General features: G+C 39.1%; 1 long non-coding RNA gene across 1 annotated transcript; it reads left to right on the top strand.

Annotated features, from left to right (window-relative positions):
• Positions 1 to 189,340: 189,340 nt before the first annotated feature.
• Positions 189,341 to 432,173, top strand: LOC123001071 (uncharacterized). The gene is made up of 3 exons (XR_006409593.3): positions 189,341 to 189,499; positions 379,134 to 379,224; positions 432,113 to 432,173. It is a non-coding gene; the product is annotated as an uncharacterized LOC123001071 (long non-coding RNA).
• Positions 432,174 to 526,388: the final 94,215 nt, after the last annotated feature.

Here is a 526,388-nt window from a genome sequence, read left to right as displayed (position 1 = left end):
TAACTGCTGTGCCACCCAGGCGCCCCCAGCCCCTGCTTTCTGTACTTTGTTTCTGTGAGATTTGCACGCGATCCTTTCACCTGTCTGCCTTTCACTTAGATGAACTTGAGTGGCTTTCTGTGCCTTGCTTCCAGAATGCCCTGTCCAGGCCCTGTCGATGCTTTTCTTTTATTAGAGCCCCGGTGCCCTTAGAGGTAGACACCTTAGTTCAGCCAGCATTTGTGGAGCACCTGTTGTATTCAAGAAAAGGCAGCCTTTATCTTCTGTTTTGACTTGATCCAGGGGTTTCTAGGAGGCCTGCACTGACGTTCTACGGACAGATGGCAACGGTGGGCACCAGTTGATGGGAAGACCAGATGCACGAACCTCCTGAGTAAATCAGACAGTGGTTGCTTATTTAAAGGATGCCGAAAAAAATCAGCCCAGGACACATAGTGGAGAGATCAACACGTATAGCTTGGTGGCCCTGAAGCCTCACCAGCAGATTGCACGGTGTGGATGATCCTGTCTGAATTAGTGAGGGGCACATCATACCTTTTGGAAGACAACCAGTTCTCTGTAGGATCAGCCTTATGTATAAAAAGGGGGAGCTGCCCCGCAGGAGACCGCCTCCTCATCCGAGCCACGTGGGAACTTCGCATAATGCTTGTACAGGATATTCAGGCAGAAACATCCTTACTTTCAGACTGTTCTGTTCATCACAGCCCAGTCCAAGGGCATTCCTTGGCTGCAGGGTAGTATTTCCCTGACGTCTGGGTGGGGCATGCTAACTAGTGTGGATTAATTCTGCAAGCCCCAGAGAACCTTCACACAAGCATTGGAGAGGTTGGCACATAGAGAAGGAATCCTAACAATGACAAGCCCAGTGTGATGGGGGCTCAGAATAGAAATTATATTAACTTGTTGCAACAATTTCTAGAAATATAAAATGCAATATTTAAAAATTTAAATGCAGTATTTCTTGCATACCTTGATGGCCAGTCAGAACCCCCTGGGTAGATTTAAAACCTGCTGATGCTTGTGTCATCAGAGATTCTAGGTCACAGCCCTGGCATCAGGAGCGTGTAACGCTCCCCGGCTGATCCAGAAGCCACGGGTGGAAATTCCTACCACCTTCAGAAATAATGTCTGCTCTTCCATAAGTGGGAACCCTTACGTAGCTAGCTAGAGGAGGGAGTTGGCAATAGGAGACCTCTCCCTTTGGGTCAATTTTGCCTCTAGGCCTTCGGAAAAATGTGATTTACTGTCCAAGAAAAAAGTGCTCCCATGTCTCTTCAATGCTAGTAGAAGAAAAGCGATCCTAAAAATACTCCATCGTGTGCAGTTGGCTTTGTTATGATCAGAAGTTTGGGTTGCATTTGTTGGAAGAGAATCCAGTGCAGAAGAAGGATGCCGTAGTAACTCAAGACCCTTGCTTGTCTCGAAGGGTTAACCTGGGAACCTGCACGGCTGGACCCTAAGACGCAGCTCTCCAAGCTGGGGCCAGGCCTGCCGTGCAGGAGGCGCCAGGCAGAAAATAGCAGCCCCCATCCTGGTAAATTAAACTCCATGGAGCTATTCGCCAGCGTGCTTAAAGAAGGTTACAGCCATTTCGTGCCTGCCATCTGTTACGCTGCTGATGGAATCATTCCTTCTTTGTGTTGGTGCCAGGCTGGACTTTTAGATCCGACGACGAAGGAGAAAATGTGAACTGTTCACTTGCATGTTTTTGTTTTCTTACTGTGAGTTTAGATGTCCCCCTAAATTCAAAAGTCCATCAATTGCACCAACTTGGAAATTACCGCATTGTCGATTTTCTTTAGAGGTTTGGGGGAAATTACTTTCTGGACTGAAGCTCCTCTGTTATTTGTGTTTAGGGATGTAGTCATTAATCTCGTCAAAACCAAAGTCATTCTTGTCACTCTGTCAAAAAAAAAAAAAAAAAAGTTGCCCTGGTCTCCAGGATAGGAAGCTTACCTAAAGCACCCAGAAGGAACTTAATGAATGCATTACCCCAGAGTCTGGTCTTTGTTGCTGCAAAGGGGCTATGGGACAAGGAGAGGGGGAGAGAGAAAGGGGAAAAAACCTATCAAGGTTGTACCTGTCACTGAGTAGGTTAGGGTGACCATGAGGAGATCTTGGTTGTCTGGTACTTTCTTGCACAAATGACATTTCAGAGAATTGGAGGACATACCATGGAGGTCTGGAGCCTCAGTTCATGTCTTCCTTTCTCCGTGCATATTCACAGACACAGAAGAAAAAAAAAGTTGAATGCAGCTTTCTCCTGGTGTCTTCATGATTGGATCTAAAGACTTTGGAAAACTTGGAGTCACGTTTGAGGAACTTCATGACTACAGTTTTTAATTACAGTTTTAAATTGGATTAAACGAAGCATCAGATTACAATTGGAACTATTCCAGTATGGAAAGTAGTCTTTTTGTATGTGCGAAGTCAGAAGCTAGCTTTATAACTTGTTTCCTTAGGTGTTAATTGTTCTGTCAAGTGCTATGAGAACTATTTCTCCTGGAAAAAATAAGTGCTAACAATGTTTTGGGGCCTTAATAAGGCAAGGATTTTGCAGAGAAGAATTGGGGAGGAGTAGAGTGTCAGCCAGGCTTTCATTTCCCCCCGTTCTGCCTTGGAAACCTCTTCCTGGGGAGTGTCACCTGTAATTTTCAAAACGGGGTTTTTGTACCCTTGGGAATATACAGTCATCTCTGTGAGGGATGTCTGAAGTCCTCTACCATGAAGGTAGATGGGCAGATGCTCTTCTTAAAGCATTCCTTTTTCTCAAAGATTAGTAGGAAACATTGTTTTTATATTAAACATCTAACTTCGTAGAATGTAAAATTGGAATGGAGCCTTAACTTAGAAAAAAAGCAGAAGCCTTAAAGTCCTTTTGCTTGGAGCACTGCTTCACGTGCTGCCTAGAACATGGCAGGTGCGCACGAGGTTCAGTCCATTGGAAATACCGAAGAGCGGTCATTACACATTCTTCGGCCTTCCGCCAGCACTTGGCAGTTAGCACATCCCAGATGCCCAGGGCTCTCTTCTGCTAGCGGGAGTCAGGTTCCTCTTTGGAAAAGTTTGGGAAGCCCCGCTGTAGGCCACCCCAGTCCCCGGAACTCCCAGACTTCCCGTGTCCCCCAGAGGCGGCCTTGCATCCCAGCAGCACGGCCCTCGCCTGCCAGTATCTTGTGACACAGAATGGGGCAAATATCCTCTAAACCCGGGCGAGCCTTGCCATCGGGGGCGTCACGGATTATTTTGAGGGCCGAGTGAACGTGCAACTCTTCGTTGTCGAGAAGGAGGTATGTAAGTACGAAGGGTATTTCTTAAATATTAAAGCTTAAGTTATTTTTCTGTCGTCTGTGGGAAGGTAGTCGTGTTTCCTCTTTTGTGAAAACACTAGTCGGGCAAATTTTATTTGTCAGTATAATGTGTTTGACATACGGTTTTGTCCCTAAATGGAGGCAGTTCAGATACACCTATGTACCGCAGCTTTTCTAAGCGCTCGGTCTACGGTGCTCGTTAAAAGCCACGGGAAGGGGTATAATTAGTCTTGATGGGGTAAAATAACAAACACAAGGAAAAAATTAATGAAGCAGTGTTTTGATTCTTGATTCTTGTAATTATAGTGGTGGGGCTGGTTCTCCTATAGCAAAGCTTTTTACCATTTCCAATAATAAACCTCTTTTCTGGTTGTATTCTCTCAGATACGTTTTAACTGTCATCTAGATGGAAATTGTACAGCAGTTCCCAGCAGGAATAACCTTTACTTTTATTTACAAAACACATATTTCTATTGAGAATGCCAACTATGGTAGTGTCCCAAGTTCTTTGTTGAAAGAACACGTCCTCGTCAGATCTGAATTTTCCTTTCCAAAAGTGAAATTTGACTATGTATTGGGTGATAGATGAAGACTAAAATACAAGAAATCTGAGCATTGATTTGTTCAAATGTATCACAGAAACCTAAGTTGGAGTTCTGGTTATGTGGTATCCTTTGTTTTGTTCATATGGGAGGGAGTAATAATAGGGCCTCTATTGTAGGGTTGTTGAAAGGATTACATGAGCTCAAGACATGTAAAAACTGATGGAACAGTGCCTAGCACATGGTAAACACTCCACAGTCTCTGGAAGAGATTGTGTTGAGTTGGTGTTCTTTAAATGTTTGGTAGAATTCTCCAGTGAAACCATTTAGAGCTTAAGATTTCTGTTCGAGGGAGATTTTTAATTACAAATGTGGTATTTCTTTTGGGTGAGTTGTGGTCATTTGTGTTTTTGAGGAATTGATCCATTTTATCTAAATTGTCCAATTTACATGTGTAGGATTGTTTATAGATTTTCATATTAACCTTTCGATGCCTTCTTGGTCTTTAATAATAGGCTCTGTTTTATTCCGGATACTAGTAATTTGTGTCTTCGCTTTTTTCTTTGTCAGTTGCTAGGTGTTTGTCAGTTTTATTGATCTTTTCAAAGAACGAGCTCTCCTTTTCATTGATTTTCTCTATTGCTTTACTGGTGTGTTTTATAGATTTCTGCTTTTTATTATTTCTGTCTTCTGCTTGATTCGGATCTATTTTTCTGTTCTTTTTCTAGGTCTTCAGGTGGGGGGTTAGATTATTGTTTTGAGACTTTTTCACTTTTCTAATGTATATATTAGTGCTATAAATTGCCCTCCTAGCACTGCTTTAACTGTGTTCCACAACATTGGATATGGTGTATTTTCATTTTTATTCCATTCAATGTGTTTTTAAAATATCCCTTGGGACTTTATCTTTTACCCCTGAATTATTTAGGCATGTGTTGTTTAGTTTCCAATTGTTTGGAGATTTTCCAGCTGTCTTTCTGCTATTCATTTCACTTTCTGCTCTTTGATTCCACTCTGGTTGGAGAACACACCTGTAAAATTTCATTTCTTTAAAAATGTGAGGCTTGTTTTCTGGCCCAAGAGGTGTATTCTACCTTGGTGTATGTTTCAAGGGTGTTTGAAAAAGAATGGATCTTCTGCTGTTGGGTGTAACATTCTACAGATGTTGATTGGATCCTGTTCATTGATGGTAGTGTCAAAATTTACATATACATATCTTCTGTCTTGTGTTATAAATTGTTAAGATGTTGAGGTCTCCATCTACAATTGTAGATTTGTCTACATCTCCTTTTATTTCTATTGAATTTTGCTTCACATGTTTTGCAGCTGTGTTCAGTACATACACATTCAGGTTTGAGATATCTTTGGCTTAACCCTTTTATCATTATGTATATAATATCATCCTCCATCCCTGCTATTTTTCACTGCCATGAAGTCTCCTTTAGCTGGAGTGCCTTTAGTAGGAATTCATATATTTCTTTTTATTAGTATTTGTAAAATATAGCTTTTCAATTATTTTTCTTTTAATTTGCCTGTATGGTTACATTTGAAGTGAGTTTCTTGCATACAGTTTGGTCATTGTTTTAAAGCACTATGCCAATCTCTTTTAATCTCTGACTTAGACCATTTACATTTAATAGTAATTATTGATATGTAAGGGCTTAAGTCTTCCATTTTATTTTTTTATCTCTGTTTGTTCTGTTTTTTTTTTTCTTCCTTTGTTCTGTTTTTTTTCCTTGTTGTCATTTCCCTCTACTGCTTTCAAGATTTTTTTTCTTTTTTGTCTTTAATTTTCTAAAGTTTGGCTGCATTGTGTTTTGATGTGGATTTCTTTGGGTTTAACCTGTTTGGTGTTTGCTCAGTTTCTTCAACCTGTTGATTTATGTCTTTTGCCAAATTTGTAAAGTTTTCAGTCATTTCTTTAAGTACTCCTTTTAGTACTTCCCAGTCTCTTTCTCCTCTCCTCTGGAACTATGATGACATGAGTGTTAGATGTTTTCTTATTGTCACATAGGTCCCTGAACCTCTGTTTATTTTTGTTCCTTCATTTTATTTTTTCTCTGTTGTTCAGATAGGGTAATTTCTATTACCGTGTCTTTCAGTTTACAAGTTCTTTTTTTTTTTTTGGTCTCCTCCATTCTCCTTTTGCCTCATCCATGGAGCTTTTTACTTTGATTATTATGTTTTATAGTTCTAACATTTCTAATTGGTTCTTTCTAGTCTTTGTTTTCATAGACTATTTGTTATTTGTGTCGTATGTGTTTGTAGCTGTTCACTGAAGCACTTTTATGATACTTGAAAATATTTGCTAGATAATTCTAATGTCTCTTTCATTTTGGTGTTGGCATCTAGTGATTATCTTTCGCTTTTGTTTGGAGAGCTTTCTGATTTGTAATTTGATGAACGATTTTTGATTGAAATCTGGGTATTTGGGGTATTATGTTAGGAGATGCTGGGTCTTGTTTAGACAGTCTGTTTTAGTTGGCTTACTGTGATACCACTCCAGCAGGGGAAAGGGTGAGTACTGCCTTATTAACTGCCACATGGGGTAAAAGTTCCCCGCCCAGTCTCCACAGACATCTGAGGTAGAGGGGAGACCTTCCCTGTTACAGTGTGGTGGGTTTGGGGATTCTGGCTCTCTACTAGTCCCCACTGATATCTTCCTGGCTAGGAGGGGTAAGAGTACTTCACTACTGCTCCCCATCTCATCTCCACTGATACTATGGAATTGATGAATACCTAACTCTCCCCTGGGTCTCCCCTGACACCCCCTCCGCAGAGAGGGGGGGAGTACCTCCTTCCTGCCAAGTAGAGGTAGAAGTTCAGGCCTCTCACATAGTCTCCACCGAGGGGATGGGAGGGTATTCATTACCACTTGGTGGGGATGAAAGTCCCAGCTCCCTATTCAGTCTTCTCTCACATCACCCTGGCAAGGGAATTGGGAACCTCTGTTAAAGTCCAGTGAGAGTGGAAGTCTGGGCTCCTCACTTGGCCTTTGCTGACGTGGGTTGGGGTAGCAGCCGTAGTATTTTTTATGGCATGGAGTACCGTGACTGTCTTCTAAATGTTTTCTGTCTTGCTGGGTGTGACCCCTTTTCTGCTACTTTGCCTGGAGAGAGCAGAGTGTTGTTGTTGCTGTTGTATTTTTCTCAAAAAAGGCATTTCTAGGTTGCTGGCTTCTCCAGCACTCAGTCTCACATACGTGAAGCAAAACAAAACCCCAGTAAACTCATTGCAGTGTTGTTCGTTGGATCTCATGTTCCCTAGATGGGCTACCTTCCTTGCTCCACTTTTCTTAGTCATCTTACGTCGTTTCAAATATAATGTCTAGGAGTTTTAGTTTTACCACCACTGACTGTTTAAAGTCCAGAGTCTTTGGGCTTCTTTCTCCACTTAAGTCCATCTTTCTTTTAAGTCTTCACCGAGGTGTCACTTACAGGAACCTCTCCTCACTCTGCACACTAGGCTGGGTGGCCCATTACGCTCCTCCACAGCTCTTTGCGTTTCTCCTTGCAATAACATTGTTCACTGTCTTGCTCCTCCGTATGACTGTAAGCTTCTCGAGGGCAGGAGTTGGTCCCACCTTGAACAAATGAGTGACATTGTCATTTGCAGAATGAGGCAGCTGGAATAGATGAGTTTAAAGACCCTCAATCTCTACCTTTTTTCCTTCTTTCTCCCTCATTCATTCTCTTTTCTCTCCACCTCCCAAATAATTTCCAAAATAGAATCATGCTGAAATTTTCTCTTTCTGTGCCCTGTCAACATCGGGTTTCATCATGAAAAGCAAAATAAATTCTGGTTATCTGTTAGATAAATAATGACAATTTAACTACAGTTTTATTTTGTACTGATTTGAATATCAGGAAAGTTCATTTATCCTGTCAGTAAATATTGAGTATCTACTATGTGCCACCCTCTGTGGGAGGCTGTAGATATAGAACAGTTCACCAAACAAAGCCCAAGTTCTCATGGAGTTTGGTGTTGAAGGTTTTTTGTTTTTTGTTTTTTTTAGAATTATTGATCATTTACATATATTTTGTGAATTGCCTCTTTGCATCAGTTGCTCGCCCCCCTGGCACCCTCTCCTTTCTAGTGCTTATTTAACAATTATTTTGCTCAGGAGTATGAGAGATAAAAAGTTAAGATAATCCTTTTCACAATTCACTTAGCATCTATTCTGACTCATCAGTTCATACATTCAAACAAAAACACTTTCCTCGAAAAAGAAATCTGAGCAGCCCAGTCATCATTATATTGTTTATACTCGAAAGAACTTGAGTAAAACCTAAAAAACAAAGGCCGAAGTGCTTGTGATTTTGGCATTTTAATTTTATAATGCATGTGTGTCCTGACTGTATAGCAACAGTAAATCCCACACATTGCAAAAGGGAATTGAACAGGTGGATTTAATGAAACCATTTTAGCAAGAACCAGTTGCAGTGTTAGGCTGTGATTTCAAAGGAACCTGTCTGGACTTTAATTTGTCATCTTGTTTTATTTTAAAATGATACTTAATTTGCATTTCCCAGACATCAGAGGCCATGATGAGAGGTCCTGGGTGACAAGCCTGTAACATCAGCAAGGTTTTAAACAAAACCCAGCATTTTTCTGATGAACTAAAATTCTGTTCACTTTAGAGGGAGCCCTTAGTAGACTGCTTTCATCTCATGACATAGTTGGTTATGCTGATCTTTGTCTCTCTTATCTGTAGGGGACCTTTTGGTTTCTTTACTAAGCACTTCCATATCCATTATCTTACTTAGTTTTTGAAGCAACCCTGTGAAGACGGTAGGAGACAATTTACAGATGAGGAACCAAAGGCTACAACTGTGGGTTAAGGGACACAGGGAGTAAGTGGCTGAACTGCAGTCCTTGTGTGGCCACATATTTATCAAACCTCAAATGAAATTTCATAGTAATGCTGTGTAATGCTAGATACATTGAAGAAAATGTCTATATAGCTCTTAGTTTATATTTCCTGATTACAAACTATATTACTTACACCATGTCAAGTTCTTGTCATGTGATCTCATTTGCACTCTTTCCTTGAGGTGGAGTAAACTCCATTTTGATTCTTTCTTCCTCCCTCCCTCCCTTCCTTTCTTGAGAGAGTTGGGGGAGGGGCCCAGGGAGAGGGAGAGGGAATCTGAGGGCAGCTGCATGCTGAGCGCATAGCCGGCCACCGGCCTTGATCCCACGACCCTGAGATCATGACCTGAACGAAAACTGAGAGTCCAGCGCTTAACTGACTAAGCCACCCAGGCACCCCTCACTTGATGTGAGTGTTTGTAAAACATGTTTTGTGAAAAGTCCTTTATACACCTCCTTTCAAATTACCGTGTTTAGTTATTCCGTTTCTTGCTGTGATCTTGACTGCTATGGTGATAGAGCTAGAAATGGTTAGACTAATTGCAATTTTTTTCATCTATAAATTGAGGTGTTGGAGTTAGCATGTGGGAATTCTAAAAACTCAGGTTTGGAAGGGGCCTTAAGAGCCTATGCTTTTGAATCAGATGGGTCACAGAGCAAGTGTTGGCTAGTAAGTCTGCCATTTTTTTTTTTTTTTAAAAGATTTTATTTATTTATTTGACAGAGATAGAGACAGCTAGTGAGAGAGGGAACACAAGCAGGGGGAGTGGGAGAGGAAGAAGCAGGCTCCCAGCGGAAGAGCCTGATGTGGGGCTCGATCCCAGAACGCCGGGATCACGCCCTGAGCCGAAGGCAGACGCTTAACGACTGAGCCACCCAGGCGCCCCAGTAAGTCTGCCATTTACTAGCTATGAGGTCTGAGGCAAGTCATTTAAAGTCTGAATTTAAGCTTCCTCATTGGTGAAAAAAAATTGAAATTAGTGTATATTTATAGAATTGTTGTAAAGTGATTAGCACAGGGCCTGACATATAATGACCACTTCAAAAAGAGCCAGTAAAATAGTCTGTCTGAGGATTAAGAGCTTGGTTGGCTGGATTGCTGAATGTTCACCATTTTCCCAAGAACGTGCTAATTGATGCCCACATGATCTTGAATAATCATTGCTGGTGTATCTCATTCATGTTTGTACACTTCTGGTCTCACTCATGGAATTACGTTTTGCAAGGGTTGTTTGCATCATAAATCAGTTTATGCTCATTTATAATCATTTAATTAACTGTTATGTAAACTGTGTATTGGTCTCCTATTGCTGCTTTAATAAATAAGGACAAACCTAGTGGCTTAAAACAATACAAATTTATTATCTTACTGGGGTTTAGTCTGAAATGGGTTTCGCTGAACTAGAGGCAAGATGCTGCGTTTCTTTTCTTTTTTTTTTTTTTTAAAGATTTTATTTATTTATTCGACAGAGATAGAGACAGCCAGCGAGAGAGGGAACACAAGCAGGGGGAGTGGGAGAGGAAGAAGCAGGCTCATAGCAGAGGAGCCTGCTGTGGGGCTCGATCCCATAACGCCAGGATCACGCCCTGAGCCGAAGGCAGACGCTTAACCGCTGTGCCACCCAGGCGCCCCAAGATGCTGCGTTTCTTCCCGAGGCTCTAGGTGGGAATCTGTTCCCTTTCTTTTCTAGCTTCTAGATGCCACCTACATTCCTTGACTTGTGGTTGGCTCCTTTCTCCATCTTCAGCCAGTAGCGAAGTATTTTCAATTTCTGTCTGGCTTTCCATCTCTCTCTTTCACAAGGACCTTTATGCTTACATTGGGCTCACCAAATAATCCAGCATGATCTCCCCATTTCAAGATTACTAATGTAATCACATTTCCAAAGTCCCTTTTGTCCTGCAAAGTAAGATGTTCATAGAGTCTGAGGATTAGAGCATGGACACCTGTGGATGGCATTTGTTTTGCCCCCCACATCTGTTGATATTTGAGAGAAGAGGGAGAGGATATTTTTATGGAATCCAGTTTCTTGCTTTGCAAAGTTACAGTGAAAATAATTGTTTTTGAATTACATGTGGGTTAGATAGCTGTAACATTTTGGCAAAATTGGGAAAGTCTATGAGGATTCCACACTTAGACTGCTTCAGAAGTGTCTTTATGGGGGCACCTGGGTGGCTCATGGGGCACCTGGGTGGTTCAGTCGTTAAGCATCTGCCTTCGGCTCAGGGCGTGATCCCAGGTTCTGGGATCGAGCCCCACATCAGGCTCCTCTGCTGGGAGCCTGCTTCTTCCTCTCCCACTCCCCCTGCTTGTGTTCCCTCTCTCACTGGCTGTCTCTCTCTCTGTCAAATAAATAAATACAATCTTTAAAAAAAAAAAAAAGAAGTGTCTTTATGTTCTTGCTCCACTTAGAGAACTCACTGGAAACCAGAAAAAGCTTTATGGTTTTGATTTATGGAAGAAATACAATGTAGAAATCTAGTCAGTGCACTCATTCACAAAGGAAAGTCCCTGGCTCCACACCAGAAGACTGGAAAAGGCAAATACATGTATTTTCATTTATTATAAATTGAAATAAAATATTGTAAATGTATGAGTACTATTTTTTTTAATGTCTTCTCACTTTTGGATAAAATTTCTCACTTTCTTGGTTAACTAGCCAACTGTCAATCCCAACTGTGTCAGATAAAAATTGTCTATTATATTATTTAACCAACCCACATTCTATTTCCATCCCTGATGTTCTGAGGTTCCTGACATTTTGGTGGGATCTTGCACCTCTTTGAGAATTTGATGAAACCTAAGTCTGAAAAATACCCATACAGACAATTTTTACTTTCTTTTTTGTATCTTGGGCACAAAGAGTTGAGTTATTATACTCTTCAGTTCTTCGTCCATTATCATTTTTAGTATGTGCAGATCCATGCTCTTATTTTTATTTTATTTATTTCATTTTATTTTATTTTCACCTTCACCTCACCTCTCATCCCCATCCCTGTAGATACCCACCCTAATTTCTTTAATACTCAATCTTGAGTAGCTATGTATTATTGGACGATAAATAGTATTGTTTTGCATTCTAGATATTTCATATACATTTTTAGGTCAATTTGTATGTCTTTTGAAGGCTATTCTTGGACACTAGGAGGTCTGTGGGTCAAGAACATTCTCTTTAGGGGTGCCTGGGTGGATCGAGCCCTGCATCAGGCTCCCTGCTCAGCAGGAAGCCTGCTTCTCCCTCTCACACCCCCCATCCCCCGCTTGTGTTCCCTCTCTCGCTGCCTCTCTGTCAAATAAATAAATAAATAAAATCTTTAAAATAAATAAATAAGATAAAAAAATTAAAAACGATTTTGAACATCAAACTTGCAGAAAAGCTGCAAAACTAATACATAAGAATCCCAATGTATTATTTATTCAGGCTCACTAATTTTAATATTTTATTCCATTTACTTACCATTCTCTCTCCCCCCCTCCACACACATACGCCCATAATTTATATTTTTTAAAGAACCATTTGCGAATAAATTGCAAACATTGTATTTCTTTGCTCCTAGTTATTTCAGTGTGCGTTTCCTAAGAACAGGAACAAGCTATAACCAGAGTATGAGCATGGATTCAGGGAATTTAACATTGATTCAGTATTATTATCTTACCCACTATGCAAATTCAAATTTTGCCAATAGTCTTGGTATTGGGTTTTATAGTTATTTTCTCCGTCCAATCCAGGATTCTACCTGTCACGTCTCTTATTTCCTTTCTTTCTTTCTGTCTCTCAGAATTCTTTATTTTTCATACCCTTACCATTTTATTCTGTACATTGTTCCAAAGTGTGTGTTTGTGTGATGTTTTTTCATGATTATGATTTTTTTTTTGCAGAAATACTTCAAAGTCTCTATTGTGTTCTCAGGGCATCATGTCAGGAGGCACATGATATCAATTTATAACATTACCGACAGTGTTAACTTCGGTCACTTAATTAAGCTGACTCTGCCAATGACCATTTTTTTCCCTTTGTAACTACTAGCTACTTTTACATCGACACTTTGTGTCTATGGGAAAATAAGGGAATATGAATATACCTGCATTTTGCATTTGTCACATCAATATGTGCTGAACTCACTTTATATTAGCTCATAGAGATCTTTTTTTATTCTTTTTTTTTTTTTTTTAAAGATTTTATTTATTTATTCGACAGAGAGAGAGACAGCCAGCGAGAGAGGGAACACAAACAGGGGGAGTGGGAGAGGAAGAAGCAGGCTCATAGAGGAAGAGCCTGACGTGGGGCTCGATCCCAGAACTCCAGGATCACGCCCTGAGCCGAAGGCAGATGCTTAACCGCTGTGCCACCCAGGCGCCCCTCTTTTTTTATTCTTTATTATAAAGCACCCCATTGTGTGTATGGATCATCATTGATTTTACCAATGCCCTATGTAGAGACATTCAGGTCATTACCAATAGTTTGCATTTACAAATAATGTTCCATTGGGGGACCTAATGCACATGCGTTTTTCTTACTGTTAGAGGTGTATCTTCAGGGCAAATTCCAAGAACTGGGATTGCTAAATGGAAAGGAAATGCATATGTAGTTTTGTTAGAGATTGCCAATTTCCCCGCGAGGGTTCTATCATCCGCCTTCCCACCAGCAATGAGAGTGCCTCACAGCCTTGCCAGCCCAATATGGTGCCAAGCTTTTGAAGTTTTTGCCAACCCGTGAGAAGAGGAATGGTCTCTCAGTGTAATTTTATTTGCTTTTCTCTTATTATGAGTAAAATCAAAATAGTTTCATGTGACTAAGGACCATTGTACATTTTTTTTTTATGACTTGTTTGTGCCTTTAATTCATCGTTCTATTGAGGTTTTGGTCATTTTCCCCCTTTATGAGTTTTCAAGTATTAAGGATAATACCTTTTTATCTGTGATCTATTGTGATGCAAATATTCTTCCCCAGCTTGTCATTTGTCATGTTACTTCGGCTGTGGGTTTTTTCCATTAAAATTTTTTTTGATTTTTATATAGTCACATTTATCTTTTAAGAAGTTTTTTCAACTGGATTTTAAGTCTTCTTTAGAAACTTTTCTTATATTCATGTTATAGATAAATTCAACCGTGTTGTCTTCTAGGACTTGTACAGTTTTATTTTTTATCTGTATATCTGCATAAATAAATTTTACATTTTGTATCTCGGGATCCTTGTGGAGTTTATTTTTACGTATGATGAAAGGAATGCATTTAATTGCATCTTTTCCAAAAGACTCCCTGGTCGCGTCAGTATCATTTTGTAAAAAAGTTCGTCTTTGCGCAGGAGTTTGAGAGCCTCCTTTATCATATGTAACATTTCCACAGGTACGTGGGTCCTTCTGTGGACATCCTGCTCTCTGCTTTTGCACCAGTCTGCCTGCTTGTTCATGTGGCGGTACTGTTACACCATTTTAATGATAGAACCTTTATAGACTTTTTAAAAAAGATTTTATTTATTTGAGAGAGAGAGAGAGAGAAAGATACTGAGAGCAAGGATGAGAGGGAGACACAGGCTCCCTGCTGAGCAAGGAGCCTGATGCGGGGCTTGATCCCAGGACTCTGGGCTCATGACCTGAGCCAAAGGCAGACACTTAACTGACTGAGCCACTTGGCACCCCTACTTCATAGACCGTTTTAGTATCTGATAGGGCTAGTCCCTTTTCATAGCTTGCAATAGCTAGCTATTCATGCCTGTTTATTTTTCCTTGTGAACTTTTGTTGCAACTTACCTAGCTTCGTAAAAAACCCGTTAGGTATTTTTATTGTTATTGCCTCAAGTTTATAAATTAGTGCAGGGAGAAGTCATTTTTTTATGATGCTGAGCTGTCCTGTCCAAGAACGAGGGCCACCTTTCCATTTGTTCACGTCTGATTTTGTGTCTTTCAGGGGTGTTTTTAAGGTTTTTGTATACAGGTTGTATTAGTTATCTCTTGCTGCGTAACGAATTATGTCTGCACTTGGCGGCTGAATGCGGTAATAAGCATTTATTAGCCCACACATTGTCTGTGGGTCAGGAATTCAGGAGTGGCCTTGCTGGGTGATTCTGGCTTTCGGGTGTCTCGTGAAGTAGTCGTCAGGATGGTGGCCGGGGCTGCGGATAGCTGAGGCTAAGCTGTTGCTTCTAAGACGCTCGCTCACGTGGCTGGCAAGTTGGTGCTGGCTGTTGGGAGGCCACAGTTTTTCACCGTGTGGTCCTCTGCATAGAGCTGCTTGAGTGTCCTCCAAACACGGCAGGGAGCTTTCACCAGACAAATGATCCAATGAAAGAACGAGGTGGAAACTACAATTGTTTTTTATAGCTGAGCCTTGGATGTCACGCAACATCGTTTCTGTGGTTTGTGTATCCGGTGCACAGACGAGCACTATTCAGTGTGGGAGAGGTCTATACAAAGAGGTGAGTTCATGGGTATGGTGATCATGAAGGCCATCTTGGAGGTACACATCTTGCACATATCTGTAGTGTTTTTACACTACATAAGGTAGAGTTTTGGAATCATGGTGTACGTGTGTTTATTAGAAATGGGTGTTGAATTTTTAAAAAGAAGTTTACATCATTTATGAAGATCATAACATGATTTTTCTCCTCAGATTTATGGTATTTTCTGCTAATACAATTCCCATATTGAGTGTACTTGGCGTGCCTACAACAAATCCTGCTTGGTTATTGCATATTATTTTCACAGTGTGGTGATTGATTCTGTTTGCTAATAAATATTGAATATTTTTGAATCAATAGTCACAAATTATAGTTGGTAATTTTTTTTAAAAAATTTGGACTATGTTGGGGCACCTGGGTGGCTCCTTCTGTTAAGCATCTGCCTTTGGCTCAGGTCATGATCTCAGGGTCCTGGGATCAAGCCCCGCATTGGGCTCCCTGCTCAGCAGGGAGTCTGCTTCTCCCTCTGCCTGTCCCTCCCCCTGCTTATGTACCCCCCCTCAAATAAACAAATCTTTAAAAAATTTGGACTATGTCATATTTGGCTATCAACATTATCTTTGTAAAATGATTTCAAAAATTGTACTTTTCTGTTCTGTGCTTAGGGACAAGTTTTGTTACATTGGGACTATCTGGTTATTGATAGTTTGGTAAAATTTCATTGTGAAACCTGTGAGCCTGGTGCTCTATAGACTTGATACATTTCTCTATTTTTTTTTCTATGAAAATTAGCCCATTTAAGCTTTCTTTCTTTCTTTCTTTTTTTTTTTAAAGATTTTTTATTTATTTATCGGACAGAGAGAGAGACAGCCAGCAGAGAGGGAACACTGGCAGGGGGAGTGGGAGAGGAGAAGCAGGCTCCCAGCAGAGGAGCCTGACACAAGGCTCGATCCCAGGACCCTGGGATCAGGCCCTGAGCTGAAGGCAGATGCTTAACGACTGTGCCACCCAGGCGCCCCCATTAAAGCTTTCTAACTATACTTAAAGAATTTAGGTAAACTGTGTTGTTGCTTTTTTTCCTATTAGCATATAATGTATTGTTTGTTTCAGGGGTAGAGGTCTGTGATTCATCAGTCTTACACAATACACAGTGCTCACCACAACACATGCCCTCCCCAATGTCTGTCACCTGGCCACCCCATCCCTCCCACCCGCCTCCACTCCAGCAACCTTCAGTTTGTTTCCTAAGAGTCTCTTATGGTTTGTCTCCCTCTCTTGTTTCTTCTTGTTTCATTTTTTCCTCTCTTCCCCTATGATCCTCTGCCTTGTTTCTCAAATTCCACATATCAGTGAGATCATAGGATAATTGTCTTTCTCTGACTTATTTCGCTTAGCATAATACCCTCTAGTTCCATCTATGTTGTTGCAAATGGTAAGATTTCATTTTTTGATGACTGCGTAATATTCCATTGTGTGTGTGTGTGTGTGTGTGTGTGTGTGTGTATCACATCTTCTTTATCCATTCATCTATCGATGGACATCTGGGCTCTTTCCATAGTTTGACTATTATGAACATTGCTGCTATAAACATCAGGGCGCAGGTGCCCCTTCATATCACTACATTTGTATCTTTGGGGTAAACACCCAGTACTGCAATTTCTGGGTCATAGGGTAGCTCTATTTTCAACTTTTTGAGGAACCTCCACACTGTTTTCCAGAGTGGCTGCACCAGCTTGCATTTCCCCCCAACTAAACTGTATGTCTTTAACAATTATTAATTTGATATGGGCTTTTAAATTTATTTACATAGAGATATGCAAAGTAATCTCATGATTTTTAAAGTTTTCTTTTATCTCAGTGGCCATTTCTTATTTATTTATATATTTGTGTTTTCTTTCCTTTTTTTCTTGGTTAGGCTAACTAGTGATATGCCCACTTCATTAATACTCTTCAAAGAACCAGGATTTTGATTTATTAATTAGATTTCATGTATTTCTCTTTTCTACTATATTAATTTTCACTTTTAACTATTATTTTGTTCTTTATGCTTTATTTTAGTGAACTTGGTCGTTCTTTTAAAAAACATTTTCTGGAAGTAACCCTAAGAGTATTATGGGCCTCCCTTGCCATGACTTGGTCCCCCTGGAGTTTAAAAAATGTACTTTTAGTTTGAAACTTAATTCATTAATTTTTATTATTTTATTTTAATTGATATAATTATATGGGTCAATAATTTTTTTCCTGATTATTGCTTGAATGTATTCCATAGATTCTGACATGCAGTATTTCCATTATCATTACATTTTAGAGAATTTGAAATTTGGGGTTGTGTTTGCTTTTTTTTTTTTTTAAGATTTTATTTATTTATTTGTCAGAGAGAGAGAGTGAGAGCACAAGTAAAAAGCAGCAGGCAGAGGGAGAAGCGGGCTCCCCGCTGAGCAGGGAGTCTGAGGTGGGGCTAGATCCCAGGACCCTGGGACCATGACCTGAGCTGAAGGCAAACGCTTAAGTGACGGAGCCACCCCGGCATCCCGTGTTTGCTTTTTCACCTAATATTTAAGAGAACATTTTTAATTCCCAGGTGAAATGTTTTCTTATTTTTAAATAGTGTTATCAATTCCTTGTTGCATTATAATTAGAGAGTGTTGTTTATACTATTTATTCTGTGTGTGACTTACTGATGCTTTCTTTGTGACCTAATAGTTGATCCATTTTGTAAATGTTCCATGTGGGTTTGAGAGGAGAATGTATTTTCTATTTGGGGGGTTTAATGTTCGATATGTTTCTGTAAGATCTTTTTTTTTTTTTTTTAAGATTTTATTTATCTATTTGAGAGAGAGAGAGCAAGCCAGAGAACACAAGTGATGGGGAGGGAGAAGCAGACATCCCCCTGAGCAGGCAGCCCGACTGGGACCTCCATCCCAGGACCCCAGGATCATGACCTGAGCTGGAGGCAGACGCTTAAGCGACTGAGCCCCCCAGGTGCTTCTGTAAGATCTGTTTTACTGAGAATGTTATTTAGGCCTTCTCTAGCCCCATTAATTTTTTGTCCCCTTGATCTATGTTACAATGAGAGTAGTTTGCTCAAGTACGTTATCAGTGTGCTTTTGTGTATTTGTATTTGCTTTTGTAGATGGTTGCTGTGTTATTTGGTTTATAGATATTTCTAAATGTTATATCTCTGTTTTGAATTGCAGCTGTTAGTATTAATAGTGGTCTTTTTGTTTCATTAATTTGTCTTTGGCTTGCATTCTACTTTGATATCAGCGTTGCAAACACTGTTTTCTTACTGGTTTCCTTTGCCTGTTGTGTCTGTATCCATCCCTTTGCCTTTAGTCTTTGCGATTCGCTGGTTTTCAGGTGTAACTCTTATATACATCATAGATTTGCTATTTCTTTGTGAGTCGTTTTGGAAATATTTTTATTTTGAAAGATGATTTAAGCCAATTCACATTTACTGAAATGCTTGTTACATTCTCTACTCTTTCATTTTATTTCAGTTGTAATTACCGTATGTGTTGTATTTTCTGTTTCTCTACTTGACACATTTGTTTTGCTTTTTAATTTTTAAATTTTCTTTGGGACTAGGATTAGGTGTTTCGGTGATAACCTTTGTATTTACACCTTTTTAAATGCCCTTCTCCACTATTTCCTTAACCTTCATTATCTGATTAGTCAGTTTCTTTTTTATTTTAAGATTTTAATATTTAAGTAACCTCTACACCCAGTGTGGGGCTTGAACTCACAACCTGGAGAACAAGAGTCACATGTTCTACCTACCGAGCCAGCCAGGTGCCCCTAATTTGTCAGTTTCTAATGTAGCCTCTGACTCTTCCCTCTTATGCGCACAATGAATGTTCTCAAACTGTTATCCCCTGAGGCCTCTGAAAGCCTTTCAGGGGGTCTGTGAGTCCAGCCATTTTCCTAATAACACCAAGACATCATTTTGCTTTCCTGCTCACATTTTCTCATGAATTCCCATGAACGCTTTCCAGAGGCTACATGATGCCTGATGATGTTATCACCCTGATGGCTAATGAAATGTGTGAAGCACTATGAAAACCCAGCTATCTTCTGTTAAGCCAGATCTTAAAGGGATTTGCAAAAAAACGTAGATGACGCCACTGTTCTCACTGTATTTGGGGGGAAAAGTATTATTTTTCATAAAAATGTTATTGATGTTACCATGTGACAGGTTTATTATTGTTATTTCTAAGTAAATAAATAACTTCGCAGGTTTAACTGCTAATATGGAAAATATTGCTACCTATAATTAATTATATTCAACTAATGAATCGTTGAACATTATATCAAAAACTAATGATGTACTATACCTTGGCTAATTGAATTTAAATTAAAAAATTTAATAAGCAAAAACCTTCTGAAGTTCTCAAAAATTTGAGAAATGTAAAGGATTTCAGATGACAAAAGTTCGAGAAGTACTAGGCAATGTCTGTGAATTCATTCTCTTTTCTACTTCTCCCTTCTCTTTCACTTTTTCTTCACCTTATATTGCCTTTGTTGGAATAGATGGCATTGTATATTATTCTACTCTTATGTCCATTTTTATTTTAGCTCTAAATCTAAAATTAGATGTATTAAATCCTTACTGTCACTCTTTTTGCCTAAACTTCCTTAGTCATAACTTGGTTGGATGAAATTCATCCCTTAGCAGATTCTTCAAGGACTCCTGAATCCAATATTCCCCAAATTCTTGGGTGTGGAAAAATGTCTTTTAAGTTACTGTGTATTTATGGCCTTGTTATTGAAGAGCAGCCTAGCTGGATAGAAGAGCCTTGTTTTGCGTTTCCCTCTTGAATTCTTGCAAATATTGCTTGCTTCCTGCCTTGGTTTGTATGTTGCTCTTGGGAAGTGTGATCCCAGGTGAATTTTCTTGCTCTTTTAAAATTTCTAGTTCTTTTTGCCTGAGTGGAGGCTTCCGGTTTTTTTCTTCATCTCTCAAGTCTAATGGTTTTGTTAGGATATTTCTGAGGGTTGATTATTCTGGGCTAATTTTCGCAGGTACCTGGTGGGCCTGTTTAGTATGTGGATTTTAGATTTTCTATTATTTCCTGAATCTTTTCATGGATTATATTTTAAAATATTAGTTCTATTGCATTGTGTTTTTAAAAATTTTTTTAAATTTATAATTGTTTTAAGAGAGAGAGAGAGCGTGTGTGTGCAAGCAGTTGGGGGGAAGGGGCAGGGGGCAGAATCTTAAGTACACTTCCTGCTGAGCGGGGAGACCAATGCCGGGCTCATCTCATAACCCTGAGATCATGACCTGAGCGGAAATCAAGAGTCAGACGCTTAACTGACTGAGCCACCCAGGCGCCCCTATTGTTGTTTTTTTAAGATTTTATTTTTAAGTAATCTTGACACCAAATGTGGGGCTCCAAATTCCAATCAAATCACAAGACTTGCTGGCTTTACCGACCAAGCTAGGCAGGTGCCCCTGCATTGTTTTGTTTTTATGTGTAATTGGTTCTCCTTTGTTCATCTTCTATTTAGACTACTTTCTTTTTGACCTTTTCTTATGTTTTTATCTTATATTTATTTCTTGTTTGGTTTTCTGTTTCCTTTCTATGTATTAAATGTTCATTCGACTCTAAACTTCGTAGGGCAAATTGCAATTTAATTTTTGGTTCCTGAGATGACTTTTTTTTCTTCCATTTCATTTCATCCACTTTTACTTTATTTCTTCCTGTTTTATGTCCATTCTGGTTCCTTAGATGTTGATAATCTGATTCAGGTGTTCTTCATAGTCCCAGGTGCTTGCTTGAAAACACCGGATCTGGAGCATTGTGCTATATAGTTTCTTCTGCTTTGCTGTGGTTTTGGGGGTGGTGTGGGAGACTTTTCACCAGTTTAAATGTTTCAATTTTAAGTTTCAGGTTTATACTTCCAAGTTCGTATAAACGTAGATCGTCGTAGAGTCTGTTTTGTGGATCAGGTTCGGGAAGACTGCAAGTGTTTATTTCAGGAACTTCCTTTTATGTCCGTGAAGTGAGATGCAATCTATCTATCTATCTATCTATCTATCTATCTATCTATCTATCTATCTATCTATCTATCTATCATAGCAGGAAAATTGCCAGGTATTCTCCAATTAATGTATTTTTGTCTCATAGGATACCGGCTTTCCTCCACATGCTTCCTCTTTTCCTTACCAACCCAGACTCTAAAGTGTTTCTTCTCCCTTCAGATGTTGTACCTTTCTGAGGCTGCCACCTTAAGTCCTGCACACCTTTAACCCTCTTTTCTGTAGTCTTTTCTTCTTATTAAGTTTTGTCACAATTAGTACGGACTTTTTCTTTCTGGAAGTGCTTTTAATTCAACCTTCGGCAACTACACCCTGCTGGAGGAGGTCATCAAGAGGTCGTGACCTTTGGTTGACCCTTGGGCTGGAACCCTGGCAGTGGGAGGTTCCGCCCTTCCTCCCAGCTTCCCCGCAGCTGAAGCTGTTTCCAAGGGCGCAGTGTTGAGCGCTCTGCGCCATTGAGGACATCTGTGTGGTGTTCGCAGCGGAACCCGCTTAGGGCCGCTTTATAAACTCTCCAGATGGGGCAGTTGGGGGTGGAGTTCTCCGTCTGGCAGCGTCTAAGAGAAGCTTCCTAGGTGAGTTCTCTCGTTTGTTAGCTCTGTCCCCCACGAGTGTGGAGGGGCTCGTGCCTGCCTCCTCCCCTCTCCGCCTGCCCTCTGTGGTTAGGGCCGGTACTCGCTTGTCTGTCCTTCCCCGGTTTTTCGGGGTTCCTGTCACTTTCCACAAAAGCTGGCTGGCGGAGCTACTGTTGTTGATCTGGTAGTAAAGCCGAAGTCTTCAGTTGTCTGTGGTTCTGTTAGTTCTTCCAGTTAATCTGTGTGCTGCAGGAAAATCGTGCAGTGATTCTGATTCAAGTGCTGTCCTTGTCCTCGCCCCCCCCCCCCTCCCGGTGGTGATGCGACCAAATCAACCTTGTTTTCCCTCTTTTCCCGACTAGTAGGTGTTTTTTTTTTTTTTTTTTTTTTTTAAACCTAAGTTTGCTTCAGTTATTTCTACTCACAGCGTGGGACTCAAACTCATGACCCCAAGATGAACAGTTACTTAGTCCACCGACTGAGCCAGCCAGGCTCCCTGTGTATGTTTTTATTTTATTGGTTTTGTTTATGAAGCTCAAGAATTTTTTTTCAGTTAACACCATAGTTCTGTTGCTTTTGTGTCTCAAGCCTATCCAGAGTCTCCCTATTTATATGGTGTTACGATGTTTTTATAGCTTTATTTTTTTTTTCCTCCATGTAGTGAACAAATTTTCTCAACACCTTCTTTTAAACAACACTTCTCTTATTTACTTGGATTTTGTCACATAAGAGGTTTTCATATACACGTAAGGGTTTCTAAGATATTTATTCTGCTCCATTGGTTTATTTTATTATTATGACTTTATAGTGTGTTTTAGCATCTGCTTGCCAGCTTTTCAACTTTCTATTTTAAAGTTGACTGAGCTATACATGGGCCTATGCGTCTTTCTTCTATGTGAATTTTAAATAAATACTATTTCTCAAACGTAGATGTTGAAATTTGGGGATTTACAGATTAGTGATGGCAAAATTTACATGTAAAAAAAAAACTGTTGAAATTTCCATATATCCTGACCATCTTTGTCCTTCATTAGATTTTAAAATTATTTTCTAGAGAGGTATTTTGTTTTATTGCTCAACTTTTTCCTAAATGTCTTCTATTTTTGTTCGTTCTCATACTATATTTTCTAACTGGTTATTACCGATGTTGAGTAATAAGATTGATCTTTGTAGGTCAGTCATGTATTAGCAGCGCTGCAGAGCTCTCTCATTTATTCTCATAGTTTGTCTCTAGATTATGTTGGTTTTTCTAAGTAGATGATCATAGGTAATTGACACAGAAAGCCTCCACTTTGTCCACTTTCTCCCTCATGGATTTTGAGCGTTTTATTTTGTGTTTTTGAGTGAGATGAAAGTAGGAAGATACACCAGTGTTAGATTTGTTCTTGGCTGTCCAGGAACTTCAATATTCCTTACCCTTCTGGTTCAGTGTGATCTATTGGACAGCTGGCAGCACCTGTGTGTGTATATTTTTAGTGTAGTATTATGTTAAAGCCGTGGAGAAAATGTAGAACTAGAGGGGAAGAAATTCTTCCTGTTATTGCTTCCAGTTCCTTCCTCTACCACGAACCATGTTCTGTGCATCCTTTTATCCCTTTTCTTGATTTTTAATTATGTATGTATTATACCACTTCTTTATTCAGTTACTTCTTAAATATGTTCTTCATTGTAATATCACTCCTATAGCAAGAAGTTCTCACCATTTTCAAGTGTACAGTTCAGTGCTTTTTTTTTTTTTTTTTAAAGATTTTATTTATTTATTTGACAGAGATAGAGACAGCCAGCGAGAGAGGGACCACAAGCAGGGGGAGTGGGAGAGGAAGAAGCAGGCTCATAGTGGAGGAGCCTGATGTGGGGCTCGATCTCGTAACGCCGGGATCACGCCCTGAGCCGAAGGCAGACGCTTAACCGCTGTGCCACCCAGGCGCCCCTCAGTGCTTTATATGGGTGTTTGCAAATTACACAATCCTTCCCAGTGTCCACTTCCAGAACATTTTTATCACTCTGAAAAGAAACCTTGTGTCTGTTAGTAGTCAGTCTTCATTTCTCCTTTTCCCCGCACCTCTGGCAACCACTCCTAAAATTTCTGCCATTGTGGTTTTGTGTGAATGGAATTAAACAATATGTGGTTTTATCTCTGCATGACTTTTTAAAATAAGTCTTAATGGGATCCTTTTTTTCTCTTCCATGTTTTTGTACATCTACATTTTTTTCTACTTGGCTTACTTTGAACCTATCTTATGTATTTCTAAGTAATTATTTTTAGAAGAGGTAGAATCCTTATAGACGAGCTGCATCATCGTTGATTGACACATGCCATTGATGGATCTAAGTCGTAGCCAGTCATTCTTAAAAAGAATGGCCTACGGAAATTGGTTGATAACTACAGTGTGCATGTGTAAGGGCCTTGTCTAGAAGGGGAATCTACAAAATGGAAGTAATACTACCCACCTTTAAGTTATTGTGCAGATAAAACAAGATAATACCAGGGCTTTGAACAATGCCTGACAAACTCTGAAATGTTAGCTATCATTAATATTATAAATATAAACAGTAGCCTAGAAAATGTTGATAAGAGTAAGTATAAAAAGCAACCCAGTAAAATAGTGTACATTCTTTGGCTGTAATTTTGTAAAAACTGTCTGCTTATGAATAAAAACTGAAAGGAAATAATATATGTGTGAACAGAAGTGCTTTGCTATGATGATGGTATTATGGGTTGCCTTTTTATGTTTTCAAAATACTTTTAATGTTACAGCAGTATTACATTAAAAAGAAATGTAGAGAGGGAGAAAGTCTTGACTTGCCCTTGAAGATGAGAAAGAGGTTCCCAAGCGCTTTGGGAGTGGGGCCTCCACCAAGTCAGTGTGGTTCCACAAGGGGCGAGTCAAGACCATCCATTCACTCAGTGCCTATTTATTGAGATCTCACTGTGTGCGAGGCAGTGTTTGACATAAACTATGGTGAACAATGGGGAAGTTCTTGGATTTTGCATTTTAACATCACTCTGAGACTTAAAGCACCAAATAAGAAAAAAAAATCAAGGACAAGAGCTATGCAGGTAATTAAAGTACAAGAATGTATGGCCGGACTTTGTGCTGGTACCTGACTCGATATCTACTGGAGATTGGTGGTCAGGACTAGCCTGGCTGGTCCGTGGGGAAGCAGCACTAACCACTCAAATTCATGGTGGGTCGGATAGGTGTGGGAAGGGCATTGGTGGGCCAAGAAAAGACACATACACACACACAAAAATGGCAACTGGAGGTCTAATATCAGACCTGTCTTACACAAGGTTTGCTCAGTATGGTCTCGGAGTCAGCTCAAGAACTGTCACCCATGTTCACTCCGTGGAATCAAGGGATGGAGCAGCCTTTCCTTTCACTTGCCCCAGCAGAACCCATGACATCTCACAACTTCTATGTGGTTTTCTGGCCGTACATGGCGACAGCTGTAGACCGTGTCCTTGATGCCAATTTGGGGAATTTTCCACAAAAGCACACAAGGATTTGTCCCACCCGACTGAGAAGGCTGTTTTTCTGGATGGATCTCTATTTATGCATGAGGAAACTTGGCACTGGCGAAGCGGTAGCTTATTTCTCTTTTTTGTTTGGTTTTATTTTGTGCTTCAGAAATAGAACAGATTAAGCATTACTTGCTTTTGAAGGCTCCAGCTCTCCCTACAGCTTGACTTTAAATTCTCTTCTCCCCAGGCGAGAACGTGGAAAACATCTCTGCTAGCTTTTGTTAAAAGCAATGCAAATTCAGGGAATACTTGGGAGGGATTTTTTTAGTTTAATTTAATTTATATGTCTTTGAAAATAAGTCTTCCTACAAAAGAATAAAGGCTTCTTGTAAAGAAAATAAAGCAAAAGAAAAGAAGAAAAATGAAATTGGATGGTGATTAACATGATGAAATAAAACTACATTAGATCTAGAAGGACCTTAAAAATAATGTAACCAGACTCCAACTATTTTATGAAGGATGAACCTGGGGCCCAGGGAAGTGAAGCCACTTGCTCAGGGTTCCACAGCTAATCGTCAGAGTTAGAATCCTTTTCTTTCTTGATTCATCTTGTTTTCTTGTACCAGGATTTCCAACATTTTAGTGACTTTATAGTGAGGAGACCCTTCAGGGTAAATCTTAATTACAAGCCAGGTACATAAAAGAGGTGACGCTGTAGTTGGATGTGGGGCCTGTTCTGTCCACCCAAGATCCCTCCGCATTCTCTAGAGACACCCCTGTGGAACCCCCTGGATTGCCTGGGGCAATGTTACATGTATTTAGTTATCATTGCCTGATACCACTTACTCATTTACTTGTCAACAGTTGACTGAATGTTTACGATGTGCCAGTCTTATTTTGAGGTGAAAGGAGTAAAACCTTGAACAGAACAAAGATGTGCAGGGTATGTGAAGTCTCTCTTCTGCTTGCCTGTGATAGCCTTTTCCACTCCTACCATTCCGTTTGCGATACCCGTTAAGATTTGAGTCAGGACAACACCCAACATAAACTGCAAGTCCTCCCCCCCCCCCCCCCGATCCCCCTGACTTGATTTGAAAATAGTTCAGTCTTTCCTTGTTTTGAAAAGATCCAACACTTCTCCGTGCTCATTCAGAGCCATTTCTCTTTAGCTGACCGAAGGTTGAATAGTTGTCCTGAGACTAATTTGTTTCCACTTTTATTACAGATGAGGAACTTGACCATACCAAAGGCTGCCATTTCAGCATCTTTTGGACAAACCTCATAAGGATGCTATACATCCTTAATTAGAAGAGGTTAAAAAAAATTTCTGATGGACAAAATTAAGTATCTGAAACCTCTTGTGCCCTAGTGTAGCCTATTAAAAATTTAAATGTATAAAATAGAAATGACTCCAGGGGTGCCTGGGTAGTGCAGTTGTTAAGCGTCTGCCTTCGGCTCAGGGCGTGATCCCGGCGTTCTGGGATCGAGCCCCACATCAGGCTCCTCTGCTATAAGCCTGCTTCTTCCTCTCCCACTCCCCCTGCTTGTGTTCCCTCTCTCGCTGGCTGTCTCTATCTCTGTCGAATAAATAAATAAAATCTTAAAAAAAAAAATGACTCCATTCCCAACATCATTTGTAAACTCAATTCCCGAAGGTCACCTGAGCCATCTTCCAAATTGGCTGTGTGGTCCTCCACCTCCCGTGGGCCCCGGACCCGAGAGCAAGAAGGGCAAATGGAGAGGTCTTGGGGTCCTTGGGGTCAAATCCTGGCCCTACTCCTCACAGGCTGTGACTGTGGACAAGTACTTCCCTGAGCCTCCAGGTCCTGACCTATATAGTAACATAATAGGTATGAAATGGGGGTTATTTTGTGATTAAAAGAAAAATCTATTCAAGTGGCACAATGCCCAGCCCACAGGCACTTAGTACAGCCTGTTTCTTTCCTCTCCTCGTAATCTGGAGAAGTTTCTTAGGACAGTGACTTTATTGGGCACATGACACCTGCACTTGGGGATTGTCAAAATGCAGATTCACAGGGCTGTGGGTGGGGCCTGAAAATATGTGTTTGTTGCAGGCCCTAGGCCATGGATGCTTAAGGTGACTTGAAGATCTCTTTGAATCCTGACTTGACCTTTTGCTGGCTGCGGTGAATCACTGCCTTTCTGAGCCTCTTTGTCCCAACTGGGGCGATTATACCTCAAAGGTCAAGTGAAGGCTTGAAACGAGACCTTGCACCATTACTGTTAGCGCGATTTTAACTTCATACTTATTAAAGTGAGCCCTAAGGAGAAGGATGTGGAGAACATGTCGTGCCGCTCTCTTGGTGGAGGGAGTGCGTCTTTTGAATAGCCCCTAGCATAGAGCCTGGCACACGGGAGGTAAGGCCCGATGCTGACTCGAGGCGTGCTCAAGTTCCTCCTGGTCCTGGCTGGGGGAGAATTGGAAAGAGCTGCTCTGTGGGTCTTGGTTAGTTAGCGTGGATGCTCCCTTGAGCGACCTTCTAAAAGGAAAAGCAACTACTCCCTCATCATGTGGCTCCACAGTTTGGAAACTGTGTGGTTCTAGGCTGTGGGTTTTTAATAGAACCTCTGGAACTGGAGGCTGGGATAGCTGAAGCTGTGCGCTGGGTAAGGTGTCTCTGTGTTCCTGTGGGAAGCTCATTTCAGACAGGATTTCCTGCATTCCCGAGGGGTGTAGTCCCGGTTTTCAGTGACACTTCAGTCTGGCCCAGCCCCCAGGAAGATGCTAGCATTCCGGGGGGTGCAGAAGGGCTTGCACATTCCATCCTTGACATTTTTCTTCCTTCTCCTTTTCTTTGAATGATATTTCATGACCCCACTTTCCTTTTTTTTTTTTTCTTAAATGTAGCTAAAACTAATTTAAGTATACATGCCTATGCTAGGAAAATAGAAAACATATGTGATCAAAAAGAAAATAAGTTTCTCTGAAACCCAGCACTTTAATGTAGACTAACATTGTGAAATGAATATTTTTATTTTTTTTAAAAGAGCAAGTGAGAGAGCGAGCATGTGCACGGGTGAGTGGGGTGGGGTGGTGGGGTGGGAGGAGGGGCAAAATGAGGGAGAGAGGAGAGAGAGGAGAGAGAATATCTCAAGCCTAGCTGAGAATATCTCACACCCAGCACAGAGCCTGCGGGGTGGGGGTGGGAAGCTTGATTTCACAACTCTGAGACCATGACCTGAGCTGAGGTCGAGTCGAGCACTTACCGACTGAGCCACCCAGGTGCCCTGGGAAGTAGTATTTTCAAAGCTGTGTGTGTTAGTATGCGTCTACAGCTCACTGCTAAGAATTTACTTTGATATCTTTTAATGGCTGAAAAAAAAATCAGAAGAATACAAGTATGTGACCTGTGAAACTTATATGAAATTCACATTTCGTTGTCCATAAATAGTATTTCTGGAATACAACCATGTCTGTCTGTTGGCATATTACCTATGGCTGCTTTCTTGATTCAGCAGGGTAGTTAGGACAGAGATCATGTGGCCCAAAAAGCCTGAAATACTCATGTGCTCTTTGGCTCTTTATAGAAAAAGTTTGACTCCTAGTACAAAATCTATTTTGGTAATCTGATGATCACCTTAATGACAAATCTTAAACATCTTTATATGTTAACAAATTCTTTTCTGCCGAATAATTTGTTTTTCATTAAACTATACATTTTTGTCCTATTTTTCAGTCATGAAATGGATCATCCTTTTTATAGTAGGTTGTATATTACAAATCATTATCTCACTTAGTTCTCAGTTGGCTAGTGAGTGAGACACGAGGAATTCTTAAAAATTCTCTGCTTGAAAGTAACAGGAACCAACTTAAATGTCTTAAACAAGAGCAGGGTATTGAGGAGGATTGATGTAAGATTAAGAGATTTGCCACGGAACACTTAGGCAGGACTGTAGCTGGGCTTCTTGCAAGGGCCTAGAAAGCAGTTGGGACTCTCTTGACTTCCTTTCAGCATTTTTGTGTGTCTTTTCAAATCTTCTTGCATAGACTGTTTTTCTCTGCTGGTTTGTACAAGTGGTGAACTCTGCCTGATGACAGCATGAGGTTCCATGTTCCTGGTCCCACCACTCTCAAGGAGCCTAATTGTTCCCTTTCAGGCCTAATTCTATATACTATGTGGGAGACAGATACAGGTGGCTCAGAATTGGCCAGATTTTACTTCTGGTCCAATCATCTGCAACAATTATGAAAACGGTTGTTGGGGCAATTATTCACAATATGGCTCCTCTATACAGGGGGGGTAGTGAAGAGGGAGTAATTGTGAATTACACAAGTGCTTCAAAAGTAACCGATTTCATTATATTGCTCCCATTTTATAGAAGAGGAAATTGACTTAGAGATACCTAATGAATTACCGAGTAGCAAAGTAATTTGTCAAAGAAGTCTTCAGACTCCAGTCCCAGGTGTGTTCAGAGTGCAACCCACTGCCGCTCATCGATTGTTGGGGACTTGAGATGGTGGAATAGGAACATCCTATTGGGGCCACAGGTCATGGTTTCCTCATTTTTCATCTCCTTGCTTGGTAGATCCTTGAGGATTCCCTCTGTATTTCTTGCTTTGTGTCTAGGCTGCAGCTGGGAGCTGGATGGATAGATGCAGGTGTTGGAATTTTCTCCTGGTTGACCACCGTGTTCAGAGTGTGACTCGTGAAAATGATCCATGTGCTAATTTGGGCTGGCATGTCATCCCTTAGCCCAATTTTTGTTTCATATCTTTGTGTGTAATGCCAGCAATGAAATTTCCAAGCTTGATTAGGGATGCTTATAGCACAGGGAGCATGAATCCAGAAACCATTTTGACATGACGTTTCATCTGTGAGAGCTGTAGCCACAAAACTTCACAAACCAACTGAGGAAGATGCCTCCGGTATGTTGAGTTTGATTCTGGGTCCTTTTTAATTACAACATGCCATGATTTTTAATAATTTTTTTTTGTCTTAAGTTGAATGAATAAAATGAGTCATGTAGTCGGTACAGTGTAGCTCTGAAATAGTCCTGGAAATTGGAGGCTTGCTGGAAAAATTCCTTTAAGGAAGTACAAACTCAGATGTGGAGGAGCATTTGTTGTTTGCCGGGCCAATAACCATGACTTTTTCCTCCCTTCCTTGGACTATATTCTGATCATACCCACTTAAGTGTGGCTGGGGGGTGGGACTGATCCCACTGACAGAGGAGAAGATACACTATGACTAACCCATGCCAACCTTCGTAGTCTTCCCCTCGGTTGCACTTACTAATTTAAGTTTAGCCAAATACGTCTGCTCTGGACAACAGAAGGTCCCAAGACCCGGCTATGTGCTATGAACTGACTCACTGTTTTCCACAGATCATTGATGATAGGATGTGGGGTCTAAATCTGAGGCAACCATTTTGTCGTTAAGAGTGAAGTTTGAGCTGTTGATTATACAGATGGCATGTCTACCATATGGAGTCTGATGATGCAGTTCTCCCCCCTGGAGGAAAAGCTAAGAGAAGATGAGATGCCAAGAGTCCATGGAGAGGATGAATCCACAGGTTTCCTTGAAAGCCTACCCCGGGTGGATTTTTGAAGTCATTTAGCCTGTGTTATAACAATTTGCATTAAAAAGACCCGCCTAATCAGATGCAAGTAGTATATGTAATTGTCTGCTCTGAATAGGTTGTTTGCTTGGTAATTTGACTTCTTCCAAAGGCTTAACCCACTTGTTACTTGATGGCCAGCAGGTACGGCGTGGAAAGTAAAGGAAGGGTGAATCTTGCCCACAGTTTGGACCCAGCTTCGCATTTGCATAGTTAGTATACATTTTTGCCAGGGTTGAAAGGTGAGTGGTTGGTTTATTTTACAGTATCTGCTGTCTTTTGACAGAAACAGAAATATATATATCAATCTATTAAATGATTTGCATTCTTAAGCTCTACCTTGACGAATTTGTGTAGTGAATGTAGAACTCAAGTCTAAGAACTATCCTTAGACTTCTGGCTGAAGTTGCCTTAGGGGTGCTCTGGATTGTAGGGAGTATCCCGAATGGCGTCATTGAGACCCTTTCTTCCCTCACGTGAGCGGTTGGCTTAGAAGGTGTGTGTAGCTCAGTTCTGGCCAACAAAACAAAACGGAAGCCTGCCGGAGGTGGGAATTACTGTGGAAAGGTTCTTAGGTCTTTCAAGAATGGGATACCTTGATGGGATTGAACTGCTTTCCCTTTTGCATTCTTACGTTGTAAGATTGATGTTACTAAATTCTGACTTTCGTACTGTGGTATGAGGCTGCTTAAAAAAAATTTTTTTTTTAATGCTGTTCAACTCAGACTGTAGGCCACAGAAAGTATCCTGATGAATTCTGGCTGGACTACATGAAGTATGGGAGAGTTGATCCCCCTAAGGAGGAATGCTGGGAGTATCCCCTCCCACACCCAAAACAACAAAAAAAGCGTCCATCTATCAGTTTCCTTGACCTTGATCGGGTAGTCCTAATGGTGCACAGCTTTGCTCTCAGCCATAGACAAGGAGTGGTCTGCGGGACTCGCAGACACGGAGGCCTGTATTGCGCAAAGTGGTGCTTGAGGAACGACTCAGATGATAATTTTGCTAGCTGACTCACTTACACACTGTTTTGGAAAGTAAATGCAGTGGTGGGATGTAAAAATACTTAAGCATTACAGTAATACAGTTAATGTATAAAGCACGGTATACATAAAAAAATTAAACGTGTTCTTTTTAAATTTCCGAAGTCAAAAAACTTACCAAGAAAGAAATTGTAACACACATAGTTCATTAAAATAACAATTCACTGATCCTGTGAGGATTTTTTAGAAAATTTTTTCAGACATTGGTGTGCTCTTCTGGTGGCATAGGCCGTCACGTCCTAAATGACACCTTGTGGTTTGACAGGGTATTACATCCAAGTCTTGTATCCACTCTTTTTTTTTTTTTTTTTTTTTTTGAGTGGATATGTTTTGTTCTACTGGTAGTCATTAGGTGAGTTGCAGTAAAGTACAGAATTTCTTTTTAAAATCAGTAATACTGTTTAAGGTCCTCTTTAAGCTTCTGCTGAACTAAGCAATTACATTAAAATTTTTTTCTAGATTTTAAAATGTTGCTTAAGATTTTTAGATGGCCAAATCTGTCATGTTAACTAAGCCAGGAAAATCGTTTACTAGAATGTCATGTTTAATTAAATTGAAAATAAACTTAAGGGCAAATTAGAGGTGGTGCAGTGTGAAGGTTAAGCTTTCACCCTCTGTCTTGAGATGACCAGGTTTATATTTGGTCTTGGCTATACTCCCCGGGCAGTGTGAGCCACCCAGTTGGAACTTCTTGCCATTGGTCCGAGCCTGCAGTGACTCTTATCTCCTGGCCTGACCATCTGCTCTACCCATCCTTTTCTGGTTTTCTCAGAACCTGGCTGACAGTGGCTGAAATACCCACAAGTGGCCACAGAGATCATTGTAGGGAATATCATCCCAAGGTGGGGAGTCAAAGCCTTCGAGGGCCAGATAGGCATGGGGGGCTTGCTCACCTGGGTTACAGTGGTTACGGCGCCTCTAAAGGCATACCTACCCACTGTGGCAGTCAGGACACATTCTGGCCTATGGGAGCATAGTGGATTGGCTGCCCTGTATGGTTGCATCATGATGGCAAGGGATCCTGAGGCCTGGAGGAATACATAGGGGAAGCATGGCTAACTCTTGGGGATCCCTGGAAGCAAGATACTTTGAGGCCACTTTGAATGTCTCAGGCATCAACGAAGCAGAAAGGATACCAGCTGTGGGGTCTTAGAGGTCCCAGATGTGTGATTTAGCCTTTTGTTGCTGGATTATGGAGAGATTGGGGGATACTGGGAGGGGTGTTCCTTGGAAAGCTCAAGGTAGTTGCTCTTGAGTAAAACTACAGATAAATCTAGTATTTTTAAAATCCCTATTGCCCTGTTTATGAAAACCGGTGGAATATCAATCTAAGGGGATACAGGAAAGTAAATATTTTTTGAGCATGTGGCATGAGTAAACTGAGGCTTAGCTTTACCACTTCGGTTTCCCAAGGTCACACAGCCAATGTGTGCAAGGTTGGGGATTTGAATCCAGTTCTGTTGCTTCCAGAATCATTTCAGATTCATGTTGAGAAGTGAGGGAAAGTTGGGGGCCCTGTTGATGGTTAGAAAAACCTCTGGCTACCATTGATGCTTAAGAAACATCCTCTAAATAACCATCAGAGTTGTGGAGGTCACATCGCTCCTCTCTAATCATTTTTTTCCTCCACTGTCAAGTGGGAATTAAATGACCACGAATAGATGTGTGGCTGTGTGTTTCCGCGTATGTGTTTGCTGTAAAGGGAAAACGGCTTTCTACTTGGGTGGTTGCGGAAGTTGCAGATCCTGCACTCCGCTTCCCGAGCTCCGTATTGCATCCCTGGCAAGGGAGAAGTAGTGTCAGGACCAGGAAAGCAGGTAAAGGGGAGATGGCATTTCATAAACACCAGTATCTGTTTTCAGAATGTCCAAGAGTCCAAAGAATTGGTGGTTAGGTTTTCTTGCCAGAAAAGGAATTCATGAAGCAGCTGTGTTAATGAGGGTGGGGTGAGTGGGCTGCCCGAGTTGTGGAGAGTATGGGGTTGAGCTTAAATGGCAGCTTTTGACATTTTCTTCTCTTTGCATTTGGAAATCTTAAAGTAAACTCCTATGGCTCTGAAATTGGTTTCTTCTTCGAGTAGTCCAGTGTCCCATGAACTGAAATGGGAGCTAGGCAGTGTTTGCAAGCCAGGCCAGCTTCCTTAGGGTCGAGCAGCTGGGAACAGGTGCACTACGGGGCAATGAAAAGCTTTGGCCATTGAGCCCAGCTGAGGCTGATCTAGGATTTGCCATTTTCTGGGCCAGTGGATGTGTTGGCTGTTTTTCCAGCTTCAGTTGAACTATTGGTAAGTTCATGTTTGAAGGAGAAGGGTAAAATTGTAATGTCCAGCTGAAGTATGTTAAATACTCTGTCCTGGTCCCAGTTTAGCCAAATCAGCATTTCAGTATGTACATGTTGGGACAAGGGACAAGGGGACTATTCCCCGTATAATTTACTTGGCTTGACCCTGCCCGTCTTGTTCCCATCACAGATGCCACCTCCTTCAAGAAGCTTTCTTAGTCTTCAAATAAGATTGAGATGTCCTCTTATTCTCTAGAACCTTCTTCACACATTCTGTACAATTTAAATGCTAGAATTATTTATATCTGTGACTTCTCTGTTACTGAGTATACTAAGAAATTCCCAGATAATAGGGACATACTTGTTTCATCTCACTTAAAAATGAAAATCTTGCGGTGCCTGACTGGCTCAGTTAGAGGAGCATGTGACTCTTGATCTTGAGGCTGTGAGTTCGAGCTCCACATTGGGTGTAGGGATGACTAAAAAATAAAAAAAAAAAAGCTTTAAAATTAAAAAAGTGAAAATAGCATTGGTGAGGGGTATGTGATACTAAACAGACTGCAGATGGCTGAAATGTAACTGATCTGAAAGCCGTGGCAATGCTGGGCACCTAGTAGGTTTTGAGTAAAAAGTTTGAAATGAGTGAATACTTGAGATTTTGTGGAATGTAATTGAAACCTAAATTTCCTTTAGATTTAAAATGGAGATTTCTGCGTTTGAGCTTGCGAAAAGGTGTGGATACTATTTTTAGTTAGTAATACCCAAAGTCCTGAAATTACAATTTTTCATTGCCTCGCAAACCACATCTTTTTTTTTTTTTTTTTTTTTTTTAAAGGATCTTTGCGTTTGAGGGTTTGAGGGGCATCGGGAGAATCACAGGTCTGCTGTGTGAACTTAGAAGTAAAGTAGGCTGCAAATTCTTAGTGATTTTTATTTTGGAGTGTCAGATAACTGGCAGCTGAAATCGAAACAGCTTCAAATGTCACAAAATGTCTTCTTGTAATTCCTCTCAAGCATTAAATGTATTAAACCTTAAAGGCACAGTCTGCATTTCCCAACTCACTGTGAATGTTCTTATTTAAATGGACTGCCATTAGGATGATTTTCCCCAAATCCTCAAATGAGTTTTTCCAATGAGATCATGGTTAAGAGCAGGGGGGTCAAGAAAATCCTCCTGTAAAGGGCCAGATTGTATTGTGACCGTTTAGACTTAGTTGGGTCGGGCAGCTCCCGCGACCGCTTGGACACGATGGATCCTTTTGCTCCCAGCCCAGGACCTGACATCGACAGAGTGCTCAGTAACTTTTGGTGGAATGATGGAATGAATATTTGTACTTGCCAGAAAAGTATTCATCCGTTCTGGCGACTTCTTGGTGAGCTTAGGGACTCTCCCCTTTTTAAAACTGTGGCTCTCTCTTTGGTTCCTTCCACTCTGCCCTAGCCTTGGAGTTCTGCTTTGTTGCTGGCAGACCCAATTATTATCTACTAATTTTCTACAAATTTTACCGATACTTTGTTTCAGTCCCCCCCCCCCCCCCCCCGCCCCAAGAGAATGTAAAATACCTGAGGGCAAGGGTTTTTGTGTATTCTATTCTCAGAGTAGATACTTAAAATAATTAAGTGAATAAATGAGTGACATTTTTGAGTGCCATGTAGGAATAATTGGTAACAGGGACTAAAACAAAAACATTAAAACCACAGTCATACCTTACTTTATACCATAGACTTCAAATTCTTGTACAATGGATTCGTGCTTAATTTCAAGTAAAATCTGCAGATCCATTACATTCTAATGTGCTAGTTTTAGAAAAATGGTGTTTTATTAATAGCAAAAGCATAGATGGAAAGGTGATTTTAATTAAAAATTACAAACATTTAAAGTAACAAAAAAGTGCTAGCTTTATTCTAGGAGAGTTAAAAAAAGAAAAAAAAAAAAAAACGCTAAAAATTGCCCTTAACACCATTGACTTATTCATTGCTAATATTTGGGGACATACTCGGTCAAGTTTTTTTCTTGTAATATTTTCATTGTATTTAAAAACAAACCTACTCTAAACGTTAAGAAGAGCCAGTGTTGATGTTGCACTTGCTATGTGAAAAGCTCTCTTCTAAGTGCCTTATTTATCCTTATTTATATGGTGCAACACTTGATGGAAGTGCTAGTATTACCTCATTTCACAGGAGGAAACTGAGGCACCAGGAAGTGAAGTAATTCTGCTGAAGCCCTCCAGCTAGTGAGTGCTAGAACTGGGTGTTGAGCCAAGGCAGTTGGGCTCCAGAATCCATGCTCTTTTTTTTTTAAGATTTTATTTATTTATTTGACAGAGAGACAGTGAGCGAGAGAGGGAACACAAGCAGGGGGAGTGGGAGAGGAAGAGGCAGACCCCCAGCGGAAGAGCCTGATGTGGGGCTCGATCCCAGAACGCCAGGATCACGCCCTGAGCCGAAGGCAGACGCTTAACCGCTGTGCCACCCAGGCACTGCAGAATCCATGCCCTTAATCACAGTTTTTGCTGCCTCCAAATATTGCTTATGACTTTTTTTTTTAATTCTCTCCTATCACTGAATCAAGAACATCTTCCCAATGATCCTGTGTTCTCTTGAAATATTACTTGTAAAGGCTAAATAGTGTTGGAGTACTTGAATACTCCAATTCTATGTAAGAAAAAATTGGTTCATTTTTTTTTTCTACTGTGAATACTTTTACAAAAAAGCAACTCGAAGGTACATGCACACCTCTATGATGGCTTGGTTAGGTATGATTTCTCAAACTGGTATGTAAAGATCAACATGAGTATATACAGTAATTTAAGGAATTTATGGGGAACGATTTTGACAAGTAGGGTTTTTTTTTTTTTTTTTAAATACATCTGGGGTGTGAGGCAGCTGCCTCATGAATGTCTTCAAGTGAGGTCCCCCTGCATTTCCTCTGACCAAATGGTTGCTTCTGAAAAAAGGGTTGGTAACCAGCCACCTACAAGTGAAAACATGCTCATTAATGGAGGCATTATGTAACTGTGGGGTAAAGCTCTGAGAGTGGAAAACTCAGAATGAAAATTGAGGTAAAGACTGAGTAGAGTAAACCATAGCTGTATACTTAACACTCCACGCAGATTAGAGTGTTATTTCAAGCCAAATGGAAGATTTTGCTTTATAAAGACACAGAGCTAATTAATCTGTGTCAAATTGTTTTTTAAATACTTGTCTTCTGGGTAATTCGAACTCACTGTTGCAGGAATTAATCTGTCTCTCCTTAGCCATTTGTAACTGTTGACCTGACACGCATTTCCTTTTTTTTTTTTTTTCTTGGTAGTATAAAGTGTTAATGGTGCAAAATTAACATAATTAGACAAAATGTCATGCTTTGGGTGAAAACACTGAACATTTTTACCTCTTGAAGCGTCAGCCCGAACTCCTGTGATTGATGCATGGTGCTATTCAGGGGTGAGTCTCCGGCTGGTCAAGTACTCCCTAGTGGTGAAACACCTAGAGCATATACCTGAGGCCTTGGGGCTTGGGCATGTATGTCTGTGTCTGTGTGCTTACAGACTTGAAGAACTGGCTGGGCCAGAGTACATAGAAACATTTTTACCCCAACAGCTAGAACTCTCAAAAACATTCAGGTGCAATCATTGTAAAATACATTTGCTAATTAAACAAGCAAGTATTGGGCATACTGTGTGTTTGTACTACAGTGAATGTTGGAATACAAGGATAAAAGACAAAGAGTTCATGGTATTCTGGAAACTTTAGCCAGGTAAAGAAGTAATTGGAGGCCATGCTATGTCATCACAAATAATAATAATAAATGCAGGGAACAGCATTTTTCCGCATCCTGGGAAGGAGAGGTTTAGAGCAAACAGCACAGAGCAGGCCTCACTGCTGCTAGGCCTTGATGAATGCATTCATCAGGTAGCCAGGGTGGGGAAGGTTATTCTAGACCGAGAGGAAAATATTGAAAGACACAGAGTTATAAAATAGCATGAAGTATGAGGAAATTTCAGTCCTTAAGAACTCCTGCAGTCCAGGGAGCCTGAGCTCCCGCAGAGCCCGTCTGTATTCTGGTTATCCTGGGGCTCCACAAAGGGAAAACTGAATACACGCAGTCATTGGTCATCGTTGTGTTAAGGTTTTAGTACCAGGAGAGAAACCCAGGAGTCTGAGGTAATTTCTGAAGCTGCTGGGAATTCTATTAGGATTGATGCATTTGGGATTTGACTTGGCTCTATTTTCGCCCTTTTTTGAGTGCAAATATTCCCAGAAAGACCTTGCACATAGTCTCCTGATCCATTCCCAACTGTGCCTGGTTCTGTGCTGGCTACCATGCAGCTTGTGCTATGTAGTAGGTACGTGCCAAGCGTTTGTTCACTGGAATGTTGGATGGTTATAAAGAGGAGAGTGAAGACTTGAAGGAACTTCGAGTCTTCTTGGAGAAAGGAGTTACAAACATGCAAAGGACTCACGACGCAGGATATGAGTAACTGTTACATGTGAAAGAGATTTAGCGAGATTAGTAGAAACTCCAGAAGGAAAGTTAACCCATGCTTCATTAGGACAGACAGAAATCCCATGCAGCATCCTTAAAACGGGCAGGAACACTGTAATCTACATGTTGAACGTGGTGTACAGTTCAAGTAATGTCTTCAGATAGGACATGAATGAACTAGAGGTCTATCAGGAGGGTCCAGCCAGATAGAGCATTGTCTCTGCAATGACTTTCTTAGGCTAAATGTATGAGCGTATGATTACTAGGTCAAAGCTTCTGAGCACTTTGAGACCATTAATACAAGTGCAATGTGCTGTCCAAATAGCTATGCCAGTTTACCCAGTCATGTGCAATCCATAAATGCACGTGTTTTATCATAACTTTGTTAGGGTTGTTATTGTCATTTTTTAAGTTTTTTTTTTTTTTAAGATTATTATTTTTTGAGAGAGAGAGAGCGAGTGAGCATGAGCACACAGGGAGACGGAGAAGCGACTCCCCACTGAGCAGGGAGCCCGACGCAGGGCCCCCATCCCAGGACCCTGACATCATGACCGGAGCCAAAGGCAGACTCTCAACTGAGCCACCCAGGTGCCTCTAAAGGTTTTTTTTGTTTTGTTTTTTGTTTTTAAGGGGCAATTTAAGAAGACCTCATCCTCCTTGTAATTTGCATTTCTTTGTTTACTAGTGAAATTAAACAAGTTTCGCTTTAATAGTGTTTTGGATTGTATGAAGACGTTTTCCTGCTGGTACTGATTCAGAAGGAGGACAGGAAAAGATTATTTGCAAATGGAGAGAAGTCGAGAGACAGATGGAAGACACTGGTGTTACGTTAGTATGTTGTATTTTATTTTATTTTTGGTAGCAAGTGAAAGGAAACCTTGCTTCAAAAGGCATAAGTAAAAAAAGGACATTTAATCGTTTACCTAGCTGAAAATTCCAGACAGCAGATTTGGCTGCAGTTGTAGCTCAAGGCTCCATTCATGTCACCAGGATCCATTTCTGGGTGCTGGGCTTTGGATTTTGATGCTGTAGTCCCATGTTCAAATAGGCTTTCCACCTGTGGTGGTTCTGTGGCTGCACCAGTTCCCGACTTCATACGGCAGAGCAGAGCCTGTTTCTCAGTCTCACGGGGCTGAACTGGACCCCGGAACCTCCTGAAGCACTCACAGTGGCCGGGAGAAGGTGCCGTTCTGACGGGCTCAGGCCTGTGGCAGGTGCTTCTCTGCTAGGCTGAGCTGGTATTTCACAGTAAGTGCAGTCAGAAGAGGTGGATTCCCGGAGGGGAACGGAAGTTCTGGATTCCACCTGTATGACAGAGCCATTGTTGGGGGAAGATGGAGTTTCAGGAGAGCATCTGGAGTGGGGGTTACAGGTGAAATTGAAGGGCCCCTAGGGTAAACTGCCTGTGGCAGTATGTGGCCTTCAGATGAGCCTCATGAAACTGAACCCTTGCGGTCCATGGAAGTAGGGCCGCCATGATTCTCCCAATGCCCAGATTCCTCCCCCGTATTTTAGCCCACCAGGATGAGTTTCATTTCCTTCTTTTGCTCCCCTTTCCTTGGAAACAGAAGCCTGAAGACCTTGGAGGTGGCGGTCCATAAGCTATTGTCCCTTAGCTCTGGGAGTGCCCATGTTGCTCAGCTTGGTGATACTGGGGCTGGGACTCTGCTGACCGCTTTTGTCACATGGTTTCTTGGGAGGCTCTACCAGTGGGGGAGGGGAGCCAAGGAGGTGTGAAGCTGGAGGAGGAAGAAGGCCCTTGCTCTCACCTTTTCATGTAACACAACAGTGTTTCCTCACCTTGCTACTGAGAGCTGGTTCCAGTCTTTCGGTCTAACACTGGCACAGCCCCTCTCATGGTGGCCTCTCGGAAACCTCTGTACCTCCCAGCCAGCTTTGCTTTGGAAATTTAAATCCCAGTCTGCTGGATCTTTGCAGCTTGCAACCGGGCAGCATCCTCTCCTCAGAGTTGGGCTGAACTCTACTGTGCCCCTCTCCTCAGCTTACATGTCTTGGTAATTCCAGCTTCTTTGCTTCTGTGGCCCTTGAAATGGCAACTGTGTCTGGCAGTTACTATGCTGATAGCTCCCTGTCTCCTTTTGGTCTTTGTTTTTCCAACATTTGACTAATAATTCTTTCCGTGAAGATAGCTTTGATAGTAGACCCCTATAGAAGCAGCCCCAGTCTACTTGCATTGTCCAGTGATCGTTCCAAGTAAGCCTGAAGAAAAACCATCCCGCTGGAGGGCTAATACTGGCTTCTCATTGCCGTCAGGATAAAGTCTAAGTGCTCGGGCCCTGCCTGCTTTTAAAGCTACATCCCTTGCTGTGCCTAGCTTGCACCTTAAGTTCTTGGCACGGGGAACTCTTTTAGGTTCTTCCGGTGTTCCCTGCTCTGTCACCTTCAGACAGTTGAATGCGCTATTCTTCCTGCTAAGGACACTGAGAACTTAGCCCTCTTTCTTCTGGGTAACTCTTCCATATCCTTCAGATGCCAGTAGAGGTGTCTTTTTCTATGGAAAGGCTTTTTATTGATTTCTTCCCCCTTCCCATGGTATCCTGTCCTTTGCTTCTGAAGGCATTCATTTAACTGTTCGATGGCCCGTTTCCCCCACTGGACTGCAAACTCCTTGTAAGCGGTACCTGGAATTTCATAGGTAACTTAATAAATACTTGACCAGGACTTCCTTAGAAAATTGCGGTGCTTGCTTTGTACTTTGCTGGAGCAAGGACAAAAACGCAGCTACCATCGCTGTTGACACAAGTCACGCCCTGTGTGATTACTGAGGGTTTCATCTCCTATCCAGAGGACAGCTAATGTTGTGAAAATTGCCAAAGTGGGACTCAAGGGCAACAAACAAGATGCCTTAAAGACCTGGGATGTCTCTGAGGCTGCCACGTGTCACTCCAGTGATGGAGGTGGACAGGGATCAGCTATTGATTCACCAGGTTAAAAGCCTTCCCATCACCCTCAGCCGCTGAAGGCGTTGTGTCAAAGATAAGCAGCAGAGGAAAATGAAGCCTTGTCAAGTCTTCACACATGCAGTTTCCGGATGCTGCTGCGAGGCGTTGGATCAGAGGGGAAGACTGAACGTGCCTGCTTTCCTGGTGGGGCTGTTCCATATGATGAAAGGACAAAGCCTGTGGAGCCAGAACTTCATTGCAATCTTGGTTTTATCAGTGGCGTTAGGGACCTGGGTGAGATGGTGTGATGATGAATCTGAAAAACGGAGCCGATAGCCCCTCTTTCGCTTGATTTATTGATTTGAAGGGAACGAAAAGAAATAACTGAGTGTAAAGTACTGCATTAAGAAGTCGTGGTAGTTTGTGGAAAATGGTGGGGTTGGCAGAGCTGATCACACTCAGACATTCATTCATCCGTTCGTAGACATCAGTGAAGGTCTCTTAAATGCTGGTGATGCATAAGCAGACACCTTTAATGTTATTCTCTTCATGGAGTTTTTCCTGGGAGGGAAAAAATGTGAAAAGGAAACAAATCAGCAGAAGAATGGCAATTTTGTCAGTTGTCTTGCCATTGTTCTTTATGGCATGTTTTTTTCTCCCCTGATCGGGGATTCTAGTCGAGGATCACACCTTGAGTTTAGTTGTCATGTCTCTTTAGTTGTCTTTTCTTTAGAATAGTTCCTTGGCCTTTCCTTGACTTGCATGACATTGACATGTTGAAGAGGCTGGGCCAATTGTTTTGTAGGAGGTCTCTCTGTTCGGGTTTCTCTGATTGTTTTCTGACAATGGGCTTTTTAGGACTATGCAGCCAGCAAATGGCGCAGCTAAGCCTGACCTCGTGTCTTTTTTTTTTTTTTTTTAATATTTATTTGAGAGAGTGAGAGAGTGAGTGAGAGAGCACAAGTGGGTGGGTGGAGGGGCAGGGGCAGAGGAAGAAGCAGACTCCCCACTGAGCAAGGAGCAGGATATGGGGCTTGATCCCAGGACCCTGGGATCATGACCTGAGCCGAAGGCAGATGCTTAACTGCCAGGTGCCCCTAACCTCATGTCTTGTACACTTTTCTTTTAAATCGGCTGGGAGGCTCAGAGGTCCGAAGACCCTGTAGCCCCAGCCCGAGAAGAGCTGTCCTGGTGACACAACCAGCTTATGAAATAACAGCAGCTCTGCAGTGGTGATAACCAGTGGGGACACCTCCTTTCCAATTAAACCTGGCTCTGTGCTTGGTTGTCATTTAATACCTCTAGGTCTGAGTGAATATTTGAAAAAAAATAGTTATTTTATTACTTCACTTTGTTTTCATCTCAAGGTGACAATTTGTCCTGCTTTAATAGAGCAGACGGGAAAAACATTAGGAAAATTAGACCAAGTGTGGTTAAAATGCCATGAGACAATTTCAGTTCTATTATGATGTGTTTTTCAAAACTGTAGGACATTGAACAAAATGCACTAAAATTTAAAAAAACTTTTTATTTGGAAATTTCTTTTTAAAAGCTGAACAATTGATGTAGCTAATCTATAATTTACCCAAATGTTGGGTACTTTATTATATTGGCATGCTAGGAGTTAGCTTACTAAATTTTCTCAAAGAAATGGGGGAGACAAAGAGGCAAGTAATTGGTGTTCTGAGCCCATGTTCTACTTCCCATTTCACGAATTGGACCTCAAGTGCGTTTAAAAATTTGTCTAGATGTTATTTAAAAAAATGTCCAAACCAGCCCTAAATGAATTCTCCATTTCACAGCTTTTTCACTTCTAGTTAAGCCTTTTTTTTTTCTTTTGTCCCTAAAGCAGTTGAGGAGGATGTCTCTAGGTGTGCCTGAGGGAAGACCCTCCCCGCATTTAGCTTTTGTTGCCAGTTTGTGGTGGGGGGGGAGCAGTGAGGGGAAAATACTTCAGGTATCGATGTCTCACTGCTGAACAGTGATGGCCATGTGTGGGCTGTTGATGGCATAAACACATATTCAAAACCACCCGTGGAACACACCATTCACGGGCGCCATGCTAGGTAGTGGATTTAACAAGTGAATAACTCCGACATGGCTCCCACTCTCCGAGAACTTAGTCCCAGGTATGTGGGGGTATTCATGAGGCAATTGTGTAGGCTAACCACAGGAGGCTAGGGGGCACTTAATCAGGCTTGGAGGGAGGTAGAGTGGGTGGGCTTAAATGTGTATTTTTCTCATTGATGGCTACTTTTACCTCATGGAAAAGAACAAAGGCAGAAATGAGTTTGGCTTGTTTAAAAAGTTAGATATCTCCATGCTGTCCGTTCGCATTGAACTTAGAAAACTAATGGCTAAGGATTTTCAAAGAATGGTTATATCAGGGACCAGTGTGACCAGAGAAATCAAGCAGCTCTTCTGGGTTCTTCCACAGAAAAGCCCAGAGGAGATTGCTCAGAATTCTGAGACAGAAGCTGGCAGGGGCAGGGGTGTGGAGGATTTTCAAGTTTTTTGATTCCTCTTCAAGGTGATCCAGTGATACTGCTCTGTGAAGAGCAGGTCTGTTTCCCTTTATGAGTTCTGTCCTTCTCCATATGCAAAACCTCTTCTCGTCTTTTCCAGTGATAATTACTTAATATTTATTATAGGTAATTGTTATCCGGTCTCTGTCTCTTTATTCTTTTGATTCATATGCATAACTTCCATCTCTACACCCGTGGTTTTTCATAACACTCATGAAATGGATGTGAGATCATACAATTATAGTTGCCTTGGTAGTAACTGTTGAGGGTAGAAAGAAATGGTGGTGGGGGAGCTTCCAATGTGACGAAGTTTGTCTTCCCAATTCTTACTGTTGTAGAGAAGGCTTCCAAGAAGTGCTGTCCAAGCTGAGACGTGAGGCATGGTGACAGGAAATGTGCTCTAGACAGTAGGCAGAACCTTGCCAAAGACCTGGAGACTAGAGAGAACATTCTGGATGACTTCAGAGATATGGAAGAGTGGAAACAGGGCACAGGTGAGAGATGGGGTTGGAAAGGGTTTAACCACAGAAAGCCTTGGAAGCGTTCCATCCAACACCTTCATCTCTTAAGGACCATGGGGAGCTACGGAAGACCTATGGGATGGAAAGTGCTAGAATCAGATTTACACGACAGAACACATGTAAAAAGGTGGCAGGAGGGTGAAAGTACTAGTGGGGCAAAACTGGGAGCAGAGAGACCAACTGAGACATCTGGATGAGGTGGGCGGTAGTTGGGATGAAGAGAGGCCAAAGAATGACAACTATGTGGGAGGTGAGACAAATATTTTGGGATGAATTGGATGTGGAGAATGAGAGGGAGGAGGAAATCAAGATGAACAGCCTAACCTTGTATCTCAGCCTTGCTCTTACACTTGGAAGCTTTCCCGCGTCCTCAGTTCTTCCTAATACCACCATTACCTCAAATCTCGGTATTGACCTCAGGCTCCATGGTCCTGTTTGTGCCCCTGTGGTGCTGACAGCCCCCATGGCTACAGTCTGTCCTCTACCTGTTGTTGCTGCTCTCTACCTGGCCCCAGGCTTGGTCCTCTGACACCTGTTCTGTCCTGGCTGTACTGTTACTGGAGATCACAGTGCTTCAGAGCACAGATTTGAAACTGTGATCTGGTCTCATGGCCTAGCTCTGTACTTACTTTGTAGTGTGACCCTTTGCAACTCACTAAATATTACTTGTAAAATAGCAGAGCTGTTGAGGGCACGGGGATGAAATGAAGGTGTAAACGAGAGATGCAATGCGGCACATGGGCAGAACAGAATAAAGGCTGACCCAGGAGAAGGAGACAAATAAGAAGATACCACAGAAGATGGTGATATGGTTTCTTCACTCTGACACCACACAGTGGGAAAACAAAAGAGGCCATTTGGGTTCAGAGGAAAAGGAAGAATCTCTTTTAGCAGGATGTGAATAAGGTGTGCGGGGAGTCCTCCTTGACCACGGGAGAGTTCTGACTTCTGAACCCTGGATGGAAACCAAAGCTGGACGTGAACCTCCTGAAGTGTCCTGCACCCGGGCTGTCTTAGCCCTTTTCATGGTGGTTTCCTTCCCTCCACTTCTTCTTAGTCTTTGTCTTCAAATACCAGTTTTCCTTAGGTCTCCTTCTCCTTTACCATGCAACTGTTGTTGCCCTGCCTCTTCTCACTAGGTAACTTAGAAAGCCTCCAGGTAATGTCCCTAATTCCAGGGGCAGGCAGGATGTAGAACTTGACATTGGCTGAGGAGTGCTTGGCTTCCAGGAATCTGGCCTCTAAGAAACATTGGATCGCTCTGCCTGAAAAGCCGGCATGTCCCTGAGTAAAGGCAGTGTTAATAAAATTCACTGAATGGTCATAATCATAACAGGAACAATAACCTGTTTGTGTCAGTTCTCTGTGCTGATTCTATACAATCAGCATTTGCTCTGACTAGATGGGGGTTAAGCGGCATCTTTTCTGGTCCATTAGCTTCCGTGGTCAACCTGTGGTTACAGGTTGAATTGTCCACCATACAAATTAGTATAGACCTAACTCCTAGTATCTCCGAAAGTGACTATTTGGAAATAGGACCTGTAGAGAGGTGATTAAGTTAAAGTGAGGCCACTAGAATGGGCTCTAACCCAATCTCACTGGTGTCCTTCTAAGAAAAGGAAGTTTGGATACGCGGACCCCAGGGATGTGTGTGTCCACAGGAGAGAGACTGCCACCTTCCCACTGTGGTCATCGGCAGGTCAAGGAGCAAAGCCCCAGGGAAAGCCAACCCTGCCAACATCTTCATCTTGGACTTACAAGCCGCAGAGCTGTGCGAAAATAAGTGTCTCTCGTTGAAGCCACCGTGTCTGTGGTATTTACGCGATAGCTTTAAGCGAACTATTACACCAGCATGATCTGCTTTAGACTCTCCTGTCTGAAAATGACAATTGTACTGAATAAGCGCTTTTAAACACCAGAGGTAAGATAGAGAACACCGTGATACCTTTAGGTATTATCTAGGTATTCTTATTCCCACCTTTGCAAATGAGGGAAGTGGAACTTGGAGAGGGAAATGACCTACCCAAAGTCAAAGTCACAGAGCTGGAAAGGGGATAGTTTTGAATTTAAGGGGAAATCTTTTGGTCACCTGTGTCCGGGTTCTTAACCAGTATACTATACTTCCAAAAAATGCTGGTCTTCTCTGCCTGTTCACCCCCCTCCCCCTTTAGTTTTCTTTGTGGCTTTGGTTGTTTTTTTTTTTTTTTTAACTCCAGAGCACTAGCTGTGGTTTGTAATTATAAATTTAATTCTCTGATCATTTTTTCAATTTCTACCTCCTCTAGTAGCCCCATAGTGTAGCTTTGTGCTTATAATCAGGGAAGATGGGGTTGATTTTGGAACGAACCTCTTGATTTCTCTGCCAGGTGAAAGACAGCCAGCTCTTTGCATATGGTGAAATGATCAACCTCTGTGGGTACTGGCAAGTAACCGGAACTACTGCTGGGCTCTTCAGTTTATACCTTAATACTGTCCACATGTGGCTTCAGGAGTGGAGTGCATCATTTAACCTTCCCACGTGGTGAACACCAGCGTCTGCACTCCTTGCTGCTCCTGTCATGAAGAGTCCTGCCTAAGCCCGTGTTCTGGGCCTTGTTTTTCCGTTTTGTAATGTACTTTAAGGCAGGAAGCTGTGAGCCACCTGATGCCACATTGGTAGCTTTGCTTTTCCTGACTCTCCACCTTTTTAACACATGCGGGTGAAGTGGTAGCTGCTTATTTTAGGAATAATGGAATCTAAAAAAATGTAGCCTAGTCTGTTACACCAGATTGTGGCTCTTCCATGAACAAGATCACAGCAGACGCTTGTTTAAGGGGTCAGACTGTGTTAATCACCTACTTCAGCCTATGTAATGTTATGATGAGAGTTGCTCTTATTTTCACAATGATATTTCCCATCAGAGGTGGCAACACGCATGTTTTCCTATAACCCAAACTGATAGAGAAATTCTGTATACTTCCCAAGGTCTGAATTTCATAATGAGATTTTTTTTTTCCTCTATGTGGCTTTTTATTTTTAGTTTCCTTTCTCCCTCTTCTGTTTTTTTTTCTCAAAAAATCATTTAATGCTTTCAAAAAGAATGAATAGTATTCTACATTTTTGTATTCTAAACACAACTCCTGCATAATTCTATTGAATTTTTTGTTGATCTTTTTTCCCCCCCAAGTTATGGTTTTAAAAATAATCTAGAACTGATTTGCCTAATGAATATGCAATTATTTCGAGAGTCTTTTGAAGTTTTTGAAAACCTTCAGTCAGCATCTTTCTGGGACACAGTGATGAATGTAGCACCAGGCACTTAGAAGCCGTTTCTAATTTGGCATAAGCAGGTATAATTTTTGCACAGTTCAAAGCTGGGCACAAGACAGTCATTGACCCTGTACTTATTACCGTGGTTATCTCGTGCTTTCTACCTAGCCTGGTTCCCCCTACTGGTAGAATGGATGAGTCATTGGTGCTGGGGCGCTTGTGGAGTTAAAATAGCAGGTAGGACAGTGATGACAATGTGCAGGAGAGAAGGGCTTGCAGTTTGGTTCAGTCACTGCTTAGGCCAGGGCTTGCTAATAATGCCTAGTACCGGTAGTGAGCTTATCCATGTAGTGTACTTGAGCTTATCCATGTAGTGTACTTGACCTACGTCTTAGTGGTCGCTTAGGCATAATCCAGGAGCGAGGGGCTATTATCTCTGTTATAAGGGTAAAGAAAATCAAGGTTGGGGAAGTTAAGAAAATTTTCCAAGATCACACAGGCAGTAAGTGGCAGAGCCTGTGTTCTTGAACATGTTTTCTGTGTGAGGCACTATGCTACGCAATTTGGAAAATTAGGAAACGAAATTGACCTGCTCAGAATGTGTAACTTCTGGGAGAAAGAGGACAAAACAGCATGGTCTGTAGCCCAGAAAATTCAGACAAGAGACAGGATAGAGGGCCGTGTCACGGAAGCAGATGCTAACGAAAGGGGGAAAGATTTTGACCCAGTAGAAATAAAATTTGTCCTCCGAGGGGGACACATAAACATAAGTTTTTGCTCACAGCTCCCTGTTTCCTGCCTACCATGCACATTGTGTTTTGGACATGGCTCCTGCATAGACTTCTCCAGTAATTGTTTTGACCTGGGAAACCAACTTCCTCCTGTGTACTCCCCCCCGCCCCCACCATGCCTCGGTGAAGAAGCCAGCTGGGCTTTCTCCAGTGCTGAAGGAGGCAAAAGCTTCCCAACCCCAACTGCGGGATTCATTAGTCTCTGCTCTCAAATTGCTGTGATCACAAGGGTGTGAAAGACACAGCGCCTTCCCAGTCCTAGCTGGGGCACAGGCAGTCCTAGCCCGCATAAAAGCTCACGGGCCCTGCTGTCAGGTACCGAAACATGCCATCAAAGGAACTCTTGCCTTCCGATGGCATTGCTTTTGTTTGCTTCACCAGATGGAACAAAGGGATTTCTCCCACGTTCAGTCTGCGTCACACATTCTTTTCTTTTGGCCCCATGTAAATATCCGTGCTCTTCCAGCTGCAGGTAGCAGAAACGGTCTAACTAGCTGAAGCAAACAAGGGACAATTTGTGATAAGAATCTAAGGGACTAGATCCAGGAGCAGAAAAATCATCAGGCGCCAAGGCAGTTACTCTCTTGGTAATTCCATCTCTTGTGGGTTACATGGATTTATGCTTTTGGTTGTTTCTTCAGATTTGTTGACTTTTTCTCTCTCCCAGCCAATTGTTTGTTTTCATATGTTCATGCCAGAATAAGGCATTTCATAATTCCCAAATGTCCATCTTCTTTGAGATTCCAAAAGAAGCTACTAGTCTGGGTCTAATCACCGGCGGTAGGGTCGCGTAATATGGACATAATTTCAGGCCTCTATCCTGTCCACAGCTCCAATGGGTGGGGTGGATTTGGCAGAAAAACAATAAGTCAAAGGACAGGCAGTCACAAGGTAATTGTGTATTCATATATAAGTAATCTTACATAATTTTATATTGGTTTGGAATCAGTATTGTCCGGAGTAGGGCAATGTCTATGGATATTGATTATTTCCTTTTTTGGGGGAAAAATAGGGTTCAGTGAGCTGTATAAAGACTAGAATTAATGAAGATATCCCTATAATTCAGGAAGAAATCCACCGCTGAGAGAGAAGGTTGGGATGTTTTGCATTAATTAGGTTAGTTTACGGTACTCAGATACACAAGATGATTGCTTAGGCATTCTCATCAAAGTGTGAGCAAGATTTGGGTGGTTCTGTCACTGGGAATCTAAAATTAATTCTTTGTCTCATGCCTCTTCTGAGAGTTCTCTTTGGTGTCCCAAAGCAAAAGTGATCTTTCCTCCCTTCCAGTTTCCCAGAGACTTTCAGTCTTTCTTGATTTCTTGTACTTGTCCGTGTGCTCTTATCTCCTGATAGACTGTTGCTTGCTCAGAACAGTATCTGTCTTATTTTATGGTTCTTAACATTATAGCATCTCCTACATAGTAGAGTCCTGAATCATACCTACTGAACACGTCAGTGGCTCATAGTAAACCGGCCAACTAATTAGTTCAGAACTTCTTGAGTCAGACATTCTTCAACTGGCCAATTAGGTAATTAATGAAATAAATGTACTAGTACCAACGATGTGCCTAGCGCTGTCCTTAGTGCTAGTACGTAAGTGGCTTTATAGTTTATTAGCTATGACCTTATCAAACGTCTTCACGTGAGTCTCAGTGGCCCCCTCTTCAAACTGGGGGTAAGGGGGGAGGAGTAAAGACCCTTGACTCATGGGATGATTGTAAAAGCTAGAAATGATACCTAGAAAGCACCAAGCACATGGTATTCTTGTTTTGTTTTGTTGTGGGTTTAATGGTAGTTCCTACTTACTGTGGTTGCTATGAATTGTCTTGCATAATTCTCAAGTGCAGGAAAAGTCACATCTCTTTATTTCTCTGATTTATACTGCCTTTTCTTTTTTTATTTAATAATTTTTTATAATAATTTTTTATCATATTATGTTAGTCACCATACAGTACATCCCTATACTGCCTTTTCTGATCTCTGTATTTTTCTAGGAGAGATACTCAATTTCGGTTATATTCTAAAGACTTCTAACCCTTCCAAGGGTGTGAAAAGTCTCTGTAGATCTTAGCAGTTCTGTGCAATTGGAGAAAGCTCTCTAAGCCTCTGCCGACTCTGCCCCACGGATGAACTTGTCCAGGCCCTTCTTGGCCCATGAAGGTAGGTGCCTGTCCATCTTTTTAGTTCAGTTTGGGTTTGAAGGTCTCTGGCCATGGTTCCCCAGACTACAACTTATGTTCTCTATTTCCCTCGGCTGAGAAGTCTTCCTGTTGTTGGTTTGACCACCCTCCCTGCCCACCCCCAAGTATAACAGCCTGAGGCAAGGCAGGAAAGTGTTTTTGAAGAATCTGGCAACTTTTATTTTAGTTTCTGAAAGACAAAAATTGTTGGTCATCCCTTAGGGCAAAAAAAAAAAAAAAATCTCAACACTTTGTTCCCTTCTTGATGTTTGTGAGAAAAAAAATGGCATTTACTCTTCACATTTTCCTACAGCAATCAATTAGAAATTAATGCCTCAAAATGTCACCCAGTTCCATGCTTCCCATGCTGAAGTCTGACCCATCATCCTTCTGTTCCTGAATACAGAACTTACTTCAGGACATTATGTTTGCCATTTCCTCTACTTGGAACTTCTCTCTACCAGTTCATAACTGAGTTGCTTCTCAATGTGTAGAGTTGCTGATGAAACGTTAATTTCTTCATAGGAATCTTTCCAGAATACCCTTTCTAAAGTAGAGATCCCTTCAAAAATCAGCCAATTACATCACTCTATCATGTTATCTTCAAAGAAGTCATCACCACTTTGACTTATCTTATTAGCTGTCTCATTTGTGCTAGGATGCAGGTTTCCCAAGGGCAAGGACTGTGTCTTACATACTGTGGTATCCTTAGCGCAATGCCTGGCATAAATTAGGTATTTAGGATGTGGTTCTTGAATGAGAGAATTAATTACGCTGCCAAATGGTGAAGCTAATGGCGATGAAGAAGCTGATGAAAGAGATACGGGATAGTACTTGTTTGAAGATGACTTAAACTATCTTGTCTTAATATTAAAGAAATAATTTGAGGATCCACTCAAGGGTTGGATGGTGAATTTTGGACATGTGATGTGGCATATGTAGACACACACACCCCTAAATAAAAGTTCTTAAGTTCTCTAAATTTTTATACTTGTATTAATAACATTAAAGGTAGATATAAGATCTTCATGGTTATCAAAAGGGGACATGGATGGTAAAAGCTTGAGCAATATTGGTTTAAATTTTAGTGCAAGAGTAAGTTCTGTGCAACTCCATGAGAATTATTGGAAACTTGTTAAAAATAGAGGTTGAAGAACACCACCCACGGAGTTTCTGATTCAGTAGAGCTGGGATGGGGCTAAAATCTATATTTTTTGGGGAAAAAAAAAAAAGACTGTTGAGGTGACTTTGCTTCATAACCAAATTTGGGAGCCAGTGGTTTATGGAAAAGTCTGTGGGCTGTAAGGCACGGTGACTTTAGAAAGGGGGATCTTTGTGGATGATGTACAACTTGAGCTCCAAGAAGAACAGAATTTTCAGAGCAATGTTCGTGCTCGGTGATTAATTGTTAATGAAACCATAGGTGGTTACCAATTTGAAAATTCACAATTCATACTTCATCCCCAGTGCCTGAGGGGAGTGGTGGTGATGCTCCAGTTTTCCTTTTTTTCTGGTTTCATTTTCGTATGAAGAATTTTGATTATAAATGGAAGTAAAATAGCAGGGTGAATGCCTATATATCCATTATCCAGACTCAACAATGATTGGTTCATGGTGATTTTATTCCTTTCTACTCTAACTTACTGCCACCCAACTTGTAGATTTTGAAAAAAAAAAAAAAAAAAAAAAGACGGGACCTCACTTCTGCCATAAATATTTCAATCTGTAAAAATGAGGACTCTTTAAAAAACATACTATCAATACCATCATCCCATCATGATGCTAACACGATTTTTTTTTGAGGGGGGCTAGAAAATATCATTTTTAATAAAAAATTAACAAAAAACATTTTAACTAAACAAAAAAAACCATTTTAAAAGTACCAAGCAGCAGCTAATAATTTTATTTAGTGATTCATCACATACAACACCCAGTGGTCATCATAACAAGTGACCTCCTTAATACCCATCACTCATCTAGCCCATCCTCCTGCCCATCTCGCTCCATCAGCCCTCAGTTCTCAATTCTTAAGAGTCTCTTCTGGTTTGCTTCCCTCTTTTTTTCCCCTTAGCTTATGTTCATCTGTTTTGTTTCTTAAATTCACATGTGAGTGAAATCATGAGGTATTTGTCTTTCTCTGATTGACTTATTTTGCTTAGTACAATATCCTCCAGCTCTAGCCACATCATTGCAAACGGCAAAATTTTGTTCTTTTTGATGGCTGAATCATACTCCATTGTGTGTGTATGACATTTTCTTTATCCATTCTTTAGTGGATGGACATTTGGGCTATTTCCATAGTGTGGTTACTGTCGATAATGCTGCTTTAAACATCAGGGTGCATGTATCCCCTTGAAATAGTACTTTTGTATCCTTTCAGTAAATACCTAGTAGTGTGATTGCCGGATTGTAGTGTAGTTATATTTTTAACTTTTTGAAAAACCCCCATACTGTTTTCCAGAGTGGCTGCACCAGCTTGCATTCCCACCAACAGTGCAAGAGGGTTCCCCTTCCCCACATCCTCACCAACACCTGTTGTTCCTGTGTTGTCAGTTTTAGCCATTCTGACAGGCGTTGATTTCATAATTTTAAACGTTACATTTCCTCAGTTGCTTCAGAAATGGTTTTCACAATTGATTTGACTTTGGATCTAGACAGGGCCCATGTCCTTTAATTGATTTATAGGTCTTTTAAATCTGTTTTGATCTCTAGGTTTTCTCTATCTTTTATTTATTTATTTATTTATTTATTTATTTATTTATTTATTTATTTAAAGATTTTAATTTATTTATTTGACAGAGATAGAGACAGCCAGTGAGAGAGGGAACACAAGCAGGGGGAGTGGGAGAGGAAGAAGCAGGCTCATAGCGGAGGAGCCTAATGTGGGGCTCGATCCCATAACGCCGGGATCACGCCCTGAGCCGAAGGCAGACGCTTAACCGCTGTGCCACCCAGGCGCTCCTTCTCTGTATCTTCTTGGCTATTCATTTTTTGAAAAATCTGGTCACTTTTTTCAGTAGAAATTCCCACAGTCTGAGTTTTACTGAGTTTATTTCTGTAGTGTGATTAAAAGCACTTTTCTGTCCCCTGTGCTTTCTACAAATTAATTACCACATTTAAAGGTTTAATCAGATTAAGGCTTTTGTGTGTGTGTGTGTGTGTATTACTTATTATTATTGTTTTTTTAAATCTGGAGGCATATGATGTCTTGTTCCTTTTTGTAATGGTAGCAGCCACTAAGGATAATGGCCTAGAGACAGCATTTTATTAGGGATGACAGAAATGGTGATACTAAATTTTATCATTTCTTCATTTATTAGCTGGGGTATTTCTATAACATTATTTGATTACTCAGGAGAACCAGGTTAAATGCTTTTTTTTTCCTTTCATTTTCCTTTTAGAAAATAAGTTGGCTCTTTGGCATCGGTATTAGCATGGGCTGCCATAGCACAACACCATAAACTGGGTGGCTTAAATAACAGGAACTGATTTTTTTTTTTTAAAGATTTTGTTTATTTATTTGACAGAGAGAGAGACAACACAAGCAGGGGGAGTGGGAGAGGGAGAAGCAGGCTTCCCGGGGAGCAGGGAGCCCGATGTAGGGCTCGATCCCAGGACCCTGGGATCATGACCTGAGCTGAAGGCAGATGCTTAAAGACTGAACCACCCAGGTGCCCCCAGAAACTGATTTTCTCACAGTTCCTGAGGTCAAGGTTAAGTCTAAGATAAAGTGCCAGCAGGGTTCAGATTTTGGTGAGACGCTCCTGTTCACCATGCAGGTGGTGCCTTTGGGCAGTGTGCTCACACAGCCTTTCCTTGATACTGGGCATGGAGGGAGAGAGCTCTCCGGTATCTCTTCTTATAAAAACATTGTTCCTATTGGAGCAGGACTTACCTTCATGACCTCACTTACCCTAATTTTTTCCTAAAGGCCCTATTGCCAAATGTAGGAACATTGGGGGTTAGGAGTTCAACATATGAATCCTGGGGGGACACAAACGTTCAGTCTGTAACCGTATCCTCACAAAGTGACCGATGCATGGTTTTCTTTTTGGTTTCTTTAATGTTATTATCAACCTATGTTTTGAGACACATTCTCTATGGTTCCATCTATTGTGGTTATTGCATTTAGTCCTCATTGTTCTTTGTTAGTGTGGAACTTCACTGCGTGGATGTACCATGATGATTCATTCACTCAGGGTTGCAGCAAACTTTTTCTGTAAGGACAAGATAGAATCTTATTTGTCCCCTCTCCCCTTCACCCCCCTCCAAACCCTTTAAAAGTATAAAACCACTCTTAACTTAAAGACTGTACAATAACAGACTCGTGGATTGGCCCGAGGGTTGTAGTTTGCTCACCCCTGAGTCCGTTACTGCTTGATAGCTATTTGGTCTGTTTGTAGACTTTTACTGAAATAAGTGACACTGCAATATAGTCGTGTACATCTTTGCTATTTTTGCCACTGGGATGAAGTTCTAGAAGTGCCTGAAGGGTAAAGGCCTATGAATTTTTCTAGATCCTGCCGATTTCTGCTCCATGGGTTCATTCTACTTTAAACCAGCAATGTATGAGAAGGCCTATTTCTTCCAATCTTGCAGGAGTAGTTTGTCGAACTTTGAGATTTTTGTCACTTTGAGTGAGTGATTAAGTATAGTCTTAATTTGCTTTACTTTTATTACGAGCAAGATGGAGCTTCTTTTCGTCCAGGGTTAAGAGCAATCTACATTACTTTGTGAACTGTCCATATCTCTTGCTCATTTTTCTGTAATTTATTGATCTATTTCTTCTTTATCTTTAAAATGTGGACCCATTATCCTGGCAGAAAGTGACAAATGGTTTTCTCCAGGTTGTCATTTTTTATTTTTAAGTATAGAGTTTGTGCCATACGGTTTTTATTTCTTAATTTTTTTCAGGTCAAATATATCAAACTTTACCATTATTACATCTAGATTTTGAGTCCTATAAAAGTGTTTTCTACTTCGAGGTTTAGAGGAATTCATCTCTATTTTCTTTTCTTGCTTACATAGTATTCTTACCTTTAAATCTCTGACCCACTGAAATTTGTATTGGCATATGGAGTAAAGAATGGATCCAATTTTACCTTTTTCCATACACTTCACAAGTTATTCCAGTAGCACTTAGCCATTTGTACTTTGCCAGTTCATTTGATATGCTGAATTTGAATTAGTGAAAAAGTTCAGTTACATAAATTAAGTTATTAAATGCTTAATTTCCATATGTGATTAGGTCTTAAATGGTGGCCTCTGAATTTATTTGTCCCATTTGTCTTTTTGTCTATTCCGGTACCAATAGAACATCTAACATTTTTTACAGGTTAAATAAATGTTGTATCAAACTCATCCCTCCATATTCGCTTATTTCTCATGTTTTTCATAGTTTTCCCAATTGAGCTTTGTAATCAACATTACCGCCAGGAAAAGAAAAACCTGATGGCATTTAATTTGAGCTCATTAAGTATAAAAATTAAATTTAGGAGGATTGACAACCTTATGATGTTGGCTCTCCCTAACCAAGAATATGGAAAGTATTTCTATTTGCTTAACTTGACTTTTGTGTCTTTCAGAAATATTTAAATTTTTCTCCTGTGGATTTTGCCGAGGTATTATTGTTACTATGGTGATGATATCATTATTGCTCTTATAAAATGAGGTTTTCCCTTCCATTGTGTCTTTCTAATAGGATTTTTGCTCATATGTCCATCATTTTACTTATAACATGTCCTAATGTGTTTCCTTTGGGTATGTCTCAGGGATGTGTTGAGTTTGCTTTGTTAGCCAATCTGAAAATACTGTGTATGTGTGTTAAGTCCATTTACATTCACTGAAGTGCTTCACCTCAGTGTGTCCCATTTTATGTGGTGTGATGTGACATAATGTGATGTGTGGGTCCGTATATAGTACTTAACAGTGGGCTTTGCTTGCTTTTTCTTATTTGCTTTTTTCCCCCCTCCTATCTTTTGGCATTTAGGAAGGTCTAGAATTTTGGTCTAGTGGCTATCCTTAGGTGAACACCTTTTTATGATACACTTACGGTCTTCCGGGGAGTGTCTAGTGCTTCCCTTTTAGGAACACTGTTGAAATTAGCTAGCAGTCTTTTCTTCCCCTTTCCACCCTTCTGCCCTAACGTCTATCGTAATTTGATGCTGAAGCGATGTCATTTTCCTTTAGTTCATACTTAGAGGGCAGTCACAGAGCTTCGTCTCCTTTATTTATGCTCTTTTCTTCTCTCTTTCCATTTTGATGGGGTTTTCCTGAAAATGCAGACAAGGAAAATGGCGCCATCTTTACTCCTACCTTATTCTACCTCTTCCTCGCGCAGAGCCTGGAGAACTAATGTGGGTTGGGGAATCAGACCACATTTTGATAGATGAAAGAGAACGACTTTGGTCTTCTGTTTCAGTAACTTCTTTACTTTTCAAGCATGGAACATTCTGAAGGCATTTTTGACACTGTAAATGTTTTATAAATGGAGAGATAATTGCCACTGTGGAGAGCAGTAGGTCACTGTCAGCTCCCTAGGGGAAAACAGAGGAGACAGTTTTTAGTTTACCCGTGAGTCTGGTCACTAGGACTCAGGGGTCCATCTCTTAGCAAACATCCTATGCTCCAGTTTCACAGCGGAGCTACAGTGCCATTTACACTCAAGAGACACTGAAAATACTTCTAATGGACTTAACATTGCAAATTAGTGGACACTTGAAGAGTCCTTCTCCAAATATTCTGAACTACCCATGTCATCGAGCATATGAGGGAGGGAAGGGACTCCATTCAGCTTTACTAAATTGAATTTCCCATTACCAACATAGCCACCTGATAAAGAGCTATAAAAAATGGACTTTGTGGAGTAAAATTTGTACCTCCTTTCATGGAGTAAACTTAAAACACATATGAGATAATGGGATAGAAACTGAAGATAACAAAACAGCAAGCTGGTTCAGGATGGAGGCTACAGGGGAGCTGAGAGCTAGCGCCTGAAATGCTGGAGTGCAGCCATTGGTCTTTTGTTGCACGCCTACAACTTTGGGTGAGGAGACCTCTATTGAGCACATTGCTGATTTGACTGTGTCTCTTGCCAAGTAGGTCTGGTGGACTTCACAATCTCTGCACATTCTTCCCAACTCTAAGGTGTCTGACCTTGTGTGAGTTTTTCTGCTGCCACATTAGGCTTTTGTCTTACTCTTCGCTCATAGCATCAGAATGTGGTGCTTTGTGCCCTGAACTAGAGAAAGAGCTATCCTGGAGGATGTGTTTTCCTGAGGTTCGAAGCTGTGTAGGGTACATATCCTAGAAAGGTTTAAGAATTAAAAAAAAAAAAAAAAAAAAAGGATGTCAGTATGGAAGTTTTTGTTTTCCAAAATTGGATGAAAAATTCTGTATATCAGTGGAAAGATCAAGATCATCTTGGGAGGATTAAAATTAGGGAAATAATGGCTGTGGTTTGTATTTTCTATCAGTCCTTTTTCTTGTTTTTATGGAATTTTTCATTACTCAGAGCCTTTCTGTTTTGAGGTGAGGTAAAAGCCAATGGAATTTTTACTTGTTCTGAATTTTTGGTGCCTTTAGTGAGTGAAATCAAGGCTGTCTCTCTGAGGTAGTCTGTCTCCTTCTCTCCCTCCACATTTTCTATTACATGAAGAAGAAATGAGAGAGAAGTAGCTATACAGGCAGAAATGAGCTCTTATCATCTGAAGTGGCTGTTCCCCCTCCCGACTCTATGGGGGGATTTTGAACATTAGCTTCAAAAAAAGCCATTCCTTATGCCAAAGTTGCTTTTAGATTTGGCTTGTTGGGACCCTTTTGCAAACTCCAGCACTGATAATGGAAAATGTTGATTCTGAAAATGGAGGAGTGGTGAAGTAATGGTCCAAAATCATATGTTAGAGCTATCAAAAAATTTATAAAGTGTGAGAATTTACATTTCTTCTCTCCTCCTGCTGTTAAAGATGATACTGTTTTTCACCCTTTTCAGTACTTCCCCTTGTAAGTCGTTCCAGACTGGCTTTCTGCATTTTGGTAATGCAAAATGGGAGGAAATTGGGAGGACAAGGTGGGTGAGAAGGGCCTGTTGCAGATCTGGGTGACAGATATTTTGAAGAGTTGAACAAATAGGCCATGGAAGAAGTTGAATACGAAGGAAGTGGAGGGAAATGAAAGTGAAAATTTAAATTATTCTTGAGTTCAGTATATACCCACTCAGGGCATTTTAGAATGCAAGTTAAGACCTTGAGTTAATTTAAAATTAATACTTCTGCTTCTGGACTGTAATTCTTTGGTTGCAATAACATTCTAAGACTAGTCATTATGGGTGGTGCCTCTTAAGGTTCACACTTGTGTTTCTAGTTATGATAATGTGCTTTCTGGTCTCTTACAGAACATTTCCTTAGGTCATATTTCACACATCTGCTGTGACCAAGGGGGTGTGATAACTTCTGGAGCTTTGTGTTGAGAAGGATTAAGAAACCCCACGTGGGTTTTAGTAGGAAAGAACACTCTGATTAGTAATGTCTGCATGAATGTGAGGTGCTGGTGAACGTTCATGGGCCACAGAGTCTTGCACAGACATTGGAAAATGGTGTTTTTGACTTGTGATATAAAGCTAATGGGAGAGCTCTGCAGAATTCTGCTATTTACATTGCTGTTTGTTGTCAAAACTAAGTGTAATATCAAGTTTAACAAAGGGAGTGAGTTACTCAATGCAACAAAGTTTCCCCCCACCTACCCCCAGTGTTACTGAGGTATGATTGACATACGACATTGCAGAGGTTAAGGCGTATAATGTGTCGATTCGATACCCATATATATTGCAAAATGATTACCCCACAGCATTAACTAACATGCGCATCAAATAACTTACTCACCATTTCTTTTGTGTAGTGAGAACATTTAAGATCCACTGTCTTAACAACTTTGAAGTATTTAAAAGGGTATTATTAACTCTTATTAACTATTATCACTATGCTGTCCATTGGATCCCCAAAACTTCCTCATCTTGTAACTGGAAGTTTGTACTCTTGGGTCCTTATCTCCACATTTCCATATCACACAGTCCCTGGCAACTACCATTCTACGCTCTGTTCCTCTGAGTTCAGCTTTTCAAGATTTCACATACAAGGGAAATCATGCAGTATTTGTCTTTATCCATCTGACTTATTGCACTAACAGAAAGATTTTAATGGAAGGAATCTAATCCATGACTGGACCCTGTGAAACAGAAGAATTGACCTCGATTTCGCTACTGTTTTGGACCTGAAAGTTCTCTTGGAAATCTGAGCACCATATAGACTGAGTTCAAAAAGTCAAGCACTTTGCCACATGAATTATTCATATTAACTACGTCCTCTGCCTGGGATCCCTATAGCAATAGGTCTTCTTTTACCTAAAGTCATACTATCATTTTATTGAAGAGTTTGGCTTATCATAAAGACAACTTTGAGAACATTTCTGTAGTTAAAGGAATTTGTCAATAGCTCCCATTTCTGGGCTAAATGTTTCGCATATATTAGCTTATTGAAAATGTACAAAAATCTTAGGAGATCAGTATCATTATCCCCATTTTGTGGTAAAACAACTGATGCTCAAGTTATGTAACCAACCCAGGTACACATTCTAATAATAGGAACATCATACTATTTGTATATTGCAGAGCTTGAGCTCTTAATCATATCCTGTGCTGCCAATTTATTTACTTGTTTGCTTATTCATTATTTACAGTACAAAATTAAGGATTTGAGAAAACTTTAGTTGTTTCCTAGATCCAGCCCAGGTGACACCATGCATGAATTACAAAGATCCTGGGGCTGAGATCAACTCCTTGGAGTTTGTGGAGCCAAAGGAGACAGAGACTGGCAATCAGGAGGAAATTGGTCAAGGTGTGAATCTGCTTAGGAGTTTCAGTAGTGTAGAGGTTAAGAGAAAGGAGAGTGGAACTCTTGGGATCTCTAATTTGTTTTTACATTTATCCATTTTTTTTTCTAAGCACCTGTCATGTGCCATAAAGTGTGCTAGACACCAGAGCTACAAATCAGCCAGCACAGTATCCCAATCTTCATGGACCTTATAGTGGCTAGAGCCTGAATGTTTATGTCCTTCCCCAAATTCATATATTTGAAATTTAATCCCCAGAGTGATCATGTTAGGAGGTGTGACCTTAGGGAGGTGAATAGGTCACGAGAGTGGTGTCCTCATGAATGTGATTAGTACCATTATAAAAGAGAGCTCTTTTGTGCCTTTGGCCATGTGAAGACACAGTGAGAAGCTGGTTGCCTGTGAAGAAGGCAGCAGGACTCACTGGACATCAACTTGCCATTGCCTTGACCTTGGATTTCTTACCCTCCAGAACTGTGAGAACTAAATGTGTAAACCATCCTCTCTTATTACAGAATCCCAAGTTGACTAGGACACAGGCTAATGAGCAAGATGCAGTTAATCACTTAACCTCTCAGATAAATGCAACATGAAATGGGTGAGTGTTCTGGAAACAAGGTACATGGTGCTATGAGAAAGTCTAAGTGAGGTTTGGCAACATAAAGAGCCAGGGAAGGCTTCTTTGAAGAAGAGACAGTTTATGTAGACAGGAAGAATGAGTAAATTTGGTTAAGAGTAGAGGAAAAAGAACTGCAAAGAGAAGAGACCAGCATGTAGAAATCCTATGGGAAGAGGATATGAGAGAAACGAGTGTGACTAGAGCAGAGAAGGAAGGGGAGCTGGCTGGAGAGGCAGGCTGGGGCGGGGGGGGGCGGGGGGCGGCAAACTATGCATGGTCTTGGGCCACATTCAGGGTTTTGGTCTTTATCCTATTAAGTATGGACAGCCACGGAAGGATTTTAACAGGGAGAGTGGCTTGACCAGGCTTAAATTTCAGTGAGATTATCTGGGCTGTCAGGAGAAACAGGCGGGACGGAAACAGGACAGGAGTGAGTAGTTCAGTTTGGGCAATTGCAGCAGGGTGTGTGTCCAAAAATGCTGTCTCCCAAGATGACTAGTCAACGGGAGTTTAGTCCTTTGTGGTCTGGTAGTATTGGGATGAAGGCATCCGAACAGCGGGCTCTAACCCTACATAAACTAGTGTGCTAGGGAAGAGCACCAGCTTTGGACAGCACTCCTGGTCGTCTTTTATTGACCTTCATCAGTTGCATTGATCCTTGCTGCTCATTTTTAGCCAACATCCAATCTGCTCTTTGTTTTCCTATCCAATGGTTCCTATCCAGTATTCACAATCCAATATTTTTCAGTGCCTTCACGTCCCCAATTAAAGGTAACGCCATTCCTTTTCCTAAGTAATTTGTTCCTGAATTGTATGTGATAAATTTCCAGCCAGTGAAAAGTATAGGGAGTCGGGGAGCATGAGGATGTACTTCTGAGGAAAATTTCTGTCTTATAAGAGAAATCTACTGGAAGTGACTCTGGATAAGACACCCAGAGCTGCTGTCGACTATGGGTGGTGGAGTTGGGAGCAATAAAGGAGGTTTAGGCTCTAATAGCTCTGTTAGGCTGTCAGCTGAATCAGTCATCCGCAGAGCTCACACTGCCTCTGACCTTCCTGTTATGTGGAATAATAAAAAATAATAAAGAAACTTATGTTTCTTCTATTTGTAGATGAAAATATCCAATTAAGCAGCTTGTGGACTTGGGAAAGCTAACTTTTGTCTTTGAGCCACATTCTTAATCTGTAATGTAGATAATAGTTACACAGGGTGCATTGAAATATGGTTGGGGAGATTTTATTATTGAGTGCACCTTATGTGCTTAGCCCAGTGCCTTGCAAGTAGTTGCTCAATAAGTTGTTGCTATGGAGATGAATATCTTTATATTTGGGTCAGCTAGGGTGAACTCTGATTACCTATGACCCCGTGTCTATAGGTCATATAGTAGCCGATTGTTTGGAAACAAAAAAGTTAAGCTTTTTTTCTGCACTGATTTACCTTGATTCTTGGAGTTTTGTAAGGACATAGAAATGAGCCCTAGATCACCTGGATAGTTTTTGTTTGTGTTGTTTTGCCACCTTGACGCTTCAGTTCAATACATTTAGGTAGATTGGTTGTGCAGGTGATTGATTTTGGTTAATAAGTTGTCAGAAAACACTAGCTGAGTGGTGACTGGAGCCAAATATTTCCTTTGGTTATGGCCTCTCTGTCTGTTGTGGAAGGTTTTCACATGTATGATTGTGGGGATCATTTTGGCAGTGCTTTTTCACTTACTATGTTGCAGGGAACACTGAATCAACTTTGATATTTCTTGAATGTGAAGATCAAGAGCCTGGTTCTTTCCCAAAATCCTAAGACTTGTGGACCACTGGCAGCTCTTTACAAGCTGGCTTGACACTCCCAAAATGGATCAGATGATTTAATGCCAAAACTTGATTTTGAGCATCAAGCCTGAAATACTGTCCCCCAACCCAACCCCTTCTGTCCTATCTGAATTCACTAGGTGATTTCTAGCCACGTACCTTCCTTTGAATATGTTCCTAAAGGCCATATGCCTGGAACGGCTATAGTTAGGCACTAAAGCCTATTTGCAATTAGCATACTTGAGACTGCAGGAAGAAGGCTAACATTTGAGCGCAAGGCATGCTGCTAAGGGATTTACATTGTGACTTTACTATCATCCTATAACAGATGAAGATCTAGGGTCAGATCATAACTTGACGCAGTCACTAACTAGTTAGTAGGTAAGAGAGATGGAATTTGACCCTAGGCTTGCCTCCCTCCAAAGCCACTTTGCTGGAGATAAAGGATACAGGATAGCGTAGTAAGAAGCAATTACTACATGGTCAAAAGCATGGACTGCTATGTCAGGTGCCCACATCCAATTGATAGACCTACCACTTTATTGACTGAAATCCTAGGCAAGCTACTTAGGTGCCTCGTGTCACTTTCCTCACCTATACAACGGGAATAATATTAGTACCTATGTCAAAGGTTTGTTGTGAGGATTAAATGAGTGAACAAGTATTTGAAGTACCTATAAAAATGCCTGGCACAAAATGAGTGCTAGACATGTTTGTAAATATAATGTGCTTCTTGCCATTAGATAAATGTGTCTGAGTTGCAGTATTGCCACTTTGGAATCAATGTCATTGTATACTTTATAATTGAGGGGGGAATACTTTTGAGCAAGTTGCTTTTTCTTGATAATAAAGCCAGTGTATGGCAGGCTGGAATTTAAATGGAGGTCTTAAAACTGGAAAGCCAATGTGTTTCCTATATCAGGCACAGAATGGGACACTTCAGGGAGTTAGGAAAAAAAAAACCCACTAAAGATAATAACTGTAAGGCTAATATTCATGCAAGCTTCTTAGACTTTGCAGGGATTACTCTTGAGTGATCAGGGATTTTCTTTGTGTAGTGAGACTTAAAAAGCAAATATAATTTCAAATAAAGGTCCAGGACAATGCATAGATATCTATATTCACTAGAGATTTCTCATTTCCTATTTTGTCTTTTGCCATTAGCAAAAGCTTCTCTTAACTCATTTTAACTCCTTTGTCTTTCGTTGGTAAAATAAGAGATTTTAAATATTTTAACTTGGTCACATATAAGCCATTTTTAATGACTGCATCATTTCTGAATCTGTGTGCTATAAATAAATACAAAAACTGGAATAAATTTCATTAGCAAGTAAACATAATACATATCACACAACACTTCACATAAACTCCCTTCTGTGCTTGTCAAGCAAGGACTCGAGAAATGCTTGTCTCTGCAAGCTGCACCAAGACTCCTAAATTGCTTCATAGAGGAAATATTCAGTAAACACAGACTGAAATGGAGCTCCCATAGAGTCCCAAAGAGTTACGGAAAAGTGCTTATCCTTATATTGTCCTTGAAGCTCTGCCACTGGGTACCATGAATGGGTGAGATAGATGCCTCTCTTTGGGGAAGAGGGACATATAAACCTAAAATTTATCACTGTGAGTGTACAGTTGTTAATTTTTTCCTAACTACCAATGATGCCTCCTTTTCCTGGAAATAACACTGCCATCTCCTTTTGATGAACCCAGTCTTTGCTGCCATCAATCTATATAGTTCAGGTCGAATTGATTTACCCCTCCTGCTTCATGGGTGGAATGTGACCCAGACTTGAAAAGTCGGCAAACTCTGTCCTTTCAACCACAAGGATTTGTCTAGGGGTAGGCATATGATCCAAGACAGGGCAATAAGACTCAATTCTGGGCCTTTTACTGGAACTTGTAGAAAGCTTGCCTTATGTAGGCTTGGAGCTGGAGCAACCCCCCACAGGAAACAAAGCACTTGGAGTTAGGTCAACGCAAAGAAGAATGCCTAGAAATGGAGGGATCAGCTGTGAAGATGAACTTGAGCACCTCAGTCCAGTCATATCTCAAGACCTTATCTTCAAATTTTCTGTTAATGTGAGGCAATAGTATAATCCTTTTCTAAAAGAATTGGTATTTTTCTTAAGTCTTACTCTCCAGTTTGGTTTCTATCACTTGGAATGAGAGTCCTCATCAGTAAGACTATGATGTAAAGAGTAAAATCATGGTTATAGGAACAGAAGTTCTTGGGGCATGTTGGATGGAAAGGAGGGACATTTGAATTGAGCTTGGAAGTATGGGTAAAAGGAGGATGACATATGAAAAGAGGAGGGACATTGCAGGGAAAGGGAGAATCTTTGGGGTAATGGGGGCACCATGTTGTGGTGAGGAAAAATGAGAGATGGGCTGGAGCCATGTTATGTAGCATTAAACAACACACTAAGGACTGTGGGAATGATGTGGTTCGACGTGGGTGGTTGATGATTGACTATGGTGGCAAAATGGAGACATGCACTGGAGTGTGGAGACCTGCAGGTAGGAAAGCTGATGTGGAGGCAGTGACAATAGCTCAGAAAAAAGATATTCACAGACTGGAGTCGGTAAACAGATGGCATAACTGCTGTCTTTTCCCAGTCCTGCATCTATAGAAGACATTGCTAATTGACCAGCCCCTTCCTAATTTTAGTCTTCTCATGGTATTGTTCCACACGGCCGTTCCTGAGGACTTGTTGACTTGCCTCTTGGGTTGACTTTGGCTTACATTTTTTAGGTTGCACTGTAGAGTGAGAACTGTAATTTTTCTGACTTGTAGAAGTAAATGGAGGAGTGCTTGCTGAGTGGGAAAAATATTAGGAGCGAAATCCCAGTTTTTAAGAAAGGCTACAACTTTTGTTCTCTGAACACAGCTGTGGCTCAGGAACCGAAACAAAGCTGATGGACTCCACGGGGACCACTGTGTAGCCCAGGCTCCTTTTAATGGATGTGAAGCACGAGCGCTTCTTTGAGGTCACAGCTTCAGATCTGACCCGTGGCCATAAGAACCACTGTCTGACAGCTCCTTGGCAGCTGCCGTGAAATGAGTTATGGGTCTCCGGACCATTCCTAGTAGCATGAGTCCACTTCAGCAAAGCCGCTCTGTAGTGACTGCTGAAGAGGGAGTGCTAAACTGAAAGGCAAAGGAATAAATGACGACAGAGCCGATCCATCTGGCCGTCCAAGAGGTTTTCCCACAGCCACCTGTGAGGCCCTTTGGGTTAAAGGCTACAGTGAGCACTTCCACTGGAGAAAGGGCACTGCCAAGCGGGGTGGGGGGGTGTGCATTCTTCTGCTGGCTCAAAGACACAGGTTTGCAAAGTAGGAACCTGAATGCCTTTGGACTTAAGAGAATTGGCCTGTCCCCTGGTTATCAGGGGAGCTTTTTCACCCAGATCCATCAGCTAAAGGATTTTAGAGTTAACCAAAATTGCATTTTAATGAAAGAAAAGAAATTCCTCATTTGGACAGAACTGAAGGCCATGTAAGAAGGATTCTGGGTCTTGGATGTGGAGGTTTGAAACTTATTGAGAGTTTCCCTCATTTTGCTGCCTTAGTAGTCTTGTTTTTGCTTGCTCATACGGGAAGGAGAAGACAATTATTTTAGAGAATCCAGCATTTTATGATAAAGAACAGCAGGTCTGAAGCAGAGGAACAATTGGGAATTTCCAAAGCCTGTCGGTACCCGTGTTTTCAGAAATTCAAAGCAAACCTACACACAACACTGTAGAGAAAAAGAATTACCATTTGTTGAGCAATGGCAGTATACCAGCATTTCTTTATATGATCTCAATTACATTCCTCAGTCATGGGAGATACATACCATTATTTCCTTAATTTTGCAAATAAAGTAATTAAGAGTTCAAAGAAGTAGCTTACCTAGGCTACCCTTGTAGAAGTGAGGAAGCCTGGATTTAATCACACACCTGAATTTGAAGCCCGTGTTGTTTTCACTGCACTGTGATACTTTATGGTATAGAAAGTGGCTTGAGCTGGAGCAGGTGTTCCCAGCCAGGACAAAATGGAATGACTGAAAGTCCGTAAAAATAATGGGTACTGAGTGCTCTGCTCAGCACATTACAGTCATTTCCTTAATTCATCCTGAGAATAACACTATGCTTGGGTTCTATCACTTACCCATTTTACAGATGAGGAAACTTAGAGATTCCATTTACTTGCCTCAGGCCTCCAGCCAATAAATGATGGAGCTGGGCTTAAGATCCATGTCTGCCAGGTGCCTGGGTGGCTCAGTTGGTTAGGCGACTGCCTTTGGCTCAGGTCACAATCCTGGAGTCCTGGGATGGAGTCCCACATCAGGTCTCCCAGGTTGGCAGGGAGTCTGCTTCTCCCTCTGACCCTCCCCCATCTCGTGCGCTCTCTCTCTCTCACTCTCTCTCTCTCTCGCAAATAAATAAAGTCTTAAAAAAAAAAAAAAAAGATCCACGTCTGCCTTGCTTCAAAGCAAATCTTCTGAAACACTAAAGCAGATGTGGCACATAAACCTATGAACAGAAATAGATGAAATTATCTTAGGGGAGGTATAAACAAATACTTTTGAATTTATTTTTTGGGGGGGCAGAGGGGCAGAGGGATGGAGAGAGACAGAATGTCAAGCAGTCTCCATGTATGGAGCCCAGCGTGGGGCTTCATCTCATGACCTTGAGATCATGACCTTAGCCGAAATCAAGAGTCGGACACTCAACTGAGCCACCCAGGCGCCCCTAGGACTTATTTTTATACTTAAAGAAAATGGGTGATGAGTTTAGGCTGAAAACCAACCTGGCTCCTAGGTTGGAGACTGCTTTTTCTAGTGGTGGTGATTATTTCCATTTTAAAATGAATTTATTTAAATGAAAAGTGAGCTGATTTAAATATTAAGTGAATAATAAAGTGACACACGGGCATGGCAAAAATGGTCAAGGTAGTTCATGAAAGACTAAAGTTTGGGGGTGGTGGTCACTGTGGTGTGCTATGCTGCTTTTAAGCAGTGACTTGGCCTCTTTAAGCTGAGAAGTGGGGAGACACAGTAAAGTACTGTGCACAGCACTGCAGGTACTATCCTGGAGAGAGGAGTGCCTTCAGGCAGACACTCATGAAGACCCCAGCTTGGGAGGCCTTGAAAGAAAATGCATATCTTATTAGCTCCTTGCATTGGTCTCTCAAAAGTTGCATCTTGTGGGCTGGTGAGCCTGTTGAGCCTGTTTGACTTTTTGCATTCTACCCAAATGTCCACAGTCCATGTATGTCCCTGTTCTTCCGTGAAGCTTCCCTCTGAATCCCTACTGCCTTACTGTCTGTACCATAAAACCTGGCTTTTCACGGTATTGTCTGGTAATGGCTTGTTGTTTCTCTGTCATTTGTGACCAGGGATGGCAAATACTTTTCAGATCATGTCCTAACTCTGAAAGATGGCTATAGGCTGTTGGAATGCTGCATTGGAGAAGATTCTGAGGCTGCATGTGAGATCAGTAGGAAAGGATGCTGTGGTCTATTAGTAATGTCTGTCATGGGGCAGGTTAGGAGAGAAGAGGCATGCATGCTACACATTGGTAGTCCCTGATTCTTGATTCTCCAACTAGAGGGTGGGTCTCTGAGGAAATGATCCATGGCTTCCACATATATTGCACTTCTCTCAACAGGTAGCATATTTACAGATTCCCTGATTCTGTCTCTTGTTTTCCCTGGAGACTGAATTTGGAATTCCAGGAGAATAGGAAATTCTTAGGTTAAATTCCATTGTAGGTTGCATATAGGTATAGAAACTGCACTTAAGGTTTGAAGACAAGGTAGCTGCTTACCAAAGAACAACTGATCTTGTTTTTTTCCCTACACTATAATCCAGCAAGTACTGAATATAGGACTTAAGGCTGGGGATAGGGGGAACCAGGAAAGGAGTGGATCAGAAAAGCAGTGCCTTATGGCCAAAATGAGCTTGCATAGAACACCTGGAGGACACTTTCCCCCCATATGTGAATCTAGTCCTAGCCAATCTTTTTTTTGCTTTGATTTGACATCTCCTTGGTTTTCTCTAGGATTCTATTACTTGTTTCCAAAGAGCAGATGGCCAGCAGGTAGGAATGATTGGTTCATTGGTTGTCTTTGCTTGAAATTTCATCAGCACCACAGTAGGGTAAAACGCAGCAGCTGCCAGGACTCAATCACAGTGGGATATTGATCTAGACAAGTGCCTGCGTTATACCCAGAGGTATCGAATCATAACTGGGGAAAAATGATCTGCAAACAGAATCCTGTATATGCATCTACTTTAGGCACTACTTGACAAAGAAGGTTCTGCTCATTCCTCCTTTGACTATGCTTTTCACTATTCTGCAATGTTTATCACCCCCAGGGCAGGGCACTCTTTCCTTGGGAAAATACAATCTGTTCCTCCAGTTCTTCCTTTTTAAACTCATCCAGCATCCTGGTCACATTCTTTCAGAGTCTTGGCTTTTAATTGTTGACTATATACCATTTAGAGTAAGTTATTCTCACATATATAGCTCATGTATTTTTTCTTCCAGAGAATACTTCCCAGTAAAATGAATGCTGTCTTTTGTTGGCTTGTTTTTTTTTTTGGGGGGGGGGTCATGGAATCTTGTCTGTGGTGTGAATTTCAGGCAATGTAACAGACCAATGGAGAAAGTACTTAAGGTTACAGGGATTTCACTGAATCATGTGAAGCCATTCATTGTTCTGTCTGATTACCTGTAGGCAGTGCCTCTCAGCCAGCAACCCTAGCATCAGTGGGTTGTCAAACGATGATTGATAATAATGCATGAGCTCATTTTCTCATAGAGTTAATATCATGTCTGTCAGAAAGTTGAGTTAACTGGGTCATGTAATGCTGCACAAAGTTGGGGATGGCTTGGTGCAGAGAAAAGACAGTATATTATGAAGCTGGTAGACTGTGTGTTGACTGAAACATGAAGAAAGACAGGTTTTGTATGCATATGTGAAAGGCAGAGTTAAGGAAGTAAATGTTTTCACTTAAACATCTGTTGAAAGTCACTGTTGGAGAGTGTTTTGTACCTCTATTTCCAGAGACTAGATTAATACCTGGCATAGGGAAGGCACTCAGGAACTGCTTTCAAATGTAAGGAATAAGATCAAGGTGAGCTCCTGATATTTGCCCACAGACGAAATATAAGGCAGTCTCAATGATAAGTGATCTTGCATTTTCTTCGAAAAGAATATAATTTATGGAAAGTTTTTTGTTTCAATTGTACATACACATTTCAAGGACTATAGATGAAATAGTTACACATCTACAAATAATATTGAAGTTTAGTTCATTATATGCACATATTTCAGGAGATAATAGATTACTTTGTAAGTATTTTTCCCCGCTTGTATATATTTTAAGACAACTTTATTCAAACTCCTGAGCTATATTTTTGATATTAGCATCTTCGACATTGTTCCCTCTTCTCCTGTCCCTTCTGATGATTCAGGTTGTTGAAAAGAAACTCAGGCTGTTGCCCAAAGGTATTTCTTAGTTCAGAGCGTAACAGTAAATTATGCAGAGCCCCATTGGCACCAGTCGCCCTGATGCTGGTTCTGGAATCTATTAATTCTTTACTTCAAGAGTCCTTTTGGTGTTTAGCAAGCACTGCTGTTAGTATAAGAGCCATCGAGTGAGTATGTTTTTTCTCACACTTCCCCCTCAGTGATGGAATGTCATAAGCTTTTGGGATTCACTCTTGGGATCTATTCATTTGAACAGGGAAGAAAGACGTGGCACGTGGTCCAGTCCTGGGCTGGATTGTGAAGTCTGGAGCATGGAGCATGTGAAGATGATAGCACTCCACACTTCATAATTAAAAAAATGAAACACACTAGTGTAGGGGAGGCTTGTGTCCCAGGACGCTTCTCTTCCTTTGACTCTAAAGCCCATGCTCTTTTTTTTTTTTTTTTTTTTTTAAGATTTTATTTATTTATGTGACAGAGAGACAGCCAGCGAGAGAGGGAGCACAAGCAGGGGGAGTGGGAGAGGAAGAAGCAGGCTCCCAGCGGAGGAGCCCGATGTGGGACTCGATCCCGGAACGCTGAGATCACGCCCTGAGCCGAAGGCAGACGCTTAACGACTGCGCTACCCAGGCGCCCCTAAAGCCCATGCTCTTAACCACTGTACCATCTGTCCTCCAGAGAAGTACATGTGATTCCTGGTGTTGCTCATTGTTAACTACGAACCCTTAGGCAAGAGTCTTAGCTTCTATAACCGGGAGCTTCATTATCTCCAAAAGAAATAATGATCCCCATGGTGATTTTGTGAGCAGAGATTGAAATAATCTGTGTAAAGCGGTCATCACTCTCTCTGACACAGTGGCTCAGTACCCAGTAGCTACTACAATTATTACGGCTAGAGTTACTGCTTCATATTTTGTAGGTGGTTTTCTAGGCATTACATGCCTTCCTGCCATGGTTCTCCAATCCCTTCCTGCCTAGACCCACTTTGATACTCAATATTTACTGAAAAATAGAAACGACTAAGAGTTCAGTTAGTGTTAAATGAAGCTGTGTGAAGTCATTCACAAGCACTCCCCTTCCTTTACCTCTGGAACTCTTACCTTTGCAACTGTGGTCAAATAACACTTGTTCCAGGAAGCTGCAGTGTCCCTGCTGGACTGAGACACTGAGGGTCTGGATGCTGGAGATACTGGGTAAAGGTGAGATGGTGTGTGTGTGTGTGTGTGTGTGTGTGTGCGCGCGCGTGTGCATAACTGTGTGTTAATTCAAACATAGAGAATAGCAGAAAGTATTATCCAAACATTGTGATTTAGTCACTTGACAGTTGGACTTGAAACAAAAGAAAATGGGGTATTTTCTTTCCTGCACTGCTAAGTCTTTTATTTATCCTCCTCATTTGAGGAAATGACCCAGCTCCTGACAGGAGCACTAAATTAGATATTGGTAAAAGCTGGTCATTAGAGTTCCAATTAACAAATGTCTCCTTGCTGCTTGCTCAGTGCTCAGTACATGTAATTGATAGAGGTGCTTGCAAAGTCCGGGAGACGTCAGCTTGGCATTCTGCAAAAATATGGCAACTATTATTTTCACTTTCTCGCTGAAAAGCATAATTTAAAAACATCTTTTTCTTTTTATTTGAATTGCTCCATCTAGAAAAATTGATAGTGCATTTACATGAGGCTGGAGACCCAGAAGTCACATTCTGAAGTCTGCGTCTCTCCACCCAAAGGTTAAGGGGAAGTGCAAGTGACTGAAAAAGCAGTTTAAAGAACGGGACAAGAAAGGCTTGCTTGTGCCTCCCCTTTGTGCCATGCCGCTTCCTCCCCCCACTCTCTGAGTGGGGACAGTCCCTCTCCTCCTTGTCTCCTGCCAACCTGCAGTTACGAATGCTCAAATTTTCTAGCAGTTAGGCCCATGCCTGCATCTGAATATCAGCTTAACTAACAATTGTTGAGCACTTACCATGGGCAAGGCACTGTGGTAGTTTCTGTGGGCCTTGCTTTAAAACAAAATTATGTTCTAGTATGGTGAGAAAAATGGACACAAAAAGTAAGAAAAGTTGAAATGAGAATGAGGAGGTTTCTTTCTTTCTTTCTTTCTTTCTTTCTTTCTTTCTTTCTTTCTTTCTTTTTGCTTATCCTATTTTTATTAGATAACTTTGACAGGTAGCATTGTATAAATTAAGGTATACATTGTAATACTTGGATACATTTATATATTGCAGTATGACCGCTATTGTAATGATGTTTATAATAATACCTACTTAGAGAGGGATGTTACTGTCTATATTCCAAAAACTGCCTGAGGTTTCTAACTATGAACTAAGGTTAAAAGAACCAGCTGCAGAGTTCTAGATAGAAATGAGGTTACTGGTGCTGACCTTAATTCTCCCTGGGCTGTTGGCGAGCGCTCCATGTGACCCAGGGAATAACATATGTTCCTGCCAGTTGGAAAGTGTGGTGTGATCTCAGTCGGTGCTGTGAGCCTTCCACTTCCTCTGTGGTGTGGTCCTTTCCCTAACTCCAGCCTATCTCCTATCTGACTCCACTTTTCTTCCTCCTCTCCAGGCACACTTCAACATGCAGAGCTCTTTCTGCCTCAGGTCCTGATGTATCTGCCTCAAACTTCCCATCTTGACAATCTCAACTTACATACCACATCTTCATGGAGGCTTTTCTGGAATACACTGTGAAAGTAACCCCTCCCAGTTACTCTTCATTCTTGTACCGGGTTTTATTTCCTCCTTCTACTTCATCAGGGGCTAGATCTGTGCAGGGACTGGGTCTTGGTGGGGGTGTGAGGCCACCTTTTGACCACATTTTCTGTCTGCCCTGGGTTTTGCTTTCACTCTCCTTTTAACATTTTTTCTAAACAGTCCTTAAAATTGTCACATCAGTATCTTACAAAAAGAGGAGTGGTATTAGAGCACGTGCTCAGGAGTGTCTGCTTTCGACGTCTTGCCTTAGCTCATGGTTTTTGCAGGGTTGTTGTCTCGTTCACTCTTGATTGTTGCCTTAGTGCCTAGCACATTGACTGGCACATAGTAGGTACTCAATAAATGTTAACTGAATTGTCAGGCGCATACTGGCTGTGTGACTTCGGCATGTTATAGGACATGTTTAAGCATCCCTTTATCAACTTGTGGCATATAGGAGGGCAAATAATGGCACACCTATTACTGGGATGTTGTGAGGAGGCTGAAAGAAAAACAATGTAGAGTACTTGAGATATTATAGATGAAAGAATGGAAATTTCATGAACAGAAAGGGACCTCTGCCTCTTTTTGGGTAAGTAACCTTCAGTGCTCCGTCTGAGAGTCAACATTCAAGGAGTCACGAGTTTGTGTTTCATGTATCTGGCAGCACTTAAGAAATCATTTTACTTTTAGCTAATGTATCTTTGATGAGGTCAGAGGGTAGAGTCGTTGAATAATTGGCAGGCCCGAGTTTATCCTTTTATTTAATTCAATTAATTAAGCAATCTCTAGACCCATTGTGATGCTCGAACTCATGGCCCCAAGATTAAGAGCTGCATGCTCTTCTGACTGAGCCAGCCAGACACCTCAGTCATCTTACTCACTTGAAAACTTTACTTTTCCACACTGATTTTTTTCTATTTTAACAAAATTGACATCGGGTTCATTTTAAGGGAAAGAATAGCATAGTTATGCACCAGGATCCCTAAGCTAACACTGAATCCTTGCACACATGCTAGGGATTCTCTTGAGTTAGCTATTACTGCTATTAGAACTCTTTACTTTGGACAGATCCAGCAGTAAACTTCTGAACAGCAAGAGAAACAATAATCTCTTATTTCTACAAACAGTGATTGAACTAGTATTTATTGAATGCTTACTATGGGCCATGCACTGAACTGGGTAGTTGTCTGTGTGTTCTAATGAATCCTCAAGCTTGAGAGGCAGTTAGAGTAGTGCTATTACCCTGTATTATACATGAGGAGAGTAAGAACAGGGAGTTCATGTTATTTTCCTGGGGTATCACAGCAAATAAGTTAAAATCAAGGCATGATAGATTTAGAGTTCTATACTTTTTCCTGTGAAGACCCTCTGTGTCAATGTAAATAAAAGCAAGTTTCTTTTTGATGGCTGAGTAATATTCCATTGTATATATGGACCACATCTTCTTAATCCAGTCATCTGTTGAAGGGCATCTCGGCTTCTTCCACGATTTAGCTATTGTGGACAATGCTGCTATGAACATTGGGGTGCATATTACTCAGCCATCAAAAAGAATGATTTCTCAACATTTGCAGCAACATGGACAGGACTGGAGGAGACAATGCTAAGCAAAATAAGTCAAGCAGCAAAAGACAATTATCATATGGTTTCACTCATTTATGGAACATAAGAAGTAGGAAGATCGGTAGGAGAAGAAAGGGAAGAAGAAGGTGGGGGGTAAACAGAAGGGGGAATGAACCATGAGAGACTATGGACTCTGGGAAACAAACTGAGGGCTTCAGAGGGGGGTGGTGGGGGAATGGGATAGGCTGGTGATGGGTATTAAGGAGGGCACATATTGCATGGTGCACTGGGTGTTATACGCAAATAATGAATCATGGAACTTTACATCAAAAACTAGGGATGTACTGTATGGTGACTAACATAATATAATAAAAAATATTTTAAAAACAAGTTTCTTTCTGTCACCTGTTGTTACATCATGTAAAATTGGCTGGATAAATTTTAAACAAATTGAGAGCATGGGTTGGGGTCAGTCATGATACATATATAGGCTTTTTACATGCTCAAAATTGACCTTGGAGGCATTCTGTTTCTGACTTTAGATTATGATATTTGTGACTAAAACTCTGGGTAAAGGCAACTAAAAGGGCTGGATAGTAAACTTAAAAATTCTAGTTGAAGGCATAAGAGAGCCACCAAGGAAGTGAAGACTTGAAGGTCAAACATCTGAGACAGGAGAGAATTTCACAGTATTCTGTGCTGCCTCTCTCCTCTGGGTGATTGTTGATTTGAAAAATAGTGGCTAAGAGCCTCAAGAACTGAAAGTAGCATTCATAATGCTAATCAGGGTAAGGGGTAAAAATTGGATTTCAGGGCTTTGAAGGAAGACAGTCCCTGGTAAAATCCTAAGGTTTTAGTAAGGATCCATTGAGTAAAAGTGGATTGGAATTAGTTTAGCTTTCACAGTAACTCATGTCCAACTTTTCAATTATTCCACTCTGTAATGGGATCAATATTACTAGGGACATTGTAGGAAAATAATATCATTCAGAGTATCAGATATTCTCTATAGTATTCATATATAGTATGTAATACTGAATAAAAATTTCAGGCTAAAAATTGCAACAGGCTAAAAATTGACCAAAACTATGATAAACAAGGGCTAAAAATAGATAATGAAAACCAATTCACAAGAGATCCAGGTCTTTTAGTTAAAAGAATTAAAATTAGTACGTTCAAGGAATTAAGAGATAACAAGGGAATTTTCACAGGAAATTGGAAACAATAAAAAAACTAATAGAATACTTGGTACAAAAAACCCAGAATAAATGAGACGGGAGAATTATGTGGACAGGTTCAATATCAGCTTAGACCACAGCTGATGGAAAGATTAGCGAACAGGAGGATAGAAGAGGGGAAATACCCACACTTAGGCATGGAGAAAGAGGAGGATGGAAAATAGAGAAGATGGTGTAGGAGACAAATAAAACACAGTGAAAGATCTGCTATATGTATCTCTAAAGATCTAATGTATGTGTTATACATATGTATGCTTGTACGTATGTACTGAGTTGTCCAGAAAAAGAGTAGAGGATTTTGCAGAAGTAGTATTAGAAGATAGAGTGATCAAGTGTTATTCTAAACTGTCAATTTACAGTCACTCAAGTAATTGATGGAAAGCCACAAACCTTGGGCAGGAAAATACAAAGAAGTTGGGAACTAGACCTGTATTAATAAAACTGAGTTAAACCAAGGCCAAGGGCAAAATATTAAAAACAGAAAAATAGTCTTCAAAGAATCAACAATAACATTAACAACTTTGTTTTTAACATAAACAATGGAAACTCAATCCTGGTCACCTTCCCTTACCAAAAATAACCATTATTTTGAAGATGAAATTTTATTATTTTCACGATTGAAAACTTTTGTCATATATGCATAAGTCTTCTAACAAAATACAGCATTGTTTGAATACTTGCAAACATTACTTAGTGTTTAATTCTATAAATAGTATTTAAGTCCACTTAAAAAAAATCTAACCTTACACTTTGGAATGCGTTCATGTTGATACGTACAGTGCTGCTTCATTTTTCCACGTCTCCTTCACACATGTGCAGGAGTTTCAGGATATACCTGTAAGTGGGCTTACTGAACTACAAGGTATTCACATATTCTTTACCACAATAGTTAAAACAACAACAACAACAAAACACGCACTTTACTAGTTACACCCGATTCCTTACCAAAATGGGTGATGAAACAATTTCTACTTTGCTCAGTAGTGTATGAATCTCCACTTTTCTACCTCATAACCAACACTTAGTATTGTTGAGTTTACATTTTTTGGTCATTAAAATATGTGAAATGGCATCTCATTATTTTAATTTACACTTCTCTTAATCCTTAATGAAATTTATATTTTAACCTATTTACAGGGGCTTTCTTGTTTGAGAAGAACCGTTACATTTTAAATAGTCAAATTTATGTCTTATGACTTGTACTTTATATACATTATTGAAGCAATTCTGTACTAACCTGTATCATAAAGGTATTATTCTATATTTCCTCACATTTTGGAATTTTGCATCTGTTACATTTAGGGCTTTAACACACCTGGAACTGGTATAAAATAGGATTATAATTTATTTTATTTTGTAATATCGATATCCATCTGTTGAACAGGCCATCATTCTTTCTTGATTAGGAATGCCATAGGTCATGTTGCCATGTATCTATTTATTTTTTCATCTCTCTGTTTCTTGAGTCCATTCTATTCTACCGATTATTTTTCAGGTGCCAGGATTTCCCTGCCTTAATTAATATAGTTACATTGTTTGGAGGGTGAACCCCTAATTTGTACTTGAAAGTTGTTTTGAGCACTCTGGCCTTATCCTTTCCAAGTGAATTTTGATTCTTTTTGAAAAATGTACCTGTCTTTATCCTGTGATTTCCAATTTTTGATAGAGACACTGATTCCAAAAAACAGTCGTGTACTAGTAAAACCAACCAACCAATCAACCAATCCAAAAACCCCAATGTGAGGCACTGATAAATGCCAACACAGACCTTGAGGTTGGGGAGGCAGTAGAGGGTGGTGGACACCATGCAAAACCATAGAACACATGCTCTGTCCAAAGGGAGCAGATTATCTTCAGCTTCGGCTGATTTTTGCCCTCTGGGAATATAGACTCTGTGCCAGAGAGAAAATGAAATTCAAGAGAATCTGGAAAGCTGATTTTGTTTTTAATATGGAATTTTTAATTTATGAATGTTGATTGCATTTTTTTTTACAAAACATCAGATGCACCGAAGAAAAGATCTCTGAGGGCCAACCTTGGTACCTTCCTGATGTCAAACTGGGATAATTTTCCATATCACATTGAGCAGGAAAAAGAATAGAAGGCTAAGATTTGAGGTGAGGAATCTTGGAGCCACAATGAGACACTGAACAGCCATGTTTATGACCTTACCAGTGGATCCAGGATATAGTTCCATGACTCCAAAGCAATTATTCCTATGCTAGATCTTTTGGCTGGGAATACCTGCTACAATTCTCAGGGAGTTTGGCATGGAACTTTCTAACAAGAGGCCTCCAATGCATTCTACCTATGCTCATACCTCTACATCCCCACCCCCATTTTGTCCTCCTTTTTCTGTTTTTCAAGCTGTGTTCTGTTGCTATAGGAATTAACTCCTTCTTATCCAACTCTCCAGCACACTGAGTCTATAATCTTTATATATATGAGCTTACATCTTAACAGTGTAACATCAACCCATGTTGTCTTCTTAGAGTTTTACGTAGGAGATAACAGTTAACTTTATCTGAAGTGCAATTTTAAAACTATGTAGGGACCTTCATAACTGGTCTTTCAAAGTCAGAGTTATGTGCTTTTGAAAAGACCAATCTGTTTCTTATGTTGATGTTTATGTGATTACAGATTGTCTTGAAGAATAGACTCAAGTCTAAAACACCACCTAATCCAGGTCGAGACCATCATCTAGCATCTCACATACTATCTTAGGCTTGAACTGGCTTCAGTGCAACCTGACATGCACTCCTGTGCCAAGAATTGCCAAGTATTGACCAATGGCTACACTATTTTCATTACAGAAAAAAACAAGGGAGTCTAATAGATTACGACTTTTCTCTGATTCCTAAGTGCTAACAAGGATGGATGCTGTTGAGAAACATACCTGGTAAAAATATGATGCTGGGGATCACATCATCAAAAGATAGAAAACTAGGGAAATGTTCTGGGTTCCCCTCATCTTTGTTGTTGTTGTTGTTCATAGAATCCATCTTGCTCCAAACAGATCTGGATAAAAGGGAACATTTACACATTACACTGACTCATGTCAATGTTATCTTCCTTAACTGGATTAATAATTTATTCATGGCTCTGGGGATATAGTGACATCCCAGAAAGATAGAATTCATGTTTTCCAGGAGCTTAAATTGCATAGCAAGAGGAAGAGACTGAGAGTAAACATCCAAATAAGATCTGTTTAGATCCTGATAAATACTTGAAGACTGGTCACTGAAAGAATGAGTTGGAGGGTGTGTGTGTGTGTGTGTGTGTGAGAGACACTCGGGCAAGGACTGTGATGTGTTAGGGTAACAGGCCTGGTTTGAATATCCCTGTAGGGTGCCCCATCATCTTGTCCATAAAGCACAAGTGCCACCGTACTTCTTGGAGCCCCTTTCGTGGGGATCAGTGTGGAGCAGGATTTCTACCACAGTAGTCGCTGTGATAATAGTGGTAATATTAACAGTCACAACAATACTAGCAGTGGTAATACTGACAATCGTGAAGTGGATTCAGAGTGCTTTCACGTTTGTGCCACTGCAGTGGCGCTGAGACTTTGAAAAGGTCACTTTTCCTTGTCTCATCTGATCAAAGAGGCAGTTGGAGCCGATGACCTCTGTAGTTCTTTCCACTCTCTTTTCAAAAGGGAAGAGTGTCAAATTCTCTAGTTTCTTAGGTTCCATCTCCTTCTTATGCTGGGTTTCTTTTCCAGTTGGTTTTTCATTATTCATTTCATCTTCATGAAGTTTTCTTCTAACGGGGAAGCGTGTGATTCAGTTCAGAAAATGGCTTTCTTTGGCAGAGAGGAGTCTGAATCCTGGGCAAGTCCTTGGGACTGTTCCAAGGGAAAAAACCCCAGAACACCCCAATATTGAAAGTACCAGACACAATGTAGGATTTTAGAGGTTAAGAGGAGGTTGTGTTCTAGAGTCTGAGAGACCTGGGTTTGAGTCCTGGTTCCACCATTTGCCAGATGTGTGGCTCTGGACAAATACCTTGATCTTTCTGAAGTTTCATTCACTTCCCTGTAAAATGGAGGCAATGGTGTATCCACCTCATTGGATTCTTATGTGTATATGAAATAATGCATGTAAAATATCTGTTGATGTGGTAACCCCTCAAAGTTAGTTGCTATGCACGTTCAGTATATCTTGAGGACTGATGATCTTTTAAAGATCAGTTTTTGATCAGAACTGTATGTGCAATAATTGTACTTGGAAGGGTCTTGCATCTGGCTTCCTGTCTGAGGCTTAGCGGCCTTGATTCACGCCCTATAAATGACGGAGGTTTATTCTCTCTTTGATTGTCTTCGTGCCTTCAGCAGTTCACTTCCTTCTCTCTTTAATGGCATAGTTTTGATGAGGAGATAGGATTTGAAAATAGTGGAACTAGCCTGGGAAGGGAAGAAGAATGATCATCTCACCTCCAAAGGAATCACTTGAATTTTAAAAAATGTACTAGTTCAGTAATACTTCTCCAAAGGTCACCGTTTGCTCACTGGCTTAATCCTTTAAGAGTATATGCCTTTAAAGCATGAAATCTTTGCCCCTAAAAGAACCCCCAGGCAATTTTGAGTTGTTTGAACTTGTGAAACTCTGGAAGAAGATTTGTATTTACTTTGGATATGTATTTCCATCTTCTGGTGTCTAGAAACAGCCGTTTCATAGGTGCCTAGCAACATTGCTCAGTGACTGAGGACGGGCAAAGCTTGGGTTTCACCCAGCGGAACACCCAAGGGCAATTAGAAAGACAATGTAATTACACAAGTTGGAAATAGGTCAGGATTTGGGACAAACACCCAGATGCTTGTGAAACCAGCTTTGGGATTTGAATGCCCCTGGAGTGAGAAGTTATTTGGGTTGGGGTGCCCAGGAGCTTTCTCTGTTTTGTTTGGATCACTTAGGCAGAAACAGAGCAACTGTGAGCATGCTTTTCAGGTGGAAGCTTGGGTGATGCACTGTGAAATGTGGACAGAGATAGATAATAGAAGCACTGTACAAAAATGGTCATGAGTGGGGCTACGGGATGAGGCAGACCTGTGTTCGATTGCTTCTCTCTGCTTTTAGCTGGGCAACCTAGGCAATATTATTTCACTATTCTGTGTCCCTTTTTTCATTTCTATATTGAGGGTAATAATAACACACCAGGTTTTATGGATTAAACAACATAATGACTAAGTGTTGAGCACTGTGCAAGCTACTTGGAAAATAACGTGAAGGATGTGATAAAATACCAAGCCCCATCCTTTGGCTGCTGTCATGTTGCCTTCTGTGGCCTTCCTTGAATTTCCCTCACAAAGGGTCAACACTCAAGGCTCTGTTGCCAGGGGTGAGGAGGCATTGATTTTATCCCAGTTATGTGGATTTGGATATACATAAGCCAGATACTGGATTCTTGACCAGGTGGAGACTAGTGTTGCCCAGTTAATGGGTGTCGCTGATGGACAGGTGCCCTGGGGGAGCACATCTCTTCCTTGCAGACCACTGATGGCCTGTGGTCTGTGAGCCACTGTAGGCATGTACCTGACTCCAGGAGAAGTTTTGTACAACGATAGGCTATAGGTTCATCTTAATTACGATGAGACTGTAGAAAAAGTAAAACCAGGCTTTATTGGGAGGCTTACACTGTTGAAACGCTGCAAACTTCGGAGTCCTATTGCATACTCAGAATGAGCAAATATGGTGTAGGCGGAAAAAAGTCAGCTGCAGGTGCCAGACAAGCCTGAGTTCAGTCTTGGATCTGCCACGTACTCACTATGTGATCTTTGTCAGCTTGCATAAATTAACTGTCTGCATGATGGGGATACTAATAACCACCATGCAATTTTAGTAGATCATAAGGAATGAATATAAAACATTCATTCAGGGGCACCTGGCTGGCTCATTCCATTAAACATCCAGCTCTTGATTTCCGCTCAGGTCATGATCTCAGGGTCGTGAGATCTAGCCTCGTGTCAGGCTCTGTGCTGGGTGTGGAGCCTGCTTGAGATTCTCTCTCTCTCTCTGTCTCCCTCAGCCCCTCCGCTGGCTTGCATGTTCTCTCTCTCTCTCTCTCTCATAAAAGTTAATTTAGAGCTGTATACAGGTTAGTATCTAGTAAGTTTATATTATTATTTAAAAATTATTACCATTCCTTTTAATCCTAAAACTGCATAAAGTGGACTAAATATTACATAACATTATAAATATTAAGGAGAATCTTAGACTCTGCGATGACTAAAACACTGTTGCTGTCCTTAAGGAATTTGTATTTCAATTCAAAAAATAGACACATAAACAAGGCAAAAACTCCAAAGTGCTCATCAGAAAGCACAAGCATCATGACATAAGGACAAGGAGGGGACAGATTAATTCTGCATCAAGGAGGGAATGACTGGTGGGATTGTGGGATTGTGGGGATGTGGTGGGATTGTGGGATTGTGGGTGTGGCATGTTTACTGAGGGGGCAATGTGAACAAAGGCTCTGAGGTAGCACTATGTGGGGTGTGGATGGGACATAATGAGTGGTTCAGTCTGACTGGATGCTCTGGGGTGTGGAGGCATGAGGTAGGAGAGGTTGAGGAACTGGGCTGAGGTTTTATCCTAGAGGGCTTCGAATATGCAAATAAAATTTGTGAAGAAGCATCTTTAAAAAAATGACTTCATTCACTTGTCCCTTCCTTCCTTCATCACCGTTTATTTGCTGCCTACTCTGCCAGGTCCTGCGATGGAGAAAACGCAGTGAAGTGGGTAAAGCCAACGAGTTTCCAGTCTAGTGTGAGAGAGCACGGTGGCGAAGCAGTTTCATTAGGGAGTGCTGAGTGGCCCATTAGCCAGGGAGGAAGGGAAACCCCTCGCAAGGTGACCTGGTCCACCACTGGGAGAAAAGAGAGGGCTTTTCAGGAGAAAGGACTCTAGGCTAATATTTGAGGGATTGAATCTGAGTTAATCAGGTGAGGGGTAAAGGAAGAATATTTGGAGTGGAAGAAACAGTAGGTTGTATAACATCGAGGTGAGGCAGATCATGGTGGGTCTTGAGAATTGCAAGTTAATTTAAAATTGGTCGAGCATTGAGTACAAGACAAGAGTTTGGAGGGATGGTGGTGGGGGCGGTGGTGTCCTAAAGAGCCTTGTACATCATTCAAGAGAATCTGTGTTTTACCTGTAAGGCCTAGAAGACTTTAAGGCGGTGTTTGCTTTGCATACGGAGGCCAGCGTATGTGACTAACCCTATTAAATTTGTATTTTAGAAAGTTAGCTCTCAGCAGATTGGAAAACAGGGATTGGAGGAAGCAAGGCCGGAGGCAAGATGCCCAGGTTGGAGGTTATTGCAGTCTTGCAGACAACTGTGTTTATCTTTCCCAAATTTTACCAGAATGTGGGAGGAAGGAAGGCAACCCATTTCCTTGGGTCTTATTCTCACCTTGATGAGCATAATGTATTTGGTTGCGTGAGGTGGGCGGTCCCGTGGTTTATATCATGCGAGGCAATATTTCCAGCAATTGATGAGAGGAAGGGAGGCGTCTCTGATCTCCCAGGGAGAGGAGGAAAGGGATCCCATCCTCTGCTATGGGATGCCAGGAAGGTGCCCTTTACATATTCTTCGGGGCAGTGTTTGCTGGATATCAGGAAGCATCTCAAAAAATAATTCTAGAAGCAGTTGCATCACTTTCCAAGAGACCCCCATCCCCCATTTGCCTGTAGAAGTGACAAGCAGGGGGAACAGTGCCCATTTACTCTAATGAGACCCAGAGCCAGCAGCATCTGCTCCAGGGAGATACAAGTAGGGTGGCTGATTTGACAGCGATTGAGTGCACTTGTGAACTTGTTCTTTGTCCCCTAGGAAATTGGAATAGCAAACAGCACAGTGTTGGAGTGTGTTGATGCAAAGCTTGCCACCTCAGAGCCTGTCTGATACCCTTGTCAAATGGAGCAGGCCTGTAGACTCATTAGAGGTGGTTGGAGCTGCTTTTTTTTTTTTTTTTTAACGATTTTATTTATTTATTCGACAGAGATAGAGACAGCCAGCGAGAGAGGGAACACAAGCAGGGGGAGTGGGAGAGGAAGAAGCAGGCTCATAGTGGAGGAGCCTGATGTGGGGCTCGATCCTGTAACGCCGAGATCACGCCCTGAGCCAAAGGCAGACGCTTAACCGCTATGCCACCCAGAAGCCCCTGGAGCTGCTTTTCTTGATCCTGTTGGCATGCAGTTTATCTTCTCTGTTGCTGGCTATTTGCTTCTGCTGTGCTTGAAGGCAGAAAGAGGGTAAAACGTGAGTCAGCATTTGCTGTTCGTGCTGACTCACTCAGATCTTAGACCTGGGAACTTGGGCATAAATCACACAGGACCTGAAAATCAGCCCCTACTCAGGGAGTGACTTCATTCTAGAACCCGTTTCAATACTGTACTGGTTTGTTATCGCTGTATAACAGTAACCACATGCTTGCTGATTTAAAACAGTCCACATTTATTACCTCAGAGTGTTTGTGGGTCAAGAGTCCAGGCATGGACTAACTGGCCGTCGGAGCAGGGTCTCCCAGGGCTGAAAATCTACGTCTTGATCAGCTGTGTCCTCACTTGGGGGATCCCCTAGAAAAAAAACCTGCTTCCAGACTACTTTAGGTGCTTGACAAAGTTTATTTTCTTGTGCTAATGGAATGAGTTTCCATCAGCTTTTTTGATGGCTGCCAAGTGGGGGCTGATCTCTGCACTGAGGGGCCACCAGTCATACCTTGCCACATGGCCCTCCTCTCATTAGTGCAGCAGTTTTCCCCTTAATTGGCAGAAGCAGAATTTCTCTCTGACTTGGAATTGCTTTATATATCTCACCTGATTAGGTCAGGCCCACCCAGAGTAACCTTTTTGATTGACTCAAAGTCAACTGATTAGGTATCTTAATTCCATCTGAAAAAAAAAAATCCCTTTTGCCACATAAGAAAGCATAATCATGCTGTGATAACCTGTCCTCTTGATGAGGTCACTCACGCTCAAGTGGAGGGGATTATACGGGATGTATACACCAGGTAGTAGGGGTTCCAGGTCGGGGCGGGGGGTGCTTCTTAGAATTTTTGCTTGCCACGACTACCTATCAACTTTTGTCCACAGGCAGACTCCTAAAATATGGAGAATATTTTCTAATTTGAAAAATAGATGTATCTTGTATAACCATTTACAAAATGGGTATATTCAGTCTTGTTTATCCCTGCTCAGACAGAGTCTCAGGGATGAGGTGTTTGTGGTTTGTGAATTATCAAGTGCTGTGCATACGTGAGAGATTGTGTCCATGGAGACCAAGTAGCTTTTTGGATGTGATTTTTTTTTTCCCTCTTAGTCACCATTTAGAAATAATTAATTATCAAAATTAACATCTTGTTAAACATTTAAATGGTTTCTATTTTTATTGTGATTAATGGGTCAGAAGGCATCAACAACTTTAAGGCTTGCTTGTTTTTGATAGTTAATACTGCATTTTGCTTTGAGAAGGATGCCAATGGTGATCATTTTAAGTGTTTACAACTGACACTGTGTAACAGAAAGGTGAGGGCTCTGAGGCCCTATATACCTGGGGGGGGAGAGAGTGCTTCCCGCAGCGGGATGAAGGAGCACTGGAATTCAGGAGCTCCCATTGCAACCGTTCTCCAAAGAACCGACCTCTCAGTTTCTGCTTAGCTAGGCCCTAGTGGCTTCTAATTTCTTTTGCCTTGGCGTTCCCCTTATTATTGGGCATGTTTGATACTAGTTTTAGATACTGCTATTAAATAGTTTTGAGAATGTCTAGATCTCAACTGTCAGGGAGGCATCTCTCTGTTTGCAGATGCCCTGTACCATAGAGCTTGGGTGGGGCATACTTTCCTATGTTCTCTTTCTTTTGTGCGTTCAAGAAGAAAATGGCGTCTGTAATATTTACATTGAAGGGTTAAGTTACACATAAATATGTACAGAAAAAGGATGCTTTGAGTTTTAGACCTGAAATTTTACATAAACACTTGAAAGAGTCATATTGGCGATGATGGAGAGTTCTTTATGTCACTCACAAATACTTACTGAATGCATGTTATGTGCCAGGCACTATTCTAGATGCTGAAGGGACGGCAGTGCATAAAGCCGCCAATATCTCTTGTCCTCCCTGTGCTTAGACTAATAGGGGGAGACAGTATGTGCTACGGCAACGACTGTGCTCTTCAGTGTTTGTGAGATATATTGACGCGCTGCTTTGTAAATCCACACCCTGCAAGCCTGTAGGATAAGGAAGGGAAAGTAGTACTAGCCAACTTCGTAAATAGGAAATTAAGGATCAGATAGTTTATAGGACTTATCCAAGGTCACATGGCTCACGGAGGGGAGAAGATGGCAAGACCAAATACATAAAACACTTGGAAGCAAAGCAGGCATGCAGCTGTGGATTGTTGAGTTACCTGTTAATGATTCAGTGATGCTGAGGCTGTGACTTACCAGCTGATGCGCTTAGGTCTTTTAAGCATTTTAGTTCCTTAGAAGAGAGTTAATTGTGTCATAATATTGTTCAGGCTGCAGGGGGCCTGCAGGGTGCTGGGAAGAGTGCTGGACTCAGAATCTTCTGGAGAAGTTCTGTCATGGGGACTGGGTGGATAATGGGAAAGGAATTGTTGTGCTATAATACTTGTGTGTGCCTGTTTGTTTACAAAATCCATATGTAGTCACTTCTTTCACTTGTCTCCATGATCCTATGAGATAAGTTATTGTTGACTTATCTTCATTTCTCATATCTGGGAAGACTAAGTCACAGAGAAGTTAAGTGACTTGGCCCAGACTACGTGGTTAATCAGGGACAGAGTATGTCCCAGTGGAGATAGGTAGTAGGAGCTATGGCACCAAAGCCATATTTTCTCTGTGCATTTTCTCTTTGAAAATTCACTGGACTTTTGACTTCTAGTGCTCATAGGAATAATGAGATAATCCGGGGCATATTACGTGTATTACATGTATGTTGGCTTAAAACAGTAAAAGTGGTCCCTTGGTTCACTGTGAGGGATACTTCCTAAATTGGTCAGGCAACTGTACATGACCCATGGCTCCCCCTGGACTCACCCTGGTTCTTTGGGAATAGAATCTCTTTTCATTCATCCAACTCTTTCAGAAGGCTTTGCGTGCTGAAAGTTATTTGGAGCCTGGCTTCTCTTACTTGAGCTAACAGACCAAAGGAAGAGCAGGTTACTAAAGAAATGGGCGGTAACTTTCACAGGCAATGGGATGTTGTTGATACAGTCTACTCAGACCCACTCAAGGCAGACTTTTGAAGTGGAGAATATTGGTCTTGTGGGTTCTTCCTTGTCCTTTCTATGTACCAACTTGAAACAGAGAAATTTTGGAATACAGTTGGCATACATGAAGGTAAAACTGTGAAAGGTACAAAACTGTAGATAGTATAATAGGAGACTTTTACTTTCTTTGAGTAGAAAATTGATTTTGGATCTTTAAAAAAAATTGCGTGAAGTTGATGCACAACGTTGTATTAGTTTTAGGCATGCATAAATCACCATAGCGATTCAACATCTCTATGCGTTATGCTGTGCTCACCGCAAGTATAGGTATAGTCTGGTGCCACTGAGCGCCATCTAAATATCATTGACTGTATTCCCTGTGCCATGCTTTTTATTCCTGTGAGTTACTCATTCTATAACTTGAAGCCTGTATCTCCCACCGCCCTTCACCTATTTTGCCCATCCCCCCAAGCCCTCCCTTCTGGCAACCATCAATTTGCTCTCTGTGATTAGAGGTCTGATTCTTCTTCTTGTTTTTTTATTCATTTGTTTTGTTTTTTAGATTTTGCATGTAAGTGAAATTGCATGGTGTTTTTCTCAGTCTGACTCACTTCACTCAGCATAATACCCCCTAGGTCCATCCATGGTGTTGCAAGCGACAGCATCTCATCCTTTGTTAAGGCTATGTGATAACTCTGTTGCATACACACACATATACGCATCCTATCTTTATTACCCATTTGTCTATTGGTCACTTGAACATTGCTTCTCTATCTTGATGATTGTAAATAATACAGCAATAAACAGAGGTGTATGTATCTTTTCAAATTAGTGTTTTCATTTTTTTTGCACAAATACCCAGTAATAGAATTCCTGGATCACAAGATATTTCTGTTTTTAATTTCTCGAGAACCCTCCATACTGTTTTCCACAGAGGCTGTACCAGTTTGCATTCTCACCAGCAGTGGAGAGTTCTTTTTTTCTTAAAATGGGAGACTTTTTCTTCTCCCCTTTCCCAGTCACCCAGTTCCCCTTGCCCTAGGCATTATGTGCTACGTCTCCCCAGTTTGGGGATACCCTTGTTGCTCCAATGCCTTCAGTTTGCTCACTGCCTGTTCATGAAACCCAGCTGTGTTCAGAGAGAGCAACTCATCCATCCGTCCTAATCAGGCAAAAACAATTGGTGTTAGCGTTTTAGTGGCTGCTGCTGTGCTATGCTCTGCAGCTAGTACCTATAATAGAGGTTTTCAATTCAAAAGGTTTTATTTAATGTCATAATTTTGAAAAGCATTATAAAAGAGCCATTTTTTAAATGGTGAAGCAAGATGACTTGAGAGCCTTCTTGAAGCAGTATAGAATTCATTAACCTCTCTGTACCTTTATTTCTTCATCTGTTAAGTGGGGATACTAATATAATACAACAGTATTTATCCCATACAATTTTTTAAGGGTCAAATTTTGATGAGAACTGTAAAGAATTGAGCAAAGCACCTGGCACATATTAAGTTCTTATAATTGTAATTATTGTAATTAATATCATCACACAGTTGGCGTCTGGATGTGCCTGTCCCAGGCTTGCCTGTCGACTGGCTCCCTCTGCCTCTGCGTTCCTAGAGGCAGGCACAGTCTTCACATCAGTGGTCAGGACCCGGCACTCCTCATTTGTCCCTAAGAAAAAAAAACCCAAGTAGTGACGAAATGTCAAGATGCTTCTTGAAAGCAAAAAGGAGTTGAATAGACTTGCTTTTGGGCTAGAAGACAAATATATATAGGCAGGCACATCAGACCACTCACATTCCTCTCCTCACAGAGTGTGACCTTTCCACTGTAGAATCCCTTCTTGATACTTGAAAGACCTCGAGCCCAACCACAGTCCTGCTCTCTCCGAGCTCCTGGGCCGAGGGAGCAGGTGTTAGAGCCGTTCCTGAGCTCCACCGTCTGCGTGAGCAGCCGCTTGGAGCCAAGGCCGTCAAGGCCCTGCTGACCTAGCGGTTCTGGTGGATTAGATTGGAGCACACGGATTTTTACTCCTCTGGGATCAGGAATAATTTCCAGCCAGTGTAGGCAAAGCCAATGTTCAAGCCGCCTTCCTTGTTCCTTTTCTGATTTTCTCTTGACTTTCCGTGTGTGCCACCAGCAGTGCTGGGCTAAAGCATCCTTTATCTTACTTTCTGGGGAGGAATTCTAATCATTCTGCAACCTTTGTACCTGTGGGCTGAGGTAGAAGATTTTACTGCTTTTTAATATCACTTTAATTGAGAAGCCAGATCATGGCTTAAATTATGGTTCTCCTGTCTTCCATTTCCATTTTCTGCCCATAAAATGCTCAGTTAATAGCCAGAGATCATAGGTCTTCCTGAAAGAACAGGAGGAGCTGGCTGTGATAAAGGGGTTATTTCTCCAAGTTGAGGTGATCATTCAAAATCCCATTAAGAATACATTTCTTGAAAATACTTCATAGTTCCTGAGGAAGAATATTTAATAAAGAAAACACACCTCTTCATGGGGGGGGGTGTAAGTAGGGGTGGGTTATAAGTGAGGCGTGAGAGGATGATACACATGTGCTTAATAAGACCTCTGCAGACTGCCCGATAACCTTATAGAGACAGTATATTTGGGGTAATTAGACACTTCTGTATAAAGTACAATGTGCAAGTGGCTTCCAAGTCATGTGTAAAATAGATCCAAAAATTTTTCAAGGGGAAAAACACCACCTTCTCCACATCAGGGCTGATAGGATGGTTTTATTACAGCACGGACTTGGATAAACCATAAACATTAGGTCAGGGCACATTTTTGTCATTTGTTCATCTAGGACCCATGCTGATTTAATTCACTATTTAAAAATAGATGCTGAGTTTCTGAGGTGGGTGCCTGCTTTGCACATCCTGGGAGTTGCAAAACGGCAAGTGTGGCTGGAAGAGTGTTAGAAGGTGAAGTTGGAGAAGTAGCCTGGGGCCACAGCTCCGCGGGACAGGGGTTTAACTCTATGTGAGATGAGAAGCCATTGGTAGAAGGAGGGAGGGGGGTGGTAAGAGAATGGATTTGGTATAAATTACGTTTTCAGATGACCACTGTCACTGTTACTTTGAGAAGAGCCTTAGAATGGGGGAGAGGTGGTCCAGGGTTGACCTAAGGAGAGCAGTTTCTGGGCTATTCCTAAGGATTCAGCTGAGAGACGGTCATGGTTTGACCTTCTAAGGCCTTTTTTGTGTTGGCAGTCATGAGTGGTGGATGGTTCTGGACACATTTTGCTTAAAGTTTCACTGAGTGGTTTGGAAGATGGGGAAGTGAAGACTTGCGTAGACCTTTGAATTGTAACCTGTATAAGGTTTTGATGGTAACTCTAGTTAAAGTATTCATTTTGAGTAACCAGAGGTTACATTTCCTGACAGTGCCAGAGACTGACAGTGTTATTCAGAATTTTTTTCCTTCAGTGCACTAATTGGCTCACTCTAAAGGTTTGCTTAACCAACCAAGAGAATTACAGTTACTTACGTTAGGTTTTCTGCACACAGTCAATTCCAGTAATTCTGATTAGAGAAACAAAAGACTTTGGGTGTGTATTGTTTTTTTTTTTTTTCTTTATGACTCTTTTTCCATCCTTGCAGAGGGCTGAGTATTATTTTTTAAAAAAAGATATCACATACTGTGTGTAATCTGTGGCTCATTTTTTAATCCATTACTTTGTTTTTAAGGGTTATCCAGGATGATGTGTCCAGCTAGAGTTCATTCATTCTTACTGCTGTATAATAACCGATTGTGTAAATATATAGTAAATAATTTATTCTTTTTCCTGGCAGTGGTCATTTGAATTGGATGCAGATTTTTGCTGTGAAAAACAGTGTGGCTATGACCATCTTTGTACCTGCCATGGGATGAATGTGGGCAAGAGTTTCTGAATGAATATGACTGGTGGTATAATTGCTAATCATAGGATATATTAGAAAGTTCATCTTTAAAAGTATTGCCAAATTATTTTTCTAAAGCAGTTGTACCATTTATACTGTTGTCAGCAGTGTTTGAGATAATTAAGCGCTTGTCAATGCTTGATTTTGTCAATATTACCAACCTTTGCTCATCTCATGGGTATAAAATGTCACATTTTTATGCATTTCTTGATTACTAATGAGGTTGATTATTGTTGTATGTTCATACGACATTTTCTTTCTTCTGTTATGGGATGCCAGTTAATAAGTTGTGCCATTTCCCCATTTTATTGTTTGTTTTTTTATCGTTGATTTTTAGAAGCTCTTTAGATATAATGACTCATGATTCTTGTTGCAAGCACCTTTTCTTGTTTGTAGTTTGATTTTTCATACTCTTTTTGGTTGTCTTTTAAAGAAGAAAATTTGTGAATTTTAATGTACCCAGGTTTATACATGTCTTATATAACTAGTGCTTTTAGGATATTGATTTTGAAGTAACTTTTCACTTTGACTTTACAGATACATTGTGTATTTTCTTTGAGAGCTTTTTAAGTTTTGCCTTTTACATCAAGACTTAAGTTGATTTTGGAATTTGTTTTTGTTTATGAAGTGTGAAAGGAATACAGTTACGTGTTTTCCCTCCCCTATGGAGAATCATTTATCCAGCACTAATAGAATTAGTCCTTCCTTTCCACAGGGATCCACAATGCCATCTCTGAAACCTATCCGGTTTCTTCGGTTGCATAGATCCATGTTTTGGCTCAGTTCAGGTAGTGATCCTAGGGTCCTAGGGATCCTAGGGAATCCTTGCTCAGCAGGGAGGCTTCCTCTCCCTCTCCCTCTGCCTGCAGCTCCCCCTGCTTGTGCTTGTGCTCTCTCTGTCAGGTAAAGAAATGAAATCTTAAAAAAAAAAAAGTTCCTTGGATGAAAATGTTGACTTTGCAAACTATTTAGAAAGCTAAATTTAAATTCAGATTCATTTTCTTCTAATTATTTAGACCTGGTCTTTGTAAGTACTTAAAAAATGTCACAGACGATATTGGGGGAGAAATGTCACAGACAACAACACGTATAGTTCTTTGTAAACCCCTAAATTTGTTCACAGTAGGGCTGCATTCCATTGGTACTCTTTTTATTTATTTAAACTTTGTAAAATTTGAGTATAGTTCATACAATGTTAAACTATTTCAGGTGTTCAACATAGTGATTCAGCATCTCCATGTGTTATGTTATGCTCACTGGAAGTGTAGCTACTGTCTGTTACCATGCAATGCATTTAGAATATGTTGACTCTATTCCCTATGCTGTACTTTTTGTTCCCATGACTTCCTCTTTTTTAAAATTGATTGCTAGATCAGTAGATTTTAAACCTACTACACAATGGAAATACTTGGAAGGACTTTTAAATTCCTTAAGCCTTTTATTAGAGATTTATTTATTTATTTTAGAGAGAGCTAGAGAGCATGTGTGAACAGGGATGGACAGAGCAGAGGGAGGGAGGGAATGTCCAGCCGACTCCTCGCTGAGCTCAGGGCCGGATGTGGGCCTGGTCTCATGACCTTCAGATCACAACCAGAACTAAAATCAGGAGTTGGATGCTTAACCAACTCAGCCCCCCAGGTGCCCAGGAATTTGCACTGGAATAAGCTAACAGGTCATTCTAATGTGCAACCAAGCTTTGGAGCCACAGATCTAGAAAAAGTCTGCTTTGCTTTTGCCAGTGAGAGATATTTTAAGGGTTCTTCTCTGAAATTCATTTATCAGCTATTCCTTTGCTCAGAAATCCACCCCCCCCCCCAATGTATTTACTGTGCACATGAAAAGTGCTACAGAGGACATAAGATAAATAGAACACATCTTCAAGGAGTTTATAGTCTATATGGTAGGATTAGGCATGCACTCATATATCTTGCATAAGGTATTTACAGTATCATAAGAAAAAGTTCAGTGCTTAAAAGGAAGTGACCGTGGGAATTCCTACAAGTAGTCATCAGGGCTATTGGCCAAGATAGGAAGTTGAGACTTGAATAGAGATTTTAAAAGCCTTAAGAGAGAAGAAACATAGAAAAACAAAGTCCTCAAAGGCCTTGGGTCTGTTAGGCAGAGATTTAGTGAACACAACAAGAGAGTTTCCTTTTTGCTTTTTTAACCAGATGTTTGAATTCCCTGGAATTGTAAGAGTATAACAGTACACTCTATCTAGCCTTTGCTAAATAGATGTGAGAAATGACTTTCAGCCTTGAATAACTGTGTGGTAATAGAACCATCAGGGACGGAAAGATGCCTTCCTGCCAATAAATATTTACTACTGAGGTTTCGATTTAGGACAACAATTACCATCTCCATGTTGATTCTTTGCTAGTAAGTTAATGATTTCCTCACCTGCACAAGGTGTCCCGTAGTTATTTTCGTTCATCATTAGTTGGAAAGAGTAATAACCTGTGGGCTGAATTAATCTTTGACATACAGTTTGAAGAGGAAAAGGACAAAGAAGGGAAAAGACGTTGCCTTTGAAATACACTGTTGCAGCATACTTGGTAGGGTAGAAGAAAGACTCTAATGATTCTTGTAGGTTTTAGTTTGACAGTGAGATTTAGCAAACTCTTTCTTAACTGTTCCATGAAGAAGTTGCCTCTGTCATTTCCTATCATTTCACCCAAGTTGTTTCCTTCCTTAACTGCAGGTTACAATTATACTTTACTTTTTCTCTTTCTGTCTCTCTCTCTCTCACTATAGTGTAGCTATCTGAGACAACAGATAGTGTCTGTTTAGTTCCATCTTTGCATCCCCATAGCCTAGAAATGTCGAATACAGTGCTTGTTAAATATTTGTTGAATAAATGAAATGCGGAAGTGCCTCAGCAGTGTGGAATGCTGAGTGTCTACTGAAGCAAATCTGGATACCTTGATACTGGATACCTTGAATGTACTCATTCTTTTATTTTACTTCATAAGTAATCTCCTTTGACATCTTTGGGGTGCCATTTGGTACTCATATTTTAGTTATGTCCTTTGTTAAGGCAAAGAAGGTATCTCTTAATTGGCTTCTGATAGTCTCTGCTTGCAACCCATCCTAAATGTGTATGCTAGACCAGGTTTTCTAGAACAGTTTTTCCTGTCATACCTCTGTTCAAAGCATTCAATAACATCTGATTATTTAGAAAATACTATAGAATATTCATTGGACTGCTTCCTCTAATTTCAGCTTTTTTTTAAATTTTATTTATTTATTTGACAGAGAGAGAGACGGCCAGCGAGAGAGGGAACACAAGCAGGGGAGTGGGAGAGGAAGAAGCAAGCTCCCAGTGGAGGAGCCCGATATGGGGCTTGATCCCAGAACTCTGGGATCATGCCCTGAGCTGAAGGCAGACGCTTAACGACTGAGCCACCCAGGAGCCCCTTAATTTCAGCTTTTTTTTTTTTTAAGATTTTATTTATTTATTCGACAGAGATAGAGACAGCCAGCGAGAGAGGGAACACAAGCAGGGGGAGTGGAAGAGGAAGAAGCAGGCTCATAGCAGAGGAGCCTGATGTGGGGCTCGATCCCATAACGCCGGGATCACACCCTGAGCCAAAGGCAGACGCTTAACCGCTGTGCCACCCAGGCGCCCCAATTTCAGCTTTCTTATCCAGTGTTACTACTCATTCTCCCTTGGTGAAATTTCTACCTTATTCACATTTACAGATCTGTCTTCTCCCACAGCCGTTTGCTTCCTTCAAATATATCACGGATGGTCTCACTCGATGGCATGGCTGATTAGTCAAGCCCGTGGGATTATTCCTTCTTCTTTATTATCCCAAAGCCCAAATGTCCCTTTATTTTCTCTGGTAATATTGTATGCTTATTTTCTGATTTTCACATACAAATTTTCTTGTGTGTGTAGTCTACATATCAAAGTATCTTATAAATACCCCTGTTTATATTGTTAGGTATTTCCCTACATCTTTACTCAGTGCCATCAATAGGGTAGACACTCAACCAACTGCTGAACAAATAATAAATAAATAAATAAATAACTCTTGGAAGAGGAATATGTTAAGAGAGGGAACTAGAGCTGGTATGTTAGATAACTTTGGTCTCCTCTTTTGATAGTGATTGGTTGATACTGGATACCTTGTGCACAGAGTTGAGCATTCTTGGCTGAGCAAGAAGAATACCATAATCACTGTATTTGCCCAGGAGAAGCAGAGCAAGTGGCATATTGTGTGCAAAAGTTCAATTGAAGTGCATAAAATTGACTTGTTTGTAGGAAGAAAATGGTGAGATATTGAAAGGTTAATATTGTTCAATCTAATTCTTCCTGATCTTAAATTTTAGATTATTTCAAACTTACTCTTTTTTACTTTGTGAAAATCTTGATACTCCTGTCAATATTTGTGCCAGTGAATTAGTTCACGTGTGAGTCTATCATCACATAGTTGGTGTATATCCAGATCATTTAGGTGGTGTAGCTATGGTTAGACATGGCTTGAAATCTATAGATGAATAAGACTGACTACTGCTTTTTGCAAGGAGAATAAATGAAAACCAATATTCTGGTACTAAGTGGTAGAGTTATCACATTCCTTGCTAATACACAGCTGATTTGTCTATTTATTTAAATGCTATGTATAGGAGCCTTGTAAACTTATGTCATGAATTTCCTTAAAACTAGGAATTTTTGATCAAAATTCAGCTCTTTAATTTTCATATCAATATTGGGTCTTGTATTAGTAATAGTTTCTAATTACATTCAGCCAAGTTAACTCTACTAATGTACTTATGTTTTCTGCTATGTAGTATTTTTTGACCATATGGAATCCTTAATTTGCATTTGGTGTTTGCTTTCCATCTTCTCAATGGACTACGGTCCATCGACAAATGACTAATCACTGAGGGAAGAAATGTTGGGGCTCAAACCAGGAGAAGCCAGTAATGAGCAGCTTGCTTGGCACAAAATATTTTACTTCTGCTTCTCAACCTATGCTTAAGATATGCAAACAAATCTATAAGTTGTTCAGCACATTATACTCTACATTTTCTTTGAATCTCCACTTTGAAAAATTAAAGTTAGGACTTCATACGATGAGCTAAGTCTGGTATTGAGATCCTGGCTGCCTAGAGGTCCTTTACTGAGAAGAAATCAGGAATGTTGTCTAAATGTTGCCCCACATTTCATGAGCCTTCTGTATAGTTGGTGACTTACTATAGGGAGTTAAGCATGATGTTAGAGTTTGAACAGAAACAAAAACAAGAACTTAGTTTTCAAATTAAAACAGTTGGGTTTCTGAGTTAGAACAAGACTCTCCCAATATTTCAGCTGATTTCTGACCTTGTGGAACCACCCCTAAACTGTGGTTCTGATGCCTTACTTTGAAAATAAATGCCAACTCTAATTAGTATGTCCTTATACTTCCTGTCTGAAAAGCAGAGATAAAACTGTATTACCTTTTTCATTGTGCGCTAATAACCTCTCTTCAGGTAAACTTAACCAAAGAGGAAAAGTCAGAGCCACCTAAATAAAATAAGTAAGTAATTTTGACAGAGGGAAGTGCATTTATAATCTTTCTTTATGTTTTAATTTGAGTTGTCTTCCTTCTTCCCTCCTTCCATTTCTTTGTTCATTCTTTTCTCTTTTTCTTTATTCTATTGTCCTCAGAGCCCAATTAGACTTTCCCACAGCAATTGAGAGAAAGAGTGTTTGGAAAGGGTAACTGTCAGTTGCATTTAGCTGAATTAATGTTTTAGGTGTATGGAAAACCAAGGGTGCAATGTTGGACATAAATTGAGAAAGTACACATGTGAGGATTAGAAAATTGGCAGGGGAACTAAAAAAACCCTAAAATATAAATTACTTTATCTTGACAGAGGAGCACAATGTTGATGATGCCAGTTTTCTAGGGAGGGAGGAAACACTAGAGGAAGGTGATTACAGTCTGCTCTAGAGGGGCTGGGAGAGTAACATGTAAAACGTTAAGATCTAAGCAGGGTTCAGTAATCTGAAGTCTTTGTTAGACTCTGAACTCATTAAGGGCCATGATGTGTCATGCATTATAATACTTGGTTCTATTCCAGAGTCTGGCACATTGAGGTGGTGAAAGTTTTTTAAATTAATGGATGGATGGATGAATTAGGCATCTGGCCAAGATGAAGCTCTGGCAGCTTCTGCAATATGATTTCTATTGTCTGCAATGATTTCCAGCTCTTGGGTTTGCTGCTTCCACCTTGCAACTCAACATTTATCCGTTCATTTTGAACACAAGGGCCTCAAAGACTGCTTTGTCTCCTGGTGTCACTGTCAATTAACCTTCATAGCAAGGCTGTCTCCAAGGCATAAATGCTGTAGGGTGACAGTGATGTGCCATTTACTGACTCTGATTTTGAATTTGGGGTGTGTGTGTGTGTGTGTGTCTATTATGACTCTTAAATTTTATTCCTTGCTAACCTAATATATGTTCATTGTGTAAAAAACAGAAAATAAGCAAAACCTCAGATTACTCATAATCGTATCATCTAGAGACAATCACTCTTAATATTTTGAGTACTAGTCTTATAGGATTTTTATTCATTTACTCCTATTCTTCCTATTCATTGAAGTGTAAGGACATATATGTCTATATTAATATATATACCCTTAAATGATTATATACATAAATTTAAATGATTATATCAGTATCAGTGAACATGTTACAGAATAATTCCTTCATAGATTTTTTGAAGTGAGCACAGTTCTTCAAAGGAAATTGGGATCAGGAGAAAAATCAAATGTAAGCCACATTTCTATAAATAGAAGAGAAATGTTAATGTTATTATTAAAACATCATGGACTAGATACTGACTCAAAATCAAGCATAGAACACTGCTTACCAATTGATACAGACACAAAAAGATAGGCTCACTGTTAGAAGGGATATGGGGAAGGAGGCATGCCCATATTCAGTTTGTGGGACTGCACACTGGTGCTGTTTTTATGGAAATTATTATTTGTATATTTAACCTCAACTATGGAAAATTTAAAACATGCACAAAGGTAGAGAAAATATCATAGTAAGCTTCTATGTGTCTCCATCATTCAGAAAAACGAAAAAGTCAAATTTTGTTTCATCTACACCCTACTCATTAGTGAACAGTCCCCGTTATTTTAAAGCAAATCTAATATGCAATTTGATTCTCTAATATTGTAGTATTATATCCAAAAGGCAAGGATTGCTTAAAAAATCGCAACACCATTATCAAATCTAAAAAATTTAACAGTAATTTCTTAATATCCTTAATGTTCAAGTTTCCCAGGTTCTCATTGTGTTTTCTAGTTTGTTTGAGTTGGGCTCCAAATAAGGTCATAGGTTGTAATTAGATGACATGTCTCAAGTCTCTTTTAATCATTGAGTTCCTTTGCCACCTCTTTTTTTCCCTTGTAGTTTCTTAATTCAGGAAATCAAATGTTTTATAAGGGATCCATTTGTGAAATCTGCTGATTTCATCCCAAGTTGTTGCTTACCTATTTGATTTCTTTGAGGTGCATGCAGTTCATATGGTAAGGGCAAAAGAGATACTTGCGCCCTACCTTTTCTCTTCGTCCTCTAATTTTTTTCTTTTTAATTAATTTTCAGTCTGACGAGTTGGATCCTTAGCATCTGAGAGTGGTCAGTTATTTTGTTTTTTTTTAGCGCCCTTATAAATTCATGGATTGAAACCGCTACGTGTTTGAACTCCATGCACTTAATGATTCTTACTGCAGTTATGATCCAAGTTGCCCCAATTTTGGCCATTGGTGTGTTTGCCAGTTGGCTCATGGGTGCTTTTGAAATGACGCTTGAAGTCCTTCATAGATTACCTGATGACAAGATATTCCAGGCTCATCTTAGAGTTTTCTGCCATAGACGTGTATTTGCCATTTCTCCAAGGAGCCTTGCTTTCCTTAAATGGGCAGTGGTGTTGAGAGGCCACAATATGGATGATAGGCTCTTTAGTGCCCAGTCCATGCTTCTTTCTTTTTAATACACAAAGCTAGGAATACTATTTTTTTTGGATGAAATATATCATGAATTACACTGATACTTCTAATCCATATTTAGGACTACAGGCTTTTTTAGGTTATTTATCAATCTTGTATCTGTTTCCTTTGTTCATTGCTCAACATCTCCGCTCTCAAGAACAGCAACATAATTACTTTCTGCTCAACCATGCATTGCATGAACCATAGTCTCAGAATAATGATACCAACAATTTCCAATAACATGATTACTAAAAATTTATTATGTTTTCAATTCTTTCTTAATGTATATCACACTTGGAAGTTACACTCAAACCCCTGATTTTCATGGGCCACTTGGAACAGTCATTTTGTCTGTTGTTAGGCCATTACTCCAAACATAGTCAGCTTAATTTGTTTCATTATGCTTTCAATGTTCACAGGTTGTATTTTTAGATTGAATTTTAGAATTATCCAAGGGCAGTTTTTTATGTCGAAGCTGCAAAATAGGTTCAGATAAGTCTAGTTTCAGTTCTTCCGTCTTACCTCTGTTTACTTTCTCTTCTTATAAGAACCATTTAAAAATTTTACGGTTTCATTATTCGGTTTTTGGAAAAGTACAGTAACTGTGTAGGTGTATTTATGCTTGCTTTTTGCACTGTGCATTTTATGTATTGTGTCAGTCATTCCGTATTAGTATATATGGATATTCCCCTTTCCTTTTACACAGCTGCGTACTCCTCCATATTGGACTTAACGAGTCCTCCTCTGACAGAGAATACGGTTTCCAGTTTTTCATTATTACAAATCACGCTGCATTTCACGTATATGAAATATGAGCCACTTTGGGGCCAGATGAAATGTCTATTTCTCCAGCTAGAATTGTTGCCTCTGGAGAAATTACCCTCCCTGAGTACATGTTGCGTGTCATGTAGAATGTAGGGTGGGGTAGAGGTAAGGGGTGGGTATCAGGCAATGAGACTAGGACAGTAGCTGCAGACTGTAGCACAGTGACACTCAAGACCAAATGGTTTTTGATGTTAAGCTGAGGAATTTTGGCTTTTATATTAGAGGCAAAGGAAACTGAAGGAAGGTTTTGAGTATGGCAGTAAAGTGCTCATGTGAGCAGTAGTAAGGTGAGTCTGGCTTTAGCCAAACGACTGGGAAGGAGCCGGTTTCCTGGATAGGTCTTTCACTTAGCAGGCTCAGTATGTTAAGCTACTCTTTCCCAGAAGCTTTGATTTAGTATGTGATATTTGTGATTTTTCCGGGGAAAAAAATTCTCAAGAGCTTTTGAGTAATCAGTGAGGCCCGAGCACTTTGTCAGCTAAAGTGCCCTGGAATCAATGCCACGGTGCTGTCGTGAACATACTAATTTCTTTCCAACATTCAAATTACATAGTTAATACTCTCCACCGTCCACTTCACCTGGAAACTGCAAATTTCCACTTCCTCCTTCCAACAATGAGATGGTCTCTTCTCCAATGTAGGAAAATAATTGAAATTTCCTTCATTATTTTCATCACTGTATTTTGATACAGATAATCATATCTAAGTTTTTTTTTTTTTTTTTTTTTTTTTTGGACAGAGCCAGTGCTAGCTGTGATGTTGTGGCCAAATCAGTGTAGGTGTCAAATTCATATTTAGAAAAGCAGCAAATTGGTCTTTTCAGATTTAGGAATCCATGTTTCTACAAGCTTGAGCACCTCTGTTTTCCTGGAGTCTCACGAGAACTGTGAACAACGAGACCCTTGAACTGAGCAGCATCAGTTCTTCCCTAATGTATTCATGGTTTAACTTAATGTCAGTGTTTTGCTCGGGATGTGGGTACTAAGTGAGGCGAAGGTGAAGCAAGGAATCAGAAAAACTCATTCTAAAGATTTTCTGGACTAATAAAGGTAATTTTGGAAAAAGGATGGAATGAAGAGAATTTGCCCCTAAAAAGTAAGATGATTTTTAGAGTTGCAGTAATCGAAGAAGTCTGATACAAGTTCAAGTGCAGACTAACCTATTGATGAAATTCTTGAAAGTCTTTAGTCTTGCAATCGATGTTTGTTGATTATCTACGATTTTCCAGGCTCTGAGAATATAGAAGTGACCAAAAAGGGCAAGGTCACAGGTTTCCTAAGGTTTCCATACAAGCAAACACATAAATAAATGAAATAAGCAAATATTATGATAAGTACTATAAAGAAAATGAAGTAGTGTGAGAGGATAGAGAATATTTGCATATCGGAGGGGTCATTTTCACTGGGTGATGAGAAAAGACCTCTTGTGAAAGTGACTTTTAGAACAGAGATGAGAATTGTAAGAATAAATACCTGATAATCTGTAGAGTTTTAGAGGTTTATTAAGTGTAATTCAAGACTCCCTCCATAAGCCTAGCACTTTGTTTACAGTACATGTAAGAATTTCAGATATATTTACGAATGCACCTCAAACAATGAGGAGCTGTTGGCCATGCAGACAGTGGTGTTAGATAAATGTTATGTTACAAGTGGATGATAAATTTTAATGTAAAAAATGAAACTATGAAATGCTAGAAGGAAACATGTTTAAATATGTATGTGATCTTGGGGTGGGAAAGAAATTCATAAAAACAGTCAAAATCACAAAGGAAAACACTAGAAAAATGTCTGCAGTAAATGTGGCAATGTACATAAAGCTCACAAAATACACCAAGGAAACCCTAACATCTCAACTAATAAGGCATCGAGTGACATGGGCAACTGACTGACATAAGAGTGCTTACAGACTCTTGAATTTACACTGCAAAAAGAGTCAGCCTTAGTAGAAATAAATTTTATAGAAAACAAGAGGAGCGATATGATTTTTGTGATGGTGGCCAAGAAAAAATGACATTCGCTGATTCTGACGGTGGGTTGGTTTTCAGATATTCCAGTACTTTTCGTGTCAGTGGGACTCTTTTAACCTTTAATCTTAACATTTTGGGAATGTGTATCAAAAAATTAAGATTAAAATTCACCCTGGACAGAGTAATTTAATCCATTACTGCCTTTTCAAAGGGAGTAATACGAGATGGAGATAAAGATATAAATGCAGTAACTTAGTTAGTTAGTTGGTTAGTAGGTTATATTAGTCACCATACAGTACATCATTAGTTTTTGATGTAATGTTCCATGATTCATTGTTTGCATATAACACCCAGTGCTCCATGCAATACATGCCCTCCTTAATACCCTTCACAGGCTAGCCCATCCCCTCACCCTCCTCCCCTCTGAAACCCTCAGTTTGTTTCCTAGCATGGTTTAAGAGAGAAGAAGAAAAGTAGCAACTTAAATGCTCAACAGTAGGGGAAAGGTACAACAGTAAGATTATGCAACCATGAAAATTGATCTTTTGCAGATTTTTAAAGGTAAGGGGAAATACTTGTGATGTAGGCATAAAAACAATTTTAAACTGTGCAGTAGGTATTTCATGCAAAAAATGTTAATTTTGTGTTTATTTTTTAATTGGGGTTTCCAAAGCTTATTTATTGTCAAATATCAAGTAGAGCCATAATTCCAATTACATATTTCTGATTCAACCATAATGTAGTATTTTCTACTCTAGACAGCCATCCACAGTTCATTGTCTTTGGCTCTCTCTTTCTCCATCTTTCTGGAAGAAAGTAAAACAAGAAGTTGACGTGGTAACAACCTGGAGCTAAGATTGCAGATGAATTTTATTTTCTGTATTTTCCACGTATTTTACAAAGTGTGTATGTTACATATTTAATCAGGAAAAAATGACTGTTATCTAAAAAATGACAGGCATCCCTTAAAGCACAGGTATGTAGACTTGAAACTGTCCGTGTGGAACATTCACAACAGGACTCTTTCCTCTCTGCACCTGGCTCCTGCGGGGGCAGCCTTATATGGAAGGAAAGGAAAGTCATTATTACTACTTATTTATTTTTTTTGCAGAATACATAAATTAATTAATTATTTAATTATTTAGAGGACCCAGGAGTTCCATATAGGGCAAAGGAGTGAAAATGAGTAAGAGAAAATACTTCAGAGGAGTATGAGGCAGGACAGGCTGCCAGGTGGTCACCTGCCAAGTCAGTTCATTTTTAAAATACATCTACCCTTACTCCCTGAATTGTTTCAATACCACCTTATCACATTGTTTAAACTCTTATCAGAGATTAACTTGGGATAATAACCTCTTATATATGAGTATAAAAATGAAACTATGTGGGTAGATTGAGGGTCTGTCAAATCCTCCATACTTCAGTATAACTTAGGACAAAGCAGTTGGATTGAAAACATTGGAGAGACGAGTTGTCCTCATGGGAAGGTAAAGCAGGGCTTTTTGGGGTACAGTGCTCTTTGTCAGGTAGGAGCCTGTTCGGAATTGAGCCATGGAGAGGGCTTTTGACCAACATGAATGCTTTGTGAACCTGGGTGGTTGAAGAGAGGGTGGTATGGGTAGCAGGATCTTGGGTTGTAGGTTCAGAAAGACCTGGGTTTAAATTCTGGATCAATGACTGAATTATTTGGATAGTTTTTTTTAATACCTCTAAGCTTCACTGTCTTTACTTCTATCCTGGGAAAAATGCCTGCTTCATACGACAAGGTAGCAGACGTACCTGCTTCATAGGTAGAGTAAGTCAGGTAATGCCTGGCCCATCGCAGCACTCAGTAAATGTTAGTGATGTTGATAATGATGTCATTAACGGGGACTGGTAGAGCCTTTCCAAAGAAAGGGAAAGGTACTAAACACCAGTGGGGCGATGGAGGGCAAACAATTTTCTTCTTTCTCTTTTGGCGGTTGGAAGCTTCTTGTACGTGAAACCCAGAAACCAGACAAGAATATTAGTATAAAGAATTTCTACCTCTCTCTAAGCTGGTGGCTGCTGGTATGGCAGAAATGAAGTTTTCCTTGTTCCTTATTTGCTATCGTACTTCAAAGTAAATGACTCCGTGGTACCCCAGTGACCTGAAAAAATTATCTTCAAAGCTTGTTTTCATCCAAGGAGAATCTGAGTCAGTTACTAGGGAACTAAGGAAATGGAAATGACATTTTACTGTTAAGTTGAACCTGAATATGGAGGACGTGCTTGGGCTGTTTGTGAAGTTTGCCCAGTGTACCTTATTATAATGTAATAGAGGCCCAACAGGAATAGCCACACAAAAAAATTGAGAATGAAATATTAGGCTTTCTCTAAGTGATACTGAAAAGCCGAATTTTTGTATTTATGCTTCTATGTAAACATCATTAAGACTAGATTCTGTATTGCCCCAAAAGGTACATTTTTGTAACTCCTGCAAAATTAGAGCTGAATTTTATGAATCTTTTCATGGGTAAATGCTCTGTTAGCAGATGTTAACTGAAGATGCATGAAGAGGAGAAAGTGAAGTCGACATTGGCCTCTCATGCTTGCTGATGGTGTAAAACTTGCCAGCCACCAGAGCCCAAAGGCTGGAGGTAAACTGCATTGCCCCAGAGAACAACATAAGTCTCTTTGTTCTCTTTGGGTAGAATGCTTTCCACAAAAACATGATGCATCAAGTAGTGAACTGTTTCGTGGGCCTTTCCCAGCTCCATGACATCAGGTCCAGGCCAAGCTGAACCTGCCGGGTGTAGCCCTCTTTGCCGGTGACAATGAAAGGTGATGTAGCTGGATCTCTACGTTTCCCAGTATTCCTGCCTCCATACTATATCTTCATTTTATTGACCACAGTTACCCAGTGGGTGGTTAATGACTCACCAGTCATTCACGGCATTGACCTGGTGCCAGGCCAGATCACACCCTAGGATTATCGGTCCTTTATAATAACGAGTGACTTTGACTGAATAGTGTGTCTATTTTATATTGAGTTCCTCCTTTCTTCTTTATCCTAGTTTGTTTCCTTGAGATGAGAGTCAGCAAGAATTATTGAGAAACACTGGATAGTGGATCAGAAGGTTATGGTTACAGCCGTGGTTCTGTAACCATCTGTGTCTTTGAACTTGAGCAAGTTATTTAAATTCTCCGGGCTGGGATTTGTCATCAGTAATGTTAGGGGATTGGATGTAATATTCTTACCTTCTCTTACTAAAATGTGGTGAGTTTGCTCTATCACACACTCAGCGATGTGCAACATTTAGGGACTTAGAAGGGATGGAAGAGAAGCGTAAGACACAGTCCCTGCCCATGAAGAGTAGATATTCTTCTTGAGGGAAGGAGGAAATAATTGAATGACACAATGAGCTGTTTTGGGATTATAATGATTGGTCAGCAGATGCGCGGTCAGTGGACATGAAACTCTGTGTTCGGCACTCATTTAAGGTCTCTTCAGACGATGATGTTAATGAATATGGAATAGACAGGGTAGGGCTGTGGTAAGCTGTATTGCTGGGAGAAGTGTGCAGAAAACAGGATTTGTACAGGTGGATATATGGAAGGTGGGCATGTAGGACGCGGTGACAAAGTCTATTCTTGGCAAAGGAATCAACAGAAGCAGAGAAGAGGACATTGGATGAACACTTTGGGTTTGGCTTCTGTCTGTTCTCTGTCCCCTGCATTTTTTCACTATGACTTTGCTTATAAGAAATCTGTTTTTGTGGGTCAAATCTCATTTCTCCCTTCTCCTACTTCACAGTTTAAAAGAAGGGTTATCAAGAGTCTGCAATGACAGACTCAGAAGCTCTGGATGAGCGTGGCATCTCTTTAGGTCCCAAGAGCACAGAAGATGTATTGTGTGATCACAGCAGTGATTCATGGATTCACAACCTTTCATTTGTGATGATACTTGGTGGGTGGGTTGGGGGGGAAGTTCACACTTGTCGTGTACTCCTCTCATGGGTCTATGCAGTCTTGGTGGTATTCCTAGCTATCCGGCTGGCATTCCCCCCACCCTTTTCCGCAGAAGAATGTATACCAGACTGCAAGCAAGCACAAGTGATAACGTGCAGGAACTACCTTAGTTCACACCATTAAAGTATTCCCTTACGAATTTGGGTAATATAACCATTTCTTAGTTAATGGCAATGATAGATGTCATTTATCATGTGTTGAGTATGTGCTAGGTATTATGCTATGCACTTGAGGAAGATTATATCATTTAAGCATTGTAATAACTTCATAGGATGGGGAGAATTATGCTCATTTTTTCCGTGTGCCTGACTTTGTATCAAGTGTTTTAAATGTATTTATTACCTTATTTAATTCTAACCACGGCTTTGTAAAATGTTTACTATTGTTATCACCATTTTATAGACAAGGAAACAGACTCTGAGAAAGAAAGGGACTTGTGCAAGCAAATGTTTTCCTGGAAGTAAGTAATAGAGTTGGGATCCAAACTAAGTTTCTATAACTCCTGAAACTATGTTCTTAAGCACAATAAGATGACTAAAGAATTATGTGGAGCACTTCTCACACCTGATAATAACCTGAAAGGATGTCTGACCCTGCAGTCCAGAAACACTGATGCGCAGGATTGCGTTCTGTGACTTTAAGTTGTGCTGAATACTGCTAATTTGAAATGAGGCACTTGGAGGAGAAAGATGATAACTGGTAATATTAGGACCCTCCAGCCTGGCTAAGCAATAGCATTTGCTGTTGGGAATAATGACTAAAATAATGATGTCTTCCCCTGACGACAATTGAGGACAATTGTCCTCAATTTATTTTGTGCAGAACACAGGTAATGCACTCAAGTTTGCTGGTGGCTCATAGGTTAATGTAAAGTCACAGGACTATCACTTTCACGTGACTTCCAGCCTCCTCCATCTGGTTAGGGATCCTGAAAAATTAATGCATCTTTCGATTAAACACTTTTATCCTAAATGTTGGGGCATTGTGTTCACATGGATACAATTAAGGTTTTCAACACCTACCAACATGTGAACTGAGGGAGGGGAAGGATATGGGATATTGCAGGCACCAAGTATCCATCATGCAATAGAGGGGTCAAAGAATGGATGTTAGGGAATTAAAAAATGTGAGAGGCTTGTCTGACTGCATTAACACAAATCTGTACCTGTGAATGGAAGTGGAATCCTTCTTCCCACCTCCCTGCCTAAAAGCAATACCAGTTTAGGACAAAACTGACCTGCACATCTATGTTAAGTATCAAATAAATAATTATGTAGCATCTATACAGTGCAAGACGTCATGCTCAGCACTAGGAAAACAGGAGAAGAAGACATAACGAGATTCCTGGTCACTTTCAGCTTAAGGTATGGCCTCGATAAATGTGTGATGACATTGTGTATTCTGGCTCCTGTGAAAGAACAGGTTAGGGTACTAGGACAGCACTTCATAGGAAGTGGAAATGAGGGTCAGGGAAGGCAGCCTCAGGAAGGGATATCTCAGTTCAGATTGAAACTTGAGTAGCAGTTGGCTAAGCAAGAGTTGGTTTGGGTAAGAGGCAGAGCAGAGAGGTGTCGTCTGGTGTTGTCTTGGTGGTGGAGGTGGTTGGTAGGAAGGTAGAGAGGGAGTAGGAGGGACAGGAAATGAAGCAGGAGAGATAGGCAGGGTCGACATTATAGAGAGCTTTGTTGTTGCAAAGAATATTGGGGTTTTGTTCTAAGGTCAATGGGGAATCATTGGAAGGTTTCAAGCAGGCATCTTGTAAAGCAAGGTTCAGCGGCTGTTAGGAGACCGTGGTAATGCTGATAGCTATCTCCAGTAATTCAAGTCCAAAATGAATTATCTTTGGATGGATTTCCTGGATTGTCTGCCTGAATTAGCTTCCTTCTTCAATTGCAGAACGCTCCATGTTTCAGATGCCACTTGGGTTCATGGGACATTTTAGAACACAGGGCCTGGCTAGTTGAGATGATGGGAACGTGACAAGAGTAAGACTGAACTCAGCAGTCTTACAAATGCATTCTGTATTCTAGACAGATAAGGGATGAGTGTGGAATGGTTCAACTGAGCACCAGGCAAAGGATCAGTGGCAGAGTACGTGGCCTGGAAAGTGTAGCTTAGGCTTCTGAGTCATTTTTTAGGGAATTGTGTATAGATATTAGCTATCCAGAATTGGGAATATGAGCCAAGCCAGTTTGACGTCTTATCTGAGTATCTTCCGTTAACCTTTTTTTTTTTTTTAAGATTTTTTTTTTTTACTTTATTTATTCATTCAACAGAGATAGAGACAGCCAGCGAGAGAGGGAACACAAGCAGGGGGAGTGGGAGAGGAAGAAGCAGGCTCATAGTGGAAGAGCCTGATGTGGGGCTCGATCCCAGAACGCCGGGATCACGCCCTGAGCCGAAGGCAGACGCTTAACAACTGCACTACCCAGGCGCCCCTCTTGCGTTAACCTTTATAGACCAGTGGGCAGTGGAGTGTGGGCTTCAGTCTGCTTTTAAATAAACCACTGTAATGCTGGCCTTAAGATCAGGGGGTTGGTTGTCCTATAACTCTTCTCCTGACAGAAGGTTTTGTAATTTGGCCTTCTTGTTCTCTGTTTGCTTCTGGTTCTCTGTGGTCTGTTGTGACTTTATGTAAAAATGTGAAGTCTTGCTACTTGCATGAGGTAAGACATCACAAGGTGCTGTGACAGATTCTCGTAGTGCTGCAATTTACCAGTGTCAAAATGACTCCGGCCTGACCACAGAATATTTTGGAATTGCCCATACATTCAGTTCTATAGAGGTTTTATAGTTCGGAGTTACTATTTGGAAAATTATTCTCTCTCAACTTAGTCAAGTATTAATGATTTAATGATTATCTATTTTATAGAGGGCTGTCTTGTAGGTGCAAGGTAGAATTAGGTATAAACCAAGTAATGCTCTGCCGTTAAACCCAGAGGAGAAAGGGGAGAGAATCAAGAGAGACAGCATGTTGGTGCAATGTGAAAGATTTTCCCTTGAGAATGGATGAGTGGTAAGTGTCATGAAACTTGGTCAGCACCCATCCTTAGACAAAGGAAAATTTGTCTCTGCTTCTTTCCTGTGTGCTTCTGTGTGAGATGTTAAGAGGTTCTTTCTTATTAATTTAGCATCAAGAGATAGGTAGGTGAGTCAGTGATTCACTGTAACCAGTGTCCATATACAGCTCTCTTGGCTTTTTCTGATATTAAATGGATGCAGGCCATATGGTTAAATTATATATTCAGTATACCCAATACTTGACTCCTCTTGTCATGGCTTGACAGTCTCCTTAAACTTCAGTGGACCAAAAAATCCAATTGCACAATTATTGCTCTGACCAAGAGCAATAAAACTGATGGCATGAAATAAGGATTAGCTAGGATGACATAACCAGGACCTCATAGCACCCATGAGTACTATCTCTTTCTTTGTAAAATTTAACGAATGTACACCCTCCCCATCCGAACTAATAATTTATATGGATCATATATTTGGATATCAATCCCCCCCAACCCCTGCCCAGGGAGCTTACAAATCATCACTTAGTGACAACTGTAGGCATGACAATAATCATGTTATATACATTTCCTTGTTGTTGTTGTTGTTGTTGTTTTTCTGGTGTTTTCAAACTTTTCCTAACACTCTGAAATGCATTTACGGCAGCTTGATCTTTCCACCGCTGTAAGACTGACTAGATATTAATTCTCCAATTTTACGAATGAGAAGGTCAGAGTAAGGAGATGAGTCACTCGTGGTCCACATAGCTGGTAAGCGTCAGTACTAGGGCTAGAAGCACATTTCTAGCATGGTGATTAAACTCATGGGACTTGTCTGGGATCAAGTCCTAGCCCTGCCAGTACCAACTACACACATGCTCAAAGTTTGTCACCCCTCGAACTTTTGGTTTTCTCAGTGAGATGATGAAGCTAATGATAAAAGCTACTTTACTTCTTGGCACGTTTGTGGGACCCAGCAAGTTGCTGGGTGTGCAGTGTTTAATGTTGTGTCCATCACATAGTAAGCACTCAAACACGGTTAGGTAACACTAGGGCTCGATCCTGGTCTGTGTTCCACACGGTTTTGTCCTATGGTCTGTACTTAAAAGTATGGCATGTTGAAACTTCATCAAATAAATAGGAAAATAAGAAGGGAAGCAGCACCGTCTTAAAACTGTGTCTGCACTGAACAGCAGGCAACTCTCATTCACCAGAGCTGTTTTCCCCAGCAGGGACTGCTGAGTCTCTTTCATTTTTTTTTTTTTCCTTTGCTGGCAAAGGTTTAGCTTTTCACACATCTTACACAGCAAGCTGTGGTGATTCTTCCAAGTTGGCCCCATTTACCTTTGACTCCGGTGGGGTGAGGGAAGCTAGACATATCTGAGCATGCTTGAAAAGCTGGCAGCCTGAGACTTGGGTTGTCCTTGCCCCCTGTTCCTACCACTTGCAGTTCCACCAAGCTGTTACTTAAAAGGGCTTGGATGTTCTCTGAGTAAAAGTTAGCAGGTAACTGTGGTCAGTATACATGGGGTAGACACTTGAATTTAGCACATGACAAGTGTGGGACATATCTTCTTTAAGATTCTGCTCTCCTTAGAGGAGACTTTTAATGGCAGCAAAATCAAACTGTCCAGATTTTGGCTAAGCTGACAGAGTGCCTGGCATGCGTTAGGTCCAAAGTTGGATTACAGAAAGTTGGGGACTTTAGTGAGAAAGATTCCTGGGCAAATGGAGAGGAGGATCCCTACATTGAGAATAAAATTTAGCCCTCTTTGGTTACTCCCATTTTTCTCTAAATTTCCTGTGGTTCATTCATGGATTTATGCATTTGTTTTTCTTAAATTCAACTAACAGTTGTCGGTGATGGAAACGCAATGGTGAGCAGAAAGCAATGACAATACTTGTCAATATTTCCCAATGTGAGAGACAGATAGTAAAGAAATAATCACATAATTATATATTTATTGTCCATTAAAAAGAATCGAAATACCTACCAACAGATGAATGCTGGTATATCCATACATGGGAATACTATTCATCAGTAAAGCGATATGGTGTACTGATACATGCTGTAATATGAATGGCCTTGAACATATGTTTTTAAGTTGAAGAAGTCAGACACAAAGATCATATATTGTATTTATTTATATGCAGTAGCCAGAATAGGCAAATTCATTAAGACGGAAGTGCATTAGAGGTTGCCTAGGTTTAGAGTGGTTGGGCGAAATGGGGACTGACTGCTTATGACTATAGCTTTTCTTTTTGAGGTGATGAAGGTGTTTTACGATTGAATGTGTTAAGATTGCAAGATCCTGTGAAAGAATTAAAAACTATTAAACTGTGCACTTTAAACAGGTGAATTGAATGGTATGCAAATTACATCCTAATAAAGCTGTTACTGGCATAATAGTTACCAGAAGACCAGTGATACTTGGTTTAGTTCTCATGCTGTACTCTCTTTGCTTCTCTCTCTTCTGTCTCCCTATTTCACTATTAAGAACCCCTGTGATTCCATTGGGCCCATTTGGATAATCCAGAACAATCTTCCATTTTAAGGTCAGCCGATTTTTAACAACCTTAATTCCATCTGCAACCTTAATTCCCTCTTCTCTGTACCACAACATATTTAAAATTTGCAGAGAGAGGACATGGACATCTTTGGGCCTTATAATTCTGCATACCTCAGAGGAAAGAAGAGTTTGTGGGATGGCCATCATGTCTACCCACTCTCCTTGGCTTGGAGGTAGGAATTTGACATGAGCCCTTATACTGCCCTTCTAAAGATGGAAGATGCCTGAAATATTCTCTTCAATTATTTGAGGCTTGGTTATTATCTTCTTTTTGAATGTTGCCAGAGGCAGCGTACTGGTGGCTGCCGGAATATGGAGAAACGGGTGGTAGAAAGACGGAGTGACAGAGGCACGTGTGTTATGGGAGAGGGAAAAGAAAGGTGGTCTCTATTTGTACTATGAGGTCTGGAAGAATGTGTGAATTTCATTTGGGAGGAGTAGAGAACTCAGAAGGTGGCCTGCTAGTTCCTGTATATGCTCTTGCCCGAGGGATGGGAATATTTTGGGCTATCTATACGTGAACAGCAAGAGGTTGTGGGTCGGGTTACCCAGGAGAGAACTGGTGATGGAGTGAAGAGGTCGAGCTGGGTTTCCTGTGCGTCAGAGGAATACTCACAAAGTATACCCCACAAGAATTTGAATCCCATCTACAGAGAGAAACCTGACTTGTAGAAAGCCTCAGAGAAGATCAATAATCAGCTTGGACTTGAGGGAACCTTACTCAGAGCAATGACATGGGGGATAAGATACACTTCCCACCCAACACCACAGGGTATAGGCCCCAGTAAGGAGGCAAGTGACGAATATAGCACACCCTTCCCCTGCAAGTTACACCAAAAGAGCCAGGAATGTTTATTCAGCCCTGGGAATCATAATAGGAAGTGGAGAAATTATTAGAAAAAAATGAGATCATTTAATGTTTGAATCGATCCAAAGTTGAAACTTATCATGGTTAAACTAATTACAGTAATGATAGCTAATACTTCAATAGCTCTCAGAAGCTATACATTTTAAGTGCTTTTTGTGTATTCAGTTAATCTTCAAAGAAATCCTATCAGGTGACTTCATTCTATCCATTTGACATTTGTGGAGTTCAAGGCACAGAGAGAATAAGTAGTGTGCCCTGCATCACACAGATCTCAGTGGTAGAACTGAGAATTGAACCCAGGAAATGAGGCTGAAATACTAACATTTTCAAAGACTTTGTTTTAAGCATTGGAGTACATTTGTGGGTAATTAGTATAAAAATGTTTTACTCAGTTACTTGAGTTCATTTTTGTCTCTTTGATTCATTTATTTAACAAATAGTTATTAAGAGCACAGCATTTTTAAGGAACAGCTGAAGCAGGATAAGCAAGGGAGAGAATTGTGGGTGATAAAGAGAGGTAATGGGCCAGACTATGTAATGTTCTGGAGCTTCTGTAAGGACTTTAGTTTTACTTAAAGTAAGATGAGGCGCCTTGGGAAGGTGTGCAGCAGAGGAGTAGTATGATTTAACTTCTGTTTCCAAAGCATTACTCTGGCCCTTGGGTTTAAAACTGACTGCCTGGGGGTGGGGAGGGTCAAGAATGCCATGCAAGTAAGCCCAGTTAGGAAGCTGTTGTAATGGTGCGTGAAAGAAATGGTAATAGTTGGACCCCTGGGTAGCAGAGGAGGGAATGAGATGTGGACCGATTCTGGATATATTTTGAAGGTAGAGCTAATATGGTTTATTGATAGGTTGATTTTGAGATCTAAGATAAAAGAATGGCGTTACTACTAATTCTTTTTTTAAGATTTATTTATTTGAGAGAGTGAGTGAGAGTGGGGAGTGGGGCAGAGGGGGAGGGAAAGAATCCCAAGCAGGCTCCCTGGTGAGTGCAGACCTGGGCATGGGGCTCAATCTCATGACTGAGATCGTAACCTGAGCCAAAATGACGCATTGGGTGCTCAACCAAATGAGCCACCCAGGGGCCCTTGGAGTTACTACTAATTCTAAGAATAACTTAAAACTTGAAGTGCATCTCATCGGCATCAGAGCCTTTAATAGTTGGGGTTGTACTCATGATAGTGCTTGTGAAGTATAGTTTTATAGTATTTGAAAAAAATGACTCCTGCAAAATTTTTCGATAAGGGAGGGGGCAAAAATTGAGCGAAAAAGGAATTAATTAAAACATACCCATAGGAGTGTGCGCCTCATGTGAATGTCATGTTCATGTGTCATCCTGGAAAAAGGATGAGAACCTCTGTTCTGTAGCGGTGTTAGGGTTGAAGTGCGTTTCCTGAAAAAACATATTTTGGAGTCTGAACTGCCGGTATCTTAGAATGTGACCTTGTTTGGAGATAGGATCTCTACAGAGGTAATCAAGTTAAAATGAGGTCATTAGGGTGGGCCCTAATTTAATATGACTGGTTTGCTTATAAAAAGGGGAAATAAGAACTGAGGGTTTCAGAGGGAAGGAGAGTGGGGGGAGGGGGTAAAAGGGTGTTGGGTATTAAGGAGGGCGCATGTGAAACTGAGGGTTTCAGAGGGAAGGAGAGTGGGGGGAGGGGGTAAAAGGGTGATGGGTATTAAGGAGGGCACACGCTGTTATACGTAACAATGAATCATTGAACGCTACATCAAAAACTAATGATACAGTGGCTAACTGAACATAATAAAAAATTTTTAAAAAAGGGGAAATATGGACACAGACAAGCACACAGGGAGAATGCCAAGTGAACATGAGGACAGAGATCTGGGTGAAAATTCTGTAGGCTAGGAAGTACCACAGATGGCTAGTCAATCACCAGAAGCCAGAAGGGAGGCATGGGTCAGATACTCAAGGCCCTCAGAGGGAATCAATCCTGCCAAAACCTTGATCTTGGACTTCTGTCCTCTGGAACTGTGAGACGATAAATTTTTGTTTAAGCCACCCAGTCTGGGGTACTTGGGTATGAAAGCCCTAGCCAATGGATACAGGGCATCTGAATGAAGATGTTCAAAAGTCACAGTTAAGCTGTGATGGAAGGCTGGAGGAAGAAGTGGGAGCTGCCGATGACCAATCAGGCTGAGATGAATACTGAGCTGCCTTCTTGCTTATGACCGAGCAGGTAACGTCACTAGATCACCTAGTGCAGTGTCAGGCAGATGGAAAACCCTCTTTAAACATCTGTTGCCTGATGAAGAGGTCCAATGTATATGAATGAACACCCAATACATTGCAGGCACTCAACAAATACCACTGTCTTTCTCCCCTGTCAACAAGCTTGGGCCCTGAAAACCATTGCAAGCTATACTGGATTTTTGAGATCTTTCAGAGCAAGCCGGAACTGGAAGCAGATGTTCCAGCGTCACCCAGGCAGATCTTGTTGCCAACAGGCCTCTGATCTTCTCTTATGCCATGTCACTATATGAAGATGCTGTAATTCAGCATGAAAGTAGTAGCTTTTAGGAAGTCTTAAAGTTAAGCCTGTGCTCTGTGGACCACGGTAATGAGAAGAATAGAGAATATAGGAATGGGAAGTAAAAACCCTAGCAACATAATTATAGTCCTTTAAAAATGATCCTCAAGGGGTGGATCTCCCTGGATATGTTCTATTAAAAAATTTAAGCTTGGAATTCCTGCCTTCATAAACTCGGGTTTTCTCATGACCTCCAGTCCATTAGTACGTTACCCCTTTGTTAACTCATCTGTAAGAATGAGGAACATTTTAGCCACCTTAATTTTCTTGGCCCTGTATGAAAGTTATTTTGAACTTAATTTTATCAAAGTAAATGTCTTAGGTACAAACTGTTCTCGACAGTTCTTCTGTCTGCACCTTTTGTCCCTCAGTGGGTCATAACTGTTGAGAATGCTGTCTGATGTTGTAGGTGATAATGTAATTGATAACCTTTGTAAAATCTTGACAGTGTTTCTTTGAAGCTTCATGAAGGAAGCAATGCAAATGGGGAAAAGTTTCAGATAGCAACAGACCAGAAGGAGCAGAGTGCCGTGTTTCTTTATGATAGCAGCTATAAAATATATGGCAATTCCAGTGGGCTGAGTAAATCTCCGCTCTGAGATGGTGGGGGGGGGGCAGGCATAGTGTGCAGCAGACTGTGCCAGGTTTCCCAGTGACCTGATGCCTCCTGTTTGAGAGTAACAGTGTGCTAACGTGCAGACAATGATAGGCTGCCCACATTGTTCATAAATAAAAGCAGCTGGCTGCAACAAAAGTCTAAGTAGCTGAAGCTTCATCATTATTTACCAGGCGCGCCTGGAAGAAGAGGAAGGCTCTAAAAGTGCAATAGCAAACACCATCTTCCCCCCAAGAGAACAGCAGATTGGAGGGACAATCCGAAAAGAGAAAAGAAGCCAGTGTCACACGCATTTTCATGTTATCCTCTTCATCTTACAGATGGTAAAATCATTATCATAGTGCAGGCATTGCACGTTCTCCCTGGAGCAAGTTTATCTGTCATGATTGCTGGTCTAATTGGTTGATTGGTTTAGAGAAAAGGCTTCTCATTATTGACTTCAGTTATTGAGGATAGACAGGAAAAACCAAATAACCTCTTTTCCCCTTAATTTCACTGATAGGGCTAATAGTTGATACATGATGACTAGCTTGCAACAGACCATCCTGTCTGCTGGGACGTGGGGGGTGAGTCTCCTGGTTTTCGGCTGTGTGTTCCATGTGGAGGAAGCTCCACTGAAGTGTAACTGGGCTCTTCCTACTCCATCGCTCACTCTTTCCCAGGGGATTTAGTAGTTTGGTTGGGGACTTTGGGAGAGGCCTCTAAGCATCGAGGCTCAACCTTTCCTTGTCTTCTTTGTCTTTGGGAAGAACTTTGCAAGCTGCAAGTAATCTTTCTGTGCTTCTCCTTTCTGCCCTAAGTATTATAGGAGCAGACCTCTGGAGGGAAGGCCCAGTGTTGTCCAGAATTACTAGAAGCTGAGTTGACAAGTCTGCCCTAAATGAGGTGCTGAAGTATCACTGAACCCAATTGTCTTTTAAACTTAGCAATTTCTCCACTATCATGTGTATTGGTCATAATGATAATATTTTAATCTTAGTTATTTTGACTCCTGTGATTATCTCCCAAATGGCTCTGAATTTTGATTAAGGAAACAGATTTATTATTATTACTATTAAAACTCTAATCTCCTATAAAAATAATGTATATGTTCTGGCCATAGAAGGAGATAACTTGAGAGAAAATCTATAATTAAGCCCACATCTGATGTAAATAATACATGTTTATGATAGAAAATTAGAAGACAAAATAAATAGAAAACTCTTATTTTAACTTTTTAAAATGCAGATGACTCTCCTTATAACTTCTTCCTCTCTTCTATACTTTTCCTACTTTGTTCTCTTTTCATTTTGTGCTGTCTTGATTGCTTACCAGAGGAGTACATGAGTGGAGTGGCAAAGGGCTGATGTTGGGGACGTTCCCCTCGTGCCTCAGTCCAAGTCCCTGATGAGCTGTTTCTTCTGATGGAGTTGGAAGAGTGGGTGTGTGGCTTGTCTGACAAGAAGGACATATGTGGAAGCATTTGTAGTGTGTAAAGCATTAAGAATATGTCACTTAAAAGGTCCTCTGTATCCCATAGTCTCTTGCCTCTTTTTTTTTTTTTGGCCCCAGATTTTTGGGGATACTGGGGTTCCTTGGCAGTAGCTGTCACCGTTGTCAGAATATTTGGAGGCCTTGGTATCTTGAGCTGTATAGCAGAAGTCTGTTGGTTTTGTTGTCCAGCTTCATTTGATCTTTCTTCTTTTAATAGTGTCCTTATTCCCCTAGAGGAATATCTGTTAACTATTCTTTGACCTAGCCTTCAAGTAGAGTTGATAACATTCTAAAGCTCCAGGGTGGCCACCTGATCATGCCTGGTCTTTAGAGCATTATCTTCCCCTAGACCCACTGATTATTTGAGAGGTGGACATGTGACCTAGTAAGAGCCAGTGAGACTTGGAGAAACTTGTGCTCAGTCTTAGACCAATTAGCATGTAGGCCCGGAATGGCTGTCAGCCATCTTGCTGCCATAAGGAGCCTGCATATGAAGCATGTGAATGCTGAGTTAGGGATGACATCATCTGAAATCCTGAGTCCAGGCATAGATATACGCCTGGATTTTTTTAGTTAAGTGACCCAGTAAATTTCTATTTCTGCTTGAACCGTTTATTTTTGTCTCTTACAACCAAAAAGGTCCTAACAAGGTCTGTGTGAGCGAAAAAATGGACATATCTGCCAGCCGACTAGAAGTGACCGAACTTCCTGGCTTATAGTTGCCTGCATTACTGATTTAGCAATTGTCTGCAATACATGAGAGGTTAAATACACCTTTTCTGAAAGCTTAGCTTTTGAGATTTACAACTGAATTGGGCTAACATATAATATTTGGCTATTCAAGCTGGCAGCAAAGACGCTCGGTTTGATGCAGCAAGCAGTGCCGGTGTCAGAATTAATATAATGATTCCATGTCAAAACAATAACAGGGCAAATCACCTGGAAGGGCAATTCAATCACTTCGGCCTTATCGCCGCTGGCAAATGATGCGCTGAGCCACCCGCCTTCCTTTGCTAGACATAGTTTTGGGTAAAGCTGAGCTGGCAACCAATTTGGGTTTAGAAAATGGCTTTCAGAAATCAGTGCTGTCTTAATGGCAGAAATGCTCTTGTAATGGTTTTCTGAAATGTAATGGAAGCACCGTGAAGCTTTTGGGTGTTAGGTATAAAAAAAAAAAGAATAAGGCCTTTGGGGAAGGAAGTGGTGAGTTCGGATTAGGTAAAGGGAGCTTCTTCTCTTTATTTCTTCTTCGATTTGAATATTGATTCAATGCATTCTAAGTGCCAGGCATTGGGTTTTTTTTTTTTTTTTTTCTTAAAGATTTTATTTTTATTTATGTGACATAGAGACAGCCAGCGAGAGAGGGAACACAGCAGACGAGTGAGAGAGGAAGAAGCAGGCTCCCAGCGGAGGAGCCCGATGTGGGACTCGATCCCAGCACGCCGGGATCACGCCCTGAGCCGAAGGCAGACGCTTTAACGACTGCGCCACCCAGGCGCCCCCAGGCATTGGGTTTTAACAGTGGTCTGTACCACGCATTTCTGCTCACATGAAATCCAGGAGGGAGCAAGACAACAAATATATAAGCAAGTGAATCAAGTAATAATAGAATGCAGCTAAAATTTAAGTAAAGAGTTCTGAGTTAAGAGTTAAAGGCAGAGGGATCTGTTTGGATGGAAAGTCTGCCTAATGGAGTGACATCAAAGCTGAGGCGAGGAGGAGACAGCTATGCCAAGAGTGCAGGACAAGCATCTTAGCAGGGGGAAAGAACACATGCAAAGGCTGTGGTCAGATAAGAGTGAGGGACGTTCTATGGCCTGAAAGAAAGCCAGGGTGGCTGTAGCATAGTGACAGGAGGGGAGAATTCTGTGACATGAGGTTGCAAGATAGTCAAGGGTGCGGTCAGGTATGTGAAGATTATAGAAAGAAGGTTGAATTTAATTCTAATAAAATGGGTAGCCATTGGAAGTTTGCCGATGATTGTTGCTTTTTGCTGCTCTGAGAGCAAACGTGTAGTTTTTGAGGTGGAAAAACCAGTGCTATTGTTGAACAGGCTTGCCTTGCAGGTGACATCTCAACTTTGGACATCTGATTGTTTCCAAACTGAATCTTCAGTGACAGCATAAGGGAAAAAGACTTTAGTCTAAGATCCGAGGTGTCTGCATTTGTGTCAAGATTCTGCTACTGATTGCTGTGCAACCTTAGCAAGTTTATATTCCTCTCTGGACCTCCGATCCTAATCTGGAAATTATAAGGCTGGAATGGATGCTGTATTCATCACTTTTGAAAGTGATAGAAACCCAGTGCAAAATGATTTAAGCAGAAAGGAATATATTTATTTATCTGAACAATCCAAGGGCAATTGCTCCAGATATGCTGGGATCCAGGAGCTTAGATGAAGTCACCAGGAACCTGATTCTCCATCTCATGTCTCCATATTGGCTTTATTCTCTACAAGGTCCTTTCTATGGATAATGCCCAGTAGCTCCAGGCTAAAGTCACTTGTAGAACTAAAAATGCTTATGCAAGAGGATATTTTTCTGCCAAACCATGTCATCAAAAGTTCCACGATGGCATCTTGACTTGGGGCATGAGCCAGTGGCTGAACTGTGGTCAAGATGTGGGAAATAAGATCTTGGTTGAAGCCTGGATCATGTGCCCACCTCTGTAGTCATTCTGAACCCCATGAACATAGAGCGAGGAGGGGTGGTTATTCACATGAAAATAGAAGAAGAGGGAATGGTTTTTGGGTAGGCAACCAAGACATGTTCATGAATGGTCTCTTTGGCTCGAACAATTACATGAATCCTACAGTGGAGAATCAGTCTTTTGCACCCTCATTCTAGTTGAAATTAGCCATTGTTTCCACAAGAAACCTCCACTTTGGCCTTAAATGCCAGGATTGCATGTTTCTATTGTATGAATTGTATAGTTACCAGTTCACTTCTTTAATATGTGCTCTTCGTCTCTAAACTCAGCATGCACCTAGACTACCTGCTACAATTCTTTTTCATGATTCATAGAACTTTCAGAAGAGTTTGCTTTGCTGTAGCCATCAACTTGCTGGCCGTGCAAATATGCAGAGACAGAATTTGCTTCCTCATTTATATTGTTCATATTGAATGGTTTGTTAAATTGCTAGAAAAATTACTGGGTTATTGTTCAGCATTATTCTGGAGTTACTTGGTTTTAACAGAACTTGGAAAATGCTTAAAAAATCACCATATACCACACTGTATTACCGTTTTCTCACAGAGAACACAAAGACAGCTCTTGAACATATCCCATCTTTCTCCTCAAAGTATCTCCATTATTCCTGCCTATATTCCTACCTTGCTTCTTGTTATTCCTACCCACTCCAATGCCCCATATTGTTCTAGATTTTTCATGAAGTGTCGACATCTTCTAGTCTGCCTTCCTGATTTCCCTTTAGTAGAAAACACCTTTTGCTATTAAATTCCAGTCCGTTATTAATTACTTTAAACGTAATGCATGATTTTTTAAAACGAGTTATAATTCCTATGCCATAACACTTGCCCTTTCAAAGTATACAATTTATCTGTTTTTAATATATTAGCAAAGTCCTACAACCATCAGCATTGTCTAATTCGAGAACAAATTCATTACTGTAAAAAGAAAACCTATATTCATTAGCAGTCACTCCTCACTCACCCCTCAGAAATGCAGGACCTCTATCTCTGGAGTTAGCTCCTTGAGGGCAATGGCAGGGACCTACCCTTTTTTTGTGTGTCTCTCACAGAAGCCCAGCCCATTTCTGGGGCCATTGGAGGCATTAGTAGAAATGTATTGAATTGATAACTCATTATGTTGATTGCTGTTTTAATTCAAGGCAAGACTAAGAGGCCATGTCCTATAGTGGAAAGAATACCGAGCAGGGAATCCATTATAGTTTTTCTTTCTGCTCTGTCACCAACTGTGCCCTTAGGTAACTCTCTCCCATTCTTCAGGCCTAATTTTGCTCCTCTGTAAATGAGGGGCATAGACTCAGTGATTTCTGTGGTGCCTTCCAGTCCAAACTGACACTAGGCAGTCCTAATTTTGAAATGAGGATTGACTTCCAGCATAAGCAATTTGTTGAATGGGAACAGCAGGATTTCTTTGCATTTTCACTGGGGTCGTAGAGAATATGTGAAACAACAGAGCTCCCTTCTGGGGACTGTGTTTGGGAACGCAGGGAGGTCTGGCTCCATCGTGTCTGCACTCAGCCGGACCCGGAAGGAATGCACCGCGAAAAGTGAACATGTGTTCTTGGTCCAGGTCTCCTCCTTAGCCTGTGCCTTTTTGTGGGTAAGGTGTACATCTCTTTGCATTCAGAGGCTTCTCTCTGGAAATGGTGAGCCAAAATACCATGTAGAAGTAAAAAAAAGACATGGAAAGACAAAAATACACAAATTGCATATTGTACTTTAGTCCTAATTTAAAGTCTGAGCATCTTTCCACTTCCACCTAGGGAACACTGGTGGCCATACACTCAGTCAGCCTTCAGCTCACCACGGGTCTAGTGTCTTCGAAAACATATTACAAAAAAAAAAAAAAGAATCAATCCTATTTTTCACGTTTCCCAAATGAATGGTTCAACGTCATGGAAATGAGATCGGAATGGTAAACAGACAGCTGTTCTGTATTTCTCCTTCCAGGGAGATGAAGGTCAAAGACACCTTCTGCGTAACAGATCCCTCCCAAACGGGTTGTAAACAAGAGTGCAGTGCAGCTCCTGCTTCACTGGGAAAGAATAAAGGCGTTTTGGAACAGCCTTTGGAGGTGTTGAACATACATATCTTTGATTCTGTTTTCTCATCTTTTTGTGGTGTCTTTCTTTCACAACATGAAGCCATTGATTGAATGAAGTTAGAATAACTTTTGACATAGCTAACCAAAATAGATAGCAAAGGGACTGGTTGCTAAGCACAGCGCTGCTGGGTTCCCTGGCTGACAGCCTGTATTAGCATGCAGGGCTTTGCAGAAGCAAATCCTTAGTTATTGGCGGCTGGTTGTTTAAAGCTGCTACTGCCTCTCAGGTAATAGTGAGTCAGAAGCACATATAATATTAAAAAGGAATGACTGAAACTACGTGCGTCCTTAACAGGGTATAAGCTACTTGAGGGTATGACTTATTCAAGCATATGTTCAACCAGCGTTATTCCGTAGGAACTGTTAGGTGTGTGGTAGATTCTGGGGATATGATAACGAAGCTGCAGTTTCTTTTTCCGGGGACTCAAACTTGAGGGGAGGGAGGAGAAGGTGAGAGAAAGAAATGAGTATAATGGGACAAGATTTATTAGCGTATTAGTGTCTTCAGCCTTTTTTCTCCTCCTGTTTGGTAAAGAGGTTTTTGACTTCATTTTACCAATGAAAAAATATTAGGTATCTTTTTTTTCCCCCCATTTTCCTCTGAGAGGTGTCTTGCATTGATGGCCTGTTTTCTTAGGGGGTTGATGATGGAGAGCTGGGAAAAAGGCAAGAAGTAGGCAAAAACAGGAGAAGGGGCGATAGGTCAGGAAAGACAAGAGGTGCTCATGCCCGGCACCTATGCTAGAGCAAAAGGAGTTTGCCTAAAAATGTGGGGGGGAAAAGGAAAAGCAGGGCAGAAGCCATGGAGTGAGCCAGGATGCCAATGGAAAGCTTTTAAAATGTATTGTCGTGGGTTTTGTTGCTTATTTATGGTTTTCAAGAAAAATAATTTTGTTAATAACGAAAGTTGTAACTGTTAAAAAATTCGGACAGTACCAAAAATGATCCAATGATAAGTAAAAGTTGCTTGTCTTGTCGCCCTACCCCATTACCTCACGTCATATGCCACTACCCTTGTTCAAGAAGTGACTGTCTTAAAATGAGTGTTTTTGCAGATCAGATGCATGTATAAATATTAATATATATGTACACATATATATGCACACATGACTTATTTTATTTTATTTATTTATTTAGTTTTAAAGATTTTATTTATTTATTCGACAGAGATAGAGACAGCCAGCGAGAGAGGGAACACAAGCAGGGGGAGTGGGAGAGGAAGAAGCAGGCTCATAGCTGAGGAGCCTGATGTGGGGCTCGATCCCATAACGTCGGGATCATGCCCTGAGCTGAAGGCAGACGCTTAACCGCTGTGCCACCCAGGCGCCCCTCACACATGACCTATTTTAGACAAAAGAGACTATAGTATGTGTTTCTGACATTCTGCAACTCTTTAAATGTACTATTATAAGCATATTTTCAGGTGTGTAGATCTATATCTTTCTCATTTTTAAAAATTAGCGTATTGCATGGAGCACTGGGTGTTCTAAGCAAACAACGAATCCTGGAACACTACATCAAAAACTAATGATGTACTGTATGGTGACTAACATAACATAATAAAAAACGTTAAAAAAATAAAAATTAGCCCTATGGTTTTTTATTTTATGGAGATACTCAAATTTCTCTAATTGCTGGATATTCATTACAGTATTACCCAGAATATCTTTTAACCTATGTCTTTCCATGTTTGTGTAAACATTTTTTGTGGAAAAGATTCTTAGAAGTTCGTTTGCTGGATCATAAAGAAAGTACATTAAGTTTCTTCATAGACTTTGCCAAATTGTAATCTAAAAATGTGTCACATTACTATATAGAGGGTTTAAAAATGCATATTTTTTACATCTTAATTAGCTCCCTCTTTTGAGGCAAGAACTTTAGTGTCATTGGTGAATATGCCTCAAAATAATAAAATTCTTTTTCTTCTATTCTTCTTTCTCTCTCTCTCTCTCTTTTTTTTTTTTTTTTTTTAAAGATGGGCGCAATAGTCTTAGAAAGCCAGCTTCTCTGCTTTGTGGAAGAGCAACCCTTAGGGGTATGCTCCAAGTCATGTCTTCAGTGTGGAAGTGTTAAAGCTTTTGACTCTTAGGAATACTTGCAAAGCCAGCTCTAAAGCTGCTGGGAGGACTCTGAGCAGCATAGAAGCTGAGTTCGCTTTAGCTGTCAGAATATCTTAGAGGAAAACATACCTACAGTTACCAATTGCATTCAACATCCTTCACTGGGGGGGATTTTCAGTCTTCCCATAGGGGATATTAAGCTAATAAGAAGGGTCTCCAAGTACATAGGTGTATCTGTCAAATTGGTGGTAATGGACCATGTCATTCCTAGGTATGATAACAAGAACAACGAAGTTCTGTATTCCCCCTTCTTCAGTATGATATATTAGCTCTGCAAAATGCCTTTTCTGATTAATTACTGAGTGCGTACCTTAGTTCTGTACTAAGGACTTTCAAATACATTACCTTTCTTAACCTTCAAATAATTATATGAGCTAAGTGTTAATATTCCCATTAAGAGCAGAAAGTAAGGGTCAGAGAGTTTACATAAGAGCCACACAGCTAGGTTGTGGCAGAGCCAGTATTTGAAACTATATTCATCTGATTGCAAATCCCATATTGTTAACCATGATGGCTTGCTGCTCTTTAAGCCATGTAACATTAAATGATGTTATCTTAAAAAATCTGTTTAGGGACATCTGATACCATTTGGTAAGATGCTTTTCCCATCTTATTTTGATCCTTGCTAATTTTATCCCTTTTATGATCTCATATTGTGGCTAAGATAAGAAGAGGCCAACTCATTATCATTTTGGTCCTCATCTCATAAAGAAATAATACACGACTGTGTTTAAAGGTATGGACTCAGTTTCTCCGGGTTCAAACCCTGGTACTGCCACTTATTGTTGACTTTGGGCAAGTTACGGAGGGTCAGGTTTCCCATTTGTAAAATTGGTACAATAAGTTTGCTTACCTCATTGGATTATTTTGAGAAATCAAATGAAGTAATGTGTCAAAGCATTTGGAAGGCTACCTGGCATATACTAAGTATAAGTTGGGAGCATTGTATGTTTATCATTACCAAGTTGACACCCATGTGGCTAGTCCTTTCTACAGTTTCTCATCTTGTTCCACCAGTACCATCTCTTCTTGGTGCTCTTTCTGGCCCTTGGACAAGCCAGTGCATCCACTTTGTGGTTACTCAATTATCTATATCCTCGTCTGGAGTGTTTCTCTCAAATGGAAATATTCCTAATTTCTGTTTTGGCCCCTGATCCATATTTCTTATTCTCCTATTTCAACTTCAGTTAACTAATGATTCTGGTCTACTATCTAACCAAGCCCCAGATAGCCAAGTGCTCTGTTGTCTGAACCTGCCTTGAATCAGTGTTTTTCACAATCATGCCTGAATACTCCAACTTCTTCTTTCCCCATCTGGTCCTCAGCTTGGGCAAATCTGTGCTTTGCCAATTAAAAATCTGATTCTCATGCACTGTGTCTGATTTATTCCTTGCTTTTTCCAGTTTTTCAACCTTTATTCAGTAAGTATTTCAGAGACCTTACTGTGTATCGGGCACAGTGTGAGGTACTGGGGATGAAGTGTGAACAACACAAACACGGAGCTTACAGTGTCACACAAATAGTCACACAAATTTAAAGTTGCAGTTGTGGTCACTGTTATAAAGGTGAGCCACACAGTGTTAGGGGACTCCATACTAGGGATATTTGACCTTGTCAGGGAGATCAGAAAAGGCTTTGTTGGGGTACTAATGCCAGAGATGAGGTCCAGAGGATGGTTGGGAATTAATTAGGCCAGTAGGGAGAATGATGTGGGCTGGGAGAAGAGCTGTGGTGAAAGGGAGCATGGTAAGTAAGTGTTTGTGACTGAAAGAAGGCCAGTGAGGCTCAAATACAGAATTCCTATTCCTTGCATAGGAATACAAAGTGCAAGATGAGATGAGGTTGGGTGAGACCACTCTGGAACTTGTAGGCTTTGCTAAGGATTCTGGTCTTGATATTAAGTGCAAATGGGAAGCCATTGGCTGGTGGTAAGCGTGGTAGTGGGGCAATAGGGACATGATCAGATTGTCATTTTGCTCAGGTCTGTCTGGAGAGGACAGAGTAGATAATGGGTAGACCAGTTAGAACGTCCCTGAGTAGGCAATGTTGGTAGCCTTGACTAGGACAGCAGTTGTAGAGGGAAAGAAAGAAATGGCATTAGAGATAGTGGAGATGAAATTAGCAATTTTGGTGAAAGAGCTATGATAGATAAAGGAAAGGGATGACCTCAAGTTTCCTAGCATGCACAGCTGCTCGGAAAGGGATTGTCTTTCCTGCAATGGAAGAAGAATGAAATTGAATCGACTGGATTTACTAAATGATGAATTATTTGCTGTAGGTAAAGCTTATAATCTCTGGGAGTATAGAAACTTATATTAGCTTGAGTAAAAGGTTTTTATGTAAAGATACAGGGAATAGCATGGAAGCTGTAGCAGCATGGCCTTAGGGAAACTGGAAGGTTTTCAGGAACTAAGATCTCTTTGGCTCTCAAGGCCCATTTATCTCTGCTTCTCTCCGAGACTCCTCCAGTCTTCTCTTTTTCTTGAATAGACACTTCTGCGGTCTCTCTTTGCATATGGCTCCAACATTGAGTCATAATCGATCATTGCCAACATTCATCTCTAACAACCTGCAGTTTCTGTAACTTACCTAAAATTATTGATAGAATGAGCGAGTCAGAGTAGACAGAGGAACTGGTGGTCAGTTGTCCAGTGTGGCATCCCCGTTCTAATCGTCAGGGCTGTGTTAGAGCTAGTGCTGCCCCAACTCTAGGAGTTGTGAACAGGGAACACAGTGGTATATAAGTCTAGCAAAACTCTTTCAGGGCAGGAGAAATGCTCTGCTCTTTGGCATTTTTCAGAGTGAGTAACAAACAAGTGGCATCTAGTAGATACTCAACAGATATTGCCCTTGTTGATTCATTGGAGATTTTTGAATATTGAATATTGAGTAGTTTTGAAATGTCAAGATGCATCAGAATCTGCTGTGGCATTTTTTAAAATTCAGAGTTCATGGTGTACTTTCACAGGAACAGATCGGTCGGTCTGAAGAGGGCCCCAGGTGGTCCACGTACCGTACTTTGTTGGACACTGTTCTCACGTGTTGGTGAATCATACCTAGAAATCGCTGTTGTGAATTCTGGACATGGAGCTTCTTTGGGATCTTGGACCTCTCTTTTTCCATGTATGTAACGGGCCAAATATTTATGTCTTTCTTATATTCAAAAGTGAATTTGAAGGCTAATAAGATGACTTTGGAAATAAGCTTTGACCTTTCTTTCCTAGTGCCATAAATATGAAAGATGGCATTAATATGTATCTGGACAGCTTCTGTATTGATTGAACATCAAATTTATCTTCGCTACTCACTATTTCCTGATGATGACCTCAAAATGAATAAGACCTTATCAGTGTTTTATTGTCAGCTTTCAGGTACTGTAAATGTAACTCTTAAATCATGGCTACTTACAGGAAATTTCTTACAGATGGAATAGAGGAAGATTCTTGGGAAGTTGAACGGAATGCTATTTGTACTTGCCTGGTTTTTCAAAAACAAGCTTTTCTGATTATTAAAGATCCATTTTGAGGATCGCCAGCTAATAAGACAGCCTCCTTATATGCACTGTTCAGTTACAACAGAGTCTGACTCTAAGTTCAGACTCTGAGAGTTGGGAAAGCCAGGGAGAGTTGCCAACCAGCTTCTTGAAAGAGCAGGCTTCAAACTGGTTCCACGTCCCTTTTCCCACGTTTCTCTTTGCCCTCAGCTATTGCTGTCTGGTTCTGCTTCTGTCACCTCTCTGACACTTCTGTTTATAGGGCTGGAAGTGATTCCTGTTTGCCAAGTGCAGTGATGTCTTTTGAATTGTTACTAAATGCTACCTCTCTGTACCGTTTGTTTCTACAGAGTGCTCCTGGAAGCTTTTTCCCCCTTGCTTTTGAGATCCCTACTCAGTTCTTCCTCAACCTCTACCACACTAGAGGTTACTGCAAAGTAACCTTGGCTGGTTCTTCCTCCTTTTTGCTTTAGTGTTTTTCACGGTCTTAGCCTTGTTGGTCAGGCCCAATCGTGTCCCTTTCTTTAGCTGGAATATATTTGTACTTGATTCTCATATATCTACCTCCTGCCTGGCATTTGAGTTCAAGAGAGGGTTCCAGTAACTTCTACGATTTTCCATTTGTGTAGCCTATAGACGGCTCACATTTAGCAGGTCCCAAACTTGAGCTTTTTCTTTGCTCCCCCAAACCTGTGATTCCTTTTAAAAACCTTCATTTTTACAGGCACCAGCGTCCGCCAGACACTTTGCAATCATCCTTGATCCATTCTGCATTTGTGTCACTTCTCCTTTATCCCTCCTGCTACTGGCCTCGTTAAGGCCTTCATGCCTTTATCATCTCTGTAAGTACTATTGTCATATCCTGGTTTCTTTGCTTTTAATCTCTTCTCATACCATTGCAAGAGTCCTACTACTCTTATAAAATACAAACTTGTTTGTGCCTACTTAAAATCTTTAACGTTGGGTGTATATTGGCTGTATTATAGAAACCCAATTATTTGTTAAGAGCTTATAAGGATTTTCACAATCTGGCACCAGTCTGCCTTTCCAGGGCATCAGTCATCTCTCTCCTAATATTTTTTTGAGTGATAGACCTTTTTTGTGTAATGCCACCTTTAATATGAACAAGGTATTATTTATTGCTCTTGTATTAGGAAAGTGGTACCAAGGGAAGTAACTTGGCCAACACTCCTTAAGTAGTGAAGGACAAAGATCCAGGTTGGAGCCAAATGTTGCACCCTATTACTCTGAAACCACACTGAACAGTTACATGTGAATGTGCCTTTCTTCCTGCTGCCTCTTCAGCCTCCACTGTCCAACTTCCTTGTTGAGATCCTCCGTGTACCGCAAGGCCCTGCTTTAGAGGCTATAAAGTTCATCAGACTTCTTGCATCATAGTAGAATTAATACCTCCTTATTTTGAGTTCTCTTGGTAGCTTGTGTGTTTTTTAATTATAATATTATGTCACTTTGTGTAAGATGAGCTTGATACGTGTCTGCTAAATTCAAGTGAACTGTGATGACACTTTGTCTCAGTCATTCTTAAGTTCCCAAAGTCTAGTACATAGTAAGTCCTCAGGAAATATCTTCAGAATGTAGAGGGAGGAGTATTTTCATAATCCGTTAAGTCATTATTGTCGAACTAAACATTTCTAATTAAAATAGGTTTGGTTGTCAGCATAGAAACATCACAGCTTCTAGTATGCTGCTCAAAGTTTATTAACAATGTGCTGTGAGCAGGCATTTTCAAGAACATTAAGTAAGACTACCTAGAAAGTTATTTCCGATTGAAGCACCCAGGAGCCTTGATAGAGTCAACTGCCTGAAACAGTCACCTGTACTGATGAGACACGTCCCTGTTATAAACAACAGAAGATCTGAGGCATTTATTGCCTTATGTTATAGAAAAGAACAGTGGCAGGATGAGGCTTGTTGCGATGAGAATAAAATGTAGGGTTTTTCTCTCTTTTTTGGTGGTGTTTCCATTTTCACCAGGCATCTCCTCTTGTGGTTCTAGGGTTTACATACCTGCTCATACATTCTAGGAGAAAGGAGTATGTTTCTTTCCCAATTAATCAACACCAGTTTCTTTGTATCAGTTTAGGTCACACCTGTCCCTGATAGTGAGCCATAGTGGAGCAGTGTGATTCCTCCACATGCATCAGATGGTCCCGTGCCACACCGGATCCTCAAGTCTGGAGTGGTACCAGCTATTTTCAAGCAAATGGACTGTAGGGGCAAAGGGTGGACACTTTAAGAAAAGCCTGAATGCTGACCCAAGTGGAGGGCAAGTGAATGCTGGACAGCCAAAACCAATGAAATGACCTGTAAATACCATTAAGATAATGAATCAAAAAGGGAAAACGTGATCTTGAGGTGATTACTATGCTTTCCACAGATGACTCACAACTCAGTCCTATTACTGTGGAGGAGTAAGACCCAGCATCTAATGGATTACTTTTCTGTATCATTCTGATATTTGAAAAGGGAGATAAACTGGATAGTCTGCTCTTTGCCATGGAAGGATGACCTTTCTGTATGGCCAGCATCAGCAAGCTATCCAGATTCAGGATTGGTTTGTCCAATGGGGAGACCAGAAGGCAGGAGGAGGGTGAGATTGGGGAATTTATTCCTTTGGCTCTCTCCCGGCTGGGCTGTGGGTTGGCTGCGTCCCTGCTTCTGTCAAGCAGGCCTCTCTACATACCTACTCTCTCCGGATTCTAAATCATTCTTTGCCTTTCTTAGTCTTCATTCTGTTGCTATTCCTGGGGCTCTGCACTGTTGATTTGTCTAAACTCTGCCTACACCTTTGTAAAGATTCTTTTTATTAAACTTGTCTCAAATTACCCAGTTGGACTATGCCATCTGTTTTCTGCCAAGACCCTTACTGATACAGTGGGTAATCATCTCTCTCCTAGCATATTTTCAATCACGGCAGTAACACTTTTCCAAAATAGAACTATCATGATATCAGCCAAAGGTAAATTTTCTTTAATTGGACAAAAACAGCTTCCCCAGTCCATTTTGATCACTTGTGATTCAGTTACCCAGTTAAGGGATTTGCAACCCAAGGACAAAAGCATAGGCCAGGAGGGACGTAGAGTTGTTACCGCCGTTGTTAAGGAGGTGCCTGCTTTCAGTCTGCATGTTCATTTGCAAATTGGACAAGATTCCTCTTGACTCATCTAGCTACAAATTATAAATAAAAATGCAAATTTTAGTTTAGTATTTTAGTGTTTTACAATGGTTTTAGCAGGAGTATTTATTCTCAGCAGTTATTAGAACAGTTTTTAAGTACTAAAGGAATATTATTAGTGTAGCTGGACAGTCATGACAGTGGTATTCACCACTCAGATTACTGATGGAAACTTTCATCTCTATACAACTTCATGTAAATGGCAACCACAAGGACAGATTACCTAAAATCACATTGACATTCTTGTAAGAATTGTAAACATTTTGCTTCTTTTATTTTAGGATTCAGGTCTTTGATAATGATTCTAGAACTGAAGACATTGAGGGTTGGTTGGGGCCATTTGATAGAGCGCTGAGTGAATTCAATTTGGTTCCTTGGTTTGCCAGTTTCTCTTTTGGATGTATTTCTCATCTCATTAAAGTTTGTAAGAGCGATTGCGTTAGTATCTTAAATTTCTTTCTTTAGTGGGGGGAGACTTGAATTTTTGAATGCTTAAAAATAATTTGTGAAATAGATTCTTGGGTCTCATTTTTTGAGATTCTCGTTTCATAGATCCTGGTAAGCCGCAGCCTTCATCTTTTTTCATTCTTCCCCCTTGCTCATTATGTTCTAGACACAAAGGCTCTCCTGTTACTCAGTCATTAAAGTTGCTCCTTTCCCAGGGTCTTACAGTGATATCAGTGTAACCTCATGTTCAATTCAAATATACACCATAGGGTTCTTGTGAATCCCTTCCTCCTTTCCATATTTGTACTCCGTTCTTCACCGGTGGGAAGTGTGGCTTCCTTTATCCTTAACACATTTACTTAGTGCTTAATCTTCCAAATCATAGGCAAACTCCTTACCTCTTTGGTGTGCTGTCCCATTTGGAATCCCTTCCTAATCCTCTTCAACCCTGTGGTGGGGCTTTTTGATTGAACTGGGAGAAAAGAAAGAAGGAAGGGAACAACCTCATCTTTTAAAATGAGGCTATAGAAATTACCTACTTTCAGGATGGGTTTTAGAATGAAGCAATGAAATGCTTTAACTGCAAAGTAATAGGCAGTGGTTATTTGTGCTCTCACATTTGATATAATATTCATTGAATGAATAAAGAGCCTGAAATGAGTAATAAAAAATCCCCCAAATTGAGTGGAGTCTGGTATCTAGTTCTCAGTATACTACTGGTTCACTAAAAGTTTGAGCAACTATTTAGTGAACTAATTATTAATTCAAAAAATAGAATTTAAACACCTTTTATGTCCTGGAAACTTCCTAAGAGTGAAAGCTGTAAGAATTAGCAAGATAGATTTGGTCCCTGCTTTCGTAACACTTGTGGTCTGGCTGAGAAGACAAACAACTAATGAGCAATAGCAATAAAGTGGGGCAAGTGCTTTGTCACAGTTGCAGAGAAAGGTTTCAGAATACACTACAGGAGTGCTGAACTGCATCTGAGAGAGTGGTCAGGACGGTTTTCTAGAGATGACAGTTGAGCTGCAACCTCGCTGTGAGTAGGAGTCAGCGCCTGAAGACAAGGGGAAGGAGTATTTTGGGCAGAAGGAGCACCATGTGGGAAGATGAGAGGGAGCACGGAATTACATGAAGTACAGTGTGACGCACGCAAAAAAAATGGGGGGCACGGAAGAGATGTAGTCGAAGAAGTCATCGGGGGTCTTGTGAGTCTGTTATGCACCATGGGCATTATTTAGAGTGTGATGAAAAATTACCGAAGAATGTTAACAGGGGAGTGAGGCACTTAGCACTTGAGAAGCATTGCTCTGGCCTCCTGACCGAGGAGGGCATACGGGTTGGGACAGGAGGGCAAGATGGAGGTGGAGCGAGACGTCGGTTACAAACACTGTCATCCAGCGGAGAGATGATGAAACCCTGGTTTGGGTAGAGATCATGGGGATAGATGGAAGTGGTTATCCACGAGAGATGTTTAGAGGTGGACCTAACAGACATGATGTTCTCCCATCTCCGGTGTTAAGAAATGCAATTCCCTGAAATAGGGAACATGGCAAGATGAGTAGGTTGAGGTTGGGAGGATGATGAAGGGGAGAAGTTTGTTCTCCCAGCTGTAAAATGAGAGGGTTCAATTCACAGCAATGCAATTGTGTGATTATCTTGTTTTGTCTTCATGTGGCCAAAGACAGAGCTATTTTAGAGCTGTAGAGAGATTCTCTATTTCCCCTTTCTTCTTGCTGTTCAGGCATCTAACCCATCTAGCCTTAGTTACCGATTAAGCACAGAAAACAGAAAATGTTTGTATTGCTTTGTATTTAAATTGAAACAAAAGAAAGGGAGTGGGGAGCTGGCATAAGCTGGTAAATATGTTAGCTTTCATGAGCATGAAATAACACAAGATTTATCATTCCAAATTTTATAACTTGGGTGATTTTAGATCTTCTGTGGCCAGGCTGACTTTATTGTCCTATAATTCTCAATTCTGTGATTTGCGTTTTCTCTTAGCTTGAGCAGCTCTCCCGATTGCTTATGACTTTACAGTTGCTACGGGGAGTCGTTATACACAGATGGCTTTTAGGAGGGGAGTCAATTTGGTAGGCATTTTCCTTGATTACGATGCCTTTTCTCTGCACTGATTGTTATAAGAGTGAAGATTCTTGCATGTCAAATGGTGAAAATGTTTCCAGGGTCTCAAAAAAGGAAGGAACATTACATTTAGCAGATGATCTCTGTATGACTGTGCTCTGATGAAAAGGCCGCCTGCTTCCTTTAATTTATTCAGATAAATTTTTATAAGCAGTGATAAAACCAAACCAACATGAGGTACCAGAGGGAAAAGACTGAGCAGAATTTGCAGTAGAGAGTAGATATTGATTTGAACATACAATTACATCCACCTTGTTATATGGTTTCGTTTTCATCTCTTGCAACCTTGCAAATAAGTACAAAAATCTTATCAGATATACCTGGTACCCATTTTTTTTTTTTTTAAGTTCATGCAACTATCCTTTCAGGAGAACACAGAGAAAGAAAGATTTTTTCTTCTTGAAGGCAATTTTATTTCTTTACTTATGTTACTTGTAAATCAACTTCCTATTGCACAGTTGACGCAAGTTTATTATACAAATATCAGAAAATAGAATCCTGTGATTTTCACCTGAATTTGTCTTAGTCTGAGGAAAGGCTTGATTTTTATGAATGACCTGTGTGAGTCCAGAGCTACAGGAGATAAAAAGGACACCATTTATTAATCTGGTTGTTTTATATTCGGATATTTGTGTGATCTATAATAGAAAAGCCATGTCACCCTCCCCAGGTATACATTTTCATGAGAATTAAGAGAACAAATTTAGGGCATCCCAGGTGGCTTCTCCAGTTTTCTTATCAGTTGTCTTAAGTAGACTTTGCTAAACAAATGTTGAGAACCCAGAGCAATTCAAAATATATTCTTAATTGGAGAAATCTTCCTGAGATCTAATAAGAACTTACCAATGATAGAGCATTTACTGTGTGTCAGACATTATGCTAAGTATTTGGCATGTATTTTATTTAATCCTTAAGGAAAGCCCATGAGGTAGGTATTACTCCTTCTTAAAAAAAAAAGGAGGGGGAGTTTAAGTACGCAGAGACGAACTTGTTCAGATCACAATGCATGTCCTCTCAACTGTGAGGCCAGATTGTTTGTCCTCTCTCCTCTCCTTGGTGTTATTCTTCTCTCCAGTATGAGCATGAGTCCATCTCCTCTAAATTAGAATAGGTGTTTCCTCAGATTTCGGTGAGAAATAGCTCAGATGAAAAGGGGTCTACTACCCAACATCTGGAAATCTCTGGAGAGATCCTGTGGTTGAGGGAATCATGGTGGCAGGGAAGGAGATGAAGTATTCTTTTTTTTTTTTGTAAAGATTTTATTTATTTATTCGACAGAGATAGAGACAGCCAGCGAGAGGGAACACAAGCAGGGGGAGTGGGAGAGGAAGAAGCAGGCTTATAGCAGAGGAGCCTGACGTGGGGCTCGATCCCATAACGCCGGGATCACGCCCTGAGCTGAAGGCAGATGCTTAACCGCTATGCCACCCAGGCGCTCCGGAGATGAAGTATTCTATCTCTGTACCTGAAGCTGAGCCAACTTCTGAGTCTAGAGGAGACCATTTTTGTCTCTCTGACCAGACTCTGTGGTCTGGCATGCTTACCAGTCCCTTCCACTTGCCTCCTCTTTCCTCTTACTCCCCAGTGCTATTCTGCTTCAGGTTCATGAATTTCGACATTGCTGTGGGGTGTTTTCCTCTTCACAAGTCTGTGTCTTGGAAGGGGACACATAAAACCTTTCATCTCCTCGTTGCTATACATACTGTCCTTCTTCCAACCTTGTTTAAATTCTAGAGATGATATTTACTCACCTGTGGTTTAATTTTGTGTCTTTTCTGATGAGTGACTTCATTTTTACATTTGTTAAAGATACTGTTGAAATGATTGTGTTAAGACTATCTGCAGTTACCTAGTTTCTTGTAGAGACCATTTTTTTTTCTTGCTCCTATGTTGCTTCCTTGATATCATGGTAATATATAACAATTGCAAAATGCCATGGAAAGTTGCTAGTATAATGGAAATAAAGTCATGTATTTACACATGCTTTAATATTTTTTTTTGTGATCTCCCCCTCCCCTTTTCTTTCAATCTGAAATAATGCTATTTTCAATTTATATATAGGGAAAAAGAGTCTGAATGAGACTGTCAGACACAGGACATTTTACCCCCCCCCCCCCGCCCCGATCTGTTTCTCACATTATCCTTATTGCGGTTACACCTGCTGTGTGTTTATATTGATGTTTTTTCTTCATTTTCACATTTAGTTTAAAACCCATTTGGTCAGCTGACCCTCATTTCCTTCTTCTGTAAGTCAAGGCAATTTCCCTTGCTCTACCTGTCATTTTTTTTTTTTTAAATCCTATGAGAGCTTGTATATGGATGTCCTTTGCCATATGAGCCATAGGAATATAAGATGTTAGTATATCTTTTTATCTCCCCTTGCCCTCTCTGGTCCTATACTATATGTAAGGTGGTATTTTTCCAATCTTAGAGCATATAAGAATCACCCAAGGAATTGGTTAAACATGCAGATTCCTGGGTTCTGTCCCCAGAGGTTCTGAATGAGTAAGTAAGGTGAGGCCCAAGAATGCGTGTATTTAACAAAACTCATAGATAATTCCGACCCGGGAGATCTCTGTGTTATATTTTGGGAAACACTGCTTTAATGGGCCTTAGTTCTGTTTCATGAATGAGCAAGTTCCGTCTGATCTAGACTCCAGATATCTTTATATACAAACCAGCTATGTTATTTGACACTTCTCCGTGCAGGAGTAATCTTGAACAATTTTAAGGAACAGGGAAACCACCAAATGTATAACATGAAAGTTACTTATCATGACAGTGAAGTTTGTTCTCCTCTTATGAAAATCTTCAGTCTGGAGAAAGGTGCTCTTTTGTGTGTGGGAAGGGAGCAAGTGTGGAGTAGCCCCTGACATTCAGAAGCATCCTGCTGGACTGTGAGAAAGCACGTTGGGCAGGTGGGGGTCTTGATTCAGCTACTAATGCTGGCTGTGTGACCGTGGCCCAGTCTCTGTATCTCCTTGAGTCTATTTTCTTAGCTGTTAAGTGATACTAGCTCAGTGTTTGTTAGATTCTCCCACCAAAATAGAGCAGAGGAATGTTTTCAGGTCCTCAAAGAATTTTGACTCTAGCTGCAAGTAGTCCGCTACTGGATAACGTCTTTAAAGCATCATGTCTGACTTTGAAAAGTAAGGGTTTTTTCCTTCTTCTTTTTTTCCTGCTTTCTTCTCCATCATATATGCAATGCTTACTTCAGTGTAAAAATAATGTTTAAAAATAAATACCATTGAGAAAACACCAAACCCCCATGGCTTCACTTCCTGCTGCCTCACATCCCAGGGGTTTCTAGGCTTGAGTTTGAGAATAAACTAGATGATGCCAAAGATGCCTTCCAGTTCTCTGAGTTCATGATCTAAGAAAACTCTTTAAGCAAATTTGCCATTTAATGCACCGACCTCAATTTCCAAATCGGATGTGCTCTGATGTCTCGGGACTAGGAGAATGTTCTGAAGGAAAAAAATACCCAAAAAATGACTGCATTTTTGATGTAAACGATCCAATGCTACATTTGTTGACCTTATTCACAAAGGATTTTTGTGATTCTCTAAACTCTCTTTGAGCTCCGTATGAATTCATTGGCCTCATATTGAACTTGTACTTGCAAATAGTTACCAGAGTGTGGGTTTGCAGAAAGAAAATCCAACTTGACATGAACACCTCTACTGGAATTTAATGCAACTAAAGTTTGTTGAGGGCACTTTTGTCACCCTCATTAAATTTATTGATTTTTCTGTGTCTCAACTCACCTCTCTGTGAACTTGTTGGTCACTAATGATCCCTCCAAATTGGACATTGCTTGACCTCCTTGCTCTTTAGAGAAGGGTGATTTGACAAAAATTCTAAGCAGTTAGAATTCTGTTATCTTCTATAATAAGACCTCACAAAGGTTCCACTGTACACCCAGTGAACTTAAAATGAACTCTCTTTAATTTTGTGGGAGCAGAAAAGGTACACATCACCACAGAGGGACATGTTTTATCTTCAAGAAGCCAGCTGGTCCATCAGACACATCCCCGGGGGTGGCAGTCCCTAGCTCTGGTCCTAAGCCAGGTCCTGGTGACACTCTCGTCTCTAGAAGGGACTCTGTTAAACTAAATTCACAAGCGACTGCTATATAAAATTACAGGATGGAATTTGTTAATTTATATTAATATAATTTAGAAGGGGTTAGGTATGTATGTCTTTTAATCAGTACATTTGTACCTCACCATACAAATGGATACATGAAACCAAATTATTATCTGCAGTCGGCCAGGTGAGCATGTGAGTGGAGTAAAAGTTCATTTGAAAGGTCATTACAGTTTACAGGAAGTTAAATTGGGACAGTGATGTTTCCATCTCTACCATATCAGATAGTGAGCTAGCTTCATGTACTTCAGTGCATCCTTATCATCGTGGTAATGGGCATGAACTTGGCATACAAGCTTCCTTGCATCAAAGTCTCACCCTACAACTTGCCAGCTGTGTGACTTCTGATATCTTTCTTACACTCTGACCCTCACCTTGCTCTTCTGTAAAATTTCATTCTACTTCATTTTACTCTTTTTGTAGTTTTTGACTTGTGGTAGAAAATCCAATCTTTCTCATTTCCTGGTTTTCGGAGTGCATCTCAGTGTCACCCCCTGTAGACACTCAAACTTCGAAGTGAAATTTTACTGCCCTGCCTATTCTCAGAAAGAAAAGTTGATGGCAAGGAAATTCTTATCTCATAAAAGAACCCAATGACCAACTTTATGAGCTGTTTGACTTCTGGAAGAAAAGTGAAGCTCGAGTGCCTCTTTTTTTTCTAGATGGCCTCCAAATGTGACAATTACTGATAGTCAAGGTTTCATATAGAAAGGTCATTTGAAGGAAAAAACCCTGCCAATTTCAACTCAGTGACTGTTGTCAAGACCTCATTAACCTCTCCATGTTTCCTGTGGATGCCACACGAAGCTGTTGGCACTCCAAATGAAAATTTTACTGGCTTCTGTTCTTTCAGAGAGAAAGAGAGGTCGAGAAGGAGATAAAAATTTCACTTGGCTCAGGTTATGTTGCAGATCTCTTAAATTTGAATAGGGCGATGAAAGTTATTGACAAACAAACTTCCTTAAACACTCAGAAATCAAAGAAACGCCTGCCTGCCATGAATAATACCAAAGCAATAAAGAGCTACAATTTAAAGTCCGTGAAAATATTAATTGATTATATTGAATATATTGTATTATAATGAATATATTAATTGATTAACTTCTCTTAGGCCCAGACAGAACAGAATAAACTTTAGAAAGAAAGAAACAGGTCATTAAAATAAATGCCTTTGTTCCCTTAATGCATTCAGTGGCTATATATCGAATAGTTATGAAGTGCTCCCACTTTGGTAGTTGCTGGCAACACAATGCGAGCAAAAATTGACTTCTCATGGAGAGTGCGGCCTCTGGGGGAGTCAGGTGGTATTCAAATGATTCCAGAAGCAACGTGAAATTTCAAATGGGATCTGTGTTATGAAGGCAGCTATGATACCGAGTGAGCATATAATAGGGATATTTGACCTAAAGAGGAAGGTCAAGGAAAACTGTCCCCAAAGAAGTGACAAATGAGTAGGGATGTGAAACATGAATAGAAAAGAAGCCCATTTGTCAAGAAGAGTGAAGTGAGTTGATGGGACTAAAATCAGGGGAGTAGCACTGGAGGTCATAGATCTTGGTACTTTATCTGATGGGATCTGCACCAGACACACACACCAAAAAGGTGCCCTAAGAAAAGTGTAACATGTGCAAAACGAGGAAAGAGAAAAAGAGAGAAGCATTTATACAGCATGAGTTCTTACTGGAAGAAAAGAAAAAAGTGGTATATAAGTAGTTGCAAGAAGCCAACGTCAGCAAAGCTAGACTGCCCAGCATACTGCCTTCTGATCAAAGGCTTACTTTGGTTCTCTATTTGATCCTTAGGCAAAACTATCAAAATCTTTGTTTATTCCTTAGTTTGCAAGGACTCGAGGATTGGGGAATTATTTCTTCTTACAAGAGTGGAATTGAGAACATCATCAAGGCAGGGGTCTCAGCAATTGCCTTCACTGCTAGAGCCTCTCTGTCTACTGAGCTGCTTACACAGAGTAGGTCATCATTAATATTTGGTAAATAAAGGATTTGAAAAACACAAACTCCATTTTCCCATTTGAAGCTCTACCACTTTGGCACTTGTAAACTGGGAATAAAACTGTGCCTGGGAGAGTCCCTTCCTTTCCAAACTGCCACTATGTAGCCCTTAGTGCCAGCCCACCATATAGCTTACATCTACTGGGAACATGTTGCAGTCTGGGTGGCCACGCTGGGGTGCTGTTTGGGAAAGAATTGGCAGGAGCAGAGAGTGGGCCCACAGACCAAAATGTGGGCTCAGCTTGTTTGGGGCAGGACTGGAGGGGATAGCTTAGGGCATCAAATAAGGACAGTTACCTTCAAGGGTAACTACCATAACCCATTTGGTGTGCATCATTCCAGACCATTTAAGATACACGTGCGTTTCACATTGGCATATTGATTTCTAAAATGCAACAAACATATATTATTTGTTTTACTTAGGATGAATTTGCTCTTACACAGAACCTTAAGATTTATCTCATTTTCCTACACTTAAATATATTAACATATAATTTTTAAATTTTATTAATTCATAACAATAAGGTTTTTAGAGGCTTTTTTTTTTTTTTTTTTTTTAGTTAGAGAATTATAAATGAGAAAACAAAACTGGTCTATTTCAAAACCCAAGTCATTCTTTTTGATGTAAAAGAGCCATTCACGCATGTGGTTGAAAAAAACAAAACAGTCGGGGCACCTGGGTGGCACAGCGGTTAAACGTCTGCCTTCGGCTCAGGGCGTGATCCCGGCGTTATGGGATCGAGCCCCACATCAGGCTCTTCAGCTAGGAGCCTGCTTCTTCCTCTCCCACTCCCCCTGCTTGTATTCCCTCTCTCACTGGCTGTCTCTCTCTCTGTCAATTAAATAAATAAAATCTTTAAAAAAAACAAAACAAAACAAAACAGTAAGAACGGTAATTCATGAAAACTAAATGTCTGCCACCCCTAAGTTCTTCTCCCAAAATGAATTACCTTTATAATTTCTTGGCATGTTTACAAAATGAAAAAAAAAAACCAACAAATTGCTCATAATGCGCATGTAATACACACGGCAAAAAGGGGAACTTAGTCTGTACAAGAGACTGTACCTTGATTATGTCTCTCTCTCTCTCTTTTTTTTTTTTTTTAGATTTTATTTATTTGGCAGAGACACAGCGAGAGGGAACACAAGCAGAGGGAGTGGGAGAGGGAGAAGCAGGCTTCCAGCTGAGCAGGGAGCCTGACACAGGGCTCGAATCCAGGACCCCGGGATCATGACCTGAGACGAAGGCAGACGCTTAATGACTGAGCCCCCCAGGCGCCCCTTGATTGTGTCTCTTAATAAAACACCTTGGAATCATTTTGTAGCCTGTCAGTAGCAATGCTAGTGCAGTGGTTCAGGGTTTTTTGTTTTTTGGGGTTTTTTTTCCCTGTAATCTGGCTTTAAATCTCAGCTCTACTTCTTACCAGCTCTGTGACCTTAGGTGATTTGTTTAGCCTATGTGTGCCTTAGTTTTCCTGTCTTTACAATGGGGTTGTAAAGGTACCCCACTTACAATGTTACTATGAAGATGAAGTGAGTTAATATACACAATGTGTTTACAACAGTACTTAACACATACTAAGTTTTATGTGCTAGCTGATGAAGTATCAACATATACTATTACATCATTCGTTATGACTTGTTATGTTTATTATTAATTTATTATCATGTAGAAATCTATATTTTGCTTAAAACCTCATTATGGAAAATTTTAAACAAATGGAGACGATTGCATGAAGAATCCTCATATGCCTATCACTCAGCTTTAGAAATGAACACTTCTGCAAACTTGTTTTATCTATCTCTTCTACTTTTTAAACAAGGTATTGTAAAGAATATCCCAAGCATTTAATTTTTACATATATTTTACAATTTAAAAACTGAGATATATTTTGAAAAGATAACCTCCATGCCATTATCAAATTTAATTCCTTAATATTTTCCCTTTTTTTTTTTTTTTTTAAAGATTTTTGAAATGTATTTGACAGAGCAGGCAAGAGCAGGGAGAGGGACAGAAGCAGAGGGAGAAGCAGGCTTCCAGCTGAACAAAGAGCCCAACATGGGGACTCGATCCCAGGACCCTGGGATCATGACCTGAGCTGAAGGCAGACCCTTAACCTACTGAGCCACCCAGGTGTCCCATAATTCCTTAATATGTTCTATAAGCTGATCCATACTTGAATTTTTCTGATTGCCTCAGAAATGTCTTTTTATGGTTGATTTGTTCAAATCAAGTTTGATATACCATTCAAACACCATTGCATCTGGTTGTTATGCCTCTTTATTCTCTTTTTGTCCCATACCAGTCTCCTCTCTCCCTTTCTTCCCTTTTATCTTTGCCATTCACTTCTTGGAGAAACAGAGTCTTACATAATGGCCCATATGTTGCCCTTGGCTGAGTGCTTCCTCGTGGTGTCATTTAACTTGTTTCTCTGTTTCTCGTATTTCCTCTAACTTGGTAGTTACATCTAAAGTCTTAGTTACTTGGGCTTCCTAGGCATCCTGTTCTGTTGTCCCATTGTATGACTCCTCTTTCTTAACCATCTGAGGATGTTCCTTTGGGTCAATGTGCCATAATTTACTTAGTAGTTCGATGGACAGTGCCACAAGGAGCGGCTGTGAGCAGATACTTCATACCCTTGTGTGTGAATGGAAGCGCAAATTCTGTTATCAAATTGTAGACCCCAGATTTTATTTGTAAGACTTAGCAATCTTCAGCCTCTTAACTTCCCCTTATTAAGTTGCTATTTTTTAAAAAAAACATTATGAATGGATGGAGGAAAATACAGGTAGAATCAGCTAAAGAGACAATGGATAGAAACCATTTTGCAGAGTATTAAAGCTAGGAGTCTAAATCCAACATTTGTGAACAGTGCATACAAGTTACATACATATAAATTAAGGCTGAGATGCAAGTCACTGTGGCCCAAATGCACAATATAGTGATAGAGAAGGCACTGTGGACTCTGAAATTGGTGTATTTTAGCTTAAGCTTACTTTTTTTTTCTAATTATAATCTTTTTTTCCCCCCAATACACTCTACTCTCAATGTGGGGCTTGAACTCACAACCCCCAGATCAAGACTTACATACTGTACTGACTGAGCCAGGCAGGTAGGTCCCCACCCCCTGCTAATTATAATCTTTTAAAAATGCTAATTGAATGGAAAGAGAGATAAGTAAAAAAAAAAAACCCAACAAATCATAATTTCATTACTTGGAGCCAACTACTTTTCTTACCATTTTGGTTTTCGTAATTTTTTTTTGATGTATTATCAACAGTTTTCATAGTTGTGAAGGTACCGGATAAATAATATTGTAAGCTGTTTTTTCACCTCACGGTGTGCTTTCTCACATTATTAAGAACCTGTGCAAACATAAAATTGAATAAATGCATAAAAACCATAGTGGGTTCATCATAATTAACCCTATTACAATTATGAGGTATTCATTATCTGCTGGAGTTCCAGTATTATAAACATTTTTGCTAATATAATTATCATTCAACAAATATTTATTAATGCTTTCGTTGTTACCATGTGAGTATTTATGACAGATGTAAAACTTTTCTCACGTATTGAAGTGTATTTTTCTTATTCCAAGAAAGACAAAGAGGAGAAAGACGTAGAGGAGGAGGAAAGGAGGGTGGGGTAGAGGAGGAAGTGGATTCGTCTCCTGGTCCAGTGATCCTCAAATTTCAGCCTGTGTAAGATTCACTTGCAGTGCTTATAAAATACTGATTCTTGGCTCCTGTCCCAGAAACTGATGTAATAGTTCTAGATGGGGTCAAGAACCTGATTTTTGTTTTTACGCAAATTCGTGGATGTTTCTGTCATGAAAGGTTTGTTGCATGTGATTTGGGAAAAATGGACACAGTTCTTCAGGTACTATTATGTTATTGATTCTTGGCTGTGCGTGCGTCCTCTAAATGAAACTGTTCAAGGACTGGTAACGGATGTTCTATGCGTAACTCACCTTGGTTCTGTTTATCTCTTCGATGTCACCCATTATAAAAACACTGCTGACTTTCTGCAAAAGGCAAGGAGCAAATCTCTGGCTAAAAACAGTTTCTCTTTTACATGGGGGAGGTGAGCAAACATCAAACGGTTTGAAGAGCCCCATTATCGCCAGGGAGCCCTGTTCCAATGGAGGGAGGACTTCAGAAAGCTCCCTCTATATTTGGAAGGGGAACTAGTTTGGCTCGGTCCTCCTTTTATTTCTGAGGGCGACTCCTGACTCTGGCTGTATCTGGTTTTCTTTTTTTTTTATTGCTTCTACACCCTCAGAAGTCCAGCATTCAGTAATTCTGATTCTTGCAGGTAAGGTTGTTCTTGGGCTCCCTGGAGGCCTTTTACATGATTGGTCAAGATAATTTGTGGCGATGCTGTCGTGTATACTGAGTTATGCAGTGAGGCTTTCTGCTGATGGAGTATGTGCTTTTGAGCAGGAAATGGCCTTTATAAATCTTTTCTTTAACAAGGGCTTCAAAAATTTGCTTCATTCATTGAAGCTCATAACTGTGTCCTCATATCAATAAACTTTGCACAGGAAAGATTGGTTGCTTAAATCGCTCCTCTGTCTTTGGGTGCCACTGAGCACAGGACCATCCATCCATCCAGGCAAGGAGGCTTTCATATTTCTTCAGGTAACTCCATGAATTATTAGCAAGGATAAATGAAAGTAGGAATAATCCAACACCAACTATTTCCAGAATTAAAAAGTCTCATGAATGATGGCATAGCGGGTAACATACACAACTATACACCCTCTTCTGGTACTACAGATATTTTAGTAGCTGCTGAGCCCTTTAAATTGGTGCTGTGTCGTAGAACCTTCTGTGATGATGAAAATGTTCTGTAATCTGCCCTGTCCAATGCTGTGACCACTTGCCACCTGTGGCTACTGAGCACTTGAAATGTGGCTGGCATGATTTAGAATGAAATTTTTAATATAATTTAATTTCAATTAATTGACATGTAAATGACTGTGTGTGGTTAATAGCTACCATATTGGGCACTGAACCTTAAACTGCTCCGTGGATGTTCTCACAGCTTTGAATTGGAAAAAGGTCCGCCAGATCGCGTTAAAATAAATGTAGTCTTACTTATTGTCAGTGTAACTCTTCTGTCCTCTCACCTCCCAAATTTGAAGACACACTCATAATTGCAGTTAGATAAGAGTTCAAAAGACGTTTTTTCTATTTAATCAAGTAATAGGATCCATACTGGCTGGTTTTCTTTCTTCCTTTCTTTTTCCCCAAGCTCCCTTCAGAAATTTCATGCCTTTTTGTTCCTCTAGGATCAAAAAAACTCAGAATGAAACATGCAGATTATGAAACGATGTGGATGGTTTCATGCAATTTGGGTAAGGAAAAACTGTGCATAAAAAATGTCCTTTCACAAATGGACCAGTAGTTACCTCCAAGAGACGGCTTTACAGTTGACTTTAATTTTCTTATTTTGACTTCATTCTTTTCTAAAATCGTTTTTCTGCAAGTATTTATGTAATATTTGTATTATTTCATTTTAAAATTTTTTAAGTAAAACTTGAAGGTTTAAAATTTTCTCCTCCAAACAAAGTTCTTATAATTTCTACTTCCTTTTTTCCCCCCCCCATTTAGGCTTCCTCTGAAAGGCCTCAAAAGTCCTTCATGGACTCATGTGCTCGTGAAACATAAACTAAAAGGAACTGGAAAAGAGATACAAGATATATTACATTTTCTTTTATTCACCTTTTGAGTCATTTTATTATTTTTTAAGCCTTGAAAAGATAGCTGTGTCCTTATTTTCATGTGGGCATGAAAGCAGATATTTCATGACAGCCTCCAAGGGGCCAGGACCAAGTTAATTGCCTTGAACTTCACAGAAGTAGCCTGTTCTCTATGGATTCCAAGAGAGAGAGGACACCATATCTTTTTTCTTTCTTTCCTGATCGTTAAAGACATAGAATACAAACCTTAACTGCCCCCCCCCATGTGAAATTAACAAAAGAGTGACTTATAGGGCATGTTAGAGTATCTTGCAAAATCATGGAGAAATAAAGACCTTTTTTTTCCCCGGTGCCAACCAACATCACCAAGGTTGAGAGTTCTTGGCAGCTGCTTTTCAAACTCATTACGTCCATAAAATGATTTACTGTCCTGTTGTATACAAATGAGCAAACTCACATACTTAATTTTAGATTCTTCGGCAGTGATATCATTTCTATTCCGGTCCCACTGCTCGTAATTTAAAATGGGGAAGGCTTATCTGCATTCATTTCTTAGATCATTGCTTTGGCACTTTCAAGATTTTATCCAAGCATGACTTTTATAACCTTGTGGAAATTGCAGTGATAAAGGATGCATCAGCAATTTTCAGACCCATTTCTTTTTGTGGAGCTGTCCCTTAGCCTCCCTTAACAGAGCAGTAGAGAGAACCACAGGTCTTTTTACTGTCTTCATTTTTAAGGAGCTTTGTTTTGGTCAATGAGACATACACTGTGGAAGCCAGGCCAACACAAACTTTGTGGTATTTTTCCACTGCACATTTAACTAACCTTGATTAGATGTGAGGCGAGGGGCTGGTCTGCCATCTTAGCCCCTAAAATTGGTTTCAGAGGAATTGGTGGTAATGGAAATGTCAAGCCCTTTAAATATCAAGCCTTTAAATACCATACAGGCATATGGATGTGCACATAACTTAGCCCATTCTTAGAGTCTACAATGTCACATGTTAGAACTAAAGGAAGAGAGCGATAAAGGGAAATAAGCTATTGTTCTGGAAGAAATGACTGAAACAATTGGATATGATGAATGACTGAGGCCATTTGCTTCATCTTAAGAGTAAGATCTTTTCCCTGAAAGAGCCAGAATGGGATCTGGAGAACACTGGCAGCTATGAAATTATGCACATACCTCATCGTTGCTTCCACTCCACTTCTTCTCATGCCCTAGAGGACTTCTTTCCTTTGAAATTAAACAATGGTGAGAATAGCTCTTGGCAAATAAGTTCAGGACATTTTGCCCTTTTAAAAATAATACAAAAATCTCCTTATGTATTGGAGAGAGCAATAAAATCTGCTATTTGCCTAATATACGAGAGTTCCTAAATATATATTTATTGAATAGAATTTGGTTCTTCTGATGACTGAGGACTATGCTATGGAATGAGTGTCCCTTGTTCTTCACGAGCTGTGTGGCCCTGGGCAAGTCACTTCAGCTCTTTGGAGTATGGGAAAATAGTAATTAAAACTGTCTACCTTTTGAGGGGGTTAAGGGACATGATCACCAAAAGGTCTTTGAAATGTAAGGTGCAAAGGAAAAAGATGAAACTGATGTGCAGAGACAGCCATTTGAATGAAGGACAAAGTTGAGATAATAACAAGTTCAAGTATGATTAAATTAATTGCATTTAAAGGAGATACGTAGTCGGAGAAGGCACGTGTATCTCTATTAGAAATAAGGCCTCTGGGAGTCCTGAAGCTATGCAGGGTCTATAATTCTGTGGAATAGCGGGGATGAACTCACTATTGCCCAGAGAAAAGGTCTCATGTCAAAGGAGTCCTGAAACTCTGTCAGACAAATATGATCTTAGAAAAATACTAAAGCTTAGTCTTAGATCATGGAAATAGCAAAACACTGATGGAATGACATTTTTAATAGGGAGAAAGTCTTTTAAAGTCACCTCACAAATGAGTTGGCTCCATTTCCTGGTTGTCAATACTGGACGACTTTTTCTATAGGTAAAAAAATAGGGCATGGGGTGTTCAACCACTTCTGTGATGCCAGTAAGATTGTTCTTCTCAACTTGGTTAGGACAAGAAAGAAACTAGCCTATATCGGGCAGCTACCCCAATGGGCCAGCTGTACTGCATTGACATCTTGCTCAGTTGAAGTACGTAAGTTGGGTTAATGAGGACTCACTGTACGTAGTTAACTGGTGGGGGGGGAGGCAGGCTCAGTCTGCTTACTCCATGGCCTGTGCATGTTCCAGAGCAACGGTGTTTTCCCAGACTGCTCTGCTGAAAGGCTTTGTGATCAAATACTTTGGGTATATGGTGCATGCTCTAGTCCCTTTTTAGATATTTGCAACACCTACTATCAGGTGAAAGGCTCAGCAAAGTCATATGGTTGAGATTCTTAAAAATACATTGACTTAAGTTTTCTTTTCATGTTTATAAAATGCTCATTTCCCGTGTTTGTCAAGAAACACATTTGAAGGAGAGATACTTACGTACCATGGAACAGAATTTGAGAAATGCTTGCCTTTTCTTTTCTTGGATGTAAGCTTGTTTAGTGTAAAACGCCTACCCTTTGGATGAATCAAAGGACCTGTATCTGGTTTGTTGTTTTCTTTCATAACAACATACCTTTGTTCATGATAATCAACTTTGCCATTTCCTTTTTCTATAGTAAATACTCCGATATATTGCAAAGCAAATAAAAAATGGGAGTCCAAATTCCTTCCCAATGTAGAATCTCCTCAGTCATGGGATTGATCAGCTGGGGCTTGAATACTTCTTTCAGTAGTAAGCTCATTAGCTGACAGCCTGTACAAGGCAGTCTGAATTGCTCTGTGTGCATCTGAGACGTGCAGATGGAAAGAGAGACATCCAGTCAGTTGCTCATGTGGATGCTTGCTTTAAGTAGCAATAGGCAGTTCAGGTATATATATAAAAGAATGTAATTTTTAAGAGGGCTTTAGATAAGTCAGTGCTGCCTCTTAAAACTGGTTACCCTTGGATATGCCACTTAATCCCTTGAAGCCTCAGTTACACTTGGGGCTAATAATTGTATGCTCTTAGGGCTGATGTTGAGAAAGAAATGAGTTAGTGCCTATAAAACACTGAACAGAGTGTGTAATACCTAGTAAAGGCTTTATTTCTAGTCTTCCTAAAGAGAGTTCTTTTACCTTACATTCCTTCATTGATTTTCAGTAGTCTTAATACTAGAGAAAACATTAACAGCAACTTTGATATTCTCTTTCAGGCCTTCCCAATTGTTACATAGTGTTCTTCATCTGTCTCCTTCTAGTGAGAACAAATGTGTAAGCAGTCCTTCCATATCCCCTTTTTTAGTGGTGGCATCCGAACTGAGAAATAAAACTCCAACTTAGGCCTAGGTTCATCCAAATTCTTAGGAATAGAGGTCCTAAGGAGTCATTCGTAGAAAGGTTAAGAGTGAGGACTTCTGTGTTGTTCCATTGACACATATGACATTATGCTATTTATCCTTGTTGTGTGTGCAATAAAATTGAGGCAGTGTTGAAAACAGTGATGATAAGGATTAGGATAATGGTAACAATGACATAAATGGAATATGTACCACGTGTCAAGACCCACCTAGTAGCCTTATATCTATTACTTAATCTTTCCCCAAATACTGTAAGTATTCTTATTGACATCCTTATCTTGTTGCTGAGAAAGAAGACTTATCACACACCTAATGAACGGTCTACATGAGATTAGAAAGCTAATCTTAACACTGAGGCTTTTAACCACTACAATAGAGGACTAAGGCAAGAAATGGAAGGATAATAGGATATTGATAATGAGGATAACAGTAAGCTACGAGCAGACATTTACTGAACACTTACTATGTGCCAGATACTGTACTAAGTGCCTTATATTTTGTTGTCTAATATTTTATAACACTTGTGTGACTGTTTCTACTGTTATCATTTTACTGAGGAACTAGCTTAGAGACACTAACTTTCTCAAAGTCATTTGGCTAGCAGGTGGTAGAGCTAGGATTTGAATCCAGGTCCTTTGTTTAGGTTATTTTTTTTTTTTAAGATTTTATTTATTTATTTGACAGAGAGAGAGAGAGACAGCCAGCGAGAGAGGGAACACAAGCAGGGGGGTGGGAGAGGAAGAAGCAGGCTCCCAGCAGAGGAGCCTGATGTGGGGCTCGATCCCATAACTCCGGGATCACGCCCTGAGCCGAAGGCAGACGCTTAACGACTGAGCCACCCAGGCGCCCCTGTTTAGGTTATTTTTGATACAAAAAATTTAGCAGTAGAACATGCAGAGTAGATGTTGGCTAGCAAGTTATGGTTGGTGTTTAGACTTACTCTGTATTGCATAACAGTTTTGGTGATCCAGGACCCATCAGTTCATTTTCTGCATCTGAGCAAGAAATTTGTATTTCCAAATGCAGCCCAGAGGCTTTGCAGAGCCTGGGGAGAGGCTTTTCTGATGCAGGGAGCAGGGAGCTACAAACCAGCATGAACAATGAGCCTTCCAGATTGCTCCAGTCCGTATTTTCCCCTGGCCTAAGCTGAGTGAGGACTGCTTTGAGATGAGTCACATTCCCAGCATAGTAGGAGACTTGCCAAACAGTTTTCTAGCCCTTTCTTCAATTATCAAGGTCAGAGTTCTCTGCCTTTACCCTTTGGGGGAAGCGCCTGATTCACATGTGACCAGCAAAACACGGCTTTTGACACTAGCCAGAAGTAAACAGTGATTACCTCACTTGTCAAAACTGTCTTTTAAGAGAGAGAAAGTAAATGAAGGAGTGGGCAATGCCTTTAAGTCTAAGACTGGAGTCAAAACAGCCCGAGACTGAAGACCTGGTATAACAACTCAAGGTGGAAACCAGGAGGTGTCTTACTCACACTTCTTCCACAGACACAAGGCTAGATGACAATGTGCATGCACTGTGGGATGACTTCTGCCTTGTATTTATTAATACTATGGAAACAGGCAACAAATGGCTGTCATCCATAGAATGAGGTAGATCAAAGAGCTCTCTCAGGGGCTGAATATATATGTATATATGGACTCTCACACAAAAGCAGAATTTAAGTTCAGGGCTCAGTACTCTTTTGGGGAGTTAATTTCCAAATAAAACAAACAAGTACATGCTTTTTAAGACTGTACCAGAACCTGGAGAGGGCTTTGATGAAGATAAGATGTCTAGATATTTGCTTTCTCCTCTTCGCATTATTTCTCCACCCACAATGGAGTGTTAGCCTCCTTAGTAATTGGCATGTCCTAGTTCCGGACGGCTGCATTTCTCCTTGGATGATTACAAGTATTACTAGTGCTCTCCTGCCACCAGCCATGCCTGGCTTCAACACGTTCTCTGTTCTACCTCCAGACGGCTTTTTGAAGTTATTGATGGTCTGTTATTACTCACAGCTCTCGATGTTCCAGTGACTTCCGTTTCAGACAGAACAAAGTACCTATTTCTTAGCTTACCATTCAGTACCATTGACAGTTCGGCTCCTGCTTACTTTCCAGGACTCATCCTCTGCCTCTCCTCACTTATTCTTGACTCTCTGCCTCAGTCACAAGAGCGATTGCTGCTTCACTAACTCATCATTGTCCTTTCTGTTTCTATTTAGTCATTTTCCTTTGGATCAACCCCCGGCTTCATTGTGTCTTTGGTAAACCTCTGTTCCTCCTTCACGGCATAGATTAAACATTGCCCTCATGAAACTCCATCCCTTACTCCCTGAGGTGTTATATTTTTCTAACAATTTGATATTTAATTATTTAAATGTTTTTCCAACTTAGATGAGGAGCTTGATAAGGTCAGATATCGTGTCTTCATCACTGAGTAATCTCCATCAGCCAGCAATGAGCAAAACCACTCTAGAGATTTAGTACATGTTGATGACATGAAGTGGTCTCTGCTAGATGTATATTTTGGAAAAGGCGTGGAACTAGAAGTCACCAGGCTTGAGACTGAGTCACCCACTTGCCATCTGATGTGAGGCAAGTATAGTTTCTTCACTTGCACCCCAGACATAACAATACCCACTTCTCAGAATCAAAGGAAAAATAGACGTGAAAATCTCTGAGAGTGTGAAGTAATATTCTAGTGTGAATTGTTGCTTTTAGTAAAGCAGATCATAATGGTTATATATAGTGCTTGCTCTGGTGAAGGTGTGAGGAAGAAGGTTGACAAAAATGGTCACCTCAGGCATTTTGATAGTTAACTGATCTAAACCATCGCCAATATTTTAATCAAGAAATGACTTTGAGAAGCACTTTGTTATACACCTGAAGCTAACATAACATTGTGTGTCAACTATTCTTCAATAACAAAAAATTTACTGGCTGTATAGGAGTGAGACAGTTCTTGGACATACAAACGTGGACTTGAGTACTTGTGTTCAAACGCTGTCTTCTCAGAGTCCTTTGTTTATCACCCAGTCTAAAATAGACACACGGTTTTTCTGTATCATATGTTATTTTGTGGTCTTTGTAGCTCCCCTATGCTTGCTGTTTTTATTTATGACAGAATGTCAGCCTCCTTAGAATGTCATTGTCGTGTTCATAGCTGCAGTCCAGTGCTTAGGACAGTATCTGAGACCTAGTGGGCATTCAATCAATGCTCGTTAGTAAATGTCCATCTTCAAGGACAAGTGACAGGATTGCTAAATTTCATACATACTCACAATTTTCAAGATAATTCAAGTGAGATAATGTACGTTGGAGCCCTTCGTAAACCATTAAATTATAAGAGCCGAGTCATAGTTGTCGTCCGTGAAAACTCCTTGTCCGACCGTTCTTGTTCCTGCTGGCTGGCTTGGTTCCTTCATTGAACCAGAGAGTTTGGTGCTTTTTCAGAGCTGTCCCTCTTTCACAGATGAAGACATGGGAACAGAAGTTCCTGGCACATAGTAGGTATTTGACAGGTGCTGGTTCTTTTCATGGCTTTTGATTTTTCAACAGTTTAAATTCATAATGAAGTTAACTACTGCGAGCCAAGCCAGGGTACACAGCAGTTGTTCCCACTGCGGACATCTGCAGATGTCTAGCTCGCTTTAGGACTCCGGTTTGGCAGATGAATCCAAAGGCTAGTTCCTTTTTCTGAGATACTTCATCCGCACATCTCTCCCTGCCAAACTCCAGGCTGCCTCAAGATGCAGCTGCTGTCCACAGAGGCTGTGGAGAGAGTTACAGAAGAACCTCATTTTAGGCATACAACTGACAAGCCTCTCCCCCTTTTCTGCCCCAACTAGTAGCCAAAGGACAGGTGATGCCAGCATTTCTAGGGGTGCTTGCAGGTATTTGTCTGTTGGACGGAAACACTTCCATCTGTCCAGGTGTCTGGTCTACCTCTGCAAAACCATACTACCATAGTAGATGGTTGTGAGGCCAGATCCCAGCTCCTTTCTTATGCTATTGTCAAAATTATTACTATTATTGTCATCATCATATACACAACAACCCTGTGAAATAGGTATTATTAATCTTACAGCTAAGAAAAGTGAGGCTCAAAGAGATGAAGTGATTTGCCCAAGGCCACAGACCTAGACACAGGATAAATCAGGCCTGTTGGGCTTAGTGTACCTGTTCTTTCCATGTTGAATTTCAGGATGATTATTTGATTAAGAAGAGTAAAGGTAAGTTTTTTTTCCCTAAATAGTTACTGTGTGTGTGTGTGTGTGTGTGCATGTGTGTGTGTTTAGTGAACACTTAAGATCTACTCTCTTTAGAAATTTCTAGTATAAAGCACCATATTATTAGCTAAAATCACCATGCTATACATCTCTAGATCTCTAAAACTTACTTATCCTTTATAACTAAAACTTTGTACCCTTTGATCAGCATTTCTCTACCTCACCCCCTCTCTGGCTCTGGTTAATCACCATTTCCTGTGCCATCCTCACCACTCAAGGAAAATAAGACTCAATGAAGTCTGTGTTGTCTTTGGTCATGTGTTCCCATTTCTTGGAATTATATAGAGACTTTATAACTAGTTTAAATGCTTTGACAAATTCAGTATGATTGCCTCTGGTTAGCACAGAGTGGTAATTAAGTCTGCAATTATATGTTCAGATTTTCATATTTTTCCTGTATGTGCATTTTGACAGTAATTGAACAAGGCAGTATTTGCAATATCCATTCTGAAACTGTTACACAATATTTCATTATATGCCAGATTAATTTGTTAAACTCACAGAGCAAATGAAAAATTCAGCGTTGATCCAATTAATCCAACTGTGGGACCTTTTTGCTAATACACCATAGCATAGAAAATCGGAGGAGATGTTGGACACAGTGTTTAGAGAGATTAAGAGTATAATTGGGGGATAGAGGAGAGCCTGATGTGAGCTTTATTTTTTTCTTTCGAAGTTCCTTCTTTTTTCCTCATTAAGTACCATTTACTTCCTTGAGAATCAGTATAGTGGGAATATGAATAAACATTTATGAGATATGCATCTGAATCTTGAAAAGATTGGGGGAAATTTAATTTTCTCTTTGGGTATCTTTGTGAATGAGACAGACTGTGTGTGTGTGTGTGTGTGTGTGTGTGTGTGTGTGGGCGCGCGCGCACGCATGCACACGCATGTAATTCAGAATGAGGGCCCAAAGCAGAATGGCATTTTGATTGTCTATGGCTCTATTATTTTCCATGTATTCTAGTGTGCCTTACAAAGAGTAAGTGAATTAAAATCCCTTTAACTATGATAAAAAATGAAAGGGAAATAGTAGATGGAATACAAGATCCCTTTGCGTGCAAGTGCTCTCTCTTATGAACTGATGATAGAGAAGAAAAACCTGTCCTCTCTTGGGTGAAGAGTCTTCTTTGTAAAGTACCGTTATGTCTGTCAGCTTCTGTCATGATATGTTTATTCATTTTTTAATTCAATCACTTAACACATAGTTACTGAGTATTGAGTCTAGCACTGGGATGAGTGCTGAGTACACTATGGAGAACAAAATCAGATCTAGTTTTTAATCTCCTGGTGTTTAAACTCTAGTGGAGAGGTATGTCGGTCAGGTAGCATTGCAGGTGTATAATGAAACATTTTTTTAAGATTTTTTAAACATTTGAGTAGAGTTGACATACAGTGTGACATAAGTTTGAACTGTACAACATAGTGATTTGACAAGTTTCTACGTTATACTGTGTTCACAAGTGTAGCTACCATCTGTCATTATATATTGCTATTAGGTACCCCCAAATATTTTCTTTACACTGTGCCTTTTTTCCCGTGACCTATTCATTCATAAATGGAAGCCCGTATCTCCCACTGCCCTTTTTTTTAAAGAACAATGTAGATTTATTTATTCTAACATGGTAAGATGACAATAAGTGAAAGGGACAACCTACAAACAGCATGTTTGATATACCATTTCTTAACCAAAAAAAATCACGTACTAAATTATTGCTCATATTTTTGTATTTTACATAAATAAGAATGCTTAAAAGTGGTAAGTTCGCTTACTGAAAACTAGAATATTCATCAAGTCATATTTTTAGCATCATTAAGTGTCTATGAAGGAAAAATATTAGAATATATGTAATGATGTTTTTTAGGGCCACCAAGAAGTACCTAACTTTGCTGTTCTCCCCTGCCCTTTACCCATTTGGCCCAACCATCTACCTCCCTCTCCTCTGGCAACCATCATTTCTCTGTACTTATAGGTCTGATTTTACTTTTTATTTGTTTATTCGTATTTTTGAAGATGTCACTTACAAGTGAAATTATATGGTATTTGTTTTTCTCACTCTAACTTATTTCACTTAGCATAGTACCCTCAAGGTCCATTTATGTTGTCACAAATGGCATGATCACATCTTTTTTTATGTTTTTGTAATATTCCATTGTGTGTATATACCACATCTTCCTTACTATTTGTTTCTTGATAGACACTCAGGCTGCTTCCATATCTCGGCTGTTGTAAATAATGCTGCAATAAACATAGGGGTGCATATATCTTTTAGAATTAGTGTTTTTGTTTTCTTGGGTAAATACCCAGTAGTGGAATTACTGGATCAATTGGTATTTCTATTTTTAATTTTTTGAGGAACCTCCATACTTATTTCCACAATAGGTACACCACTTTACATTGTCACCAACAGTGTGTCAGAGTTCTTATTCTCCACATCCCTGTCAACAATTGCTGTTTCTTGTCTTCTTGATTTTAGCCATTCTAACAAGTGTAAGGTGGTATCTCATTGCAGTTTTGATTCGCATTTTCCTGATGATTAGTAATGTTAATCATTTTTTCATATATCTGTTGGCCATCTGTATGTCTTCTTTAGAAAAATGGTCTATTCAGGTCCTCTGCCCATTTTTTAATGTTTGCTTTTTTTTATTGGTGTTGAGTTGTAGAAGTTCTTTATATAATTTGGATATTAACCCCTTAGCAGATAAATCATTTGTAAATATATTCTCCCATTCAGTAGATCGTCTTTTTGTTCTGTTGATGATTTCCTATGCTATGCAAAAACTTTTTATTTTGATGTAGTCACAATAGTTTAGTTTTGCTTTGTGTCCCTCGCTTTAGGAGATGTACCTTGAAAAATATTGCTATGTCCCATGTCAGAGAAATCACTGTCTGTGTTCTCCTCTAGTGTTTTTATGGTTTCAGGTCTCACATTTAGGTGTTTAATCTATTGTGAGTTTATTTTTGTGTATGGTGTAAGAAAGTGGTCCGGTTTGATTCTTTTGCATGTTGCTGTCCAGTTTTTCCAACACCATTTATTAAAGATACTGTCTTCCCCCCTCCTTGTATATTCTTGCCTCCCTTTTTATAGATTAACTGACCGTATTACCATATGGGTTTATTTTTGCGTTCTCGTTTCTGTTCCATTGATTTCTGTGTCTATTTTGTGCCAGTACCATACCGTTCTGATGACTGTAGCTTTGTAGTATATCTTGAGATTTGGGATTATGATACTTCTAGTACTTCTCGCTTTGTTGTTCTTTTTCAAGATTGGTTCTAGTTCTGTAAAGAATGCCGCTGGTGAAAAAAAGAAAACAGAAAAATATTGCTGGTATTTCGGTAGAGATTGCATTGAATCTGCAGACTGCTTTGGTTAGTATGGACATTTTAGCAGTATTCTTCTAAACCATGAGCATGGAATATCTTTCCATTTGCATGTGTCATCTTCAATTTCTTTCATTAGTGTTTTGTAGTTTGTGAAGTATAGGTCTTTCACCTTTTTGGTTAAGTTTATTCCTAATTTTATTCTTTTTGGCATAATTGTAAATTGCACTGTTTTTTTTTTAATTTATTTTTCTTCGATTTTGTTAGTGAATAGAAAAGCTACTAATTTCTGAGTAGTAGTTTTGTATCCTGCAGCTTTACCGAACTGGTAGTTTTTTGGTTGAGTTGTCAGGGTGTTCTCTGTATAGTATCATGCGATCTGTAGATAGTGACAGTTTAACTTCTTCTTTACCAATATGGATGCCTCTTATTTCTTTTTCTTGTTAGGTTGCCATGGCTAGCACTTCCAGTACTGTGTTGAACAACAGTGGTGAGAATGAACATCCGTGTTGTGTTCCTGACCATAGGGGAAAAGCTCTCAGTTTTTCACCATGGAGTATGGTGTTAGCTGGGTTTTTTTTTTCATAGATGGCTTTTATTAGGTTTTACTAGATTTATCGGGTTGAGGTATGTTCCCTCTAAACCTACTGTGTTGTGAATTTTTATCATGAGTGATTTTGAATTTTGTCAGGTGCTTTTTCTGCATCTTTTGAGATGCTCGTATGGTTTTTGTCCTTCATTTTGTTGATGTGGTGTGTCATGTTGATTGATTTGCAGATATTAAACCATCCTCGTATCCCCAGAATAAATCCCATTTGATTATGGTGAATGATCATTTTAATGTATTGTTGTATACAGTTAGTATTTTGTTGAGGATTTTTGCATCGATGTTCATCAGGTGTTCTTAATTTCATTTATTGTCTTCTTCAACTTCGATTTATTCTTTCTAACATTTTCTACCTCTAACATCTTTCTGCCTCATGATCTAAAGATCATGAATATCTTTACAATAATTACTTAAAATTCTTAATCAGGCATATTGCCCATCTCTATTTCACTTAGCTCTTTTTCTGAGGGTTTTTTTTTTTTTATTGTCTCTTTTGGAGCACGTTCCTCTGTTTGCCCATTTTGCTTGACTTTGTTTTTTGTTTCTGTGGATTAGGTGGAAGAGCTGCTTGTCCTAAACTTAAAGGAACGGTCTTGTGCATGCTTAGCTCCTATGTAGATTGTATGTGTTTGGTGACTTTCATGGGTTGGCTGGAGCTGTGGCTGGCATAGGCTAAGGTTCCCGGAGCCCTCCACATAGCAGACATCCTGTCATGACAGCTAAAACTGAAATACGCTGGGGTGTCTTGTGCAGTGGGTGCCTTTTCTGGGTGGCTGGAGCTGATTAGTTGTGTGGGCCAGGGGGTCCCTTAACGCTCTGCACAGAGGTTGCCCTAGCAGACGAGTTGAAACTAAAGTGGGTGCAAGCTGGGTGGACTTGGGGCTCCACACACACAGGGCACCTTGGCAGGGTCACTGAAGCAGAAGTGGATGTAAATTGGGCTGTTCCTGGACTCTGTATATGGAGGGTGTCCTGAAGGGGTGGCTGGAGTTGAGGTGTGGTACGGGCCTGGAGGTCCTGGGTAGCTCTGTGTAGAAAGCACCTTGGCAGCAGAGCTAAAGCTAAAATGGGCATAAACCAATGTGGTTCCTGGGCTCTCTGCACAAAATGTGCCCTGGTGGGAGAGCTGAAGCTGCATCAAGTGCAAGCTGGGTGTCCTGGGGTTCTTCACACTTAGAGTGACCTGGGAAGCCAACTGATTCTGAATTTAGGTGTAAGCCAGGGTCCCAAGGTGTTCAATGCAGGGGGTGCTCTGGCCTATTAGCTGGAGCCAAGGCTGGCATGGGTGGGAGTATTCCAGGGTGCTTTACACAGAGGGTGTCCTGGTCCCATATCTACTGGAGTACTCTACACTAGGGGCACCGTAGCAAGAGGTCTGAATCCAGAATGGTGTTGGCCTGGAGTGTTCTAGGGAGCTTTGTGCCTGTGTCATCTTGGCATGAAGGCTGGGGCTGTAATGAGCACCACCCAAGGGTGTTCTTGTTGGCACCACCCTGTGGCTGCCTTGGTGGGACAGTGGGGACTGGTGTGGGTTAGGGACCCAGGGCCCAGATAGCAGGCTGTTTAGGGTATCTTAACTGTCCACTGGTCTGTGCTTTCCAGGTGGAGGACGAGTGCAGACCCTGTCCATTAGTCCCTCCTACCTGGACAGCATTCCAGCAGCTCCCTCCACCATTTGGCAGAGTTCTGTGGCTGATTCTTTTATATGCTAGTTGCTCTTTTAAGCCATGGATTTTTAAAGAAAGATAATAATTATAATGATAATAAAAAAAAGAGAAAAAAGAAAAACAGGAGAAAAGAAAGAAAAAGAAAAAAGAAGAAAGAAAAAACCAAAAATACCAAAACCAAACCAAATAACACCAAAAAACCCCAAACCCAAGGCTCATTTTCTGTGTCCCAGAGCCACAGGCGCTGATATGGACTTGCAGACCCTGGGCTTGCTGAGGTCAAAAGCTCCTTCTGATTAGCATCCAGACCCTGCCCTCTGGCCTGCGGTGTTCCTACAGCCCCTCCCCCACTCAGCAGAGTCGTAGCACTGTCTCTTTTATATGCTAGTTGCTCTTTTAAACTGCACCTTTTCTTCTGTGCCCAAGGACAGAGAGATGTTTCTAGTCCCTCAGTACTGTCCCTCCCCCACTGTTCACATCCCTGGGTGTGGTGGTTCCCGTGGTTACCATGTCTCTGTGCTGTTCTCTGCTGTTTTCTCTGTCTTTGGTTGTTCAGGAGCTGTTGGATTAGTCCTCAGTTCTTCTTCAGGAGAATTGTTCTATAAATAGTTATCATTTGGAGAGTTCCATGGAGGAACTGAGTTCATGGTCTTCCTATGTCACCATCTTGGACCGGAACTCATGAAACACTTCCCGAACATCTTGACTACATAGTGTTGCGCTTCATAAGAGCTTCTAAAAGGAATAATTGACCTTGGTAGTGGGGTCAGAGAAGAACGCCTTGAGGAACTAACGCTTGCATCAAGATTGGGAGAATGACACGGAAAGATTGGCATGTTGAATGAGTGTGAGTAGGTGGTGGTTAGGGGAGAGGACAGCATACGTGAAGGCTCTGAAGTGGGAGCAGTTATGTTTAAAGCAGAGCATGGGAAAGGAACACGGGGCAAGAGGAGACTGAAAAGATGGGAAGGAACTGGTACATGGCAGCCAAGTAGATAATAGCGGTGCGATTGTTACTCTTGTAAGGGTTTTACTACATTAACTCATTTAGTCTTTGTAAAAGTATGTAAAATTATAAATTTCTTCTTACTGATCAGGAAACTGAGACACGGTTTAAAAAAAAACTGACCCAAGTTCAGTGGTCCAGTTTTGGAAATATTACAGGTGGGATTTGAATGCCATCTTGCTCTGGAGTAAAATCTCTTAACCCAGCTCTATCCTTGGAAGGGCAAAACATGCATTTTTCTGGGTGTTCTTGTCTGGATCTGTATAATGGAAAAGTACAGGGATTCAGAAGAATCTTGGGGTCTTCCTGAAGTTGATGAAATTCTATGAAAAAGTTTGCATGTGCTTTTTTGTGGAAAAGGCAATAGTTTTTACTACATTATCCCTGTAACTCAAAATAAATTGAGAACTGTTATTATTCTAGATTCTTTTCTAAAATACTATGAGATAATAGTAGATTCACATGCAGTAGCAGGAAATAATACACAGAGACCCTATGTAATCTTCACCCAGCTTCTGTCAATGGTAACACCTAGTATAACTTCAGTACACTATCACAACCAGGAAATTGATATTGATACAATGTACTAACCTTATTCAGGCTTAACTAATTTTACATGCACTCGTGTGTGTGTGTGTGTGTGTGTGTGTGTGTGAAAGTGAGAAAGAGAGAGAATTTACTTCTTGCCTTATTTAGCATATGTGGGTTTGCATAATCACCATTGCAGTCAAGGTACAGAACAATTCTATCACAAGCATTCGTTATGCTACCCTCTTAGAGCCACAGACATTTCCTTCCCCAACCAACGCCTGTCTAGATTATTTTTAATAAAAAGTGCTTATATATTACTTCATCGTTATTTATCATATGAGTCTGAGAACTTTTTTCCTTCATGTTCAGTATTAAGTGGTTTCCTTGATATTGAAGAAAGATTAATGAACAAGACATCTCAGTTGACTTTTGGTTAGCTGTTTGCATATAGCAGTACACTGCAAAAAATAATTAAAGACTTCTCCAAATTAGAAAATCTCACTTTTCAAAGACATCTTTCCTAACGCCATCATTTACTAGCTGTGAAATCCTTGTCCTCTACATGGTCTCTCTGGCTCTCAACCTTTCCTCTTGAGTCATTGCAATGTTGACTGCTAGCCACTGCTGTTAGCGTTGGTATTGTTCTTAGCCAGATAAGTCTCCCACCGTCCAGTTTTGGCACTCTCTGATACATTTTTCACAGAGCAGTCAGAGTGATCTTTATAAAAGTAAAATCCAGACATGTAATTGCCTTGCTTAAAATCATTCAGTGGCTTCCCATGACTTCCTGGACAAAGTTCCATCTTCTTAGCTTGCCACAGTGGGTTCTTCATGGCTCTGACCCCAGCTTGCTCTCCAGCCTCTTCTGGTCCAGGAAGTCATTCACCATCCCTTCCCCTTCCCCCAGCCCTTGCTTATAACTTTTCAGGTGCAAGGGGCTGCTTCCTCTGAGAAGGTTTCCCTGATTGCCCTTCACTGCAGATTTTGTGTCCCTTTATTATGCTTTCTTTATTTCTTAACAATTTTAATTCCAGTGTATTTACCCAGAGAATATGAAAGCACCAATTTGAAGGATTTATGCACTCCTGTGTTTATTGCAACATTGGTTACAATAGGCAAACTATGGAAGCAGCCCATGTGTCCATCGATAGATGAATGCATAAAGAAGTGTGTGTGTGTGTATATATATATATACACACAGATACATACACATATACACATGTGATACATATAGATATGTACATATGAGACTGAATACATATATACATATCCACATATATATAATACATATATATACATATACATAATATACGTGCATATATACATATACATATATATATATATATATATAACAGAATATTATTCAGCCATAAAAAGAGTGAAATCTTGCCTTTATTGTGCTTTCTCGAGAGCATTACAAAGTCACTGGAAGAATGACACAGAAAGATTGGCATGTTGAATGAGTGTGAGTAGGTGGTGGTTAGGGGAGAGGACAGCATACGTGAAGGCTCTGAAGTGGGAGCAGTTACGTTTAAAGCAGAACATGGGAATGGAACATGGGGCAAGAGGAGACTGAGAAGATGGGAAGGAACTGGTACATGGCAGAACAATCAGGTTCTGTGGGGCGGCTGTGTGGTGCAGTCACTTGAGTGTCCAACTCTTGGTTTCACCTCAGGTTGCGTTCTCGGGGTTGAGGGATCAAACCCAGCATCTGACTTCATGCTCAACGTGGAGTCTGCTTGGGAGTCTCTCTTCCTCTGTCCCTCCCACTTGTGTGCTCTCTCACTCTCTTTCTTTCTAAAATAAATGAATCTTAAAAAAAAAATCAGGTTCTGGAATTAGGTTGATCTAAACTTAAATTCCATCTCTGTCACTTAGTAAATGTGTGATCTTGAATGAGTCATGTCCCCCAAATCTCCATTTCCATATTTGTGACAATAAGGACCCTGCTAGATTGTAAGAGTTTAAGAAAATACCACACATGAGGCACAGGGCCTGGTATGGAGCAGAGCCCACTAACTATTTTGTCAGCCTGTGCTGCCCTCTGGCATAGCCTCAGCTGCACTGTCTGTTATGTGTTAATTTGCCGATAAGGACTGCGCTTTGATGCCCTTGATCCCCAGTACCTTCCACGGGGTGAGTGCTTAGAAGTAGATGAATGAATGGGGCATGGGTGGCTCAGTCAGTTGAGCGTCTGACTCTTCATTTCAGCTCAGGTCATGATCTCAGGGTCGTGAGATCAAGCCCCGCATTGGGCTCCATGCTCAGCAGGGAGTTTGCTTGACTTTCTCTCTCTCTGCCCTTCTCCTCATGTGCTCTCTCTCTCTCTCTCAAATAAAAAAAAAATTTTTTTTAAGAAGTAGATGAATGAAGTAAACCAAGAAGGGAAAGAAAATGGATCAGGTTTTCTGTTGTTTCAGTGTCTGTCCTTTTCAGAGAACTTAGTTGTTTGGCTTCAAGTCACTTCTTTAGTATGTTAGACATTTTCCACCTTCAAATGCAAGTCCCAAACTCATTTTTACCCCCAGCAGAAACTGTTGGTTTCTTGTAGGTGTTTTGTTTTGTTTTAAATACTCACATAGTTGTTCTTCAGTCATTAAGAGTGAACTGAATCCTATGAGTCTTTGAGTAAAACCTTGATTTTTGCCTGATGGAAGAAGCACAGGATTTGAAAGAGTTTGAGGGACTGTCTCATGTGGCAACCGTCAACCTGCTTCGAGCCTGCACTCATGCTTGAGAGCAAGAGTGTTCATGATGGGCTTTCCCTGTTGTGTTCCCAGAGTTCCCAAAGTGAAGAGGTGCGGGGAATAAATTGCCTGCAGACTTTGTGGGGGAAAACCCTAACTTGCATTACCTAGATATTTGAAAAAGCCAGCATCATTTGGGGCTTTGACTTGTGCCCCACTCTTTGGTAGTATATAAAAATTAGATCCTCCCAGAGATTTCTCTCACTCCAGTTTACCTGCAGCAGGGAAAGCCGTGCAGGGTGGTTTATGATGGTGAAGGGCTTGGGATTTGCCACAATGTGGATGCACCTAGGGAACATTATTCCAAGTGAAATAAGCCAGAGACAGAAAGAAAAACTGAATGATCTCACTTCTGTGTAGAATCTAAAAAAAAAGTTGAATCCACAGAAGCAGAGAGTAGAAAGAGTGCCTACCCGGGGCAGAGACATGGGTAAATAAGGAGCTGTTGTGAAGGGTACCAAGTTGCCGTTATGTAGAATGAATAATTCTAGAGATGTAATGCACAGCATGATGACCATAGCTAGTAATACACTATTGAATACTGGAAATTTGCTAGGAGAGCAGATTTCAGGTGTTCTCATTACAAAAAAAAAAAGTGTAACTATTGAGAGTATAAATTAATAAGCTCGGCTTTAGTGACCATTTCATTCTACATAAATCACCATGTGGTATGCTTTAAAGACCTAAAACTTTATTTTTTATCTATTTTTATTTTTTTAAATATTTTTTATTATATTATGTTAGTCACCATACAGTACATCCCTGGTTTTTGATGTAAAGTTCGATGATTCATTATTTGCGTATAACGCCCAGCGCACCATGCAATATGTGCCCTCCCTAACACCCATCACCAGCCTATCCCATTCCTCCACCCCCCTCCCCTCTGAAGCCCTCAGTTTGTTTCTCAGAGTTCATAGTCTCTCATGCTTCATTCCCCCTTCTGATTACCCCCCCTTCTTTATCCCTTTCTTCTCCTACCGATCTTCCTAGTTCTTATGTTTCTTGGATGAGAGAAACCATATGATAATTGTCTTTCTCTGCTTGACTTATTTCACTTAGCATTATCTCCTCCAGTGCTGTCCATGTTGCAGCAAATGTTGAGAAATCGTTCTTTTTGATAGCTGAGTAATATTCCATTGTATATATGGACCACAACTTCTTAATCCATTCATCTGTTGAAGGGCATCTCGGCTCCTTCCACGATTTAGCTATTGTGGACAATGCTGCTATGAACATTGGGGTGCATATGGCCCTTCTCTTCACTATGAATCTTTGGGGTAAATACCCAGTAGTGCAATGGCTGAGAATATATTTGCAAATGACACTACAGATAAAAGACTGGTATCCAAGATCTACAAAGAACTTCTCAAACTCAATACGTGAGAAACAAATAAACAAATCATAAAATGGGCAGAAGATATGAACAGACACTTTTCCAATGAAGACATACAAATGGCTAACAGACACATGAAAAAATGTTCAAAATCATTAGCCATCAGGGAAATTCAAATCAAAACCACACTAAGATACCACCTTACACCAGTACACATGCCATCATTAAGAAAGGAAAAAAAATGAGATAAATTCATACAATGGAATACAATACAGAAGTTAAAGGAATAAAGTTTCTCTCTCTCTCCTTCCCTCTATGGATCGATTTTAAGTACACAGGTGAGTGGAAAACCATAATGCAGAATGATACATACAGTATGATGACATTTGATCTAATTAAAACACCTGAAATAATATAATGTAGCTGCTATTATACATACATGTGTAAAAATATAAAAGGAATAGGATAGATACAGTTGAAAGACATGGTTTTGAGGAAAGGGGAAGATAATGTGATTGGGAATTAAGAGAGAAATTTTACTTTTATGTGTGTTATTTAAAGAAAAGACTTGAAGCAAATATGATAACATTTGAACAGTTGGTACTTCTTGGTGATGGATACGTGCCTTACTTAATTTTTTGGTTATATGTTAATGTCTCAACACATATGAATGAGTAAAAGAAATAAAAAAGAAAAGCAATGTGGTAATAATTTTCTTTGACTGGTAGAGAGAGAAGGTTGTATGGGAAAGTGAATAAGTTGAATGAGGTTAAAGTTTTCTCCAGCCAGGGACCGTTGTGTGGCCAAACACAGGCTGGAACCTGGTGCTTTTCATTGTACAGTAAATTAAGACTGTGTTTTCACCAACCTGATTTTCAGAGAGGGAGGGAAGATTGACAAGTCGTTGGCAATGGGTTTTTCTTTGAACACTGGGCCAAGGAGATGCCACCTGGCTGCGGCTGCTTGTTCTGCCCTATACGGTATCTGGGTCAGCCCCAGGTAGCGTTTCTCGCCACGGCCAGTGCCCCGGCCCATGAGCAACAAAGATAAAGATCGTGGAGCAGAATTGCCAAACTGGCGGCCCTTCGCTGTATCCATCTTGGAGATATGTTTTGTTTGGCCTACACAGTGACTTTTAAAGTGATTTTAAAAGTGTTTAAAAATAGGGAGATTTCACAACCACAACGCGCCCCCATTTTTAACAAGGCAGCTGCCAACTGCAGCTAACCCGAGCCTGCTCCTTCCTCTGAGGTGTGGGCTCTCAGTTTGCTGGGTTGTTCCATCTCCAGCTTTGCTGGCCTTAACTGGCCCCTGCAGGAGTTTGAGCATGTTGTCCCCCAGTGAAGAGGGACTGCGTGACAGGCAATAGCTAACACTTTGCAGTAGACTGTGCCAATCTTTTGCAGAAGTGCTGGCAAAGCGCTATATGGGAAAGTTCATTTTAGCTCCCCACTGTGTCTAATTATAAGTAAATGGTTGGAACATTTAAACACGCCACAAAGGAATGACTAGAATCTCAGCAGCTTGCAAGGCTTCTTTTTTGCCTAGCCTGGGATTAACTGACTTTCCTCATCTTTAATTTCTGTGATTGAAACACTGCCCTTACCTGTGAAAGCTTCAGATTTGTTAACTTGTTGTCAATTTAGGATCTCTTTGCACATTGGCTAATTATGCCCCTGGGAAATATCTGGGGTCTTCTCTTGCCTGAAGCTCCAGTGGGACCATTTTTAATGTAAATCACTCGTTGAACAAATATTGAGTACTCTGTTCCAGGCATTGTGGTGGTTTTTAGGGATAAAATGATAACATAAAGCAGACAATCCATGTCTTTTTGAGGCTTAAGTTCTAATGAGAGATAGTAAAACGTACTTATATCATTATTTAATTACAAGTGTATGATATCATGGGAAGCTCAGAATGCTAAGGAAGGTTATAACTCTGGGAACTCACGTCCTCTGAGATACTGGGCAAGAAGGGAAGGGAATGGGAGAGGGGAAGATGAAGGGAGCAAGGGGGAAGAGCATTGTGCTGATGAGAAGTACAGGTGAACAGGTGAGGGGAGGGCTGTGTGTCTGGGGAACTGAGGAGGGCTGGTCTGTCTGGAGCACAGTGTGGCGGAGCACCACAGAATGAGACTCGAGGGGTACTCCGGGGCGGACTGGCAAAGGCGAGGGTTCACGCTTGTCCTTTTACCTCTTTGTTGCAGATGATTTTATAGAAAAATGATTTCCTACTTTTCCTTGCTTTACCTATCACAGCTTAGATGACACTGGAATGCCCACTTTTGAAATCACGTTGGACACTTGGGGTAAAAGGCCTCTAAATTTTTTATCTTGAGCAGTTTATTCAGCAAGTTCCCACTTGAGTTTTCTCGGGAACAGTAAAGACGAATGCAAAATGCAAAAAAAAAAAAAAAATACCATCTCGGTTTTGGAAAAACATTTTTCCCGTTCAGATATTTCCTACCCTGTAAAGAGAAAAAGCTCTCTTACATCGTGGATTTACACAGGGTAGAAGTTCCAGGTTCTCACCAGGTGCTCAAATTAGTTGGAACCCTTGCTACTTGCTCGCTGTTGAGATCCAAGTTATTTCTAAAGGAGAATAGCTCAGTATTTAAATTACAAGGGGCATACGTGTGATTTGGAAACCTAATATATATCTTAATGAGTTTTACAATAATTTCATTTGAGAGGTTTCAATTGTAATTTTAGACTAATTCTTCAGGGCAGAGGCTAACCTAGCACCTCCCATTTTATTTAATTTTTTTTGTAATACAAAATAAATCAATCTTGAAATGGTTCAGTAGTTTCAATTAATTTTAATGGTCTGCTGCTCTCCACGTCATTGGATCAGAGCCTACGAATTCAGACATGTAGCTGAGCTTTTTAATAAGTCCTTAAGAATCATATGTAGGCTATATTAATGTCAAGTTAAAAAGAGCTCCTACTCAATCGGATTATCAGGAGAGTGTGTCTCTGAAATTAACATGGTTAATAAAGCCTCATTGGAAGCAACTAGATGGCTTTTATAGGCAAGGCAAGTTAATGTTTTTCAAGTGGTTCATCAGGGAAGTGTAAGAAGGAGTGACCACTCCAGGGAAATCACGTGGTGGTTTATAGGTACATGGCTGTTTTTACCATCAAACTCAAAAACTTAGGGATGTATTTCAATTTATGTTACTCAGTAATCTAGGTTATTTCTTAGGGTAGAATGCTCTGTCTAAAGTAGTAATTCCTTTTATATGTTCTAAAGGTTACCTTTGAGACATTCAAGGTGCCTCTTAGATTCAGTGTCTGAGCAGTAGTGATTAAATTCCCTCGTAATAACTTTTCTTATTATTTTAATATTCAGGAGATTCTTAGATTGTAAATGATAAACAAGGCCAGGCTCCTGGTTCTAGGGATGACTTGGGCCATAATTTTAGTCAAGTCCACAATAGTACTTGTCTCCATGTACTACCACCAGAATCTTTGTGTTAGGAGCTAGTTCTGGAAAGATGTCATGGTGATTTAAAGATGGCCCAGGTGTGAGGGAGTTGGGGGAAACCCAAATGCAGAACATGTGGGGACCACATGAGCCAGAGGAGTGTCAAGGTCAGAAGTGAGTTTATCATAGAGCAAAGTTTCTCAGCACAACTGACAATTTGGACTGGGTAAATCTTCATTACGGGTGGGGGTCAGGGCAGGGAAGTGTCCTGTGCATTGTAGAGCATCCCTGTCCTCCTACCCCCTAGATGCCACTCCCCCACTTCTGAGTTTTGACACTAAAAACTCTCCTGGGGTTAAAAACTGCACCTGCTGGAGAACCACTGCTATAGAGAATTCAAGAGAGCAAAGATACAGGTAAAAAAGGTGGGAAGCCCCAAGTTGATGAAAATGATTGATAACCACAAACTTCTATCTCCTATATCTCCACTAGATAACTTATCTTACTTTGGACTCTTGAATTTAACTTCTAAAATCTCTATTTAAATATTTCAAAGATACTTCAAGGTCATCCTGTTCCAAGTGCACTCATGACCTTCCATGTCCAGAATCTTTTCCTTCTTTGTGACTCCCATAGTCCGTGAACACACCACATTAGAAACCGAGGATCTATACCTGACCTCTTCTCCCTCATCTCTAGCATGCAATCAGCAAGCTCTGTCTGATTCTTACCACCAAGTATCTCTTGAGGCGTTTACTTCTCACCACCCCTGCTGCTTTGGTCGAAATCAGCATGAGCTCTCTCTTACCTCCTCCCACTGTGCAGGCTGCAAAGACTAAATACTTATTTTCCAGCTTTCCCTGCAAGTAGAGGTGACTGTGTGACTAATTTCTAACCAGTGAGACATTACTGGGGGGCGGGGGAGAGGGGGGTTTCAGAAAGTTCTGGAAAGACATTGTTTTCCTAATAGAAAACACAAAGGTTCTGGTATTATTCCTTGACACCTTTCAGCCACCTTGAATACAGGCTTCCTGTCCAGAGTTGAAGCAGTCATTCTGTGACCATGAGGTAAAGGCCACTGGAATCAACAGGGATGTGATTGTTTTTGAACCATTAAACCAGTGGGCCATAGCTGCCTGGCTCCCATTATACTGTTACATAAGAAACACAATTCCTGTCTTGGGTAAGTCACTATCTCTGAAGTTTCTATTCCTTACAGATACTTTCCTTACTAATCTACTAGCTTGGTGATTTTTGAACAAGGTGTTTAAGAGCGTTCCTTATTTCTTGATTTTCCCCTGTGAAAATGATGAGAACTTCTTAAGGACTGGGTTGATGGATAGTGTGAGGTTTAAAAGAGGTAACTTTTCCTCGGAACACATACGCTGGCAGTCATTTTAAAATTAGAACCCTAGAACTTTTGGCCTCTTTGAGTCCCAGCTAGCCCCGTGCATGTGCATTTCACGAAGATAATCACATCCTAAATAGCAGGTAAGAAGTAGTTCCTTGTGTTCCCATGAAGACAGGCACAGGGTACCTGCTTGCCATCGGGGACAGTTTCAGCTCAGCGAGGTTTCAGAAGAGCAGGTCAAAGCTGAAGCTACTATTCTTCTGAATCAAGGGGCTACATGTCTGAAATCACTTTTGACTTTCAGCATCCTGGTGGTACTGTTTGCCTGCTTCTCACACCACATACCCTAGCTAGCCTTCTTTGCCTCGCTTCCAGGCATCTATAAATCATCTGGCCTTTTGACAGATAGGCATATTTTGTGTAGAGCTGCTGAGTTCTAAAACTGGGCACCTCGAGGCTGTGCATGCAGAAACAGGTCTTCTAATCAGCCGTACTGACTTGATGGGAAGACTTCGCAAAAGGGAGACTGTGACCTCAGGCTGAAGACGAGATGGCAGGGCACCCAGAGCATTCCTAGTTTAATTTGTGAAGCTTCCCCCAGCATGTCCAGAAAAAAAAAGAGTAGGTGGGGAAGCTAAAAGATAGAAAAGAAAATGCGTGAAATTGGCTGGCGGGAGAGTGTCAGTTTGTCAGCTGTTACAGTAAGGAGATGGTCGGCATCACCTCTGCTTTGTCTGTAGCCCCCTGAAATTATTTTCAGCCGTGGGTCAGAGGGATTCTTTCTTCCTTCCTCTCACATCAAATGCTGTGCTGGAGTGCGATCAAGCCTATGGCCCCAGCTGAGAATCACATCAGCAGTGTTTCTGGATAAGACCAAGCCCTAAATGCAGCCTCCTGGGAGGGTCTTACTGCAGAGCGCTCAGTGACTTGGAGGAGGAGAAGAAAGCTGGAGCCTGTTGCAGCTCTCTGTCCTAGTAAAGGGGAAGGAAAAAAATCCCACCGAATGTTCTGTATTTTCCTAAGGAGTCTGGGGGGAGGTGGGGTGGGAGAAGGGGAGAATGTTGCTTTCATACACAACACAACAAATTCATGGCACGAGTTAGAGGCACACATGTCAACAGCTTTCTTTTTGGAGGAGCTGACTGTTCAGTTTTGAGTGTGAACCAGGCAGCTTAGGTGTAGGTAAAGTGTTTATTCTATTGAATACTCAAAACAGCCCCCTGAGCGGGGTGAGAATATTGCCATGGGGCAGATGACGTTTAGCTAAGTTAGGTCGCCTGTGCAGGGTCACGCAGGTCCTGCACGCTTCCCAAGTGTGATGTGACTACTTACCCGCGAAAGCAGATGCAGACTAATACATGGGTCCTTTGTACTCTGCATCTGAAAGACGTGATCTCAGCACCTCTAAGGGTTGGATGTTGTCATCCCCAGGGTATCAGCAAAGAAACAGATGCTGAGAGGTTAAGAAAGGAATGACGTAGCTCAGGGCAAGACGCTCGACGTGCCAGAGCCCACAGAAACGGAGACATCTCCTTTATAGTGTTACGTTGTTGCGAAGAACGGAATGAAGGGGGTAAAGAAGAAAGCAAAAGGTTGGGTTTCTATCCTTAGAGCCCAGACGAACCGGAATAGCTTGGGAAATGATCAATACCATGAGGACTGTGTGCGTCACATGGAGCGATCACTTATGCTTCCGGCAGAACTCCTTTTTCAGAGATGACCGCATGGAAAGACAGAGTGGTGGCAGTGAGCCTCGGCCCAGAAAGCCTAGATCACGGGTGTCCAGACTTGTGGAATTTCCCACCATTGTGCAGTCCTGCCTCTTTGAAAAAAGCACTTAGAAAGTCAAGGCAGAAATAACATCTTGGAGTCAAGTCATTGAGAGTGTGGGCTTGAGAAATGCGGCCTGTGTGGTTTTACTCCTGCCTCCACCACTTAGAAACTGGTGGACAAGTCTTTAATTTGTAAGATAAACACGATAAACCTGTCTTGAGTGTTCAGTAAGAAAGTATACACAGCATGCTCCACAGCGTGTCTGGCTCAGAGGACATATCAACGAACGGCCATTGCTGTTGGAGTTGCCCCCCAGTATCACAGACTCAGCCGACGTTGCTAGAACACACTCTGAGTTTTTCCAGTGCCGGATAGATGGATGGATGGATGGATGGTGCCTACTCCATCTCTTACCTCTTATATGAATTTTAGCGTTTGACCTTAAGTGAGTGACGCTCTTAGAAGCTCTTCCATAGATTACACTCATAAATTTGGACTCATTAAGGCTAGTGTTCCGACTATGCTCTAGTACCTCCAACATGGGGAGACAAATTCCCATTCCAGAAAGGACCGAGAGAACAGTGCAGATGCTCTCCCACAGGATGACATCAGATGAGCTAGTTGTAACATCATGCTGGCTGACCTTCCCAGCCCAGGAACCCCCTTGCTTTTTCTCTCCTATGACTCTCATCATTTGAGGGTGAAACCTTGAAATGCTGAAGTGATTGCTCTAATTTTAGGAAGAACATGTATCTTGTCTAACCAGGAGGCTGGTTTAATCCAGCTGTGTTCTCAAAATGGTATTTTATTGGGGTCTGATGGAAAAGTGGGACCATATAGTGAAGGATTAATTTAGAGATTGTTTCACAACCTGAAGTAATGCTTGGGGGAATAGAGCATATGAGCCAAGAACATGAACTCAAAAGAAGTTAGGTGCCTTTGCTTGCCTACCCCCACAATCCCGTAGGGACAGATGCATTTTCCTCCTCTTTATTGTATTAATTACATATATACAAAATTAAAATACTGTTTAAAAATTAAATCATCATCCCATAAGTGGAAAATACAAGTTTCTCTTTTCCACGTGATGCTTCTCCACTCACCATCCCTTTGACTTTGCCTTCACCTTTCCAAATGGTTGTTTTGTGCAGCCTTCAAAAATTTTTCTGAGCATTTATGAGCTTACACTGTTTCTTTCTAATTCAAACAATGCTGAAAGAAAGATTTTCTATATATAATGTTTATATGCTCTTTACCTTATGGGTATGTATATATATATATATATATATGATGTATATTTGAGCAAGAGTGACAGTAGCCTAAAGTCTCGAGATGGAATATGTTGGCCAAAGTGAATGTGCATTTAAAATTTGAATGAAAACGCCAGATAACTCTTGGGAAAGACTGTATATTCATGCTCTCAGTAAACAGGACTGACTGTTTTCTTATACCCTTGCCACAAAAGCATTATTACACTACGTGATTTTGGTCATCTCGACAAAAATGGGAGAATTGACTGTATAAGAGGCCAATACTAATTGAAGGTCAGTTCTGAAATAAGAGAATTAACTTCATTTTGTCTCAAGTAGGAGATCTGACTCTGGAGTGAGTTCCTGCTATTGGCCTTAATTCATTCTTTTACCACAATAGGGCTGTCAGGTTGATTTCTTACCTACTTCGTGGGAAACTTAATTTGTTAATACAGTTCTTCTAGGAGGCAGACTGTTCAGAAATGGGCCTTGAATCTTCTAAAAAACAAAGCAAAGCTTTACTCCGGCTCTGTATTCTCAAAATGGTATCTTATTAGGGTCTGATGGGAAAGTGTGGCCATATAGTGAAGGATTAATTTAGAGATTGTTTCACAACCCGAAGTAATGCTTGGGGGAATGGAAACCAGTAAAAAGGAAGGACACAAAGAGTCCCTCAGCACAGAAGTGTGAGCAGACCATCTCGGGACGTAGCCATATGCCAGCCCCAAGCAGTAGAGGCTATGTGACAACAGGGACCAGAGATCTGCTGAGCCACTTGTTTCTAGGAAAAACAGAGGGGGAGATTGAGTTGAAAAAGCTCAGAAATACATGTCCCATCTGAGTTGCCCATTAACAAGGGGTCTTGTTCTGCAAGACCTCCACCTCTGGGCTATGTCTACCTTTCCCATATTAATTCATGTCACTCTCTCATTTTTAGGTGAGTGTTGTGTATGTATCATCTCATTTAATCCTTGGAGGAAATCACACAGTTTTTATTCCCACTCCATGGATAACAACACTGAGGCTTGGGTTAAATGCTGCTGGAGGTTGACTCCAAATCCTTTGTTCTCAACTATACTACGTAATAGATGTAGTCATCCTCTCCGAGTCTCCCACCTTCACAACATTTACTCATTTATGACAATGATTAACTGAACATATGTTGAGAGACTAACATTGAACTGAGAAATAGAAAACCACGTGTTCATAACAATACAGTTTTTTTGGAATGTATTTATCTAGTCAGGATTTATTGAGCCCTTACCTGTGCCACGTGGTGCTCCAGTCGTGGTGAAAGCAGTCAGTAAGATGGGGAGAAGGCTTGCTCTCCTTCCTAGTGCAGAGAGACATGATAAAGAAGTAAGTCAATAAATAAATGAATGAATTAACTTAAACCTATATATACCATGAACAAAACAAAAATGGATGACAGATTAGAGAGTCACCTGGCGTCCGTGAGTTGGGGTCATCTATGGATATGGGATTTCATGTACTTTAGAATATAATGGCCAGTGAGGGCCTCTCTGAGAAAGTGACATTGAAACTGAAGATTAAAGGAGCTAGCCATGAGCACTCTGGTAGATTGGATGATGGGTCCTGGTGATAGGAGTATATATCCATCCCATTTGCCACATGACTTTGCAGGACCATTCCATCATGGGTGAAATGTAGTTTCCTGTCCCTCCGATGCTGGGCATGGTCCCAAGACTTACTTTGGTCAATGGAATGGTCTCCAAGACTTTAAACATGTTTGCATGGTTCAGTTTAATCTCATATATTCCTGCCATTTTTGATGAAAAGGACATGTTCTGGGTAGCACTGATTCCAGAAAGATATGATACATGTGGGGTGGGTCTGAACCCAATGCATAGCTTGAAGCAATGCTCCGCCATGGTGTAGCCTGAAGCAGAGCTGGTTCCTGCAGTGGCACAGCTGAACTGCGTATCCGTGCACACGCATCCCCCACCCCTCCCCCCCACCACACACAGAATTTATTATGGTGAGCCATGGACTGGGGAAGTGGTTTGATAAACAGTTTAGTTGACTAATAGAACAGATAAAAACCATGAAGTGGGAAGAAACTTGGACTGTTCCAGGAACAGAAAGAAGGCCATTATGGCTGGAGGAGAGTGAGCAAGTGGGCAATATTCACAGTGAGGAGGGAAGGGACGAGATCTCGTACATTCTGTGGGTCATTATCAAGCGTTTAATATTGTAGGGTGCCTGGGTGGTTCAGTCGGTTAAGCCTTTGACTCTTTTTTTTTTTTTTAAGATTTTATTTATTTATTTGACAGAGACAGCCAGCGAGAGAGGGAGCACAAGCAGGGAGAGTGGGAGAGGAAGAAGCAGGCTCCCAGCAGAAGAGCCTGATGTGAGGCTCGATCCCAGAACTCTGGGATCATGCCCTGAGCCAAAGGCATAAACTTAATGACTGAGTGACCCAGGTGCCCCTAAGCCTCTGACTCTTGATTGTGGTTCAGATCATGGTCTCAGGGTCCTGGGATCGAGTCCCATGTTGGGCTCCCCACTCAGTGGCGAGACTTCTCATCTTCCTCTCCCTCTGCCTCTCCCCCTACTCATATAACTTGCTCACTCTCTCTAGAATAAATCAATAAATCTTTGAAAATATTTAATCTCATATTCCAAGGATGAGGATTTTAAGCAGGAACGTCATATGATATGGTTTACACTTTGAAAAGATAAATCCAAGTGCCATATTGAAAATAAGACTTAGGTTGTCAAGAATGAGAAAGAATGAAGACCAGAAAAGAAGTTACTGCACTAATCTAGCAAAAGATAATCATGGCATAAACAGTTATCAGGGGTGTGCTTGCTGAGCTCATCCAGAAGGGTGGGACATTGAGAGGGGAAGTCCAACCCAGACTTGGCCTATTCTAGAGGGAGTGCCTTTGCTTATTTGCGTGAAAGCATCATTTGGTCTAGTGGTGGCTTCGGCATTGATGGTGGCTTGCACTAGGGTGGTAGTAGATCTGTGTCATTTCTTTCCCCTTTTTTGGTTACTCGATGGGTCCTACTAATCAGAAGGGAAATCTGTACCAGAAGAGGAAATGTATCAGATTAAGTATATAATATGTATAAAACTTGTATGTTTGCAAACCTATCCATTTGCCTCTATTAATGGTTGGAAACACTCCATATGTTATTGAGAGAGACCATATCAAATGAGTGGGTTTGGGAGAATATGGTGTGCTTGCTTCCATACATAAAGACAGAGGCTAGGTCTGGGCAAAGAGACTGAAGAGTTTTTACATTTCTGTATCCCAAAAGTGACTTCAACTGTTTGGGGAGGGTCTGGATGGTTCTCAGCTGCATGTACGCCACTCCTGGGAGCCCAGGTTAAAGGGACTTGGCTAGGTAATAATATGATTAGATAAGCCATATGTAAATGAGGTCAACAGTCATCACCAGGGATGTAGATATGAAGAGAGCCACTACTCTTTGAGGGAGGATCTCAGCGCAATGTAGAAACAATGATTAGTGGACAAGGAAGGAGATGATGAGGAAGGATTCAGTTACTAACTAGAAGGGACATACTGAGCCTGTGTGTTCAAGTGTGTCTCCCTTTGACAACTGTGCCAACTAGACAAATCAACCAGGTGTTTGTGATGTCCCATGGCCTCCCCTGTCCTGCCTGTTTTCATCTATGCATCGGAATAAATTTTAGGGGAGATGATAGCACCCATCTTACCTTGAAAAATAAAACTTTCATAGAAAACATGTGCTCTGCTTGGAATTAAGTGACTATATTAGTCTCTGTTTATAAAGTATCAACTGTGGGCCAATACTCTGCTGTCTTTCGTCTTCATTTCAACCTCCAGCATGTAGATTTTATCGCTTCCATTTTATAGACCAAAACATGCAGGCTTGGTGAGGTTAAGTTGACCCAGCCCAAGGTCACAGGCAGGCTTTGTCCTCTCACCTGTGTTCTTGCCACAATAACATGCTGCTGCTCCAAGATTCTGGGCTCTCACTGCTCAGTGTGGCGGTAACATTGTATTAGGTCCAATAGTTCAAAGCATTGAGGTCAGCCTCCCGGGATTTGAGTTCTGACTCCAACACTTGGGCAAATTGGGCAAGCCTCTCTAAGCCTCATTTTCTTCATTTCAGAATTGGGAATCACACCTTACTACAGAGCCTGGCCTGATGTAATGGCAGGTGATTTTTCTTTTTCTTATTTTTCATCATGTGCTTTGAGACTCTCCGTGCCTTCATTGGAAACATCAAATAGCTTTCCGGAGACTTTGAATTCAAGGCAGAGGCTAAAGCTGTGGCATGTTCCCCAAGCTAGCACCCTGGTTCCACAAGTACAAAAATGTATCACGAGCAAATGAATTTTGAAAAAAACCCTTACAGAATTGCGATGCAAATGAGCATATTAAAAACGGTGAAGTCTTGTAAAAAAAGAAGTTCTGTTTGGTTCATTGTTTCCTACATTGATACCACCTTGGAAACAGTTAATGTTGTGACTCAGTACCCAGGACTGCATAACTCCTGGGTTTGAACTCTAGCCCGTTAGGCTTTGTCATATTCGTCAAGTATCTTAACTTCTCTGTGCCTTGGTTTTCTCATCTGTAAAACAGAACAATAATAGCATTTTCTTCATAGGGTAGTGTGGGGATGAAATGCATGGCAAGTGACTGCTAATAGAATCCTAATAAATCTGAGTTCATGGTTATCACCACTATTTGCTTAAAAGTATGCACACCGATACTGTGCATATTTTAATGTAGCCCAAATATTTGTTTCTGTATTTTATTACTGTTACGGTGTGTGCCTTTTTACTATATGTGGCTTTATACTGTGAAATTAGGTGAATGGAGATAGGGATGCATTAGAACAGGAAAGGGGACCTCACCATTGCTTGAAAGAAGATTAAATGGGGTCATGGACTTGGGAAAGTAGAAAGTTCCACTCGAGTGTGAAATAGTTTTTACCCTTCTTAATGGAAATTTCGAGTACCTGGTGGTGGAGGAGTTGGGTTGTGTCTCACACCTCTGCCCAAGGGCCTGCTGTCACTACCTCCCAACTTTGAGGACCCTTCACCCTCCATCCCCTTGCGAATCCCCTCCCAGCCATTCACTGCTGCTTCGAAGAGCTACTGCCAGGGGCCAGTAAACTAAAGCTTATTTTAACAAAGTATATACTGTGTGAGTCATAACTTCCCTTCTTTCAGTGAAAGATCAAAATGGGTTTTGGGCTCCTAGTAGTGAGCCTATCCCTCAGCCCTCATTTGAAGTCTGTATTAATGGTGTCTATATAGATATGGCAGAAATAGAACTTCGGGGGATCAAGAGCTAGATAATCATTAATTTGCTTCTGTGCATCACCGATGAAGAGTACAACCATGGCTACTGGTTACCTGCTGATAATTGTTAATGAATGCATGTGGTTATCAGGCACTGTGCTAAGCTCTGGGAGAGCGAAAGAGATGAGTGAGGCACAGTCTCTGCCTTGAAAATCCCAAAATTCAGCTGGGAAGAAAATTGCATGTGAACAAATAACTTGAAATCGAGGTAATTTTCCAAATGCGTAATAGGTGGGTAAGCAGGATACAATTTGTTACCCTGGCAGCGGTTCTAATACCACTTCCCCTTTGATAGAGCTTCCTGGTATCTCTCTCTTAATTCCCTCCTTCTGTCCTCTGCAGTCTGCCTCTGCCAGACAGTTTCTCAGGGTGTATGTGAGAGAGAGGGAGGGAGTGCTGCAGAACCCAAAAATGTATGGAGAAGAACAAAAGAAAGACTTGCTGGAGAAGTTTACGTGTTACGTACCTAATAAAGATGGGAGAGAGGAAAGCAGCGAATAAAGTGCTGGGGTCCAGGAGGAGAGGCTTCATGACGAACAGGGTGTCTGGTGTTTGAGGGCTCCTTAGAATTAGGATATGAGGGATTGTGTTTAGCCTGTGAGGGTTGTGCTTGTTCAAATGCGGCATCCCTCTGAGACGGGACCATAGGGGTCACGGTCTTCAGAGGATTATGGACCTGGAGTCTCAGAGGAACTCAGGAACTGGAGAGTTGCCCTGATAGGAAGTGATGGCTTTTGAACTTGGCCCCAAAGAATGGATGATTTTCAGGACGCCTGAGTGGCTCCTTTGGTTAAGTGTCTGCCTTCTGCTCAGGTCATGATCCCAGGGTCCGAGATGAAGCCCTGAATTGGGGGCCCCTGCTCTTTGGGGAGTCGTCTTCTCCCTCTCTCTCTGCCTGCCACTCCCCCTGCTTGTGCTCTCTCCCTCTCTCTGTCAAATAAATAAAATTAAAAAAAAAGCATGAAGCACTTTCACTATATCATAATAGAGTCCGTAGAGAGACTGTCTTTTGAGCAGGGGACACTTTCTAAATAAAATTGGAGAGTGGAGCAGTGTCTTTAGGAAACTAAAGATAGCCTGACCACTGATCTTTTATTTCTCTAAAAACAAAGTATATTCTCTTTAGGGTAAAGTCAATAAGTATATTCTGTATTTTTGCTCTGTGATAAATAAAAGCTCCTCTTTAATTAAATAAGAAGTAGTGTGGGTTCTATAGGCAGTCATAAATAAGACTGGAAAAGCTGGTTGAGGTCAGAAATCAACGAACTAGCTTCTGATACAGCACTGATTTTTGTCACGATATTTCCTCCTTCAACTGAGTTGATCGTGTGGTGACCTGGATCCTTTGTTTGGCTTTTTGTGGTTGTAAGAAAGAGTTTAAGGGGCATTAGCTTTTTCCCCGTCGTGAATGGGCCTGCTGGCAGGGTTATTCCAGGAAGCCACTTTCCACTGCTGTTTTATGGAGGCCAGGTCCTCCTTCTCCTCGCCTTTGTAAAATCATCAGACAGGCATGTGATGTGCGCTCTGCCACCCGGAGTGTTGTAACTGGAGTGAGTGACCGACCCAAGGACAAGAAGGAATGCTGGAGATAACATATGGCAGGAGCAGTGGAATTAGCCTTACCTTGGCTGCTAGAGCAGCTCCAAGGCAGTTACCCTCCTTCTCAGACCTCTGCACTCAGCGTAGTCCCTGCTCTTTTTAGAGCCTAGCGCCCCAACACTCTTGCCTCTCTTTCCTACTCTGATAATTTTCCAATAAGTCCCCTTTATCTTTAATAATTCAAAATATATTTGTTACTGGGAACCAAGAACTTGACCTGACCCTGGGGCCCAAAGCTCTCCTTCATCCTGCTGTGAGCAGAGTGATATTAGCCCAAAGACATGCTCTGAGGACAGCCCTTACTTAGCTCAGGAAGTTGATAAGGTATCCAAGAGTTCTACGCTTTGCAGCTATTTTTCCACCTTGCGACGTAACCTCCCTGCAGCAAGGGCGGGATAATTATCACACTTTGCCAGAGAGCAGAATGGGAAGTCCTGGGAGGTTAAATGACAAGCCCAGGGCAGCAGAGCCAGTCAGTTCTTAATCCAAGATTAAAGTCACATGTTTGGCGTACAAGTGTGTATGTGAGCAGGAAGTTCAGCCTATGGACTTTTACACCTGAGTGTGGAATAAGAGCACAAAGCCCTTTGTTATTGTGTCTTTGAAGGAATTAACCTCCTTCATCCTGAAGGAAGTGTCAGGGGAGTGACCGGGATCCTTCTGTGATGTCCTTTTGTTGCAGGGTCGGGAGTAGACACTAGCTCGGGTTTGTTTTTCGTGTAACCCAGAGAGTGCTTGATGATTTCTTACATCTGTCACTAATTCTTCTCTTGCTGGGCAGAGTGACCACAGCTTCCCTCAGGCCCTGAAAACCGCTTAGGACACAGAAGGAAAAAAACAAACAAACCCAGTGAAGTCTTGCTTTCGGCTGATTCAGTGTCGGCCCCTGACCCCTGGTTCCACCCCTTCCCCTGCCCTCTATTGAAGTGATGTCAGTTGTCTTTGGAGCACACTTAGAATTTCCTTCTCTTTATTAACTAACACTTGTCATTTTTTCTTCCCTGATAACAAAGAAAATCATGTTTATTTTTTTTTTTACAGATTGTGAACTCCAAAAAAAACATGCAAAAGAAAATTACTGATAATGTTACCATTCAGAAATAACCATTTGTGACATCCTTCTAGTCTTTTCTTCTATGTACGGGTTTATAGATAGGCTCTATATATCACACATGCATATATATGTAATATATATACATACGTATATGATACAATTGAAAAATAATGCCTGTAGGATTCTGTTTATATTTTGTAGTTTTCTTTTATTCACTAATGTATCAAAAACATCCCTTCAAGATTTTCGATGACTGTGCAGTATTTTAATCATAGAGACACACCATCATTTATTTAACATACACGCTATTGTGAAGCATTCATGTTGCCCTTCTTGCCACAGAAATCATCTCGATCCTCCTTAATTATATATCATTTGGATAAATTTTTACAAATAGAATTGCTGGCTCCTTGAGAAGACGTTGGAGGAACAGTTTCAGCTTCCTAATATGGCTCCTTGATCTTTTCTTAAAATGGCTTTGCAGTTTGACAAGTGTCTTATTCTGTTTGGGCTGCTATCACAAGATACCACCAACCGGGTAGCTCATAAACCACAGACATTGACTTCTCACCATTCCGGAGGCTGGAAGCCTGAGATCTGTGTATCAGCGTGGCCAGGTAAAGGCCATCTTCTGGGTGCAGACTTCTTTTTGGATCTTCACACACTGGAAGGGATGAGCTGGCTCTCCAGGGCGTCCTTAGTAAGGGTATCAATCCCATTCCTGTGGGCTCTGCCCTCACGACCTCATCACCTCCCAAAGGCCCCACCCCCTAATGCTATCACCTTGGGAATTAGATTTTCAACATAGGAATGTGGGGGGTGGGGGCATAGACATTTAGACCACAGAAGTAAGTTATCCTGAGGTGGGGTTGGTGGCATGAGAAGGTTTTTAGTGATAGAGAATGCATGCTTGGATTATGAACAGTTCATTAAAACTCAGGGCCTTGGAGAGTTAGCAGTGGTGCCCATGGAGGGAGGCTTTCAGGCCCTAATTCAGCCCAACACTGGACTGGGAATGGTAGTGAAGAACTAGTATAGACAAATGGGAACACAGGGTCTCAGGCTGACCAAGGCCCACACTTAGGGAAGCAGAGGACTGCCACAGATGCCTTGTGAGAAGTTTATGGCAATTCTCAGTTCTCTGACAGCGGTAATAACCCTCCTGATCTATGCCCAGCTGCCCAAAGCATCCATCCAGATGTGTGCTCCAGCATTTGGCTCACTTGTTAAGCTTCTTCCCATTAACTGCACAATCTCTGCATATAAATAAATCCCAGAATATTTTAGCCATCTGTTGTGCTGATGGCTCTTGGGATTGGGAACATGGAAATCTGAGACACTGAGTGCGCACAAGCAGCTTTGTGACCATTTGAAAATTCCACTCACTAGTATGCAGGTATTTTTCTCTCTCTCTCTCTCTCTCAAAAAAAGAGAGGGGGAGGTGGGGGAGGGGCAGAGGGAGAGGAAGAGAGAAAATCTTAAGCAGACTCGACCCCCCAGTGCAGAGCTCGACGCGGGGCTCAGTCTCACTACCCTGACATCTTGATGTGAGCCAAATCAAGAGTTGGTTGCTTAACCAACTGAGCCACCCAGATGCCCCTAATATGCAGGTATTTCTTTCTGCCTGAATAGAAACCCCCAAATAACAAAAATAGCACCCCTACCTACTGCTGGAAAATGTTTTAAAAATTGTGATGATTCTCCTTGTAGTATCTTATACGGATTTTCTAGGAGACAAAGTTTCAAGCCCAAGTAGTTTATTGGAAGGTGCAAGAGAAATGGGTAGGTGAAGAGGAAGCGATTATGGGACGAGAAGGCAGCAATAAAGAGCTTATTAGCCCAGAGATGAAGTGGATGAGTGGAGCTTAATTCCCCTGAGAAAGTCTGAAATAACAATGCAAAATACAAACCTGAGAATTACTGTAGTTGAAAAAGCAGACACTAGGTTGGAAACAGACAAGTGGGAGATTTAGTGGGGCAAACGTCTATGAGAGGGTCAGGAGACTGTGAGCAGGAGCAGGAAGGGAGCACTCAGGCCGTGTGGTAGGGCTGATGAAGGGGGGGGGGGGGGAAGGAGGACCCAATAGGAAGAGCCTCAGACCACAACACCATTCTGAAGACATGGCATCTGGGCCAACAGAGAGTCCCCTGCAGCATTAGCCCACCGAGGCTGGAATGGCTCATGCTGGTACCTCCTCCCCCACCCCCCGTGCCCAGTCATTGCCTGGGACGGTCCAGCCCAGAGGGGTCTTCACTAGGGACTTAATTTTCCTTCTATCTCACTGGCCACTCTATCTCAGTTCCTTTTGCTGGATTATCTTTCTCGTCCAGATTTCTTAGTGTTGAGGTTCCTAGGTCATCTCTCTTTGGCTCTTTTCCTGTTTATATTCACTCCACATGTTCCCTGCTAGTGTCAGGATTTTAATTGTCATTTATATACTCAAGATGTCCACTTTGAGTTTTATATCTCTGGCCTTGACCTTGTCTCTGAGCTCTCCACCTACATATCCAACTGCCTATTTAGATGCTGATAGGCATCCCAGAGTTAATACATTTAAAATACAGCCCAACACAACTCAAACTTGTATATTGCCCTCATGTGTGCTTTTAATTCTTCCTCCTTTATCTCAACATAAGCTTCGATAAAGACAGGCGTTTTGCCTGTCTTATGTTCTATCCCCAAGAATAGCACATAATATTTTTTTTTAGACAAAACGAATAAATAATATTCCCTAGCCCTTGGGGCAGGAGACAACCCAGCATTATCTAAGGTGCACTCAGTATTTGAATACTTGACTCAGTCTCATGAGCTAAGCCGGAGGCCCCATATAATTGTTATTCAGTGAGGAAGAGTGAAGAGTTGGTACAAAACCCAGAGGCAGTAAAGAGTTTAGCACTTTAAAGAACACACACTACCTTAGAAGAGATAACAAAACCACCGTCCTAGCAGAGGATAGTCCAATGAGCACAGTTAAGCTAAGGATATTAATAGATTACACTAAGTGCTTTACATAAATCATTGGCCATAATCATCAGAACAGCCACGTAAAAGATACATACTCCATTACCTCTGGGTTGCAACTGAGGGGTCTGAGCACTTCGGAAATTTTCTGAAATAAAATGATCTGGGATACAAATCCAGGTTTATCTGATCCCAGATTCCTTTCTCTTTTTATGCTGTCCTCTGAGATAGGAGTGAAAATTCAGGGGGTTGTTCTGAAGTATCTCTAAGCTCTGGAAGGGAAGCTGGGTCTATTCATGATGGAATAGCTTCTGTGACGGGAACCCAAAGAGGTTCTGTACTTAGATTATTTAAAGCAAAACGAGAGCAAGTCAAAGATTTGGGTCTGGGAGCAATTTTGTGTCAGAATGCTTGGAGGAACCAAATGTGACATACAGTGCCCCATTTCCTGAACAGTCCCATGTAAAAACAGATCCGGTAGCCAACTCTGTGGGTGCTCCATTCACAGCCTCTTGGGTCCCTGTCCTCATGCACGATAACTTAGTGCCTGCAGGGGGGGGGGGGGGGCAGAGTGCCCGATAATGGTGGCGCCGATAGACTGCGCCCATGGCGCTGAGAGGCCAAGTTAGTCAAGGACTGAGAAATTGCCACTGGATTAGGAAACCTTGGTGACCTGGAGAAGAGCTGTTTTGGTGGAGTAGTGGAGGCAAAAAAGTTATGGGAGCAGATTAAGGACTGAATGGGAGGAAAGAAAACTGGAATAGTGAGACAAACTCTATGAATGACTTGATAGCAACCTTCCCCATAAAAAAACAAAAAACAAAAAGCAATAAATAAATAAATAAATAACCCACAGCTCAAATTCCATGCTTTTCTTTCTTTTCTCCCCCGCCCCCATGTTTTTCTAATAGTGCAGAAATACTGTCCTCAGGTATTAGACTTTGGAGGTATTGAAATATCAGAGAAGAGCAGCAGGGTGACATAGGCAGTACGAATCCTATAACCTGTGTTTCAGGCCTCGCCTAAAATCTGACTAGGTTTATGGCTTTGATTAAGTCGTTCGCCATTTTCTTAATCCCTTATCTATACAATCATGATCTTCCCGGTGATAGTTTTGATTCAATTGTTTTCTGAAGAAATTAATTTAGTTTTTTCAAATAAGATCTCATTTTCTTCTCATAATACATGCCTGTTTACTGACAGTATCTTTAGTAAGGATATTTTTAAACAATGTTCTATTCTCCCATTTTAAGTTTTTACCTGCTCACAAAATCATTTCTATAATGGCTCTAGACGACTCGATTACTCCATTACTTCCCTTTGGATATGACCTGTCAGTTATCATTAATTTGTGTGTGTGATCTTGTCAGGATGTTGTGTCTACGGGATGCATTTTTGTTTAAGCCACTATTAACTAATTAGGACATCAATGTTGACAAAGATAGTAGAATTGGCATTTATAATATCCCATATTGTTTTCAGCTAGAAGTTTGCCAATATCTGGAAAATATTCTAAGGAAGTTTTTTAAATATGGCATACTGCTTTGTGTGTATTTTCCCACTCATTTAATGTGCCAAGGTATTTGAAAATTTTGGTAGTGTTAAATTTATTTTAAAATAACTTTTTTTTTTTTTTTTTTACAAAAAGCATAAAATGGAATAAAGTTTAGTTGGGCATATTCTTTGGACCAAGATCCATCTAATTCTCTATCTTGGTTCTGCCATCAGCTATGTTAGAACCTTCTAGTCACTAGGCATCTCATCTCTAAGGCTCATTTTCCTTTTGTTTAAAATGGGAGACTGAGTCTTGTGAGGAATCAAAATATGCTTATAAAATGTTAAACACAGCATGTACAACTACGTAAATGTTTAGGAGTAAAAGAGCAGCTCACTAAGTTTTGAAGTGTTAAATGTTACAACCTGGTACCTGGCCTCAAAGAATTTATACTCCATTGAGAAGATGTTACACGGAGTACAAGGGAATTTATGGGAGCTGGTTGGACCTATGAAAGCCAAGAGCTAAGAGGATGCAAGAAGGGAGGGAATACCTCCAATGAGGGGTATTAGGGAAGACTTAATGGCAAATATGATATTCTCTTTATGTGTGTATGTATGAGAGAGTGAGCGGAGGGGGGGAGAATCTCAAGCAGTCTCCATGCTGAGCATGGAGCCTGATGCCAGGCTCAGTCTCACTATCCAGAGATCATGATCTGAGCTGAAACAAAGAGTCAGACACTTAAACTGACTGAGCCACCCAGGCACCCCTGTGAGTATGATACTCTTGAGAGACAGATGTTGTCTGGTGGGTAAGGCAGGCGAAGGGAGAAGAGGAGCGTAGGGATGAGCTAAGGGAAAGGAAGGAATGACTTTGCAGGCAGAGCAGCTGGAACGAGGAATGGTGAATAATTCCAGGTCTCTGGGGCAGAGAGTGAGCATTATGTTGAATTGTGAGGTGAGAGTGGTGGGTGCATTGAGGGTAGATGTAGGGAGATCATGGAAGATTTTAAAACCCAGGCTGTGGTGTTCATACATTTTATAAGCAACGGTGAAAACAAAGTTTAAGGCAAGAGAATCATAAAATCAGGACACTGAAGCAGTAGGTTGGAGGATGCAGGGGAACCTGGAGGTGGCATGTTTGGTTGGTGGTCTGGGGGGTAGTTCAGATGAGCCATAGTGAAAACACTTACTGGGTGGGGGCATTTGGAATTAAAGGAAAGGCAGAAATAGATCTAGCTTAGAGGTGGCCCTCCAACAACCTGGTAGCCATGTGGGCACAGGCAGTGAGGGAGGGAAAATAATAGAGCTGATCTCAAGGTTTCAAGATATGAGGATATAGAAGATTTGAGGACAGTGTTGGTAGAAGGAGGTAGACTGGGGGCTAAAACCCTCATGCCTCTAGGGACTGGGCAGGAAGGGGCACGAATGGAGTCAGTTAGATTGTAACTATGGCGGGGGGGGACTGTGGATACTGTGCTGTCTCGTACGGGCAGCAGCATCTCCTCAGCTTTGTCCAGCTTTTACCGTGGAGGAATTTCTGTCCAATATACCAGATCTTTAAATTTTGAAGAGAAACCAGAATCTCAAAAGTGAGAATAGTTTCTCCTGGTTTGTTTCTTTAAATTTGATTAGTTTTAGACACTGTGTGGATCAAAGCAAGGGGTAAGGGTTGAAAACTTATGCATTTGTAATTTTCCTGATTGCTTGATGTTCTCATCCATGTATCTGTTTAAATTACTGTTTGCATTTAGCATTCACGTGCACTTTTTCAGTTGCTTTAGGATGAATATTAGGCATGCTTACTGTTTACTGTTAGTACATATCCCAAGTAAATGGTCCATTTGTATCCCAGTGGTTTCTCCTGCAAGATATTACTTTCAAGAGATCTTAAGAAGTGATGAAAACATTGAAAATACGGACTTGGAAATAATTTTTTTTTTCAGACTGGGGTGTGTGTGTGTGTGTGTGTGTGTGTGTGTGTTTATGTAGTTTCAGGTAAAAGGCAAAGTATGGACAATTACATTTTTGAATAGGCTGAACTTCTGTGACTTGAACTGCAAGCACACAAAGAATGAAATTTAAAACATTTAGGGAAGAGCACAAAGAAAAGAACAAGATCTGGGTGAAATATTTTTTTTACTGGATATCAGCAAGCTGATTTCCCAACTTAATGATAAAAAATGACATGTATTTTATATGGGGCTATGATGATAGCTCAGTTGACTTCATTTTAACCAACACCTTTTAAGAAATACCATGAAATAAAAAGCATTGGGATAAGGCAGATTGGAGGCATCATTTACAAATATTTGAACAGATCCTTCAATACAAGCATTCACATCAGATCTGCCCGATGTTGGTCTTTACATAGCAAGTTTTGCTGTCATTGAAATAATGGAAATATTTTTTTTTGGGGGGGGGTGGAAATATAATCTGTTCCAGTATAGAAAAAATAAGACTATTGTGTTACTGAAAGAAAGCTAATGGAAGAGAGTAAGATGTGAGGCATAATTCTGAAGGTGAAATGGATCATTTGATTCTCTGCCTAATCATTTCATCTTCTCAGTGTGGTATTCATCTTGCAGCTGGTTGCCTGGTAACCTGGTGATTATTAGGGACAATCATGGTGTATCAATATTGAGGGTACAGGTGACCATGCATGTGGTCCCTGCTCTCTTTCGGGCTGAGTAGGTAGTAATAGATGGCTTTCAGGTCTAAGAGGGAGGGTTTTGTTGGGGCAGGATAGAATGCTGGGCATCACATAATCCCACCTCTACCTCATACTGCCTATGGCTCTTGGGAAAGTTATTTTACTCAGACGATCTCAGTTCCCTCATCTGTCCAACGGCAATAACCTCAGTACCTGTCTCTCAAAGTTATTCCGAATCTTACATGAGATTATATATATAAAATGTACAAATGCGGGATACAGTTATGCTCAATTTGAACAATACTACTCTCTTATTAAAAAGAACAAGGCTTGGTTTTTGGATGCTGATTGGAAAACCTGAAGTTGTTTTTTTAGAAGCTGAATTAAATAACTAATGGTGATGTTTAATAAATCAGGTGGAATTCCTGAGTTGGACTGAAAAGAAACTTATTCTGTGTAATTAAACCAAAAAGAATTTGTTGTAAGGATATCTGTGGTACACAAATTCACAGGGTGATTCAAGACCTTTATTTCCAGCTATTGTAAAATTCATGTTTTTGGTGTTTTTGTTAAAACAGACACTACTCACATCTGTCTTAAAATTGTCCTAATAGATAGAGCAACTTAGGACACCTACAAAGTGAGTAGCGCTCCTAGGATTGGGTAGTTCCTAGCCTGTATAACTTTGTGGATTCCTAGACACTTTGTGAGTCCTCTACTTACAGAGGAAGTCTTGTACTCTTAGTGGGGATTGTAGCACAAAGAAAGATGCTTGCCCCCTGAAAAGCTAGTCCTGAATACAACTTCTGGGAAATATAACTATGAATGGAGCAGTAGAAGACATAATTCTACTCATGCATATAGTTTTTTATACATACCCCTTTACAACCCATACTACCTTGCACTGTATACGTACCTGCAACAAATTTTCATCATGAGCTGTCCTAAAGGAAAATGCACCAAGGTGGAACCAATGTTCTTGCTGTAGGGTGTGGTGTGTGACATTCAGAGTTGTGATTGGTAGGAAGAATTTAAGAGCACTAGACTCATTGCTTGAATTTGTTCTGGATTGAGAAAGTGTTTCTGCGGAATTGCTTCATTTATCCATTAGTTCAACAAATTATGAATGTAAATTTTCCGGGTACTGGCTAGACACTGGGGGTAATGTGATGAGCTCTATCGGTACAATTCTTACCCTTACTGACTTAATACTCTAATGGAAAAGATAGACTTTTAAACAAACTATAACAATTAAGTGTCATAAATGCTATCATAGAAAAAGTATAGCCACTTATGGAAATGAGTAGAAAGAACACCTAATGTAAGGGTTCTGGGGGAAGTGTTACCATCTTGATTTTGATTTGACTCAGTCCCCTTTAATGAAATTATTGGCTCTTTGGCCCTGTGCTGTAACTAGGCACCTAGAGCAATTTCTAGGTGAAAACAATTAGGGACCTCACATAGGAAAATGACCACCTTTATTTCCACTAAAATTGGGATCAGTGACAAAGGAGGAGGGAGGAGAGTTGGAAATGTGTCTGACAAGTAAAACTATGTGTTGCCATGTGCTTGTTATAGGCAGAGATAGATAGATCTAGATATTTTTTCATGGATGACATAAAACTTTCAATTAAGATCTCAGTAGGCATTTAATATAAAACTCCTACATGAAATTTTTTTCATTTGTCTTGATCAACAAATTGTTTCCTGGGGTGATAACTACAAATAATCTGATGTGGCAGAAGGAAGAGCATACAGCACTTATGTTCATGGATAAAAGTGTGCTGGCTGATGGCTCTGAGGTGCCAAGGAGATTCTGGTCAGGGACAGACATGTGGTGGGTGGAAGGGGTGGGTGGATTGCAGTGGTTATGATTGCCATTTTAGCACAGCCATGTAGGGATGCCAAGAACTTGACAGCATGACACAGAGCTGGAGGGGAAGACAAGCCAATTAGGGGTGGGCTCCAATTCATGGTTGACAGCCAAGGATAATTTGTGGTTAACAGAGCAGGCAAGCTCACACTCCACACGTGCATACGCATTCTGGAAGTGTTTTAAGTGAGATTATCTCAGTGGAGTGTGTCTAGCTTTGAACTTTAGTCACTGACTGGTTAATATGCCAGTATCTCTTTGTAAGTTCTTTTTGAGTACTTACCTCAATTGAAATAGTTAAATATAGATGTGATAAATGAGTTTATTCTAGACTTAAGGCCTTTGCACTTGCCACTTGCGCTGCCTAGAACAAGCTGTCCTCAGATTGTTCTATGCAGCTTAAATATCACTTCTTCAGAGACTTTCCTAAGGTCCTGTTTAAAGAAGTTAGACTCAATTCCCGCTATATTGAATTGTGTTATCTTGTGGCATGTATTACTTAAAGGAATTGTCTAAAGATTTTTGCAATTTTATTTTTCTTTATTGTAGGTATTCCCTTTCTGGTGTGGAAGCTCTCTGAGAAGGACCTTCTCTGTCTCATTCGCTGTGGGACCCTCAGAGCCTAGAACACTCACTGGCACTTATCTCTCTATGCTTGTGGACAAGGATCCCATCTTAGACACCTTCTTCAGTCTGATGCCCAGCACAGTAAGTGGATGTAAAAGATTGCCATTAATGTATAAATTTATCTAATGACAAATAGCATTAAGTTTTATAGAGGTGACTGATACTGAACATCTTCTAGGGAAAAAAAGGGCCAGTTCACTTAATCAACTTTTAAATTAATTTAAAACCAGCTGGAATTTTTGTGTATGTGTGTGTTCAGCTTACATTTGAGCACTGTTTTGTGATAGGTGCTTTAGGAAATCAAAGAGAAGAGTTAAAGTAGCTCTTGCCTTTTAAAATCTTATACTCCGTTGTAATATAGCAGATGAAAAGCGTTCTTCCTTCTTCGGAAGTGGTACTTAGCTGTGTTCTTGGATAAATAACATTGAAAGAATGAATAAATGAGTAAAAAAACCAATGAGTGAATAAAAAAGAGATGAATTAGTGATAGGAGTTAGAACAAGATACAGCTAATTGTCAGAGTCTATTGCTAGGTGGGGGGGTTGATCCAGTGAACTTTTTGATGCATAAGGTAGTATGAATTTATTTATTTTTTTATTATGTTCAATTAGCCAACATAGAGTACATTATTAGTTTTTGCTGTAGTGTTCAACAATTCATTAGTTGCGTATAACACCCAATGCTCATCACAACACGTGTCCTCCTTAATACCCATCACCCAGTTACTCCATCTCCCCACCCCCCTCCCTTCTGTAGCCCTCAGTTTGTTTCCCAAAGTCCAGAGTCTCTCATGGTTTGTCTCCCTCTCTGATTTCTTCCCATTCAGTTTTCCCTCCCTTCCCCTATGGTCCTCTATGCTATTCCTTGTATTCCACAGATGATGTGAATTTATTTTTTAGCCAGTGGAAACCAGTGATTGTTTCCTTGTGTTCCTATCATTGTTTCTTACTCGTGTGCATTGTTTTCGACACCCCCATGCTTGGAATGCCCCATGCTTATAATCTTTGTATATACAAAATCTGTGTGCTGAAGAGAATAATCATATATCACCCTTTCTGTGTAATATTTTACTACCTCCCTTGTAGTAAGTAATTTCTCCTATTTCTGAATTTCAAGATTCTCTGCCTGTGGTATTTAACCCTTTCCATTGCTGATTTATCTGAGTAGCCAACTTTCAGTAATTCATTCAATAAATATTTACTGGAAACATATTCCATGTCAGGTAAAAGCTAGTTTTGGAGAAACAATGTGAGCAACCGACATGGACAAGGCAAATACTAGTTTGCCCTGGATTGTAGAGTTTAATAATAGAGCACAGTATTAATGGCTTTTCTCTGTTGAGCACTTTAACCAGTTTGACAAGATAATTATTTTAGCATATTGTAGCAGGTAAGGACATAAGTTTTAGGTTCCATACCTTATGTTTCCACTCCTGGCTCTATTGCTTAGTAGGTATGTGACCTTAAGCTGATAATGCAACCTCTTAAAACTTCTGCCTGAGTTATTTATTACCACAAATAATGCTGTGTAATAATCCATATGAAAGTAGATGAAAACAGATTTTATTAAGCTCACTGGGTGGTTATTCGGGTCTGGGCCAGGCTAGGCTGGTTTTATTTTGGCTAGCTGAGTTGTCTCTGATGAGCTGACAACTCAGCTGGGCAGATGGAGCAGTCTAGGATAGCCTCACGTGGGATGGCTCTTCTCTGCGTGGTCTCTCGTCCTCCACTGTGCAAGCCTGGACTTGTTCATGTGGTGGTCGTGGAGCTCTACACCAGCTGGTCATCTGGGCTCAGAACTGGCGGTGTCACGTCTGCTACGTTCTCTTGGCTAAAGCAAGTCCCAAGGCCAAACCAGATTCACCAGGTAGGGATTCCACCTTTCTATGAGAATTACCGGAAAATTACATTACATAGGATACGGATACAGGGGGCCGTGAACAATGGTTGGCTGCTTCTGTACTCCATTTAGTACAACCTCAGTCTACAAAATAGAGATGATAACAGTACCTACTTTTACAGGTGGATTGTGAAAATTATATGAAATTGTGTGCAAAGGCTGGGATGTCACCTGGCACTTCAGAAATGTTAGGAATTTGTTATTATATCATTTATCCTCACACCAACCACATAGAAATATTACCCTCATCTTACCAGAGAGTTTAAGTTCCTTGTTCCTGATCACAGAGTCCGTTGAGCCAGGATGCAAATCAAGGTTTGTTTGAAAACTTTGTAGCAGAAACTTTCTAACTGTCCCCTAGATCTGTTTGTTTCTTGGTGCGTGTGTGTGTTTCGACACATAAGCAGACTACATACCAGCCAGCCTTGCCGTAGGTGTGATTCGGTCTAGCCCACAGTGAGCAGTATGGCTCAGGAGGGAGCGAGTCCAGATCTCTGAATCTCCATTTCCATAGAGGAGAAGTGCCTGCAGATGAGAAAGTCTGGTTTTGAATTTTAGTGAGCCAGAAATAAACTTTTATTGTGAACAGCCAGTGAAGTGTTAGAGTTTGTTTAGGCAATAATGTGCTAAGTGCTACAGTTAAGTGGTAACAAACTAGCTGTAACAAAGTGACTAATACTGGCTGTAACAAACTAATAGTACCTGTACCAATGGGTGTAACAAACTTCCACTAGTGGTAACAAACTAGCCCGTTATAGCTAGTTGTTACTAGTGGTGACAAACTAAGCAATACAGAGTTTAATTTCTAAAACACTGTGCTGTACAACTCGAGAGTAAAGACTATTCTGGTGGTACTTGCACACGTCAGATACTCTGAAATTCATTGAAGAAATGAGAAGATTCTAAAACCAAACGTAAGCTGCCTGGTCCTATTTGCTCTTTGTCTTCCCTCTCGGTCTCTGATTTCTCTGCCTTACATCCATTCAGAGAACCTTGTTCCTGGTCAAACCAGACTGACTGTAGGGGTAATGTATGTCTAAGCTGGGCTGGAAGATCAAATTCTGTGGTTAGAGTATCGTTATTACCATCCATTTTAATCTACATGAACAAAAACACACAGTATTGTCGTGGAAAATGAAAAAAAAATATTGAGGTGGTTTTTTCTGTAGATGGAAAATGCCTGTTTCAGGGCCTCTATTGTTCAATTCTGAGGACATTGTCAGGAATTGAGGGGTTAGGGAAGTTCTTAGAGGATTGTGAAAGGGGCTTTTAAGCACTCTCTGTGGAAAAAGAGTTAAAAATGGAAAGGGAAGGAAATTAATAATCAAAGAGCATGAAATTTACCCTCCCATTGGCCCAGAAAGAAGAATTTGTACTAATTGGCACCATTATAGAAGCTTTAGCAAGACAATTGGGACTTTAAATTATGACAATTCTAAGAGACCTCAGCTATTGACATTACTTGAAGAATTTGCCTTTTGTCTTAGAGGTTCATAGAACCATAGAGAGGCAGACTATACAGATTTGGAGCCATGGAATAAGAAGTCTAGTTACATGTCTTAAAAAGACAAAAATATAATGAAATCTCAGTGCAATAGAATCCAACTTTTAAAAAATTGCCATTTCTGTTTAGTAACTCACTTTAAAAGAAAGAATAATAATATAGCTAACATTTAATGAGTACTTACTATTTGCCAAGCACTCTGAATTGCATGAGAAAGAGGAAAATAATAAAATTGAGATGAAATTAGAAATTTTGTGAAAGCAAATTCTTTTTACGATGTACCAGATACCAGGAACGTTTTGGGTAAAGAGAGTAAACTTCAAGTCTTGTACTGAGTTTTGGTTCTGGCACTTGGGTAAGCATGTTACGTCTCCAATCCTGGGTTAATTCATCTGTAGACTGGGAATAATGGTAACTTCCATTAGGGGTCAATAAGATAAAACTTGTGAAGGTACTTTCTAAGCTACAAAATGTAGGGCACACAATGATACATATATTAATCTCTTACAGATATACACGCATCTAATTTATTTCATTCACAGTAGGTCTGGTGTGAATAAACAGTACAACAGAGGTTTGAGAAAACTTTAAAATATTTTTGTGATGGTTCACATTTGGAAAACACCCCATATGTTGTTGATGTCCTTTATTGCCCAGTAAACAAGGGAAAATCCACAACCAAATCGACACATCACAACAAAAACACAGCTCTAACACAGAGCAAGGGACAATGTTCAGAGACATCTGCAGATGATTGTTACATGATGGAAATAGTAAATGAGCTAATTCATTAATATATTTCATTTATTCCAGTAAGTCATTAGATACTTAAGGGAAGTGGCTTGTGTCAGTTCTCTTTTCATTAAATATTCATATTTGCTAATGGAAATTGTTCTGACAAATTGGGTAAATTGAGCAACTTAGAAATTTATGCCGCAAAAAAGCGGAGTTTGGGAATTCCCAGCGGGCGAGCTAATGCTTAAATCATTAACACTCCATTGATTTTATAATTAAAAAGCTGGAAAGTAAATATAGGGTGTGTTTTAAATGTTATGATAGCTGCTTGTCTTGATGCTTACATCACAAGCCTTTTGATTGAAGTATCCATTAGCTCCGCAACCTGCCTCTGTGATTGCTTCAGAAGAGCGCCTAGATTCTCTAGCGACAAAACCCCTCTATTGTGTCACCTATAAGGAAAAAAATACAAATGAAACACTTTGGCCATTTAGGAGTGAAGAAAAAGATCATTGAGTTCTAGAGAGTTTGTATATGGGATACAGTTCTTACTCCTGGAAGGAGAAAGGGGATGAGTTTCTGGACAACTAAGAGAGAAACTTAACCTCAGGGCTTTAGTGTTAGTCCGGTAATTGCTTAGCAAATGCTTACTATGTGCCAGCCCCAGAGCTCAGGATACTGTCACGAACAAGGAAAACGTGGTGCCTGAACTCAAGGGACTTGGAAGGTAGATAGTTAAGCAGATGGTAACAATGCAGGGAGGAATGTGATGGCAAGGAGCTGTGAGAACACAAGCAAGGGGACAGAACAGCCAGGGAAAGTCTTTCTGATAGGATGCCTTATGCTAGAACCTGAGGAGGAGCAGGAAGTAGGAATGTTCCAGGCAGCCGTCACAATATGGGCAGTAACCACGAGATTAGGAGTATGGCACATTCTAGGTACTGAAAGGCAGTGTGGAGAGAGCAGTGTTGACTCCTACAACCAAATGTGAACCACAAATATGAGTCCTATAGGCAAACATGACTGTATGATTTCAAATTATCTCGTAGTCAGATGAAAAAAGTACAAAGAAATGGATGAAATTAACATATATTTTTAGCCCAGTATATCCAGATATTAGCATTTCAATGCATAATCTATAAAATACTGATGAGACAGTTTACATGATTTTTTCATGCTAAGTCTTTGAAATTCTCTATGTATTTTCTACTTACTGCGCCTCTCAATTTGAACTAGCCTCATTTCAAGTGCTTTGCAGCCACATGGCTACTGTATTGGACGATAGTGGGCTAGACAGTAAAAGAAGGGATTCAATGCTGAGAGATGGAAATGGACATGTAGAAGGGAGCCACATCCTGAAAATTTTAATTTCTTCATCTGTATCCCACTTAATGAGACTGAGTGGTCTTTCGTCTTTAAGGTCCTTCTAGCTGTAAAATTATGTCTCAATGTGGGACTGCAGAGAACTGTCCTAAACTGAATGTTCTTAACATTTCAAATGTATTCTGTTACTGTTGTCATCTTCTTTTTAAATTACATGCCTCACCCGGAATGCCATAAAGAATGCACTTACTCTCACATGAATTTTTCTTTAAAACCCATTTCTCTTGGTTCATTAGGGCTTTGGTTTGACAATATCTATAGCAGACTTCGATGTCGTGGATTTTGCCTTAATTTTGCTTTGAGACGTATCATTCTGGTGTGGCGAGCCATGTTCTGAGTCTACGGGCGGTTGTGTCTCAGGCCTAAGCCTCTGTTCTTGGACAGTGATTGATTCAGTGATGGAAGTGCCACATAAGTCATGTTAATCAGGTCCAATCAGAGCTCATTCAGAGGGAAGTTTGCTTGAGCTATTCAAATAGAAGTGGTTTGTTCTCTTTCTACTGCTGAAAGTATTAGTAGGATAGATGTAAATTTGGTGTTAATGGCAGCCTTTTTTGTCACCATGTAAAGGGAGTTTGCTTGAGAGTGGAGGAAACAAAAGCAGAGTAAAGAGATAGGAGAGCTAAAACATTGAAAAAATGAAAATAGAAACAACAACAACAAAAATCTTTTGTGCTCCTGGATCCAGCTGTACCTGATTCAAAAAAATCTCCTTTTGGACTTGCCACTTTTGTAAATGTCTGATATGTTTTATTTATTTATTTATTTATTTATTTATTTATTTATTTATTTATTTATTTATTTTTTCTGCTAATGATTCTTAATTGGGGTTTCTGCTACTTAGAATGAAAAGAGTACTGGCTAAAAACTTAAAATAGATGTATTGTCACCCTTAATACAATTTCACAGAATGAACCCCAGAATTATGTTACAAGACCACTTTGTTGAATGGAAAATTCTAATATCTGTAAAAATATATTTCTTCTCATAAGCAACTATAGTTATTCATTAAGGCATTTGTCCACTTTATTCAACAAATGTTGATGACAAATCTACTCTTTTAGGTACTGTGTTCTATTTTATATATTATACCAATATTTACTTGATGGTCTTTCCCAATGCTCTGTAGTCTTTTGGTGGGTAAAATATTCTTCCCCAACCCCAAATAAAACTAAGATTTTGGAACTAAAAATAAAAGCAAACTCTGTATGAAAAGAGTTTCATTCTTTTTTAAATTATGCAAGTCTCATGCTCTTTAAGAAGAACGATTAATTCTCCCAGACTCCTCTTTTCCTACACATCCCATATTAATTTTCTCCATAATTTTCTGACTATAATTTTAGAACACTTAAGAATTGATCATCTCCAAAAATTATGACTAGAATAAATGGACAGCAAAAAAAAAAAATAAATAAGTCTAGGACTAGACCTTAATCTAGTGAATCAGAATCTGTGGGGAGGATAATTTAAAATGAATGTTCTTGGGCTCCTTCTGCTCAGAGATACTAAATGGGAGACTTTGGGGTAGAATCCTAGAATTTGCATTTTAACCAGCCCTCTTGGAGAATCACATGGATACTAAAGTTTTGGAATTACCTGTTTGCTCAGGAAAAAAAAAAAAAATTCCGTAAGCATTCTAGGATATAGCAAAGGCACAGGTTGCCTGTGAGAACTGGATCATCAGCATTTAACTATAATTTATCTGCTTTAGTCTAATAGCAAATAATTATTTTTAATGATCATAAACATTTCACATGAAAGAAATACTTTCTAAATATTCACATATTAGTGTGTGAACAGAATATTATTTATTAATCATGGGTAAGCACTATAGATCATCACCATAATTATCAAATTTAATTATAGTGTCTGACTCTGTCTAATGAGGGATTAGCAGACTAATATTAGCTTAAACTGGAAAAGTTAGCTTTTACTACATTTTTCAAACAACAAAAGTGGCTTGTTCCTAAACTCTATTCTTAAATATTTCATTCCAGTTCTTACTTGGTTAACTTTTTTTATATCTTCACATGAGTTTGGAGTTTTCAAGTTTATTTTGAAATTTGTATTGCCTTAAAACAATTGGTACACTGGATCCTTGTAGTAAGAGTGAGTATGAGGATAAGATCTTGTAGTGTCAACAGAGCCCCCTGAAGTTGGGATTTGGATAGGAGGATGGAGAGAGAAGCTCACAGTGGATGCCAACTGGAAATCTGGCTGTGCCCACAATACTTTCTGTGCCCTGGTAAGTTTTTGCATAGTTTATACATGGAGAAAACACCAAAGCTAAATAAAGCAGGTGAGAACATATTTCTTTCTCAAGAACTGATAAATAACTCTAAATGTTAGCTTCTGTTTCTGGCTAACTAGCTTACCTTTATTGATTTCATTCATTCAGTGGTGTTGATAAGGTGACTGCAGTATGCCAGGCACTGTACTAAGCACCTGGGATGGAATATTGAACAACATGGACATAGCCCTGCTCTCCTGTGGTCTAGCATTTGGTGATGGTGCTTATCTCTCCATCTGGTCCTATGTGCAGGGGTGCAGAGCATAGTTTTTCAGAGTTTTCAGAACATGATTTAGGTCCCACAAATTAAAGATCTGTTAGTATACTAGATATTTCATCTAACATGCATGATAATACCTGGTTTTATATATTGTAGTACGGTGCCTCTTCATCCAGTGTCCCACACAAGGAATACATAGGTTACTCCGTTAATTATTACTGCCAAACTACTTTCTTGCAGAGCATCCTGTCACAAATAATACAAGATAATTGTACCCTTTACTAAGTTACAACTTCACACACTGTAGCATGCAACCCCAGTGTACTTCATTAGGAAGAAGTTTCAATATGCACATTGACCCCCAGAATAACTTGAGGATCAGGAGGGCTGTCTTGAGGGGCCAGCTGTGACGTGAACTACTTGTTAGGTTTCATCAGCTGAAGTGAGCAATTATAATCAGTGCCACTGAGGATGATAATTAGACCAGGTCAAGCCGGTGTAAGCACTTGCCCACCTCTGCAGAGTATGGCTTCTCAAGGAGGAAGTGCTCACAAGGAACAGTTGAATGAATTGGAGGGCCTGGCAAGGTCTGGCTAAGGCCTGATAAATTTCCCCTAACTTTCCAAGCTTCTTTGTGTTTTCATTGACAGGAAGATACGGTTTTGGGGTTTGGTGCCTAGGAGAGTCAAATCCATCTTTTCTAGTTTTATAAAGCAATTGACAGGAAGAAAACATTGGTGGTAATATTGAGGCCATAAAAGCATTGAGTGGAGTTGGCTTTAAGGAAATGTTTAACAAAATTGCACAGGACCAGTCGCATCTACATCCTACATTGTTAATTCTGTGTTCTCTGATCTTGGGCAGACATATTGGTTAAGCAGTTCTTTGTTATTCTTTAATATTTTCTTAAGACTTGGAATTGCATCCCGCACATGCAAGTACAAGACTTAGGATTGGCAAATTTGTCATTAATATTGGGATAAAGTTGACATTGATTTTTCCTTTAGCAGAGCCAGAAACGTTTCCCCTCACTTTCTATTACTGAGTAAGGCAGCTTCTACAGGCCTTCTTTATGACTTGGCCCCTGGTAATGGCAGTAAAACCAGTTAACATAAACATGATCATACAGTATTTTACACTATACAAAGTATTGTCATAGATGTTTTTATATTTGATTTTTAAAGCTATGCTGTAGGGCATTATAGTTAAACTCACTTTGCGGACGAGGACATTAAGGCTCAGCAGAAAAGATCTTCAAGGTCACATGCCTTGGAAGAGGCAGACCTAGCCTCTTAATGCAGTTAGCTGTTCCCTTCCCATAGTGCTGAGTGCCTCCCTCAGAGTGAGCTGCGGCATCTTGTGCTCTCCAGAGTTTTTGGATATATCCAGTAGGAAAGGTGAAGAAAATGCAAGAACGTGAGCAGTAACAGCGATAGCGTGGTTGAGTGTTGCGTGTGTGCTCTGATGGAATGTGACTCTCAAGTCTGCTATTTATTAATTGATCTGGAGCCAGAAATTTAAATCCTCTAAGACTCAGTAACCACACCTATTGAAAACAGTAGGCAGTTTTTAAAACTGTGAAGGTCAAACAGTATTTATCTACATAATAATATTAAGGTGATGGTGAAGATGACGATGACCACTGACTTGGGATACTAGGGATCTCTTAAGTATCAGATATTTTACATACGTGATCTCTAAGTCTTCTAATAATCCTGTGAAATACATATTTTAATTCCTAATTTGTATATGGGAAAATGAAAACCAAAGAACTTATGTGCGTCGCTCTAGATCAAATGGCCAGCAAGAGCCCATGTTAGAATTTGAACCCATATTGGCCTGGCTACAATACCCATGTTCTTCGCTTAAGTTGTTCTAAAGCATTCTTTGAAAGAGACGAAACCCTTCAAAGGATCCTGGCCAATGACTTCACCTGAAATCAACTATCACCTTATTCCCTCAAATCCTTGACGTCATGAGTACCAGGCCCATGTCATATTCTGGTAGGATTTACTGTATAAGGAGTATGCACAGTAAATAAAATTTGAATTTTATCGCTTAGCACAGACAGTGGGTTGCTGTAAATGAAAATGCTACTTTCTGTGCTTACGAGCTCATATGTGTTACCCTAGGTTAAAAAAAAAAAAAAAAGGAAGAGCAAATTCATAGGAAACTATGTCTTGGAAAAAAATAATTGAATGAAAACCCAAATTGTGCCCCTATATTGCGACCATGTACTTAGCAGACCAGCAGATTGTATTCAGGCTGACAACTGAAGGGCCTTTGATGCTTCTTTGAAGACCTTACACCTGTATTCTTAGATCTTTGCCTCCATAAATCTGGAGATTATCAAGAAAAGCATTCTCCACATTTCATAAGTGAGGAAGCTGAGGCCCAAAGAAATTAAATTTCCTACCGGAGATCACACAACAAGTGGAATTGGGTTCTACTTCAGTTTCTCTCCATGACCCTAGATAGCACAAGGGGTGGGGACTATTTCTTAGGCTGATTAAATTTGTGGATGAAGATAATTTCCCTCCAAGGCATTAGAAAAGATTACTATAAAAGGGATTCCCCCCCCCCCCCAGTGGTACTGGTCTTCAACTTATTGGGTATAAACTGAGTCAGAAGGCTCAGGTTCCAGTACTGCTCTGTCCCATACCAGCTGATACCCTAGGTCACTTACCCTATTTGGGCTTGCATGTCCTCTTGTGGAAAATGAGGATAATAATACTTAGCTGACTTTCTTACAGGGTTATTGAGAGCATCTAACCCGAGGCTGTAGGTCATAAGAAAATGATCTCAGTATCCAATTTGTGGCTAGACTCCAACCACCCAGCATACCCCTGTCTAAAACCCGCCTTTTCTTAATTAGACCACGAATTCCCTCTCTCCCATTATGGGCAGTCTTGGAGAAGCTGTGAATGAAGGTCTTTGAATTCCTAGGAAGGCAGTCAAAGGTGTCCTAGAGCCCCTTGTAGGTTTCTTTCTCTGGATTCTTCTTTACCCACACCAATGCAGCCATAGGGCAGGCACAGAGGAGTCCATTGTAAACATCTCTTGATTGCTCCTGTGAGAATTCCTGAATTTATTTGCTATTTGGTGTAGAAATCTATCCTTCTGGCTGCTAGCTGATTTCCAGAAGTTGAAAGCAGTTCTGGCTTATCGTGAGTGGGAGGTTTGCAGGAAAACCGTGTGCAGCAATAGGGAGAGGCTCTCTGAATTTGTTCTGAGTGTACAGCTAATGGGCACCTATCTTGGAGAGAGATTTTTATAGCTTCCTACATATACTTGGTGAAAAATTAGCCTGGATGTGAGGGGGGAGAGGCTTGTCAGTTTGGCTTCTCATCAAATTCATTTTTGTTAAGTAGCTAATTCTTAGGTGTTTTTACAGTTTATTACTAAGATATGTAAGTCTCTGTTGGCAGTCTTGGTTAATAGCTTAATAATCACTGCCCCCTGCCATGTAAATCCTCATTTTTGCCCCAGCAGAAGTAAAAATTTACCTCCAGGGTTAGAAGCAGGTGAGGGTGACAAAAAGCAGCCATGGGAGGAGTGAGGATTTGTTTGAAGACAAAGAAATGCCCTACAGAAACAATTTTCTAAGTCACTGTTTTGACTTGACAGCGGCAGTGACTTAATGGGAAGATAGTGTGATAATGAACAGTGGCTGGGATCAAGAGGCAAGGGTTTATTAGTGCACGTGTTGTGTGGATTTTTTTCAGTTCCACTTGTGTGTCCGCTGCCTTCTCTACAAAGCAAAAGCAATTATTCATAATTTGACTGCCATTTGTATCATGCTTAATGATTTAAAGCTGTATCTTCACATGGCCCAGCTTATCACAGATGGGCTGTAGATTTAATGAGGTGATGTATCCTGGTTCTGTCACTACCCAGCTCTATAAGCAAGGGCAGTGACGTAACCCTTTCAATCTCAGTTGCTCATTTGGCAAATGGGAATAATAGCAACACACACCTCATCATTTCGTTATCAAGATGACTCTACTTAGTGTCTGCAACAGGCTCAGCAGGGTACAGAGTAATTATTCATTTAATGTTAACTGCTATGATTTAGTAGAAGGGCATGAAGATATGTGTGGATGGGTGCTGTGCAGGACAGTTGCAATGTTATAGGATTCCTGTTATCAGAGGTTTGACAAACTGTGGCCCCTGAGTAAAATCTAGCCTGCTTCACATGTTTTAGAAAGTTTTATTGGACCATGGTTACGCTCCTTTGTTTGCATAAAATCTATGGCTCCTGTTGTGCTATAAAACAGAGTCAAGTAGTTATGACACAGTTCCTATGTCCTGTAAAACTAAAATATTTATTATCTGGCCCTTTATAGGAAAAATGTGCCACCCCTCGTGTTTGTGAAGAAAATAGATAAAAATCCCGATTTCACCTAATTTACATTTAATAACAGATTGGTTGCAATTTGATTTATTCTTCACCCTACTCATAATTAATAGATATTCAAAAGATTTCCACTCGTTTTTCCTTTGTAAGTGGTTCTGCTATAAATGACATTGCAGACATGAGAATCTATCCGTAGGATAGGTTCCTACACAGGAAATACTTAGAGGTAATTATTTGGGTCGCCTCAGATGATGTGCTTACAGATTTACTGATGGGACAGAGTAAATCCCACCAAAGTTGTCAGAACTGAGTACAGAATTAAGCTGTCAGTTCCAATTCCCCATAACAGAATTTATCATTAATTAGCTTCTTTGATCGAACCAGAGGTTGCAGTCCCCAAAGAAAAAAACACAACACTGAAGCTCAAGGAATTGACTACTTGTCAGATGAAGTTAGCTATCGAGGTTCCTACCCATCACAAGTAATCTCATGGCTGGTCGTTGCTTCCATCTTCCCGTTCAGCGTGGCAGCCGTCGGGCCCTCTAATAGGTTGCTCGGATAGAGTCATCAGGCTTAATGCAATTCTCCATCTGGATCATCACATCTGTTGTCCATAAAAAGGCTTATGAGCACATAACTCTGGGTAAGAGAACTGTAATTCTGTTTTTATGCAAGATGATACTTCTCAAACTCTATTCCTTCATGAAACATGCCTCAATAAGACAATCTGACTGTGAAAACACAAATTTTAGTCTTGTCAGAGGCCCTTTTATTTATTTATGTATTTATTTAGGCATATTTCAGGTGAGGGCACCTGCAAAGACAGAGCTGAGGATTCACTATTGCTGCATAAGATTATGATATATTGCTTAAGAGATGACAGAGACTCACAACTGTCTCTGGATAGTATTTAAAAACAAAACAAAACAACAACAACAGCATAAGACAAAACAACAAATGGTTATGTTAAATCCTGGGTCTAAAACTCAAAAACTGTAGGGGCCAGGCAGACAATACTAATGGTAAAGTGGAGAGTTCGTGTCCCATCTTAAGAGATCTTTCCAAAAGAAGAAGTCTCAGCCCGGTTTTAGAAGTCTACAACTACTTCAAAATACAAACAACAAAAAATATATGGCAGGGCAATTGAACTATATCTTCTGGTTTGATCCCACCTCTAAGCCACCAGCTTAGGATGTCTGCTTTAGAAATTAGTATCAGAGCTGAGAGGGTCTGGGGTGTGGCAGAAGAAGGGGCGGGCTGTCACAGGACTAGAAAGTTAACCTTCTGAAGCAAACTAGCACACCAGAGACCAAGGAAGAGCTTAAAACATGGGCATGGATAGGCCAAAGTCACAGAAGTCATAAATAGCACTGGTTGAGTGTTTTGTCTCTAGAAGAAAAAAAAAAAAGCATACAATTAGAAGCTAGAATGATTGAGAGTAGGAATGACTCAGGATGAGACATTCAAAACTAAGGCCAAAAACATCTATGAATTCTTAAGAGCAAGGTTTCTGTCATTAGACAAACCAGCAATGAGGGTGACTTCTCTAAGCCTCTCTTTCTTTCTGGAGGACTAAATGAGAAAACATATAAAGTACTTGCACAACCCCGATGCATGGCAGGTGCTACGTACATATTAGCAAAAGTAACAAAATGTAAAATAAGGCTGTAATTTGTGGAAGAAAGTTACGCAATACACTTATAATCTAGAATTTTTATTTCCTCTTCAGGATTAGCGTCTATTTAGACTTAGAATTATTTGCCATACACTTATTTCCCGGATAGTCACTATGAATTTCTGTAATGTCATTATGTTATGATGGATTTTGAGGGACCAGAAAACTGTGTGCAGCGTATCCAGAACCCAAGCCCTGGAAATTGTGTGATGCAGATGGAGTCAATGCTTGTGAACTATTGCACAGTCTGTCTCTAAGAACAAATACCTTTTGCCCTGACGTTGGTCCTCAGTGATTATTTGATCTGTGGACCAGGATGGTGGATCGAATCAGGAGAGAACTTTGAAGTATGTTTTAATGTAGAGAGGATCTTGGCGCCACAAACCTCTGTGGCCAACTATGCTGGTGGGCATCACAAGATCGTCAGAGTCGTCAAAAACCCTTCAAACTTCCTAGGGGCTCCGGAAGGTCAAGACCAATGAAAGTGTTGATCTAGCACTAGTAATATATTTCTTTAGATTTAGTACTAGGTTAATTTCTCATTTTTAAGGATGAAGGAACTTGAGGGTGGGTGGCAGGAGAGAGGTTGTAATGGTGGAGGTACACCTTCCTTGCTTGCTGTAAGTTGAGTTGTTGGGCTTGAGGACGTCTGGATGGGTGCATTTTAGAAATCTGTCCTGAAAGACTCATAAGTCTTGGGTTTGGTGATTTTCATGGCCTGCTTAAATAGAAAACTGTTATTTCCTGGGAAAAGCCTTTTATCTGTTACCAAAATGTTTCATTCAGAGTTGTCAGGTGACAATGTGGTCTTAGATTTTCTACTCAGTGGTTTAACCATCAGTCAATATTAAAATGAGATGGAAATTTTACGTTCTGGGGGATAACTATGTTTCCATTGCATTACTCATACATTATACGTAGATATACATACACGTACGTATATATACATATATGTACATGTGTATATTGTGTGTGATATTCTAATTTTACTTTACTAGTGTATGATTTAATGTCACTTTGATCACTTTTTCCACGTAGTAAACTATATGCATATCTGTTTATTTTAATTGCATCACGAAGCCACCTGTTTATTCTAATATTAATCATAATGAATATGATAACAGTGTTATCATAATTTATTTCATGACACTAGACTTGCCAAATTCGTATACTTATATTTTTATTCATACTTTATGTTCCTATAGTAAGATGAATTTCCTATTAAGGTATCTGTTTAGATGTTTCTTGTTTTTCTCATTCATTTTATTAATCATGGCCAACTGTTCACCTTCCAAGGACTTTTTTTCTCTCCAGTATCTTAAATCACTAGCTTATTTGGAACAGCAGCAGAAAGAAAAATTTCTAAGGCAAAATCTGCTCATACAGATTCTGTCAAGTCTCAGCTTAGGGCAAATTTCCAAAGGATAATTATAGATGTCGCTAAAGCTGAATTCACGATGGTCAGATTGTCAGAAATTTATTTATAAATGCTATCATAAAGCTATAGGGACCCTCCATTTCACTTTGGGGGGGGGGAAGTTTGAAACCTGCTAAGGTGCCTGAGTTTGCTTCTATCCCTGGTTTTGCATTGGGGTCACCTGTGGAGATTTGAAGACTATAAGAAAAGGTTAAATCAGTTACTGTCATAAACTTTCCTCAGCCAGGATTTGTTGTTAACTGATATCACGCTCACTCATCCCCTCACTGTTTAGCACTGCTCTATGTACTTTAGATACCTCACTAACTCCCGGAGTTCTCCCATCAAGCCTGTGAGGTAGTCACTATTAGGATGATTACTTGAGCGTTGAAGGAGCTGACTCATGGACAGGTTAAGTAGCTTGCCCAAGGTCACTTAAGTAGAACATTGTAGAGTCAGAGTTCAGACTCAGCCAGGACCACTCTTGAGCCGGTGTTTTTAGTCATCTTGTCTAGTCACTATTCACCCTCAGCATGCCTCATGACCAGAGGCACAGCTGGGTCTGAGGGGGGCAACAGCGTGCAATAGAATTCATCACCTGGTTGTCAACTTTCCTAGTTTGATTTGAATATCTTCTTTTTATCAGTATTGATTTTGAGGGGATCGGATATACAAGTTGAGTACTTGTTAATGAACAGATAAGAAATGTGTTTGCTGCCTGGACTTACCGCATCAGACTGTGTGAGGGTGGCCTGAGCATCTTTGACTTGAGATGACTTCTCTGGTGATTCTGATGCACACATTACTGGCAATGTGACAGCAGAAGGAGGTCAGGTAACTACGCTACTAGTTTTACTGTGAGGTAGCCTGAGACCAGGACTCCGGAAAACTATGAGAGATCCTGTGGAGACGCAGGTGGGAAATGTTGATTGAGACTGGGAAGTCTTCTAAAGAGATGGCATATGATACAGTCAGGGAAGGATGAATACAGTCCTAAGGACCATTTCTTGAATACTTAAGAGGGAAAGAATTTCATTTGAATTCCCTTTTATAGGATAAACCTGCAGATACTTGAAGACAGACTTCTTAAATTTTTCTAAGAAAAATATTTCACTCGCCTGGTGTTGAATATTTAAACAGTAAGCCTGCCAAGACTTGAGACTGTAGTACTAGAGGCCTCCTAATCACTAAGTTTCTCATGTTTGAACAGACTTGGCACCAGCTAAGAAAAGTGAATAGTTGTTTCCCTTCTGTTTGTTCCAACATGATCTCCTCAGTGCAAAAGAACCTTGAATGACCATGCATTAGCATAATGGCTCCTCTGTTTTTTGCTTTACTTCTATCTTTTCTCAGCTCTGTCTGAAAGCATCTTTTCTTGGGGTGATTAGAGCCCCTCAATGAATCAGCAAGTATATTAGCATATTAGTAAAGATATAGATGGTGTAGTTCTCTATCTGATCTATAAAATCTGTTGGTTTTAATATTTTCGATGTTTGACATAGGCTGTTGGGGACACTGTGGTCTCTGCCTTTGTTTCTTTGGATTACAGTCTAAAGTTAGGACCCTCAAAAATATAAAATTCTGTCTATCATCCTTTTGTGCTGTATTCTGTTGTAGTAGTCAGAGAAGTTTGGAATTGGAGGAGGTATTGTTTAGTATTGGTGCACATAAAATCTTTGTTAAATTTTCTCTGTGAATCAGGCCTGGAGGACTAAATTACTGCTGGCCTCCCATACATAGTGGATGCCATGTGGGAGAGAACACTCCCTCAAGTTCTCTTAGCTGCTCTCTGTTTTCCTTTGGCTTATCTTTGGGTCTTTGTGGGGTGTAACTGTTAAGATGTAGGGCCTTAATACTGGCAGTACCTTCAGCCACAAGGACACAGCCCTCTGTAGGCTTCTGGATTCATTCTGTATGTTTTGTCTCTCTCAAAGTTTCATGCCCAGGATGGGTTCTGGTAGACAGCGATTCTCCTTTGTCCAGGACTCATGTTACAGTCACTGCCATAATGAAGTTGCATAGGGGAGCATAATTATCATAACATGGTAATATTTCACTAATTAATGTGACCATTTGCCTAATGCAGGATGATTGCAAGATTAAATTGAAAAGTATGCAGAAAATATAGAATTCTATGAAATCAATTAATGTGAAAGTGGAGAGCTAATCCTAGCACATGGGGAAACAGTATAAAAGGAGAATTTGATGGGATTGTGTCACTTAAAATTAAAGAAGAGTAAAGCATACTGTGTGCTTCATGCAGGATGATTTGAAGAAAAATGATTAGGAGATGTCTTAATGAAAGTTGCAAAGACATCAAAACATTGTTTTGCAAAGATTTATAATTGTGAAGAAACATTAAACAAAAGTGAAGAATGTTCTATAGTAATGTCATAAAATTATACTGGTAAAACCACACCAAAAACAAACAAAAGACTTGTTTTTCTTTGTTCTAGAAAAAGGTAAAAAGTTGAAAACAACATGAATTCAGTGCACGTAAGACACCCTTGTTTTCTTCTTTGTTCATTTTCATTTTTCAGCATAAAAATCCCTAATCAAACTATCTTTTTGTTTATTCTGTATGTACTGTGAACTTTAGTTTATATCAGTCTGGGTCTTGGTTGGAAGCAGAAAGCACAGTGAAACTGGTAATTGAGTAGAATTTACTACTTATAAAGGTCTGGAGAGGTTTTAGAGAAACTACCAAGGGATCATACAGTACTTTGGGGCTAGCGATAGTGGGGAGTCAGTTGGAGAACAGTTACTTGACTAAGAGAGAGTAACTGTATGGAGAGTCACCTTTGGTAGAGGCGGGGAATACAGCCAACTCATCTTGGTACAGGGAGGAAGCCTGGGAAATACTCTGACTTCCCTCTCCTCCTACCCTTTCCTCTCCTACCAGGGCCTCCAAATGGCCTAAACTAATTGGATGCCAGAGTGCTAATAAGATCTGATTCCTTGGGCACAGAGCAGATGAAAGATGGAGAGCAGAGTTCATGAGGGCAAATCGAAAATTCCAGCATGTATTATGAAATGGATTGACTTTAAATGGACTTTTCGTAGGACTTATTATCTTCAGATAAAGAAGACAGGTTTCTGTACTTAAGGAATGTTTGGCTAGCATAAGAGAATGGGACTTTTAATGGCTTATTTAAGACCATTTTAATGTAGGTCTAAATTAACTATTAGAGTTACAATATGTACATTTACGGAATAATTACTGACATGGGAACATCCTGCAGATTCCTCACACACATCGCTGCTCCATCATATCTCTACAGTTTTGTGTTTGGGAAGTTGACGTTTTGGAGCTACGTATATAAGACTCAGTATTTATACAAGTTTAGCTTTAGAACATTTAATTTGGATCATTGTTTAAGTCTCTTGTGATCTTTCTGAAGCCTGGCATTTTATCATCTTTTTTTATCACCTGTTCCTGCCAGCTTTTTGTCTGCTTAAATATAATCAGCTTCTAATAATCATGCAATCATTGACAATAATGTTATCTTGGGCGTGCCTATGGATGGAGCCCTGAAGTGCAGTACAACAGACCGTACTCAAGGATGTACTACAGATGGACTCAAGTAATTCATAGACTAAGTTGTGCAACAGTAACAGATTAATGCCCCACATCACAGTGACTTTCCACACCAAAGTTTATTTTTCACTTAGGCTCCAAGCTTCCTCTGTGTCCTTGTGCTCAGAGTTCACTGGCTGGAATTAGTTGTATGACCCCAACCTGGCCATAAGGCAGTTAAAAATGTGGAGAATACAAGAAATTCGGGTGAGCATTAACTTCTAGATGCAGTCCTTTGACCAATTTTGAATCCGTTGCATTTTTGAATATACAATTTTGAATTCATATATATTTCTCCATTAATGACTTATTCATTACCATTTATAGAATAACAGTCATGAAACAGATACTCTATAATTTAAACTTTATGACAATCCAATTGGGTAGGTAGCTTCATTTCCCTTTTACAGATGAGAAAACTAAAGCTTAGAGGTTAAATATCTTGACCGATGTTATATAGTCAACAAGCAGTGGAGAAAAAATTTAAACCAATCGATTCCAAACACACATATTGCTTCTTACTACCTATCTATCTAATCTCTTGGCCAATAATGGAATAAAAGAAAGGATATACTTCAAGTCAGGTTGAAATAAGATGAACTGATTTTTCGTATTGTCTGGTAATTCTTTTCTTATGCTCTGACTGGTTCCACTTTCTTTTACTTATATTCATGTGCCATAAGCTCATATTCTCTATTTTTCTCCATTATCAATTTTTCTCAAGAGAAAATCCAGAAAGTCACTCACATTAAAGTAAAAATGACTGAATAACTTTTGTCTTTCATTTTTAAGAGTTATTTATTTATTAAGATCACTTTGCCACTAAGAAGAATAAATCTCTAGTTGTGGGATATAAAACCCCTTTGAAGGAACTTATTTGAAAAAGTCATCTTACTGCTATCCCTAAAATTATATGTTTGCTAGCAGTGTGATCTTAGGGGGAAATAGAGTATAATAGAAAGAATGAATTTTGGGGCGCCTGGGTAGCTCAGTTGGTTTAGCGGCTGCCTTCAGCTCAGGTTATGATCCCAGGGTCCTGGGATTGAGCCCCACATCAGGCTCCTTGCTCAACGGGGAGCCTGCTTCTCCCTCTGCCCCTCCTCCTGCTTGTGCTTGCTCTCTCCCTCTCTCTGTGTCAAATAAATAAATGAAATCTTAAAAAAAAAAAAAAGAATGAACTTTGAACTCAGCAGATGAATTAAATCCTTGTTATGCTTATGGTATCTATATCACCTTGAACAATTTATTTAAATTTCTTTGATCTTAACTTCCTGTCTGTAATATGAATTAAGTATGGCCCACCATATGTATTTTTGTGAAGATTAAAGAGGGATTGCACATAGTAAGTACTCAGAAATATTTGTTAAGTGAATGAATGAATGAATGAATGATGTCTATAATATGTCCAGCTGAGTCTCTGTTCTAAGAAAGCAGTAAACACTTGTAAAGGTGGAGCTGGGGCCAGGATAGGGTATGTTAGAGGAAGAAAAGTTGGCAAATGGAGCCAAGTATAGAAATTAAAAAGTCTGCATTTCAATCCAAATCCTTTTTTTTTTTTGTATTTTAGGTTTATGTGTTATTAAAGTATAAGATCATTTATTTTGCAATCTATCCCCCAGACATACACATACATATTGTATGTCTTGCTATTATAATAACTAAGGACAATTTACTGTGATTGGGATGGTGTTGTGGCAGCTCGCTGATCTAGGGGTATGATTCTCGCGTTGGGATGGTGTGTACAGTGGTGCAATTAGCCATGACCCTTCATTGAAATCACTGGCCCTCCCTGAAAGACCTGCCCAGGTAGCCCGGAAAATGACAGGAAATCGCAATCAGGTTGTAGTCTCACTGGTTGACAACAGGAACTGTGAGAACTCTTGGTCATTTTTCACATTGCTGCAGTAATAACTCTTTTAAAGTGTTGATTTGCAATTACACAAGGATTTTCTATAAATTTTATTTAAGAAATTACAGAGAACAGAGAAAAAGCAGGAAGATGCATCCAGGGGATGTTGCTGTTGTGAATGAGCTTTTCTCCCTTTCTTTTAATCATTGAGCATTTCAGAATAAAGCTATTTCAAACCTAGAAATATTTCTGCATATTAAGAAAGTTTTGCTACATGGTAAAAGAGTAAATATTTTAAAATATTACATTTCTTTGACTTAAATTGGTAATTAATTTTAAATTGTTTATTGGGTTCAGTAAGTTGCATCTATATTAATTGTGAATTTATATGATAGAATGGACTTAACAGGAGAAGAGGATAGGAACTTTTTTTTTCTTCTTCTCAGCCATTATATGGAAGTGTTTTCTGAATCAGCTTAAGAAAAGGCTGATGCTCAGACTTAAAGGGGCAATTGTAGTGTCTCAAGAGTTTTCCGTTGTGGTGTAGCTCTAGAGAAAAATAGATGAGGGTTGTATAAATTTGAATATTATAGATACTCCAAATTGTTGAGTCCCTAAGAGATTCCAAGATATACAGCTCCTGGGGGATGTCCAGATATTTTGGGGATATTTTAGATACTTACACAAAATAGCCTCGTAGTTCTTGTTCCTGTTCCTCTTGTGACTGCCTCTGCTTGGCTCAATCGGAATCACAGAGTAGCATGCTGCTTTTTATTCCCAACACCCCAGGTGGCTGATGGCATTTCCCTCCAAATCCCCCATGGAACTTAAGAGCAGAAATAAAATCCCATGATAATTCATATTCATGCTCTGTTGATCTTTCTCCTTTGATGCTCTGGCCAGTTTCTCAACCTGTTTCTATGCTGACCTCATTACTTACTGATTTGTTTCAAAAAGGAAAGGGCAAATTTAGGTTTTTTTCTTTAAATGTTATTTTTATCCACTTATAAAAGAATAATATGCTCGTTATAGATCATTTATAAAATACAGAAATGTTTAGAATGAACAATGAAGTCATAGACAAACTGTTGTAAGTAGAGTATATTTTCTTAAAATATTTCTCTTCCATAGTAGGATTTCTTTCTCAACCTCAGCACTGCTGATATTTTGAGCAGAGTAATTCTTTGTTGTTAAGGAATGGCCTGTAAATTCTAGAATGTTTCTAGCATCCCTGGCCTCTACTCAGCTGGGTAGAGATGCCAGCAGACTCTCCCCTCCATCCAATGTAATAATCAAAAGGGTCCCACACATTGCCCATTGTTGAGATCTACTTTTTATTATTAAAACAATTAGAATTTTACTGTACAACTTTATATTCTTCTTTTTCAGTTAACATTGCATAGTGGAAAATTTCCTGTATCATTAAAGAGCCTTGAAATGATGTTCTACTGGCTGTATTTTCTTGGATGGATGGATGAATGGATGGATGAATGGATGGGTAGTAGATAGATAGATTGATTGATTTGAAGTATAGTTGACATACAATGTTGTGTTAGTTTCATAGGTACAGCATAGTGACTCCAAAATTCTATACATTATGCAGTACTCACCACGGTTAAGTATACTTAGCATGTATCACCGCACAACATTATTACTGATTATTGACTGTCTTCCCTATGCTGTACCTTTAATCCCTCTGACTTACTTGTTTTATAACTGGAAGTTTGTACTTCTTAATCCCCTTCACCAATCTTGCCCATCCCCCTGTTCCCTTCCCCTCTGGTAACCACCAGTTTGTTCTTGATATTTATGAGTCCGTTTCTTGTTTCTTGTTTGTTTGTTAATTTGTTATGTTTTTTTAGATTCCACATATGAATAAAATCATATGGTATCCTAACCAACACTTATTTCTTGTCTTTTTGACATCAGCCATTCTGACTGGTGCAAACTAATAACTCACTGTGGTTTTGGTATGGATTTCCCTGATAATTAATTGATGTTGAACTTCTTTCCATTCATCTGTTGTTTTCTGTATGTCTTCTTTGGAAAAATGTCTATTCAGGTGCCTAATGATCTTTTAATTAGATTATTTGGGTTTTAGTATTGAGTTGTATGGGTTCTTTATATATTTTGAATATTAAACCCTTATCAGATATAGAATTAGCAAGTATCTTTTCCCATTCAGTAGGTTGCCTTTTTTGTTTTGCTGATCATTTCCTTTGTGGCACAACACTTTTTATTCTGGTGTAGTCCCAATAGTTTATTTTTGCTTTTGCTTCTCTTGCCACAGATCCATGAAAATGTTGTTATGGCTAATTCTAAGAGATTGCTGCCTATGTTACCTTTCAGGAGTTTTATGGTTTCTGATCTCTCATTTAGGTCTTCAATCCATTTTGAGTTTATTTTTGTATATGGTGTGAGAAAGTGGTCCAGCTTCATTCTTTTGTATGTAGATGTCCAGTTTTCCCAGTACCACTTATGAAAGAGACTGTTTTTTCCCCATTGTACATTCTTGCTTTGATTAATCATGTAAGTATGGGTTTGTTTCTGGGCTCTCTGTTCTGTTCTTTTGATCTATATATGTATTTTTATGCTAGTACCATAATGTTTTGATTGCTATAGCTTTGTAGTATAGTTTGACACCTGGGATTGTGATAACTTCAGGTTTGTTCTTCCTCAAGTTTTCTTTGGCTCTTCAGGTTTCTTTTTCTTTTTTTTTTTAATGGTTCTCTACAAAGTTTAGGATTATTTGTTCTCATTCTGTGAAAAACGCCATTGGTATTTTGATAGGGATTCCACTGAATCTGTAGATTGCTTTAAGTAGTATGAAATATTTTAACAATATTAATTCTTCCTACCTATGAACATGGTTTATCTTTTCATTTGTTTGTGTCATCCTCAATTTCTTTCCTTAGTGGATTAGAGTTTTTAAAGTATAGACCTTTTATCTCTTGGTTAAATTTATTCCTAGGTACTTCATTCTTTTTGATGGAAGCATAAATGAGATTGTTTTCTTAATTTCCATTGCTGCTACATCATTATTAGCATATAGAAATGTAACAGATTTCTGTGTATTAGTTTCCTTTAACTTTCGTAATTCTTTCTTTCTTTTTAGTGGAGTCTTCAGGGTTTTTTTCTGTATAGTACGTCATTTACAAATAGTGACAACATTAACTCTGCCTTACCTTTTGTTGGGTGGCTTTTTTTTTCTTTTTCTTGATTTTGTATATAATTTTGGGGGTTGTGGATCTATGAAGAATTGCCATAGACCTGAAGTTAAGGAGTCCTGCTACAAAGACACTTGGTTCCTACTGTACAAAGGGGTAGGCAAGACATATACTATAGCCTTCACAAGAGCTGAGAAAACCAAGATTGAGGGACATATCCATGACCATAGGTATGTCAGAATTAGAAGACTGTTGTCCAATGAACTTTTTATAAATGTAATGAACTACAGTAAGGATAAGCTTTAGAGGCACCAAAGTGAGACTTTTTTTTTTTTTTTTCGTTCTTTAGGTCTTGGTAGTATTAGACAAGTGAAATCTAAGTTATCTAAACTAACCTGACTCACCTGCCAAGTTCTTTTCTACTGCCACTAGTAGTATCCAGTGGAGATAAAACCAAGAATGAGGCTTCAGAGATGATTTATCTACATTTGTTATCATCTATTAGCCTCATTACAGTTTACTCTCCAATGTAGACTGAGAAACAATAATTTTTATCAGCTGTCTTCCCTGGAGTAAATTATCATACAGTGACTATGTATCTGAGTTGTATTCTTTGTGACCTATGGTTATGCCATTGCTTTTCAGGGTAGAGATGAGAAAAGAAGAAAGGGAAGATAAATAGAATTTACTGAGACTGAGTACCTACTCTTTGCCAAATCCTGCTCAAGGGACTTTGCTTTCGTATTTTGTTTAATCCTCACAATAAATTTGAGAGATAATTGACATTATTTTACCAGGTAATAATCATGTCATGTGGATAGTAACTGGCATGTGAACTTAGACAAAGTGCCTGATCTTTTTATTGCATTGTGGTACTTAAGGAAAGCTGAATTAAGACTCGCCCCCTCTTTCCTAACATCCTACTTCCCTACGTCCAATAAAGCTTTGCACTAACACTCTGTATTCCCTTAAAAACAAATATGCCACTTTTTGGAGGACTTTTTAACGCACTCTTACAAGGTCATGTTATCTACTTTAATAGACACCAGTCTTGGATTTAGAAGACATGGCTTTGTTTTCTTGCCCTTTATCCTTTAGTTTTGAATGATGATGCACTAGTCACTAGTCATTAATCACTTTGAGTGATGTTCTTCCCACCACAGATGCTGAACTACTTAATACATAATATTAAGAGCTCATTTTTAGGCGAGAATTTTTTTTAACTCTCCAGTAAAAAAAAAAAATGTAAAAGATTGCTACTTCAAGAGACATTCAAACACCCTGATGTCAATTTTTTCATCTATAAAATTGGGATTATAACTCCTACTTCATAGAGTTGTTATATTGTTCATTCAGTAAATATTTATTGTCCCTCTACTATGCACTAAGCATTTTTTGTTGATATTAAGGGAGAGGTCATACGGTAGAGATACGATAAAACAGAAAAAAGTAAATACGATCATTACCAATTGCAATAAGTAATAGGAAAAATAAGCAAGCAATGGGTTGGAGCCTGAGGGTGCTACTTTAGGTAGGACAGTCAGGAAAAGACTAGTTAAGGAGGTAATGAAGACCTAAGAGATGAGGGATAGTAGGTCACCAAAAATGGTGCTACATAAGGGCTCTAAAGTGTGAAGACTAGTGTTACTCAGAGATTGACAGACGACGAGAGGGCTATCAGCATTGCTTTTCAATATGTGGTCCATAGGCTAGTAGTCATCTTCACATTCTTTGTTTATGGTTTGCAACAAACTTAGGAGCTTGCACAGGAGTATAAATCAATACAAGGCTTCCTTTATTGGGACAGTCTTGCTAAAAAAAAAAAAAAGGTCAGCTGAGTATACCAGGATACTTCGTTATGTAGTTGGTGTACATTCTGGCACTCAATCCATCATGTCCCAGTAACCATGAACAGGTGAGCTATTTTTAGGAGCATTTATAAGATGAAGTTGGAGAAGGCAGGGGCTAGACCATGCAAGGCCTTGAGGCCGTGCTGAGGTATCTGAGTTTTATTCTAAGAGCAACAGGAAAGCACGGTGGTTCTAAGCAGAAAAGTAGAATGATCCGCCGTTGAGAGAAACAGATGCTCTTAAGCACTTGAAAACGTTTTATGAACTGTAAAGTGATGAAGACTGTGAGTTTTGACTCGATAATCTCATTTAATCAGGGTTTCTCTAGCCATTCTGCCAACAGTCTCCTCCCGGACTGATCTAAATAACATATGTCATGCATCCCTTGAGGCCATATTGTAGCATGATTTTTTTTGTGTGTGGCAAAATATTATGCAACATGATTTTGAGGTTACCCCTTTCCAATTCAAATAAAATTCTGTGTTGGGGAAGTAAATAAGTTCCATGTCACTATCACAGGGGTCTGAGCTCTCAAAATAAATCTCCTTTGGCAGCATTAGCATTTTATGTTCACAACTACAGAACTTATTACTAACATATTATCCACTTGTACATATTTTGCTGAAAAGAAGAACTGTTTAAAATCTAGAAACTTCGTTCATGGAGAGAGTTTTAGTATTTTTCACAAGAGCATCTGGTAAGTTCATTTTCTTATCACCCAGGAAATGACTTCATCTTTTGAAACAGCTCTGTCATTGATTTGTTTGCCCCGGAAATAACAATTATATTCTCTCTTCTTCCCTACATTCATTTTTTTTTTGCTTCTTTTCTGACTTGGTCCCTCCCTCCCTTTTGCTTCTTCATTTTTCCTTCCTTGCTTCCTTCCTGCCTGCCTTCCTTCTTACATTCCTTTCTCCCTTCCTCCCTTTCTCCTTCATTTTTCCTTCTTTCTTTCCCTCCTTCCTTTCCCCCTCCCTCCATTTTTCCTTCTGTAACTCCTTTCTGAACATTTATACCATGGGCTAAGGTCTATGCTAGGACCTGGAAATAGCTCAGGCAAAAAGACAAAAACCGTCTCTGTCTAAAAGGAGATTATAGTCTTGATGGGACACAGACAAGTAATCAGAAAGGTACAACCCCGTGTGATCTATGGCACAGTGGGGGGAAATATACAGTGTGTATTGGAGAACGTAAGCTGAGCATCTAACTTAGAACTGGAGTCAGGACAGCTTCTGGGGATTGAGGTCCAAAGAATAAAAAGTTACCATGTTAAAGGTTTGGAGATGGGCAGAGCATTTTCAGTAAAAATTCAGCATGTGGAAACTTAGAGTAAGATAATGTACGTGTGAGTTGCAGTAAATAAAAGAAGTTAAGTCTGACTGGAGGTTCAGTCAAAGGGGGAATTGGAAGGGGAAGAAGTAGGAGATGTAAGTAGAAGACAGGTCATGAAGGGCCTTATACATCATTCTAATAAGTGTGGACTTGATCTTTACAGTGATAGAGAGTCATTGAGGGATTTCAACAGGCGTGACAAGATCATGTCTACTTTTTAAGAAATTATATTGGGTCTCGGAAGGAGAGTGGATTAAAGCGGTGAAGCTGGAGTCAGGAGACCCCCTAGAAGGACGTATATGAGAATGGTAATGTAGAATGAACAAATTAGAATACTAAGTATCCAGATAGTGAGATATTGTATTTAATTAGATGCTCAGAAAGCTGCTGACTTATTTTCTGGAGGTCATAGGGCAATTTGTAAAAGCAGAAACAGAGGCCAGGTCTTCGAATCTGTGTGTTGCTTTTCCAGGTAGATTTGTTTTGAGACCAGTCATCACTCCTTCTTCTCCTTGCCCCAGTATCTATCTCAAATAGCTTGAGTTTTTCTTAGTCTTAAAGTGGGGAGTTTCTCTTTGATAATAATTTTACTCTTGGGAGCTGTCCAATTTTCTATCACTGCATTATAATATAAACTGATTTTAAAAAATAATGAAGGGGATATTATGCAGGCAGCTGTCAAGGGAATGACTGGAAATTAATCCTGAAATTCCGTTGTATCACACCTGCGGATTGTAATCTGTCCCCTTAAGGTTTTTCTCAGCGCACACCCGTGATAGGAAGGAGGAAGATTAACCAAGTAACAAGTGTGTTCGGCACTATTGTGAGTTCAACACAGAACGAACCACTGTGGGGGACAACAAAGAGACTCAAGACACAGTCTTGACCCTGAAGTTGTCTAGTTTGAAAGAAAAAAGCAAATGAGCATTTTGTAATGTACATAACTGTTGAATCACTATGTTGTACATATGAAACTAATATAATGTATGTGACCTATTACTTCAATAAAAGAGAATAAAAGCACTTCACCATAAGGCCCAACAAAACAAAACAAATGAATATGAGAACATCAAGCCCCTTAAAATATTACCTAGTAATATGTAACAGGTCTGATTGTCCAGAAGATGAAGAGGACCACTGGGAAAACCCTTCTGGAGGAGGTGGTATGTGAGCTAAGCTTTGGATGGGCAGAGCAGAAGGGCCCGTAGGCTGGAGGGCTGGTGTGGTGAAGGCAGGGAGGTGTAAATGACAGGATCATGTTGATAGTACTTTAGTGTGGAGCCTTTAGGAGTGAAGGCAAAGCACCAAGAAAGTGGGAAAGAAATTCATCCAGGCGTGGTGTGGGCTATAATGTATGACTTTGAAGTCAGGAGAGAAATTTTAAGAAATGGGGACCCAGTGAAATCTCTAAAGTAGAGGTGTTAAGGGAAAGAATAATGAGATAGCCATATGGGTAGAGGAGAATGGTTATTCCAAACTCCTTCTATAATTCAACTCACCTGCTTTCATTCATCTTGACAAGTCAAGTGACTCACTCCCTATCTGTGGTTCCTTCTGTCTCTGATGCATCTTGTAGGTTGAATGACCGAGATGATGTGAACATGCTTTGTGGTCCATGTGATCATTGTAGTTACTGCTGCTAATGCTGGTGCCATCTTCACATTTTCTGTGTCTTTGACCAAGTCCCTTGCCCCAAATTCAGTTCAAATAGCTGACTCATTGCATTCCCTTGTTGCTCCCTGCCAGGGATCCTCTACTTCACAACCTTGCCTGGTAGAATTCTCTGTCTAGCTGTAGTTGATCATGTCCTTTGATAAGTTTTCATCTCTAACATCTTACACACATCTGGTTTGACAGAAGACAGAATGCAGTCTGATTAAACAAACCAGCAAAACAAACTGTAAGCTCAGCTTTAAAAACTGTGGGGGTGATTTGATATAAATTAATATTTAATTTTTGATCTGAGCATGGGGATTTTGCAGTCATGCCCTGAGTGTTCTGTTCCTTGCAGAGTTCCCAACAGGACATTGCACAGCCTTGGTAACTGATGCCTTTTCTACTCAAGTTCCTGACTGACTGCCCAGGAGGTAGATTGTTGATTCTCCTTGTGCTAAGAAGTGCCAGCTTAATGGCTTTCCCATCATGGCCTTTAGCTAATATTTTTAGATGGCCAAGATGTTATAAAAATAGTATTTAGTTGGGTGACTTCAATTATTACGTCTCATTGACAACAAGACTATAACTTCTTGGGCTCAGCTGTGTCTGTTTAAATCCTTAATTTCTGTAAATTCTTTGCAAGGCACTGTTCTGTGTATTTTGCAATAAGGGGCTGTGCATTTTTCAATAGGTTCCCCATGTAATGAAGATCCACAAAGACATGACTTTTGATTGATGACTGTATTTAAGAAGCTATTTAAGGAGTATTAGTTTTCCATGTTCTTTTGCTTGGAATCAGCTTTTTAAACTGCTCTTTCTCAGCAGCTTCATTCTGACAAGGAACATTTTGTTTGCATTTCATTTTTATTTTTAGGCATTTGCAAATGAGGTACCCTGAAACAGCAATCTGCTCTATCCAGAGGGGGGCAGACCAGTGTCAAAAATTCATGTTTTCATTCCACAAATATCTTCTAGCAAATGAAGTATGCCAGGCCCTGTTCTAGGCACTAATGGTAAAAGGGGATGTCAAGACAACACCGTCCTTACCCTGAGGAAGTTTACAGGCTGTGAGAGTGTGATTACTTAATTATATGGTGATAATTGCTACCAAGGGGAAGTTCTGGGAGTTATTAGAACCTCTACTGAAAACTCACCTAGCCTGGGGGATCTAGGAAGGACTTGTTGAAGAAGTGGCAACTGAACACTTGGCTGAATGAGACAGAAGATTTGATAAAATAAAGAAAAAATGGAGAAGGTTAGGGATGGATAGAATAAACAAAATAAATGAATTTTCTGAGGTTGGATAGAACTAAAAACAAAAGTTAGAAGGGGAAGTGGGATAACACGTCTGGAACTTGGAGAATGAGGGTGAAAATACCATGGATGAAGGCTGAAGAGATAAGTGGGGGCTGCATGACATGGAGGCTTGGTAGGCTTATAGCAAGGATTATAATTTTCATCTCCAGAGTATGGAGCAAACCATCACAGAGACTCAAGCAGTGGAATAACAGTATTTGATTTGTACTTATATTTCTAAAGGATATCCCTGGCTCTAGATTTCAAAGTCAAACCTAGGCAACCTGACTCCAAGGCCCAGGCCCAGCTCTACTTCCCAAGAGTAAGAAGAGATTCCATTAGTGGTAACAAAACCAGCTTGAGAATCACTACCAGAATCTCTGTTTGTCCAGTGTTCTTTCCTGTGACGGAGAGGAAAAAGTAGCAATGGCTGCTATCACTCATATTCCTGAAATTAAGTCATGTGAAGTGTCACTACTTACGGTCCTAACATCATCAGTTTTGTCTAGTACAGGAGATTTTTCAGTCTCATCCAGCCTTGCAAACTCCGTGAAGGTAGAAATCTCACCATCTGGTTTCAGAGCTATATAACCAACTACTACTTGGATGACCCAAATTTGTTGTTTCACGGGAATCTCAAATTTTACATTCGAGAAATGGGATTCCTGATCCCTAAATGCCACCTCAACCTTTTCCTCTTGATGGCTTTCCCATTTCAATCAATGGCAGCGCCAGGTACTTGGCTTCTCAAGATGACGATATAGGACGACTCGCAGACCTCTCTTTCCTTCTTTCTCCATGTCCTATCCACCAGCAAGTTGCCAGTCGTATATACAAATTGTATCTGAGAACTATTCACCAGTCACATCAGCCTTCTCTGGGTTCTTAGAACATTCCAAACTCTTGTGTGTGCCAGGATATTGATTCTTGAGTCTTCTACTACCCCTAATGCTTTTAGGGTTAGCTCTTTCTTTCTTTCTATGGTTAGCTCTTTCTTGTATTTCAGTTATCATTTTATTTTATTTTTTTATTTTTTTTAAAACATTTTATTTATTTATTTGACAGAGATAGAGACAGCCAGCGAGAGAGGGAACACAAGCAGGAGGAGTGGGAGAGGAAGAAGCAGGCTCATAGCGGAGGAGCCTGATGTGGGGCTTGATCCCATAACGCCGGGATCACGCCCTGAGCCGAAGGCAGACTCTTAACCGCTGTGCCACCCAGGCGCCCCTCAGTTATCATTTTAAACATCACTCTTCCTGGAGCCCTTCCAGGACTACTCTATCTGAATCAGTACTTTTCCCCACCGCCAGTGAATTCCTATCACTTGTTTGCTTCTTAGCTCTTATCACAAATTCATATTTTTGTATTTTTAATTTGCTTCCTAGTTTTCTGTGTCTCCCGTTAGAATATAAGCTGCTTGAAAGCAGGTCCCTCTTTGTATTTATATACTTAATGTGATGCCTGGCACATTGTCAACCCCAAATAATTGCGTAAAATACAAGGAGAAATGAGCACGTGGTGATAGGAATGGTATAGTTACAGGATCAGATAACCTTCTCTCTTATTGTCTAGCTATATGTCATTGACTAAGACACTGAATGACTCTGGGTTTTATTCTCTTAATCTGTCAAAAAAAAAAAAAAAAGAGGGAGGGAGCTAATGGTAATCGTGTTGCCCTCCTCAACTAACAGGATCACAACGCCTTTAAGTGGAAAGTTCAGGGGCAGTACAAATATCCAGGGAAAATTGTTAATTCATGACCCATGACTCGGAAGGCAGGCAATCAGAGCTATGGAACGGTGACAAAAATGACAGTGTGGGGACCAAAAAAGAGCCCATTTGTAACATTTGCAGAGTAATTAGTGCCACACAGAGCGAAACATTATCTAAATTCGTTGCAGAAATACATTCAGCCACGGGGAATTATCTTTAAGTATTGGGAAGAATGTTCTAGAATCTAGTGCTCATGCTAATGTCTACCACTTGAGTCCAGGGTTCACTGTTCAGGGTCTTTTCACTCAGCACAACTTTGTACCGAACAAAATTAAATTCTTGGGTAGAATAATTACGTGTAAATGCTGCTCGGCTATTAGTCTCAAGGGGCCAATTTTCTAGCCATTTGTTGCCATCTGAAATGTCAAATTTATTACACAGAGGGCATGGTAATACATACAACATCCTCTCCTAAATAGTATATGAAAGGCACTAATCAGCACTGTGGCTGCAAGTGGTGAAGACAGTAAGATGTTGCTTTAGCTAATAAGATGATCTAAATTAATTACGTGAATTGGTTTAAGCAAAATAAAACATTCTTGTGATAGAAGTGCTACCTGAACACAGGTTCCTCCGTTTAAATACTGTCTACTCTTGAGAAGGCTAATTATTCCCTATCCTCTCATATTTTTGTAGATTTTTACAGGGCCTAGAAGAAAAGACACTGGGCAAAAAATAGGTTTGGCCTTAAGTCCTGGCTCTACTGTTATCTTACTATGTGACCGTGGGCAAATCACTTACCCTCTCTGATCTTCAGTTTCAGTTTCCTTACATGTAAAGCTAAAGCTTGTGTTACTCTAGTGGCCTCCTCCAGGGCTTAAATGAGGGAATCAGTAGTTAAGTACATGAAAAGCTGAAAATGTCCTAGCCGTGCAGAACTGTGCTCTACTTAGTGGGCATTTGTTGATTTTACCTGCCCAGGAGTATTTCTACTGCTTTTAATAATGATTAAAGACTCTAAAATTCATGTGGGGGAAATGCTTTTCCCTTTATTTTAGTTCACATGGTTCAGTTTGCTTTTCTCAAAAGTTCATAAATGGTTCTATGACCCAGGCTTGGCCAATTGAGCATTCTATCACCTTGGCCTTGGTGATTGGTTCACAGATGGTGTTTGACTTAGGCCAGGACAATGAGACTTGATTGTGGTGTATACAGGGGGAGGTGATGGAAAAGAGATGATTTTTGCCTTTGGGAATGTAATCTGGCAGGTATAAAACATGGTGCAGAGTGGAGAGAGAGAGAGGGTGATGATGAGTTGTAATGACATGTTTTGAGTCCTTGGATTTAACCTCCTGGCTCCAACTTGAGATTCTTCATTGAGTGCCTGGTTTGTGCCAGGCATAACTAAAGGCATTGGAGATTCATCACTGTATAAGAAAAATATGCCTTACTCTGATGGGACTCACATTTCAATTATATGAGCAATGAATTTGCTCATAATTTGCTATATTTAGGTTATATATTTGCTATAATTAGGTTAAGTTTTCATCATTTCTGTTCTTTCTTGATCCTGAAAATCTATGATTTTCTGTCTTAATTTACAAAATGGACCCCAAAATCCATTTTGCTAAGATATTGTGAGGATAATGTATATTAAGTATTTGGCATATAACAGGTGCTAAATAAATGATATTAAAGTGGACATTAGTCATCGTTTTTGGCCACCCGGCATCTAAATCCCCTTCCTTTGGTGAATCTCCCACTTGATGAGTCAGAACCCATTTTAAAGGCTGGCAATGGCAGCCCCCATGTAGTTAGTCATGGGCACCTAGCTGAGGTAACACAAATTAGATGCTGTGATACAGACTTGGAGGCTGAAACACCTTAAGCAATGGAATACTAAGCATGCTGTCTTCTTTCTGGAGAGAGTGGTGCTAGTGGTGGTGATACACGTGATGTTAAAGTCAATGGAGCCAGCAGTTCTAGCGGCACACAAAGCCCTGCCTCAGAGGTACTAAGAGTGCTAGCTGCACAATCTGTTTCGTAGTGTGGGCTGTGTGCCCTCAATAGACCATCCCTGAGAAGGGAGTGCTGGCTGTGTAATGTCAGACGTGGTTCGTTGGACTTCATAAGGAGTATGGAAACCACCCAGTAGCCATTGAGTACATCATTTTATGTTTAAATTAGCCAGTGTTCCTTTCTCCTGCTTGCAATTCAGACCTGACTGATTCTTTAGTTATGGTAATATAATTTCAATGATGATTTATGGTGATGATAAGACCCGTGTCAAACACTGTTTGCAACGTGGAGGTTAAGAGAGGGGTGAGATAGGAGGCTGAGATAAAGCTGAGGCTGATCGTACATACCAAGTGTGATATGGGATGGTAAGAGATGGTCAGGATGATACAGGCTGGTAGTAGTCTCTAGCTGTGTAGATGTGCAGAAAGGAACATATTGTAGAGAGGTACTGGACATGAGGTGACATGACAGTTCTTTCGACCATCAGACCATTCACAGTACAAAAATATTGAGAATTCTTGACCTTAGTTGCTAATGTTATTTGTCCAGCTAGAGATATTTTGATTGCAGGGAATATAGTTCAGTTGCATATTATTGAAACTGGGTCAAAGAACAACTAGGGGGGCGCCTGGGTGGCTCAGTCGCTAAGCGTCTGCCTTCGGCCCAGGGCGTGATCCCAGAGTCCTGGGATCAAGTCCCGCATCAGGCTCCTCTGCTGGGAGCCTGCTTCTTCCTCTCCCACTCCCCCTGCTTGTGTTCCCTCTCTCGCTGGCTGCCTATCTCTCTGTCAAATAAATAAATAAAATCTTAAAAAAAAAAGAACAACTAGGGATAAAATTCAAGGTTGGATTCCCTCATCTGTTGGGTGACTCAGTCTTCTCTACTTTTGTCCTTTGAAGTTGTTGAGCAGACATTTCCCCAGAAGGTCCCATATGCTGATGACATCCAAGTATTTTGCAAATGGTAAATATGAAAGAAAAGTGCTCGTGAATAAATAATGGGCGCTACTCATCACAGTTTCCTCTGGTGCTTTCTCAATGTTTCAGATGCTGTAAGCCTAGCCTGATGAGCCGCTTGTGACCATGGGGGTGGGGGGCTTAGTTCAGAGAGGGTAATCACTTTACATGGAGATGTGTAATTTTCCCCTAAATTCATTAAAAGTTTCTGAAACAAATAAATAAAACATAATTGATACAGATCCAGTATCCTTTACTTCCATATATCATTAAGAAGTTGTAATTGCTTCCCAACCCCCAGGAAGCTCTCATCTCCAAGAATAAAGTGTTAGTGTGCGATTCCCTGACAATTGTTATTATTCTGAGGAATTAATTTACTCTAATTAGTTTTAAGCCCATTAACAGAAATAGAAAGCTGAGCAAAGAAAGGGAGGTCTGAAAAAAGCATTTTCCTCAGACAGTTGTAAGAACTTTTCATGTGTGTAACAATGTGGCCACTGAAAATCAAACCTTGTTAAAAACCAAACAACATAAATCAGGATATAACTAGTATGATTCTGAAAAGGCACATTAGTTCTTATTCTGTCTTCTGAAAATAAGAAATCAACTGTACTTTTTGTTTTCCAGTGGAAGTCTCCATATTGAGCTCTAAGGGACCCCAAAGTCAGAGAAATGACTGAAATTGAGGTCCACAAAAGGCTGGTCTTAGGTAGAATTAGTACCTGCTTGGGATGACTGAAGATGCTTTGGGGGAAGTTCTGTTCTCTCTCTTTTTTTTTTTTTATAATGATTTTTTATTATGTTAGTCACCATACAGTACATCCCCGGTTTCCGATGTAAGGCTCGATGATTCATTAGTTGTGTATAACACCCAGTGCACCATGCAATACGTGCCCTCCTTACTACCCATCACCGGCCTATCCCATTCCCCCACCCCCCTCCCCTCTGAGGCCCTCAGTTTGTTTCTCATAGTCCATAGTCTCTCATGTTTCATTCCCCCTTCTGATTACCCTATGTTACTCAGGATAAGGAAGTACCTTTCTTATCCTGAGTAACATAGGCTATAATTCTACCGCGTTAAAAAACAAAGTGATGTTTTTGAGTTCCTTTCTCCTAAATGGTCCATTCACCCAGGAGGGGCAACACATCATTCTTTTTATCATCCAGGGGCTTGCCTCCCTTGGAGCTGAACCTTGAAATCTGACTAGTACAAGATGATTTTGAAGGCTGAAGGCTAGTCCCCTGGAATGGAGTTGCCTTTGGAAGACACAGAGTCCGACAGCCATTGAGGTAAACTAAGAGCAAATGGTGGAGGCCATGGTTTTGTAAGCAATGGGGGGACTCTGAGTGTTTGAAGAGAGAAGTAACAAAATCAGTGTTGTGCCATTTGGTGTAACACGAAGGATGAATTTGAAGAGAGACTGAAGGATACAGGGCAGATTAGGAGATCCAGGTAAGAAGGATAGGAGGTCAGAAAGCAGGACAACAGAAGCAGCAAGGAAGGGATGGATTTTGGAAATGGTTTTTGGGTAGAGTGGACAGGATTTAGTGAGGGATGGGGTGTAGTTTCAGAGACCCAGAGACTTTGGTCTTAGGTAACTAGTATGCTGTGGCCAGCAAGTGGGATAGGGAGGGAACAAAACCTAGCACGTTCCCGGAGTCTGAGACCATGGGTCTGGTTTTAATCAAAACAACTAATGCTGATTTTAAAAGAGGTAGACTCATTGGGAAAATAATCTGAATTTGCTCTAAAGCAGACATTGGTTAAGCTCACACACCTTTTGAACGAGGTGGAAAATACAGGAATGAAGCTGAGTGGAATTTAGAGCTATTGGGTTTGGAGAACACACTCCACATAAAGAGGCATCTACAACTCCACTCTCGTGAGCTGCTGTTGTACAAGGATAGGGCCAGGATTGCCAAATCTTACAATTTCTTAAGAGAAGCCAGAAATCAGAAATGTTTCATCAGGTCTCCTGATTCTTAAATGTTGCTAACTAATTCAATTCTTTTTCTTGAAACGCGAAGTGAGTCAACTCCAGGGAAGTCTGTAGAACAGCCCAGGGACCACGAGTTTGAGATTCAGTGAACTAACGTGAATTACTATGAAGGTAGTGCAGAAGGGAAAGAGGCAGTTAAAGGTAGATCACTGGAGTAGTGTTTTCCAAGAAGCTGTAATTTTGGTAGCGTAGTGCTGGAGACTGCGGGAGATACAGTCCATGGCCGTTGCCCTTGAGAAACTGACAACTTAGCTGGGATACCAGGCTGATGAAACAACCAAAGAAAAATGCAGGACATTGTGTGATCAAGGGCTATGGAGAATAAGATTTCAAGAAAGAGAAATCAGCATTAAACAAAGAAATTGAAGGTGATAATATGAAAGCCCTGGGCCTTAAATAGGTGAAGGAGAGCTTTCAAGAGGAAGCAAGGATGCACAAAGAGCTAGAGAATTTTCTCCATAGTCCATTTCCAAGTCAATAACTGCAATTTAACAGGTCTCGTGATTTCTCCAGGGAGGTAAGGATGGAGTTTATGAGAGCCAGTGGAAAGAGCAAATTAAAAGTAGAACCTGGTTCCACACTAATGATTACTAACAGGCCAGTTTGGGATAGTTATTTTATATTATTTTTGACAGGTTTTCCCTGTTCGAATCGCTGGGCCCTTGTCTTCCAGCATAAGAATTAAAAAATAAATAAGTAAAATCCTGACTTGATTATATTCAGAGATGACACATTTCTCTAAAATAGTGAGATAGTCTCAAGCTGGAGCACCTTATCCCATGTGGCCTTACTTTGGATAGCCCAAGGAGTGAGAAAAGAGGTTAACAGAACAGTGAGATTCTTAGGACAGGGGAGGGTGGTACGTAAGGGGAGGTTTGTCCTGTTCTTTGTAACTGGGCTTTGGGGATGCAGCAGAAGGTCAAATAGAGTTTTCCCTGATCAGACAGTCTGTATTTGCTTCTTGATTTCTTGTCTTTTTTTTTCTTTGCGTGGCTATTTTTTTTCCTCAGAATCTCTGACATTAACAATGAAGACACATTTACTTGTTGGGGGATAAAGAAAATAGTGTCTTTGTCCTGGGTTGGTATCAGTCATTTTATTTAAATGAGATTTTTACTGATAGGAGAATCAAATTTGAACCATATTTGATTACCTCAGTTCAATTACCACGGAAGCTTCTTCCAGGCTCAGGTGAAGAGAACCGAGAATATATTTTTGCATTTCCCCTTCTGCAAGGGAGGACATGAGAATATAACAACCTCACAGAAAACAGCATGACATTTGTCTGACTGTTCAGCTTTGGGGATGAATGGCTCTCAGGAAAGGAAGCATTTTCAGAACTAAGAAGCACTGTTTTCCATAAACAGGTAGAGATTTCCATCTCCTGCCTTTCCAACCTATTTCCATTATGTTTGGGTGGAAAAAATCAGAAGACATTTCTCTCAAACAGGATGGGTTCTTATACTTGATGCATTTTTGAGATTCCTGGGCTCTTATCTCTGAAAACGAAGTGAGAGGGAATGGACCAAGCAGAGGAGGGTCACAGTGCAAGACTCCAAAGGGAGCTATTCCTCCCAGATTTCTCTGGGACTGTCCATTGCATGTTGAGTCACGTAGTAGATTGAACCCATGGTTCTCATACGAGTCCTGAGAACTAAAATAATATCCCTCCCAAGGGATACTGTCTTCTCCATTATAGCGGGGATGATTTTGGTTGTACAGCCAATGGGTACTTGAGAGATGGGTATAAGTCTCATTTCAGAGAAGCTTTAATATACTGATGACATTTAGTTGCTTTCTGGTTGACTTTGAAAAGTCAGATTTTAAGCAGTCTTTGGAGATTAGGTGAATTCTTTCTCTTCAATTTCCTCTTTTAAAGAATTCTGTTTCTTTCATTGATAAGGTTACCGAGCATTTGAGCAATCATAGGATGATTCCTTTGGGTTAACACAAACATTTAAAGTCATACAATTCAGTGAATGGTGCAATTATGCGCATGTCTGGAGTTACAAACAACAGATTAAAGCCATCCCTTACCATCCTTTTTTTTTTTTTTTTTTTTAAGATTTTGTTTATTTATATGACAGACAGCCAACGAGAGAGGGAACATAGCAGGGGAGAGGGAGAGGAAGAAGCAGGCTCCCAGCCGAGGAGCCCGATGTGGGGCTCGATCCCGGAACGCCGGGATCATGTCCTGAGCCGAAGGCAGACGCTCAACGACTGCGCTACCCAGGCGCCCCTATTTATTTATTTTATTATTATTTTTTTTTCCACCACCAGCATCCCCTTTAATAAAATGTGGAAGGTTGCGTGACTGGGGGGGGGGGTGAGATATGACCATTTACAACCACAAAAAACCTCTGTACATGTCTAGCGCCTGGCAGAGGGGAGGGCAGGCAGGGCAGCGGCGGGCCGGGGCCAGCCCTATTTGTAGAGGATATCATAGTGTCCAGGCCGATAGAGGAGGTACACCTTGGGCTCGGAGCCCTCAGGGAAGATGTGCGGGTTGGTGGTGCCGCCCTCGCCGCGGTCCATGTACTCCACCTGTCTTTATTAATGCTTATTTCTCCCTCTTTTTTTTTTTTCCTTCTTTAAGGGGCTACTTCTACCTTATTTTTAAAAATCATTATGAATCAGAAGTCTTTGAACTTCACTTTTCCACTTAGTTCTAATGAAATCTCTCAAACATCAGCCAACCTGTTTACAAATCAGTTTCATACAGTATTGACCTTTACTCAATGTCTGTTCTTAATATATTAGAATACCTTATTTGTAATTATGAAAATGTTTCCTGCATAAAGATCCTGTGTACGTGATGGTATAACGTGTACGGATTAACAACACAAAATCCCTCACAGAATTCCTCCTTTCTGCTTGCATGGCAGCTGTCTTGCTCCTCAGCTGGGAGAAGGCCAGGAGCACAGTATCGCTCTGAGAGAATTAGACTGTGGCAGCCTCCGCTGTGTAATCCATTTCTCTGGTCATTACTAACAGTTTTGGAAATAAGGTTATCAACAGAAATTCAGAGTGTTTGTGCTCTGAGTACTACAGACTACTCTAGAAGTGTACGATGATTATACCCACACAGCTTTCAGTAGTATCCCTGTGGGGGATCTCCGGTCACCAGATATTCTGTCCAAGCTGGTTTGGAAGTTTCGTTTATGCATTTTGTTGTTCTTGTTGTTTTTTGTTTTGTTTTTGCTTTTTTGTTTTTTAGTAAGCTCTATACCTGACGTGGGGCTTGAACTCCTGTCCCCAAGAGAGTTGCATGTTCCACTCTTGACTGAGACAGCCAAGCGTCCCAGGAAGTTAAGTTTTTATTGTAACTTTCACACCAAAATAAAAATTTTACATTTACTTCAGATAGACTTGAAGGTGGAAAGGAGTATGTCCATCCCTCTGATTGGCTGTAAGAGTTTAAAAAAAAAAATAGAAACACCAAAAACTATTTGCATCTTGCCCTGGATTCCGAGTGTCAGGAGACAGAACAGTGCTTTTTCTTTTTCCCAAATCTGAGCATGGGCTGTTCTCTTCATTACTGATACGTCCAAATCAGCGATCGTTAGTCAGTGGCCGGTATGTGGTCAAGAACAATTCACAGTTGAATTTATCAAGCGCATTGGGCATTTATTATGTGCAAGATACTGAGCTCTGTGCTAGGGGTGCAGAGATGGATGGAGCGTCCTACTTGCCATCAAGAAACTAATAGAATAGATAGGGAAACAGAAATTCTGATAGGTGGTAAGTGATAGGCCAGAAAATAATACGAGCCCTTAACTCAGCCTGGAAGTCTGGGGATGGCAACCTTCCTCAAATGACATCTGACTTAGTCTTGAAGAAGAAATACTGCGCAAAGGACCAGCTGTAGTTGGCATTCATTGAACACTTTCCCTGTGCCAAACTCTATGTCTTAAACACATCCATTCACAGAATTCTGAAAACAATACTGTAAGATAAGTAATCTTGATTCTGCTTTATAAATGAAAAACCGAAGGCTTAGAGAAGCTGAGTAACCTGTCCAGGTTAATATTTCTACTGTCTGGGGGAGATAGGATTCAAATCTGAGACCTGATTCTAAAACTGAACTGCTTACCCATTGCAGTACACTGCCTATCTGGCTCACAAGACAAAAATTAGTATGATTATTAAAAAGAAAAAGCCAAACAGAAAATCTCCTAGAATCCATTTATAGGAAACTCATATGCACTGATTTGTCAAAGAGTGAGGAAGAACATAGAAAATTTAAGAGAATGTATTAGTAAGTCACTGACCATTGTAAATTAATAAGAAATTGTGCAGTACAAAGTTGGAAAGATAGAACTGGGTAATGAGAAGAACAGAATGATTGATTTAGTACAGTGTGTAAAGTATATCATGATAGACGATAAATTGTAAACAGTTTTATTTTTATAGGGTCAACTCTATTGCACTCTCCCTGTTATTCATTCAGGGCCAGCCATACTGACCCTCTTTTTTCTTGCTCAAAACACCATACTCGTTTGCACTTGGAGGCCCCTGCAATCACTCTTCCCTCAGTCTGGAATATTCTCCCTCTGGATCTTCTCTTCTTCATCATCTCAAGTGTCAGCATCTCAAAGAGGTCTTCCCTGACCTCCTGACCTAAAGAGCCTAATCGTTCTTTATCACATTATGCTATTTTATTTTCCCATAATATTTATTGCACTCTGAGATGTCATATTTATTTACAAGTTTATTTGTGTACTGTTTATCTCCCTGTATAAGATGTAAGTTCTCGGAGGATGGGGATTTTATTTTGCTCACTGCTGTGTTCTCAGCTCCTAAAATCATGCTTAGTCCACATATTTGTTGAACGAATGCATTTACTGTTTAAAATAACTGTGAAGTAGAAGTAGGCATTTGTTTTATAATCTTCACTTCATGGAAAATAAAATAGGGCTCTTTGTAGTAATATAGCAGGTTCAAAGTCAAATAATTAAAAGAAAGGGTAGAATCAGGAATTGAACCCAACTCCCCTTTCCTCGCTGCATGTCCCTGTCAGCTACTTCAGAAAAAGATTCCCTTGCCTTCCTTCCCTGTGCCTGTCCCATGTGGATATAGGATTCCCTTAGATTAAATCTATTTTTGTAATGACTGGGCTTGTAATTCTTCTGTGCACTATTCCATGCATCTCACTTATTTATATTCTTTTAATTCTCAGGAAGATTTCCCTGTGTCAGGTACAGGTAACAGGGTGGAAAATGGGGGGGAAGGTAGGTTGTATACCCGATATCTGGGTCATGGCTGTGACTCTTGCTGTATGCCCTTGGGTCCATCTCATCTTCTCTCTGGCCTTATGAAATGAATGTAATGAGCTCAGTGATCGATGAGTAAATGATTCCCAGATGGGTGTTTCGGTATGAGGTTGGTAATGCTGAGCCTGGGCATGGCGTGTGTATCTCTTTGTGGGTGTGTGAGGTGTTTAGGAAGATAACAGAAACTAATGATACAGTTTGCTGGTTTTTTCAAGCTTGAAGATAAAGTGCTTATTGTACCTGGAGTTGATTTTATTGGTTCCAAGTGCACTGCTCGTTAAGTCCTTATAGATTGAAAGATGGATTGAATGAAGATGTTTGCTCAAACCTTTCTGTTTAGGGTATTGCCACCATTTTATTTTCTTACTCACAAGCAACAAAAACTAATTTTAGCTAAATTAAGTGAAAGGAATTTTTCAGAAGTTTTCCAAGGGGCCTGCGGAATCCAAAAGAGGATAGAGAATCAGACCTGAGGATGAGGGGGATCAAAGAGAGTAAGGGAGAGCTTGCAAAGGGGAAGCAGGCGATAGTTCTGTCACTGGAAAAAGGGAGTCAGGACCATCCTGTGGCTGCATCCGCTTTGTAATGAAAACTTCCAACTCATCTCTCTGTTCCTCAGCAACTTACACAGGGGTCAACATCCTGGCGAGGGTGCCTGAGGCAGTCCCAGATTAGTAAGGAGAATGACTCCATGCTAGTTATTTTAATAGAGGGACTTCAGTGTAGGGAGGTTGGACGATGTGTAGTAGTGAAAATGAACCTTGAGGTAACACGGTACCTGCAGGAAGGAGCTAGTGTGCTCTGACTGGAAAATCAAAAGTTGTGTCACTGGACTAGAATCTTGGAGAAGACGCATGGCAGAGCAGAGGCCCAGACCTTTGAGGGGAGGGCCCTGGCCAGCTGCCCCTCTCTCCAGAGTTGGTAGAGGATCCTCAGAGCGCTGGGGCGCAACCTCAGAGCATCGGGCGCTGCCTGGCTGTGAAGAGGACCAACTTGCTCTTCTCCTTCTCCTGTTGTCCACTTCCACTGTTGGCAGAACCAGTCAGGAAGCCACCCCACCAGGGAAGTATGGTCTACAGAGCCCCAGTGTATCACAAAGCTGGGTAGACAAGGGAGTTTGGAGCTGAGTCAGTGACCTGAGAACCTACAGAGCCCATCACTGGCAGAACTTAGGGCAAGTACTCACCCTCTGGCTCGCTGGGGCAGGCATAGGGAGCATCGGCCTTTTTCTTTGGTCATTGAAGACGGGCTCCTGGAATTATTTTCCCAATACTACACCCTGTGGGGCAGAAGTAATTCTGCTGAGGAAGGATAGGCTGTACTGTACAGAATGAATGGATGCTGGGGAGGCGGGACACCACATATCTCCTGGTGCCCCTTAGTGAGAGAAGTCTTGGTGGAGTGCCGATGCATGTCGGCATCATTTTCCATTCTGTATAAATATATGGAACGGACCCTTCCTGTCCTTTTACAGCATTAAAGCTGGTTATTTATGTCAGGCCACAAATTGCAGATGCCCTGTTTAGATGGGGATTATAAATCCCCTACATTGAACTTTAATTGGGGCCAAATACAGAAAAAAGTTTGGGGTTGTTTTCTTCCACGGTTTGGAGATTTATATAGGGCACTTAGAACCTGTTTATCCCGGCAGACAGAGAGAGACAATGGCTTACATGGATTTTCATGCTTGTGGCTTCAAAACACAAAGCCCTGTGCAGCTTGTTGTTTGTTTTGCAAATCCTTATCACACCCAAATTATTGTTTGTGGAATGAGGGAGGAAAACAGCTTAGAGCAGTGTCCTCCATCTCCCCCCATTTCTCTATTTTATGCCTCAAGAGATACACACAAACATGAAATAGATCTGCATTTGGAGGAATTCAGTGCATGTAATTAGTGCACCGGCAGCTTTGAATTTCTTGAAATTAAGAACATTGATTCTTCGCCGAAATGGAAGTTACTTGCAGATATTTTATTCTGGTTTTTCTAAAACAACTTGAGCCTCTTTTCCAAGTCAGGTTTTTCATTTATGCTTGATGCTGCTTGACTCAGAAGACTTAGATGGGCAGTTCCTTACAATTAAAAGCTCTCACGGATTTCTTCAAGGGTGGTTACAAAGAATTATTGACTGGCCAAACTAGAGCAGCCAAAAGGAAGGTCAGTTGTCAGTCTTGCATATAAATTTGCTACTTGGAAAATGCTGGGAAAAATTAAAATTGTCGACAGTCTACTTAAAAAAAACTGATTAATTATCAATTAAATGAAATTCTTTTCTCCTCACAAACTTGTTGGTATTAAAGCATTTTTATATGCATATCAACTCATACTCACATAGATGTATATGCAAAATACAACTATGAGCTACATATTGGTCAGAAATTATTTTTTCAGATAATAGTGTATCAGAAATATTTTCCAGGTCATCACATATGGATTGTCCTTTATTTTACACAGCCTGATTTTTCATAATTTAACTCCATCCCATTGGTGGACATTAAGATGGTATTCCTCATTTTCATTACCAGAAACAATGCGCAGTGAACATCCTTGTACAGCTGCCTTGACATATTTGTGTTCTAGCTCCTGTAAGACAGATCAGGGATCACTGGCCATTTGCAGAGCGACCCAGTTCAGAATCGTCTTGCATTTACTCGTCTATTTGGTCTGCTTTCATCTGTAATAGTTCTTCAGATTGTTTTAATGGCATTGACGCTTTTGAAACTGCAAGAGTGACTTTGATTTCTTTTTGCCATATTTTTTAAAAGATTGTATTTATTTATTAGAGAGAGCAAAGCAAGAGAGAGAGAGAGCATGAGTTAGGGGGGCAGAGGGAGAGGGAGAAGCAGATTCCCTGCTGAACAGGAAGCCCGACACAGGGCTTGATCCCAGGACCCCAGGATCAGAACCTGAGCTGAACGCAGACATTTAACCGACTAAGCCCCCCAGGCGCCCCTCTTTTTGGCATATTTTTATTTCTTACTATATTTTATTCTGAGAAAGTACCAAAACAGGTTCTCTGGGCCATGACTTTAGGGAAGCGATACTCAGCCCTGGTTGCACATGAGAATCACTGGAAGGTTTAAAGAAAAAAAAATGACCTTTTCCAGGGCTCCATTCCTAGAGTCTGATGTAACTGTTCTCAGGTGGGCCTTGTGTACCTATATTTTTTTAACATTCCCTTGGTGATTCCATTGAGTACCCTGTGCTGAGAACTACTGAATTACATATGGATAAGATCAGTGGCATAATTTGTGGGACCCAGGGCAGGATGAAAATGACAGAGCCTTAGTTCAAAAATGATTAAAATTTTAAGATGACAACATCAGCTTGTTAAACCGAGGGTGGGCTTCTAAGCATGGCGCCCCACGTGACTGCCTGGTGTACATGCCCATGCAGCCAGACCACGTTGGGTATAAGGACGAAAGCCATGCAAATCAAAGGTTTGAGGAAATGATGCCATGAGAAAGGATAGCAGAGACATGAAGAAGTATCCGTGTGCTCCCTTACATCCCCAGCTCTCGGACATTTAGATGAGGCTGTATCATCAGGCCTGGACAATGGGCAATGAGTAGATAGGCTGAGGAACAAGTCTGAGTTCTCGATGCACTCTGTGAAGCCTCTGAGATGAAAATGTCACAAGATGTTGCTCCTTGCATTGGCGAGGAGCCCTGAGTGAAGGTGGGAAATAGAACTCCTTGGCAACTCCCTTCAGCTGTGTACCGTGAACAAGAAATAAATCTTGGTTACACTAAGCCACTGGAATTTGATACAGTCCATTCTATTCTGACAAGTACAGAAAGGTACGAATCAAATGCCATAGGATTTTCAGAGAAGTGAGAGGTGATTTCTGGTTGTCAACATCAGCCAGAGTTTCACGGAGGATGATACGTATGAAACGGGATGGATAGGATTTGCAAAGGTAGAGCTGGGAAGACAAAAGCTGTATTAGTTAGCTACTATTACGTGGAGAACGACCCCCAAACTTAGTGGCTGCCACCTGTCATTTCTCATAAGACAATGGGCCAGCTATGTGGTTCTACTCACCTGGGCTGGACTCGTTTAATGCGGACTGGGGTCCCTTCTGCATCAGTGAACAGCTGCTGGGATGGTTGGGGCTGGCTAGTTTAGGTTGGCCTTATTCATATGTCTGGAGGTTGGCTGGCTCTTGAGTGTTATTCTTTGGCTCTCCTTCAGCACGATCTTTCATGCTCCAGTGGGCCTGCCCAAGCTTGCACATATGGTACGTAGATGGTGGCAGGATCCCAGAAGGGAGAGTGGGAACACATAAGGCCTCTTTGGCCCTAGGCTGAAGACTGGCACAGTATCACTTGCACCCCATCCTCTTGGTCAGTGGAAGTCACAAAGTCAGCTTAGATTGCAAGCCTGGGAAAATAGTCTCCACTTTTTGATCTCTGTTTTCTGGCCTTTGGAAGGTGCTCAGTATCTGTGGAGCAAATATATAAATAGTGGACCGGATTGCCTGGGCAACAGTTCTTTGGAGCCCTTGTGCTCTGACTTTTTTATATTCTCTCTGAAGGTAATCTCATCCTATACTTCCAACCGTAAATCTCCAGCCCAGGTCTCTTCCCTGAAGCTCCTCCCATAAAACCAATGGACTCCTTGATATCTCAGTTAACTCTTCTATGGGCAGCTTATACTTAACATGTACAAAGCTGGTCTCTTTATGTTCCTTTCTTCTAGATGTTCTTGTCCCCTAGTTTTTCCCATTTCAGTCATTGGTAGCCCTGCTGTTACAGTTGCTCAGACCATAAACCTTGGAGTCATCTTGGTCTCTCTTCTTTCTCTCCTACTCCATGTTCAGTCCATCAGCACATTTCGTCCCCTCTACTTTCTGTACATGGGCAGCATACAATTACTTCTCAGCCTTTCTCCCACTGTCCCTGGGTCCATGTCATCATAATGTGTTTGCCTTGATTATTGCAACAGCCTTTCCTCTTGTGTTCTGCTTCTGCTGGGACCTCTACAGTCATTTGACACAGTTGCCAGAGTGTTCTTTAAGATTCTAAATCATTTTATGTCACTCCCCTGATTAAGACTTTGCAAGAGTTTTTCATGTCCTTGAAAGTAAAAGCCCAAGTCTTTACAAGGTTTACAAACCTCTACAGGAACTGGTCTCGTGTTAGCACTTGTCCTCACTTCCTGCTGTTCTCCTGTTTGTGTTCACTGGGCTCTAACCACACAGGCCTCCTCTGTGCTCCTAGAACACACAAACACACACCTGCCTCAAGGTCTTGAGTTTGTCCTTCCTTCTGCCAGGACTACCGTTTGTCTTGATACCAGCATGCCTCACTCTCTTATTTTCTTCAAGTGTCTACCTGGATGTCACCTTCTTCCCCATGAGAACTTTTTAGACTGTGTACTTAAGTAGCACCTTCCAGAACTCTATCTCCACCCAGTACTTTTATTTCTTCATAGTCCTTCCAAACTTTGACATGTTCTGTTAGTTGCCTATTTGTTTGGTTATCATTTGATTATGGTCACTAGGATATAAATTCTAGGCAGACTGGGACTTTTCTCTGTTACTCGCTCTATCTCCAGAAATCTTAGGCATATTTTTTATTTTTTTTAATTTTATTTATTTTATTTTATTTATTTATTTATTTTTAGACATATTTTTTAAATCATTGTATAAATAGGGTTTGAGATTCTTACAATGGGTGACAGATTGGATGAGATAATCTTTAAGGTTAGCATGACAAATAGTCTATGATGTCAATGGGAGTAGAAATTGAGCTGTTTTAGAAGTTCTTTTTGAGATCCACTGGCATCTAGCATTGCTGTTGTCCCCTCCAATCTGTTTTCTTTGCTAGTGCCTACATCTGATGATTTTCTGTCTCCTCTCTTCTCTTAATGAACACTTTCTCCTCTTTCACATCTAAACTCACTGGTCAATCACCTCCTTGAATTTTCTGCCCACATTCCCCTTACATTACCTGATAGTACTGTTCACTATTTCATTAAAGCATTGTGATAATCGTGATAATGACAAAAAAATTGTACTTTTATTGGTGTGACTGTTTTTATAGATTTTTTTCCCCCAGTTAGGCTGGAAGCTCTGTGAGCCTGGTTGGTTCTGTTCATCAATTCATCAGTGCATCCACAGAGTCTAGCATAGGGCCTGATTCACAACAGGCACTGAATGCCTTCTGGGGACTGAATATGAGATTGAATGAGTGAACCTCTCTTACCCAGATTGTACTGTTCTCTGATCAGAGATTCTGCATCTCCTACCCCCAGTTACTTCTAAGGGCGATATTTAAAAATGGATACCATCTTTGAAACCCTTTTTAGTCCTTGTTCTCAAAAATAATTTTGAGGCTGGGATAAAGGGTTGAATGGGGAGAAGAATCTTAAATGTAATAATAAAAGGACTGTGTCACACAGGGACTTTTTGATAACACATTATATTAGAGGTTTAAAACTCACAGTCAGCCATTCGGGGTACTCTTGGTGTCCATCCCTGCAGACTGTTTGTGAGGCTGTCAAAAACCAGGACTTAGGGATTTTCTTGCAAGATGGTGTTGCACAGAAGCTCTGATCTTGACAAATTCTTCCTGGGAGGCAGTGTCATCTGTTAACACCCCAGGAGCAATTAGATTTATTTAACAAAAACAGAGTGGTGTTTGTAAAGTAGCTTGCAAGAGTCCATGGGGTACACTAAAATTGATTTTAAAGTAGGTCAGAGCTGTTCTGTACCTAGCCCAATTATGATGTGTAGGCAAGTAAATTCAGTTACTGAGTGATATGGCTTAGGAAAGAAAAAAAAATCCTTAGCAATAGGTAAACTGCTTGTCTTTGGAAATCTCCAGTAGGAGATCCTACCACAGCATCTTAGAATCCTAGAACCTTAGGTGGGAAGAAAGTGCCAAATTGACCTTCTTCCCTCCCAGTCTTCTCCTGTTGCATATTCTTTCTGTCCCACCCAGTGCAGTGACATAGGATCCCAGAAGTCAACCGATCCGACTTCAGATGCTGACTTTGCCACTTCCTAGCTGTGTGACCTTGGGCAAGTGAGTTCTCCTTACGGAGCCATTGTCTCCACACCTGTAAAAGAGCAATCACAGCAAGATTGAAGGCCACGTAGAATTTGAGGAGAATTGAACAATGGATGGCGATGGCTCAGCTTGTACCTGATAGGTAGAAAATGCACCATAAATGCTGATTATTGTCCTTATTTGGAATGTTTCCTCTGTATTACAACCGAGAAAGAAATGGATAACCCTGATCCTTCCTCACAGTCAGCCCTTCCAGGGCGATTTCCCCCCGAAGTCGGATCCCGATCCCGCACCTCTTTAGGCATTCGATTTGTGTGAGAACACTTGGCGTTTAACATGCAGCTGAAAGTCGTTTTTACTCTGAGAACTCTCCCCTCCTCCCCATTCCCTGTCTTTTCCTCACCGAAATGAAAATTTAATGTCCGAAGGAAATGTCAGTTATTTCTATATTGATCTTGAGGGACAACTTATTTCTGTTTTAGAGAGCATAGATGTTTGGGCTGGACATCACTGAGAAACGTGAGGAAAGAGACGCCAGCCCTGCAGGCAAACCACAGGATGGCCTTAAAAATGGATTTTATTTCTCTCCTCTCATCTGCCAGCTCTCCTGGTTGGGGCAGAGGCCTCTTCTTTTCCCAGCGGGGTGTTGGGGGAAAACAGTCAGCACATTGAATTCAGAGAAGGAAGAAAGGAGCAGTAAGTAAGACTTGCTTTGAGCTCCAGGTGAATTAATAATGATGGTGATGAGCGAGCTTCCATGTGTTTGAGTGTTTCTGGTCTCCAAGGGAAGGCTGGGCAGAAGCTGGAAGGCAGAGTTGGTTTTGTAGACTTTTGCTGAATTATTGTTGCAAATATCTCAGGCATAATAGGGGAATCCGCCTGTGACTTGGTGTCAGAGATGGTGATTCATCATGTATTCACCCTGTCATTCATTAATTCAACAGATATGTATTGAAGACCAACTGCAAGCCCACCGCTTTCCTAGACCCTTGAAACCACCATAAATAGTAAGACAGGCAGGTTTCCTGCTTTCAGAGAGCAGGAAATAGGAGGAGGCCTGTACTGTCGATTCTCAGGTGTTCTGTTGCAGAGGCGTGCTGGCTGGTGGGATAGGTTTTCAAGAAGTGTGAAGGGCTGCTTTCAGGGTGTTGGTCATGGAAGTGTATCCCCTTTGGCTACGTTGAGAGCAGCCAACCAAATTTAAGCCAAGATTCTGTGGGAATCATGTTAGGAAACATGTTCTCATAAGTAGTTGAGTTTCATGTGGCCAGAGATTTTGAATCGTGGAAATTTCTTTCTCGTCCAGCTGGGGGAAGGGAATGTGAATGCATTGTTGAAGCATAAGCCCCGTGTTCTAAAATAAAAGGTCAGAGAGTGCAAGGACAAGTTAAAGAGGCTGAATTCTCCAGCTTAAAAACAAAGAAGTTATGTTTCCCCTTTCTTTTCTTAGAGCATTTATTTTAGAAAACTTGTAATGTTGAGAAAACTTGTAACTCGAATTCTTTCTCTGACCTTTGACAGGTAAATCTTTTAAAAAGCCTCCTGACGGTTTTACAACCCAGGATGATCTTTCTCAGGGACCTAGGAGGCACTCCTTTGAAATGTTGACATCAAGGGAGATCACATCCGTTGCCCACTTTCTGTGGGGGCCTAACTTCAGTGGGCATCCTTTCCAAAGGCAAAACTACCTCCTGTCATACAGATGTGAGTGGTGTATTTTTCCTTTGTACAAAGGCAATTAGCTAACACAGGCGGTCACCCCAATTACCAGGTGAATTTAGGATGAACCTTGTGACAAATGGTGCTGTCGAGTCCTCTCACTTGGATTTAATGGGTTTGTATCTGCTTGCCTGTATGAAAAGGTAAGGTTTCTTCCTGTTTTTAGCAATCTCTTAGTGACTTGCCTATGCTACACATCCCATTCTGGCTTAATGCTTATTCAATAATAAAACTGTTTTCTTGCTTTACCCTCTTTGTGGGGAGGTTTTTGAGTTGGGAGAATATTTTGTTTTGAATTAAACTCCCCAACAACAGCAAACATAACCCTTTTCTGGGAGTTTCTAATTGGATTGCAGTCCCATATTTTAACCAGAGAGCTTTTGTGAATTTGTGGAAGCTTGACATACTGTGGTTCATGAGCCTTCTTTTTTTTTTTTTTTTTAAGTTGTTGAACTCTTTCTTCAAATGAAACTTTATGTGGGACCCCATGTATTAACCTGAAAAGAGTTGGTGACCTGAACAGGGACTGCAGATTCTCAGCCCCGAGTCCTGCCTCCACTCTGTCCCCCTCACTCTGCTTCCCCTGGGAGCCGATGAGGGGAGACTGGAGAGGTTCTGCAGAGCATGGTGGATACATAATACCACCACCTATCCCTCCATGCCTCATGCCTTCAGCTCACCATGTTGCTCCAGTTTCATTGGGTTCCCCCCCTTAAACCGGAACACATTTGATCAAAACTACAACCTGTGCGCTCCTTGCCAGGTTTCAAATGCCTTCCATTCTGCATCAACAGTTAGACCTCACACCAACCTTGTGAAATAGATTTTCATTTTCATTCCCATTTTACAGATGAGGAAACAGAAGCTGAGAGCAGCGGAGTGATACGCAAATGATCTTGCCCACATCTTTCTTCCAGTAATCCCTACTACACTGTATCAGAATTGTATGTCCTTTTGTCCGTCCATCCTACTACATGGGGCTCCTTGAGGGCAGGGACACATTTCCCATCCAGTTTGTCTGGCACAGTGCTAGACAAGCCCTAAATATTTATAGAATGAAAAAATGGGCCTGCCCACTGTCATGCAGCAGGAGAAAAGGCAAAGCTGAGATGCATATCCCTACTTTTTGGTCCTAAAGTTTCTGTTCCTTGTTCTACCTTTTATTTTTTTTAGAGAGAGAGCAAGTGTGTGCACATGTGGTTAAGGCTAAGAGGGAGAGATGATCTTAAGCAGGCTCCACACCCAGCATGGAGCCTGATGCAGGGCTTAGTCTCACGACCCTGAGCCACAAATCAAGAATTGGATGCTTAACTGGTTGAACGACCCAGGTGCCCCTGTTCTGTCCTTTTAAGGGACACCTCTGCAGCTGGTGTCTGAGCTGATGGAGGTGCACAGGGTGTGGGAAGAGGAAAATAAGTTACCTTTCTTGTTAAGCTGAAGCTGATGTATCATGAATTTTTACTGTTCTGTGTTTACTCTATTACTCAGTGGTGGTGAAAGATGGTGCGGGGGAAGTTACATTTACTTTATCCTGCCAGCCCTCGGAAATCACAGAGGTCCTAGGTGTCATCGCTGATGTTTAATCCCCTGCAAGTCGGGGTGGCTGCCATCTGCAAACGTGACAGCTGGGACACACGTTTCTGTCGGTGTTAGTGCTGTGGCAGTTTAAAGGGCCAACTTTGTTCTGTGAAAAGGGGCCCTGTCCTCATAAAAAGGATCTGGATCCATTTGGCTTTCCTGGGAGCTACCCTTGACTGTTCCAAAGACGTAGTCTCTTCGGGAATTTCTCTTTGGGGTGAGACGGGATATTGAGTGCAGGTTTGGGGTCTGATAGGCCTGTGGTAGAATCATGGATCCCCCACTCATCATTTGAACGATGCTGGTAACATACCCAACCTTGTAGGGCTTTAGTTTTCCTTTCTGTAAAGCAGGGATGATATCACCCATATCATAGGACAGTTGAGAGAATTAAATACGAAGGGGCTTTTGAAGGGTTCAGCACAGGACTGGCACATAACAACTTTGACATGAAGCTTGTTGACTTTTGCCCACTAGTCCCAAGTGAAGATGCTCTGTGCCTGGGCAGAGGAATTGGGCGGCATTCCTGCCATGACCAAGGGCATTCCCACTACAGTTTGTTCTTCATGGGAGGAGGACCAGGCCAGTGAGGAATGGGACCCACACAGCGAGAGCCTCAGACAGGACCTCCTTCCTCACACTTGCCCCTGTGCCTGGGCAAAGGAGCCCTCCGGCATTCGCCCTTTGAAAAACCGCTGGCAAGGCTGCAGGCTTTTCTTTACAATCGCAAAGAGGACAAAAGCCATTTTGGATCCACCGTAGATGGGTTTGGTTTCTAGTGACTCCTCACAGTGTTTGGACCTTTTGGGGTTCCCTCTCCTTCGTAGCCCCTTGGGAAAGCTCTGCCTTCAGGGGAAGAGTTGTAAAGTAGAAAGAGCGTGTGTGGGCGTAGGATCCAAATCCTAGCCGTGCCTGTTATTCATGAGGTGAGCGCTGAGGAGTCTGTGTATCTCTGGGCTCCAGTTTCCCCTTCTGCACGAGGTTGATAACAGCCCTGCCTCACAGTTCATGGCATCTGCACAGCCCAGCATGGCCATTGTGAGTCTTGGCTGTTCACTCACGTGTCCTAGAAAGGACTTATCCTCACGAAGCCTGGATCAAACATCTGGTATGTACCCAAGTGGTTGTACCCACTCCTCACACACTGATCATGCCCTTGGGCATCTGACCTTCAGTATGAGCTCACTCATGCCAGACACCACACTAAGCCGTTTATATGCTTTATCTCCTATAATCCTATCACAGGCCCTATTATGATGGTAGGCATGATTATTGTTAATAATAGCAGGCACTGTTATTATGATTGTGCAAATCAGAAACTGAGGCTTGAGAGGTTAAGCCCAAGTCTCAGGGCCATTGAAGATTGGAATAGGTTCAAAACAAGGAAGTCTGCTTTGAAGCACATACTTTGCTATCCCAAACATTTTAGGTTTTTTTTTTTTTTCCATGATTTTCCTCTGTTCTTGGTCCCATTCAAATCAAATTTAAAATGTCTACTGGCATTAATTCAGTTTTTGTCATAAATCTAAGTGTATATGTTTCAGAGATAAATTGTTTCTAATATTTACAGAAGTACCTGGTTACCTTCATAGTATGAATTCTCAGTTATCTCTGCTTAGGGCAGAATGTGGCGACTTTTTATGAATGTACTCTGGAGACCAGGGAGCACACAGATTCTCTTGTCTTTTTCCCACTCAAGGGGAGTCTGGTCTTGGTAGGGGCACTTGAGAGAACTCCTGTGCATCCTCGGGAAAGCCACTTTACCTCTCTGAGATGCTCCTTGATTCTCGTTATGATGTGGTTGTCTCAGGGTCTTTCCTTCCTTCAGGAGGGAAAGACTTGGAAAGCATATCTTTTGTCTCTGTTTCATGTGGTCCAAGGAAACCAAGCCAAGCACTCTCCTCCTCACAGAGCAGGGACTAAAACCGAGCATGTATGCAAAGGAGAATGAAAAATGCCTGTTATTTTCTGCAGGCTGGAGAATGATGTATGTTCCTTGGGGTAACCTACTACCTGGGAATTAGTCATTCTACATCGTGTTCTCTCTGCTGCTTGAAGTGCCTCATTTTAAAAATGTTAAGATTTTTTTCCCTCTCACTTAACTGTAGGAACATTAAATGCACAACTTTATCAAAATGACACAAGATATATGTTTCTGCCAACAGCAACAGGAGAGGATTAACAATTCAAATGGTGACAGGGAAAAGTTCCTCTCAAAACATAGGAGGAAGGAAGTTCGATTGGGGATGCTGCTCTTTCTTCAGCCTGAAGCCTATGATTATGCATTCAGAGTCCCCTAGGTACTGGTGGAAGAGGAAGTTTTCGATTATAATGGGGAAAAGTTATATTTTATAATATTTTGTCTCCTTAATATCAGGTCTACCTCTACCCATTTGCTGACTGTACAACTATAAACACATTTCAAAAATAATCCTCCCTTATCTGAAGGCTGATGCCTGAATTTGGTCAGGACTTACACTTCTAGCTATTAGTGGACCCTAACACTCTAATCCAGTGAAAGTTTGGCAAGCCAGCATTGAAATGAAATGGGGAATGGAAGTGAGTGTAAACCTGTGGATCCCTGAGAGATGAGGGGACGAGAGAGTAAAGGGTTGTTCTGTGGGGTTAGCTGTGGCAGAAACAGGATTCCCATGCGTATAGATGACAAATGGTATCCCCTACCACTTGGCCAATGAAATGAGGTGTTCATATTAGATCCAATGAGAAATTTCTGAGAAAGAGAATTGCTAAGATTCTGGATGGAAGAACAGAATTGCCTTGGTCTTACAAGGAAGAGCGTAGCGTTTTGTAAAATGTGCTCTCATTCTAGCAGGATGAAGGAACAGATGTTCTGACTTCTCAAAGTCCTTTCTGGTTTGTGATTTATATGTCTTGGTTGACTTTCCACAACTTTCTTTTGCCTATCATCATCTTTTTTTTTTTTTTTTTTAAAGATTTTATTTATTCATTTAACAGAGAGAGACAGCCAGCGAGAGAGGGAACACAGCAGGGGGAGTGGGAGAGGAAGAAGCAGGCTCCCAGCAGAGGAACCCGATGTGGGGCTCGATCCCAGGACTCTGGGATCACGCCCTGAGCCGAAGGCAGACGCTTAATGACTGAGCCACCCAGGTGCCCCCCTTCCTATCATCTTCTTAACCAGGAGTGCCTTTGAGATGTTTTTTTGCAGCTAACCAGTCCAATTTCATTTTCCATCACCACAGAGCATGAGAAGATTTTATAGCTAAGGTGTTGACATCGAGAAAACTCACAGAACCCTCTCTACATAATGACTAAGAGGGGGAGTCCCCTTCAGGGGAAGAGGACAGGAATGGTGAACTTGATCCGGTACAAATGATTGGAGAGGAGGGGTGATTCTGGGTGCAGGGTGACGTTGATCACTTGGATGAACCCTCTAGCTCCCCAATATCTGGACAGGCCCATCTCCCACTTGCTCACTGGAATGCAGACATACCATCTTTAGATTTATTACACGTTTCCTCTCTCAAGGCCTTTGCACTCACTGCCTTTTTTTCCTGGAACGTCTTTCTGTAAGATCTTCTCCTGACTAATTCTTTGTTGAGATTCATGACTGAATTCAAATGTCACCTCCTGAGAAAGGACGTCCTTCATTATATTAAGTAAAAAGCCACACTCCCTTTACTCATGATTCGTTTCATTTGTTTTCTTAGTTTTCATCATTTTCTCAAATGACCTTGTTTATTTGTTTTTTGTTTCTCCCCACTTGAGTGCAAGTTCTATGTGAACAGGAACATTGTTCTTTGCTATCTCTCCAACACCTAGAAGAGCACCGGGTGCGTAATAGGAAAAGAGTAAGTGTATGTTGCATTAATTCACAAACCAAAAGTACCATGGAGCACAACTTAAAAATCACTGCTTTAGAGGACTGAATGGTTCCTGTCTTAGTTAATTTAGGAAATGTGATTGTAAGGAGCAGGCATGAGAGACAAGGGAATGAAAAACTGAAAAAGCAGGAAGGCCCCTAAAAGGTATGTTATTGATTTGGCCACTGCTAATCAATTGGTAATTGATTCTGAGAGTGTTTCTGTGGAGCTTGATGAAATGCATCTCAGAACTGCTTATCTAAAAGAGGAATGGGAATAATGATACATCAGCAGCAGGAGTCATTCTTGGCTCAACAGTTGTCTAATTGGGCATTAACTCTCTTGCACTCTTGGATTGCACATGAGTAAGTGATCAGTGGTTTCCTAACGAATGCCCAGGGCAGGAAGTGGGAGGTGGGAAGTACTGGCTGAGGTGAAGGACTAGCTTACACTAGTTGAAGCTGGTTGAAGCCTATCTAGGACTAGTAATTGCAGCCATGGCTGGAAAAAAATGAGGAAGGGAGGAATTATGCAATGCATAGGAAGTGCCCAAAGGTCATTTCAAACTCTAGCTCCTTTGAAAAGTAATTGGTTCATTAAATTCTTTATTTCACCAGTTATCATGCTATAGTTTCGTTCTTACCCAACCTGATAGATTAGTATGATCTGTCTTTCAGGTTCATTTCTTAATACTTGTGTTCCCTACCACAGCTCCATTTGCTGATTCTGGGCTAATCTTAGCTGTGTTGGCTCTCTCAGAACATGGAAATCCAGTTCCCTCTTCTCTGCTCATACTAGCAGTGGTGGGAATGGTTCATGACTCTGAAACCATTATTTCTGGGCATCTGTGACAGATACTGACATGCAGGCTCATGATTTCCTAAAGGTTCTTGCAAAAGTGCAGGTGAATGTTTTGTGTCCCTTTATGCTCATATTTTTCCTGGGGTCCCTTTGGAGCTTTGTGAATGGTGAGTATTGTTGCAGAAGTATTGTCAAAACAGGTGTGGGTTCTACATGGGGAGGAAAATTGCAAGGATGCAAGTTGCAATATATTTTGACACTGCAGTTTATTGAGTAGAGTCCCCCCCCCCCCTTTTTTTTCCCTTCCTACCTAGATACATGATAAATGAGATAACTTCTTCCTTCTGGTCCCAGGGTGGACAATACGATAACCATTCCTTGACAGCAAGCAACATGCTATTTCTTTCGGTGTGTGCTTTGTCAAAATGTGTTTCCCTGGGAGATTCTCCTGAGTCTCAGATTTTTATTTTCAGAGTATTTTTGTTGATATCCTTAATTCTATCTGAAATGTCTGAACTCGCCTGGGGTCCCTAGGATCATGTGAGCTGGAAAATGGTTGCTTTATGGAACTTAGAAGGCCCCAGTTGTACTTGTGGATCTGAGATCCAATAATACCCCCTGTTCTCCACTCAACAACTAGCATTACAGCCTCATATTTGGGATCGGGTCTGACTCATTCAGCTGCGCATGCCTTAGGCTTAGTGATGTTAGGGATAACAGTGGACTGTAGTTGCATTTGCTTCCCAGTGCCCTTGGGATAACGTCCAGATATTTTTCTGTGTATAAGTCTTGTCATTTCTAACCTTTATTTGTTTATGTAGCCTTACATCTAAGTAGTACCTTGCACTCTGACCTGAACTGGGCTACCTGAATTTTCTCAAACTCCCATATTCTCTTTCTTCTGAGCTTTTTCTTCTGCTTGTCTTCACTTGGAAAATTTATCCTCTTCCTCCAACCCATGTATTGATTCTCAGATCTCATCTTTTACATTATGCCTTGCTTCCATAGCTTTCATCCTCTCTGTCCCAGATAGCTTTACTTTGGGGGGGAGGGCAGTATCTTAACCATCTGCTTGAAATTATAGTCTCAGGTGAAAGAAGGCTCTAGTGTTTTATCTACTGTATAAATTTTAAGTAATGAAAGTCTCGTATTTATTCTAGTTCAAGTGTTGGCAAACTCTCGCTAGAAAGCGACAGAGAATATTTTAGGCTTTGTAGAGTCAATATTATCTCCATTATGTATATATATATATATGTGTGTGTGTCTGCACACACACGTATATACACATACATATGACATACATATGGCATACATATATTTTATATATTTATAAATATTTTTGTGTATTTATATTTGTTTATATATTTAGAGAATATATTTTATTACTATAGTAATTTTATTATTTTTATAAACATAAATTATAAATTTATGAATTTATATATTTATATATATTTGTTTCCGTATATTTTAGCATATAGACCATGGGACACATTTTATCGCTAGGCTGCATTTGTCTGACCCCTGGGACTCTGGTTACTAGTACTGTAAATAATAAAACATTAATATTTTGCCCAGGCTCCCATGAGACTGTGAAGGACACATAGCTCTGCTAAAAAATGAACTTTCGTTTTCATGATCAATTATCTGATAATGTCTCAGTAGCTTGGCTGAGGAGGTGGTTGTTTTCATGATGGTTGGAGAAGGTGAGAAGTTGGAAGAAAGTATGCTTAATCATATGTGAACCTTTGTAAAAGATTGCCGTTTGAACTAGATTTAAGAAGTCAACATGACATCCACCTAAGATGCTAATGGGCACCACCTGGTCTGTATATCTAACCAAGGTTCTCTTTTCTGGAACGGTTTCTGCCTTGCACTCAGACCTCCAAGAATCCACAGCAATTAAAGCAAATAGGCAAGGGGAAGTCATCAGCAGTACAGGAGGTGGTAAAGGCTGTTCTCACTGTCGAACCATGGCAAAGACAATGAACTAGTCACAGAACGTCAGTACTGGAATATAACTTAGCAACTCTCTGGGTGGAGAAAATGAAGCTTGAGTTTTGAGAGGAGTAGCTAGCTGAGCTGGAACTAGAGTTGAGGCTATACGATTCCCACTCTTGGGTTCTTTATACCCCCACTATGCCTTCCCTGGCCATCTGAAGTAGTTTAGACACTGTTATTCAATCTGTTGGATGTTTGATGCATGCCTACAAATGTCTTCTCTGCTTTACCTACAAATGTACTGTACAGAGTTGTGCTTTTCCCACTAAAGTCTCTCTGTGGCAGGCTTGTTCCAAAGCCAGGCTGTTCTCTTCCACCTGGAGGTGCTCCACTGACACTTGTCTTGGTAGAGTGACCCTGCCAAATTCTATGTCCCCTGAGAAGAGTGACATCTGGGCTGTGGTTCTGGAATCAGAGAATCTACAGATGGCTACTCATAGTGTTGGCCTTTTCTCCTTGATATGCCTGCTCTACCATATTGTGACTTAATTAATAATGTCACTCACCATAATGCACTCATTAAAGTGAGGCCAGCATCTGATTGTGTGATGGATTGTACCAGATTCACATAGCTCCACACATTAATCTTGCATATTGGGAATAATCAAATAACCGAAGCTGTCTTGGTGAGAAGTTTTGGTACTTCTCCAAACAAAGCAGCAAGGTACAATGGAGAGAGGAAGAGCGGTCAGGAGATTAAAGCCTTCAGCTAGGCAAATGACAGAGGCCAAGTGTCTGGAGACATAGACTATGCCACTAGACAATGGGGACCCATGTCATTAGCTACATCAGTGTGAGTGACATGGTTGACAAGATATTCTTGCCAGAGGAATATTTGAATGGTGTGCTTGGAGAACATTTGTATACTTCTCTTTCAGGAACTGTGTTATTTGGTTGGCTATAAGGCCAATGAAGGCTTTTTTTTTTTTTTTAATAATAGGATATCTATTTTTGGTATGTCCTAATAAAATTGATTTTAATTATATTATGGCTCTGTTTTCAGTGTCTTATATTCTCTAAAATCCATCTGCATTATTTATTTAAATGTACCTTTATATTCCATACTTCCTTTGCAGGTTCATTCTGTTTGGTTTGGTTTGGTTTGGTTTGGTTTGGTTGTGTGTGTGTGTGTGTGTGTGTGTGTGTGTGTAGCACTTCTCCCCACTATTAATCTGGCTAACTCCTCCTAATGCTTTATGTTCCAAGTGAGAGATCACATCCTTGAGGAGCCTTTTCTAATCTTCCAAAATAGTATTAGGTATTCTTCTTAGGTACTCTCTCTCTCTCCCCATCAGAGCTCCATTACACTGTATTGGAAATGCTTCTTTACTCACCTATCCACCTAGCCAAACTGTGGAGGCAGACACCTGTCTTGATTTTCCATGGTGATATCCTGGCATTTATGTAGTAGATACTCAATAAATATTACTTGAGTAATTACATCGTACAAGTTCTTCATACATTCAATTACTAGGATTATTTATTTGAGGCATTTTAAGGAGGTCCACTGTGCGTTTCTGGTTTCTCCATTCTATGAGTGTAGATCCCTTAGGCGGCAGTGCAGGCACTGCTCCTCTGCCACCTCAACCTCTCCCCTAGACTACTGGGAATTTAAATTTGAGACTAAGTGAACAACCAACTTTCATTCCCAGTAACTATAACCACATTTTTTCCAAGTGTGGGTACCATGCTGCCAAGAAAGATTTTAGAACAACTCCCACGAGTTTTAATTTCAATTCATTTGGACTATGTGAGATGTATACTGTATTTTATGTTAAATAGAGTTTTTACCACTTGTTTGAGTTCTTTGGAAGGAAGATGTTCCCAAAATGCAAAGCAGGCAGAAGAGCAGAATTTACATTTTAATGCATTACTTTATTCCTTTAGTAAAAACACTCTGGGGATCAGCAAACCTCAGACATTAACTGGTATTGACATTTCGGCTTTCATAAGGTACTGCAGAGCAGAGGTGTTCATTGCCTCTGTGTCAGGTGATAAGTTGTCTCATCACCGTTCTGGACATGTGGAAACAGTTAAATTACATCATCCACAAGGCCTTCTAAGATCACCTATTTGTATTTTCCTGCTATCTACCACCTTGCAGAATAGCCACAAGATCTGATCAGTTAACAGGTAGTTACAGACAGCAGACCTGCCTGGATCTTTGCTGCAAGCCACAGCGGAGACAGATGAAATATGAAGTATGATTCTTAGCCAGAGGAAAGTTAGACTTTAATTGGGGAGATAAATAATTAAATAATCAGGAAGTACTACAGGTACTGTATGGTGACTAACATAATATAATAAAAAATCATTATTAAAATAAAAAAAAAAAGGAAGTACTACAGGACAGGATATGATGTAGGATATTCCTTCAGCAAGTATTTATCAACATCTATTATCTGTCAGGCACTGTACTAGGAGCTGGAGTTACCGTGGTAAATAAGAAAGACCTCTTACCTTCATGGAGTTTATAAAATAGTGGAGAAAACCAGAAAGTAAGTACACGTAGAAATTAAAAAGATAATTTCTGATAGTTTCCAGTGCTAAGAAGAAAATAAGACAGAATGATATGATAGGTAGTAATGGGAGGTGGGTGGTGCAGGATGGAAGAAGTGTTCCTGGAGATTGGGTGGGCCAGGTAGACTTGACGAAGAAGGCTGTGAAAGAAGTGTTAAGTCACAAGAAGTAGCCCCCCAAGCAGAGATTGGAAGAACAGAGTCCAGGCAGAGGGAAGAGTAAGGGCCAATCCTTAATTCAGGAATGAGCTTGGCATGTTTGAAACACAGAAAAAAGGCCAATTGTGGCTAGGGCAGAATAAAGGAGGAGGAGCAGTATGATGGAGTGACTGAATGGAGGCTGTGGCCTGCTGTGTGTGGTACAGATGGTAGAGTCTGCCAGAATTTAAAGAAATAAGACATGATGAGAGCTGGAGCAATCATTAAAGACATTATGGAAGTGATGGAGATTACACTAGCATTTGTAAAATGAGTCCAATTAATGGGAGAGAGAGAGAGAAAGAAAAGCACTAGCGGCAAAGGAATATCATTTTCAAAGGCCTGGAGACCCGTTAGCTTTATTCTCTGTAATGTTCCATATTTTCATTTGCTACTTGCTGGACTAAGGTGCACTCCATTATTGTAGCTGTTCAGAGATGGGTTATACATTTTATTTTTAAAATACTAAAAATGCCTATAATTTCTATTTTTTTATTTTGAATAGTTAATACTAGGGCATAGAATTCAAAGTGAAAAAGAGTGAAACCTGTTCCTTTCGCCTCATGTCAAAGGCACCCAACTCCCATCCTAGGGACAATAATTAACGCTGAGTGATGCATTCTTATGTAATGTTTCTCCCACTCCGTGCTTCATTTGTTGAGCCTCCCCTTCTTTTATTAAATGTTTGGGATTTTATTTAACTGTGTTTTCATGGAAAGCCTCCCTAAATGTTTTTGTTGTTGTTGTTTTTAAAGATATTTTGTCACTCTTCAATTTTTAATATTAGATTGTGTATGGGCCACTGTCCAAATGGTTAGAAGCCACGTGTAGCAAAATAGTGCGGTCATAAGGAAACATCTTCAGTTTTCAAGTGCATAGGCATTCACTGGTTAAATGCCATTGAGTATAAATTCTTTGAAAAGAAACAATGTGAATTAGTTGCAACATCCTTGGATCGGTGTCAGGTGATAAGAATTCTAGATGTGCCTCTCTCCTTAACTATTGTCATCCCATTGTGTACATCACCCAACTTCTGGTGTCACCTTTACATGGTGAGAAGGTGGTTCTTTCCGTCTTTAATGTTGTATGACTTTAGCTGAAAACCAAAGTTTTGCTCCAAGGGTACTCTGTTTACTTTGTATGTGGAATCTAATTACCTCAAGGGAGTCCTGGAGGTACATGCCCATTTGAGAGACAAAAGGCTTAACTAGGAGTTCACATTGGAATTTAAATATCTGTCCCCCCCCCTCCCCCGCCTTGGGGTGGGGGGTGGCACGTAAAAGAGCAACATTTAAGTTATATTTTTTCAGGCTTGATGATATAACAAATTATATCATTTTGTTAGTATATTTGATAATTCACATTACCTAATTGAGTGTGATTTACAAAGTAGGTGCTAAATAAGTTAAGTATTAATTTATTGTGTATTGTTGCTAATTCACATAAAACAGTTTTGGGGAAGACAATGAATTATCAAGCTATGTCCCTGATCTATGTCTCCGGCAGGGAACTTGTCACTCAAAATGAAGTAGTTTGCTGAGTTGAGTGAGACAAACGAGGCATTCACTTTTGTTTGGGCTGCTCCCAGGAGGGATAGCATTATAAAGTAACATAGAATAAGCACTTCCCTCGAATGCATTGTTCTGCTTTCAGAGATTGAAGGTCCTTTTTAAAAATGATCATATCAAGTGCTCATGTGTTATTTCAACAAGAATTAAGAATTTACTCTGAGATATTTGTGTAGTGGAGAGACAGAGCTCCTGTATCTCTAGTGACATATGTAAACTACATATAATGCCAATAAAAGACAGAAAATAATAAGTACCAAGAAAGAGAGAGAGGTTCAGAGAAAGGAAAGATAGCTAATGTTTGCAGAGGATCTGAAAAGCCTTTATGAAGGATTCATGAAGGTGGCATTTGAGTTGGGCCCTGAAGGGTACAATATCATTTATGGTCTAAATATAAATAACTCTACTCCTAGAGAATAGTTCAATAGGATGAATTTCCATGAATGGAAATGTAAAATGCAATAGTTCTGTGGTACTATCCGTACTTATAGGCCAAGAGTTCTTGGTAAGAGGAGAAAAGTCCTACATTATTTACTACCATGTGTTACAGGGATAAAAAATGTATGAGTTGCAAAAATTTGATGGCTAAGATTTCTCATCACTAAAGTGAATTGGTTTCCAACCAGGATCCTATCAGACAGGGTGGTCACTTTGCATTTGTCCTCCCCTACAGTGTTGCCCAGGCAACTATCTCCTCTGATGGAAGATGCCATTAGAGCAACACTTCCAAAGCATCTTCTGCAAACACTAGTGCTTCAAGATACTCTTGAAGTAGAAGAAGAAAAAGAAGGAAAAAACAGGCAAATAACTCAGGGCAATAATAGGACTATATTTCTTCACAGACACTTAGAATGCATATTTGTCTTCTTAAAGGCTCCAAGAAGTCCTGCAGGAATGGGATCTGTTTAACTCTAGTAAACCTGGCATTTTCCAATCCAATTTTATTAAAAGACTTTGAAATACATTTATTGAGGTAAAGCTTACGTGCTGGGTAATACACACAACTTAAGTGTATAACTTAATATGTTTTAATAAACATACGTTTGTGTAATCACTACCCAAATCAAGATGTAGGACATTCCTATTACCACCCTAGATTCCGTCTTACCCTGTTCCAGTAAATAGCCACCCTCCATTGGAAACTCTTTTGTTTTCTGGCATCACAGATTATTCTGCCTGCTCTTACATTTTAGATAAATGGTATTAGGTAGTATGAAATGTTTGTTTCTACCTTATTTTGCTCAAACATGTTCTGAGGCTTCATCCATATTCTTGTACTTACACATCATTCATTTTAGTTGCTAGAGAAGTATTCGATTGTATGGATATACCACAAATTGGTTATTTATTTTCTTATTGATGAACATTTACATGGTCTTCAGTTTTGGATATTATGAATAAAGTAGTTAATTTTTTTTAAATTCCAGTGTAGTTAACATACACTCTTACATTAGTTTCAGGTATACAGTACAGTGATTTATCAATTCTATGTATTACTCAGTTCTCATTAGGGTAAGTGTACTCTTAATCCTTTTCACCTATTTCACCCATCTCCCTACCAACCTCTCTTCTGGTAACCATCTGTTCTCTATAGTTAATAGTCTAGCTTTTGTTTTGGTTTGGTTTGGTTTGGTTTGTCTCTTTATTCCCTTTTGTTTGTTTTATTTCTTAAATTCCACCGTATCAGTGAAATACCGTATGAGTGAAATCATTCGGTATTGGCCTTTCTCTGACTGACTGACTTTGCTTAGCCTTATACTCTCTAGATCCAGTAGTTTTAAATATTGTGGAATTCTTTTGTGTGTGTGTGTGTGTGTGTGTGTGTGTGTGTGTGAACTTAGGTTTTCACTGATCTTAGATAAATGTCTTCAAAGGAAGTTGATCAGGTACATCCAGTTTTACATTTTCTCTAACAATATTTCCAAGGTTCATTTGTTTTACATTTCACCCACCCACATTTTGTATTGTCAGTCTCTTCAAGCTTATCAATTCCACTGAGGGTAAAATGAAGCATTGTTGTGGTTTTCATTTTCATTTACTTGAAGGTTAATGATCTTGAGTATCTTCTCATTGCATACTGGCCATTTATATATTTTCTTTTATGAAGTGTGTTTTATGTTTTAAATGGGATTGCAGGGGCGCCTGGGTGGCACAGCGGTTAAGCGTCTGCCTTCGGCTCAGGGCGTGATCCTGGCGTTACGGGATCGAGCCCCACATCAGGCTCCTTCACTATGAGCCAGCTTCTTCCTCTCCCACTCCCCCTGCTTGTGTTCCCTCTCTCGCTGGCTGTCTCTATCTCTGTTGAATAAATAAATAAATAAAATCTTTAAAAAAAAAAGGGATTGTTTATCATTTAATTAATGATTTGTAGTAGTTCGGTATATATTCTGGATTCAAATATGTAAATTTTGCCAGTCTATGTCCTCTGAGAAGTTTTTAGGCTCTCTGTCAAGGAAATCACTCTAAGAAATCTTTACCTACCTTAATATTACAAAGATAAGAGTCACCATTAAGTATGATGCTTACTCTAGGCATTTTACTGATGTTCTTTTTCAGATTGAGCAGTTTTTCCTTTATTCATAGTTTTCTGAGGGTTTTTTAAAAAATCATGAATGGACATTGGATTTTGTCAGATATTTGCTTTATGTCTATTGATATAATTGTATGGTTTTTCTACTTTACACTTTTTTAAGGCAATTTACATTGATTTATTTTTCAGGTATTAAACTAATCTACATTTCTGGTTAAAACCAACTGGGATAAAGTATGTTACTATTATTTTTACCAATGCTAGATTTGATTTGCTAATATTCTCTTAAGAACTTTTGAGTCTTTGTTCATGATAGCACGGGTATATGACAGAATTTTCTTATTTCTGTGTTTTCATTTGGTGTCAGGCCTAGGGTGGCCTCATAAAATTAATTGAAAAATGATTCCTCCTCTTCTATTTTCAGAAATGTTTTGTACTTTTTGTAGGTACTAATAGTCTCTTTAATGTTAGAGTTCAACAGTGAAATCATATGGCCCTGGAATTTATTTTTGTGGGAGGATTTATTTTTGTGATAATAAATTCACTTTCTTTAATCATTGAAAGACTATTTGTATATTTTATTTCTCCTTCACTCTCATTTGTTAAGCTGTGTTTTAAAAATTTGTCCATTTCATGCGTGTCGTCACATTAATTGGCATACAATTCTAACAGTCCCATAACATCTTTAATGTCCATAGTATTGTTTTGATTTACCCCCACATACTATGTTTTCTTGCCAATTTTTTTGATTGGTCTTAATAGATTTTTAGCATTTTTTTTAGATTTTATTCATTTATTTGACAGAGAGAGAGAGAGAGAGCACAAGCAGGGGGAGTGGCAAGGAGAGGGAGAGGGAGAGGGAGAAGCAGGTTCCCCACCAAGCAGAGAGCCTGATGTGGGGCTTGATCCCAGGACCCTGAGATCATGACCTGAGCTGAAGGCAGATGCTTAACAGACTGAGCAACCCGGATGCCCTTGATTTTTAGCATTTTCTATGTTGTTTTCTATTCCATAGATTTCTCCCATTTTTATCTTCCTTCTACTTAATTGGAGTATAATTTGATTGCTAATTTAGCCTCCATCCTAATGCAAGTATTTAACAATATAAATTCATCTAAACACAGCTTCATCCCTCAGATTTTGATGTGTTTTTTCATATCATTTAGTTCAAATAATTTTTATTTTTCTTGTACTTTCTTCTTTGATCTATGTGTTATTTAGATGTGTGTTTTTTTAGTTTCCAAATAGTTGGAGAGGGTACCTATATATCTTTTGATTATTTTTAAATAAAATTTTGTTGTAATCAAGAAACAAAGTCTATAGGATTTCCTTATTTTTGAATATTTTTTAGACTTATTTTATGACCTATCTTTGTTAATTTTGTTAATTTTCTTTTTGTCATTTTTGCATAGAGTCCTCTATAATATCAAACGGATCAAGGTGGCTGTTAGTGTTGTTCAAACTTCCGTATCTTTGCTCTTTCAGCTAAATAAGGGAGATTAAAATCTCCAAATATGAGTTTGTTTATTTCTCTCTCTAGTTTTGTTGATTTTTGTGTTATGTATTTTGAAGCCCCATTCATTATTAAGTGCATGCATATTTAGAATTGTTATACCTTTGTGATGAATACCCTATTATTATTATGAAATGTTCCTCTTTATTTCTGAAAATACTTTTTCTTGAATTTTGTTTTAATGATTCCATTTCAGATTTTTTAATTAAAAAATTTAAAAAATGTGTGTTATTATATATAATCTAATACTATATTATTTATATATGTGAGCTTATTTATATAATCCAATACTACATTATTTTGTTGGTCAAATTGTTCCAGCTTTGGCCATTGGGAGTTCTTTCAGTTGATAGCAGTGGTTTCTACCAGGTATTCCTGCCTTACATCTTGGTGCGTGTTGCGGGTTCTCTGCTTTGTGTACCATAGCTGATGTTTAGGCAGGGCCTCTGGGTTGGTTCTGCTTGGAGCCAGGTGATCTCCAAACCCTAAGCCAGCACAAGTGACCTTTAATGCTACATTACTTTTTAATCATTACTATTTCAGATTTCTTTTTCTTCTTTCAAATTGAAGTATAGCTAACGTACAGTGTTATGTTAGTTTCAGGTATACGATATAATAATTCAACAATCCTATACCCTAAGTGTCCTTTTCATCAAGATAAGTGTAATACGAATTCCTGCTGGCAGTCACCAGTTTGTTCTCTGTGTTTTAGAGCCTGTTTTCTTTTCTTCTCTCTCTCTTTTGTTTTCCTTGGTTTGTTTTGCATTTCAGATTTCTTATGCTTATTTTCTCCTATCATTTTGCTTTTAACCTATTGGTATATTGATAGTTAAAGTGTGGCTCTTATAGATAACATACAGTTGTCTTACTTTTTATACAGTCTAAGTTCAGTCCATTTATATTTAAGGTAATTATTGATAGGGTGGCATAAGTCTACTATTTTGCTATTTTCTCTACATTTTATTCAATTTTCAATGTCTTTTTTGGGTTAATGGAATATTTTATTTTACTTTATTATTTCATTTTTTAAGAATGTTTATTTTAGAGAGGGAGAGAGCACAAGTGGGGCGTGGAAAGGTAGAGAGAGAGGAAGAGGCAGAGAATCTCAAGCCAACTCAACATTGAGCATGGGCCCTGTTGCTGGGCTTGATCTCACAACCCTGAGATCATGACCTGAGCTGAAACCAAGAGTTGGACACTTAACTGACTGACCCACCCAGGAACCCCTGGGTTAATGGAATATTTTAAAGTATTTCATTTTAATTCTTCCCTGGGCTTTTAGCTTTAGCCTTACCTATATGTAGTTTTTAGAACAGATTACATTCTTGCATACAGTGTATTTATAAATACATATAGTACTTCATATAAAATATAAGAACCTTGAAACAATATAATTACTTTTATTCCACTCTTTTGTATTATTGTTGCCATATATTTTACAACTGTAAGTATTTAAAAAATACTACAATATAATGTTACATTTTACTTTAAACATCAATTGTTATTTAATAAAAAAATTTGTTTTTTCTATTTACCCATGTATTTATAATTTCTGGTATTCTTCATTCTTTCTTGCAGATCTGAGTTTCTATTTGGGTTGATTTCCTTTCAAAAGGAAGAGCTTTATATGGGATTTTTTTTCTTAAAGATTTATTTATATACTTGAGACAGAGAGAGAGAGCAGGGAGAAGGGCAGAGGAAGAGAATGTCAAACAGACCCACCAATGAACATGGAGCCTGACACAGGGCTTGATCTCATAACCCTGAGTTGGATGCTTAACTGCCTGAGCCACACAGGTACCCCTATATAGCATTTTTCTTAGTACAGTTCCGCTGGTAATACATTCTCTGTTTTTATATATCTGAAAATGTCTTTGTCTTATATTTATTTTTGAAATACATTTTTCTAGAACTAGAATTCGAGGTTCATGTTTATTTAATATTCATACTTGCACTTTTAAGATGATTTCCTTGTTTTATGGTCTCCTTGTTACTGACGAAAATGAAGTGTAATGTTTATAGTTCTGTATGTATCATTATTCTCTGTATTCTCTTAAGAGTTGTTTTTTATATTTTTCAGAAATTTGTGAAGTATTTATCCTTTTCTGTGCTTTTTAGAATTTCTAAATTGATATTTTTTAACAAACTTGGGTAGTTTCTGCCATTCATTAATCTTTTCATTCCTATTTACACTTTTACCTTATTCTGAGACTTCAATTATATTTACATTGGACTGCATGACATTATTTACATAAGTTATGAGTCTATGAATTTTTTTCAGTCTTTTATTGTATTCAGCTTGGATGCTTTTTATGTATGTCTTCAAGTTAACCAATGCTTTCTTCTGTGATCTTCAATTTTTTATAATCCATCTAGTGACTCTTTGATTTCTGTTACTATATTGTTAAGTTTTAAGATTTCTATTTGGTTCTTTCTTTAAAGTTTCCAATTCTCTACTGCGATTCCCCATTATACCACCCCCTTTAAAGTTATTTAATGTAAAGTATTTTTTTTTTCCTAAATCCAATAACTGTGTCATCTCAGGGTCTATTTTTATGGACTTTTCTTTTGACTATGCATCCCAATTTCCGTTTTTCGCCATCTACTTATTTTAATGGACAGTGTGGGTGATACCATATAGAGACACTATATTCTCTTTTGGTCCTCCGCACAGTGTTGACATTTGTCCTAATAGGCTGATCATCTTGAACTTGTAGTGTCTTGATTTTACTCTTATGGGGTATCTATTTCATTCTGTAAGGAAAATCTTCGTTCTGAATCATAGTACTTACTTCTGAGGTATGGCCCTTCTGAAGTTTCAAGGGAAAGCTCTAGAATTTCAAATACCAAGTTTCTCTAATTTCCTGTGACCCTATTTTGTTTCCCCTGTAGTAGATAGCAGCTAAACTATCTCCTAAACCTTTTCAGACTTCTAACTGTTGCCTTCCACTGAGCTTATAGTATCTACCACTCAGGTATAACACAGGCATCAGCCAAAGTTGAGAGAAAAGTTTACGCATATACTTCGTGGCACTCTTTTTGTAGGATTTTCCTCATTTTTTAGCTTCTCTGACAGTCCTGAACTTTTTTCTTTAACACTTCAGTTCAGAAAGACTGCATCTTTCTGCTTAAGATTCACATGTCTTGATGGAATGTGGACTTTGTTGAATAGATGTATAATCATGGGTCTGATCCTGTTTGATTCCAGGTTTTCACAGGTCAAATCCATTTCAGTTTTGCCTGCTTTTGATAATTCTCTAGGGCCTTTAAATTATTGTTACTGTGCTTTAAAAATAATTCGTTCAGTTTGTAGTTGTTAACTGTGAAAGGGTTAGTCGTGTGCAAAATACACCACCTTTACTAGACCCAGAATTTCCCGTAGATGGTTTTAAGAAAATATGTGACAACTATTCATTCATATCCCATAGTTTTTGCTGTTTCAGGATATGTATAAAAATTCGGTGTGCCTCATAGTTATGAACTCAAAGGTAACTGGATATATTTTATTCACATAACACGTAAGCCCCTGTATTGTAGATGAGCAATGTTTTATGCATTTGTGGAGCTAAAAAAAATTGTCAGGCTCAATCACATTCATTGAACTATTAGTTTAATGCTAATTATAAGGGGGAAAACAAAATGATTTCTGTTCTAAAACCTGGATGAAATCTAAAGAACAAATAAGAAATATAAAAAAAAGAAATGTTCTGTAAAATGTAGTAAAAGGCACTGGCTTTGAGTATGTAAGATTGGAAATACTGATTTAGAATGAGAATTTCAGAAGATTTTGTTGAGAAAAGATATTTGAGTTGAGACTGTAAGTTAATTAGGCAAAGACTGTAGCAGAAAGGAGGACCTTAATGTGAGAGGGACCGGTATATGCAAAGGCCTTGAGGGACCAGGAGGTGAATGAGCTATGAGAAATATTTATGAAATAAAATACACAGTTCTTAGTAATGGATTGAATGTTAAAATTACAAAGGAGAGGAAAAACTGAAGTATGGTGTTGAGAGCTGGGAGTTTCTAAGTCATTAGTTAAGTGTTGTGTCATTTACAGTGTTAAGGAATGTGGGGGGGGGGCTGGTTAAAGGCAGTGGTTTGGTTTGACCATAATGAATTCTAAGTGCGTTGAAGACACCATTTGAAGACATTAAACTAGGAAATAGGATGTACAGTTTTACAGCTAGAAGTAGGTGCATTAGCCGTTCTTTATCCTTGTTCTTTGACCAACCAGCAAGTAGGTGGCTTTACACTTCCAAAACTTTGTTATGACACTTAATCTAACATATTTGATCAATTAATATTTATTGAGCACTGTGTATATTTTAGGTATTATACTGGTTGTTGAGGATATGGCTTTGGATAAGGAAATAGTTATTGCTCTCAAGGAATTCAGATTCCTCCAAGATGATGGAGGAGTAAGAGACCTTAGTTTCATCTGGTCTCAGGAGTTCAGCTAGCTAGCTATCAAATCATTCTGAACACGTGTGAACTCAACTGGAGATCTAAGAAAAGAATAGCTGCAACTCTACAAATAGAAAAGCGATGACTTTCTTCAAGGTAGATGGTATGGAGAAGTGAATCTGAGGTGATATATGGGAAGATAAACAGCGGGGGAAGGGAGCCTCTGTAAGCTGGCTACCGGGAAGTGATATAGCAGTGGAGTGCAAAATTGGAACTTTTAGAAGTCTGCTCTGGTGAGGGAACTCCCGGCCTGAAAGGCGCTCAGGTGGCTAAGGGGTTGGAACCCTAGATGGGACAGTGTGGTTTCAGGATCCTCAGGGTCACAGGAAGACCGGGGTGCAACGGAGTTCCCAGGCATCGGAGCGGGGAAGCCGGCTGCAATCATTGAGCCCATGAGTGGGCTCTCAGCTCAGGGTTGCCATAAACCATGAACCGTTCTCTGAGCAGGGGCCCAACAAATGGCAGAACCAGTGAGACCCCCCCCCCCACCTTGGGAGGAGAGGTGCAGGTGCAAGCTGCAGGAGTCTGCAGTGTTTGGTTGAAATGGGGTTGTGTGTCTCACATAGAAATGCTCAGTCACAAGCTGGGTGAACACAGTGTGCGGATAGAGACCAGGGAGACAGGAGTGATTGACTGCTTCTCTCTGAGAGCACACTGAGGAGTGGGGCCCTGAGCTCTTGGCCTCGGGGCCAGATATTAGGAGGCTGCCATTTTCATTCTCATCCTTTAAAGCTGCGTGGAAAGCCTTCAGGGAACAAAAGCCACATATAGCAAATTGGAGCAGATTACTTAGCCTGGCTGCCTGGCAGGGGCAGTGCAATTCTGCCTGGGGCAAATATACTCAAGAATCAAAGCAACAAGCCTCTCCCCAGAAGATCAGCAAGAACAACCATCCAAGACCAAGTTTACCTATCAATAAGAACTGCAAAACTCCAGCGCCAGGGGACTGCATCACATAGAATTCATATCTTTCCCCCCACGATTCTTTAGTCTTTCAATTTTAATTTAAAAAGAGTTTTTCTCTTTCCTTTTCCAACCAATATCTTATCTTATCAACTCTTTTTAAAAATCTTTTTTAATTTTCATTTTTACGGTTACATTCTGTCCCTTCATTGCATTTAATTTTATTTTTGTATATATATAGGTTTTTCTTTCTTTATAATTTTGGGATGCAGTTTCTTCTAACAGACCAAAATACACCCAAAATCTAATGTATGCCTCTGTTCTATTCACCTGTCTGATCGTATTGCCTTTTCTTTCTTTCTTTCCCTTTTTTTTTTTTTTGGTTTTGTTTGTTGTTTTGTTTTTGTTTTTTGTTTTGTTAAAGTACTTTTTAATTTTCCTTTTTACAGTTACATTCTATCCTAGATAGAATGAATTCTATATCCTAGATAGAAATAATATCTATCCTAGATAGAATGTAACTGTAGATAGAATGTATTAAATACATTCATTGTATTTAATTTTATTTTTGTACACATATAAGTTTTAATTTCTTTACCATTTTGGGATCTATTTTTCCAACAGACCAAAATACACATGGGATCCAGTGTATTGCTTTATTCTCTTCACCTGTCTGATTGTACTCTTTTTTTTTTTTCTCTTTTAGAAAAAGAATTTTTTTTTCAGTTTTAGGTCTTTTCTAATTTGTTTTATGTATGTTTCTGTGGGGTCTTTGTTGCCATTTTAGTATTTTGTTCTCTTATTCATCTTTTCTTCTCTGGACAGAATGACAAGATAGAAAATCTCACCTCAAAAAAGAGAACAAGAGGCACTACTAACTGCCAGGGACATAATCAGTATGGACATAAGTAAGACGTCAGAACTAGGGTTCAGAATAACAATTATAAAGATACTAGGTGGGCTTGAAAATAGCATAGAAGACACTAGAGAATCCCCTTCTGGAGAAGTAAAAGAACTAAAATATAACCAAGTTGAAATAAAAAAAAAAGGCAATTGATGAGATGCAATAAAAAATGGAGTGTCTAACTACTAGGGCAAATGAGGCAGAAAGAGAATGAGTGATATAGAAGACAAAAGGATGCAGAATGAAGAAGGTGAAAAAAAGACAAACTAATGGATCATGATGGAGAATTTGAGAGATAAGTGATAACATAAATTGAAACAATATTTGAATAATTGGAATCCTAGAAGAAGAGGGAAGAGAGAGAGGGGCAGAAGGTATATTGAAGCAAATCATGGTGGAGAATTTCCCAAATCTGGGGAAAGAAACAGGTATCCAAGTCCAAGAGGCACAGAGAGCCTCCCTCAAAATCAGTAATAACAGGTCAACACCCTGACATATAATAGTGAAACTTGCAAATCTCAGAGACAAAGGGAAAATCCTGAAAGGAGCTTGGGACCAGAGGCCCATAACCTGCAAGGGTAGAAATATTAGATTGGCAGCAGACCTATCCACAGAGACCTAGCGAGCCATAAAGGACTGGCATGATATAATCATGGTACTGAATGAGAAAAATATGCAGGCAAGAATATTTTATCCAGCTGGGATGTCATTAAAAATAGAAGGAGTGATAAAAAGCTTCTAGGACAAACAGAAACTGAAAGAATTTGTGATCCCCAAACCAGCCCTACCGGAAATATTAAAAGGGATCCTTGAAGCAAAGAGAGAGCCCAAATGTAACATAAACCAGAAAGGAACACAGATAATATACAGAAACAGTCAGTCTAAAGGTAATACAATGGCACTAAATTAATATCTTTCAATAGTTACTCTGAATGTAAATGGGCTAAATGCACCAATCAAAAGACACAGGGTATCAGATTGGATAAAAAAGCAAGACCCATCAATATGCTGCCTGCAAGAGATTCATTTTAGACCCAAAGACCCCTCCAGATTGAAAGTGAGGGAGTGGAAAACAGTTTATCATGCTAATGGACAACAAAAGAAAGCTGGGGTGGCAATCCTTATATCAAACAAATTAGATTTTAAACTAAAGACTATAATAAGAGATGAGGAAGGACACTATATCATATTTAAAGGGTCTATCCAACAAGAAGATCTAACTATTATAAATATTTATGCCCCTAACATGGGAGCAGCCAATTATATAAGCCAATTAATTACAAAATCAAAGAAACACATTGATAATAATACAATAATAGTAGGGGACTTTAACACCCCATTCACTGCAATGGACACATCATCTAAGCAGATCAACAAGGAAACGGGGCTTTGAAGGACACACTGGACCAGATGGACTTCACAGATATATTCAGAACATTCCATCCTAAAGCAGCAGAATACACATTCTTCTCTAGAGCACATGGAACAATCTCCAGAAGAGATCACATCTTGGGTCACAAATCAGGTCTCAACTGGTACCAAAAGATTGGGATCATTCCCTGCATATTTTTGGACCACAATGCATTGAAACTGGCACTCAATCTCAAGAAGAAATTTAGAAAGAACTCAAATACATATAGGCTAAAGAGCATCCTACTAAAGAATGAATGGGTCAACCAGGAAATTAAGGAAGAATGAAAAAAAATTCATGGAAACAAATGAAGATGAAAACATAAGTGTTAAAAATCTTTGGGATGCTGCAAAGGTGGTCGTTAAGAGGGAAGTATATAGCACTACAAGCCTTTTACAAGAAATAAGAAAGGTCTTAAATATACAACCTAACCTTACACCTAAAGGAGCTGGAAAAAGAACAGCAAATAAAACCTAAACCCAGCAGGAGAAGAGAAAAAATAAAGATTAGAGCAGAAATCAATGAAATAGAAACCAAAAGAACAGTAGAACAGATCAACGAAACTAGGAGCTGGTTCTTTGAAAGAATTAATAAGATTGATAAATCCTTGGCCAGCCTTAGCAAAAAGAAAAGAGAAAGGACTGAGATAAATAAAATCATGAGTGAAAAAGGAAAAAATACAAACAATTATAAGAACATATTATAAGAAACTATATGCCAGCAAATTAGGCAACCTGGAAGAGATGGATGCATTCCTAGAAATGTATAAACTTCCAAAACTGAAACAGGAAGAAATAGAAAACCTGAACAGACCCATAACCAGCAAGAAAGTTAAAGCAGTAATCAAAAATCTTCCAACAAACAAGATCTCAGGGCTGGATGTCTTTCCAGGGGAATTCTACCAAACATTTAAAGAAGAATTAATACCTATTCTTCTGAAGCTGTTTCAAAAAATAGAAATGGAAGGAAAACTTCCAAACTCTTTCTATGAGGCCAGCATTACTTTGATCCCAAAACTAGACAAAGACCCCACCAAAAAGGAGAATTACAGACCAATATCCCTGATGAACATGGATGCAAAAATTCTCACCAAAATACTAGCTAATAGGGTCCAACAGTACATTAAAAGGATTATTCACCGTGACCAGTTGGGGGTTATTCTTGGGTTGCAGGGGTGGTTCAATATCTACAAATCAATCAGCGTGATATACTACATTAATAAAATAAAGGACAAGAACCTTGTGATCCTCTCAATAGATGCAGAAAAAGCATTTGACAAAGTACAGCATACTTTCTTGACTAAAACTCTTTGCAGTATAGGGATAGAGTGAACATACTTCAATATCATAAAAGCCATATATGAAAAGCCCACAGTGAATATCATTCTTAATGATATTAAAACTGAGAGCTTTTCCCCTAAGGTTATGAACAAGGCAGGGATGTCCACTATCACCACTGCTGTTCAACATAGTACTAGAAGTCCTAGCCTCAGCAATCAGACAAAAGAAAGAAATAAAAGGCACCCAAATTGGCAAAGAAGTCCTTAAACTCTCACTCTGCAGATGACATGATACTCTATGTGGACTACCCAAAAGACTCCACCCCAAAATTGCTAGAGCTCATATAGGAATTCAGCAACATGGCAGGATATAAAAGCGATGCGCAAAAATCAATTGCATTTCTATATACTAACAATGAGAAGAAAGAGAAATTAAGGATTCGATCCCATTTACAGTTGCACCCAAAACCATAAGATACCTGGGAATAAGCCTAACCAAAGAGGCAAAGGATCGTACTGAGAACTATAGAACGCTCATGAAAGAAATTGAGGAAGACACAAAGAAATGGAAAAATATTCCATGCTCATGGATTGGAAGAACAAATATTGTTAAAATGTCTATGCTACCCAGAGCAATCTATATATTCAAAGAAATCCCTATCATAATACCATCAACTTTTTTCACAGAGGTGGAAAAAATAATCTTAAAATTTGTTTGGAACCAGAAAAGACTCCAACTAGCCAAAGAATATTGAAAAAGAAAACCAAAGCTGGTGGCATCACAATTTCAGACCTCGAGTTCTATTACAAAGTTGTAAATCATCAAGACAGCATGGTACTGGCACAGAAACAGACACATAGACCAATGGAACAGAATAGAGAACCCAAAAATGGACCCTCAACTCTATGGGCAACTAATCTTCAACAAAGCAGAAAAAAATATCCAATGGAAAAAGCCAGTCTCTTCAACAAGTGCTGTTGGGAAAATTGGACAGCCATATGCAGAAGAATGAAACTGGACCATTTCCTTACACCATACACAAAAGTAGACTCAAAATGGATGAAAGACCTAAATGTGAGACAAGAATCCATCAAAATCCTAGAGGAGAACACAGGCAGCAATCTCTATGACCTCAGCTGCAGCGACTTCTTGCTAGACACATCTCCAAAGGCAAGGGATAAAAAGGCAAAAATGAAGTATTGGGACTTCATCAAGATAAAAAGCTTTTGTTTGCACAGCAAAGGAAATAGTTGACAAAACAAAAAGACAACTGACAGAAAGGGAGAGGATATTTGCAAATGACAGATAAAGGGCTAGTATCCAAAATCTAACTTATAAAACTCAACACCCAAGGAAGAAATAATCCAACCAAAAAATGGGCAGAAGATACGAATAGACATTTCTCCAAAGAAGACACATAAATGGCCAACAGACAAATGGAAAAATGCTCCACATCACTTGGCATCAGGGAAATACAAATCAAGATCACAATGAGATACCACCTCACACCAGTCAGAATGGGTAAAATTAGCAAGTCTGGATATGATAGATGTTGGTGAGGATGCAGAGAAAGGGAAACCTTCTTACACTGTTACCGGGAATGCAAGCTGGTGCAGTCACTCTGGAAAACAGTATGGAGGTCCTCAGAAAGTTGAAAATAGAGCTACCTTATGACCCAGCAATTGCACTACTGGGTATTTACCCCAAAGATACAAATGTAGTGATCTGAATGGGCATGTGCACCCCAATGTTCATAGCAGCAGTGTCCACAATAGCCAAACTATGGAAAGAGCCCAGATGTCCATCAACAGATAGATAAAGAAAATGTGGAATATACATATAATGGAATACTAACCCATCATTAAAAACATGAAATCTTGCCATTTGCAACGATGTGGATGAAATTAAAGGGTATTATACTAAACGAAGTAAGTCGATAGGGAAAAACAATTATCACAGGATCTCACTGCTATGTTCTCACAGGAATTTAAGCAAAAAGGCAGAGGATTATAGGAGAAGAGAGGAAGAAATAAAACAAGGCAAAACCAGAGAGAGAGACAAATCATAAGAGAATCTTAATCATAGGAAATAAACTGAGGGTTGCTGGGGGGGAGGCGGGTGGGGGGATGGGATAACTGAGTGATAGACATTAAGGAGGGCACGTGATGCAATGAGCACTGGGCATTATATAAGACTGATGAATCACTGACCTCTACCTCTGAAACAGATAATATATGCTAATTAACTGAATTTAAATTAAAAAATGGAAAAAACTTTTAAAAAGGCATTTGGATTCCAGTTGGGGGAGACAAGCCAAATATGTGTAAACAAATTACTGAATAATACAATTAATGCTTTGAGGGGAGTTAAACCAGGGCAATATATATTGGTTTGGAAGGATGTACAATTTTGTATAGAGCGGTCAAGGAAAACTTTTTTGAGGAGTTGACGTTTCATCACTGACATAGATAATCTGAGAAAAGAGTCATATGAAGATTTTTGAGCAAGAAATTTCCAGATAGTGGAAACATTTGGAGAAAGATCTTGAAGTAGAAAAGCACTAATATTATCTTGTGTGGCTGGATTCGAATGGATGAGGGACCACTGATAGCTTTCTGGAAAAAAAATGTTCTAATAAGATTAGCTTGCCAGGTGACAGCTTTTGTTAGCCTTTTGATTCCTTGTGCACACTCCAGCCTGCTAAATCAAAAAGGTATTTCAGTAGAGTAAGGAACATTAAGAATGTCATTTTTCTGAGCATTTCATTGAGACTATTTAAATTCTATGAAATGAAACATCTATGGATATATCTCATTCTGAGTCATCCATGAGTCCTCATTTGTTGGAAGAAAGAGGAGACAAGATTGGTGACAAGCACGGTGTGCTGCTTTATGGGGCAGAGAGACAGGCTGTGGTTTGTGGGAATGTAGACACTTTCAACAGGAATAGTCAGGGTACGTCAGCAGCCTAAGAACTGTGTGGAACAAGATGATGAAACAAATTATAATGGATTTTTTTTTCCTGTCTTGGTATGTTACTTGACATAATTTAAAGAAGGAATCCTGTCAGGAGCTGTCAGATCCTCTCAACAATGCTTAGTGACAATTGAACTTCCCCGTTACCTTCCAAACTGTCACTTAGTTAATTTTCTTGGGGGGGGGGATTTGACAAATCATATGTTTGTCAACTAAGCAATACTCCAAATTCTTGTTATTTTTTCCCTCACTCATATTTTCCCAAGTGTCAGAATTTTCTGTGGGAAACAATTGGACCTATTCTGAAGGCATAAATGTGCACGCAAATCAGAACGGAGACACAAATATAGAGCTATTCGTGTCTTAGGGGACCTGTTCTGTTATTTATGCTCAGGTTACTCCTTGGAAACAAGAGTAAACTCAGGGAATTTGTGGAGGGAAACATCACAAAAAGCTGTTCTAATAATTGTGAAACATATGTCCTCTCACAATTTCATTAAAATCCTTTTCTCCTACTCTGTCCTCAACATATCCATGTAAGTTAATTTAGGTAAAGTCTGCACAAATAAATTGAAGTAGAGAGGGGAAGTAAATCATACACATATTTTAGAAATAGAAAAAGTACTATTTAGGGGAAATAAAACCCCATTTGGCCTGGATATACCACCTCTATTTATCAGAGAACCACTTACTTATTCTACTCTGTCAGGCTAATTTTTTTAATCTCTTAACTGTTTTTGGGATTTGGTATACCCAGTCAGATTGCCCAGGCCCAGTGGATTTTCACTGATCCCAGAAAATTCACCCTAGCAAGGTTTTGAAAGATCATCCTATCCTATAGTCTCATTTTTTTATTTCATTTTTTTTTAAGATTTTATTTATTTGACAGAAAGAGACACAGCGAGAGAGGGAACACAAGCAGGGGGAGTGAGAGAGGAGAAGCAGGCTTCCCGCTAAGCAGGGAGCCCGATGTGGGGCTCAATCCCAGGACCCCGGGATCATGACCTGAGCCAAAGGCAGACGCTTAACCAGCTGAGCCACCCAGGCGCCCCTACAGTCTTGTTTAGGTCCAAATACTGAAACCTTTGATCAAGGCCACTCCATAAAGGCATGGCAGAGAGAAGCCAGGCATTTCCAGTCCAGTGCTTTGTCCCCCATCCCAGAATAACTCCATCCAAATGTTTTTATGGTCTCATTTGGATTTGGTTATTCAGATACATTCTTGGTGCTGCACACTGAGCCTGAGTACAGCAAGCTCACAGGTTCTTAATCTCAAATTGGGTTAAAGGCCCCCTTCATGGATTTCTCTCTATATGCCCCCATGTGAATCTATGGACAGTTGGCTCTGTGTGTAAGTCACCATTATGTGTAACTGGTGCAGCTTAGTTTTCTCCAGAAAGGTAGCAAAAGTCCTTCAGTAAAAATCTTTCCAGATTATGTTGTGTAGTCCAACAATTTTATATTTCCTTCCTATATTTGTTTACCACTGACAGTTCCTAGATGAATACTTGCTTTTGGGAATTTTTAGAAATGTCTTTTTAGAGGACTTTCAGTTTGGTGGGTTGTAATCAGGTGGTTAGGGTATACAAGAATCAGAAACAGGCAGAACTTTTACCACATGGCAATTGATATCTATGAAATATAATTTGGTGACATCGAAGTGTTGTCTGTAAATGCCATAAAATTTCAGTTTTAGGCAAATACCTAAAAGGCTTAACTCTGCTCTCCAGGAACTATTCCTCTCCCCTATCTTCAGACTTTCTGGAGAAATAGACTGGTCAACTAATGTAATGCTTACTCCTTTCATTTCATTCATTCAGCATTCAGCAAATATTTATTGAGTACTGCTGAGTAGTTGAAGCTCTTGTAGAAGCCAAGGACCCAGCAGTAAATAACACAAATTCTCTGTCCTCAGGAAGCTGGCACTCTAGTCAGGGATCAAGAAAGTAAAACAAGAAAAATATGATAAAGGATTCAAAGGCAAAATAATTAGATAAATATATAACTTCTTTTAGTATAGATCTTGGCATGGATTGTTGAGCTTGGCAAATTATCCATTTGCTAGAAATTGGAATCCAATAGCTGTAACGCATCCCCCGGATGCCAAAAATCTAATCAAATCATCACCAGAATCCAGAAACTTAAAGGGCTGTAGAAAGAGAGAGCATTTCAATTGGGGTATTGACAGACTATTTCTCTTGACATTTATTTCAAGCCAAATAATTTTCCTTCCAGTTTTGTTTACATTTGGTACTTGTATCAAGCTCTTATTTTCTTCTGATAACCCATTAACTTAAAAGTAGCTCTTATGAAGCAATAGTGACTTTTCCATTATTGAGTATCTGTTTCAAAGTCATTTAATCTTCCAAGCAGAATTTGTTGTGTGAAGTTTTCTGCAGCCAAGAATAATTTATTTGCAAATGTAGCAATAGCATACAATCAGCCAAACAAGATTGAGTTTTTTTCCTCCAAATAATATTCTACTGAAAGTTTAAATGTTTCTAGTGTATGTTTCATTAGAATTTGAATAGGTATGTGCAGCTACTCGAAATGTTCTCTGAGAGTGAAATATTGTTTGGGCAACAGAATCCTGTAAACATCAAACCTCCTTTGAGAATACCAACACATTCAAATGTTCTACTCAAGACAAATATTATTTGGAAGGCAACACTGCTTAAATGAAAGAATATGATTCAGATTACGATTATAGTACTTTGTACTAAAGAACGAATTAATTTGAAAATGCAGGTATAAAGAAAAAGATACATTCTTGTATAATTAAGAATTATTAAAGTATTAAAAATTATTAAAAATTCTGTTTGCTCTGCTCTAGCAGTGTTACTCAAAAGAAGTTGTAAAAACTTCTAAAAGTTGAAGGAAAATTTCTAAATGACCTCTAAAGTCATAAGCTCTGTCATAACACTCACACAATTAGCATAAATGAAACTTGAAAGTTTACCTATGAATGTGTCTTAACACTTCGGTAGTTTGCTTAGTTTGCATGGCTAGTCCCTCAGTAGCTGTTACAAGATTGATTTTACTTGCTATCAGATATAGAGAAGCTGTCATAATAACCTTATAACAAGTCAAAAACTGGAAGCAACAGTTGCCCTTATTTGGATGCTAATACAGTTGACCCTTGAACAAATGGGGGTTAGGGACAGGGGTTAGGGGCACTGATACTCCACACAGTCAAAAATCCATGTGTAGCTTTTGAGTTCCAAACTTAACTAGTAATAGCCTACAGTTAACCATAAGCCTTCCTGATAACATGCATTTATTGAAAAAAAAAATCCATGTGTAAGTGGACCCATGCGTTTAAAACCCATGTTGTTCAAGGGTCAAATGTACGTTTATATGGGGACCTTGAGTTATTCGGTCTCTAGAACTTTGATCCATCTCATGAGTATTAACAATGATAACAGTTATCAGTGTCAACCAGGTAATATATTCCATGTTCTTTCTTATGGTGACAATATGTTTGTGCTGAACTAGCCATATCCTTTTCTCTGGTTCTTCTTGAGTTTATTATGTGTGGCTACAATCAATAATGCAGGAATTATTTATTTGAAGAACTAACTCATCTCTATGGTGGAAGGAAAAAACCAGATCCACATCTTTGAATGTTACCAATGTAAGGTCTAAAGATTTAAATTAAGAGGTGGAGAATTTGAAGAAGGCTGGCAGTTGGTATGGTATTGAAACAGATACGGTTAAATTTATCATGATTTATTTCAGGTGGATGCTGACTTCCAGCCATCAAGCACTATCCATGTCTTAAAGAGTCTGTTCCTTTCACAGTAGTCAAGAAAAGCACATAAATGAGAATATCTTTCAAAGTTTTTTGCCCAGAATTTATCACTGATACATCATGAGAAAAAGCATGATTATGTCTATTTTCATGGTTTTCTTGGTGTCACAGAAGTATTTAGTAAGCCTAAGTTCACCGTATGACTCTCATTTTTTTCCTCTTAGTCCTAGATCCTTGACTTACAGCAGTTAGGATTTCTTTCAGCAAAATATGTTCTATTAATCATTTATCCAACCACTTCAAAAATATTATTTATTTCATATTAATGTGAGGCTCTGGGCCATGCTTTGAGGACACAAAAATGAGCAATCAGAAACTTGCTTTTAGGGAATCAGGATGTACAGACAAGAAAGTGAATCACAACAGTAATGTGGTGAGGTTGTGATGGTATGATTTTGGCTTATTGGAAACACATAGTGGAAAGTGCTTATCTATGCCTGAAGATATCAGAGAAGATGTCCCTTCTCTATGTGTCCCTTCTCTGTGGGAGCTGAAACGTGAAGGCTAGATAGAACCCTGAAGATGATCAGATTTCCTGGTGTCTCCCTTCCCATCTTCCTTTTTTTTTTTTTTCCCTTAAGAAAGCTTCAAATATTCACCACATCAACACATTATCATGCCTAGAAGGTAATTCCCAGCTTGGCTTTCTGTCATTTCTTCATTTAATAAATATTTATTAGGCATGTAAGGTATGCCCAGCACTACACTAGGCACGGAGAACAGTAGCAAATGAGTCAGACATGGACCCATCCTTGTGGAGTGTATGTTCCAGTGAGGAAGCTGAACATAAATATATTATAACCTAAGTGCCTATTTAATCCTGGTTGTGTTGAGCATGATGCATGCAGGTTACAAAGTGTTCTGAGTCCATCTAATAGGGGACCTGGGATAATGTGGGGGGTGGGGGAGGGCAGCCAAAGAAATGCCTTGAGAAGCTAAATTTTCAATTGAAATCTGAAGCATGATTTAGAATTTTTTAGACACAAAGTGGGGAGGAATGTGAATGGGGACATTGCTTTCCTGGCAAGAAGGCAGCTTGAGTGAAGTCTACAGAAACAGAATGAAGGCCAGCCAGTGTAAGTCAGAGCTCAGAAAAGATGTAAAAGAGTGACTGAAGAAGGAACTATAACAGGGCCAGTATTATAAGGAGCCTTGTGGGTTATTTTATTTTATTTTGTTTTGTTTTATTTTATTTTAATTTTATTTCACTTCACTTTATTTTATGTAATCTCTACACCCAACATGGGGCTTGAACTCAGGACCCCAAAATCAAGAATCACATGTTCTTACAACGATCCAGCCAGGTACCCCGTCTTGTGGTTCATTTTAAAAGAGCTGGGCAAAAGGGGAAAAGCCAAAGATTTCAAGGAGTGCGTGGGGTATGGGAAACATAGAATGAGATCTCCAATCTGCATGTAAAAAATAGTCTTCTGGCTGTTGTTTGGAGATTTGATCAAAGGAAAATTCTTCCGGGGCCTTTTACCTGCAAGTCTGTGTTCCTTAAGGAATGCTGAATATAAGATAAAGTGCATAAAGTCTCAACAGGGACTAGAGCTTTGTTTCTGGCATCTGGCTCTTGCTAGCTCTTCTGAGAGATTCAATAGTCAGCAGAAGACACCCATTGGGGCAGGCATTTTTGGGAAACATCTTGGAAATTGTATGAGGCTTCATCTTCAACCTCATTTAGAAAGCACTTAGAACTGCTTTTGTAACAGAATAAACCAAACTACCTCTGTGTTCCTGCCTTTGCTTTTAAGCATTTGCAAATGTGTTCTCTCTACTGGGCATCCATCCTCCAACACTAAAGACCTTCTCTGGACAATGGCTGCATAATTGGGTACTATGTAACTGAATGAGTAATTTCTCCATGCTGCCCAATGTTGATTTCATTCTAGCTGTTTTTATTGCCAAACGCTACTCTAAAGTTTAGCTAAGGTATATTTGAGGATGTAAACTTATCACACAGGTACTAATTATGGGAGAAGGCTTTACTTAAACACACTATTAGTCAGTCTCAACTTGATTACTGGAACAGACTAACTGGTATTCCCGATTCCAGTTTCCACCTGCTGATGCCTTCTACAAATAAGGCTGGACCAGCCATGGACAGAATTGTGTAGTCAAATGAGTTGATGAACCCTTTCTGTACCTTATTTTTTCCTTTCATTTCATATTTCCTCCCAGGTACAGAAGTCCCTGTAAGCTGCCTGCTGAGGATCCCAAAAGGATCATTGGTCCCAGGCATCATGAATTGCTACCTTCCTTCTTTCTTTCCCCCAAAACTTGTTCTGGATCACATTCTCTCAATCTCTAAACCTTAGCAAGATTGAATGATACATGATTTTGAGCCAAGGTATGAAGGATTGCTTGTAACTTATAATGCCACCTTCTCAGAAACATTTGCATTTTTCAACTTCAGTTTTTAGAGTTTAAATGAATCTTTGAGTAGGATAGCACTATCAAATAATGTAGCATAAACATAAGGGAGATGACATAGAATGGAAGGCATTTCCCCGTCTTTCATGTAAGAGCACTATTGAATAGCTGGGTAGTGTTGTAAAGGTTTGCAAACGATTTCTACATTGGTATTTAATCCTTTTAACAGCCTTGTAGGTGGGTAATGAGAGGACTGAGGTAAGAATATCTACTTGAGTCCATCCACTGTGCATAACAATAAGATACAGATACGAATCATCTTGATGGAGTTCAGATTATTGTGAGACCAGGCAATAAGAACACCATATTTATTTACTCTTATGTCAGCTCTTAAAACAAAAAGACACATGGACCAAAATTAGTGTAATAGCATGGTAAAGAGAAATCATGGTGTAGAAAGAGATATGTAGGATTCTGATGATGATTAAGTATAAAACTGACTTATCAGCTTCTGGAAGCCAAGTCAAAAACGGAAAAGTGATGGATCTCTTAGTCTTACAGTCAGGAAGAACAGATTTTGGTAAGGAGTGTCAACATGGTTTTATTTTCTTGGCACAACATTTTGAAAAGGTCTTCCTCACCCAGCATTTTATAGAATGAAAACTAAATGATGAAATGTGCAGTTGTCTCAGGAGCTGTTATTTTACAAATAAAATATAACTGGTGGGTAGACCTGTTCATTCTAGATTCCAGCTTAGGACACTTTAAGGATTTGTTGCTGTGTCATCTGGTTGGATCTTAGTCCATCCTTTTTCTTTGTTTCTATGTGAGGTCGCTCCTGTAATTCTCTGTTGGCCACATTCCTGCCTCCCCACTATTCATACTGACTGCTGTTCTTTCCCCCTACTCTGTTGTCCACTCTCATTATACTGTTTACCTTAGAAATACCAGGACTGGCCACCTGGTATTATGGGCTGTCCACATAGCAGTGCTGACCTACTCTTGAATCCAAAGAGTCCCAGGACCTCTGTTTTCCTCATTAGTTCCACATCATCCTCTCTATTTCCATCTGTTCATTACTTTCCTGTTGGGTGGCTTGCTATTGGGGAAGGGGATCCTGTTGCAGTATGGCTGGACCCTTAGCCAAAATAGTTCTTTCAGCTTTACTGGGACTTCCAACACCTTCAGAAGTGCCAGATTTCAATTTCCTTGGCATATCTGATTTCTTTGTCATTTGCACCCATTCTCTCAGGAATTCTGGTTTTTCAAGTTTCTGCCTCAGTCTGTCCAATATTTTTGTATGAGATTGAATCTCACTGTGAACATGTTTTAAGTATATGCCCTTGAGGCTCTTTTGGACCAAGGGGAGCAGGGGGCATGGCTTGCTAGCATGATGTTACTGACTTAACATACCAGCATACCTGAGCCTGAGCTCCACCCCAGCTGGGATGCATTGCAAAATCAAACAGAAGTGGATTTCAAAGTTCCTTTTCTTACAGCAACCTCTGATAACAGTCTTCAAAGAGCAGTTCAGCGACGAGTGTTTTATGAGGATAATGTGTAACAAGTATATAGACCTCTAGCTTTCTAACTTGATCCAAAGAATGACTTTTCAGTTGTTACAGGAGTGAGTGGATAGTTCTGAAACCATGCTTGCTTTTATGGGTTTGGAAAAACTGATTTTGCATCTTATTTCTACCACATGGGGTCATATTTGATGTTGTGTTAATCTGGGAAGAGCAGAAGAAACTTCATTTTCTTGTTGAGATTCCTAGTGGTCATTTGCAGAGAAATTCTAAACAGTGTCTTTCTTAATAGGCAATCTCATTTCCTGCAGCCTTGCTCTTGATTGAATGTGGTACATCCGCGAACAGGGGGGAGATTAATAGAGAATGACCGTGGTTCATTCTTAGTGGGCAGCTGTGATGGATTGAATGCCACTGGGTGCATTGCACTAGGTTTTCTGGCCAATCCTGTTTCTGACAATATACTGTCCAGAGTATTGATTATGCTAACCTCTAGTTGTAAATTCCTGTCTGGAGTGAAGACTTGCAATAAGGCCCATTTGTCAAGTGCAAGCTTAATCAAAGATTATAATTGGCATTAATGAGTCCTCAGTAAAAGAACAGGACTGGAGTACCAGTTAAAGATTGGTCCAGGTCGGTGCATACATCCGTCATCACCATCTGGAAGGGAAGCTGACAGCTGAGCAGGGAATTAGGAGAGTTGCTCCTGGGATACTTCCCTTCTTGATGGGCAGGTGCCCACAGTCCTCATTATGAATTATGTTTGAATTGAGTGGATGACCTTTTGGCATGGATCAGTACTATCATCCTTTAATCTTCTCTTATGGGAAATCCATTCGAAAGGTAATTTAAAAGCTTACAAAGAGAAGCAGGGGGCCAGGTTAAACTTAATTCCAGAACCTTGGATTTGTCAATCACAATTTTGCAGGTATTTTGCATGTGTATTTCAGAAGTAAAATTGAGACCTCTCTCTGCTTCTCCACCCAACGTTTACTGTCAAAAACATGGAAGGTGTCGGATGCCTGGGTGGCTCAGTTGGCTAAGTGGCCAGTCTTGGTTTTGGCTCAGGTCATGGTCTCAAGGTGGTCAGATCAAGCCCTGCATTGGGCTCCATGCTCAACGTGGAGTCCTCTTGAGAGTCTCTTTCCCTGCCACTCTGCTCCTCCCCCCACTTGTGTGCACATGCATTCTCTCTCTCTCTCTGTCTCTCTTAAATAAATTAAATCAATCAATCAATCAATCTTTTAAAAACCCACAATATTGAAGGGGTCATGGGGTCATTCTCCCTCTCATGGGATTCCTCTTTTGGGTACTATCTGTGTTTTAGTTCCATTATATTACAGAAGTGACATCTCTCTTCATCGGCTTTCATCTGCTTTCCTTTTGGTCATACTCATCCATGAGGCTAGAGTTAATGTGGGCTGATAGCTGTTTGCACCTGAGAAAGAAGCAGTCCTATCTTTCTCTGTCTGCCTTGTTGTTTTTGCTTGTTTATTTTTGGTTTTGTTTTGCACCATTAATGAGAGACAAAACAGTTGAGCCTTTGCTTTCTCTGTAAGAAGTCTGTTCTGCATGTTTTGTCCCACCTTGTTAGAAGGGCCAACAGAAGCCAGATTGAGTCCTAGGAAAAGGGAAACCTAGACCTCTGAAGTTGTAAAGGCATCCTTCTGATTCCACGTAATCTAGTATAGTGTACAAGGGCAAGGGACCAAAACCGAAGGCTGTGATAAAGTTTTAGTTTGCCTGGCCTTGTCTTTGTGCATATATTTCTTTTACGAATCCCTACTTTTTTTGTGTGTTCTAGTTATCTTTCAATTTTTATATCCCTAACATTCTGGAATCTCGCAAATACATAAGGCTCGATTATGAATATTAGCGGCATTCTAAGAACCTGCCAAATGTTATCTGATTTCTCAATGCCCATAGTCCATAGTCTCTCATGTTTCATCCCCCCTTCTGATTACCCCCCCTTTCTTTATCCCTTTCTTCCCCTACTGATCATCCTAGTTCTTATGTTCCATAGATGAGAGAAATCATATGATAGTTGTCTTTCTCTGCTTGACTTATTTCACTTAGCATTATCTCCTCCAGTGCCGTCCATGTTGTAGCAAATGTTGAGAACTCGTTCTTTCTGATAGCTGAGTAATATTCCATTGTATATATGGACCACAACTTCTTAATCCAGTCATCTGTTGAAGGGCATCTCGGCTCCTTCCACGATTTAGCTATTGTGGACATTGCTGCTATGAACATTGGGGTGCATATGGCCCTTCTCTTCACTACGTCTGTATCTTTGGGGTAAATACCCAGTAGTGCAATGGCTGGATCATAGGGTAGCTCAATTTTTAACTTTTTAAGGGACCTCCACACTGTTTTCCAGAGTGGCTGTACCAACTTGCATTCCCACCAACAATGTAGGAGGGATCCCCTTTCTCCACATCCTCTCCAACAATTGTTGTTTCTTGCCTTGTCTATTTTTGCCATTCTAACTGGCGTAAGGTGGTATCTCAGTGTGGTTTTGATTTGAATTTCCTTGATGGCTAATGATTTTGAACATTTTTTCATGTGTCTGTTAGCCATTTGTATGTCTTCATTGGAAAAGTGTCTGTTCATATCTTCTGCCCATTTTTTGATTTGTTTATTTGTTTCTCGTGTATTGAGTTTGAGAAGTTCTTTGTAGATCTTGGATACCAGTCCTTTATCTGTAGTGTCATTTGCAAATATATTCTCCCATTCCGTGGGCTGCCTCTTAGTTTTTCTGACTGTTTCCTTGGATGTGCAGAAACTTTTAATCTTGATGAAGTCCCATAAATTCATTTTATCTTTTGTTTCTCTTGCCTTTGGGGATGTGTCATGAAAAAGGTTGCTTTGGCCGATGTCGTAGAGATTGTTGCCTATGTTCTCCTCTAGAATTTTGATAGATTCCTGTCTCACATTGAGGTCTTTCATCCATTTGGAGTTTATTTTTGCCCACTTCATTATGCTTTCTTGGCTTTGAGTTTTCTGAGAGATTATTACTTTTGCCCTTAATATAATTCCCTCTCCTCACGGAAATAAGATCTCTGCAAAAGATACAGTTCATAAAGCCAAAGGAGATTGTCCATTCGTAAATTCCAAGATCTTTCCTTCTTCGTTTTTGAATAGATATTTATGTAAGGGTATGTGGAACATCAGAAATCCATGTCTTCATATATATTGTACTGCGTTGGCCGATAAGAGCAATATCATTCAGAAAGACCATCCACTCATGCATTTTTTTTCATCCCAAAATGGTTAACTTCCTCTCATATGTGCCAAGCATTGTGCTAAGTGCAGGTAATACGGTGGTCACAAAGAAAGTTAAGGTCCCTGTACTTATGGAGCATACATTCTTTTTTTTTTTTTTTTTTTCAAATTTTTTCACTATTTATTGGTTCTAATTTTATTTGGTGAGTTGGTGACATTTTCTTTTCATTTTTTTTAACTTTTTATTTTTATTTTTTTAAATAATTTTTATTTTGTTACATTAGTCACCATACAGTATATCCCCAGTTTTTGATGCAATGTTCTCTAATGCATATACTCAAATTACCCACTTAGGAATTTAACATAACAATCACTTACTCTGAAATTCCTTAAAAGATCCGGTGTTGTGCCTTTTTCACGGTCTGGTCTTAGTGCGAAGCGTAATTTAACATTAACTCAGAATGTATGCTCCATGAGACATCATGTATCTGATCTTTTAAAGAATTTCAGAGTAAGTGATTGTATGTTAAATTCCTAAGTGGGTAATTTGAGTATATGCGTTACAGCACTTATATACTTAAACTACAACTGCTTTTTGGTCTCACAGCCAACTTAGGAAAAACCATCTCCTCACATTTAAGCCAGTATTTCCAGAGCCATAAATAAGTTGTTTCCGCACACAATAAAATGTTGCTGTGTCTGAAGTTTCCATTAGAACCTTCTAGCATAGAGTCTGTGCATGATGTATTTTTAGTGTTATTAACAGTATTTATAGTGCTAATAATAATTGGTACATTTACATGCCTACTTTGTAGCACTGTGCTAGACAAGGTATTTACCACCTCAGGTAACTTTCAGAACAATTTTATAACACAGATGTCATCATCCAGATTTCACAGATCAGGTTCTAAGACATTAGTTTATTTTCAGTAACAACATTTTAGTGAATGGCAGAACTTGGGTTTAAATCAGTGACTGCCAGAATTGAAAGTCTGTGTTCTTTCTGTTGGATTCTTATTTCTCAATGTCTAGACAGCTACCTTCTTATTGGGACCTTTAAGCATGGATATGAATGTAGCTGTGGCCTGCTGCCTCTGACTTCCATAAAGTCCCAAGGTTCTTTTGTGTTCTAAATTCATCTGACATGTTAAAAGCTTTCATTAGTAAGAGACAGTGTCATTAGCAGGATCACCTTATGAAAGGAAATAAAATATAGCTATTTTCCTCAATCTCTACACACATAAACACACTCATATGGAGAGAGAAAATTGTTAAAAATTCTTGATTTAACCTTTAATATTTCCATTACTTCATTAGATATATGCTTACCGTGTATGCCAGAAGACTGGCTCAAAATACATCCTATCAATATTGTAGTTAATCCTATGGCACTTTTTTTTCACGTTTTAAAAAAGTTTTTCCTGCTTTTATAACACATTTTTAAAAAATTGGTGGATCATTTTTTCTCTTTAGAGAAAAATATCATTAAGCTTTACTGCCATAATATACAACACAAACCCCAACTAACTAGCCCATCTTAAAATAAATCACTAATTATTATAAATCATGAATACTAAACACTATCTTTAATAAAAAGGCTCATTACATACTAGTTAGTGATTCTAGCCACTGAACCAATTTTCATTCCATCATCAATTTTGTTTGGTCTTTAATAGCGCCAGTTGAGATACACTTCATTGTTAGGATCAAATAAAAGGAGAGCTTATTCAATCATTTGAGCAGCTCAAATGAACAATGGAGACATTGTATGATAATTTAATTTGCCTAATTGATTGGGTCTCCCTAATCTCTTCTGTCTCCCTAAAGTGACATAATGAAAAAGTTTAACAGTAATCCACGATTTTATTAAGGATTATATAGACCCATCTATTCATCCCTCTCTCTGGCATGCTGTGAGTCAAGGTTGCTTAGGAAATTTACCCTTATTGCTGTATCAGTCTACATATGTGATGGGTTTGTTGTTGTTGGGGTTTTAAAAGCCCTTTTGAAGTAATTTTGCACAGGAGTTGAGATGAAAAGCAAATGGAGATTTGCTCTTGAGGATAGAAATTTGTAGTATTTATCCACCGTAATAAATTATACAGACGGTCAGTAGAAAAGTTCATTAATGAGAAAACTGGTACATTAGGGAAAACACAAATCTATGAAGGTAAGAAGATTGTTTTTAGCCAGGAATCCTCTTTTTTGCTTAGCGTGTAGGAATCCTGAGTACTGTCACCTCATAGCCCCCCCAGCAAGAACAAGTGGGAAACTGTCAAAATAAAATACAAAAATTGGTTGTGGCAACCTCTCTAAGTTGTGCCAGACAGTGTCTCATAGTGTGGAGAATGCAGTGGACTAGGAATATGAACTCTGGTTCGCCAGTGTATTTCTGCCCTATGCCATTTGTGCCACCTCAAGGAAAGTCATTGTGTATCTCCAAACTTCAGTTTCCTCATCACTAAGTGTTGGTTGATGATTGCAGCCTCATGGGCCTGTTAGGAAGATCAAGTGAGAGTCTTTGGAAAGCACTCTGAAATCACCTAGTGCCATCCAAATGGGATGGGTTGTAGTGCTGAAGCCAAATTCCTTGGCTGCTTTCCCAGGACTTGGAATTCTCTAAGTGTCTTGCCTTCCCAACCCTTGGGTAGAAGGAAGGACAAATGCTTCATTTCACAGTAGTGACCATTGGACATAGCACAGACAACTTAGTAAGATTAGTGAGCATCTAGAAGATTGGAGAAAGGACTTAAGAATAATCCTTTATGACCATTAATGAGGCTCTTGTACGCCTTTTAGAGACTCTGGTCTAAGTCAGACCTGAGTTGGAATCCTAGTTCTGCCACCCATTGGCTCTGTAAGCTGGGGAAAGTCACTTCATCTTACAGCCTCAACTTCTTTTGTAAATTGGGGTTAATTGTACCTACTGTGTTGTGAGCATTCTTACATAGTTATTCCAAGCCTTGGTTCATTGATTGGCCTATATGATTTGCCTGTATCAGACGCTTAGTAACTATTGGCTATTATCATTATCCAGACATGTTCTCTTAAAAAAAAAAAAAACTTTTAAAATTTGAGTATAGTTGGCACACATTATTATATTAGTTTCAGGTGTACAACATAGTGATTCAGCATCTATGTTATGCTATGCTCACCACTAGTGTAGCTACCATCTGTCACCATATAACACTGTAACAGTACCATTGGCTATATGCTCTGTGCTGTGATTTTATTCTCATGACTTACTTATTCCCTAACTGGAATTCTGTATCTCCCTCTCTCCTTCACTCATTTTGCCCATCCCACTTAACCCCCTCCCCTCTAGCAACCATCACTCTTTGCTCTGTATTTATAGGTCTGATCATGCTTTTTGATTGCATATTCATTTGTTTTTTTTCTTAGATTCCACATATGAGTAAAACCACGAGGTATTTGTCTTTCTCTTCCTGACTTATTTCACTTGGCATAATACCATCTACGTCCATCCTTGTTGCAACAAATGGCAAGATGTCATCTTTTTTTATAGCTGTGTAATATTCCATTGTATATATGGATATACACACACTCACCCCCCACATTTTCTTTATCCATTCATCTATCATTGGCTACTTGGGTTGCCTCCTTATCTCGGCTATTGTAAATAATGCTGCAATAAATGTAGGGGTGCATATATCTTTTTGAATTAGTGTTCGCATTTTCTTTGTGTAAATACCTAGTAATGGAATTATTGTTTCAAGTGGTATTTCAATTTTTAATTTTTGTAGGAACCTCCATACTGTTTTCCACAGTGGCTGGACCAATTTACTTTCCCACAAACAGTGCACAAGGGTTTCTTTTTCCTCACATCCTTACTAACACTTGTTATTTCTGGTCTTCTTGATTTTAGATATTTTGACAATGTGAGATTATATCTCATTGTGGTTTTGATTTGCATTTTCCTGATGATTAGTGATGTTTAACATCTTTTCCTGTGTCTCTGGCTATCTGTATATCTACTCAGGTCCTCTGTGAATTTTTTAATGGGATTTTTTTTTTTTTAGTGTTGAGTTACGTTCTTTATATATTTTGGATACGAACCAGTTATTGGATGTGTCATCTATGAATAGCTTCTCCCATTCAGTAGGTTGCCTTTTTATTTTGTTGATGGTTTTCTTTGATGTGCAAAAGGTTTTAATTTGATGTAGTCCCAAGAGTTTATTTTTGTTTTTGTTTCCTTTACCTTAGGAGACATATCTAAAAGTGTTGGTACAGTGTCAAAGAAATTACTGCCTATGTTCTCTTAAAGAATTTTTATGGTTTCAGGTATCACATCTAAGTCTTTTTTTCTTTTCTTTTCTTTTTAGAGGGGTTGGGAAGGGACTGAGGGAGAGGGGAAGAGAGAATCTTAAGCAGGCTCCCCTCCCAGCTCAGAGCCTGACTCAGGGTTCAATCTCACATCTCTGAGATCATGACCTAAGTTAAAATCAAAAGTCAGTGCTTAACAAGCTGAGTCACTCAAGCCCCTCTCACATTTAGGTCTTAAGTCCATTTCAAGTTTATTTTTTGTGTATGGTGTAAGAAAGTGGTCCTTTTCATTTTTTGCTGTTCAGTTTTCCCAGAATCATTTGTTTATTGAAGACATTGTCTTTTCCCCATTGTATGTTCTTGCCTTCTTTGTCATAGATTAATTGACCATATAAGTGTGGTATTTTTCTGGGCTGTCTATTCTCTTCCATTGATACTTGTATATGTTTTTGTGCCAGTACCATACTGTTGCAATTACAGTAGATTTGTATTATGTCTTGAAATCGGGAATTGTGATACCTGTAGCTTTGTTCTCTTTTTTCAAGGTTGCTTTGGCTATATGGTGCCTTTTGTAGTTCCATACAAAATTTAGTGTTATTTGTTCAATTTCTGTAGAAAATGTTATTGGTATTTTAATAGGGATTGCATTTAATCTGTAGATTGCTTTGGATGGTATGGACATTTTAATGATATTAGTTCTTCCAATCCATGAACATGGAATATCTTTCTATCTGTATCATCTCCAATTTCTTTCATCATTGTTTTACAGTTTTTAGATTACAGGTCTTTCACCTCCTTCAGTAAGTTTATTCCTAGGAATTTATTCTTTTTGGTGCAATTGTAAATAGAATTGTTCTCTTAGATTTTCTTTCTGTTACTTCATTATTAGTGTATAAAAATGCTCTTAATGTCTGTGTAATGCTCTTAATTTTGTTTCCTGCAACTTTCCTGAATTTATTTTTTGCTTGTAGCAATTTTTTGGTGGAGTCTTTTTGCTGTATAGCATCATGTCATCTAAAAATTTTGACAGTTTAACTTTTTTTCTAACCAATATAGCTGTCTGTTATTTCTCTTTCTTGTGTGGTCACTGTGGCTAGGACTTTCAGTACTGTGTTGAATAAAAGTGGTGAGATTGGATATCCTTGTTTTATTCTGGATCTTAGAGGAGAAGCTCTAACTTACTTTATTGAGAGGTTTTATCATGAACTAATTTAAATGTTACCAAATGTCTTTTCAACATCTGTTGATAGGTTCATATGATTTTTACCCTTCTTTTTGTTGATGTCATGTATCACATTGATCGTTCTGTGAATATTGAACCATCCTTGTATCCATGGAAAAACTTCCCTTGATTGTGGTGAATGATCCTTTAATGTGTTGTTGGATTTGGTTTGCTAATATTTTGTTGAGGAATTTTACATCTATGTTATTCAGGGATATTGGCCAATAGTTACCATTTTTTTTGTGATGCCTTTGTCTGGTTTTGGTATCAGTGTAATGTTGGCCATGTAGAATGTATTTGGAAAGAAATACATAGCTCTTCTATTTTTTTGAAATACTTTGAAGAGTATAGGTATTAACTCTTCTTTAAGTGTTCGGTAGAATTCACCAGTGAACCCATCTGGTCTTGGACCTTTATGTTGTTGTTAGTTTTTTGGTTACCAGTTCAGGTTCATTACTGGTCATTGGTCTGTTCAAATTTTCTATTTTTTCTCGATTCAGTTTTGGAAGATTATATGTTTCTAGGAATTTATCCATTTCTTACAGGATATCTTATTAGTTGGTATATAATTCTTTGTAGTATTCTCTTATAATCTTTTGTAATTCTGTGGTGTCAGTTTTATTTCTCCTCTTTTGTTGATAATTTTATTTGGGTACTTTCACTTTTATTCTTAATGAGTCTGGCTAAGAATTTATAATTTTTGTTTATCTTTCAAATGAATCAACTCTTGGTTTCATTGATCTTTTCTGTTCTTAGTTGCTATGTCAATTATTCTTTGATCTTTATTATTTTCTTCCATCAACTAACCTTGGACTTTGTTCTTTTTCTGATTTCTTTAGGCATAAGATTAGATTGTTTTTGTGAGATTTTTCTTGTTTTTTTTTTAGATAGGTCTGTATCACTATAAACTTTCCTCTTAGAACTGCTTTTGCCGTGTCCCAAAGATTTTTGACCATTGTGTTTTCATTTTCATTTGTCTGCATGTATTTTAAAATTTCTTCTTTTGATTTCTTCGTTGATGTATTGGTCGTTTAGTATCCTGTTGTTTAACCTCTATGTGTTGGTGTTTTTTCCAGTTTTTTTCTTGTGATTGTTTTCTAGTTTCATATGTTTGTGGTGGAAAAAGATGCATGCTATGATTTCAGTCTTCTTAAATTTATGGAGACTTTTTTTGTTGCCTACCATGTGGTCTATTCTGAAGAATGTTCCATGTGAATTTGGAACAGATGTGTATTCTATTCCTTTGGATGGAATGTTCTGTATATTTCTGTTATGTCCATCTAGGCCAATATGTCATTCAAAGACACTATTTCCTTGTTGATTTTCTGCTTGGATGTGATCGTGTTGATTTTGTGTACATCGATGTGAGTGAGGTGTTAAAGTTCCCTACTATTACTGTATTACCACAATTTCTCTATATATCCATTAATACCTCCTTTATGTATGTAGGTGCTCTAGTGTTGGGTGTGTATATTTTTATAACTGGTATAGCCTCTTTTTGGACTAATCCCTTTATTATTACGTAATGCCTTTCTTTGCCTGTTGTACAGTCTTTGTTTTAAAGTCTCTTTTGTCTGATGCAAGTATTGCTACCCTGGTTTATTTTTTGTTTTCCATTTGCATGGTGAATGTTTTTCCATCCCTTTACTTTCAGTCTGCATGTGTCTTTGGGGCTGAGGTGAGTCTCTTGTAGTATTAGTATATAGATGGTTCTTGTTTGTTTTTTTTTTAATTTTTTAAAATTTATTTTACCACCCTATGTGTTTTGATTGGAGTTTTTAAGCCCTTTACATTTAAAATAATTATTGATAGTTACATACTTATTGCCCATTTTGTTAATTGTTTTCTGGTTGTTTTTGTAGTTCTTCTGTTTCTTTCTTCCATTCTTGCTCTCTTTGTAGCTGAGTTTCTGTAGTGTTAGGTTTGGTTTTCTTTCTCTTTCTCTTTTGTGTATCCATTATAGTTTTTGGGTTTGTAGTTACAATGGTTTCATATATTACATCCTTGGTATACAGTAGTCTATATTAATTTGATGGTCATTAGGTTCAAACACATTCTAAAAGCAACTTTTTTTTTACTCCCTATTTTCTGTGTATGTTGACATACATTACATATTTTGATTGATAATATTCCTTTGTCTAACTATAGCTTTTTCCACTTAAAGAATTCCCTTTAACATTTCTTGTAAGGCTGCTTTGGTAATGATAAACTCCTTTAACTTTTGTTTGTTTCAGAAACTATCTCTCCTTCAATTCTCATCGATAACCTTTCTGGGTAGAGTATTCTTGGTTGTAGGCTTTTCAAGACTTTGAAAATATCATGGCACTTTCTCCTGACCTTCAAAGTTTCTACTGAAAAATCAGCTGATAGCTTCATGAGTTTTTCCTTGTATGTAACTTTTTGCTTCTTTCTTTCTGCTTTTAAAATTATCTCTTTATATTTAAGTTTCGATATTTTAATAATTATGTGTCATGATTTGCACCTCCTTGGTTTTATCTTGTTTGGAACTCTCTGTGCTTCATGAACTTGGATGTCTATTTCGTTTCCTAGGTTAGGGTATTTTTCAGCTATTACTTATTCAAATAATTTTTCTGCCCCTTTCTTTTGCTCTTCTTCATCTGGAACCCCTATAATATGAATATTTTTTTGCATGCTGTTGACCAAGAGAATACTTAACCTATCTTCATGTTTTAACACTGTTGTCTCTCTTTGGTGTTCAGCTTGGGTGGTTTTCATTGTCTTGTCTTCCAGATCACTGAGTCGTTCTTCTGTATCTGTTGATCTGTTGATTCCCTCTAGAGTATTTTTCATTTCAATTATTGCTTTCTTCAACTCTGATTGCTTCTTACTTATATGTTCTTTCTCTTTTTTGAGGGTCTGAGTTTTTCTATTCTTCTTTCCAGCCCAGTAGGCATATTTACAATGATTACTTTGAACTCTTCATCAGACATATTGACTATCTTTGTTTCATTTAGTTCTTTTTCTGAGGTTTTGTCTGATTCTTTATTATGCAGCATATTTCTGTCTCCCTATTTTGGTGACTTCCCTTTTCCTGTGGATTAGGTAGTACTACTACTTCTGAATTTGAAGGAATGGTCTTGTGTGTGGTCATAGCCTTTGTAGCCTGTGTGTGCTTGGTGACTTGTGCTGGCCAGCTGGAGCTGTGGCTGGTGTGGACTTGGGATTACAGAACACTCCATGCTGGCACTGCACTGGTGGGCTGACTAGAGCTGAAGTAGGTATGGGCTGGAGTGGTCCTGAGGCTCTCTATGCAGGCACAGTGCCCTGACAGAACAGCTGAAGCTGAAACGGGTGCAAACTGCAGTGTCCCACGGCCCTGTGCACAGAGGGCATCTTGGCAGATTAGCTGAACCTAAAGTGGGTGTAATATGGTATGTTCTGGGGCTCTCTATGTAGAGGGTTCTCTGGCAGACTGGCTGAAGCTGAGATGGAGTGTGAACCAGGGGGTTCTGGGGCTCTCCATGTAGCAAGCATCCTGGAAGAACAGCAGAAGCTGGACTGGGTGTAAGCCAGGGGATCCTGGGCATTTCTGCATAGTGGGCCCCCTAGCAGAACAGAGGAAGCTGAGGTAGGTGCAAGCTGGGGAAACTCTCGTGCTCTGTGCTGGGGGTGCCCTGGCAGGGTGGCTGGAGCTGAGGCAGTGTGTGAGCCAGGAAGTCCCTGGGTTCTCCATGCAGAGGGTGCTCTGGCAGGATAGCTGAAGCCAAATTGGGTGCAAGCTGGAGATCCTGAAGTTCTACCAAGAGGGTAATTGAACAGGACAGCTAGAGTTGAAGTGGTTATAAACTGGTGTGTTCCAAGATTCTCCACACAGAGGGTACCCTGGGGGAAGTGGATAGGGCTGAGGAGTGTACAGGCTTGGAGGATCCTGGGGTGCTCCATGCAGGAGGTTTCCCTGGCAGGACAGGTAAAGCTGAAGTGGGCATGGGATGGTATTGTCCCTGGGCTCTCTGTACAAAGTGTGCCCTGGCAAAATAGCTGAAGCTGAAATGGAAGCAAGCTGAGGTGTCTTGGGACTGTCCACACTTAGGGTGCCATGGTGGGACAGCTGAGGCTGAAGTAGGCATAAGCTGGGGTGTCCTGGGATGCTCCATGCAGAGATTGCCCACTCTGGGTGACTGGAGCCAAGACTAGTGTGGGCGGGGGTCTTAGAGGGCACTCTGCACAGGAGGAGCCCTGATGGGGTGGCTGGGTCCAAAGGAGGTCTCAACCAGGAGGTCTCAGAGTGCTCTGTATCTGGGATGCACTAACAAGCCCTCTGAAACTGAACAAGTGTGGGCCTGAAGAATTCCAGGGTGCTTTGTACCTGCGTCACCTTAGCATGAAGGCTGGAGCTGTAGTGAATGCTACCCAGTAGTGTCCTGGTATGCATTGACCTGTGGTTGCCTTGTTGGAACATTTGGGGCTGGTGTGGCCTAGGGCCTCAGAGCTCACCGAGAGGATAGGCTGGTTAGCGTGACTAGATCCTGCACTGGTCTGTGCTTTGAAGGTGGGAGTGAGCATAAACTGTGTCCAACCTCTCTAACCCAGACAGACGTCCAGCAGCTCATTCACTAATTGGTAAAGTTCTATGGCTGGCTCTTTTATATGCTGGTTGTTATTTTATTTCATTTATTTTTTAAAAAGTTTGTTTAAAGTCTATACAGTAGTTCTTTTCTTTCTTTTTTCCTTTCTTTCCTTTCTTTTCTTTCTTTGCTTTTTTTTCTTTGCTTTTCTTTCTTTCCTTCTTTCTTTTTTCCTTTTCTTTCTTCCTTTCTTTCTTTCTTTCTTTCTTTCTTTCTTTCTTTCTTTCTCTCTCTCTCTCTCTCTCTCTCTCTTTCTTTCTTTCTTTCTTTCTTTCAGAAAGAGAGAGGAAGAGAGGAAGGGAGCATGCATAGAGGGAGGGGAGAGGGAGAGAGTCCCAAGCAGGCTCCACACCCAGTGCAGAGCCCAATGTGGGGCTCAGTCTCAAGACCCTGAGATCATGACCTGAGCCGAAACCAAGAGTCAGATGCTTAACTGACTAAGCCACCCAGGCGCCCCTACACTGGTTCTTCTAAATTGTCTTTTCTTCTGCGCTCCATGGGGTCCAGGGCTAGAGTTGGTTAGAGGATTCAGTGCTCACCGAGGTGGCAGACTAGTTAGGGCACTTCATTCATGTTGTTAAGGTGGAGGGGGAGTATAGACTCTGTCCGTGAGCCCCTCGGACGTGAGGAGAGTTCCAACAGCTCCCCCACTGCTTGGCAGAGTTCTAGCGCTGGCTCTTTTATATGCTCATTGCTTTTTTAAGCCACAAAACATAAGAGAGACTCTTAACTATAGAGAACAAATTGAGGGTTGCTTGAGGGAGGTGGGTGGGGGATGGGCTGAATGGGGGATGGGTATTAAGGTGGGCACTGTTGTGATGAGCGCTGGGTGTTTTATGTTTTATGTCACTGAATTCTACTCCTGAAACTAATATTACACTATATGTTAACTACCTAGACCTTAAATAAAAAAAAAAAACATAAAAAAATAAACAGGGTTTTTTTTTTTTGTTTTGTTTTGTTTGTTTTTTCATCTGGGGCTGGTGTGGCTGGGGACCTGGGGCTCACTGAGGGGCAGGCCAACTTTGGTGTCAGGACTCTGCTCCTGTCTGCACTTTCAAGGAGGAGGAGGTGTAAGCTGTGCTGCTTGCCAACACCCCTGACCCAGAGCGTTCCAGCAACTCCTCTGTCATTTGACAGAGTTCTAGAACTGGGCCTTGTATATGGTAGTTGTTTTTTTAAACCACAGATTTTTGTCTGTGCCCAAGGCAGGTGACTCTCTTCCCATCCGTCAGCACTGCCGCCAACTGCTGTTTCAGAGTGGGGGGTGGGGGTTCCCTGCATTACTGTGTCTCCGTCTCTTCTGCATTCTCTAGCTGTTTTCTCTGTTTTTAGTTCTGCAGACGCTGTTCAGTCAGTCTTTAGTTCTTCTTCTGGGGGAGTGGCTGTATAAATAAGTGTGTTTGTGGAGGAGGCGAGTTTAGGGTCTGGACTCCTCAGACATGTTCTCTTCTGCTCAATAAGTGGAACCACTGGTCATGCTCTGGGCTCAAATATCATAAGCAAGAACAATGCCTTCCAGGAAATTCTCAGTCCAGAACAGTCCAGGGAATATGGGGTTATCACTCTCTGGGCTGTTGACACATATTCAAATCTTTGCCTCTCTTTCTGGACCACAATGTTATACATAGGAGCTGAATTCCAGAATCACCTCAGTTCTGTGCTAGTGGTTCCCTCAAAGCTGATTCCTTCTGAGCATGGCAGTTTGATGTAAATTGTCCATGTGCATGAGAACATACATATGTGTATAAGAGAGATTATGAATCAAAAATGAGTGTGAGTGATGAGTGATGCCCCACAAGAGGAAGAAATAGAAATAACCGAATACACTTATTTTCCAGTATCTGTGGCTCGGCTTCAAAGTGTCCCTGTCAACCCTCAGTCTGCCTCCCTAGTCTCACTGGATGCGCACTATCTCCCTATTCACCGTTGTAAAGGTGGAAAGCTCTACCTAATTAGACAGATTAACAGGAGAAAAATATAATTTTGTACATATAGAAGCCCCATAAAGAAAAATGAGAATCTAAGATAGCTAGGCAATTGAAACTTATATACCATCTTGAACTAAGGAGAAGAAGGTAGGGGTCTGGGGCTTCAAAGGGCAGGTAGACCATTTACAGGAAGACATGAAGAGGAAATGGTTAGTAAACCGATGTCATGCAGGTGTCTTTCTGATATAAAGTTATCTCTGTAATAGCTCTCTTCCTGGTACACTTGCCCTATCTAAATTCCTGTAGGCATTTAGAGAGGTAAAAAGCTTTTCCTGTCTGCTAGGTCTTAATTGCCTTCAGCTCAAAACAATCCACACGCCAAACTGGCACATTTTGGGGTGACATATTTGGTTCTCCCTCAACATCATACTGACATTTCCTCCTATCCTTTCCCTCCTAGTTTCTCCTACCTCTATGGGATACCAAGCCTTAGAGACTTTGTAGATTGCTGTGCCTTCTGTCTGGAAGTACTTTTCTTGACTCTCGCCTGCTTAGTGAATTTGTTCTCATCATTCAAAACTCAGATCAAATATCACTCTTTGCTGAAATCCTTTCTAATGTTTTTCAGACTGATAGTCTCTTCCTCATGTAAATTTTCTGGCATGTATAAATCATATTAAATTTTAAAAATATCCAACACTATCATGATTGGGAAGCCCCGGTATGCTAAGCAGTCTCGAGGCTATATCTTACCTGTTGCGCACATAAACCTTATGAAGTAGGTTCTGTAATTATGTCTATTTTACAGATGAGGAAAATAAGGCTCAGAGAATTTAGTTTTTCCAAGTTCACCAATACATATAGTAGGCAGAGTTCAACATGTGTCTAAAGCTTGTGCTCTTGCCCTCTAGAGTTCTATTTATGTTATGGCATAATAACTTGTCTACTAGGCTGAGATTCCTTGTCTTAGTCTTCTTGAGATCCCTCCTTTGGTACACAGTAGGAGTTTAATAATTGTTTATTGAATAAATGTTGGTGTGCATCCTCAATAAATATTTATTTATTGAATAAATGATGTGCCTCCTCAATAAATATTTAGTGAATGTTATGCAGCAGGACTTATATTTAGATGATTTGATATATAGTATTCAAGTATGTTAATAGAATTACAAATTACAGTCTGTCTTATTTTTTGCGTGTGCACTTATCATAGAGAATATACCTCAGAAAAATTTATAAATATTAGGGATCTTAGTCTTTAATGCATGCGATTGTGTAGTTCGTAATGTTAGCTGTGGAGATTTCTTCTTTCTCTACTTCTTTAATTGAAGGTGTATGTGGGGGGAGGGGATCTATATATATTGTCCTTTGAGATTCGTTATAGGAGCACATCTCTATAGTTTCAAGATGCAATTATCCTAGGCTAGGCACAGGCTTTGTAACAAAGATTCAAATTAAATCATGTAATTGTGACACTGGCTTCCTCTTTTTTCCTAGGCTGAAAGGTATATTTGGGATTTGATTCTTAAATGTGGACTTTGGAACTTGGTTCAAACATTGGATCATAGATTCAGATATTTAGAAGATAGTAAATTAATACTGGAGATAGTTAACATTCATTGAATGTTATTGATTTAGTATATGTTATACACTTCGTGTCAAAGGGAATTCTTTCTCCTTTCTGAATTTGAGAAAACATTGATCCAAAAATGTATCTTATGTTATTAACTGATTTAATAGATTGAGAAGATGGACACACATTTATATTATTAGGAGAGGAAGTATAAGTTTATGTCAAATATGGATGGTTATATTTAAAATCTATCTGTGTGCCATAATGGTCCAATCAGGTAAAACAAACAAACAAAACCCCCACAAATAGTCAAACAGTTTGGATTAGACTGCCCTGAGTCAACATTTATGGTTTTTCACTCCTGACGTCTAACGATGTTATATCCCATCCATTACTGGTTAATTTGTAGAAGAGAAAAAACAGTTACTATGGTAGCTACTCCAGATTGACAATTCAAGTATCTTTCCCAGCTTTCTTCTCCCTTGCTTGCCCAAGTAAAGGGACTCATTTTCCATGACTTTCTTCTTTTCTCTCTCTCTCTCCCTCTCTCTCTCTCTCTCTCTTTTTTTTTTTTTTTTTTTTTTTGTGTGTGTGTGTAGCAATGGGTGTCTGTGTTTGCAAATTATGGCCGTTAAAACATAAGAGAAATCTGCTGGTGGATTCTGGGGAAAATATTACTTTCCTGACTTAAAAGCATATCGGCAACTGCTCTTATTTCCTTATATATTCTTTCTCCCTGGAATTTGAATGTGATGCTCACAGATGTGGCAGTTTCTTTAATCTTGAAGTGCCAAGCATAAAGAGAAAAGTCAACATGCTATGGACACCAGAGCAAAGAGAAAGAGCCCAGGTCCTTGAAGGCACAGTCAAACAAGTAAGGTCACGAAGTGCCTGTGTTGGCTTCTTCTTATGTGAAGACAAAAGATTTATTTCAAAACTCAAAAGTGAGTTTTCTGTCACTTTCACCTAAAGGGTGTCAATGTCTAGAATTGGTGGAGAAGCCTCAGGAGGGCTTTGATGAGCACCTGAAAGTTAGGGGAAGGTGAGATGCCCCTTCTTATTCTCAGACAGAAGCAGTTTGGTTCTAACTTGGCGCCTTGTCAAGATGAGAATAAGAACAATATTATCAAGTGTCTAAGTTCTGACCCTTCCCTGGAAGTCAGTCAACTAGGTTGTAACTTAGACAGAAAGAGAAGACATCTGGGTAAGTTCCTTCTTCATCTCTTTGGGTTAATGTATCTTGAGATCATTGGTAATGCATAAAATCATTGGTATTGGCTAAGTTTTTCTTTTTAAGTGTTTTACCTAATATGACTCCATGAAAAAGTTCCTGTGCTTCATTTATTCATTCAGTAAATATTTGAGTATCAGCAAACCTAAACATAGCCTCCCTCATAAAGAGTGAAGCCTGATGAGAGGTGAGCATAATTCAAATAATTACAAAAGAGGAGTATACTTTCACCAGCTAAGCACTATGAAATAAAGGCACAAATTACTAAAGACATCTGGCCTTTGAGATGCTGTAAGTTAGGAGACAAGTCCTGTGAAAATGAAACTTGAGTAATGAAGAATGAGTGGGTGTTAACAGAAGAAGGAGAAAGAGCATTCATAGAAAAAGGGAGAGCATGCACGAGGGACTCAGGACAGAAGGCAGCATGGAGAGTTTGAGGATCTCAAAGAAGATCACTGTGGTTGCAGTGCTGAGAATAAGGGGAAGTCTGGAGAGGTAGGCAGGAGCCAGACCATACAGAGCATTGTTGTCTGTCTTAAAGTCTTTGATAATTATCCTAAGGACCATGAGAAGCCATTGAGAAGTTTAAACAAGAGTTATAAATACTTAAGTGTTTTGAAAAGATCAATCTGGCTGCATCATGGAGAATGGATTAGCAAGGAGCCAGTCTGAATGCATTTAGATAATTAAGAATTTATTGTATTAATTCAGTGGGAGATAATGGTGGTTTGGTAGAGTGGTTCTGTTGATGGTTACTGTGATGCTGTTGGAGATGCAAGAAATGGATGGATTTGAGAATTATATTCAGGAGGTAAATGGGTAGGTTTTGTACTAGGTTGGATATTTATACAGAAAAAGGGGCTTTGAAGGATGACCCCAAAGTCCTTTGCTTGCTTGGATGAATCATGATACTATTTTCCCAGATGAGGAACACAGAAAATGAGGATCAGAGGAAAATGTTATGATTTTATTCTTGGATCCATGAATGTATTTTAATGGACTTATGTGTAAAGGGTGGTGGTGGAGGGAATTTGATGGAAAAGCTGCAGTCACTTTTACTAGTGTGTCTATCATTATTGATGACACTTCTATTTCTCCTGTTTGTTGACACTTACTTTTCTCTTGTCTTTAATTGATCATGGATTAGTTACTGACATGGGGGATCTCAGGATAAATGGTCTGTTTATGGCATCTTAATGCCTTCTAAGATGTTGTTGTTTGGACGATATTTCTCCCTGCCTACCCAGAGTGCCCCCCCCCCCCCCCCCCCCCGCCGAATGCACAGTGCCTCTGAGCTAAAACATGGAAGACATTTGGATTAAAATTGTAAAATCTCCTTCCCCCATTGGTTCTGCTAGATGAAAATCTATATTTAGAAAATGGTTATATTTTTTATAGACTTTATTTTTTGGAAGTTTTGGTTTTCAGAAATACTGAAGAGCTACTTCAGAGAGTTCCTGCACATCCTTGCACAGTTTCTTCTGTTTTTAAAAACCTTACAGTAGTGTGGTACATTCATTATAATTAATCAACATGATAGATTTTTATTGATCAAAGTCCATACTTTGTTGTTTAAATAGTTTTAGTTTTGGCTATTAGGAGCTCTGTAAGTCTTTGATTTTTACTTAATGTCCCTTTTCTGTCCCAGGATCCTCTCCAACTTACTATATTACATTGAATTGTCACGTTCCTCTTGGTTTTGACAGTTTCTCAACTTACTTTGTTTTTGCTGACCTTGACGGTTTTGAAGCATACTGGTCAGATATATCATAGGATGCCCCTATACTGAAAAGTAATGTTTTTTCTAACGATTACACTGGCATTGTGGGTTTTGGGAAGAACACAAAGTTTTAAAACGCTATTCTCATCATATTGTATCCAGAGTACATACTATCAATATGACTTAATACTCTCGATGTTAACACTTAGCTAAGTGTTTGTAAGGTTTCTCTACTATGAAGTTATGATTTTCCCTTCTTTCTATACTGTATTCTTTGGAAGAAAGTCACGATATGCACGCCCACACTTAAGGAGTGGGGAGTTATTTGGAATTCTTCTGCATGGGAACTTTCTACTTATTTAATCATTTATTTATATCATTGGACTCTTGGAAATGTATTTTATACATGAGGTTAAAATCTAGTACTGCTTTATTTACTTTGTTGTTTAAATTGTTTTAGTTTTGGCTATTAGGAGCTCTATAAATTGGCTTCTGTGTTCCTTTGAGTGATTGCATTCCTCCGTCATTGCGGGAGTGTTGTTTCCCACATCCTTACCTTCTGGCACGAGATAGTGCAGACTCACCTGGTATAATACCTGCTCCAGTCCTAGAATCAGCCATTTTCCAAGGGGCTTTCAGTCATTTTATTGGAGAATGGTAATAGAAATTAAAATCTGAATGCTAGGTGTGCTCATCGCTATTGGGTGTCATTTCTTTTAGGCCCTCTTACGTGACAGAACTGAGAAATTTATGTGTATATACTAACCCATGTATAATGTGTGTCTTTAAATATTTATGTAATCATCTATATATTAAGCTAAACAAGATTTCTTCTTGAGGTCTCTACATTACTACATGGATCTTTCTAGCTTTTCCCCTTGCTTATCTATAAATCCTCACTTTTACAGGGAGAAACCTCACTCCCATAATCTACCATCTTTTTATTTAATTGTTCCTTTCCAGGATATACATGTAGCAGGTCTGAACTGTTACCGACCCTCCTGTGGGTAACAGTGTTAACAACTAGAATACAGTGTTTGTGTATAGTTCTTTTTGCTTCTTACCTTACAGAATCTATTCATTTCCAAAGCTACTAAGGTCAGTACCTCTTCCTGCCCACATCCATCAGAGAGGCTCTTTCATATATTTGTAACACAGATTCTCTCATCATAATCTGCATTCCTTCCTGGGATCCTGACCTACTAAATGAATTTTTTTCTAATTTGTATACATTAAGATTCACTATTTGTGCCATAAGTTTCTATAGGTCTTGACAAATGCATAATGTTACATATCCACCATTAGACTAGCATAAAAACTAATTTCAAAGCTCTGAAAATCCCCCTAATCAGGATGTTTTCATTTATTTAATAAGGTAAATGCTTTTAGTTAGAGAGGCATGAGCAAATGAATACTCACCTAAATACTCTGAAACTTTAAAAATGAGGAAAAATAACTAAAAAGAAAAGAAAACTTGATATATAATAAAATAGCCATCATCAGTCCCTATCACAAATCCAGAATATTTTTGAATTACAGTAAAATTTGGTTTAAATTCAAAGAGGAAACCTGAGTTGATAGCATTTGCCTTATTTTTGAGTCACGGGCTCTTTTCAGGAAACGGATCTGAAAGCCAGTATAAATGCTGTACTCACCGATGACTATGGACGTATGTGAACTAGGGGACAAACAGACAAGCATTGCTTCTGAGGCTCATTTCCTTTAGAAGAAGTAGAACAGAAAAGAGCACATGGCTAGGCCATTTTTATGTTCTCCCACTCAGCTTCCTACATTGGAGTGGCAGCCTGGAGGCCAGGCTTGCAATGGAGCCAGATCCAGCTTCACTGCTCCTGGCAAGACTAGTTGAGCAGAAATAAATAAGCACTGTTCTGCTGAGTAGAAAGTTCCTGAGATGTAGCAGGTCACGCTCTGACCCCATATCGACCAGGAAGATCTGCTCTGGTATGAGAGAAAAAAAGAAAAGCCGCTATTTCCCCCAGACGACCAGACATTTCCCTCCCTAGGCACACACGGAAGCTTTAATGCTGTAAAAACAGGTGGAGGGTGGAACACTGTGACCACATTTGCTCTGGAGAATGTGGATTCAATGCTTTATCCAGGTCAAGCAGCATTGAATACCCATAGTCCAGGTACGCTTGCAATCAATTTGTTTGCTTTTTATTTCATCTTTCTCAGCCTTCAAACTGATGTTCTTCCCTTCTGGCATTTAGAGATAAGAATAGTTCACACATAGGAAATGCAAGTCTACAGAAATTATCAATGCTTTGAGACCAAAATCAGCTTCTCTCTCCATTGACACACTAAAACATATCACCTGCTCAGAACCGGGGAGTAGGCTGTTCTCTTGCAAAGGGCCAGATGGTTTTGTCAATAATTTACTCTGACAGTGTAGAAATAGCTGGGCTCTAGGAAAAGAGATGCAGGTTTCTGATGCTCATTTTGCTATTATAGCCCCTCTAAATCTTATTCTTAGCTGCTATTAGTTTTAAAGCTCCTAAAATGGAACGGGCCTGTTAGACTATCTTTAGTCAATAATTCCCTTCCCATTCCGAACAAAATTTAGTGCATTATCTCAGGCAGAGATAGGAGAAGGGGAGGAGTACCAATTTCCTTAAATGCTGTTGCTCATACAACGGCCATTGCTGGCCCTTCTGCTCCTCAAGCTCTCTCTTGAGAAGCTATGAATGCCATGGATCTTACACGTCTGAGCAACCCAATAAACAGATCAAGATCACCAAGCTCTGCCCGACTGTTTGCAATTCAAATGTAAGCTGGTCTTCCTGTGAGTTTTTCCCGTTAGCTGTAGAGGAGTTACAAATGTTAACACTGGAAAAATAACTCATAAAATGTTTGTGCTGGAGGCCTTTGAATACCTAATTCAGTCCCGTTGCTTCCAAGATAAGTAAATAAGAAGTTCTGAGAGGTTGAGTAATTTGCCCTAGGTCACAGAGCTGTGAAGAAGCAGAAAGAAGAGGAGAGAGTGTGCTGTGGGCTGTTAGAGAAATGTTCTGTATTGTATCACTGTCTACAGAAGCCGAGGGACCCGCATACTCCTAGAGCTACTGTGATTTTCCATTGCTCGCTTGTAGTCGAGCCTCAGTTTGTATATCTGGAAGTTGGGATAAAAATGCCTGCCTTCACAGGGCACTTCTGCTGCAAGTGGGAAGTGTGTGAAGTGGCTGAGTCAGGGTATATGAGCGTGTGTGTGGAGGGGCGGCGGTAATTTTGCAGTTTCACCAATCTCGAAGCATTCCTGTTTCGAAAGTCAAAAGCTCATAGCCTGGCATTTAGCAGTTACGTTGAGATTACCTTAATGTGTTCTTTTCTCCAAGCACTCCACTTGCAGAGACGGCGCTTTGTTTACCTAGCGTGCTGGAATGAGAAGGTTATTATTAGCCTGGGAGTAGGCAATGCCGGCTCAAGAGAGTTGTCTTTGACTTGGATATTTAAACCAAGATGAGAAAGGGTTGGTGTGGGAGCTGTCCTGACTTAATTCTTGGACCCTCCAGTCTTCCTTCGGTATTCCTGAAGAGAAGGAACACTCCAAGTCTGTGAATTTCAAGAGTTTCATGCCACTTACGGGTCAGTGTGAGCTTTCTTATTCCAAAGCCTCAGGTGCCTCAAAAAATGAGTCAACGGTGATAAGAGTCACTCAAGTAAGAAGTAGACAGACAAGAACGTGCTTTCTCTCAGGAGCCTGAGCTTGAGGAGAGAAGCTATACCTTATTCCTTTGTATCCCCAGGGCCTTGTTGGAATGCAGTAATAATTACTGAAATAAAAAGAGTGATATATCTTTACTTCATACCTAAAAATAAAATTAATTCCAGATGGGTGAAGATTTAAATGTAGAAAACAAAACAACACAGAAAAATGCTAGAGGAAAATACCAGTATGCATTCATATAAATTTGAAGTAACACCACAGGCAGAAACCACAAAGGGGGGTTGACTGTTTCCATCAGGTAAAGTGTTCCATGCTTGTATGGAAAGTCCAATACAAAGTTTAAAGGGAACTTCTAAATTGGGAATGAGATTTGGAACTTGGACAGCATAGGGTTAATCTTGTTATGCATAACAAACCCTTAAACATCAGTAAAAGATGAGGAATATCCCAATAGGAAAAAAGGAGAAAAGGGCAAAATAGGCAGTTCACTAAAGAAGAAATATTATAAGTGCTTAATAAACATGAAAACATATTAAATCATATTAGTGAACAAAATTATGTATCTGAGAACAAGGAGCTACTATTTGTAGCTTTTAAATCGACACAGAGTTTGAGAACATAATAATGCTAAGCATTGACAGGGGTGTCACCTGCATGCACTACAGGGAGGGGTGTTTGGGAAACCTGTTTTGCATTATGTATTCAGTATCTTGAAATCAGGCTTGCCTTTTTATCCAAAGATTGCACTTTTAGGAAGTATTTGGGGGATTATACAGAGATGAACATGCAAGAGCATCTACTAAAGCACAGTTTATAATATATAAAATTAGAAACAGCCTAAATATTCCAAAACGGGGAATTTGTTAAAAAAAAAATCATAATATATTAGGAAGTATTAGAATCCTAAAATTATGACATATTGGAATGATGGACTTATTGTTACTGTTAAGAATGACGATGTAGAAGTATAATTATTGATATGGAAATATATTTATAATCCATTGCTGCATGACAAAAACCTTCTTATATGTTTATATGTATGTGATGATCCATGAATTGAAAAGGTGTCGAAGGCAATATTCCAAATACACCAAAATACTGAAGCTAGCTATCTCTGGGTGAGGGAGGCGGGTTATCAGTGGTTCTTTAATGATAAACAAAATACATTTTCTATGTAGACACTTTTTTTCTAGACTATGTATAAAAATGAATTCAAAAAAGAATTAAGATTAAAAAACCAAAAGAATAACACGAAAGTGTTTCATGGATATTATTAATGCCATATTGGGTTTTTATGCCATTTTGCTTTTAAAAGGCCAAATGTAAGAATATAGGAAGCTTTCATTTGGATTCCCTAAAAACTGAGTCTGAGACAAGGTTCAAGTGCAAGTTATTAATTTGGGAAGCATTCCCAGGGCAGTGGGGAAATCAGAGAGGGATGGAAAGAAAGTTGCTAATATTTCCGTAATGAAGGAAGTCGCTATTGTTAGGAACTAGAGCTTAACTCTACTAAGGAGCTCAGGGAGACTATGAGAACTACACACATCAAAATTATACCACCTTAAAAGAAAAAAAAGAATTATACCACCTAATTGGAAAGGTAGCTGGGGTATTTATTCACCAACTAATACCAGTCACTGGTGGACAGCTATTCTTGATGTGTGTTAAATCACAGAATTTCTGGCCTTTGTTACTGCCAGGTAAAGAGATGCAAAACCTGGCAGTTGGAAATGGACTGGCATGCATAGAAATAGTAAAGGCTAAAATCGCCTGAGTGGGGCAGGAACAGCCTCTGCTATATTGGAGTTAGAAATTAGTCGATCAATAGGGAAAGACACTTTGGGTCATGAGAAGGAAGATGTTTATTTGCACAGAGTCCTGTAAGTAGTGGCTGAGTCAGCCTCAAACATCAGGTCTACTAACTTGCATCCAGGACTTTTTTCATTGTATGATGTTCAGGCCCATCTTTGTCATGGTCATTTCTAAGCATGACAAGTACACAAGCTCTCCCCATTACAGATGGGATGCAGGATGCTTGTGTTCTTGTTCTTTTGCTAACTAATCTCCCCCCTAAGAACAGGATCCAACCCAGTGGTTTTTAAATGGACCTAAGCCATGTAAGCCTTATTTCTAATGAGAGTTTATGAGGATGGCCCATACATTGAAAAAATGAATATGGTACTGCTCAGGTTGAAGAAGATGAAGAGGCTATCTGTCCTCATTACATAAAAACTCTCAGAGGGGATTTCAAAGAGCAACTTTTGAAAGCCTCCATTTCCCCCATATTCTGGTAAGAGAAAAGGAATAATTATTCCAAGGAATCTCAGCCTAATGGCAGTTTTACAGAAGAAACAGTTGGTAAACAGAAAATTTTCTGTACCCTTTAAGGTTCTTCTAGCTGGTCTAAGAATTGAAGTGACATGAGACAAATTACTAGAACAAAAACAAATTTTAATTATGTGTGCACAGAGGCCCAATAATAAAACTGAGATCCAAATAAATGACCAAGGGAGGTATTTTTTATACTTTTTAGGCAAAGAAACAATAAATCTATGAGGAATTGATAGGATAAAGAACACTTATGATTGGAAATTTCATTCGGTAAAGAATTGTAAACAGAATTTAGCCTGAGGTAGTAAATTAGTAAAAGTAACAAGGTTTGTTTATATAGTTTTCTCAGTTCCAGATTACCATATTTGATGATAAAGATGTCTCTTTACTTCCCGGAATGGAAAGGGGTAACTCTCACATGGGGGACTTATTTCCTGCTTTTCTGGAAATAAAGTAGGAGGAGGTCAAAGTGGTGCTTTTGCTTTCATTGTTTATTAAGTAACTTTAATTCACAATAACCAATATGCTACAATGGTACATATGGCAGTGGCCTACCCTTGACCCACAAAACTCATGTGGCATAAATGCACATGAGGTAAAAAGCATGTGATGTCAACTGTATAGTGACAGATTTTCTTGGGGGAAAAATACCACTTCTTTGCTTATGCTGCTAGTTGTTCTTCTGTAAGAAGTTCACAGAGAATGACTGGGCCCAGACTTCCCCAAGAGCTCCCTTTGTTTTGGAAGATTAAATGGTGCTAAATGTTTTGAAAATTGTCATCTGAATCTCAGGATCCTTAATTAAGATTAAGGTCCTTAATCTTCAAAAGTCAAGTTTACAATAGTCCAGCACAGTGCAGTTGTTTGCAAATAACCTTAATGTATTGTTACCACAGTTTTCTTTCTGTGTAATTTTTTGTATGTTAGAATAATCAGTATATAAGAGTGAGAAAGAGCTCATGGGTCCTGTGAAGTCCTTCGAACTGTGTTATGTAAGGAAGGATCACTCTCACTTTGTAACTCATTTATTTTATTTTTTTTGTTATAATAATATTTTTTATTATATTATGTTAGTCACCATACAGAACATCCCTGGTTTCTGATGTAAAGTTCGATGATTCATTAGGTGCATATAACACCCAGTGCACCATGCAATACGTGCCCTCCCTAACACCCATCACCAGCCTATCCCATTCCCCCCCCCTCTGAGGCCCTCAGTTTGTTTCTCAGAGTCCATAGTCTCTCATGCTTCATTCCCCCTTCTGATTCCCCCCCTTTCTTTATCCCTTTCTTCCCCTACCGATCTTCCTAGTTCTTATGTTCCATAGATAAGAGAAACCATATGATAATTGTCTTTCTCTGCTTGACTTATTTCACTTAGCATTATCTCCTCCAGTGCCGTCCATATTGCAGCAAATGTTGAGAACTCGTTCTTTCTGATAGCTGAGTAATATTCCATTGTATATATGGACCGCATCTTCTTAATCCAGTCATCTGTTGAAGGGCATCTCAGTTCCTTCCACGATTTAGCTATTGTGGACAATGCTGCTATGAACATTGGGGTGCATATGGCCCTTCTCTTCACTACGTCTGTGTCTTTGGGGTAAATACCCAGTAGTGCAAAGGCTGGGTCATACGGTAGCTCAATTTTTAACTTTTTAAGGGACCTCCACACTGTTTTCCAGAGTGGCTGTACCAACTTGCATTCCCACCAACAATGTAGGAGGGATCCCCTTTCTCCACATCCTCTCCAGCAATTGTTGTTTCTTGCCTTGTCAATTTTTGCCATTCTAACTGGTAAGGTGGTATCTTAGTGTGCTTTTGATTTGAATTTCCCTGATGGGCTAATGATTTTGAACATTTTTTCATGTGTCTGTTAGCCATTTGTATATCATCATTGGAAAAGGGTGTGTTCATATCTTCTGCCCATTTTATGATTTGTTTATTTGTTTCTCGTGTACTGAGTTTGAGAAGTTCTTTGTAGATCTTGGATACCAGTCCTTTATCTGTAGTGTCATTTGCAAATATCTTCTCCCATTCCGTGGGCTGCCTCTTAGTTTTTTTGACTGTTTCCTTGGCTGTGCAGAAGCTTTTTATCTTGATGAAGTCCCACAAGTTCATTTTTTCTTTTGTTTCTCTTGCCTTGGGAGATGTGTCATGAAAATGTTTGCTTTGGCCGATGTCGGTTGCTGCCTATGTTCTCCACTAGGATTTTGATGGATTCCTGTCTCACATCGAGGTCTTTCATCCATTTGGAGTTTATCTTTGTGTATGGTGTGAGAGAGTGGTCAAGTTTCATTCTTTTGCATGTACTTGTCCAATTTTCCCAGCACCATTTGTTGAAGATGCTGTCTTTTTTTCACCAGATGTTTTTTCCTGCTTTATCAAAGATTAGTTGCCCAAAGAGCCGAGGGTCCATTTCTGGATTCTCTATTCTGTTCCACTGGTCTATGTGTCTGTTTTTGTGCCAGTACCATGCTGACTTTGTGATCACAGCTTTGTAGTACAGCTTGAAATCCGGCATTGTGAAGCCCCCAGCTTTGTTTTTCCTTTTCAACAGTTCCTTGGTGATTCAGGGCCTTTTCTGGTTCCACACAAATTTAAGGTCTGTTTGTTCCAGTTCTTTGAAAAATGTCATTGGTATTTTGATCGAGATAGCATTGAAAGTGTAGATTGCTCTGGGTAGCATGGACATTTTAGCTACGTTAATTTTCTGATCCATGAGCATGGAATATTTTTCCATCTTTTTGTGTCTTCCTCAATGTCTTTCAAGAGTGATTTGTAGTTTTTAGAATATAGATCCTTTATGTCTCTGGTTAAGTTAATTCCAAGATAATGTATGATTTTTGGTGCTATTGTAAATGGAATGGATTCCCTAATTTCTCTTTCTTCAGTCTCATCGTTCGTGTGTAGGAATGCAACTGATTGCTGAACATTGATTTTGTATCCCGCCACATTACTGAATTGCTCTATCACTTCTAGTAGTTTGGGGGTGGATTCTTTTGGGTTTACCATATAGAGTATCATGTCATCATTTAAAAATTCCTCATCTCCTCTAGCCATTTAAGGGAGAGCGATAAGTCAGCGTGTTTAAATATATGACCTGTATTTAAAAACTTGTCAAAATTGAGCTATTTTCATAATTTAAGCCATTTACATGAAATATGCAGATAATTATGGATAAAACTAGTCTCTACTCTAAGCTCAATTACCAAGTCTTGGGTTAGCTGATTACTTACATCAGCACCTTGATATATGTATACTGTTGTTAAAAGTATCAACACAAGGGCATAGTGGTTAAGTACATAGGCATTGACACCAGATAAATGTGGGTTCATATCTTATGACTACAACTCATTAGTTGTGTGATGTTGGGCAAGTTATTACCATTTTGAAAATAGGGCTCACTGTGATTGGAAATCAGGTAGACTATGCTTAGTATTGTCCTGGCAGATAGTAAGTGATTAAAAAGTTATACCTAATATTCTTTGATCAGGCCTAGATTTTAAAAAGGAAAATTATTCCTAGCTATGAAAGATGATGGGGTATTAAACCCCTCAAGCACATGTTACATGTTATGCTAGCAAGAAAGACTAATATATAGGGGGAAAAAGAAAAAAAGGTCTGATGAGAGGAGGTATAAAAGCTGATAAGTTACATGGCATTTGTGTGTGTGTGTTTTAAGAAAGATTGCTTTTCATTTCACAAGGTCATTAAAAACAGCAGGTCCATATGATTTGTTACAAGAAAGTGTGTAGCAGGTGGTGCAGGTGTGCAAACCTTGAGTCGCAGGCACAAACATTACATCCAAGAAGCAAATGGGAAGGCATCTGTGTATGAAATTAGAGTTGCAAAGTTCTGTCGCAAGAGTGGTGTCTAACAGTTCAGACTAACGTGAAAGAATGAAACAATGTCAACAGGGACCAAAAACAGTGACAGCGAAACTTGTGAAATTTGTTGTGACCCTGTTCTCATGTTTTACTTCAGACTAATACATAAAATTTGTTTTTAATGAATATTACTTTGAAACTTTTTTCTTTTTTGGAAGTCTAAATTACATTTTAAATGAACTTGAATGAAGCATACATACACTAAAATACATACATTTTGAGCACGACAGCTTAATGAGTTTTGTCAAATGTCTACATCCTTATCACCACCAGTCTGATCAATTACTGATCTGATTTCTACCACCGAAATATCAATGATTATTATTAGTGAATGATACTAAATTTTAGCAAATACTAGTTTTGCCTGGTCTAGAACTTCATATAAATAGCATCATACACTATGTACTCTTTTCATCCAGCTTGTTTTCACTCAGCACATACGTTTGCCATTCATCCATGTTGCCTTATGGCAGCTGTGAAAATCGGTGGCTCAGCTCTCTTGCTGCATGGCATGTGTTTGACCAAGAGTTTGAGCTGCTGTGCCTCAGGTTCATCCTTTTGTTCATGGCTGAGGCCCCCCTTCCCTCTCCTCCCAGCCAGTAACTGCACGTGGCAGAGATGGTAGGGCAGGACCTATCTGGTGAGAAGCAGCAACTTAGGCTTTAGGACCCTCTATTGGTCTGGCCAAAATCTTCTTAGAACTCTGCTGCTGTATGAAAGGCTATTACCCAATCCTTTCTCCTTTCTTCTCTCCTTCACAGGGGCCAGGTCTCCATTGCTGTTTGATGTCTGGCTTCTTCCTCTTAGCCATCTCCTATCTTTCTCTGAAGTTATTTTCCCCAGCAAATCTCTCAACAAGTTCAGTTCCATCTTGTCTGCTTCTTAAAGAACCTGAACTAACTTATTTGCTATTTAGCATTTCATTCATTCTTTTGCTCACTATTATTCCACTGTAAGAATATTTGACAATTGTCTATCCTTTGTTTTTTTAATATTTATTTGAGAGAGAGTGTGAGTGAGAGAGAGCACAAGTCGGGGGAGGGCAAGGGGAGAGGGAGGAGCAGATGCCCCCCTGAGCAGGGAGCCTGATGTGGGACCCGGTCCCAGGATCCTGGGATCATGACGTGAGCTGAAGGCAAATGCTTAACCGACTGAACCACCCAGGCACCCTCTTTATCCTATCTTATATCGATGGACCCTTGGGCTCTTTGCTGTTTTTGACTGTCATGAATAAAATTGCTACGAACATTTATATAAAAGTGACTGTGTTTTCATTTATCTTGGATAAATACCTAGGAGTGTAGTTGCTGGATCAAATGCAAAGATACTGCCAAATTGCTGTCCGAAGTGGTTGTACCATTTTACATTCCCACAAGCAATATAGAAGAGGTCCTGTTCTCCAGATCCTCACCAATAGTTGGTATTGTCTCTCTTGTTAATTTTAGCTGTTTGAGCATAAATAGATATTTCAGTGCCCCTTTAATTTGTATTTTCCTGATGACCAAAGATGCTGAGCATCTTTTCAACTACCTTTGGCCATTCAAAAGTTTATTTTCTGGGAAAGTATGTGTTCAGTTCCTTGACTATTTTTATTGGACTGTTTGTTTTCTTATTCTAGAGTTGTAAGAGTGCTTTATATATTCTTTTTTTAAATTATTTTTTATTTTTTATTTTTTTAATTTTTTTTTATTATATTATGTTAGTCACCATACAGTACATCCCCGGTTTCCGATGTAAAATTCGATGATTCATTAGTTGCGTATAACACCCAGCGCACCATGCAATACGTGCCCTCCTTACTACCCATCACCAGTCTATCCCATTCCGCCACCCCCCTCCCCTCTGAGACCCTCAGTTTGTTTCTCATAGTCCATAGTCTCTCATGCTTCATTCCCCCTTCTGATTACCCCCCCTTTCTTTATCCCTTTCTTCCCCTACCGATCTTCCTAGTTCTTATGTTCCTAATACATATTATTTGTCAGGATATGCTTTGCAAATGTTTTCTCCCAGTTCTTGGCCTACATTTTTACTTTCTTATTCATGTCTTTTGAAAAACAGCTGTTTTAATTTTGTGCTTTGGCTTCCTTTTTTTTTTTTTTAATTAAAGTGAGTTTTTTGGTCTGCTCTGTGAGAAATCCTTGCCTACCATGAGGTTGTGAAGACTTTCTCCTATCTTCTGTTAGAAGTTAAATATTTTTAGTTTTAGTTTTGAGATCAATTTTTGTTACTTTCTACCACTATACAAGAAACGTTGAGGTTAATATATTTTTCATATGGATATACAGTTGTTCAATTGCTGCTTGTTGAAAAGGCATTCTTTTCCCCATTGATTTATTTTGATATGATTGTCAAGAATCATTGACTCTATACATATGGGTCTATTTCTGGACTTCTCATCCTATTCTATTGATCTACATGTCTATCTTTACTCTAAAACCACATTGTTTTATTACTATAGCTGTATAGTAAGTCTTAAAATAAGGTAATAACATCCTCTAATATTGTTCTGCTTTTTTCCCCACAATTATCCTGGATATTCTAGGTTCTTTGTGTTACCATATGCATTTTAGAACCATCCTATTTAAATGGAGAAAATGCTCGACTTTGATTGGGATTGCGTTGCTCAGTTTGGGGGTGAATCTTAATAATACTGAGCTTTTGGATCATGTGCTGTTTTCCAAGGTCTATAAAGAGGGTTTTCATGTATTTTGGAAAGACTAGTGTGGTTCCAGTCTCTGTCATGGCAGAAAGGGATATTGGCAATTCTAATTGTAAACAGGATTCCAAATAGGCCACGGCTGGTGATTTTTTTCTAACTGCAAACAAACCTTGCCCGTTTTTGTTTTGATATTTTCCCCCTCCTCTTGAAAAAAGGGGATAAAAAAGAATACTGGAGACTCTATTTAATGTAGTTAGCCAGAGTTTATCAGTAAGGAGGTAGAAAAGGTAAATGAGAGAGAAAGAGGTTGGAAAACCAAAGCTTGCGTACTGGCTTCGTTTCAAACTGGTATGATCTTGGGCAAGCTACTTAATTTCTTCCAATTTTAACTTTCTTATTAGAAAAAAATGGGTCTAATCCTTTTCTGCTTTTTCTTCATGGGTATTTTAAGTCCCTTGTAAAATAAGGAATGAATGTGAAAACATTCCAAACACAACTAAGAATTACTTCTATTATTCTTCAGTAAAATAAAATCTCTCAGACGACCAGTTTTCTCTCCACCTCTCCAATTACTTGGATCTTTGTCTCAGGATTCTTTTATGCCCCTTCTTTTCCGTTATTTTGTAGCTTTCAGTAAGACAAGGATGCCTTTGAGCACTCAGCTGGAAAGAAACACTCTCCGAAGCATTTACCTTGTAGGGAAAATTTTCCTGCTTTCAATGGGATCATGCCTGAGAAATAATATACTTTGGGCTTTCAGCCAATCAGGACAGCTACAGCAAGAAAACCTTAGTTTCATTTAGAAAAAGATAATTTTCATTTCATAAGATGTTCTCACTTTAACATATTTTTGTATATTTTTAGAACATTTAAAATCAAGTAAAAAAATCATTGCTTATAGAAAAGCATCATGACTAAATACATTGATAACAGAGATTGTTCTGGGTTTGGTATTTGGTCATCTCCAGGAGAATTGAAGCCCATGATTTTTCAGAAATGCTTATTTTATGAGATAAAGAGCTAACCTTATTTCATTCTACAAAAAAAAAAACCAGAACCCACAGATACCTGATTTTTCTTCATTAGTTCTATATATTCTACAGCCTGAAGCCACACCTCTTCTCTAGTCCAAGCTCCTCCTGTAGGCCTCAGTTTTTCCATCTATAAAATGGGTTAACATGAGTACCAACACACAGAGTTGATGTAGGATTGAATGATATAATGATACAATATTATTATAAAGCACCTAGATAATACAAAGTACTTAGAATAGTACCTTGTTTGTAGTAAGCATATAGAATTCAATAAGCATTCAGTAAGCATTATTATCAAAAATGTCTCTTGGTCTTGTGCTATACTTTTAGTGTATGTGGTGCCAATCTTACTGTAGAACCAAATTTATTAGTAAGAACGATTCCATTTTTGGAGAATCTGAATTGGGTGGATAGGAATCCTGACGTTCCCAAGTCAGTTTTGTTCCAGAACTAAGGAACTCCTAGGACTCACCGTCAACAAAGCTGAATACACCAGTTGTTTGGGAAATACCTAGACTATCTCAGTTTATGCAGTTTATAACTTGGAGCCTCGATCTCAGAATTGAAAGTGTGGTTTTTAATTTCAAGAGTTCTCCCTGTTTCGTAGGTGGGGGAGTGAGAATGCCTGTGCATCTTTGGTCATATCTTTTTCATCACAGTCTTGGCTGGGTGTTTGGAAAGGAAAGGGCTAGGTCCTTGCTTCCCAGCAGTACTGTCACAGCGTCCACAGTGATTCCCCAGCACCTGGTAAATATCTCCAATAAATGACGTTTCTCTCTTTGAGTTGCACTTGCTTGTTTTAGTAGGTCTAGCTTCCCCGTTGGTTTGAACTCTTTGTAGAAAGAGGAGTTTGAGCCCTTAGCACCTCGCATGGTTCCTGGCACTTAGCAGGTATTTAATAAATGTTAAATTAGTGTGAAGACAATTCTTCGTTTTGCATTTAAGTCTTATTCTTCTGTCTCCTTACGTTGGCTGGCCGTTTAGGTGAGTGGTTAAAAGAGAGATGTAAAAACATTAGAAAGTAGTAGTCTGTCCGGCTCTTGTCCCTCAGTCAGTGTTTTGCACATGTTCTATGCTGTTGGCTCCGAGGAGAGAGGTTGAATTCATGCAGACCTAAGGAGAAGGAACCAATGGCATTATCTCAACAATGCATTTTTGGCTATGACAGTGACTTTGATGAGAACTTCTGTTTATGACCCTTTCTAAATATATTCTGCATGTAGCAGCCAGACAAATCTTTTAAAAACATGATCATACACCTTATCTGCTTAAAACTCTTCAGTGGTTTCCCATTGGGCTTGGAGTCAAATCCACATCACGGTGGCTTCTAAGGTCCTCATGCTTTAGCCCTTGCTGACCTTCCAGTTGTACTTGAAGCCATTCTCCCCTCATTCTCTGTGCTCCAGTTACTCTTAACTTAGAGGTGCTCAGGCATACCCTTTCCACCTTTAAAGCCATAGCCCATATTTTTCTTTTGCTGCTACTCAGTTCCCCACTGGTGTTCACATGCTTGCTTTTTCTTCTTTTCAGGTCCTCCCTGAAAACCACTCTGGAGGACAAACTCTCCTTTAATTGGCACATTGCTGTCCATTTGCATGCTTCTTGGCACTTACCACTGTTTGTTATTTAAGTATTTACTAATGAGCTCTTTTTGGTTTGTTTTTGTGCTCATAGCCTGTAAGTTTTATCTGGTATTGGACTAAATATTTTCCCGATAAATATAAATGTATCAATTTATAAAGTTATAAAACTTCATAAATTTTTTGTTTTATGTTTATCTCTCTGTTATTTTTGCAGTTCCAACCACAGTGCTGGTTCCTAGTACCTATTTAATGAAATAATTACGTAATTAAGAATGTTTTCAAATTATTTTCTATCCTTTTTCTTGTATCACCAGGTCAGGGAGGTGGGCATTTGGAGGTGATATACACTAACATAAAAGTGTGTTGCTGGTTGTGAGTGACTGTGTTTTCAAGCCTGTAGACTCTGTTGGGTGGACTTCTCATTTTGGCTTAGCTATAAAAGCATTATGTCTGAGAGGAAGTAATGCATCAAATCAAAAAGAAGTTATCAAGAAGCTTGGGAACTGGGTTTTCAGTGTGGAGGGCAGAAGCCTTATTCCCTCAGGTCCTGAAGAGGTCCTTGTGTGCAAGGAAAGGACAGCCTAGTATCCAGTTACAGGAGGGATATTTTGGAATAATGAAATGTCTTCCTTGTGCTGGGTGCTTTCACATGAACCACAAAAGGACAAAGAAACTTACTATGGTTAGCATTATTCTGAGATCATTCTCTTTTTACATCCTATGGACACGTTTAACCACTTTCAAATCATTTCAGCAATTCATAAAGGACTAGGAGTTATTACAATACATTTAGAGTGGAAAGACACATGCAAATAAATTAGGATAAATACCTTTCTTCAGTAGAACTCAAACTATAAAATGTTCTGTACACAAGTACATCAGTCAGAATCTCAAATTTGTGTACATTTATCTCCTGTTGAGGGCGATGAAATCCAAAGCCACATCATGGTGGACTCGCCACGTTGAATGGGGCTGCCTGAGTGTTAGGCTCTTATGCACAGGCAGTGCCTTCCAGATTACGTTTCTGTGTATTAATTTCTTTGCATGAAAAAGGGAGGACAGCACAAATTACGTCGTACCATGGAGAGCCCCTCTCAGCACAGAGAGAGTTTTGTATTTCTCCCTGAAGACAAAACTTGGCAAATTATAGCTTTGAAAAGCTTAGTTTTACCGAGGGGGCAATTGCTATGGCTTGACGAGTTGAAATCAATATCCAAACCTCAGTGCTTTCCATTCCTTCTTATGACTGATGTTACAAAATAAGGTCCTTGGGGTAAGAGAAGGAGAAACTAAAGCATTTTTAAGGGGGATCTGTCAGTGGAGTAGCAAAATGCCATGTTGCTGTTTTCATACTGATACTGTTAGCGGGCCGTAAAAATACCTGATGAGTATTTACATAGTATAAGCAGTGTACTCACGTTAATTGGGACACATGTCCAGTGTCTTTCTGGACGTAGGACAGGCAGTTTCAATTGGCTTCTCTAGCATAGTCGGCTACCTAGGAAGAAATTGAAAAAAAAAAATTAGTTTCTCTGTGAATGGAATTCTTGTTGCCTGTGTCTGGATTCTCGTTAATAAGTAATTTCTCTCTCCCCGTTGTTATTTTGAAAGGAAGTCTGTATACACAGAAAAGTCGAAATGGTTTTCTTAAAATTTCTGATCACTAACAGGTCTCTTCCCAGTCAATGTAAAATATCAGCACTTTGCTATATTGACGTATTAAAAGGAGGTAATGGTGTGGAACCTGGGGCTTGAAACCAGGAGGATCTGTTTTTAATTTCAATTGTTAAACTGAATTGTTGACCAATTGATTTAACCTCTCCAGCCCTCAATTTTGTTTTTTTTAATCTCTAGAATGGGACTAATAATACTGACTTTTGGGGTGAAGTGAGCATTAGCAGAGATCATGCATGAAAGTGTTTATCCAGGGCTCGGCATGCAGGTAGCACCCAACAGATGGTAGTTCGTAATTTTAGTAATGATGATGACCCTGCCCATCGTAACAGAGTTAACCTTCTGAGTCAAGTCACAGGTCTGATTGGATTATACACTCTCAAAACTAGAGAGGAAAAGAATAAAAAGAAACCCTCAGCATTTCCCCCCTCATTTTCAGTCTTCCAGATTACATATCCTAAACTATAATATGTCCTAATTTTCTTTTACAGTGACAAAAAAAGCAAGGTAAAATTTTCCCAACAATGCTCTTTCAGTGTTACTCACAGCAATACAGGCAAAATCAAGTGGAGTAACGTCTTGGTGATGATTGTTGGGAAAGGTGTATCCTTTGTATGAATTACCTGGGTATGGATTATCCTTTCTATGCTAATCTATCTCCCAGGTCATCGTTCAGCACTTTGCTTTACTTGTCCGTGTAGACAGCGCTGTTGAGCCCTGACGGGTTTTGATATGTGGCAACTGCAGAGAGGAAATGCCAGGCGCAGGTAGCTTAAGGAGCACTCAGGAAAACTATTTTCTGACTAAAAATACGATAAAACATTGCAGCTTCAATCCAATCCAGCGTATAACTGGAGTAAATGGAACAGAAGAATAAAATGTATTTTATTCATAATGAACTGAGACTGCACATAAAAGGATCTCTTAAATATCTGAATGGTTAAAAATGGATTATATTTCCCTTTGGGAAAGGAAGTACTCGAAGGGATAGGGCTGATGAACTGAGCTTATTAAATTGGCTTTTGGCGGTGATGAAAATGGTATTGACCGAAAGGCAGTGGCGTATATTTCACACACATTTGCAGGGGTAATGAACAGAAAGTAGTGCTCTGGTAAAAGTTGAGATGCTTTATATTCTGACACCTGGACTCTGGTGGCGTGCTTATCACCCAGAGTGAGCTCAGCTTTGAGAAACCAAAGTCATTTCATGAATAAACACCTTTAATCATTGGTGGGGTTAGTTTCCCACTAGAGAAGACTCTGCATTACTGGAGAAAAGATTCAGGACTAAGATGGGTAGATAGCACTGGAGTCAGTTAACATTATTAGGGAAACTCTAGTCCTTTTAGTCCAATACCAAGGAATACATGGGCACTGTGACAGAATTCATGGTAATGGGGTTCAGGACAGGCTGCCCCCAAATAGGCCTCTGTGGCATGTTGGTTATATTGAATTAAAGTTGCTTAAAATGCAGCCAGTGCAATAACACTCTGATCCTCTTATGCCCCCTGAAAGCAAAATAAATTTGCCATGTGCAAGGTACCCTCCCTTTACCAGGAGACAGACATGCTTATAATCACAGAGAATTTAGGGCCAAGAAGGCTGTGTACGCAAGGTTTATTTAACAAACAAACCAACCAACCTTGTGATTTCTTCACCCAAACTTTTTTCTTTTGTCAATTGCTCACAAACTTATTGCTTCGTTGTCTAAAGGATAGAAAAGCAGCCGGCTTTAGTCACTTCTTTGAGTCTCATGTTTCTGTGACCTCCTATACATATGAAATACAATTTGTTTTTCTCCTGTTAATCAATCTTATGTCAAGTAGACCAGGCAAAGAACCTAGAAATGAGGAAGGCTAAAATTTTCTTTTCCTACAATGGAATAGGAAGGGATGTCCTTAACCTCATCCTCAGAAACCCTTCTTTTCTAAGAGCTTGCTACAGAATACATGTAGGCTCGATTATTGTCATCTTATCCTTCTTTATGTATCCCATTTGACTTAGACATTATAAATCACATGGAATTTCGCCTTCATTAGCAAAATAAAACTCAGACTCTGAGAGCTTTAGCAAAGACAGACAGTTGGGTGTGTGTGGAAGGAGATGGCTGGAACAGACAACTCTGGCTGAGATTGGCATTCTTTGCTTCATCTTCCTTAATATGGGTGGCACCACCATATTGGCCTTTTGGGAACATAGATACACCTTTAATGCTTTGATTAAATATTGAAAAGTAATCCTTCTCTTAATTCCTAGTAGCCTAGTTGAGACTTGACTAGAACTCTAAATAATATTTACTGAAAGTTTGAGGATAATATAAGATGAATATACACTTTCTCTATCTGTAAGGTGGGATAACAAAAATACCTACCCCACAGGATTGCTGAGAAATTCCAATCCTTAAAACAGTGCCTGACACCCAAAAGGCTTTAAGCAGAAGTTAACTGCTATTGTGATGATGGTGATGATAATGATGATGATGAGATCTACAGATCTAGAATTTTGATTACCTGTGTATAGTCAAGATCTAAGTAGGAACACAGAAATCACTTCAAGAATTTGCAAAAGACGAAATTTAAAGCAGGCATTGGATACACAGGTGAGGGATTTGCTGGAGGTCAAACATCTCAGATTGAGGGAAGTACCGTAGAAAAGGTTACCAGCAGGAAACCAATAGCATTCCTAGGCTCTTGGAATGCAGGGAGTAAAGGTGTTGTTCCTGGAGGTCAGGAACAAGGTTGGCTGACAAGAGTGTGAACCTCCATAGAGTTTTCTGGAGTGAACTGGGATCACAGAAGAGATTTTGCCACACTGGTGAAGATGTTCAAGGCCCAGGAAGAGAGGGATTCCCTGGCTTCCATCTTCCCTCCAACCTGTAATCTCTCATTAGTCCCTTTGTTGTTGGAATCCAGGCAGAAGCCAGATGCCATCGTAACCTGGTAAACAAAACTTTCAGGGGTCAGCCATCTTCCTTCCCCCATGACAAAGAAGGTCCTGCTAAGGGCAAGGGAAGGATCTGAGGGCAACCAAGCCTGGGAAAAGCACAAATTGGCTTACAAGGTAGGGCTTGCTCTTCGGGTTCACAGCTTCTAAGCCATAGGGTTTCTAGAGGCCATTTAGAAACCCAGAACTTAGGGGCACTGTTTTCTACATCTTAGCAATATCTTATCCAACTTTGCTCAGCTTCTAGGTTCAGTGGTTTCTTAAAAAAAAAAAATGTTGCGGAGCTGAACTGATACCCTCAAGAACCACTGTCATGACCCAATGGGTTAAAGTACATAAAAGCACATTTTAAATTAGGCAAACACAAGGAATTGCCCTGAGTCCATACTGGGCTCCCAGTTCCTTACTAATGACCTCGGACATTGTGTCCACTATGCTCTGATACTTAAAGCATTGGTCTTCTAGCTGGAGAGTATTTCTTTCTGTCACTCTCAGTCATAGAGTAGATTCCAAAAGGGCAGGAAAATATCCTAGTGGAATTTGATTTCTTCTTAGATAAAATGATCTTTTAGAAATGTGATGATGAGTGCAAGCAAGACTATCTTCTTCAAAGTTAAGTGGAGTTGTGGTAAATGAGGGGGAAAGGACTAAATGAGACATCATTTGCATGCATGCACATTTTCAATAAGGGAGCAAACTTTGTTGGTGACTTTGATATGAGCTCTCCTTTTATATGAAATGGCTTTAGGAGCTGACAAAAATGGGGTTCATCCAAACAGGCTGAGAAACATGGTGTTTTCTTAGCTCTCTTTCTCCAGTAACAATGTATCTTGCTCCAAAGAGTTGTCCTAACTCACAGATCTAGGTCTAAGTTCCAGTAGATACAGAATGCATTGTGAAAATTGTAGGCAGTGATACTCTTATGGAAACTGTTCTTGTCCTTTTATTTTCACCCTTATTTCTGACCTGTCTAACAAACTTACTTAATTAGTTCTGCATCAGGATCCCATTCCTTGCACATTAGGAGTGGAAGACATAGGTGGGGTTTTGATGTATGATTGGGGCATTGATGTAGTGTGCGCTGCTATATGTTTAACAATAATGTATCCAAGTATAGTTCCAGTAGGAATGTTGGCTGATACTTAGGTTAATGTTAGTGAGTACAATCAAAGAAAACAAGATAGGTCAGAAGGTCATTGGTTTGCCAATGATATGAGCAACTTATTTTCTGATTAAGATAATAACTTTGGATACTGGAAAGATAACCGCTTTTGTGCTCTTTGTAATGTAACATTATAACCCAATTTTAAATGTAATCAATATTACTAACATTTTATCCATTTTGTTTAGTCTGGACAGTAAAACGAAACAAAATATAAAACAGTAACCACACTCTGATCTACTGGCTCCTGTGTTGTAAATACTCCTACCATGGCCAATTTCAAGCAAGAGGTATGACATCACTGAATGTGGAGTTGGAAAGAGAAATAGTCGTACATCATTATATAGTATTTCCACCATATAGACATAGGAGAGGTAAATGGCCTTGAGAGCATAGGTAATAGTAAATGTAATAAAATAATTAGGAAATTAGGAGTTTTGAGTATTTTATTTTTGACAGCTTTCTTGAGGTATAATTGACATAAAAATTCAGTATATATGACGTATGACTTGATGTTTTGATATATGTATATACATTATGAAGTGACTACCACGATCAGGCCCATTAACATACCTAACCTCTACATGATTGCATTTTCAGTACCCTTCCTTCCTTGTGTAGATTCAGCCTAGCATTACATGTAAAGTGAGCCTCCCTTTATTTAACATTTTTCATGGACATGTATGTTATTTCCAGAACTCCCCTCTTGTCAACTGTATTTGAAACTGCCAGTTGGTGCATATGTGTGAGGATGTGCCATTTCCAGAAAGAATATCTAGCTGGTATGACTGCTACAAAACAAACAAACAACATCAAAAGAAAACAACAAAAACAAAAAAGAAAAGTAAAAGTAAACTTCAGGCCATTTAGGTAAATTAGTCATGGACAGGAAAAATCTGAAGAGAGTGACACTAAAATGTTCACAATTCTTCATTTTATATGAAAGAGAACTGGAAGTTATTCTTTCTGATTAGATATATGCATATATACGTATAGATTTAAGAATGACTGCAGAGCATTTTCATAAATGGGAAGTTTTCATGTGTAGTTAGATTTAGCTATTTATTTACGTACTTACTTACCTTCAAGTGCGGGAGGGGCAGAGGGAGAGAATCTCAAGCACTCTGCCCAGCTTGGAGCCGCCACACGGCTCCATCTCATGACCCTGAGATCATGACCTGAGCTGAAACCAAGAGCCAGGTGCTTAACTGACTGAGCTACCCAGGCACCCCCTAAATTTATCTTTCAAGATGAAAGAAAACCGATTATAAGCCAGAGAGTAAAAATTATGATTAAAGAAATAGCAGAGAAGTATAAAATTCAGATTCAAACAAGAAGGCTACAGATGGTAAGAGATGACTAAAAGGAAACACGGGTAAGTTACATAAACCTCTCCTCTTAAATGTGAGAATATCAGGTGCAAAATAAAGCAAAATCACAATGTTAGTTTTTTAGGAGCCATAATAATATCATGCAGGAAACTTGTCCTTAGTTTTCAGTGACCAGGAATAATACAGCAATTTACTTTGAAATGATGTAGAGAACGTAAAACTACATGGCAAAATCTTAATAATTGTTGAATCTGTGTGATGGATACAAGGATATTTGTTGTATTATTCTTTGTTTTTCTGCATTTTTGAGAATTGTAATAAAAAGTTAGAAAAATTAAAAAAAAAATCAAAGAAATTTCCCTTTAAAACCCCATTTAAATTTTACCACTTTCTTGAAAATTTTCCGCACTCTTAGTAATTTTGCAATTTATAAATAACACTGTATTCCTAAAGTGAATTATAATTGTAATAGTAGATGAAAAGCAGATTTTGCCTTTTATTACTTTTTGCAAAGTAGAAAAAATAGAAACTATTAGTGGGGAATAGGCAAATCCATTAATGATAGGAAGTAGATTAGTGGTCTGTTCCCTAGAGGTGGGAGTGTAGAGGTAAGGGTTAGGGAGAAATGGGGAGTGAATGCTAAGGAGTATAGGTTTCCTTTTCGGAGTGCAGATGTGGTCTGAAGTTGGTTGTGGTGATGGTCATACAGTTGTGAATACGCTAAGACCACTGAATCATAACATTTAAATGGGTGGGTTTACTGTACATGAATTATATCTCAATAACACTGTTATTAATAGAAAACAATGGCTCATTTAAATATATTAAATAACTAAGCAAAACAAATTTAACAGTTCTGCTCACAACAAACATATGTAGTGAGAGTGAGGCCGAGAATGAAAGGCTAGGCTAAGATAAACAGCATATGTTTTTATCCTACCGAAGGCAAGGGGATTCTGGATGAAAACTGGGTTCAGTCAGCACTACTACTTAGTAGAGTTGTGCTCTCAGCTAAGTCACTATCTTCGCATCCCCCTTTCCTTATCCTTGACAAAGGTTTCACGGTCCCTGCTGCTGGAAATGTTCCCTAATTATGAAATGATATAATTGAAAATGCTTGGTAAACTCTACTGTGCTATCTGGTATACTCTAATTACTTATTGCCAGGGTATTAAGCTCTCAATTGGAAAATAGATACTTGGAAATGATCATCAAAAGAAGAGCCTAGCATCCCTTTAGCTCAAGATGTTCACTGATGCCACCTTTCTACTAAAAACTAGGGGCTGTCTCAGAGAATGACTTTTTTTAAAAAGAAAATTTTTATTGAACAAAGTTTATGTGTAACATTGTTTAAGTTAAGGTATGCAACATGCTACTTTGAAAAATTTACATATTCTAATATTGCCAGTATAGTAATATCTAGCACATTGCATAATTATAGTACAATATTATTGTCTGTACTCATTAAACTGTGCATTTCTGCATGGCCTATTTACTACTTTTTAAAAGTTTATGCTCTTAAATACCATCTCCCTTACCTCCCCCATCCCCCATTACCTGGTAGTGAACATTGCACTCTATTTTTTACAGGTTTGACTTCTTAAAATTCTACAAGTAGGTGATATCATACAGTACTTATCTTTCTCTGTTATAGTTCACTTAGTATGGTGTGCTCGAGGTACATCCATGTTGTTGCCAATGGGGGAATATCTTTCTTTCTCACAATTGAGGAGTATGTCATTGTGTATATGAACCGCATCTTTTTTTATCCATTCATTGGTTGATGTGCATTTGAGTTGTTTCATATCTTGGCTATCGTGAGTAATGCTGTGATAAATATGGGGCTGCATACTTCCCAGCGAAATGCTGTTTTCATTTCTTTGGGTTAATACCCAGAAGTGGAATTGCCAGATCGTATGATAGATCAATTTTTAATTTTTTGAGGAACTTCCATATTGTTGTCCATAGTGGTTGGACCGATTTAAATTCTCATCAACAGTGTATAAGGGTTCTCTTTTCACCACACTCTCCTCAGCTCTGTTTTCTTCATGATAACCATTTTAATAGGTGTGAGGTGATACCTCATTTTGGTTTTAGTTTGCATTTCCCTGATTGTGGTGTCAAATATCTTTTCAGGAGTCCGTTGGCCATTTGAAGTCCTCTTGGAAGAAATGTGTATTTAGTTCTTCCCGTTTTTAAATGAGATTTTGTTGTTATTGAGTTGATGGCGTTATTTATATATTTTGGATATAAATCCTCGATCGGATATTTGGTTTGCATAAATTTTCTCCTGTAGGTTGTCTTTTCATTTTGTTAGTTGCTTCTTTTGCTGTGTAGAAGCTATTGAGTTTGATGTAATCCTGTTTGTTGATTTCTTTCTTTTGTTGTTTATGCTTTTGGCATCATGCCTCCACCCCCTAATATGGTCAAGATCAATATTAATGAGCTCTTCCTACTGTTTTCTTATAGGAGTTTTATGTTAGCAGACCTTCTGTTTAAGTATCTGATTTATTTTATTTTATTTTTATTTATTTATTTTTTTAAAGATTTTATTTATTTATTTGACAGGGATAGAGACAGCCAGCGAGAGAGGGAACACAAGCAGGGGGAGTGGGAGAGGAAGAAGCAGGCTCATAGCGGAGGAGCCCGATGTGGGGCTCGATCCCACAATGCCGGGATCACGCCCTGAGCCGAAGGCAGATGCTTAACCGCTGTGCCACCCAGGCGCCCCAGTATCTGATTTATTTTAAGTTAATTTTTGTCAGTAGTGTGAGATAGGGGTCCAATTTCATTGTTCTTCATGTGTTTCTCCAGTTTTCCCAGCACCATTTGTTGAACAGACAATCCTTTTCTCATTGGGTATTCTTGGCTCTCTTGTCAAGCATTAGTTGAACATATATGCTGCAGTTTAATTCTGGCCTTTCTATTCTCCTTTGGTCATCATGTCTATTTTTGTGCCTGTACCACACTGTTTGTATTACTACAGCTTTGTAGTATTGTTTCAAAGCCAATGTGCAATACTTCTGGCTACCCCACACTCCACCCCAGGATTGCTTTGGCTACTTGAGTCTTTTGTAGTTCCATACAAATTTTAGAATTGTTTCTCCTCTTTCTGTGAAGAAGGCCTTTGGTATTTTGATGGAGATTGTGTTGAATCTGAAAACGGCTTTGGGTAGTTTGGTCATTTTAACAGTGTTAATTCTTTTGAGTCATGAGCACAGGATGTCTTTCCATTTGTTTGTGTTTTCTTCAACTTCTTTCAGCAAAGTTTAGTTTTCATCATACAGGCTTTTTACTTCTTTGGTTAAACTTTCTCCTAAATATTTTGTTGTTTTTGATGCTATTGTGAATGAGATAATTCTCCTATTTCTTTTTCAGATGCTTCACCATTACTAGGAGGGAATGCAATTGATTTCTGTATATTGATTTTGTATCTTGCCACTTTACTGAAATCATTGACTAATTCCAACAATTTTTTGACATTTTCTTGGAATTTTCTGTATATAGTGACATATCATCAGCAAGTTATGACACTTGTACTTCTTGCTTTCCAATTTGGATGCCTTTTATTTCTTTGTCCTGTCTAATTGCTGCAGCCAGGACTTCCAGTGCTATATTGAGTAGGAGTGTTGAGAGGGGCTTCTTTGCCTTATTTCTGATCTTAGAGGAAACATTTTCAATTTTTCTCCATTAACCTTAGCTGCAGGTTTGTTATGTACAGCCTTTATTATGTTATGTTCCTTGTATACCCAGTCTGTTTAGAGTTTTTTCATGAGAGGCTATTGTATTTTGTTAAATGTTTTCCTGCATCTATTGAGATGATCATGTGATTCTTTTGTTTTATTGATATGATGTATTACATTAGTTGATATGTGGATATTGAGCCATTTTTGCATCACAGAGATAAGTCCCATCTGGTTATGGTGTATGATCCTTTTACTATGTTCTTGAATTCAGTTTGCTAATATTTTGTTGAAAATTTTTGCATTTATAATCATCAGAGATGTTGGTCTATAGTTTTCTTGTGCTGTCCTTATGCATTTTGATACCAAAATAACACAGGCATCATAGAATGAGTTTGGAAGTATTCACTCATGTTCAATACTTTAGAAGAGTTGAGGAGGATTGATTTTTTTTTTTAATTTTAGTGAACATACAGTGCAATATTTGTTTCTGGAGTAGAATTCAGTGATTCATCACTCATGTTAATTCCTTATTAAATGTTGGGTAGAATTCTCCAGTGAAGCCATTAGGTTGTGGAGATTTCTGTGTTGGGAGTTTCTTAATTATTGTCTGAATCTTTTTTTACTTGTTATTGATCTGTTCAGATTTTCTATTTCCTCCTGAATCAGTCTTGGTAGGTGTGTGTTTCCACAGCTATGTCCATTTCTTGCATGCCATGTAATTTGTTGGCATATAATTGTTCATAGTAGTCCCTTATGATTATTCTGTCGTATCAGTTCTAATGTGTCCTCTTTCATTTCTAATTTTAAGTCTTTTTATCATAGTCTAGTTAAAGATATTTCAGTTTTGTTTATCTTTTCAAAGAACCAGCTCTGAGTTTCATTGATAATTCCTATTGTTTTTCTGGTCTCTATTTCATTTATTTCCTTTAGGTCCTTATTATTTTCTTCTTTGTGCTAACTCTGGGCTTCATTTGTTCTTTTTTTCCTGATACCTTGAGGTATAAACATAGGTTGTTGATCTGAGATATTTCTAATTTCTTAATATATATGTTTATTGCTATAACTTTCCTCTCAGAACTGTTTTTGATGCATCCCTTAATGTTTGATATGTTGTATTTTCATTTTCAAGACATTGTTTCAAGATATTTTTCTTATTTCCCTTTTGATATTTTTGACCCAATGGTCATTTAGAAGTGTGTTGTTTAGTTCCCACGTATCTGTAGATCTTTACTCTTTTTGCTGATAACTAGTTTTATGCCCTGTGTTCAAAGAAGTTAGTTGGTTTTCAGTCTTCTTAAAGTTCCTAAGATTTGTATTGTGGCCTCTCATAGGATCTGTCCTGGAGAATGTTCCATGTGCATTTGAAAAGAATGTATATTCTGCTGCTGTTGGATGGAATGTTCTGTGTATGTCTATTAAATAAATTTGTTGTAAAGTATGGTTCAGTCTAAATGATTCCTTGTTGATTTTCTATCTGGACAGTTTATGCATTACAGATAGTGGAATATTAAGTCCCTTATAATTACTGTATTGTTGTCTCTTTCTCCCTTAGGATCTGTTTTTAATTGCTTAATTTATGTTGGTGCTTAGCTGTTAGCAGCATATGCATTTATACTTGTTATATCTTCTTCATGTATTTAGCCCTTCATCATTATATTATGACCTTTTTTGTTTCTTATTATTCTTTTTGTCTTCAAGTCTGTTTCGTCTGATGTAAGTATGGCTACACTCACCTTCATTCATGGCTACACTACATTCATTTCTTGGAATATCATCTTCCATCATTTCACTTTGAGCCCATGTATGTCTTTAATGCTCAGATGAGTTTCCTGTAGATAGGATATAGTTGGGTCTTGGTTTTTATTCACGCAGTCACTGTGCCTTTTGATGGGTGAGTTCATTCCATTTATGGTTAGGGTGATTATTGATCTGTAAAGCTTTACTAATGCCATTTTATCTTTTGCCATTTGGTTATTTTGTTTCTCCATTGTTTCTTTTTCCTTCTGTTTGCACCTTTGTAAATTGATGATTTTCCATGGTCATTTGCTCACTTTTTTAAAAAAAATATTTTATGTCTCTGCTGTACATAAAAATATTTTATGTAGATTTCTGCTTTGTGGTTGTCATGTTTTCATAAAGCATTTCAAAGATAAAATGGTCCTTTTTATGCTGATAGAAATTTACCTTTATTCATCTATAAAGTTCCATCTTTTTTTCTTCCCCTCTTACATTTTTGATGTCACGAATTATCTGTTTTTATGCATGATTTTGTTACCAAGTTGTAGTAGCATCTGTTATTTTTAATACTCTTTTCCTGTAGCCTTTATGCTATAATTAAGAGTTTAATATACTATTCTAAAAAAGAGTTGAAGTATTCTAAATCTGACTCTCACCTTAATCAGAGTTTTGTGTACTTTTGTGTTTTTGTTTCAGCTTGAAGAACTCCTTTCAACGTTTCTTGTAAGGCAGATCTAGGGTGGTGAACTCCCTCAGCTTTTGTTTGTCTGAGAAATCCTTTATTCTCTTTTATGTCTGAAGGATAATTTTGCCAGAAGGAAACGTGACTGGCAGGTATTGTCTTTCAGTATTCAGAATATATATCCTCCACTCTCTCCTGGCCTGTAGAGTTTCTACTCATAAATCTACTGGGAAGTTAATGGGGGAGCTTTCATAGGTTACTATTTTTCCCCCCTTAGCTGCCTTTAAAATTCTTTCTTTATCACTGACTTTAGCCAGTTAATAAGTCTTAGAGGAGATCTTTTTACATTGAGATAATAAGGTGTTCTATTAGCTTCATACACTTGTATATCCGGTTCCTTCCCCAGGTTTGGAAAGTTCTCAGCTTTTAGTTCTTTAAATAAGTTCTCTGCTCCAGTGTTCCTTTCTGCTCCTTCTGGGATACTCATTGTTCTTTTGTTGGCTTTTCTAATGGAGTCAGACAGTTCTCATAAGGTTTCTTCACTTTCTAAAAATTTTAGTTCTCCTCTTCTACCTGAATCAATTCTATATCTGTATCCTCAAACTCATCAGTTTTCTCTTCCATACGATTTACTCTATTTCCAATGCATTCTCATGCATTCTTCATCTCATTTCCTGAGTTCTTCAGCTTCTGAATTTGTTGGGTTCATTTTTAGAATTTCAGTCTTTTTTGGTAGGGTATTTTTCTGCTCATTAATTTTTATCTTGAGATTCTGTTGCGTTTCTGAGTTTTCTCGTAGCTTGTTAGATTTCTTCATAACAGCTAATTTCAGTTATGTATTCATTAGATCAACAGTATTTCATGTCTTTGGGTTTGGTTGCTGGAATACTGTCATTTTCTATCTGTGATACCATATTACCATGATTTTTCATTATGTTGGATGAGAAGTGCCTCCGCCAATGCATTTGAAGAATTTAAATAAATTCTTATTTAAGCAAGGCTTTGTTTACTTTTATTCTTTAATTTTTTTTTAATTTGAGTATAGTTGACAGACATTGTTACATTAGTTTCAGGTGTACAACATAGTGATTTCACCTCTTTATATGTTATGCTGTTCTCACCACAAGTGTAGCTACGATCCGTCACCATACAACACTATTAGACTATCATTGACTATATTCACTATGCTGAGACTTTAATACCTGTGACTTCATTCCCTAACTCAAAGCTTGTGTCTCCCACTCCACTTCACTCCCTTTGTCCATCCCTCCACTCTCCTTTCCTCTGGCAGCCATCAATTTATTCTCTGTATTTATAGGTCTGATTCTGCTTTCCATTTGTTTACTCATTTGTTCTTCTAGCTTCTCCATATGAGTGAAATTATATGGTATTTGTCTTTCTCAGTCTGAGTTATTTCACTTAGCGTAATACCCTCTGGGTCCATCTATGTTGTCATAAACGGCACAATCTCATTCTTTTCTATGGCTGCCTAATATTTCCGTGTGTGTGTGTGTGTGTGTGTGTGTGTGTGTGTGTACACACATGTACTACATCTTCGTTATCCATTTGTCTATTAATGGACTGTTAGGATGCTTCCGTATCTTGGCTATATTGTAAATGATGGTACAATACTTGTTTACTTTGATTCGAATAATTTAACAGGTTGATAGTAGCCTTCCTTTTGTTTTCTAGAACATGGCACTGTAACACAGGTTTTGGTTTCTCTTAAGGGAGATGACTGCCAGCTAAGATAGGGAGCCAGCACATTTTTAAAAAGTAAATAAAAAGGAAATGGACATGGTAGAGTGGGGTGGGTGTGTACTTAGCACTTGGTGCTTGAAGTGTTCTCCTGGTCCTACAGGGAGATCCTCAAGTTGGGCAGTGCCCAAGATCCTTGGGTGGTCCTCTTGCCTCTTGGAAAAGATGGCAAGAGACATTATCCTTTATTTCTCATTGTCTGCCTTTTTCTCTTTCCTTCCCTTCCCTAATTCACACAGTCTGTCCTGAGAGAGCAGCTTGTCCCTACAGCTGCGGTGCACACGGCCCACAGGGCAGACTCCTACACACTCCTTCATGCTCCATCTCCCCTGCTGTAATGGTCATGCTGTCTCAGTGCCTCGCTGGCCACTGCTTTCTCTGTTGTCACTGCCTGTGCCCCAGCAGCTCCACTATTATTTCCCTCCTTCTGCTACCACCTCCAGGGGCCCGTCCACCTACTGCTAGATGCACAAATGGTTAAATCTCTTGGGTGTTCTATGTGCTGCACAGAGGCGCTTTTTTGCTATTGTTGTAATGGATGTTGGACTAGTTGTAAATCACAGGGGAGAGAAAAAAGGTATAAAGCACATCACCAAGAGGCTCACACCCTCTCTCAATTTTATTTTTTTGATACTCTACTGCACCTTGGTACTTGGGTAAATCATTTGACCTTTCTCAGATTTAAAACCATGAAATTAGCCAAGTAATATAATGCTGCAACTTTCTAGAGGGTGAGGGGAGGGAGAGGAACAAGATGAATATTTCTCTGCATAGCCAGGTTGTTGGCTAGCTAGCTTCTACTGAAGTGAAAAATACATCCTTCCTGCTACTCTTCCAAATTAACCCACCTTCTAACTTCTTGGCTGCCAATTCTGCCTCATAGGATTCCACACTAGCCATTGTAGTATGGCTGAGTGGAACAAAGAGGGTATTGTCTGAGAATAGATGCTGGAGAAGAGTTTGCCAAATTGTGCATTCTGAGGTGAGCAGGTTTTCACCAATGGAGTGTTAATCACGCTTCTCTGACACTATCAATTATAGGAAGCTGACCAAGAATAAACCTGCAAATAAGAAGAGCCCTTTGTTCCTCTCTCAAATTAACAATGCAAGCATACTGGAAATGCAAAGAAAACAAATTTGCTGAAAGATAAACATCTCTAACAGAAAAAAAAAAACTTCACAGAATATATTCGATAATCAAAACAAACTTTTTTTTTGTTTATTGGATGAGTATTTAGCAGAAATGCTTTTAATTATATATTGCATTAATTTCTTGTAATTTTAGGTATGTTTCATGGTATTACCTAGAACCTTGCTACCTGAAGTGTGGTTCTATAGGCTGGTAACATTGGAATTACTTGAGAGCTTGTCAAAAATGCAGAGTCCTTGGCCCTTTCTCAAAGTTATCAAGTCAGAATCTCCATGTTATTCAGAAGATTTCTATGTACATAAAGTGTGAAAAACACTACTCTAGAACATGAGGTTCTAGAAAGCAAGCGCTTCATAATTTTCTGTGTTCTTCCATTTCATCTAGCACTTGGGTTTACAGGAGTCACACATGGTGGGCTGCACGAAGTATGACACTTCCTTTATCAGACTGTATGATTCAGAACATGGTAGCTTTCTGTGGAATTTGGGTTATTGCTTAGGGAAGTCCATGTGGTAGGGAAAATACCGTGTGTTCATCAGCAACTAGTGTCTAAAAACCACACTTGCCAGCCACCTTTGCAAAGATCAAGGCCATGCATGGCCCAAGTACTGACAAGTGGGGTAGATCAAAAGATGGAAAGCATGGCCATAAGAGTTCTGATGCAACCCTCAGCATTGACTACATAATTTTTGGGGTCCAGTGCAAAATGAAAATGTGAAGCCTTTGTTAAAAAATGATGAATTTCAAGACAGCAACAGTAAAGCGTTAAACCAAATATAAGCCCCTCTAAGCGTGGAACGGGTTGGGTGGGTAGGAGGCTGTGCTACTGCATTTGCATGCTGTGAAGCAGCCCTGGCAACATTCTAGCCCCTCTCTTCTCTGGCCAACTTCTGAAGCCGTGTGTGAGACTGTGCCATTATAAAACCTCGGAGTCTCTTTTAGCTTATGTCCCTGAGAAACCAAGGCGAGCAGAGCCCCTGCCAACACTGTTTAGACATATAGTGAATGAGAAATAAACTTTTGTTTCTAAAAGCCACTGAGATTTCAGAGTTAATGTGTTAATGCCTCATTGATCTAGCCCATTTTGACTTATTCATCTGAGTTGTTACCAATCACAGATGAATGAAATTGAGAGGAAGAGGTTAGAACTTACCTGAGAGACTGCCGGCAGTGAGGTAGGAAGGGTTGGCATGGAGATCAGAGCTGGAATATTTAGGCTTGTAATAGAAGCGTATTCAAAGGAGGATTAGAACATTTATTTAGAGAGAGTTTGGGGAAAAGAGACAGGGAGAAGAAAGGAGATTTCACCTTCCTCTTTTCTTAGTTAATATGAAGGAAAAGGTGCTGGGTAGCCATGGAGAGTGTTATAAAAATTTTTAAAGATGTATTTTGAAATAAATACTATTGGAAACCACCTAGGAGACAGGGATGAATGAGGGAATAGGTGTCGGAAAAAACAAGATGAGTGTAGCCTTTGGGTGGGGTCAAGAAATCTGACTGATGGAGCTAGAGGGAACAGAAGGAAGAGGTGGCCAAATATCATGAACAAAAAGGTAGTTTGAGTTAAATTTTACCGAATATATATCACCTCAGTATTTCAGCATTCACCGATCCATTACTGTAAATTGTGATCATTTTCACAGTTTCAGACAGGTCCGTGGAACCAAACATGGTGATTGTCACTTGGGTGTGGGCGTCTGGCCACTCAAAAAAGCCTCCCAAAGTTGCACTTTCTTTGATAAAGTTGCCACGGTATGGATTATTGTTATCCCTCCAAACTGAGGTTGCTGTTATAAGGAAAAATATAAACATCAAGCAGACTAGGATACAGTCATCTCATTCCTGCTCTCTACCTAAACTGCGTAGGAAGCCATTTAAAACTGGATTTCTAATTGGTTAAATTGCCCCCAAAGAAATAATGACATTTACAAACACCTTTTCAATGCTGTGTGTCAGGCACTCTTCTAAATGCTTTCTGTGAGTTCCTGGGCCCTACTCCATCCTCCAGTCCCAGCAACCCCAAAAGTAAGATTCTATTAGCTCCATTTTTTCAGATGTGTGTGCAGAGAGAGACTGAGGAACTTACTCAAGGTCATGTAAGTAGTGAGAGGTTGAGCTGTGATCTGAACTGTTTGTCCATCCTGTGATGTTGGGGTTATGAGAAGCCATGTGATACTATATCTTTGTCAAAATGTTAGTGCTCCGGTTGGCTGGCCAGCCTCACCTTTCCCTGGAGGGAAGCTACGAGGGTAGCCATTTTTCAAAAAGCTTGCTTGAAGAGGCAAGAGCATCGTCACTGGAGTCACATTTCTTGGAGTCACATCCTTACTTCAAGCTCTTATGTAATTTGTACAAATTACTCAACCTTTTTTTTTTTTTTTTTTTTGGTCCCCTAAGCTGCAAAACGTGGAGCTCATGGTGTAGTTGTAAAGCTTAAGTGATAAAGGAAGACTGAGCACAGTACTTGGCCTGTTAAGAATTCAATCAATATAACCTACTGTTGCCAGTGAGCATAGAACCGGATCAGAGATAATTCTTGCTTATTTTATTAGGCCGATGTCATATCATTGTCAGCACACCTTTAAACACTCATTGCATCTGGTTCCCAGAGTTGCAGGGGCTCCCTTCTGTCAGAAGGGCAAAGTTCTAATTGTTTAGTAATCTTCCTGCTGCAGTCTTGCACCATTTTTTTCCCCTGTCCTTCACAGGCTCTTCCCCAACATGATGCTTCGGTCCGATACCTCACCCAAGCCTCTGGGCCTTTGCTCATGTCATTTCTTTTGTTCATCCTTCAGATCTAGTTTGGATGTCACCTTCCCATGAACTCTGCTTGGAACACCCTGTTCTGCAGTAATGCCCTTTCTCTTCTGAGCTTCAAGAATATCAATCTCTGCTAATATTCCTTGTGTGTATTAATTCTTAACCAGTATTTTCTCAATGTTTGCTTACAAATGCGTAGGAGAGAGAAAGCCTGTAAGCATTAAATACTACATGTTAATGCAGCTGATTAAGCTTGATTATTGACATGAGCACTTTGCGGTAGGCATATTTTAATATGTCTAAAGATAAGAACAATTTCTTATGATCTAGTTTTATATACAAAAGTGCTCTCAGACTCTTAACTCATCCCTGCAGCTTAAGACATTTCTGAGGCCTGTTCCATCCTCTAAGTAGAGTCAGGGATGGAGTAGGGCCCAGGAAATGTCTTTTCTGCCCCTTAATTTAGATTAAAAAAAAAAAAATCAGTGACCTCAAAATATCCCTGTGGTCAACATGGCTTTGTGAGATGTGTAAGCTTTGTAAAAATGACATGTGCCTTTCAGAAAGCGTTTGCATCCTAGTTGTATCCTTAGTTGCCATCTATTTTCTAACTCCCTATAGAAGCTTTGTTTCAGAGCCCACTACGTGTTAAGGCTCAATTAGGAGTCCCGAAACTATTAAATGCTCAATAAATGTTGGCTGAAAAAAATACATTGTCTTAGATAAAGGAATACCTTTCAACTCCTTAATTAAGAATATCTGTATCTACATAGCTATTCTTTCTATCTGTATCTCCCTCCCTACCTACTATCTGCTCATTTCTCTACGTAGATAAGCAGATACATAGATCTCCATAGTGACAGAATCATTAGGATTAACTTGCGAGAACACTCTTGAATCCGTGTGATTGCAGTACCCTGCATATAGTTAGAAGAAATTCAACTTGGAATTATAATGTGTGAAAACTGAGAAGTAAGCAATAAAAAATCTCTTAAAAAATATCGCATTACAAAAAAGGAAGGCAAAGTGACCATTGCAGCAGGGGAGATTGATGATTCTTTGCACAGCTTAAATCTTTGTCGATTAGTACATCTATTTTCCTCCTAGAGATATGTTTGTTAGCACTAAATCATGGACCCATCCATACGGACAGGATATATATGTACATATCCTAGAACTGCTGGGCATTCGGGTTCTGCGCTCGTCTCCAAGAATAATGGCTAAGATAGGTAGGGGGCCATCAGTCATCTTGAGGCAGCTGGTGCCCTGTCTCAGCCTGATAATGGCTCATGTCTCTTTGGTAGACTAGTTACTGGTGGCCTTTATGAGAGTTTATTACTGCCTTCCCCCTTTAAAAGACCTGTCTTTCACTGTGCTGAACTTCTCGCTTTAATTAGGCTGAGCACACACAGAGAGTGCTAGAGCAAGGAACAATTAAGGGAAATTATGTGTTAAACACCCAGTCTTTAGGATATGGACCTCAGCCCACCCCTGCCAGGAGGCCTGCTAAGGGAACATGCATAGGTACTCTGGTCAAGCTGCTTTCTCACAGTTTTGGACAAAAATGCCAAAAGCAAGTGGGATCTAAGCAAATCTCCCCCACTTTCTTGCCCTGATGGTCCTACTGGTTCTGATGGTTTTGGTCTGACAACTCAGGTTCTTTGCTGAGGACACATGGGCTACTGTTGGGTACAACCAACAGGTCATCTCTCATCTCAACCACAGTGTTCTACCCGGAACTGAAATGACCTGTGGACTCATCCTCAAACTGCCGTATTCCAAATGGAGCTAATATGCGCTTTTGGTGGGTGTGGGTGGAAGTCAGTTGATGAGGCATGTCACACAAAGAGGACTAGTAGAGAGAGATAGGATATTCCATTTCATGGGCTTCTAGGCTAGGTGGAGTGGGTCAGGTTTGACATGTTAGGGGTGAGATCATAGTGGTATTCTTATTTTGCCCTGAGTGGCAGAGCATCTTTATTAAGAATATCAGACTCAGTATAAGTCTCTTCTTAAATTCACCTGGCTCTGTCCACCTATGGATTTTAGCTGCTTGTGCCAAAGAGAGACAGGCCACCAGCTATGTATGCTTCTTTCAGGGTGAGGCGTGGCTGTGGCCTGGCCTCCATTGTACCTGCAGCAGAGGGAGGTCTGGAGGCTCCAGCATCCAGGACTGTCCCAAAAGACCTAGGAGGCTATAGCTTCTCACATTGCTTCAGTCAGGTCAGGCATCATGCCTTAGGCCATAAGATCTAGATTCCCTTGCAGCAGCCTGGAAGATGTAAGCACCAGAAGATAAATAACAGGGATAAAGGAAAATTAATGCTCTGTCAAAATTTTGACCAGGTCCACTGTTACCAATTGCAGGGTTTGGGAAATCTACTAAGACTATGTGTCCAAATATGTAAAAGTTACATAGCAGATTAACCAGTTGTAAAATTAAAAATAAGTTATAGCACACTATTTTATACCGCTCACAAAAATTCACTTGAAATTGATTAAAGACTTAAGTGTAAGACCTGAAACCATGAAACTTGTTGATGTGGGTTTGGTAATGATTTTTTGGACATGACACCTTAAGGCACAAGCAACAAAATAAAAACAAGTGGGACTACATCATACTAAAAGGCTTCTGCCTGACAAACCATCAGCAAGGTGAAAAGACAACCTACAGAATGGGAAAAAAATGTTTGCAGACCCCATATCTGATAATATGGTTAAACCCAAAATATGTGAAGAAGTCATTCAACTTAACACCATAACAACAAATAAGCCAATTAAAATGCACTAAACCTGAATTTTCCCCCAAAAGACAAATGATATATGAATGGCCAATAGGAACATAAAAAATTACTTAACTTCACTAGTCTTTAGTAAAATGCAAATCAAAACCACCATGAGATATCACCTCATGCCTGTTAGAATGGCCATGATCAAAAAGACAAGAGATAATAAACTTTGGCTAAGATTTAGAGAAAGAGAAAGGGAACACTCATCATACACTCTTGGTGGAATTATAAACTGGTATAGCTACAATGGAAATTTCCTTAAGAAAATCAATGTAAAACTACCATATGATCCAGTAATTCTACTTCTGAGTATACATCCAAAGAAAATGAAAACAGTAGCTTGAAAAAATATGTGTACCCTCATGTTTGTAATTTGAGATATGGAAACAACCTAAGGGCCCATCAATGGATGAATGGACAAAGATACCATTGTGGTATCTGTGTACACAATGGAATATTGTTCAGCCATAAAAAAATTAGGAAATCCTATCATTTCTGACAACATGGATGGAATTTGAGGACATCATGCTAAGTGAAATAAGACAAAGACACATACTATATGATCTCACATGTAGACTCTAAAATAAAAACAAATTATCAGATTTGTGGTGGGGAATGAGGAAAGAGAATTGGAGGAAGATGGGCAAAAGATGGAATCTTGTAGTTATAAGATAAATAAGTGCTAGGAATGTAATGTACCACGTAATGACTATAACCCTAAGTGTTCTTATCACAAGGCAAATAATTATTTTTCTTTTTCTTGTATCTATGTAAGATGTATGGTAACTAAACTTATAGCAGCAATCATTTCACCATATCTATAGATCAAACCATTGTGCCTTGTACCTTAAACTTACACAGTGATATATGCCAGTTATATCTCAATAGAACTGAAAAAAAAACGTCTCCTGCCTTTATAGGCATACGTTTATGATAAGATTGAAAAAAATGAGTCAAGCTGTTTTACTTATGTGAATTAACACTGATAAAATACCAAAACGCTGAATACAAGAACTATGACACATACCTTGGTATTTTGTTGTTGGACTAGTGATGTTTAGTGGAGTATTAAAAATCATGATATATAGGTAATTTATAAATTACTGTTTTTGCCTTATTTCAGCAAAACCTAATTATTGTAATCAAGATTTTCATATAAGTTGGGTTGAACTGATGCTAGTGCTTTAAAAGATTAAAAAATAAGATAGACACAATTGTATACAACTTGAACGTATTTTATCAAAAAGTAAATAAAATAGATGTAAAATATAATTATTTTCCACTTGTTTTCAAAGTTATTTTCTTTGAAATAAATAATATAAATTTTATATTTTTTGTTAAAGTTAAAAGCAAAATACAAATTAATATCAAATAATAAATTTACTTAAGTCTTAAAATATTTAAAATTGATTAATTTTTTTTATTTTTAAAAATCATTTTTTATTCAAATATAATTAAACTACAGTGTTAGGTTAGTTTCAGGTGTAAAATATAGTGATTCAACAATTCTTTACATTACTCAGTGCTCATCTGATAAGTGTACTCTTCACCCTCTTCACCTATTTCACCCATCCCCCCCACCCATCTCCCTTCTGGCAACAGTTTGTTCTCTGTATCATTACATGTTTTTATTAAACAAAACTACTTTCTTTTTTTCTTTTTTTCTTTTTTTCCAAGATTCTATTCATTAGAGAGAGAGAGTGAGTGAGTGAGAGAGCACAAGCTGGAGGTGGGGCAGAGGGAGAGGGAGAAGTAGGCTCCCCACTGAGCAGGGAACAAAAGGATGCAGGGCTTGATCCCAGGACCATGGGGTCATGACCTGAGATGAAGGCAGATGCTTAACCAAGACATGCAGATGCCCCTTAACAAAACTATTTTCTTTCTTTCTCTCTTTTTTTATTACGTTCAGTTAGCCAACATATAGTACATAATTAGTTTTTGATGCAGTGTTCAACAATTCATTAGTTGCGTATAACACCCAGTGCTCATGACAACACATGCCCTTCTTAATACATCGCCCCGTTACCCCATCCTCCCATCCCCCGCTCTTCTGTAAACTGAGGATAACAAAACTATTTTCAGTGGAAGTGTTCGTACTTTATCTCGTTGCCAATGTAAACAATCAGCTACACATTTCACATGTTATATTTAGATCTACATATAGTTTGCACAAATTTAAAAGTAATATTGTTCACTACTCCAAAATATCTTTTAACTACCGTGTGTTGCTCTTAAAAGTACTGCATTAGTTTTGGGGTACTTACAGAATGTAGCATAGGTACCAAAAGAACATGGATGTTTAGCACGTCCAGGAAACAGTACTTTGTCATGCAAGAGTCCATTCCACTCTTGAGGTCTGAGAAGAATGGTTCATTACATTCTCTGACATAAGTGTGTCCACTGGTCACATCATGTCATGCTCTGCATTGTATCCATCTTTGCATCAGCCATGGCCTACCATGGGCCTCTGCATAAGAATGATACACAGGGTAAGACATGTGGAGAAGTATTTCCCTGGGGCCTGTGCAGTGTCAACTCCTAGAGCAACTGTTAAGGGCCCAGGGTTGCTCTATGCCAGGGCTGAGTGACAGAGGTGCCCATGTGTTTTACAATAAATTATTTTTGTGGGTGTGAGTGCTTATGCTTGGCAAGCCCTTTAACAAAATAGAACCCAAGGCCAGGGGGCTCTCTTACCTTGACCAATGGAAGGCAAGGGAAGAGAATGAGCCCACAGATAGATACCTTTCCTCTTTCCCAATGTTGGACTATTCTGCTGAGTAGTGGTTATACGTGAACTCTCTGCAAGTGGCTAATTATGTGTTCATTATTGTACATCTTCCTTAGCTGTGTCTGATACCCCCTAGTCTAAAGATCCCTTGTTTTTCCCCCTCCAGAGAACTATTATGCAATCTTTGGTTAGGGTAGAAAGGGCAGGCGTCTGGAAATGCAGAGTTGGACCTTTGAACTGGTAGTTACGTCTGTAGCAGCACCTTCACTTCTACTTGCAGAGGTCCCTGGTGCCACCATTTTCTGAATCTTCGGTGGAGTCTACATTGCGGATTGGTTTGCTTTTCTGTTTTTCCTACTGCCAGCTTATTCACATTTGCATATCTATTAATTCACTTGCTACTCTATTCTTTTGCTTTCCACCTTTTAAAAGTTTGTTCCTACCACCTCTTGTATTATTCTCTATGTCTTAGAGACCTGGACCATTATTTAGGTCTATGTCTATGCTGTAAAAATCCCTTTACTATCATTTTCAGTGAAGTTTCCAAACATAGTAGAAATAGTTGAACGTATTCAATCTGCCATCATTCATGACAGTGTAGTTTATCATAGTTACAAGTCAGGAAAATCCTATGTGTCCTCAGTAGAAGATGAATTAATGATTAGTACTTCCATATTCATTTATTCACTCAACAAATGCTTTCTGAATCTCTGTGATGCCTCTACTGTGTCAAGTGTTGTAGTATATTACATACCTTTAATGCATTGAAGGTTTTGCTTATAAAACTTTTCCGGTGATAGAAATATAAAGTCACTGTAATATTAATTTAAGAAGCAGAATAAAGCATATACACACTTTATGACTTAAGCTGTGAAAAACTAGGTAATGTGAGGGGCGCCTGGGTGGCACAGTGGTTAAGCTTCTGCCTTCGGCTCAGGGCGTGATCCTGGCGTTATGGGATCGAGCCCCACATCAGGCTCCTCTGCTATGAGCCTGCTTCTTCCTCTCCCACTCCCCCTGCTTGTGTTCCCTCTCTCGCTGGCTGTCTCTCTCTGTCAAATAAATAAATAAATTCTTTAAAAACAAAAAACAAAACAAAAAAAAAACTAGGTAATGTGTAACTTTACTAAAAATTAAGATTCTTAAGGCTCTTAAAACACATGACCAAATTTTTTCTAAAATGGGTTGTCCAACTAACATGCAGTGGTAAGTGATAGTGCCAAAGGTGATTTCTTTCAATGCAAATGAGATGAATAATACTAAATAAACAACTTGTTAATCCAATTCCAGAACTTCATCCTGATAATTTTCCCCTTTTCTATTACAATGGAGGGAGAAATGTGTCCCATGATGGCAGACTTTGACCCCACAGAACACGAATCTTTAAGTGGGAGTGACTCAGTGAACAGAGCATAGTTTTGGTGTTTGGAAGTATAAGGCTTCAATCTCAGCACTGATGTAACTTTAATATTGAGAAAATAGAGCAGTGCTGTATATCGGAAAGGCTGTATGTTTTGGAGTCACCGTTACATGGGTTAAATTCTGGGCTCTGTTACTTAATACTTGTATTAACTTGAGCAAATTAATCAAACGGAGTCTCAGTTTTGTTAGCTCTGTAACGGGATTTATTAATCTCATTTCAAAATTTTGCCATAAAGATGGACAGAAATAAAGTATTTAACTTGTCTAGCATAGTCAGCATGCAAACGAGATGGATGCATACAGGGAAAAAGTATTAAAATATTAAGAGCGCGTGTCTCTGGAAAGCGAGGTTATGAGTAATTTTTTTGTGTGATTTTGGACAAGTTATTTACCTTTCACAGCTTTAATTTCTTAACTAAGCAAGGTGACTATTAATAATAGTTCTTTCATAGGGATGTTATGAGAATTTGATTCATAAAATTTTGAAAATAAAACACTAGGACACTTGACATTATTAAGTGCTCATGTAGTAAGAGTTTGACCTGTAGTAAGTGCTCAATACATGTTGGCCATCATGTGTTCTTTTTATTTCTTTTGTTCTTTTTGCTTTATTTTGCCAGTATTCTACAAGTAATGTACTTTATTTTCTTAATCAGAAAAAAAAAAACATTAACTTCATTGTTTTCAGAAAAAATGTCCCTTTACCTGCTTATTTCCAAATAAATTAGGAAGGTGAAAATGAAGCAGCATATCAGTGGCTCCAATTCCATCACACCCTGATGATAGTCAATGAGCGTAATTATGTAGCCCCCACAGAGGCATCATGAGTGCTAGAGAAGAAATAAAAAGACATGGAATGGTGATGGTCATTTCCAATGGACTCCCTTGTCCCTGAATCCGTCTTTGGGGTTTTAGCGGACAACCATTATCATGAAATGGAGCCTTTATAATTGTAACAATAAAGTCATCTCTTCAACTTGGTGCTGTCATACTTTTTATAATCAGTAGAAATTCGTTTAATCTAGTTAATTAAATATTGGTGAACCCAGAGTGAATTCTATTAATTAATGTCTCTGTGTAAAGACATACCAGACCACACAGTGCTTTCCATCAAGCTCACAGATGGCTGCCCAATTGTAGCTGTCACTTTGTTCATGTTGCTGGGGAGACAAAGAAAGAAAAATAAAGTAAACCTGTGATTCCCATCCCAGGGTCTACAGATGTGATCTCAGGGATCCATGAATTAATTCACTATAAGAATTTAAAGTTGCTTACTTTTATTTGATAATATAAAAGCAATGTAAGATTCCAAATGTTCTGAATGATGACCTTAAATGAAGCATTGCCGCACAATTCAAGGGTCCCTATTTCTGTCTGCGCTTGCAATTACATCAGGGTTATGTGGTTACCTAAAGGTGCTAGTGTTGATTTCACCATTTCTGTTAGGTAAGTCTCGGAAACAACCCTCAAGCACCGCCTCTCAACCAAAATGTAGCTAATACTGTATTTATCTCCAACTCTTTGAGAGGCTTTACCAGTATTAGTTAATTCTGATGTCTTCAGGATTTATATTACTGTTGTCCAGTTCCGAAGCTCGGGAAGGTAAAGTAACTCTTCTGGTCGACATTACTAGTTGTGATAGAACTGCGGTTTAAATCTATAGCTTTGTTGTTCCAAGACTGAGATATTCCCGATGTTGCCTGTGTAAGCTAGAGCTTAGAAAGTCAGATAGGGGAGAGGCACGTGCACTGTGTTCACAAAATGCCAGGGTCCTAATCATGTTGAAGCCCAAGATTACGACAGTGGCTTTACACTAGGCTCAAGTGAATAAACAAGAACAAGCCCGTGATCAGCTTGAGGAAATAACTAATTGATTAGATGTCATTAGCAACATCTTGGCCTTCAGGACCTCTACTTTGAAAGGAGGGATCTGTGAATACAGAGTTATTCACATATTCACATAGTTCCTAAATATATTCAGAAAAATACTTTGTAGGTTCTTTTTTTAAGTTTTTAAATTTTAAGGATATTTATTTATTTGACAGAAAGAGAGAGAGACAGCCAGCGAGAAAGGGAACACAAGCAAGGGGAGTGGGAGAGGAAGAAGCAGGCTCCCAGGAGAGCAGGGAGCCTGATGGCGGGGCTCGATCCCAGGACCCTGGGATCACTCCCTGAGCCGAAGGCAGGCGCTTAACGACTGAGCCACCCAGGCGCCCCTGTAGTTTGTAGGTTCTTAGTCATTGAAACTTGTATCCAATTGTGCTTCATCTTCTTTTAACATTTTTTTTTTTTTACCAATTCGAAATAGTATTGGCTACCTGATTTTTGTGTAGCTCATGAATAGGCATTTAATGCACATGATAGTCTTTGCAACAGTCCTGAGGTAGATACAGATGAGGAAACTAAGGCTCATGGAACTGTGTTAATTTGCCCACAGTTATATAACTAGTAAGTGGCAGAGTCAGGATTTATAGTTGCTCCACTGCCATTTGCATCATATCATACTATGCACCATGTGCCAGGGATATTGATGTAAGACATGACATCAAATCCAAAGGTTCAATAATGTGGGATCACAGAAATAAATTATGGAAAATACTAATTCTGTGCAGTTCAGTCATAAAAAATGACATCTTGGAATGGCTGATTAGTAGGACAAATAATCATGATATAATGTTAACTGAAAAAACAACCAGGTTGTAGTATACTGTTAACAGTCACTGATAACTCACTTCAGTGTGGTGAGCACTGAATATATTTTTATCTCTAGGGCTAAATGGTCTCTAGAGCAGCACGTTCTGACAATGTAGATAGAATATAACTATTACAAGTTGGAGGGGAATGGGAAGGTATATGAAAAGTATGATAATTTTTGTAGTTTTATAGTTTTTAACTAGTATTTTAGTTATTATATATTCAAATCAGATCCTGTGGGAGAGATACAGGAATGAAATAATGTCAATATCAGAGTAGATAACAGTAGACAAGAAGCCCCCCAAAGGGGGGCACTGATGGTATTATATAAAGTAACAGTATAAAGGGTATTATTAGAATAAACATAATCACGCTTTCAAGAATGAAACTGAGAGATTGAATGGAGTGGAAAATAGATCCAAAGCTAATTGTATTGGTAGCTTGTATATGTTACTATGGTATTTTTAAAACACAGAGACCAAACAGATTTTATATATTAGTAAAGGTAAATGGTGTAACTCATCTATTAGAATTTAAAAATTCATATTGGTTAACAATACAAACTCCAGTCCTGTATGTATATTGACAGGTACCCTTAAAATGAAGATATTTAGAAAGGTCAAAAATAAAAGGATATTAAACTATATAGCAGACAGATGCAATGAAAGGAGAGCAAGGGTCAAAATCTGGATATCCAGAAAGATGAAATTTAAATGAAAAATTTTTAAAAGAAGACGTACATGAATTAAGTTGAAGATTGGAAAATCCAGACTTTTGAAGACATAAATTGTCTTCAAGTTGATCTGTGCAATCAGTGCCATCTCAATAAAAATATCCATCTTACTTTTTGGTGGGAATTGGCAACCTGATTCTGAAATTATTTGAAAATGCAAACAACCTAGATTAACTTGGGAAAAAAAAAGACCAAGGTGGGGGGGAGAAAAAACAAAGTTAAGCAATTAAGTTTACCTGCTTTCAAGATGTATTGCAAAGCTAGAATAACCCAGAGAGTATGGTTTGGTGTACGGATATTCATGTCGGTAGTAGAATACAATCTAGAAAGTGATCCTCAAATATACAGGCAATTAATTTTGACAAAGATGTCAACGAAATTTAATGGGGGAAAAGACATCACTTTTCTACAAATGGCAATCAAATAATCTTGACTCCTACCTCACACTAGCCACAAAAGTAACTTGAGATGGATCATACATATAAACATAACGACTCAGAGTGCAAAGCTTCTAGAATTAAGCGTAGAAGATATTGTCGTGATCTTGAAGTAGGCAAAGATTTTTTAGAGAGGACCTGAAAGCATGAACCATAAAAGAAAGACTGATAAATTTAATCACAATCTAAAATTTTAACTCTTCAAAGGACACCACAAAGAAAATGAATAGGCAAAACCAGACTGACAGAAAATATTTGTTATATGTGTCGGATTCAGGAATCCTTAGAGGGTTACTACAAATATGGCAAAATATAAGATTTAATTACAGTACATGAATTTTATTGTGTTTTTATATTGCTGCACATAGCATTCTTTTAAGCTTGTAATTTAAGATAAAATATGAAAAATGTGTTATATATTTGATAATGTAAATATACTAAAGCAATAACAAAATTCGTAACCTATTAAATATATAACATAGTGAAATATATAACATTTAAACGTATACCATACTGTGCATATTTTTAAAGAACGATCCTCTCTGCTGTCATTGGGATTCTGGCCTCATGGAATTCATCCCTTAATGAGTGATGTTCTCTCTGATTCTAGGAATCTCTTGCACAACTTTTTCCTAAAAGTTTTTCTTGTCAGATGTCTTTTCTACTGTAAGCAATTACTAGTTCCTAGTTAATTTTTTCCTAAGTCTCATAATTATCTCATTCTCCTTTTCTTAACAAAATATGGTTCTCAAATGGCATTATTTTTTCATTTTTTCATTCATTTAACAAATGTGGTTGGTCCTTCCATCAATTTGCCATGTGAACACAAATAAGTGTTTTCATTCTAAATCTCAGTTTTCACTTTGAAAAAATATGTGCTTATGTCTTATGATATCTAAAAATTCTTCCAGCTTTAAAATTCTATAGAACAGTAATTCCGTCATTTATTTCTATCTGACATACGTTATTTTTATTCACATCCTGGGTGTACTTCCTGCTCTGTACTCCATCACACTCAGACCATCACTTTAACAAACAACTTCTTTTCGTTCTTTTATATTTGTAGCAAAACAGACTTCACTTTAGCCATCATTTCCCAATGGGTCACTGAAAAACCATTCCATGATCAAATATGTTGGAGAAACACTACACTGTGGGTAGCATTGACTTTTAACTTCTCACCTCATTACAGTAAATTAGGTTACCATGCTCTTTCTTTCTTTTTTTTTCTTTTACCTAATTGCTAAGTTTGAGAATTGAGTTTTAATAATAAAATAATTGTAAAATAAGCTTGTCATCAGAGAAATTTAGAAATCACTTTTTTTGGAGGGCTGTATATGTAGATTTTAACTAAACACTCGTTTTCCATTTGTATAGTCTCCAGTTTGCTGTACTATATTCTGGGGTATCATGGAAGTTTCTACTTCAGTATGACGCATCAGGCAAAAGGATTGAGGCTGATCATAGCCAACAGCAACCAGCCCAGGATGGGCAACCAGTCCAGAAGCTAAGGAGATCAATATCGAAACTTCCAAGTAACTCATTCATAGCACAACATTTGGAAAGCTCAGATATATTTCCTGCTCTCATGGAATGAAAAACATATTTGTCGTTTGGACAGCAGACTGTTCAACATATCTGTCAAAAGAAAATTTATCCACCCAGGAACTTTCATTTTTAGGCTAGTACAGCTTAGTTGTCTCTTGAAGCAAAGATTTCACTCTTTTTTTTTTTTTTTAAAGATTTTATTTATTTATTCGACAGAGATAGAGACAGCCAGTGAGAGAGGGAACACAAGCAGGGGGAGTGGGAGAGGAAGAAGCAGGCTCCCAGCGGAGGAGCCTGATGTGGGGCTCAATCCCATAACGCCGGGATCACGCCCTGAGCCGAAGGCAGACGCTTAACCGCTGTGCCACCCAGGCGCCCCAGCAAAGATTTCACTCTTAAGTTACCAGAGCTTTAGGGAAATGGGGCATTAAATGCAGAAATAGAACACTATAGAGATTCACGGCTGTGTCATCTAACTACATGAATCAGGATTAGTTTATTTCAGGTAAACAAGTTACTTACACAAGTTACTTATATATGGCTAATCACAAAATTTTAATAGTCTGCAGTATTAGTAAACAGTAACAAGCTCTAGCAGCCACCCAATAAAATTAATAATCTTGACCTGGCAAACAAAATCTTAATGTTGTAAAGTTATGAAAATGATAAAGTATTGCCCATACAGAGTTAGCATTGGAATTGTAGAACTGGGTGGGTAATTGTGTACATTATGGAAACTGTCACAGTTTGAATTCTGAAGAAAGCAGATTTAGACTTGAAGTGTAGCGTGCAGGCCTTTTTTAAGGAGTGCCCTTGAGATCAAGCCTGTAAAAGTGGATAAGGATACATAGCTGAACAGGGAGAGAAGTTGAATTGTGATGCTGGCCCAAAGATTTCCTCAGATGACCCAACGTGGAGCTCTGGACCTAGAATGATAGTCCAGTCTTGTCAGGTGTTGGGCACAGATGGCCAGGCCTTCATACTCACACAGCAAATAGTCATTGAATATGGGTCTTTGGGTCACCAGGAAGGCATGACCTTGGGGCAGGCAGCTCTCTGCAGCTCAGATCATTCCTGACGGGGCTGACAGCTGATGTCTGCTGCTAGTATTCCCAGCAGATAGAAAAAAAAGTTCTTTACTAAAGGGGTATCTGGGCAGCATATCTAAGTGTTTGCTAAAGGGGACTGAGCACATTGAATCAACAGGGTTACTGCAAATGTCTCCAAGGTGCTTTCTTGCCTTTAATCTTTTCTCCCCATCATCTTCTAATTCTTTCCCCACTTGGAAGTCAGAGCATTCCTCTTTAGGTGTACATAAAATTTCAGTGATTCCCCATAGCTGTGAGAATAAATTCTAAACACTTAAATATAGTCCATAAAGTCTTTCTTGAGCTATTTCTTGCTTAATCCATTGGGCTCTTTTTCTTGTCCTTGTAATTTCCTTCTTAAACTCAAGGTGTTCTGAGTTGCTTAAAACCCCAAACACAAATCATGATCTCTCTCATCTGCGAGTGTTTGCATGTGCTCTTTTCTCTGACTGAGGCACTCTCTCACCCCTTCATTATGGTACTTTGCACTTCAAGTAGGTCAGTGAAGGCTGGTATTGCCTCAAGCCCCATGGCCCCTGTTCCCTCCATAAATTTCATTTTGTCCAAGAAGTCTTCTTTGATCTTGTTCCTATCCTTTGCTCAGTTGACACCTTTATTTATCTGTGAAGTAATTTAGTTATATTGTAATTGACTGTTTACTTGAACCCCTCACCCTCCCCACCTAAACTCTGACACTGAGCAGTTGGAAGGAGGTCCAGAACTGTATCTTGTTCATTATGGAATCTTCGGCACCTACCCAGTGCCTGGTGTAGAGTATACATTTAGTAACTATTTGATGAAAGTTGGATAACTGGAAGGTAATTGCCTCTTAGGTGACACATTGATGCCTTTTATTTTTTATTTATTTTTACTATGTTCAATTAGCCAACATGTAGTACATCATTAGTTTTTAATGTAGTGTTCAACAATTCATTAGTTGCGTGTAACACCCAGTGCTCATCACAACATGTGCCCTCCTTAATATCCATCACCCAGCTACCCCATCCTCCCACCCTCCTCCCTTCTGTAACCCTCAGTTTGTTCCCTGGAGTCCAGAGTGTCTCATGGTTTGTCTCCCTCTCTGATTTCTTCCCTTTCAGTTTTCCCTGCCTTCCCCAACGGTCCTCCATGGTATTCCTTATGTTCCACATATGAGTGAAAGCATATGATAATTGTCTTTCTCTGCTTGACTTATTTCACTTAGCCTAATCCCCTCCAGTTCCATCCATGTCAGTGCAAATGGTGGGTATTCATCCTTTCTGATGGCTGAGTAATTAGTATTCCGTTGTATATATGTACCACATCTTCTTTATAAAGGACCCAAATCAATAAAATCATAGATGAAAGGGAAGAGATCATGACCAACACCAAGGAAATAGGAACAATTATTAGAAATTAGTTTAGCAACTATATGCCAACAAATTAAGCAACCTGGAAGAAATGGATGCCTTCCTGGAAACTTGTAAACTACCAACACTGACACAGGAAGAAATAGACAATCTGAATAGACCAATAACCAGTAACGAAATTGAAGCAGTAATCAAAAACCTCCCAAAAAACAAGAGTCCCTGGCCGGATGGCTTCCCAGGGGAATTCTACCAAACAATTAAAGAAGAAATAATACCTATTCTCCCGAAGCTGTTTCAAAAAATAGAAATAGAAGGAAAACTTCCAAACTCATTCTATGAGGCCAGTATTACCCTGATCCCCAAACCAGGCAAAGACCCCATCAAAAAGGAGAATTACAGACCAATATCCCTGATGAATATGGACGCCAAAATACTCAACAAGATCGTAGCTAATAGGATCCAAGAGTACATTAAAAGGATTATCCATCACAACCAGGTGGGATTTGTTCCTGGGGTGCAAGGGTGGTTCAACATTTGCAAATCAAAGTGATAGGGCAGGATGCCTTTTAGAGAATGATCTGCATATCTGGAGAAAGAAAAAAGGGTAAAGTTACCAGGCTGTAGAGTCCTTGGCATTGCTCCACTTTTATTAGCCTCCTGTGGTCATCCCTGGGCCTGTAATTTGGAGTTTGGAGTTAACCTAGCGTTTGCATTCCTTATCAATCTTTGAAGCCTAGTGTTTCCTCACTCCCCATGATCCTTGTTTTCCCCCTTGTCCCCCAACCCATTTCATCTGGGAAAAATGCCCATCATTATATCTCTTTCATCTGGATTCCCTGTTTGGTTCTGTAAGTCTAAAATATACTTCTAACTTGTATTTAAGAACAACAGTGACTACAGATTGAGCATTAACTATGTAGTAAGAGTTTTGTAGAAATTCGTTCTACATCTTTTGAATCCTTATGGCAACTAGTGAGGTTAATATTATCAACATTGAACATATGAGTGGACGAGAAGTTAAATGACGGTCCCAAGTTCACAGAGCTAGTAAGTTGTAAAGTTGCTTTGAATTTCTCTAGTCTTTCCATTACAAACTAAAGCACAAAGAATGAATTTGAACGACCATGGGGTTACCAGGAATGAACTCTTCCTACTCTCAAGAGGTTGACAAGGTGGTTTAAATCCTAGTGAAATGGTTATGAGTTCAGATGCGAGCTTCTGTTCCTATTCTTATATTGCTATGCCTTTGAGCAAGATGGTTGCCTCTCCACTATAGAAAGAAGTAACAAGACCTATTGCCTAGGATTATTATAAAGAATAAAACATATATTTCATGCCCAGGAGCTAGTAGAGAATACATAGCGTAGCTCTAATTCTCAACAAATAGCATTTTCTTATGGAAATTATTTTGAATTTGTTTGTTGCTAACCTTTCCCAGAAATCTCTGTAAATAGGGGCACATTCAAATGGGTCGAAACTCATAACAAGGGTTGAAAACTCAGTGTTTATGAAAATTAGGCACATAAGGTAAATGTGTGAAGCTGGCCATGTGTTTGGCAGTTAGGAGGGATGGGGTCTATGGTGAACTATAGAGCACCTGCCTATTCCAAATGGAATAAAACTGCTCAGCACAGTTTCAGTGGAAATAAAGGCTCAGTGTTGCTGAATCCTTCAACTTTTTAAAAAAATTATATTATTATATTATGTTAGTCACCATACGGTACATCCCTGGTTTCTGATGTAAAGTTCGAGGATTCATTAGTTGCGTGTAACACCCAGTGCACCATGCACTACGTGCCCTCCTTACTACCCATCACCGGTCTATCCCATTCCCCCACCCCCCTCCCCTCTGAAGCCCTCAGTTTGTTTCTCATAGTCATAGTCTCTCATGCTTCATTCCCTCTTCTGATCAGAAGGGAATGAATCCTTCAACTTTTGTCAAGCTAATACTAAACTTAGATTTTTAAAAAGATTAATTTATTTATTAGAGAGAGAGAGTGTACACATGGGAGGGGGCAGCAGAGAGAAAGAGGGTGAGAGTGTCTTGAGCAGACTCCATGCTGAGCATGGAGCCTGGCATGGGGCTTAATTTCAAGACTCTGAGATCAGGACCTGAGCCGAAACCAAGAGTTGGATGCTTTTCTGACTGTGCTACCCAGATGCCCCTAAAATCTAGATTTTTACAAGAATTTTTCTCATTTAAAATGTTGGAAATAAATGCATTTTCTTAAAATTATTTTCTAACTTTTTAAGTATGAGACACTTAAAACACACCTGTGACCCTGATTCAGCTCTTGGTCCATCAGTATGTGACCCCTTTCTCTGCACCTTACTTGAGCTGTGACATCTTTCTTTAAACAAATATTTGCTGAGTTGTGACTTTGTGTGAAACTGTGGCTACCAAGAAAGATGAGTTTCTTATCCTTTTGGATATTGAATCTGTGTACCTCACAGTAGTTTGTGTGTGGGGAGGGGAAGAGGAGTGTCCTGTTATTATTGCATTTTTATGAAGTCATAAAATGAGTCCTCTGTAGGGCAGGACCTCATATTTCATAATAAATCTCTCTCTTGTCTTATTTAGTCCTAATGCAGATTCCTCCACAGCTGATATAAAACAGCCATCTCAACATTTAAAATTTCATAATATATATTTTTCTTAATCTGTGACTCCAAAGGAGAGTTTATCTTCTTCAGTGCCTGGAGGTACAAATAAGAAAATGATTATGAATCATTTTCAGTTGATGTAAGAAATTTATATCACCATTTTTGTGTAGTGCCTAGCGAAATTGAAGTTTTTTTTTCTTTTTGATGAATGATCTAGAGGAAAGGAAGAGCAATAAAATCTGTTGCAAACATAAAAAAATTATGAAAGAATTTAATGGATTATATCATATATGGAAAATAACCAAATATTAAAAAGTATAGCTCAAACCCACACAAATATAGTTAACTGATTTTTGACAAAGGTGCAAAGGCAATTTCACCAAGAAAGGATCGTCACTGCTTCAAATGGTGCTGGAACAATTGGATGTCAGCTTGCAAAATATTGAACCTAAACACAGACTTTATACCTTTCATTAAAGTGAACTCAAAATGGGTCATATGCATAAATACAAAATGCAAAACTTTAAAATTTCCAGAATAATACATAGGAGAAAATCTTGGTGACCTTGGGTTTGGTGATGAGTTTTTAGATACAACACCAAAGGATGGTCCTTGAAGGAAACTAAAATGATAAGGTCAGCTATATTTATTTTCTAGGGTTACCGTAGCAAAGTACCATAAAGCAAATGGCTTAAAAAAACAGCAGTTTATTTTCTCACATTTCTCAAATCTCAAAGTCCAAATTAAGATGTTGGCAAATTCTTTTTGCTTATGAATGGTGTAGGTAGCATCCCTCCTTGCCTCTTCTTAGCCACTGGTAGCTGCTGGCACCCCTTGGTGTTTTTGGCTTGTAGATGAAATACTCCAATCTCTGCATCCATCATCAGGTGATATTTCCCCCTGTGTTTCTGTGTCTAGATCCCTCTCCTTTCTCTTTTGGAGACACCACTGACTGGATCTTGTGCCCAAACTAATTCAGTATGACTTGTTCTCAACTTGATTACATATGCAGAAATTCTATTTCTAATTAGGGTCACACAAATCCTGGGGTTAGGACTTGGGCACATCTTTTTGGGGGAACACAATTAACCTTCATAACATGAACTATATTAAAAGTGTTAAGTTCTGCTCTATAAAAGGCACTGTTAAAAGAATGAAAAGATAAGCTCCAGATTTGGAAAACCTTTTACAAAACACATATCTGCTAAATGATTTGCATCCCAAATATACAAAGAATTCTTACAATTCAATAAAACAACCCAATTAAAAATGGTTCAAAAATTTGAACAAATACCCCACCAAAGAAAATATGCAGATGTCAAATAAATATTTGAAAATATAATCGGTATTATTTTTTAATTACATAAATGTAAATTAAAACACTGATGAGATACCAGTGCACATCTATTAGAATGGCTAATTAAAAAAAAAAATACCAATTGCTGGTGAAGATATGGAGCAACAGGAATTCTCATTCATTCCTGCTGAGATTGCAAAATGAAACTGCCCTTAGTAAGACAATTTGGCAGTTTCTTACAAAGCGAAACACTGTCTTATACAATCAAGAAACAGCGCTCCTAGATATTTACACATCTGATTCAAAAATTAATGTCCATACAAAAACCTGCATGCAAACGTTTATTCATATTACATTAATGATCACCAAAAAACTAGAAGCAACCGAGAGGTTTTTAAATAGGTGAAAGAATAAACTGAAGTAATCCATACAATGGAATATTATTCAGTAGTAAAAATGAGTAAGTTATGAAGCTATGAAAAGTTATGGTGAATCTTAAATGCACACTGCTAATTGATAGAAGCCCGTCTAAAAGAGTACATACTATATGATTCTATTTATATGACATTTTGGAAGAGGCCAAGTTGTAGAATTGTAGAAAGATATGTGATTTCCAGGAACCTGAAGGAGGGGGTAGAATAGATGAAGCTCAGGGAAAATTTTAGGGTAGAAAAACTATTCTGTATGACCTTGTAATAATGGATAAATGATAGTACATAATTATATAACCTGTAGAACTTCACAGCATGCAAAAAAAAAAGTGAGCTTTGATGTCTTCATATTAAACAATCATTTAGGAGGTGATAGGAACTCAGGATGGAATGAATAATATTATGACAAAAAATATCTGAATGTATTTGAAATGCGTAGGGCAACTTTACTGAAGGAAGTAGTGGGGAAAGGTCCTGACCAAATAACTTTGTAAAAGAGTGGTATCTTAAGACTAAAGGCAAAAGAAAATGCACATAATATTGTGTGTACTTGATAACGTAGTTGCCCGTGGAGGTATATGTTAACAGTTTAGATACTGCCGTACATGTATCCTGGAACTGAACAATTCAATGGATGCAAATGGTGTAATAAGCCAAGTTTCTCATCGTTGTGAGAAGCTATAGACCAACAGGGGTGAAAGCTATAATAACATTGTGGTAACACTTTAGAAGTGGAGATCTCAGTACAAACTTACATTTAGGTTAATATTTATATATATGTACAGATGTATATTTTATATTTCTAGATATATGCATATAAACAGTTTAACACATACAAATGTATCCTTGCTCTGTTAGCTGAGGAAGGCTAGAAACAATGTCACCCAATAGCAGCAAGCCCACCTACCGCTCAGATACTGTTTTTTTTAAATAATTTTTTTATTATGTTAGTTACCATACAGTACATCCTTAGTTTTTGATGTAGTGTTCCATGATTCATTATTTGCATATAACACCCAGTGCACCATGCAATACGTGCCCTCCTTAATACCCATCACTGGCCTATCCCATTCCCCCACCCCCCTCCCCTCTGAAGCCCTCAGTTTGTTTCCCAGAGTCCATAGTCTCTCATGCTTCATTCCCCCTTCTGTTTAGCCCCCCTTCATTCTTCCCTTCCTTCTCCTACCGATCTCCCTGCTATTTCTTATGTTCCATAAATGAGTGAAGCCATATGATAATTGTCTTTCTCTGCTTGACTTATTTCACTTAGCATAATTTCCTCCAGTCCCGTCCATGTTGATGCAAATGTTGTGTAATTGTTCTTTCCATTGGCTGAGTAATATTCCATTGTATGTATGGACCACATCTTCTTAATCCATTCGTCTGTTGAAGGGCATCTCGGCTCCTTCCACGATTTAGCTATTGTGCACAATGCTGCTATGAACATTGGGGTGCATAAGGCCCTTCTCTTCACTACGTCTGTATCGTTGGGGTAAATACCCAGTAGTGCAATTGCTGGATCATAGGGTAGCTCTATTTTTAACTTTTTAAGGGACCTCCACACTGTTTTCCAGAGTGGCTGTACCAACTTGCATTCCCACCAATAGTGTAAGAGGGATCCCCTTTGTCCACATCCTCTCCAACATTTGTTGTTTCCTGCCTTGTCAATTTTTGCCATTCTAACTGGCATAAGGTGGTATCTCAATGTGGTTTCGATTTGAATTTCCCTGATGGCTAATGATGTTGAACATTTTTTCATGTGTCTGTTAGCCATTTGTATGTCTTCACTGGAAAACTGTCTGCCCATTTTTTGATTTATTTGTTTCTTGTGTATTGAGTTTGAGGAGTTCTTTGTAGATCTTGGATACCAGTCTTTTATCTGTAGTGTCATTTGCAAATATCTTCTCCCATTCCGTGGGCTGCCTCTTGGTTTTTTTTTTTTTTTTTTTTTGTTTGTTTGTTTGTTTTTTGACTGTTTACTTGGCTGTGCAGAAGCTTTTAATCTTGATGAAGTCCCACAAGTTCATTTTTTCCTTTTGTTTCTCCTGCCTTTGGAGATGTGCCATAAAAAAATTTGCTCTGGCTGATGTCAAAGAGGTTGTAGCCTATGTTCTCCTCTATGATTTTGATGGATTCCTGTCTCACATTGAGGTCTTTCATCCATTTAGATTTTATCTTTGTGTATGGTGTGAGAGAACTTAACCAGAGAGGTAAAGGATCTATACTCTAGAAACCACAGATCACTTTTGAAAGACATTGAAGAAGACACAAAAAGATGGAAAAACATTCCATGCTCATGGATCAGAAGAATAAACATAGTTAAAATGTCTATGCTACCCAGAGCAATGTACACTTTCAGTGCCATCCCGATCAAAATACCAATGACATTTTTCAAAGAGCTGGAACAAACAACCCCTAAATTTGTGTGGAACCAGAAAAGGCCCCGAATCACCAAGGAATTGTTGAAAAAGAAAAGCAAAGCTGGGGGCATCATGTTGCCTGATTTCAAGCTATACCACAAAGCTGTGATCACAAAGACAGCATGGTAATGGCACAAAAACAGACACATAGACCAATGGAACAGAATAGAGAACCCAGAAACGGACCCTTGGCTCTATGGGCAACTAATCTTTGACAAAGCAGGAAAAAAATCCAGTGGAAAAGACAGTCTCTTCAATAAATGGTGCTGGGAAAATTGGACAGATACTGTTTTCTAATACCATTCTTCAATAAAAGAACTTTGGAGTAATACTTGATTGTCAGGTTCTGACAGGAAATATACAAGTGGAGTCTAGAGCATCGTATAGTGCAGAACTTAACAAATTGCTTGAAAACGAAACAAAACACAGTAAAGAGAGTATTTCAGAAAGACCTAGGAACCAACTGAAGGAGCTCTCAATGATCAAAGCTGGAATGATTTGAACCACAAATAAATAAAGTAGTATTGGATTATAACCCCCCACCCCGTGTTGTTCAAAGGTCAACTGTACATTCTAAAATCAAGTGCATTTAAAAAAAAGAGCTTCAAAAATGTAGCTCAAACATACTTACAGGAGAATCATGTATCAGAATGGAAAGCTCTATGCTGGACATCTAATCCCACTTTCCTGATGGGTATAAGGAAGGCACTTAAAGTAATGAACACTGGGTGTTACAGGCAACTGATGAATCATTAAATTACATCTCTGAAACTAATAGTATATGTTAATTAAATTGAACTTAATCCCACTTTCTTTGTTTATTTTCAGTCAGAAATTATTGCTCAGTGATTCATAGCACTTACAGATTTACTGATGGGAAAATCCCTTCTTGAAAGGCATGGTAAGAGAGGGGTTAGGCATGTAGGCTGAGCAAAATGATCTGAGTTTGATTGTTATTCTGATTTATTGTGACTGGGAAAATTGCATGTCATCTCTGAGCCTTAGTCTTCTTATCTATAAAATGGGTCCAATAATCGCATCTGTTTTATTGAATTGTCATATTGATGTAGTGATGTATTGTGGTCAGCACAATTCACATTGGTATGTAGTAAGCCCTGAACAAATTGTGACTGATAATTTTATGGCAAAGGGTAGCATAGCAAGCATGATGATAAGGAATGTGAGATCCACAGACACCCTGGCTTTGAAGCCCACTTCCATCTTCTCTTAATACCACAATGTTGGACACATTTCTAATCTTACTGTGCTTCTCTTTCTACCTAATGGTAGTGCTAATAATAGTACATTCCTCACTGGGTTGTGGTAGCGATGAGTTAGCAGATGTAAATCATGCAGAAAAATGTGTGGCATGTTAATTAATCAATATGTTAATTATTATTATAGAGGTATTTGTATCAAAGAACCTCAAGCTAACTGTCTAAGTGGTTTTGCTATGGTTGTGAAATCAAAGTTTATTTTGAAGATGTGGTCCATATATACAATGGAATGTTACTCAGCTATCAAAAAGGACGATTTCTCAACATTTGTTGCAACATGGATGGCACTGGAGGAGATTATGCTAAGTGAAATAAGTCAAGCAGAGAAAGAGAATTATCATATGGTTTCACTCATCTATGGAACATAAGAAGTAGGAAGATCGGTAGGAGAAGAAAGGGATAAAGAAAGGGGGGGTAATCAGAAGGGGGAATGAAGCATGAGAGACTATGGACTATGAGAAACAAACTGAGGGCCTCAGAGGGGAGGGGGGTGGGGGAATGGGATAGGCTGGTGATGGATAGTAAGGAGGGCACGTATTGCATGGTGCACTGGGTGTTATACGCAAGTAATGAATCATGGAACTTTACATCAAAAACCAGGGATGTACTGTGTGGTGACTAACATAAATCTCTGTACTCAGAGCTGGAGATTCAGCAATGAGAAAGATGAGGTCCTTATGCTGTCAGACTTGGGTAATCATCTGAAGATCTGGGGAGTGGATCCATTTTCACATATTTCCTGGGATACACTGAACATTGTAACAGACTATCTTAGACCTTTTTACCAAAGTTTAGGATCTCTACCATTTGAGGAGTGGCATGACACCGTCTTCTTCTTGGCTGTAACCTTGGAACTTGATAAAATCTTGAGTTCAGAGGATAACTTGAACATGGAGGTGCTATCTGCCTCCCTCTGTAGTCCAAGCATTAAGGGAGGAGTGAATGCTGGTCTTTCATTCATTTATTTATTTTAGTTCTGAGATTCTAGGCATATACAGCTTCAAATTACTTATTTTTACTGAATGATTGCATCATGTTTAGAAACATTTCACTTACAAAAAGCAATTTTTAAAAAATGTTCACTGGATCAGAGTAATTCGGTACACAAACTTTTTTGAATTTATTGCTTGCCCATTTCACCCAATGCACAAGTCAAGGCTAATTCTGCTGCTTGGGGATATTCAAGGGATACTGGTGAAGAACTCTGGAAGGCAGTGGTTCTGTTCCTTGTGTTATCTTTATAGTGTCCTCATCAATGAGCATCTACGCCAATTCCACCCCGAAAGTCCCAACTACCAAATTATAGTCCCAACTGAACTCCCTTTTTTAGTCCATTTTCATGGGGATGGCATCTTCTAATTCTGCCTCAGATCTTTGGTCCAGATGATGAGAGGTACTATGTCTGTTCTATCATCTGGTTCCTTGAGACGGAAAAGACCAGAGGTAGATACAGATGGGCAAGATTAGTCATGCCACAGGTTTGAATTGTACAAACCCAGGTATGAGTCTTATTTCTGGACCTTTTCAATTTTCTGTCTTGGACAGCTTTTTTAACCCCAGTTTTCTCAGTTTTCTTAGTTTTCTTCAACTTCTCAGTTGTTTTAAGGATAAAATTGGACCAATACAAGTAAAATGCTTTATGCAGTGCCTGGCACATGGTAGGTTTCTTTCCTTTCCTTTCCTTTTTTTCTTTTCTTCTCTTTCTCCTTTTCTTTTTAGATTTTATTTGAGAGAGAGAGACAGAGATAGTGACAGAGATAGCAAGAGAGAGCATGAGCTGGGAAGAGAGGGAGAAGCAGGTTCCCCACTGAGCAGGGAGCCTGACGTGGGGCTCGATTCCAGGACCCTGGGATCACGACCTGCACCAAAGGCAGATGCTTAACTGACTGAGCCACCCAGGCGCCCCACATGGTAGGTTTCAATTGAAATTAGCTTTCACTATTATTGATACCAGACAGATTGAATGTATCCTTAATATCCTGAAATAATTTCTTCCAAGGACTGATTGACAAATTTCTTTTGGAATTTGAGGAGTTTAGATAAAAATTATCTATTCGTAGTGTAGAAAACTCTCTGATATGGAAAGTAGTATCAGTAGAATCCAAAGCAACCACTTTCATATTTACTTTGTAGGGGCCTGGGTCACGCCAAGGGGTAGAAGGAAGATCAGAAAACTGAGATAGAGTTGACTTTTAGGATAAGCTCCACCAGTGATTCTTTGTGTTCATTTGGGCAAGTTTGGATTGGTTTTCTAAACTGGTAACATGGGGTTCTTCCTCCCACCTCCGTAGTTTCATTAGCCTTAACCAGACAGAGGCCCTTCCTTCTAGTAAAAGAAGAAGAGCAAACCGACAAAAAAATCATTCTTGCATTTTCCATTATCTTGATTCCTTACCCATATTATTCAGCATTTGTTTTCCAGCCATGATTGGTACACTTTAATGTCAGAACGGTTATGGTAAACAGTCTTTCCCAGTCTTCTGTTGTTGTGTTTGGTTATTTATTTATCAGCGCACAGACCACATCCCTAAATATCTAAAATCAGTTCGCTAACACTTTCCCTACTGAAACCAGATAGATTTGTAAAAGCAAAACAAAGCAAAATTACTTTGCGCTCATGTTACAGAAGTTAACTTTGTATTCATGAGGATGTAGTGATAATTTTTTTTTAGTGTTAGCATTTATTGAGTACATGCTTTGTATCAGACAATGTGCTAAGCAGTTTATGTGCCTTAATCCACAGAATGCATATGTGAAGAAGATACTATTATCCCCATTTTATAGTTGAGCGTTATGCTTAGATTAATAACTTTCCGAATTCAAACACCTTAAAAATGGTGAGCTACAAATCAGGCCAAGATCTTTTTGGCTATGACATTCTTACTTTTAACTACTTGGTTTCTGGAGGCTCTGGAAATTAGGATGGGCATGGAAACAACCACCACTTCTCCCCTGATAATAGAAAAAAAGTAAAGTAAAAAAAACACAAAAAAACAGAGGGAGGTCTTTATAATAAGAGCTTACTGAATGCAATGATGGTTTTTTAGCTGAACATACATAATTAATTTCCTCTCAAATCAATTTAACATCTAAATAATGCAGCACCAGCTAATGGGCTCTCAGCTGGCCAAACATTAAGAGATATATTGTCCCATATACTCATCATAAAGAATGAAGATGAACAACTTGCCTGGTTACATAACATTGTTGTACAACATAAATAAAAGATTCTCTCGTTTTGGCAATTGTTCTGTACTGTTCTAAGTTTTGCTAAATCAGACTTCCTTCTAATCTAACAGATGCCAGCAGTTTAAAAGCAGTTCAAGAATTCTTATTTATATCCGGTGTTCAGCTTTGAATAAAATGGGCCAGCAAATGCAGAGGGAGAGGGGGGAAAAAGCATAACTTAAAAATGGAATTTATTTCCAGCCTTCTAAACACAGATTTCCAATAAACATCCACTTAGAGAACCATTTCATTAAGCTAACTGCAGCCGAAAACAAGTTCCCTGATGTTTCTTTGAGTATTTTATTTTCTAAAATGAATCATTACTTTCTGTGTTTTGGCTTGACAATCTTTCCCCCCAATTGTGTAATTTTGCATTTGTCACTCAGATTGCTTGTATTTCTGGAGAATTGTTCCAAGACATTTATGCTTTGGAACGAGACTCTTATATGGCGGCCTGAGTTTGGAGAAGCCCCCAAACCACCAAGGTGCATTGCTTTGTCCTTTAAAAAGCTGCAGAGGTCTTGACTTCCTCATTCCAATTAAAGTTTAGCAGCCCCTTAAGGCTGATTCTAGAGGTGGCTGCAATGAACTTGTACTAAATGGGATGCATAGCTGTGGCCCTGTGAGGAGGCAGGGGAAATGAAAACCAGGGCTTTTGAAACTGTCTTCTGTCTGTGGTTTGGTAAATAATGCAGAGACTTGCAAACCCATTCTTAACCACTCACCCTCAAGTGACAAACTTTTAATGGAGAACTAATGGAAAGTGAGGAAAATTGAAGCAAAATGTCAGAGGGAAAATTTCCAATATATAAACTCAATGTATGCAAATGACACTTAAGAATAACACTCTGAAAAGTCAATTCATCCCAGAAGAATTTGGCTTTGGAATCTTTGGTTAAATAGTGAAACTGAGAGAGAAGATTCTATGCAATTTACTAAAAGATGATTATATTTCATGCCTGGTTATAAGCATAGGAGGTGCATAGTTAAGAAGGGTATGTTTTATCCATGAAGAAGCTCTCAGTGTAGTAGCTACGTAGTCATTCTACCATTCAAAAGATTAGGTACAATAACGATAATCATAGTAAGCAAGCTGTAGGGCTATTTATTGAGCATTTACTATATGCTAGTAGAGGGCTAACATAATAAAAGGAAATTCTATTATAATAACTTCATGGCAGCCATAAAAATGAGTATTATGATCAACAACGGTAATAGCTAACTGTGTATACTTCTTACCACCTACCAGACAATGTATTGGACACATTACATGGTTCAATCCATTGATCTTCACAAGTAGGTGCTTTATTTTTTTAATAATATTTTTTATTATATTATGTTAGTCACCATACAGTACAGCCCTAGTTTTTGATGTAAAGTTCCATGATTCATTACTTGCGTGTAACACCCAGCACACCATGCAACACGTGCCCTCCTTAATACCCATCACCAACAAGTAGATGCTTTAATTATCCCCACGGTACAGATGAGAAAACTGAAAGGTGGAGTAATTTGCCCAAATTTCAAGGCTACCTAAGATCCTAATTCAGGCAGACTAACTACAAAGTTAATGTAAGCGGTGTACTATCTCTCTGCTATACTCTAATTGTTCGCAGATAAGGTAACAGGGGCTTACAGAGGTCCTCCCCCTTGCCACTGTCTCACAGTTGTTAAAGGGCAGACTTGGGAGTCAAATACAGGTTCTCTGGTTTTTAATCCAGGGTAACTAATGGATCAGGCATGGAATTAGTGAAAGCCCATTATAAAAATGATGTGTTCCGGAAGACCAAAGGTTGGAAGTCAATGACATCTATCTTCAGCTGCCCACCTTCCTGTGAAAGACCGTGCATATGAACTGTAAACTCTATAGGGCCATGTAAATATATGTTTCACCCCTGTACTCCATCTATGCTGTCTCTGTCATGATGCCAAAAATGAGGGGTTTCTACCCTTATTTTATGAGAGTAAAATACATACTAGTGTCTTTTAAACTCTCTGTGTACATAAATGTCTTTCCTTATAATGTGTCTTTTCTAAAAATTTTTCTAAAAATTGTGTTTCATTTGCAATAGAGAGGTCAGAATGAGTCTTTCTTGTGTGTGTTGGTTTCAATTCCCTGATATTTTTTTTAAACAAGTTCTTCTCTTTTCCAGAGTTAGTGTTCCAAACTATCAATTATTTCCTCAGTAGCTTTTTATATCAATATTAAAGGCTGTTTTTATTCCTAAGGAACAGCTATTATTTATTTCATTCCTCTATGACACTTACACCTAATTTCTGCTCTGTCTCATCCTCATTACACAACTGCAAGGTACATATCTTTATCCCTCTTTTAGAGATGAGAAAACTTAGGTTTGGAGAGGCTAAGCAACTTGTCTGGCACGACACACTCAATTAACTTAAAAAATTTATAGCTCTAATTTACTGAGGACCCAACATAGAATTTTAACCCACATCTGCGTAGTTCGAAGGCAGATGCTCATTCTGCTATGTTGATGCTGCCTTTTTTTCCTTGCAGTTAATAAGCTCTAATTATTAGGTTACTAGCTTGTCGATAAAGGAACACATAAACAAGACTGTAATCACGAAGGCGGGCATGTGATCTCTGCTCATTGTACGTGAGAACATTGTGAAACATTCATGCGTCCCCACAATCATTTCCTTTGAAGGTGTTATCATTACTGTCTTATTTCATGGTAGATAGAGGAAGATAATCTGCCAGTATTACCCAGGCAGATAGCATGCTACAGGGTCAGTTACTAAAAGGGTAAAAATCCTACCATGTGCTCCTAAACCAGAATTTAAATTGGCTCTGGACAGAAACAAACATAATAATATCTGAAGGGTTGGGGACATCTATTTCAGACTGCCTGCTCTACCTCAGCAGAACCTTTCCCTTTCTCTAAGAGACTTCCCTCCCCAATTTACAGGCCATGTAAGTGTTGGTAGTGGAGACCGACTTCACTTCCAGGTCCAGGAGGTGAACAGTTGACAGACTTTTAATGAATGAGACCACCACCTTTCTGTGACTAGTGATTGAATCTGGATTGGACATTTGGACCTAGCTGGAGCCCAGTAATCATTCAATTACTAAGAAAAAGGCATGCTTTTTCAGCTCAAGTTGTTAGGCTATTAAGATATAAACGTCATTTGTTGGTTACCAATTTTGCCAGTTCTTGGAGAGAATGTGAGAGTAGAGCCAGCAAATAAGAAGGCAGAATGGTGAGAGAGAGAATTTTGATTTCGTCATTAGAGCATGTGGCCTACTGTTTCTAAAGGACAATACACCATATATTTTCCCATTTTGTTAGTTAATTCATCTCCTACCCCCAAATCCAGTTTTAGTTGGGTTGCTGTCATTTGCAACTAAAATTATACAGCATATTCCAGCATAGCAGCAAAAATACATAAGAAAATAATGAATCGTGCTAAACAAATGATTGGCTTATCCTGCATCAATGCATTTTTTTTATTAAGAATCTATGTGCAAGCCAAGTCTAGAAAACACAATTCTGTTCTTCCTTTTTCCATCCAGGCAGAAATAGTAGATTAAAATACAAACATTTCTTGACTGCCAATACACAAACATATGCATGCATATATATGTAAATAAACTGTCACACAGAGCTGCAGGATTGTTCAGTTAATACATGCCATACATCACCACCCTGTTTAAATCTATGATCGGGAGTATATTTCTTTTTAACAACACGAGCAAAGAAATTATTTCCAATTGCATTTTTACAAATTGCTCTCAATTGTGACATTTATCTTCCATCCCAATCAAGTGTAATTTACCAGAAAGACTGCATAACGTTTCTGTATTTAAAATGTGCGAGGTTTTTGTAAAGGCCCCCACCCCTCTCCCCCTCAAGTTTCCCTACTCAGTGAAGATGGGACCAGCATGATTCAAACAAACTCATCAAGTTGTAATAGCCCCCACAAATCCCATTTACACAAAAATACAATGACCAATTGCTGAGAAGTTTCACTGGTTCAATTCACAGTGAATCAGTCAAAATAGCTTGAAAGTTTGAGGCACAGTTTGATTTGAGGTATCTTAATGAAAAACATGCATTGATGCAGGATAAGCCAATCATTTATTCAGTGATTGAGATACAAAGGGGCAGTAACCCCAGCTCTATTACTTTGGTCTAATGGGAGCTTGGGCCTCTAATCCAGCAGTTGCTAAACCCTAGCACTAGTGAAATCATCAGTGGAAATCCATGATGAAGATGTCGTGGCCACGTAAGAAAAATCAGTGCTAGAGAGAAAGGTTTCTTTTTTGTTTGTTTATTGTTGTTTTTTACCCAAAGCTAAATATATTCCACTTAAGAGGACTGTCCCTAATTGAAGATCATGTCCTTTTACTTCTTTGGGTTGAAATCTTTTTTCTTTGATAAAAGAGTGGTGATAGTAATGATAGTTTTGAAGCCAACTTTCATTGGAAAAACTTAAAAAATGGCAAGCTTGATGTTTCTTGAGTTTTTATTGGTCTGGCAACCAATCCTATTCTTGGTAATAATATTGTTGGGCACTAACATTTGTGGAATTTTAGCATTATGCTAAATGGTTTGTTTACTTAGTCCTCATTCAACGCTACTGCATAAGGGCTATTATTGTTTTTTATTCAGGTATAACTAACATAGTGTTACATTAGTTTCAGGTGTACAGTATTATGATTCAACAATCCTGTACATTGCTCAGTGCTCATGATGATAAGTGTACTCTTAATCCCCTTTCCCTATTTCATCCATCCTCTCCCCACCCCTCTTCTTTGGGACCCACCAGTTTGTTCTCTATAGTTAAGAGTCTGTTTTTTGTCTCTTTTTTTCCACATATGAGTGAAATCATATGGCATTTGTCTTTCTCTGACTTTCACCTAGCATTATATCCTCTAGATCCATTCATGTTGTTGCAAATGTCAAGATTTTAATAAATGCAGAAAAAGCATTTAACAAAGTATAGCATCCGTTCATGATAAAATCTCTCAACAAAGTAGGTTTAGAGAGAACATACCCCAACATAATAAAGGCCATGTATGACAAACCTACAGCTCATATCATCCGTAATGGTGAAAAACTGTAAACTTTTCCTTTGAGATCAGGAACAAGATAAGGATGTCTACCCTCACCAGGTTTATTCAACAGAGTACTGGAAATCTTAGCTACAGTAATCAGACAAGAAAAATAAAAAACATCCAAAATGACAAGGAAGAAATAAAACTTTATTTGCAGATGACATGATGCTATATATAGAAATCCCTAAAGACTCCACCGAAAAACTGCTAGAACTGATAAATGAATTCAGTAAAGTTGCAGGATAGAAATGAATATACAGAAATCTGTTACATTTCTATATACTACCAATAAAGTAACAGAGAAATTAAGGAAATAATCCTATTTATAACTGCAAAGGTGCTAATATTGTCTCCATTTTATTGCTGAGGAAGTTGAAGCCTATGGAACTGAAGGAACTTTCCAGGTAATACATAGTCTTCAAGGAGAGGAAGCCATCTTTTTCTGCCCCAAAGTCTTGTTATTCAGAATTTTACCATATCTGTCATTCTGAATGTGACTTTGCTAGATCAGGGAGTATGATGGTGATATCTTTTCAAGCCAACTTGGCAAAAGAAACCTGAGAATGATGGCTGGCAGATACTGAAATGAGAATGGGGGTGTGGATTTATAGGTGTCCTGTTCTGGAAGGCTTTGGGACCAAAAAAATGCATGGCCTGACAGAAATGGAAAGAGCTGCAGAAACCGAAAACTGCTTTTTTATGTTGTGGGTAATACATGTGACTGGGTAAATATCCTGGATGATTGTTGCCATGCACTTTCTACCATGTTGTATTGCTCTGGATACGTGAGCGTAGGGCCATCTCTGCGCACGCTTTCTCCCTCTCCTCAGAAAAATTACTCTTAGATGAATTTTCTTAACTCCAGGAGATTTCTAGGTTTCTTACTTGCCTTCTGAACATTAGGTCTAATATTCCAGAAAGCCAAGAGCCTAAAAGCATTACAGAAGGCACTTTTTTTTTCCTATTGATAAAGAAAGAGTGCCTGTATGTGGGGCTAAAATAAACAGAATATAACCCATGTCATGGGCATATCCTAAGGTGGCCCTATGATTCCACCTTCTGATATAACACCTTTCTGTGGGCCCCTCCTCATCATCGAGGGCAGCACCTGTGACTTTCTTCCAGCCATCTGAATATGACGAGTGTGATGGGATGTCACTTCTGTGATTATTTATATAGGATTCTAATACTTGTCTTGGTAGAGCTCTCTTGCTCCTGCTGGCTTTTCAGAAGCAAAGTGCCTTATTATGAGCTGCCTGTGGCATGTGGTGAGGAACTGAGGTCACTTGAGGTCAGTTTAGCCCGTTGTCCACAGCCACTAGGAAACTGAGGTCCTCATTCCTACAGCCTGCAAAGAACTGAATTCTCCTAATGACAACATGAGCTTGGAAGTGAATCCTTCCACTCTGGTGGGACTTCAACGCTGGCCAACACCTTGTCTGTAGTTTAGCAGAGGACCCAGCTGTGCTTCTAGTCCTGAGACACAGAAACTGTAAGATAATAGGTGCACGCTCTTTTAAGCTGCTAACTTGTTGGCAATGCTGCTACACAGCAATGGATCACTAATATACCAAGTCTGTGGCTTGGGAGGCTTAGGTGTTGGTGGTGAAGTTCCTTGAGCAGGAATATCTAAGGGAGGATTGGAATCTCAGGATGTAGAAAATGAGGTGAGTTCAGTTTGGGAAGGTAAAGTTTGAGGTGATTAAGGGAATATAGATAGAAGATGTTCAATAGGCAGAAAAAGGCATGATTCTAGGGCTTCTCAAAGGAGACTCAAACTAGAAATCAAGCCCTGGAAGTCACTAGTTCTTATAGGTTGGGTTCTCTAGAAGCAGACTCTCAGATGGAAATTCATATGCCGGAATTTTATTAGGAATGTCCTGAGATCAACACCTGTGTGAGAAGAGAAGGCTACAGGGTGGGGTAGTGGGAGAACATGTATGCAGTGTAGACTCAAAACAGGCTTCCACTTACTCCAGGGGGAGCTCTGTAGCTGGGATGACACAGCGAGGGGAGTGGGCCTTTACACTCCCTCATCACTCGACAGTCGGTGCCAGCTGCCCATGCGAAGGCTTGACCTTGGGTAAAATAGCTTTCTTCAGCTGAGAGAAATTTCCTGGAGAGGGCTGAGACCTCAGGCTTATTAGCTGCCAGTACTGCCTGACGCTGGAGGAATAACTCGTTCAGCAGCACAGGGAATCTGGGCATCCATAAAAATGTCCATTGTATCCGCAGCTGAAGCCATGGGCATGGCTGTGAGTCCTCTCAGGAAGTCGGAAGACTGAGAAGAAAAGAGGGACAAGGACAGGGACGAAATTCTGGGAGAAACCCAGGGACACCCCAAAGTGAAGAATGGGATGATATTACTGAAGAATTAAATGAGTGGGAGCACTTAGTTTTGTATATGGTGAACAGCACTCTACAGTTTTGGAGGACAAATGATATCAAATAAAAGGTTCATATTCTGTGACACAAAACATATTTAATGTACATTAGATCTATAAGGCAGATACTCACATTTTAAAAGATATGTAAAGTCAAGATTACTCTTTGGCTCCGCATAATATATGTAGTTTTACTATTTTTCTTTCTTTTTTTTTTTAAAGATTTTATTTATTTATCTGAGAGAGAGAAAGCAAGAGAGATCACAGAGAGAGAAGGAGAAGCAGACTTGCTGCTGACTGAGCTGAGAGCCCGATGCGGGGCTTGATCCCAGGACCCTGAGATCATAACCCCAGCTGAAGGCAGCCGCTTAGCAGACTGAGCCACCCAGGTGCCCCTACTGTTTTTCTTTTAATGATAATGAAGCTTTATTGCTTCTTACCACTCAACACAATTAACTGAACACTGAGTAAGTGCCGGGCACTACACTAGTGCTTGGTCAGAAGTGATCCATGTAGTCTGGTGAGGGTTACAGGCAGGAAAGAGATACATACCGTGCCCTCTGGCAAGTACCTGGCATGGGCAGCACAGAGAAGGTGCCCCGAGCCTGGAGTCATCCAGGACTGCTCCCACCTTGCTCATCATTCCATGCAGATGAGTTGCCTAGGCATGGGGTGGCTTCTGCGTCAGGAAGACCTGGGCTTCATTTCCCCTATTGTTTAGCACTACACAGCCTCAAAGGAGTGACTTAACCTTAATCAACCACAGCTCCTGCATTTGTAGAATGGAGAAATAACCATTAACCCACAGAGTTGCTTGCTCTAAGAGCTATTTCTGATTCATTAGTTCAACAAATATTTATTGAGTGTCCACAACATGCCAACTTTGTAATAACTTTTTTTCTGAAAGTTATCTCATCACATCTTTCAGATATGAAATATACCATACTGGCAAACATGAACATGTCCTATAGTGGAAAGAGTCTCATGACAGATTTACAAGCATTAAGGAACCAGCTAGATAAGTCATGTAATTCTTAGTAAACAAGAGTAAGAAATTAAGCTGACATCTTTTAGGAGTCAGGAATTTGATAACTTACCATTATCTGACAGGGTAGGAAAATTATGCTATTAACATCAGGGATAGCATTTTACATAGTGAAACTTGTCAGCTCTGGTGATTTTAGAGAGCATCGATGTTTGAATGATTCTCCTCTGGACCCCTTCTTTTATTCAGAGACAATTGCTTTCCATCATAGTCTTTCTCATATCAAAAATGTGCACTTTGACCGTGTGACACATGCACAAAGATGACAGACTAAGCTAAGAAGGGAAATTTTAAATTGCTGAGAGAGAGGCAGCTTTGATGAAACATTTTAATGGAATGGTATGGGTGAGAGATGTTTAATCTCCAAGACCACGCCAGCACTTTTTACCAATGTTCATTTGTCAACAGTGTGCTTCCACCAATTTCTTTAAAGGCCTTTTAAAGGAAACCTGTATCATAAACCAAAATGTTATTTGAGACTGAAAGAGGAGCTCATCAATAAATGTGTGTTGAATCACTCATTAAGAAAGCATTCTGCTTTTTACCTTTATCCCACTTTCAGGGGACTTCTTCATGTGTTACATAGATTTTATCACTTTTTGTTCCTCCTCACAAGACAAGTTGACATATACTAAATGCCACTATGTGCCAGGAACTGTGAAAAGTACTGGATGTATATCTGCTCATTTAACTCCATGTATGAGCTGCGTACCACGATGAGCCCCAGTGCCCAGCTGAGGAAACATATGCCTTCGAGAGGTTAAGTAAGTCCTGTAAGTGGGAAAGACAGGTTTCCATGATGGGGTTTTAGGTAAATAAGTAATTTAGTGATCAATCATACCTGTGTCACATGCTGCAAAGAAAACTGTGAAAGGAGGGAGTGTTGGAGGAAGGGCATCTGGGAGGAAAAAGGGGCTTTAAGCCAAGTCTTTAGAAGGGGGTGAATTGATACACATAAAGTAAGAAGCATAAACTTCTGTTGTGTAAGCCACCCAGTTGGTTGTGTTTGTTATGGCAGGTGTAGCGAAATAATACATTGGGTAATGACTGACTCTGTCTCTGTCAAACTGGCTTTTCTTGAACTCTGATTTCCATTGCTTTCTATATGTCAAGCTAAGACTTCTTTTTTACTACATTCTATCCACGTGGCTCTGTCTTCTTTTTCTCCTCATCTTGACTCAAAGTAATTGATAGACTAGAAATATATGCAAATGCTTTTTATTGTCTTTACTAGTGTTATTTATTACTTCCAGCAGGCTGACTGCAGTGATGTAAGCTTGCTTGCCAAGGTGCCCACTTTTTAACCTCTAAGTCTGTGCCTATCTCAAACATCTATATATACTTGGCATGGAAGCTGTTCATGAGCAGATGAGAGAACTTCTCCCAGCTGCCATGGGGGCCATAAATTCAAGTGAGCTCATTATTTTCTTTTCTGATGCATAATGTCGCTCTAGAAAATCATCATTTAATCAGCAGTAATGACTCTCATATTTCTGCTGCACTGCTTGTTAATCTCCCTACCTAGTATAAAGAGATTCTTTAGCAATGCGAATAAAATTTTAGCTTAGAAACAGAGCTATAGAGAGGATGGGGTCTTACCCCATTCTTTTACTATCCTATAGCCTGGGATAGTCCCAGAAACAAAACAACAATTGTACTCCATCTACTATACTAAGATTTTCCATGGAAGATGATCAAAAATAGGAAGTGATTCACTTGAATTTAATAATCTTGAGAAATACCCAGATGCTTGCATCCCATGATCTATTACACATTTATCAGAAGGCTGTGACGTCACGCCCTGCCAACACTTACCTCTCTATCCTCTTGTGTGCCACTGTCCCTCTTGCTCACCATGTTCTAGTCATTTCAGCCTTCACGGACCCCTTGAACATCAAGACCATTCCAACCTCAATGCTTTTATACATGTTGTTGCTTCTACCTGTGACCATTTCCCCCTGTGTTCTTTTCCTGATAACTTCTATTTTGAGAACTTGTTTCACTGCCACTTTTTGGAGGAAGCCTTCCCTGAATACCCCAGGACACAATAGGTTCTATAATAGGTCCCAAAAAATGCATGGTAGTTTTCTTCAGAGCAATGGTCGCAATGACATTAAATATTTATGTTCAAAATCAATAACCCATTAGCTCTGTCCCTAATATTTGGAAGGGCAAAAATAGGGGGCCATTCCTTTCAGACTATCAATCACACACATGTATCCAGAAGATGCTGCAAAACATTTCTGTCTTTTTTTTTCCCCTTCGAGGGGCTTATTTCTTACACCCAGTCTTCCCGTCTGGGCCTTTCACTCTTCCTTTCCATCCTGAGGTGCTTCGGTTCCACACCCCAGTACCACCATCCCCAGGTTGGGTCAGATTTGTTCAGTATTTGGGGTAGCTGGTAGAAGGCGGGAAGACTGGCGGATTGGGAGGGCTTCAGACTAGAAGAGAGGGAGACAGAAAAGCATTTGTTTCCTTTTCATCGAGGAAGGAACACCTGAAAGACAAAGAAAGCTCTTTCTTAGAAATATTGGCTACTTCTCACAGTATAACTCAAGAAAAAATAATTCAGGACTATCTTTGCGAATGTTTCCTCAGTCCATTCCCCATCAGAATGGTTTTTCTAAAATACAATTACGGGCCCAAACTTTATTTATTTGACAGAGAGAGAGAGAGCCAGCGAGAGAGGGAACACAAGCAGGGGGAGTGGGAGAGGAAGAAGCAGGCTCATAGCAGAGGAGCCTGATGTGGGACTCGATCACATAACGCCGGGATCACGCCCTGAGCCGAAGGCAGACGCGCAACCGCTGTGCCACCCAGGCGCCCCTGGGCCCAAACTTTAAAATGCTGCAGGGATTCCCCTTGCCCTTTAGGATAGTGTAGGAGAATGCTCACATCTTTCAGCACGGGACACGATTTCCTCCATGATCCGATGAGCCGATTTTGATCTGCCTCTCTAGCATCAGCTATTGCTCTTCTCTTTTTGCCCCAGGTGCTTTGTGTCCAGGAACACTGGCATTCTCACAACTCTCCAGAAGGTGCCGGCTCCCTCAGCCCTTATCTGTCCTCCCCCCTCCTCTCCACCTGGCTGACTCTTATTTCAGACTTCAGAACCCTCTTGAGATGCTTTCCTTTTGTGAGGTCTTCACAGATCCTTATCCCACAGAGTAAGGGAGAATTTTATAGAAAATTAAAATACATATATTTTTTATAAAAATTTAACCTTTCCTTAGAAAAATTATGTATTACCTACCTACCTATCTAGAAAATTATGTTGCACTTGCAGGGTTTCAGTTACTAGTTTAAATATGCCTTATGCATGTATAAAATATATAACATGTATAAAACATAATTCTCTAAGGTCAACAACCCTGTTGACAGATGGGAAACTAAGGTCCCAAACTTAAGTAACATATCCAAGTTTCCACCATTTCATAGGAGTAGAATGGGAATTTAAACTGAAGTAACCTCTTTCCAGAACTCACGCTGTTTACCACTACCCAATTTAGCTCTGCAATGCTCTGTCTTGAACAAACACCTATTATTTGTGTATACATCATGCCATGTAAAGTAGTTTATTTTTGTGTGTGTGTCCATTATAAGACTGCCCCAAGACCAAAACCAATCCTGCTTAATTTTTGTAGGATTGGTACAGTCCTTATCATATAGTAGTATTTGCTGAATTTATCTTCTGTGTAGGTTATACAAATTTTGGAGGCTGGCTTCCTTGCCTGATCAAGTATTTTACCTTTCATCTTATCTTCTGGTTAAGGATTGAAATGTTAATATTCTCAGTATAATTACGTTTAATTATTGCCGTTTATGTTTCTGTGCCCAGAGGCGAAGATTGTGTCTTGTGAATAAATCAAAATAATAAATGAGCACAGTACAATTGCAAGGAAGGTCAGTTGATGCTTCTGGAAATAGGAAATGCCCCCACCGTAGACTCCTACATTTCAGGATTTCCACACCAAGTGGGTGGGGGATCCACAGGGGAAAGAGCACCCAGAGACACTTAAAGGGAATTTACTGGATATGGAATAAATCCTGCTACTTAAATATTAAGAGTCTCTCAAATTAACTAATAAAAATACTTCATATATTCTCAAAATTGATCAAATTTGAAGGCCTAGTGTGATACTTAGGAAGCAGTGTCATAAGTCTTGAGGATGGATTGGATGTTGGGGAAGAGAGAGATGGCCACATTTCTGGCTTTGGCTTGTTGGAAGGAGGTACTAAGATTCAAGAAAGGGCACACAGGAGGAAGATCAAATCATATGCATTTCTCCAAATCAGGAGGGAGGTCAACACCATAGAAGAAAAAAGTAATGGTTCTCCGGCTTTGAATATACACCTCTTCATTTGGGAAGGGCAGAAATCCAACTGGGACTAATTTAAACATAAAAAAAGGACTGTGTTGGCTTTGGGAACCAAACCTTAATAAGGGTAGGTGTAGATTTGACCTTAGGGACAATTAAAAGTGGGGACTCACAGACATGGTTTTAGATATAATTTACATGTAGAGACATGCAAAGATATTAATTGGACAATTCTATGTAACACAAATGCCTATTAAGAAACAGAACATTTTAAAATTGAAAATACAAATTCTTTAATCATTATAAAGCAATTCAAATTTTCTATTTCTTGTTTAGTCAATGTTATTGACTAAATTGTGTCTCCCCAGAATTCATATGTTGAGGTTCTTACCCTCAGTGTGACTGTATTTGGGGAGAGGGTCTTTAAAGAGGTACTTAAGGTTAAATGAGGTCATATGGGTGATTCTTTAATCCAGTAGCACTGGTGTCCTAAAAGAGAGGAAGAGATATTAAGGATATATATGCACGAAGAAAAGACTATGTATGGATATAGCAAGAAAGTCACCATCTACAAGCTGAGGAGACGGGTATCCTAACACCTTGATCTTGGATTTCAGCCTTCATATTGTGAGGAAATAAATTTCTGTTGATTAAGCCATCTAGACTGTGGTATTTTGTTAATGGCAGCCATAGAAAACTAATGCATTCAGTTTGAGTAAGTTTTCTTTTTTAAGGGATTTATTCATTTCATCTAAGTTATGAAACATTTACCATAAAATTTTTGTGATATCCTATTGTTATTTTTTAATATTTTGTTTTATATTGTTGCCCCTCTTTAATTTCTGATATCGATTATTAATATTTCCCTTTCTTGCTGTGTTCTAATAAGAATTTATCAATTTTATTGCTCTTTATAAAGAACAAATCTTTGACTTTTTTATATTCTCTAATTTGTTTTCTAGTTCATTGATTTCTGTTTTTATTTTACTACTTTTTTCTATTTTGGTTTTAATAATTAATGTTTTTTGAGATTTTTTTTTTTACAATGGTTAGGAACTTATAAAAAAATTTAATTCCAATATAGTTAACATGCAGTGTTACATTACTTTCAGGTGTACAGTATAGTGATTCAACGATTCCATACATCATCTGGTGTTGGTAACAAGTGCACTCCTTAATCCCCCATTACCTATTTCACCCATTCTTTTTTTGAGATTCTTGAGGACACATGGATCACCAATTTTACAAATTTCTTCTTTTTTAATACATTCATTTAAAGCTATACATTTTTCTGTAGGAGCTACTGTACCTGTAACATACAAATTTTGATATGTTGTGTTTTTGTTTCATTGAGCTGAAAATATTTTCTGGTTTACCTGTGATTTCTTCTTTGATGCATGGTAATTTACAGTTGATTGTTTCATTTCCAAATGTTTGGAAATTTTTAAAATACCTTTTTGTTATTGATTTCTAAGTTCTAATTCTAATTCTAGTCTGCATAATTTCAATTCTTTGAAATTTACTTAGATTTTTTTAATGCCAAAAAAGGATCTATCTTCAGGCATGTTCCTTGTATACTTGCATTCTACTATCATTAAATGTAGTACTTTTTAAACGTCAATTATATCAGTTGGTTTATAGTGTTATTCAAGTCTTTTTTCCCCTCTCTTTATGTTCCTGTGAGAGGTGAGTTAAAGTCTCCAACTTTGTGATTTTGTTTCTCTCTCTTTCCTTGGTTTTCTCTATTTCTACTTTATACATTTGGGAGCTTTTGTACAAATTGTATATGCATTTAAGTTTTTTTTTTGTCTTCTAATTGATTTCTTTACCATTATGAAATGTCTTTCTTTGTCTCTGATAATACTCATTTTGAAGCACACTTCTAATACTTTAGTTATACCACTTTTTAAAAAAGATTTTATTTATTTATTTGACAGAGAGACAGCCAGGGAGAGAGGGAACACAGGCAGAGGGAGTGGGAGAGGGAGAAGCAGGCTCCCAGCGGAGGAGCCCCACGTGGGGCTTGATCCCAGAACTCCGGGATCACGCCCTGAGCTGAAGACAGACGCTTAATGACTGAGCCACCCGGGTGCCCCATACCACTTTTCTTATTCTTACTTTCTGTATGGTATAGCAGTCACCTTTTTTATTTTCAAATGTTTTGCATTTTTATTCATTCTTGAAGTATAATTTGGTATCTTATGTTTTTATCCTGACAGCTGCTGCCTTTTAATTTGATTCTTTACTCCATTTATAACATTATTGATTTATTTATGTATCTAAGTATGTCATCCCTGTGAGTTCTCTAAGTTCCGACTTTTTATTCCTGTTTCTTCCTATATCCCTCATTTTTTGTGTTGAAGTATTTTTAGTGTACATTGTATGTCCTCTAATGACTTTTTAAACTATACTTTCTTCCATTAATTATTTTTAGCAGTAAGTCTAAAGATTATAACATGTATCTTTAATTTATCAATATCTACTTTCACAAAATAGTTTTCTTGCCAGTATAAGAATGTTACAAATGTATGCTCCATTTACTATCCTGATGCCTTTCATATCTTTTTGTCATATATTTTACCTTTCCATTTTCTTTAAACCACACATTACACCATTACATTACTTTTAACTTAAAGAATCAATAGTTTTTTAGGCATGTTTAAAAATCATATATTAAGAATAATTTTTTAAGCACTCTTTATATTTAATGACCTATTTACTCTTTGTGGTGTTTTCTATTCCTTCCTGCACCATCAAATTTGTATCTGCCATTATTTTTTTTCAGCCTAAGAAATTAAAAAAATTTTTTTGTGGTGCAAATTCATAAAGATGATTTAGTTGTCTTCTCTGAAAGAATTTTTATTTGACCTTTATTTTTGGATGGTATTTTCACTGGATATAGAATTCTAGTTTGACTGTTTTTCTTTCACAGCTTTTCCAGTGTCTTCTAGCCTCTAACACTCTTCCGGTTAAAATTATGCTGACAGGAGCACCTGGGTGGCTCAGTCAGTTAAGTGTCTGCCTTCAGCTCAGGTCATGATCCTGGAGTCCCAGGAGTGAGCCCCGCATCTGGCTTTCCACTCAGTGGAGAGCCTGCTTCTCCTTCTGCCCCTCACCTCTCATCCTGCTCATTGCTCTCTCTCTCTTCCTCTCTCTCTCTCTCAAATAAATAAATAAATAAAATCTTAAAAAAAAAATGCTGACATTTTTCTTGGTTGTTACCATACACATAACGTATCTCCCCTCCCTCACCACCACTCTTGGCTGCTTCTAGGACTTAAAAAAAATATCTTTGTATTGCAGTAGTTTGATGCCTAGGTATAATTTTTGTTCTTAGGTATGCTTTGCTTCCTATTTGTTCTGCTTGGAACTTGCTGAGAGTTATGACTGTATGAACTGACATGTGTGGTAGGCAGAATAAGATCCCCCAAAGATATCTGTGTCCTAATCTGCAGAATTTGTACATATGTAAGATTACGAGGCAAAAGGGAACTGAGTTTGCTGATGGAATTAAGGTTGTTAATCTGCTGACTTTCCAATAGGGAGCTGAAGGGAGAGGCTGGTGGTCAAAATTTTGGCCATTAAACAAGGTATAACGTCCATGAGAAAAAACTAGGATCTGGAGATGTGGGAAAAGCAGATTACATAACATTACATAGGCAGAGACCCAGGCCCTTGGGAGTTCCTTACCCAGGGGCTACAGCTTTAGAAAGGCAGGGTCCAGTGGAATATCCAGCTAAAGGCTGGAACTTTTCTCACTTGAGAAGTTTCCTTGGCCAGTAAACTATGATGCTATTATGTGTTCTATACATGAGAAGTAATTGACTTGCTGGTTTAAGGTGACAATTAGGAAGATAAAACCCTATGCTTAGCAACACTGATATCCATATGATCCCAGCCTGGAATATGCCTTCCACTGCTCTCTGATGCTGTGCTAATGGAGACTTGTCTGTACAGTCAAGATCAGAAGCTGTTGGGTGGATTAAGAAAATCTCCTTGATTTCTCCCTTGTAATACCCTCTTCATCTAGATGTACGTCTCACTGGGGGAAGAATTACCTAGAGTTATAGATCACTGAGCCATCCACTCTTTATCTTTAACCACAATCATCTCATTTCAGAAACAAGTATGTTTTTATTTTTTTAATTTATTTTTTAAAAGATTTTATTTATTTATTTGACAGAGAGAGACAGCGAGAGAGGGAACACAAGCAGGGGGAGAGGGAGGGGAAGAAGCAGGCTCATAGGGGAGGAGCCTGATGTGGGGCTCGATCCCATAATGCTGGGATCACGCCCTGAGCCGAAGGCAGATGCTTAACCACTGTGCCACCCAGGCGCCCCAGAAACAAGTATGTTTTTAAATAACTTTTTTTTTTTTTTAAGTACAAAGGTACTATTCATTTATTGTAGAAACTGGGAGAAGCTGGATGGAAGATGAAAATAATTTAGTAAGTGCTTATTTCAGATACAGTGGTGAACAAATCCTGTAGTATTCCATAAGCTTATCTCCCATAAGTAATCCCGGGTAGCTTTTTTGTTTTGTTTTGATTTGGCTTTATTGGGAGCATGCTCCACATATCTGTTTATCTCCCTGTTTCAAATTTAACAATGTTGGAGGGAAAATATGTCCCTATCATTTCCTATTTATTGTATGGCTGCACAGTATTTGTATTCCATTTCAGAAATCTAAACCACTCTATTCTACTTACTAACTACTGCCTTTGGACACTTCTTATCTATACCATCTTTCTAAGTCTCTCTGACCCCTCAGACCAACCCTACAACCCCATAGTCTATAACTTCAAGACCCTTTTCATCTCATTTTCAACTTCCTAGTTCTCTTATCAATGATTTGATTGCAAATAGGTCAGTCAAGCAGCTTCTTTATAAGACTAATTCAGATTCTCTCTGAAGCCGATGACTTGGTTCAGACATCTGCATTTTGAATAAAGTCAGACATCCTTAATCCTCATAACCATTGATGCAGAATAAGCTCCCTACACATATGTTTAAGGTACTTTAGGCTAAAAAATATTCTTCAAGGAAGATATATTTAAGCAAAAAATTGCACATTGTAAACCTGATTCTTGCCCCCATAATTCATATTGATGAGGTTTGCGCATACTTGAGAATGTATTTCAGTTTTGATTACTGTAATCCAACGTAGTGTTGGTTTCTTTGGAAAGAACCCAAAATCTGATACAGTATTGCTTTTCCAAGCTGCATTTTATAAAAGCAACACAACTGAAAAATTCTAGATATATAAAGAAAATTCAGGTTCTGTATTTCCAATTAAATATTTACAGCAAGGTTGTATGCACAATGTAATTGGTCATGCATTGAAGAAGAAAGAGAGAGAGAGACACACACACAGTATAAAAATACATGGAAATGGTATTGAGAAAGAATGGCATTCCCATGCTTTAGTCACCTCGCTATTCATTGAGGCCAATGTCCAAGGATTTTAAATTATACTTCTTTTCTGGAAAGAATCATAAGATTCCTTTAGGCATTCCAAAACAGAGAACTGAACTTAATAGTGGGAAATAGACCCAAGAACCTGTCTTCTCGGCTGGCTGAAATATAGTATTTTTCCTTTAAAATAATGTTGAAGGAAGGTGAACCTTTAAACCTGCAGATTTGCAGCTTAAAACTGTAATTTATTTTTCCTGGCAACAGTGGCAATGTTCCTAGATTTATGTGGAAAAGAAAAAATATAATTCCTCTATCTGAAGTGGACAAAGCTCTAGGAAGGAAAGAAAATGAGGATTTTGACCTTCACTGTTAAAACAGGAAATAGACTTTGGGAATGTCATATTCCATTGTCCAATCCTCTGAGAATTTTGGAAGGGACTTATAGAAGAGCATTTATGTATTCAAAGTACTCAAAATTAAGTATAAGGCTCAGACAGCCCCAGATACTACTGAATTAAAAGAACGTTATCAGCTAATAGTAATGGAAGGCTGAAAAGGTTTAGAATTTGAAGAAGCTTGAGAGAGATGACAGCAGAGTGCTTATTGCTTAGCAGGAACCTGTGAGTTGGAAAGGGGACATATTAGTTTTATTTATTTTTATTTTTTTATTTTTTACTTTTTTTAATAATAATTTTTTATTATGTTAGTTTTAATCACCTTCATCACTTTTGGACTTGGTGCAAAAGCCAAAACAGGAAAATTCTAAATTTCTATATTCTTGAGCAAATTGTTAATTTATGGTTTTGTAACTTATTTAAAAGTGAAACATATTTCATATGAATTGTGGTATTGCTTCTTTATATGCAGGAAATATGCTGACAGCAATAGGGGAAAAAAACGGGCTCCTGAATCTGAAAAAACATCAGCATAATATTTATTGAGCTTACATACCTGAAACACACAATGACCTAAAATGATGGGTTGGCCCTGGAAATTTTCATTGTAGTCCCTGAGACATCTCCTTCTTAGATTGTTGTTGGTATCTGATGATTGCTCCACTGGTATTGGCTCCCTAGAGTTTAAAGTGAAGAGAGAATATCCAGGAGCAGATAAACCTCTCTGATTTCACAAAGAACAGCCAAAGATAAACTTAGAGCAGTGATATTCCTGACTCTCAGATTCTTTTTTCCTATTAATGTAGTTGGTTTCTCAATCTATTCAAATATAGTATGCATTTTTATAATTACAATTTTTAAGTTAACTTTTTAAATTATAAGAGAAAACATGCTATTGTACAGAACTTGAAAAATATATCTAAGCAAAGAGAACAAGGTAAATATCGTCGTCTCTTTATTTTACCAAGGGCCTGTCTCTGTCCTTCCTTTTTCCCCACACACATACAAGAGTTGGGAGGGGAAGAAAAATATAGGCATTTAAGGGGTGCCTGAGTGGCACAGTTGGTTAAGCTTCAGACTCTTGGTTTTGGCTCAGGGCCTGATCTCAGGGCCCTAATCTCAGAGTTGTGAGATTAAGTCCTGCGTCAGGGTCATCGCTCAGTGAGGAGTCTGCTCGGGATTCTCTCTCACTCTCCATTGCCTGTCCCACTCCTGTGGGGGCTCTCTCTCTCTCAAATAAATAAATAAATCTCTAAAAAAAGAAAATATGGGGTTTTTACCCTTTCATTTACAATTATATCCTGAATACTTCTCCATATCATGAACACTTCATTGAAATATCATTGTTAATGGCTATTTCTTATTTTATTATAATTTATCAAACTACTTCTCTGCTGTTGGATACAGGTCAGTACTTCACAAGACATATAAGCCATGATTTTTTTTTTCATGAACTCCTGTGACTCCAGCTACCTTTCAAATGTTGGTGTTCCTCATAAGTCAATCTTTCACTTCTCTTCTTTGTTCTTATCTTTCTCCTTCATCAGTTTTATCCATTTCCATTTTTCCCAAGCCCCTTCTGTATGCTTCCATATGTTCAGTCCTCTCTCTTGAGTCTGAAGCCCTATATTCCTTTGTCTCTTCATTATCGTTGCCTACGTTTCCATGAGTAACACGAACTCAGAAAAGTCCTCAGACTTGATTCTCCTGTAATATGCTCAATGTTACACTTGTTACCTGGTTCTCCTAATCAAGACCTCGGAAATCTTCTCAACTTCCTCTCATTGAGTTTGTACTTGGAACAATCCGCCTTGGGGCAGTTGTCTAGTCTTGGGTTGCATGGTATACAATATGGTTGGCTCTACCAGCAACGTACAGGGTAATTTTTCTCAAAAACAATTGAGGATGTTATAGATTCTAATTGGCATGTCTAATACAGTCCTTGAAAATATTTTTTTCATCAAGCTGAAAAGAACGATGGTTGTGTTGGATATGTCCCTTAAATATTATATGTACCCTAATTTATATAGCGTAAGAATCACTGTAGGTAGAGTTGTAGTTCACAGGTACTTGTGGAATGGGATGTGTGGAAGATTCATGTTCTCTGTTCTTGGGAAGTGTAGTTGCCAGTGAAGACAAGATTGGTTTATGTGAAAGAGTCGTATAAAAATAGTGGGGAAGGCCTGAGTGTTCTATTGAAGAGCTTGGCCTTTTTTTTTTTTTTTTTTTTGTAGATAATAGAAAGCTATTAGAAGGTTTTCATGAGAGGGGAGGGGGCTGGGGGATTGGGATAGGCCGGTGATGGGTATTAAGGAGGGCACATACTGCATGGTGCACTGGGTGTTATACGCAAATAATGAATCACGGAACATTACATCAAAAACTAAGGATATACTGTATGGTGACTAACATAGCATAAAAAATTATTATAAAAAATAATAAAATGTAATAAATAAATATCTATTATTTGTAAAAAAAAAAAAAAAAAGTGCCATGATAAAAACTTTCTGAAAGACGAATTTGGAGTAGAAAGCGGGATGCCACGTGGAGAGACAGGAGATGTATCAGAATCCTTTTGTGCTCCACATTGGACCTTCTCGGTCTTTCCTCTAATTCCAGCCCTGCTTCAGAGACCAGCTTCATGCATGTGTGAGTGACACAGCCTTGTCTGAGGCACATACCCCATAACTCTTGCTTTGCCCAGGGGTTTCTCTGCTGCAGGCACGGCAGGCCTGTTTGGCAGTCAATTCTAGACACTCATGCAAGTACAGCCCAGGATTTGGAGAAGTTAGACCTCCAGGGAGCAACTTTTGACTAATGTGGGACTGAAGCCCCTAGACAAATGCTTTCTCTTTTCTTCCCGTGGTCCATAGAGGCATTGCATAAGATTTCTCAGCTGCCTCCATGGGACTGAGGGGCCAGTTGTCCCTGGAATGGCAGCACATTTCTTAATGTAGCCCTGTATTGGCTCTCTTGCTCTGTCCCTCAAGCCTGCCGCTAAATAAACCACCTACGCCCGGCATGTTATTGCAGGCTGGCCTCCGGCAGAGCCCATGCTAAGGAAGAGGGGAACGGAATTGCCTTTCTCCAGAGAGGTCGTCTCAGTCTAAATCAGAATACCTTTAAACACGTCTCACTGTCACTTAAGTGCAATTACTGTTTTTTTAAAGTTATTTTTATTTGTGTGACTGTATATGCATGATTCTCTTTCTCCATTTGACTGTAAGATCCATGAAGCAAAAAAAGCGTGTCTTCCTTATACATTATTATATACTCAGAAGCTGATAAAATATATTAAAGTAAAACAAAAAAAAGCAATGAATGTGATTTTAACACTTTCCTTCGAACTCTAAAGTTCTGCAGGCTGTGAGAAGCGACACTCTGTTTTACCTTTGTTTGGTGTAAAGTTTAGTAAGAAAGATCTTAATTTTATTTTTCTCAATATCCTGTGATTTTCTTGTTATGGAATGATAGAGAAATATATTTGACGTTAATTAGGATAACATAGAATTTCATGAATATTCTCATTTGCCGTATTTATGATTGTTTAATTTCTCCATTGCAGTTTTGTGTATTCCAAGTAAAATATTCCCTCCCAAGTTCAAGTTTGTCCCAGAGGCACACATGACCTACCCTGTGTCAGGGTGTCCCAAATTAAGCCAAGGGTCCTGTGACCTCCCTCCCTGTCCTCTTTCCAGAGGCTTCTTTGAAGATTAGTTGAGGCCGACTCAACTGATAAAATATATAATGAAAAAAGTGGAAATGTGTTAAGTGCCACTGTTCTTTTTACATTGACATACACAGTCCATTACAGGAGGAATCATTAGACACATTTTACAGTTGGAGAAAATGAGGCTCGGGGAGATTAAGCGAACCACCCAAGTTCACACCGCTAATCGGTAGTCTCCTTCCAGAGCCTGTGCTGTTAACGGTTACGTTTAAGAGCTGCTTGGATCTGCTAAATTTCTGTTTCTTGTGAGTGAACAGTGGCTTTTCTTCCCGTGCCCTGAGCAGTCATCGTTAATCCTTCAGGGCAGCTGAGAAGTATCTTAATCAGGGCCTCTGACCTTGTCATTCATTCTTTTTCTTACTGTTCAGTTCACTGCAGGCCCCCTGAGGAACAGAAATGGAACTGCTTTGGACTTCAGAGGAGCAGACCTAGCCAGAGACGCTACCCAAAGACCTCACAGTAAGTAATGTTTTTTCATATTAATGTTCGTTCTTTCTCTCTTCTCCCTTCCCTCTCTCCCTCCCTCCTCCCTACACTGTCTGTCTGCATCTGCCTGCCTGACTGGTTCCTTTCCTTTGGTGGAAGGAAAAGAGAAGGACAGCTTCACTTAACTTTATTTTTGCTGAAATGCAAGTTTATTTAAAACTGACCTCTGAGGATTTATAGGAGTTTTTACCATTGGGCATTGCAATAATTTAAACTGTAGCTTCTCAGCATCGAATCTAAATCTATGGAAATAAATCATGGTGGAAAGCTCATTATTTCTTAATTACAGGACATATTAGTATCTAGCTTTAAGAATTCCTGGTGGATTAAAGGAACATTCTGGTTTTAGAGGAAAATTTCCGCTTAACCTTTCTGCTAGAGTGACATCAGTGAAGTATCATTATCATTAGTTTAAAAATAAAAATGGAACAAACAGAAAAACACCCAGGAATGAAAAGACACGCTTTGAACACTTTGGAGATGAGCCAGAGGAGAAACGGCAACTGCTTTTTGTTAATGATTTTCTTTTTTCTTGTTTGGAGTAAGTCCTAAGGAAGACTCATAAGATACAGTGTTGATTTTTTTTTTTTTTCAGGTAGAACTGTTGGTAGGCAAGTTTGTTTTGCATCCAAAGGAAAATTTGGATAAAGTTCATTCCAATCTGAGTTGGACTTCAATAAGTAATAGTTATCTCAAAAACTTATGAGTAGATATTTAATTTTATGTATTTGAATAACATATTCAGCATACTATCTAAATCCATTTGAGACCTTCTCAGCTACACAAAGCTTAATATGCTCAAGTTGAGAATAGGGAATAATCTATTTTTTGAAAGATTGATTGATTGATTTGAAAGAGAGAGCAAGAGAGAGTGTGAGTAGGGGGAGGCGCACAGGGAGAGGGGATGGGAGAGGATCTCAAGCAGACTCCCTGCTGAGCACAGAGCCTGATGTGGGGCTCAATTTCAGGACCCATGAGATTATAATCTGAGCCAAAATCATGAGTAGGAAGCTCAACCGACTGAGCCACCCAGGTGCCCCCCAAAGAGGTAATGATTTACATACAGACTCCCTTTAGCAAGCACTAAAGTCCCTGTGTGAGAGAGCTGTGGGACTGTATCAAGTCCTCCACCATTACTCCCATCTGGGGGAACATGTTCTCATAGCACCCTCTCCTCCTGTGAATTCCCCAAAGCTGTGCTACTCTATCTTCTTGCCTCTTCAGTTCAGGTCACCACGTCGACCTTTCATTCACTCTGCAGAGGTTGATGGGGCTCCTGCCACCTGCCAGGCACTACGCTAATGCTGGGAATGGAGTAGTGAACGAGACAGAAGAGATCCCTGTTCTCACAAAGCTGTCAGTTTAGAGGGGAGAAGAGGATTGAATGAGGAAATTAGAAGTAAAATAAATATAACAAAAAGGTTGGGAGTGAAAGGAAGGAGACAAAGCAGGGGGACCAGCAAACAGGACCTACAGGACTCCAGAAAAATGCATGATCTCCTTTTTGAAGCTGTAGGAAAATGAAGCATGTATGAAATAATAACAGTACTACTAATAATACTAGCAACTGGCATTTGTGTAGTATTTACTGTCTGCAATCCATTAATCTAACTATATAAATAACAAATGCATATTTCTAAGCGGAAGAGACCCATATGAAAAGGCGACATGCCATAGGACTCTCATTATATGACACTCTGAAAAGGCAGAACTATGGAGACAAAAGAAAGATCATTGGCTTCCATGTGTTTGGGGCAGAGGGCAGGGATGAAGAGGTGAAGCACAGAAGATTTTTAGGGCAGTGAAACCGTAGTGAGCAATGTTGTAACGGTGGATGGATGTTACACATTTGTCCAAACTCACATAACACACAGTGAACCCTAATATAAGCCATGGACTTAACAATAATTTGTCAATAGTGGCCCATCTGCTGTAACAAATATCCCACACTAATACAAGATGTGAGTAAGGGAAGGTGGCAGGGCAGTGAGGTGGTATATTGGACCGCACTTTCTGCTCAGTATTTTATAAACTGTAAACTGTTGGAAAAAAATAAAGTCTACTACTACTGCTACTAGTAAAAAAGAGCTCTTTGAGGAGGGCACTAAATTAGCATAGTTCTTTAGGTGAGGAAGCAAAGATGTAGACTTGCCTGCTTTCCCACAATGAGTAAGAGAAGGAACTAGGACTGGAATCCAAGTGTATCTGACTAGGTTTCTCTTCTTATGCCCAGTGAGATCAGAAATGTCTCATTGTTTCTTCGCTCTAATTTCTAACCTCCCCACTCTTCTCTCTTCCCTTAGCTATCACTGGCCTCTTTATTCCTATAGGCATTTGGAATTAGAACCCCAGAAATACATGTCTTCTTTTTCTCTCTCTTACAACCGTTCAGCTACAGTCATGCATCACATCCATGGATCCTCCTCCTGTTTCTTGGCCCCACCTGGTCCTTTCCTCTTTTCTAGATGGTTATTGCTGCCTTGGTCCAGATGGATTCTCCATTTCTTCTTCTCCATTTCTCTTGCGTGTTAGGGCCTTCACCTGCGTTTGGGCTCATTGTTTCTCTTCTCTCTCCTTTCATTTCCCCCATACTGACTCCAGACTGATCATTCTAATAATTATTCAGCACCACACCAGGCTCTTAACATTCAGTAAACAGTACGTATTTTTATGAGGATGATGATGATGATGATCATGATGATGATGATGATAGCATTGAAGGAGATAATACAAGTGTTAACATCCTTCTTCAAGCTTATCTTCTAAGATAGCAAAGCAGAATTTGGGTGTTAATCTGAACAACTACGATAGGCTTGACCATTTGAGTACTTGTGCTCCCCTTTGTCCTGATTTGGGAAACAAATTGACCCAGCACCTGCATTTGTTTTTCATTGTCTTAGTCTTGCTCACACCTCCTTAAGTAGTTGGTTTATTAACGTCTCTTCATTTGAGTCTTCTGGGGGTGAAGTCTGTTTCTTGCCGGCATGCTTACTAATAAAGAGGGTATTCAAGGCATATTTCCCAAACCAATTGAGAAGTGAAAGGCAGTTCTATCTTTGGTTGTTCTGTTTTGTATTTGTTCAATTTAGCATAAAAATCATGCAACAGTAACAAAACAAGTTGAAATGCCTTTCAGTTCTTACTCTGAGTTCCTACTTTGTGTTTTGTTTGGAGTATTCCTATTACATTTTCAAGAAAGTATAATTTTCTTTTAAATGCATGATCATTTACAAGTTTTTCTTATATCTGTGTGATTTCATAAGAAGGTCTCTTAGCTGCTCTTCTTCTTCTAGAGAATTGTATCTAAAATGGAATAATGAAAATAAATGGGAAATAAGACTTAAACATATAAACCTATGTTATACAGCTGTTGCTCAGGAAGATATGCAGAGACAGAAGATATGCCATTTAAAGATAAACAGCACCTGCTAAATCACTTCAGTCGTCTAAAAATTAGTTTTATTTATTCTTTACTGTAAATAGTATGCTATTAGAGTGGGACTTGGTAAACCTTTAGTATTTCAGATATTTTCGCTGAAAGTATTGGATTAGGGTTTAACCCATTGCTCATTGCTCATTAAGCGATTCATTTGTTCTTTTCTGTGATATAAACTGGGCTTAATTCAAATGCATCCTATTGTTCACATTTTTCTCTGCTAGGCATATCTGTAACTGTTACATTGATTAACTTGATCGTAGCCGTCTCTCTGACCATTTTCAGAATATTCATACATGACAATTGAAGCCAGCAGAACACTTTGTGAGTGATGGCTTGCATTGCCTTGTAACATTATCCAGGTAACTCTGGACAAGCCCTTTAACCTTTCTAGATGTAAGTGTCGTTGTGGGGGGGCTGATAATAGCTTCGTATATGCAAAACACACCGCAGAGCAGGATGCAAATGTGAGGGGAGAGGCATTTAATTCTGTATTTAGAAAGACACATTTGACAGTGTTATTTAATAGCTTCTAATCCCTTGAGAGTCAAAATACTCTGGAAAATATTTCAGCTAGTCTCAACAGGAAGCTGTAACCTAGAGAATAAATCATGTGTTTAATATTTCAATAAATTTTTGCCTCGGCGCTCATAAAATACATATATATGCGTATATGTATAGTCTACATTATCCTTGGTATCCTTTTTTCCTTTCCCTTCCTGCGGTAACAAATAACATTTGTGCAAAATGAACAGTACCCCAAATTGAGCATTTTTCTTTCATGTTTGTTTTCCTCAAGAGGAAAACTTTGAAATATATTCCTGTTCGCTATGACTTTGCTTTAGACATTTTAGAACCATTATAGGGAACTTTCTCTCGTTGGTGTTGCATTTTTTTTTTTAATGCAATAGCCTTTCTTTTGAATATTTCTCTTTTTTCCTAGAGAATGTTTCCTCCTGGATTTTCTCAGCTACTTCTGTGGTATTTATGGTCCAAATGTTACAGTAAATATAAGAAAACAATGTTCACTGGTGAAGCTAAGAGGGGATTTGAGGTATCTGTGTTTTTAAGTTGAGTAAACCCATTTGGCTGTATTGAGATTAACCTCTGTAGCCCATAGTCAAAATGGGGAATCTAAGAAAGAGATGAGGTCAATTACCTTCTAGATGGATAAATGACCCTTGAATTCATATATTATCAAGTTGTGGACTCTCTGCAGCAAATTTTTTTATTCGGAACTCCTTTGATTGATCCTTTCTTCATATTTTGAGATCAAAACTCTCTCTTCTTTAAAACAGATAGTACCTGATAAGAGAATTATAACAGGCACCTCTGTTAGCTCAAAAAGGCTGACTGCTATCTCAGGAGCGACAAACCATTTGAAATATAACACAATGTACATTTATTTCTCACTGATGTACTGACGGTTCATTGTGGTAGGTGGAGGTGGGGCTCGTGTTCTGTACATTCATTCATAGATCCAGGCTCCTTCCATCCTGTGGTTCTATCTGCTCTAGATCCTTGGAGTTTTCTCCTTTCAACTCAATGATTGGGAAATGGATGAAAATCAGGTCTTAAAGGTGTATGTGGGTCAAGCCAGTAAGTGACACATCAGTTCATTTCACGTACTGGTCACATGGGCATACCTAATTGCAAGGGAGACTAAAAAAGTAATTTAGTAGTATTGTCAGGAAGAAGGAGAGAATGTGTAGCATTTAATGAATGATTACAAGTGCCAGGTACTATTCTGAATTCATTGCATGGATCAATTCATGTAATCCTCAGAAACAACCCTAAGAGATAGATATTTTAATTACCCTGTTTTCCTGATGAGGAAACTGAAGCACAATGAAGTTATTTTACTTGGTTGAGGCATAGAATTACTGAAGGGCTGAACCGAGTTGTGGGATCAAGTAATCTGACTTGAAAAGTCACTTCTTTTCTTGTTTTAAAGATTTTATTTATTTATTTGTCAGAGAGAGCACGTACAAGCAGGGGGAGCAGTGGGCAGAGGGAGAAGCAGGCTCCCTGCTGAGCAAGGAGTCCATTGAAGGACTCGATTCCAGGACCCTGGGATCATGACCTGAGCTGAAGGCAGAGGCTTAATGGACTGAACCACCTAGGTGTTCTGAGAACTCACTTCTTAACTATTACACATTCTGCTTTTATATACCTAGGCAGGGATAGAATCGTGTTCTTGTTCATTAAATGTAGAAAATAAATGAATACTAAAAAATGTTTCATCATCAGATAGGTTTATATAATAATAATACCTAGGATTGGCACAGTGACTGTTCAAGGTGAGTCCAGACAGAAATTCAGTCCTAAGCATCAGGAGCCTTTAAAATGGTCTTTCCTGGGGCACCTGGGTGGCTCTGTTGGTTAAGCATCTGCCTTCGGCTCAGGTCCTGATTTCACGGTCCTGAGATCAAGCCCAAGTCAGACTTCCTGTTCAGCAGGCAGTCTGTTTCTCCCTCTCCCCCTGCTCGTGCTCTCTCTCTCAAAGAAATAAATAAAATCTAAATAAATAAATAAATAAATAAAGTGATGTTTCCTTTTGGCCTAGAAATTCTCCTAGTTTCCTTGCATTCTGAAATGAATGCAAGAAGTTTTAAGGATGGAGATCATTATCACGGTGTTGTTGTTTAAAATAGCAAATATTTGGAAACAACCTTGCTGTCTGATAAGAAGTACAAATTAAATAAATTTTGAGATATACAAAATGCATTATTCTGTAGACACTACAGATGAGAATATACATGAATACTTATGAAATATATTTATGTATTTATAAATAGTACATCTACAAGTCACAAAATAACACATACATCAGGAAATGTATTTTGAAAAGTGTGTATTTGCATATGAAAACCTTAAAAAACATGTAACAAAATATTAATATTGGTTAACTTTATGTGGTAGAATTTTTGATTTTTAAAGTTTTTGCTATTTTTTTCTAACATTTCTGTAAAAATGTGTTTTACTTGTATGACAAAAAAGAGAAAGCAATAAAGCAGAAAGTTTAAAAAAGAAGATATACTTGCCTAACATGGAGGATGATGGAGGATGATAGAGAGATGTACAAATTTATAAATTCTATAAGACTTCAGGCCATTCCAAGGGATAGTCAATTAGAATCATTTTCATGCATTCAGCTGGCACATGTTCACTCATCCCATTACATGTAAGATGCCTACTCTGTGTCTTCTGCTTTGGCAGGACCCAGGGTAGGTAATAAAAAGGACACAGGCTGTGTCCTTAACTAACATAGCAGGGTAGGAAAGGGGCTGAAAATGCCCCTCATCTGAGAGAACAGAATTTATAGATAGGTTTTGCTGAGGGTCACAGTTTTATGTAACATAATTTTGTACAAATTGTGTATAATACCCAACACATTTAGCTGTCATAATCAACTTTAAATCATTCATTGCCAGAAAAATTCGATTCCAGTTTTGGTAGGTTCTTAGACTCTTTAACCTTAAATGCCTGGGAAAATTCTTAAGAAGCTTCTAGATGGATCTATTCAGAGAATCAAAGGGCCAGTTGAGTAGCAGAATCTTATAAAATTTCTTGACTCGTTGGTTAAAATCTTCTGAAATGTCTCCATGGGCAACTTATTGGGAAGCCCTGAATTAAAAATAAAGATTCCAATTGTCACGGTTCACATTTGAGTTTCTGGAGAGCGAGGCAACAAGTTGATTTAATTCAGTTCAACACACATTTATTGTAATTGCATTATAATATTTATTATAATTGCATTACAGCGTTTACCATCACTTCAGGAGGAAGCTCTGTAATTAGAGACCTCTGTAGTCAGTCATTTTCGCCTTCCCTCAAAGTGTAGGATACCCCCGAGCCTCTGCCGACACAGAATACTCCATTGTAATTGTCTGTTTATCCTATTAGACTATATCCTTGAGACCAGAGACTGTGTGCTCCCAACCCCCAGTTTGGTTCCTGGAATATGGTAAGGCACTCAATAATCACATTCTGGGAAAATATACTCTTCATTCTCTTGCTCCTTTTTAACAATTAATTGCTCATTGATATTTCTTTCAAAAGACTAGCTAGACAAGGGGAGGAATCCTTGGTCAGTCATAAACATTTAATAAGATAGCTGAAGACATTGTAGTGGGAATTAGAGGGTTATAAAATAATTTAAAAATTAGTACTTGTCCTCATAGAGCTCACACTCTCACTGAAATGATACACAGAGCCCTAGAAAAAAAACTTAAGATGCTTAACTGCATGCTGCTGAAAAACGAGCATTAATGTGTAGATGTATAGTCAGACCTTGGTTAGTATAAACTAGTACCAGGAAATCAAACCAAACAAAGCAGATGAAAGTGGTTATTCAGATAATTAGATGACTTTTTTATTATAGAAAAATGGTTTTGCATAGGGCTTCCTTTACATTGAGAATGTCCTGATTCATTTTAACTCTGAATTGTTTTATGCTTAAAAATGTGTGGGCTGTGTAGCATGGCATTGACTTGGACTGTGGAGGCAGACGGCAGGGGAGATCTTTCACATAGTGAGAATGTAAAGAATGGTCAGATATGGGTGCAGCTCTTCTGGGAGTGTAATTTTGCAAATGATTTAAAAGAAGGCAAAAAAAAAACCCCATTTCATTCATTTAGTCATGTATTCATCTGACAAAATTTGTTTAGTACATATCTGGCATAGAGGAAAAAGACAAGTAGAGATACGAACAGTCTAAGTAAATGCATTTAGTTCTACACAGACACATTTACTTCATTGAAGTTGACATAGGCTTTTGAGGAGTAACAAAATTTCCTGAAATCTAAGAGCACTGAATCAAATCAAGAGTTGAGAGTGTTAACTAGTGGAAGGAGCATCAGCACTGACATTGCAAGACTGGGTTTTGAATCCTAGCTCTGCTTCTTGGTTGAGCAAAGTAACTCATGCCCGGAGCCCAGTTTTCTCGTCTGTAAAATGGAAATAATAATAACCACTTATATGGCTAAGTGTGATAAAGCATTAAATCTCCTCTAATAGCACCTGGTGCATAGAGATACAGGGCAAAAATGATTTACCTCCTTTTTTCTCCTCATTTGATTTCTAAGGTTGCTCTCTTCACAGCAAGCCAATGGAGAGGCCTGGGAAGCTGTATTTGTTGTAGTGACCTGTAGATGGCGCTCTAACAATGTAAGAGTGGTTTGTCGGAGGGGGTGGCTTTTTGTGAGGAATATGGCATAAGCTCGGTACTAATGCCTGATTACTATGTGAAATATGTTTGTGGTCCACAGTGTGTATCCCAGCCTAACTCTGAATGAGCTCGTAGAATTGGCAGAAATAGGGTTTCGTGGAGCTACCCGTACTTGTTTTCGCTCTGTGAAGAGTTATAGGTATTTTATGTCAGACCAGTTAGTAAAATGGATCACTTCTTTCAGAAGTATAGGAAGGAGTAGTCAGAGAGGAAGAGCACATGGGCCAGTCATCCCTGGAAAAAGGATGAGTGTTTACACTGACCTTTTATTTTACTGGTGGTGGAAAAAAGCCAGCTTCATTTACCACCACTCTCCCAGCCCCCACAACCAGAGTTGTGAGATTCCAGTGAGAGGTAAGGAGTATTTGGAAGGATCCAGAGGAAGGCAAAGGATAGTGGGGGAAACACAAAATTTCTTTCTTTGAAAGGGTGGAAGGGTGGGAGATATTGAGGCTCTACACCAGCAAACGTGTCATCTGTGTCACTGCCTCTCATTTCCACGCTAAAGGCAGACATTACTAATGGATTACGCCAGTGTTCCCTGTTGAGGTTGGAGACCGCTACAGAAACGTTCTTGTAACCCTCCGGGCAGCCATTACAAAATCATAGGAGTTGACATATGGGATGAAAGCATATCAGCCCTAGGCATATACAGCCACCCTACTCAAAGGTGGTTTTTCTTTTTTCTTTTCTTTTCTCCTTTCTCCTTTCTCCTTTCCCTTTCCCTTCCCCTTTCCCTTTCCATTAGCTTGTTTGATTTTTCCCTGTATGGTTAGCAACAAAAATCTAAAGGGCTCTCTTAGAAGATACATCATTCACATTTGCTGCATTAATACACAGTCCCACTCTCTTAGTGACTTATAATGCCAATTTATTTCTCACTTACATGTTGGTGACTGTAGGTCAGCTGCTGTGGCCTTGCTCCACATTTTTTCATTTCTGCATTGTAGGAACCAGGGTAAAGGAGCAGACCCAGTTTAGCAACAGGGCTGGCAGAAATAAGTGATGCCTCTTCATTCTTTTCCTCTGATGTGGTGTATGTCAAAATCACTCACATTCTTTTGGTGAAAGCATATCATCGCAAGGCCAAGCTTGATATCAACAAGGAGGCATGGATAGTATAGCAGACAGGGCAGTGGTTGAGGATGTATCTTCTTCTTATAGGGAAGAGGGGACACAGTAAGCCAGTCTTCACAGAAGATTCTTTCCTGTGATCTTACCAGGGCAGCATAAAGTATCTTCTGGACCACAGATGGTGACTCAATACCTTTCCGGTTTCTTCCTCAATTGCAATGAAGAAAAAGAGAAACTATAGAAAGGTGAAGTCAAACATCTAGCAATTCAGTCTACTTCTTAGATAGTGGGATAGCCTCTTCTCTTTGGTGAACTTCTGACTACACTCTTGATAAAATGATTTGATTAGACCAGGTAACTCAATCTAAAATTCTTTGTATGATTTAATTCCTGGTCCTTGTTCACCCCCTTGGCCTCCTATTTCAACACTCTTCACCAGAACCTTTATGATACAGACAAAAAACACTATGAGAAGTCAGGAACACAGCATTTTTTATTTGCATATTGTTAAAAAATTCAACTGAGTATATTTTAAAGTTCTAATTGGCTTTATTCAGCGATTCATTTAATTAAGCAGCATTCCATCTAGCCGACAGAAAGGTGCTCTGAGTTGCTGTACAAAATGAAAGACTTTTATAGGCAGAAGGGAGAGGGATGAGGTAGTAATTACACAAGCAAAAAGCAGATTGGTTGTGGCAAGGTCACCTTCCTTTAGGGGACAGGCATGGCAGGAGTCTGTCAAACAGATTACCTCACTAGCACTGACCAAGTAATTCCAGGTTGAGTGGTTTAAGATTCTATTCCTGGGAGAAGCTGAAACTGTAAATTAGATATTAAGTCGTCGTCGTCGTCGTCGTCGTCGTCGTCGTCGTCGTCGTCCTCCTCCTCCTCCTCCTCCTCCTCCTTCTTAATATGCCCTTCACTTTGCCTGGAATTCTCTTCCTCCTATGAAAGACTTAGAAGATTTATCACAGGAACATATGCATACATTTAAATGCCGCTTCTATCTTTTATCAACCCCTAGGATGGTAAATATACCTCGTTACTTTTTGCCCTAATAAAGTCAGATCTTTGTAAACAAAAAAATGACCAGGGGTGTCAACCCCAAAAGAAAGAAACTAGAGTTTCTGCAAAAGAACAAAGAAGTATGCTCTTTTTAATCCCAATTTTCCATTCTCACCATGTCAGTTTGCATGTTGTCGATGTTGGAAGGAAAGTAGATTTCCTTGATGCCTTCAGGCCAAGGCTGATTCCAACACCCGCTCTGGGCTTGTGTGCACCTGGCGGAGCAAATATACCCTATGCTTGAGTTGACCAATGAGTAACAGCTGTATAGTTCTGCAGAAACTGTACACCTTACCCAGGGAAAAGAACACGCTGGGATTATGGGATTGAAGGGCTGTCACCCTATTATAAGAGCACCAGCCTGTGAGCCTCGTTTCTTGACTACATTCTGAAGGCTAAGTCTTTTTTTTTTTTTTAAGATTTTATTTATTTATTTGACAGAGAGAGAGATAGGAAGCGAGAGAGGGAACACAAGCAGGGGGAGTGGGAGAGGAAGAAGCAGACTCCCAGTGGAGGAGCCTGATGTGGGGCTCGATCCCAGAACGCTGGGATCACGCCCTGAGCTGAAGGCAGACGCTTAATGACTGCACCACCAGGCGCCCCTGAAGGCTAAGTCTTTGAAGCTCAGTTTACATACATACTTATGTAGCAATGTCAAGGAAGGGGACTGCTCAGTGAGACTCTTGAGTGCCAAGGTCACTGGAAGCTGTGACTCTATCTCTACCACCTCCATCATAACATTCTTGTCCTATCAGGTGTTTTGTTTTGTGTTGTTTCATATGAAATACTACCTTTCCTCTTACTTAACTGCTGGATGGTTGGGATCGTTACTTTTGATTTTGACAAACCCATAAAGAGGAACGTTCCCAATGTGCTGGAGGGGTAGGAACAGAACAGATACTGAGGCCATGTCTCACACAAATATACTTTGCCTTGCTAAATCCTCTTCATCCTCAGGTCTTAGCTTCATCAGCCCTTCCCTTGTGTCATTCTATGCTGGGTTCCCAGCTTTGTGCTTCTGTGTGCGTCTTGTACACTAAAAAGTAGACTCTGAATTTCTTGAGGCAAGAAAGTCTTCAGTTATTGACACTTCTTCAGTGTTTGACACAGGTCTGGGTATAGACTAGGGCCTCAGCAAGTATTTATGGATTAGATGGAATGAACGATTTCTTACTTCCCCTACTGTTTTCCATCTTGGAGGCCAAAGAAAAGTCTTAGATTGGTCTAGGCCACCAAGAAAATTGAAATAGGAGTTGGAGCTCGTTTTTAGGGAGTACTCTGAGCCAAGCAGACGTGTTTGAGGAGGCAACATTTTCACCACTCTGGGCTTGCCCTTTCTCCTTACAGAGGCTTTCTAGTATGGTGGTCAAGAGCAGACTACTGACACACTTCCTGTCAGGAAGTTCTCCCTCTACTTTTGATGAGCAGTAAGAACTTCTTGGGGAAGTTCTCTTAAAAGCCGTGAATCTCAGTTTTCTCAGCTATAAAATGGAGGAAATAATAACACCTCCCGAATACGGCTGTTGTGAGATGTAAGTGCGATTTTAAGTGGTCGGGCCTTAGTAAACACTCAGTAATTGCCAACTGTTATAATCAATATTGCTATTCATTTGTATTTTTTCTGATTTTGATTATGAAAATAAGAGGCAAGAGAATGAAGCAGAGTGATAGTCAGTATCTGAGCAGATTTGAAAAGGCCATGGGATTAAAGATTGTCGATAACTCATATTCTTCTGCTTATAAACTCCCACTCCCATCAACACATTAAGTGTAATCAATATAAATGTAATCACCACTCAGATAGGATGGTCTATTTGCTACTCACTTTGCAGAAAAGTAACCTATGCATAAATGTAGACTCTGAAAGCAGTGTAGTTAGTGAATGTTACTATCAGCCCTCCCCAGTCCTACTCAAATCCTAAGGTTGGTTGTAGTTTAAAAGCACTCTTGCTTCGTTAATCTGATTTTTAAAAAACAGGGAGAAGTTGATTGTTAATTATACATAATGCTTCGAGTTAGGGTAGCTTGTAAGGAGCTGGCATTTGGCCTTATTAAATAAAATTTGTTTTCTTTGTGATCACACAGTAGTTGGTGATCTTAGATGTTCTTTGCTATAGCAGAGATGTCGAGTGCCCCATGAGGGAACAGGGAACCAGGGACTTAGTGGACGGACTCCCTCCTTGCCATAAATGGACTAGTGTGTGCTGAGATATGCTGGACCAGTGGCTTCTTTTTTAGGAAACAAGAATGCTTTTATCTGATGAGCTGGAGAAGAGTGGGAATAGATGACTGTGTTCTACATTTGATTTCCCATCAATGAGGACTACCAGTGTCCCACAGAATCCCAAATAGCTACTGCCTTCTCCTAGTCTGTCTTCCTTCAGATGTCAGCTGATAGTGATAGTATCACTGAAAAGGCGGAATTTCTCCTAGGAACTGTTGTACCCCAAGACCAGAAATAGGCCTGCGAGGCAAGGAGAATTCCTATCAGCAATAACTGTGTATGCATGGTTAAAATCTGATCTTTACATCTTGTGGGGGAGTAGAGGAGTGGGAACCTGGCTTAGATTCTGTCCTTTGTTTTAGCAGAGATAACATTAATTTTGAAATCACACAGACCTAAGTTTATATGCTAACTCTTGAACATCTTATCTATGTGATCATGGATAAATTAAGGTGACCTTTTTAAGCTTCATTGTTAAAATTAGTAATATATATAAATCATCTTCTAAAGTGCCTGAAAGATGTTGAATACTTAAGAAATGGCAATTTTTACTATTTTAATGGTAATATTAGTAGTACATATAGTAAAAAATGAATGTACTTATATACATAGTTTATTTTGAACCAGTGGAGACATGTATATTATAATAGTATGAATAAATTACATTGAGTACCTAGTTTGTGATGGCTTGTGCTAATCTCTTTATAAACACTATCTCATTTAGTTTCACTCTAATAGAACTTTAAGAGATGGATTCTATTATTTTAAAATGTAAGAAATTGAGGAATGAAGAGTAAATTACTGAACAACACAAAGAGGTGGTATAATTGCCTGAGAAATCCGAGAATCATGTCATTTGTTGTGGTGGTATGGAAGTGATTTATCCAGCATTTCCTATGTACTCAGGAGGGAACAGAGAGCCCACGAGACAGACTCCGCCTAGCAGAATGCCATTCTAGTCGAGAGACACAAATACATGCCCAAGTGATGAAGCCTCGTAACTGGTGGTCATGATGTTACAAGACATAAAAGCTGTTAACAATAGGGCTTCTCCTCCTCTTCCTTCTTCACCCATTCTCTTCTCTACTAAGTAATTCAGGTATTCATTCTGTGCTTCAGTCAGTTCTGGGTACCAGCATGGGATCTGGTTTTGGATGTCCTGAGTTTAAAACTGTGCTTCACCACTTATTAGCTGGGTAACTTCAAGTGACTCACTGAGCTTCTCTGAGGCTCAGTTTCTCATCTATCAAATGGGGATAAGAACAGTATTACTTACCTTTATTATGATGAATCATATTATGTATGTCAGGATTGTTGTGAGGAAAAGATGCATTTCAAGAATTTTGTATAGCTTATGAAACATAATGTCCACTTTATTATTACTCTTGTACTTTTAAAAAAATACTTCCACTCTTCTGGGAATGCTAGGCTTCTCAAGGGTGTCACTCAGCAAAACTGAGAATGTCTTTTGGATCCCTTACACTTCTATGCAAGACACTAATATTCTGACAGCTTCAGCACAGGTTCTAAAAAGGCCTGACCTATTGTTCAGGATGGTGTGTATATGGGTATGTGTGAGAGTGAGTGACAGAGAGATCGCAATTGATTAGTTGATCATTCATTGCACTTGGCCTCCTAGAAGGTCCAAGCCGCATATACAATACAGAGCACGGGCAGGAATATTTATCTGGGGGTCCATGTGTCTCCTCTACCACCCCACAGAGAGAATTTTCAGCAGAATTTGACCTCAACTGTCTTGACCTGTGGAAACAAGAAGTCTCCTCCTCTCTTGAGTTTTCCCTCCAGGGAATAACTTAGCTGTCTCTTGTTCCACTTCTCCTACCAAGATGTCAATACATTGATTTCAGCTTAGCAGAGAGGAGAAGGCTGTAAAATTGAACATGCTCAAATAAAGTGTGGGGGATTAGAAGGACGAGAGTCCGATGCTATTGTATCTTTTGAAGCTCTCCAGACACAAGTCTAGTGGGTGGCCAAACTGTCCATAAGAGGTAGAACTGTTTAGGCCTGCTAGTTCTTTTCACAAACTGTCCGGAATTGCCAGTGTCAATTTCAAACCATTATTTAAAGCCTTACCAATAACTATAATGCCTTGCATTGTCCCTTGTTACTTGACTATCTGACTCCCCCACTGTAGTCCAGTGGTAATGGCATGCATGGGATTAGCATTGTATTCAGTTTAAGGAATGGATCATCTTTAAGAGCTGCCCCGACATGATATACAGAATAAGGCAAAGTCCTGGAAAAGACCCTGTGGTGCTTTTAATTTAAAATAGGGCAACAAATGGTTTGATACTCTTCTCTTCAAAAGGTGAAGCCTAATTCCCCTCCTTTCAAGTGTTGGTTATATTTAGGGACTTTCTTCTAACAGAATGTGGAGAAAGTGAAGGTGTGTGGTATTTGACATTAGGATATATAAGGTACTGCGGCCTCCTGCTTGTCTTCTCTCTGGAGGAAGCCAGTCAGCGTGTCACAAAGACATTCAGCTGACTCACGCAAAGGGAACTGAGGTCTACTAACAGTCATGTGAGTGCACCACCTTGGAAGTGAAACCACCAGTGAGCGCCATTCTGGCTTTCAGATGACTATAGCTCTGATGGACATCTTGGGAGTACTGCTTCCTGAAAAACTCTGAGCCTGTTCCTGAATTCCTGACCCACAGATACTGTGAGATAAAAAAAATATATATATTTATTATATTAATCTGCTAAATTTGGAGAATTTTATCACACAGCAATAGCTAACTAATACTGCCTCATTTTAGCAAAACCTTTCAAAACACTCTCCATTTCAAATAGTATTTTAGAAAGCATAAAATAGACTCATACAAAGAAGTTGGTGGAAGCTGCCAACGTAGGCGCTGTATGTTTTCTTGTTAAGACCTCTAGCTTTTATTTTTTTTAAAGATTTTATTTATTTATTTGACAGAGAGAGAGCCAGCGAGAGAGGAACCACAAGCAGGGGGAGTGGGAGAGGAAGAAGCAGGCTTCCAGCGGAGGAGCCTGATGTGGGGCTCGATCCCAGAATGCCAGGATCACGCCCTGAGCTGAAGGCAGACGCTTAATGACTGATCCACCCAGGTGCTCCTAAGACCTCTAGCTTTTAATTTACTTTTCCTGGCCTGCCTCTGAGATACATTCTGGGTATAGAATCACTCTGTGCTAAGCGTGGAGGAGGGAATACTTGGGACTTCAGTCCCAGAAGAATGGGCTAGAAATGGGCAAATATCTCTTTCCTCAGGTAAGAAACAGGGGAAAGACAGAACATGAAGATAATAGATGTCTCGGGCAATTAGAAGAGAAGACATGCAAAGTTTGGGCCAGGGCCTGATGAGTGGAAAAAAAGACAAAAAACCTTGTCTTTTCTTCTATTTTCCTGTTTATTATTTCAGGAGCCAAGTAGTATAATATCATGTTTCTAGCTAGGAGCAGACTTACATACAAATGTCCTAATTTAGTTGGGAGGCCCAGCTGGTTTTATGAACAACAGGGGAGGATTTCCTTATCTTTAGCTGATGGTCCTAGTATTGTTGCTCTAACAAGAATCCTTTCGTTTAAACAACATATATCTTTTTTAACTTAAATGTGTTTGGTAGATAAAATTATTATGTTTGCTTTCAATAAATTCATAAAAATCAACCTTGATGGCCTTAAAGGAAAGGATTAAGTCCAGTATTGAGATTGGGACCTAATCCTTAACACCCGAGAAAGATTTGGGGGAAGAGGCTGTTTTTGAATAGAGAGGTCTCTATGGACTATAGAAGGGACACAGTGAGTGGGGTCTAGGTGGTCAGAAATAATTATTTCTTAGACATACACACGAGTGCAGTTCTGTGTTTTCTGAAGTATCTCTTACATTATTCTTACTCACTGGGTGATATTGTAGACAGAACCTTGGTCTTGAAGTGAAGAGGTTTGGCTTCTAGTCCTGCCTCCAACCAGAGATAAATTTAATTTATGAAATAAATTTTTCTCCAGACATTGTTTTCCCCTCCACTTATTTAATGCAGTGGGGAAATAGGCTTGTAACTGAAAGATACATTTTCAAGGAAACTGTACAAAAAACGGGTTCTCATCATGATAATAATTTGAATGCATTTTCTGATCTTGAGGAGGATACTTTTGTTCCTGGGAATTATGTTACAATCAAATTAATTCATCTTTGCTGTGAGACCAGGAGATGAAAAGGTCTGTAAAGTGCAAGTTGTTGTTCGAAGTTTACAAGATAAAGTACTTGTTGTTTTGGGAATCAGTCCCAGAGCTCACTGTTTTCACATAATCTTATATTGTGGGTAATTATACACACACATTAACTTGATAAAGATAATTACAAGAATCTATCATTGCTGGGGTTTCGATTTATTTGACTGTGAACTTTTAGGGACTTTGGATTAGATGATTAACTTATACTGGGTATTAATTTGTTGGTAAGTGCCTGAAATAGTTACTGAAATTAATACAGAACACGTTTTTACCTTTTCACAATGAATTTGTTTGATTAACAGTACTGTATTTATTCAGTTGGGGATCTTAAATACCAGATGCAAATTTCAAATAATCGCTTGAACAATCGAGTTCAAATATTTAACAGATCAGTGCAGAAAGGATTAAGTGGGAAATATACTTTAAAGGACAACTGAGTGTGTTAGAGACAGAAGTAGAATGAAGAACAGGTATATTTTAACTATTTCAGATCTTATGGTGTGGCAGACATATAGGTCTCATGAGGATGATGTTTTCAGTTTTTGGAAATTTTCTATTCCTTACAATTTTTATGTAACCTTTTCTTGTATGTTAGAAATGGCTTCAACCCTAGCCGTGTGTAAGTATCACCGAGATCGTCTTAAGAATACAGATTCCTGGGCCCCTCAGGATTCTGAAAAATAGATCTGGTTTGATACCTACATGTCTTTATTTTTAACAAGCTCCCCAGGTGATTCTGATGCATCACCTGCTTTAGGAAGAACTAAATTAGGACATTTGTATGTAAGTCTGCTCCTAGCTAGAAACATGATATTGTACTACTTGGCTCCTGAAATAATAAACAGGAAAATAGAAGAAAAGACAAGGTTTTTTGTCTTTTTCTCCACTCATCAGGCCCTGGCCCAAACTTTGCGTGTCTTCTCTTCTAATTGCCATAGACATCTATTATCTTCATGTTCTGTCTTTCCGCTGTTTCTTACCTGAGGAAAGAGATGTTTGCCCATTTCTAGCCCATTCTTCTGGGACTGATCTATTGCTCTCAAGGCTAGCCCTGTTGAGCCCTGGGCATTTACCTTGCTCCCTAGACTTTGCTTCTATATTGTATTTCAGTCTCTAATACTTCCTTAAATCTCTATTCTTCCTTAAGTCTTAGTCCTGAAGTTCTGTCTGGTAGTGTAGTCCCTCTAGGATTGGAGTTCTTCCTTGATTTTCTTCTAATCTTCTCCACAAATTATAAATCTTTCAAAACCTTGGTCCAGAGGCCAGGACTGTCACAAGGTGGTAGATTTCCTTCATGCAGCCTGGCATGCTTTACTCCCTATTCCTTCTCTAATACCATATTCACACCCCCACCCATCCAGATACTCTGTGTTGGACCTTCCTCATGGCCCTGAACCAGGGACTGTCCCACGTGAGACGACAGGTGTGGTTCCAGGTTGATATTCTGTGTTTTGGTTATCTGGTCTGGTCAGGCAATATCATGAGACATGACCGAGCAATTAGAGCATTTATGAATCTCTTGAGACTGTTTAAGAAGTTTAATGGAGAAATTGAAAACATACACTTTCTTGTTTTTCTTTTTTTCTATTAGATTTTACTTCTTAAGTAATCTCCACACCCAACATGGGAGTTGAACTTAGAACCCCAAGAGATCAAGAGTCACATGCTCCACCGACTGAGCCAGCCAGGCACCCCCCATGTGCTTTCTATTCTGGTTTTCTTTTCCTCTTTCTCACTGTCCAGGTCATGAGACCTGAATTTGTAGCTATTTACTTTTGTCCTAACTTGTAAACTAAGTCTTTTCTCCCCTGACATCAAAGTAAAAAAATGACTTTATCTGGTAAAACAAAGTATTCAAAGGAGTCATGACTGTTGTCTTTAAGTATTTGAGAGATTGTCATGCAAATGAGGGTTCAAAGGGTTCCAGGTAGTCCTAAAGGTTCCTGGTGATGGTTCAGACTGAGGAGGATATTCTCCCAGTCTAAGTAAGGTGCAGGGAGCAGTCTCTGAAGAGCTAGCTTCCTTTTAGTGGAAGGCTCAATAAGAAGCTGATTGACTGGAGTAGACATCCCGTGGAGGGGACCCAGGAGTACAGTGGATCTCATGCAGCTTTGAGAGTCAAGAGTTAGGATTCATTGATAGGTCAGTAGCCATAGGTTCAGGGAGTTAATGCTCTCTGGAGTGGTAAGGGGGCCCCTACCACAGAGATTATACTGGCTGGTTCGGGAAAGGGTAATGGGTCAGCTTGGTTTGAAATAATAGGGTGAGTGTTCTGACTGTATGTCACTTGGTGAATTTAGTCTTTTATCTCTCCTGAGATAAAAGCACTAAGCCTACCTGCTCTGGAATGCTGGTAAAAACTCAATTCTGAAAAAATGTCATATGTTATGATAGATCCAGGAAGTCAGAGCTGGTACTTGATGGTTTAAGAAATACGGTTTTGGAATGACTTCCCAAAAGATCTTGGAAGTTTAATTAATTATTAAATAAATTTTACTGAATCTCTATTATATGCTAAACTAGATAGAGTCGTTTTGATTTCAGGGTAACCTATAGTCTTGATGGTTCATTATACGTTGTGTTTTAACTGGAATATAGTTTTACCAGCCAGATAATAAGGTATGGTGATCCTGCACTGGGCTTGCCACTCTGGTAGCTACGTAGGTTCAAATACTGAATCTGGAATAAGATGGAACTTTTAGGTTCTAATACAGACCGGCCTTCCCCAGGCTGGCCTATATTTCTAAGGAAGAACCACTGTGTAAGAAGAAGGTTGAAAAACAAGTTTCAAGACTTACTCTTGACTTTCCACATAAAAGACCAGCTCTCTAGGCTAGATTGCAATAGCACTTATGGTTCAGTCGTGGCTGGCGATAGAATGCTAAGCTTGCTCCTTAGATTGGAACTCATGTGTGACCGTAAGTCTAGGGTCCATTAGAGCTCAACATACTTCTGCAGTAATATCCTGTCAGCATCCCATCAGGATGGGGTAGGTCCTGCCTGTCCCCTTTATTATGTATCTGGAAACTGCCACATGTGTTCACCCTCCTCCATGATCAACACTGCATCTGTTTTTAGATAACGTGAAGGCTCCAGAGCTCTGTTGAAGTAGAGTACTGCTCTGAGCCTCCATATTTGACTCAGTCACCTTACCTTTTCTAAAAAAAAAAAACCAAAAAAACAAAAACCTGAAACAAAAAACCTTAAAAAGGATTCTCTAAAAATATCGACAAAGTCCATTTTAGTAAACATAAACAGTTCTGTTAACTACAGATCAAATTCCTTCACCTTTACGTTTGGTTCATGAGGGACTGTCATGGCAAGGGCATAGCAAGCTGCTAAGAAGACTCAGGGATAAGTTCTGGCCTCAGAAGCTGAGTCCTTGAAAGAAACTTGAAGCTAGAGAGAATAATATCAGAACATTCTTCCAAGTTAATTAGAGCCATCAAAGGTCCTAAAACTTAGATATTCTATGTTGACATTGATACTCAAAAAAGTTGTAAAAAGAATATCCCTATCTTCATTTGTTTTATCCACTGTTCTTCTTGGGTGTGTGGGGTTGGTGGCAAAGTAAGCACGGAGAAGACACATTCTCTCGGCTTACATAAATAAAAGTCAGCAGTTAGTCTTCCTCTTTATCCAAGTGGGAATATGGGGAATATAGGCATTCAGAAGTGTGTTACTACTTGGAAAAATGTAAGGAGAGGCTCTCAGTTCATAGGGCTCGTTTTTCTTAGGGAGAATTATGTAAATAACTGGAACTTAAACATATCTCTATCACTATTATTTGAACATGCATACTTCCGTAGGATTTTTCATGATTGAAAAAAGAAATCTGAGGCCTGTGCATTTGCAGCATTCAATAACATAAATGCTCATTTCTAAACTGTGATTGTATATTGTCTCATGGCTCATGCTGACACGCGCTCAATTCCTGTCATAGGCGGGATGCTGTGCTTTGGGCTGATTACATTTTGACACAAGTCTCAATGGAGATTCTAGGCATGGCCGATGGATAACAATGAGGCATACACTGCGTGCGTATTTGTGTGTTAGCCAAATGTAGACTTCCATCAGATATTTGAGTGAAATGCAACATTTTCCCAAAATTTTAAAGCCATATTTGCCAGCGTAGACTCAGATTTGCTAATTTAAAGGCAAAATTTTCCAAACAGGTGTGCACTTTCCTCTTTTGAATGAAAATGGAATTCCAGTGAGCACCAACTTTGTTGCAAGTGATGATATAATACAGTAAAAACAAACAAACCAACAAACAAAAACATAGAAAGTGGAGCAGAGGAGAGTGTGATCGGTAGTGAGATAAAGACCAAAATCCACACAGAGATTGGAGGTGTTTCTTTGGAAAGCAAAATCAAAGAGACAGAATCTAAAGCAAAGAGATGGCAACATGCACATAGTAGGTAGGCAGGCAGGTAGGTAGATAGATGACAGATAGATAAATAGATGGGCACAGGAATTTGTAGTTCTGTATTTTTTTGCTATTCCATTAAGGCCCCTTTCACATGGCGAAGAGCTACTTGTCTTTTAGGTCCCAGCTCGAGTGTTGCTTTCTCCAGGAGGCCTGCCCTGATGTCCCCATCTCCATGATGAGTCTAGGCCCCCTACTACATATTCTTACAACATACTCAACTCCTCCTTCATGACGCTCATCACTGTTGAAATTGCCTGTTTAAGGTCTATCATACTGTGAGCTCCATGTCTTCATTGTTATATCCAAGAACCTTATTTGACTCCTTCCCCTTGGTGTGCAACCAAATATTCTTAGTTTTAAGAAGGAAAGCTGGCTATAGAGGTTCTAGGGAAGTGAACACGTGACTGTAAAATGTGAGGCATGGTTAATAGTTTGGGATTGTTATTGAAATAAGTAATGTAAAATGTCCACTGAAGTTTCTGGTACAGAGGACTGATAAATTTGTAGCTTGTCAGTAGCTTCCAGTTAGTTTTGTAATGAAGCAGCACAGAAATAATAAATACTAACATCTCTCTACTTGGATGTGTCGAAAGTCCTTAAACTCATCAGATTAAAGGTCAAACTTAAAATCTTTTCTCCCAAGCCTGTACTAATAACCCCATCCCCAGTGGATGGAAGCGCCATGCCCCGCCTGGATAACCACCCTCAACAACCAAGCCTCAGCAAATCCTAGTGATGTGATATTTCTTCCATCCATCCATGTCTCTCCATCTTTAGTTTTCCATCCTAGCCCCCCTACCAGTATTTCAATCCTGGACAGCTGAGTAGTTTCCAGAATGGTCTTCTTGTTCTACATATGCCTTCCCTCCAATCCACTCTTCTCATTGTAGCTAATGATCTTTTAAAAACTTAAATATAACCATGCCACACACACACAGCTTACAGTATTCACTTTCCAACAGGGTAACAATACCAACAAGTAACGCCGTTATTTGGCACCTTATAGAACATGCCAGACACTGTATTATGTGCTCATGTACAGCAACTCATTTAATCTGCCATGAGCTGTGTTTTCACATGGATTCAGTCCATCGTGGAAGAACCAGTACAAAGAGAGCAGGCCGTACACACTTAGCACTCTGTAATCGTTTTCTAATGCCTCCGCAGTGTAGAATAGCGATGAAGAGTGTTGACTCTGGAGACCGTCCGCCTGGCTTTGAATCTTGCTCAACCACTTACTAGCTGACTGCTAACCCCTCTGGACTCTGTCCCATCATCAGCTAGATGGGGATGTTAACACACCTCCTTTATAAGGTTGTTGTATTAAATGGGTAAATACAAGTAAAGTGTTCAGAATGATAGCTGGCATAGAAATAGAATTCAATAAAAGTTACTGCCGTTACCTTAGGAGATAGGCTCTGCCTACCCTTCTGAATTCATCTTTCTGACTTTTCTCCCCTTCGTCTTTATTTTTTTTATTCCAGTCTCCTTGCTGTCTCTCAGAATATCATACCTCTTGCTGTAGTAAGCTATGCTTCGAACAATCCTAATCTTCCTTGTTTAACTCTTTTTTTTCTTTTTTAAAGATTTTATTTATTTATTTGACAGAGAGACAGCCAGCGAGACAGAGAACACAAGCAGGGGGAGTGGGAGAGGAGGAAGCAGCGGAGCAGGGAGCTGGATGCAGGGCTCGATCCCAGGACTCTGGGATCACGCCCTGAGCTGAAGGCAGACGCTTAACAACTGAGCCACCCAGGCGCCCCTTCCTTGTTTAACTCTTGGATATGTTTACTTAGAAGGCACTTACACTTGGATGTAAACCCTTATTCACCCACAGTCTAGTTTAGATCTTACTGTTATCTGTTCTCAATATACCCTGTAAGTTTCCCAGGAAGTTCTTATCACAATTGCAACTTTATATATATTTGTGTGATTTCTCAATAGTCGAACTTTATTATTATACCATTAGATTCATGAAAAGGAGTATTTTTATATTCATTATAATTGAGCTTGATACGTATCTGTCTTCATGAATGAATACATACATGTCTCCATTACCCAGAATTTGGTTCTTGTTTAGGGGGTACACTTCTGTTTAATAAACACAAACTTCACTCGAATGTTTACAGTGTGGCTGTTGAAGATGTTAAATCCATAGAGGCAGATGAAGGCTCTTCTCATGAACCTCTACATAACCGGAACCAGAGATGCTGTTGCTTTTGTATTCATAGCTGAAGCTAAAAATTACGGGACTAGTTTTAAAGTGAACCTCAATTAGGAACTGAATACGGATTTTAGGAGAATTTTAAGTCTCTCATCAAGATCTACAAAAGATTGCTTAATCTTGGATATTTTCTCCGTATAAATCATTCTTGAGAAATTCTTCAAATCATGAAGCGAAACAGTACTAGTGAAAGTTACCAATTAAGTAGTATGTCTAAGAAGGGGTAGAGGTTCTAGTGAAAGGATTGGAGAAGAAATGTTGGCATAAACAGAACAAAGGGGTTTTCATTAGTACTGGGAAATCATAAAGGTAGTCTCAATCCTGATGAGTCTTTTGCTTTCTTTGGAAGCAACTGGCCCATTACGCATTTAGTAACATGGTCCCATGTGGTAGTAGGAGCCATGGCAGTTTTCTACACAGCCAACACGTTGGTTATGCAGGTGCGAGCAGATGAAATTGTGCATCGGAGCACAGATAAGATGAAAAAACAAACCACTGAAAATTTGAGCTAAAAATGTCCATAACCATTTGGCACAAGCAAATATAATACCGTGGGAAATGCCACAGAAACTTAAGTTCAGCTGTCTTCCTCCAGTCTGGACTCATGTGTTAGCTACTTTGAGGTAGTATGGTGGTTATTCTTGGGGATATGTATCCCCAGAAATGTCTTTTTTTTTTTTTTAAAGCTTCTTGATTATTTTCTCCACATATAAAATCCCTGGTCCTATACAGAACGTAGATAGAGGATTAGGATGAGAAGCATTTTTACTGAAATCTTTGAACGTACATGTAAATCTATCTCTTTAAATTTCTGAAGCAGCTCATCATGTCCTTTTCACTGGTCCCAGGATTAGTTGAATCCCTTATTATGATTGGACAGTTGTTCTCCACCAATGTGCCTCATCTCTTGCTATTTGAGATTAAGAAGTTTGGCTTCTGTGTCACAAAAAGAATGCATTAAATGTGCTCTCTGGAAGAAAAAAAATAGTAGTAGATTTGAAACAATACTAATTTGTAAAAGCTGACACCAATGCCATTAGAGATATACGGGAGATGGAAAGAATTAAGGACCATACAAAGTTAATGATCACTTAAGAATTGATATTAATCAGTTTTTAAAAATATTTTTTTACTGAGTATAGTTGGCACACATTATTAGTTTCAGGTGTACAGTTTAGTGACGTGACAATGCTATACATTATGAATGTTTACCACAGTAAGTGTAGTTACTATGGATCATCATACAAAGTTATTAAAATATTATAGATTCTATTGCCTATGCTGTGCTTTTCATCCCCATGACATGTATCGTACCTCTTTAACTCCTCACCTGTTTGACTCATCTCCTGCCATACTCACACTCCTCTTCCCTCCCCTTTGGTAACTACTAGTTTGTACTCTGTGAATCTATTTCTGTTTTCTGTTTATTTGTTCATTTGTTTTTTAGATTCCTCATAGAAGTAAAATTATTTGGAATGTCTTTTTCTGTTTCACTCAGCATTATACCCTCTAGCTCTACCCATGTTGCTGCAAATGGCAAACTTTCATTCTTTTTTATGAGTAATATCATCTCATTGTGCATGTATAAATATATAGACATATTTATACATAATGTGTGTGTATATATATCCATTTTCTTTATTCATCTCTTGATAGATACTTAGTTTGTTTCTATATCATGGCTATTATAAATAATGCTGCAATAAACATAGGAGTGCACATATTTTTTTGAATAAGTGTTTTTGTTATCTTTGGATGAATACCAAGAGTGGAATTTACTGGATTGTATGGTATTTCTCTTTTTAATTTTTTGAGGACACTCCATACTGTATTCCATAGTGGCTGTACCTTTTAATATTCCCACCAGCAGTGCATGAGAATTCTGTTTTTTCCACAACCTCACTAACATTTGTTATTTCTTTTCTTTTGATACCAGCTGTTCTGACTGGTGTGAGGTGATAACTCATTGGTGTTTTGAATTGCATTTCCCTGACAATTAGTAATACTGAGCATCTTTTCATGTGTCTCCTGGAAATCTGAATGCATTTGCAGAAATGTCTACTCAAGTCCTCTGCCCCCTTTTTAATTGGAATATTTGTGGGGGTTTTTTGGTGTTGAGTTGCCTAAGTTTTTTATATAGTTGGGATATTAACCCCTTATTGTATATATCATTTCAAACATCTTCTCCCATTAACTAGGTGGCCTTTTTGTTTTGCGGCTGGTTCCTTTCACTGTGCAGAAGGCTTATATTTTGGTGTAGTCCCAATAGTTTATTTATTTTGGCTTTTCTTTCCCTTGCCTGAAGAGACATATCCATAAATATGTTGCCAAGACCAATGTCTAAGAGATTACTGCCTAATATTTTCTTCTAGGAATTTTATGGATTCAGGTCTCACCTTTAAGGTTTTAATAGATTTTGGCTTTATTTTTGTGTATGGTAGAAAAAAGTGGTCCAGTGTAATTTTTTTGCCTGTGGCTGTCCAGGTTTCCCATTACCATTTGTTGAAGAGACCGGTTTTTCCCCATTGCCCCCTTTGTCATAGATTAATTGACCATGTACATGTGGGTTTATTTCTCAGTTTTGGGGCTCTGTCTTCTGTTGATATTGATCTACGTGTCTGTTTTTGTTCCAGTACCATACTATTTGGATTATAATACCTTTGTCATATGGTTTGTAATCCAGAGTTGTGGTATCTCCAGCTTTGTTCCTTTTTCTCAAGATTACTTTGGCTGTTTAATGTCTTTTGTGTTTCCATTGAAATTTTTGGATTATTCTTATTCTGTAAAATACACTATTGATATTTTGATAGGGATTCATTGAATTTGTAAAGTGGGTAGTACGGGCATTTTACAGTAATAATTTTTGCATTCTATGAGCATGGTATATCTTTCCATTTGTTTGTGTGGTCTCCAATTTCTTTTATTCATATTTTACAGTTTTCAGAGTACAGGTCTTTCATCCCTTGGTTAAATTTATTCCTAAGCTTTTTATTCTTTCTGCTGCAATTGTAAATGGGAGTATTTTCTTAATTTCTCTTTCTGCTACTTCATTTTTATTGTATAGAAATGCAACATAATTCTGTATATTTTGTGTCATGCAATTTTACTGAATTCACGAGTTCTGTTTTTTTTTTTTTTTGGTGGAGTCTTAGGGTTTTTTGTGTATAATATCATGTTATTTGCAAATAATGACAGTTATACTACTTTCTTGCCAATTTGGATACCTTTTATTTCTTTTTCTGGTTTGACTGCTGCAGCTGGGACTTCCAGTACCATGTCCCTCCTTTCTAGCATCTTTGGTTTTGGTATCAGGGTAACACTGGCCTCACAGAATGGATTCCTTCTTCTTCTCTTTTGAGTATTATGTCTCCTTTTGCTGCAATCTCAATGATTTTGGTTTGGTTTGTTTGCATCTTACCTGTCTCCATGTATTTTTAAATTTCCTCTTGGACTCCTCATTGACCCATTGGTTATTTAGTACTATGTTGTTTAGTTGCCACATGTTTTTGTTTTTTCTAGCTTTTGCTGTTATTATTATAACTAATGTCTAGTTTCATAGTGTTAGGTTGGACAAGATGCTTAATATGTTTTCAGCATTCTTAAATTTATTGAGATTTGTTTAGTGGCTTAATACGTGATCTATCTCAGAGAAGATCCCATGCCTGATAGCACATCAAAATGCATTTCTTGTAGGACTGCAGTGGGTTCCCTCCTCTCTTGTGATTGCCTCTTTCAGTTCCATTTTCACATCAGAATCTCCTTAACCATTACAACCGGCAATGGAGTCATACCATTCCAGTGCTGATGTTCTGGGGCACCTGCCATGCCTGTGTGGTGAACTTCTCTTCCTAGAAAAGTTAGAGTTACAAGTCCTTCTCATGTAGTCACATTATTTATGCAAATGTTCTCTGGGTTTTTGGTACAATTATAACATCTGTTTTATTTCTCAATCTTGGGTATAGGTAGTCTTTATTGTAAAACACCCATTTGAATACTACAAATAGTGAAAGTTACCCTCTGTCACTGTATGAATTTCAGTCCTGGGAAACCAGTATTATGCACTCAAAACACCATCCAATTTTTGTGCGGCTTCTTACAGTTCTCTGTCATATGGTTTCTCATTGTCTTTAAAATAAATCTAAATTATTTACCATATCTACAAGGTCCTAAAGGATCTGGCCTCTGTGTTAATGTCCTGACACGTATCCTGTGTCTCTCCTCCTTTCCACTAAACTCAGATCACACTTGTCTTCTTTTGTTTTCAAATAAGAGTGTTATTTTCTCTTCTTGGAATGCCATTACCCTAAATCTTCACATGTGCGATTCCCAGATAAAACTTAATATTCTCAGAGATGCTTTTCCTGATCATTCTGCCTGAAGGAGATACACTCTTTATAGCAGTTAATACAGTAACATGCAATTAATTAATTTGCTCATTTTTTTTGCCTGAATTCCATGATAAAATGCAAATCCCATAAAGGCAGGGTCCATATATGCTTGACCGTCACAGTCAAGATACCAGCATCTTTAGTGTCTTGCAGTAACAGGTGTTTGAAAAGTACTTTTGTGAACATGGGAACATTATAAGTAACTTAATTAAGATAAAGTGTTCTTCATTTTAAGAAAATTCACTTAAGAAAAACCAAAATGTACAAAACTGGTAAAGTGCATTGTGAAACCAACATCTCCATTTTAAAAAGGAGTATATGATACATACTGACACCTACCTGCAAACTCCAAGATTGCTTTTTAATTGTTTTCTATTTCATAAATAAAACATAAAAGGAAGGCAACTCCTCTGGGAAACTAGGGACAAAGTGACACCAAACTTGACCCCAAGCATGGGACGTAAGTCCTTCAAGCAAAGCATGAACTCCAACCTTGGAAAGTGCTAGAAGGTATGGCATTTTGTTTCACTCTCTTTCTGCTCTATCCTCAGTCTTTGGCATGTTTCTGGAACCTTGTAGGCTCTCACATATCTGTTGAATGAATTAATGAATCCAGGTAACATCTCACAACCTGGTAATCTTTATTTATTCTGAAGCTATTTTTATTGCTCAAGTTAGTCATTTTTTTTTCTTGCTAAAACAACATATTGCTGATTTTATATCAAAAGTCTGTAGGGAAACACAATTCACTTTATAGCCAATTTTGCTGAAATGCATTGGCCCTGCAAAGCAAGAGACGTTTATACTTTGAAATATGCATTGTCATTTACTCCTCAAACACATAGTTTTCCATGGCCGTTTCTTGGCTTAATCAGTCCCCAAAGCTGAATAAATGAAAGAAATGGAAAGTGTGTGAGCATTAAATTATATTCTAGCAAGGTGACTTTTACTTTGTTCATGGTAATGTAATTATTAATGAGCCGCTGTTTTATCTAGATAATGATTTTCCTCATAAATTGTTATTATTTGGATTATGAAATGGTGATTTAAAGAAAAAGGGAAATGTTGCTGAAGCCTAATCTCAAGAAACTAAATTTTTTAAAAAACTGCTGTTATAACATCACTTTTCCATGTTCCATTTCTAAAATTAAAGACAAATACAAAATAATGGTAAGACTGCCATAGATAAGGTGTTCTTAAACATTGCTAGTAGGAGTAAAAATTGGTACAACAATTTTGAAAGCAGTTTAGTTTCATGTACCTTAAAAATGTCACTGTTTGGAACCAGTAATATCATGTATAAGAACTGATACAGAGATAGAGTTGTACACAAAGGTTTATATACAACAATGCTTATCACAGAATTAATAAGAATAAAAACAACAAAAAAACCTAACATAATGCCCAAATATTAAGGGTATAGCATAATAAGCATAACAACATATGCTTAGGATTTAAGTCTACATTGCCATTAAAATTAATGTTTGTATTTAGAAAGACTAATGATATGAGGGAAATGCTCAGTTGGTAAAATTAAGAGAAAATGTAGAAAATGAAAGAGCAATAAAGAGGAGGTAAAAGGACTCTTGGTGGAATCTAGCCTATAGAATTGTTAGGTTTGACAGCATGTTGGTAATTTTTTAAAGTAGTTGCCAAAATGTAAAAATCAGGATATTTGATTTTATTACTTTATTTTAATGTGTCCAAATATTTTATATTTTTTCCATAATTATTATATTTAATATATTTCCATATAGTTCAGGCATATAACATAGTGATTTAATAATTCTGTACATTACTCATTGTTCATCATGATAATCATAGTCACCATTTTTCAGCATACAATGCGATTGACTATATTCCCTATGCTGTGATTTTCTTCCCTGTGACTTATTTTATGACTGGAAGTTTGTATTATTTTTCTTCTTTTTTTTAAATTGTTCTTTTTTATTATTATGTTCAATTAGCCAGCATATAGTACATCATTAGTTTTTGATGTAAATTTATTTAGTAATTTTAGAGGGAGAGAGAGAGCACAAGTGGGAGGGGCAGAGAAAGAGGGAGAGATGAACTCACGCAGACTCCCAGTTCAGTGCAGGGCTGGATGCGGGGCACCATGCATGCAGGGCTAGGTCTCAGGACCTTGAGATCATGAACTGAGCTGAAACCAGGAGTTGGATGTTTAACCTACTGAGCCATCCAGGTGCCCCTGGAAGTTTGTATTTGTTTTTTCTTTTTTTAAAAATATTTTATTTATTTATTGGACAGAGAGAGACACAGCGAGAGAGGGAACACCAGCAGGGGGAGTGGGAGAGGGAGAAGCAGGCTTCCCGCCGAGCAGGGAGCCCAATGCGGGGCTTGATCCCAGAACGCTGGGATCATGACCTGAGCCGAAGGCAGACACTTAACAACTGAGCCACCCAGGCGCCCCTGGAAGTTTGTATTTCTTAATCCCCTTTACCTATTCTCCCCATCCCACCTCTCCCTCCCTTGTGGCAACCCCCAGTTTGTTCTCTGTATTTATCAGTCTGTTTCTGTTTATCTCTTCAAGTACCTTGCTTTTCAGATTCCACATATAAGTGAAATAATATGCTATTTCTCTTTCTCTGTCTGATTTACTTCATTTAACATAATACCTTCTAGTTTCATCCATGCCGTCACAAATGGTGGGATGTCATTATTTTTTGAGAAACATTTGACTGTATATATGTACCACATTTTCTTCATTTATCGATAGACCCTTAGGTTGCTTTCCTTTCTGGGCTATTATAAATAATGCTGCAATAAATACAGGGGTGTTTGTATCTTTTTGAATTATTGTTTCTGTTTTCTTTGGATAAATACCCAGTAGTAAAATTACAGGGTTGTATGGTACTTTTATTTTTAATTTTTTGAGAAACCACAATACCGTTTTCTAGAGTGGCTGCACCAATTTACATTCCCATCATCCATGCATGAAAATTCCCTTTTCTCCACATACTTGTCAATAATTGCTATTTCTTGTCTTTTTGATACTATCCATCCTAACTGATATGAAGTGGTATCTCATTGTAGTTTTGATGTGCATTTCCCTGATTAGTAATGTTGAGCATCTTTTCGTGTGCCTGTTGACCATCTGTATGTCTTCCTTGGAAAAACGTCTATTCATATCCTCTCCCTATTTTATTTTATTTTTTAAGTATTTTATTTGACAGAGAGAGCAAGTACAAGTAGGGAGAGTGGCAGGGAGAGGGAGAAGCCAACTCCCCACTGAGCAGGGAGCCCAATGTGGGACTCGATCCCAGGACCCTGGGATCATGACCTGATTTGAAGGCAGACACTTAAATGACTGAGCCACCCAGGTGCACCTTCTCTCCTCATTTTAAAATCATATTTTTAGTTTTCTTGATATTGAGTTGTATGAGTTCTTTATATATTTTGGATATTAACCCCTTGTCAGATCATTTGCAAATATATTTGCCCACTCAGTAGGTTGCTTTTTCATTTTGTTGATTGTTTCCTTTGCTTTACAAAAGCTTTTTATTTTGGTATAGTCCCAAAAGTTTATTTTTACTTCGTTTCCCTTGCCTGAGGAGACACATTTGTAAATATGTTCCTAATGGCAATGTCTAAAAGATTACTGGCTATGTTTTCTTCTAGGAATTTTATGGTTTTGAGTCTTCGATTTAGATTGTTAATACATTTTGGGTTTGTTTTTGTGTTTGGTGTAAGAAAGTGGTCTAGGTTCCTTGTTTTGCATGTAGCTGTCCAGTTTTCCCAACACCATTTATCAAATAGATGCTCTTTGTGCTACTGTATAGTCTTCCTTCCTTTATCGTAAGTTAATTGACCATATAAAGTTGGGTTTACTTCTGGACTCTCTATTCTAGTGATTTATGTATCTGTTTTTGTGTCTGTACCACACTGTTTGCATTACTATAGCCTTGAAATATAGAATTATGATACTTCCAGTTTTGTTCTTCCTCAAGATTGCTTTGTTATAGGGGGTCATTTGTGTTTTCATATTTATTTTAGCATTATTTGTTCTAGTTCTAAAAAAATGCTAATGGTATTCTGATAGAAATTGCAGTGGATCTATAGATTGCTTTGGGTATATGGACATTGTAACAATACTAATTCTTCTAGTCTGTGAGCATGGTTTTATCTTTCCATTTGTTAGTGTTGTCTTCAGGTTCTCTCATCAGTGTCATAGTTTTCAGAGTACAGGTCTTTCATCTACTTGGTTAAATTTGTTCCTAGAGAGCCTCCTGGGTGGCTCAGTTGGTCAAGTGGCCAACTCTTGATTTCAGCTCAGGTCAAGCTGCATGTTGGGCTCCGCATTCAGCAGCTTGAGGATTCTCTCTCTCCCTTCCCCTTAATCTCCCTCCTGTCCCCGTTCATGGCGTACTCACTTGCTCTCTCAAATAAATAAATAAATATTAACAAAATATGATTCCTAGGCATTTTATTCTTTCTGGTGCAATTGTAAATGAGATTGTTTTCTTAATTTCTTTTTTCTACTACTTTGTTTTTAGTGTATAGAAATGCAACATGTGTTTTTGTATCCTACAGGTATACTGAATTCATTAATCAAAATAGTTCTTTTGGTGGGGTCTTTGGGTTTTCTTTGTATAGTATTATGTAATCAGCAAACAGTAAAAATTTTACTTCTTCCTTACCAATCTGAATGCTTTTTTTTCTTTGTCTGGTTGTTGTGGCTAGGACTTCCGGTATTATGTTGAATGGAAGTGGCGAGAGTGGTCATCCTTGTTTTCTCCTGATCTTAGAGAAAAAGCTTTCATTTCCTAACAATGAGCATCATGTTAGCTCTAGGTTTTTTATATATGGCCTTTATTATGTTGAGGTATATTCCCTCTACACCCACTTTGTTGAGATTTTTATCATGAACAGATGTTAGATTTTGTCAAATGCTCTTTCTGCATCCATTAAGATTATCATATCATTTTTATTCTTTTTATTATAATGTGATATATGACAGAGATTGATTTGTGGATACTGAACCATGCTTGCATCCTTGGAATAAATCCTACTTGATTGGGGTGAATGATCCTTTTAATGAGTTGTCGAATTCAGTTTGCTAATATTTTGTTGAGGATTTTTGCATTTATGTTCATCAGAAATACTTGCCTATGGTTTTCTTTTTTAAGAGTATTTTGTCTGTTTGTGGTATCAGGCCTTATAGAATGAGTTTAGAAGCTTTCTTTCCTTTTCTATGTTTTTTAAATAATTTGAGAATAGTTAAATATTAACTCTTATTCAAATTTTTGGTTATATTCATCTGTGAAGTTACCTAGCCCTGTACTTTTATTTGTTGGGAGTCTTTGATTATCAATTTAGTAATTACTAGTAATAGGTCTGCTCATGTTTTCTAGTTCTTCCTGATTGAGGTTCGGAAGCTTGCATGGTTCCAAGAATTCATTTCTTCTAGGTTGTCTAATTTGTTGGCATATAATTTGCACAGTATTCTCTTAAAATCCTTTGTATTTCTGTAGTATCGGTTGAAATTTCTCGTTTCTCATTTTTTCTTTGAGTTCTTTCTCTTTTATCCTTGATGAGTCTGGCTAAAGGTTTATCAATTTTGTTATCTTTTCAAGGAAGCAGCTTTTGGTTTTATTGATATTTTTCATTTGTCTCTACTCCTCAAGTCTATTTTTATAAAGTCTCTGATCTTTATTATTTCTTTGCTTCTACTAACTTTGGGCTTTGTTGGTTCTTCTTTTTCTAGTTCTGTTAGGTGTAAGGTTAGGTTTTTTATTTGAGATTTTTGTTTCTTAAGGTGGGCCTGTAGCACCTCTTAGAACTGCTGTGTACTAAAGATTTGCTTCATTTTTTTGCAATTTTCATTTGTCTCCATGTATTTTGTAATTTTTCTTTGTTGACTCGTTGATTATTTAGTAGCATGTTGTTTACATGTGTTTGTTCTCTTTTTTTCCAGTTTTTTTCTTGTAATTGATTTCTAGTTTCATAATATTGTGGTTGGAAAAGATGCTTGATATAAGTTTGGTCTTCTTACATTTATTTAGACCTGGTTTGTGGCCTAACACATGAAGAGAATGTATATTCTTTTTTAGGGAAGATGGATGGATGGAGATATATATCTATATATCTATATATCTATATCTATATCTATATATATATATATGAAGTCCATATAGACGATAAACATATACACAATGTGTTGTTCAAAACCATTGTTTCCTTATTGACTTTCTGTCTGGATGATCTAGCCATTGATGTAAATGGGTATTAAACTCCCCTTTTGTTATTGTATTACTGTCACCTTCTCCGTTTATATATGCTAATATTTGCTTTGTACATTTACACGCTTCTGTGTTGAGTATATAGATATTTACAACGATTACATTCTCTTGTTGGATTGAGTCCCTTATCATTATGTAATGCCCTTGTTTGTCTCTTATTAAAGTCTTTGCTTTAAGATCTATTTCTGATATTTATCTTGCTAGCACAGTCTTTTTCTAAAATTTTCGTTTCCATTTGCATGTAATATCTTCTTCCATTTCTTTACTTTCAGTCTGTGAATGACTTTAGGTCTAAAGTTGGTATCTAGAGCAGTAAATAAATGGGGCTTGTTTTTGTATCCATTTATTTAACCTGGGTTTTCTGACTGGGACATTAAGTCCATTTACATTTAAAGTAATTATTGATGAGTCTCTGTTTATTGCCATTTTGTTAATTGTTTTCTGGGTTTTTTTGTAGGTATTCTCTTTTAGTTTCTTCTTCTGTTTTTCTCTTCCCTTGTGGCTTGATGGTTTGTTTTTTTTTTTTTTTTTTACTGTTATACTTGGATTCCTTTCTCTTGAATTTTTATATATCTGTTACAGGTTTTGGAATTTTGGTTACCACTGGTTTCATTAATAACTTTCTTTGTGTCTCGCAGTGTATATTAAATTGATGGTTGCTTAAGTTTGAACACATTCTAAGATCACCATGGATTTACTCCATGGATTTACTCCCCCCTCCACATTTTATGTACACGATGTACTGTTTTGCATCTGTTTATTTTGTGTATTGCTTGACTGATTTTTTGTACACAGAATTGATTTTACTACTTTTGTGTTTTATCAGCCTACTATGTTTACCTAATGTTTGCTTTTACCAGTGAATTTTGTACCTTTTATAATTTTCTTACTTAGAATCATGGTAATTTCTTTCCATTTAAAAGTTTCCTTTAACATTTCTTTAAAGCTAGTTCAGTAGTGAACTCCTTTCACTTGGTTTGTCAGGGAAACTCTTTATCTCTCTTTCAGTTCTGAATGATAACCTTGCTCCGTAGAGTATTTTTGGTTGTAGGTTTTTTGTTTTCAGCACTTCGACTATATCACACTACTCCCTTCTGTCCTGTAAAGTTTCTTATAGTTTGATAGGCTTATGGGGTTCCCTTGTAAGTATTTTTTTTCTCTTGCTGCTTTCAAGATATTTTTTTTTTCATCTTTAGACATTTTAATTATTATGTGTCTTGGTGTGGATTTCCTTGGGCTAATCTTGTTCGGCATTCACTGTGATACCTAGACCTGGACATCCTTTACCTTGCCCAGATTAGGGAAGTTTTCAGATTAAGGAAGTTTTCAGCTATTGTCCCTTCAAATAAGTTTTCTGCCTACCACCCCCCACCTCTCTTTTCCTTCTGGAATCCCTATAATGTGAATGTGTTATGCTAGATACTGTTGTTGAGGTCTCTGAACATAGTCTGATTTTTTTTATCATTCTTTTTTTCTTTTTGCTATTTAGCTTGGTTCCTTTCCATTACCCCATCTTCCAGATCACTGCTCCCTTCTTCTGAGTCTTCTAATCTGTTGTTGGTTCCCTCTAGTGTATTTTTCATTCCAATTATTGTGTTTCTCAGCTTTGACTGGTTTTTTATATCTTTTTCAGTTTTCGGTGAGCTCATCCACTCTTTAGTCCAGTGAGTATCTTTATGAGCATTACTTTGAAATCTTTATCATCAGGTAGATTGCTTGATTTTACGGTGTTTAGGGACATATTCCTCTGTCTCTTCATTTGGTGTAACTCTGTGTGTTTGATTCTCTGTATTAGGTAGGTGAGCTGCATTACCTGGTTTTGAAAGTAGTATGGCCTTGTGTAGAAGAAGTACTGTGGTGCCCTTCAGTGCAAACCCCTCATGGTCAAAAGCAGCAAGCACCCCAAAGGGTAGCCCCTGTAGTAGCTGCATGTACACTTTTGTTATGGATGAGTTGCCTTTGCTCTGGACATGCTGGTGGGTGGGGCTTGCCATCAGTCCAGCTTGCTCTAAAGACCCCCATCACCTCCTGCAAGTATACTGGGCAGTGTTTTGGGTTTTGTATGTTGTTGAGAGGCCCAGCTGCAGAAATCTTAGGCACACTGGTGAGCAGGCTGTCACTCAGCCTGGCTATGTGCAGATAACTGCGGTGACAGCTACAGGTGCACTGAAGGTCAGGTGCTGCCCACATAATCAGCTATGTGGGGTTATCTTCCTCTTCCCCCCCCTTCACCAGGGCAGGAGTCACTTTGTTGTGGTACTGGTCCTGGCCAGGGATGCCTACCAGGTATGTTGGGACAGGAGCTGCCTGGGGGAGGGGGGGAGGTCCCTGCTCAGGCTGGCAGTTTGGGTGGGATCTGTCCTTAGGGGATCACTGGGGCGAGACACATGGTACTAGGATGATAGATAGTGTTAGCACTGGCTCCTGCAATCATATGGCTATCTAGACCAGGGAGGACAAGAAAATTGGTACCAGAACCAGCATTTTGTTCCTAGAGAAATGTCCTGCGAATCCCTGCTCGTCTAGCACACACCCTAAAATTGGTCAATAAATCACCTGCAGGTATACCTCAGATGACTTTCAAACCTTTGCTTCTGTGTTATGTCTCAGGCTGAGTTACTTAGCATACTGCCTTTTTAAGGGCAGAGTGTCAGTTTGTTATAGCCCTCTGGCCTGTCTGGAGTTAAGCCCTGCTGATTTTCAAAATCGGATGTTGCGGAGACCTATGTTTCCAGTGCAGGTCTCCAGGGCTGGGGGTCCCTGGTATGGGGTCTGATCCTCTCGGTCCTTTGTGCTTGTACTGTACCTCCCATTTGTGGTTAGTCTCTCAGGGAGTTTGGTTCTCAACCATGTCTTTGCCTCTCCTAATGTGGCCTTCTCTCTAGGACTGGCTGTATTACATGTGTCTTGCTAATCTTCGGGTTGTTTTCAAAGTTTGTTATAATGCGTGTAGTTGTTGCTTTGGTGTGTCAGTAGGAGGAAGCAAACTCAGGATCCTCCTACTCCATCATCTTTCCTGCACCCCCTAGTTTCACTTTCTAATGACCTTATTTAGGTCCTTCCTAAAATCCTGAAGATAGGGCCATGCTCAATGTTTACTCACCTGGAAGCCATAATGACCTGGAGATGGGGAGGCCTGGCCCCTTTAGACTTGGCATATGCTCTCTGGTTGATCAAAACTCCCTGGCACTCGTGACTCTTACACCTGGCTTGTTGCCTTCCAGGCATGTGAATTCTTGGGTCCTACATAGCATGATCCAGTTTTGCAAAATATACATGGCTCTGCATGAAATGTTACCAAAAGTTCTCTCAGAGTAGTGGGATAATGGGTGATTTTCATTTTCTTCCTCATAGTTTTTGTATTTTCTAAATTGTATTACAAAACATGTATTAGTTTTCTGATTAAAAAAGAGTAACTTATTTTTTAAATGTAAATCATTAAACACCATAGAGCCCCATGCTAAAATACAGAGGACAGATGTTAACATTATATTCTTAAGGGAAAATTACATTTCTGAATTCCCTTAACCAAAATAATGGACTAGGTTATTGATGATTTTTTCATTCACTGTGTTTTTTCCCATTATTTAATAAAAACACATTATTGAAATTTAAATAAGATGGAACAATCTTACTAGATTTAGATTGCTTTTTTTTTATTGCAAAGTATTGTACCTTCACCCCAATTCTAAGTGAATAATAGCCTCACCTTTAAGAAAACCATTTTGCTCTCTGTGTAAGTAATAATACTCCTGATAGTATGAGGCAAAGGAATGAAATTGTTATCATTCAGATCTTTGATTTCATGGAGAATATGTTCAACTTAAATTTTTATTAAAATACTAGTGGTTTAGAAAAACTAACTGCAGCATAAGCAATATGCAGTATCTCTGAATTGGTGATCTAAAACGTTTCCCCCCAGATTTTGCTGAGCTATGATTGACCTAGAACACTGTATCAGTTTAAGGTGTACAGAAGGTATACATAATAACGTGATACCTGTATATGGCAAACTGATCACCACAACGACTTCAGTTAACAGTCATCACTACACATGGTTATGAATTTTTTTATTTTGTGATGAACTTTTAAGATCTACCTTTTTAGCAACTTTCAAATATACAATACTGTATTGTTAATTATAGTCACCCTACTGTACTTTATATCCCCAGGACTTACTCATGTGGTAAGTTTGAAAACGGAAAGTTTGTATTTCTTGACCATCTTCATCCAGTTCTCCCATCCCTCTTCCCCTGTCTCTGGCAACCATTAGTCTGTTTCTGTGAGTTTATTTTTTTAGATTCCACATATATGTGAAATCATACAGTATTTGTCTTTGTCTGATTTCTCTCACTTAGCATAATGCCCTTAGATTCCACCTATGCTTTCGCAAATAGCCAGATTTTCTTTTTTATGGCTGAATAATATCTCTATTATTAATAATATCTATCTATTCAGAAATGCCAAGGCCAAGAAAAGGCTGAGAAACTCTTCTAGATAAAAAAAAAATACATTATAACTAAAAGTGATATGTGATCCTGATTTTGATCCTGGACCATCAGAAAAATAGCTGTAAAGGTCATTCTTGGAACAACCGAAAGACTTGGAATATGGCCTATGAACTAGATAATGGTACTGTACCAATATAAAATTTCCTGAGTTTTATAACTGCATTGTGTTTATATAAAAGGCTGTCCTCATTTTTAGTAAATTCACTGTGAAATAAGTGAGTAAAGGGAAATACTGTCTCCTACTTACTCTTAAATAGCTCAGAATAAATAATTTGCATATAAATGTAATCCTATATATATCTACACTGCTATCTATCTATGAAAATAGAAGGGAAGAGATAAAATTAAAGAAAAAAATAGAAACAATGGATGGATCTGGTAAAGTGTACACGGAGATGGTTTATACTGTTGTAAATTTCCTGTAATTAAAAATTATATCAAAATGAAAATTCCAAAAATATTCTAGTCATAACCTACCCTTTCTTGTCTCATCACCACAAATTCCCAACACCGAGCTCCAGCCTCATCAGACAACTTACCTAGACAACCCTGTGCTTTCCGGGCTCTATACTTTTCAGCCTACTATTTTGTCTTCCTCAAAATCCCTCATTTGTCTTCTCTGCCTATCTAAAGCCACATAATCTTCAAGATGTAGGCCAGTGGTAATTACTTCTCAAAGACTTCGAGCATACTTCTTGAAGACTTCTAGCCTAACTCAGATTGAATTGACCTTCCTCTCCTGGTACACATTATCTGATCCATGTTGCTAATATAGTCTCTCCTTTAAAGTAGACTAGGTTGTACTGTGGTAACAAGGCCAAAATGTGAGAGGGTTAAAACCAGCTGAGGTTTCTTTTTCATGAGTTGGGTTTTGTTCATTGGGGTCACTCAGGGCCTGAGGATGATGGAAACTCTATCCTGACATGTATTCCCATGATTCCATACCAGAGGGAAAGGAACATTGGAAATCGTGAGCTGGCTCTTAAAGCTCCTCATTAGAAATAACTAAGTCACTGTGTTCCTTTCTCTTCGATTAAAGAAGCTATATGGACATGCCTAATTTTACAGGGGTTGGAAAGTACAATCTGCCAGGAGGGGACCATGAAGAGCTCTAAGGTTTATTGCATCACACAAATATTACTGTGCATGTCACTATTCTCCAGTGCATTGTATAGCATCTTTTGTCCTATTCAACTTTCCATTCAACCCTTCAAGCCCAATGTTTAATACAAAGTCACTGCTTAATGCTTATTGTCTGCTGGAGTGTTCCTCGAGAGACTTGCCCAGGGTTGTGGAGCCTCTGTGACTTAGCTTCACGTCTCTGCATTCCTAGCCCTGTTCACTACAGAGAAACAAAACAAAACAAAGATAAAAATCCACAGATTTCCCAGTCAGCATCCCACCCTTCTTAAGCTGCAATCTGCCAATAGGACTACGGTTACTTTACTATACTAGTTAATATTTTACATTCCTCAATCTATATGCAGTAACCCACTTTAGAATTTTCCTGCAGCCAAAGAATACCAAAGGAATATATTGATTAAAATCCAATAAATAAATACACGTAATTTTTTTCAATCTGCCATGAGTTCTCACTTTTGCTTTTGAGAGTTTCTCTCATCATTTCTCTTTCATGGCTCTTTTCATTCAAACTTGATCACAGCGTCTTTTAGAATTATATACTTTTAATAACAAAGGCCAGGAAAATTCTAAAAGTCTTCAAAAGGTATAGGAAAATATCAAAGTCTAAAACAAGCGTTCAAAACAAATTCCACCAGGCTGGCATATGTTCTTGGTTAACTCATGAAATAGAAAATCTGATCGTGGTTAAATCAGATTCCCATCCACCTTTGTATTTATGCATTTATTTAGTTCTCTTATGAATATTAGTATTACCCATTCCTCAGGTCCCACTGGAACACTACATTACTAGCGGTGTATTTCTCTCTGCGGGAAAGAGAAGAGTGGAAATTGGCTGTAGAAAACGTGCAGAGGGGTAAGATGCTCTGAGAGAGTTTGCCTGTTAGGTATATTGAATCATCGTCACTTCAGTGAAATGCAACAAAATAGGCAATCTTTGCAGATCAGCATGGTTTTTCAATTCAAGTCAGAATTTCAATGTGTGGCATGGAATGAAGAGGGATGATGAATGCAGGAGGCAGTATGCAGGAGTAACTCAAACGCAAAGCATCTGTTGTTGCCTGGATCCCAGGAAGCTGGGCTTTGTGGAGAATTTCTTATTGCTCCATGATGTCTGCCATGTTGAGGAGGCAGGTCAGAGATTGGATTAGTGTTGTGGCTACTTCTACCAGCAACCACGGAGGTATGACATAAGTGGAAGTGCCTTGCCTAATTCAGATTTCCAAATGCAAAATGGAAACAATCTGGGTATCTTTGATTTCGAGTAAAGCTTCAGTATCTCCCTGTAAGGGTGAGCAATCTCTTAGTGACAGATCATTTTATGAGGCTTCTAACTAAGATGAGCAAGCCTGTTTTGATAACATAAAATTGGCAGGAACTTGAGCTCGAAATTTGAATAGAGCTCAAACTGAATATCTGCACAAGTTTGAAGAGGCACAGATGATTTATGCAAATTGTTTAAGGAATGCTTTCCCTGGGCACATCTGCAGGCTCACATGGGCTGAAGGTGGAAGATGAGATAGAAACTCTTTAGTTAACGTGACAACTGGCTTTTTTGTTTGTTTCTCCCTAGTAATTAGGAATCAAATTGAAAAATTAATAATATCTAACATTCTTGGAGCAGCTTTATTGAGAGAAGACCTAGGGTAAGGTGCTTTGAAATTGCTTAGAGGTGCTACTGCTGTTCTCATTTTCCTGATGAGAAATGTGGGGCTCAGGTATATAAGAAGTTTATTCAGTGCCCATGGCAGTAAGTGGCAGACAGGGTTTTGAACTCAGGCACTCTGTTTCCAGAATCCACTTGTCTAACTTACTCTGTATTATATTGACCTTCCTAGATAAAACAGAGTAACTCTAGGGAATTGAGTTATTTAAAACTCAAAGTGAATAGTCTGATGAAAAGAATGACAGAAAACTCAGAATACTTTAAATTTGTCACTCTTAGCTAAACTCTGCAGAACATTCTTTCTGAAATAGGACGGCTCTTTTCATTCCCAGGAAATTGACGGAATATCTTATAAATGAATAGGCCCTTTTGACTTGTGACCATCTAATTGGGGTCCTCCATCACACCATCAGTGAGAAGGGTGGAGAATACCTATCTTTCTCAATCTGATATAAACAATTTAACTATTAGGATTATTGAGGGTAGGCATAATTTGCAGCAAAGAATCTGTTAATGGTTTATTTGATTGGACCTACTTTGACCTCTATCTCCCCCTCTCCCACGATATGCATTTTGTAAGTTGAGGTGTTGTGCCAGGAGGATGACAAAAGTGGAAGAAGGGGAATTTACTGCGATTTAAGAGCTTATAATATTCCAGGGATCTCCTCTTTGTGAGTGAGTTTTCTCTAGACCTCAAATGCTGGAATCATCCCTGACTCAGGGCCAATCTCATGTCCGCTCTCACCAGGACTACTGCAACACTGTCGTAACTGGCCTCTTTGCTTGCACTTGATAGAACTGTAACCTATCCTTTTCACAGGGGCTAGCATAGATTCTTTTAAATTGCAGGTCATATCTGCTACCTCTTCCACCCAAACCCTCTAAGTAGCTTTCCATTTCACTTAATGCCGTTTAGATCTCTCTTCGCTCACTTCCTATCACCCTCCCTTCTCACATTCTGCTCCAGCCACACTGGCTGCCTGCATGCACCTGGCTCAGAGCAGTACCCTGGACCCTTCCCTTACGTGAAACCCTCATCTCCTGGGGCCTCTAAAGACTTATCTCCTTACTTCACTAGATTTGTAAATATTAACTGAAACACTTTCCCTCATTCCCATTTCTTCCAAAACAATGCCTCTGACCACTCTTCATCCCATTACTGTGATTTATATTTCTTCCTAACACTATCACCTGAAATGTTCTGTATGTTATGTGTTTATTTATTGTCTCTCTTCTTCACACAGAATGCAAATTCTATGAGACTTTGAACTTGATTTGTGTACTGCTTAGTGTTACGTAAATGATTGAGTGAGTAGTATGGAGCAAAGCTGTAGGAACCAGTCACATAGTTTTAATGGGTATTAGGCTTGGCAAATTATAACATAAAATGAAAGGCCAGGAAGCAGAGGATAAAAATTAACACTAATGTGTAATATGTTAAAAAAAAAAAAAAAACACGTAATCTATAGGCACCCCCGAAATAACATATTCCATAGGCAAAACAAAAATCATATTCCACAGGCATCCAAATCATCCCTAAAGGTTGAGAAGGTCTAAATTAAATTTTGATGGATGAGTTTCAAAGGGAGAAAGGAGGAGTTCTGGGGAAAATTCTGTCATCCCAAAGTCTGTAAGATAAAGGTTAAATGAGTCCCTTAAGATCAATCTGGAGTCTGGGATTTTTTGTGTCTTTACGACACAGTGTGCACTCTACCACACTGTGGGTCACCTACTGGACGCCAGGGACTGTGGGAGAGAACTCAGGCTCTCAAGTCGTAACTCACAGAAACTTTGTGATGTAGGCCACTGTGATCCCCACATGTAGATGAGAAAATAGAGGCTCAGAGAGATTAAATACTGTGTCTGAGAATGAAGAACTGCTCTGATGACTCTCCCTTACTAAGCCTTACCCCGGTGACTTTGGATCTGCGGGGCAGCTCTTCTCCCTCCCAGCTGCTGGGTCATGTAATGGGCTTTGGCCATAGACTGACATATTTTCAGATCCTGTGTACTGTGTACTGTGTCATCAGAACATGTTGGATTACTTAAGAAAAACCTGTTTTGTTCAAGTATATGTAGATTCCACAAATAGGACTGGATATATCCTATGAGTGCCATTTCTTTGAATAAGAATTCCATTTTCTAGGACCAATTGACTTTAAAAGTATTGACACTTCGAAATGACCACTGGTTTGCAATAGTTACTCTCCATGAAAGCTTGCTCAGTGCTTCTATTAAAGCATTCTAACATGGTCTTTCAACAGATAGAGATATATGATAAGCTTTTGTATTTTAATAAAGCGAATGCTACTTAGTGTATTTTAGCTCTTATAAGTGTGCACAGTTTAATGTTAAGAGAACAAATTGATAATATCAAAAGTACACATTTTAGAAATAAGGAAGAGATTTCTTGCATCCATTCCAACGATTCCAATTAATTCCAATTCCAATTAATACAAAGAAGGTCAAGAGTTAACAATGTAATGGTCAAGCACATAAGTTTGACCAACTAACTGTGACATCTTTGGCAAATTTCTTAATACCTCTGGGTCTCAGTTTCTTCATGTCTATAATGAGCTAATGCAGTTGGGCCATTTACCACAGTGGCACATAGAAAGCACTCTATAAGTGGTACTGGTTATTGTTATAACCAACGTTACTAAAAGGAAGTGTCATATGGCAAAAGATCAGAGATCCTACTCCAATTCTCCCCCTCACCTCAGTCCTCAGAACATGTACAGTAATAGGAATCTTGCTGGGATATCACATAAATCAAAAATAATAGAACTTGAGTGAGTCCTTTAAAATGATATAAAAACGTCTCAAGTGTGATGACAGAATGTGAGCAATTATATGGGGTTTCACTTCATGTGTGCCACACTGGAGAACAAAGCTGAAATGGAACACGTCTCTGTTGACATGAAACATTACCACCCCTCTGCATTTGCTACACACGCTCTCTGTTGTGTTGTTTTTAAACCATATTGTGGTGTGGTGCTCCTCCTTCTTGACTTAGTCCCTTTTCTCATAAATTCTGCCAGGAGATCTAAGAGCAGATGGTGCCTTATTGTTCAAGAAAGTGGTATTTTTGTTGAGTGTTTGATCACATTGTTCTGTGGGGGACTGGCTTGTCAGCGACTTGTGCCATCAGGATAAGATATATGCCAGGAAAAATGAAAACAGCATATTTGCTAAGTCTGTCAGAGGATATACTGATAATTGCATCAAAACCTGAAACCATAGTTTCAAAGGTTAAAACATATGAAAGGAGTATTTTCATTTTGTCAAATAAATCCAGGCTTTGAGGCCATGTATGTACCATAATAAGATGAAGGCAACAATCCACACAGACTGTGACCCTAACTTCTGAAAACACCCAACTAATATAGAAAGGCTGGAGATGACTTCTTTGACTCTACAGCCATTATTGAATACCCACTGTGGCATGCGTTGTGCTCCGCGGTGCTGGTGAGTAAGGGGCAGTGCCTAAGGTAGGGTGAGCTCAGTCTTGCAGGTGAGAAAAACAAACAGATAAATTAAGCAATAAGGCTATTCTGTACTTTCCTACACCATAGATTCATTCTCTGCATTTCCTCTGTGCCCTGGGAGGGAGGCTAATGCCAGTGAATTGCTCCCTTACCCGCTGGCTTCAAGGCGAGTTCAGCCAATCGTATTTCTGGCAGGAGGGTCACAGGGGTGACATTTTCTCTCACTCCTCTCCGCTTGGACATCTAGCTTCTGGCAGTGGCTGTGGCTTCCATGGCTGCTCTCCTTCCATCTTCTGCTCTTCCCAAGCTCCAGCTCTCACTGGGTTCTGGGCAACACTGCTTCCTTCTCCCTTGAAGGATGGAAGCCTTCAAAATTAGGAGTATTTTTATTTTGTCAAATAAATCCATTCTTCCTGCTTCAGCTCTCCTGTTAGGTAACTTCGGTAGCTGCTATTCTCTGAGTGTCTTACCATTTCTTGTTTATTCCATTAACCATGCAAAACCTCAGAAGTAGGCCTTTACTGTACCTGTCTTCACTTGAAATCTATTTCTTGACAGGTGCAAGGGCTGTAACAGAAACTAGTTTCTTCCACATTCATTCTATCATAGACTATTTATTGAGTGCCTATATGTGAGAGTGTACTAGTCACAAGGTATAAACTAGTACTTTCTAGAACTTGACAGAAATATTCTGCACTGCTGCAGATGCTAGCCACTAGGCATATGTGATGGCTGAGCACTTGAAATGTGGCTGATGTGACTGAGCAATTGAATTTTAAATTTAAATTTATATAGCAGCACCCAGCTATTGGTTAGTGGCTACCGTACTGGACCGACAAGTGGGGAATAACTCTTTTGAATAGAGCTAGAAGTGAAGAAAGATCAGGATCCGTTCTGAGATAGGGCTAGGAAGGTGACATGTGGGCTGCTCTGTGCACGAGTAGGTTCTTTACCAGGCAGAGAACTGTGGAGCGTGCATTCTGGGCAAAGGGAGCATCTTACGTAAATGCTGAGAGGCTTTGGCATATGGAAGGTAAGCGCAGAGTATCGCATAGTATTCAAACGGTCAGAGTATAGCAATCAATCAAGAGGGATGTCTTGGAAAAGGAGATGGTGTTGTGTTGGGGCTGCATGTTGATGACTCTTCTTTCGTGTCCATATTTCACTGTTCTTTTATACGCCACAATAACGCCATCATGCTGACCATCTTAAAACGTGAATATTCAGCGTGAGAGTGATGATATGTGACTATTCCTTTTAAAAATATTCCATTGAGGGGGCACCTGGGTGGCTCAGTTGGTTAAGCATCTGTCTTCTGCATAGGTCATAATCTCAGGCTCCTGGGATGGAGCCGCACGGCTGGCTCCCTGCTCAGCGGGGAGTCTTCTCCCTCTCTCTTGCTCTGTTCCCCCTCCCCCCCGCTCTTTCTCTCAAATAAAATCTTTAAGAAATAATATTCCATTGAGCTTTCAATTTCAGTAAATACTAAAGTGATTATAGTATGCTCAATTTTGTTGCCCCCTATTTTTTGGGGTTTTGCTAGAAAAGTGAATTCACTATTACTTGATACAGGGATGGGCAAGGTGCCAAGAAGCATAAATGAGGTACTTAGAGACATGACTGAAAAAGATCAGAAAAAAATTCCTGGATAAATTGTGAAGTCTGTGCTTGGCTTGAACAATTGGTCAGAATTTTCTAGGTGGATTTGTGTAGCTCTGTGGGTTGGGTATTGGAAGAGAGGGGTGATGGGAGTGGAATGGAGTGTGTTCCTGTCAGAAAACATTAAATATGAGATAATGACAGGGCTGAGAGAAAGTTGGAGTGGTGTGAAGGATCAGATCTACAAAGATCTAAGTTATAAAAGGATCACTCTGGATGAATGTCTTTGGAGAGATGTCAGTTAGAAGCCGGTAGCAGCAACGCAGGGAAAACATAATGATATCTGAACACAGGTTCTGAGGAATAATATCTCACTTGTGATCTTTCATGCTTCTAAAGTTTACTATGTTTCTTTGAAAAATAACGACTGCTTTTGCTCTAGGTCATAATAATAATAACTGCTATTTACTAAGAAATTACTATGTGCCAATCACTCAGAAGAGACTTTACATGCTGTGTATTAATTCACTTAATCCTTTCTGCAACACTATGAAGCAGGTACTTGCATTACCCCCTAATTTTACAGATGAATACATGGAGGTTCAGCAAAGTTGAGTAACTCTCTCAAGGTTACCCTTAGTCATTTACCTTGAATATTGAGTTGACCTGGAAATAACATTATCTAATATAGAATGAACTCCAAAAAAGTCATACCTGTCTTGTAGACTTTGAACAGAAAAGGATGATCATTTTAAGAAGGATGGAAAAAAGTAAATGTGAATGCTGCCAAGGTCATCACTATTAAGCCATCCAAGATTATTCAGTTTACCTTGATTGTCTTCCTAATATTCTTATTGATCAAAATGCTTCTCAGTTTAAATATTTCAATGTGAATAATGTTAAATACGGAATATAATTTTTTAAAGTGATTTTAAGGGGACAGGCTTGACAGATTTTGAAATATCTTTTCTTTTTATAGACCAGATCATTGTCGCTGAATACTGAAATACGAGGTTCTGGATGCTTGCTGAATACTTGTACTCTTAGGATCTGTGTACATAGGACTTAGCTTAAGATCACCCCCTGCAGTGTAGTATTAGCAACTTTCATTTGTTTATTTTATAAGGACTTTTCCTGCCCAAAGATAGAATTCAGTAAATTGAGGCAGAAAGCCATGCAGTTGCACTATTTTAATAGAAAATGCCTTAATATAGGACTTAATATAGGATCTAAATTTCTTCTCATTTCAAATAGGTTGTAAAAAGAATATAATTTGGTAAGAGGTGGGATGTTGTCTGGGTTCCCAAAACCCAACACTCATTTAGTTCCCAGCTTAGAAATCTAATAATTACTCCCACTACTGTAGCATTCACTTACATATCCTGGCTGTCCATAAGTCTTGTAAAATTCCATCATAGTCACATTAGATGGCACTCACTGAAATAGAATATGCCAACCCATGCAACCTTATAAAACTCCCACTCTCCCACTGAACCGGACCTCACATTGATTTCTTCTCATAATAACCTTTCTAATAAATAGAATTCTGTTAGTTTTCATTAAAATAGCTATAAGCCAATTGGATGAAATCAAGTCGGGGAGAAGGGCTTACGACGAACACTCTCCCTCAATGAATGCTTTTTATCTCATTCTGTAGTCGAGGACTGCATAGAACAAAAGCATAGCACAGTCCAGTTATTAGAGTAATAATGACAAGTCAATATTTACAGACACAATTTTTTTTAGGTGCAGAAACAGTAGACACCGTGATATGTCTGAGGATCCGGGACCATAAGCATTTTGGTTGTGTCGAAACATAGGGAATGTGGAAAATATTAGTCAAAGATGAGACTCTAAAAGGAGGTCAAGGCCAGGTCACTGAAAGATGTGGTTCCATGCTAAGGAAATTGGATTGTATCCATCTATAGTCACAACTGCTGAGAGCCCCTTGGACTTGGAGGATAAAACTGATCTAGAGCTTCATTATCGTCCGAACTGTAGCCGCAGAGGATTTGGAAACTCATTACTCCATTCGGAACCGGTGTGTTACGTAACTGAAGGGACTAGAGGGCCATCCCCTGTAAAGCGGTCCCACAGCACTGACACCAGGTTTGGCACACGGAGATGGTTAGTTTGGTGGAGGCTGAGAATGCTTGCTGTACTGGGGTCTCTCAATGGAGTGCCTTTTCCAGGGAGCCGTGAACCAAGCGAAATCAGTTGAAATCGGGTCAAGTTATCATTAGTGAGTTAAAATCACAAGAGTGGCTAATCAACTGTTGTCAAGGAAAATCTTAAGTCAAACATATGGAAAATGAGACGTATGAATCATAGCACCAGCTTGGCTTCAGCCCTCAGGCAAATGAAACTCAATCAGGAAAAATATATTCAGTAGAAACATGACTTGTTCTAATTCTGTCTAAGGCACCTCCCTTCCAGAAGCAGAGCGCCCTCCACAGATCTAAAGACGACAATTTTTCTCTTACGTCTGAAGTTACACTGCAAGTTTGATGTTGGTCTGACCCTCTCCAACTGTGCAAATATTGGACAAGTACCTTACATGCTCTAATTCTTATTTTTATCATCTTAAAAATAGCCAAATCTGCCTCAGGGGGCTCTAAGCTCCAGGAGGGCAGGGACTATGCCTGTCATCTGCACAGCTGAATCTCTACTGAACAGCACAAGATCAGGCACATGGCAGGCATCTAACAGATGTCTGTGGAAGAAGTGCGTAAGTGTGCGAGGAGAACGAAATGTCATAGCACGTCATGAAAATGCTCTGTAGGCCATAGAATGCCATATGTATGGTGATGTTCTGATGCTTCAGATTCTAAGTTCAATAAAAATCCACTCAGATTCACATCAAAAGTACATCACATATTAAAAGATCTTCAGCCACTTTCCTCCCTAACACCAAAAGGCAACAGCTAAACTAATTGTCACTTATTATTCGGCCCAATGTATAGATGAGGAAATCCAGCCTGAGGTAGGCGAAGTAAACTTCTCAAGATAGTGAAGAAGAGGTCACACCAAGACTCAAATTCAGGTCTGTCTGCCCCCACAGCCCATGACCCATGCTACCTCTTAAATGAAAATCTTAGACCTTCTTTTTTACTCTAAAACGAGTTGTAGTTTAAAAAAATCCATGTCAAACTGTCCGGTCCTACCGAAGGAGTCTACTTGATGAAAAGGGAATTACTGAATTAAATAGGGCATCACATTTATTTCAGTATATGTCTTCTCAACTCCCAAACTCTATAATTCTTTCTACGGACTCAACTTACTAGGCCTCATCTTCATAAAACAAATGTGGGAGAAATGTTGGGTTCTTCATTCACAGACCCGGGTTTCTATGATTTGTGTGTGTGTGTGTGTGTGTGTGTGCGCGCGCAATTCCACTTTTTGTCTGTTACTTTTCATTTGTAAAGCATAAAATTCTCCTAAACAATATCCTTCTCTAGAAGACGGTGCTCTGTGCCTCATGCAATTATATGTTTCTGATGGTTTTAGAAGTTGGAGCCATCATCCTAAAAAGTGAACATACCGCCTAAAGGTGTAAGATATTATCTCATTACAATGAAATCTAAAGTAGTTCCAATTAAGGAAGCCTCTTATAAGTATATGGGGGAAAGTCATGGATGCCTTTTGCCAGAATTATTGCCTGTCGTACCCATTTTCTCTCTGCATCTGTCCTCACCTTTTTCTTTTTTAACTGCTCTCCTGTCCTTTTCAATTCATCCCTTTACTCGTGGCTAGCTGCAGGTGTTCAAAACAGGGAAGCCCTAGCTTCTGAACCTGCTTCCCCAAACGAACACATTCAGTGCTGTAGATGGTATTTCAAAACCATGGGAAAGGCCATCTAGTCAGGAGCCATTCTGTTCCAGTCACTTGTAGTCAGGGCAGCTGGGCTCATCTCCCCTACTGCGTGTGATCCTTACCTGCACATACAGGCTCGTTAGTAAGGCCGCCTCCTCCAGGAGAAAATGACTGATAACACTAACATAAGGTGGCTTTTTTGAAGAATGACTGATTAGAAACTCTTTCAAACAGAGGTCTAAAGATGTCATATCCATATATGCTTCAAAGGAGACTGGGTCTAAATTTTCAACTTCCAAAACAAAGTTAATTTCTCTAAAATATTAGTGGATGTATAAGCCTGAGGAAGAACCAATACATGTTATCCTTTTAACGCATTTATTTAGCATAGACTAAAATTATATTGACCCCAAATCGTTCCATGAAAAATGAAAATACCAATTACTAGATTAATTTGGGTTATTTGGCTACTTTACAAAAATAGCTGAAAGAAATACTGTCTGAAAATACAAATGCTGGAAATATGTTAAATTTATCATGGATGTGGCCTTGTCTCACATACATTTACTTGTAGTTCATTTATTTGGTCAGAGTAGCTCAATTATCCCTTGTATAAGGTTTATTAAACCTTTTATTGAAGTCTGCTTATCTGTTAGTGTCCAAAACAGTTACCAAGAGAAATGGGAGCTCATCTAACCTTACTCCCTAAATACTTCTATCTTCTTTTTCCCTTAGAATCTTTGTGCTTCTTCACTTCCTTTACCTGTCAAATGAAGATCCATCCATTTGAAAAAAATTATTTTGAATACATGCTAGTTATGGAGATCCATGTATGGCTTGAACATTTCTTGAGTGTCAAGAAGATAAAAAGAATACATTCCAATACACACACAAAATAGTGTTACTTTCCTTTTTTGGATCCTGTAGAGTATCTGAGGAAATATAAAAGCCTTTTGATCTTCCGGGCATCTGAAAATGGAAAGCTGCCACAGGAAGAATCAACTGCACAAATAGTGATTCATATGAAATAGCTAATTGGACCGAGCCCCTGGAGAAAGTACAAAAAGCTGAGAGATGGAGAGGTGCATATTGCTCTGTGTATTCTGGCAAAATGAAAGTCTTCTCCCATTTACATTTCTTCTTATTAATATGCTACATGGACTATTGGCATATCCTATTTTATTCTGTTTGCAGGGCTTAAGAAGGTGACTCAGGGGCAGCTAATGAAGAAGGACAAGCACCTAATATCAGTCAAATGTTTCATTATTCCTTTTACATTAATCTCCCCTTCTGCAAAGATTAGTCCAAGTGCTTAGCTGGAGAAACTAGGAGGAAATATGGACAGCAATGGAGATCAGATTAATCCTGGCCCTTTGAACACAAGTAGAGAATTTGGCTGAGTGTTGAAAAAAGTAGTAAAACCAGATTCCATTTGAACAAGAGCAATTTAATCACTACACAAAGCAGAACAGTCTGCATCTGGGCATCCATGGCTTTAATTGAACTCATGAAGAACTGAGTGTTTTATAGATGATGTGATTCTTAGCTCAGGTCTGAACTGGCAAATAAAAAGTCCTGCACCTTCAGGCTGAATTATAAACTCAGTTTTTCCTTTTCCTTTTTTTTTTTTTTTTTTTAAGAAGTTTTCCTCATTATTTCTAGAAACATTTCTCAAGCACAGGAAGTAAACTGTCAGCAATTAATTATCCAGGCTCATTGGACAAAGTTTTCTGGTCCTTCTCCCAGTTCTTTTATCAGAGAAATCCAGGGTGCTTGTCTGTGTTTGGACAATGGAGACAGCTTCATGAGAGCTGGGAAGAGCCCTGGGAAGAGAGGTTGGAATAAAGTGGACTCAGTTTGCCCACCTGAACCAGAGGAAGAGACTGGGTTCTTCCGTAAACTTGATCCTGTTTCTTTTTCACAAGTCACTAGCCATCTTCTGCCTAAAATGGCAGGGAGTGCTTAGCAGAAAGAACACGGTTATAATAAGTCATTTATTGAGCTCTTGCTGTTTACTAGAAACTACAGAACTTTAACCAATGCCGTGATTTAGGCCTCAAATGGCATCACCATGTTTTTTTTATTCTATAGATAAATTGTGTTTGTGAAGAAATACTGGCTGCTGAAGTAAAGTGTGATTACTGATATAGAGGTAAGTCCTTCGGGAACAGAAGATAAAGAGACCAGTGGCAAGACAGCTTTCCTGAACCTACTGTGTACAATGAATCTAGGCAGTCAGGGCATTGTTCTGGGAGAGGGCTGTCATATGGTGCAAGGGATTGGGGAATTCTAACTTTGAAGCAAATGAAATCTGTATAAAGTCCATTTTCTTTCTCCTGACACAATGCTTTAACTTACTTTCAAAGCATGGATAATATTATGCAACCCAAAAACCTTTCTGTTTCCACTGATCAAGTGACCCTTTTAAATTGTTATTATCCAGAATGAAGGGGCCAACGTTAGAGAGGGAGAAGTATACTGGTCTTTTAATACAGTTTTCACAATCAGATAATCTGACTCCAAGACAGATGCTTTAAACCATGCAAACTGGGGTTCAGGGAGCAATAGGGTCAGTATCACCTAGCAGTCAGCTAGAAATGCAGAATGTCAAGCCTTACTCCAGGTCTACTGATTCATCGTCAACATTTTATCAAGATCCCTGCAAAGTCTGCATGCACCTAAGAGATAAATGGCACTGCTGTCATTATTTCCTTGGTGTTCAATCCTGAGTGGCATCCAAATCACGTTGAAGTTTTGTAAACCTGCGGTCTTGCCAACCTCCCGGTGTATACCTTTGGGGAGAGATGGGGCATCCATAGCTTTACTAAATTCCACAAGGGATTTTGATATTTAGCCAAAGTTAGTTTTGACTTTAGCCTTGGGGATTTTTTAGGCAGATAACAGAGATCTGACCAAGGATGGAGAAGCATCTCTCAGTACCTGCAGACTCTCTCTGGGTCGCATTTTAGACGGTGGCAGCAGAAAATCTTGTATTCTCTCCCGGGCCTTTAATTTCTTCTCTGAACTTTACAGATGCCTAAATTTTTCCAAAGGCATTCTGTTGAGTCTTTCATCACATTCTCCTCCTCCTTCCACACACTGATCTATCTACTCACCTTCCACTCATGATGAGAAGAGAGAGAAGCAAGAGAGCATGGAGGTAAAGGACAGGCAGTGCTCTTCCTTGTTTGTCCCCCTTCAAGTTTTGCTTCTGGAGAAGGAATGGAGCCAATAAAAACTGGGAAAACCTCCTGCTTTTTCTTTCTTTATGCTTTTTAAAGTCTACTTCATGTTTTGTGGTGGTGTTGTTGTTTTCTCAGTAACCAACAGAGGTCCAAACCCTTTGTTTTTTATGTGCCCTGCTTCATCTTTATTGATAATTTCCTTGACCCAGGTTGTATTCTGAGAAGATGAACATTTCAAAAGTGGGTTGTTCAGCAATCAAACCCATTTACTGTATCCAAAGCAAGAGAGCTAAATGTCTATTGAAGTAACCATTGAATACATTAATCCATAAATCCACACCTGAGCTTATAAGCAAGTTTCTCCATTTGCAATGGTTATGTATTTGTATTTGTGTCACTAGCCATTTGTAAGCACTTGATGTGGAATCTTCTTTTCCAGAACTACCTTATAAGACTCTCCTACGTTGATCTCCTAAAGAACAGAGAGGAGGCACTTAAAGGAAAGAGTAAGTAGTACTGATTTGGCAACCTCAATTTCAATATTTTGCTTTTCTTCCACCCTTATAAATGATCTCTTGGTGATGTTTATATTAATAGCGATGATTTTAATAACGTTCACTATTTGGCACCTCTGGGCCCTGGAACAAAATTTATTGAACAAAACATAAATATTCGCCAAATAGGATTGTATCTATTCTCTTCTCGGGGCAGTTTTTCTTTAATGGACAGACTTCTTCAATAAGCACAAGGCTATTAGTTAGACATTGTATTGTTTTTTTTTTCTATAATTTTTATTATGTTATCTTAGTCACCATACAGTACATCCCCAGTTTTTGATGCAGTGTTCCATGATTCATTATTTGTGCATAACACCCAGTGCTCCATGCAATATGTGCCCTCCTTAATACCCATCGCCGGCCTATCCTAGACATAGTATTGTAATGGCTTTGATTTGTGTCAGGGGTGAGTTCCATTCCCAGCTGCATCAGTCTCCATCTGTCACCCGAGATTCAATATTCCTCCTCATCTGTAAAATGGTACCTAAATCATTAGGGGTGTTGTGAAGGATTCATGATATCACTCATGACAAGTCTTCACCCAGTAAACACTCTATTAGTTGTTATCACTATTTTATTGTTTTTGTTACCATCATCTGAAGGAGGATTGTGGGTCTCTGATGTCATGACCCATTTGAGAGCCACAGGCAATCTGATGGGAGTGAGGAAATGATATCGTAAGTAGAATGAAAGTGAAATAATGTGTCAAGGTTCTAAGAATTGGGTGGAGTAGCTGGGGTATTTATGGAAGGCCGACAGAACCACAGGTAAAGCAACAAATTGTATTTGAGAAAGCAGGCAAACTAGTAAACATTGAATTTTTTAAATATAGTACTATATTAGTTTCTGGTATATAATAAGGATTTGACAATTGTGTGCAAGATGCAGTGCTCACCACAATGTCTAGTTAACATTGGTCATCATAATCACTGACTATATTTCCTATGTAGTACTTTTCATCCCCGTGACGTATTTATATCATGGCTGGGAGTTTGTATCTCGTATTCCTCTTCAACTGTTTCACATATACCCCCACCCACTCTTTCTTCCGGCAACAGTTTGTCCTCTGTATTTATGAGTTCATTTGTTTTCTTTTTTAGATTCCCCATGTAAGTGAAATTACATGTTATTTGTCTTTCTCTGACTTATTTCATCTAGCGTAGTACTCTAAGGTCCATCTATGCTCTCATGAAGAGAAAGTTTAATTTTTTTATCTGATTAATGTTCCTATACATATATATATATATATGTGTGTATGTGTATAACACACACCATCTCTCTCCATGTCTTGGATTTTGTAAATAAAGCTGCAATAAACGTAGAGGTGTATATATATTTTCCAATTAGTGTTTTCTTCTGAACAATACCCAGAAACAGAATTACTAGATCATATGGTATTGCCATTTTTAATTTTTGGAGGAACCTCCATACTGTTTTCCACAGTGGCTGCACCAATTTGTATTCCCACTAATAGTGCACAAAGGTTCTCTTTTCTCCACATCCTTGACAACATTTGTTACTTCTTGTCTTTTTTTGATACTAGCCACTCTCACTGGGGTGAGGTGATATCCTGGTATTGTTTTGATTTGCATTTCCCTGATGATTAGTGATGGTGAGCATCTTTTCGTTTGTTGGCTACCTAAAAATGTCTTCCTTTGAAAAATGTCTATTCAGGTCCTTTGCTCATGTTTTAATCATATTTTTAATTTTTTGGTGTTGAGTTGTATGTGTTCTTTATAGGTTTTGGATATGAACTCATTATTCAATATACTATAATTCAGTAAGTTGCCTTTTTAATATAGTGATGATTCCCTTTGCTGTGTAAGAACTTGTTAGTTTTATGAATTTCCAATTGCTTATTTTTGCTTTTTCTTTCCCTTGCCTTGGGAGACATACCCAGAAAAATGTTGCTAAGGCTTCTATCCCAAGAGCTTACTGCCTACATTTTGTTTTAGGACTTTTATGTTTTCATAAAACCTATGGTTTAGGTCTTTAATCCATTTTCAGTTTAAGAAAGTGGTCTAGTTTTCTCAGCACCATTTATTGAAGAGACTGTCTTCTCCCCATTGTATATTCTTCCTTTGTTGTAGATTAACTATATAAGCATGGGTTTATTTCTAAGATCTTTATTCCATTCTATTGCTCTTTGTGTCTGTTTTTGTGCCACTACTAGCCACTACTATACTGTTTTGATTACTATAGCTTTGTAGTATAGTTTGTGGTAACTCCAGCTTTGTTTTTTAATCTCAGGATTGTTTTCATTGATTTTTTGTTCCAGATCCCTGAAAAATAATACTACTGGTGTATTAATGGGGATTGCATTTAATTTAGGTGGTATAGGTATTTAAAAAAAAACCTAGTTCTTCCAAGAGTGCATCATTTTCAGTTTCTTTCCTACATAGTTTTGAGAGTACAAGTCTTTCACCTCCATGGTTAAATTTATTCCTAGGTATTTATAATGGGATTGTTGTCTTAATTTTTCTTCTCTTTTGTTATTAGTGCATAGAAATGCAGTGGATATCTCTGTATTGATTTTGTATCCTGCAGCTTTATTCTGATAGGTTTTTGGTGGAGTCTTCAGGATTTTCTATATATAGTGTCATGTCATCTGAAAACAGTGATAGTTTAACTTTTCTTTCTTACCCATATCTTTTATTTCTTGTCTGATTGATATGGCTGGGACTTCAGGACTAAAGTGGTAAGAGTAGACATTCTTGTCTTCTTAGAGGAAAAGCTTTCAGTTTTTCACCATCAAGTAAGATATTAGCTGGGTTTTTCATATGTAATTTTATTATGTTACTGTAAATCTATTGTGTTGAGAGATTTTATCGTGAACAGATGTTGCCTTTTTTTGCATCTATTGAGACGATCATGATTTCTATCAGGTATGTATGCATTTTGAGAAAGACGGGGGAGGGGCAGAGGGAGAGTGTAGAGAGGACCTGAAATGAAATCAAAAGTCAGACTCATCCTTTATTTTGTTAATGTACACATTACATGGATTGATTTGCAGGTATGGAACCATTACAAATTCTACTTTGATCATATGATACATTTTGAAATTAAATATTTTGATGAGGATTTTTGCATTGTGTTCATCAGAGACACACATTTGCCTGTAGTTCTAGTTTATGTATGTGTGTGATTTTGGTATCAATGTAATGTTAGCCTCATAGAATGAATCTGGAAGCATCTCTTCCTCTTCTATTTCTTGGAATAGTTTGGTATTAACTTTTCTTTAAATGTTCAGTAGAATTCACCTGTGAAGCCATCTGGTTTGTGAAAGCTTTTTTAATCAATTTCATTACTAGTAATGGGCTTTTTAAAAAATATTTTCTATTTCTTCCTAATGTAGTTTTAGAAGATTGCACATTTCTAGAAATTTGAACATTTTTTTAGGTTGTCCAATTTGTTGGTATATAATTTTTCATAGTAATCTCATAACTTTTTGTTTGTTTCAGGTATTATTTTAGTCCTGGCTAAAGGTTTATCTTTTCAAAGACCCAGCTCTTGATCTTTCCTATTGGTTTTTGTCTCTATTATTTCGTTTATTTCTGCTCTTTTATTCTACTGACCTTAGGCTTTGCTCTCCTTCTAGTTCATTTAGGTGTAAGGTTAGATTGTTTGAGATTTTGCTTGTTTCTTGAGGTAGGCTTAAAGTTTCCTTTTAGAACTACCTCACAAGGATTTTGAACCATTGTATTTCCACTTTACTCTTGAGGTATGTTTCATAGCATGTTGTTAGCCTGTACATGTTCTTCCCCATTTTTAATTTTTGTGATTGATTGAATTTTAGTTTCATACTGTGGTGGTTGAAAATGATGCTTGCTGTGATATTTCTGTATTCTTAAATGTATTGATCCTAATATGTGATTTATCTTGAAGAATGTATCATCTGAACTTGAAAAGTATGTGTATTCTGCTGGTTTTGTTGGGATATTCTGTATATATCCTTTAAGGCCACCTGGCCAAACGTGTGTTTCAAACCCATTGTTTCCTTATTAATTTTCTGTCCGGATGACTAATCCGCTGATGAAAGAGGGGTGTTAAAGTCTGCTTCTATTACTTTCAATTTCTCCATGTCTGTTAATATTTGCGCATATACATATCTGCTCTTGAGTGCATAGATATTTACTGTATCCTCTTGTTGGATAGATATCTTTAGCATTAAAGTCTATTCTGTCTAACCAACCAGTGGGTGAATGAAGAAATCAAAAATACATGGAGACAAATGGAAACAAAATGGACCAAAATCTTTGGAACATAGGCCAAGTAGTTCTAAGAGCTAGGTCTTTGCAAAGAAAAACTAAACTGGTAAGCCTTTAGTTAGAATCATCAAGAAAGAACCCAAATAAGTAAAATCAGAAGTTAAAAAGGAGAATAGTACCAAATACTACAGAAGTAGGATTATTGTATGCCAACTAACTTGAACAACCTTGAAGTAAATTCCTACCTATATCATCTTTCAGAACTGAATAAGGAAGCAAAATTCAATCAATCAGTAATCAAAAAAACCCCAAGAAAGAAACGTCCAGGACCAGACGGATTCATAGGTGAATTCTACGAAACACAAAGAAGTGTTAACACCAATTCTTCGCAAACTATTCCAAAAAATAGGTAAGTAAGTAAGTTCCCATATATATTCTATGGGACCAGTATTACCCTGATGCCAAAACAAAAGAAAGTCACTTAACAGCCAGTATCTCTGGTGAACAAAGATGTAGAAATCCTCAACTAAACCACATTCAATAAAACATCAAAAGGATCATTCACCATGATTAAAAGGAATGTATTCTTCAGACACTAGGACAGTTCAATATTTGCAAAATCAATCAGCACAATATCCCCCCATAATCAAAATGAAGGATAAAAATCATAATTATGGTAAGAAATGCAAAAAAGTCATTATTCACAATTTAACATTAACCCATGTTAAAAAAAACTCTCAGCAAAGTAGAGTTTAGAACATAATAAATGCCATCTATGACAAACACACAGCTAGTATCATCCTCAATGGTGAAAAACTGAAAATTTGTCTTCTAAGATGAGGAAGAAGACAAGGATTTCCACCCTCACTACTTTTATTCAACAGCGTACTGGAAGTTCTAGCTGCAGATACTATCAGATGATACCATACAGAGAAAACCCTAAAAACTCCACCAAAGACATAAGAAAACTAATATATGAATTCAGTAAAGTTGCAGGATACCAAAGTAATATACAGAAATCTGTTGCATTTCTGTACACGAACAACGAAGTAGCCCACAGAGAAACTAAACTCTCAACTTCAACAGAAAGAATAATATCCTTGGGAATAAACTTTAAGTTGGTGAAAGACCTGTAACTGTGAAAACTATAAAACATGATGAAAAAATTGAAAATAACACAAAAAAATGTAAAGATATATCATGCTTATGAAGAATGGTATTGTTCAAATATCCATACTATTCAAAGCAATCTATAGATTCAGTCAATTCTTATCAAAAAAACAACAGTATTTTTTATAGAACTAGAAGAAATAATCCAAACAATTGTAGGGAATGACAAAAAAACCCTGAATAGCCGAAGTATTCTTGAAAAAGAAAAAGCTGGAAGTATCACAGTCCCAGATTTTCAGGTATGGTACTGGCACCCTCCCCCCCCCCAATAAAAAAGAAAGAAAAAAGATGCATAGATCATTGGAATAGAATAGAAAATCCAGAATTAAATCCAAACCTATATATCAGTCTATGACAAAGGGGGCAACAATATACAGGAAAAGACAGTTTCTTTAATAAATGGTACTGGGAAAATTGGGTGGCTGCAGGATACGAAAGAATGAAACTAGACCACTTTCTCACACCATACACACAAAATAAACTCCAAACGGTAAGGATCTAAATGTGACCCAGGAAACCATAAAACATCTAGAAGAAAACATAGGCAGTAATCTTTTTGATATCAGCCTTAGAGACAGTTTTCTAGGTATGTATCCTAAAGCAAAGGAAACAAAATTAAAATTAAACTATTGGTATTACACCCCCAAGGCAATGAAGGAAACTATCAACAAAAGAAAAATGCAACCTACTGAATGGGAAAACATAACTACAAACAAACAAAGTCTATCTTGTCTCATGTAAGTAAGTCTCCCCCCCTCCCCCAACTGTATGTGTCTTTAGGTCTGAAATGAATCTCTTGTAGGCAGCATATAGATGGATTTTTTTTAATCCATTCAGTCACCCTGTGTCTTTCAATTGGATCATGTAGACCAATTCCATTGATACTACTTACTGATAGGTATATACTTATTGCCATTTTGTTGATTTTTTTTTTTTTTCTGGTAGTTCTTGTTTTTCTTTCTTTCCTTGTGATTGATGACTTATGCTTGGATTCCTTTCTCTTTATCTATTGTTGCTTTTGGTTTGTGGTTATCATAGAGTCAAATATAATACCCCACGTATATGGCAGTCTATGTTAGGTTGATGGCCCCTTAAGTTTGAACACATTTACTCCCCCCTCCACGTGTTATGTTTATGATGTTATATTTTAAATCTCTTTCTATTCTGTGTATACCTTGATATATATATATGTATATATATGTATATATATAAGAGTAAACATATATATATGTATATATACCTACACAGTATTAAAATCAATCTACATATATATACATTGATTTTACTACTTTGGCTTTGTATACTAGTTTTTCAAGTGACTGATCTACAGTACATTTGCTTTTACCAGTGCAATTTTTCCTTTCAAAACTTTTACTTCTAGGTATGACCTTTTCTTTTCTACTTAAAGAAGTCCCTTTAACATTTCTTGGAGGGATGCCAGTCCTGAGTGAGGCTGCCCACAGGCTGTGGTAGGAGTTACTATGGAGGGGTTCCTGTTAGGACAGGTGGGTTGGGCAGGGTGGATCTGTAGAAAATGTCTAAACTGGCTAGGCAGTTTAAACAAGGTAGATGGAAGGTGTCAGAACCGGTTTCCACCATTATCTGGCTAGTGAGGCTGTAGGAGAACAAGGAAAATGGCACCTGCCAGTACTTCCATTCCCAGAGAAAGCTCCTGCAGATCCCTTCTCCTCTAGCATATGTCCTAAAATTAGTCAAGAAATCTTCCTGAGTACTCACTTTTCACACTGCTGCTTCTGTGCTGGGTCTCAGGCCTAGTGATCTAGCATGCTGGCCCTTTCAGAGTAGAGACTCAGTTTCCTATAGCCCTCTAGCTCCAAGGGTTAAGTTCCACTGATTTTCAAAGCCGTAATACTATGTGAGCTTGTCTTCCCAGTCAGGTCCCCAGAGCCTGGAGCTGAATCCCTTGGTTCTCAGGGAGTGACTCTATGCCTATGATATTCCTTCCTCTTGTGGGCTGCCGCTGTGCCAGGGGTTTGTTTCCCTACCGGTTACATATTGGCTGTGTGACCGTGGCTCTCAGTTTTTACATTGTTGAGGGGAAACAATAATACCTCATAAAGCCTGTTGTAAAGAAAACAGGTAAGTGTGCAAATGTAATGAATCTTTGTTCATAAAGTCAGATGTGCAAAGCTATCAAAAAAACATTAATTTAAAATTGAATCTGCACCATCATCCCAGCGGGCTGGCAGAAAATTCAACCTCAGTCATTTGGAATCTTCCTCCTCCCTACAGTTTTGGCATCACTAAAGCAGTGAGAAGACTCCCTCAGGCTACTGACCCTTTGTTTACTCTTATTAACAATGAGACATACCCATTGTCTTTACTCACAATTCCTTATTTCCGTGCTTCCCTGCAGACATGGAGATGCTTGGCAAAGCCTAGACTCCTATGCCAGGCAACATCTTTGCTGGGTGCATTGTTTGCTCCCCCCCAATCAACAGTCACTTCCCATCCAGGGTGGTGCTCTCTTTTTTCTCACCTTCTCTAGAGCACCCATTACTTAAAAAAAAATTGTTCTGAGGCCTTTCATCAAAACTAGAAAGATCTACTGACCTCGAGCAGATTTTGCTTTGCTTTCTACCCTGCAAAACTGGCCTGAGCTAGGGGGACCAGAAAATACACAGGACCTGGCTACAGACTCAGAATAATACAAATTTGTGCATTAATAAGTTGTCTTGTCAGAGGGCATTTAAAACACATAAACTCTGACACACGCAGGCATTTGTGGTTAGAATTAGCACTGAGTTACAGGTAGCTTTGTGCAGCACTGGGTAACTAACCAGAAAAGAGGCACGTCTTCCACCATTCACAGACGCTGCTCTTTCTCGGTTGTAGTTCATGTCACGGTCATTACATTGTGGATTTCATCTTTGAAGAGGCCTCCAGAGCCAGTATAGATCACTGAGTCTTTGATTAAACTCTGCTAAGGCCTAATAGTCTGGAATGTTTCATTATTTTCTTGGCAGGACTAGCATGTTATTTTTTAGCAGGCTGTAGAAAGCAGAAGTTGGGAAAAGGCGTATGCCACTGTTTGGGGATCCACAAGCAAGGGGCCCATTACAGTGCCTTTAAAAAGAACATATTCACTAGTAGCCTTTGCTCTTTTCTGTGCTGGAGTCTCGGTTCCATTTTCCTACCTCCCCTACCCATCTAGCCGGTGTGCACCAAAATGGGCATGTAATAATAACTTCTACTTAGTGCTTTAGTATTTATTGTAGTGGGTTGAATTGTGCTCCCCCTCAAAACTGTATTCCCCGGAAAGATGTGTCCAAGTCCTAATTGCTCATGCCTGTAGAAATAAGGTCTTTGCAGATGTGTAATGGGTTCGATAATGTCATCCCAAAGTTGATGTATACCTCAGGCCTCAGAATGTGCTTAGGAAATAGAGTCTTTGCAGATGTAATTAGTTACAGATCTGAAATTCACTCATATATCATTAAGGTAGGTCCTAAATTCAATGACTACTGTCCTTATAAGAAGAGGAGAGCGTAAAGACTCAGACAAAGTAGGTTATATGAAGATGGAGCTATGCTGCCATAGCCAACAAATGCCAGGAACCTCCAGATGCTAAAAGAGGCAAGGAAGAAGTCTTTTCTAGAAGCTTTGGAAAGAGCAAGGCATCTTGATTACAGACTTCTGGCCTCCACAATTGTTGGAGAATACATTTCTATTGTTTTAAGCCACTTGTTACCTAGCACCCCTAGGAAACTGTCCTCAGTTTAGAGTGGGGCTTAAATCCATAAGGACTGGTGTCCTTACAAAAGAAAAAAAGAAGGAGATCTGAGACATACTCACCTAGAGGACAAAGCCATGCAGAGACAGGGGCAGAGATTGGAGCGATGGGTGTAAAATCTAAAGAGCACCAGGATTTGCAGACAACCAACAAAAGCTAAGGAAGAGGCTTGGTTTGGATTCTCTCTCAGAGCCTCCAAAAGGAGGCAATCTTGTCAATACCTTGATTAAAGACTGGTTTCCAGAACTGTGAGATAATACACTTCTATAGTTTTAAGCCACCAAGTTTATGGTAATCTGTTACAGCAGCCCTAGGAAACTAATACAACGATTTAATCCTGACAATCGCCCTGTGATAAGTAATCTCATCCCCATTTCACTGAAAAGGAGATTAAAGAGAACAGTGGTTAAGCAGCTTGGCAGTATCGTACAAATTTCAAGTGCACACCTAGAATTCAGACTCAGAATTGAGAAGAGCTAGACTTAAACCCTGAGCCTACACCCTTCACCCTTCTACCAAATCAGTTTTCTATATCTACTAAGGGAGTATTTCTTTATCCAGAAGAACCACTAAAATAGTCTATTTCCTTGGAACATGTATAAGAGAAGTGAAAAGAACCAAATCTACTTTTCTTCCTGAGTGATGTCTACTTTGTCCAGGCACTACACTGTACCCCGAGGAGACAAAGGAGGAAAAGGTGCAGTTTCTATCTCGAAAGCATGAAGGATTGACTAAAGGAGAAAAAACTCGTGATTGTGTGGGCCTTGAGAGGCATACCTAGTAGCAAGTAATACTTCTAAGAGATAGTGCTGTCTTGAAATGTGAAAGGGACTTGAAGAAGTGGGATACTGTCAGGCATATGGTTGGGGCAGGGAAAGGAGAGCATTTTTCACGGAGGGCACACAGGTACAAAGATCAGAGGTGAGAAAGATTATGGCCCATTTATGGTGTGTTTCCTTGCAGCCAGAGACCAAGCTGGGAATCGAGCAAGGAGCCCGTCTATGATGAACTCTAGAGAAATCATTTCATCTTGGCATCCGAAGAGAGAGGAGCTTCAGGGAAAGACACAGGGAATGCAGCCTTTCAGCGAGATACCCTCTTTCAACAAATAGTATCTGCCTTGCAGATCCTTTGAGGTAAAAGAGCAAGGCTGTGATGTCCTATTAAAATATCTCTCTTTTAAACTGGAACTTTATTAGTATCTGTAAAAGACTTTACTGCACTAGGGGAGAGTGAATGAACCCCACTCTACTAAAACACTGATGTGAGCTGGAGGAAGAGTACTGGCTGGAGTTTACGGGAGAGTTTGGTCCATGCGATTAGACCATTAGACCCTGAGTGTTTGGTGCTTATCAAAGTTAAACTCCTACCCTCCCACAGAGACTGGGATATAGAAGCAAGATCTCCTTTATATAATTCCATTTCAAAGGGATAACTTCTCAGCGTCAAGAAAGACATTCTTAGGATGTAAAACTGGCAAGAAGCTGGAGAAGATTTACATCTCAAAGAGGCAGAGAAAGGACTTCTTATAAATGAAAGTTTTCTAAAGTAAATGCCTAAGAAAAGTGGGGGTTGGCCCACTTTTGGTTAGGAAGCAATCCATCTAAAGTTTAGTCAAGTTGAGGGAACTTCAAGGCTGTCTTGGTCATATGGAACCAGTTTGATATTTTGGTTTTTAAACAAAGCACCAATCACTTTAAGTCATGGCAATTAGGGTGACAGAAAAAGCGTGGCTTTTGTCAACAGGAAAATCAAGATTTGTATCTCCATGCTTCAACTAGATAACTATGGATGCATTACTGAATCTCGCAGATTCTGTTTGTTTCCTCATCTATAAAATAGAGGAGATACTTTATACGTACTTCGTGGGGTTGCTTTAAGGATTTACAAATCATGCAAATATATTTAATAAATAATGCCAGATTTTGTACTTTTTCTATTTATTACACGAATATTTGGCCAATTTAGGTAAGTGTCTGGTTGATAGAAATTCATAATCTGCAACCAGTTGTACAACCTATGGGGTATTATCTTTGTTAAATGAAAATGTGACTTCTATTTCCATCCTCTGATATTTTGGATACTAAGTCATTTAAAAGCACAATACCAAGTGAGAAACAAGGACAAAAAAAAGCATTTGTTCATTTGGAATGATGTCTTCTGCTTGACAGTTTAGGGTTCTCTTTAGCTATGCCACAAGCGGAAGTTGGTCTACAGGGCATAGTAAGAGGAGCTGCACAGAGACCTTCATATGTGCAAAATGAACCCCCTCCCCCCCTCAGCAGGACAAGAGTCAGGGGATTTAAAAACCGTTGGTGGAACATGAATGGACGCTGGTACAGTCACTGTGGAAAACAGTGCGGAGGTTCCTCAAAGAAACCGGAACTACCCTATGACCCAGTAATCACACTGGGTACTAACCCAAAGAACACAAAAACACTATTTAAAAAGACATACGCACCCCTATGTTTGTAGCAGCATTATTTACAATAGCCAAGATAGAGGAATGGATAAAGAAGATACACACACACAGAAGAATATTACTCAGCCATAAAAAAGAATGAAATCTTACATTTACAGTGACATGGATGGATCTAGAGAATATAATGCTAAGTGAAATAAGAGAAAGACATACACCATATGCTTTTACTCATATGTGTAACTTAAAAAGACAAAAAACCAGACTCTCGACTACAGAAAACAAACTGACGGTTACCAGAGGGAAGGTGGGGGGATGGGTGAAATAGATAAAGGGGATTAAGCTCATGATGATAAGTACTGAGTTGTATAGAGAATTGCTGAATCACTATATTGTATACCTGAAACTAACATAACACCGTATGTTAACTATACTGGAATTCACATTTTTAGTAATGCCTCATTCCCAAATTCTATCTGTATTGTTTTGAAACCCAAAACAGAGCCACTGAAATCTATCACGGCAGTAGATCCATTTGAAATAATGTATTCCAATTGCATCACAAGTTTCAATGTGGTTCTTTTTTCCTAAGGAGAATTTGCAAAGCATAAGCAAGAAAAAGAACAATTAAGGATTCAGAAAACAGTCCACATGGTGCCCTCAATAGCATCTAAGTCCCCAAGGGCCACATTTTCCTTTTCAGTCTTTAAACTCAAGTTCCTTTTACTCCTATGCCTTCAGCTCTTTTCATTTTAATGGACTATTTCGCCACATCTTAAAATACACATCTCTTGAAGATACAACTGTCTGCTCTGCTTCGAATATTTTCATTACATTTTATTACAAGCTTGGTTCAAGAGAAGTTTTACACCTAATTTGAAGGACCTGCCCTGTCAGTTTCATTTTCCTTCACAACTTTTATTAGGCTAATTTGATTCAACTATGAGTTGTTCTTTGTAAATCCAAAGCACTCTGTTATTCCTCTTCCTTTAAAAAAACATTTATTCTTTCCAAAGCATATGAGCTCTACGCCAGCCTTCCCATTCTTATTTTTGCAGAATCGTGCTTATTTTGAGCTATATAATGTCTAGTTAATCTATTCAGTAACTATTGAGCACCTCTAATGTGTCAGCAATACTAAGATGATTCAGAAAACATCCCTGAGCTCAAGAAGATCATACTTTAATCGTGGAGGCGGCTATGAAAACAAATAAATATAAGGCATTGATATGAGTGCAATAATGGAGCTATAGTCAAAGAACTCTCTCCCACATGGTAGTGTTCCCAGAAATAGTTTTATAAATTGGGTGTTATTAAACTACATTAAGGCAAGAGGCACTTTATAACATAATGAACTAATGAATTTAAATATAAATCTTAGATTTGCTTAAGCTATGATATTAATATTCTCCAAAATAGATCCTATACTGGTTTAAAACATTCCATAATCAAGTAAATTTCACAAATAAAGCATACTTTATTGTTGGCATGTGACTGCATAGTGTACCTTAGTGTAGTAGAAGTTCTCAAAAGCTCAGATTGTTTAACTCGGCATTTTTTAACTTGACTACTGAAACTTTTTTTGGTAACAGTTATTAACATCCCCAAGAACTAGTGTTGAAAGATGTTCTTTTACATAACTATTCAACTTGAAAGTCAGTGGAAAATGTCAGACCAGTCCCGACAACCAGTCACAGTGAGCATTAATGCTTTAACAAGGCATCTCCCAACATCAAATAACACCAAAAATTACTTTATCATTAAAAAAGGAAACAAAAAACACAACTGCCTGACCACCCAGAAATAGCTACTATTAACATTACTTACTTCTTTCCAGTCATTTGCTCTTACATTTTGAAATCTAGATAAAATAAAGCATATACAAACTTGTCCTAATTTTCATGTCTATTGTGATGATTACAAAAATAACCTATTCTCACTCTGGAGCAATAGAAGTTTACAAAATAAAAGTCATGTGGAGGAGGGAGGTTCCTAGATGGTAGCATGGGAAGACTGAACTTGCCTCCTCCCATGGACATAGCAAATTTGCACCTCCATATAGAGCAATACCTCCTGAAGAAGAACTGAGGGCTGACTGAAAAGCTTTTGCACAGCAAAGCACAGAGGACCACATAGAGAATGGACTGGAGATGTTCTTGCACAAGTTCACTCCTTCAAGCCTGGATAATTAGTTGTTCTGTCAGTTTCACAGAAGCAAGCATAACAAGTCAAACACAATGAAGAGACAGAGAAATATGATCCAAACAAAAGAGTAAGACAAATATTCATGAAAAAGAACTAAATGAAATGGAGATAAGTAATCTACCTGATAAAGTGATCAAAGTAATGGTCATAAAGAGGCTCAGTGGACTTGAGAAAAGAGTCAATGAACTCAATGTGAAATTTGACAAAGAGGTAGAAAATGTAAAAAAAAAAATCAGAGTTGAAGAGTACACTAACTAAATTGAAAATAATAAAGAATTAGAGGATGCAGAAGAATGGATCCATGATCTGGAAGACAGAGCATTGGAGAAGGTGAGCTTGAAGAAAAAATGAGAATAGGTTAAGAGACCTCTAGGACAACATCAGGAACACTAACATTCACATTATGGGATCCCAGAAGCAGAAGAGAGGGGAATAATATTATTATTTGAAGATCTAACAGCTGAAAATTTGCCTAACCTGGGGAAGGAAAGAGACATTCCAGTTCAGGAAGTGTAGAAAGCCCCTACCAAGATGAATCCATAGGAGGTCCACACCAAGACACAATATAATTACAATGTCAAACATTCAAGATAACCTTATGGAGTTTCCCTTGTATATACTAATTGCTTTTTGTCTAGGTGCTTTTGAGATTCTCTGTTATCAGCTGGTTTATCAGCAGAAACTTTGCAGACCAGAAGAGAGTAACGAAAGGAAAAAATCCCTACAAGTAGAAATACTCTACGCAACAAGGTCATCATTTAGAATTGAAGGAGGGATACAGGGTTTCACAGGCAAACAGAGGTGTTTATCACCACTAAACAAGCCTTAAAGGAAATGTTAAAAGGACTTCTCTAGGTGTAAGAGAAGAGGCCATAAGTAGACATAAGAAAGTTATGAATAAAAATATATAAACTGAGACAGCATATGCATAAAACATGGGAAAAAATGTTTTTGGAATGTGTTTGAATTTAAACGACCATCAACTTTAATAAAGGTTGTTATATACCTAGGATGTTATATATGAAACTCATGGTAACTACAAACCCAAAACCTATGATCAATATACAGAAGACAAAAAGAAAGTCAAACGGAAAGTCATCAATCACAAAGAAATGGAGCAAGAGAAGAAGAGAGGAAGAGAGAAGAACTACAAAACAACAGTAAAACAATTAACAAAATGGTAGTACGTATCAATAATTACTTAAAATGTAAATGGCCTAAAGGCTCCAATCAAAAGATATAGGGTGACAGACTGGATTTAAAAAACTAGTCACATCTCTGCTGCCTGTAAGAGACTCACCTCAGACCAAAAGACACAAACAGCTGAAAGTGAAGGGATGAGAAAATAGTTATTATGCATTTGGAAGTAAAAACAAAAACACAAAAAACAGCCAGGATAGTGATACTTTTATCAGCCAAAATAGACTTTAAAACAAAGACTGTAGCAAGAGACAAAGAAGGGCATTACATAATGATAAAGGGGTCAATCCTATAAGGGGCGATAACAATTTAAAAAATCTCTGCACTCTACATTGGAGCACCTAAATACATGAAACAAATATTGATGGATATAAAAAGAGGAACTGATGGTAATACAGTTAACACCCAACTTACATCTGTAAATACATCTTCCAGGAAGAAATCAATAGGAAACAGTGTCTGTGAAAGACAGTGAGACCAGATGGACATAACAGATACATATAAAACATTACATATAAAACATTGCATCCTACAACAGCAGAATACACATTCTTTTTGAGTACACATGGAACATTCTCCAGAATAAATAATATGTTAGGCCCCCAAACAAGCCTCAGTAAATTTAAGAAGATGTAAATCATACCATGTCTTTTCTGACCACAATGGTAAGCAATGAGAAATCAATCACGAAAAAAACAACAACAACAACAAACTGGAGAAAACACAGATACATAGAGTTTAAACAACATAGTACTAAACAACCAATTAGTCAACGAAAAAATCGAAGAAGTTAAAATACTTGTAGAGAAATTAAAATGGAAACAAAAAGGTTTAAAATTTTTAGGATGCAGTGAAAGAAAATTTTTAGGATGCAGTGAAAGCAGTTCTAAGAGGGAAGTTCATAACACTACCGGCCTACAAGAAGAAATAGGAAAAACCTCAAATGAACAATCTATACTTACACTTGAAGGAACCAGAAAAAAAAAAAAAAGAACAAAAAGCCTCAAATTAGTAGGTGAAATAATAAAGATCTGAGTGGAAATCAATGCAATAAATACTTTTTAAAAAACCTAGAAAAGATCGATAAAAACAAGGGCTTTATTTTCTTTGATAAAATTTTAGGTAGACTCGAAAAAAAAAAAAAAGTAACAACTGACACCACAGAACTACAAAGGATTGTAAGAGACTACTGTGAAAAATTCTATGTCAGCAAACTGGACAACACAGACAAAACAGATAAATTCCTAGAAACATACGTTCTTCCAAAACTGAGTCAAGAGGAAATAGAATATATGAACAGACCAATTACTACTAACGAATCAGTAGTCCAAAAACCCCCAAAAAACAAAAGTCCTGGACCAGATGAATTCACAGGTGAATTCTACCAAACATTTAAGAAGATTTAACACTCATTTTCCTCAAACCATTCCAAAAAAAAATAGAGAAGAAAGGAAACCCTCCAAATACATTTTATGAGGTCAGCATTAGCCTGATAACAGAACCTAAAAAAGACACTAGAGAAACAAACGAAAAAACAGGCCAATATGCTTAATGAAATAGAAGCAAAAATCCTCAACAAAATACTAGCAAATAACATTCAACAATACATTAAAAGGATTGTTCACCCATGATCAAGTGGAATTTATTCCAGGCATGCAAGGACAGCTCAATATTCACATATCAATCAAATGAATGAAAGATAAATATCGTATTATCATCTCAATAGATGCAGAAAAGGCATTTGACAAAATTCAACATCTGTTCATGACAAAAACTCTCAACAAAGTGGGTTTAGATGGAACATACCTCAACATAATAGAGGCCATATATGAAAAACCCACAGCTAACATTATACTAAAAAACTAATAGCTGTTCCCCTAAGATCAGGAAAAGACAAGAATGTTCACTCTTGCTCTTTTATTTAATATAGTACTGTAAGTCATATCCATAGCAATCACACAAGAAGTAAAAGGCCTCCTAATGGATAAGGAAGATTTAAAAGTGTCACTATTTGCAGATGACATGATACCATATATAGAAAACCCCAAAGACTCCACACACACACACAATTAGGTTAAGTAAATTTGTAGAATGCAAAGTTAATACACACAAATCAGTAGTGTTTCTATACAATAATAACCAAGTAGCAGAAAGAGAAACTAAGAAGACAGGGTCATTTGCAATTGCACCGAAAAGAATAAAATACCGGAATAAATTTAACCAAGGAAATGAAAAATACACACTCTGGATACTATAAAACAGTGACGAAAGAACTTGAAGAACAGCAGAAACAAATGGAAAGATATTCCATGCTCATGGATTAGAAGAATGTTGTTTGAATGTCCACACTACCCAAAGCAGTATACGGATTCAATGCAACCACTATTACAATACAGTATTTTTCACAGAACTAGAAGAAATAATCCTAATATTTATATGGAGCCACTAAAGATCAGGTAGCCAAAGCAAACTTGAGAAAGAAGAACAAATCTCGAGATACCACAATCTCAGATTTCAAGTTATTTCACAAAGCTGCAGTAATTAAACAGTATGGTACTGGCACAAAACTAGACACATAGGTCAATGGAACAAAAGAGAGAGCCCAGAAATAGATGCACACGTATATGGTCAATTAATCTAGGATAGTGGAGGCAAGAATATACAATGGGGGAAAAGACAGTTTCTTCAATAAATAGTGTTGGGAAAGATGGACAACTATAGGCAAAAGAATGATACTAGACCACTTTTTTACATCATATACAAAAATAAACTCAAAATAGATTAAAGCCTAAATGTGAACATGAAACCATAAAATTCCTAGAAGAAAATACAGGTGGTCATTTCCATGACATTGGTCATTGCAACATTTTTCCTAGATAGGTCTCCCCAGGCAAAGGAAACTAAAGCAAAATAAACTACTGGGACTACACTGAAATAAAAAGCTTTTTCACACTGAAGGATACCAACAAAACAAAAAAAGACAACCTGCTGAATGGGAGAATATATTTGCAAATAATATATCTAATAAGGAGTTAATATCCAAAATTATAAAGGACCCATACAACTTAACACCAAAGAAAGCAAATAATCTGATTTAAAATGAGCAGAAGCAAAATAAAGCATCCTTTCCTGATTAAAACCCTTCAGAGTGTATGGATAGAGGGTACATTCCTCAATTTCATAAAAACCATCTATGAAAAGCCCACAGCAAATATTTTCAATGGGGAAAAGCTGAGAGCCTTTCCCTTAATATCAGGAACACGACAAGGATGCCCACTCTCACCATTATTGTTCAACATAGTACTAGAAGTCCTTGCAACAGCAATCAGACAACAAAAAGAAATAAAAGGTATTCAAATTGGCAAAGAAGAAGTAAAACTCTCTCTCTTCGAAGATGACATGATAATTTATGTGGAAAACCCAAGACTCCACCCCCAAATTACTAGAACTCATAGAGCAATTTAGTAATGTGGCAGGATACAAAATCCATGCACAGAAATCAGTTGCATTCCCATACACTAACAATGTAACTGTAGGAATAAACCTAACCAAAGAGGTAAAGGATCTATACTCTAGAAACTACAGAACACTGATGAAAGACATTGAAGAAGACACAAAAAGATGGAAAAACATTCCATGCTCATGGATCGGAAGAATAAACATTATCTAAGGTTTGCAGAGCAATCTGTACTTTCAGTGCCATCCCAATCAAAAAACCAATGCCGGTTTTCAAAGAGCTGGAACAAACAATCCTAAAATTCGTGTGGAACCAGAAAAAAACCCCTGACTCTCCAAGGAAATGTTGAAAAGGAAAAACAAAGCTGGGGGCATCACGTTGCCTGATTTCAAGCTATCCCACAAAGCTGTGATCACCAAGACAGCATGGTACTGGCACAAAAACAGACACATAGATCAATGGAACAGAATAGGGACTCCAGAAATGGACCCTCAACTCTATGTTCAACTTATCTTCAACAAAGCAGGAGAAAACATCCAATGGAAAAAAGACAGTCTCTTCAATAAATGGGGCTGGGAAAATTGGACAGCTACATACAGAAAAATGAAACTCAACCATTCTCTCACACCATACACAAAGATAAACTCCAAATGGATGAAAGACCTTGATGTGAGACAGGAATCCATCAAAATCATAGAGGAGAACATAGGCTGTAACCTCTTCGACATCGGCCACAGCAACTTCTTTCATGACATGTCTCCAAAGGCGAGGGAAACAAAAGCGAAAATGAACTTTTCAAACTTCATCAAGATAAAAAGCTTTTGCACAGCAAAGGAAACAGTCAACAAATCAAAGAGGCAACCTACAGAATGGGAGAAGATATTTGCAAATGACACTACAGATAAAAGGCTCGTATCCAAAATCTATGAAGAACTTCTCAAACTCAACACCAAAAAAAACAATCAAATCAAAAAATGGGCAGAAGATATAAACAGACACTTTGCCAATGAAGACATACGAGTGGCTAACAGACACATGAAAAAATGTTCACCATCATTAGCCATCAGGGAAATTCAAATCGAAACCACATTGAGATACCACCTTACACCAGTTAGAATGGCAAAAATTGACAAGGCAAGAAACAACATATGCTGGAGAGGATGTGGAGAAAGGGGAACCCTCTTACACTGTTGGTGGGAATGCAAATTGGTACAGCCACTTTGGAAAACAGTGTGGGGGTTCCTCAAAATAGAGCTACCCTATGACCCAGCAATTGCACTACTGGGTATTTACCCCAAAGATACAGATGTAGTGAAAAGACGGGCCCTATGCACCCCAATGTTCATAGCAGCAATGTCAATAGCCAAACTGTGGAAGGAGCCGAGATACCCTTCAACAGGTGAGTGGATAAAGAAGATGTGGTCCATATACACAATGGAATATTACTCAGCCATCAGGAAGGATGATTACCCAACATTTGCATCAACATGGACGGAACTGGAGGAGATTATGCTAAGTGAAATAAGTCAAGCAGAGAAAGACAATTATCATATGGTTTCACTTATTTGTGGGACATAAGGAATAGCAGGGAGAACATTAGGAGAAGGAAGGGAAAAATGAAGGGGGGGGAAACAGGGGGAGACGAACCATGACACACTATGGACGCCGGGAAACAGGGTTTTAGAGGGAAGGGGGCTGGGCGGGGATGGACTAGCCTGGTGATGGGTAGTAAGGAGGGCACGTATTGCATGGAGCACTGGGTGTTATACTCAAACAATGAATCATGGAACACTGCATCAAACCCTGATGATGTACTGTATGGTGACTAACATAATAATAATAATAAAATAAGCACAGGGCCTGAATAGACATTTTTCCAAAGAAGACATATAAAGGGCAACAGACACATGAAAAGATGTTCAACATCACTAATCATCAAGGGAGTGGGAATCAAAACCACAATGAAATGTCACCTTACACCTGGAAGTATGGCTAGAATAAAAACATAAGAAATAACAAGTGTTGGTGAGGATGTGGAGAAAGGGGAATTCTCAAGTACTGTTGGTGGGAATGTAAATTGATGTAGGCACTGTGGAAAATAGTACAGAGGTTCCTCAAAAAACAGAAATAATCTAGTAATTCTACTACTGGATATTTACTCAAAAGAAAACAAAAACACCAATTCAAAAAGATACATGCACCCCTGTGTTTATTATAGTATTATTCACAATAGGGAAGATAGGGAAGCACTTCAAGTGTCCAATGATGGATAAATGGATAAACAAATATGGTATATATAGAGAATGGAATATTAGCCACAAAGAAGAATGAAATCTTGCCATTTGCAACAACATGGATAGACCTAGAGGGTATTGTGCTAAGTGAAGTAAGTCAGAGAGAGAAAGAGATACCATATGATTTCACTTATATTTGGAATCTAAAAATCTAAACAAATGAATAAACTAAAAGGCAGAGACTCATAAATACAGAATGGTTGCCGGAGTAATGGTGATCAGGGGAATTGGCCAAAATGGGTGAAGCGGAGTGAGGGATACAGGCTTCCAATCATGGAATGAATAAGTCACAGGGATAGAAGATACAGGATAGGGAATATAATCAATGATATTGTAATAGCACCATATGGTGACAGATAGTATCTATCCTTGTGGTGAGCACAGCACACCTGAAACTAATGTAACATTGTGTATCAACTATACTTAAGCAAAAACAAGAGAAAAAAGAGAACTCAAGTAAATTCAGAAATGAAAGAGAAGCTGTAATGGATACCACAGAAATATTAAGGATTATAACAGAATACCATGAAAAATTACATGCCAACAAACTGGACTATCTGGAAGAAATGGGTAAATTCCTAAAAATACACAGTCTTCTAAGACTGAATCAGGAAGAAATAGAAAATGTGAATAGACTTATTACTAGTAATGAAATTGAATTTGTAAATTAAACTCCCGACAAACTAATATTAACACTGTATATTAATTATACTAGAACAGGAAAAAAAAAACAACCTCTCAGCAAACAAAAGTCTAGAACCATATGACTTCACAGGTGAATACTGCCAAACATTAAAAAGTTAATACCTACTCTTCTTAAACTATTCTAAAAAATGAAGTGAACGTGGGAGGAATGCTTCATACTGGATCCTATGAATTGGTCCAGCATCACCCCGATACCAAAACTAAAGACACCATAAAAGAAAAGTATAAGCCATTATCTCTGATCAACTCATGCAAAAATCTTCAACAAAATATTAGCAAACTAAAGGTAATGATGGGAGAGGACAGGCAAAATAGGTGAAGGGGGCTACGAGGTACAAAATTTCAGTCATGGAATAAATAAAACACAGAGATGCGTATTAGTCAATAAGATTGTTGTAACTCTGGTGACAGATGGCGAGGACATTTATTGTGGTAAGCCATGAGTAATGTATAGAATTGTCAAGTCACAATGTTGTACACCTGAAACTAATGTAACATTGTATGTCCGCTATACTTAAATTAGAAAAAAAAAACAAAACAACTAGAAAACAGTCACATGACAGCGCCTCATCTGTATTTAAGTCATACATACAATTAATTGTTATAATTAAAAAATGATTCTAGATAAAATGTAGGAAGGGACAAGCACTTAATCATGCTCTAAACTGCTTTGATATATATTTAAGAGAACTCGTGTGTAGAACATGGTAAGAATCATAAATACCTTATGCATCTCTGATGCCCCTTCTCGTTAGGATTTCTGACAGCTCTCCCTAAGGGCCAGTCAAAGGAGCTACAGCAGGACAAAAGGACAGCTCTAGTATCTTAGTTTCCCTGTTTATATGGTTCAGAAGTACTCCATTTAACAGTGAGTGCCTGTGTGGGTTTTGTTTTTTTCTCCAAGGTCTGCGAATCTATACTCATCTGCATGTGGCTATCATTTAGCCTGGCAACTTAATTGTATTGCTTCTCTGAAATTAGCATCACTGTACCATGAACAATTCCTGGGCAGCTCTTGCGATTGCTACTGTAGCTAAATTTCTCTCCCTGGCCACATTTCACGTTCCTGCCTGATCTGTTTTGGTTTTCCAATTTGCTCATTGGGTTGGCAGGCACAATTTACGGGGCCACTGGCTAGCGGTGGTTTAAGGCTACTTAGACCCTCAGCTTTCAGGCTTCGTGGCTCTGCTAGTCCCTGCCTTCCCTAATGTCCTCTTCATTTCCAAATTTCCCTGTTTGTGTAAACAAAGCCAAAGTTAACCAAGTCTGACTCTAATCCCTTTGCTGTTCTGTGGGGAGTAGAATGAGAGCGTGTAACACTTTGGTAAACAAACAAACAAACAAAACAAAAAGAAAAGGTTGCTTGGAAAGGAATGAAGCCAGAGAGATTTCAACTCCGCAGAGCGATTCTAATAACCACGTGCTCAGGCTCCATCTGGACTTTAACTTTTGAAGAACACAGAGTGTCACACAGAGAACATGTTAAATGAGAAGGCAGCTGGGTAATATGACAGGGTTAGTGGGGCAGTCAAAATGGGAAAACTCCGGTAGAGTCTGGGTGACCCAGGTGCACCAGCAGTAAGAAAATCACGTTGCGCATTGCACATTTAGCTGTCCTGCTGAGGGGAAGATGCCATATCCCTTTCTTCTTTTAGGTAAAATAGTTGAGCTGCTTGTGTCAGGAAGCTGACATGCACTCAGGATCTTATAAATCCAGTAACTGGTCTGGACATTTTCTACAGGTTATTTCTACATTTGTAACAATTTTTCCAGCTTGATATGATTCCAATTTCATAGATGAGAAAAGAAAGGAAATCTCAGACACCATAATTAATAAATGAAAGCGTGCAGTTTCAGTAACTGATAGACCCTAATTTGATAGACCCTTTATGTCTCTGAATTCCATCTTCTTAACACTGAAGTAGCTTTGGTTTTGTTTTGCTTTGCTTTTGGCTCATTGACTTTCCAGGACCTCATGAAAGTTTTGAATCTTGAGCATGGAAAATTTAACATGTTCCTTTGGGTTTTATGGCCTCCGATGGTTAAGAAGCCCTTTGTTTTGCCACTGTTCTTTCTGCCAAAACAAAGTGCGACTTGAAGTGCGGAAGACTGTAAACTGTGCTATTCGGGGTTACGTGTGCTTCTTCCCTAACAATCAGGAATGATGAAAGGAAATGATGTGAGTTGAGGTCAGCCTCTGTTTTGTACCTCTGACACATATACCTCAAATCCCACCGGGAACTGGTGCTGTAATTGGCTTTCTTACTGATGGCTCTGTGTCTTGTTCTTTCAGTGCATTGGTGCTAAAAACCAAAAAGTGTTGAAAATTTCTGTCCCGATAATAAAATATCTGGCTCAGTCAAAATTAACTGTTAGCATAATGTAACATCACATACTGATACAATTGTTTGGGTTACCGCCTACCTCAGAAATTGTGGTGAAAACAGACTTTCTACGATAGTTCTTATACTTGAAATTTCTACATCCATCATCTTTCTCTTTTCTACTTGAAAGATCATGAAAGGTATATGTCGCCAGTCTTACCAGATTCTGCGTGGGAAACGCAAAGCAGTTTCCTTTCCCCTATGTCATGATTCATGTTCTAGCCCGGTCCTCTTGGATGTGTCAGGGGAAGGACATGCTAACTGAGCATCGGCAGGGACTACAGACACCCAGTTATCTGCTGAAGGAGGTGTTCATCACCCAGATGCAGTGGAGAGATACTGGTGCTTTCTGGGAACGCTGCTTATGTGACTGAAGATTTGACTCCACACAAAGTAAAGAGAACCTGTCCTCACTCTGAATGTAAGTTATTCATGAACTTGGGGAGGAAAGGCATGTGGATGGGCTTCAGAAATATAAAATGCCTAATGTTGTCTCTGTGTCAAAGAGAAACACTTTTATCTTCATGAAAGAGAGAACAGAAAGAGAATGCTTTTTCCAAAAATAAAAAAAAAAACAACCAAAAAACCCACAAGAAAAACAAAAACAAAACCAAAACTTTTGTATTTTCCATGAGACGCATAGTACATTCCCTCTCCCCCACATCTTCTCTTTACCTCCATACATCTTGGAATCTTCACATTGTGGAGTTAGATTTAAATAGCAAAGAATGCCTTAAGAGGGAGACAAAAATGTTTAAAATGTACATACTGATATTTCATGATGTTGAACCATTCTAACAAACTGTTTGCTTGCCATATTATTTGGTTTTCTCTGTCACTGGCATCAATTTTATGGAATTATATCCTGATAAGTAAAAACAGCAAGCACTGGTATCTACTGATGCTTATTCTGTTCCAGGCGCTATGCTCTAAGCACGTTATTTAATTTACTGCTTGAGACAGTAGTAGGCAGTAGGAACTGATCCCCACTGTCTGTTTTACAGATGGAGAGACTGAGGTCCACAGAGGTTAAAGCAGAAAATGTCAGACCAGGTTAGGCAAGGAAATGCAGGGAAATCTGCCTTAATAGGTAACTGTGCGGGCTGCACAGTTTACACTTGCTTACCAGCTAGCACCAGAATTTACTCCTAACCCGGCTGACTCCAGAGCCTGGGCTAGAAACTTCCTACTTACAGTGTCCTCTGTGAATCAACCGCATCACAAAGGAGCTTGTTCGAAATGCAGAATTTCAGACCTCATCCCCCTTGCAGTCCTGGTAAATGTTTTACAATCAGCTTTTTGGGGGGACTGTGTGTGGAGGAGGTCCTTTGTAGTGTTTGCTGATTTCCACACTACAAATACTGCCACCATGCCAGATTACAGACTGCCAACATGACAGGTGATGTCACCAACCACACAGTAAGGGAGAGGTTACTGATCTGTTCTATCAAGCCCGTGGGAGCCAGCTCCCAACGCCAGCGCACCTCAGACCTACCGAATCAAAATCTTCACATCAACAAGTTCTCCAGCCAGTTCGTACATTTGAGAAGCGCTGGTGCAAACCACGGCTTCATGCCGCCTTGTTGTGTGGCTTCCAACGAGGCATTTGTTTGTTGTATGGGGTTTTGCTGCCCTTTCCGCTCCCATCATTTGGCAGCTCTTACAGGACAGGGTTCTGGTTGGTGATGCTGGGACAGAGCAGCAAATGCAGTCTGGCCTCTGATCTCCACAACTCTTGTCGGGAGAGCTGAAAAACCAGCTTCTTGCACTATTATGCAATGCTTATCCTGACAGAGAAGAACATACACACTGCAAAACACCTGGGGTTCGGAAAGTGAGCATATTTTGCTCTCCTTCGCAACTACATAAGCCATTTTGTCATGCTTGAGTGCATGTATCCCACGTGTACAGGGGAGAGAAAACACGGTAACAGAAGGCTTATATTTTGCACTATTGTACATGCCTTTTATCTGGAACTCAAATAACCTTAATGCAAATACATTTTTTTTTTCTTGCTTTGCATGTAGAAAACAGAGATCTATTTAAGGCAGTATTTTATAGGCTACAAATTGAGAACAACATGTATTTTACTGAAGCTCTCCCTTTCTTCTACCTGCAGACTGCAATATAATAGCTAATGAGTGAAGGAAGATGCCGGAGAGGAGAAGCAATTTAAAAATTATCTAAACAAAAACCCTCTCATGAGAGGCGGAGAAGCTAAGGCCTAAAGGGTGGGAGAAATGGGGTAAGTCACATTTTCGTGGAGCTGGTTAGTGGTGAGGCCAATAACTCTTCCAGCTGCTGCTTCTTAGACTCCATGGTAGCTGACTGAACTTACTTACAATGCCCTCCCCCTTTCCCCAAACAGGATTGTCTCCTATAATTTCCTCCCCTTTCGTCCATTCTGATGACTTTAAAGACTGGCTATAAATTGATGAATCCCAAGTCAATTCTCCAGCCCGAATTTCATTAGCCTATTAGACTTCTTCACATGAATGCTTTGATGTCTTCCATTCAACTTGTCTTCCCAGTTCTTTTTTAAGGCAGTTTTTCCTGTGTTTCCATAGCACTCACATTTCTCCATCCGAGTACTTACAACACTATATTTGTCAGTGAGCTCAACTGTATATAGCAAGATTCCACGCCCATGGTAGCAGTGGCTATGTTTGGTTCGTTTCTTTATCCCTAGCACCTAGCAAGTACTTCACACATGGTAGAATGGTCACAGAGTGCTCAGTATAACAGTGGTGAATTATCCTGAGTTCCTCAGGAGGCAGAGACTGAGGCAAAGGCTAATTGCTACTACTTTGTTAGGGAGTACAATCCACTAGACTTATTGTGGTAACTGAGAATCAGCAGGTAATACAAACACTCAGTGAACTACTGACGGGGTCCTCATCACCCAGGTGCACTGGAGAGGTACAGGTGATTTCTGGGAATGCTGGTTGTGTGGCTGCAGATTTGACTCTACAGGAAGTCAAGGGAACTTTCCACTCAACCTAAGATATTCGACGAGTGAGGGTCAGGGGCGGTTAAGCAGAGGAGAGAAATCCAATGCAAGCTGGCCACTCAAGAAGTTGTTTAGTTTCAGGGAGAGAAAAGGGAAGTACTTTATCCATTGGCTTCTTTCTCCCAGTGAATATAGATTTGTCTCACAAAACACTAGCATTTCTTCACTTCTAGTTACTCATAGGTGCGTGTCAGGTGGGGTTCTATTACTGTCACACCTCAGAGTCCACAGGGTAGCCTTGGGACAAAAGGCAAGAGGTATACAGAATGGCATATGCAGTAGTGCTCAAATTAGGTCTCGGGGTTTTTTCTAGACCCTCTCTCTCTTTTGGGCAGTTCCTCACCTCCAATAAGTCAACATAATTTTATCAAATATCTCTAAAATATACCTTTTATCTCTTTCACCACTGCTTTTTTTTTTTTATATGCCATAATCTTGATCTGTCTTCACTCTTGCCCCACTGTGAATCAGTTCTCTAATTCTAATCCTTCAGTAATGATTCATTACTAAAGTTTAATCTCATTAACATGATTAACAAGAATTTTTATGTTCTGATTCATCGCATTGGACCAGCCACGTCTGTGCCCATATCCCTCCCCAACCACACCAGGATTATTAAACTTTGACAAAATTTAATGGTTTACAAATCCCTGTTGTGGTTATGCTCTCTCACACCCCTGGGGCTCGCAAGATTGCTTCCCTTCCTTGGAACACTGGTTTTTGTCCAGTTAGTTTCTCTTCATCCTTCAAAACTCAACTCAGGTATCAGTTCCTCTAGAAATCCTGCCCTAACATCTCTGCTCTAGTCCAGTGATTCTCAAAATTCTGTGATCAGAATCACCTGGAGGGCTTGTAGTAACACAGGGGGTCAGACCCCATCCCCAGAGCTTCTGATTCAATATGAATATTCAATTTAATTCTGGGATGGGGATTGAAAATGAGCATTTTTTTAACAAAAGTTTCAGGTGATGCTGATGCTGCTGGTTCAGAACCACACTTTGAGAAGCATAGCTCTGAAGAAACACCTGTATTTTTCTCACATAGCATTTAACACAACTTATATAGTAGTTTGTTTACTGGTTTCTTTCCTCAATCAGCATGTATTCATTGGAGGGCAAGAGCAGTGTCTTATTCATCTCTGTAATAAGGCACTTGGCACTGTGCCTGGCACATGGGTGTTATGTTAATAGACGGAATGGGATAAAGTAGGAAGGAAGAAAGACACTTTTTAATAAGACTGGAAGATAGAGAAAATTAGATGCAGAAATCTTCAGAAAACACCCACAGACCAATGTTCTATAATTTTGGCATAAAACACTATTAAACTACAAAACTAGTATATTCTATTAAGTAGCATGGAGTGGAGCCAGTGCAATGTAAGTAGCTACCAGTATGGGCTCTGGCATCATACAGCTTTATTTTAACTCCTCGTTCCAATATGTGATGTTAGGCCTGTTACTTGATCCCCCCCCTTAAATTTAGTTTTTATGCTTATAATATGGGAATAATAAAAATGCTACCTAATGGGGTTGTTCTAATGTTTAACTGAAGTAATACACGTTTTTTAGTAGTCCTTAGCATATTAGAAGCACTCAATAAATGTTAACTACCATTTTATTATCTGTTCTTTAAATGCTTAGTTGCAAAATGATGTGATTTTAACAATTTAATAGACATGAGCACCAAAAAGACTGAATGTAAGTTAAGTTGCTTTCTCCTTAGGAGGAACTTTGTGCTATGAAGCATTGTGTTTATTTTAGGCTCTAAATAAATAAATAAATATATTAGTGAGTGCACAAGAGTGGGGGGAGGGGCAGAAGGAGAGGGAGAAGAGCGAAAGAATCTCAAGCAGACTCCTCACTGAATGTGGAGCCCGAGGTAGGGCTCAATCTCAAGACCCTGAGATCAGGAACTGAGCTGAAGACAAAAGGCAGGTGCTTAACCGACTGAGTCACCCAGGAGCCCCTCTAAATACATTTTTAATTCAGGTGGTTCTTACTGAGGTGGAAAATGGATTAAGGAAGAAAGTGATTTTGGTTTGGTAAGATAAATTGTGTATTTTCTACTTGAAATTCATTTTTTAAATATTTGATTCCACAAAGAGGGAAAAAAAATCTTCAAAAGGACCAATCTGCTGAATGAGTATTGCCAATGAAATGACTTAAGGTTACAGACACCGTTTTATCCAAAGATCTCAAAGGACTTGTCAGTCATTAATTAAATACCCCCCAAAGTACCTTTGACACGTGATACACCAATTTTATGGCTAGAAAATGCCTGTCAAATGAAAACATTCAGAAGCAGGATGCTGCTGTTCCCATTGGCAGCCTACGGCAGAAGGTAAAACACGATGAAAGAGAATGAAACTGAAAAGTAAGAATTTTTAGACACCTGTACTGAGGGGTCATCTGTAGACCTTACATGAAGACAATCTTTCTCTCAATGACTAAAAGTACAGGGGAAATAATTTTCAGTAGTGTTCTTCCTTCTCTTGCTGTTCATTTGTTCAATAAATACTTAGAGTCTAATATGTTCAATGGTGTACTAATCATTTCTCTTACATTACTTCTTTTAATTTCCATACCCATTTATGAAGTAAATACTAGGATTATCCCCACTTATAAAGTAGAAGTTTGTAGGGACTTAGAAGCATTCCTCAGTTGCGTGGTGGTTGGAGAAGTGAGTTTTTCTAACTCCAGATGTCAGGTTCTAATCCCATTGCTACTCCACAGAGCTGATGGTGCCATGGCAGCCAAAACTTGAACATGATTGTCTGAGTGTGAATATAGAAACTATTAGCTATGCTAGTTATCAAACTTTACTTCTGATATTAATTTAATTACTTATGCATTTTAAATAGCATATTCTAAAATTTGGACTACAGGTTTTTTCCCCCAGTCTCATTTTTCATGGAAGTATCTGATTTAAATTCTGGACATGCCTCTTCTTTGCCCTCGTGAGGACTAAACTTTGAGTTTTCCAACAGTTTCCCAAAGCAAATGATTTTCGCTTCCATCTAGAGCATTTGGTGTTTGCGACATAGCAGTTTTGTTATCTGTGTCTCATGTTATAAAAATGTTATTCAAAGCCACCAGTACTTAATTATCTGGTTTTGATGGCTGTTTTTCTTATTCATCTTTAATACATACATCTTAATGCATATATTAAAGTATATACATTATAGTATATAATGTATTTATTATAATGGAATGTATTTATGAATATTTATTTATTATAGTATGCAGCTTACTGAATGGATCCTGCAAAGATGATACAAAGTCTTTTTTACAATGACGTTCAATGCTTTCAATTATAAAATCATACCTCCCAAGAATAATTACTGAATTCATGTTAAATTTTCCCTTTTGTTTTTTTTAACTGATTCTGTCAAGCAACTTTTATGTACACCCAAAACTAATGTTATTTCTCAGGCTAAGATGACTTACCCAAATAGTATTAATTTTCTTCCCAAATGAAGTATTTAAGAGAACTTCTTTCATATAAGAGACTTGCTAGCACTAAGGTGCTAAGAAAAGCCATCATTTTCTTTTCTCAGAGTTGCTTTGTTTGTTTGCTTTGAGCGGTGGACTAAAGATCTTATTCCTTTTATTTAAGCATATTCAGTAACCATGGTATTCAAAACTAGAAGTTTTATAAAGATTTTAAAAAGTGACCCAAAAGAGTCATCCCTGTTTCTACTCTTTTTATCTTTCTGTCTCCTACGTTGTCTGTTTCATGCCAGGACTGGTTCTCCTTCAGCCACACAGTGGCTGCCAGAGCTGCTATGAATACGCGGGAAGAAAGGAGTGAGGGAGAAATGTTTTCCCTACCATTTAACAAAAGATTTCCCGTCGTCTGATGGGGCTAAGTTAGATTACAAGCTAACCCTTGCGTCAACCCATGTGACCGCAGAAATGTCAAGCATAAATGCCAGTTAGGGTTCACTCTGCAGCTGGAGATGGATAAATACTCTTCAAACTGCATAGTTATTGCACAGGGAGGGAGGCATGAAACAGAAGCTGGGGTGTTCACTCTGTGTTTCAACGCAGCAATACTGACGCCATGTTGACAGTGCTTCCTAAATCCCACAGCACTGTCATGCCTTCTCTCTCATTTGATTTCTAGAGCAAATCCAAAGTGATGGGGTGTAAGTAGGATCATTTCCATTTGATGGGCAAGAGCACTGAATTCAGCGCGGTTAAGTTAACCTAAACTCATATTTACTTTTCCTTAGCTCCAGGTTCAAAACTTAAGTAGACACTTGATCGTTTTGTCAATTTAACTGGTTGAAAACCGAGTAACTGAATCAGACCACACATCTATCATCACGCTGCCTAAAGAAATTTGCTATATTGAATTTTTAGAATTTTACTGTCTCATTCTTCAGCAATAGTGACAAGTGACAGGAGACAATTTTGCTTAGGGGGATGGAGGGAGAGTCAGAAATCAAAACTGCTTTGGTATGCATCTCTGTTTTCTTGAAGTGCAGTCCTTTAATAGCCTCTCAAATAGTGTCACAGATTGTAGTCTGCTTTCTCTTTTTGTTAGAAAGTTTGCTGCCACTTTAATTGAGAGAAAGCCAAGATGCCAATATGCCAGGGGAGCTAGAATCCATCTAGAAACTTTCCAGTGTCCACAGGGAGGGGGGGTTCTGTAAAACAATTTGCCAAGAATAGAGTGGATATTCCTGAATAAAAACTCAAAGGGAAAAATCTCCAAATTGGGAGGCTTGCTTATATTACCTCTCCTGATAATGTCCCTCCCACTATTTAAGATGGATATTGGTGACTATGGTAGAAAATGGCTGGAATGACAGGAAATTGTGAAAATACTACAATTGGGGCCTATACAAATTTAGAAATAATTAACTAATAATGATCATATTAATGGGTTCCATTATTTGCTTTCAAAATGCCAATAGGTACCATGATATCAACAATGTTCCCTAAAATTTCTGTGGACATGCATATTCTTTTTTTTTGTTTTGTTTTTATTTTTTTATTTTTTTTATTATATTATGTTAGTCACTATACAGTACATATTCTTTTTTCTCTGTTGTCTTAGTACCCTAAAGAGATTACAACTTTATGTGAAATGCACATTGAAAAGGTAGTTCTAGTGTTAGTAACAGACAAACACTAGGAGTAGAACGTGCATACAATGTATATACCCATACACAGATACTCCTACGACAAATGCAAAATATTCATTCATACAACACAGATCAAGCACTGTGACTACTAGGGAAGGCTCTTTTCTAAATGCTAGGAATAGAAGAATAGATCAGATCTACTCATTCCTCTTCAATCAAGCATAGCTGGGACTCAGATATACAAATAAGAAAACACATGAGACTATATTTAATGATAAGAATTTAGACAAATTTCAAATTCAGTAGGGAAGAGGGATCTACTAGACCAAATTAAAAAACTATAAAACAACAGGATAGATGAATTTCAAATATGAGGTTCTGTTAATAAATGATAGGGAAAATCAGATGACAGAGGCTCTTGAGGGAGTGTTCTCAGAAGAGATGGGATTTGTGTGAAATATTTATGAATAGAAAAACCCCTGACAATAAGTAGGTTTGGTGTGAGTGTGCTCATGGTGGGATGGATGAGTTTAAGAAGTGTGCCTGAGTTCAAAGGTCGTTTAAAAAAAAAGGAGGATGGTTTGAGGTCCAAGTGCAATATGCCTTTGGGAAAAGACTGAGCCCATAAGTCCCTTACCAGACCTGCTGCCTGGTGTTACGAATACTTCTCTTACTTCCTAGAGGTTAGGAATGTGAGAACACATGCTTATGTAGAGCATGTCTAAGGTTCTTCACCTTCCCTCAAAACACACACACACACCCTATTCCCTGGATTATATTTTCTATTCTTTTTTTTGGTGAAGATTCATCTTTTCATCTGCACAGGCAATTGTGAATTTCTCTGCTCATCTTTCTGGACTCAGATACATTATTTCCCTTAGCTGGTAACCTCCATGACTTTTTGCTGCAAATAAGACTTTATTTCTTCCCAGTCTACTTCTTTCCATGTTGCCACACTGTTGCTGTAGAATTTAAATCAGTAATGCATTTAGGTAGACAGTTTCTATGAAAAGCACAAATCAGCATAGAGTCATAGCATATCCAATTTGCTGTGCACAGTTGGTGTTTTATAAGGGGCTATAACTGAGAAGAATTCAACTCCTGTTTTCTGCTCTCTTATCATGGCAATTATCATGGAGATTCAGAGCAGCAAAACAAAACAAAACCTTCACTTTGGGGAGAGAAGTCAAGTAAATATGAATAACTATCAATAGAAGAGTTAACATATATGGGGTGGTGCTGATAGTATGAAATGGGTTGTATCTAGATATAAGCCAATACCATGTTCAAAATCTGATCTGTTAATAAAATAATCTAATTTAAAATTTTACAAGGTTTTGAAAGGCTTAAAAACACAAAGGCCAGAGGAGAGGGGTTCAAGATGGCAGCATAGGAAGACCCTGAACTCACCTCATCCCATAGACACACCAAATCTATACCTATTATAGAGCAATTACTCCTGAAGAACTGAGGTCTGACTGAGCACCTTCTATACAACAAAAGATAGCGGGACCACCCAGAGAATGGCAGGAGAGACGGACAGTAATGACAGGAACACCATTCCTAATGTGGCGACTTGTGGTAGGGAGGGATATCCTTACTGAAGGGCCTGTGAGGACATTTGCCTGACTTGGGGCAAGCAAACAAACAAACAAGAACAGTGGTTTAAAGACCAAATAGATTATAAGTGAAGGAAACCTATTTACTAATACTAAAGCTCTGCCAAACAATGGGAAAACTGCTGGAACTTTCTCTAGGGTTGGAGGTCCTGGCAAGCACCATTGTTTACGTTCCCCTTTTTAGCATGGAGGGGAGCAACTCCAAGTGTTCTAGCTGCCCTCCACCTCAGTGAGCCCTGCCCCCTACCTCACATCAATTCCTGCCCTTCCTCCAAGACAACCCCTGCTGCTCATGCACATCCCAGCTCCAGCTGTCTCACCAAACCTGCCCTGGCATGAGGCACAGTGAGGAACCCCCAGCTTATGCTCACCACAGTCACAGTCATCTTACCAAGGCACCCATGGTATGAAAAATACCAGGACAACCCTGACCTTTACCCACTTCGGCTTTAGCCATCCCACCACAGAGCCACCTGTGAAAAGCACCACAGCCTGCACCTGGTTCAGCTCTGCCTATATCATTAGCGTCTTCCCTATGCAGAGTGATCCAGCCTGTGCCCTCCCTACCCCGCACCCCTCCCACCCAGCTCCAACCATTCCCACCAGGGCAGCACTGGTGTGCAGCCCATTAGGACCCACCAGACCAAGCCTACTTCCACTTCAACCAGCATGCCAGAGCACCCCCTGCATGGGATACCCAGCCCATGCCTTTCCTGGTTCCATTCTCTCACCCAAGTGGACCCAGTACAGAGTGCTCTGGGACCCTTCAGTCTCTACCCACTCCAGCTCTAACCATCCCACCAGGGTGGTCCCAGGTCAGAGTGCCCATGACACCTCCAGCCAGCCAGTTTAAGCTGCCAGGCATACAAGTCTACATAGGGGACATTCCTACACAAGGCCATTCCTTCAAGTCTGGAAGACTTAGCTGTTCCCTTAATTCATAGAAACAAACAAACAAACAAGGCAAACACAGTGAGGGGACAGAGGAATATGCTCCAAATGAAAAGGAAGAATAAGGTAAAACTTCAGAAAAGTAACTAGATGAAATGGAAATAAGCAATCTACCTGATAAAGAGTTCAAAGTAATGGTAACAAAGATGCTCAAAGGCCTTGAGAGAAAAATGCATCGACTCAATGGGAACATCAACTGAGATAGAACATTGAAAAAGAACCATTCACAGTTGAAGAATATATAACTAAATTGGAAAATATACTAGAGGGAAACAAAATCAGATTAGACTATGTAGAAAAAGCAAATCAGTGATCTGGAAAACAAGTTATAGGAAGGAATTCAAGTTGAGCAGCAAAAAAATAAAAAAATAAAAAAAATAAAAAAAAAATTTAAACATGGGGATAGGTTAAGGGATCTCTGGGGCAACATCAAGGGTACTAATATTCACATTATAGGGATCCCAGAGGAAAAGAGAAAGAAAGGGGCAAAAAACTTACCTGAAGAAATAAGAGCTGAAAACTTCCCTAACCTGGGGAAAAAAAACAGATTTCCAGGTACCAGAAGCACAGAAAAACCCAAACAAGATGTACCCAAGAAGGTCCACACCAAGAAACTAATTAAAATGCCAAAGACAAAAAGAAAAGCAACTAGTTACAAAAAGGGAAACCCTATAAAGCTATCAGCTACTTTTTCAGCAGACACTCTGCAGGTCAGAAGGATGTATCATGATGTATTTAAAATGCTGAAGAAAAAAACCTACACCAAGAATACTCTACCCACCAAGGGGTCATCATTCAGAATTGAAAGAGGGGTAAAGACTTTCCCAAACAAACATTAAAGGAATTTATTACCACTAAATAAGCTTCACAGAAACTGTTAAAGGGACTTCTTTCAGTAGAAAAGTCCTTAATTATAAATAAGAAATTATTAAAAGAAAAAATTTTACTGGTAAAGCAAATATATAGTAAAGGTAGTAGATCAATTACTTATAAAGCCAATAAGATAAGAAGTCAAAAGTAGTAAAATCAATTCTATCTCAAAAATTAGTTAAGGAGTTCACAAATAAAAGGATGTAAAATATGAAAACGTACGTAAAACTGGGAAAAACACAGATACATGGAGCCTAAACAACATGCTACTAAGCAACTAACGGGTCAATGAAGAAATCAAATAGGAAATGAAAAAATACATGGAGACATGAAAATGGAAAAAAAAAATCAGAACAAAATCTTTGGGATACAGCAGAAACGGTTCTTCGAGGGAACTTTATAGTAACATAGGACTACCTGAAGAAACAAGAAAAGTCTCCAATAAGCAATCTAACCTACACCTAAAGGGATGAGAAAAAGAACAAACTAAACCCAAAGATATTAGAAGAAAGTAATAAAGATCAGAGTAGAAATAAATGAAATAAAAAAAACACAATAGGAAAAAAAATATCAATGAAACTACAAGCCAGTTCTTTGCAAAGATAAACAAAATTGACAAAATCTTTATCAGTACTCATCAGAAGCAAGAGAGAGGCCTCAAATAAATAAAATCAGAAATAAAAGAGGGCAGGTTACAATAGCACCACAAAAAATACAAAACAATTATATACCAACAAATTTGACAACCTAGAAGAAATGGATAAATTCCTAGAAACATAGAATTGTCCAAGACTCAGTTAGGAAGAAATAGAAAATCTGAAGGCCAATTACCAGTAACAATATTGACTCAGTAATCAAAAGACCCTCCCAACAAACAAAAGACCAGGACCAAATGGCCTTATAGGTGAATTTTACTAAACATTTAAAGAAGAATTTACACCTATGTTTCCCAAGCAGTACCAAAAAAAAAAAAAAAAAAAAAAAAAAAAAAGGAAGAAATGATTTTAAATTGATTCTATGAGGACATCATTCCACTGATAACCAAACCTGACATAGACCCTAAGAAAAAAGAAAATTACTGGCCAATATTTCTGATGAATATAGATGCAAAAATTGTCAATTAAATATTAGCAAACTGAATTTAATAATATGTTAAAAAGATCATTCACCATGATCCAGAGGGATTTATTCCAGAAATGCAAGGATGGTTCAATATCTGCAATCCATCACTGTGATATACTACATTCATAAAATGATAATCTCAATATGCAGAAAAAGCACTTGACTAATTCAACATCCATTCACAATAAAAATGCTCAACAGAGTGGGTTTAGAGGGAACATAGCTCAATGTAATAAATGCCATAGATGAAAAACCCACAGCTAACTTCATACTCAATGTGGAAAAGCTGAGAGCTTTTCCTCTAATCAGGAACAAGACAAGAATGTCTCACTACTTTTATTCAAAAGAGTACTGGAAGTCCATATTTTAACTCTTATATGTAGGAATAAAAGAACTATTTTTGCTTAAAAAAAAAAAAAAAAACAACCCTCACAGCAACTCTGGTTATTTCCTCAGGAAAGATTTCTAAAACAGGATTACTAGGCTAAACTTTTTAAGGATTCTTAGTACCATTAGTGAACATACTTGGGATAGGGTAATTGAGAATACATTCCCAGGATGCTGTAATTCACACCTCCATCTGTGTTTTGAAGGAGGAGGGAAAGGCAGTTGTCTTCCCAGTCTATAAGGATAAAAGGTATGAAAGTTGTGTTTGTTTCGTATGACACGGTGTTATTAGTAAAACCAATTCTCTGCCTGGAGCAGTTGATTGGGAAGGCTGCAGAGTAAGAGTAGCTGTTACCTACTTTGTCTCATTCATATCATGAACAAGCAACTTATTAATTCTGACATTTGAAAGGGTATTTGATGCTATAATGAAAATGAAAAAAAAAAACCTCAAAAAATATCTCTGTGTGTACAATGATGGAGGGGATAATTCTGATATTATTTTACGTGGATTTACAACTTGCACAAAGAACACCATTCATACTGCATGTGATCTTGTCTTTGTCTGGACGCTTCAACTTAAACACCCAGCCCACCTAAAACTTCACCAAGGGAAACTGCAACATTATTAAAACATTCTGGTTGGAACCAGCAGAGGCTTGGCTAGGTGGGCAACAGGACATGCTCTGTCTATTGCCATTTGGGTGCTAATAGAGTGCAGTGCATGTAGTTTTGGACTGTGCTCCTGTAATCCATTTTCTGAATTTCCCAATTTCCCAATACATAAATCTCTGCTACAGGGGATACACATGTAGTAGGAAAATGCCATGGTCTTTGTTCTGTCCTTGAGATCTTCTTTTCCTTTGGATTAGCAAATTCACATTGGGTTATCAAAGTTTTCTCTAACTTTCAACTGTGGTTTTATTAAAAGACTCTCAAATGATATTTGACATTGAGTAAATAATCTGAATGTGTGCAGAGTAAACTACTTTTATTCACCCTGACCAAAATATTCTGATACATAAATAGAACTCTTGCCTAGAACATTCTTATTACAATTACTTCCTGGCTTTCTTCTTACTGCCTGTGTTCTTTACATATGCATTGGATAGCTCTTCACTCACTCTCTCCTTCCCTCCATTCCTCATTCATTCAATTTACCTTAATGGTCTTAATATTTCTTGGTCCAAGCATTGTAGTAAGTCTTGGGAAAGACCCAAGTCTCTGCTCTCATAAAGCCAACATTCAGTGGGGGACAAGAAAAATACCGAAGAATCCAATAAGCCAAATAATTATAATTTGTGTAAGTTCTATTAAATAAGCCAACAGTGTGACTTATGTGATCACTGAAGATGTGATTAAAGTGTTTGTAATTTAAGTGTGGTGATTACAAACACTTCTTTGAGGAAGGAAAGTGTACACTGAGATATAACATATGAGAAGTTAGACAGGAGAAGTGGTGGGAAAAAAGTACCCTAGGCTGAAATGAAAGCCTGTGCAAAGACCTTGCCCTGAAAAAGAAGCAGGTGTGTTTATACAACCAAAAGTGGGTCAGACCTTGGCATCATCACTTGAGTCTCTGTCCCAAAAGCTGGTAGTCACCTTGAGGGCAATTCTTGCACCCTGTACACACTATCTTTCCTTTAGCAGTTAGGGACTCTGATACTTCTGTTGAATACTTGAAGGATTAAAGGAATGGCTGTATGACTCTTCTAGTAAATTTACATGTGTGATGATATTGCTCAGGAACACTGAGTGACCCTTTTCTCTCAGCACCAGCATCTTCAAGGGACTTTGGGGGGCCACATGGAATGATCATTCATCCATGTTAGGAAAACGATACCCTCTATCTCTTGAATATTCCAAGTATGTTTTAGCCTCCATGACTTGGTGACAAAGTTCCATTCCTTCCAGGAATGCCCAAACACTGACACTCCTGTTTCTAAAACTTCAGCTATGCATGTTCAACTCTCATAATTTTACCATATCTGAATTTCACCTGCATTGTTTTGTTATATGTGCGATTATTCGACTTACTTGAAAAAACTTAAATATCTACCACAGCCATCAATAGTTGTAAGACTATATTCAGTATCACACCTGTATTTTTCCAATATACATTATAATAAATGCAAGGCATCTATGATTTACTTAAAATTATATCCTCCACTACCAAAGCTTACCTGTGGCACACAGTATCCTATTCCAATCTACAATGATTTAAGTTCTGGGCTTTCCTTCTATTTCTAACTCAAGCCCCATTTCATGTGGGAAGCCTTCCTTCAACACTCCTGATCCTAGTGAAATGATGCTTTTCAGAGTGTCACATGTTATGTTCTTGTCATTTGTGTTAGGCTGGGCCTGGGAGAAGAATGGAAAGGAGGCAGGCAGAGCAGCAGGCAGGAGCCTTACTGTGTAAGAATCAGTAATAGGTTCACTGATTGTGGCTGCATTGTATTGGCCTCAATGCTCGAAGAGACTAGATGAGATCTTTAAAATTGATACCTTGTAAAAGTCACTCTTTACCATACTGGTGTCACAGACTTCTTTTAAGAAGCTCTTAAAAGCTGAAATTTCTCCCTGGGCAAAAATTGCACATGGAGCATAAATGTAGGCACAAATTGTCAGGGAGGATGGGTAAGGGATCGATCTTCTGAATCCCATCCCTGAAACTCTATGTTGAGGTGTCATAGACCCCCTGTTAAAACAAAACACAGCAAAGCAAAAACCAAAAACCAATCCTACCTAATAATCTGCATTTATTGAGAACATATTATGTTCCACGCCCTATACTCAACAATTTTCATGCATTATGACATTAGATCTTTTAATTCTTCTTACAATCCCCTACAGTACATGCTATTGGTACTCCTGTTTTATAAATGGGTAAAGAGACAGAGGAGGAGAGAGAGAGGGGTTCAGTAGGTCAACCTGTTGAGAAGTTGTAGAGGCTGATTTTAGACTCTGGCAGCCTGAATCGCTCTCTTATCCATACTCTGTGTTTTTTGTCACTTTATCACTTCTTCTTAATCATGATGAGGAGTGAACAGTACACTCAGTTGGTAAGGGAGTGTGCTACCAGAAACTGGATGATTGACAACAGCACCAGATGTTAATGGTATGGATTCTTCCTCCAAGAATGGAAACCATCCATTCTGAGATACACGGGGAATAAAGATAGATTTGAAAAAGTCCAGGTGGTAATTAACACTCTCCCCACTACTATTTACCCAGAGACTTATTCAGTTTCTGGCTTCTAATATGAAGTTAAAAAAAAAAAAGGTAGAATAAAATTTGCCTTCATTCTAGTTGTAACATATTCTAATTTTAAGAGATCACAGGTTAATTAAATTCATTTAAAAACAACTTTTGGGTACTACCTTAATTAACCTTCCAGCTTTCCTTGTTATTCTGCTCCTATTCAGGGCTGTCAGTCTGCCAGGGTGAGGGTTAGAACCCCTCACCTTCTCAGGTAGGAGGGGAGGGTGGGAAATAGCATTTGCTCCTTGGTTTGATTGGTGGAGCTCATTAGCTGTCAGATATAAAGCGTGAGCAGTCCATCAGAAGAGAAAAGCAACACCAGTGACATTTATTACATGGCCAGTGTTCAGAGTCTGCTTAGAAACCAATTTCCATTCTTATAGATTCTGTCCCTAAAATGAGACTTCTCTAGATTCATAAGCAAGCCTGATCAAAATGGCAAAGAAAGAAAAAAGAAAGAAAAAAGCCTTAAGATGACCAAAGCACGAGATTGGTCCCAAACATCCAAGGCAGAAATAAAAGAGCAAAGTTGTCATCTGCTTCCCTTTTTACTAAATGAGCCTGAGTGTTATTTACACAGTTTCAGGAGCATTACTGTTCTGGGGTTTTCCTGAGATTACACAACATGAATGGGCGTCAGAGCTATTTGGCTGACGGTCCCAACACATCGGAAATAACTTATCTGTTTTCCCTGCTTGTCCTACAATGCTTCCAGACCACCAGCCTGAGTGAGGGCTGGGCCTGACCACACCACGGGCACAGATTTCACACGCAAAACCTCAGTGCAAGGCCAGGCAATCCACTGAAAGCCTTTCTGCTGTTTTAATAGTGTGGCCAGGCAACAACATGGATGGAGCTAGAGAGTATTATGCTAAGCAAAATGACTTACTCAGAAAAAGAGAAATACCACAGGATTTCACTCATGTGAAATTTAAGAAGCAAAACAAACAAGCAATTGAGGAAAAAAAGAGACAAAGCAAGAGAAAGACGGTTTACCACCGAGAACAAACTGATAGTGACCAAAGGAGAGGTGGGTGGGAGGAATGGTTAAACTGGTGATGGGGATTAACGGGGGCACTTGTAGTGAGGGGCACCAGTGATATATGTGTTAAATCATTATATTAGTAAACCTGAAACTAATATTACACTGTATGTTAACTAACTGGAATTTAAATAAAAACTTCAAAAAGAAAGGCATTTTATTTCTTAGAACTTGTAAATAGCAGCAAGTTGTCCTCCTCCTAAATGATCTATGATTTAGACAAAGAAATGAACACTGAGTAAAATCAAATTACAATGTAATGATCTATAGTGGCAGAAACCTTTAAAATCTGGGCTTCAGTTCTCATTGGGCGCCAAACCAGCTGGGTCTCTCACTTTTCTTGTCTATATGGTGAGTGTACTGGATGGTATTTATCATCTCTTCTGCCTTCACAATTATATGCCTTTACGATTATGAGTAGTTTTGTATCAGTCTTTGTTCTATTAGTTTAAAATCTTACAAGTTATGCATCATTATCTCCCTTATTTACAGAGGATGAGGTAGAGAAATGTGAAGTGACTTGCCCAAGGACACACAGTGAGTAAATGCAAAAGGCAGGAGGTGAACCACAGCAGCAAATGCCACATCCCGCTGTGTAATATTAGGCTATTTCCAAGATCCTGCCTAGCTCCAAGAATCTGTGATCAAAGCTGAGATACTTTGAGTCCATGAATTGCAATTTTTCTAACTACTTTAACCACTGGCTAGCCTGGGGGTAGATTTTAATAAAGATTAACACTAACAACTCAACCCCCTGTCTTCTTCTCCAGCCACTCTGTTCACAGTGGAAAGTGGCAGTGGAATAAAGCCAGAGAACCACATAGCTCCCAGTGTTCACTTGATTTCTTCTATTTCCTTCAAGAGTAGAACTGAACCAGGAAATAGAAGAATTGTATACTCAGTTGTAATACTCAAAAGGAATTTCAAGAAACTATCTTCAACTTGAAGGAAAGACAGGTCAAGAAGTAAAATTTCCTGAAAAATGGACCTCAGAGCAGAGGTTTTCAAAGTCTGGGAGGCATTAGAATCACGCAAGGAGCTTTTAAAAATGCGTATTTGTAGATGCCATCATGGAGATTCTGATCCAATATGCAGAACTCAGGCATGTGAATTTTTTTAAACTTAAATTCAATTTAACTGACATATAGTGCATTATTAACTTCAGAGATCGAATTTAGTGATTCATCAGTTGCATACAACACCCAGCGGTCATTACTTCGAGCGCCCTCCTTAATGCCCATCACTCAGTGACCCCATCCCCCCACCACTCCCTCCCCTCCAGCGACCCTCAGTTTGTTTCCTATAGTTAAGAGTCTCTTATGACTTGTGGAATTTAAGAAACAAAACAGATGGGCATAGGGGAAGGGAAGGAAAAATAAAATAAGATGAAAACAGAGAGGGAGGCAAATCATAACAGACATGTGAATTTTTATCAGGCTCTGTAAGTCGTTCTGATGCAATTAAATAACGCTAAAGGAAAACTGTTCTAGAGATCCGTAGAGTGGATTGGGGCTGCTAGAATGAAATACCACCTACTGGGTCACTTATAAACAACAGAAATTTATTTTTCACAGTTCTGGAGACTAAAGTCTGAGATCAGGATGCCGGCATATTTAGGTGAGGGCTCTTCTCTGGGGGTGGATGTTGTGTCTTCAGATGCCAAAAAGGGCTAGTGATCTCTCTGGAGTCTCTTTTATGGAGCACTGATTCTACTGGTGAAGGTTCCACCCTCCTGACTTAAACACTTCTCAAAGGCCCCACCTCCTAATGCCATCACCTTTGGGAGCCAGGATTTCAACATGTGAGTTTTGTGGGAAGGCAAACATTTAGACAACTGCAGGCACTGTAGCCTGTTATTCTCGAAAGCTTCTCATGCTGTCTTTGAGGGCTTCCCATAGATTTGTGCTCCATTAATTTCAAATTTAAGGTTGATGGGTTCATTTCCTTCATGGCGTCTCTACCTGGTGGTGCCCTAGTCCTCCTGTACTCAGCCTCACACAGAACTTTCGATATTTTACCTCCTGGATACTGTTCACTTCCACATCCTCCCCATCTCAATAAAGAGCATCAATAACAAACTGATTCTTCAAATAAACATCAGTGACTCACCCTTGTCTCCTCTTGTCCTGCCCAGATGTTCACTTTCCTATTCTTCATCCCTTCCTCCTACTTCTAATCATTAGAAAAATCCTTTGTTCTATCTCCAAAATATATCATTTGTTTACTTTTTCCACTAGCATCATCCTCATCCAAGCCAACACTGTGTACCATTTGGATTTCTGAAGTCATCTTCTCACCGGTTTTCCAGTTTGAGCCCTCCAACTGACCTTCCGCACAGCAGCTGCCATGGTTTCCAATGTATTAATCAGGCCGTACTATTTCCCCACTTGAAACACTCTAATGGACTCTCATTACTAACAGAATAAAACCCACACTCCTGATGGGCCGTGGATGCATGATGGCTAGTCCCTGCCTAGCTCCAGACAAACCAGTTTCTGTTAGTTTGTGGACTGAACCTGTCCCTCTGCCCAAGGCTGCTCACGATGTCATCTGCCTGCAGGTTCTTTCCTCTGAATCATTCCTTCCGTTTCTTTAGATCTCAGTGAACGGTAACCCCCTCGGGGAGGTGGTCCCTAATTTCTCTGGACACTTCCTACCTCATAATCCCTTCTACAAGGTGTTTATATTTCCTTCCTAGCACTTATTATTATCTAAAGTTGTTTATTGCCTGCTTCCTCTAATATAATATTACTTCCATGAAGTTAGCTACCTCATCTGACCTGTTCTCCTTTGCACCCTGGTGCCTAGCACCATACCTGGCACTAAGCAAAGAACTTACAATATTTGTTGCATTTAAATCCAATGTTAATAAGTCATTTAAATATTTCCTTGCAAAATATGCAAAAATGGGATGATGTGGATAACATTATTAATTTGGAAGGCATAATTCTGGAAAAACAAAAGCGTAGATTTGTGTGTGGTGTATCTCCTTTGTCCCTTAAATTTCACACAGAGCAGAATCTTTTAAATTAGGAGAACCCATCTACATTGATACCATCTAGGCTGATTATATCCAATCAGAGGGAATTTCCTGAGATAACTCATAGGTCTCTCTTCTCCACACAAAAGGCTGCTGTTTTCCTGGTTCATGGCCCAGCTCACTGTGCTCATGGTGGCCTCCCCAGCATGGATATGGAGGGTCCATTGAACGTAATTAAAGGTACTTGGCTCTAGGCAATTACAAAAACAAATGATGATGAACTGCTTCCTGTGCTTCTCTGCTGTGAAAGTCCTCATCTGCTGTTAACTCACAATGCATCCTGTGGTGGTGAAGAGATTGCACTTTCAATGGTCAGAAAATGAAACACGGGTGGATTCCTCCAAGGCTGCATGAGGATAATTCTCTTTGCTTAAATGTTAGACACGAATTAAGTTAAAATGCTTTCAAACAATAAAATGATACTTCCTTTTTCTAGAGCTCACATTTAAGAATTAGCTCATATATAAATCTCTTTGAAGACTGTCACTTTGTATTTTCAGACACTTAAGCCAAAAGAATCAAGTAAAAAAAATAGCAATAATTAAGAATCTTCTTTATGTCTACAGCGATTTTTGGTTGTTGTTTTCTTATCCCCATTGCATTTCTCCTTCATCTGGTAGAAATCCCTAACTCTTAGTCCAAGTGATTTAGCTGGGATGAATCCACCCTAGATATAAGAATGGAAACAATTCACAAGCCAATGAGATCATCTCTCCCTGGAATTTTAATCTTTTTTTTTTTTTTAAAGATTTTATTTATTTATTTGACAGAGATAGAGACAGCCAACGAGAGAGGGAACACAGGCAGGGGGAGTGGGAAAGGAAGAAGCAGGCTCATAGCGGAAGAGCCTCATGTGGGGCTTGATCCCAGATCGCCGGGATCACGCCCTGAGCCGAAGGCAGACGCTTAACCGCTGTGCCACCCAGGCGCCCCTGGAATTTTAATCTTGAGTAGAGTAACTCAAAGACTGAAAATAATAGTATGTGACGGTGGGTCCAAAAGAGATTTTTCATTGGTTTCTGTTAGTAAAGTTTCTAGAGCTCCTGGTTACTTATGTCTTCAAGACCTAGTCCTTAAGCTTTTCTCTTAATTGTATGAGCTGCTCCATGTTATTAAAATTGTTCTGGTAACTACTGACCCATAGCAAACCACCCCAGAGTTTAGTGGCATAACAGGACAGTGATTTTATTAAACCCTTAGTTCGTAAATCATGTTAGGGTAGGGCAGAGAAGAGACGGCTGGCCTCTGCTCCACCATGACTGGGCTCTCAGCTTGTGTGGTCCCAATGACTAAAGATGACTGGATGGTTTATGGAGTTTCATATGTCAGTCTGGCTATCAGCTGGGTTTTTCATTTGTTCTCCATACCACATCTCCTGGAATATATAAAATGGTTTCTTCACTCATGTGAAGTGAGTGAAGTGCTGGTAACTTGGCAGGACTGGTTAGAATAGCTGGAGTTGGGTATTTTTCTCTCTGCAGGTGATCTCTCGCAAGGCTAGCTGGGCTTCCTCACAGCATGTCAGTTCACGGAATAGTCAGACTACATACAAGGTGGATGGCTTCCCTCCCAGCAGATATAGCAAGAGTCTAAGGTGGAAGCTACAAAGCTTCATTTAACCATGCTCCAAAAATCAATTAGCATTCGTGCTGTTGAATTCACCCAGTTACAAAACAGTCACAGAATGAGCCCAGACTGAAAGGAAAGGAACGACACAGGAACATGAATAGGAGAAGATATGGTTCCTTAGAGTGCCTTTGGAGATGAGCTATGACACCAATGAATTATTTTGAAACTTGAGTTTTTGTTTCTTACGACTAATTAACAATAATTCCTCCAATTCTGTACCGAATGCTGAAGAATCAATCTGTGGTAGCATGTCTCAGATTTTCAATATCAGAAAACAAAAATATTACATATATAACTGTATATAAATATTAAATACATAAAAATAAAATATATGTAATCTACATAAAATATATTTACCTATGTAATCTACTATCATCTGAATGAAGAAGAGGAGATTTAACACTACAATATAGGAAGTACCTAAACCCTTGAAGAAGAATAAACTACTCATTTCATTTAAGAACAATTCAGTTCTTTTAAGAATAAATGAGGGACTGAGGGACCTACACACAGATTCATCCACCCTGAGGCCCAGAAAAAAATGCTACAGTTTAACCTCGATAAAATAAAGGCCATGTATGAAAACCCACAGCTAACATCATTTAAATGGTAAAAAAAAAAAAAAAAAAAACCTAAAAGCTTTTTCTCTTAGATCATGAAAAAGAAAGGCTGTCAACTCTTGCCACTTTTGTTCAACATAGTACTGAAAGTCCTAGCTGTAGCAATCAACAAGAAATGAAAGACTTCCCAATTGGTGAGGAAGAATTAAAATGTTACTATTTTCGAATGACATGACACTATATATAGAAAACCTTAAAGACTCCACCAAAATCTACTAGATTTTGGTAAAGTAGCAGGATACAAAATTAATATACAGAAATCTGTTGTATTTGTGTACCCTAATAATGAAATAAGAGTATTTTTTAAAATTTTATTCATAATTATACCAAAAAGAATAAAATGCCTAGAAATAAATTTAACTAAGTAGGTGAAAGACCTATACTCTGAAAACTATAGCACAGATAAAAGAAATTGAAAATGACACAAATAAATGGAAAGACAGTGTGCTCATGGATTGGAAGAATTAATATTGCTAAAATGTTCGTACTACCCATTGTAATCTCCAGATTCAATATAATCCCTGTGAAAATGCCAACAGCATTTTTCACAGGACTAGAGCCAAATAATCCTAAAATTTATATGGAACCACAAAGACCCCATACAGCTAAAGCAATCTTGAGAAAAAAGAACAAAGCTAGAATGTAAGAACTAAAGGCTATAAGAACAAAGCTAGAAAACTATAGTAATCAAATCAGTATGGTACTGGCACAAAAGCAGACAAAGATCAATGGAGCAGAATAGAGAGCCCAGAAATAAACCCATGCTTATATGATCAATTAATCTATGACAAAAGAGGTAAGAATATACAATGGAGAAAAGACAGTTACTTCAATAAATGGTTTCGGGAAAGCTGGACAGCTACACGCAAAAAATTGAAACTGGACCACTTTCTTCCATCATACACAAAAATCAACTCAAAATGGGCTAAAAAGTGTGAGACCTGAAACCATCAAACTCCTAGAAGAAAACATACACGGTAATCTCTTGGACAATGGCTTTAGCAACTTTTTTTCTTAATCTGTCTTCCTCATGCAAGGAAACAAAAGCAACAATAAACTACTGGGACTTTATCAACTAAATCTTTTGCACAGAAAAGGAAATGACCAACAAACAAAAAGGCAACCTACTGAATGGTAAAAGATATTTGCAAATGATATATTTTGTAAGGGTTAAAAATCCAAGATATATAAGGAACTCCTACAACTCAATACTAAGACCTAAATCTAGTGAAAGCATGGGCCGAGCACTTGAAAATAGCCATTTTTCCAAAGAAGCTCTACAGATGGCTAAGAAACACATGGAAAGAAGCTCAACATCACTAGTTATCAAGGAAACGCAAATCAAAACCACAATGAAGGGTCACCTTACAACTGTCAGAATGGCTAGAAAGAATCAAAAAGACAAGAAATAACAAGTTTAGGCAAGGATATGGAGAAAAGGGTACCCTGTGTGCTGTTGATATAAATGTAAATTGGTTCAGCCACTCTGGAAAACAGTATGGATGTTCCTCCAAAAATTAAAATTAGAAATGTCATGCAATCTAGTAATTTCACTGTTTTTTAAACGAAGAAAACAAAAACACTAATTTGAAAAGATATATGCACTCCCATGTTTATTGCAGTATTATTTATAATAGTCAAGATATAAAAGCAACCCAAGCATCCATCAATAGATGGATGGGAATATTATTTAGCTATTAGAAAAGAACGAGATCTTGCCATTTACAATAACATGGGTGGACCTAGAAGATATTATGATGAGTGAAATAACTCAGAGAAAAACACGTACCATATAATGTCGCTTATATGTAGAATCTAAAAAACAAACGAACAAACAAACAAACAAACAAGAAACATACTCTTAAATAGAGAAGAAACTGGTGTTTGCCAGATGGGAGGGGTGGGGGATGGGTGAAATAGGTCAAGGAGATTAAAAAGTACAAACTTCTAGTTATAAAATAAGTAAGTCTTAGATATTAAAAGTACAGCATAGGAAAAATAGTCAAAAATGTTGTAATAATTTTTGCATGATAATGGATGGTAACTGTATTTACCTTGGCAAGCTTTGTGTGATGTATAGAATTGTGGAATCACTAAATTGTACAGCTGAAACTAATATAACATTCTATGTCAATTACAATGAAAAGAAAGCAGAAAAATAATAGCAACCAATTTCTTTCAAATGAAAAACTCATTTTCTGAAAAACCTCATTTTTACTCTTTTTGCCCCTGAACAGTGAAAACTTTCTCACAGATTGACAGTAGTCCATTGAAAGTCTTAGGAGTACTACTGCCCCCCAGGAGTGAAAGGCCAAAATGTGGGATCCACTCAGGTTGCCACAGATATTCAGAGAAACGTGCCAGGAGAAGCGTGGTCTGGGAAGCCATCATGCAGGAGACGGGAGGCAGAAAACGGAGAAACACAGTAGAGGATAAGGGACTAAAGAGGTTCACAGAAAGGAATTAGGAGGAACATGTGTCGGAGGTTTGCTAATGCTAGAAGTTTTTGATGTGGAATTTCATTTCATCTTTATCACAGTGCTGTGATGCGAGAATACGTGCCTCATTTAAAGATGAAGAAGTTCAGAAAGTCTGAACAACTTGGTCAAATTCTCTGCTCTGGTAAGTAACTGAATCAGGTCTTGGATCATGTTTGGTGAGTAGCCAAACATTACTCTACTGTGTCGTAGGGCCTTGGAAGTATGTTAAGCATCCAAATATTAATCGAATTCGTACCTCAGTTGAGCATCACCGTGTTCTAGAAACAGAGGATGTAATGTCGAGAGAGACAGACATGCCCACCTCCAGGGAATGTACAGTCTGGCATGGCAGGTAGAAATTAGGTGAACGTTTATAAGATGTTGTGAGGAGTACCAGCAGAGCACAAGAGGCCAGAGTACAGGATTCTTCTGGAGCTAATGAGGGACTAACCTGGTTCAGGAGCATCAGTAAAGTCTTCCCTGAGGAAAAAATAGATGTAGAGAGAGGTTAGCCAGGTGAAGAAGGAATGTGTTTGATGGGGATGGGTGGAGGCTTTCCCTGGGGACATGGGGCACTCTGGAAGGAAGAGGCAGTGAGGTACCTTTGAGGAACTGTGTGCAAATTTAGTGTTTGAGAGCCTGGGCTGGTTGTGTAGCAGGAAAAGGAGAGTTGCTAAGGGCAGCTCGTGACAGGCTCGTTACAGATCCATCAGTTTTCCGTTGTATCCAACGTGAAAAGTGAGGAAGTGTGCTGTTGCTTGTGCTCTTGCTGCAGTGACTCCTTTTCACAGCCCACAAGGCAACAATGGATGCCAAAAATAAGATTTCTTAGCTTTTGTCACCTTGCTCTGTATTTCTCACACATGCTTAAGGGAAAACTTGAGTCACCAGAGTCATTAATAAGCTTATAATGTAAGTATACATGAAACATTCTGAGAAGATCTGTTCATTCTTATATCTCTTTCTCAGAAAGATATTTGGAAAAACATTTTAATGTTTGCATGACCTTTAATCAAATATAGCGCACAGTTTTAGATCTCAATAAATTACTGCTTTCCTGTAAGTATTGCGGGAGGGACTTAATGGTATCATTAAGAAACACATAAATACCATCTTTTCTTTTTCATGCAAGTTTTATTCCTGCTAGCAAAGATTTTTTTTTTTTTTCAGTTGTGCCTATGGAAATTAAGCAGCATTTTACTAGCAATAAAATTTTTCCAAGTTACTTCCTTCTGGGTCTAATGTATTTCCTAGAGGCCTTCTTGAGCTATTGAAGGACTGGGTTCTTCAAAATCTCTAGTTCTTAGTCATTACTGGCTCATTAATATCACTTGTCTCAATCCCTCCTTATTCTCTTCCTCAGAAGAGCTGTGACAATGATCTGAAAATCAGGACATATTTCTGTGTAAGCTCCCATGTAAAGAAAATTAAACATCCTTTACTAGATGTCATATCCAACTTTAAAATATAAGAATTGCATTCCTGGGGCGCCTGGGTGGCACAGCGGTTAAAACGTCTGCCTTCGGCTCAGGGCGTGATCCCGGAGTTCTGGGATCGAGCCCCACATCAGGCTCCTCCGCTGTGAGCCTGCTTCTGCCTCTCCCACTCCCCCTGCTTGTGTTCCCTCTCTCGCTGGCTGTCTCCATCTCTGTCGAATAAATAAATAAATACATAAAAATCTTTAAAAAAAAAAAAAAAAAGAATTGCATTCCTGTGTTAGCTAGCACTCTTTCTGGTTTGAAGTGACAGAAATTAACTCAACCTGTCTTGAGCAAAAAAGAACATTTATTGGTTCCTGAAACAAAAGAATCCAGGGTGCCCCAGCTTTGGGCCTGGCTAGGTCAAGGGACTCAACTTACACCCATTGGAGCTTCTCTTCTATCTCTTGGGTCTTGTTTATGGCCTAAAGATGCAATATTCTGCCTGACCAGGCATAGAGCTTAGAAACATAGTAGTGGTTTCCTGGAACTTTCAGGTTTTGTTACCAAAATAAAGGAAGATGAGTGACAGGCAAAAAAATGACAGATTGCCCTACATGCTTACTTTTCTTAGTAGTTTTAGGATTTATGAAACCTAAAATAGAGCAAACCCATCATCTCATTTTATAGACATGGTAAGGCCTCAAAACTCAGTCACTGTATTTTTGGGGTCTCAGGATTGTAAATTCTGTGATATATAAGCTTTTAAGCTCATGTAAAGAGTTATACGGTTTTCACAGGGGAATCTTCTCTAAATATTAGAGTGAGGTTATTACATAAAAAAAGATTGACTTTGTCTTCCTTTCTTTAGCCGCATCGCTAACATTTTCATAGAGATAATATAGTTCTGATTGGGGCAAGACAGAGTCTGATAAATCCTAACTTTTCAGCTCAAATCTTATTTTCTTAGCAGCTTTTTCTGGCGCCTAAAAGGAACCATTATCCGTTGCTTCATTAAATGCGTCCCCATGTAATGCCAGAGCATTTTCTGGTAGGTGCATCTAAAACTCTGCAGGACATCCATCAAGATCCGGGGCTCTGCCTGTAGAGGGATCTGTAATAGTTCATTTTACCTCTTATGGAGCAACAGGAACATTTTTTGCCACCAACACTAATTGAAAGAGACTGAATACTTCTAATGAAACGTTGGTATTTCTGCAGATTAAGCAGTATGAAGGGCTAGTCATATTCTTTTTATTAAAGACAATATAACGTCCTCATTATATCCTTTTACTTTCTAGAATTCCTATCTCTTCCCTATGGAATGACAAAACTGGTGAGTTGAGTTCTTCACTCACAGGAAGCAAACGGCTTTTCCCTTTCTTTCCCCAAATTTGGGTCATTTTGAATCATTTTCCTTGGCCCATTTTGCCCATTAACATTTGCCTCAGTACCTGCTTATTTGCAGCAAGCCCTTGAATGCTTGCCTCACTTCTTCCTTAATCAAACTTGCTTTTGAAGATGTGATTTCAGTTTCTGGACTGAATGCCTTTGGTCCTCTTCTTTTTAGGTAAAATGAAAATAGCTAATTAGCAGCTCTTTCCTTCATGATCTTAAAGTTTTCCATATGGGTTATGGAGAGGATTCAGAATTATTATTTTTGAGGTAATTATCCAAATTGACTAGAGAACACTTTAAAATTTTTAAAAGAATCTTTCCTTATTATTATTTTTTTTAACCAGTGAGTGTTCAGATGCCATCTGGAGCTATTGAGAGGTGAACTGAGATTCAGTACTATGATGAGGTCATACGATTGGCCACCAGCACTGATAAGCACATCATTAACAGCACCATGGACAGAGAAAATTACCTATAGCCAGAGGAGAGAATGTGGAGTGAGACCATTCTCCACCCTGACCTTTTAGCACACAGCTTCTCGAGCAGAGTGAGGAAATACAGATGCGAAGAGACCTCTGTAATGTCCCTCTCATTCTGAAAGGATACATAGCTCCATGGTTGGCTCCTCAGTGGTTGGTTAAACGAACATCATCAAACCTGACCACTGGACAGAGTTTAAGAATAGCTACCATCTGCTTTGAGACTATTAGATAGGTACTATGTGCTATCTAATATATTTTATGACCTTTTTTTTAAATCTCACAACAATCATATCAGGTATTACTATCTTTCCCATTTTATACATGACAAATGGAAGAGTCTCAAAGATGTTAAGTACCTTGTTGAAATTCACACAGCTGGTAAGTGAGAGACATGGAGTTTGAATCCAGACCCACTTCATGTCAAACCCTGTTCTTATTCATCAGGTCTTCCAATTCTAAGACACCACTGGTAGATGGAACCATAAAGATGGCAGAGAAAAAGCTTGAGATTCATGTTTGTTTTTTTTTATTTTTTATTTTTTGGTCCACCTATTTGCTCTTTATTGGGGACAGTCCTAACTTTCTGAGGGGGCATCTGATGAGTAAGCACATAATAATAAAAATACAAAAAATAATATTTCTAATATGACTTCTTACATCATGTATCATCATGTGATCCTACCACTTATCCTCTAAGGAAGGAAGAGATTTTATTAAGTGATTAAGGAAGGACTGCCCTTGGCCTAATACTACCAACCTATCCATTGTGCACAAGATGGCAGTAAGACATAACATCAAGTAAGGATGGGACAGAGCCAGACATCAACGGTGCCATGATAATAATCACAGCTATAGTGAAAATGATAACAAGAACAGTTATCTATGGACTCTGGGAAACAAACTGAGGGTTTCAGAGGGGAGGGGGGGTGGGGGATTGGGATAGGCCAGTGATAGGTATTAAGGAGGGCATATATTGCATGGAGCACTGGGTGTTATACGCAAACAATGAATCATGGAACCCTACATCAAAAACTAATGATGTACTATATGGTGACTAACATAACATAATAAAAAATAAAAAAAAAAACAGTTATCTGATATTTAGAACCATGGAGCAAGGTGGATCTCAGCCTTCACTTATTTCGTTATTTTTAACTCAACCTTGCTGAGGTATAATCACTTATGATGAACTGCATCTGTTAACAGTATATAATTTGATGAATTGTGACATATATATATACACCTGTGAAACCACTACCTCAATCCAGACAGAAAATTTCCATTATCCCCAGGATTCTTATGATTCTTTGCAATCCATTCTATCTTCTTCGTCCCAAGGCACCACTAGCCTTTTTTTTGTCACTGTACATTAATTAGAATTTTTAAATTTTATGTAAATGGATTAGTATACAATGTGCTCTTTTGTATCGAGTTTCTTTGACTCAGAATAATGGTTTGAGTTCACTCACTTTATTGTGTGTATAAGTATTCCTCTATACAGATTAGAAGTATTCCATTGTAATGGTATACCATATTTGTCTATCCATTATTTGTCAACTGTTGGACATCTAAGTTGTTTCCAGTATTTGGCTATTCTGAAGAAAGCTTCGAAAAACATTCAAATTTACGTCCTATGTGTTTTGATTTTGTGAGGAGTAAATACATACAGTAGAATGACTGAGACCTACAGTTGGTTTATATTTAACTTCTTAAAAAATTGTCAAATTTTTTCCAAAGTAGTTGTGTAATTTTGTATTTCCATAAGCAGTGTATGAGAATTTCAGTTGCTCCACATCCTCATAATGTTTTTTATTTTCTTTTTGATTGTGAACATTATAAGTGTTCGAAATGGTATCTCATGGCTGCTTTAATATGCATCTCCTTCGTAATGAATGATGCTGAGCATCTTTTCAGATATTTTTCACCATTCGTATATCTTCTTTTGTGGAACATCTGGTCAAATATTTTGCAAAGTTTTATTAGATTGCTTATCTTATTACTGAGTTGTAAAAACACTTTAAATATCCTGAATACAATTCTGTTGCCAGCTAAATGTATTTCAAACATTTTTACCATTCTGAACCTTGCCTTTGCATTTTCTTAATTGTGTTTTTCAGAGAAAAATTTTAAATTTTGATTAAATTTATCCATTTTTTCCTTTTACTCTTTATATCCATTTCATTTATTTTAGCATTTTTAACTCTCCCATCAGCTTTAAGTAATACAGGAATCACTCACATTTCTCAGGTGGTCAAATGAGATCGCCCAGAGACTATGTGAGTTGCGCCAAATTGCACATTTGTAAGAGTGCTAATTTAAACCACTGAATGGATGTGCAGTCAGAGGAATGAAGTCAGGGGTTATTAGCAGGAGAACAGAACCAAGAGTGAGAAAAGTCTGTGTGGGCAAATGTGAAGAGCAGAAACTAGGGCAACATTTTGGATTCTGTCACAGAGATGATGATTCATTTCCTGAGAGGAGTTTGATATGAGGATCCATCCATTCAGCCCCTCTTCTTGAGTGAGACTTTTCCAGGCTGAAGGATCCTGTTTTTTTTTGTTTTTTTGTTTTATGTCTGATGTCCAGCTTAAAATCATAAGGACTGAGATAAGCAACGGGTCTCCTTACTTCTAGTCCAGTGCTCTGTCCACCCAGCTGGGACAAAGTCCTTGTCACGGTCAGCAAACACCAGGTTATCATGGTTTCACATAGAAAAATCTATGATTAGTGTAAGCAGTAAGACAAAGCTGTATTTTTCTTCTTCAGGTACAAACAGGACTCAAACATTTTGAAATATACATGGACAAGTAGTTTCTTGACTTCACAAGAGTCAAAGACTGAACAGTCACAGCCCAGCTTCTCGAACACTCTCCTGAGAGGAAAATCCATGCCAAGTCCTTCCCTCCTCACTTCCTATTATGCAGGCAGGCACCATTAATCGCAATCGATTACTTCTTCATAACTGCATCCTGCTGTTTCTCTTGCCACATTTCTCTGGCCAACTCCACACTCGCATCTATTTTGGCAGATGCAAGTTCTATATTTCTCTTGCCCCTGGCTACCTTTGAATTACCACAGCTCTGCGGCACTGCTGGTCCATCACCTGAATGTGTGACAAAGAATATTGTACGACTACCACTGATAGCAACTTTAAATGGAAATTAGATTCCTTTCCTCCCTGTTTTTATGTTCCACTTTAATTTGGGCAAACTACAGTCGCAGACATCATGTTCACTGCAATCATCTATCTTTTAGAGAGCGCAACAGTGGTCCTGCTTGCTTAAGTACTTTTCATTTTTCACGCCAGTCTCTCTCTCTCTCTTTCTCTCTTTCTTTTTTTAGTAGCATACCTCTGCCACAGGCAAAGGCATATTGTGCTTTCATGAATCTAGCTGCCCATTCAAGCAACAGGAAACAGGAGAGTCACCAGCTGATGAAATGCGCTGCAGTGGTCCAGGGCCTTTAACTCCTGAATTCTATTATCAGAATAATGTGCATCTTCAGGAGAAATGCCCCGGAGCCCCGATGGATCTCTAGAAGACTGAACTTTAAACCTGACAGTACCTTTTAGAATGTAATGGCGTGGCAGTATCTAAAGGAATACCAAAAAAGTAACCAGTAAACAACCAGTAAGTCCCCCTCAGCTACTCACACTGTTTGAATAAACCAGATGCTCAAGTCCACCAAAATGGTAGGCCTAACCCAGTGCGAGCATCGGAGGTTACCTTGATTTGACAACATATTTTGCTGATTTATTGGGGAAACGAAGATCTTTTGGATCAATCTAATTCTTAGAGAGTTTGTAGACGAAAAGAATGGCTTGTGGGTTTACTGCTTATTCTTAGTTTGCCTTTACCAGATAGATCTTGCTTCTTTCTCTCTTGCTTTGTCCTGGGAAGGCTGACTTCTGTGCACTGTATGGCGGGCTCTTCTGCCCTCTGGTCTCTGGGCGGGTGGGACCAATGATAGACGCCGGTAGGAGATTAAGAGTGAGAGGAAAGAGAGGGTAGAGTATTTATCACTCCCCTGCCTGTCCTTTTGCTTTGCTGCGGTGCTCACAGTTAACTATGTCCCTCTGCAGCCCTTGCACGTACCATCCAGCTACTTCTCCGTGACTCTAGCTCTTCTGGGTCTGGTAACACCTTTTCCACTCCTTGCCCCTGCAAGCTTAGGGCTGATAATAGATGCCCACTGTCACCACTCTCTGGCCATCTTACATCTCTAGTTGTTCACTTCAGTCCTGTCTATACTCACATAATTGCCCAATCATGAAATCATATCTAATTAAATGGTTTCGGGGGGGCATCTGTTTCCTGAAATGATTCAGCCTGATACAATTTGCTGCTAGAAAAACTTTCTCTTTCTTGACAGATTGGTTTTATTCCAGTGTGATTATTTAGTAAAAGCTACACATGCTTACTGCTAACAGTATCTTAAGTGCATTTTGAGTGAGTAAAAGTGCATACAAATTATATAATAGGCATAAATTGAGTCATTACAAACGATTCCATTTATACCCAACCCCTTATCTCCTTGGCCTCTTTAGAAATCTGAGTTTGTAACCTGCTATGTTGTGACCCTGGCTTTGACAATTCCCAGGAAAGACTCAGGTGAGGAATTTAACAAAATGCTTGAAGCAGGTTTCATTTCCCTTCAGGAAGTCTCGTGCTGCAGGTGAGGTGTTAGTCAGCGCACCTCCGCCCTTGGTGCCTGGCAGGCAGGATCCAACCGTCCTCTCCCTACCTCTCTCCCAAAGTCCTAGGCAGTCAGACCACGACCGAGGTTGTTTGAAAAGCTGATTCACTCTTGAAGGGCTAAGTCCATACATTAAAGCATACTTTGTAATTTTTTCCCTGGATTAGTGACCCTTCAGCCCATTAAAATGGTGGGTAAGGAGATCTTAAACTGTAACGGGCTTTTGGAAAACTGACCCAAATTGCTCTTTTTACATTTTACCTTGTTTTTGGCGAATTAAACCTAACCAGCTTCTCTCTTCCATTTTCCAATTCTGCTGTAACACATTTTTCCAACGAAGAAGATCCTTGCTTGCGGTAAAATTAAATACTTGGGAACTAAGCCAATTCTTTCAGGATGATTATTGCTACCTTTGCTATTTTTTCCCCCTTCTTTTCAAGAACATCCTGATTCAGTGGAATTTTTCTTCTCAGTACATTTTGTGTATACTGGAAGACATACTCCTCAAAGATAAAATACTACTTAGCTATAAAAGGACACTTTGGAAATGTTAATTCTTACAAATGCTTATACACAGGGTCTTCGTGTTAGTCTTCTGAAGTTGGGGGAAGAATCAATCTGCTAGGATCCCTGTCACATCCACAGTATCACAGTAATTACAACACAGTAGCTACTTATGTTGAGCATACAGCGCGGGCCAATAAATATACTGAAGAATTTACAGGCTGTATTAGATTCCAGGCACGCAAGAATCCTGAGACGGAGTTACTGTAATCATCACAATGGTCACACGGGTGAAAGTGGTGGAACCAGGCAGGACCCAAGCCCAGGTCTGTCTGACGCTGCAGTCCTAGTTCCTCGTAACCACAGCTCATTGTCTCTACATCTAAGATGCAACCAGGCCTAAAGATGTGGCAACTAACTTGTTACGGACTTCCTTTTCCTCTTCCCCCTCCTTGCAGTTTACTCCCCGAAGTTTCTGATGTGTCATGCTAGGACACCAGTTTTCTGAAGGAAATGTTTTAGAGGTCATCTCTCTCTCTCTCTCTTTTTTTTTTTTTCCCCATGTTTGAAGGGTTTAGGGAAAGAAATGTGATCGATGGTAATGGGGTTATACAGGTAGGGGATGACAGAAAGTGATCTTCTTAGTTCAGGTTTTCCAAATCAGTTTCATAATATTTTAGGAATCACCAATCAAGAAACTGCTAATGGTAATTTTCATAAAATATTTTACACAATCGTAGTGACCAGATTCAATTGCTAAAAATGTTACAGAACGGGTATTTCTAATCTCTTTTTTTCAGTTAGGGTCCCTCCCCAGTGTAATTCATTTAATACTGAGCACTCATCAGGAGCCAGTGCCGGTCATGGCTAGGGATATAAATACAAAACAGGACACAGTGTCCTGCCCTGAATGGGTTCATTTGCCAGCCCATGCAGACAAATTCTAAGTATAATTTGACAAGTTCCACAAGACATCTTGGAAAATTCAGTATTTGTGGTTTCAACTGTTCCTAAGCACTGAAGTTCCATGAACCAGGATAATTTATTATTTTGTCTAAGCATGGATTGAACTGCTCAGGCTTCGGCGTTGTTATGGGAAGAGAAGCGGATCACTGATTAGTGGGTGAGCAATGCTGACATCTCATCATCTGTATCTCCTCGTGGCCCTAATGCGCACAACCCACATTAAGGGATAAAACCCTTATATTTGAAAACAAATCCAAATATAACGCTTGTGACGAATGTGAGGAGAAAGTGAAGCAGTCTAAGGAAATGCTGGTCCTTTACAGAATGTAGAAGTATTGGATAATTTAAGAAGTAACATGTCACATTTCTTCATGGGTTTGGATATTTGACAGAAATGTGCCACCAGCATTATATAAGTGGTTTTCAAACTTTTTTTTTTATCCACAACCTGTCTAAAAAATAACTTTTCTTCACAGTCTAATACACACAGATGCACACACACACACACACATAGAAATGAAACAAAACTTCAATAACGCAATACTTGCCTTTACTGTAGGTCATATACTGTGATATTTTCCCAACCTTTTCTATTTTTATATTTTTAATGCTGATTATGATCCACTAAATTGATTTTATAACCCTCTAATGGTTTGTAACCCCCAGTTTGAAAAACCCTGCTCTATATTAACAATATGAATAAATAAGCCAGTAAAGAAGTCAGTTGATCAAGCTGTTTCAGCTGGGTATCTAGCTAGAATTTATTTTAATAGTATTATAAATTACTTTAATCCTGTGTTTACAGAATCATTAAGGGTCTTATGGGGTCACTTAATTTTTTCATTTATTCTTCACTGCACTTTATGGGAGGAATTATATAATACAGTAATACTTGTGAATACAGGGGTTTGCAGAGCTCTCAGGATAAAGTTTAAGCTCTCTGAATGCACTGGCTGATGAGTAAACAGATGAGGGAAGGATTGTGTTTGAGCACTGTAAGAAAGTGACATTTAATATGACTTGGAAAGATGAGTAGAATTTGACAGGCAGAGAAAAAGAAAAGATGGTTTAGACTGGAAAGGCCATGTGGATTAGAGACCAGTGAGGAGACGGTTGTTTCTAAGAAGTATGCAAGAAGATATAGTGGGGACTAGGGAAGTGAAATGGAAGCAAAATCATGACTTGCGGCTTCACTGACATGATGCAGCTTGACGCTCTCTTCCAAAGAACAAAAGGACAACTTTTATGGCCATAGATTATTTCACTACAGATGGACAGAATGGGATCCTAGAGTTCCTATGGGATTTTGGGTGGAATTCAGGAAGGGAACTGAACAAAATTTTTAAGATTATTTCTGTTTTAGATTGCAAACTCCATAAGGGAGTTAGAACCTCAGTTTGATCCATTTTTATTTCCTAAAATCTAAAACAGGGTCTGGTGCACAGTGAGCACTCAAGATATTTTCTACATGAATAAATCGCTGAGTGAATGGATAAAGGAGTGCACAGTTTGCCCAGGTGATAAGCACCTGAACTCTGCTTGTCCAAGGTCCCTTGTCCTCTAATGCAGTTATTTAGAGTTTGCATTTATTCCACTTCTAGGAACATTCTAAATTCAGTGCTCTTTCTTGTCTTCCTGGCTGATCTAGTCTCTGTTTTATAAACATCCTTTCTAATATTCTACCTGCGTTGATTCTATTCTCTTTACTTAGAATGTTTCTGTATAATGTCTTTTATGTACCATAGCCAGCTTCCCCACGCCTCCAAATGAAATCTTATCTTTTCCATGAAGACTTACTTGGAATATTTCAGCTCCCATGGTAACTTTGATTCTCCTGTCATTTTTAAATTTACTAATTATTAAAGCTAATTGAATAATTATAAAGCATTTAATACATATATTTTTAATTTAAGAATATTTGAGAAATGAAGGCAGTATACAATATGAACAAACCAAGTGCCCATAATCTTATTCCCTAGAGAAAAGTGTTAACATTTTGTTGCTTGAAGTTACTGATATTTTAATATGCCTATATTGATGAATTAATTATGTATATGAATATAAATTGCAAACAGGAGATACATAACATTTATTTACTGCTTTTCACTTTATGTGAATTTTTCATTTTATGTATTTCTCAAGAATCTCACTTTCATGCCTATAAAGTACTCCATTATTCCATTACATATGAATATATATTTAATCAAGCTTTCATATTTTTTGTTGGACACTTGTTTTGTTCCCAATGTTTCACTTTGAAAATACCTCCATGATAGGTATCTTTATAGCCGAGACTCGATATGTGTACCTATTATTTCCTATTTGACTGTATGGAGGTCTACTGTATATATCATAAATAAATCGAAGTGACATTGCTTGGAAAAAGGGCATAAGAATTTAAATAGTATCACTAAATGTGACAAGTGACATCATGTCCATCCCCAGGAGACTACTGCAACTTACACTCTCCTCAGTACAGTATGACTACCTATTTCTCTTTTTATTTTCTTCTTCAACATTTTATTTAAATTCTAGTTAGTGAATACAGTGCAATTTCGGTTTCAGGAGTAAAATTCAGTCGTTCATCACTTACATACATACAACACCCAGTGCTCATCACAGCTGCCCTCCCACCACCCATCTAGTCCACGCCCCCAGCTCCCTCCATCAACCCTGAATTTATTCTCTATTAGTAAGAGTCTCTTATGATTTTTTCCTCTCTCTCCTTTCCCCCTTCCCATATGTTTCTCTGTTTTGTTTCCTACATTCCACATATGAGTGATAGCATATGGTATTTGCCTTTCTCTGACTGACTGATTTAGCTTAATACACTCTAGCTCCATCCACATTGTTGCAAATGGCAAGAGTTCATTCTTTTTGAGGGCTGAGTAATATTCCATGGTTTATATACATATATGTATATATGCAAATATATATCACAACTTCTTTATCAGTTCATCATTTATGGACATCTGGGCTCTTTCCATAATTTGGCTATTGTTGATAATGCTACTATAAACATTGGGATGCATGTATTTTTGTGTCCTTTGAGTAAATACCTAATAGTGCAATTGCTGGATCACAGGGTAGTTTTTTGTTTTTTTGGTTTTTTTTTTTTTTACTTTTTAGGGAATATCCATACTGTTTTCCAGAGTGGCCACACCAGTTTGCATTCCCATCAACAATTTAAGAGGGTTCCCTTTTCTCTGCATCCTCACCAACACCTGTTGTTTCCTGTGTTCTTAATTTTAGCCATTCTGACAGGTATAATGTGGTATCTCAGGTGTTTCCCTGATGCCAAGTCATGTTGACCATCTTTTCATGTGTCAGTTAGCCATTTGGATGTCGTTGGATAAATGTCTATTCATGTCTTCTTCCCATTTCTTAACTGGATTATTTGCTTTTTGGGTATTGAGTTGGATAAGTTCTTTACAGATTTTAGACACTAACCCTTTATCAGATACGTCATTTAAAAGTATCTTCTATTCTGTAGGCAGCCTTTTAGTTTTGTTGATTGTTTCCTTCTCTGTGCAGAAGATTTTTATCTTGATGAAGTCCCAGCAGTTCATTTTTGCTTTCGTTTCCCTTGCCTCTGGTGATGTGTCTATTAAGAAATTGCTATAGCCCAGGTCAGAGAGTTTGCTGACTCTGTTCTCCTCTAGGGTTTTGATGGTTTCCTGTCTCGCATTTAGGCCTTTTGTCCATTTTGAATTTATTTTTGTGTATGGTGTAAGAAAGTGGTCCAGTTTCACTCGTCTCCATGTTGCTGTCCAGTTTTCCCAACACCATTTGTCGAAGAGACTGTCTTTTTTTCCATTGGATATCCTTTCTTGTTATGTTAAAGATTAGTTGAGCATAGAGTTGTGGATCCATTTCTGGGTTTTGTATTCTGTTACATTGATCTGTGTCTGTTTTTGTGCCAGTACCAGACTGTCTTGATGATGACAGCTTTGTAATTTAGCTTAAGTCCAAAGCTTTGCTTTTCTTTTTCAGGGTTGCTTTGGCTATTTGGTATGTCTTCTGTGGTTCCACACAAATTTTAGAATTGTTTGTTCTAGCTCTGTGAAAAATGCTGGTGGGATTTTGATAGGGATTGCATTAAATGTGTAGGTTGTTTTGGAGAGTATAGACATTTTAACAATGATTGTTCTTCCAATTCATGAGCATGGAATATTTTCCATTTCTTTGTGTCATCTTCAATTTCTTTTGTAGATGCTCTATAGTTTTCAGAGTGCAGATCCTTTACCTCTTTGGTTAGGTTTATTCCTAGGTATCTTATCATTGTTGGTGTAGTCGCAAATGGGATCAATTCCTTGATTTCTTTTTCTGCTTGCTTCATTACTGGTATATAGAAATGCAACAGATTTCTCTGTATGTCAATTTTATATCCTGCAACTTTGTTGAATTCATGTATTAGTTCTAGCAATTTTTTGTGGAGTCTTTCAGGTTTTCTACGTAGAGTACCATGTCATCTGCAAAGAGCGAAAGTTTGACTTCTTCCTTGCCAGTTTGGATGCTTTTTATTTATTTTGGTTGTCTGATTGCTGAGGCTAAGGCTTCTGGTACTATGTTAAATAGTAATGGGGAGAGTGGACATCCTCGTCTTCTTCCTGAACATGGAGGAAAAGCTCTCAATTTTTCCCCATTGAGAATGATATTAGCTGTGGGTTTTTGATATATGGCCTTTATGATGTTGAGGTATGCTCCATCTATACCTACCGTGTTGAGAGTTTTTATCAAGCATGGATGCTGTATTTTGTCAAATGCTTTTTCTGCTTCTCCGGAGAGGACTGCATGCCTATTCCCCTACTTAGCCAACCTTAGTCCAAACATGTTGTTGAGCTTAATAATTCAAGAGCTAAAAACGATGACATCAGCAGTGAATGTGAATTTTTTTAAAGATTTTATTTATTTATATATTTGAGAGAGAGAAAGAGAGAGTGTGAAGCAGACTCCCTGCTGGGCAGAGAGCCCAATGTGGGCTCGATCCAAGGACTCTGAGATCATGACCTGAGCCGAAGGCAGATGCTTAATTGACTGAGCCACCCAGGCGCCCTTGTTCTGTTTTTTAATAGGTTGCCTCTAATATTACTGCTTATCATTATTATCCATTTTCTTAACTTTTGAATATGACTGTTCATGGCCTGTGTTGATTTTTCAACTCAAAAGTTACTTTTTCTTATTTTAAAAAGCCATTAGCTAGGAAGAGTCCCCTGAACTCTTATATCCCTTGTCTATTTGTCTCATGCAATGTGGGCCATACTCTTTTATACACATACACGTGCGCGCCAACCAGATTGCAGACTTCTGAGCAAAATGGTCTTATTCTTATTCAAATCTCATGCTCTGGAGAGCAGTATGGACAAATGGAAAGACATTTGTGGAATCCACTAGAATTAAGATTTACCTATCAGCTTTTACTTGAACAAGCTTTTCAATCTCCCTATACCTGCTTTTTTCTTCTGGAAAAAAAAAAAAAATGGGTAAATAGTCTCTCTTCTTCAGATGGTGGTGAGGATTAAATGAGATAATTTATGTAAACCCCCACACAGTGACTGGCACATGGTGGAAAGTCCTAAGTATTAACCACTTTGTTTTTTTGCATAACATTCACCACGATGATTTGAAACATATTAGGAGTACAATAAGCATAATAAACTAGTCAATTCTGTTGGATCAATAGTCAAAACAGTATTAGTTTGCTTTTAAACAAACTTTTTAGAGAAATTTGGACCAAAGCTTGGTTTCTCCTTTTCAAATGCTTTCCACTACCCTGCCATTCAAGGTATAAATAGTCTAAACATAATCGGTTCTCAATTTTCATGACTAGACTGTAAGCAGTTATTTTACGAGTCACACTTCCTTCTTAATAAGCTGACAATAGCTAAAAGGAAATGCTCTTCCACAACTGGGCTCCTTCCAACATGAAATTCATGACATCTGCACTGGTGGACTCTTGAATGGATTTTCCAAAATAGGATTATGGAAAGTGACCTGGTCCAAGAAATGCTGTATTTCAGTTTGGAATTCTGCTTTATAGACTGAGTTAGTCATAGGTGTTTGTGGCATTACCCTCTGATGACATCTGCTGTTGTGCTCCAAATTTCATCAAATATGTATTGCTTAGAGTGACTTTAGTTGGTTCTTCTATCCCCATCTTATTCTGTAGCACAGACCTTTGGGGGCTCCTAGGGGGTTCAGTTGATTGAGTGGTCAACTCTTGGTTTCAGCTTGGGTCATGATCTCATGGGTTGTGGGATCTAAGCCCCATGATGGGCTCCATGCTGGGCAGGGAGTCTACTTGGGGATTCTCTTCCTCTGCCCCTCCCCCCACTTGTGCATTTTCTCTCTCTCTCTCTCTCAAATAAGTAAATGAATCTCAAAAAAAAAAAAAAGATACACAAACCTTTGGAGAACGCTTTCAGGGAAAGTTAAATAATTTCTTAAAACTGCAAGGGAAGTTTTCTCCTCTGATTGATACTGGCTTTGGAGAGCCATGACATCAGACATTTAACTTTTATCTACTCCTTTGTTCATTCAGCTTGCCCTGCACAACAAAAGATCTTCTGAAATCTGTTTCAAATTACTTCCCCATCGCTCTTTGCATCTGTGAGGATCAATGCCATTCCACTGACGTTCTTCCTCTTGATTCTTCTGCCTTCTAGGCCTGTTTCACCCCATCTGGGCAACAGGGCCTGCAGATCCATAAATAATGGTACTTCAATACTTCTTATTGATCTAGACATAGCTTAAGTTTGGCTGTGTGTTCCAGTGGTCCCCAAATCATTTTCCCATCAATAAGGGCCTTCCTCTTTATCCTTTACTCACTTTCTTCATATGTGAAGACAAGGTAGAAGATAATTTTCTGTCTCTTCAATTTTCTGACTCACTTTTTTGAGACAAACAGCTTTCTTCTTCTTTACCATTTTTCCTTCTTGGATAGGGAATTGAAGAAAATTCTGTCATGGAGATGTTGCTGCCTATTTTCTTTCCTTCCCTTTCATCTATGTTTTACTATGTTAGATTTTCCAGGCTTGAGTCAATCTTCCGACATGCACTTATTTTGTAGTATTTTTTTTAAAAGATTATTTATTTGAGAGACAGATAGAGAGAGTGAGAAGGAGAGAACCCTGAGATCATAACCTGAGCTGAAACCAAGAGTTGGATGTTCAATTGACTGAGCTACCCAGGCACCCCCATAGTATTTTTTTTATATTAGTTTTTACAGAAGTATATAGTGTACATATCACAGAAAGTACCCCCTCTTTTGTAGTATTTTTGAGAGGAACTAGTATGGAAGAGTTTGAGCAAAAATACCATTTTGGTCATATAATTTTTTATCCTCATCTTTTATTTGATCCTTAGTCAAACACTAAACCTACTTTTGATATTGAAGTGGTTTTTGTATTATTTTCACATTGTTTCTTGCCAAATTAATTATTTTCTTTCACATTAGATCAGCAATTTCTCTGGTCCATGGTATGCCCTTCTCTCTAGTAAGCATTTATTTATGTTTGATTATTACTGTACTTCAGAAGCTTAGGTTTTAGAAGTACTCAGATAATTTTATGACTTTCTAAAAATGTGTCATTGAGATATTTGGTGTAATATTAGCTTTATCTTGTACATTGACAGAATATCTAATACAGAGAACATAACACAATAGGAGTCACAAAGTTAAAGTAATGCAAAATGTACAATACAGTCTATAATATGCACTAGAAATTGTTAGTATAGGTAGGAGAAGAAGAACAGTTACTAGAAAATACTGATTTTATAGGATAATAACAAAAATAATTCTAGGCTTGGTAAATATGTATGGCAACCAAGACACAGGAGGAAAGTGGAATGTCTGCACTGGGATTCATTAATTCATTAGTTCAGAAACTACGTATGGAGACCTAATACTGCCAATACTGATTCTAGAGCACCGGATTACAGTTTGTGAAGACTGACAAATTCTGCATTCCTAAGGAGTTTATAATGTAGACTCATGCTGTCTAATACAATAGCTATTACTCACTATTTCAATTAAAATTAATTAAGTTAAATGTGGCTGTTTAAATTAAAATTAATTAAAATGTAAAGAAATAAAAAATTCAGTCCTTTGGTTGCAACAGTCACATTTTAAATACTCAGTGGCCACATGTGGCTAGTGGCTGTTATATTAGAGCAAATACAGAGCATTTCCAAGATCCCAGAAAGTTCTAATAGAAGGGACTATCTTTAAAATTGTGTTATTACTTCTGAAAGTTTAATAATAAATTATCTCAGAGAAAACAAAAAAAAAATTGTAGGCATCTATTGTAATCACTACCAAGATAAAACATATGCTGCTATATTTCATATTTGTCTCAGCTGACTTTTTAAAAAATAAGATATAAAACATTATAAATAGGGAAAAACCAATATTCCCTTCCCTTCTCCTCCCTTTCTTCCTAAAGGTAACCATTATCCTCAAGATGGTATGAATCACCCACAAACATGTTTTTTCAGGAATATATTGATAAACAATATAAACTATTATAATTTTTGTAATTTTTACATAAATTATATCAGCTATTGGCGACTTGCTCTTTTCAGTTTTGTTGTTCCCATTTCACATTTTAATTTGAGATTTAACCACAGTGATACATGTCACTCTATGTATTCATTTATCTGCTCTATATTTTCCGTACAAAAACCCACTGTGTATTTATCTACTTCCTGTATGAGAAACTGTTCGGAGCTTTCCAACTGATGTCTACATTCTAAACATTTTATGGGCTCTGTGGGACAACCCAACCTCTGTCCCAGAGTTCAGCAGACCACAGATTCGACATCTTTCAAGTAAGTGCCCTGCAGATGGTAAAACGGAAGCCTCCCTCCATAGTGCTGTTGGATGCCTCAACCTGACCTCAGTTCCAGTGGGGACCGTCTGAGAGGTCTTCCGTGTGCGCTCCAATAGGAGTGTGGGGTAGGTAATCAGTAATGCTGCAGTGCCAGAGCCGCTGACCCCATTGATACTCTTTCTTGGAATCGTGCTTATTAATTCTTTCCTAAGTAAATGGGTCTCTACATAAATTAAATCCTAAGAAATAGATTGTAAAACACAAGCACTCATTTCTTGAGGGGAAAAACAAGTCACTAAATTTATGTCAAAATTTCTACTCTACCTGAATATATTTAGCTGCTTTCTTTTGATGTTCTGATCTCATAAATTTAAAAGCAACACTTGGATCCTAGCTAGCAAGATAGGCAGCAGGCACTATGTCTATTTCTTCTTCCTTTTGCCTCCTCCTCTCAAAGGATTCCGTCCTTTATGGAATGTGAAATCAGCCTGGAGATTTTTAAGAACTTCAGTGAATACTGACTCTATATTCTCCAACCTGGGTGTTTAAAGTACACTCCTCTTATTCTTTCCTCGGGTTACAAACCAAACCTGCCTTCACCTACAAGATGAAACTGCTTTTGTACCATTTAAAGACAGGGCAACGTTGGGAACATTAATATATATCATTTCTACGTTTTAGGCATTTTCACACTTCAGGTTACAGGTTTAGAAAAAGACGTTGGCAAATGGGACATTTCGACAAATTGAGGATCCAGACAGGGCTCCAAGATTGATTGTCACAACAGGCCTGAGGGTCATTTTCACAAATTCTATTTTCTAGGAAGCCCACACAAAACATATTAGAGAAGTCATTGCTCAACCCAATTCAGTTCAATAAGGCAGTATAGACCATCTTAGGAACCTCCTAATGGCTGGGGAATTTAAAATTTGTCCCCCAGTCTAGCATTTTTCTAAAGTCTAATGGAAAAGTACAATAAAGGCGGAAGGGCCGAGAACACCCTGCCCTTACTGAGCCACTCCTTGCACCCACAAATTTATGGAATGCAAAATTTGTGAAAGACACAATCTTTGTCAAGTATTGGGAATGCAAATAAAAACCCTAGATGACTTTCATTTCTGATCCTTTGATGGAATGGTTAAATACTTTTACAACTAAATACTCTGGATAAAATATCTTTTAAATCCATTTTTAAAATATCTACCGTTGCTGTGGCAAAGTGCGGAGTATGTGTAATTTGCCATGACACAAACACACACGCATAGAAAAGAAAAAGAAGAAGAGAAGGAGGGGGATGAAGAGAGAAAGAAGAAGAAGGAACAAAGAAAGACTCCTGAGAGGTAAATGAATTTCAACTGAGATGAACCTTGTTGACTTTAGGATTCTATTTTAATAGCTGTGCAGGGCATAAGAGAATGTGGTGATGGGTAGTAAGGAGGGCACGTATTGCATGGTGAACTGGGTGTTATATGCAACGGATGAATCATCGAACTTTGCATCAGAAACCAGGGATGTACTGTATGGTGACTAACATAATATAATAAAAAAACATTAAAAAAAAAAGAATTTAAGTAGAGACTAGGGCAGGTAGAAAGGAAAAACATATTAGGAAACCCCAATATCAATCTGGAGATCCAAAGGACTACTCTTTCACAGAAAGGGTGAGTAATAAATGAACTATCTAGAAGATAACATGGAGCCCTGTCACATTTGACCTTGATACGGTCTGGAGGGGAAAGACAATAACCAGCCAATTTCCCGCAGTTAAGTTTAGAGCTCAAATTCCTGTTACCTTCTATAACTTGAATTATCTCAGCAGATAATGTCAAGTAGGTAATAACTTGAGGTAACTAGCAGAATCAAATGCAATATTCTTGGGAAAAATCCAACTTTAGACTAGATTTCAAAGAATTCTTGCAGAGGCTTTCCCAAAGTGTAAGACCTCGCAGGCAAAAATCATATGTCACGTAAACAAACAAGATACCATGAGTTAGAGCCAAAGAATCAACAGGGAGTTGAATCCTACCCAAAAGTCTTCACTAGTGAAATTATCAAACAGAATTAAAACGAAGGGGACTCCTGGGTGGCTCAGTCAGTTAAGCTTTTGGCTGAGGTCATGATCCCAGGGGAGCCTGCTTCTCCCTCTTCCTGCCACTCCCCCTGCTTGAGCTCGCTCTCTCTCTCTCTCTCTGACAAGTTAATAAATAAAATATTTTTTTAAAAAAGTTAAAACTAAGTACGTTTAATGTGTTTCAAGATTTAACAGAAAGGACTGATACCATGAATAAGAGTATAAAGTAACCGACCATATGTGAAGAAGAACTGAATAAAGCTTTAATATGAAAAACATAATAATTGAAATAAAAACATAACTGAACTCTGTGAAGAACATATTAGAATCTGCCGAAAAGGAAAGTAGTGAGCTGGAGGAAAGATCTGAAGAAACAGAATATATTTCAGAGAGACAAAGAAATGGAAAATAGTTTTTAAAAAAAGATCTTAAAAGATCAGGAGGCATGAGAATAGAGTAGGAAGTGATCAGAGTTCAAAAGGTGAGAACAGAGAAAATTGGGAAGAGCTAATATTCCAAGTGATAATGATAAAAGTATTCAGAATTGTTGAAAGGCAACAAACTGTAAGTCTACAAAACCCATGATAAAACCCAAACAAAATAAATAAAAAGAAATCCGTGTATATATCTGAATATATAGTCATAAATATGCGTGTATATATATACATGTCTATCTATCTATCTATCTATCTATCAGTCATTTGCAAAACACAGGAGCAAAGATAATATTTTTAGAGAAGCCAGAGAAAGGAGAGAGGCCACCTACAAAGGAATGGCAATTAGCCTAATAGATGAATTAGCAGCAGCATGCACTGGAAGCCAGAAGACAATGAAATAATATCTTCAAGGTACTGAGACAAAAATAACTTTTAATGACAAGAACAAAATAAAAGCATTCAGATTTTTTTTTTCTAATTGCAAGAGTTTACCTCACTAGAAGATTATCTAAAGGATGTATTTCCATGGGGAAAAAAACTCATCTCAGATAGAAAGCCTAACATATAAAAAGAATGAGAGCTGTAATACTGTTATCATGTAAATAAATTTTAAAACTTATTACAGAATTGTTTAAGAGTTATAAAAAAACAAGGCAGAACTTCAATATGGGAAGAAACGTGAATTGAGAGTTGTGGTAGAACTAAAACATGTGGAAGTTTTCTATTGTTTACGATGACAGCAAGGGCACAGGGATTCATTTTTGGCCTCATTTAATTGAGCATATTAGAATAGTTTTTTTTTAAGATTTTATTTATATTCATCAGAGAGAGAAAGAGAGAGAGTGAGTGCGAGTGCAAGCAGGGAGAGTGGCAGGCAGAGGGAGAAGCAGACTCCCCACTTGACCAAGGAGCCTGATGTGGGGCTCCATCCCGGGACCCTGGGATCATGATCTGAGCTAAAGGCAGATGCTTAACTGACTGAGCCACCCGGGTGTCCCTTAAAATAATTTTTAAATAATATCCAAGTTTCTGTTCTTCAGTTACAGTAGATGAATAAATTGTGGAGATCTGTTGTACAACATGTTGCCTAAGTTAACAACATGGTATTGTGCACTTCAAAACCTGTGAAGAGGGTAGATTTAATGTTACATGTTCTTACTGCAACAAAAACAAAGTCCTCAAAGGGGCGCAAGGAAACTCTGGGAGGTGCCAGATATTCCAGTTACTTTGACTGTGGTGATGGTATCACAAGTATTTGCTTATGTCCAAAATCATCAAATTGGACACATTGAATATGTGCAGTTATTTGCATATCAATTATACTTCAGTAAAGAAGTCTTAAAAACCCAAGTGACTAATCAATTAGTGAAAAAGAAAGTAAAAAAAAGATGTTTATAAAAGTTAAATAAATCTTGAAGATGTAGGTCAAATTTAAGGTATAAAAAACGATGATAAAAATAAATCCAAGTATCAGTGTCACACAATCAATGTGAGTTAATCTCTACAGTTAAAATACAAAAACTGCTGGAATAGACTGAACAAAAACAGCAAATTGAGCTATATGTTCTTTTATGACACAGACTAAAGCTTAAGGAGACAAAGAAGCTGAAAGTACGAGTATGGAAATGTGTAACAAATAATAACCCAAATGAGGCTAGTACAATTATGTGAATATCAGGCAAAATACTTTTAAGGGAAAAACTATCATTAAAGATAAATAATATAATTTATTAAGATAAGCATAATGATAAAAGATTCAATTCATCAGGGAGATGAAAAAGTTCTAAATAATGCACGCCTAATATACTTTTAAAAAGTAGAAAAAAATGGGGTGCTTGGGTGGCTCATTTGGTTAAGTGTCTGCCTTCAGCTCTGGTCATGATTCCAGGGTCCTCGGTTGGAGCCCCACATAGGGCTCCCTGCTCTGCGGGAGTCTGCTTCTCCCTCTCCCTCTGCTGCTCCCCCTGCTTGTGCACTCTCCCTCTCTCCCTCCCTCTCTCTTTCTCTCTGTCAAATAAATAAGTAACATCTTTTTTCAAAGTAGAAAACAAATAGTGACAGATACTTAAGTAGAATTAATAAACCCAGCTTTGTAGCAACAGATTTTAAAGCAATTTTCTAAGACATTGGTAAATCAAACAGACAAGTAACACTACATTTTAGAAAACTGGTATACTATCATGATGAACATAGATCAATACAGTTAGAAAACAAGACCAAAAACAATACATTTAGAAAACGATTCTAAACAATATTTGAGGCAAAGAAGAACTCAAGTTGGACAAAAATAAAACAGTAAGATAGAGCAGACTGAAAGAGCACATTTAACCTTCTAATGACCATGTAAGAACATCCTTGTTTCCAAAGATAAACCCCACAATGAACTACACCCTCCTGCTGTTCACACCATGGGTGGTCCTCAATACATTGAATATGGGAACATTCTGTGTAACAAATAAGGTAAGACGCTGTGTGACTTCCATGGTTAAATGGTGAGAAGCCTTGCAGCTTCTGCCTTGGTCAATAGGAATGTATGTTTTAGGGTAAGCCAGTTCCCATGTAAAAGGTATAATTATCTTGGGACCACCATGCTCAGGGGAATCCAAAGTTAGCCAAGTTTAGTAAACACTAGGAGAGAGCGAGACACCCAACTAACCCCTAGATATTTAGGTTCTTCCCCGAGGTGTCAGAAATATGGTTGCAGATATTTTCTTGGCCGTCTCCCTCTTTCCAGCTTAATGATATCTCCAGTACCAGCCACCATCTCACTGACACTGCATGTGAGACTCCAATTTCTGGTCTAAATCAACCCATACAATCATGAGAGATTAAAAATAAATTATTTCAGCTACCAAATTTTGGGACAGTTGATTATAAAGCAGAAGATAACTGAAATAACCCTATAATTGGAGATAAATCCATCTTTACAAACAGACCTAACAGCAAGAATCACTACATTTTACATGATTAGTATCATTCAGACCATGTTTTATTAATGTATATCAACATAATTAGAAAAACAATAGCAATAAATGATACATTTAGAAGAAAAAGGCTTGAAACACTGTTCTATGTCTGGGGGAAAAAAAGGGAAATAAAGATGAAAATTTAAAAATATTTATAAATTAGTCACTTATAAAGCCAGTATAGAGGTTAGAACAAAAGTAGGAAAATCAATTATATATACAAAAATTAATCAAGGGATAAACAAACTAAAAAGATACAAAATATCATATCATATACATCAACAGGGAGGAGTAAAAATGTAATGCTTTTAGAATGTGTTTGAACTTAAGCAACCATCAACTTAAAATACAAAGCTACACACACAGTATGTTATACATGAAACCAGTGATAACCACAAATCAAAAACTATAATAGATAAACAAAAAATAAAGAGAAAGGAATCCAAGTATAATGCTGAAGAAATCCATCAAACCACGAGGGAAGAGAGCAAGAGAAAAAGAAAGGAAAAGATAAGAACTACAAAAACAACCAGCAAACATTTAACAAAATGGCAATAAGTACATACTTTTCAATAATTACTTTAAATGTAAATGGAGTAAATGCTCCAATCCAAAGACGTAAGATGACTGATCGGATACAAAAACAAGACCCATCTGTATGCTCCCTGCAAAAGATTCGCTTCCGACCTACTGACACATACAGACTTAGAGACTGAAAGTAAAGGGTTGCAACAAGATACTCCAAGCAAAGCAAAGTGGAAAAAAAGGGGAGGGGGGCAGGGTAGCAATACTTATATCAGACAAAATAGACTATTTTTTTTTAAAGATTTTATTTATTTATTCAACAGAGATAGAGACAACCAGCGAGAGAGGGAACACAAGCAGGGGGAGTGGGAGAGGAAGAAGCAGGCTCATAGCGGAGGAGCCTGATGTGGGGCTCGATCCCATAACTCCGGGATCACGCCCTGAGCCGAAGGCAGACGCTTGACCACTGTGCCACCCAGGCACCCCCAGACAAAATAGACTTTAACACAAAGACTGTGGCAAGAGACAAAGAAGGACATTGCATAATGACAAAGGGATCAATCCAAAAGACCGATATAACAATTGTAAATATTTATGCATCCGACAGAGGAGCACAAAAATATGTAAAGCATACATTAACAGACATAAACGGAGATACTGACAGTAATCCAATAATAGTAGGGGACTTTAACACTCTACTTACATCAATGGATAGATCATCCAGACAGAAAATCCATAAGGAAAACAGTGGCTGTGAACAACACATTAGATCAGATAGACTTGAGATATATATAGAGAGAACATTCCATCCCAAAACAGCAAAATACACATTTTCTTCAAGTGAACATGGAACATTCTTCATGATAGATCACATATTAGGCCACAGACAAGTCTCAGTAAATTTAAGAAGACTGAAATCAGGTCAAGCATCTTTTCTGACCCTAACACTATGAAATAGGTAATCAATTAGAAGAAAAAACTGCAAAAAACCCACAAACGTGTGGAGGCTATACAATAAATGGGCCAATGAAGAAATCAAGGAGAGAAAATTAAAAAATACGTGAAGACAAATGAAAATGAAAATACAATGGTCCTAAGTCTTCAAGATGCAACAAAAGCAGTTCTAAGAGGAAAGTTTGTAGCAATATAGGCCTTCCACAAGCAACAAAAATCTCTCACAACCTAACCTTACACCTAAAGGAACTAGAAAGAGAACAGCAAACAAAGCTCCAAGTTAGTAGAAGGAAGGAAATAATAAAGATAAGAAATTGAAATAAATGAAAAAAGCTAAAAATAGAACAGTGGAAAAGATCAATTAAACCAGGAGCTGGTTCTTAGAAAAGATAAACAAAATTGATAAACCCTTAGCCAGATCATCAGAAAAAAAGAAAGAGGACTCAAATAAATAAAATCAGAAATGAAGGAGAAATAACAGGTGACATCACAGAAATACAAAGAATTTTAAGACAGCACTGTGAAAAATTATATACAAACAAACTGGACGACCTAGAAGAAATGGTGAAATTCCTTGAAAGTTACAATTTTACAAAAGTAAACCAGGAAGAAATAGAAAATTTGAACACATCAATTACTAATAACAAAATTGAATCAGTAATCAAAGAATTCCCAACAAGCTAAAGTCCAGGACCAGACGGCATCAGAGGTGAATTCTATCAAAAATTTAAATAAAAGTTAATACCTATTCTTCTCAAATTATTTTAAAAAATGGAATAGGAAAGAAAACTTCCAACTTGATTCCGTGAGGCCAGCATTACCCTGATACCAAAACCAGCTGGAGACACCACAAAAAAAGAGAACTACAGGCCAATATCCCCAGTAAACAAAGATGCAAGAATCCTCAACAACATATTAGCAAACTGAATTCAACAGTACATTAAGAAGATAAGTCACCACGATCAAGTGGGATTTATTTCAGACATGCAAGCTTGGTTCATGATCTCCAAGTCAATCATGGCGATACATCACATTAATAAGAGTTAAGGATAAAAACTACATGATCATCTCAAAGATCTAGCAAAAGCATTTGACAAAATACAACATTCGTTCATGATGAAAAACTCTCAAAAACGTAGCATGAAGATAAATTAAGAAAACAATCCATTTACAATTGCACCAAAAGGAATATAATACACAGGAATAAAGTCAACCAAGGAACTGAAAGACCTACGCTCTGAAAACTATAAGGCAATGATGAATAAAATTGAAGAGGACACAAATGGAAAGACAGTTCATGCTCATAAATGAAAGATTTAATGTTGTTAAAATGTCCACTAAAGCAATCTATAGATTCAATATGATCTCTATCAAAATACCAACAATATTTTTTTTTACAAAACTGGAATAATACTAAAATTCATCTCGAACTACTAAAGACCTCGAATAGCCAAAGCAATCTTGAGAGAAGAACAAAGCTAGAGGTATCATAATTCCAGATTTCAAGATATACTACAAAGCTAGAGTAATCAAAACAGTATGGTACTGGCATGAAACTAGCTGCATTTCTCTAGAGAATAGAGAGCCCAGAGATAAACCCACGCTTTTATGGTCAATTAATCTACAACAAATGAGGCAAGAATATACAATGCAGAAAAGATAGACTTTTCAATAAATGGTGTTGGGAAAACTGTGCAGTCAAATGCAAAAGTTTCATTCTTTTATAATATGCACAAAAATAAACTCAAAATGGTTTAAGACCTAAATGTGAGACTTGAATCCATAAAATTCCTAAAAGACAACATAGGCAGTAATCCCTTTGACATAGCTCTTAGCAATGCATTTATGGATTTGTTTCCTCAGGCAAGAGAACCAAAGGAAATACAAACTGTTGGGACTACACCAAAATCAGAAGCTTTTGCACAGTGAAGGAAATCATCAACAAAATGAAAAGACAACCTACTGAATGGGAGAAGATATTTTCAAATAATTTATTTCATAAGGGGTTAATATCCAAAATATATAAGAACTTACACAATTCAAACCAAAAAAAGAAACAATCTGATGGAAATGGGCAGAGGACCTGAATAGACATTTCTCCAGAGAGATATGCAGATGGCCAACAGACACATGAAAAGATGCTCACCATCACTAATCATCAGGGAAACGCAAATCAAAACCACAATGAGATACCTCATACCAATCAGAATGGCTAGTATCAAAAAGACAAAAAATAACGAATGCTGGTGAGGATGTGGAGAAAAGGGAACTCACGTGCTCTGCGGGTAAGAATGTAAACTGCTCTAACCAGTATGGGAAACAGTATGGAGAGTCCTCAAAAATTAAAAATAGAAATCCGATATGGTCTAGTAATTCCACTATGGGTGTTAACCCATAGAAAATGAAAACACTAACTGGAAAAGATATATACATCCCTATGTCTACTGCGGTATTATTTACAACAGCCAGCATGTGGAAGCAATGCCAGTGTCCATCAATAAATGAATGAATAAAGAAGACGTGCACACACACACACACACACACACACACCACGCTGGAATATTACTTAGCCATAAAAAAGAATGAAATTCTGACATATGTGACAACATAGATGGACCTCGAAGATTTCATGGTAAGTAAAATGTCAAACAGAGAGAAACAAATATGGTTTTACTTATATGTGAAATCTAAAAAACAAAACAAATGAACAAACAAACAAAGAGACTTTTAAATACAGAGAACAAACTAGTGGCTTCCAGGTGAGTGGATGGGGGGATGGGTGATATATGTGAAGGGCATTAAGAAGGACCAGCTTCCAGTTATAAAATAAATCACGGAGATGTAAAGTATAGCACAGGAAATCTAGCCAATAATCTTGTAGTAACACTGTATGGTGACAGATACTATCTATGCTTATCATGGTGAATAGTGGGTAATGTATAGGATTATCTAATCACTATGTTGTAAGATTATATGTGAACTACATTTCAATAATAAAAAATATAACTTGGCCATAAATTAAATATCATAGATCAAATACATGTGGTAGAACTTATGTGTAGTTATAGGTAGAGGCAATTTTATTGCCTAACATTTCCACATTTTTAAAAAGCAAGAAAGGGTGATAATTAATGAATTAAATGGATTAGGGTCCTGTTAGGAGAAAGAAACCATACCAGAAACTTGAGGAGGGAACACTTAATATAAAACATTGTTAACTGAGAAAAAGTTAGTAAGCTGTTGGAAGGGTAAAAGAGTACTTTAAGACATAACAGAGAACGTAATTGCCGAAAGTAGCTGCTGCCCTTAGGGCTGGTGGAAAAATGAACAAGGAAGAAACTTAGAAGAGAGGCTCTGTAATGATAAAATTTAGACCTCTGAGAGATGGCACAGTTTTCTGAAAACACACAACCTGCCATGGCAGTTGCTGGAGGCCACTCACCAGGACTGGGAGAGCAGCTTGCACCCATGGTAAAGAACATTTCTAGAAGATGAGCTGCACATGGAACTGATTGCTATAGTTGGAAAGGCTGCAGGGACCTGCCATGCACCAGGCTACCGGAGACTGTGGAAAACAGAAAGAACCAAGTGCCTTTTCCTTTCTCCAAAAGCCCTGTGATCTCCTAGTGTCCCTCACTATCAGAGTCTAACAGAGAGGCACCTGGAAAAGGACACATTTGCTTTTCAGGGTCCATCTCCAGCATCACAAAGTAGGGTAACTGAAGGGAGACTCTGAACTGCAAACTAATAATTAAAAACAGAAAAACAAAGGATTCAATATAAAAAGAAATGCAGAATAAGCATCAAGAAACTAAGAGAAAGGAAATATTGAAGATAAAAAAATAAATGCAAAATAAAATAGAGTATCAACAGATGCAATAATTTTTATGTTCACAAAACTAATAAAATTAATAAACCTCAGGAAATATTAAGAAAATAAGTATGAAAACATGATATATCTATAGATAAGACAGAAAATAAAAAATATATCTATTGAACAATATGTCAATAAATTTGAAAACTTACATAAAATGGACTATATTCTAAAAGATACAACTTATTGTGAATGAGTCAAGAAGAAAGATAATTCAAGTTATCTGATAATTAAAGAAGTTGAATCGGTACTTGAAATTTTTCCCACAAAAACAGTAGACCCAATGAGTTCAACCAAAATGAAGAAACAACTCAAGTCCCACACAGTTTCTTTCAGATAGTAGGAAAAAAAAAAGAGTAATGCATCCCAAGAATTTAGGTAGGAAATGAGAATAATCAGATAAAGATAGCATAAGAAATGAAAACTAGACTTCCTTCTCCCTCAACAATGTATGAACAAATAAACTATTAGAAAATGAAATACATAATAGAAAACAAACTCAGAACCAACCAAAGTAAACATCAGTAAAAGGATGTACTAATTAATGGTGGTATATTTACTGGATGAGCTACTTACTACGCAGTAACTCAAGTACACGAACCATGGCTACAATTTATGCCACCACTAAATTCCAAAAACAATTGAGTAATGTTAAGTCATATAAAAGCATATACACTATGATAATGTTTTTCTTTGGGCCCCACATCTTAACAGTAACATTCTGCTGCCTCTCTATCCTCCTCTCCTCTCTGATTCATCTTGCCTAACACAGCACCTGGCAGAAAGAATAGATACCCACTCAATATTTGATAAATGAATTACCACAGGATAAAGAGCTACGATTGCAGGACTCTATTAGTTACCTATGTCTGTGTAACAAAATCCCCAAATTTAGTGGCTTAACATAACATTTACCTCACAATTTCTGTGGGTCAGAAATTGATTGGTGGATAAAGGAGGTTCTCTGGCTCTGAGGCTCTTGCATGGCTGCAGTTAAGATGGTAGTCGGAGCTGTAGTTCTCTCAACAGTCACATGACACTTACCCACTCTGAAGATAACTTACAAGGGTCTTGGCTGGATTTGATTCTTCTTGGGTTATGAGAGAATTTCTCTTACTACATGGGTTTCTCCATAAGGCAGCCAAGCCTATGGCAGCTGGCTTCCATCACAGCAAGTGATAGAGAATAGTAGAGGCAAAGAGTGCATTAGTAAGATGGCAGTTTCCACTTCTTATGACCTAATCTCAGAAGCGACCTCCTGTCACTTTTGCCATAGTTCATTCATTAGAAATAAGGCAGCAGATCCGGCCCACAGTCAGAGGGAAGTGATTACATAATGTCCACCATGAGTGATACAAGTAATAAGAATACATGTCTGATTCAAAAAAGATCATTTATCATTGAGGTGAGGTGAGAAGACATCATGGACTTGGCATTCGATCTGGGATTTTAAGAATGGCTCGCAAAGAGGGGTAGGAAGACATCCATGCAGGAGACTCATAAAACACAGTGCAGAGAGCAAGAGCGAACCTCTAATAATGTCTGAATGGTGTGATTTTAATGCTAAATAACTGGCTCCAGATAAATGCTTGTGAAGATAAACGGAGATTAGGTCTCTAGGACCTAACCCAAGTAAATGCATGATAAATATTTGTTGAAAACATAAATACACATCCTAGGCCTTTTTCTAATTGTAACTTTAAAGGATATACAGATCAAGAAACTAAATTTTTAAATGCGTATTTCTACAATCACCTGACTGCTGGAAGCAATCAGGTCTAATGGATTTCTGAGACCTACTGTTAGTGGGACTGGGGCCACGGCAGATCTTTCAGGTACAGATGGGAAGTAAAAGGCCAACCACAAAGGAACCGCCAGCCCCAGGTTAGTTCAAGGTTCTGGGAGAGAACAAGTGGGACAGGGAAGAAGGAAGGGTGCTGAATGAAAGGCATTAGTGATGACAGAATATAAAAAATTGTATGTTTTACCATATCACATACATTGTCTTTTGTGGCTGGCAATACTCACTAAATGCCAATTAAGCCTAATTCCTTCCTATAGCACAGAACCACTGTATATTTTTCATATATTTCAATTACAAGTCCCAATTAAAGCATCTCTGGCTTTGTGGTATAAGCTTCAAGACATGTCAGTTATTTTCTGTTCTAAATATGAATGATGATGATGATAATTCTTCTTTGTAGTAGATTGAAGATGGGGAGTAGTGACAGTGGTTGGGAGCATTAGCTCTCAAGTCTCTTCCTTTGCCCAGAATGACAAAGTTGAAAGTCGAATGTTGGCGTGTGTGTGTGTGTGTGTGTGCATTAAAAAAAAACAAAAAAACAAAACTTGCCTATTTTTCTGTGGAAATTTAGAGTTTTTGCTTTCTAAACTAAAATTCAAGTAAAGATTTAGGTGTATGCACACACGCACACACACAGACACCTTTACTTCTCTGAGATCTTGAAGCCTATTCAGTGCTTAGAGTAGCAATACATGATTCTTGCCTTGAAGCCAATGAATTTTGGATTGTACCCCTAAGGGGGCCAACAATGATTGTGAAATTAAAGGAAATGGTAGAATTTGAGGAATTCTAAAATCTAGAATTTACATGAGATGCTCTCCTAGAGTCAATTTCAGCCTCAGCATATATACAAGCAGAGACAGAACTGATTGCTAATGCTAATGTCTCCACAAAGATACAGAAGTGCTTTTATTCAGTGCTATAAACTTTCAGAGTACATCCGAATTAATAGGCAAAGCCTCTCTGCAGATAAGTAATATAAGTAAGCATGCCGCTTTCACTTACCTGGAAGTGTTTTGTTGGTCTGTTGTTTGTGTTTGCTTTTGGTAGGGGCCAGAAAGCAACTACGAGGGTCAAAATGTTGCTGGCTTCTATCTACTTTTAAATCTTTTCCCAGGACTAATATCATACTTTCCATATTTTCTGTTGTTTCCTCTCACCTATCCCATTTTATAATAGTGGGAACTGCACTGTGTTCGCATGAGAAAAAAGAAAGCAGTGTGCAGCCACATTCTCAAAGTAGTACAAGTCTCTTGGGAAGCAAGAGTCATGGTCTTGGTCTTCTGACATACAAGCCAATGTTTCAAGTGTGAAATTTTGTTAAGTAGATTTTAGAGTACTTCCCTTTGCTTTGGGTTCTTTATTAGTGTGGCCAGTTATTGTGGTAAGGTGGTCAAAAGTTTTTAAATAAATGCCTTCATGTTTCCATCTCTACTTATGCTATTACCTAAATCTAGAGACTTTTTTCCCCATGGCTCAAAGAAAATACTGTTATATCTGATTAAGTTCAGGATGCAACACTAACTTGATCTTTTCCTTTTTAACGAACCTAGCACCCAAGCTGCCTCCTTTTTCTTTCCTTCCCATTACCTTACAGACCTGTGAGGGCAGTACATAGGAAAATGCTGTATTCACAATTTAGAAGGTTTGCCTACAATAACTTTACTTTGTGCCAGCCAAGAACATAAGACTCTAGGGATTTGGCTCCAATAGCAAAGGCAATTCTAGTCAGGATTATATAAGCAAAGCCTGAAGGATCATAATTGGCTACCTATGTGGGAAAGCCTCTGCTACTTTCGTTTATTTATTTATTTTTAAAATCGTAATTACTGTTTTCTGGATGTGCTTTTCTAAATTTCCATGGCTGGCTTCTTTTTTCTATTAGCCACTGTGGAAGACAGTAGGGAGGTTCCTCAAAAAATTAAAAATGGAGCTACCACATGATTTAGTAATCACTGCTGGGTATTTACCCACAGAATATGGGAACACTAATTTAAAAAAATATGTATGCATTCCTATGTTTACTGTAGCATAATTCACAATAGCCAAGTTATGGAAGCAACCCAAGTATTCATCAATAGGTGAATGGATAAAGAAGATGTGATATATGTATGTATATGTATATATGCATACACACACACACACACACACACACACACACACACACACACACATACATGCAATGGAATATTACTCAGCCACAAAAAATAATGAAATCTTGCCATTTGCAATGACATGGATGGAGCTGGAGAGTACAACGTTAAGTGAAATAAGTCAGAGAAAGACAAATACCATATAATATCACTCATATGCAGAATTTAAGAAACAAATGAACAAAAAGGAAAAAAGTGAGACAAACTAACAACAGGCTCTTAACTTTAGAGAACAGACAGAGAGTTCCCGGAGGGGAGATGGGTGGGGGATGGGGGAAATAGGTGAAGGGGATTAAGAGTACACTTGTCGCGATGAGCACTGAGTAATAGATGGAATTGTTGAGTCACTATACTGCACACCTGAAATTCGTACACTGTATGTTAACTATACTGGAATCATAATAATAAAAATTAAATCTATATGCTTTGAGGAACATATTGGTGGGAATCTGGAACCCAATTTCCTTTAACACAGAGACATGGGAAAGCATTTTTCAAGACTCTCTCTAATGTCACTTCGTCAGACAAAACTTCCCTTGGTTCTCTCAATCTAAATTGTGCATTCATGCTAAAAATCTCTCCTTTATTTTTTATGCTGTCTTATCATTTATCATGATTTCGTCCTTCATATGTATCTCTGATTGTTTAACATCTCTGTTGCTAGACTGTAAACTCCACGAGGGCAAGGACTGTGTTTTATTTATTAGTATATAGTCTGTATGGTATATTAATAGGACAGCGCCTGGTAAATGATGTTCCATCAATGTCAGTAAGTGAAAAGATAAAAGTCTGTATATCCTATTCCAAGTATAGCTATCATTTATTGAGCACCAACTATCTGCCAAGCACTTTAAAACATTTTATTTAATCCTCGAACAATGCTTTTTTTTTTTTTTTTTTTAAAGATTTTATTTATATATTTGACAGAGATAGAGACAGCCAGTGAGAGAGGGAACACAAGCAGGGGGAGTGGGAGAGGAAGAAGCAGGCTCATAGCGGAGGAGCCTGATGTGGGGCTCGATCCCATAACGCCGGGATCACGCCCTGAGCTGAAGGCAGACGCTTAACCGCTGTGCCACCCAGGCGCCCCAAATCCTCGAACAATGCTTTAAAGTAAGTATTATATTAATTTTATGGATGAGGCAACTTAAGCTCTGAAATTTTAAGTAAACTGCCCTAATACCTAATAACTAGTTAGTGGCAAAATTGTGATCTGAACTTCAAATTCAGACTCTCTCTCTCTGGCTACACTGCTTGCCTTCCTTCCTTCCCCCCTTCTTCCCTTTTCTCTCCTCTCTCCCTCCCTTTCTTCCTTTTTTCCTAATACTTGACAAATACAATAGCATATAAAGGATATATTTTTACAGGTATTAAGAATATCAATGAGGGGTACCCAGGTGGCTCAGTCATTTGTGTCCAACTCTTGGTTTTGGCTCAGGTATGATCTCAGGGTTGTGAGATCAAGCCTTGTGTAGAGCTCTGCACTCAGCGTGGGGTCTGCTTGAGATGCTCTCTCTTCCTCTCCCTATGCCCCTCCCCCTGCTTACATCCTCTCTCTCCAAACAGACAAAATCTTAAAAAAAAAAAAAAAAAAAAGAATATCAGTGAAACAAAAGCTTCTTATCCTGTCACCCAGGTAAAGACCAGTGGCTTTGAAATAACTATGTGTCTTTCCCTTATCCCAGTATCTCTTCCATCCTAAATATGCATGTCAGTCATTTCAAAGGTTATTTCAAAGCCTCGTACTATTATTTTTGATTATAAATAAAATCATAGTGTATTTCAGAGGAGAGATGCAGAGGCAATGTTTCCTAATTCCTTCTATGAGGCCAGCATCATCTTCATACCAAAACCGGGAAAAGACATTCAAGAAAAGAGAATTACAAACCAATATCTCTCATGAACACAGACACAAAAATCCTCAACAAAATATCAGCCAATTAAATTCAACAGTGTGTAATAACAGTCATACACCATGACTAAGTGAGATTTATCCCAGGCATGCAAGGCTGGTTCAACATTTGAAAATCCATTAATATAATTCATCACATCAAAAACTTAAAAAAAAATCACATGATCATATGATGATGGGGGGAGAGCATGGCTTCCTTAGGTAATCAGAGAACCCTTACTCAAGAAGGTGGCCTTTAAAATGAAGCTTGAACGACCTACTCAAACCTGTTTCCTCATCTGTAAAATGGGGATAGTCACAGTACTTTTCTCAGAAAGATTTTGTAAGGATTCTATGAGGCACTAAACATACTGGCTGGTAGATGATCTTGAAACTGTCATGGTCATTAGTTTTTTTAAAAAAATTATATTCTTGCCTGGTCTCTTAAACCAAGATTCAAGTTAAATGGTATTCACAACCGCTAAATATCATATCCTGGGGAGCTTCAAAAAATGGGTGAGCAACCCCTCAGGAAATACTTCCACTGGGAAACTATATTTCACATGGCCTGTCTTCTGCTCTTTCAGTGCCACACTTCTGTTCATAGTTCTAAGTAGCAGGAAACCAAAGGTCCATGTGTTGAGGTTTCTCCTTGTGTCCAGGACTGAGACCATGGTCTGAAAGGCTCATTAGACACTGTACCTGTATGCGACTGGGTTTTCTCTCATTCAGCAGTGGTAAGGGAGAGCCTACCATTGGTCTTTAGGGAATAATTTAGAGAAATATCTGTTTGTTGAATGGAAAATGTGTTGGCCCAGGACAGAAGATATTAACACTGCAGCCCTAGCTAGATGGTTAATACTGTTATAAACTTGAGCAAGTTATTTCAAATTCTCCATGACACATGCTAATACGATATAATACTTTCCCTACTCATTTTGCAGAGGCTTTCTGATTTTAAGAATTAACTACTTATTATGAACAAATGGGAAAATATGGAGAAGTATAGAGAAGAAATATAACTACCTCAAAATCAATCTCCCAAATACATGCACAATGAAGATTTTGTTGTAAATGCCTTTTTTTTCATCAATTAATTTATTATGTGCCTACCATGTGCCACAGTGATTTCAACTTTGTTATATGTGTATATATTTACATATGTAATTTAAAAATGTAAAATGGTTATGGCTGTGTTCTTTTTCATTTAAGCTCAAGCCTCATAGGACTGGGTTTTGAAAACATATTTCTTACAGGGTGTTCAGCACTGGCTCAATTAAGAGGCTATACAATAAATAATTATTTTATCATTCATCTCTTAATGGTATTTAGATTATTCATTATATTTCTCTTCATTCTTACAATCTAAGTCTCCAAATATTTTCTTAGGATAGTGCTCCAGATGTTAGATTACTGGATAAACAGTCTTGATGTTTCAAATTGGATATAGCAGTCTACGTGTCCTTCAGTAATGTACGAGCATGGCATTCTCCCAGCTCTTATTTTTAGCATCTACGCATAGACTATTAGGACAAAGTGAGAAATGGCCATGCAGGGCAAAGTACCAGGTTCCAGGCTTTCACCCCTTGCATGCATTTGGAAACACTGTGGGCTGAAGCAGACACCAGAGTTTGCTGTCACTGAAATACTCGCACTTAAGAGGCATAGGGTTTCAAGACTCTCGCTCAAAGCAGGCACCTTATCAATGTTGCTGTTGATGACTGCACAGAGCTGATGGTGGTAAAGGGAAACAACAAGTAAGAAAGAATAAAAGAACCCAGAGCAGGGTTTTCTTTTATTTCAGCCAGACCTTCTCTCCCGTTAAATATATATGCTATATATCCATTGAAAATGCAACATTTCAGTTGGTGTGAAAATCTGTGTCAGGAAATGCCCCCAAGAGAACAAAACATGTATCAGATGATAATGGATGTTATTACTGGAAGCAACATTTGTCTTTTTTTTTTCTCTCTCCCACTCAACCATAGTAAATTTTAATGTGTGTGTCGGGTTTCCTGCAATTTATATAAAATGAAACTCTTTGGGGAAGAGAACACATGAGTGTCCATATGATTTCATGCTGCAGCCTCACCTTAGATCTAAAGCTAATGGCAGTTTCTTGTACCTTCTCCTGGGGAGATGTCAACAGAATATGCTGGTTCAAAATAAATGTGTCCCCGCAACTGGTATTTTTGATGGACCTGGTTATGCTTCCGCTCTCAGAAATCACCCCCTTCTGTGATCACAAGAAAAACAGGCCCATCTTTTAAGACAGGCATAATTTTTATTCACTGAGCAGTTTCTTAAATTTGTTTTGGGGCTTAAAATCTATTGGTTAATCTTTGAGGCATATCCTATTATGCAATAAAGTTCAATGTATACTAGTTCCCGAAACAGGCCCTGAGGTCCAATGGAATACGGTTGGTGCCTGAAACTTTCAGAGTCAGATACTTGTTTCTTCTATTTTTCAGTCTTTTGACTCACCTTTCCCAGCAATCATTCTTCTGCCCTTTTCACTCCTTGAGGGCTGAGATATGCGCTTGGCGGTGCCGTGAGGTACACGACTGATGGACACTGAGAGTTCACATCAACACTGCAGTAGCTAGAATGGCACAGGGTGTCAGGCCAAGGTCTCAGAGTAACACTTTAAAGGTCCACGGCTTTGCTGCTTGGATAACCCAGTTCGGGACAGTGGAGAAGAATGGCAATGCCTGCCTTCAAAGAGCTGAAGCGTGGTTGGCGGTGAAGAGGTGAAGCCACTCATCTCATGTTGTGTAAGCCAGCAAGGGAAGAGGGTTTGGCTTCCCAAATCTCCGATCTTTCAGCTTCTCCCCATTTCAACTTCTCATCACTCTAATATAAGCCATTTTTATCTCTTGCTTGCATGATGACTACAGCCTCATAACCCATCTCCCTGCTTCTCTTTTGCTCCCACCCCCATTCATGTCTCTCCTCTGCTTATAGATCTGTGATAGCTTCACATCCCTGCACGTAAAGATGAAGTATGAGTCTCCTGTGGCCTCCTTATCCTGAACGATCTTGTGCTTCTTCCCCCTCTGGCCACATCTTGCCCCTTCGTCTTTGTTCTAGTCACCGTGGAATTCTCTGAGGAAGACGACACTCAAGTGCCCAGGTGATTTCATGCCACAGTCTCAGCAGCATATCATAGTTTTGGAACATCTATTTTCTTGTTGCTTAGAACCCCCCTTCCTTCTTCAAGAACTCCGGTGGCTTGCATCCCTGTATTATCTAACCCTTATTCTTTCTTTAGACTTCACGAGCACTCCTCCCTTCTTGTCTAAGTTCTGTCCTCAGTTACCAGTTCTAATAGCACCATCTACTTCTTGTCTAGTGCTTTTCTTGTAATTATGTACACAATATCTGTTTTTACAGCTGCCCTGAACACTGTGGAGGAAGAGACGGCTTCCCGTATTACACAGTCCTACTGCATTGTGCCCCTCGTATTCATTCACAGAGCTAGTCCATGGTTAACACGTGGTAAGATGCGTACCTCATAACTATGTGTGAGAGAATGGATGAAAGACTAAAAGGAAGTTTATTTCCCCCTATATGCAACGAATCAAACACTGAAAGTTGTCAGAAGATAAACTGGACTATCTTGTATGAGGCGGGAGGGTCATGGAAGTATTCATGTAGACAAGAGAAAACCTCTTAGTGGAAGTAATGCAGTAGATATGAAGTACCAAGTAGGACAACTGGACTCTATTCTTTAGTTTTTTTTCAAGCCTATATTCTATGATTTGTAAATTATTTTGAAGTTTCTTTTTGGAGGGAAGAGGGAAAGTAATTCGATAAAAAGTTTTTTTAAGGAAGAGATTAAATATTTGGTCAAAGATCAATGTGTGAATGTCTGTCTTTCCAATTAACATGGAAGGGTTTATGCATGTGTGGATGCCATATCCCAGAGCAGTGATGATGATGACGATCGTTTATCCATTTATTCATTCATTAATTCAACATATATTCCTCTGGTGGGGACACAACAAAGGACCAGAAAGTAAGATACTTCCCCTCAAAAATCTGTGCAAATGGACATAAACACAATATACGTGAATAAGTAAATATGAAATAATGAGAAATGATGTACAATGGTAGTGGGGGAGGAAGCGTGGCTTCCTTAGAGTAACCAGAGCACCCTTACCAATGGCAGCCCTTAGGATGAGATTTGAATGACAAGAAAGGGAAGATGTGCAAAGATCTGAAGGAAGAGAATGAAAGTCAGAGCGCACCCGTAGACAAAGGACCTAAGGCAAAAACAAGCCTGGCACATGGGAAGGGGAAAATGAACACCAGCATAAAGAAGAAAAGAATGGTGCACAGTAAGGTTGCAGAGACAGGCAAAACCAGATCAAGCAGCTTGCAGCTGTGGTGAGGGTACTGAATTTCACCCTAATGAAATGGGCGGTCAAGGAGGTTTTGAGGAGAGAAGTTGCCTCCTCAGATTTTGGTGCTGCCCTCATAGCCTTACTGTCATCCACCCGGGGACTTGTTGCAGTTTCTTCTAATTTTCCTCACACATATTTCTTCTCTATTCCTCACTGTGCTTGTGTTCCCAAAAGCTATTCCAAATGAGTATCTTTTAAAAATACTGGCTTAAAGAAAACTATTTTTAGAAGCTGGAACCACTGTGTAAAACTCATAGTTTAAAGCAGTAACAACAAAAAGCTATTTAACGGATGTGTCAGCTTCTACATTTTAAAACCCCCCTCTCCTCTTTTGTGTACTTATAAAGAAATCATGTTTTCTCCCTTAAGACTTTTTATATAGAAGGTAAATCTCATACAAAGTAAAGTAAGTCAACTCCATTCAACATGACTATGAAATGGAGTTTTATTCAGCTGTAAAAAAAGGATGAGACCCTGCCATTTTCGACAATGTAGACGGACCTAGAGGATATTATGCTAAGTGAAATAAAACAAAGAAAGACATATACCATATAGTTTTACTTATATATAGAATCCAAAAAATAAAACAAATGAAAAAACAAACAAAAAACAGAATCAGACTTATAGAGAAAATAACGGATGATTGCTAGAGGGGAAGGAGGTGGGGGATGGGCAAGCTGAGTGAAGGCGAGTGGGAGAAACAGGCTTCTAGTTATGGGATGAATAAGTTCTGGAGGTTGAAAGGACAACATGGGGAACCTCGTCAAAATTATTCTAACAGTGTTGTATGGTGACAGATGACAGCTACACTTGCGGTGAGCACAGCATAATATACAGAATTATCGAATCACTATTTGTACACCTGAAACTAATATAACATTGTGTGTCAACTATACTGAAAAAAAAAAAAAAAATCCAATCCCTCCCAGTATTTCTGAGTATTTCCAGGGAGTGCTTCCACGAGCTGGTTGGCTTTCTGCATTCTTGCTCTGGAATACTGCTTCTAGTTCCTCCCTTCACTTCTGGATCGCTACCTTCCCTGGTCCTTTAAACACTCTTCGTTTATTTTGCCTTTAAAACAGTGACATAGCCCCTTCTTTCATTCCCAAGACAGGGCTAACAAGAGGCTCAAAACAAGTTGGAGTGAAAAATAAACTTCACTTAAAACGTGAAGATATTATAATGTCATATCAATTCAGATGAGGACAGTGTGGCTGAAAGCTGGATGTCACAGCCCGCGGAACGCATCACCTTTCCTCTGTGACAGGGAGCTCCTGCTTGGCTGTTGTTCATGATGGACCCAGACTGTGGTCATACTGACGAAAGCCCTCTCTTATTTCTCCATTTTGTCTCTTCCCCAAGATTCATGACCCCAGATGTTTGTTTCTTGGTCTGCCGTGGAACTCTATAATGCTTTTTTAAGTTTCCTTGTTACCAGCTGAATTATGTACTCTCAAAATTCATGTGCTGAAGTCCTCACACCCAGGACCTCAGAATGTGACTGGATTTGGACATACGGCAGCAGGTAATTAAATAAAATGAGGCCGTTAGGGTGCACCCTAATCCAACACGACTGGTGTCCTTCTAAGAAGATGAAACACACGGAGGGAGAACCCCGTGTAAACATGAAGAGCGCCATGTACAAGCCATGGGGAGACATCTCAGAAAGAACCAACCCTGAAGACACCTAGATGTTGGACTTTCGGCCTCTAGAATGTGAGAAAAGAGCTTTGTGTCTTTAAGTCACCCAATCTCCGGTACTCGCTACAGCAGCCCTGGCGGATGCAGTCCAGCTCCAGCCTCCTTGCCGTACTTCTGCCAGCGGCTTTCGGAGTTGTGCGCTCCCTCAATGAGGCTCCGTGTACGGTGTTAAACCAAACACTCATTGCCACAGCCTGAAGGGTTTGTGTTATATTATCTCTATTCATGGCCAAGTTAACTGATATCAAATAGATATCTGAATGGCAAGTGGTAGGACCAAGAGGATTCCCTAAGTGACCGCTTGCAGCAAAAGCAAGATTCCGCCCCAGGGACTTGTTCACATCTCTGAGAAAAAAAATTGGCATTCTAGGAGCAGCCAGATTATCTTGTGTTTTTAGCTATCACTGCCTCAGAAGTATTAATGTTTGGCCTCAGAGTACTCCCCTGATTTTACTTTACAAACCCAGACTCGAGGTAACGCCCTTCTTAAGCTCTAAAAGCACCCATTTACAAATATTGATGCTTTTGGTGTGACAATCAGCCCAGAGCTTTTCACACCTCGCCGTCAGTGTCCTCCAAGACCGCCAAAGTCAGCCCAAATGAACTCGTGGCCGCAGAGCGCCAGAGCAAGGCACAGAGGCGTGTGACGGCCTTCTCTGCCTAACCAGCACGCACACCACGCAGAGCAACCCCTTGCACCTGGGCCATCCAGCCGGGCCAGGCTCAATTCCACATCTTTCTTCAAACCTTGCAGAAATATTTCTGTGCCAAGCCCTATGCTAAGAACTTGAGATATTTCATCCTATTTGGTTCTCATCACAGCCCCAAGAGGTAGGAGTTACCACATACTGCCGATGAGGAAACGGATGTTTGGAAGATTTCTTTGGCTTCTACCCAAAGGCATCGGTAGTAAAAGGTATTGCTGGGCTCCTGTGCCACTTGAAGTCTCAGCTTTCCGTCTTTCTGTAAGGCTGAATCGTGGCCTTTCCAGATTCCTTCAACCTTCACTCATCACATACTTCTCTCCAGTCCCATATTAAATGTTGCCATAACCACGCAGCACTGAATTGTGGCCCACTTTGAATTGCTCTCGGTTTACGTCATGTGTGCTCTTGTCTGCTGCCCCCAGTTAGATCGTAACTCTTCTGTGACAGAAACAGTACTTACAGCTATACCATGTTTACTCCCGTTCAGAGTCTTGCCTTTACTGGAAACTTCGTGTTTCTGATTTCCTAGGTGTTCAGGAAAATCTTCTGAAATTCTCCCTTGGAATCTTTCACAATAACAAACACCGCAAAGGGGTCATTTGGTGGCAATCATGTCAGGGATGATGAAATATAGAGGTAAGAATTGTGGCCCAAGCCTCAGAATATCACACTTCCGGCCTTTACTCTGAGCTCTGCTAGCTTCTTGGCCCTAGATGAATAACTTTAACTCCTCTGAGCCCTTGTTTCCTCATCCCTAAGATGAGGGTGGTAAATACTACCCCATCCACCTGCTGTGAGAATAAGAGGTAAGACTAGGCCTGAAGACATTCATAAACTATATGTTACGTGCAAGAGGTTATACTGTTCAGGGCTGGTAGCTTTATTATGAGTAGTGACCAGTAATGAATGACATCTCACAGTGATCTTATTTTGCCCATGAAAAAAAGAATGTGGTGGTCTACAAAGTTTTCCCTTGTTTTAACACTCTGTCAATTCCTCTTTATGGTGATGGTGAGAATGTGTGGGATGGGCCAGGGAAGGGAGGCTGTGTGGGCAAGACCTTCCAAAGTGAGAAATGATGCCTTACATTCAAAGGGCTTATCACTCACATCCCACTTGCCAGCAACAGGATCACATCTCACGTGGGGGCTGTCTGTGTCTTCAGAGAAGAGGTGGTGTGGTTCTATGACTCATGTTGTCACCACTGCAGATGGAGAAATGCCACTCTCCAAGAGTTTACGGCTCTAATGACTCTGTCCTGCATCACGTAAGTCTATGTCAAATCACAACTGTATGCGGATGCCTTTGAACACGTCTCAACCAGGAAAAAAAAAAATCTGAAGATAAGTGTTTTCTCACTTTCTTTCAAAGTGCAATTATTTTTTTCAAGATACCTTCACTATACCTTAAAACACAAATTCCTTGGCATTTCTCTCTTTAGACAAAGAAAGTAGGAATAAGGGCAAATTTACAGAGGTGGAAATGGAACAAACGTAGTCCCAAACTGAGTGCTAAAATGCAGTGTTATTTAATGTCTCACAGAAGCTCTGAGAGTGCTAAAAGGGTCTGGAGATTTCCCCTAATGGCATTAGGCATAAGCATGAAGGTGTTCATGATTCTGTGTTCCTTGACCTTGCTGCAACTTCGAGTCTTGAATAAATTGAAGCAAAGTAGGCCACACGATCACAGAGGCTTGGTTTCTTGGTGACAGTTTTAAAGAAATAATTTTTACTACCAAAGTGCTTACACAGTGAAACATCTCTCTTCTTCAGAGAAGATGGTTCTTAGATATTTAAAAATGCCCAATTTCTCCACAGATTCTCAGAAATGGAAAGGTCACATGAGTTGGGAAGACTTTGGGGACCACGCCACTCACGAATACCAGTTATTCTTCTTTAACTTTCAGACTCAGGTAATTTAGCA

This window comes from Ursus arctos, unplaced genomic scaffold (assembly GCF_023065955.2).
Source record: "Ursus arctos isolate Adak ecotype North America unplaced genomic scaffold, UrsArc2.0 scaffold_5, whole genome shotgun sequence".
Classification (NCBI taxonomy): domain Eukaryota; kingdom Metazoa; phylum Chordata; class Mammalia; order Carnivora; family Ursidae; genus Ursus; species Ursus arctos.
This window is presented reverse-complemented; position numbering and strand designations above follow the sequence as displayed.